Source organism: Ambystoma mexicanum, chromosome 3p (genome assembly GCF_040938575.1).
Source record: "Ambystoma mexicanum isolate Mex_15411 chromosome 3p, UKY_AmexF1_1, whole genome shotgun sequence".
In the NCBI taxonomy this organism is placed as follows: Eukaryota; Metazoa; Chordata; class Amphibia; order Caudata; family Ambystomatidae; genus Ambystoma; species Ambystoma mexicanum.
The window spans coordinates 1,102,749,404-1,103,326,119 of NC_090925.1; positions in this window are offsets into that span (position 1 = coordinate 1,102,749,404).

Consider the following 576,716-nt stretch of genomic DNA (forward strand, 5'->3'; position numbering starts at 1 on the left):
TCAAGCCTTGCCATGGGGGCAGTTCTATCACAAAAGGACCCGGTAACCAATCAGTTGCATCCCGTGGCATTTTGGTCCCGCAAATTCTCGCCTCCTGAAATCAATTACACGATTACTGACAAGGAACTTCTGGCTATCAAGTCTGCCTTTAAGGCTTGGCGGCATTATCTGCTGGGGGCCCGACACACCGTTACTGTGATTACGGATCACCGAAACCTGCAATATTTGAAAACCGCAAAAGCCCAATCCTCTAGACAACTCCGTTGGGCATTATTCTTTGCCGAGTTTGACTTCATAATTACCTATCGACCTGGTACAAAAAACGGTAAAGCTGATGCCCTTTCTCGGATGGGAGTGGAAGAACACTTGATCAACCCTAAACCTGTACCAATCATTCCCGAACAAAGAATTCTGGGTGTAATCGCCACAGAATCCATAGAGGAAGTTAAGGATAAAGCCAGGCAACTTGTAACTCCAGCAGACATACAGAATTGGCATCTGCAGGGAAAGGACTTTGCAGTAAAGGACAACTTATTGTATTTCCAAGAACGATTATACCTACACAGCACAGATTTACAGAAAAAAGTAATCTCTTGTTATCACGATTCTTTAATGGAAGGACATCCCGGTATGGCCAAGACCTCAGAAAAGATCAAGCGCTACTTCTGGTGGCCGTCTTGGAAAAAAGATATCAGAGACTTTATAATGTCCTGTGGAGTATGCGCCCAAAACAAGAGTCAAAAGGAAAGACCAGCAGGCCTCTTACGCCCTATTGACATCCCACCTCGCCCTTGGCATACGCTTTCTATGGACTTCATCACTGATCTACCTCCATGCTCCGGATACAATACGATTCTAGTAATCGTGGACTTATTCTCCAAGATGGCGCATTTCATTCCGCTCAAAGGCTTGCCAACAGCAGCAACTCTGGCCCGAGAATTTCTCGAAAACATCGTCCGACTGCACGGTTTTCCTTCGGTTCTAATTTCGGATCGAGGTAGTCAATTTATTTCTCATTTTTGGCGAAGTTGCTGTCGGTCGGCTCAAATTGATTTGAGACTTTCGACCAGCCACCACCCTCAAACCGACAGACAAACCGAGAGGACCAATCAAACTCTGTAACAGTATTTGCGCTGCATGCTACAACAAACTGAAAAAACTTGGAAAGATATCCTTTGGATAGCCGAATATGCCTACAATAACTCTGTCCACTCGGGAACTGGGAAGATCCCGTTTTTTCTTTTATACGGTAGTCACCCTCGAACCTCAGAGTTGGATCCACTCCAAGATCTTGGAACACCAGCAGTAGACCACCTGCATTCTACAATCACCCAAGCCTTTAAGGAAGCCGTTTCTCACCTTCAAAGGGCTAAAGAACAATACAAGAAAGGAGCAGATCAACATCGGAAGGAAGCCCCTCAATATCAAGTAGGGGATCAAGTCTGGTTATCCACCAAATATCTACCTCTAAAAGGGCCACGCACATTGAACCCAAGATACCTTGGTCCCTATTCCATCACTACCATAGTAAACCCAGAAGCGGTCAAGTTGGACTTGCCCCCGCACATGAAGATACATCCGGTCTTCCACGTCTCTCTATTAAAACCCGTGCAACCTCAAACCCGACTAACCAAATCTCCAAAACCTATCCTAGTTGATGGAGAACTCGAGTTTGAAGTCAAAAGCATTCTGGACTCCAAGATCTCCAAATCTAAACTATTCTACCTAATTGACTGGAAAGGCTACGGCCCCCAAGAGAGATCCTGGGAACCTGCTGAATATGTCCACGCTCCTCGCCGATTCAAAAGATTTCACCGAACATTTCCTGACAAGCCAAAACCCCCGGAGAAGCCCGGTTTGGGAGGGGCCTTGAGGGGGGGTACCGTCATGATCTCTGCTTCCAAAAGGTCAGGGTTTTCCCAACTCCCTTGGAAGCAGATCCATAACCCAGGTTCCGAGTGCCAATCAGTCCCAATTGGGACCTTTTGGACCCAGTCCTGGCGCCAGTGGCACCAGGCTCATAAATATGCCCAGTCCCAGCGCTGGAAGCGCCGGGCTCATAATGCTTGGGTGGACTTACCTGCAGCAGACCATGCTGCTTACTTGCCTGCCAGTTGAGTCTCTGATCCTCTTCTGTTTGGAACTACTTTTCCTGTTGGGTGGGGCAGGAGCCACTCCCTAGATTCAGAACACTGGAACTCTTCTGGAAAGCAGGAACTCTTTTCTTACCTAGGCGTGGCTGTGGAAGGAGACACCTAAGCACTACAGGAGGCTATTTAAACCACACCCGATGGATGAATCTTGCTTTGCGTTATTCTGCATTCTCAGCAGCAGAACGCTCATCGTGTCTTCTGCATCTGATCCTGGGCCTAAGGAAAAAGGCTTACCATTCTGAATCCAGTCTTCAGCAACACCTATAAAGACAAGAAAGAACAGGTTAGCATTACGGTCTTCAGTGACAGCTCTTCACTTACCTACCACTTACCTGGTCCATCGGCTGTCACCAACGCCTCGCGCTGCATTCCGGCATCTGAAAGACAAAGGCTTACCTACTCTTCGTGCGCTCCGGAGGTCTTCACACTGCATTCCGGCATCTGAAAGACAAAAGCTTACCAACTCTTCGCACGCTCCGGAGGCCTTCGACGCTGCATCCCGTATCTGAAAGACAAAACAAGGTGCGTTTAAAGACATTGGGGAACTTTAATACTCACGTGCCATTACTCCTTTCCATATCTAACCCAGTGGGTATTCCGGCACCCTGCAGCCGCCCCGAACTTGTACCTGCAAAATAAAAAGACAGTTAGAGCGCATCGTGAAGAAGGCAACAAGCGCTTACTTACGTGCTTCCAGGCGCTTCTATTCATCACACGGGCTCCATCTTCAACTCACTTCAGCCCGCCATCCGCCATTGCCGGAACCCTGCAAAACAAGAGACATCATTACTAAAGACTTTAAAGACATTAGAATTACTCAAAACTTACCGTTCGTGCATTAAACGACGGACAGCAGTCCTCTGAAGTCAAGAGGCCTGCTCCCCTTATCCAGTGAAGAAACTGGTTACAGCACCCTGCCTCGAGGCAGATGGAGAGCACGCCGTTCACTTACCTAAGACATCTTACCCTTCGAGCCAGACATACAGTGCACAGAGGTCCAGCCCAAAGAGCCAGCCGTGTGTTACACATCACCTTTGAAGATACTGTATATGCCCAGTCAAGACCGGCGCCTCTACGGGAATCAGGTGAGCGTTACACTCCCTTCCCCTTTGGGAACTACTTTTAAGAAGGCTTCTGACAGAATAGAGTCATTTCACTGAGTGAAAGGTAGGTCGTGAATTATCTTTCTGGTTTCTTCACCAGTAGTGCTCAGAGTTACTGGAGTCAATACTGATCGGGGTTCTTCATCAGCCTCTCCAAAACTCTTAGTACCTCTTTCCGTGAGCTCTTGTGCCTCAACTTTGACAGGTTTAGGAAAGAGTGCTCCTTCCACTATTCCTGTGATGATTTTCTGCCCAGTTTTCACATGGTATGTTTGCTTCCCATAGTTTTGAATTCATATTTTTACTTCACCTCTGTAGGGTCTGTTACTCCAGCCATTATGTCTAAGATTTATCACCAAGCTTGGCCGGACTTGGATATTAGGCGGATGTAGGTTCCTTTACTCCCTTCTCCTGCTATGTGGGTGATGTACTCAAAGTGTTTTTTGTGAAAGAATGCCAGGGGGATGACTCCCTTCCCCTGGCTGGTGGTTCCAATGAAACCGTTGTTCAACCCAACTCTGGGGACCAGGAGAATGACACCCTTGTCCTGAAGTTGGTACATACCTTCCAATATAATTCACAACAAAGCCTCCCTTCCCCTGGAGTTTCCTGAGTATATTCAAAGAATTACATTTCTTCTCCAGGAGAATAACTGCCTTCTCCTGGCATTTGAACCCTTTTTCCATTTCTGTTAACTTGATCTTTGCTTTGTCAATCTTTCATGAAATTAGCAAAGTCCCAAATCCTTCTCTGAGTTTTAGTGGGCCTTTCTACTCCACTCTGACGATGAAGACTTCCTCTGAGGTCTGCCTCACTGGTGTTGGGGTCCCAGATCCTTCTCTGGTTGTCAGTAAATGTATCCCTACCACTGCGACGAGGATACTTTTTGTGGATGCACAAATCTTCTCTCTGAGGATCAGCAGCCTTGGGGCTACCACTGAGATGAGGAAACTCTCCTTGAATGCACAAATCTTCACTTTGAGGTTTAGCAGCCTTGAGGCTACCAAGCAGATGATGAAAGTCTCCTCGGATGCACATCTCTTCAGTATGAGGTTTTGTGGCCTTGGGGCCACCACTGAGATGACAAAGTTCTCCTCGGATGCACAACTCTTCAATATGGGGTTCAGCGACCCTATTCACAATGTTTGTCTTTTCACGAGTTGACATGGGGACCCTCTTATTACACTACCCCTGTGCCAATACCAGTCCGCCCGTGCCTCCCGTTACCTTCTCTGGGGTCTTGGCACTTCTCTGGTTCTTCCTGGGACTGGGGTCAGCATCTCGTCTTCTTTGCATGACTTCCTTGTGCCCTGGACGTTCTGCAGCAGCTCCTTGTCTCCCACCGTCTCATGGTCTCAGTTTTGTTGTCAAGCCAAAAAGCCCACCTCCCAGAGGTCAGGCCACCCTGCTGTCAGCTCGGATGGGTCTTTGGTCAGCCCCCGTCAGGTCCAAAAAGGACTCCATTAGCAGTTCACCAGCCTCCTGCTTCCCTATTCTCTGGTCTGCCCACAGAGTTTTAAACTCCCTCTCTGGTGAGTCTCTGTGCCACTTGCCTTTCCTGGCAGAGCTTCTCCCATTCCTTTGTCCATCATCAAATCTTCTATCCCCTCCCCCTCTCCATCCCTCTGACCACTCCTCTCTCCTGGAGCGATCACTCCCTCGTCCTTTCTCATCTCTCCCTCTCTTCCCCCAAGCCAAGCCTACCCCAACACTGCCACCTACCTTCTTGGACATCTGGGCCCATGAAGTGTGCATCAGTTGAGGCATTTGCTGCCACCTCCTTCCCGCCGCCCACCACCTCTGGCTGTCTCACATCCTGTCACAGCCCTGTCTCTGCTCTACTCTTCAATTTCTGATACCCTTGATGCTCTTGCCCCTGTCATGAGGATCTGTTTGAAGTCCAAAGCCAAGTGCATTTCCTGGTATGACTCCGACCTAACTACACTTAAACGTAAGTGTAGGGCGGCTAAGAGGAACGGTGGGCTTCTTGTTCATCCTCTGACAAACTGGCCTGTCACCTGCTCCAAAGGCAATACCGACTCTCTGTCCTCATCAGGAAGAGAGTCATCAAGCTCGTGTCTCTGCCGCATCTAACAACAAGGCCAAACTCTTTAAAATCTGCAAGGAGCTGGCCAACCCTGCTGCTGTCTCTACCCCTCTTGTTGCCTCCCAGGCTCTTTGCAATGCCCTTGCCTCTCACTTTATCTCAAAAAACCAGGACATCCTGTCCACCCTCTCCGCCCCTCCCCCTTCTCTCCCCTCTCCATCTGTACTTGATGAACCTCCTTCAGCCACACCCCCACCCTCCTTATCGTCCTTTCCTCTTTTCTCCCCTGATGAGGTCGCTAGACAAGTCTGAACTATGAAAGCCTCTTCAAAACAGGTTCACCCCTGTTCCTCTAAAACCATCAAGGACCACATTGACACCCTCACTCCAGCACTTGTTGATTTTTGCAACCACTCCTTTGCCTCAGGATCCTTCCTCTCACCTCTGAAGCACTCCCTTGTGCATTCTCTTCTCAAGAAACCCACAGCTGATCCTTCTTGTCCGTCTAACTATCGCCCAATTTCCATTACTCCTTTTCTGGGCAAACACCTGGAAAAGTTGGCCATCTTTCAGCTTAACCTTCATTCCAATTCTGTTAGCTCTCTCCATGACCACCATTATGGCTTCAGAGCTGCCAGAAGCACACAAACTACTCTCCTGAATGTAGGTGAAGATCTGCTCTACAACCTTGACTCTAACTTTCCCTTTGTCCTCATCCTCCTCGATCTCTCTTCTGCCTTCGACATGGTCATCTATACCATCCTGCTCAATCCTCTCCGTGATAACCTCGGTATCACTGATCAGGCTCTGGCCTGACTGACCTCTTTCCTCTCTGGTCGACCCTCCCAGGTCCAACTTGGGTCCTTCCTATCATCTATCTTCCTCTCTACCTGTGGTGTTCCCCCCGGGGTCTAACCTCTCGCAGTGGGTTTTCAACCAATACCTGGCAACTCTCGCCCACTGCATTGCCATTTTCTGCTCAAATTTCCAGTACTTCGTTTATGGCACTCAAATCATTATCAGACTGCCCTCGGCCACCTTCTCCCCCTCTCTCATCTCTGGTTGCCTAACTGCCATTCAAGATTGGTGTGCCACCAATGATCTTTGTCTGAATGCCAGCAAGACTGAGATTCTCCTCATCGGCACACCTTTACCATCCTTTCCCCTCACTCTCTGGCCAGCCTCCCTTGGCTCTCCTCCTACCCCCACATGCGAGGCTAAAAACCTCAGGGTCATCTTTGACTCCACACTTTCCTTCTCCACCCACATCTCTGATGTCTCTAAAAGTCAAACTTCCTACTGCACCTCCTCAGAGGTACTCTGCCTTTCCTCTCCTTTCCCAGAAGCTCATGGTGTCCCAAGCTCTGCTTTCCTCTAGGTTTGACTGTTGTAACAGCCTCTTTCTAAATCTACCTGCCTCTATTCTGGGATTGTATCTCTCCAGCTCTGAAATCTCTCCATTAGCTCCCAGTGGATTCAAGGATTAAATTCAAAACCCTCTTCATTGTCCACAAGGCTTTCTGGGGCCTGGGTCCAAAATGCCTTCAGTTATCCCCCCACAAAAACCTCCCCTCTCGAGCTCCTCTCTCCTCTATTGCTCCTCTACCTCTAGCTCCCTGATGGTAAGTCATTTTTCAAAGAAATGAGCTGGGGTAGATCTCTGTCTTCGACTGGTGCCTCCCTCTGGAACAGCCTCCCTGCCACTCTAAAACTTGAGGAGAACCATCTCCGGTTCTGGAAGCACCTCAAGACCTTCGTCTTTGCTTCTGCCTTCGCTCCAACCTCCCCTGCTGATCTGTTCTCTCTTAGCACTGTGCACCTGGCCACCCTCTGTCCTCCGGGCCCAGGTACCTGCTCACCTTGTGGAATCAGAAAAAATACAATATTACGGCTGTTACACCAAACAAAGGAAAATACACCGACACGGGCTTGTAAAGATTCCCAGAATCTTTATTACAAAACTGAACAGTATTCAACAAGGTACACAAATAGCTATTTGCCCGTCAATACATCACAGAGACCACCAGCGGGGTTCAATGTGAGCAGTGAACAGAATTTCCTAGCTGGACATTGATGCATTTATACAATTTGTAAAATGATGTCCAGCCCTCTTACAGGTTAATCATACACTGGGCTAGGGTCGCGCCAGGTTCACTTTCCTAATTTACATATCTCGTGCATGCGGTTTACTTTTGAATACATTTACTAACACACTCCATTATTCTTTAATTTAACATTTACACTCTTTACATGCTGGTTTAATACAGACCAAACAAACGTTTCACCTATTATATTTGGATAGCATTACTGTTCTTGTATACTTGTAGTTTAACATTGCTAATTCAAGTAATCCCCTGCTACCGAGGTCAACAAAGGACAAGGTCTACATGACCCTAACATGTAGCCTGAAGGCAGGTTGGACATTAACTCTCCTACAGAAGTTGGAGAGGTTAAGGCAAGAACAAGGGCACACGAGACGGCCATTTTAGATTACAGGGTGATTTTGCACAAAAACCCCAAAATGGCGGTTCTAACCTAAAATGGAGGCTTGATTCAAGATGTCGGCTTACATCAATTTCTAATGTCAAGACCTTGCCGTACAGAGTTATTCGCGTACAATTTTAAGCAACTTGGAGTAGGCCAATATACATATATATCGTTATAATAGGAGGCATAATTTAATATCCGGTTTGACAACCCTCCTTTTGGCCTATGCCAAGTGCTAACACTACTTCTGATCTGCTTACAAGTAACTCCATACGTCATCGTCCATACACCCCGAATCATTGCCAGACATATCTATTGCCATTATATCTGACACCAGAGTTTCTTTCAACACATACTCTTTGGAAACCTCCTTTGGGGCGTATATTTTAAGCCCTAATACACTTGTCGCTTGCGCGCAACATCCCCCTAATACTGAGCATATACCAGGGAGACACTGCATACAACAGCAGAGAAACAGAAAACTTCCCAAGATAATCAGCAGGGCCGAGAACAATTTCCATCCCCATGACCGTAGGAGGTCCCAAAACCATGTGCCAAGTTGCCAGTTTCCCTCAGGAACATGTACTTCTAAACTAAGAACATGTAGATTTTGGATAGCCCTAGAGATCGTCGGAGAGGAGTCTGGTACGTAAACGCAGCAAGTGGACCCCACTAATTTACATACTCCTCCTCGCTCTGCCAGGATGACATCTAATGCCATTCGTTTCTGAAGAGCCACTAATCTTATCGCTCTCTGCTCTAACGTCATATTATAGAGTATGTCAGTGGTACGATTGATGGTTATCTCCAATACTCTCGCTAGTCCCCTGATATCTTCTGAATTCGTAATTTGCCCAAAAAATGGCACAAATGATTTCATAATATCTCCTAGAGTTTGCACTGGAGTATCCCCTTTTACACCTCGTCGTGGACGAGTCTTTGAAATTTCTATAGCACTGGCAATAAATACCCCAGGTAATAGAATCCCTAAATAACAGGTTCCTTGACAATCCCTGGGAAACCATGGAAATGCCACATTACCGCAAACAAAATAGACAGGTTCGCCTACGTACAGAGGTCTGTTTTCACTAGTCAAATTCGCAATGTTGGCGCACTTTCTAAAATTACCCATTGACCGTGTTCCATTCCTTTGCATGCAGAAGGATACTGAATCGGGGCTATGATTAACAGAATAAGATGGAGGCGTGGCATCCTTATTGCCTATGGGAGCCATTTTAAAAGAGATTAAAGACTGAAAGGGACGAGACAATCTATCAGAGGACCTAACAGAAGCAACGTTTGGCTTACTTCTATTTGCAAAGAGCGAGCATCCCAGGTGCATCAAAACATTCGTTTCAAAACTATTTAAATTTGTACCATCAAAATTCCCTGAGATGTTGTCATTCCATCGACCAAAAAATAGTGCTCTAAGAGAAGCGTAACAGGCAGTTCTCAAAGGTAAGGGATAAATATACCAACCTAGCCCCTTATCCCCATGCTGCGGTAGATGTGTACAGATCCAGCAATTGGTCTTATTAAAAATTGCATGAGTGGCATTCATTATTAACAAAAGGGTATTATTCTGATAGTTCCATCTATGCAAAGAATCCCTAGGCGACAAAGTATGCAATTGCACAGAAGGAGTGGGAATAACAGATACATTTTCAATAGGTAAAAAGTCCTCTAACGGATATGCTTCCTCCAGATATCATAACCCAAACCCAACAGTTGCTAAAAATCCAGTAATTATCACGAAAAGGCAACAATACACTTTGAGGGTCCCCTTACATGCTTGATCATTGTCTCTGCTAGTCACATATTTATCTAAAAGTTCGGTACGAGCGGTAGCGAGTGCAGGCATTGTAGTCTTCAACTGAAAAAACACCAATTGTTTGTTTGCTGGCGACTCCAGTCGCACGTCTTCTTCATGTCTTTCCCACAACCCTTAGCCGACAGAATCTTCTTGCACAGTCGGGCCAAAAAGGCAAGCCCTCAAATGATTTTCTCAATCGCACAGTCAGACCATGCTGTACGTTTACTTCCTTGGGCGCAAATTATATTTTGCAGTTTCTGGTGAGAACAAAGTGTTGTCACTTCCTCCTGGAAGTGGCGAACGGACGGAAATGGGATCAAGAAAGGATTGATCCGGAAGTTCCACTGTTGGGGAGTGCGGAGGCAAGATGGCCGTTTTGTCCGGCCTTGCGGATTCTGAAGCGGTCTCCGATTTGCCCTTGTTCGTTGTTACTGTTTCAGGCACGCTAGTTACAGCAGTGGGAAGGGATTCTGTGTCTTCTGTATCGTATGGCACGGGCTGTGGGATCCGTTTGGTGTGCGTCGCATGGATCCAGTGTTTACGACCCGCTACCCGCACGGCAGTCTGGGTGACTAGCAGGACTTGGTAGGGACCCCTCCACCGAGGTGCAAGGCAAGACTACCTCTCAAAAACCTTTGTGAGGATCCAGTCCCTCAGTCATAGACTGTGACCAATACCCTCGTAGTGCACAGGTAATGCCTCTCGCACCTGGTGATAAATTGAAAACAGATTTTTAGTCAACTGGTTACAGTAATCTGAAAGAAGCACATTTTCTATATCCCGAAGTAAGCGACTTTTTGGCATACCCCAAATATTAGCAGGTCTCCCCATTACCACCTCAAAGGGAGAGAGCCCAGTCTTAGTTAGAGGGGTTGTTCTCATCAACAGTAACATGATCGGTAAGGCGTCCAGACATTTTAGCTTGGTGCCAGCACACGTCTTAGCGAGTTTGTTCTTTATAATGCCGTTGTGCCTTTCCACTAATCCGGCACTTTGGGCATGTCTAGCTGAATGGAACCGCTTGTCAATCTGTAATCCTTAGGCAAATTTGTAGGATTACAGTGGCAATAAAGTGTGGCCCATTATCTGACCAGATGACTCTCGGCAGCCCGAACCTAGGAAAAAACTCTTTCAAGAGAGTTTTTGCCGTGGTTATGGCCGTTGCATCTCTAACTGAGAAGGCCTCAACCCACTTACTAAAGGCACAAATAACAACCAATACATATTTAAGATTGTTACACTGTTCCATTTCAATAAAATCAAAGTGAATAACCTCAAACGGGACAGAAGGTGGAGCGAAACTTCCTCTAGGAGTCGAGGTACCTTTTCCTACATTGTGCTGCAAGCAAACCATGCAGTTCTGGACAAAACGCTCTGCAGTTTTGAAAATCTTATCATTGGCCCATACACTGTGTAGCATTTTTGTCAATTTTCGCGCACAAACATGTGTCGGATCATGGGCCATAATAACCATCATTGTAATGTAGGTGTCAGGGAGTAACCATTTCCCTTCAATACTGTCTACCCAACAACCATCGTCATCCAATCTCCCTGCACCCTCGATCCATCTCTTAGTTTCCTCTATGGTAGCATATACTTGAATATCTTTTACAACATGGATACTTTTCACCCAGGTGCAAACATTTACAATTTCTTTTACAGCGTACATTTCTGAACTGAAATCAGTGGCAGTCTGTTTAGCTATCTGATCGGTGAAAGCATTCCCTTTTCCTACATCATCTGTAACCTTTTGATGTGCTGAATATTTTATGATAGCTAACTGAACAGGGAGTGCAAGTGCTGAAAGTAATTGCACTATTAAAGTGCTGTGCTGGATTTTCGTTCCGTGCGAGGTCAAGAAACCTTGTTCTTTCCAAAGTCTACCAAAATTGTGGGCCACCCCAAAGGCATACTGACTATCAGTATATATATTCACTGTAAGCCCTTCAGAAAGTTCACAAGCTCGAGTTAACGCTATAATTTCTGCGGCCTGCGCAGAGTTATGCATGATTCTTTTAGTTTCCACAACCGTGCTTAAAGTAGTAACAGCATAAGCAGCCATGGATGTACCGTCTGGAAACTTAAAACAAGAGCCATCACAAAATAGCTCTCCTTGTTGGCTATTCAAAGGCATGTCTTTCAAATCGATTTAGTCTCTTGTTCTGTCATATAAAGGCAATCGTGTGAAGTATCGTCACCATCAACAGTATCTTGCGAGACAGGTAAAAGTTCAGCCGGATTTAATACACAACACCTCAGAATTTGAATGTGGGGGGCAAACAAGATCAGTTCATATCTTGTCAATCGTGCAGAAGTGAGGTGTTCTGTTTGAGTTCTATTCAATAGAATATCTACAGAGTGAGGTAACATTAGGATTAACGCATGACCCAGGACCATTCCCTCACTCTGTTTTACAGACGCAGCAGCAGCAGCAACAGCGCGCAAACATCTTGGAAAAGCGCATGCTACAGGATCAAGGGCGGAGGAATAGTAGCCGCATGGCCTATTCTTCCCTCCATGCTCCTGCGTTAATACAGCCAAAGCACATCCATCACGTTCATGCACAAACAATACAAAGGCCTTATTATAATTCGGAGTTCCTAAAACCAGCGCTGAACACAGCGCGGATTTGAGCAAATCAAATGCTGTCTGGTGTTCCAAAGTCCATGGCAATGGCAAAGAAATGCCCTTCTTTGTCAAAGCCAGCATTGGTTTAATCGTTAACGAAAAGTTAGGGATCCACAATCTATAATAAGAAGTCATACTTATCAAGGCTCTAACTTCCTTTTGTGTATTTGGGACAGACATATCAGAAATGGTCTTTATTCGTTCCGGTGTCAACCGCCTTCCCTCCTTTGACAGGAGATGGCCTAAATAGGTGACCTCCTGGCAACAATATTGGAATTTCTTAAGTGAAGCTTTGTGGCCATGTTTTGCTAGATGACAAAGCAACAACACGGTGCCTTCTTTACAGGCGCTCTCAGAATCAGCAGCCAAGAGGTCGTCATCTACATACTGCAGTAATGTGCAAGTAGTAGGCAACTCGAGGGTATCAAGTTGCTCTTTCAGTGGCCTACTATAAATACTTGGACTCTCAGTGTACCCTTGTGGTGCACGAGTGAATGTAAACGAGCGTCCACCTAGGGTAAACGCAAACAAATACCTGCTATTCTTGTGTATGGAAATACTGAAAAACGTGTTTTTAAGATCAACAATGCTAAAATGAGTGGCAGAAGCCGGAATCATGGTTAGTATCGTTGTAACATCAGGTACAATAGGAAATTGAGGAGCCACAATTTTGTTAATAGTGCGTAAATCAATTATAAAACGAAAGGGAATCGCATTATCACCTTTTTTGTATACTGGCAAAATGGGGCTGTTACATATGCTACCAGTAATCTCCTCAATTACTCCACGATGTACAAAATCAGAAACTATACATTTCAAAGCCTGTTCGCCTTCAACTGAGATCTTATACTGCGGGATGCGAGGCAATTTTACTCCATGTTTCAAAATAATTTTAACAGGTTCAATTTGAAGAATGCCCACATCATTATCATCAATTTCCCATAAGCATTCTGGAACATTACTAAATTCTGGCGGTAAAGGTCGAGTCAAAAACTGAGAGGCGAGTGATTGCTGAGGTGAAATTGTTAGCCAAATTCCATCCGGAGAACAATGTATTACTGCATGCAATGCCTTCAACAAATTTAGCCCCAGCAAGTTCTCCCCACAGTTTGTGGTAAGTAGAAATGGACACTGTTCCGTGAAGGGACCCAGTGTTATCGGTACCGGCAAAGAGACCGGACAAACTACAGGTGTGCCTGAAAACCCTACGGAAACGTTGTATTACCCTGACAGGGGAATATTTGGAACCCGTGAATGATCAATGAAACATTTCTGTGCTCCCGTATCTACTAAAAATAGATGCTTCCTATTTCCCACCGCCATCTCAACGTAGGGGCCTTTCTGATGAACGGGAATAGGCGTAGGTTCTGAATCCTGCTTCGGGCAATCCTAGCAGAACAGAATATTATCAAAAGGAAGCTCTTCAGAGAGGTACGGGCAGAAGGGTGATCAAAAATGTTTCTATTATCCACATTCGAAACTTGCTTATCTTGTGAAGGAAGTTGCTGTGATTCTGGTGTAAACTGACCTCTGCCAGGGCCCCCTGCACCTGGGCGACCCTGGATTGTCTACCCATGTTCCCAAATGACCTTTGCTGTAAGGTCGGACATTGTGTGCGCCAGTGGCCTTCCTGCCGGCAATATGCACACTGGTTAATGGTTACCGGAGCCAAGGGCGCACTTCTCTATGGAATGTACTAACCTCTAAATTGATTACCCCCCCTAGGGTTTATAACAATCTGCTGTAAAAAAACTTTAGTTTTCAGGTCACCCTTTTTTTTCTCAAGTTTCTCCTTTTCAGTATTTACACGATTTTCATAGTACTGACTCCTATGCAGTACTGCTGATTGGGACTTCGCCTGCCAAGCGCTTTCAGAAGACATAATCTGTAACTGGATGTCAGGCAGCAATCCATGTACACATTTGTCGACAAACAACATTTTACCAACTCTGTGCCTAAGTCTTGTCCACTGAAATCTGAGAATACCTGCTTGAACTGATTGAAGAAATCGGTAGCACCCTGAGACTTTCCTTGGACACAGGCCGTAAGCTTGTCCCAAATGATTCTTTTTTCTGGAACCATAGTTTTCAATTTTACAATAATTCTATCAGGCAAGGTTAATATCACTTGAGGTGGTTGTTCGCCAGCTGGTCTTTCTCTGTCTAGTCTAACCATGTTATCCCACGTATCTCCCAACCCAGGTATGTCATCCATAGTCCTAATCTGTTTCCACAAATCAACTGGCAGGAGTACGAGAAATAATAGGTCAATATCACTTAAAGTGAATACCGACGACTGTAAGACCGACTCTATTTCTTTATAGAATCCAGTCGGATTCTTTCTTATATCGGGAATAGATTGCTTTATGGTGTTCACTTCCTGTCTTGAAAACGGGACGTGAACAAACTGAAACGTAATGTGCAGGAATTTCTCCGGCTAATATTCCTCATCCAGCATCGGCAGCAATCTCAACTTTCGGGACAAATGTCGGAGGGACCTCTCTCATAGGCAACTGAGAAGTAGGCAGCTCCGAACGCTTACTAAGCAACAGAGCCAAATCAAGCGCTAAGGCAGTCGAAGAAGTATCAATCGAAAAAGCTCTCTTATACACACTCAACAATTCTGCGGGACAACAAATCTTTCTTCTTACACACTCATTCTGTAGGTGCTCTACCATCACCTGTATCACTTTCTTTTGCATTTCTAACGTATACTGACTATATGTGTCATATACTTCATCTGGAGTTATCGACATATCCGAAATCCATCTTACCGCATCCTTTATACAAATTTGCGCTGCCTCTCCTTTTAATTCACGGCGAGGAGAAAACCGTTTCTGTAAGTACATAATACCTAAACTACCACCATCTGCTTCCTCATTCTGTAACTCTTCCAACTCCTTCCTATACTCAAAAATCCTCTCAACATGCTCATATACCTTCTCTGCAGTATCTCTGGACAACGCTAAGGCGTTCAAATCCCGTAACCCTTGTGGGAAATCTACATCATTTAGTCTATTCCACATTATACTCAAATGAGTCCCTAATCCTTCGATAAAAACATTTTTCTCAAGAATATCTTTTAAATTTTCGAGTGTGGAAAAAACATCAGCTTGTTCACCCTTCTCCATACAATGTTTTGCCCAAGCAGTCAATTCACTCCTTTTGTCTGGGGACACAGTATTACGAGTCACAACCCTTGGTCTTGCTCCCTGGTCTGCTACAAGCGATGCAGAATCACTTAGAAGAGGAAGAGTAGGCACATTCTGAATAACAGGTGAAGGCAAGCGGGCAGGCAAAGGGGCGACGGCTGGAAGAACAAAAGGAAGAACAGCAGGGAGGACCGGAGGAAGTATAGGAGGGGGAACTACAACAGGAAGGGGCAAAGCGCCAGGAGGAGGGACGTATGGAGGTGGCGCGGAGGCATCGGGCCTTCGTTCATGCAAAAGTTTATTAATCAATTCATCTGACGTATGAAAATCTTTTGAAGGGTAGATTTTCTGAATGACTAATTGAAATGCCCTGTCCGTGTTCCTAACTGACTCCAACTGTTTATTTTGATCATATAACCGTGCCTTTTCGACACTTGTCATATGTCTATGCATGTGTTTCTCTCTACTCTTTTGTTGCTGCAAAGCTTCTGTTTTCCAACTGTGCAACGCGTCAAATGCTGCAGGTCTAGCCTTTTTCTTTACTAACACAGACGCTAAATAATCTATACGAGGGATTTCAAAACTACCATTGGTTAGCCACCGAAGATTAGAATTATGTCTGGTTTGTCTGTGCCAAATGTCATTAAATTCTATACTACCAAAGCCTTTCTTACAGTACATAGTACATGCCGGCGACCCCTCCTGTGGTGCGGGATGGCTATCTTCCAAAGATTGTCTGTCGCTGTGGAATAATGCCCTAAAGCAAGCAGACAATTTCCCAGGCATATCAAAGTTCTGGTGTTACCTGGTTAAATAATTGTGCTCGAGAGTACAATGCTCCAAATTCAAATTGTCAGGGTTAGATTAAGAATCGGGGCACAATTCACCTGACCAAAGGACTGGGAGGCCCGATCAGGTTACTAAGGACAATGCTAAGGACCCATGTGTCTGGTGTTTTTGGGCAAATTTACCCACCTCAAATATATGGACCCTCGTCAAGACGTCATCTCGGGCTACAGCTCACCGTCCAGGGATCGGATCGTGCAGTTTTGTCGAGGAATTCACTTCTCGTCTAGAGTGGCCGGTTCTGTTGGCACCGTCCGATCCCGGTCCGATAGCAGAGCCAACCTTCAACGAGACAAAGTCAATCTTGAGGGTCCCTATTCGGGCGCCATCTGTGGAATCAGAAAAAATACAATATTACGGCTGTTACACCAAACAAAGGAAAATACACCAACACAGGCTTGTAAAGATTCCCAGAATCTTTAGTACAAAACTGAACAGTATTCAACAAGGTACACAAATAGCTATTTGGCCGTCAATACATCACAGAGACCACCAGCAGAGTTCAATGTGAGCAGTGAACAGAATTTCCTAGCTGGACATCGACGCATTTATACAATTTGTAAAATGATGTCCAGCCCTCTTACAGGTTAATCAAACACTGAGCTAGGGTCGCGCCAGGTTCACTTTCCTAATTTACATATCTCAACCATGCGGTTTACTTTTGAATACATTTACTAACACACCCCATTATTCTTTAATTTAACATTTACAGTCTTTACATGCTGGTTTAATACAGACCAAACAAATGTTTCACCTATTATATTTGGATAGCATTACTGTTCTTGTATACTTGTAGTTTAACATTGCTAATTCAAGTAATCACCTGCTCCCGAGGTCAACAAAGGACAAGGTCTACATGACCCTAACATGTAGCCTGAAGGCAGGTTGGACATTAACTCTCCTACAGAGGTTGGAGAGGTTAAGGCAAGAACAAGGACACACGAGACAGCCATTTTAGATTACAGGGTGACTTTGCACAAAAACCCCAAAATGGCGGTTCTAACCTAAAATGGAGGCTTGATTCAAGATGGCGGCTTACATCAATTTCTAAGGTCAAGACCTTGCCGTAGAGAGTTATTCGCGTACAATTTTAAGCAACTTGGCATAGGCCAATATACATACATATCGTTATAATAGGAGGCATAATTTAATATCCGGTTTGACAACCTTGCCACCCTCCCACACTGCCTCCGGGCCACCCCTTGCACTGGGGTCTGTATCTGTACCCATACAGCCCCCCCTTTTCCTCCTTCACTTATCAGACCTACTCTGTTTGCTGCCTTAAACCCAGCACTTGCCAATTGCTGGCTGCACTACCACTGTTTGCTGCAATTATTATTATTTATCTGTTTCTCCTTTGCTCCGTACTTTCCACTTCTCCCCCTCCATGCACTTTTCCCCTCCCCCTCTCCCATGCACTTGTGCGTTCTCAATGTCAATCGGCCTAGTAAGATCGTTGTTTTGTTCTTCCCTTTTCCCCTCCCCTCCCTTGCCTTGTCGTGCTCTGAAACATTTGTGTACGAGCGCAATAGAAATAAAATATCAATATCAATACAGTGTTGCCAGTCCTGCTCAGGCAGATTGTCATTGTCCTTTGTTGCTTTCGATGCTTTGATTTTCAGGCCTCCTCGTGGCCATCTTGTACCAGTACTAGCACTAAAATAATACATGGGTCTGTTTCCAATTACATGGATTGGAATGGAGGGGGAGGTTAAGGAAGGTTGCTGTGTGACGCTCTTCAATGTGCTGTACTCTAGGTGATTGTCCTTGTCCCCACAGGGGTAGTCTCTACCATGAGGTCCTCCCACATTAAACCACCCCTAGGAGGACTATTGGGTAGTGACTGCACCTCCCTAGCCTTATGGGAAAGGGCTTCCCCATAGGGTATATGGATGACACCTTGCGAATTGTTACAGTGTATTTGTTACAATCCAGGCAGCTGTGTTTTATAGAGCGTGGAGTAGTATGATTAGGTATTTGGGTTGCTCCAGCATATAGATCATTACTATAATCAATATGAGAACTCATTTTTGCTCTAGCAATAGTGGCATAGGGATTTTCCACAGCTGCCTCAGCAGCATCAGATGGAAGTTTTCTGAGCCAATAACAGCAACTGTTGAAGTACAAAGAAATTGCCAGTTTATCATGTTAATTCTTCTGAATTATGTGGCAGATTGGTCAAAAAACAATTGTAAAATAATCTAGTACAATGGTCTCTTAGTGGGAAAACATCCGCCAGTGTAGGCAAAATTCACCATGGAGGTTTAAACACAGTGGGCCTCATTCAGAGTATGGCGGTAGGGGGTTAACGGCACCGGTAAGGATGCCGGTGCCATTAACCCCCTAACGGCACATTCCAATGTCCCTTTGCGGGTCCCACCAGGAACGGTTGGTCTAACTAGCCGTTCTTAGCGGGAACCGTTAAGGGACCAGGGAGCAAATAGCCTGTTATTTGCTCCTTCCCCATTCCCATTGAGCCCTATGGGGGCTCGAATGGGAACGGGGAATGGTTTTCTGAATGGGGATTTACCGGATCCTCCAAGGTTGGAATGACCCGGTAAATCCCCATTCTGAGAACCCGGACCTGGGTTTGGAGGCAGCCGTGGTGCTAATAGCAACACGGCTGCCTCCAAACTCGGAATGACCCCCAGTGACTGATATGTTCAGTGCATAAAGTAAACTAGTCGTTTGAGTGTAGCGATACATTGATCACCCATGAACAGGTATTACTAGTATATTTGCAGAAGGCCTACTTAGTATTTTTAATGCCAAATTTCATAACTTCAAACAGTAACTGTCATTTTCCAGGTGAGGCAGAGCATCAAAGTTCTTGTTATGTAAAAAGGATGGTTGTAGGCTTTACTTCTATGTTTTGCTACATGTTCCTCAGAATGGACAGAATTCTACATCTAACCCCCAAAAGACAGGTGTGAAAAATTTCGTTTAAAGGTGGTCATTCTGCATAGGCTTACCATGCATAAATCCCTGCCTCAGAATACTGTTAAAAAATCTGTCCCAAAAAATATCTATAGGAATACAATACTACTGAATGAGGAAACCTATTTTTGGATTGACATTAGCAGCAAAAAAGACCACTAGCTCAGAGCAGCTGCAAACCATAAGAGTACAAGTAGAAACACAATGCAGTAGGGACAAACAGCCATTTAAGTCATGGCAGTTTTCACAGCAAGCTACACATTGAATAAATCAACAATTAAAGGTTGGGTAGAGCACATAAACTCACCACTAAACACAGTGCCACTTTCAAGAACTGAAGGAGATACCTATTCATCCCTGCGACAGAGCTATCCACAGAGAATTCCTGGCCAGGGCCAGCCGCAACAGCCCCCACCCCAGGCAGCCCATCAGCCTACACCCAGACCCCAACCTGAGCAGCCCATCTACCTCCACGCAGGCACCCAACACAAGCAGACCATCAACCTGCATCGAGGCCTCCACCCCCTGCAGCCGATCAGCCTACAATTCAGTCCGATCCTTCAGTCCGCCCCCCACCACCCTCCACCTGCGGCCCTTCAGCCTGCAACCCAGCCCCCTCAGCAGCAGCATCAGAACAGGAGGAGTCCGTAGAGATAATGATTGCCCTACCCAGAGGGAGTGTACAGGTCATGGCTGGATTACCACACTGACAGAACAGTAGGTACTTGACAAATACCACCTGGGCATTCCTACCATCTTCAGCTACCAGGCAGAAATTGAGCCCTACATACGCCGCCTGACAGGCTCATTGTCACCACCACACACCCCTGTCTAAGTTGCCCATGGTGCTCTACTTCTGGGCCATGGGTGGTTTCCAGCATACTGTGGTGTGTATATGATATCACTCAGACTTACTGCTCTCGTATCCTCTTTGAGGTGTTGATAGATGTGATGGAAATGATGCTCCACCAAATATCCTTCGCCACCAATTCTTGGATCCCTAACCACATGCATAGTTCTGTGCCAAAGGAGGTTTCGCAGACATATTGTGGGCCATAGAATGTATACATGTGGCCCTTGAACAACCCAGGGTGAGAGAGCAGATCTTAATAATCAGATGCATTCAACACTCTATCAATGACAGCCCGCGTGGATCAAGGGCATGCGAACTGCCATTCGATTTGTACCTGTTTTAGCCCTGGAGGGCTGCCGTATCCTGCTGCTGCCTGTGGCCAAGCTTCCCTGCTCTTAGTACCACACACTGATCCCTCAGGGCCGAAGCCCACGTAGATCAAAATTGCAGGAGTTGCGCTCTCGTTGGAAGTTGCGTTCTTGTTGGATGTTTCGCAAACGTGGGAAGAGCGGCTCCGGGAGTTGCACTGTGAAATTTGGGTTCTGGCGGACAAAATCAAACTGCTGTTTTGCAACTCTATTGCGGGAGATCAGCTTAACGGAAAGAAGCAATTCCAGGTTTTTGACCAAGGGAGCCTAATCCATTTGTTTTGTGGTAGCTGGTACAAACTCCTCTTACACCAAGGAACTTGAGAGGAGCAGGGAGGGGGGCACAGACAATGGCTGACCCCTGAGCGGTCACATGTCCCCTGCTCAATCTATAAACTGATTTGAAGTGATACAGAATTCCCCCTGGACAAACATGTTAGTTTTTTTGTGATATTACTTGCAATTGTTAACTGTTCTAGATTTTATTAACCAATATGGTGAAACTCAAAGCGAATCCCACGAGCTTGCCGGGATTTGGCACAAAAAGAGCTTTTAAACACTTTAAACCTATACATGAGGTTAATTAATTAATATCCGAAATTAAGGACTTGTTGTTCAATATAAATGAAGGCTCCGCAATCAACCATAAATCTAACTGTGTTATGAAAGAAAGGGGACAGGTTGACTTGGACACAGTTGAGCCAGTGGATGGGGGTGGCACTGTCTCTTATTGTGATCGAACTGTGGTGTGGAAATGTGCAAGAAATTTGGCCATCAAGGACCCCTTCGACAAATGCACAGTATCAAATAATATTGGCCAAGAGGGGGGTTAAAATTACCTTATCCTGGTGTGCAACTTGAAGGCAATTAGTCCTGCCATTGATACAAATGTTGAAATCCATCCATCGACAAGGGAACGACAAAAGGAGTCAATTCCTATCACCCTCTCCTATAACTCATTAGCGCATAGTGACAAAGAGAAGGATATGGGTGACCATCTAGACCTAATACATTTTGACCAGAGGGTGAGGATATTGGTGAACTAGATGAGGAAGCCACGACTGGTAATACAGTTAAATTGCAAACAGCCGCCACCACAAACAGGGGGGAGGTGACCCAAAAGTCAGTGGGAGGCCCCAGTACCGAGGGAAAACCATCTGGGAATGGGGCAGTTGGACCAGTAGCTAGCCCCAATGGTCCAATGGAAGAATTGTATTAAACAGGGACACGTGAATGTGACTATTCCCTAAATAGTAGGATAAGGACATTATTAGGTGAGATGGGTAAATTGAAGGTTGTCGGGGCTAACCGAGTTAATGTAGTCGTGGAGCAGCGGCTCCAGTTATCTATGGTTCAAAAGGAGCCCATCATTAATCGTGCTGGCAATGTGTATAGGTTGAGAAATGGCATTGGTGTAAGGTTTGTTCCCCCCACAGTGTAAGATCAATGCGTGTTCCAATGTAGAGTAGGCACAAAAGGTTGATCAAGAGTGGGACATTCCAGTGCTAGAATCAATTCCCCCAAAATGGGCCCACAAATATGCTTTGGAGACAGCCCAAAGGTCTACATTTGAGAGCGTGCAATGGTTGGAGTATAGGTGACTGCCCAGGAGTTTGTATGTTCTTTGGAAATGTTGCTTCTCGCAGGTTGATTACATTCTGGTCTCACTCTGTGATTGGGAACTTAAAGAGGGGTTTTTCATTATTGATCGATGTGATAGCGATCATAAACCACCCCGGTTAGTAGCAAGAGTAGGGGGTAAACTGGCTGCTAAGCAGGAATCAACTGTACCACTAGTAATCTCGGGTAATGGCCGATGGGTGGTTTGGTGAGGCTGTAGAACAATCTGACCTAGTGCCCAATACTATTTGCACAGTCTCAGCGTGTTCCTGTAGAGGATCCCTATAATAACATACCAGGGGTCCCATACCATAAGGAAACCTCATGAGAGGAACCTATTGAAGAACGCTGTCTTCTTTGTTTTTAGAAAAACCTGCACCTGCCAATACAGAGAAAACCTATTAAAGAATATAATGTCTTTCATCTGGAAGGCAGCAGACACATGTCTAGACCGAGGTGATCTTACATGTGCCTTTTAGCACATCACAGTGCATCCTATACGAGTTTGAAAGCCTAGCCAGAGACGCTGGCTCTTCTTAACCTGTTTTCACTCGACAAGCTGTGTGTTTTTACTGTGTGACTACGATATTGGGCAACTCACAGTTGGCAATCCCAAAACAGTCTCTTCAGTTTTGTATGGTTTAGTGGAACAACATTATGATGGAGGGTTTAAAGCATTCTATCTACAATGTAGTGCTTGATGATATTATACATATATGTGAAGCAAGAACTAGCGAAGAAGAGATCATGTCTTCTTATCACCATCTAGTAGGGCGTTGTTCTTTATGAAACCATCAAAAATAATAAATGGAAAGGAGAAGGAAAGCTGTATTTGGTTCGACAATGATAGCAGGACGTCCAAGAGAGCCCTGCACCGTTGTCTTGACAATGATGGTAAACTAAACAAAGAGGAACTACGTTCTTGCAGAACCTCATACAAGAAAATAATACTGGAAAAAAAGGAAGGCTACTACAAACTCAAGTGGGAAGAACTCCAGGAGGAAGCCATCAGGGGAAACTGAGACCTTCTGTTCTGGTCTTTGGTATTGGACAAAAAGGGATCCAACGATAATAGGCTTCACTTACACATTCCTCCGGAATTACGTTTCAGGGCTGTATGAATGCGACCAGGATTATGGGGATGTGAACGAAGTGGGGGATCTGGCGGAAGGTTTAGCGATTGCCAATTCCACTGTTGCCTTTTCTTTGGCAGATGTGAAAGGTGCAATCCTGAGTGCTATTCCTGTGGATATGTGGAAAGATGAACCAGATGTTTGGGCTCTGGTTGTGTTAAAACTGTTCATGGCAATTGCCAAATCGAACCAAGTCCTGGACTCCTGGCGAAAAGCACAGATTGTGCCTATCTATAAAAAAGGTGACAAGTAATTAGAGGCCTATTTCATTGTTAGATGGAACGGGCAATTGTATGCTAAGGTTATTTTAAAACAACTGCAGGATTGGGTGAATGCAAACGATTTGGTTTCTCATTTACAGGCAGGTTTACATAAGGGGATTGGCACCATAGACCAGTGCTTTTATCTCTCCCTAGTCCTCCAGAAATATGCAGTGTTAAAGAGGATGCAGGTCAATGCTGTGTTCGTGGACCTACAGACAGGTCTTCATTTGGTCCCAGGGGTCAGCTCTGGCAGGTGTTGACAAACCCAAACGGGATGTTCCAGCTGAATTGATCAATGCAATTAGACAATAAAATAATGAAAATACTACTGCGGTAAGGTGGGCGACAGCAGGCGAGTGCACAGAATAATTTAAGTTTGAAAGGGGCGTACGCCAGGACTGTGTCCTTGCACCGCTCCTGTTTTCCCTTTTTATTAATGAAGTAATGGCAGAATTATCAGCTGAGTGTTAAAGAGGTAACCTTGATGCTCCCAAATTGGGTACCAATATCATCCCAGCATTATTTTTGCCGACAATGCCCTATTGTTGGCCACTTCTCCAATGGGGATTAGGCATAGTTTGAAATGTTTTGCCACAAATTGCTCTTGCTTGGGCTTGATACTGAACAAGTCCAAGATGAAAGTAATGGTATTTAGACCAGCAAAAACCAAACAATCTGTATGTTGTGTGGAAGTAGAGTGGGCTGAGCTGGAACAAGTCCCCTACTATGACTGTCTGGGAGTAAGATTCGCCAAAGGTAGTTCTTGGACACTCCAGATGAATAAATCACAGGTTATCCTTCATAGGAATAGTGGAGGCATAAGGACATTTTTCATCAACCAAGGTGAGAGGGCGGTTTGTCTGGCCATAAATATTTATAAGATCAAAGCTGTGCCAGCTGACTTGAATGGAGGCAAACTGTGGGGTAATACTAATAGTTGCAAACTTGCGACCAGTGAGAATACATTTTTAAAAATGTTATTGCAAATAGCTTTCCGAATGCAGCTCTGCTGGTGGAATGTGGCCTAGAGCCAATCAATGCCATGTTAGCTTGGAAACCAATTTTTTTATTGGATAAAACTCTGGGCGTCCCCTGACCTAAGAAGGTTCCGAGAGGTAATTTCAGCTTTGCTAAATACACCATATGGGGGATGGTCATTGCCATGGGAAAAGCACGTAAGGAAACAGGTGAAATGTTTGGTTCTTGATGCCATGTGGGACAGCCCTGAGAGCATATCCAATTGAACAAAAGACGAAGCAAAGTCTGCTATCAGACATGCAAACTACAAAATTATCATAAGCGACTGTCTAAAATTAAAGCTAGGCCTGAATTACCTGTCCGTAAAAAGCGAACAGGGTTTTGAAAGCTATCTGGATCTCATAATACATGCTTACACGCGTACCTTGTTCTTGGAATTCAGAATGGGCACTCTTAAAACTGCCAAATTTACAAGTGGGTGGAAAGGTCACAATTTGCTACGCAGCCCATTTTGTAGCTTGACAACAGAGTCTATTATGCACTTCGTGCTATTTTCTAAGCAATATAGCGATCTGAGAAGACAGTACTTAATGCCGCGGCTTAAAAAAGCTCTTACAACATGCCTCGCAGAAGCAGTATTATTCTGCTAGTCTACCAAAAATGTGAATGATATCTTTTTGTGGCAATATTTGTACATCGGGCATGGACACGTCAGAGGTATTTGATTAACCAAATGTAGTTAAAGTTTAAGTTCATCCAAACCAGCATTATTATGAATTGCACCAGATTTTTGGGATTTTATGTAGCTGAATGTTTTATTAATTTGAATCCATCTTTGTTTATTCTGTACAAATATGATGACTCATTGTGTTTAATGTATTAGTATTAAGATGATTTGCCCTGTCAAAGCCAAAGCAATGTTGCAAATTTTAGATGTATATTCACTTATCTAGTGTAATGTTTTTGTATTGAATTGCTGCTAAAGATAATTTGTCGAATATAGCACATGATGATGACAGATGGTCTATGATGTTGGCCTGCTCTTTACACACATTTGTGCTAGAGTTCCTAACACTACACATAACTCTATGATCTTGACTTAGAGCAACCTGCCATGCATCATGGAAGGATTATCCCTGCACCTTCCCTGGCTTCTGGGTATGTACACGAGTGTTCACCTGCAAAACAATGAATGTCTTAACACATCCCAAGTCCTGCATGTGATGGCCAATCCTCCCAGGGTGCCTCAATCAAAGCTACAGAAAGCAGAGGTGAAGGGACTCACCAGGTTGTCTTGACAGGGGTGCACATGGGACAGATAATACTGGAAATATCATTGATGACATCGCTGATGAAATACATTTTGATGTAAAGTCCCTACTAGGGGTTGTGTTTATAATATTGGTAACAAGGTGTCAGGGTTGATCGGGAGACCTTCATAAACTTCTTAATGTATTAAAGAATTTACTCATCTAAACAAAACATTATATTGGAGTGTTGTTAAAACAGGAACCTAATCAAACATACAGATAGACAATGGCTGCAGCATGCACCATAAAAGCACAATATGTTTTACCTGGTAATTTTGAATAGTAAAATAATGACTGCTACCTTATCAAAGTTTGAGTAATGTTAAGCATGGCATAAATAGCTAACAATTCAAGACTTACTACACACTTGTGTTTGCACAAACAATACATATGAAGACCCAAAATGGATCCAAATCGGAGGCACATACAGGGCAACTAAAGTAAGGAAGAAAGAAATAACACCACCAGAAAATGTCAATAACATTTAATTTTCATGTATACAAATGAATTGTGTGTTTGAGGCCTGCTTATTGCCCTGTGTATGTACACCATGAGCTGAGAGCAAACCCTAAGGAAAGTACTTTAAGAACATACTACAAGGTTAACGTCCAGATACATTGCACCTTTTGAATTTTCATATTCTGACTATCAGTGAACAAAAACTCCTGGCCATGTTATGCCAGTAAACAAAAACAGGTGACCTAGATATGTGATGTCATCAGTGATGTCATCATTTAGATTTGTGATATCATCTTGGATGTCCTGGGTGTTAGTCTTAGCATTGGATGGTGGTGGCGCAAGTTATGGTTGCTTATCTTACCATAACTGGTGAATTTCTGTTGGTTTGCGGATTAACTTGTAACCAAACGTCCCTTTAACATCATCAATAAGCAGTAGCTTGGGTCTCTAGGCCCAGCAGTCACAGGACTCACGTCTGGGCATACCCGTCCCACTCAAAACAAACTGGCGATAGCTGGAAGGTTTAGAATGAATATTAAACCTCTGGCAATTGCTCTGGGCAAACCTCTAGACCACTGATCTTCACCTGCCAAGCCATTACAGAAAGGGGAAAGGCCATATGTAGATGGGGCAGTCCAGCCTGAACTGCTAGGTCACATCTCTTTGGCACCAGACAACAAGCATCCCCAGACATGTTTTAATTTCAGACGCGGGTCCCTTGCTCACTGTACCATAGAGAACCAAGCTGAACCTCACTGAGGATGCCCCACAAGGCTGAAACATGTCTTGGGTTGCATGTGTTTCCGTACAAAGGGGACCTGACCTAGCAGTTTGTGGTGGGCCTCTACCATTGGTGGCACTACCTGACTGATTTGCATATGGCCGCACCCCTTTTGCAATGGTGTCAACGGGTTAGAAAACAGTGGTATGGAAGGTTGCTCAGAGCTGTGCCAGTGATTCAGATGTATTCACAACATTCCACCCATTACGTTTTTGGTTAGAGTTTGAATGGCAACAGGGTGGGTGTGTCAAGGCTATTGTAGGAGGAAGTGTTTGTAGTAGAGGTGATACCCAAGGTAATGACAGGTCCAAAGAGTATATGGTAGCTACTTTGAGCGGGTCTTTTCATATCCCTGTTGACAAGTACTGGTGTCTTTGTGCATTCATTGCCATGATGTTCGTGTGGCCTTGTTGTCAATGTATCTGTGTTCAATCTATGATCCCTGCAGCATTGCTAGAACAGTGGAGTGGGTATAGTTATGTAGATTGAGGACATAGCAGACATGGGTGCATGTTCTGATCACGTGCAGTCAGCATGGGTGAATTTATGGTGCCATCAAGGTTCAGATTGTTAGGTTAAACATCTCTTGTGGGAACGTAATTTTGGCATGACCCATGTTTGCAGCAATTACGATAATGTGGGTTGTTGGCTTCAAGACTTCTGAATATCATGTGAAAGATGGGGCCACACACTAGGCACAACGCATGCTTATTGCCATACATGTGTTCAGTGTACTGACATTCAGCCTCAGTCTCCACACCTTCAATTCCCTGTAGGACTGTTGCATTGATGATTGTCATCGCCTCAACCTCCCATGGACGCAGCTCTGGTGAACCACATCTATGGCTAAGCACTCCAGGCAGTATCTGGAGACCAGTTTAGGCCCTGGCAGAGCTTCTGGATCCAGGTGACCTTGCATGGTGCTCAACATTTTATCCCTAAGAAGGCAGACTGTGAGGCAGGACAAAAAGCATTTTCAGATAAAGTACACAAAGCTCAAGCATCAATTGCTAATGCCAGGAAAATGGATAACAAATCTCAGAATCGCAACAGTCAAACAAAACTGCATGTTGATCCTCCTTTTTCGTTTGTTCCAATTAGTATAGACTTCTTGGTGAATATTTTAAAGAAAATGCACCCTACTACATGTCAAACTGACATTTTACCTTCGAAAATTATTTTACAACATCCAAAGGTCTTTGCACCATTTTTAACCCGTCTTATAAACACCTTGTTTTTAAAAAACGAAGTACCAGACTCATTGAAAAATGTTACAGTTACCCCACTGCTAAAGAAATCTAATCTTGATTACGAATGCCCCTTTTTTTATTAAAGATACTCAATAAGATTGCGGCTTTGCAATTTCAGCAACACATCGAGAAATGTAATATTCTCCACCAACATCAGTCCGGCTTTAGATCCGCACACGGGACTGAAACCGCAATGCTAAACCTCCAGACAGAAATGCTAAGTATAGTGGACGATGTAAAGCCGTATTGCTAATGCTTTTGGACCTTTCGGCAGTGTCCGACCTTGTTGATCACTCTAAACTATTAAAATGCATCCAGGAAAGTGGGAACTGCTCCCCTAACTCCGCCAAGTGATTTCGATCATTCCTAACTGATAGGAAATCGAAAATTATTTGGTAAAATGCATTTTCAGAATCAGACCTGATCACTTGCGTTGTTCTGCAAGGAGCATGTTTGTCGCCAGCACTTTTTAATTTATTCTGTAGATCCCCAAGCGTCCTTCTTGAGTCAATGGAACCATACTTTACAAATTATGCTGACGATACTCAGCTCCTATTCAGATTAAGTGGAGATCACGAGAAGGACTCAGATTTGATTATGTCCACTTATCAAAAAATATACACTTGGATGATGGAGAATGGCCTTTGTTCAAGGGGCCAAAAGATAGAACTCCTTATTTTCGATTCTGAAATAGCAAGAAGTAAACTTGGAGAGTCCTATAAAGGGTGGTGTTTTGACCAACATACAATCCAGACAGTTAATAGTGTCAAAACACTTGGGGTGACCATCGAGGCAACCCTTAAAGCAGATGCTCATGTTGCTAACGTAACAAGAAGTATTCACTATTATCATTGGCTTATTCGCCAAATAAAACCATTCATTTGCATAACCAATTGTATGACACTGGTCAGAGCCTTGGTTTTTATCAATGTTAGATTACTGCAATGTGCTATTGTGAGGGGCAAGTAAACACTGTATTAAGAGATTGCAGATCTTGCACACTGATGCCATAAGGATGGTAAGAGGTGTAGCCAAACACGAGCACATTGCACAACACAGGAGAGCTCTACACTGGCTTCCCATTGAAGCCCTAATTGAATACAAAATCAATGTTCTGACCCATAAATGTTTGTTTGGAGATCCACCCAGCTGCCTCAAAATGTACATCTCCGTACAATCCTCAGTCAGAAATAATAGGTCCACAAATACCATGTGCCTGATGCGACCAATAGCATTACGTGCAAAGAGGAAACAAAACTCTTGCCCAGTTAAGGCTGCTATAGCTTGGAATAACTTGTCTACTGACCTTAGATGTGATAGACATTTGTTGGCTTTCAAAACAGCTATGAAAAGAAATCTTTTTTGTTAACTTAGCACATCTTTTCTCCTTTGGACTTCATCATTGACTCTCAAGCTCTGTTCTCCGCGCCTTGATGCCGATGGGCTTTGGCGAATAAATACAAATACAAAAATACTGTTGCCAGCCATGGACAATTTGCAAGCGGGGTGGCAGATTTGAAGAGGGGAAGAATGGCGCCTGGGGGAGCAAAAACAGCCAGGGGCCTCAAAGGCACTTGGAGGCAAAAATAGTCAGATGGAAGAAAGGTACAAATAGAGCAAAAACAGTGAGGTGAGAATTGAAACGTGGCAGAAACCCACTGGGGCACTGTTGAAGACTTGAGGAGTACTGGGGGGCTACAGGTCAATGTGGGGGACTGCAGGGCACTAGGGACTTCTGGCCAAAAATGCGTTCTGGACCGTGCAAGGAGATGTGCTGCAATGAGGGAAACTTCAGGAGTCAGCAAGCAAAAATCTTTCTTTTTCCCTCACAGATACAGTGAAAGGTGAGAAGCCTATGGGAAGTGGGAACTGACTTGTCCTTGCCTTGTGCCCCACTTGGCGTGCAGCACTTAGGGGGCCTACTTTGGGGTGTGGGACAGCCTGGCGGCTATGTGCTGTAGTGCACATTCTTTCTAGTCCAGTAAACGTCTCACCTTTAGAGGCGACTGAATGTAGAAATGGCTTGGGATGTGGCATTTATGTGAGGCGTAAACTCCTCCAGAGAACTGGGTGGGCATCATGCAGTTTTCCTGAGTGATAATCACTCACGCAGGCACAGGACCTCAATGTTTTGTCTGAAAGAGCAAAAAAGAAATAGCTTCTTATATTTTTTTTTGGTTATCAAGGTACATTGCAGTTTGCCCCTTTTTTGTCTTTTGTTACTGTTCTACCAACATCTTCCATGGCTACTCCAACTACTTTCACAGTCTCTAGTGGGAGTCAAGGAACAGCTCTTATAAATTATTTTCTGGTTTCCAAATTTCTGTGTGAAGTTCAGGAGCCTCTTTATTTTGGTGCTGCACTGCTGGTCTGTTCTCTGGCTGATCCAACGTCATGCCCTTGCCCTTTAAACAGCCAGAGAACAGCTGAACCAAATGTTTCTTGATTGTCAAATTACAATTTGATGCCAGGTTCTCTCTTCTTTTACATTCCACCAGATAATTTACCATCCCACCTTTTTCGTTTCAGCCGGATCAGTAGGCATTTCAATGGAAAGAGTAGCTTGAAGATGGCTGGTTTTTATTAAGAGAAGGACTCCTCTATTATTTCATTCAAAAGTCCTCCTCCTTTTCAGCTGGGGTTGAGGTTTCTCATACACTTTTCTTTAAATTCCAGAGGAATTTGAGTTGTAGAAATGACTTGTATTCTGAATGAACTAAGCGAGAGGGTAGGAACCAGGTGCCTCGGCAGATCTTCACATCACACTGAATCAGAAGACTTCCAAGCAAGTCAAGATAAGGTGATGGGGACATTCAGGCAACATTTGAGGTCTGTGAAGAAAAATTCCCTTTTGTCCAACAAGATAAATACGCTTAGCGGACCATGCCAAAAAGTACAAGAAAGCTATATATTCTAATGATAGACTCATGGTTGTCTCATTATGAAATTTAGCTCTGGGGCAGATAAAAAATCTGATATAAATGTATGGTCTCAAAAGCAATGTAACAGGATGGTGAGTCTCATCCATCCCAAAAATGTCCCCAGCAAACAACTATCACCTTATGCTTTGGATAACCTGCAGCTGCCAGTGCAGCCAACTATGACATAATCAGTAACTAACTAAATGTGTGTACAGCTCTGAATATCCAGCTCAGCCAGCGCTACCACCAATTGTATAAGTTACTGCATGACAAAGTGCAACATAATGGGATAACCCCAGGAAGTCCTCAGCTTTTTGAAAAGTGTCGACCTGGGTGACATATGTGACTCTTTTCCTTTCATGCTAGGTCCGCTCAGCGGCATGAAAAAACTTAGCACTGTAAAAGCATATTTTGCATAATATCGCCTGATAATGAAGATTGGCCTAAGCGCATTTGCATCGTACTGTAAATCGCATTTAAATGAACTTACAATAAGCTGTCTACACCACCATCTTAAAGTTATCCGCCATTTTGATTAACTCCTGCTTTCTGTACCATGCTAGAAATTGTGTTTTTGGCTCCAGCAGAGCAAAATGAACTTTGTACTATGTCAACATAAATAAACATGCTGAAGCGGCTATGGTGGAAGTGTTTGTCCTGCACTAAGAAACCTTGGAGCTAAACAAGAGCCGTATTTAAACAGTACACTAGAGACCATCTGTATCAATAGTGTCTTCTCCGTTCAAACAGCAAAACAGAATGTTGAATAGCTGAAAATGTGCTTTTGCAGAAATCTTCGTTTTCAGTCCTTGAAACTAAGCTTACTTTAAACTTAAGAACAAACGGTAGATAAATATGAGTAAATGAAACAAGGACATTGTGTTTTATGTGCAGAAAAACATGTCTAGTTTTTGAGGAAAACATTGAACAATGTATAGTTGTTAGAATCTGTATTAGTTATGTGAACTGGCCACGAACCCTAGTGAATGGATAGCACGAAGATGGGCTGGACGATGAGTCCGGGATTGTGAGAGAAATGTATAAATATGCATGCTTCATAATGTCCAGCACTCTCTCATCTCACTGTGTCTGCTACCACACATTGCGAGGTGTTGAGAGACCAGACATCTGTTCTGCAAAATAAAAGAAGTATACTTGTACCATTGTACACGTGCCTGGCGTATTTCTATTAAGTGGTATTAAGCCTCGATATTTCTTTAATCTTTCAGATGGCACCCCAATAGGGACCTTCAGGATTGATGTCTTATCGCTAAGACAAGGACGAGGCTGCCGGACCGGGATCGGAGAGTGAAAGGGCCCTTGCAAAGTGAGACGCGATTCCTCCGCAGTACTGCACGACCCGATCACTGGACGGTGAGCAGCATTTAGTGAGACATCATGACGAGGGTCCCCGTATCGAGGCCTGTTTTGCAAAAATGCCAGCCATGACGATTTATAATCCAATCAGACCCCTTTGTTTGAAATCAAGTGAGTCGTACCTCGATTCCTAAGAATCCTGATATTGATTGCAGATTTGTGTTTGCAAATACAAACAACACCAGGTAACAACAGTGATCTGATCTGCCTGGGAAATTGTCATCATGTTTCAGGGTATTATTCCACAGAGATAGACAATCTTTGGAACAAGGCCAACCGGCACCACACAGTGGGTCGTCGGCTTTTTCATTGTACTGTAAATATGGCCTATGAACTATTGTATTTAATGAAATTTGGCACAGACAGACCAGGCATGTTTCCAAAATTCAGTGGCCAGTCTATAGTAGTTTTGAAATTGCCCACCTAGAGCATTTAGAATCTGTATTGTTGAGAAAAAAGGCTAGACCTGCAGCATTTGATGCAGTTACAGATTGGAGAAAGGAAGCTATGCAGCAACTTAAAAGTAAAGAAAAGCATGCACGCAGACACATGACAAATGCTGAGAAATCATTATTGCATGATGAGCAGAAACAATCAGAATCCATTAGAAGTATGGATAGGGCCTTTCAACTCGATGTGCAAAAGATATATCCCTCTCAGGATTTTCATACATCAGATGAGTTACTTAATAAATTGTTAAATGAACGTAGAACTGTTTCAACTGCAGCGCCTCCTTATGTGCCTCCTCCCGTTGTTGTGCCTCCTCCTGTTGTTGTTCCCACTCCTGCACCTCTACCCTTGCCGACAGTTGCCGTCCCCATAATTCCATCTGCACCACCCGCGGTATTACCTCTGCCACCTATTGATTCTTTACCAGGTGGTTCTGCTCCACCTGTAGTGGTTGAAAGGGTAGGAGCTGATTCAAGAATAGTTATTTGTTGTACAGTATCTAAAGACAGAAAAAGAGAGTTATATACATGGGCTAAAAAATACATAGAAAAGGGCGATGAATCGCTGTTTTAGTTGCGTTTTCTGTTCAATGTAGTATTCCTGAACAGATTATTTTGATAGAATGGATGGGAATGCATTTAGTTGATGTATGGAGTGATTTGATCGACATGAATGTCCCACAGGGGTTGAGGGATTTGAATGTCCTTGCCCGCTCAAGGAACACTGCAGAGAAAGTATATGAGCATGTAGAGAAGGTATTTGAATCTAAAAGGGAGCTAGATTGGTTACAGAAAGATGAGATGGATGGTAATGAACGTCAAGCTTCATATGTGCAGAAGCAAATTCTTCCTCCATTGAAACCAATTAGTGAAGAAATGCACATTTGCACAAGAGACACTCTTAGATGGATTTCAGATGTTTCAATTTCTCACATTGAAGGGCATGACATGTTTAGTCAGTATGCTCCGGCAATGCAAAGGAAAGTGTTACAGGTGATGGTAGAGTACCTACAAGGTGAATTTATGAAGAGAAAGGTTTGCTGTCCTGCAGATTTGATGGTCATTTATAAGAGAGCATTTTTGCCCGATACTGTCATGAGCACTGGCACAAGAGCACAGACACCATGCCATCAAGTGATGGGGGAATGGGTTATGGGACAGATGTACACAGGGGGCCCGGCTGGACTCAGTCCGGCGCCTTTGGCGCCAGGATCATGTGAAGAGATAGCAGGAACACTTTATTTTGGTACAGGAGTGCTTCAGTCTCAAGAACTTGTCCACATGCTTTTATTCAGAAACGCTTTCCATGAGCATGCCATTGGGTGTGGTTCTCCAGGCCCAGGCTGCACGTGCAGATTCCAGGAGCGGCGGGGTGTGACAAGCAGAACAGAACTCGTGGGTGTGGCCTCAGGAGCACAGCTATATAAGCTGTTCCATCTCCAACACCAGAGCTTCCTGTTACTTTGCATCCTCATGCAACGTGACGCTCACCGCCGCTTGGACCAGTTTACTCACCTTCTGGAAGCCAGCCTTCACCGTCTCTTCGCATCTGCATACTCACCTTCTGAGAACCAGCGGTCATCGTCTCATCACACCTGCATACTCACCTTCTGAGAACCAGCGCTCACCATCTCATCGCATCAGCATACTCACCTTCAGGAAAACCAGCAACCTGGATTCCGCTGCTGCGCTCATCATCCACCAGCGCGTCTATCATCCACAGAGTCGGGTCCTGTAAAGAAGCAGAAAGACAAGGTTAGACAGTTAAAACTCAGCAGTCTGATGGTCACGCCGCACTGGAACTATGCGCACCTCCTCAGAGACCACTCACCTGTTGCCAGGCCATCATGCGCTCGCTCTCTGCTCACTCCGTATGCCATCTTCAGCTCCGCAACTGCGCCCGGGCCGCAATATCATGGGGAGAGAGCAAAAGAAAGACCTTAAAGAAAGATTGGACAACAATACTGGAATGGACGAAACAAACACAGCAAAAGCAGGCTGAAAGCAAAGCGGACTATACAAATAAAAACATTCACCTGGGGAGAAGTGGATTAGTCGCAGCTGGACTGGACTACCACACGCAGGGACCAGTGAAGGAACTCGGTCCCAGTCAGATAAGCTCCCCTGCCAGAAGTAGCAGGTTGGAGAGCTCATCAATCAAGATAAGCAGGTGAGCCTTCTAGGGGCAGCGCAACCTACGGGAACCACACCCTGGGTGGAAGGGGGCTGGAAGGGGACTCGGATTACAGATTGGCATACTTATGCCTCCTCTATGTTTACATAGGAGCAGTCTTGAGCAGTACCACCACAGTAGCTGTACAAGCGCAGAGGGAAAAGCCAGATAAGGGCGAGCTAATCCCTGGGAAGGCTGCAACTGTGCCCCAACGCCTTCGCAGAGACCAGGTGAGCGTAACAGAACGCAAAGCCTCTTTGAATCTCTGCCTGGAAATAATGGGTGAATTACGGGCTGAGGTTCATGCCTCAAAACAGGAAACCAATGCCCTAAAAAGGGATCTTATTGTGAATCATGAACGAACGGATGAACTAGCAAAACACATGTTTCAAGCACAAGCTGGCTAAATCCCACTACCAGCGTTAACCCCTTATGGTACACCTGCACAGTCAAAGCCAGTACAGGTGGTTCTTCCAGGGGCGGTTCCCCTGGCCCCACCTGAACTTTTCACAGGTGACCCAAATAATGATGCCCTTTTTATGAACCAATGCCACCTACATTTCTTGTGCAGACCTGGGGCATTCCCCAATGAACAATTTAGAGTGGCAATTTAGAGTGGCATTTGTGCTTTCATAAAGCAGAAGGGTGGTCGGTCTGCATATGATCTCGTGTAAATCAACCCAAACCACACGATCAGTCAGAACCTATGCAAATCGGGGGCTTGCGGGGCTCACTTACCAAGACAGAAAGGGAGAAAAGGAGACAGCAACAGCTTTGTTTATACTGTGGTAAAGCAGGACATTTTCTCAGAGAATACCCGGTGAAACCACCCAGGAAAACAGTAGGAGCAACTGACAAAGGCGAAGAAAAAGAAGAACAACAGGACTCGGGAAACTCCAACACCCGCCAAGCGTAGGGGTCCACTTGTCGAGCGGTAAAAAGGAACCAACACAGACCTCACACTTAGTCATCCCGGTGCTCTTGGTAAACCACAAACAACCTTAAAAAATGCATGCCTTGGAGGCATACATTGACAGTGGAGCTGTGGGAAATTACATTGACCAAGATCTGGCGTCCTGTCCGACAGAAGCAAATCTCAAAAAACATTACAGTGGGCGATGGACCTCAGCTTTCATCCGGCCCAGTGACGCAATACACCGAGATGGTTACGCTTCTGTGTCAGGGCGGTCACCGAGAAGACATCACCTTCGATCTCATCGGTGCTCCTCAGTTCCAGATGATATTGGAAATGCCTTGGCTGGAGACCCACAACCCTAAGATTGACTGGCGTAAAAGAGTTCTGACCTTTCCAAAAGACTGTGTCGACACCTGTTACAACAAAAGATTCCCATTGAAAGGTTTCACTGACCCAGGAGCTGAGAGAACAACTGTACTGGGCCTCACAAGTTCATTACCACCCAAATATCTGGATTACCAAGATGTTTTTCAAAAGGAGCAAACAAATGTCCTACCTCTGCACAGGCCGTACGACTGTCAAATTGACCTCGTACCCGGGGCAAGTTCTGTGTAGCCGGATCTACGCCTTAACGGAACAGGATAACAAGCACTTAAGAACATACCTAGACCAGTATCTGGCAAACGACTTCATCCGCCCGGCCAAGTCCCATGCATCATCACCCCTCTTTTTTGTGCCCAAAAAGGAGGGAGTCTTAAGAACTTGCATTGACTATAGGGCACTTAACCAGATCACAATAAAAAAACGATATCCGTTCCCGCTTATCCCCGAAATACTGGATCAAGTCAAACATGCCCAGATTTATACAAAACTAGACTTGTGAGGGGCCTATCATTTGGTAAGAGTCAAAAAAGGGGACAAGTGGAAAACTGCCTTTCATACAAAATATAGTCTTTTTGAATACCAGATCATGCACTTTGGGCTATGTAATTCCCCAGCGGCGTTCCAATTCTTCATGAACGACGTACTCCACAAACTATTGGACGTCTCTGCGCTTGTCTACATTGATGACGTTCTCATCTACTCAACCAACAAGGAAGACCATGTCGGTGATGTTCGGCCATTCTTAAAGAGGCTTTGACAATGTCAGCTATATGCTAAACTGGAAAAGTGCTTCTTTCATGTGACAGAGGTAGAATTCCTCGACTTTGTCCTCACACCATGGGGCATACACATGGACATGCGCAAAGTAGACGCCATCCTTCACTGGCCTTCACCGACATCCACAAAGGGAATACAAAGTGTGCTCGGATTCGTCAACTTTTATCGTCGATTTATTCCCGGGTTCTCTCAGATTGTCCATCCAATGACCTCCTTCCTATGTAAGAATAAACAATCTCATTGGTCTGCAGAGGCCGAAGAAGCCTTCCTGAAACTAAAATAAGCTTTCACAACAGCACCAGTTTTACAACATCCTCGACCAGAACTATCATACATGGTTGAAACCGATGCATCCAACATTACAATGGAAGCAATCCTGTCACAACGAGACCCCGAAACAGGACAGCTGCATCCACTGGCATTCTGGTCTCGTAAGTTCTCCGCCCCCGAATTAAACTATGCAATTACTGATAAAGAATTGCTAGCAATCAAAGCAGCCTTCAAAGCATGGAGGCATTACCTTCTCTGAGCTAGACATACAGTTACCGTCATCACAGATCACCGCAATCTGCAATACTTAAAGAACGCTAAAGCCCAATCTTCACCCCAACTTCGCTGGGCCCTCTTTTTCGCGGAATACAATTTTGTAATTACCTACAGACCCGGAGTTCGCAATGGAAAAGCAGGCACCCTCTGATGTATGAGCGAGAAAGAGGAGGCATTCATTACCCCAGACCCTGTGGCCCATCATTCCAGAAGGACAGATCCTAAACACGATTGCTGCAACCACCTCTTTAGACGACTTAAAATCTAGTCTACAACATTCTATGAATCGAGCAGAACAACAAGACTGGTTATCGAAGAGAGACCGGCATACCATTGTGAACAATCTGCCATACTTTCAAGGACGGCTGTACATTCCAGATAAAAAAACTACAGAATCAGATCATAGCCAACTATCATGATTCTTTAGTAGAAGGACACCCAGGAATAACAAAAACCCTAGCCAAAATAAGAAAAAATTACTGGTGGCCAACTTGGTGAAAGGATATTGCCCAATTCATCACAACCTGTGGTGTCTGCGCACAACACAAAGCCCAAAAACAAAGTCCTGCAGGTCTATGACTAACCGGTACCCCCAGTGCCATGGCACATGCTGTCAATGGATTTTATTACTGATCGTCCCCCCCCTGCAACGGATACAACACCATTTTAGTCATCATAGATCTGTTCTCTAAAATGGCCCATTTCATTCCTCTGAAAGGCCTACCTACTGCGTCTACTCTGGCTACCGTATTCCTGGAACAGATTGCTTGGCTTCACGGGTTCCCATCAATATTAATATCTGACCGAGGGACTCAATTTGTCTCTGCCTTTTGGAGAAGATGTTGCAAAATTGGCAAGATCGATCTTCGACTATCCACCAGTCATCATCCCCAAACCGATGGCCAGACCGAACAGACCAACCAGACTCTAGAGCAATACATAAGATGTATGCTGCAACAAACCCAATTACCTGGAAAGACATACTTTGGCTAGCAGAATATGCATACAACAACTCCATCCACATCAGTACTGGGCAAAGTCCATTCTACATAGTGTACGGACGACATCCACGAACATCCATCTTTGATCCACCTGATTCATTGGTAATGCCAGCTATAATGACTTTACATAAGAATATCACCCGGGTTCTTAAGGAAGCAGCAGAACACCTGGCCAGAGCCAAAGAGAAACAAAAGCAGTTTGCAGATCACCACAGAAAGGAAGCTCCAAACTATCAAATCGGGGACAAGGTTTGGTTAGCATCTAAAAACATTCCTCTCAAAGGACCACGGGCCTTCCGGCCTCGATTCTTGGGACCCTACACTATCAGAGCTGCCATGAAGTTAGAATTACCACCTCACATGCGAATCCACCCTGTATTTCATGTCTCCCTTCTAAAACCAGTGAAACCGGGTACACAGATTGATACTCCACCGGACCCCGAAATAATAGAGGGAGAACCAGAATTTGAAGTCAAAAATATCCTAGACTCCAAGATAGTCCAGTCCAAATTGTATTATGTTAAAGACTGGAAAGGCTATGGATCTCCAGACCGGACATGGGAACCCAGGGAGCATGTCCACACTCCACGATTGATCAGGCGGTTCCATTGCAACAATCCTGACCAAACCAGGACCAGGAGAAGAACCACCCTTGAGAGGGGCCTTGAGGTAGAGTGCTGTTATGAGCACTGGCCAAGAGCACAGACACCATGCCATCAGGTGATGGGGGGAATGGGATATGGGACAGATGTACACAGGGGGCCCGGCTGGACTCAGTCCTGGTGCCTTTGGCGCCAGGCTCATGTGAAGAGGTAGCAGGAATACTTTATTTGGGTACAGGAGTGCTTCAATCTCCAGAACTTGTCCACATGTTTTATTCAGAAACACTTTCCATGAGCATGCCATTGGGTGTGGTTCTCCAGGTCCAGGCTGCATGCGCAGATTCCAGGAGGGGCAGGGTGTGGCAAGCAGAACAGAACTCGTGGGTGTGGCCTCAGGAGCACAGCTATATAAGCTGTTCCATCTCCAACGCCAGCGCTTCCTGTTACTTTGCATCCTCATGCAACGTGACGCTCATCGCCACTTGGACCAGTTGACTCACCTTCTGGAAGCCAGTGTTCGCCGTCTCATCGCATCTGCATACTCACCTTCTGGAAGCCAGCGTTCACCATCTCATCGCATCTGCATACTCACCTTCTGAGAACCAGCGCTCATTGTCTCATCGCACCTGCATACTCACCTTCTGAGAACCAGCGCTCACCATCTCATCGCATCAGGATATTCACCTTCAGGAAAACCAGCAACCTGGATTCTGGCGCCACGCTCATCATCCAACGCTGCGCCTATCATCCACAGAGTCGGGTCCTGTAAAGAAGCAGAAAGACAAGGTTAGACAGTTAAAACTCAGCAGCTTGAGGGTCTCGCCGCACTGTAACTACGAGCGCATTCTCAGAGACCAGTCACCTGTTGCAGGCCATCGTGCGCTCACTCTCTGCTCACTCCGGCTGCCATCTTCAGCTCCGCAACTGCTGCCGGGCCGCAACATCATCTACATGGGGAAAGAGCAAAAGAAAGACATTAAAGAAAGAGCGGACAACAATACCGGAACGGACTAAACAAACACAGCAAAAGCAGGATGAAAGCAAAGCGGACTATACAAACAAAAACACTCACCTGGGGATTAGTCACAGCTGGACCTGACTACCACATGCAGGGACCAGTCAAGGAACTCGGTCCCAGTCAGACAAGCGTCCCTACCAGAAGTAGCAGGACGGAGAGCTCATCAATCAAGATAAGCAGGTTCTAGGGGAAGCGCAACCTACGTGAGCCACACCCTGGGTGCAAGGGGTCTGGAAGGAGACTCAGATTACAGATTGGCATACTTATGCCTCCTTTATGTTTACATAGGAGCAGTCTTGAGCAGCACCACCACAGTAACTGTACAAGCGCAGAGGGAGAAGCTAGATAAGGGCGAGCTAATCCCTGGGAGGGCTGCAACCGTGCCCCAACGCTTCCACCGAGACCAGGTGAGCATAAGAGATACTGCTTTGACTACTTTGTCACTTGATTTGGCTTTGTTGCTTAATAGATGTTCAGATTTGCCTACCTTACAATTGCCGATGAGGGAGGTTCCTCCGACATTTGTTCAGAAGGTAGAGATTCCAGCTGATGCCGTAGCAGGAACACCTGCTACTACTATTGAAGCACATTGTGTCACACAGTTTGTTCATGTCCCATTTTCTAGACAGATAGTGAATACCATTAGGTAATCAATTCCAGATATTAGATTTTATAAAGAAATTGAATCCATCTTGCATTTGTCAATTTTCACGCTGAGTGATATAGATTTGTTGTTTCCCATTATCCTTCCTGCTGATTTGTGGAAGCATATTAGAACTGTAGATGATCAGGCAGGGATGGGTGATACATGAGATACCTTAGTACGAATAGATGGGGAAATAAATGCTGGTGAGAAACATCCACAGGTGATACTGGTGTTGCCAAACTGAATAGTGACTAAATTGAAAACTCTGGTTCCTGAATAAAGAATCATATGGGATAAGCTTACGGCTTGCATACAATTGAAGTCAGAGGGTGCAACAGAATATTTTAACAGATTTGAGCAGATATTTTCAGATTTTAGTAGTCAAGATTTAAGTGCAGAGCAAGGAAAAAGTTTGTTTGTAGATACGTTTGTGCGTAGATTATTGCCTGAAATCCAATCACAGATGATGACTTCTGAGATTGCTTGGCAAGCGAAATAACAATCTGAAGTGTTACATATGGCTTGGTACAATGAGAATAGGGTTAATACAGAGAAGGAGAAGGTGGAAAAGAAGAAGGGAGACCTGAAGACTAGAGTATTATTGCAGCAAATATCTGGAGGAGCCAGAGGTGGGAATACACAGTTTAGAGGCCAATTTACACCACAGGGTAGCGCACAAGTGGGTCCTGTACACATGAACCAATGTGCATATTGTAGACAGGAGTGTCATTGGCGAGCACAATGCCTGATCCTACAGCAGAGATCAAATAGCACATATGGTGCCATGGATAGATGATCCAGAGGCCTTCCTGGGATAGGGGTTGCTGGTAGAAGTCAGTTTGCATATAATCAACAGACACCTTCACAAGATAATCAGCAACAGAATGTTAATAGTGGGAACATTTTTGATAATCCTTCGACTATTTTTCTGATATTCTTGCTTTTGACGATATGCTGTTCCGTTAGGACAGCCCGAAGCAGGGTCTGGAACCAGTACCTATTCCCATTGATCAGAAAGGGCCCTACGTTGAAATGAAGGTGGGGAATAGGGAGCATCTATTTTTGATAGATACAGGAACACAGAAGTGGTCTATTGATCATTCACAGGTTCCAGATATTTCACAGTCAGGCCAGAGCAACATTTCTGTAGTAGGGTTCTCTGGTACGCCAGTGGTAAATCCGGTCTATCGGCCGGTACCAATTTCACAGGGACCATTTACTGATTCTTGTCCATTTCTTTTGATGACAAATTGTGGCAAAAATTTGTTAGGATTGAATTTATTAAAGAAATTGAATGCTGTGATTTACTCTTCTCCAGATGGAGTATACTTAATGATTTCTCCCCAACAAACTTCCATTCCGCAATTTTTGTCTAGGCCTTTACCAACTGAATTGAATAAGGTTCCGACATGTTTATGGGTGGTCAATGAAAATGACATTGGAATTTTACAAATTGAACTAGTTAAAATTATGTTGAAACCAGGTGTTAAATTGCTGTGTATTCCGCAGTATAAGATTTCGTTGAAGGTGAACAGGCTTTGAAAAGTATTGTCTCTGATTTTGTGCATCGAGGTGTAATTGAGGAAATTGCAGGAAGCGTGTGTAATAGTCCGATTTTGCTCGTCCATAAAAAAGGGTATAATGCGATTCCTTTTTGTTTTAATATTGGCTTATGAGCAAATTAATAAGGTTGTTGCTCCACAGTTCCGATTGTACCTGATGTTACCAGAATTCTGACTATGATTCCAGCTACGGCTACACATTTTAGTGTTTTGTGTCTGAAAAACTCTTTTTTCAGTATTCCTGTACATGTTGATAGTAGATATTTGTTCGTGTTCACCCTAGGTGGACACTCGTTTACATTCACTCGTGTGCAGCAAGGGTACTCTGAGAGTCCAAGCATTTATAGCAGAGTATTGAAAGAACAGCTTCATACGCTTGAGTTGCCTTCCACTTGCACGTTGTTGCAATATGTTGATGATCTATTTCTAGCTACTGATTCTGAAGAGGTGTAAGTGATTTCGATCTGGCACACACCCAAGTCTCGGCCAGCATGTAGTGCGCAAACAAAACCCTTATTTATTTTTATCTATAAGTTCAATATTCTGAACGATATACCACTCATATCACACCCTTCTCCTGAAACCCCCCGGTCACACTGAACCAGGAATCGGGCTAGTTTGCAAAGGTAAATATTTATTTATGTATTTAGAATTTAAATCACAATATATTTTAATAGGTAACAACAATCACCAATGGGATGACAGAACACTGAATAATATCTTTAATGCACTGGGAATCAAGTAATGAGCTCCAGAAATAATGCAGCAAAGAAAAGCATACTTTTGGATTGGTTTGGAACAGATAGCGCTATGGTTAGAGTTTCCCCCTGCAACACCCCTCAACCCACCAATACGCAATTTAAATAGATGTGAGGAGAGAACATGTACTCAGGAATAACACAAATCGAACAGAATATCACTCCCACCTTACCCCGTTAAACACAAGAGAAAAATGGAACTGACTTTTCCACTGTCAGTATGGCTTTAAAATTGGCTGAGCAAAAACACCAAATGTGGTCAAAATGCTTAAATTATTAAATTATTATACATTTCTACAGGAGCCGCTTTGGACAGTTGCAAGCAAACACCAGCAATGATTTAATTAAAAGGAAACAGTTGTAATCTCAAAGTCAAAGCGGGAAATAATTTAAAGCTAATTCACACGTGTAAAACTTTTCAAAATGTCAATTTGCGGAAAACTTTTCCTTATGCGATTTTTGCTATAACGGGTCAATCACAAATCGTTTTGTGCTGCGGTTCAGGGTTTTTGAGATAGGTAAGGATGTTAGGTACAGGTGGGAGTTGAAATTTCGTTTTTATATTTAAAACTGAAGGAGTGATAGAGGTTTTCATGAGAGGCGTTTTTGGAAAATAGGCATGAAAATGGAAAACAGAAATTTGGGTTTAAAAATGACAGATAGGTTTTCTTATACTATATTAAGGACTATATTAAGGAAAAAGAGAATGCCATACAGGAATCAGTTATTCATGGCCGATCATAATTCTATTCATGCGTGATACTCTAGTTTCCGTTTGGTTTGGGAATTACTTTTCTTAACCAAATCAATAAGGAATTATGGTTTAGTAACACAGATGAGAGAAACGTCAGCGAAAGGATAGTTATAACAATACTATGGTTCTGATTTCAAGATGGGATGGGTTTGAGATTGGGATAATACAATGCAGATATGTTATGGGTTACTGTTCTTCCTATCAATACTTACAGAATAAGTTATTTGGACCGTCAACTCTGGTCAATGAATTAGGTCTGGTCTACCGGCACAGGGCACTTCTGGAGGGATTTGGATCAGCAGCACGGTTCTGGTCAATTTTGGACTGCACCTCAGACTGGATTTGGAAGGGCCCCTTCTGGTTATTGAACACAGTAGATAGCTGGATGCAAGTTTTCAGCGGGCAAGCCTAATGGTAGCCAGCCAAGCTGAATTAAAATTAAGTCCCTTCAAGGTTGGGATTTTTGCAATTGGTGAGGCTAGCAATAATTTTGCAATGCTAGAATCTGGATTCTGCAAAGAAATCTGATCTCTCAAAGAATTCTGGAGTCAGCTACAAAATGAAGAGTTCTGGAATAAGGTGCTGCACGGACATCTGGATGGGTTCTGGAAGCAGTCTCTGTGGAAGCAATGTGTCTCTATGTGTAGTCAAACTCCTATATGTATCCATTACAAATTGTATGGCATGGGCAGAACTTCAAAACACACCGCCATGTCTGTGAGTGGCTACAGGCGTGCACTTTGGTTTGATTGGTAGCCCAAACAGATCTGTCATCTTATGACTGGATTTAGGGACTCCCACCTGGATTTTTACCCAAAACATACTTTTGCATGCACAAATATACATTTCTACTCTTATGTACCCTCATAAAATTGGACACATATATTTCATATTTGATTGTCTAAATTTACATTCAATTACCATCTTTGTGGGAGCTGTATTGGTGATTCTATGGATTTTTATCAATTTTACCCATAACACTTAGGATTAACGGACAATGTGGGAAAAGGAAACGCTTTTGCTGACAGAATAGCCAAACAGACTGCTACTGATTTGCACTCAAAAATGTACGTGTTGTTTCCAACAAAAGGGGTCACTGACATTTGTATGATGGACGAAGGGATTAGCTGTTAAAAGAAATTCATGCTGAAGCTACTCCAGAAGAAATCAAACAGTGGGCTGAGGGTCCAGCAGATCTAGATGATGAGGGTTGTTGGGTGGAAGACCAGCAAATATATGGAATGTTCCAAAACCCAAACAGTTGAAAGATGTTGAGTATCCGCTTTTGTCGGATTATTGTGACCAGTTGACTCAAAACTTGCGTTTGATTCATCAACAAGTACAAGCGGCCCGCCCTGTAAAATATGAGGGTCCAGGTCATCGACTTTGACCTGCCCGGTGTGTCCTTCTGAAGAACTTTGAGAGAGAGGCACCAGCCTTACACCTCGTTGGAGAGGACCACATCAGATCCTTTTGGCTACGCAAACCACCGTATGAGTGGCTGGAAAGAAGCACTGGATCTACGCAATATACGTGAAGAGGATTCTTTTTCCTCTGCCCTATGACAAAGGGGAGGAGAAGGGAATTGATGATCCCGACACTCACAACAAGCCTGCTTTGATCGACACTGAGGGTGTCACGAAAGTTCTTCCTGAGCCCGTCGGGCCTGGGGAGATTGTGGTTCCTTCTTCAAAAGTCCTTCCTGAGCCTGTGGGGCATGGGGAGATTGTTGCTTCTACTTCAATTTCTCCTTCACCCTCGATCGATCCTGTTTCTGCTTCTTCATCTTCTTCAGGACACAGCAACACTTTGTTCACTGATAATTTCATACCCGGAGTCACAAGGTATGATCTGCGACCACGGAACCGGATTTAGATTTAGATGTTGCTGACATTACATTAATGTAAAAAGTATAGGAAAGTACAGCTAGTCTGTGCCCACAAGAAACCCACAAGAAACCACTGTTGAGCCAGTCCTTCGTCATTCCTCTACTGCATATGCTAAGAGGCAGGGTCCGGCAAAGTTACCTTCAATCAACATAGGCCACACGGTCAAGTGCCACCCACGGATGAACTAAAAAAGCCTAACAGTGAGGCTTCTTAACGGACGCTGAGAAACTATGCCTATTTTAGAGGCCACTCATACTAAAAAGGATCTTGATCGTTTTGTTGATAATTAATCTGTTCATCGAGGGTCATGGTCCCGTAGGATCAAATGGATACTGGTCACAATAGCAGCTTGTATTAAAATTGCATTGACATTTGGGTTTTGGTTTCTGGAAAATGCACATCCGCTTGATGTATTATTGCCAACTGCAAGTATCTGCACTGTGCCTCCTTCTTATGTGCATTTGCACCCTCTTCATCCTAGAGACCTCCAACATTGAGGGGGTTATCATAACAACACACTCCTAATGATTATGAATGCACCCCATGCAAATTTAAATGAGAACAATTGCTGGGTATGTTCACATCTGCCACAACATGGGGAAAAGGGACTGGGCTGGTATAGACATCCTCTCCCTTTAACTACTGCTTGTTATGCTTCGCTTAGGGCATTATTCTTTGGCCAATGGAACAATAGTGTCACTGGGAATTTTGATGGAACTAATCTCAATGAATTTGAAAAACAAGTCTTAACACCTTTAGGATGTTCTCTGCGAATAGGAGCAAGCTAAATGTGGCTTCTATTGGGCCTTCTGACATACTCACTAGAACTTTCCAATCAATTATTATCTTAAAAATGGCTCCTGTAGGTAATTGGGATGCCATGCCTCCCTCCTACACCATCAACCATAGTCCAAACTCCGTTCCATTCTGCATACAAAGAGAAGGTTCCCAATGAATGGGAACATTTGAGGGTTGTACAAATGATTTTCAAACAATGAAATATGGTTTTCGGATGATGCTAATGTTTAATGCTCTTGGCTTAGGCATATTCCGCATATAACGAACATTGGCCTAAGCGCATTTGCATCGTACTGTAAATCGCATTTAAATGTACTTACAATTAGCTGTCTACGCTGCCATCTAAATGTTATCTGCCATTTTGATTAACTCCTACTTTCTGCCCCATGCTAGAAATTGTGTTTTTGGCTCCAGCAGAGCCAAATGAACTGTGTTCTATGTCAATGTAGATAAACATGCTGAAGCTGCTAAGGTGGAATTGTTTGTCCTGCACTAAGAAACCTTGGAGCTAAACAAGAGCCATATTTAAACAGTAATCTAGAGACCATCTGTATCAATAGTGTCTTCTCCATTCAAACAGCAAAACAGAATGTTGAATAGCTGAATATGTGCTTTTGCAGAAATCTGTGTTTTCGCTCCTTAAAACTAAGCTGACTTTCAACTTAAGAACAAACGGTAGACAAATATGAGTAAATGAAACAAGGACTGTTACCATTGTGTTTTATGTGCAGATAAACATGTCTAGTGTTTGAGGAAACATTGAACAATGTATAGTTGTTTGAATCTGTATTAGTTATGTGAACTGGCCATGAACCCTAGTGAATGGATAACACGAAGATGGGCTGGACGATGTGTCCGGGATTGTGAGAGAAATGTATAAATATGCATGCTTTGTAATGTCCAGCACTCTCTCATCTCGTGGTGTCCGCTACCAAACTTTGCGAGGTGTTGAGAGGTGTTGAGAGACCAGACAGCTGTTCTGCAAAATAAAGGTGTACTTGTACCATTGTACTCATGCCTGGCGTATTTCTATTAAGTGGTATTAAGCCTCGATATTTCTTTCATCTTTCAGCGCGGCTTATTTCAGTTGCAAGACGGCACGAGAACCTTTGTGCTGCTGTTTCGATATGCATGGGTAAAGGAACGGCGGATTTCGTCAAATCTTTCAGATTTCGCTTTCACTGCTGGGGAATGGAATTTCACAATTTTGCCCAGCTCTCCTGACATCACTATGTCCTCATTGCTTCTGAGCTATGAGGCAAAGAACATATTCTTAAAAAAGACTTTCCTGAATTCAGTTATACATGTAATATAATAATACTACCATAGGCCTTTCACTGTACAATGGTAATGGATAAATCATAACTCCAATATATATATAGATCGCCATCTAACATATTCAATATGCAATCTACTTCTAAGTTCTATGTTTAAGTCTTACATGTTTGCAGCGTGCTCTTACACAGGACCTGCCTAATTGACAGTCTTGTATTTGAAAACAGTGAAAATATATGAAGCTCTTTGACTCTAAATACTACAAAAGTGCTAATTATATCATATTCCGGTTCAAAATTGGCTTTATGAATCCATTAATGTGAATTGTTTCTAAGATGACACGTTATTCATTACTGAACCCTAACCACCCAGGTATTCTGTCTACCTCTTGCTGTTCAAATGTGGTATTTATGGGCTTGAATGGCTTGTTTTGACAGCAAAAATAGACTCCTATGTGTCAGAACTCTGAAATCTCTGAAGGAGCGAGGCTACCAGTCAAGAGCTCCTTCTGTACTTCGTGGTTGCGGGTCTTGAGGCTGTCTCTGGGAAAAGTGCCGACTTTCTGGCATGGAATGGGCGGCCATGCATCTGTCTTAGCACATGCGGTCTGTGTGTGCAAAGCTTTGTGATATGTTCTCTTGATGCAGATAGAGGTAATAAGGGACAGAACATAATGCTGTCGTGCAGGGAGTCAACACGTATTTCCATACCACAAGTAGCATTAACAGCATGTTGGGCTTGCTCCCGGTTTGTCTGAGGACTTGTGTGAATCTTCCACACTTCAGAGCCTGATCAAAAAGACTCATAAAGCCCACACTTCTGTTATTCATGCAACACTTGTATACTTTGCAAAAAGTACTCCAGTTCAATTAAGCCGGGCTTGTTTCATTGTACAATCCTCTATAGTGTAAATGTTCTCTGTTTGTTTTTTGGACAAAAAATGTGAGCAGTACAAAGAGTCACAAAAAAGGAGCCAAAAATGCAATTGTGTACCACAAATTTCTCTTTTTTGTGCCAGAAATGTCTGATCCGCAAACTGCAATATCATGGGGGGGGTCTGATTTTGGAGGCCCTACTCCCACATGCGCAAACTGGAACACATGAATGGACATTTGTATGGTGAGTCCCTGAGAGATTCTGTCTCAGGATGTCTCGTGGACAGCATCAAACGACGAACATCTGAATGGTGGAATATCACAGACGTTCTTATTGTGTAAAATCCACATTCCCCACAATGACCACAAGCTGAAAACATAATACAAAGAAAAAACATATGCGACTGACACAAAGGATATAACTGGATTGAGGTGAATAAGATTGCTTGTAAGTGGCCTCGACATCACCCTGCATTAGTGTGCCTGTAGCCCGTCACGTTTCTGCGGATCGGGGCAGACTGAGAGCTCATGAGGAACAGCATCATGGTTTTTCACTCCGTTCATGAGGAGAGCCAGCCGCACTGCACACTTCTGTGGCTGCTCCTGGGTCGCTGGCATCTAATGTTCTCCCCGTTTTAGGAGGAGAGGGGGCAGCCAGGGGCACTGGAGTTGTTATGAAGGAGTAGAAAGGAGTAGAGATGAGACAAAGGCCCAGGAGCAGCATCAGAGGAACCGATACGCGGCAAAGAATGGGTTGGCCTCATTGTGTGGGATCCGGCCGACTTTGAGTCATTATCTGGCTACACAGGCACAGGAGAAGGGTAAACAGGGTGATAGTCTGCCTCACTCCTGGCTCTCCGTTCTGCCCCCCCCCCCACCTCTTACTTACAGGAGAGGCAGACAGAGAGGAAAGACAGTCAATAAGGGAGATGGACTACAGCCTGGACACTAACTATGCTTAGCATCACTCTGATAGGGCAGTGGCGGCGGGCATGTTTCTTTTCTCACCATGGGTCAGCGACCTGGGCTGATGGTTTTTGCTGGATTGTCATTCTGATGACAATCATGGGTCATGTGTCTGTTCGTGTGCTAAGTCCTTAGATGCAGATTGTGTTTGCTGTGTTGAATTAAGGTTGGTATCAAAAAACGAGTAGCTTCTTCACTGGTATTATTCTATGGTAAATGTACATCACATGATTTAAAATGGTGGACAGAGCCCTGCAGGAAATGAAATGGAAATCATGTAAGTGATTTTTAAGTTTAATCCTATAGGTGATGACATTATTTATGATATGATATGGCATTTGTAACGGCCTATGCACAAGTGTTTCAAGGCGCGACATGTATTTATTAGTTTATGGCCAAAATGTCACATGACCATCCACAATGGGACAAGGGGGTGCATTAACTTCAACTGCAGACTACACCTCATTTAACTTTACTGGGCGAGAGTGTGATAACTTTGTATTCCACCAACTTCACCTATGGGTGAGGCATTTCCGCCATCACTTCATGATCGGCCATATCACATAAAGTTTTGTGTTGTTAAAAAAAAAAATGAAACAACTACATTTTGCACCATTTTTCAAATGCATTATAAAAAAATAGGGCGGAAAGCATGTGCGCAAAATCCGTAATTAAGGAAAATGTTTAATCCCTGCTGGAGTACTGAGCAGAAATGGATTGAGAATTCTGAAGGCTTAATGTAACTCCATCCCACAGAAGGGGGTTACGGCATAAAGTGCATTTGAATCTGTAAAATGGTTATAGTACAACTAAGCCTCAAGATAATTTTCTTTTTCATTGGTCCAGCCTATCTTCTTCTTCTTCTTCTTCTTCTTCTTCTTCTTCTTCTTCTTCTTCTTCTTCTTCTTCTTCTTCTTCTTCTTCTTCTTCTTCTTCTTCTTCTTCTTCTTCTTCTTCTTCTTCTTCTCCTTCTTCTTCTTCTTCTTCTTCTTCTTCTTCTCCTCCTTCGCCAAATATCCTATAGGATTATTCCTTTGGCACATGAGTTGGTCGCAAAACCTTTTTCTGAAATTAAACATTTGGTGGGGCATAAAGACTTTGGAGTGGAGAGATGCTGCTGGTGCTCCGCTCTGGGAAGAGAGGCCCCTCACCACTACTCTACTCTCTTAAATACCTAGTTGATCCTGTCATCAAAGAAGGGTCCACTGAGCTGGCGGGGGAGCACCATTTAAGTCACTGCTGGCGGACCCACCTATTTCAGTTCTCCACCCGGCCCACCAGTCATACACGACCTGGGACTTTCTCTTCATCAAGGCACCTCGCACGCATGGCTTGGGACTTCCACATGATGCCCGCCACCCAACGTCACACGCGGCTCATGACTGCTGTTGGGCTATAGCTCAGCCCAAAGCATTAAAATCCTTTGGCTGCTGCCTCCTGCTGCTCAAATTCACCCAGACTGCAGCTGGCACATGCATCTCAGGATTTTAAATGTTAGTGCTGACCCCGTACAGCCAATCAGGGGTGGGCACATCTACGGTCTTTGTGCAGGTCCTCTTCCTGGCTACCCCTCCCCCACCACCCACCATTAGTCATCTTAAAGGGACAAGAAGGGCTTTTTATTCTGCTGCTTTAATATTGTTCATTATATATACTTTATAGGTGTAGTTGTGTTACAAAGGATTCTATACAGATTACTGTTCAGTTTTGTTGTGTGTTTTTGTAATAATGTTGGATCCTCAACCACTTCAGATAAGTTTATTTTGTATTTATTTTATTGAGCATTTGTTAGGAGCTTATTCAACAGAATTGTGTTTCAAAGCGCCACAAGGCTAAATGGGAAGGGAGCAGGGGAGAGAAAACACATTGGGAAAGCAGTAAATATCCAGTTGTGGTCCTACTAGGCCTTCTGGTATTCAGATGTGCAAGTGCAGTGAACAAGTGCAGGAGATAGTGGTCGGTGGGGGGGCAGTGAATGGACAAGTGCGGATGGGGGGCCCTGGAGGCGGGAGGAGTGCCAATGGGAGCCAAGGAGGAGGCCTCAGACTAAATGCTAGTGTGGACGACTCCCAAGGGTGGGATGTAAAGCCGCCAAGCAGGGGCATGCAGGGGCGGTGCAGTGGGGGGAGGTGCTGGTATCGAGTGGGTAGAAGTGCCTGATATCCTGTGAGATTCATGAGGACCAGGCCACCAGTATCAGCAGCAGTGGAGTGATTAGCAGGAAAGGGAAAGAGGTAGAGAAAAGTAGAGTTTTGAGCAGTTTCCCGAACTTGAGGAAGTTCAGTTCAAGACTGAGAAGGGCAAGGAGACTGTTCCAAAGGGAAGCATCAGCCAAGGAGAGAGACCTGGCCCCCACACTTTGCTTGGAGAAGCGTCTGACAATCAAAGAGTTGGAGTTAGAGGAGCGGAGGGCTCTAGCAGGGGATTATTTAGGGAAGGAAAGTTGGTGATAGCGTGGTCCCAGGACCCTGAAAGCCTTGTGGATGATGCAGCGAGTCTTGAATTTGATCCTTGCAGCCCCCGGGAGCCAGTGGAGAGATTTTAGGGCTGGAGAGATATGATCCCTGGGCTTGAGGCCAAGGATAAGTCTTGCAGCCCTGTTCTGGATTAGCTGGAGGGGGCCTAGAGAGGAAAGAGGGAGATTTAGAAAGAGGCTGTTGCAGTAGTCCAGACTATAAAGGACCAGAGCTCTGGATATTGAGCTTCTGAAGGAAAGGGAGAATCCCTCTGAGGGGGTGGAGCTGGAAGTGGGCCTTCTTCGTAAGGTCCATGATATGAGGGGTGAAGGAGAGAACGGAGTCGAAGATGACTCTGTGGTTTCCGACCTCACAGGCTGGTGGGGGAAGAGGGCCCAGAGAGGGTGGCCAGAGGGTAGGAGGAAAGGAGAGCATAGGTATCCCAATGAGAAGGATCTCCATCTTTCTGGCATTAAGACAGAGATCGTTAGCTGCAAAGCATGCCTGAATGACGGACAAACAATTGGGGTTGAGAGAGGAGGAAGTAGAGGGAATTGTGAAGGAAACTGTGTGTCATCAGCATAGCACTGGAAATGAGAAGAGAAAGCAGAGGTCAGGTGAGCTAGAGGGGCGAGATAGATATTGAAGAGCGATGGTGATAGGGAAGATCCCTGGGGAACACCACAGGTAGAAAGTGTGGTGGTGTTGGAGAAGGGCCCAGTTGCAACTGGGAAGGGTGATTAGTGAGGAAAGAGGTCAGCCAATCTAGTGCCCGGTCAGTGATGCCGAGGGTGTCAGAGAGTTGATTTATGAGTATAGAATGGTTGACAATGTCAAAGGCAGAGGAGAGGTCAAGGAGAATGGGAACAGCGGGAGAGTTAGAGTAGAGATTTGTGAGCACGACTTCACAGGTGTTCAGGAGAGCAGTTCCTGTGCCTCTGGTTGCCCTGAATCCAGATTGATGGTCATGGAGGCAATCAACAAGTTCAGTTTGGAGGTTCATTTGGGGGAGGACTAGCTTCTCCAAGAGTTTACCCTAGAAGGGTGATTAGCAGTGCAGGAGGGGTCAGTAGACAGTGTTTTTTTTTTTTTAAGGGATTGCTTGAGGGACAGAGGGAAAGAGCCAGTGGCAAAGGAGTGGTTACAGAAGTCAGTGAGAGAGGTGATTTTGTCCTTGATGGCATATATGTTCTGTGTGCTGTATTCCTGGTACTCTTAAGACATTGAGTACATAGGAGGAACCTACTCGCTCCACCAACCAGACATGCATCTTCCAACTGCCTGGGTAGGAAGACCAGCACACTGGCATTCTCCCACTCACACATCCCCATTCTCACCTTCCAACAATCTTTCTGACCTCACGCATTCCAGACAAGCTTACATGCATCCATTCAGCAAAGTACATCACCACAGACCTCTTTTCCTTGTTAGTCGCACACACACAGTTGAGCATCCGGTAAAACATATAACCACACACCTCCCTACCTTATCAGACACTCACACAACGTTCAGACTCATACATCCAACTCTGACAAAACTATCAAATTCATGACGTAGAGAATAAGGCAGCACTAACACCACTGCAGTGATCGAAAACAACTGGAAGCCATATGTCCTAAACCACTTACACCAGACAGAAAACACTTCCCAAACAACTACCCATTCGTCCCGCTCATACCTTAAGTATAACACGACATGCCTCATAGCCTCACAATGACATAGTTTAAATCTGCAAAATAGAGATGAGGCAGCACAAACGGCACTGCAATGACCTAGAACAAGTGGAGGCCATGGGCCTCATTACTACTTTGGAGGCAGCCATGCCCTTAATAAGGGCATGGCTGCCTCCAAAACCGGGTCCTGGTCAGGGTTCCCTGAATGGGGAATTACCGGGCCATTCTGAATTTGGAGGGCCCGGTAATTCCTCCCTCAGGGAAGCCGGGCCCAGACCTTCCCCATTCCCATTGGAGCCCCCATAGGGCTCAATGGGAATGGGCGCGGGAGCTAACAACGGGCCGATTACGACCGGCCCGTTGTTAGCTCCCTGGTCCCCTCGCGGGACCCGGTAAGGAGGTCTGGTAAGACCAGACGTCCACATCGGGTCCCACGAGGGAACCTCGTAATGAGGCAGAATGGGTTTAACGGATCCGCCATCATTAGCGGCACCCGTTAACCCAATCCGCAATACTTATAATGAGGCCCCATATGTCCCAAACCACATAAACCAAAAAGATTGCACCTCCCAAACAGCTACTCGCTCGTCCCACATGCATGTCATGTAAAACCAGAGACTGCTCACACAACATACGCTCATACTTTCTAAAGAGCATTAGAGTGCGCTTTGAAAATCCCTCGCATATACATATGCCTGTGGACTCCCCTCCACGTGCAGTTCTATCTCTACTCCCCTGCTTCCACGTGTAGTCACTAACCACTTCGCAACTACTTCCAGACACTTTCATAGCTGGGGTAGTGACCCTCAGCAACATTGCCCACCAAAAGAACACCAAATCATTTTAACAGAGTCGAAAAAGCATTGCAAACCAATATAACACCAATCCAATTCAAACAAGGTCGTCAACGCGTTGCCGATCAATTCACGCCCAGTACCATTAATCTGGCTCATGCATATCCACCCATACACTCCACAACCCCAATCCACAATGCAATACACCATAGACCCGTTCATTATAACGATATTTCTTTTAATTAACATAAATGTCCTTAAACTCAATTACCGACTTTCATATAATTTCTTGCAAAACAAGGGAGGGGTCTGGGAATCAAATTTCTTGGATTTTTTTTCCATCTGGATTAATGTTTTTATTTGTAAAACTCCCCTGCCTGCAAAGAAAATTGATTTCATATACTGTTATAATCGGTAAATAGCTCAGCGGGTTGAGCGCTCGCTGCAGCGATCTGAGCGTGATCTGCAGGTAGCAGGTTCGATTTGCGGCAAGGCCAACTCAGCCTTTCATCCTTCCGAGGTCGATAAATGAGTGCCAATTTCGGATGGGTGATATTGTATGTAAATATGTGCTCTGTAAAGCGCATAGGATAAAGGCGCTATATAAATAACACTTCATTATCACTATATGTACTACATCTAAAATAACAACAAATCACAAATTGCCCAGATACCTGGCACATATCCCACTGAACCTCGACATACTCCAATCTATTTTTAGCTAACCATGCACACTCTATAAGTACATGAACAGTTGCCTGGAAGTCCATTCTCTGCTATTTATTTATTTATATATTTATTTATTTGTGACTCTCCTATGCTATGCAGCATTACACCTGTAAATCCACCCCATGTGTTATTAGCTAGCACGGAACTTGTACAAGGACACCGCTCTTTTCCTGCTATTTTTTTCAGAAGTGGTGTCCATGTTAAACGCACATACCTATTTATCCATAAAAATGCATGTTCCTAAATGTCCTAATCTAAGACTAAATCCTGCAGCCTCCTTTACTGCTCTTCTAAACGCGTTTAATCCAGTTTGTTTGTTTATCACATTTCTAGAGCGCTTTAGCCGTAGCACTGCACACAAATGAATTAAATGGTACTAAATAGGCAATGATGTATAACATAATACAGAGTAAGAACAAGGAAGAAAAAGACAAAGAATAAACCACAAAGCAAGACACGATGTGATAATCCAGCGAACTGTAGAGATGAACACCTAGCAACAAGATGGAGCCAGGCACGTGGCATTTAAAATAATAAAACACATGGGTTGGAGGAAGATGAGCATGGCATCAGATGATATAAACAGGAGCCAGTGGAGCAGAAAAAGCAATCCCAGCAGCCAAGAGCAAGGGAAGGAAGAAGGCACACCTCCCCAGAAGGACCAGTAACCCTCACTGTCCGTGGTCCCCGGCACCACCACTCCAGTTCACAACCAGTTTCAGAAGTCCGGAATGTCCAAGGCCGGCCGCAAGCACAACCCAGTTCGAGATCAATTGCTACCTAAGTGCCATTGCACGCGCCTCGCCACCAACTCCACATGGCAAGGCGGCATAGGCAGCTCCTACGAACTCGCAGGGCGAGAAGAGGAGAGTCACAACAGGCAATCCCACCTGCAATGGCACCGCTGAGATTTAACAGGGAGACAAGAACAGCCCCCACAGCAGACCAGTGAGCCGCAGCACTTACACCGGTGCGGACACCGCCCAGCCGCCTGGCACAATCCTCCAGGGACAGCAGGGGACCCTCTGCCCATGGCCACCAAGGGAAGACGAAGCGGGTTACACACCAGTCACTCCGCTCTGCCGAAGCCAAGGTGCCATCCATCGTGGCAGCCCGGTAAGAACACAGGAGCATCGGAGACGCCAACACAGCATCCACCACCCGCCGGCACAACTTCCGCTGCCACCACCGCTGTAAGGGCCATCAGATCGTGTGCGCCATCAGCAACGCCAACCATGAGGGGAAGCTCCTCCTATACAATGATTATAAGACTGGAGCTGGACTCTAAAATCACCTCTATTAAAAGTTCATGCGGCTCTTATGCAACGCTAAAATGGCACAACAACTAGACATTAAATCAATCACTGTCAACATGTCAACATGTCCATTCTATCGTCGCATTCTATCGTCGCAGCACTACAGACTAACGACCTGATTCACTGACCGTTTTCAATGGGATTGCACCATTATAAAATGCTTCTGTGAATTTGGCCCTAATTCTCTGCACGTTAGACAGTGCACTGCTGTAAGGGGTAATTACTCTTTTCAATCCTCAGTATAACACTCTGTTCACAGCTGTCTGTACATTTTGCACCGTTCGCATCCATGCACCTCAAACAAAATCAAAACATGTGACCATTGCTTTTTACTTCACTGAACTAAAAACCATACTCCTTTTTCTGTCGGCATCCACTGCTCTTGCAATCAAGAGATTATCAACCTCATTACAAGTCATTATAAGTCAGGCGGTAATTCAGTGATAAATCCTCCCAAAAAATTGAATTACCATTACCGCCACTTGGTTTGGTGGATTTACAGCCTGGTTACAAGTGGTAGTGTAATACCCCAATGGGGCTTTTTTTGGTGGAATTATCGCAGCAGAATTTCCGCCACAGTGATTCCGCTGATTCTGCCAATTTTTTGGTGGTGAGCCTTTACCTCCAGGCCCAAACTCGTAATTTGGCGTAGTGGTAAAGTTGACAGTAACATTACCACTTACTATATTTAGAGGTGTCACTAGAGGAGGGTTTGACCCGGGTCAATTGATTGTAGCCCCAGATAGAAGGTCAGGGGCTACAACCAAAGGCTAGCTAGCTCCAAGTCCTGACATTAGCGTAGGCCCAGATATTTTACAAACCTAGCAACACCCCATCCTATATTGGTAGGCAGCTGATTTGCATCACCGCATCCGCCGGCACACGTTCAGCACGTCTTGACATGGTCGATGTAGCAGCTCTGTCCATTAACGTGCTCACTCCCGTATCACACGCCTTTTTCCTTTCATCCACTCCAGTATCAGGACTGGCGCTATGGGCTACGGGACTTGCTAGGTAATCAGCTATGTCTTCGTCTTCACTCGATTGATAACCCTCCCCAATCACTTCCTCCTCACCTGAGTAGTCCAGTTTCTTCCGGCGGGTAAGTCCTATGTAAGGCTTCTTCTTTTTTGGAAGATATGGTCTACCTCGGAAGGAAGCCACCGTGACTCCCAGACAGAGAAAACCTGCGGTGACTCCCCTCCGCGACAGCCAGAGGGGAAAAAGCCACTGGAATGGCAAAAAACCCCTGGATCCAAGGTAGTCGTGAAGGCTGTGGAAGTCGTCTGCACTGTAGGAGGTTGAATGGGTCCTCCGCCGAGAACCCAGGAAATGGTAAGGTCGGCGTGTCTCTGCAGCTCGAGAAGAATAGATAGGGTGGTTAACAGGTAGGTAACCTCGGGGTGAAGGACAAGTGTGAACGGGAGAATCCGGGAATAAGAGTGTCCTAGAGCGAATGAATTGCAGCAGAATATCAGCACGGGAACAAAACACAGGAGAAGGCAAGCGGGAACCAGAGAAGGGGGGAAGAGCCCATACGAAACGGGAGGAGGAGAAAAGACAAGAAGAGTACGGAAGGCGTAATAGTAAGGCAGAACCGTCAGAAGGGATACTAGCGCAAGCAACAAGGCGAGGAAAGAACTCAGTTGCAACGCGCCGAGCCGCCGGCAGCCGAGTGAGATATACGAACGGCGGCGGCCATCTTGAAAACAACTAGACCGAGTCTGGTAGGCGAGAAGGAACGTAACGGAACATTTCAATGGCGTCCTTGTTTCCACCTTCGCCACAAACACCAGTCGCCGGCGGCAGTGACAGTATGCCCCCTCCGAAGGCTTCTCCCTCCCGGCCTTCCTGGATGTAGTCGGTGGAACTTGTGTAACAGTTGAGGAGAGTGGATGTGGAAATGCGGTTCCCAAGTGTCTTCTGAGGAAGGATACCCTTTCCAATGTACGAGATACTCAAGACGTCCCCGACGATAACGGGAGTCCCGTATCTGAGAAACTTCATATTCCTCAAAGGCTGGAACCGGCAAAGTCCATAGCTTGGGGGATGCTTGTTTCCGGGTATCTGGCACAAAGGGACGTAAGAGAGATGAGTGAAACACGGGGTGAATCCGCCTGAGTCCCTTTGGCAACTTGAGGCGGAAAGCCACAGGATTTATCTTTGAAGTTATCTCGAAGGGTCCATTGTAGCGGGGTGAAAGCTTCGAAGGTCGAACCCATCGAGGAAGGAACTTGGTGGACAGCATGACTTTGGAGCCCTTGTCCCAGGTAGGAACTTGACTCCGGTGTTTGTCGGTTTGCTCCTTATAATGTCTGCTAGCCTTAGAGAGGCTCTGACGGGCCGTGTTGTGGGCCTCCTTGATCTGCACAAGGGTGTTCTCTAAAGAAGGAATGTTAGTTTCCTCCCAGAAACTCGGAACTATGGACTGTGGGTTGTATCCGTAGGTACAAAAGAATGGGCTAATTCCTGTAGCCGTGTGGACCGCGTTGTTGTATGCAAATTCTGCTGTGGGAAGCAGGTCCACCCAATTGTCTTGCTGTTTATTGATGAAACACCTTAAGTATTGCTCTAAGGTACCATTTAACCTCTCGGTTTGTCCATTTGTCTGGGGGTGAAACCCCGACGAAAGGGCTCTCTCAACGCCCAATGAATTGCACAATGCTGACCAGAATCTGGAGGTATACTGACTGCCCCTGTCTGAAATTATCTTTTGAGGAAGCCCATGTAGCCTAAAAATGTCCTTGAGGAATACGTCGGCCATGACCGAGGCAGACGGGATCTTTGTCAATGGTGAAAAATGTGCAAGTTTCGAGAAGGCGTCTACGGTTACCATTATGCAGGTACAGCCTCGGGAAACCGGTAACTCCACAATAAAATCCGTAGAAATGCATTTCCAGGGACCATGTGGGACTGGTTCCTGTTGCAACAGCCCCATAGGTTTCGAGGTGGTATATTTGCTTTGTAAGCACACCATACAGGATTGAACATAGGCTTGAGTGTCGGCCTTCATGTTGGGCCAGATGAAAGCTCTTTGGAGAAGTTCCAGAGTGCCTCGTACTCCTCGATGACCTGCAGTCCTGGAATCGTGGCACCACTGAGTGACTCGTCTTCTGAGATTACTGGAAGGAATAAACAGTCTTCCGTGGATAAAGTGCAACCCGTCCTTAGTGGTGACTGGTTGATGTCCCATATTGAGAGTAGGTTCTTGGAGGTAGGCTCCTCGCACTTCTTCCAAGAAGTTAGACACTGTCGATATGATCCGGGTACGAGGGAACATAAGCTCCTTTCTGTAAGGGAAAATAACATCGTCTTTGCGGGAGAGAGCATCGGCAACTAGATTTTGAGAGCCAGGGATGAATGTGATGACAAAATCAAACTGGGCGTAAAAATGAGCCCATCTGGCCTGACGGGTGTTATAACACTCTTGCTGCTTGAGTATTTGCAGATTTTTATGGTCTGTTCGTATCTGGAACGGGTGTAGGCTCCCTTGGAGCAAATGCCTCCACTCCACACAAGCCAACTTCATAGCAAGTAATTCCTTTTCTATGACTGAGTAGTTGTGTTGGCTAGGATTCAAAGTCTTGGAGAAGTATGCCACCGGATGCTCGAGGTCCCTGACTCTCTGAAGAAGAACAGCCCCTACGGCTGCTGCAGAAGCGTCAGTCTCCAGAATAAAGGGTAGTAGTTGATCTGGTTGTTTCAAGATAGGAGCTGAACAGAACTTTTTCTTTAAGCTGAGGAAGCTTTCTTCAGCCTCATTTGACCAGACGAAAAGACCTGTGGATTTCTTGAGAAGGGATGTAATGGGAAGAGTGAGTAAGGAAAACCTCGGAATGAACTTCCGATAGAAATTTGCCAGCCCCAAAAAACGTTGAATATCCTTAACTGAAGAAGGCGACGGCCATGACAAGATGGCATCTACCTTCCTTGGGTCCATAGTAACCCCTTTGTCGGATAGGATGAATCCCAAGTATGACAACGAGGATCGAGCAAATGCACATTTCTCAGGTTTTACCAGAAGACTGTGATGTTGTAGTCTACGCAGAACTTCCTTGACATGTAGGGTATGTTCCTCCTGGCTCCGTGAGAAGACTAAAATGTCATCCAGGTAAACCACTGTGTTAAGGTTCAGAAGGTCGGAAAACAATCGGTCCATGAATCTCTGGAAAATGGAAGGTGCATTTACTAGGCCAAACGGCATGACTTGATATTCAAACAACCCATAGGGAGTGCGAAACGCCGTCTTCCACTCATCTCCTGTTCTTATGCGGAGTAGATGATACACATTCCGTAGATCAAGTTTAGTAAACACAACAGAGCCTTGGACAGCCTCTAGAATCTCTGATATAATGGGCATAGGGTACCGATCCTTTATGGTCACTCTGTTTAGCCCCCGATAGTCGATACAGGGCCGCAACTCCTTAGTATCCCGTTTGGGTATGAACAATAAAGAGGCCCCAGCGGGGGATTTGCAAGGTCTTATGAGTCCATTAGCTAAATTATCATCAAGGTACTTTTGGAGCACAGCCTTTTCCGATACAGAGAGGGAATACATCCTCCCAAAGGGGACCAATGCCTGTGGTACTAGGTCAATACCACAATCCTCTGGGCGATGTGGAGGAAGTTTGATGGGGGTCTGCTCCTGAAAGACTTCTGTGAATTTGGAAAAACGTTCCGGTATGCAATGGATGGAACTGCTTTCGACAGCAGACATGGTCTTTACAGTTGCGAATGTTGGTTCCGGAAGGCATTCTCGTAGGCAGAAAGCGGAATGAAAACTCAGTAGATTCTTAGACCAATCCACTGATGGGTTGTGTTTCCTGAGCCAGCCTATTCCTAAGATGACCGGGAAGTGGGCCGCCCGTATAATGTCAAACTTTATGAATTCAGAATGCTGGTGAATGGATACCTGAATCTCCTCGGTGGTGTGAGTAATGAGTCCCGAACATAGGGGTGTACCATCCACTCCTTCAACCTTTTGGTCCTCTTTTTTCTCAATCCTTAGCAGACCCACCTTATCAGCCCAAAAGGTGTCAAGGAAGTTACCAGCCGCCCCACAATCCAGTAGAGCCTGCGTCTCTACTTCTCTCTTCCGGAAGCAGAGTTTAATGGCGATAACCATGAGACGCAAATCTTCGCTCATCTGAGATGAGGCCACAGAAAGTGTAGTGTAGGAACAAGGTGTAGCCCCTCGATAGTCTGTTCCACTGACTACCGAGGGCGGTCGTTTCCCGATCTCCTTGGGGGCACATCGGGACAGTCTCTCAGCAGATGGTTGGCGGCTCCACAATATAAACAAAGGTTTCCTTCTCGTCTCCTCTTCTTTTCTTCGGCAGTCAACGAAGATCTGGTGGTTCCGACCTGCATGGGTTCATCTCTGGCGGGACGCGATACAGGTGAAGAGGCTGACGGGGGTGTATCCAAGAAAGGATGTGGACCTCGAGCCTTCTTCCTTTCGTTTCTCCGTTCCGTCAGGCGGAAATCGATTCTTAGAACTGCAGTCTGAAGATCTAAAAAGGTTCCTGGGCGCGGGATCCGGGCAAGCTCATCCTTGAGCTCCTCTCGCAAGCCTCTGCGGAATATGGTATACTGGGCCTGCTCTTGCCAACCAGCCTCTGCAGCGAGCTTCTTGAAAGTGGAGATATAGGATAGTAAGTCGGTACTCCCTTGTCGCACATCCAGCAGGTCTTCGCTAGCCACGTGTGAGCTTTCGGTTCGCAAAAAGGTGTGTAGTAGTAGTTCCTTAAAGGCCGCATAGTCCTGCAAAACTGGGTCTGATAGGGATACCAATGGAGTAGCCCATGACAAGACGTTTCCCGTCATGTGCGTAATCATGAAACCCACCTTGGAATGATCTGTGGAAAAGGCATTTCTGCGGAAGGTGAAATGAATATTACAGGCTTCCAGGAATTCCTTAACTTTTCTTTCCGAGCCGTCGAATTTACCCGACACCAGGGGTAGTGGGGGTAAATCAGTTGTCTGTTGTTCTCTTGCAGCTACTCTTAGTTGGAGCGCCACGTTGTCAGCCTTTAGTGTTTGGACTTCTGCGTTGAGGGTTTGGACAGCCGTCACCAGCTCTTGCAGTTGTTGTGGCGTAGCCATGTCTTCTTTCGGGCGTTGCAAGCTATCAGGACTGGCGCTATGGGCTACGGGACTTGCTAGGTAATCAGCTATGTCTTCGTCTTCACTCGATTGATAACCCTCCCCTATCACTTCCTCCTCACCTGAGTAGTCCAGTTTCTTCCGGCGGGTAAGTCCTATGTAAGGCTTCTTCTTTTTTGGAAGATATGGTCTACCTCGGAAGGAAGCCACCGTGACTCCCAGACAGAGAAAACCCGCAGTGACTCCCCTCCGCGACAGCCAGAGGGGAAAAAGCCACTGGAATGGCAAAAAACCCCTGGATCCAAGGTAGTCGTGAAGGCTGTGGAAGTCGTCTGCACTGTAGGAGGTTGAATGGGTCCTCCGCCGAGAACCCAGGAAATGGTAAGGTCGGCGTGTCTCTGCAGCTCGAGAAGAATAGATAGGGCGGTTAACAGGTAGGTAACCTCGGGGTGAAGGACAAGTGTGAACGGGAGAATCCGGGAATAAGAGTGTCCTAGAGCGAATGAATTGCAGCAGAATATCAGCACGGGAACAAAACACAGGAGAAGGCAAGCGGGAACCAGAGAAGGGGGGAAGAGCCCATACGAAACGGGAGGAGGAGAAAAGACAAGAAGAGTACGGAAGGCGTAATAGTAAGGCAGAACCGTCAGAAGGGATACTAGCGCAAGCAACAAGGCGAGGAAAGAACTCAGTTGCAACGCGCCGAGCCGCCGGCAGCCGAGTGAGATATACGAACGGCGGCGGCCATCTTGAAAACAACTAGACCGAGTCTGGTAGGCGAGAAGGAACGTAACGGAACATTTCAATGGCGTCCTTGTTTCCACCTTCGCCACAAACACCAGTCGCCGGCGGCAGTGACATCCAGCCACCGAAATTCTCTCATTCCATGGCCTCACCATCTCCTGCAGCGTCGAGCATGATGTCATCACACTATTTAAGAACATCGAGCACAATGCCTTCCAACGGGTCCAGACCTGACATTCTCGTCACTGACGCTGGGACAATGCGGTACAGTACGGGCAGCCCAGCTCGAAGACTACAAAGGCCAGTACCACACTGCAATATCTTGGCTAGGGATCAATTTCACAATCTCCCTTTTCAATCCGAACACCAATAGGCAGCATCCTATTTTGTTGGATTTTGGTTCCTCATATATCCTTTTTATGCTGCTTGTCTACTCCAATCCACCATCTTTACGCAGCTTACCCTGCTCAAGGTTATCCTGGGTGCAATCTTGTCCATACCATTAGGCTGCTGGCCTATCCTGCTCAGGGCAACTGGCATCCTCTCCGAACTCCCTGGGGGCAATTCAAGCAAACACCTGGCACCTTTTCCTTTCACCCTGGATGATGGGATTTAATATTTAGGGGCAGTGGGTCCTAGTTTCCTGCATTCCCTGCAGCAGCTTACTTGGTGTCTCTTCTTCTGGTTCCAGTTCTGCAGTTCTAGTTGCTCCAGCACACGCCAGACCCCAGGTCCGCTTGGAAGACCAAATCATTGTCAGCGTTATCATGAAGGATCCTTAACTACTTGGGTAAATTGGCACATAAGTCCTTTGTTCCTGTTACTCTTAAGACATTGGGCCTCATTACGACTCCAAAATCGTGTCTGGGTCCGGGTTCCCTGAATGGGGAAATACCGGGCCATTCCGAGTATGAAGGGCCCGGTAGTTCCTCCTTCAGGGAACCCGGGCCCGGTCCTTCCCCATTCCCATATGAGGGCTCGAATGGGAATGGGGAGGGAGCTAACAACGGGCCCATTACGAACGGGCCGTTGTTAGCTCCCTGGTCCCCAGACGTCCAGAGCGGGTCCCGTAATAGTGCGGAGTGGGTTTAACAGCACCTGCACCATTACCGGAACCGTTAAACCAATTCTGCACAAGTTATAATAAGGCCCATTGAGTACCCAGACTCCCACCTGGAAAGAACACTGGCACACTAGCATTTTCTCACTCACATCAACATTCTCACCTTCCAACATTTTCTCACACACATAATAATAATTTAGCATTTATATAGCGTTATGAACCCTCAGGCATCTGAGAGCTGCTTATTATTACCCACAGTGTGTGGTGCTCATTTATCGACCTCAGAAGGATGAAAGGCTGAGTTTGGCCCTGCCGGGATTCGTATCAGCAGGCTCTGCACAGATGTCAAATCGAGCACTCTACTCGCTGTGCTATCTGACCTGCTAGCACAGCGCACATGCCAGACAAGCTTACATGCATCCATGTAACAAAGTACCTCACAACACACCTCCTTTCCTTATTAGTCACAGGCACACAGTTGACCATGCTATAAAAAACATCACCACAGTTTTCGCTACTTTTTACACAAAATAACTTTTTTAGAAAATGGCGTGCTGAGAGAGGCTTTTCCAACCATATGCACGTTGGGTGTGCATTGCCTCCTCACTTCACTAGCGGTCCAGCCCCTTGACTGTGTGGCAGGCAGCAGAGTACCCCGTGTGCTTTATTTGCACAGGGGACTGTGCTGCCTGTCGCAGAACAGGAGCATGTCCCTGGCATGCTTTTTTTGTTGCGCGGTTTGCTACACAACAAATGTAGTACTGAGAGGCGGCAGCGGAACACTGTCACTGCTGCCTCTCATTATTGCCCTCACAGCGTAGACAAGCTGATTGACAGTCGAGGAGTCCTCGCTTGTCAGTCTCCGTGTGCATGTTACAGAGAGGAGTAAAGGGGATCGTAATGCCGTCCTACCAGTGGCGGTACAGACACTTATGGAGGCTGCAAATATGCGTTTTTTTTAATGTAATGTGTGTGTATGTATGTACATACGTTTGTATGTTGTATGCTTGTTTTATGCATTTATGCATGCAACGAGTTGCTTGAATGTTTTGTGAATGTGTGGGGGCAAGTGTTATATGTTAGTGTGTGTGTGCCAGTCCCATCCCTAAACTTGGCACACGCACCACTGTGTCGCTAAATGTAGGGGTAGACTAGTTTTGGAGAATGTCTTCCTACTGGAATGCAGTGATTATATCGAGTCACAAAATAACTAATCCAATTACAACAAATCCAAAATAACTAATTCTAAAATAATGAATTTAGAAAAAAACTAAAAAAGCGGTTGGGAGTGGGAATAGTGGTTATGGGGGTAGGGGAAAAGTATTAGGAACAAAAAAAGGGGGGCTTTGGGGGAAATCCCTTAAAAATAACAAAACAGGGATTTGTTATTTTAGAATTCGTTATTTTGTTATTAGTTGTAATTGGATTAGTTATTTTGGATTCGATAAAATCATATGTAACCCTTTCTACTCTGCCCACAGCCTTTGAAACTTTGCACCTTAAGGTCCTATACTATGTCCTTAGCTGGGCAGGACAGGACTGAGGACACCCTCGAATGAATGCCTTTATTCAGTCCAAATTTTAAACTAAACCTTATTTACTAGTATTTCAGAGTATGTTTTGCTATTCCGTTTCTTTGGCTTCTGGTAGGTATCTGAATGAACAACACAATACAGACCCACAAGATATTCTACGCAACGTGCAATGGCAACCCCCTTCACCTCCACCTCCCCACAAGCCACAAAAATAAGATGGCAGGGTCACACTTCCATTTGTTCTTGATATGATTGGTAGTGACAGCTCTCACTCTGTTTTGGCTGTAACTCAATTTTGAAAGGGAATTTAACATTTACGAACTTCCTTATGCGGTTGAAAGGCAAGTTGGTGGGATAGAGTGTGGTACGCCGCTTGGGTAGGTTCCTCGCGCATTCGCTTTGAAGCTGTGACGCACCGGACTCCAAAGACACTGATGTGAGGTGTCCTTTGTCAGTGCAGAGTTGCTTCCAGCTCTCAGCGGGTGTGTTTCGCAATAAAAATGGGAAAAAACATATTTGTGCTCGCTTCTCATTTTCCCCATTTAATAGATAAACACCGCCCAAGGCTCGGACATGTATTATCTGCTTGCAATTACAGTGCATGGCGTCTTCAACGGGCCAGATGTAGGGTTGGAGTCAGATGAATGAGTCACAAGTGCCTCCCCACTGGGCAGTGGAACCAACAAGTCTACAAGTAATTTCCCGTAGTATTTTAAATGTGGCGGCTAGCAGAAGGTTTCTATGTGTCACGTCTCCAACCATAAACCAAAGGAATGGAAGAGCGGCGTTTCCTGTTACGCCTTTATGTGTACTCGTCCAGGCATACCTGTACCGCCAGCCTTTCCTCTTGGCTCAGCTGCATGGACCGAGTTATCCCAGAAACGCTCCATAGAGGCCAGGCACAGGCAACGACAATGCATGCTTCTTGAAACACCTATGATCTTTTTGTGTTAACATATTTAACTGTACTTCAATTTTCTGAGTAAAGTAGGAGCAAGCCATTGTGCTACATTATAAAAAAAAACTAAAAAATCAAAAGGGCTGCTTAATACACACAAATTTAAAAAAGCAAATCCTGGGGAGTCGTATAGAAATGATTTTACCATAGTGTTGTAAATTATGAAAGCAGCACCGGTTAAACCTGCAGAGGTAAATCCAGTGGCTTTAGAATTACTTTACTCATAGTGTGATTCAGAATTACACTGTGGGGCAGATATCTTAGAACCCCCCTTGTTTTACTTAGTGGGCCAATGTCCACAAAGCTGGCACTGACCTGGAAATATAATAGATGACATGCTGGTCAAATGCCCTTTTAAGAGGTAAATGTATGGGAGTGGAGGCAGTGGAAGAAATGAAGGGAGTACATACACGGCCGAGCATCTCTTTTAATTACATTTTTCTACAAGGGTACAGTATTCTTGGTCTTCACACAAATTTCAGAAAGTGAAGTAGGGATAGTTTCTCACCTTCGTTTCTTAAGATAAGCAGCTCATGACCGACAACTAAGGAAAGTTGGTAACGCCAGGGACAGTGTAGGCCTTTTTTCAGGGTGCAATAGGTATCTAGTTTTATAGCACTGAGTTAATGAATCATATTTTTTCTCTTTTCCATGTGTTGTGAACTAAAATATTGAGTTTCTAGAGAGATTTGTCATAACCTATAGATGCAATGCACCAATAACTCCAAGAAACCCACCTGTTAACCAAGGATCCGGGTAGGCTTAGGAATAGAAACTATCCGCATCAAATGAACTCCTTGACAGACAGTAAGCGGGTGGGGGTATCAATTACCATACACAAAGATTTGGGAGTTACACTTACTATAATAAAAAAAGACACAGACATCAGATATATAATGGTTGTAGCGGTGATCCAGGTGAGACGGACGGCAATCCTCTCGTTTTATTCACCACACAGATTGCAGGAAACCTTTATGTGACAGATGCTGAAACAGTTGGGGAAGAGAGGACAAGGGGATTTTCTTATATTTGGGGCGATGAATCTCTTAATGGCTGGGGTGAAAGACAATCGGCACAAACCACCTACTCCACAACGGGGACGGCTTCACACAGACTAAGAAAAACGTCTAGCGGACCTTAACTTGGTAGATATATGGCGGTCTCAGCATCCCAACGTCATAGCCTGCATGCACACTTCCAATGTGCACATGTCAACCTCACATTTAGATTACATTTTTATGATGTCAGGCATGGTCACACTTGTTCTATCTTCAGATTTAGAGCCCATGACCCTAACTGACCACAGCATGGTTGTAGTTAAGCTAAAGGAATGGTTGCATCACCGTAAGACCCACCCAATGGATGCTCCACGGGTATATTGCTGGACCCGGTGTGTCTGGAAGACTTAAAAGGGACAATCTGGTATTAGTTCATTAACAATCACCCCAAAGATACTGCAGAAGGCATCTACTGGGATGCATTGAGAGCAGTCACCAAGAGCACCATGATAGCCAGGGCAGCCGCAAGGAAACGAATCAGGAGCCAGGCTGAAGGGTGGTTAATACGCAAAGTAAAACAGGCTAATAAGACCAATAGCGAGGCTTCGACGAGATGTCACCTCAAGTTACTCACTGCGTCCAAGAATCAGCAAACACTTCTGAGGATGCAAAGAGTGGAACACACCATGCTTTGAACAGGGCAATGTGCCGGCAAAACTGCTAGCCCACCTTCTTAGACCGCAGATTAACCAATTGTTCATACCCACTATAGTAGATAAGTGAAGACATAAAAGCGTACCTAAAATGGGTTGATTTGAACCACCTAGCAAACAGTGACAGAGAGTTATTAGACACCCCGATGGAACCCCAAGATGTTCTGCAAGCTATACAAATGCTGAAGCCAAACAAGGCTCGCTGTCCAGGCAGATTTATGGCCAGCTTCTATAAAGCAGTGAATCTGGTGTTGGCTAAACCCCTGGCTGCTGTCTTCAACTCTATTTGAAATGGCAGAAACCTCCCGAACTCAATGAAGGAGGCCCAAGTGACCTTAATACCGGAACCTCGTAAAGACCCCAAGCAGTGCTCTTTCTATAGGCTCATCGCTTTATTGAACTTTTACTCAAAGATATTTAGTAAAATCCTCACTACTAGACTGGAAAAGTTTATGCTTACAATCATAAACCCAGACCAGTCAGGGTTCAATTTGGGAAGAGGAACTGTAGATAATATAAGAAGAGTATTACATTTAGTCGCCAAATCTGAAAGGAACCTGGCTCATTCCCTCAAACTGATGCTTGACGCAGAAAAAGCATTAGACCTTGTGGAATGGATGTTTCTCCAGGAAGTATTAAATAAATTAAATTGTATTCCCAAAATGTCCCAGATGATTTTATCTAATTATATAAACACGTCTGCACAGTTCGAGTTAATGGGTCACTGACCACACCAATTCAACTGTTAGGCAGGGTTTTCCCCTCTCACCATTGTTATTTGTAATGGTGACGGAACACCTTGCTGCACGAATAGGAGATGATGAGAGCATTGCGGAGGATGTTATTTTAACTATAATGGCCCCACTTAATTATTTGCAAAGAGTAGAGGAAGACAGTATTCAGTATGGGAAGGTCTTCTGATGTTGATTTATTAATTTTAAATCTGAGATTCAGAAACTCAACAGCCCCCCTTTTTGAAGGAGAAACCTGAAAGGTGTTTCTCCTATGTGTGTGCAACGACATCAATTGGATACCACAAGGTCAATATACCTGGAAAGATTGGGAACCTCTTTGGAGTCAACTACCCTGCTCTGGTGAAAAGCATTAGGAATGCCTTAGACCATTGGAACACCCTACACCTGTCCGGGTTCAGCAAAATGTCAGTTATTAAGCTGAATATCCTTCCATGATTTTTACATTTTGTGCAATTGGTTCCCATTCCCAACTCTACAAGCTCTGTCAAAAATTAGGATGTTATGTTTTTGCAATTCTTAAGGAAGGGTTGCTTGACAAGAGATAATAAGCGTACACTGTATACTTCTAAGTTACAAGGGGGGTTGTAGTTTCCCAAATTCTGGAATTAGTACATGGCACCACAAATATGACCCTTGATTGACTTAGTACACAGGGGCTCCAAGACGTTACAGGGTCATTATTGAACAAGCCATAGTGGGAAGACACTTATGGATGCAGCCCTGTGTGCCCCTCCACATACGGGCTGAGAAGCTTTATCCTAGACCTATCACTTGGGCCTCCCTTGAGGGCTGAGATAGTGTTAGAAAAATGAAAGGATCTGTTACTTCTCCTCCGTGTATACCCCATTGATAAATAACAAGGACTTTACTCCCGGGAGGACAGATAAGGAGTTTATGAACTGGATAGACAAGAGTGTGAGTAAAATGGGGGATCTATTTCTGAATGGGAAGATCCATAAATGTGAGGAATGCAACAGGACTTGAGGTTTTGAGAAGACTGATAGATTCAGGAATATGCGGGCCAGATACTGGGTTATCCACCCTTGCAACGTTACATTTGCAACCAGGGAGTTAACATCATTTGAGTTGGTGTTTCAGGTGCTGGTGAAATATAATGGGTTAATTTCCAGTCTGTATAAATCAAAAAACTCGCTCAACACACCTGAGCACCGTTTGTACTGTGGGGGTTGCGAGCACAATCTGGGTTTGAATGTACCCTCAGAAGATTGGGAAAAGATCTATGAAGGAACCTGCAAATACACTCTGCCCACGTCTATTGGAGACCCAATCTAAAATACTAACCTAATACTAAGGTGGTATAAAACGCCAGCCTGGCTTCACTAAACTAACCCAATTAATTCTAGAATGTGTTGGAAGGGCTGTGGATTGGAAGGCACACTACTGCAGGTATAATGGGGTTGTCCTGAGATACAGGACTTTTAGTTGGAGGTGACGTCTAACTTGAAGAGATCCTCATGGTGGAAAATCCCAAATTACTCTATGCTGTGTATCCTGGGTCTCAACGACTCCATGAGGCAGTCCTGTACTGCGAGTGAAATGAAGTTGTTGACCCATCTTTCACTGGCAGCCAAACTTTCCATTTTTCATTGATGGAGGAGGACAGAACCTCCATAAATAACTTTTTGGCTCAACAAAGCTTGGAATGTTTTGGCAATGAGAAAACTAAGAGCCAATATAAGAGACCCTTGCTGCCCATCGTGGTTACATGGACTCCTTTCTTGAACTATATGCAAAAAAGATGTTAACGCCCTATCCTGTCCAATGCGATTATGACCATTGAATCTAGTAGATGTACCCTGATCAGATTGCTCTGCGTAGTATAATGCATACGTTAATCTTAATAATTGGAATACTGCTGGGGAGGTGGGAAGGTGGGAGCTGTGGGGCTGGGAGGATTATACAGTTCTGCTGAAAATATTGTATTTCAGTACCAGCAGTTAGCCTGCGTATGGTAAGATTATAAAAACCAAAGAAATTGCATTTAAAATGAATGGCCCTCATTCCGAGGTTGGTGCTAGTCATGGCGCTATTAGCGCCATGACTAGCACGAATACCGGTACCGCCACTGACTTGGTGGAATGGGGACTTACCGGTCTATTCCGAGCTATGTCGGACCGGTAAGTCCCCATTTGAAAAGCCATTCCCCATTTCCATTTGAGCCCCCATAGGGCTCAATGGGAAGGCGTCAATAACGGTACCGCAAATTGCGGTACCGTTATTGACCCCGGTATCCCTTTACGGGTCCCGTCCATAACGCCTGGAAAAACCAGGCGTTAAGGGAGGGACCCGCAAAGGGGCCTCGGAATAGGGCGCAAAGGGATTACCGGCACTGGTGTCGTTACCGGTGCCCGGTATCCCTTTGTGCCCCGGTCGTAATGACCCCCAATGTCTTGAACAGAAGTGTTGCTTCCGTAGGAATCCAATGAGGGCCCTGCTGGTGGATCTGATGTGACGACACTTCAATATATGCGTGGCCTACCAGGCCGCAGCATGAACGACTGCTTTAAGAGGGAATATGTAGGGCATGCCACAGGCAGTTGGATTGCAATTATCAGAGTTCTCCCTAAATAAGACTAGAGGCTGAAATACTGCAGGGACATTGGCTGCCAGGAAAAGGTGCTTCATTGTTTGAGGCAGGAAGATCTTTTGGCCAGACGTTTTAAGAATGTCTTTCACATCATTACTTGTATTTGTATATGCATGTATTGTTGTCAGCAGAAAGTGTTTTGACAAAAACACTGTCCATAGGAAAAAGCATGGCCGCAGCAATCCCATTGCTGGGTGCCTTTTAATTAGGTGAAGGTGCTTTGTGTAAGAGTCGCATGAATCCGAGAGAATTAGTAAAGAAAACAAGCGAGATGGGCAATAAGAGGAGATACAGAGGAAAGGGAGCCAGGTCAAGTTCAGGAGCCGGGGGGAATGGGGGGGGGCTGGCCTAGGGACGGGAGGGATGATGCTTAGCAGCATGACATCCATGTATAACATCACAACAATCGCAACAGAGTGCACCCCTGCCTGGCGCCCCTCAGTTCAGGCAGGACTGAGACAGGGTCATTCTTGGGCTTTACTGGCACCACTGAATTGTAATATAGCAATTACATCCAATTCAGAAATGTCTCCCCAATTTCACATTATCTAACGCAATCTTATAAATGTGTTCATGAAATTATTTATGCATGCTTTATATATTTTTTTCTTCTCTTCGGATTTTTGTTTGTGAGAATTTTTATGGTTTTCCTTTTTTTCTTTTTGTGATTCTTGTGATTTGGGATGTTGTAAATCTGATGAATTTGTCTGTAATTTTATCTTTGTGTAAGTTTACTTTTGTGTAAGGTTTGAATTAACCAGCACAATAAAATAAAAACATTAAAAATAAAAATAAATGTAATTCTCTAAGATCTCTGCTTTGGGGAGTGGGCATGCACACAGACATCCTTACCCGGAGACTTGGGTTCCCATTTAAGCCCCATCCTCTTCTTATAAAATGCAGTTAGGTTCCTGTCATGGAGAGAGGCATCATTAACTCCAGAAGAGAGAAGGACTGTGCTCAGAACCCAATAGAGTGACAGATTCCACAGCCATTTCAACCATGGAGCCACGTACTAAAGCAGTCTGCATGAGTATGTATGTTTCATGGCAATTGAATCTGCGTGCGATCCTCTGTAATTTCAAGGAGTTTGCGTGTTTGTTCCTTTTCTCATCCACAGATATAAAGTACATTAGGTTTCCGCACACATAATGTACAGATATAGTGGAAATAGGTCTGGAATCTAGTTTGTGGGCCAGTGTGACTCTGGCAGCAAACGAAGAGCTGCAAAATAGGGGTATGTTGTGTCCTTTGAATTGTTGTATGAGAATGGACTAATGGTCAAAGAAAAGACAGACATGGAGTTGGGATCTGTGTCGAGGATGGACATTAACAGTAGAAGGTCCAAGGATAGAGAAACAGATGAGAGGGAGAGCTGTCATTCCAATGCCAGGGCAAAAGCGTGGTCTCTGATGCCAGAAATCTTAACCAAGATCTTTCAGAAGGTGGGGCTTTCCAGAAGAGTCCCTCTAATAAAACTGGAATTGAAGTTGATTGGTTGGAATACGAGGGGTTCCAGTTCTTTTAAAAACAGGGTGACTAGGGAGGGAATTTTCAACCATCACAATGTAATCCTATTTCAGGAGACCTGGCTTACATCCAGCTTTAAGGTTGACTGGTTCTCAAAAATTGAAAAATATCCACCAGCAGGGGTGAGAGGCGGCCTACGGGGGTCTTTTGATTGCTTATCGAAATTCAATCATAAAAAATCCAGTATGCCTGAGTAATGAAAAACCACTATGGGTGGTCAAATAATAACTCCCCACAAACATGCTTTTGATTATAATACATGGGCAAAGAAAGAGTACTGAAGGTGGCTGTTTGTGTGCTGAAAACCAAATATTTGAGAGGGGCTTGCATAGGAGATTATTGAAAAAATAGAGAAATTAATATAAGAACTGGTCAATGGCTAACAAACATATACACATGCAAAAGGTCAGGGAGTTGATGTTGAAGGTGGTGGGTCCTTCAAATTCAAGGAACTTTGGTCTCTTATTAATTCATTGACCATTTCACAAAGTAGTGTTCAGAGTAATGTAATAAGAGAAGAACTTTGAAAGGAATAGCCGAGTAAGCTACACAGGAAACCTATGAGGTCAGTTGCAGAACACCCAACCGAAGTCCCTTGGGATCTGAATATCACAAGGGACTGAGTAGAAGATTTAATGGTCTCACTAACCAGATCTTAACATCAAATACTGCTTTGTGGTCAAGAGTGTTAGAAGTGTTGTTAAGGGAAGTGGTGAGTACTAGGCTTCTCCGTGCATCACGGGGGAAGAGCTTCAGTAATACCAATCTATAAGAAGGGAGATCAGGAAGGCCCAAGAAATTACAGCACAATCTCCCTATTAGACATAGACAGTAACATCTTTGCTGGGATTATATTGAAGGAACTGGAAAGTTGGGCTGAGACAAAGGGAATTTTGTCCAAGCATCAAACAGGATTTTGAAGGGGGCTTTTTATCTCACTAAATGGGTTGGTGATGAGCCTAGTGAGTTGTAGATCTTTCTAAAGGTTGGCCCTATGCTGTTTGGAGCATGTATCGACCTTTCTCAGGCTTTTGACACCATAAATAGAGGGTGTATGTGGAGGAAGTAAAAAAACTCGGGGTTACCCTCATCACTCATAGCGATCATTGTGGAAGTTCATGAACATACACAATTACAGATGAGGCTGCATAAAACGGGCAGATTAACTTGCCTGATAGGGACCGAAAGGGGGTTAAGGCAGAGATGCACAATAGCACCCTGCCGCTTAAATATGAACCTGGCAGATTTGGCTGAGAGTCTCGATTGGTCTGGGTTGGCGAGTCCTAAAATTGGAAAGGACAGGCTCAGTTGGATCACCTACGTGGACAACATCGTACTCTTGACTATACTCTCATAGGGCTCCAGCGTTTGCTGGGCGCTCCGGAAGTCTATGCAGGGTTGACTGATCTTCAGATTAACCTTGCAAAGACCAAACTCGTGAAGTTTAGACACCCTCTAAAGTGGCACTTAGATGACCAAGTAATACCTGTGGTGAAGGAAGAAACGCATCTGGGATTTAAACTAAGGCACTTTCCAACTTCAGGATCTTTGATGTCACACTTGGATGGTAAATTGATTCAATTGGGGACTCAAATGAAGAAAATCCTACATAAGTAATGTAAATCTTCGCTAATGCCGTTGGTGAAGTTCTATATTGGCAAGGTAATGCCATCTCTTATTTATGGTATGGACATAAACCCGGTGTTGAGAGCTATGAACTGGGATAGGTTTAAAGCCAAATTGTGTAAATATGTGCTTGATTTGCCCCTGTCTTGTCCATAGCACCACTTACATATGAACTGGGCTTATGATCCCTGTGGTCACAGATCAATTGGTGGGTACTGTTGCTATATAGGATGATATCGGTCCCACAGAAGAACACATTATATGAAGACATAGAGGGACTCTTAAGGGAGAATGCCAACCCATACCTAATTGGTCTGAAAACACATGTGCTTGAAATTCTTCTGGAGTGTGATCGGAGGGAAACGGACTTGATATACAATCCGAAGAATGTAAAAGCACCGAAGAGGGAAGATTGGATAAACGTGATCTCAGGGATGAGGGGGTCGTATTTGTTCCAATCATTACCATACCTTGACAAACCTCCAGCTTGGTGTTCCATCTATTTGAGGTGCTTTCCTGACTCGCTATGGAGAATGGAATTTTGTTAGGTTTTGACTCAATTTATTACCAACAAGGGATATTCTACACATAAGGTACGAAGAGGGGTATTTAGACAATCGTCGTGGATTAGAAATACAGTCTCTGAAGCATATCATGACAGTTTCTGTCGGCACATGGGAACTCAGAGTTAGGAGAATGTCTAGATTTGTAGACAATGGGCCTCACAACAACCCAGGCGTTAAGGGGTTAACAGCGCCGTAAAAGGTGTCGGTGCCGTTAAACCCTTAACGCCTGATTACGAGGTCCCTTTGCGGGTTGCACTTTAACGCCTGCTAATTGCATCAGGTCCTTGCCTGCCTGCTTTGAATCCCATTTCGTCTGAGTGCACTATGACGGGGTAACTTCCCTTCAAATCTCGTTGCCAGGATTCTCGTGAATATTTTCTAATCTACGTTTAGTAGTGAGATTGGGCGGTATGACGAACATTGGGCCAGATCTCTCTCCTCCTTCAGGATTACCGATATCAGAGCCTTACTGAATGTTGCAGGCGCCTCTCCCGTGTCTAAAATATGATTGTATAGCTTCCCCATGTGCTGCGTTAGGATTCCTGCATGTTTCTTATGAAACCCTACAGTATAGCCGTCCTCACCTGGTGCCTTTCCTTTAGGAAGATGTGCCATCTTGTCCTGGATCTCCTCGGCTGTGATTGGGCTGTCTAGGTGTTCTATCTCTGGCCGTGTAAATTTGGTCATGTTCACTCCCCTTAGGTGTTCTCCCACTGCATTCTCTTTACCAGAAGCTTAGGACTTATATAACGTCTCACAGTTTTGGGAGAACCACTCAGAAATGTCTTTCAGCAAGACACGATTGCCTTCTTCAGAGCCTGCCAGTTTGGTTGCCCATCTCTCTGCGTCCAGAGTCTTGCTGCCAGCAGAGCGTCTGCCTTGTCCCCCTTTTCATAATATTTCTATTTTAGATACCTCAGTTTCCATAAGGTTTCTCCCATACCCATTGAGTTTAGCTCCGCCCTCTTAGGCAACACCTCTTATCTAAACACATCTGTGTTTCCTTTTGCAGCATGCATCCTCACCTCCCCCTCCAGTATCTCTTTTCTGAGTATTTCTTCCCTCAGTCCCCTCTCTCTTTTCTTCCTTGCCTCTCCCTGATCAAGAGACCTCTCCAAGTAGCTTTCCCTGCATCCCAGACCACCCTCGTGCTCACCTCCCCGGTGTCATTTAGTTAAAAATGTTCTGTTATAGCTTTAGCCAACTGGCCCGCAAAGATGGGATTGCCCCAGAGTGATTCATTAAAATGCCACATACCCTTTGGTCTGTGCAGCCCTACCACGTCCAGGGTCATAATCACCATATCGTGATCGGGTTCCATGTAATAATGTAGCCACAAAAATCTCGCCATGCAAAAATATCGCCGAAAAATGGCAGTTTTTTGTGGCGACATTATTGCATGGAACATGCGGGGGACACCCCCGCAACTCCCCAATTTTTGGGGGGATTTATTTTTTGTTTTTGTGCATTTCTTTTTGCCCCTGTCCCTATATATATGGTCACCTAAATAATATCGCCACAACATTTTCCCGGCGATATTATTTACGGCGACCATATATATGGTGATATTATTACCTGATACCAGTGATCGGTCCATCCCACTGGCCTGATGTTGCTACCAATCACCCTTGTGCCCTGATCGTTGTTTATGAGCAGGTAGTCAATCCTGGTGTATGATTTGTGCGGTACTGAAAAGAAGGTGAAGCCCTCCTCTCATGGGTGCTGACTCCTCCATACATCTACAAGCCCTTGTCTCTCAATTGCCAGTCCCAGGTGTACCAATTTGTCTGCTCCTCTGTCAACTTTCTCCCCCCTCACCTTTCTGTCCCAGGTTTTGGATGCCCATGAGTTAAGATTCCCCTCCTATGATGTATAGGTCCACTTCGAGCCCTTGTATTTTATCAAATGCCTCTCATAGGAAATCCTCTTGACCCTGGTTAGGGGTATAAACAGCCGCCAGTAGTATTCTATCTCCCTCCAAATTACCCTGCAGTATAGGCAATTTGGTTTCTAACAGATTTGTGGCGACACAGTCCTGCAGCCTACATTGTTTGTGGAGAACTATGCCGACTCCTCCTCTTTTAGTGTTCCCAGATGCCCAGTGTGCCTGACCTATCCCCCCCCCCCAAAGCTTGCTCTTTCCCCTGTATTAGGTGTGTGTCCTCCAAGAAAAGCACATCAGTGAGGCTTTCCGGAATTCCCTCAGGACTAGGGACCTCTTTGTCGGAGAGTTGAGACCTTTTACATTCAGTGTGCCCACAATTAGAGCCTTCCTAGCATCACCTTTCCCCATTGTGGGTTTACCCCTCTACCCCCCCTTTTACATTTGCTACATTTGAGGGTTATTGACCGTCCTCTTTCGATATCCTCTTTTGTCTGGAGTCTGTGTTCATTATGACTGATGTGTGCTTGGCGCCAACCCCCTCATCTAACTTTCAACTTAACTTTTTAACTTTTCAGAACCCCAACTTGGTGTATTGAATAAAAGTCTCAGAAACGTTCCCTCTCTCACTTTAGAGCAAAGGATTCTGCCTCCCTCCAGCAAATCTTCTGAATCTTTTTTTAGGCATTTACCCTGTCTAGGTATTTTGACTTTGACTTTCACACTTTGTAGTCCCCGGAGTCTCGCTCCGGCCGTTGCTCCTGTGTTGTGGGCGCCTTGCAGGGTGAGGGCCCGTTGAGTCGCGTGTATTTCCTCCCCGATTGCCCTCTCCTTCTCCTTTTGCAGGCCTGGTGCGGGTGTCAATTGTTCCCCACTTGTGGCGGGGCCTTGCGGGCGTCTTGGCTGGGCTTTGATGTCCGCTGTAAGGTGTCTCAGGGCTCACCCCTTCCACCTCGAATTGCAGCGAGAATGGGTAGCCCCACCTGTATCTAATTCTTTTTTCTCATAGCCACATTGTGAGGGGCCTGCATTTTCTGCACCTGGTGAGCGTGAGGTTTGAAAGGTCCTGGTATATTGTAATTTATTTTGGAGCCTTCAAATTCTACTTCCCATTGTTGCTTTGCTCTGTTCAGAACCTCCATTCTGTCCTTGTAGCTGAGGAATTTAGCCACTATGGAGCGGGGGCCATTCCCATAGGGCCTGCCTCCTCTGTGCACCCTTTTGATTTGCACCGTCTTGTCCCCTTCTGCTTCAAAGAGTTGATGTATCAGTGCAAGGACCTTCTCCTTAACTTGCCTCAGGGTTTCCCTTTCCGGTTCTTTCAACCCTAGTATCCTTATGTTATTGTGCCTTTCTCTATTTTCCAAATCGTCCATTTTAAGAATCACTTCCTCTTCCTGGAGTTCCAGTTCTGTCATCCTTGCGTCCAGCTTCATTTCGACCATGTCCGCATTCAGTTGGTTATGCTCATGTCCTTCAACTTTACTTTCGACTGTGGTCATTCTGCCTGTTAAGTCTGCCAACGAGACCTGTATATGCCCTCCAAGGGCCTTGATCTCCGCCATGATGTACCCTGTGTCTTCTTTCATTGAGAACTTGGACATGTTTATTCCCGTCACCATTTTAAACTCTGGGGCTTTCTCTGTTGTTGCACCTTGTTTCCCTGAGCTTCCAACCTTGTTTTCCTCTGTTTCCGTATCTCGAACTGTAAGTGCCGCTCTTTTCTTATCAAGCCTTTTGTGGTCCAGCATTTTCGCTATCCTTTATCTGATGTCCTTTCCTGCTTTCTCTTCTTTACAGCCAGTCCCGGCAAGAGGTTTCTCGTCAGGCTTCTCTCCCTGCTTTTCTCTGAAATAGCATTCTGACACTTCTATTCAGCTTCTATCTCTCCCCTCTCTTCCACTTATGTCTGTGTTCTCACCCTCCTCTCCTCCTGGAGCGAGGCTATCTCCCCTGTCTTCTGCCTTGTTTGGCTGCTCTTTTCCTCTTCCCCTCTGTTTACCCTTTGGGTACGTCCTGTCCCTGGTTTCCAGTACGTTTGCTCTATCCCCCAAGCTCTTACACTTCTTTTGTACTGCACCCCTGGTGCCTGGTGGCTGCCTGTGTCGAGTGCTCAGCCCCTTTCTGCTCACTTTCCTTGCTCCTTGAGTGCTCCGTAGGATTGGTGCTGCCGGGGTAACTTTGATTCCCCCCTTAGTTCCCTACCACAGTGCTATTTATTATTCCACTTCTTTGCTTCGGATGCTGTGTCGCGTGGTTTGTTGGGCCTCCCTTCCTTTATGTCCGGTGGTTCAATTTTCACCTTGGCTCTCTCGGTCTTAAATCTAGGTCCTCTCAATCTCTCCTCCACCGTTCCGTTAGCTGACAGTCTGCCCGAAGTCAAGGGGGCCCAGGTGGGGGGGGGGGTTTCACTCTTCTGTCCCCTTATATCTGCCTTCCGCTACTTCAGCTCTGGGTGCTTTTGCCGCCTAAGTGGATTGTCTAACCTGTTGCATCGGCAGCAGCGTTGTCCTCCTGCCGTATCACCTACCTTCACCATGTTGTGGTATTATATCCCTGTGGGCCCTTTACCGTCTTGGTTGCCACGTCTTGCATGCACTTTTCACCCAGTTCTGGCCAGGCCTCTCTGTTGGGTTTGGTCTCTTGTTGTGTCCTGTTCCCTTGTCCAGTGATGTTGTACCTACTGTGTAGGTATATGGGGGTTTGCGTTGGTAAGCATGATTCGTGCGCTCACTTTGCCGTGCTGCGCGGGAAGGGTTGGCCCCCTGGGAGTGTATGCTCCTTTACCTGTCCCTCTTCTCTCTGGTCTGGCACTGTCGGAACTTTCGGACAGCCCACACCCGCAGCCACTGCACAGCTCTAGCCCCTGGACTCCCCTCCCCCCGATCTCCTCTAACTGTCAGCCTTCTCTGGTTCGCGTATCAGGACACCAAGAGGGGGCCCGGATATACCTTAAGCTATGAGCGAGGTGTTCCGTCTCAGCTCCGGGCTCCTCCCTCGGTGCTCCTGCCACTGACTCAGCAATGGGGTCTCTCCCCTACCAACAAGGCTGCCTGCTTCTACCACAACGGCCGATGGCGCCATCCGGGTGGCTGTTGCTCCGGTTCTGCCCCTCCTGGCCCTGGCTCTTCAGTTTGTCGCCCCCACTCTCGGCTCTTCAAAGGTCTCCCCACCAGTTCGCTGTGTGTGAGCCTTTGTCGTGTGGGGGCTCACAAGGAGGGGGGTTCCTGCCTGGCCCGTCCTGCTCTTCCGGGGGTCTTTCTGGCCTTCTTCGTTTCTTGTGCGTCCTCTGCTCTTCCAGTGCGGGGCACGTCCCCAGTGAGAAATTTAATCGGCCGGCGGCTGAGGGCCTCTCCACTATGTTCCCTGTCAGAGAGCTCCGCCGTTTCCTCCACCTGAGTTCTTCCCTTCACTGCATGTCTCTGGCTCTTTCTTCCACTTCAAAGGTTCTGGCTGGTGCCCTCTCTTATCAGACGTGTTTGGATTCACATTCTTCGGGTGTTGATGCTAAATATCCTCACCGTTTTTCTGGAGGGAGCGTGAGCAACGAGCCTAAGCGGACATCTTCTCCCACGACCACTAGTGGTCATAACATCATACTTTTGGGAAATAATGGTGTTGAGACGCGAAACAATGTGAACGATGAAAGTCCTAGTAGAGTTGAAAGAGTTACATTTGTTTTTTTTTTGTGTAACATATTTGATTGGAGGGATTTTATAGAAATGTATTCTATAATAATGATTTTTTTTCTTTTTTTTATACATTTATATATATTCGTCTTTTTTGTTTATTTCAAATTTTGTAATGTGAAAAACTGTAATATGGCAATAAAACAAGTTTAAAAAAAGTTTTAGTGCGACAATGACTTTAATGTTGGAATGAGTGTTGTGAAAAATGAGCTGTGTGCCAAGCTCTTTGTCAATTATTTACTTAGTGATTCAAGCATAGAAGTTTATCACAGACAAATTTGTCAAATATAAATATCAGTGGTCATTTTTATATCCATAAAACATTCCTTGATTTTATGCACAGTAACTTTGATCTATATCCAGTGCTATTTGGGCCATTAAGATTTGTTATAGGGGTATTTCAAAATAGGAAGCCCTTTATGTTGTTGTTCTATGTTTAAGTGCAGTGTTCTTCTTATTAGCACAATATATTCTGGAAATGATCATTAGAAAACAACATTAGAAAATGATAAAAAATGCCAGTTTTGAGTGTTAGTACAAATTTTAAAAAATCATTTTTTAGAATACTTTAATTTGATCAGAGTACATGCTATTTTGACTCAAAATGTCCACCCTTCTTGTATTGGGCCACGCTAGTATTGAAACCAATGATCTGTTTATTTTGTGAGCACCAAAGCTATGTTTAAATGTGCATGGTGGCCACTGATTGTGTGGTAGTTCTGCTGCGCCAGCACACGTATTAAATTGTGCACAAAAAGCAATAATTAACAACTAATAAAACTACCTGTTCCCGGCATAGCATATGCCGTTCTAGCATATCTCAAAGGTCAATATTGGGAGGTAATTCATAGGATCACTCCTGTCCCCCTTTTTAAATATCAGGATTATCACTGATCACTTCCAGGAAAGGGACGTAGGTCCCTGTGACTTATTAATGGTCATTGAAAAGGCTAAACATATCGGATGGAATGAGAGGTATGCGCGGCATAAGAACAGTATCTAAGTTCCATCGATCACACAGGCCTCTATGATGTGCCTTTGTAGATGCATAATTGACAACCTTGTTCCAATGCAGAGTCCCCATGATGGCATAAGATTACGTATTAGCATAATTACAGCATCCAACTTTCAGTTTTAGCTCGTGAGGAGTCTTTTGTCGTGAAGCGTTTCGCTCTTTAGAGACTGAAACGTTGAGCCAGTAAGTAACTGTTCATTAACACTGGAACCACCATGCCCTGTGTGAAGAGAAGTGGGGTGTAAGGACATAACTTGAAATTATTCTGTATGTTTGCGATAACAGAAGGTGAAGGTTACCACGTAGAACAGTGCTCATTCTGTTTGTTGAAATGATAGCTGTTGTTGAAGTGAGTGCACTTTTTAATTTGGACAGCAGAGGGCAACCTAACATTGAGAAATTACATAAACTGAGTACGGAAGCATAACTAAGCATTTTATATATATAGACAACAAACCCAGATATAAACCCACAGCCTGGCCCTTTGTTTCTTTACAAGATCTACCAAAACCCCATCACCCTGTGCAGAGCTCATCTACCTTCCCCTTTTGGACAATGCACACTCAGTATGATGGTGACATTCTTGAAGGACACACTCAATGACAAGGTATATCTAATCACGCACCGCTGAGGGATGCACCTGCTGCTGCTGCTCTTATTCTATTTTTAACCATAAAAATAGTAGCCCTCACCGCTTCAAGATATCTTTGTTTTAAGCTCTGGCTCGGCTGCTTGCAGCATTGACTGGAGTGGCTCAATCAAAAAGAGAGTGCACAATTTGTTAAGGGAGGGGGTAGTGAGGGCAGGTTCTGTGGCTCATCAGAAATACCCCTCCCCGACATTGAACGCTGATAAGAACTTCCCCTTTGGATTGCTGCACGAAGTGTTTCTCTGCCTTTGAATCTTCCAAACTAACAGGCCACTCAAATCATGCACTGGCACAGTTTAAATGCAATACAATGGCACAGTAATGGAATGACTTGCAGTTGAGCAAATTTCTTTTTTTAAGTCAGATTATCCCCTGATTAGCATTCCAAGTTATAAAATTGTTGCCAATGTCAGGTCATTGCAAACTAGAGAATACCCTACATCAGGCCCCAGCCTGCGCTGCTGAAGTCTAGGCCTAATTGTGTGTTGGCATCAACGGTATAATTGTAGTCCTACATTTATGTTGGCGACCTATTTGACACAAAAAGGTCCGGGAGCCCCTCTACCAAGAACGAACACTGTGAAATAACAAGTTCTATGGGAAAGTGTCCACTTGGGAGGATCTACAACCACGATTTAGCTCATTGTACCCTTCTCAGAGGAGACATATCCATTTGCATATCAGTGTGGTCCCACTCACTTAGGCAATCCAACACCGAAATGCTAGGCAATTCTCCACTGAACAAGAGTACCAACAGCATCCCCAGACAAGTGTTGGGACCAGACTGATATGCAAATGGATATATATCCTCTGTGAAAGGTACAGTGAGCACCTTCCCAGAGAACAGGTTATTTGGCCTTGTTCGTACTTGGTAGGGGGACTCCCAGACCTTTCTTTGATATTTGAAAATGTGGTTACCCTGAATATTTAGCACTGGCTCCCCTGTCGCTTCCAAAATTCAACTTGGCTCCTTGAATTGCATCCTATACGACAAATGAATACTAAGCCAGTGCAAGGCTCTCTGCTCTGGGGAGCTACAGGCCCACAGCCCTAGTCAGACCATCCATCACTCGCATCTTAGGATGCCCTCAGGAGAGGGGTTGCTGGGGAGCTCAGCAAGGCTCTCAGACTAAAGCAGAGGGACAGGAAGAGAGAAGTAGAGTGAGTGGAAGTGGGCAGGGGCAGGGGAGAGAGGAAGAGAGCTACATTGGCCTATGATAAGTCAGGTACAGTCAGTGGCACCTAAAAGGCTCATATATATAAAATCAATTGAAAGCGTTGAAACTAAATAACTACAAAAACAGGGTGCATAAATTCAACTGATCATCATTGACAATCAAAGCATCCACATTGGATAGACTACCAGAAATGGGCCTCATCACCAGTTGGGCCTTAATCCTTAAATGCGGCGGTAACGCTATTACCGTTGCATTTAAGGGTTGGCCCAATTAGGGCTTGGCTATTAACTGGGGGTTTTACCACCAGCTTTTTGCTATTAATCCAGAGCTAATAGCACCAGACCGAGTAGCAGTAAAGCTATTTGCGGTGGGCGGTATCCCAGCGAAATTACCGCTGGGATACCACCCAACTCCTGATGAGGCCCATTATTTTTGTTGATATTTGGTTGTCAAAGTATTTCCAGGTTGTTTTCCTTTGTATGCTTTTAATAGCTGACAATTCTGCATTCTATTTTATTGGAATTCCATGCAAGCCGGTATCTTGCCCAAGGTCATTGGTCAATGGCTCATCTCGCATTTAATTACTTATCTGTTAAATCTAGTGGCTCTGGGTCTACTGCCCTGTTCAAGCCAGTCTACTACTGGCACATTGCTTGTTCGTACATGTTACGTGAGGGTATATATTATATATAAGGTTGCATGGATATCTTGCTGTTCCTGAACTATTCTGCTCCCTGCCACCCCTCTGTCTCAATTGATACTGAGTCTTTTATTCTTTTCCATCTTGACTAACTAAGCTATCATCTTCACAGAATTATCACATGAGCTGAGCTGTCTCACTGTATATGGCGGATATTCAAATGTACTTCATCTGTCCCACAACTCTGCTAGTCTTGTCCCACCTTCCACTAACTTGTCCTCCAACACTCTACTGCCAATCCTCAACCATTGAAAGCTCTTCACTGTGTCTTCTAGCTCTGCAGCCACCCTGATCCTTTCTGACTCCCCGTCCACATACACTACATAAACACTAAATATGCAATTTAAATACCCCCACATGCTCCAGGCTGAGTCGCTGGCTCTTATAATCTACTGTCTCTGTTGTTAATTGGACGTCCTCCATCTTCCAGTTCAGAAATGCTGCCATGTAACTTGCCGGACTCAAAGACACATTACCAACTACATTTTCTGAGCCCAGCTTAATATGCAAGTAAGTACCTCTAATGAAAAAATAAAATATATCTATTCTTGTGAGGGTACTATAGTCTGGTGAGTAGAATGAATAACCCTTTCCAACGACGAGCTGCACCCTAATACACACCAGACACACAGACACACAATAAAATGGCTTAACATTAAACAAAGAATTGACCTTAAAACATTGACCCTCACCCATAAGTGCCTATCCAACCAGGCTCCCATTTACCTTTCCAACACTATCTCTCGACAATCCACAACACGGCCTACCAGATCAGCCCAGTCACATTGCGTCACCATTCCACGCTTTAAGCAACAATGCACAGGTGGGGTTAGCTTCCCAGTCCTTGCTGCTAAGAAATGGGATGCCCGACCTTTATCACTAAGAGAGGAACCATAATTCCTCCAATTCCTGAAAAAGGTTAAAGTTTGGCTTTATGAGCAAGACCTCATCGTGGCATTATAAACAGACAGGCCAATTGGATGTAATCACTACCTGATGTACATATGTAACTCTGCCCCATCCTACTGATGACCGATGTATATCTGTACATTTTTGTATGTAACTGTTTATGCTTCTTATTGCTGTATTCCTGTTCTGTATCTTCCTGTAACTCGTATGAATAGCGCCCAGATGTCTCTGGGCTTGGTTGTGCTCTATAAATAAACAAACTAAACTAAACTAAACTAATACACCTTTGTAAGGAACCCCTAATAGCAAGTCTGAAGTGGAAGCTCCCATCACCCTACTAGTGTAGGTTAACCTGTCTGCAAACAGGTGTAATATAGTCCTTCAATGTAAAGGGGTCAACATCCCCTCTCACTAATTGTTCCATTATCAGCTTAGTCAATTAATATGCTGGTCCGATTTCCTAATAGTGTAACTGATTCCCACGCCCCCCCCCCCCCAAGCCTACCTCTATCAACAGAGAAATGTTAATGCAATTGAAATGGGATTGAAGGATCTTGGTACATCAAGACTACATGTGCAGATGCCATCAACAAAAAGCAATAGATCCCTTCCTTTTCATTTGAAGGACAACTTGCAAGTCCCTAGGTGGGTTTATGGAAATAGAACTAATTTAACTTTTCCTGCACAAGGGTCTAAGTCTGTCCCTTAGCAACCCCATTAATCCCCTTCAAGTACCTGGTTATACAATTAATAGCCACCATCTCGCATTGTTAGCTATCATCAGGGCGAGTTGCACAGTCTGCAGTTTCCAGGCAACGCGAAGGGTGATGTCATACTCGAGAGGGCTCTGTGTAACCATTGAATCCCCCAACATGGCCACCCTCCTTTGCGCTCAAACCCACCCAGAGTTGCACTAATGCAGTGGTCTGACGCTCTACCAATAATAGAATAGCTCAGTGCCAGCCATGCCCTCCTTTCACCAAACCTCAACAATAACATCCCCTCTAGCCATGGCTCAGAGAAAAACGTGTACTTCTCACCCCCACTTACTAAGAGGAAGCGTGGCATCTGCATGCTACAGACGACTGTAGAGCACGGAGTGGGGATGCGTGGATAGCATGCATGAATACGTGCAGGGTCCAGCAGTAACGATTAGAGAAGTACCAGCTGGAAAGTACATACTGCTGTCCAATGTCCCCTTGCCCCATCACTTACCTTACCAATAAATTTGACCTAAAGAGGAATAAAGAATGCAAACTATTTTATATTTGCCTAGTATGTTGCAGATGTGTAAAGTGTAGAGAAAAGGACAATACAGGATAGGAAAGGTGAGGCTTTATGAAGTAATATCATGTAGACGGATAAAGCAGAATGGCCCTCATTACGATACCGGCGCTAAACCATGGCGCTATTAGCACCATGGTTGGTGCTGGTATTGTAACGTGTCCGCTATGGTGAAATGAGGAAATACCGCCCCGTTCCAAGGTTGGCAGGGCCGTATTTCCCCATTTCCCCATGGCCCTTCCCCATTCCCACTTTTGCCCCATAGGGCATAATGGGAATGGCGAAGGCGCTAAGTACGGTACCGCAAATTGCGGTACCATACTTATCGCGAAGGTCCCTTTGCGGTACCTTACTTTAACGGCTGGTCTATACCAGTCGTTAAGGTCGGGTCCCCCAAAGGGACCTCGTAATTAGGCACTAATGGGTTAACAGCGCTGCAGCCTTTTACGGCACCGTTAACCCCTTAGCGCCAGGGTCGTAATGACCCCCAATGTATTTAGAACATTGCACATAGGTGGGCACACATCGTCAAAATTGATGCAAAGCGAGCCACGCAAATACTAAAAAGATGAAGTATTGTATGCTTATTCCTAACCATTGACAACAATACACAGGAAACCAGGATGGAGGCTTTGTGGTCATGAGTGTCCCACTGAGGAAGGCCTGTGTCATTATAGGAAAGAATTGTGGGACGGTTTGGAGGTCTGGTTTGGAGCCACGAAGGAAAAGCCTGCATGCTCCTAGAATGGTGTCTAAAGACACTGAGTTGCAAGCCATTGATATGGAAATAAAAGATAGACTAGAGTCACTGGTTGGAGCACTGCTGTGCTGCTCTATGACACACATTTTGCATGGTTAATGCTGCAAAGATTACGGGTGGTGCATAACTAAAATTCATTGTAGTAGACAAGTTGTTGGAATGCAAGCTCTAGTTAGGATCAGTACAACCTAAGAGAGACTTACAGATAAAGGGAGTCCAAGGGAAAGGAGATGAACTTGGTATCTTGGTGTTCTTCTATGTGTAATTTTATTATGGATTGCCAAGTACTATGCATTAGTAATCTGAATAGTTTGGCCTGGTAAAATGCATTGCACTGGTCACGTGAAAGCGCAGTTAATGGAGTCCAGCCTCAATTGGACTATGCCTGTGCCCTGAGAAGCACTGTTCAACAACATGAGACACAAGAATGCATTGCCTTTCATAGAAACAAAGAGAATATTACCCTTTGCTGGTATATTATTTTCTTTTCTTATGCAGTTGTTATTGTTTAAGTGTTACGTTTCTGTGATGAGGAGAGTAGTTCTTTCTTTGGCAGATCCACCTTTAAAAAGGGTTGTGCCCTACCTGGTTCTATGACGGGGCGGGCACCACAAAAAACCACGCCAGAGACCGGAATATGCTTCAACTGTCTTTATTGTAACTGTTCCAACAATCAAAGTAGCTATTGGCGCCAGATATCTTAAGAACCCAGTAGGCCCTATGATCGTCCCTCTCTAACTTGACTACACAGCCCTTTCCCCCTCCCTAGCCCAGGCATCCATAACAGGGTGTAAGTAATATCTCAAGGTGACCCCTACTGTCTGTGTTTCTTCTTTAGGATGAAAAGGTTTTCCCTAAGAAGGTGGCTGGCTACCTCCCTAATGGTCTTCTAGTTGACCCTGACCTATCCCTGCTTAGTACTCTATGGGAGATATAGGTTGGTACTTCCTTCCACCAGTTCTACTTGTTCTTCTTACAGTCTCTCCTAACCCTTCTCTGCACTGGGCCCCAGGATGTTCAACTCCTGGCGTACTGCTGTCTCTCCACTCTCAGGCTCCGCCTACTCCACCTTTAGATGTTACCACTCCAAATACCACTCTAGTAGCATCAACTCTGCTACTATCTCCCTCCTTCTTCCTCACTACTACTCCACCTTCTACTCCTGTTCTACTGTTACTACTACTTCATTGGTATCACAACTACTTGTCTGCTGTTCCTACTACTCCTACTACTACTGCTACTCTCACTCACTATATCTCCCTCTACCCTCACTTCCAATACTGTTGCTACCACTCACTACCATCCACTACAACTAACTACTATTTCCTGCTTCTACAACCACTCCCAACTACTACTACATTCTACTCTATCACTATTTCATACACTCCTTACTCTCAAACACAACCACTCACCAATACCCTCCGCACTCCTTCCACTTTTGCCTTCTCTGGTCTCTCGGAGGTCCTCCTGCACCTCCTGTCCTCACCCAACTAACCCACACTGCACAACTCGTACACACCAACCTAAATACCCCCCACTGCCAGGATTGGCTACTCACCCTGTCCAATCACTTACCTGGCTCAAGGGGTTGTGGCAGGGGAAGCGCTTATGTATGCTTCAAAAAGGGCTTGTAAGACCCGCCCCCCCCTTAATGATAACATTTCTTGCAAAGAAACTGGAGTCCCCATGTGATAAGACCTTCTGGTGGGCATGTTAATGTTAATTTCCGCAACAGGCTGGTGGGAGTTTCATTAATCAGTCCTATATTTCTGGATGCCACATAGACTTGTTGAGTCTCTGTGGCGTCCTTTCTCTTGCAGCCGGTGTTATGCTGCTTACGGCATCCGGCAGCAAAGTGCAGACAGCTGCTGCATGGTGTCTTCCTTCTGCTGCTGCCTTTTACAGCTTCTCCCCTTCATTGTTCTCCTGCGGCGGGGACACTGCCATTGTCACAGGTAAAGTGTGGACGGGGCCTGTACAGACTTGTGCGTGCACTGTGGGTTTTTTGTGGTGGAATCCATGTCACCCCTGATAGGGCCTGTATGCAGGTCTTGTGACAGTACATATATGTGAAATTGCAGAACAGCAATGTATTTATTAAAGGTTACTTCATGGTGAGCATACTATAGCAATTGTTTGACTCTGATACATGCCCATCAGTTATAAGTGAGTGGGACAGCGAAGACCTCTTGTGTTTGGTATTTGCAGCATTGTTTGACTTCAAGGGAAGGGTTAGGCCTAGAAGCAAATGTGCTCTCTCCAATAAAAATCCTATAACGTGATCATTTAAGAAATGTAACGATTTTTGAGTAATTGTATTACTTATAAGTGATTCTCAATCCATTATTGCCTTCTCATGCTTCTGGGAAATTCATAGCTGCATTCATCAGTCTCATGCTGCAATTAGTAAGTTTGCTCAAACATATATTTATTGCATTAGTCAATTTTTGCGAGGTTAGCAGAGTCAGTGTCTGATTGGCCATAATATTTTTGACATATTTAGCTAACTCTATGGCCACGTGTTTCGCCCAATCTGGTTTTTTCAAGGCTAAAACCTAGAAAACATCAAAAAGGTTTGCTTAAGTATTGTACAAAATCCCTTACAATAAAGTTTGTAAAAAATCAAAAAGTATTGCTTAGGCATTGTACAACATTTCATGCAATGAAATAAAGAAATATATTCCAAGAACTAAGCCATAGGGAAGGGAACAAAAGAGAGAATAATTTTAGACTATGGAATTACAGGATTAACATTCATAATCTGTTGACTTTATAAAACAAATGAATTCTTATGTGGTAGTGCAAGTAAATGGTTTCCCTTTGATAATACATGGTCTATTGCTTCAAGTAATATTGCCTAATCCATTATTGAAGACATAATTCTGAAAGATAGGTTGAAATTACTCATATGTTCAAAAATTCCTGAGTGTTCACAAACATAAGAGAAACATTTAAATTGGTACAAATATACAAATGAGGACTCATGTCTTAAACTATATAATAATATGTGTATGACTGTTCATAAATAGATTTTATTTCTTAAGAACCCCTTCATCACTGAAAATGTATAAAACAGATATAAAACAGTAATTCACATCAGTGCCTGTGAATAGAATTGACCAATATTGATCAGTAAAAAAGGGTGGAAAAGAGAGTCTATGGCTCTCATTAGGACCCTGGCGTTAAGGGGTCAACGGCTCCGTAAAAGATGTTGGCGCCGTTAAACCCTTAACACATTACTATGAGGTCCCTTTGCGGGACCCGACCTTAACCGCTGGTCTAGACCAGCCGTTAAAGTAGGGGCCCGCAAAGGGACTCTCGAGGTAAGTACGGTACCGCAATTTGCGATACCGTACTTACCGCCTTCCCCATTCCCATTATGCCCTATGGGGCAAAAATGGGAATGGGGAAGGGCCATGGTGGCATTGGGAATTACTGCCCCTCCAACCTTGGAATGGGGTGGTAATTCCCCATTCTGCCATGGCAGCTCCGGCATCGACCATGGTGCTAATAGCACCATGGTTTTCCGCCAGAGTCCTAATGAGGGCCTATGTGTTGCTTACCTAAAATGTTTCCAAAGGGCATTGTAGACACTATGCCATGTTCGGCATCATATGAACAAACTTGAATATTTAAGAACATTTCTCCATCGCTATGAATGTGAATAAATAAAACAAATATTTTTGATATATGGTGAAAATGAACCATTGCAGTGTGATCTAGGTACAAAGGTTCACATGCAAACAAGTGTGAAAAAATGTGTTGAACATTATGTTAGTATGTTGCTGTTTGGATTAGTATAGTTAATCAGATAAAAGTCAAAAATTGTACTAACTACTAGTTTTGACCTACAGTCCACCAGGTCATGCGAAACCCATAAATGAAATGTATAGTTAGTGTACAGGGCATATCTATTGATTATTGTACCATGGTATTGAAATTATTTGATCCATTTCATTATCAGTGTTAAGTTCTTGTGTTGTTAACCTCAATTTACAGATATATTTCGCCTCCATTCGTCTTAAGTGGTGTACCTTGTTACCTCCTCTTAGAGACAATTGCACTTGATAGATTTTCAAAAATTGAATGTCCTTCTTCTTGTCCATTTGATGTTCAATATTCAATGGAGTGTGCCAAGGTTAGTCTCAGGTCTTGATTGCCGATAATGTTGAGATGTTCTCAAATTCATTTGCGAAGTTTGCGAAAAGGCGCTCCCGACATAAAATGTACCACATGTACACATTTTTATATAAACAACAAATTTGCTATGACAACTTAACATGTGTTTGATGGTATCACTTAATTTATCCAATCTCAAGTCTTATGTTTTGTCCAATGCAAATAGAAACATGCTGCAAAAGCAACACTTGTAGAAGCCTGTGATTTGTGATCCTGTCATTAGCCAACTTTTCTTTTGTCTCAATGATTCTATGTCACTGGAACACATTTTATTGCATATGGTTGGTGGCCTTCTCTATGATATGTTAGAATTACTTCCATGTTGTCTGCCAATATAAACACTCAATACCTTATCAGCGCTTTGGCTTAAGGCGCTTTATAAATAAACAAATACAAATACAAATACATATTGAATGAATTCCAGTACTTGTTAAGTAATGTCTATAACAATGCACTGTCCTTACTATAGTCCGAAATAAATCTCACATGTTCATTCATAACAGAAGATTGTTCATCCCGTCTTGCCTTGTTTGCAATTAATGCATGTCTAGTCTTTGTCTCTGCTCTGTAACGTGCTGTGTCCAAATTATGTTGCATGTATCACCTCATTCTAAATCTCCATTTGACCATTTCTATTTATTTCTTTATCTCATGTAAATCGCTGCAGTTGCGACAAGCCCTAAATATTTCACCTACTGGAATATTATTGCTTGTGCTCTTTTGATGACAGCTACTCGCTAAGAGTGTTGAACTGACTTTAGCAGGTTTGCGAAAAGTACAAGTCTCAATTCTGTTATTCTTAATATATATTGTCAGATACAAAACAGACAATTGTGTGTCATCTATATGTTCCAAAAGTTGAAGACCAAAATGATTAGAATTTAGGATTTGAGTGTATTCATCAAATTCTGTACAAGCACCATCCCAAATTAACCGGATGTCGCCTATGTATCACCACCAATGAAGTATGTGTTGTGTGATTGCAATTGGTATAAGGGCATGTGTCTGTTTGTAATGTGCCATAAACAACTGTGCTAATGTTGGTGCATAACAAGTTTGTGAATTATATCATCAAGAGTGTTACAGCTCCTTTAGTCTGACATAAAATGTCCCCATCGTAGACAAATATGTTATTCCTCATGGTGAAAATAGTTATTTAATCATATTTGTATGTAAATAGTATGTAGCTGACATACTCGATACATTGTATTCAAGCCTTGATAGCTAAAGCATGGTCTATTGACATATATAGTGCCTTAACATCAAACATTGCCAAGAAATATTTTTTTTCCACTCAATGTTTTCAGGTTTTTAGGTGAGCAGCGTCAAATACATAAGTGTCTAATCTAATGACAATAGGTTGAAGATATTGGTCAATATATTTTGATACGTGTTTTGTCACCTACCCTATTTTACTTAATATTGGTCTCACTTCAAGGAAGATATTGAAAGGTTTAATTATTTTGGGAAGTGTAGGCTCATCAATACAAAGATATGATCTGTCTTCCTCCTTAAGAATACCAATTGCATGCCATTTATGGATAATCTGGTTGTATTCTTTAGTTATCATTTTTGTTGGATTTTTGTGCAATTTTATGGGAGTGACCTGGTGTCTGTAGATGTTTCCGTGCCGTAAGAAAATTATCCTGATGATTAAGGACAACAATATTGCCCCCTTTATCTTCTTCCTTTATGATGATTGTCTGGTCATTAGCCAACTTTTCCGTGCCCCAAATCTCTCCTGTTGTCCTATTTTTAGGCACAGCAAATTTACTCCTGTGTTGCATATTCCTATGTATATCCGCAAGTACAGCTTGATAAAAGGTTTCAATGTTGCTGTCAGCTGAGACAGCAGGTCTCAATTTAGATTTGATCTTAAGGGTAGAAGCTGCAAGAGTATGTGATTCTATACCCAAGTCTTGTATGATCTGAGATCCCGATTTAATGGTTTCAGAGTCCAAAGATAGAAGCAGTCTAGTGTCTTCTATATCCCATATTATAAAGCTAGTGGGTTTAATTCTACTCACATTAGTGTGCCTGTCCTGTGTTTCTTTTAGGTTACATTTTCTGTTAAATCCCCAAAGATCTATTTGTCTGTTAATGTACTCTTATTGGCTTAGTAGGTGCAAATGCTAAACCTTTGTTAAGGACCTTGGTCTCATTTTCAGCAGAGGTCCTCATTGAGGGGTTAATGATTAGGGACTGGGATTCCTCCTCATTGGTGCCTGTTGTGGATTCCTGTAATCTGCCCTGGTTCTGGGACCCACTTTGGGTTTCCTCTTCTACTCTTTCTTTCTCTGTTCCCTCCCCTACATCCTCTGAATCTATGTGGTGTGTTGAAGTACTTTCTATCAGCAGTTCTGCAAACCTTACATGTTTTGAGGTATCCTGTCTATTGCCCTTCTTGTAGTGTTTTATGTGTTCTAAACAATTGTGTTTTTTTGGTAGTTGTGATTGTAATTGGGTCACTGCCACATTGGTTTCTCTATCTGTAGAAAATCCTTCATTGTCAGAGTCTAACTCGTGATGAATTTAGTGTGCTGTCTTGAAAACGTGTAAATCTGTATATGTAGTTGTATTTAGGTTGAAAGGTGTAAACCTTGTCTCTATAATCCCTATCATGTTACTGTTAATGTTAAAGGATATTTGTACCGCGCAATATCACCACCGGAGTGGTCCCCTGGCGCTCTGGTGGCTTTGAAAAAGGGAAAGGGGGTGAGTTAGTGGGAATAAGCTGGAAAAGTGCAAGAGAGCAGTGATGTGCAGTTGGCAGCCTCAGCCCGGTGGGTCCGTTGACTGAGCTTGGGGTGTTTTACAGTCAGTAATCATTGCGAGTCTCTGGGGATCATTACGAGTTTGAAGGCAGCCATGGTGCTGTTAGCACCATGGCTCCCTCCAAACCCGGGTTCGGGTAAGGTGTCTCTGAATGGGGACTTACTGGGTCATTCCTACCTTGGAGGACCTGTTAAGTCCCCATTCAGAAAACCATTCTCCATTCCCGTTTGAGCCCCTATAGGGCCCGTTATTAGCTCCAAGGTCCCTTAACGGGTCCCGCTAAGAATGGCTGGTCATACTCGGAATGAGGCCCACTGATTCTTTTTAGAGACTTTCAGAAAATGCACCTGTTAAGCAAATAGCTTCCGCAGAATGCAAAAGCCGGATCTAATGTGTTAATGTAAATCATCCTAAGGCATAGCATCAATGCATTTCCCATGATCTTTGTATTCACACATCAGTGTCCACATTACTAAACGCCTCATGTTCATGTTATACAGTTCTGTTATGTGTCTCACTCATATCACCGTATTCCTTTCATCGTTTGCCTTTTTTCCTGACAGTGCACTAGAGACAATTTATTTTTCCCACCCAGGATGTTAGCTGCTTAGGACCCGCGCAGATACAGCTCAAAGTTAGAGGTACCAATTGGGAGGAAAGGACCCAATAATCCTTAAATGACTGCCCCATGCGCTCTCATATCAGCTGGTAAGGTTCTTGCTTCTGGCCCCTCGCGTTGGCTCACAATCTCTCACATGACCCTTGTTTCTGTTCGGATGTTCCTTCTCCATCCTCATTGAAAGCAGCTCCCCTGGCACATGGGGTTTCCCCTTGCACAGGGGCTTCTTATCCCGCTGGCATATCTCCTGGCTGGGAGAATTTCTGTTCTATTCGGACTGGCTCTCTATTAGTTTTTTTTCCACTCATGCCGTATTAATCTCAGCAACTAGCAGGAGCAACACACCAGAAGTGCCCAGTTGTGCCCATCAATTTTTACCATACCAGCATGTATTCCTAGGAGGCTTGGTTCTGTGTATTATGACCCTTCACCTCTTTGTTTCAGGGAAAACAGTACAGGTGGAGATTTTTTGTTTTTCTTTCTCCCCAAATTGCTCATGTCCTATGGGTTCCCCCATATTTCTGACTGGTGTAAAGTGAGAACCTGAAGACGCCCAGGGATTGTCTTCTGATATCTTCAGCACATTCATCAAACCTGACACTTGTTTACTTTTCTGCAAAGCTCCACTGCATTACATGGAAACAATGTCTGGGAAAACCATTGGACTCTGGGTGATTGCAACTTCCATATGATTTGTGGGGCAGGGGTAATATATAAACCAATAACTGGTTCTGTTTGGTGGCTATTTAGTCTTGTTGGTGGGAAATAGGTGTATTGGTTTGCTGTAGTGATGTCAGTTGTCAGGACACAGGCAGCAGTTTGGTTCATACAAAATGGTGCCTCTTCTTTACTCTTTTTTTTAGGTAACAGTTGTAGGTATTTGTATTTTTTTCTTTGGCATATGGTATACAGTGCTTTGAAAAAATCAACACTGTACAGTATGTACAAGACAGAGCGGGTCAACTCTGGCACCCATTGCCCAACAAAAGTGCTGTTGTAAAGTTAATATACACTTTATTGTAAGGAGGAAGTGGGACCAGATGGAAAAACAATAACAATACAGCCACAAATAACTATGGCCAAAATGCATAGACATTATGGAGGAAAACAGCATCATATCATATGGTAATGTGCAGTAGGAGATATTTACATAACAGATAAATGCAGTAGGTTGCAGGGACTTGCTGAGGCTGTGACATAATTTCCTTCTCTGGTCTGGAATGTGGATGTACGCTTGAGTGTGAGGGTTCCAGAAAGAGTCAGTTGGAGAAGCAGAACAAGAGAGTGAGGTGCTGCCTGGAGTGGTGGTGCTGATAATCTATCCATGAGCTATGTTGGCCAGCCTACATTCCTTATAACAAGGGCAATGCATCACCTTCTGCTACAGTATTTGAGTAATAAACCTGACTTGCCTGAAAAGCACCTGGCTCCATGTATTGATCCAGGACATCACACAGTAGTTAGTAGTCGCAACATAGACCAACAAAATGCATAGATATATATAATGGTGAGCAGTCAGAGATAGTAGGGATAGGAAGTGCAATCACTGGGAGGTGTTATTCCACCGTGAATCTCAGGAGCTCCATCAAGGGATGAGATCTGGTTTTTAATGCTTTGATTCACTGGATGTTACTGCGTCTTGTTATATTGGTGTAGAGAAGTCTACTGATTTGGAGGCTGGATTGAGACTGTGAGGAACCGTGAGGCAGCACAGAGAGGGCGGGGAACAGATTAGTCAGCATTGGTTTGAGATGATAGGGTTCAAGTAGGGATATTGCAGCATACAGAGTTCAAAAGACAGGGGGCGCTGCCCTTGAATTGATTGGAAGAATGGTTAAGACAGCTAATGAGTGAACAATATTGCATAGTCAAGGGGTCTCATTACAAGGGTGGCGCGCCCGTAATGAAGGGTGCCGGTAGGGGACCGGCACCCTTCATTACGGGAGCACCGATTACGAGGTTCCCTTTGTGGGACCCAGACCAGACGTCTTTTCCAGGTCCCGCGAGGGGAAGAGGGAGGTAATAACGGGCCATTCGTAATGTGCCCGTTATTACCTCCCTCCCCATTCCCATTAAGCCCTATGGGGGCTCAAATGGGGAATGGTTCCTTCAAGGAGGAATTACCGGGTCCTCCAATGTTGGAATGACCCGGTCATTCCTCATTGAAGGAACCCGGTAATGGAGCCCGGTTTGGAGGCAGTTACACATCTCCAGAGTTGTAGTAGTTGTAGTAGTAGTAGTAGTGTGTCATTTGTATAGCGCCTTTCACCATTAGTATGATCACAACGCATTGTAGGTTGAATGCCTCGGGGAACCGGAGTCCAGGTATGGGAAGTTCGATGAGGTACTAGTATGTGTGTGTGTGCACATGGGCGTAATTATAGGGGGGAAGGGAGGACAAGTACCCCCAACTTTGGTGGCATGCCTTTTTGTCCCCCCCATCTTGTGGCCTCCACCTTTTTTGATCATGTAATTTTACAGCGCAAGCCTGGCTGAGGTGCCATGCCCGGCTTGCGCTGTCTCATTACATAATCCTGAGCTCAGCTGCGTGTATGTTTGCTGGAGGGCTGGGCTGCGGACTGACCCTAGTGAGGGGCCACATTTGGGGTCAGAGGAGTATCCAGCATTGCAAGAGTGGGGGGTGAGGTGAGCCATGAAATGCAGTGTGTGTAATAGTGTCATTCACACCCTGAAATAATACCCACCGCACCCAATCTACTTATTTGGTAACATTAGTGGCAGATGGCATTTTTACACATAAAAAAATAAAACTGCAGGATCATTGCAGATGCAGGAAACTCTTCTACTAGAGCTCTGTCCATGCCCTCTGAGGCAAAAAACATGGAAACTTTCTAATTTGCATATGGTTTTCACCAACAGATGTGGCTTCACAGAAACGGACATTGCAAGGAGCATCATCAGTCGTTGATACATGGAGGCAGCATGGAAGTGACTTTAGAATACGTTGCCATAAGCAAGCCAAGTGGCAAATAGGTTCATGGTGCAAAATACCTAAAATACACTATAGTTATATATGGAGCAACTCTATAGTCATTAGGCTTTTTTATTATAATAGCATGATATATTAACATAAGCTTTGAAGTGAATCAGAATCACACACAGAGCTTCAGATAAGCCACAATGGGCTTCATTACAAGTTTGCCAGTCTGTAATAAAACTACGGGTTTGCCTGCCGGAGCCGCTGCGCTTGACAGGTCTGACCCTGCCAGACATAGCGGTCACGGTAGGCAAAGCCATCACAGAAGCACTGGCACCATTAAGAATGTGGGGCAGAAATGGGAATGGGGAAGGGCAATGGCGGAAAGGGGATTTACCGCCCCTCCAACCTTGGAATGGGGCGGTAAATCCCCTTTCCGCCAAGGCAGTGCCGGTATTTTACCGGCATGAGCCATGGTGCTAATAGCGCCATGGCTCACCGCCTACCGTGTAATAAGGCCCTTTGTCTCTGCTCTGTAACGTGCTGTGTCCAAATTATGTTGCATGTATCACCTCATTCTAAATCTCCATTTGACCATTTCTATTTATTTCTTTATCTCATGTAAATCGCTGCAGTTGCGACAAGCCCTAAATATTTCACCTACTGGAATATTATTGCTTGTTCTCTTTTGATGACAGCTACTCGCTAAGAGTGTTGAACTGACTTTAGCAGGTTTGCGAAAAGTACAAGTCTCAATTCTGTTATTCTTAATATATATTGTCAGATACAAAACAGACAATTGTGTGTCATCTATATGTTCCAAAAGTTGAAGACCAAAATATTTAGGATTTGAGTGTATTCATCAAATTCTGTACAAGCACCATCCCAAATTAACCGGATGTCGCCTATGTATCACCACCAATGAAGTATGTGTTGTGTGATTTCAATTGGCATAAGGGCATGTGTCTGTTTGTAATGTGCCATAAACAACTGTGCTAATGTTGGTGCATAACAAGTTTGTGAATTATATCATTAAGAGTTTTACAGCTCCTTTAGTCTGACATAAAATGTCCCCATCGTAGACAAATATGTTATTCCTCATGGTGAAAATAGTTATTTAATCATATTTGTATGTAAATAGTATGTAGCTGACATACTCGATACATTGTATTCAAGCCTTGATAGCTAAAGCATGGTCTATTGACATATATAGTGCCTTAACATCAAACATTGCCAAGAAATATTTTTTGTTCCACTCAATTTTTTCAGGTTTTTAGGTGAGCAGCGTCAAATACATAAATGTCTAATCTAATGACAATAGGTTGAAGATATTGGTCAATATATTTTGATACGTGTTTTGTCACCTACCCTATTCCACTTAATATTGGTCTCACTTCAAGGAAGATATTGAAAGGTTTAATTATTTTGGGAAGTGTAGGCTCATCAATACAAAGATATGATCTGTCATCCTCCTTAAGAATACCAATTGCATGCCATTTATGGATAATCTGGTTGTATTCTTTAGTTATTATTTTTGTTGGATTTTTGTGCAATTTTATGGGAGTGACCTGGTGTCTGTAGATGTTTCCGTGCCGTAAGAAAATTATCCTGATGATTAAGGACAACAATATTGCCCCATTTATCTGCTCCCTTTATGATGTTTGTCTGGTCATTAGCCAACTTTTCCGTGCCCCAAATCTCTCCTGTTGTCCTATTTTTAGGCACAGCAAATGTACTCCTGTGTTGCATATTCCTATGTATATCCGCAAGTACAGCTTGATAAAAGGTTTCAATGTTGCTGTCAGCTGAGACAGCAGGTCTGAATTTAGATTTGATCTTAAGGGTAGAAGCTGCAAGAGTATGTGATTCTATTCCCAAGTCTTGTATGATCTGAGATCCCGATGTAATGGTTTCAGAGTCCAAAGATAGAAGCAGTCTAGTGCCTTTTATATCCCTTATTGTAAAGCCAGTGGGTTTAATTATACTCACATTAGTGTTCCTGTCCTGTGTTTCTTTTAGGTTCAGTTTTCTGTTAAATCCAAAAAGATCTATTTGTGTGTTAATGTACTCTTATTGACTTAGTAGGTGCAAATGATAAACCTTTGTTAAGGACCTTGGTCTCATTTTCAGCAGAGGTCCTCATTGAGGGGTTAATGATTATGTACTGGGATTCCTCCTCATTGGTGCCTGTTGTGGATTCCTGTAATCCGCCCTGGTTCTGGGACCCACTTTCAGCTTCCTCTTCTACTCTTTCTTTCTCTGTTCCCTCCCATACATCCTCTCAATCTATGTGGTGTGTTGAAGTACTTTCTATCAGCAGTTCTGCAAACCTTACATGTTTTGAGGTATCCTGTCTATTGCCCCTCTTGTAGTGTTTTATGTGTTCTAAACAATTGTGTTTCTTTGGTAGTTGTGATTGTAATTGGGTCACTGCCACATTGGTTGCTCTATCTGTAGAAAATCCTTCATTGTCAGAGTCTGACTCCTGATGAATTTAGTGTGCTGTCTAGAAAACGTGTAAATCTGTATATGTAGTTGTATTTAGGTTGAAAGGTGTAAACCTTGTTGTCTCTATAGTCCCTTTCATGTTAATGTTAATATTAAAGGATATTTTTACCCCACAATATCACCACCGGAGTGGTCCCCTGGCACTCTGGCGGCTTTGAAAATGGGAAGGGGGGGTGAGTTAGTGGGAATAAGCTGGAAAAGTGCAAGAGAGCAGTGATGTGCAGTTGGCAGCCTCAGCCCGGAGGGTCCGTTGCCTGAGCTTGGGGTGTTTTACGGTCGGGAATCATTGCGTGCTGTTGTGCGAGTCTCTGGGGTCATTACGAGTTTGGAGGCAGCCATGGTGCTACTAGCACCATGGCTGCCTCCAAACCCGGGTTCGGGTCCAGTGTCTCTGAATGGGGACTTACTGGGTCATTCCAACCTTGGAGGACCCGGTAAGTCCCCATTCAGAAAACCATTCCCCATTCCCATTTGAGCCCCGATAGTGCCTGTTATTAGCTCCAAGGTCCCTTAACGGGTCCCGCTAAGAATGGCTGGTCATACTCGGAATGAGGCCCACTGTTTCTTTTTAAAGACTTTCAGAAAATGCACCTGTTAAGCAAATAGCTTCCGCAGAATGCAAAAGCTGGAACTAATGTGTTAACGTAAATCATCCTAAGGCATAGCATCAATGCATTTCCCATGATCTTTGTATTCACACATCAGTGTCCACATTACTAAAGGCCTCATGTTCATGTTATAAAGCTCTATTATGTGTCTCACTCATATCACTGTACTGCTCTCATCTTTTGCCTTTTTTTCCTGACAGTGCACAAGAGACAATTTATTTTTCCTACCCAGGATGTTAGCTAATTAGGACCAGTGCAGATACAGCTCAAAGTTAGAGGTACCACTTGGGGGGAAAGGACCCAATGATCCTTAAATGACTGCCCCATGCGCTCTCATATCAGCAGGGAAGGTTCTTGCTTCTAGCCCCTCGCGTAGGCTCACAATCTCTCACATGACCCTTGTTTCTGTTCGGATGCTCCTTCTCCATCCTCATTGAAAGCAGCTCCCCTGGCACATGGGGTTTCCCCTTGAACAGGGGCTTCTTATCCTGCTGGCATATTTCCTGGCTGGGAGAATTTCTGTTCTATTCGGACTGGCTCTCTATTAGTTTTTTTCCACTCATGCCGGATTAATCTCAGTAACTAGCAGGAGCAACACACCAGAAGTGCCCAGCTGTGCCCATCCATTTTTACCATACCAGCATGTATTTCTATGAGGCTTGGTTCTGTGTATTATGACCCTTCACCTCTTTGTTTCAAGGAAAACAGCACAGGTGGAGATTTTTTGTTTTTCATCTCCCCAAATTGCTCATGTCCAATGGGTTCCCCCATATTTCTGACTAGTGTAAATTGAGAACCTGAAGACGCCCAGGGATTGTCTTCTGACATCTTCAGCACATTCATCAAACCTGACACTTGTTTACTTTTCTTCAAAGCGCCACTGCATTACATGGAAACAATGTCTGGAAAAACGATTGGGCTCTCGGTGATTGCAAATTCTATATGATTTGTTGGGGCAGGGGCAATATATAAACCAACAACTGATTCTGTTTGGTGGCTATTTAGTCTTGTTGGTGGGAAATAGGTGTATTGGTTTGCTGTAGTGATGTCAGTTGTCAGGACACATGCAGCAGTTTGGTTCATACAAAATGGTGCCTTTTCTTTACCCTTTTTTTAGGTAGCAGTTGTAGGTATTTGTATTTTTTTCTTTGGCATATGGTATACAGTGCTTTGAAAAAATAAACACTGCACAGTATGTACAAGAATTTGAGGTAACAAACTTACCGCCTTCCCCATTCCCATTATGCCCTATGGGGCAAAAATGGGAATGGGGAAGGGCCATGGTGGCATTGGGAATTACTGCCCCTCCAACCTTGGAATGGGGTGGTAATTCCCCATTCTGCCATGGCAGACTCCGGCATCGACCATGGTGCTAATAGCACCATGGTTTTCCGCCAGAGTCCTAATGAGGGCCTATGTGTTGCTTACCTAAAATGTTTCCAAAGGGCATTGTAGACACTATGCCATGTTCGGCATCATATGAACAAACTTGAATATTTAAGACCATTTCTCCATCGCTATGAATGTGAATAAATAAAACAAATATTTTTGATATATGGTGAAAATGAACCATTGCAGTGTGATCTAGGTACAAAGGTTCACATGCAAACAAGTGTGAAAGAATGTGTTGAACATTATGTTAGTATGTTGCTGTTTGGATTAGTATAGTTAATCAGATAAAAGTAAAAAATCGTACTAACTACTAGTTTTGACCTACAGTCCACCAGGTCCTGCGAAACCCATAAATGAAATGTATAGTTAGTGTACAGGGCATATCTATTGATTATTGTACCATGGTATTGAAATTATTTGATCCATTTTATTATCGGTGTTAAGTTCTTGTGTTGTTGACCTCAATTTACAGATATATTTCGCCTCCATTCGTCTTAAGTGGTGTACCTTGTTACCTCCTCTTAGAGACAATTGCACTTGATAGATTTTCAAAAATTGAATGTCCTTCTTCTTGTCCATTTGATGTTAAATATTCAATGGAGTGCCAAGGTTAGTCTCAGGTCTTGATTGCCGATAATGTTGAGATGTTCTCAAATTCATTTGAGAAGTTTGCGAAAAGGCACTCCCGACATAAAATGTACCACATGTACACATTTTTATATAAACAACAAATTTGCTATGACAACTTAACATGTGTTTGATGGTATCACTTAATTTATCCAATCTCAAGTCTTATGTTTTGTCCAATGCAATTAGAAACATGCTGCAAAAGCAACACTTGTAGAAGCCTGTGATTTGTGATCCTGTCATTAGCCAACTTTTCTTTTGTCTCAATGATTCTATGTCACTGGAACACATTTTATTGCATATGGTTGGTGGCCTTCTCTATGATATGTTAGAATTACTTCCATGTTTTCTGCCAATATAAACACTCAATACCTTATCAGCGCTTTGGCGTAAGGCGCTTTATAAATAAACAAATACGAATACAAATACATATTGAATGAATTCCAGTACTTGTTAAGTAATGTCTATAACAATGCACTGTCCTTACTATAGTCCGAAATAAATCTCACATGTTCATTCATAACAGAAGATTGTTCATCCCGTCTTGCCTTGTTTGCAATTAATGCATGTCTAGTCTTTGTCTCTGCTCTGTAACGTGCTGTGTCCAAATTATGTTGCATGCATCACCTCATTCTAAATCTCCATTTGACCATTTCTATTTCTTTCTTTATCTCATGTAAATCGCTGCAGTTGCGACAAGCCCTAAATATTTCACCTACTGGAATATTATTGCTTGTGCTCTTTTGATGACAGCTACTCGCTAAGAGTGTTGAACTGACTTTAGCAGGTTTGCGAAAAGTACAAGTCTCAATTCTGTTATTCTTAATATATATTGTCAGATACAAAACAGACAATTGTGTGTCATCTATATGTTCCAAAAGTTGAAGACCAAAATGATTAGAATTTAGGATTTGAGTGTATTCATCAAATTCTGTACAAGCACCATCCCAAATTAACCGGATGTCGCCTATGTATCACCACCAATGAAGTATGTGTTGTGTGATTGCAATTGGTATAAGGGCATGTGTCTGTTTGTAATGTGCCATAAACAACTGTGCTAATGTTGGTGCATAACAAGTTTGTGAATTATATCATCAAGAGTGTTACAGCTCCTTTAGTCTGACATAAAATGTCCCCATCGTAGACAAATATGTTATTCCTCATGGTGAAAATAGTTATTTAATCATATTTGTATGTAAATAGTATGTAGCTGACATACTCGATACATTGTATTCAAGCCTTGATAGCTAAAGCATGGTCTATTGACATATATAGTGTCTTAACATCAAACATTGTCAAGAAATATTTTTTTTCCACTCAATGTTTTCAGGTTTTTAGGTGAGCAGCGTCAAATACATAAGTGTCTAATCTAATGACAATGGCCCTCATTACGACCCTGGCGGAGATCGTGGTGCAAAATGCACCATGGAGCACGGCGGAAAGCTGCCGATACCGCCATGGGGGTTGGCGGATTTACCGCCCCATTCCGACCTTGGCGGGGCGGTAAATCCCCATTCCCCATTTTACCCTTCCCCATTCCCATTTTTGCCCCATAGGGTATAATGGGAGTGGGGAAGGCGTTACTTACGCCACCGTAAAATACGGTGGCGTAATTAACAACAAGGTCCCGTAGCGCCATGGATTTCTCCGCCCGGAAAAACCAGGCGGAAACCGCTCCATGGCGCTACGGGAACTCGTAGTAGGGCGGACGGGTCCGCCGCGAATACCGCTGGCGTAAACCCACTCCGCCAGGGTCGTAATGAGGGCCAATAGGTTGAAGATATTGGTCAATATATTTTGATACGTGTTTTGTCACCTACCCTATTTCACTTAATATTGGTCTCACTTCAAGGAAGATATTGAAAGGTTTAATTATTTTGGGAAGTGTAGGCTCATCAATACAAAGATATGATCTGTCTTCCTCCTTAAGAATACCAATTGCATGCCATTTATGGATAATCTGGTTGTATTCTTTAGTTATCATTTTTGTTGGATTTTTGTGCAATTTTATGGGAGTGACCTGGTGTCTGTAGATGTTTCCGTGCCGTAAGAAAATTATCCTGATGATTAAGGACAACAATATTGCCCCCTTTATCTTCTTCCTTTATGATGATTGTCTGGTCATTAGCCAACTTTTCTGTGCCCCAAATCTCTCCTGTTGTCCTATTTTTATGCACAGCAAATTTACTCCTGTGTTGCATATTCCTATGTATATCCGCAAGTACAGCTTGATAAAAGGTTTCAATGTTGCTGTCAGCTGAGACAGCAGGTCTCAATTTAGATTTGATCTTAATGGTAGAAGCTGCAAGAGTATGTGATTCTATACCCAAGTCTTGTATGATCTGAGATCCCGATTTAATGGTTTCAGAGTCCAAAGATAGAAGCAGTCTAGTGTCTTCTATATCCCATATTATAAAGCTAGTGGGTTTAATTCTACTCACATTAGTGTGCCTGTCCTGTGTTTCTTTTAGGTTAAATTTTCTGTTAAATCCCCAAAGATCTATTTGTCTGTTAATGTACTCTTATTGGCTTAGTAGGTGCAAATGATAAACCTTTGTTAAGGACCTTGGTCTCATTTTCAGCAGAGGTCCTCATTGAGGGGTTAATGATTAGGGACTGGGATTCCTCCTCATTGGTGCCTGTTGTGGATTCCTGTAATCTGCCCTGGTTCTGGGACCCACTTTGGGTTTCCTCTTCTACTCTTTCTTTCTCTGTTCCCTCCCCTACATCCTCTGAATCTATGTGGTGTGTTGAAGTACTTTCTATCAGCAGTTCTGCAAACCTTACATGTTTTAAGGTATCCTGTCTATTGCCCTTCTTGTAGTGTTTTATGTGTTCTAAACAATTGTGTTTTTTTGGTAGTTGTGATTGTAATTGGGTCACTGCCACATTGGTTTCTCTATCTGTAGAAAATCCTTCATTGTCAGAGTCTAACTCGTGATGAATTTAGTGTGCTGTCTTGAAAACGTGTAAATCTGTATATGTAGTTGTATTTAGGTTGAAAGGTGTAAACCTTGTCTCTATAATCCCTATCATGTTACTGTTAATGTTAAAGGATATTTGTACCGCGCAATATCACCACCGGAGTGGTCCCCTGGCGCTCTGGTGGCTTTGAAAAAGGGAAAGGGGGTGAGTTAGTGGGAATAAGCTGGAAAAGTGCAAGAGAGCAGTGATGTGCAGTTGGCAGCCTCAGCCCGGTGGGTCCGTTGACTGAGCTTGGGGTGTTTTACAGTCAGTAATCATTGCGAGTCTCTGGGGATCATTACGAGTTTGAAGGCAGCCATGGTGCTGTTAGCACCATGGCTCCCTCCAAACCCGGGTTCGGGTACGGTGTTTCTGAATGGGGACTTACTGGGTCATTCCTACCTTGGAGGACCCGTTAAGTCCCCATTCAGAAAACCATTCTCCATTCCCGTTTGAGCCCCTATAGGGCCCGTTATTAGCTCCAAGGTCCCTTAACGGGTCCCGCTAAGAATGGCTGGTCATACTCGGAATGAGGCCCACTGATTCTTTTTAGAGACTTTCAGAAAATGCACCTGTTAAGCAAATAGCTTCCGCAGAATGCAAAAGCCGGATCTAATGTGTTAATTTAAATCATCCTAAGGCATAGCATCAATGCATTTCCCATGATCTTTGTATTCACACATCAGTGTCCACATTACTAAACGCCTCATGTTCATGTTATACAGCTCTATTATGTGTCTCACTCATATCACCGTATTCCTTTCATCGTTTGCCTTTTTTCCTGACAGTGCACTAGAGACAATTTATTTTTCCCACCCAGGATGTTAGCTGCTTAGGACCCGCGCAGATACAGCTCAAAGTTAGAGGTACCAATTGGGAGGAAAGGACCCAATAATCCTTGAATGACTGCCCCATGCGCTCTCATATCAGCTGGTAAGGTTCTTGCTTCTGGCCCCTCGCGTTGGCTCACAATCTCTCACATGACCCTTGTTTCTGTTCGGATGTTCCTTCTCCATCCTCATTGAAAGCAGCTCCCCTGGCACATGGGGTTTCCCCTTGCACAGGGGCTTCTTATCCCGCTGGCATATCTCCTGGCTGGAAGAATTTCTGTTCTATTCGGACTGGCTCTCTATTAGTTTTTTTTCCACTCATGCCGGATTAATCTCAGCAACTAGCAGGAGCAACACACCAGAAGTGCCCAGTTGTGCCCATCAATTTTTACCATACCAGCATGTATTCCTATGAGGCTTGGTTCTGTGTATTATGACCCTTCACCTCTTTGTTTCAGGGAAAACAGTACAGGTGGAGATTTTTTGTTTTTCTTTCTCCCCAAATTGCTCATGTCCTATGGGTTCCCCCATATTTCTGACTGGTGTAAAGTGAGAACCTGAAGACGCCCAGGGATTGTCTTCTGATATCTTCAGCACATTCATCAAACCTGACACTTGTTTACTTTTCTGCAAAGCTCCACTGCATTACATAGAAACAATGTCTGGGAAAACCATTGGACTTTGGGTGATTGCAACTTCCATATGATTTGTGGGGCAGGGGTAATATATAAACCAATAACTGGTTCTGTTTGGTGGCTATTTAGTCTTGTTGGTGGGAAATAGGTGTATTAGTTCGCTGTAGTGATGTCAGTTGTCAGGACACAGGCAGCAGTTTGGTTCATACAAAATGGTGCCTCTTCTTTACTCTTTTTTTTAGGTAGCAGTTGTAGGTATTTGTATTTTTTTCTTTGGCATATGGTATACAGTGCTTTGAAAAAATAAACACTGTACAGTATGTACAAGACAGAGCGGGTCAACTCTGGCACCCATTGCCCAACAAAAGTGCTGTTGTAAAGTTAATATACACTTTATTGTAAGGAGGAAGTGGGACCAGATGGAAAAACAATAACAATACAGCCACAAATAACTATGGCCAAAATGCATAGACATTATGGAGGAAAACAGCATCATATCATATGGTAATGTGCAGTAGGAGATATTTACATAACAGATAAATGCAGTAGGTTGCAGGGACTTGCTGAGGCTGTGACATAATTTCCTTCTCTGGTCTGGAATGTGGATGTACGCTTGAGTGTGAGGGTTCCAGAAAGAGACAGTTGGAGAAGCAGAACAAGAGAGTGAGGTGCTGCCTGGAGTGGTGGTGCTGATAATCTATCCATGAGCCATGTTGGCCAGCCTACATTCCTTATAACAAGGGCAATGCATCACCTTCTGCTACAGTATTTGAGTAATAAACCTGACTTGCCTGAAAAGCACCTGGCTCCATGTATTGATCCAGGACATCACACAGTAGTTAGTAGTCGCAACATAGACCAACAAAATGCATAGATATATATAATGGTGAGCAGTCAGTTAAAGTAGGGATAGGAAGTGCAATCACTGGGAGGTGTTATTCCACCGTGAATCTCAGGAGCTCCATCAAGGGATGAGATCTGGTTTTTAATGCTTTGATTCACTGGATGTTACTGCGTCTTGTTATATTGGTGTAGAGAAGTCTACTGATTTGGAGGCTGGATTGAAACTGTGAGGAACCGTGAGGCAGCACAGAGAGGGCGGGGAACAGATTAGTCAGCATTGGTTTGAGATGATAGGGTTCAAGTAGGGATATTGCAGCATACAGAGTTTAAAAGACAGGGAGCGCTGCCCGTGAATTGATTGGAAGAATGGTTAAGACAGCTAATGAGTGAACAATATTGCATAGTCAAGGGGTCTCATTACAAGGGTGGCGCTCCCGTAATGAAGGGTGCCGGTAGGGGACCGGCACCCTTCATTACGGGAGCACCGATTACGAGGTTCCCTTTGTGGGACCCAGACCAGACGTCTTTTCCAGGTCCCGCGAGGGGAAGAGGGAGGTAATAACGGGCCATTCGTAATGTGCCCGTTATTACCTCCCTCCCCATTCCCATTAAGCCCTATGGGGGCTCAAATGGGGAATGGTTCCTTCAAGGAGGAATTACCGGGTCCTCCAATGTTGGAATGACCCGGTCATTCCTCATTGAAGGAACCCGGTAATGGAGCCCGGTTTGGAGGCAGTTACACATCTCCAGAGTTGTAGTAGTTGTAGTAGTAGTAGTAGTGTGTCATTTGTATAGCGCCTTTCACCATTAGTATGATCACAACGCATTGTAGGTTGAATGCCTCGGGGAACCGGAGTCCAGGTATGGGAAGTTCGATGAGGTACTAGTATGTGTGTGTGTGCACATGGGCGTAATTATAGGGGGGAAGGGAGGACAAGTCCCCCCCAACTTTGGTGGCATGCCTTTTTGTCCCCCCCATCTTGTGGCCTCCCCTTTTTTGATCATGTAATTTTACAGCGCAAGCCTGGCTGAGGTGCCATGCCCGGCTTGCGCTGTCTCATTACATAATCCTGAGCTCAGCTGCGTGTATGTTTGCTGGAGGGCTGGGCTGCGGACTGACCCTAGTGAGGGGCCACATTTGGGGTCAGAGGTGTATCCAGCATTGCAAGAGTGGGGGGTGAGGTGAGCCATGAAATGCAGTGTGTGTAATAGTGTCATTCACACCCTGAAATAATACCCACCGCACCCAATCTACTTATTTGGTAACATTAGTGGCAGATGGCATTTTTACACATAAAAAAATAAAACTGCAGGATCATTGCAGATGCAGGAAACTCTTCTATTAGAGCTCTGTCCATGCCCTCTGAGGCAAAAAACATGGAAACTTTCTAATTTGCATATGGTTTTCACCAACAGATGTGGCTTCACAGAAACGGACATTGCAAGGAGCATCATCAGTCGTTGATACATGGAGGCAGCATGGAAGTGACTTTAGAATACGTTGCCATAATCAAGCCAAGTGGCAAATAGGTTTGTGGTGCAAAATACCTAAAATACACTATTGTTATATATGGAGCAACTCTATAGTCATTAGGCTTTTTTATTATAATAGCATGATATATTAACATAAGCTTTGAAGTGAATCAGAATCACACACAGAGCTTCAGATAAACCACAATGGGCTTCATTACAAGTTTGCCAGTCCGTAATAAAACTACGGGTTTGCCTGCCGGAGCCGCTGCGCTTGACAGGTCTGACCCTGCCAGACATAGCGGTCACGGTAGGCAAAGCCATCACAGAAGCACTGGCACCATTAAGAATGGTGCTGGTGCTTCTGTGTCGCCACTCCATAGAGTCCGGCACCTGACTTCCCGGCCGCCAGACTTGCAATAGCCCGGTGGCACCAGGAAGTCAGGTACCATTTTTTATGGGTCCGTCGGCAACCACTTCCTGGTGCCACCGGGCTATTAAAAGTCTGGCGGCTTGGAAGTCATGCGCCGCTATTTTTGTTAATCCCCATTCCCATAGAGTCCCACAGGACTCTATGGGAGTGGGTACAGGGAAGCACTGGCATCGTTGTTAACGGTGCTGGTGCTTCCGTGACAGCTTTGCCTACTGTAACTGCTGTGGGGTCAGACCTGTTGGGCACAATGGCTCCGGCAGGCAAACCAGTAATTTGCCGGTCCGGAAACAAGGGTGACAGTGAGCTTACCAGCACCCTTATTTCTGGACCGGCAAACTTGTAATGAAGACCAATGTGATTAAATGAATTGCCCACGATCACACATTTTGGTTAAATGGTGAAACTGGGATGTGGACAATTTAATCAATTTTGCACATGTTCCTAGGTATAGTTGATATAGATATTTAATAAAGATTTGCTTTACATTTCATGTGCTTAAATAATTATTTATAGCAGTACTTTGGAATCAAACCACATTACATAATATGTGCCATAGTAAACTAACTGTACATTATATACATTGTCATAGAAATAAGTTGTGGAATTATGGTATAGCGTTAGTTTTATTCTTCCCATCCTGCATGCAGTCACACTAGTATAATGCAGATTAACGTGAGTCTAACAAATCCCCCTTGGATTTTAAAGCCATATATGGGCCTCATTACACGGTAGGCAGTGGACCAAGGTGCTATTAGTACCTTGGTCCATACCGGTAAAATACCGGCACCGCCTTGGAGGAAAGGGGAATTACCGCCCTATTCCAAGGTTGGCGGGGCGGTAATTCCCCCTTCCCCCATTGCCTTTCCCCATTCCCATTTTTGCCCCATAGGGCATAATGGGATGGGGAAGGTGCTAATTACAGTACCACAAATTGCGGTACTGTAATTAGCACCCTGGTGCCTTTGCGGGTTGGTTTTTAACGCCTGCTAAAAAGCAGGCGTTAAAGTACCAACCCGCAAAGGGACCTCGTAATCAGGCGGTAAGGGTTAATGGTCACCGGTACCATTATCGGTAACCGTTAACCCTTACCGCCTTCCGTGTAATGAGGCCCAATGTCATTATTTCATAAAGCCTGCAACATTATGCACCCTTCTCACTTCTGATCACTCCCTCCCATACACATTTAAAAAGGGACAAAAATCCCAACTAATAGTCGCCCCCTCCCTCCCATTAGTTCCTAATGGCTCAGTGTAATGCTTTGTTGACACAGAGAAACGTGAGGACCCTCTGCTGCCAGGACAATGCATCTGCTGAGCAGGAATTGCTAGGCACACATTGTCCTGCCAGTGTGACACCTTTTCCGTTGGGTGCCCTCTTTGGGGTGCCGAACGGGAGGGGCTTCCACTGACAAATGTCCCGGTCTGGCCTCCCGCTCGGTACGCTAGTGCTTTTGGGTCATTTGAACACAGGAAAACATACCTTAATTTTAATGAGTCAGTATGTTGCACGTAATTAATAAAATCAGAATAAGCAATGTAATGAGCTATTTTAAAAATCTTGTTTGAGTCAGTGCCCTGGTGGCAATAATCAAACACTAGCTCTCTTCAGCCTGCTTGCAGGCCCTCTTTAAGTAGAGGGGGCAGAGGCTTTTTTTGTGTTATTATTGTTGATGCAGTGAATTCCAAAGACCAACTGTGGTGTTATACGTTTCAGAAGACTGCCATGTCTTTAGAATTGAATTTTAAAGATACGCCACTAGTCTTATGAAAGTTATAACAGCGCGTTGGCAATGGACTCTTGTGGGGTACCAGTTTAGTGTATCCCTAAGAGCTACCGTTCGCCCTTCCTCCACCCTGCCCCTTTCTTTCAGTTGTCATGTCCCCCCCAACATTTTCAGCAAAGTTACTCCACTGTGTGTGCATATTGGCCAATATGAAATTATGAAGTGGAGGCCAAGTCCCTGCTAGCCACCCATGTTGAGCTGGCATGAGGAAGAGTGGTGAGAAGCAGTCTAGAGAGGGTATGCGAGAGTGATAGTCATTATGTGTGCAGCTACCTATCAAATATTTGTCATGAACAGGAGCTGCATTCTGATGGTAGAGATGTTGTGCTTTTTTAGTCTGGTGTATGGGGTGAATGCATGCAGGAGTTTGCCCGTGCCTGAAGCTAAAGTTCCATAAGCATGAAGTGCAACAGGTTTAAATATAACGGTTACGCTCAACAAATTACTTAGTTCCGCCCCTAAATCAGTGCGACACATTGCTCACCCGCACAATTCAGCTTCTAAATGCAACACAATGCCCAGCTCTAAATCCATCCAAGTGCGACACATTGCCACCAGCATAATTAATCTACATGCAAAACAATTTCCAGCTCTAAATCCATCTGAGTGCAGCACATAGTCCAGCTCTACAATTCTACTGATCAGAGTGCAACACACTGCCTACACAATGGCTATTTATAGAGTGCTTCAAGGTTAGACACGATTGTCTCTCCAGAGCATGGCGATGTTCAAACACCTGAAGAGTACACAGGGGAAATGACACACTGTTAGAAGCAGGTGGTAGTAATGTAAGAGTGTCAGGGTTATACCAGAGCACAGTAATGGAAGTGCACCCCACCCGTATCACCTGACCTGGTTGTAGCTGTTAACTGTTGGACCCATATGCATGCAAGTTCCATATCCGATACACCGTCCCTGGAGAGAAAGCTGGACCACACAGTTTACAAGTGTTGGCAATAAAAGGCCGTAGGATTTTATTGTTACAGATTTGGTTATGGAAACAATGACAATAATCACATATCCTTATGATATCATACTTTTGGGCACTGGGTCCTGAGGTAACTTCCCTCTGGCCTGTGCCGCCTTCTTGTCCCACGACTTGTTGTGGTCACCGTACAGTGTCCTGTTTTTCTCTTCCTTTGTTCTTCTCCCTTCTTTTCTAGGGTGGGAGGGTTTTGGGAAAAGAAGAAAGAGGTGGAAGACACTGAGTTAACAATGAACTTCCTGACTGTTTGGGTCCCCGTTCAGGGTCAACAAACAGTTTGTATTTTGTGAGAGCTGTGCAGCTCTTTTCATAAGACCCAGGGATAGCCCTGGGTCTTTGAAGTGTGCCAGTGGGGGCTGAAGCCCAACCCCCAGGCCGGCAGTAGCAGAGTGTCTGGCCCCCCGGGGGGCAGTGCATTGTGTTCTTCTTGCCTGAGTGCTGGTTTCCTCTGGGTGCTTAGCACCCTGTTGCTTTGTGGAAGTGTGAGGTGATTGTTCACAACTCACCCTTCCCTTGCTTTGGAGTGACAGAGACTGCCCCTCTCCAAGGCCTGCCGGATGGTACCAGCAGTTACCCTGCCTCATTTTGGAAAGTCCTGCAGCATTGCCCAAGGCTGTTCCCTCAGGCGTCCATAATACATCAATTCCTTGAGATGTCACACATTTCCCCACTTTTATATATGACTAGCAATTTATTTGCAAACTCCACATGCCAAGCCCAGTCATCAACTAATTATCTGGACCTCATCAAGAGTTTGAAAATGGAATTAAAATTGCAACCATTGGTAACAGTGTGACGGCCACCTAAATTTGACTTCAGGTTAGTCCCCACTCTAAAGTCCCATGTGACTTTACTGGGGAAAAGGAGAAATAACCTCTAGAGGTAATTGCACTTGAGGTAAGTATTTCATTTTTGGGAGATAATACCTCCAAGCATATGGTGGGGTTATTGCCTACTTATTGGTTTGCAACTGATAACCAGGAGTAGTGAAAAAACGTAAGGTAATTGTGTTACCACTGTGTTTCAGTTCCCTGCAAAGTCATAATGAGGGCACATGCAATTCCACCGGTAGTGAAAAATGAGAAAAGTCACTAACTCAATAAAGTCACAAACAACCAAAAGCAGCAGGAAGAAGAAAGACATGTAGGACACGAATACAGAATAACAGGACCCATACCCTACACTTGCATGAAAGCGAAGGAGGATGCTTGATCACCTACAGGGATGAGGCAAACTCAAATCCCTCACAAAACTAGGGGGCTCATGTTCTATGCTTCGGAGTGTAATAGCAAGGCGTTTTTCATTACACCTTACTTTAAACTCCAGGGAATTTTGCAACAATTTCGAGGTGGGGAAAAAAGTAAGAAACAGGAAAAACATTTTGGCTCTTCTTTGCTTTTCTGACTTCAGAGAGCACTTGGTTGAATGCCGTGATATATTTTCGTGTTGCTTTTAAACACGTGGATTCATGTGAAATCCACCCTCTTAGCACTTTCTAAATGAGCACATTCCAGAGGAATCAAATGAAAATGTTATCTCCTCAGTGCAATTTTCAGGAAGCATTTACATTTTATTGTGTACAAAACAGAGAGTAAAATGAAAGAGTGAAGACGATTTCACCTGCTTTGCAAAGTTTCATTTTCAGTCTGTTTTGTAAATTTGAAAATGTGCAGGCAGGGGACCCAGACACACATAAGTGCTAACTCTTCAGGGAACCTGAACGCAATTTCCACTTTTACAAAATGGCCACCCTCTGTGTTACTGCATGAGAAAACAATAACTGGTCACATATCTTACCAGTGCACCACATAAATATTTCCCAAAACGGACCAATTTAATTCATGGTTGAAACACCAAGAACAGGAAGCTATCACACTCCCACTCATATAAAAGTTGAAACTCCAAACACAGGAAAGCTTGACACTTGAGGCTAAAGCCACAAGACTCTTGATGAAATAATTCACAAACATCAAGATGAAGTTAAACTGAGAAAAGTGAGAACATTCTTCAGGAATGAGAGAACTGTGAAGATTGCCCTGCATCGCATCTAGATAGGATTGTGAATGTTAGCATGTGCCACGCTTAGATGGACTTAGATGTAATGCTTATCTTTAGCCTGGTCACATCTAGATAGGATTGTGAATGTTAGCATGTGCCACACTTAAATGAAACTGTGAATGTTACCAAGAGCCACACTTAGAGGGAATCATGATCGCTAGCATGCCTCACATCTAGACAGGATATTGAAGATTAGCAAGTGCCACACTCAGATGGAATAGTGAATGATAGCAAGCATCACACCAAGACATAACTGCAAAGACAGCAATGCCAATTAACCAATCCACTAACAATTTCACCCCTCTGCCTACACCTCTCAAACACAACCACAAGCCTACAATACAACAATCCGCACAAACTTCACTACACTGCAACAACAAAACAAACCACACATAGGGCCTCATTACGAGGTAGGATTTAGCCATGGTGCTATTAGCACCATTGCTACCCCCTTACTGCTTTCCGGGTCCGGGTTCTCAGAATAGGGACTTACCGGGTCATTCCAACCTTGGAGGACCCAGTAAGTCCCCATTCTGAGAACCATACCCCATTCCCATTGAGCCCCCATAGGGCTCAATGGGAATGGGGATGGAGCTAATAACGTTATTAGCTCCCTGGTCCCTTAGCAGCTCCCGCTAAGGGAGCCTGGTAAAACAAGGTGCCCATAGCGGGACACACTAAGGGACCTCAGAATACAGAGGTAAGGGGTTACCGGCACCGGCATCCTTACCGGTGCCGGTAACACCTTACCTCCAACCTCATAATGAGGCCCATTGTGTCGATTTAAACATATTCATCCCTTCTCCCCATTGGGGAGAATCCCCCTTTGATGCTAGGTGGGTAAGCTCACTCTGCAAGACCATCACAAGGACTCTAGGCAAGTGGTACCTCACTGGGAGATACTCCCCCTTAACTCCCTAGGCCACACATCATAGAAGCATACATAGGACTACCTGCAGTGAAGAATACTGCGCTCCCTGTATATTTGACTGAAATCATTGCTGAAACAAACCAATTTGTGGGGTTCCACCACACAATTAAACGTATTGCTTGGCAACACAGAACAGGCTGGCTTGGCTGACCTCCTTCCTTCTGGACTGACCCTCCCAGGTCCAGCTTGGTTCCTTTCTTTCCTCCACCCCTCTCTCTCTACATGTGTTGTTCCCAGGGCTCCATCCTCTCTGCCTGTCTCTTCAACACATCTATCTGGTCCCTTTGGCCCTGCTGATCTCTACCTTGACCTCTAACTTTCAATGTTATGCGGTTTACACACAGCTCTCTTTCATGCCTCTCCCTCCTCCTCCACGCTCATCCCTGACTGTCTATCTGCCTAGTCGTGGTGCACCTCTAACGATCTCTGCCTCAATGCCAGCAAGACTGAGATCCTTGTCATTGGGAATCCCACTCCTGATTTCCTTCTCTCACTCTTGCTGCCCTCCTTGGGCCCTCTGCACCTCAGCCGCTGGTGAGGCAAAAAATCTGGGAGTGATCTTGGACTCCCCTCTCTCCTTCTCTCCACACATCACAGACCCTTACAAGAAAAAGGTCCCAAGATACTTGAAGAATGTGCCATGAAACCCATTCTGGGCCACTTCCCTTGTGGTAAATGTGGTGTATCCAAGAACACTGAAGTGCTGTAGCCAGTTCAAATTTGGCTTCACTGTAAATAGCATTTTCTTGATTTCTGCTGTGAGGATCTTAACAGTATCTTGATATTGCACCAACTGGATTCTCATCATCATCCTAGGAGAGTATCCAGGCACTGGCCTCTCAGTTGCTACCTATCAGAATGTTACAAGGAAACGGCAGGTCAGCAAGCAGCACTGGGAGTTATTTTCCCAACTGGATTGCTTCTTGGTTGCTTCTTGTCTCTTTTCCATGTTTACCATCTGCTTGCCCATGCAACCTAATATTTTTGTCACTAGCCTGTCATCTAAATCATTGAACTAGTCAATGACCCATGTATGCTTTACCCGGCATATCAATCAGCACATCCCTCCCTTGATTAAACACCACATCCTCGTTTTTGGCCACCCGCTGTTCCAGTGTATCAGTTTGTTCTCTAATATTTGTATTTTGCATTGATAAACTATCAATTTTTTCACCAAGCTACTTGTCACCTTCCAGTGACAGTGCTTCAAGCTCATAGTTAGAGGATGTGACCATCTCAGTCCCAGTGCCCAACACTACAGTAATGCTTTTGCTATTAGTAATGCTTGGGTTGTTCTGGGAAAGCACTTTTAAGCACATGTTGTAGAATCGTTTGTCATTCTTCCCTCCTAAATCTTTTGACCATCAATATAGATACTTTGGTGAACTCCATTCCAATGATTCAACAATATCCGGAACATTTTTCCATACTCTTCAAATTATGAGCAGTTGTCAGATAACTGCACTGAATGCAAAAAAAGAAGAAAAAACCTTCTACCTCTTATCAGAATTGAGATAGAAGGAAACAATGTACTTTGATTCTGATGCTGTACACTGGCTCAACACTGGTCAGCGCATACATCAGTGTCACAGAATTCCAGTCTATTCAAGATGGATGCTGTTGTTTTGCTGAATCAGTCCTCCTTCTCTGTCTGATTCTGTTGAAGAGTTGTTACAGAGGAGGAACTCATGTAACACACTCACAGGTTCTAAATATCATCACAGCGAATGCTCAACTGTTCTCCCACTGGAGATGTACTGGGCCAGTCATTGTTCAACCTTCCATGCCCCAGTCTTACATTTCAGTGCTCAGGCATTGGTACATTCTCACTTTCAAGGCGGTGAGTTCTCTTCTCTATAGGGGTGGCATGGCAGTGCAGCACTGCAGGTGTGTGTGTGTTTGCTTTGGTGGAGGGAGCGAGTGAGGTCACGTTTCAGACTGTGCATTACAAGAGTTTAAATGGGATTTTACTTTGCAATATGTCTGCCATGTTTTTGCTCTCAATTCAGAACTATGCTGCAGTATATCGTGTTTGTTATTGCAGACGGCTGTTCTAGTACATCTGTAGAAGTGCACGACTTGCACTCTGTCCTATTCTAGCACGTAAGCAGCGAGCGACACGTCAGAGCTGCACTGCAACTCTTGCAACGTGTGTGCCATGACTTTGCTCTGCTAGATGCTTGCATTGCTCACGTGTAGATCGTTCATGTGGCAGCCCACCCATCTCAATTTATACCGAGTGTCTCGATCCTGCTCTGTGTGCCTCCTAGGCGTGACTGAATAACTTCAAAAAAGAGCATACACTTCTCAAGTTTACTCTTTTGACTATCCGTTGAGGTTACCAACTAGTGCAATCTTAACAGTCCATAAGCCAATGTAAGTATCATATTGGGCCTCATTATGATCCAGGTGCTAAGTGTTTAACTGCGCCGTAAAAGGCTGCGGCGCCGTTAAACACTTAGCGCCTAATTACGAGGTCCCTTTGCGGGACCCGACCTTAACGACTGGTTTTACCAGCCGTTAAAGTAGGGACCCGCAAAGGTACCTTGGTGCTAATTACGCTACTGCAATTTGCGGTACCGTAATTAGCGCCTTCCCCACTCCCATTGAGCCCTATGGGGCAAAAATGGGAATGGGGAAGGGCCATGGCGGCATGTGGAATTACCGCCCCACCAACCTTGGAATGGGGTGGTAATGCCCCCTTTCTCCATGGCGGACTCCGGCATGGACCATGGTGCTAATAGCACCATGGTTTAGCGCCAGAGTCCTAATGAGGCCCCTTGTTTCGAGGCATTAAACACATTGGCCCTCATTACGACCCTGGCGGAAATCGAAAAACGATGGCGGAAATGTAATACCGCCATCGAATACCGCTCGGTGCGATTATGACCCGTCACCGTAAAGTACGATGCCATCAGCGACACGGTAGTGAACGCCAACGCTAACTGCACCAAGTACGCGCACGCGCGCCATGCAAAACCGTAATTACCACCATGGCGCAACGGTACGCGAATTCTGACCCTAGCGGACATTTACTTAACGCCATCAAGCATGGCGGAAAGTACCATTCCGCCATGGTGAGAATTACGGCATCGTGAACCAACCGTAAATGGCCCTACTGAGTGCCTGTACACCACTCCCTGCCCACATTGCACAACTCCTCGTAGGTGCAATGAAGTTACACAATGCAACCAGTGAAATGTACAAGTCACCCATGCATGCCAACGAACAAATGAATGTAGGGGCTCCAAGTGCCTTGTGAGTGGCCATCCATATTTGGCATGGCACCATTGCCGTACTGATGCAGCACAGGCATGTGAAGGTTCAAGTACAGCAATATGAACTGATACATGAGACAAAACAACAACAGGCCCCCATCGCTTGACACCAGTGTAAGGCAACATTCAAAGCAGTATCCTGAGGGAGTCTGCACCAGCCCTGTACCCTTGCCAGTAAACAAACCAACCATCAGCATAAGCATGTACCACACAAGTTGGCAGAGTGACTGAGCAGCCAGGCTCATCTCAAGAGGGGCCAATGGGAGCTGCAGGGCACAGATGGCACGAATACAGAAGCTATTCCAATGGACATGACCTCAGTCTCCCTCCAAGAAACGCACGCAAACACAGGCACCTGTGACCAGCCATTTTCTGATAATCACATCATTCCACCAATCCACCTGGCTGACCGGCATCTGTTACACAAAAGCTAATCCCCCGCCCCTGAGCATGACATCATTAAAACAGTCATAATGGCAGCCCCCATCCCTGACCTTACTGGGCTTCGTAGGCAAACGCGGCCAGTACAGTACCACGCAACTATACTCAGAAGCCGGAACCCAATGCAGATCTTCTCACAATACATCGCTCCACAAATAGGAATATGCTACATTACTTGCAAAGAATAACGCTACACGGTTGATATCAGAATCAAATTTTAATGCACATCAAATTCACCAAGCCCATACAGCTATTAGGTCATAAACTCCAAAATATTTTTCATTACTGTGGGCTGCATCCGCAATAAATGACCAGCTTCTTCTTGTGTGACGCCCTGTTCCTTCATGGTACACAGGGGCTACATTCACGTTCAAAAAGGCAACATGGAAGCGCCTAGAACCGCAGGGCCGTCCCATTAGGTAGGCACTAGTCCAGCTGAAAGGTTGATATGTAGCTCCTAGCCACTAGTACTGCGTAAGGGCATGTGGCCCATTGGCGATCGTCCCATAAGATGGTAATGGTGCTCCACTGATTAACTCGAAGCAGCAGGTGTCGGGAGTAAAAGCCATCTGCAGGAGTGGCATACAGATGGCAGCGGCAAAAGGGGAGGAGATACCTGTCACCCAAATGAAATGAAAAAGAATAGTATGGGCATCAGAACTTCATTTGTATTACTCACTTCAATGATCACACTAAATCTACAGCCATATGCATGCTAGCCCACTCAAAAGGATTATTTCCACCCAAAAATCACTTGCGAATCATAACTATATAAATCGAGGTGAAAACACTATTACAAACGAGTGTTTGTGTGCATGCGTCTGTTAAGACAGAATCCATTAGATGGGATTAGTAACGTGCATAGACACAAGTGTTTGAAGGCGCGTCGAGACAGGGAGGGTTCAACAAGGGCAGATAGACGATGGTCCCACTATGGCAGCTCTGCATCACATAGCGCAGGGGAAGGGGATAGATTCCAAAAAGCCATGTACATGGCAAACTCTCAATTAAATCATCTGTCCATGCATCCATACATTATTCCCTCATCCCGGTATAAAAACGCCTGATTATTTACTCACATCACATTTGAAATTTCCATTGAGTCTGTGCGTAATGCAGTCTGCAAAATCCACTGTGCTCCAGCCCGGAATTCTAGTGTTGTGAAGTAACATGTATTTGGGAACGTCCTGCCTTATCGTCCACTACGCTATTGCGCATCCCATACTATTCATATCAATCATTGCATTCTCGCCATGGCCCTGTCCCAAGGACATTAAACAATAGAACGTTATATTTGCAGTCAGACCTGTGGGCGTCTCCTCGCTGCTAGCTGAAAACCGAAAGCGCTGTCCTTCGAATTCCTCATTTGCAACATCACGTCGAAAAGGCATCTGTGACCGCTTGAAATCACAAATTCATCCATGTAGTGCGGCAGTGTGTGAAAATGGCAACTGGCTTCACTCACAAATGGGACGCCCCGCCCGTCGGTGAACCTCGGTACAGTGCTGCATGAGGGTCCACCGTTAATCGAGTACTACATTCCACTGACCCTTCACAAGTTTGTTCGCGACTGCAAAGATAGTATGTGAAACAATGGGACCATAGCAGAATGAACATATAAACCAATATTTCACTGCCATCGGGATTAAATACATGATTGTAATAGCAAGATGCCATGCGTCACATTGCAGCGTTGTGTGCGGGACGTGCTCGCCCAAAGGGGATTGCAGCTGGCACAGGTGGAATGAATCACCACAGGTGGAGGCTATACAGCCTGAAAACACATAAATTGCACACCCAACCCCCTCCCACAACCACACCTACTCCAAAATGCTACCGGCAGGACTAGCGATGTTGGCCCTGGGGGACCTGATAGCACTGCAAGTACTCCAACTTCAAGAAGAAGACGAACACCAACTACTACAACAACCGGCCGCACAGAGGAGACGCAGGAGGAGGAGGAGAGCAAGGCAGGGCCAGCAAGGCCCACCAGCACAGCCACTACCACCACACAGGCAGCCCGCAATCCCACGCCTCCGAGCTCATCCGTTCAACCTCACTGCTGAGCAGATCCACACCCTCTACCGTTTGGACGGGGACACCATAACCGCCATTGTGAACATGACACACGCTGACCTTGTCAGCATGATAGATAGCCCAACCGCCATCCCACCCCTACTGAAGGTGGTGTCTGTACTCCACTTCCTGGCCACAGGCACCTACCAGCACACAGTCGGACAGTTGCATGGCATTTCACAGCCACTGTTGTCACGGACACTATCGCAAGTGCTCGATGCCCTCCTGAAGCACGCAGACGACTACATCTCTTTACCACGCTCGGAGCAGGAGATTACAAACACAAAAGTGGGATTCCATGCACTGGCCGGCATACCGGGTTGCATTGGTGCCATCGACTGCACCCATGTGGAATTGGTTGTCCCACATGCCATGGAGGCCCAGTATCGCAACCGGAAACAATATCATTCTCTTAATGTACAGATGGTGTGTGACTCCAACAGGATCTTTACACATTGTTGTGCCCGATTTCCTGGATCAACCCATGATTCTATGGTCTTGAGGAACTCTACAATACCACGCTAAATGGAGCGACACGCAGGGAACAGATCCTGGCTACTCGGTGAGTCTCATTTCATGCATGATAATGTGGGGTATGTGATGCGGCAATGACCTGGCAGGAAGGGGGGGGGGATGCGTACGTAGCAATGTCATTCCACAAACATCCTTTATTGTCCACATACAGGTGATGCCGGGTATCCACTGAAGAGATGGCTCCTTACACCACTCCGGAACCCACAGAACCAGCATGAGGAGGACTACAACCATGCCCACTCACGTACCCGTGTAGTCATAGAACAGGCATTCGGCCTACTGAAGGGTCGTTTCGGCTGCCTCAGCAGGTCTGGCGGGGCACTCCTGTACCGCCATGAGAAGGTTGCAAAGATGGTCATGGCATGTGTCATGCTACACAACATGTGCGTACGTAGAAATGTGCCCATGCCCCCTGACGCAGAACTGCAAGCACCTGAAGATGGTCATGATGAGGGTGGGGATGTGGCAGCACCTCAAGGAGTCCGCGAGGCACAGGAGGCCCGTGAAATTCGTCAGAATATCATAGATTCATGCTTCTAGCACTCACGCCTGGTGGCTGATACATGGACACGGGACTTGTGGCACTGTGTGTGTCTGGAACATGCACAATGTGGACTGTACGCCAATAAAGGCCTCGTACACAAAGATCAATGTCCACACATCTCATTGGATGATTATGTAATGTTTATAGCATATGTGAAATTATATTACACACCCCATCGACCCGCCACCCAAGAAAGCCCAACACCCCCCCTCCACCCTCCTACCTCCCCCCCGAACACCAGTGTCCAAAGATGCTCATTGTCAGTGGGCAGACGCTATTGCAAGCCCCCTCTCCGGGTATCAGGGGCACCCCTGCCTGTGGAGCGCAGGTTCCTCCCAGATCTACGTTGGGGGCTGCCCTGGACGGAACTTGCAACGGATGATGTCTCTGCCTGCTCACGTCCATGCATGTCCCTAAGGGTTTGTGAGAGCTCAGTGAGCACACGGCGCACAGCGGCAAGTTCACCACATACGTCTTTGGACGTCGCATGCAGTTCCCCCCTCAGGCTCTCGGTGCTTCTCTCCATTTGTACCCTTAGTGTCTCTGTACTTCTTTCCATTTGTGCCCTAAGTGTCTCAGTAGATGTTTCTATGACTGCCTTAGAACCCCCACATTCATCAGCATGCTCCTTGAGGAGCGTGGCCAGTTGCTGCTGTTGCACGATCACCTGGTCGAGGGACTGTTGCCTCTGCTGGGCCATGGCCATTTGCGGTGGTGTCACAGAGGGGCTGATCACCTCATGTTGCCTTGCCACAGGGCTTGTGGGGGATGGCCAGTCGTCGTCTTGTGGGTGCCCCTGCGTGGTATCCTCATGGTGTACGGGATGAAACAAACAGGGGGATTGAGACAGGTCATGGATGGGTCCTACATCGACAGCACCGTTTTCTGTGTCGGAGCATGCTGCCATTATTGCAGTGTCACCTATGGTGCTGCTGCCACCAGAAGCAGTGCCTTCTGTGGCATCCATTGGGGGGACCTGTGGTGCTGCTGTTGTGGGCATGCTGGCTGCTGGGGTGCCTGTTGAAGTCCCCTCCTGTGTGCTGCCACTTGATTTGTGCTGCTGCCGTGTCTTGATCCGTGCAGCTGAGGTGGAGGGTCTTTGGCCGTTGGTCTTGGCCCTCTTTGCAGGTGTGCTGGTAGGGGTGTCCTGGAGCTCGTCGTTTGAATCGGACCCTGTGGTGGAGTAAAGGAGGGCGAGCGTTATTTATGGGTCTGTGGAAATTGGAATGGCAATGTATCACATGCATTGGGGTGGTACCTGAGGGTGATTTGGGTCAGGGCCTTGGAGGTGGTTTCATTTTTGTGTGGATTGAGGATGCAGTTGTTTTGCAGCCTGCAGTTAGGGTGTGCATGCTGCACGTGTAGAGGGTGTTTTTAGGATTTTTGATTATTTATGTATTTAATGTGACTTTTAAAGTGCGCTATCAGGCCAATGTATGTGGACGTTCTCCTGGACATGTGTTTCTGTTGCACTATGTGGACACATGGTACTTCACATGATTGGACATTGTGGATTTAGCATTGTTTTATTTGGCCCACCTACCTGATTCTTCGGATGTCTGCACTCCTTTCTCCATCCCTCCGACTCCCTCTATACTCTCCATTCCAATGGTGGAGGCACAGATTTCTTCCCAGGGGGTCAACTTGATGGGTGATTCCGATCCTCCCCCGGTAGCTGTGGCAATGTTACGGTTGGCTGATAGTATGCTCCGTACGCGTATCCGCAAGTCGTCCCATCGCTTTCTGCATTGCTGTGGGTTGCGGGGTGCGGTCCCCACCGCACTTACCCGCTGTGCCACCAGGGCCCATATGGCCTTCTTGTTCGCAAGTGCCGTCCTGGTCATTTGCGTCGAGAAGACGACGGCAGCATTCTCCTGGAGGGTCTCTGTGAGCACGGTGAGTTCCTCATGGGAGAAGTGGACCTGCCGCTTGCGGTCGCACGCTTTTTTAGCAACTTTTCCCATTTTGATTGTTTTGACTAGGGTGGCTAACGGGTTGGGATGTGTCTCAGGGTCGGATTTGTAATGGTTGTGTTGGGATTCTGATTTTGTAGGTGTACGGCGTGCTGTTTCCCGTTCCGGCCCCATGTTTTTACTTCCGTTTCCGTATATTTACGGTCACCGTATTTTGCGATTACCGCTCATTACGGTGACCGCTATGATGGGTGGCGGAATTGCACCCAGGGCGCCGTACGACGGCGGTGAGGGGCGTTTTGGGGACATTTCCGCCATCGCGGACTTTGCACTTCCGCCATGGCGTAATGCTCGTGCCCGATGGGTCAGAATTAGCCGCACTTTACTCCATCGTGCAATGGCGGAAACGCTATATACGCTATGGCGGTCAGGTCAGTTACTTTCCGCCAGGGTCGTAATGAGGGCCATTCTCAACACAGGGGATCCAAATACAACATATTTATGTGTTGTACCATTGTTAAATTATAAAATATGTCTTACTGTATAAATTGATTTCACAACATGAAATTGAAAGGTTGATTTATCAGCCAACGAATAAAACAATAATAATAATACAACATATAAGAGCAACACATTCTTGTATGATAACACCAAAGCTTCTGATCAAGTAATTTATAGGCCATGTTATCCATCTACGATCGTAAAGGTTTTAGTGTGCGCTTGTTTGTACCTAGATAATACTAGGTGTTACTAGATAAGGGGGTACTTTTCCAAAGTGATCAAGGGAAGGAGTGAAACTGGTCTATCAGGACCATGACGCGCAGCGGTACAAGAGTAACAAATAGGTTCATGTTTCAGAAAGGCAGTCCACCCTCAGGATCAATGCTCGTCCTATTTGCATAGAATTTCATACAGTCCAGCATTTAAGGGTTCAAAGCAGCAGCACTGGGCTAGTAGACACATGACTGGACAGGAGCGAAGTTCCACAGAAGAAAGCTTCAGGTTAACTTAAACACACCAATACCTGAATCCTAAGCATGTTCCTATCACTCTCCAGACCAGGCAGTACTGAGCAGTGCTACTCATCAGACATGCTCTGTGTATTGCCAATCAGTGTTAGCGAGCCTCAGGGCTGCACATTCTCCAATATGCTGTCTTTACTCCTTGTTCCTGACAGAGGGTGTTCGTTCCACATGTTTCAGCTCGCTCTGGTGACGCACATCTCCCCCAATCAGCGCAAGCAGTTCTGTCATACTGTATGTATCTCTCCACCCAGGACAGACTGATCCATCACACTATGTCCAAGCGACGCGGTTGACAGCCCAGCAGATCTTAAGCAGCACAACCTGCCTCTTAGTTACAGACGTTTATCAGAAGCACCAAACAATGCAGTGTGTGCGTTATGGAATGACAACTGTTAGTGGTGCACCTTTGAGATTTATGCGGCTTCTTTGTTTTATTTTGAAAGATACAAAATGATACAGATTTAGCCGCATCTAACAGATCTCAAACACAGAAAACATTCAATACAAGGTACTCCATATGGGGATCAAGTGACCTTCTTCCACCTCCAATCCCTGCTCCGCTCCAACTGAAGTCAGGTTTCATATCAATAGGGTCCTTTAAAGAATGTTAAAAGTAATACCTGAATACAATGAGCCCTGCTGAGCGCATTGTCATGTAAGCATAGGCACTGCATCTCTGTGCCAAAAGAAAATGTACCACTCCAAGAAAATGTTTGAGAGCCCCACTCAACATCATCAAAGGGCTTTTCAGCAGCCGAGACTATAGTAAAATAACTATCAGTATGTTTATTAACCAAGATAAATATGCCCACAAATAGTCTGCTCTTAATCATCACTTTAACACATCCCAACTGGTCAGTTCTAATTGCAAAAGAAAGGAAGGGGTTTTCCCGTTAGCCAAAATGTTTGCATACATTTTGCAATCTAAATTAAAAAAAGGGAGTATGTGAGAGAGAGAGGGCCTCATTCCGAGTTGGGCGCAAAGGGATTAACGGCACCGCTAAGGACACCGGTGCCGGGAATCCCTTTGCACCCTATTCCGAGGTCCCTTAGCGGGTCCCTCCTTTCACGCCTGGTTTTACCAGTCATTGTGGACGGGACCCGTTAAGGGACTTCGGAGCTAATGACGGTACCGCAGTTTGCGGTACCGTTATTAGCGCCTTCCCCATTCCCATTGAGCCCTATGGGGGCTCAATGGGAATGGGGAATGGATTTTTCAATGGGGATTTACCGGTCCCGCAAAGGTCAGACTAGACCGGTAAGTCCCCATTCAACCAGGGCGGAGTCAGAACCGGTATGGAAGGTAGTCATGGCGCATAGCGCCATGACTACCTCCATACTCGGAATGAGGCCCAGAGTGTGTGTGTGTTACATTATTTATCTGCTAGGCTACTTCATGTGCCATGTTTTTGCTATGTAGTTATGCTGTGCTAACAATGTTATGCTGTGCCCGGCTTCGAAATGCAATGCTTTCGTAGGCTTCATATACTATGCCATGTCATGGTAAACTGCGTGAACACCTTTTGATATGCTGAGCTGTTAGGATCTGTGTGTTTTCTTTCCAAAAGCATCTTTACCAGAAATGTTAAACAGAAGTTGTGTTTGTCATTGTAAATGTTCCTGTTGTTTTATGGGGGCCTACACTCCTCCTATCTCCCCCACACCTCTGCTGCACTTTCCCTTCTTCCCTCACTGCCGCTATACCTACAGTAATCCTTTATCCAAATATCTGATAACCACTAAATAGAGACCGTTTTTGGAAGGGAAGTGGAATGCCCTACAGAACGCTCTTCAATCCGGGAACCATACCCTCTTTTGGAAATTGGTCTCTACCAGGGAGTTGAACGGAGGTCATTCACTACTCTGTCACATTCATGAAGACTGTTGCTGGTCACACTTTTCCAACCTGTACTAGGATAAGGAACCAGGCACACTGCCACCTTCTTCAGTTAGTGCCCCTTTTATTGATGCTTCTCTTGTTGTGTCTGTTGAGGAAGTGGTAGTAGTCGTCAATTCACTCAAAGGAGGTAACGCAGCTGTCCCGCTTTGATCCTGATCGATCTACTAAAAGATGAGGTGGGCATCTGGGCCCTGGTGCTATGCAAGGTATTCAATGCAACCATGTGTAGGGGTGAAATGCCTGCCTCGTGGAGGCAGCACGTGATTCTACCCATTTATAAGAAAGGCAGCAGGGACAACCCCAGAAACTACCGCCTGATTTCACTCCTAGATAGCAGCGGGAAACTGTTTGGGAAAGTCATTATAAAATATTTACAGGACTGGGTGGATACCATTGTATAATTCATGATTTACAAGCTGGTTTTAGGGAAGACAGAGGCACGATGGATCAGTGTTTTATGCTTTTTCTATGGGTACAGAAATATGTTGTTTTAAAGAAAATTTACCTATATGTGGCGTTTGTGGAAAAAAGGACCGCGTTTGACTCAGTATGCTGCGAAACATTATGGCAGCTACTTGCTCGTAGTGCTCTGATTCACAGAATTCACCAACTATACACTGCTAGCAGGGCCAGAGTTTGTTATGGGCTGGGGTGAATTGACACGACCCTTTGATGTCGAGATGAGGGTAAGACAGGGTTGGGTCTTGGCCCCCCTTCTCTTTAATATGTACATTCAAGAGATTATATATGCATTATCGGGGGAATGCCAGGATAGGCCTTAGATTGGACTTGATAAACACGCATCCCTGTTTTATGCAGACAACACAGTACTTTTCTCCACCACACCTCAAGGTTTAAGGAAGTGCCTTTCTATTTTTCAAAAAAAAATGTGATGAGTTACAGTTGAATCTGAACATCGATAAATCAAAGGTTATGGTTTTCAGGTCCCAACCCTCGAAACGCAGATCAATCAAGGTCGAAGTAGAGGAATTGGTGCTTGAACAGGTTGAATTCTTTGATTATTTGGGACTAAGATTCCATTAAACTGGCAGTTGGGCAGCTCAGATCCTCAAGTCCACAGCCATCGTAGAGCAAGATAGCAGAGCAATTCGGTCCTTTTATGTGAAACATGAAAAAAGGGGCAGTCTCACCAGCATTGGATTTATTCCAGAAACAAGCGCTGCCCGCTGCTCGCCATGGATCTCAATCATGGGGTCATGCCAATATCTCTAAAATTAGTTCTTGCAAGCACATATTTTTAAAGAAATTATGAATGCTACCTCTTACTGCTTTAATTTCTCTAGTCTTTTTAGAGGTGGGCTGTTCCCTGAAAGCCGAACAGATCCGTGTGAGACCACTCCTTTTTTGGACCAGATTATGGAAGCAACGCGCTCTCAAAAGGTACCCAGGATGCAGCGCTCCATCTTTTACATGTCAAATCCATACTTCAAGATCTGTATATGTCTGAACTGTGGGTAAACCCAAGTGCTAGGAACCAGGCTTTGATAAAGAAATTTAAGAGCATGGTCAAGCAAAGAAGTAACAAACTCGCTAGGGTTGACACTGCATCCTTGAAGCTGGGCCTGGATTACCTGGAATGAAGGATCCATCCCAGCTCCAAATTATATTTGGATGAGATTACCCCGTATATGAAAAAGCCTTGTATCTGCGCTTTACAATTGGTAGTCTCATGGTGGCCTCTTTCACCTGTAATTGGCGCCCTGCGAACTCCAATCTGCGTCCACTATGTAAGGTGGTTAGTGAGATTGTTATGCACTTTGTACTGTTCTGTGACAAGACCACCAACCCAAGAAAAATTGATCAAAAATCAATTTTGAAAGAGTCTAAGATCCGCCAATCTTGTATTGCTGTGAGGTTCTTGAGCCGCTGTGCAGACGTTCATGTTGTTCATGCAACTGCCCATTACATCCACAGAGCATGGCTGCTTAGAGCACAAATCCTGGCGAAATAATGTTGTGCTAATTGTAACCATTGGAAAGTAGGTGCAGCTGCGAGAAGTTTCTCTCCTCACGATACTTTAACCAGTTTTGGAACTTTGTCTTTTAATCTCTAATGTTGAGCCTAACCATCTGTATTTTATAACAATACATTTTATTCTTGTACTCATTTTATTGCAGCAAGTGATTTTATATTAATATCTGCTTTAAGCGTCCTTCTCCCTGCCTGACCATGTTTTGCCTCTGTTCTCAGTCCAAGCCCAAATTGTATAACCTCAGTCTTTTATGAATTTTATGATTGTAATGACCATTTCTTTTTTAACTGAATGTACTTTTATGGTGGAACAACCGAAATAAAGTTGTGTAAATAAGTATTCCTTTTCTATCCTTGTATTTTTGACTTTATTCATTCTCTTTTCCCATTTCCGATTTTGTAGCCAAATATCATTTGTTCAGAAGTGTAATTTTGCCCATGTTTGTTTTCATGTATTTGTTTGATTGCATTACTTTATCCCCCCAGCAACATGGCACTCGGTGTAGCCAATTGGATTGTAAGGAAAGTCATGTTCAAACTATCTGCCAGTTTAATGTGGTTTGGCTCGCCATCTTGGAAGGATTTGGTGGCAAAAGAGACATGCTTCATCTAGCTCAGGTTGAGTTAATTCTGACTCCTTCAAAAGGATCTGCATCTAGTTTAAAGGGTCGATAGTGGATAGAAAAAGTGTCAACGATATGGAGCTTCACAACAGTGCCCTGTGATATTTGTGAACACACTTTATCCAGTAAGAAATAAGCATTTTGTGAACTAACATCATTACTGCACGCAGTGAACGGAGGATAGCACAGGGGCAACACGTTGGTCTTGGCAGCAAGAACATACAGAGGTTTGAATTCCAGATCCGCGCTTAGAAACCGAACTCGTATCGGTATTAAACGCGTCATAAGAAACGAATAAATAAATAAACAGCCTCATTTAAAATAGCTTTATGTTTGCGTTGATTTGTAATCGTTTCCACCAATTATTATCTAACCAACATTATTACTTTCGAAATATGTTGATGTGTGTCAATTATCTGAGGACTTGTCTCCTGTTTTTTGAATAGCTATGTCTGAAAAACTAATTGTAACACACAAGACCTTTTAATTAGGAACAACCTCACTCCATCAACTGCAATCAAATAACTGAATTGCCGAACTATTTACTAATCTACTTCTGGTTTGCTCAGTACTGGATCCGTGTTTTGGGGCTCCAGATCTGCTTTTGACATTATATTTCAAGTACATTGTTTTGCAGGCAAAATAGTCAGTTTTCCGGGTCAAAGTTCAGGTTCTGTAATTTCTTATTTTACTTCCAGAGACGTTCGCACTTAAGAATTTAGAACTATGTAGTTTGAAGACATATTTGGAACAAAACACTGACACAAATTAGAGGATTTACTTTATTTTTCTGGTTAGAGGACATCATGAAGCTGGAGAATAAGACACCAACTACAGGTTCCCAGATGCCAGCTGTGATACTGAGCACGGTATGCGAGCAGTGTGTCTGGTGAGAGGTCGAGAGGACAGACTGCTGCAATAACGCTCTACCGAATCTCACTTGATTTCCAGTTGTGGACCCGTTGAAGCTGAATTCTGCTGACCTTTCCTGTTCCAGCCCTGCTCCAGTCTGCTTTCTATTGCAGTGAAAACTCTCTATCCACCCTTCATATACACCGCGCATGCGCGGAGCGCTGCGAGGAGTGCGAGCAGTGTGTCTGGTGTCCGGAGTCCGCGAGGAGCAGTAAGCAGCCACCCCACTTTTCTTTCAACTACGATCACTATCCAGCTAATTGTGCCAAACCAAATAAGGAAGGAGAAATACTCTCTCTGTCCCCCCCTCCGCATTAACCCACTCCTACCCCTGCGGGACTGACCCCAGTAAGGATGGCCCCACCGTTCCCCAGTGAGGCGGAGCCAGGCAAACGTCGCCTGAGAAGTTGCAAATTGGCTAATGAAACCGGAGTGGGGAGAGGCACAACGCCAGCATGTCTCACTGCTGCCCCTCCCACGTCACCCATACATCACGGGCAGACTTGGAAACACCATTGGCAACGGTACCAACATGCGTCCTACCAGTGCCACCATCCTGTAATCCTACTTCGACTCCGGCGGCTAGCGCCTTCTGCACTTCGGATGAGGGAGCAGTGTTCCCAGCACTGAAGCTGGGCAGGGCCCTGACACCAGCGACCCTGGATTCAACAACATTTCCAGTAGAACAAGACTCACACTTTCTGGCTCAATCCTCAACCCCCGGCCATCCCACCGCATCGGCGAGTGGCAGCCCACCTTAGCCTGTCGGAGGACGGTCTCTGCGGGAGCCTGAATCACCGGGGGCCACTGAGCCACAGGAGCAGTTGGTCACGACACCGACCGGCAAGAAAAATCTACAACTTACTTCCAACGCGGATCCAGTCGCACTTGACTCGGCCACTATCCCTGCAAGGCTTCTGACCACAGCCCAGATACTCAACGGCGCAAAGTCAGCCTCTAACCCTGCACTTTTGAAATCCATCCTAGTGCCCTCAATAAGGATTAGCTCCAATGATTCATCTGACTCAGGGCCAGAAGATGACCTCACTTCAAATGACACAATCATGACGACGCCGTCTTCATAACAAATGAAGGAAATCAAGATGACCACGCTGATACTACAGTTGACACGGAAAGTCAGGGAAACACCACAGAGTCACCCACAAAGACGGCGCCAAACTCCCCATCTGCAACTCCCCCTGCCAACCCTCAGTCAAATGGAACAAGGAAAACAGGGAATAACAAAGATAAGTTTACCCTGACAGCAAAGGGAAACGACACAAAAGGAAGCCTGAAAACAATAAAGACTTCAGCAACCAAAATATTCATGAAAAAACACGGTAAGAGTCGTATTAAAACACTGTAGGGACCAAGTGTTTCACAACTCCACTGATCTCATCATCCCTAAAAGAATATTTCTTTAAACAACATAAAAGGAAATTGGATCAAGATACAGAACTATCCGATGCTGAGATCTTGGTAGCAATACAGGAGACCCCACCTGTGAACAAAGCACGAAAAACTGACCAAATTGGAACTACGCCTGGCCCGAATCAAACACCTGGTCCACCTAAGTTACAAGATGAAACAAAGACACCTGAAATAGTGCCTCCAAACCAACTTCCAACCACTCCTAAGAAACCCATTTCCACCCAATCAGACCGAAAGCTCCTCCCTGACACCAATACTGAAACGGCAGAAAAAAGAGCCCTGACCCAAATGGGACCCAGAACAGCGGCTCAGTCAGGCACTACGATACCCTCAACCTCCCAGGCCGGGGCGCCAACAGACCCGGAACCAGCCGCAGAGCGACTTGCGTGGACCAGACCACACATCCAAGAGGGCGACCAAGGAAATCCTTCGACACATCCCTCGGTGCCCAGGAATTCATGGTTATTCGAGTCAGGCCAACCTCAAGAAACAACAACTCCACCAGAGAAATCACATTCAGATAGGCTCTTCCAACACCAGTGCGAAAGAGGCACGTATACACCGGCCAAAAACAGACGACTAAGCGAAATCGCGTTGTCTGTCCAAAAGGACTCCAGGTAAAAAAACAGACCTACTCTCATTAATGTCAGCAGTAACAATCGCACTGGCCCCTTTTGGAAAACTTTAGGAGGCAATCAACGACGCGTTAAAAGACAACACCTCAATGATAGCTACGATGACATCCAAATTGACATTTGTTGAAGAATACTTAACAGCCCACGAAACCAATTCCACCAAGAACCAATCTACCCTTGAAGCCAAAATTGCCAAATTCGAAGAACAACTCAAGGAAAAAAAGCAACTGGTACGAAGCCTGACCACCTCATCCTCTAAGGCCACGCAAACGTCTGCAGAACTCAAGCAGAGGGACCTGGCACCCATCTTCACAAAAACCACTACGCGGACAACCGCCAAAATACACGATACTCTAACAAAAAAAAGGCCTGTGGCAAACGAGCCCCAACACAAACATCGCCAAACAGAAACCAAAACCATAGGAAACACTCAGAGAGGACTGACGAGCTAAAACAAACACTAGAAAATTCTGCCCAGGTACTGTTGGTACTTAGCAACGTGTCCCCCCCAGTCAAAACAGCAGTGCTGAAAGAAGTCACAAAGGACACAAATGGTCCAACAAGAGTTTCTTCCAAACATGGGCAATCGCCTAAAACCATAGAAGACTTCCAGTCGAGCAATGAATGGATGAACATCTCACAGCATCTGGACACACCAGAGGCCATCCTAGAGTCACCGAAAAAACGAATGTATAATGACAAGGTACTTTACTCTCTACCCATCATGAAATCGACATTGTGTCAACACTCTGAATTAAACAAAACTGAGGAACCTGAAAAGCGTATACATCAGAGGCGGCTGTCGAGCACGGCAAACAAGGACAACCTGGAGAGAAAAAGGAACAATCAAAGAACCCCCAAAATACAAAGGGAAGACGGGACAAAAAGAACGGGTCCTGGTAAGCACTATCCAACCTCTACACATCGACCAATAATCACACGCACGGGCAGCAACGGCAAGTCGGGTGGTAAAAAGATTGACGAAAAATTGAAAGGAACTTCAACCTTCAAGCTTGAACAAATCTCAAGCAATGAAGGCTACATAGGGCCTCATCACGACTTTGGCGGTAACCCTTAAATCCGGCGGTAGCGCTATTACCGCCGGATTTAAGGGTCCGCCAAAGCAGGACTTCGGCGGATTTCTCCCCATCTCTGAGCTGGGGGGAAATCCACCAAAAAAACGCGCTATTACCGCCGGTGGGAAATCCGCCGGCGGTATTAGCGCGAAATTTCCCCATTGAGCCCAATGGGGAATGGGGCATTCCCGAATGGGCTCAATGGGGAATGGGGATTGACATTACTGCCGAACTCGTGATCCGGCGCTATTAGCGCCGGGAGTTCGGCGGTAGGGCTAATACCGCCCGCGCTAACAGCGTTACCGTTACCGCCCAAGTCGTGATTGTTGAACAGGAAAATGGTCCTAAAAACTTTGAGTAAAGTCAGCACCCTTTGACATCTGACCACTGACGAGTTCCAGTTGATCGAACCATATCACCGGGAACACAGAGCAAAGGCCTACTTGCATATAAGAAATGAAGCCATCCGCGAAATCCCAAAAGAAGTCACCAAAGACCTGTATCAACTGGGCTTCTACCTCCATCTAATACAAAAGCGTCAGACTAATCAAGCTGAAATTGAAAAACCCAAGAGGAGAACACCAACAAAACCACACTACACATCTAGAACCGAGGTGCTCTACAAACAAAATAGATGGCAGTACAGCTCAAGTCGCACTGACAGCTTGCAACATAAAACGAATACCCAGCTGGAGGATGGCGAAAGACGAAACTACACCAACACGACGTCGAAGCAGGATCCGAGAAGGGAAGAGCGCAAGAGATTTGAGCAAAGTCCAGTGCACAGAAGCACACGAATGGCCAGGACAAATTCTCTAGTCCACTCAAGATCATACAGGACAAAAAAGAAGACCCCAGACCGGCTAAATATCTCTCCACAGAGCAAAAAAGTGAAAGTACGAGACACTGAAAACTCAGCCAAAGGACCATGGAGGTGGCTGACAGACACTTAAGGCCAAAACCAGAAGAGATAGCAGCAAACATCGAGATCCCATCGTCATTTCGACCAGCCTAAACCATCGATGACAAAGACCGTCAAGAAACCTATGAGGATGGGATCCTGGAACACGAGAGGGTTCAGACATCTAACCCGCCCCAGTAACGTCAACCTGGGTGCTTTTGACATTATATGCCTGCAAGATACCTGGCTAAATGACAAACCCTCACTGGACGGCCTCCTGACAGCCATACGCACAGGCTCAGGAATAACTGCTAGGGGAAAAATATTGGAATCCTACGGCATGCTTGCCATCTTAACATCATGGCACCATCTCGAACCAGGTCACGAACATGGACCATATCGAACCTTGCGATAATGAATCTTTACTGGAACCCCGAGAGAACAACCACCAAAGCATTTTGCAAATCCGTCGCCAACGCCATTGATACCATCTACCTGGATCACGACGTCACCAACATCATCATCTGCGGAGACGTAAAGGCCAAATGTGAGATCGCAAATACAGCCTCAAGTTCCTCATTACTTCAATCATCAGCCGACGAAAGAGGCCTGGCATGGACAAAATTAATGAAATCAATCAATCAAACGAGCCGCAGATACCAACTTGGGAAAGGCAGGAGGCTTCAGCAACTTTGGATTACATATTCGTAACACAAGCTCTGATCCCCCATATAATTTCTTTCAAGGTCCAGAAAACTACTGAAAGCGACCACAACCTTTTAATGATGTCTTGGGGTGGTGCGGGCCCGGAAAAAGTCATCTACCCGTCGGCAGTGGAACCAAATAAACGGCCAACCCGCTTGCGCCTCACTTCGGTAAACATAAGAAGAATAAAAGAAACTATCACCATGGACCCAGGTTTTTCGCCACCCCTGTCACATAAGCAGAGACCGGACTACCTTCCCCTACTGATGGCCCACAGGGTGAATTTTGCAGGAAACAAACGGAAACAACAGCGATCCAACCACACTTTTGATCTCAAGGTTGTCCTCCAACGCTGTGAACTGAGAAACCTAAAAGAAACGGCGCTCTGCCAACAATCAGAAGTGGCATGGGCCACATACTGTAAGGGGGCAGCGATCTACAAATCTTGGATTAAACACCACAGAATGACCCTTTACTAGAACGACGCCGAAGCCATGTTGAAAACTTGGGCTTCCAAAAAAAACAGTGACTTCTGGAACCTACTTAAGAGCGCAAATGGCCGGAAAGTTTCTCCTATCTCGAACGTCGTTTCAGAACAAAAATGGGTCAGCTATTTCACAGACCTGTTTCGCCCTCCTTCACCTCTGGAAATAACTGAAACACAACTGAGCCAGGATCCTTGGATATCTTTGACCGACGAAGATGACAGCATAAGAGCAATCACAAAACTCAGGTCCTCGAGAGCCCCAGGCCCGGACGGCCTCACAAACATTGATCTGAAAACCCATCCTGAAGAGTGGGCGGCAGTGATTAATGAAATATTCAGACAATGTCACAAATCAAAGCTAATTCCGGAATCCTGGACAGAAGCCGTTCTTGTCCCAATATATAAAAAAGGCTGCAGAGAAAGTCCAGCCAACTACAGGCCCATTGCCCTTCTAGATATCATCGGCAAAATCTTTGCGACTCTGCTGCTCTCCCATTTTCAAAATGGGCACGAAGTGCCCCTTATGCGGATGTGTTCCAGGCAGGATTTCTAAAGGAAGCCAGCACGGCGGTCAACCTATTGTTACTGAACATAATAAAATCAAAAGTGAAGGCAGGCGCACCTAAGATACATCTGGCGCTAGTAGACCTTTCGCAGGCATTTGATAAGGTTGACCTCTGCAAACTCTGGTCAAAACTAAAAACCTGGAAATGGCCACCGCCAATACTCAAACCGATAATGGCTTTGCATAGGAAAACATCCATGCGTGGCCGCTTAAGCCAACAAGGGCAAATTTCGGACATCGTATATTCGGAACGAGGGGTCAAACAAGGCTGTCCGCTTTCCACGGCGCTTTTCATCTCCTTTATTGGAGACTTTCAAGTCTCCGAAAACAAAATTCAAACTTTCCCTCTGAAGGTAGGACAAGACATATTGTCAAGACTGTGGTACGTGGACGACTTGATCCTATTGGACCAGACCAAAATAGGGCTTCAACGCCAACTAGCAAATCTGGCGTGCTAAATGAAAAGTAACAACTTGGAAATTAACAAATCAAAGACAAAAGTTCTCCTACTCTCTTAATCGACCAAGGTAGGAAAAGTTCAACCAACATGGTTCCTAGAAAACACCAAGATCGAAGTGGTCAAAGAATACAAATACCTTGGTGTATGGATTCACAACTCCTTAAAAGAAAACACCATTCAAAAGTCCCTATGGGACAAAAAAAGAATCCCCACAGCCCAAATCAGAGCAGTAGAAAAAAAAATTGGAAAGTACGCGTGGATCCCGGCTTTGCAATTCTATACATCTAAAGTTGTGCCAGCGGTGACATATGGAATGAACGCAAACCTAAATGACACATGGAATGAACGCAAACCTAAATATGCCCTCAGCAATTTGGGTCCAACTAGAAGGTTTCCTGTGGAAGTCGGTTTTGGACCTACCGAAGTCAGCATCAATGGCGGCGATCCGGCGTGAATTAGGCCTTCTGTCCTTAGCATCAGTAGTGGAGCAGAGCGCCATGCAGCTGTACAGAAAGACTCTGCTGACCAACACCCTCCCAGTGTACCAGGTGGTAGCGGAGGAAATCAAGAGCGACGGATGCAAACCACTAAACAATTGGGTAAGAAAACTGCGAGACAAACTGGAAGAGCCAGCCTGCACTGAAGAGCTCCTCATCAGCAACCCGGAAAGAGTGAAAACTAAGATGGAGCTTCAAGACTGGATCGCCACAAACGACAAGATCTCGTCTAACAAGCTACTAAAATACCTCCCACCCGCCCACAATAAATTGAAAACCCCAGTAAAGTATTGTGAAAAATTTCCGGACAAGGCATTGAGAAAACTCTTCATGAGAGTCCGTCTGAATCTGCTACACACCAAGGAAATTATAGCCATTAGATCTTTGTCCTTCACAACCACATGTCGACTATGTGAACAGCAAGATCAACCTGAAACTATCAGCCACCTGCTCACGACCTGTCCCCAAATGATTAAAGGAGAGTTCCGGGACTTTTTTTTTATTGTCCCTACGGGTCGGCCATGTGTTTGTAAGCATAAATCGGTAGATCGTAGGAAACTTTCCTATGGACCTTACCCGACTTTTCGCCCCTTATCGCACTCGAAATCAGCCTCCATTTTGTGATAATCCTATCATTCCGCCGCATCGACCTGGCTCACCTGCCTTTGCGGCACTAAATCAAATCCCCCGCCCCTGAGCCTGACATCAGCAGACGCGTACTGCCCATTTCAAGCACGTCTCGTGTCAACAATCGCTGCGCCTCAGCTATTGACGTGTTGCCATGGAAATGGCAGGACGCCTCTTTCCCCAATAAGTATAAACAGACCGTTTCACAACATACAGCAGCAGATTTTCGATTCCATTCCTCTCTCTGTGTTACTTTGAGTATTCTGTGACTCGTTTCAGTGCTCTGGTCAGCTACCTTCGCCGCTTGTAGCCCGTGTGAACAGATACCAGTACCACCGCTATAAATTATTTTACTATCTTTACCGCACAATGGCCACAATAATGCCGTATATGTACGAGCCCGAGTACACCGAGGAAGAACTACTGGAAAGGCAAGCACGCGAAAACGATGGGGATTCGGACGGCAGTTGGGAGGACCAGTCAACGGATGAAGAGCCTGGACCATGTCGCATGGACGGCGTCTCCACCTGGTGCACGTGCAATCGGTGCGAGCTAATGCCAACTGAGGAGGAGAACTGCTGCTGCCGTGAAAATTCCGGGTGCTTGGCCTACATTTCGGAAAGCGAGCAAAGTCAGCAGGAAGGCGAGCAAAGTCCGCAATGCATCACCGAGCTGCCAGAGTTCAGGGAAGCCTGCCTCTCACGGACAGTGTTGAGGATGATGATGGTGCTTATGCACGAACTTCGTGGCACTGTTCGTCCGCGTAATCCGAGTAACGAGTAAGTATACTCTGTTTGTGATGTCAGTGATGCCACCACTATTTCATGGTCGTCTCCCACATATAAAATTACATTTACATATCATTGGAACGCATGTAAATTGGTTCCATATAGTGCATTTTCTAGATATAATTTTTTTCTAAGGAAAATGACATGTGTTACCTGAATCGACATTGATAAGAAAGTTTGGTCAGTTTAATACAGTTTGCATCTTTTTTTTTCACAGGTGGTACAGGCTGGTGGCCTATCGTTGCTTCACTTGGTGGCTTCACGGGAGGCTCGGACACCGCGTTCGGAGAGTAATACCTGCCTGTGCGGTACTTGCCATTAGACAACATTTCCCCAGTGACAGTGGACAATACCGCGGATTTTCCCTCGATGTGCTGCAACCTCAACTTTACAATGTGTAATGTTTATTATTTATGTTTAATTAAAATCTAAAATAAAGCCCAACATATATTTTAACAATGGTTGTTTTGATTTTTTAAATGAATCTAGTGTATATTCTCCTGGGAGGGTGAGGTATTTATAAACTCACCCCCCTGCCTTCCATGTAGTAGATCCTGCAGCCATCCTCTTACATTCAGTTAGATGGCCTCTCCTTGGTGAGGCCCTGCGGCAAACGGGTCTTGTCTGCACGACCACCGCCCCGATCCACCCCCCGCCTTATCAAAGGCAGTTCGCACCGGGGTACTTGAGCTGCTGGCAAGTGGAGCTGTCAGGGAGCGATAAAGGCCAAGAGGTGCCAAAGACCATGTACACTTCAAAGTGGTCTATAGAGCATGGGTTTGTTGTTCCCATGTCTACCTCCAGACCCCGTGTCTCCTGCCAAGCATCCCCCTCACGCTGGACGGCCCCCTGCAATCCACATAAGTGTGTCTCCATTCACGAGTCTTCCTGTGTCTTGTCTGCACGACCACCGCCCCGATCCACCCCCCGCCCTATCAAAGGCAGTTCGCACCGGGGTACTTGAGCTGCTGGCAAGTGGAGCTGTCAGGGAGCGATAAAGGCCAAGAGGTGCCAAAGACCATGTACACTTCAAAGTGGTCTATAGAGCATGGGTTTGTTGTTCCCATGTCTACCTCCAGACCCCGTGTCTCCTGCCAAGCATCCCCCTCACGCTGGACGGCCCCCTGCAATCCACATAATGCCACGACATATACACGTCATTCATTCACAAACACACCCCTGGTTCGAATTCTTTATAACCCACCTCATATTTCTAATGAGAACTTCTTTGCGCTTTGCTAGTCAACCCGTGAAGGTGCTGGTTATCTGCTCTTCGTCTCTGTGAACTTCCGTGACCACTTTGAGCAAACTCGTCAGTTTGCAACCTGTGAACTGCTCCCTGTTCTACGACAAGAAACTACTCTGATCCCTGCATCTAACTGTTTGTTCGTCAAGGTAAGTCCATGTACCATAATCATTTTGCGTCCAATTTTTTAATTTATATCTATTTGCTAGTAGTCATCAAATTGCATCCATGTTTTCTTTTCGTTCACGACAGTACATGCAAGGAACTAGTCACATGTTCTGAGTTTAGTCAAATTACTTTTTCTATTTTTTGAAAGTTATTGAAATACTTATCCGCATGTGAATAACGTGTATAGTTCCAAGAACCAAAACGGACCTTGCATTGAACCTTTTATGTGTCATTTACTGTTTTAACACATTGGTATTCATAGAGAATTGTTGATCTTTACTTTTCAGAACTTTCCATAATGCCTGCCTGTTCCATTGGCGGTTGCCCTTCGAAGACCCATAACAAATCTGAAGGTACTATAATGCATGTTTTCCCTAAGACAATAGATCAGATAAGAGAATGGGTCCGATATTGCGGATATCCAGCCTCTGAGCTAGAAAGTAGAGTCCTAGAAGTCTTTGCGGACAAGAGGGGTGATCGATACCGCATCTGCAGCAGGCACTTTAGCCCAGACATGTACTCCACATCATTGCTAATAAAGAAGAAAACACCGCGAGCGAGGCGAAAATTGCTCTCAACCGCTATTCCCACTCTATTCGTCCACATCCCTCCACTGGTGAGTCAAGTTTACGTATTTATCTCTCGGCCTTGCGGTAGTGTGTAGCATTAGCTAACAATAATTTCCCCATTTATGTATCCACTCAATATGAAGGCGGAATATTCTCCATCCGTGTCGTTATTGCAGTCATCAGCCACTTCAAGCGCCTATCGGGTAATCTTACTTAGCTATTCTGACACTGACTTGTTTTAGGCATGTAAATCAATAGTTTTAATTGATCGTGTAATTATTTTACCTAATGGTACACCCTTGTACTCGTCCTCTAGTCTTTGTTTTCAGTTATAATTATTGTTATCCAAAATAATGCAAGTACTGTCTTTCAGGGAGATGCTGAGGAGTCCAACGCATTGACGACAACCGTAGATGTCACTCAGATGCTCGAGGTACGTTTCCGGACAGTTCCATCGATGGAGATCATCAGATCTTGCATTCTTGTAGCGTGATTGTTACACACAATGTTTCTTTCGTTTTTAGCCATTGATATGTCCTTCTGTCGTCGCCCTCCTATTTGTCTTCTTTTTTCAATATTGTGTTCATTACTAATGAAAGTCCTATGTTTCAGGGAGTCGATGGAGCATTAGTCCAAGTAGAAGGGGGAGCATGCAGTTACGGGTCGGCGCAACAGCTTGCAGAAGTGTGCACCGCAGTTACATCGTCCCTTGATGTTCTTATGCATTTCGAGGTATGGATACTGACAGTTCGATCAAGCGAAATCATATGACGTGATTACATCCGCTATACTTCCTTCTTTATTAACGCAAGTACTATGTTTCAGGGAGATGACGGAGCTTCTTCTACAAGAACATCACCCCTAGTAGTTGATGCAGATCTCTGGGTGGTGACACTTCCAACGATCGAGCAAATCGAATCATATTTACATATCCATTATTTATTTTAGACAACTGATCATTTGTGCAGGTCTATTTAGATGAGCCGTTGACGCCTGCTCAAAGTTTATGTTCTTTTTAACAAAATAGAAAAGCATACTAATGCAATTACTGTGTTTCAGGGAGTTGCTGAAGCGTCATCTTCAATAATATCATCAATGGAAGTCTATGCGGAGCCCGAGGTATGGATCTTGACAGTTCAATCTAACTAGATCAACAATGCGTGAACTATTGTCGTTTGAATGTTCTACACAATGCGTTCATTCGTGTTTTGCTATTGAGATGTACGTATGGGTATTGGTCCCCAAGTACATTTTGTGTTTTCAATATTATTATACATACTAATGAAAGTTCTATGTTTCAGCGAGTCGATGGAGCCTCAGTGAGTGATGGATGTGCTTATCATGAAAGTATAGTCGTTGCAGCGCGAGAGGAAGTGGAGACATGCACACACGAGTCGGAGCAACAGCGTCCAGATGTTGAAGTTCGAGGAAAGAAAGTTTCAAAGAAAAGAAAGCAAAAGAAGGTTAGTGTCCTGTTCACTATATTATGTTGTCTTTCACTGTCAATAGTTCAATACTGTAAGTTGTGTTTAAACTGAACATCCCTTTTCTAATCTGTCCTCTAGTTGCGAGTGGGTGTAAGAACTAGATCTACACAGACAGTGAAGCGAACGAGAGATGTTGCTTGTCAAACCTTTTGGCAGGGACTTGAGACTGGAGATGCATCGTGCCAATGGGAAGAATATGAAGTGATTGACAACGGAGCTATACCACCACCAGCCATTGATAGTGAATGTCCTCCTGGTAGTTTGGATGCAGTCGTAGATCAATTCACAGAATCCACACCCGCAAAAAATAAGAGCACGCGAAAGTTGAAGACATTGTTTTTTTCTCCCATCTCCGGACAAGGAACAGATGTTGCAATGGAAGAGAATGAAGTGGACGACAATGAAACACCATCAATATCACTCAGCATAGCGGAAGACGATATCAGAGATTGTACCTTTCATGCGAGTGACATGTCCTCAACGTTACAGGCCGAACCAGCTGGGATGCAGAGTGACAGTATAAGGAAAGAGGCCAAATTCATTGTATTCGATAGCTGTTTGATGGATATTATTATGATGATGAAATGTGGGCATTGGGTTGGTGGGGAAGTATGTGGGGAGCCATTGATTAATGTGACTCGTGCAATTCGAGGCACTAACCTTAAAATACATGCCACCTGTACACAATATCATCCGTTCACATGGTCTGCACAACCCATGCTGGGGCAACTGCCAGCAGGCAATCTACTTTGTGCAGCGGCCGCACTTTTTAGTGGTTCAAGTTTTAAAAAGTTACAGTATTTCTTTCAGTTTGTGGGAATCCATTTCATTGCGAAAAGTCAGTTCTACAAATACCAAACCGATTATCTATTTCCAGCCATCAGCGAAGCTTGGAGAATGGAAAAAATGTCAATGGAAAGTACATTCGCGGGCAAACGCTTCAGGCTAGCCGGTGATGGACAATGCGACAGTCCAGGATTTTCAGCCAAGTACTGCACCTACCACTTTCAGGACATGGAAAGTAAGAAAATTGTGAGTTCGGTGGTCGTGCAGGTGTCACAAAGTACATCCTCAGTGGCCATGGAGAAAGTTGGCTTTGTAGCATCATTGCAAGAACTACAATCGCGGGGAATGGTGATCGACCTGATAGCCACGGACAGACACGTTTCAATTGCCAAGACAATGAGAGAACAGTACAAAAATATAAATCACCAATTTGACGTTTGGCATCTTGCAAAATCAATCAATAAAAAATTGTCGGCTGCAGGAAAAAAAAAAGATATGCAAGGTATTTCACAGTGGTCCAAGTCAATCAGCAACCATCTTTGGTGGAGCTCAAAAACATGTGAAGGGTCGTTGGAAATTCTACTGGAAAAATGGCGGTCAGTAATGTTGCACTGTAGCAACGTACATCGATGGTCGACAAATGAGCATTTCCACAAATGTGAACATGGCCATTTGTCCACAGAGGAGGCACGGAAGAAGAAGTGGTTGATTCCTTCATCACCCACTCACAAGGCCATTGAAAAGATTGTATTTGATAAAACTATAACAAGAGATTTGAGGGGACTCACGGAATTCTGCCACACAGGAGATTTGGAGGTGTTCCACAATATGTGCCTAAAGTACAGGCCCAAAAGATTGCATTTTGGCATGGAAGGCATGATAAATCGGACTCTTCTAGCGGTCTTGGCACATAACCATAATGTTGGCCGTCAACAAAGTAGGACGACCGGAACTTTAGGGACGCTTCGCTACAATAAGGCCTTCACTAAAAGAAGTAAACAATGGGTGATCAAACCAGTGTTTGAGGATATGCAATATGAGTTTATTGAGAGACTTATCGTAGATGTCCTCGATAGGCACATACATGGAGTGGTGAACGAACCTATGCAGGGGACAACTGCATTGCCACCCAACATTGCCTCTGTTCCATGTCCACCTAAAGCAGAGCTCATTGAGAAATACACATCACGGTTTAAATGATTGTAATTCGATTGTCTGTTCTCTCGAGTCTCCTCATGTTGCAGGCCCATTGCAATTAAACCAAACAGTAATATAAATCATTTTTACAAAAATTATAGAATGTTTCCATATTACAAACACATGGCCGACCCATAGGGACAATAAAAAAAAAGGCACGCAGACAAGATGCCCTTACACTAACTGGAGCTAACTAGAAATGTGTGCTCGCTCAAAGTGAAGGTCAGCTGCTTTGATGTTTTGCTCGGGTGGCGGAACGGCCCACGACCCAATATAAGGTTCTATTGTGATTTGACCTTGACAGGCCGGGACCATCCTGAAAGACTAAGAAAAGATAATGAATAAAATTTCAGAAACAAAACGATGAGCCACGTTCATTAGAAGAAGTAACGTCGGCAAAGAAGGAGTGGTGTTTCGGGTCTGCCCTACACAGAGACACAATGGAAAATGCAAATATAATGTAAGTAACTTTTGATGAGTTTATACCGCAATTTCATTACTATACAGTGGCTTTAAAGACGGGTTCAGTTGTACTTGTTCGTTCTATGTGGCATAGTGTTTTCTACCGCGCACTATCTGGAGGAGAAACATCTGCTTTTACTGAAGCACCTCAAAACCTTCCTCTTTGCTTCTGCTTTCTCTCTCCCTATCCACTGCTACAACTGGTCCACTGTCTGCGACCTCGGTCCTGGGCCCTTCCACTCTCCACCTGCACTGCCTCCCTGTCAACCCCTGCACTGGGGGACTGTCTCAGTATCCTACAGCCCCCCCTTCCCAGCACTTGTTCTGCACTTACCTTGCACTTGCCACCAGCTGGCCCTATTTATTTATTATTTTATGCTACTTACCTTGTACTCCACTCCCCCCCCCTCCATGCCTCGCCACGCCTTTAAACACTTGTGTACACCCAGTAGCGCTGTCCTCGCTATGAAATGAATAATTTTAATAAGGATCTGATGGTGAGACTAATTTCATTTTTTATGTTTTTAGGTACATCATTCACTACTGTCTGTGTCACGAGTACCAGACACCGGCGGACGGCTTCTACAGCCGCCAGTTGCTTCTCCGCGTGAACAACGTTACCACCCTGACCATTTTATGGGACGATCGCCAAGTACAAGTATGCCCTTACGCGGTACTAACGGTTAGATGCAACATACCTACCATTGTGGTGGCCTAGTGCCTCGTTGTTGGAACAGCCATGCGATTATCAGTGCGACAGAAGAGCTTATTTTTATCGTAAACCAACACCCTGTGTACTGCACACGAACATCGCTTCCCTCAAGACGAACTAATTTGGATCGAGAGCAAAGAAAAATGCAAATCGCTGAATATTCTCTAAACATTTGATGTCCAATAAACGTACTTTGCCAAATGTACAATCTTGCCGTTTGCTTTTAAACCACGGTTTCACATTCCGAATTGTGGTGCTGTATTGTGAGATGCTCTAAGACCCTGTGTACAGCAAAGGACCATCGCGTTCCTCAATACGAACTTTTTGGAACATGAGCAAATAAAAATGCAAATCGCTGAATATTCTCTAAACATTTGATGTCAAATAAATGTACTTTACCACATTTACAATCTTGCGGTTTGATTTCAAAGTACAGTTTCATATTCCGAATTGTGGTGCGCTGTATTGTGAGCTGATCTGTGTTGATTTCCGGGGTCTGTGTGGAGTCGCGTAGAAGACGCCTGGGCGCGTTTGCCTACGCAGCACAGTCACGTCACGGATAGAGGCGGGGAATATGAATGTTTTGATAAAGTCTGTTTCAGGGGCGGGGGATTTGATTTAGTGCCGCAAAGGCAGGTGAGCCAGGTCGATGCGGCGGAATGATAGGATTATCACAAAATGGAGGCTGATTTCGAGTGCGATAAGGAGCGAAAAGTCGGGTAAGGTCCATAGGAAAGTTTCCTACGATCTACCGATTTATGCTTACAAACACATGGCCGACCCGTAGGGACAATAAAAAAAAAGTCCCGGAACTCTCCTTTAAGGAAAGAGAGGCGTAACTATCACCACTCATATTCTACCCGTCTGTGCTAGACGAAGAAACCGATGGAGCCGACTAATAGCAGGTGATTCGGCCAGATGGTCTATGGCAGCCGCAAAACTCTTGGACCTAGCCCTGAAAAAAGCTAACCTCTCAATGGAAATTGCTGATCCAACACAAATTGACATTGCGTAAATAGACCACGACTAAACCCCGAGAGTTGGCCAACTATTTAACCGGCCCACGGATGCCAAACTCAGGGACTAACGCCTGCTCCCTATTACTAAACAAGTGGTGAGGAAAGTGTTGACCTAAGTACCTAAGTACAAAGACGCAACTACTATTGAAGAAGGAAAATTGTAAACATCTTAAATGGTTAAACACAATAAAAAAAATTAAAAAAAATAGGACACACTTGGTGTGGTTCACTTTCAGCCAGCACTTTTCAGGAAGAAGTGAAGCACACGACTAATCTTTGGGGTAATGGAAGAGGGTTGCGCGTTTCTCCATTTCTGTAGGATGGACTTGATGTCCAGTGCCTGCCCAATCAAATGCCTTTTAGGTTTGGAGTCCACCCCATGCTTAGTGCCTCCATGCAGGGTGCATTTTGCACACATGCAGTTGGGATGCCGCCTCATTGTTATGTCGGGGTGGGCTGGACTCCTCTTTTAATAGTCACATCATCCCAAGTGGTCCAATATCTTTGTACATGTTAGGCACTTCATAAATGCTTTAAGATTAACGTTGAATGCATGAGCATTCTAAAATACCTGCATTATGCCAAACACGGCTTCCTCTTGTGTTAGCTTGTGAAGGATCTGAACGGGTTTGCATATACGCTTTTCTTTAACTCGGGAGGATAGCTCAGGGGCAATGTGCTCGCATTGGAAGCAAGTTGACACAGAGCACCACAGGTTCGATCCCCGGGTCCGCGCTTATAATCCTCTGGGCATTATCATATAATTCGCACATTGCTTGTAATCTTTGGTGCTTTCTGCTAATAGTTGGTTTGCTGTGTTTAGACAGAGCATTATGTCAAAGATGCCCTCTTCGCAAGTGGTCAATCGCATGTCTTGACATGTTTGGGTGCATCCCGCATTTACAGACGGGACGTGAATTTACATGTGAGAGATACCCTTACCTTTCTCTGCATCTGCTTGTGCAGGGCCACGTGCAAGAGACAAACGGGTCATTTCTGACTTGCATATTTTAAACCTGGCAATAGCTTTAAAGCGCACAATTTGCACTTCAACGCTAAGTGTATCTAGCGCTGCCTACCTAGAAGACTCGCAGACGTGAGCTATGATAGTGAAGCAGCTAGTGAATAGGCTGGGATATTGATGTATTTGATTATTTTCATTAATTAGACGTGCTCTGAAATCGTACAGCTCGAGCTGAGGGGAGATATGGCAGGCGGGTACTGCTCAGGTTATGTGGAGGTGTCTTTAAGGTGCCAACTATTTCATTATTTATTTATGTATTCCTGTTTTGCTTTACACATCACTCACTACTACAAGTCATTACGCAGCCCCTCCAAAGCAAGGATAGAGGAGGATATAAGACACCAAATCTTTAAAAGGCCTTTGGAGGTATTCAGATCAGACGAACATACAACATATGCAATCACAAGGGGCATACATGTGCATGGAATCCACAACCAGGGGAGGACTAGGAACCAAAACAGGCCCTGGAAATCCTTTTCAAAGTGGTCTCATATTTTTGATCAAGCCCACCACACTTCCCCATAAGAACATCTGGAAATAAAATCAGAAAGATGCCCATGATACAGAGCACCCCCCCATGCCTCCCCCCCAGGAAATCTCCAGCAATCCCTGGAGGCCAGTCCACCCGCGTGTACACAACAGGAGAAAACAGAACCCACGTGAACAAATTAGGCAAGCGTCGAAGAGACTTTAACGAGTACAAAGGGCGGAGGAGGGAAGTGTGAGGCAATTCACGGGATAAAGGTCAGTTCTTGGGATCATGAGAAGGGGGGCTGAACAGGAAGGAGGGAACCCCTACCTTGCACAGTGGTTTCAGGAAATAAGTGCAAAAACTTGTTTTTTTTTTAAAGAGACGTCTTTAGTTTCCTTCTGTAGCAGAGATGATTCTGTTCCGATCTTTGGCCCAACAGAAGGTTGTATCTAGCTGAAGTCCCTGCAGGGTCTAGTGTTCTTAGTGTTTTGACAACATGTTTGTACCCGGATGTTTGACACAACAAGGGATCTAGAGGGAGACGATCTGAGGTGTCTGGAAGGAATTGACATTTTTTATTTATGTTTTCATTTTCTGGATCAGGTATGATAGGCCAGTGTTCCAAATGCCTCCTTGACAGAGGCACAGAGACTTGAAATCAATCTGAGAAGCAAGCGGGAGCCTAACACATGGTGATCAGTGTCTGGGTAGTGTAATCACAGGGTTTCAACACCAAAACCCAACTGTTTGACTTAGTTTGAAGCAGCAGTTTGTTTAGGCCGTCAGAAACACTTCACCTGCAGACACTAGTGATATAATCTATCTGTGAGATTATCATTGCCAGTGTAACACAAATTATCTCGGGCACGTTCACAAGAGGGAGAATCCCCTTGCAGGTGGGAATGGGATCTGTGATCTGCTGTGAGGTGGGCACAACCCATCACGTACCAAATCCAGGTTTTTGCTGATCCTGGGTGGTAGGAGGTCAGAGAAAGGAGCCAGAAGAGTGATGGAGAGAGCGATATAGCAGAGCAAAATTGGATGCTCTCAGTTTTCGAGGCATTCAGGCAGGCACTTGTAAGCGGTCATCCCATCTTGAATTTTAAAGAGGCAATTGGAGATGGGGCTGAAATCTAGGGATGAGCAGATATCTTAAAGGTGATAAGAGTATCACTGGCATATATTTGGAAGGTGGCAGGAAACAGTGAAATTATATTAGGTAAGGGATTGAAAACCCAGGGGGGAAAAAAGAACCTTGAGGCACCCCGCAGGTAAGAGTAGTGGGGTTTGAAAGGAAAGGAGAGACCAGACAAGAGACACTCTGTCCAACTTGAAGGACCACATGTGTTTAAGGGCCAAGCTCTGTATGCAGAAAGAGTGTTTCTATGTGGTGCAGCCAAGTGGTGTGGCTGCCCGTGCCAAAGGCTGCAGAGTGACCGAGGAGGATGAGGACAGATTGAGGGTGATTTTCAAGGGATTTCAGGATTTCATCTCTCAGGTCTCCGAGAGCGGATTCTGTGACTGATAACCGTGGATTTTGTATGGTTTCAGATTACTCAATTAACTAATGGGTGGCCTTCTTTTTAAAAATCCTGCCTACAAAATGAGTATTCATAATTAGGCGATTGTTGACCTGAAAGTGAAAATCAGCCTTGAAATATCTGATGCAGTGGCATCGTTTGGGTTGGCTCAGAAGCCCCAAAAGCGAAGGAGCTGTTCACTGGGGAGGACATGGCTAGAGAGGGGGAGCAAATGGACCCGGGAGAACTTGCTCCTAGGAGGCTTTCATTTGTATAACCAGCCCGATGGCATCCAAGGGAAATACAGGTTTCAAATATAAGCGGGCGTGTTCCATGCTGGCTTTTGGACCGAAAGGGTGAAAAAGGACTGGGCAAGTTTGAGATGGAGTTGCGAGTCTCTAACCTTGTCCACAGGAAGTCAGATATGTGGTTGGCCCATTCATGGTCATGTAGGAAAGCCTCCTTTCTCAATAGTGTTGCATTTGCAGTAAGCTGGACACTATGGCCCTGATTCATGGATTCTTTGCGCCGAAAAAAACGGGAATTGTGCGCCATTCTGCCCGCAAATCCCTGTTTAACAAATGGGGATTTGAGGGCAGAATGTCGCACAAAATCCGTTTTTTTCGGCGCAAATAATCCATGAATTACCCCCTTTATTGGCAGGGACCAGGTTTATTTCCAACATGCTAAAAAATAAATGTCAAGCCAAAGGTTCATTTTGGAAGGTGGTTTGCGTTTTTTGCAGAAGGACGGTGCAGGGAGTTGTAGATCAGTGTTTCTGGATAGTGCTTGATGACTACAGGATCTTTGAAGTTGTCACCTAACAGATCAGGAAAGGATAGAGCCCGCCTTATTTATTTATTTATTTACTTATATAGCACACAAAACCCAGAGGTATCTAGGCGCTTATACTTAAGAGATTGGTTGCAGTGCTTCAGGTTACAGAAAGGACGCGCTTGAGTTGATTACATGAAAGGGGAACGTACAGAAGTAATACATTACACGCAAAGTGCATAAGCGAGTTCAGATGCGCAGATACATGGTGCCGAACCCCATGTTGCAGGGCGGCAGCAGCATACCAATGCAAATGTCAATTAGGCGGCAGATACATGGAGCCTAACCCATGTTGAGGGGCAGAAGCAGCATACAAATGCAAAGTCAATTAGGCGGCAGATACATGGTGCCTAACCCCATGTTGCAGAGCGGCAGCAGCATACGAATGCAAAAGTCAATTAGGGGGCAGATACATGGTGCCTAAGCACATGTTGCAGGGCGGCAGCAGCACACAAATGCAAATGTCAATTAGGCGGCAGATACATGGAGCCTAACCCATGTTGAGGGGCAGAAGCAGCATACAAATGCAAAGTCAATTAGGTGGCAGATACATGGTGCCTAACCACATGTTGCAGAGCGGCAGCAGCATACGAATGCAAAAGTCAATTAGGCGGCAGATACATGGTGCCTAACCCCATGTTGCAGGGCGGCAGCAGCACACAAATGCAAATGTCAATTAGGCGGCAGATACATGAAGCCTAACCCATGTTGAGGGGCAGCAGCAGCAAATAAATGCAAAAGTCAATTAGGCGGCAGATACATGGCGCCTAAACACATGTTGCAGAGTGGCAGCAGCATACAAATGCAAAAGTCAATTAGGCGCCAGATACATGGTGCCTAACCACATGTTGCAGAGCGGCAGCAGCTTACAAATGCAAATGTCAATTAGGCGGCAGATACATGGTGCCTAACCCCATGCTGCAGGGCATCAGCAGCATACAAATGCAAAAGTCAAGTAGGCGGCAGATACATGGAGCCTAACCCCATGTTTCAGGTTGGCAACAGCAAATAAATGCAAATGTCAATTAGGCGGCACATACATGGAGCCTAACCCATGTTGAGGGGCAACAGCAGCTTACAAATGCAAATGTCAATTAGGCGGCAGATACATGGAGCCTAACCCATGTTGAGGGGCAGAAGCAGCATACAAATGCAAAGTCAATTAGGCGGCAGATACATGGTGCCTAACCCCATGTTGCAGAGCGGCAGCAGCATACGAATGCAAAAGTCAATTAGGGGGCAGATACATGGTGCCTAAGCACATGTTGCAGGGCGGCAGCAGCACACAAATGCAAATGTCAATTAGGCGGCAGATACATGGAGCCTAACCCATGTTGAGGGGCAGAAGCAGCATACAAATGCAAAGTCAATTAGGTGGCAGATACATGGTGCCTAACCACATGTTGCAGAGCGGCAGCAGCATACGAATGCAAAAGTCAATTAGGCGGCAGATACATGGTGCCTAACCCCATGTTGCAGGGCGGCAGCAGCACACAAATGCAAATGTCAATTAGGCGGCAGATACATGAAGCCTAACCCATGTTGAGGGGCAGCAGCAGCAAATAAATGCAAAAGTCAATTAGGCGGCAGATACATGGCGCCTAAACACATGTTGCAGAGTGGCAGCAGCATACAAATGCAAAAGTCAATTAGGCGCCAGATACATGGTGCCTAACCACATGTTGCAGAGCGGCAGCAGCTTACAAATGCAAATGTCAATTAGGCGGCAGATACATGGTGCCTAACCCCATGCTGCAGGGCATCAGCAGCATACAAATGCAAAAGTCAAGTAGGCGGCAGATACATGGAGCCTAACCCCATGTTTCAGGTTGGCAACAGCAAATAAATGCAAATGTCAATTAGGCGGCACATACATGGAGCCTAACCCATGTTGAGGGGCAACAGCAGCTTACAAATGCAAATGTCAATTAGGCGGCAGATACATGGAGCCTAATCCCATGTTGCAGGGGGGCATCAGCATACAAATGCAAAAGTCAATTATGCTGTAGATACATTGTGCCTAACCCCATGTTGCAGGATGGCAGCACCATACAAATGCAAATGTCAATTAGGCGGCCGATACATGGTGCCTAACCCCATGTTGCAGGGTGGCAGCAGCATACAAATGCAAAAGTGAATTAGGCGGCAGATACATGGTGCCTAACCCCATGTTGCAGGGCATCAGCAGCATACGAATGCAAAAGTCAATTAGGTGGCAGATACATGGTGATTAACCCCGTGCTGCAGGGCATCAGCAGCATACAAATGCAAAAGTCAATTAGACGGCGGAAAGATGGTGTCTAACCCCATGTTGTAGAGTGGCAGCAGCAAATAAATGCGAAAGTCAAATAGGCGGCAGATACATGGAGCCTAATGGCATAGAGGAATTCAGGGAAGGCGGGGGGGGCATAGAGGGGGCCAGAAAGGGTAGTGGGAGGCACAATTATCAATGCAGTGACTTGTTCGTCTCTTTACATGAATGGTACCAGCACACATGATTAATCGGTATAACAATGGCGAGTTCGTCGTTAGATGACACTTGGTGCGCTTCACAATTAAATATTCTTTGTAATTAACGATTATGTGATAATTGGTCTTCGAGAAGGAGCACCCGCTTCACACCTACTTAGAAAACTTATTTAAGTTTCACACTACTGTTTACTGAAGATTGCCTGTCACAAGATGGACCTCGGACTTGAACATCCAGTTTTGTTTAGTCCGCTTTTTATCTTCACAACTCCCTTAGCCTTACGTGCTCATTAGCGTTTCACGATCATCATCACGTGATTCGCTGACTTGAATTTCTATGGCAACCACTACGCTTCCCTGAGAGTAACCTGTTTTGGAAACGACGAACGCCGCTTGGAGACAGGTCATTTTTCTGTTCTCACGGAGCATCCAGAATCACTTTTTGAGCGAATTCGCCAATGACGTTATGTGTCCACTTGTCCACAGATAACCCACACGGGCCACTGTATGGAACAACGCTCCATTCTATATTTAGCTACTACTGCTTCCTGCGACCAATGTTGAAGCGACAAGCATGTTCTATGCTATTACCCTTGACTAGTCTCCTTCAGTCCACACCAGGTAATGAATGTAAACACTCATGTTTTGTGCTTTATCTAAACCTTTAGTTTCTACGAAAATGTAATGCACATTTATATCACATTTTCACTAGGGAGCGCATGCCGCTTTTCACTAAAATGAAAATATAGAAGCTCCACATATTGACAGCCCATAGATCTGCGGTCACTCATACTTTCCTGCATTTGAATGCCCCTTGGGACATTTGCATGAGTAAGTCTCTATTTTCACTACTTTGGTCAAACGAGTTCTAGAAAGGCTATTCCTCATCACCCTTAGTTCAACAGGATTTTCCACCTAATTAGTGTTCTATTGAGTTGGTGCTCACCGGGTCCTCCTTCTCCATAACAGTGGCTAGTAGAAATATGTGATTTAGGAACTATGCATTGAATGTACAGTTCGGTAGAGAATTATCACTTGACCAATTCTTTAAAGCATTGCTTTTTAATTAGCGGCACTGGTTTTATTTCTCTCCTAACATGTGTTATGTGATGCTCGTTATACAGAATTATGGAAAATATCCATTTCTCCTTTTTAAAAAAAAAACCCTTTTCTTTTCTCCACTTTCTGTTGAACAGTTCATTTGTGTCAGAGTGCTAATAGGCTCAAGAAGAAGAGGATTTCACCTCGAAACGCGTCAGCCAAGCACAGTCTAATCTATGGATACTTTTCTTTGCTATGTTTTGCATTTTTGATGCCTATTGACCGACAGTCAATAATGACTATTGTACATTGTTCTTGTCAAAATTAAATTTCTCTACCTTCTTCATATTGAGATTTCTTTTGGTTATTATTGATCATACTGCATATGCAAAATTGTACGTAATTTATTGAATGTCTTTGTTGACAATATTATACAGTGTGCAGGGGACGGGAGGGCTCCCAATCTGGATCCTCTTACTTCCTCTTCTTTCAGCAATTCTGGTTTTGTGCCAAGACCACTTTTTCTCCCCTGCACCTCAAGTTTCAAAAACACATTACCTATTAAGTGTCAAGCAGTTACGTACCATGAACCATTAGTGTGCACTGTCAATGACAAATACTCTTTGCTAGTGGGAGGCACACACCAGAATTACGGGGGACCAAGGGGACCAAGGGGGGTGGCGGGCACACACCATCATCAGGGTGGACAAGGGTGGGATAGGGACACACACCAGCAACACAGGGGACCCGGTGGGGTGAGGGGCACACACCAGCACCATGGGGGACCAGGGGCAGTGGGGGGCACACACCAGCATTGTGGGGGGCCAGTTGGGGGGCACACATCAGCATCACAGGGGGTAGGGGGATAGGGGGCACACATGAGCATCACGGGGGTCTGGAGGGGGCACACACCAGCATCACGGCAGTCGAGGATGGGTGGGGGGCACACACCAGCATCACAGGGGACCAGGGGTGGTGGGAGGCACAGACCAGCATCACAGGGGGCCAAGGGGGGTGAGGGGCACACACCAACATCACAGGGGACCGGGGGTGAGGGGCACACACCAGCATCACGGGGGACCAGGGGGCTGAAGGGCACACAGCAGCATCACGGATGACCGGGGGGCATCAATCTTCCCCTTAAGGGAACTGGGAGAATGATGAGGTCTGCTTGGGTGGGCATAGGGGTCGGGGGCAGATGGTGGTCTGAGAAGGCAGGGGCCTTATTTAGATTGCAGAGAAGGCAATGTGTGTAGGGGATATAATGGCACCTCTGCTGCGGCCTCCTGTGTGAGTTGGGTTTGAAGGCCAATATTTCAAGGCAAGTGAGTCTCAACACGTGAGAAAGGCTCTGGGGACCGAGACGGAGGCAGAGCCAAGCCATGCATTGAAATCAGCAAGGATAATGACTGTGTTGCTTTGTCTGTGGCTTGGCGAGGATGTCTGCCCATTCATCCATGAAAGATGTGGTATCACTTGAGGGTCTATAGATCACACTTATTGTCATGATGCTTTAAGGACTAGGATGCACTTGCATGCAATCCTTTCCAAGGAGCATGCTATGCCAAATAGGAAAACATCAACAAAGCTTAATGATTAAGAATGGGATTTCTTTTCTAGATGTTAATCTGACCCTTGGTTTACTTCTGTGCCCTACAATGCATGGCTTATACTATTCAATTATTTGCAGCATGTTTATCCCAGCAGAAAGAATACCTGAGCATTTTTGGCTAAATTACTAAAGGCACACATTTACAAAATTGTGCCCAAGATCACAAATCACCAAGCGTGAGCCAAGAATGCAAATCTGCAATCTCCTCAGTTCGTGTATGCACTTGTCGACCTGTAATCGCAGTGCTCTTTATGCACAGCAGCTCAAAAGCCTGAACTGTCCCTTGCTACATTTGAAAGCAGGAATGGAAGGCTGTAGCACTCCCAGTATTACTTATTTAGCGAATCTTGCACAAAGACCTGATCCCTTTTACTTGAAATTATCATCGTTTCTCATAGACAGCTGTTGTTACTTTGGGAGAGAAGTCATCAATATTTAAATGGCGCAAACAGTTGAAAGTGTCAGCTTTCCTGGTTTATTATTTCAGTAAGTAGCAGAAAAAAAATGAAGCTAGGAAGAAGAGAAAATAGTCCCCAGTTGGGAGTAGCGATCGAGAGAGGGGAAATGAGTCTCCATTACCTGCAATAGCCCGCTATAATTAGCTCGCTGCCAGCTTCATCACTTTAAGTGAACAAAAGTTGTATTCAGAAATGCCTTCTGAGGATATGCGAAAGAAAACAAGGTGGAGCTCAGTCTGTGAGGAGGGAACGAAACTCAGAGCTACTGGCCCACTTAGCCAGCCATATTCTTCTTTTGCTTTTACCTTCGCCAAACTAGCAGCAGCACAAAGCAACTTAAAAACAAGCATTTGCCGTGCCAACAGTTTTGACTTTGCTAGCGAGAAACCTTCTACCTGCGCAGTTCTCCTCCCAGTTCCCAGGCAGAGAGACCGGGCAGTGGCCTTCCTTGCTGAAGGAGCACCACCACTATAATAGAGGAATGTGGTGTCTCTGTAGCCCACCCTGCCACCCCACCCAGCCACCTCCACCTAAACTTCCCCGTTCCAGGGGCCTTTCAGTGAGCACAGTCTGTTGCTTACCACATGCTGCATGTCAATCAAAATATGCCCGGATCATTCTATTTGGTGGTAAAGTGTCACGCAAGTACAGGACTTAATGGTGCTGCGAAAGCACCACTTTTGATCCAAAACTGATGGTGACGTAATGAAGAACTTCTGTTTCCTGTAACTAAGTAAGGCTTGCTTGTAACAGCGCCACAATGCCCGAGGGCTGCTTTGTGTGCTTTATAAATATAAACAAAAAATAAAATAAAGAACAATGTAGCCTCTGTAGGTGGCGCCAGAACTCTTCCTGTGAGACAAAACTAAGGATAGGGCTAAAGCATGGCCTGTACGCCCGATCTATGTAGACTCAGACCATGCTAAAATGCACCCTATGAACCAACGCTAAAGGGGACATTAAAGAGCCACAAGCCAAAACGAATAGTTTTGCTAACACACCACCTGTGAGACAAAACAGATGGTGGTCCTAAAGCAGCACCCATGAGCCAAAGGGCCAAAGGTAATGCCACCCTAAAGTTCCCTCTATGAGTCAAAACTAATGATGGCACAAAAGTGCCACCTGAGCCAAAACTGAGAAGAATAAAGAGAATAGTATACCGGTTCTGATTCCACAATGCCACCCCGCTACATCAGTGGTAGCCAAACATGTTTATGCTAGCCCTCCATGCCCCTTTAACAAGCCTTGCACGCCTCCTGGACATCTTCTGGTGCCCTGTCCCCCAAGGTCTTCAGCCCCCACAGTTTGACTCTCAGTTCTCCATGCATTCTGTGCAAATAGTTTAGCCTCACAAAGAGGTGCGAAAGCGCAACCTATGAGAGAAAACAAACTCCTAAGCACCCCTGCTATAGAAACGGAGCCCTCAAGTCGAAAAATACCATAAAAGGCAAAGGGGGGTTCAGGTAATTTCATAACCCTCGAGACCATAAGGCAACAGCTCTATGCAATGTCATCCTTTGCTTTTAGTTCACCAACACCCAACATACATTTTTGTATATTACAGTATTTCGATTGATATGATATGATACTTTATTCAATCTAAATATACAAAAGTAAAAAGAATGTGTGGGTTTGTGGCTTTGCGAAGCATTGGTGTATGGGCGGCGAATGTGTATGAGAGGTAAAAGGCGAACGTTCTTGGGAGGCGAAGCCGAGGCATATGGGAGGCGAATGGACCTGGGAGGTGCCCTGAGAGACAAAGGGGAAGGAGGTAGCATTACAGAAGTTTCCAAATTGTTGCCATATAAAGAGGTGCAATGCATTTCTGTTACTCTTTTACAAATAGTGCTAGCTGTCCAACGTAATTGAAGCAACAGTGTTAACCATGTAGGGAAAAGGAGATGTATGCATCCCCCGCATTCCGAAGACATGACGTTCCGTTTCTAGCACCTACAGTTCTTAGTCAGGCTGGCATTCGGTATCACGATCAACAAGGCACATGGCCAGTCAACGAAGTGCAGTGGTATCAAGTTGGAATCTCCATGTTTCTCCCATGGGCAGTTATATGTCGCATGTACTAATGTGGGTTCCCCGAATCGGTTGTGTATATTTGCTCCAACAGGAAAGACAAACAAAGGTGTTTATAAAAAAGCCTTAACAATGTTTGATTGTTTATTTATTTGGTAATGCACACCAAACCCTTGGGTAGCTGGGCACAGCAGGACAAGTAATCTTAAAGCTTGGCTACAGAAATACATGCATACATACAGAAAATATACATGTACAGCCTCTTTACGTATTACAGTGGAGTAGTGCAATGGGTAGCACATACAGTGAAAGTGGTAGCGCATAACAAGAATCAGGTAGCAGGTGCAGTCTAGGTGGGGAGCGGGGCAAGTTAGGAGTCATTTGTTTGTAGCCAGTTTAGTAAGTTCCGTCTAAATTTGGGGATGGTTGTTCCATTCTGAGATCAAAGGGGAGTGTGTTCTAAGATTGCGCTGCTTTGACCGGGAAGCTGAAGCCACCGGCTGTGGTTTGTTTGAATCTAGGGATCTCTAGAGTGTAGGCATTGGCAGCTCTCATTGGGCGTGTAGTGGTTATCCTGTTTATTCTTTCTGAGAGATATGGTGGGGCTAAGTTATTCAGGCATTTAGATGTCAGTGAGACTGTTTTAAGGAGGATCCTGTCGTTTATATTTAGCCAGCGGACATCTCTTGTAAATTTAGAGATGTGGTCTCTACTGGGAATATTCAGGGCTGCTCTTAGGGCATTGTTTTGCAGTCTTTGAATTTTGTCAGTGATGTATTTATTGGCACCTGAGTACAAAGCATTACAATAATCCAGTCTGGACATTATAAGAGCATTGGCCAAGCTAATACAGCTAGTTTCGGAGAGAAATAGTTTGCAGGCTCGGATGAGTTTGCAAGTGTAGGCTGTTGTGGATGCTAGTGAGTTAACTTGTTTCTTGAGGGTTAATGTGGAATCACGGTAGACGCCTGAGTTTTAAATACTGGCATCACCTTAACGAAGTTATTGTCAGTATTGAAAGAGGCATAACTAGGGTTGAGTTTTTTAAGGTTCGCCTCTGAGCCTAGGATCAGTATCTCAGTTTTGTCGTCATTCAGGCAGAAGCCAAGGGATGCCATCCATGCCTGAATGAGGAGGTACATCTTGTTTGCTAAGGCCATGTCCTCGAGAAAGTTGCCCGAAAGGGGAATGAGGATCTGGGTGTCATCTGCATAGTTTGTGTAGGTGACACCCAATCTGTCCAACTTGTCAAACAAGTGCTTAGTAAAAATGTTATACATAGTAGGTGAGACGCAGGATCCCTGAGGTACGCCGCAGGACGTTTGTATGGAGTCAGCAGAGGCTAAGGAGGAAAAGACTCTCATTGTACGGTTTGCTAGAAAGGACTGTATCCAGGTTATGGCATCACTTGAAAAATGGGAAGCCGACCAGAGGTGGTTGCATAAGACTGCATGATCCACCAGGTCGAAGGCTGCAGATAGTTCAAGGAGGAGTAGCATAGCTGTTTTCCCATTATCCTTCAACTCATCATTTTGAGTCTTAAGGTCTATTAAGGCTGTTTCCGTGCCATGAAGAGGGCAGAAGCCAGATTGCCGTGATCCTAATAGGTGATTAGCTTTCAGGTAGTCCTGAATTTGAAGGTAAGCTACTCTATCAATTATTTTAAGTAAGAAAGGAACTGTGGTTATTGGTCTGTAGTTAGTCGGGATGGTGGAGTCTAATGTTTGTTTTTTTAAGCAGTGGGAGGACCCAGGATACTTTAAGGTTATTGGGTACTGTCTTAGTCTTGAAGGAGGCATTGATAAGCTTAGAAATGAAAGGGGCAAGGTCTCTAGCTGCATCCTTTATAATTTGGGCCAGGCAACTGTGGGGTTTTTTTGTGCAATTAGAGGGTTTTAAGGAGAGTATAATTTTCTCTGTTTCAAGGATAGACCTCCTCAGCCTACTACACCAAAGTCATCAACGCAACCAGGCCTTTCCTGGCCCGTCAAAGCAGCCTCACGATTGCCAGGGCCATCATCGGATCAAGACTTGACTACTGTATCGCCCTTCTCGCCGGGACTTCCAACAAAAACATCGCCAAACTTCAGCTAGCCCAAAACAATGCTCTAAGGGCAGCCACCGGCACCGCAAGGAGAGACCACATCTCCGAAATCAGAAGGCAAGTGCACTGGCTCCCTGTTAAAGAAAGAATTGTCTTTAAAACTCTTGCCATCACCCACAAATGCATTCACGAGCTTGCCCCCCCCCTACCTGACGAACAGAATCACCAGGCACTCCGCCACAAGACCGCTTAGATCTTTCTACGCCAACACCATTGTCAGGCCTACCTCGCGGAAAGTGCGTGCTGGTGGCTCCAGTTTCCCCACCCTAGCAGCCACGCACTGGAATGCCCTGCCACCTCACCTCAGACTCATCGAGTCACACCTAGCCTTTCGCAAGGCTATCAAAACCAGACTCTTTGTATGACCTCAACCTGTTTCTGCCTATATGCCTGCTAACCTGTAACTAAGAGCCTCCTGCACCCGAATGTAATCTTAAATCTGTGTATCCTCTGTAACAGCGCCTCGATGCCTCATGGGCTGCAAGTGCGCTTAACAAATGCAAATAAATAAAATAAAATTTTCTTGAAACTGAAAGGTGTAGTAGTTCTGTCCAGTGTGGACTGGGGGTGCGGGGTTGCTGCTCAGATGGGAGCAGTGAGGCCTTCTTATTAGCTATTTTAAGTTGGAGGGATGCAATTTTATTCAACAAAGCATTTTGTATGTCAGTACACCATTGCTTATCTTTGGGGACGTTGTCTGTCGGAGGGATCAGTGATTCCATTTGCCGAAGGATGGTGAATAGTTCCTTAGTGTTAGGCTTAGCCTTTGAGATTCTGTTGTTAAATGTGTTCTTTTTTGTGTTAATTATTTCTTTTTTGTAGCATTTGGAATGGTCAGTTAGCTTGGTTTTGTTCTCGTCAGTGGAAGAGTGACGCCAAGTGGATTGGAGCTTTCGTTTTTGGAGTCTTTGGGCCTCACTAAGAGTTTGGCGGCAGCCATGGAGCTGTTAGCTCCATGGCTGCCGCCAAACCGGGCTCCTTTTCCGGGTTCCCAGAATGGGGAATTACCGGGCCATTCCAAGTTCGGAGGGCCCGGTAATTCCTCCCTCTGGGAACCCGGGCCCGGACCTTCCCCATTCCCATCTGAGCCCCCATAGGGCTCAATGGGAATGGTAGAGGGAGCTAACAACGGCCCGATTACGACCGGCCCGTTGTTAGCTCCCTCTTCCCCTCGTGGGACCCAGTAACTACGCCTGGTTTTACCAGGCGTCCTTACCGGGTCCCGCGAGGGGACCTCGTAATTTCACGGGACAGGTTTAACGGGTCCGCCTCCATTAGCAGAGCCCGTTAACCCGTTCCGCGAAAGTTATAATGAGGCCCTTTGTTCTTTAAGGTGGGCTGTTCTGTGGTAATATTGAACTTTAGGCTCACAGTTGTTGGCACCGTCAGCATCATGTCACCCATCATGCTGCTCAGGAATCTCCATGTTGTTCTTACGCACGGTTTTAGATTTCAGAATATGCTTTACAGAAGAACAACACATTGGGCCTCATTCCGAGATTGGAGGTAGTCATGGCGCGATTTGCGCCATGACTGCCTCCAATAACGGTACCGGCACCGGTCTCATTCAATGGGGACTTACCAGTGTAGTCCGACCTTTGCGGGACCAGTAAGTCCCCATTGAAAAAACCATTCACCATTCCCATTTGAGCCCCCATAGGGCTCAATGGGAAGGGGGAAGTAGCTAATAACGGTACCACAATTTGCGGTACCGTTTTTGGCTCTGATTTCCCTTAACGGGTTCCGTCCATAACGCCTGGTCAGACCAGGCGTTAGAGGAGGGACCCGCTAAGGGAACTCGTAGTAGGGCGGTAAGGGATTACCGGCACTGGTCTCCTTACCGGTGCCCATTATCCCTTAACGCCCCACTCGGAATGAGGCCCATCGTGTTGTATAGTCGTTAAAAGAAAACATTTTCAAAATATGGAATAATCGGAGAATGTAATTAATTTTTCTTTTCACCTTTCTTATGGAGCATTTCCGAAAAGCATAAAGCTACTATAAGGTATTTCTAACAAATATTACCTATGAAAAAATGACAGCAGCGACAGGCATATATGCTAGTTTACTATGAAATAGCTACATTGTACTTTCAAATATAAATTTGTAACTAGAAAGCAGTTGAAAACAATTCCTACCATGGAACCTGGTGGAATTGTCAGTAAGACTCTCCAGCAGAAAAGGCTGAGGGAAGGGGGCACTGGAAATAAAAGGACATCAAACATGGCGGGAGGAGCGTATGGGCGTTGGGGGGAATTGTGCGTGGAGTCATTACAAGAGAGATCAGGCGTATGTTAATGCAGGTTTGGCTACAAGCTGAAGGTTCTCTCGCTTTACAGGGCAGAATATTCCCAAACTACTGTTTGATCATTTTTGGTCTCTAATGCACAGAATGGAAACAACATACACATTTTCTGTTTAATTTGATATTGAGGAGTTTTAGTAAGTTGGAGTGAGTTAATGGAGTACCGTTCCTTGCAGCAGTGTAGGGTTTAACAGTTGTTATCTATAATTCAGGGCAATGGAATGCTAAGCTAACAAAGCCGGGTAGTAGTGTAGAACACTACTTTACTTACTTCATATTTCAGAGGAAAACATGTTGCAGTAACAAAGGAAGCTAGTTTCCTGGTGAGGAGATTAGCGAAACTAAGGGATCTATATGCCGGGAATCATTTACTCTGATTCACAAATACATGGTGTTAAGAAAGATTTCTCTTTACTACACCTTTGCTTCCATACTTATGGAACCCACAAACTTGTTGTTTTTATTTTTTATTCCGACCTGCTCTTTTTGCAGTGCAGTGAAGCCTTCAGCTTCACTACACTGGCTTTTGCTCATATGTTTCCCTTAGTCGTGTTACTTTGTTACTGTGTTACTGCTTTTGGTTACTTTTGTATCACTTGTGGTAACTTTTTATCATTGTACAATGCAGCTTACACTGCAGTACAATGGGTTATATTGTTGTTTTGGCCTAGCCTAACACTCAAAGGATAGCAGTGACTTTCTTCCACTTTTGCGACCTTTTTGTTTTATCCTTACCGCGTTTACCGCATTTGGCTACTAACTGTGGCTGCTGGTCAAACATGGCCATGCCACAAGATGTTTCACTTGTCCTTTTGCCATCTTGTTCTTTAGCCTTCATCCTGGCCTGTGAGGCCAGGAAAATCTGTATAAGGACTTCCAGTGCCCAGGAAAGCAGAAGCTTTTAGTGGGCTACTGGAAGGCTGTGTGTGTTTGCTGGCAGGTTGTGGGCTGCGATTGTCTGGTCCCAATCCACAAACTGGTTTCAGTGTGTCTGAGTAATATGCATGAATGTTCCCGCCAGTGGTCCTGATTGGACCACTGCTGGTGTGTGTGTGTGTGGGCTACTCCTGTTATTGGCTAGTGAGGGTAGCAGCTCTTACCTGGCTCTTAGCATAAGAAGAGGGGCCCTGCACCCATTCCTCAGAGATCCTGGGGAAACCTGAAGGAGCCAAGAATCCTATCCAGCTGTGATACCTGTGAAGAAACCTGAGACCTAACTGAAGGAGGCCTGGCAGCCAACTTCTGCTGCTGTCCTGGAGAAGCCCCATCTTGCTAAAGATATTTAGCAGTACTGTAAAGGAGCTGCGACCCTTGGAGTGGAGGGACCCACCATTCCTGATGTCTGCTCGATACCCTGGAAAGTAGAGCCCTCGCAAGTGTCCTGTGACCGTCCTGTGGCTGAACAGCTCCGAATTTGGGCTACTGTGCTGCCGGCACTAACTTTAAGAGTGTCAACGGGGAACTTGGGGACTCCTCAGCTGGCCCTATGAGACTAACATCTGTGAAGTTTCGGCATCCTAGCACCAAGCGGACCCAAGATAGGAGGGAAAGCCTGGCCATGGAAGTTGAGTCCCTTTGCCTCGCTGTGCTGTGGTGACCACCATCTGAAATCACTTACCTAACCTGAGCCCAGTCCTGAAAGGGTCCTGCATCGAGTTTTGCTTCATTATTCAATTGAGAGTCCTTGCAACAGTGAAAGACACCAACTGGAGATCAGCTAGATCCTGCAACCCCTGCAAATCAAGGACTGCGACTTTCAGCGGGAAAGCAACCTCAGGACCCTCTTACTTTGTCCTGCCAAATCTGGAGAAGAATCGGAGTACGGGGGGTAAGGTACAGAGCTTCTTACCTATCCCTATACTCCCATTATAAGTCAATGGACTTATAATAAACCTTTATTCTACCACTTTTGGCTTTGCCACTGCTTGCTTGTGCAAGACTTCAGAAAGTTGGGGCTGCTACTGTTAGCTAGTTTATCTTGTACTGTAACCCTAAGAACCCTTCACTGGACCCCAGAGACCCTACCTGTATGTTTTCCTGCTTCAAAGATTATGTGGAACTTTACCCTGAACTATTGGACAAAAGGCCCCAGGCAACTTAGGGCTGGACAATTTAAGGGAACATTCTCTGTGGACCTAGAGTACATAATGCTAATCTTACCTTTCATTTGCAAGAGTCTGTGAAATGTATTATGCCCTCTAATAACTGAATGTATACATGTATCTATTTTTATTCAGTGTTGTATGATAACTCTACTTGCTAGTAGTCATTTTTCTATAGTGTGTTTTAGCCAATAAATAATAACTGTATTTGTATACATCCTGTCTAAGTGTAATTTGTGATCCCCATTGTGTGACCTAATTGTGGACCTTTTACAAGCTCACCACATCTAAAGAACTTAGCCTAGACCGCCTGTCACTGCTACCTGTACTGGTTTGGCTAGAGCTCCCCAGAGTTGTCCTTGTCACAATATAGGTTGGCCTTCTATGCATCTGTCCACCAGGCCAGAGTATAGAAAATCAGTCCTAACACATGGTATTAGTCAATTGTTAATTCTGTGGTGTTCCTGACATCAGTTTAATAGGTAAAGAGGCAAAGAGTGAATGGTGCTTATTGTGAATTCGTAGAAACCCACATACTATGATGCAAAGCCACAGGGGGGAGGCCGGGGGGAATGACAACAGGTGTATGATCTAAAATGGCAGGTATATTGTCATACAATGTTACAAATGAGTCCTATGAAGGCTATGTTTCTGGCAGAACTGCCATATACATGGTGCCAGATTGTGGTTCTTAAGTAGTTATATTTGCCTAGACCTCAATTTTAATGAATATGATAAAAAGCAATAATGTTTCCATCTCTCACATGTTCTTCTATATAAAGCCGTTGATCACTCTCATTTGTTATTGTTGTATATTAAGAATTAAACTCATATGTACCAAAAATATGTTGGATTTCAATGTACTTCTATTTGTGTATTGTGTTCATAACTTGTTGGGTTTTATGTTCAATGTCTATTCAGTCTATAAAATGAATGTTGTAATTACTTATAAGCAGAGCTAACTTTGTCACTTATGTATTATAATCCTATAGCAGAGAAATAACAAGTACCTCATTACAAAAACATGACTACCAAAGGGAACACAGTCACTCCGCGTGTCTGTTTCTGCCCACATCAGCAGAGAAATGAGCAGAAACGACATTAGGATGAAATCACAGTGGAGACAACAGGACATCCAGTGGTTTGCAAACATGCCAATTACTGGCAGGAATCACTGCAAGCCTCTTTGCAGTTCATGGGCTCGACAGGTCACGGTGCTCTCTGGAAGCACTTGGTCTAAGTTGCTTTGCTGAGGCCAAGCAATCAATGAATAGACACTGGCCACCTCTGTATGCAGAAGCCTATGCAAATGTTTCTCCACCCACATTCTCCACCTTCATCATCTGTATCTTGTTGGCCTGCCATGATTCAAGTGAAAGATGTTCTCTGTGCTTGTCTCTGTTTCTCATCCATGCAGCTCCCTTCATCCATGTTCCTCTGGTCCAATCCCAGCTCCTGCCTGCCAACCCTAGTGTTTGTTTGATCCATCCACCTTGCCTCGCTCGTGTTCCACTGCACAGCTGCTGTCCTCGCCCTTTTTGCCGCCAAACCACACAGTCGAGAGAAGACGCCCTCTCCTGTTCTACTCCTCCGAGATGGTACCTACCTGCTTATCTTTCCAGTGAACTGTGCTAGCTCTTGGAGGAGTGTTTGGAGGCTGGCAGAGTGGATGCTGGCTCACATCAGTTCCTGTTTGGTATTGGTGAGTCAAAGACTAAGGAATACGAGAGGTAATGTGGACCACTTACCTCAAGCGTAAAGTACACACTGCCCTGCATGACTCCTTAGCAAGACTCTGCTAGAATAAAGCAGTCATGTTCAAACTCAGGGCAACCGTACACCCGTAGTGTAGTAGTCCTTTATTTAGCGCATTTTCTGATTTGTATGGCCTCAAAGTACTTTGTGGTCGGAACGCACTCAGGGACCAAAGTCCAGGTATGGGAAAGTTCAAAGCGGAGGCTTAAGATGCGTCTTTGCATTTGGCCAAGATTAGGATGTAGCTCCGGTAAATAACCCAAGAGGTCAGGCATTTGGGTGGGTGCTGAGGGAGGTCACAACAGAGCGCTAGTGCTGAGACTCAATATGCACCGAGCTAGACAGAAATTTGTCATAGGTTGTCGTTGTATTCTAATGGCAGAGGTGTTGATGCAAGTCTGGTGTTTCAGTGCGAAGCAGTTATATGACAAGCTAGAACGAATTTGTCATAGTTGTAGCTGCATTCTAGAGTGGATGGATGGATAGCCGTGCCTGCGAAAGATGTCCACCAAAGTGGTGCGTTTAAACATGCCTTAAGCTTAGATGGAGCTTATCTTTGATGTTGCTGTGTCATCTGATCTTCTGTGAGGAACAAAAAGCCAGCCACCTTCGTAGACCGTTCTAGGCACTCTGAACAGGCTACCCTAAAGTCTACCAAGCACAATATAATGGCTGTCCTAGAACATCTTCTAAGTGGGACAGAAAGGATACCATAAAAACTAGGCTAATGGGATTCTCTGAGTGCAATAGGCAGATTAACTTTATAGTGTTACTACATATCTTCCACGTTCTACAACCTCTAACCAAAGCAGACTAATAAACGCCATATCAAGGATACCTGCATGCAACCACTGTGTGTTACAATGGCTAACTTAAGCAGTTATAAATTCAATGGAGGGCTACCAACATATACCTTTGAGCGTCATGGGTGGGCAAAACATAGTAGGCATAAATGTTCTAGGTTTACCATATGTGTTACCCTGCATGTGCTTTCATCTAGTTGCAATGCCAGGCTACCGGCATATCTAGGTACCACCCCATGGCTGTCCTTCCAGATATTGTAAGCGGGCTAATATCAAACGGTCAGGTCCAGTACCAAGGCCCCAGAGCAGTGGAAAGCTATCCCGATGGATCATTAAGCATGGAAGGGACAATTCTAATACATCTTCTTGGTGCAATGAACCGTCTGTCCTCAAAGGGCTTTATGCACCTTGGGCCGGTTCTCCCTTTGAACCTCAGAGTGATGGGGACAGGACATCATCCTAGACATTTCCATGAACGGACAGGCTAACAAAGGAGTGCAACACCATCCTTAACTCACCTGAAAATCCATCTAAGTGCAACACCCTTCCCACCCCCATAATCCATCTAAGTGCAGTACACAGATAACTCCCAACACATCTAACTGACCTTGTTATAGACTGCAATGAAATAACCACCCAGATGCAAATTTGGCAGAGTAGTGAAAACCAGTTACACAAATAGACTAGATGCCAGTAGGTATGAGACTTTAGGTAATAGGAGTGGTGGGTTTTTGCACTCCCCACCCACACCTACTGAACAAACGGTCTACACAATGGAATTGATCAAAATGCTTGGACAGGATGCAATATCCAGGAACCCCTCTATACTATGTCCCAGACATACCTGTGCAAAGGAGATCGGACTGATGCAGAGCCACCGAGAGTGTGCATATGCACAGGGCTTTGGAGAGAGGCCACCAAGGTAGTGAAACAGTCGGCCTGGCTACTCTCCTGTGTATGCAGCAGCCTATGGAAATGTTTCTCCACCTCCGCTCTTCAACTTCATCAAGAGTCTCTTGTTGGCCTGCCATAATTCAAGTGAAAGGTGTTTACTTATTATGTGTGATGCTTATGTGCTATGGGTCATGATTTGTGTTAGTTAGGCGAGATGACTATGTATGTTGGGGAGAGTAGATGAGGTGAGTGGGAGGGCAGAGATGACTGGCAATGTTGGGAAGAATAGGTGGGGGGATGACTGGTTATGCTGAGCAGAGTCGGTGGAGGTAGGATGACTGGAAAAGTTGGTAAGGGTATTTGCTCAAAGATGGTTTTGCTGTTACACAGTTCACTGAAGTTACACAGATGTTGCAAATAATGTTACTTGTATTTCCGAAGAATGCATGAGTTTTGCATTAGATGCTGTGAATGTTACACAGATACACCAATGCTAGAGCTGTTGCTGGTCTGCATCCCAGCAGCAGTATGTAGACCAGCAGGCCCCTGAGGAGGTTATTGCAGGTCATCATCATCTCACTCAGGGGTCAGCAACATTTGGCTCTCCAGATGATTTGGCATTCCTCTGCATAGTCAATGGTTAGGGATTATGGGAATTGCAGTCCACAACATCTAGAAAGCTGCAGGTTGCAGACCCCTGAATCTAGCTCCTCTTCAAGTGGAATACCACAATTGCTTTCTATGTTATGCAATTGCCTGCATGCTAATGGAATATGCTGCACAAACACAAGCGTGCAGAGTAACACACCACCTGAGGAATGCAGGCATCTGAAACTTGACTTGATAACAGCAACAGTCTGCTCAATGATTGTAGGTGTGCCTCTGTGCAAATGGTTGTATCTTCTTTGTGCAGCACTTTGTAGACTGAGGGACAGTGTCAAGAGGTACAGTTTCAGAGCCACACACTGTCACCTGCATGGGAAAATCAACTGCTGATTTTCAAGTACACATTGTATGTAATTACATTGCAATTCATTGGTACCCAGACTCGTGAAGGGTTATGATTGTGGTTGATGAATGTCAAACGTGTTATGGGTCTGCGTGGAGCACCCACTCACAGTAGGTTACTATTTTTGCTGAGTATCCTTACAGAGATAGTTTTCTAGCATGATATAGGTACTCACCTGGGAACTAGATATGATATGATTAGTTATTTATAATGCGCTTAATACCCGGAGGTTTCTAAGTGCGGACCTGGGGATCGAACCTGTGTTGCTCTGCGTCGTCTACGACTGATCAGAGTGTCTAACCTCCAATTGAACACACTTTCTGCTTTTGCCAAAGGTGTAGGTGCCATTGGTAGATCCTGACATCTGGATGTTGCCATTAGTGAAGACGAAGCAGAGATTGCATATTGCTTGGGCATTGATGCTGTAGGTGCCCGGAAGACTCATATAGACATGCAGATTTGTTGAATGTGGGTGGTAAGAGAGTCACACCAATGTCACCAAGGTGTTGGGTAGCCCGTGCGTGCTCAAGAAGACCTCCTTTGTGATGCACTCCTCCTCTCACGTGTCTGGCATGCACACATGTGTCCGCTGACTCTGCATGATGGCTCTCCAACTTGGTGTAAGATGTTGCTGCAGGATGGCTGCAATATGCCTGCACATTCTGCTTTAGTGGCCTTGAAACTGCTGTATGCCATTATGTGGTGAATAAATGTTTGTTTCAGTAGTGGAGTTATGACCCCACCACTCAAACCGGTTGTGGCGATGTTAGCCCCTGATGGGAATCCATACAGAGTGTGTAGACCTGATCGCTGGGCAATCCACAGATGTTCTGCCTCACACTTGAGATCTAATGCCTTCATTCTCTCCTTCCCCTCCTTATTCCAAGCCATAGTTGTGCCATCAGATGCTCCTGCTCCATTTGGCCACTTCCTCCCAGGATTCATAAACGTTTTCCTGCTGTGTGCGTGTTTCTTTTGATTTGTGTTACAGGTTATGCTCATGTCTGACCTCTTTATTAGAGAAGATGGAAGTGCATGAATCGCACTGGTCTGCTGTATTATGGGTCTCCTCGGTCTTGGATCGGCTATGTCACAGAAAGTATGCATGGCTTCTACATGTGGATCAGCTGCTTTTCCTATATTGGCCACCCCTGCTGCTGAGGTTTTTAGACCAGTACCTAGCATTTCTTACTTTGGGTGGTAATTACCATCGGTGTCCAGCAGTTGTTCTTCTGTGGCCCTGATTTTTGGGGGTCTAAGTGTTCTGTGGCATTGTGCTTTTCTTTTTCCTGCTGGTTGTTAGAACTTTGTCAGCTGCGGATTGGTTGTTCCTAGCGGATTCTGGGTGGGCACTCCTTTCCATTCCAGCCAATGAGGGAGAGGGGCTGTTTCAGGATTGTAATGCCTGGTTTGTATGGCCGCCAGTGCTTTTTGGGACTACCACTGGTAGATTAGAATCCCCTCTTTCTGTAATGAAGACCCAGAGGTTTTAAAAAACACTGTTTTCCTGAAAAGATTATGTTTACATGCATCAAACAGTAATTGAACCTATACTTTCATTTCATAAGAGGATAATATTAGGAAAAGGTTAAATGGAATGAACAAAAAAGGCCTGTGAAACCTATGTTCCCTATATGTAATCGAAATTAAATCTCCATGGCTTTCAGAGGGACTCTGCTAATTTGCATGTACAGGAACGGGGTCTTTGATCTCCCCCTTGAAGGACGCCTTTTCTAATCTCCAAGGAAAATAACACACAGCTTGGAGCATTGGAATGGTTATCACATGGCCTCATTAGCTGTTGATCATTAGCACATGCTAGCTTTACATGTTGGACATGAATTAATATCGGTTTGCTTGATAGCCAGGGGTTTAACAAGAAATGACAACGTGTATAGAGAGCATTCCAATTAGGACGTCCAAACACACAATTATACATGCTCTTGAAAAATGACATATGTTGTGCTGCGGTTTGATCAGCGTGATGAGTGGTCTGGATGTTTGCATCCCGGAGGGTTAGGAGTCTAGGTTGGAGCTCTTTTTATGGGTTTTGTCCCGAAACTGATTGATTAGTGTGGCATGCACCGGCTGTGAGAAGATCAAGCTCTAGCTATAGACCTTGTAATGGGTTCATCAATGTACCAGCTCTGTGATACTAACGGGGTTGGGCGCTGTCAACAAATGCAATAAATAAATAAAACCTAGTCTGATCTGTACCGGATCCCAGCATCACAGTCTTAAAGAAGAAGAGAATCACACTGGCCCACTTTAGTTAAAGTGCATATTAAGAGAGGCATGGTTCCACATCATATACACAATGGGCTTCATTACACGGATGGTGGTAAGGGATTACCGGCACCGGTAAGGGCACCGGTGCCGGTAATCCCTTACCACCCTATTACGAGTTCCCTTTGCTGGTCCCTACCTTAACAGCTGGTTTTACCAGCCGTTAAGGACGGGACCCGCAAAGGGACCTTGGATGCAATTACGGTACCGCAATTTGCGGTACTGTAATTGCCGCCTTCCCCATTCCCATTGAGCCCTATGGGGACTCAAATGGGAATGGGGAAGGGCCAATGGGGAATTACCGCCCCGCCAACCTTGGAATGGGGTGGTAATTCCGCCATTCACCATGGCGGGATCAGTAAATTACCAGCAGCAACCATGGCGCTATTAGCGCCATGGTTACCACCTTCCGTGTAATGAGACCCATAATCAGTAAAAAATAAATAAACAGCAGGCACAACATGTGATGTACGTTTCTCCATATTAAAGTTTTAGTGAGAACCAAATGTATTCCAACAGTGTTAAACTTTGTTAGGTAGAAGCATCGAACACCTTTCACCTGAGATGCACATGGGTGTGACTTAAGGAAACGCAAACGGGAGAAATTGACACATTTTGAACACCGAAATAAACAGCAATTGAGATGTGTCAGGTTGAAACCCACAGCTGATGTCACCATAATGGACTGCATTACACGAGGACGTGCGCTGCTGGATCTTGGAGGGCAGACAAGTGGCTGACTGGATGTCAAACCCACATTCAAAAGTTATAACAAGGCCAGTTAACCAATAGGCAGCGGAGGTTTAGACGGGACATCTTTCTGATGAATGGCAATCTGGACTTCCTTGTGATTGGGTCCCAGCCATGCAATTTTGGACAATAAACCTGTTGAAGAAAAGTAAACACTTTTTTTCCACTATATTGTGTGAAAAGTTTAAATGCGCAATTAATTCTACAGCAACAAACTATGGCAATTTAACAAGCAATCTTAAATCAATTCCAAACTTATTACGAACTAGCCATTTAAAAAACTTACGTAAGACTTTTCACATGAGAAAATAAGACAAGCTGTTTCCAAATTGATTATGATTATTTCTAGAATGTAAATATTATATCATCAACATCCGCCAGCATGACATCTTCATGAGGGTGTTAAACTAATGCATTCCCATGGATTCCGTCTGCTAATTGCAGGAGGATGCCCCAGGAATCCATTATACATCCTCAGTGGGCAAGTCCTAAAAAAAAAAAGGTGTGGTGACTAACTAATAAACGCAAAGGGATGTGACATCACCAGAAATGATCATACCAAGAAGAAAAATGCACATTTCATTCAATTGGCTTTGAATAACCACACAAATTGCATAGGAGGAATGGCATTTGCCTTTCATAAAATCAACACACAGAACCAAACAAGGATATTTTCTTCTAACAGAGCTTTGAAATCGAGAAAAAGTCTGCGTGTTTTAAACTCCAAGAACCAATACCAATGTTTCCCTGGAACATGCATTATCGAAATGTGACATTTCACCTTTACTTGTTTGTTATTTTTCATCAGGTTATATGGTGTAGTGGTGAAGTGCCCGGCCTGCGAACGAGGTCGGCGTTAATTCATAAATTCAAAGAAGACAGTCAATGTTTCTCGTTTTATTCACGGCCTGTAAAATACCCGGGGGGACGGCGTCCACCTCTCAAAAAAGTGGTACTCTCCCCACCCACGTGTACCCTCGACTTGTCTTGAGCCATGTACATGCCTCCTGCAATCATTGATTAGTATGTTTAGAATTTGATTGCAACAGAATGCATACATTCTTTTCAATGTCATGTTAACTTTCAGTAAATGTTGCATGTGTCTCTGGCCTGAATATAATCATTGTTGCCGACATTGCATTCACATGCTGAAGAATGCCTTTTGGACTTAAGGCAAGTGAATGCAGGATTTAATTAAGCTTTATAGACCTAGCCCGAGAGGGCGTACCAGGAGTTATGGGCCCTGAAGAGCAAGTTAACTGCCTGAGTGCAGGAAGGGTGTTTAAGGAGGTCTTCAGGGCCCATAACTCCCAGTACGGCCTGAGGGCATGGTCTATAAAACTATTGGCCCTCACATGTTTGCAGGTATCCTGGCAGTATTACCGCCAGGAAAACCGGGAACCTGTAATACCGTTACCGCCTGATCTGCCTGAATTACTGGCAGATTACAGGTGCCGGAAATGGTATATTAATTCCCCATACTCCATGCAGGGGATTGTCAGTACTCTGCCAGTACTACCGGCACTGGTAATAGCAGGAACGGTAATACCAGCTTTTTTTGCCGGTAGGGTGCCTGACTTACCTCCAGCTCCGATCCGGAAAAGTGCTTGTATATGTTATTACCCGCACTTATTTTCCAAACTGGCAAACTTATAATGAGGCCAATTATGGCCCTTAAAAAAGGCAATCTGCTTGGAGTGGTTGCTGGAAACTGGCTAGTTCCAGCAAACGCGTAAAAACCTGAAGAAGGGGCAAGGCTTAGAAAAAGACAGGCAGCATCTGCTAGGTGTGGCCAACTGAAACCTGAAGAGATTAATGGGCAGATGGCCGCCCCCCACACTTAGAAGGTAAGGAGTGGGGGGAGTGAGCAGGTGAATTCCTGCACCCGGTTGCGTCTCTCAGGTGCCCCCCGGGCGAGGAGGGGAGCAGTGGTGACAGGGGGCCCTCCACCATCGCCCTAGCTAAGTAGGGAGCGGGGGGCTTGAATAAGGTGGCCTGGGCCGCATCTGTAAGTTGCCGAACAAGCAAGGAGGAGAGCGGCGCTGACAGCAGGGCTGTCAGCTCAAGCCTCCCATGATGAGAGGGAGTACCGCGCTGAGAGCCGCTAGCACTGTGAGCACGGGGGAATGGCAAGGCTTCCCTCATTGGCCAATTTTAGAGTTTTACAGATTTTCTGAGCAATAACAGCTTGTACAGCCCGGAAATGTGTCAATGGGGGAGTACCCAATCACTGCCCTGGGACACTCTCTGGGTCTCGGGAGGATAGCTCAGGGGCAACGTGCTCGCCTTGGAAGCAAAACGACACAGAGCACGATAGGTTCGATTCCCCCATCCGTGCTTAGAACCCTCTTGGTATTAAGTGAGTTATAAATAACCTATCATATCATAATAGTAGGTAATGCTTCCATATATGAAAATGTATTTTTTTTATATGATTTTCTTTTAATAGTACATTGGTTGTATTTTTAAAATGGATAGAGAGATGTCTTTTTTATCATTTAGTTCTGTTAATTGGCAACTGACTCGCACGATTCTGTTTTCATCTATATAATGTTCACTGCGCCAGGTAGGAGAACCGACTTCTTACTCGCTGAATGCGTTTACATCTGAACAATAAAAGCATATTCACAAAATCCTGAAGGCAGCCCAAGGCTAATGCGAACAGAATGCTAAATAAAGCCAGAGAAAGGCTGTTTCTTTACCATCCTTAGCCTGATTTCATAGCCCATTCTACCACACGCCTGCTGGTCGCTTCGAAGCTGCGTATGCATAAGCTGCCTAGAACGCGGCACATAAACCAGAGAACAAGATGCCAGAATGGCACCTAGCCTTTTATGGCATTAACTGGCAGGGAAATCGCCCTGTCGCATTACATCATTGCCCTTTTTCTCCTTAACTCGTTTGCATTTGTCATTGCACGGCAATGTCTACAAGAACAGCTGTTTTTTTGTACTTATTGTCGCTTATAGGTTAAGTTCCTTGCCACCTTCAGGGCTATAACTACCGGGAAAGACCTCCACAGATTCGGGGCACCACAGCCCATGTGCGGCTGCAGCCATCAAACCCTGAGGAGAATGATTAAGAGCCGCAATGGGCAGAGTTCTTCCTTCAGGGCGGATAGTGCCATTAATGGGTGATGGTTGCCATGTGCGCTTCTGTTGCAGGCCTTTGATGTGCCCGCTTTAATAACATCTGCATCCACTGCACCCTTACGAGGGGGCCTCTGAGCCAACATTCAGCATCATTACAGAACCCAGTCAATCCTCCTCCCCACAACGAGCGTTTAGTGGAAAATGCTTTAGCTGCACCCCTATAGGCTGAACCTCGATTTCAATAGGAAGAACCGCCGGCAGGCGGAATCGCCGGCCAGTCCGAAGGCCATACAAAGGCCTGTTGTGTGCCCCAGGTCCCCCACTTCTACCATCCACCTAGAGGGGTGAGGGCAGGAGCCCCCCCAACCCCCCAGCCCAGCAGAGGATCCAGCTGAGGACCCAGGCATGGAGCTTGCTATCGGAGCAGGGCCTGCCTGACCCTGTCCACACAAAGTGCCTGACTTGCCCATGCCGGGCGCTTCGCGGCACGAAATCGAGGCTGAACCTCGATTTCAATAGGAAGAATCGCCAGCAGGCGGAATCGCCGGCCAGTCCGAAGGCCATACAAAGGCCTGTTGTGTGCCCCAGGTCCCCCACTTCTACCATCCACCTAGAGGGGTGAGGGCAGGAGCCCCCCAACCCCCCAGCCCAGCAGAGGATCCAGCTGAGGACCCAGGCACAGAGCGTGCTATCGGAGCAGGGCCTGCCTGACCCTGTCCACACAAAGTGCCTGACTTGCCCATGCCGGGCGCTTCGCGGCACGAAATCGAGGCTGAACCTCGATTTCAATAGGAAGAACCGCCGGCAGGCGGAATCGCTGGCCAGTCCGAAGGCCATACAAAGGCCTGTTGTGTGCCCCAGGTCCCCCACTTCTACCATCCACCTAGAGGGGTGAGGGCAGGAGCCCCCCAAGCCCCCCAGCCCAGCAGAGGATCCAGCTGAGGACCCAGGCACGGAGCGTGCTATCGGAGCAGGGCCTGCCTGACCCTGTCCACACAAAGTGCCTGACTTGCCCATGCCGGGCGCTTCGCGGCACGAAATCGAGGCTGAACCTCGATTTCAATAGGAAGAACCGCCGGCAGGCGGAATCGCCGGCCAGTCGGGAGCCACAGGAGCCAGGGGCCAGGAACTCTGCCCGTTCCGCTCCAGGTAAGCCAGCGCTGCCACATGCATAACGCCATTTGCTGACTACAAGCGCTTAATTCACAGCGCATTTCTTTGTTCCTGTCCAAGTAACGCTGCCACCCCGCACGGCTGCACACGTGTGTGCTGTCCATGCCTATAACGTGCCACTCGGATACCTCGCATTTCACCTCCCGACTCACCTTCGCTGGACGCCCTTGCCACTTACCCGCAGCTACATCTAGTATGGACCACATCCTTTACACCTACGGCTGAACGCTGTGCATCCCTTACCTGCACCTCTCCTTTAGACCTTTCTTTACATCCCCCTTATTTACAAATATATTCTGTAATGCCTGTCTAATGCCATTTTGTATCTAGATGCCTTTATACTGTGCCTAGTAAACTGTGTTGCACTGCTGTTGGCTGCTTAATCGCGCCATTTCGCATCTAGATGTCCCTGCACTGTGCCTACTGACCTGATTTGCACTGCTGCTGGCTGCTTAATCGCGTCATTTTGAATCTAGATGTCCCTGTACTGTGCCTACTTACTTGATTTGCACTGCTGTTAGCTGCCTAATTGTGCCATTTCGCATCTAGATGTCCCTGTACTGTGCCTATTGACCTGAGTTACACTGTTGCTGGCTGCTTAATTGCGCCATTTTGAATCTAGATGTCCCTGTACTGTGCTTACTTACCTGATTTGCACTGCTGTTAGCTGCCTAATTGTGCCATTTCGCATCTAGATGTCCCTGTACTGTGCCTATTGACCTGAGTTACACTGTTGCTGGCTGCCTAGTCGCGCCACCTCTACTCCTTTATACCCTTTGTCCTGAACCCATATAAGTATATCCTCAGTCCCCTGAGAAATACAAGCAGCGACAGGCAGCTAAGAACCTGTGCCAGCATTGACCTTGTATTCATAGTCTTCCTAGGACTATCAGCCTGCACTGCTGCTAGCCACCGTGCAAGTAAAACTAAGACCTTACTTATTCGCCCATCAACCATGCTCTACCATCCCGAGCCTCTATCGAACCCTTACCTCAATGACCCAGCCCTCTGGCTCAAGCACTTTGCTACCAAACCCACTCCAAACATCCCATGTACTCTACAACAAAGGAATAGCAGACTTGGAACTAGACTGCCTAGACCACCTTGTATTTTGCACAATCGCTCTGCCCTTCCACTGCCCAACTCTAACGCAACGCCTAGTTCTCCACCATCCACCTTACCCATCGCAGCACTCAAGGGAGCACTTATCAATGCTAGATCCCTCACCGCGCACGCCCTTGACATCGCTGACCTCATCACGGTCAAGAACCTTGACTTCCTAGCTATTACCGAAACCTGGTTACATGACGCCTCTGGCCCACTCCTCGCTCTATCCCTACCCAAGGGTTATACCATTATCAGAAACGACCGCCATTCCAACTTGTCGAAAGGAGGTGGAGTCGCTTTTATTCACAGCAACAAAATCGTTATGAGAGCTGCTCCCCACATACAACTTAGTTCTGCAGAATCTCTCTCAGTGAAACTATCGCTCTCTCCTACCAATACAGCAACACTCCACCTTATATACAGACCTCCAGGCCCATTGGGTTCATTCACAGATGAGGTTGCATCCACCTTGTCGACTAACACCAAGCCCAACTCTCAGATACCGCTACTAGGAGACCTCAACCTAGGTCTCTCAGATCCCAAGGACCACATGACCACTGAAGTAGGCACCACCCTCTCCAACCTAGGCTTCCAGCAGCGTATTCGTGATCCTACACACATCAAAGGAAGAACGCTCGACTGGCTAGCCGACCTTAACTGTAACACCAATGTCACCTCTAATGATGCATGCGCCTGGTCTGACCATCATGTTATTACCTTCCTCCTGCCAGCCACCAACCCCCAGCCCATACCTACCATAGCCCCCGCTATACCTACCAGAAATAAAAAAGATATCACCAGGGAGAAACTGCTTCCTCTTATCCTCCCTTGCTTGAACACTATTGCTGCACAGCAGAAGGATAAGGACCCCACTGTCCTAGTAGACACTTATAACAGCCTAATGACCAATGCCATTGAGACCCTAGCTCTGCTAAAAATCCGTAAAGCCAAACAACAGTCCCACCTGAACACCTGGTTCACCCCGCAGCTCAACGTGCTGCGCAAAGAAAAGCGCAAGGCTGAAGCCCTTTGGAAAAGCCACCCCAGTGCTGCCAATAAAGCCTCCCTTCTAATCACCTCTCTTAATTACAAGGAGGCCATATTACAAGCCAAAAAGGAGACATACAACACACGAATATCCCAGGCAGAATCGAACACTAGAGAATTATTCAAAATCCTCAAAGAGCTAGAATCTCCCTCACTTGCCCCAGACACGTGCACCAAGGACAGCACCTGGTGCAACAATATACAAAATGCCCTTCTCAACAAAATATCCACCTTGCAATCCAAAATCAACGCCAAACAAAATATCCTCCACACCCCTACATTTAGCAATACCAGGCCACCTAAAATAACAACCCCTGACTCCCCGGTGCCGTTCAGCTTCACACCACACACCGTTCTGGAGGTTGAAAAAATCATCTGCAATTTAAAACCCTCAAACTGCCAAGGAGACACCTGTCCAGCCCCGATCATTAAGGAGTCGGCTCATGACCTCGCTCCTTTTATCATCTCTTTCATCAACGCCTCCTTTCAATCGGGAGTGGTCCCCAATAACCTAAAGGGTGCTTTGGTTATCCCTCTCCTAAAAAAACCAACCTTAGACCCGGAGGTTCCAACCAATTATAGACCTATCACAACGGTCCCATTTCTGCTAAAGATCTTAGATAGAGCAGCCTATCTTCAGATACAGAACTATCTGGAATCAAACAACCTACTAGGCACGAGACAATCCGGCTTCAGACCGAAGCACGGTACGGAGACAGCCCTCCTCGATCTCAAGACCCAAATTGAGGATCACAAAGACAAAGGTAAACTAGCCCTGTTACTACTATTAGACTTATTCTCTGCCTTTGATCTGGTTAATGACCAAATCCTCTGTCACCACCTGAAAACTGCAGCTCACTTCTCCGACATGGCCACAAACTGGATTCAATCCTTCCTGGATAACAGACAGATGAGGGTATTCTCGCCCACCTCCGCGGCTGACCCTGCACCAGTCCCTTGCGGATTCCCCCAAGGATCGTGTGTATCCCCTACCCTTTATAATGTATTTACTAAACCCTTATTTCATGTGCTTGACTATCTGGGTGTCACCTACACAAATTATGCTGATGACACCCAGATACTCATCCCCATCACGGGTGATTACACATTAGACTCAAAAGCCTTGAATGACGTCTACCATGTCATTCAAACATGGATGGCCCAACATGAGCTCTGTCTCAATGACGACAAGACAGAGCTCCTTATCCTAGGTACTCAGCAAAGACTAAACAAGCTGAACCCTATGTTCAGTTCCTTTAACATCGATGGAAATATAATAAAAGTCTCCAAAGACACAAAAACGCTTGGAATCTACCTCGACTCCACCCTCTCCCTTCACAGACAAACTAATGCAGTTGCAGCCGCCGCCGCCTATACCTGCAAGCTGATCACAGCATGTCGCCCTTTCCTCTCCTCGCACAACTGTACTACCCTTTCTAGGACCCTGGTCATGTCTAAACTTGACTATTGCAATGCATTGTACCAGGGCACTAATCAGGGTAACCTAGACAAGCTCCAAATCATACAAAATAACGCCATCAGGGCAGCCCTCAATATCCCCAGATCTGCACACATTTCGGATACCAGGAAGAACCTTCATTGGTTGTCAGTCACCCAAAGGATCTCACTAAAATCGCTTGCCCTTACCTACAAATGCATGAACAACCTGGCCCCCACTTATCTCTCCTCACGATTCACGCTGTACACTCCAGTTCGCTCACTTAGATCTACCCTGAACCAGAGCCTACTGATACCTAGATACAAGCTCCAAACAGCTGGTGGTTCCAGCTTCCCAGTCCTGGCAGCCAAACTGTGGAATGCTGTCCCCTTGACTATCAGAAACCTCCCCTCCCTCGACCTTTTCAAACATAGAGCCAAATGTTGGCTCGCCTCCTCCAATGCCTAAGCTACATTCTGAAAACGTGTTGCAATAACCTATGTAAGGATGTACTACTTGACAAACCATGTATCGTTGCACTACCTACCTATGTCTATTTCTATGCCATATTTATTGTTTGATATATTATCACTGTATGCAACTTATGTAACCATTGCCTTAAGGAATGCGCCCGGTAGCCTCCGGGCCTGGTCTGCGCTATACAAATAAAATAAATACAAATACAAATACAAATACAAATATAACTCGAGCTGTCACACCCGTGCAAGCACAGGCAGGCAAGTTATCCAAATACCATTTACTTTTAAAGCACAGTTACATTACTGCTCTTGCTAAACTTTAGAGATCAGCACCACATACTTGATTGTGTGATCAAACGAAAATAGCTTCTTTTTTTCTTTTTTCACTGGAACTTCATTGCGTTCTTCAGGTAAGGAAAACATTGTAGGCATGTGGCGGCTGTATCTGATATGTATGTTGGCAGCAGAAGTTGAGACGGAGAGGCTGCTTGTGAAAACTTTGCTGCGTTTCACTGATCTGGTGACTGTGCTGTCTGAAAGCTGCTCCTTTAAGAAGGTCCATCAAGATATATAAGGAGGAGCCAGGCTTGAAGCCTCGGCGCGTGACTTGGCAGCAGGAGTTGAGACGGAGAGGCTGCTTGTGAAAACTCTGCTATGTTTCACTGATCTGGTGACTGTGCTGTCTGAAAGCTGCTCCTTTAAGAAGGTCCATCAAGATATATAAGGAGGAGTCAGGCGCGACTCACCGCCGCCTGAGCTGGCAGCAGAAGTTGAGATAGAGTTCAGACGAGCTTCCTACGAGGTGCCATCCCGCTGCACATCTTGAACCCTGAACATTATGGGGACTAGAGGCCCAAACACGTATCGGCAGCTGAAGCTCCTGGATGCTACAGGATCGGCCCTGATGCATGCAACTGAGTTGAGCATTCTGACCCCCGCAGAAGCAAGTATGGATATGGAAATGGCAATCAATACATCGTTTTTTCATTTAAATTTGATTGCACCGTATACATCTGATCCTTTTGAGCTGGAGGAGGTTGGGGGGAGAGGAAACTCCTTAATTGACATTGTGAGAACTCGGGGTGGGGCTGTCCCCAGGCGACACTGTGTGCGTCGGAACTGATGCCGATACTGATTACTGATATTACCAGCAGAGAGACGGCCCCAAGGCGGCTGACTCGTTGATGTCCTCAGAGAGAGTAAATACTGAACAGTCTTTAATTTGCGATAAGGGCTCCCTTAAAAATTGTGCTGACTTAATCCCATACACGCAAGTCTTAATGGAAGGAGGACGGGACCAATGTGAAGAAGTAGATCTGGCAGAGGAGTGCGCCCCATTGGAGCGTATTTATATCGCGCTGAGCTCCTCAGTTTTCATGTCAGAACTTAATTGCACATTGATTGCAAATCGAATGCTGATCATTAGATGCAGGGAAGTTGGAGGGGCAACACTCAATAATGGCGGCATGCCTTTCTCGTGACATTGCCGAAATAAAAACAAAAATGGCATGGCAAAAGCAAATAAATTATTCTAGAATAAATGACTCTTTGAAGGTTAACAGACAAAGGGCCTCATTACACGGTAGGCGGTAAGGATTTACCGGTATTTTACCGGTACCGGTAAATCCTTACCGCCTTACTACGAGGTCCCTTTGCGGGTTGGGGAATTTAACGCCTGCTTTTTGCAGGTGTTAAAATTACCCGCAAAGGGACCAGTGGAGCTAATTTCGGTACCGCAATTTGCGGTACCGTAATTAGTGCCTTCCCCATTCCCATTATGCCCTATGGGGCAAAAATGGGAATGGGGAAGGGCATTGGTGGAAGGGGGAATTACCGCCCCACCAACCTTGGAATAGGGCGGTAATTCCCCTTTCCATCAAGGCGGTGCTGGTATTTTACCGGCATGACCATGGCGCTAATAGCGCCATGGTTTACCGCCTACCGTGTAATGAGGCCCAAAGTCTAAACCTCTCGGAAGATGATCAATCTGTAAAAAAAGATGAAGAGAGGGCTGCCCGACTACACACCAGCCCAAAAAGTGCTGAGGAGATAATCCAGCAGGGAGGCAATGATTGAGAAAAGCAACCCCAAAGCTCTGCGTTAGCAGCAAAGTTGCCTACCATTGAGCGGAGACTCACAAATGTCCTCCTCCTCGTCTTCAGAAGCTTCGTAAAATGATTATGTCTTTAGGTCCAATAGGAATGTATATGAATCCTGCCTTTCATCTGCTGCAAACAAGGAGAAAATAGAATGAACTGAGGAAATGGAGGAAGGGTCTGAAGAGTTGAAAAAAAAAATGTGTATAGCTCCTGTTTTAGGAATTCCAAATTATGCTGAGGAGTTTTTCTTGTTTTCACACACAAATGGGACAGTCATGACTGCAGTGCTTATGCAGAGGACTACATTAGGGTACAAACCTCTGGTATATTGCAGTGGGATTCTAGACCCAGTTATGAAAGGAGACTTTCCTTGCAAACAGTCATTGGCAGCCCAGCTGCTGCGTTCACAATTGAGAAATCTACAAGTATTGAAAAGGGCTGCTCTATGACACTTTTTGTAGAACATGTTTGTTTGCCATTTTAGAGAAACCCAAAGGCACATTGACATCTCAGAGCTTCTGTTTATGAAGTAATAATATTCAATCCAGCGATTAAAATTGTCATATGTAAAATAGTGAACCCTGCCACATTTGTAGCTGAGCCAGTGACAGAGGGTGAGCATGTGTATGACTGCGCAAATTATATAGATTTTTATGATGATATACTGCGTGTAAAGGAGAATGCACTGTCAGGAGGAGAGTTTCTCTTTATTATTGGTTCTTCGAAAATGTATCAAACAAGCGGAGAAAGGCATTCTGGCATAGCTGTAGTGAGCCACAGAGCAATGGCAAGTTCGAAGTTGTAGCAAGTGCACGACTACTGTCTCACTTTTCAGTGCAAGTGGCAGAATTGGTAGTGCTTATTGTCACGCTTGAAAATCATGCAGGGTAGGAAGTGACGGTGTACAGTGACTCCATGTCATGATCTCTGCTTCCAAAAGGTCAGGGTTTTCCCAACTCCCTTGGAAGCAGATCCATAACCCAGGTTCCGAGTGCCAACCAGTCCCAATTGGGACCTTTTGGACCCAGTCCTGGCGCCAGTGGCACCAGGCTCATAAATATGCCCAGTCCCAGCGCTGGAAGCGCCGGGCTCATAATGCTTGGGTGGACTTACCTGCAGCAGACCATGCTGCTTACTTGCCTGCCAGTTGAGTCTCTGATCCTCTTCTGTTTGGAACTACTTTTCCTGTTGGGTGGGGCAGGAGCCACTCTCTAGATTCGGAACACTGGAACACTTCTGGAAAGCAGGAACTCTTTTCTTACCTAGGCGTGGCTGTGGAAGGAGACACCTAAGCACTACAGGAGTCTATTTAAACCACACCCGATGGATGAATCTTGCTTTGCGTTATTCTGCATTCTCAGCAGCAGAACGCTCATCGTGTCTTCTGCATCTGATCCTGGGCCTAAGGAGAAAGGCTTACCATTCTGAATCCAGTCTTCAGCAACACCTATAAAGACAAGAAAGAACAGGTTAGCATTACGGTCTTCAGTGACAGCTCTTCACTTACCTGGTCCATCGGCTGTCACCAACGCCTCGCGCTGCATTCCGGCATCTGAAAGACAAAGGCTTACCTACTCTTCGTGCGCTCCGGAGGTCTTCACACTGCATTCCGGCATCTGAAAGACAAAAGCTTACCAACCCTTTGCACGCTCCGGAGGCCTTCGGCGCTGCATCCCGCATCTGAAAGACAAAACAAGGTGCGTTTAAAGACATTGGGGAACTTTAATACTCACGTGCCATTACTCCTTTCCACATCTAACCTAATGGGTATTCCGGCACCCAGCAGCCGCACCGAACTTGTACCTGCAAAATAAAAAGACAGTTAGAGCGCATCGTGAAGCAGGCAACAAGCGCTTACTTACGTGCTTCCAGGTGCTTCTATTCATCACACGGGCTCCATCTTCAACTCACTTCAGCCCGCCATCCGCCATCGCCGGAAGCCTGCAAAACAAGAGACATCATTACTAAAGACTTTAAAGACATTAGAATTACTCGAAACTTACCGTTCGTGCAGTAAACGACGGACAGCAGTCCTCTGAAGTCAAGAGGCCTGCTCCCCTTATCCAGTGAAGAAACTGGTTACAGCACCCTGCCTCGAGGCAGATGGAGAGCACGGCGTTCACTTACCTAAGACATCTTACCCTTCGAGCCAGACATACAGTGCACAGAGGTCCAGCCCAAAGAGCCAGCCGTGTGTTACACATCACCTTTGAAGATACGGTATACGCCCAGTCAAGACCGGCGCCTCTACGGGAATCAGGTGAGCGTTACACTCCACCTATGTGACATCAACTGAACACACAGGGCTAGCAAGTTGGAAAAGGAGGGTCTACCGCCGAGCGGATGGCACTTCAGTACAGCCGCATCTTTATTGGACAGGCTTATTAAGGCACTACAACTCCCAGTAGCCATAACGATAGATAAATGTGCAGTGCATACAGCAAACTGACTTTATCTCTTGCGGGAATGAAGCCGCAGACACAGAAGCCAAAAGGGTTGCATATTCCACCGATTATTTAATCATTCACCAAGAATGCAATTAATAGAGATTCAAGGCAGTGCACCACAGGAAGAGCAGGAATTATGGAAGCAAAGGGGGTGTTCTTTGTCCCCCACAGAAGCATTAAGGTGACGGGACAGCAGTGGAAAGCCTGTGATTCCAGTAGCTTTGTTAAGTGTAGCGCTTGAACAGCTGCACTACTCTGTGCATGTAACTAGGGAGAGTCTTGCTGCAACAATTGCAGAAGACTGGTTTGTACCAAACCTGTTAGAACACATTGCTTTTTACGTAGTAAATTGCATTGTATGTAAAAGGTTTACCGCTACATACAAGGAGTAATTCCTGGACCGAATGGTCCTTTTCAGCATTTGCATATCGATTATGTTGATATGCTGCAGGTGTGTAATGGATAGAGGTATCTGATAGTGATGGTGTGTCCCTTCTCCAGATGGATCAAAGCAGGTCCTTGTACATACCCTGATGCCACTTGTGCAGCAAAGTTTTTAGTTTGTGAAGTCTTCACAAAATGGGGAGTGTGTGAGGTGCTGAGATCCGGTAATGGCCACATTCTGTCAATTAAGTATTTGAACAGATAAGTCTGTTATTGAACATTAAACATACATTTTCTTCTGCTTATCAGCCGCAAGCAAAGGAAATATGTGAGAGACTCAACGGCATCCTTACAGAAAGGATTGCCAAGCTCAAGCTGACATTGAGAAAGGCATGGCTATATTGCCTGACCTTAACTTTATATACCCTAAGGAATCAGCCTGGTTCAGACCACCACCTCACACCCCATGAGCTAGTGATGGCGAGGTGAATGAGAATGCCTCTTACTCCTCCGTAAGGCAGTATAAGTGATGCCTAGAGTACAGCAAACATGTTAGGAAATGAATTTAATGAATATTTGACATGTATGACCGCTAGAATCTCTGTAATTTCAGATCAATTCAAGCGCCAGGGGGGTCGGTCTTAGAACACAGATTAAAACAATTCAGCAACCTGATTTTCTGAACGTTTATCAGCTCCAAAGCTCTTTGCTGGCAATGCCGTGCTGATCAGAAACTTCACTAGGAAGTGGCATGAGCCAATGTTCGATGGACCATATGTAGTAGAGAACATTACTCCCTCAGCAGTGAAAGTTCAAGGCAGACGAGCTTTGATCCACTTGAATGGCCTCAAGCTCTACACCGACAGAGCCGCAGCACCCCCAACCATCAATACAGAAGCAAGACAAGAAGAAGGATGTCAACGTGTGCAGACTTGATTGATGACAAAGAAAAAGTATGATAAACCAGTAGATTAATAAATGCAGATTTGTATTTGGACTTTGGATTGGACACTCTGTATAGATATTATAGCAGGCGTGCAACTCTTTGCTTGAGCCACAGGAATCTTTTGAAAAATGAACTTTAGAGAACTATTGATGAAACACAAATATGCCTGAACTAGATTTTGAGTTTCGAATTTGATAATTGGAAAAGGGGACAGTACCCCTATTCATTGTTCACTGAATATCTGTTTAATTGAGTCTATGGTCCTGTCAGACGGAGATGCCCATGGACTTCTACTTTCTGTCTTTGTCTTTATTCATCAAGCTTATTCTGCTCTTGTCAGAAGAGATGTGGACATCCACACTTTTTTGCAGGATCCTAAAAATGGCCCAGTAATCAGAAGGCTGCTTACAACGATAGTGGAAGACTTCCTGCAGTTGCAAAACCTATCGTAATTGTCTGATTAAAAAGTATTTTTCCTTCCTTGAATTACAGTCAAGATGAGAAATGTTGAAGGTGGCATGGCTTTAGAGAATGAGCAAGCCCAACAAATTCCAAAATGTCATAAATGGTGTGGGTTAATATTCTGGTGTGTAATATTTGCATGCTCGGTTTCTATCTTTGTCTTTCTGTTTCTCCTGGTTCACACTCTTTATTTTATTGGTCCAAATAAAGCAGATGTCCCTTTGATCCTCGCCACTCTGGGGAGGAGTGTTGATTTACCCCTTACCAAGGAGTCAAGAATCTTGGTGTTATCCCCCCAGAGCAGAGCTGCTTTAGATTTATTCCCATGGGTTGCTGACAAATTGCGAGGGAGATACAGATGAAGTGCAGAGGAAGACAATGATGGGATAAATAAGTATCTAGTTAGCACAGCACATTTGGGTCATAACATGTGGTATCATCACATGAAACAGGTGGGAGAAAGAACATACATCCAAAGAGAGTAGTTACGTTTGTGCTCTCATACCCTATACCATGAATGTCGCCCAAACTTTTATTGCCAGAGAAATTCAAGAACATGATGCTAGTTGTCTTGTTCACCTTCCTGCATGTATGACTGGAGGACAGTTCCAAGGATGTTGGGCCACTCTATGATGGAGATCGAAATGGTAATGTCCATTCCAGGATGATAATATCAAGACTATGCAGATGGAAAAGGAGCTTGCATGGAAAAGCAAGATGCTTACATATCGTAGTGCTGGCCAGGATGAAGTGGTCATAAAAGAGATGAAGAGGATGGACTGTCTTGATAAAATAGAAACCACTTGGGAGCCTGGTTGCTGGTAACAGTCTCAGACACTAGTGTATGGAGGAGTGACAACCAAGAAGGGATGGGAAGAAGGACTGATGTCATGGAACTCAACTATTGAAGTCAGAATATGTACGAACGTCACAAAAAGTGAGTGTTGAGTGGTTGAAGTCTTGGGCTGAACATGCTAAACTGTTGACATGGGTAGAATATGAAACAGGTCCGATGAGGGTGAGTCCATTGGCAAATGCCACACTGTGCTTTCAAAGAGAAGGAAAGAAGCATGTAGGAGCTAACGTAGGTTGTGACACTATAGTTGATGTCTCCAAAATGGGAGCAGGAGCAGTCATCCTAATGGATCGATATTGGGCCTGTGAATCCAGAGCCTACATGAAACTGCCTAAAGATTGGGGAGGAACGTGTTCCATAGTGAGCATTCATGTTCTGGCGTTATTGATTCCTCAAAATGACTTGAACATTGCAGAGTTTCCAAAAGCAGATGCCCATTTGAGAAGGTGAAGATCTGAGTTTCTGAATCGAACAAAGAGGGAGAACTATTTCTCAGCTAAATCAATAGAGCCCTTTGATTCTATTCCATTTGAGCATAGGCTGTTCAGCAAAACTGCTTCAATCTTTATGATTATCTTTATGCCTGGGATACAGACGATGACTAATGTGAAGTGGTTGCAAATCACTCGCTGGGAGCTCCTGCAGATGATCAACACTACCATAAAGGGATTTAATGTTATCAGAGAAGAATTGGGAGCCATGAGGCTGAATACTCTCCAGAATAGATATGTCCTTGATACAAACACATCAATGGAAGGAGGAGTTTGTGCCAAAATCGCCATCATGTTGCACGTTCATAGCCTCTCATGATGATGAGAATGGGACCTTGACAGAGGCCATAACATTGTTGACAAACCTGCACAACTGGATGGAAGATGAGACAGAAGACATTGCAGATGACAGTTGGTTCGCATGTATCTTCTCATGGGTTCCACACTGGATGGCGAGTACCTTCAAGTTTCTTGGAGCAGTACTGGTGATGGTGATGTTTGGGTTTTGTGTGATCAGGTTAATAATCACACAGTGCAAGAAGACAGCAAAGAAGTCAGTAGGAATGAAGATCTCTTAGCCTTATCACCAGTATATCATAGCAGGTACTCACAGAACTGAGCGTCTTTCTCCTCTGGATCCTCTGTTCTTCCTCCTGTGTTGAAGTTGTGGTGTGCCTCCTAGAAAGCGCTGAAGAGACCAGTGTCTGGGCTCCGAGCGCCTCATGGGCGACACCCTTGGGAAACCCTCCGGGGAATAAAACCCGATGAGATGTTCAGGGATCCTCTGAATTAGATGAAGTGGTATGGTGAAGGATTCAGAGTGGAAGTCCTTAGCTACTAGATTGATAATAGGTGCCGTAAACCGAAGAGTCCAGCAGCGACAGGTGTGGAACTATAATGGGAGCCGTGTTGCCATGAACAAGGGCACTGAAGAGATGCTGTAGCACGGCACTGGAGAAGCTGCTGCACGGCACTGGAAAAGCTGCTGCACGGCACTGGAAACGGGCCGTGAACGGGGGATCCATTGAGGAATTGCAGGTCGGCAATGGAAGCCAGGAAACCGTGCACAATAACATGGCAAGGAAGCAGGAAGAGCAGATGCAGGACGCTCAACGGGGCTGCGAGGAACCCAAAACGGAGCGCCGGCCGGAATCGAAAGAAGCGGCGAAGGGAGACAGAAGCCGTGGGGAAGGAGGGAGAAAGGATAGAAAACGGTGGATATAACGGAGGAAGAGAAAAAGTGAGACCGAAGTCTGGAAATAGGAAAAAGGTAAAAGGCTTTCTATAAGCAGACAAGCGAAATGCTAAAGAGCTGCACAAGGTGTGGAGCGAGTATCGACACACCTACCTGCTTCCTTACTGAAAAGATATGGTGTCTGGCGAGAGGAGGTTGCCATCTTGGGGAAGACTAGACCTGCACTTGGAAATAGCAGCAAGGGAACCAAATCGGTGCCATCTTGGTTTCTGTTTCATGTAGTAAGGATGGTGCACTTTCCATGTTCTCCAGTACGACCGTTGTGTTTTCCTAACAGTATGCCCTCCCTGCGGGGCTGTTGGTCCGGGTTTCCAGGGGTGTGTGCGATGAAATCTGTGTACCAAGGCAGGTGCATGTACTGTAGAGGCGGGTTCCCAAGAGCGATCAGCAGGTCCATAGCCCTTCCAATCAGTGCAATCTTAACCACTTTTGGGGCACCCCTCCACCACCAAACCAAAGGAATTAAGTGATCAAGAATATATGGTTGCACCCCGACCCCCTCGTCCTGATCACAGGTTGATATGCTGCCTTGCAGCATTCAAAATAAGCATGTTTCCTCCCTTCAAGTCCCCTTACCCTCTTAATTCTTGCTCTAATCAGAATAATAAACAAGTAGCATTTGAAGGCCAACATTAGCAGTCTACAGAGAGGTTACTTCTGTTCTAGTATAGATACAGGATACTTTTTTATCAAAAGCATCCAGGAAGGTATGCAGCCTGTAGTATTAATTCAGGACCGTATGTAAAAGGTACATGTCACCCAGAATAGACAGAGCGCTATATAGAGTGCTATATAAATGCTAAATAAAATAACTTAATATTCATGCCTTGAAACACTTGTGTATAGACACGTTATAAATGCCATATCATAACAGAGAACTCACATTAGCTGCCTCACAGAATGCAAAAGTGCTCAAGCATGGATAGAGGAGACCAATTGGAAGGAAGGAGAAATCCACAAATACCATAACATGGTTAGTGGATGCAGATTAGAAGCTACCAGGAAGGTGTCTGTATCCAGACAGACTGAGATAAGAAGTGGGATATGGTTTTCAAATAGTATTGCCATTAGAGATCAAAGGAACAAGCGCTGTGGTGGGCAATATATCAATGCTCACTATTATAGTGGAAGAAACACTATAGCCTGTGAACCTGTGAGGGAGGCTTTTATGAAGCTCATACCCTGCGAAGGAAATCACTCTGAAGGTCTGAATATTTTGAAAGGTTTAGGGATTGGCAATTTTGAGAGGTTAGGCAATACAAGATTAAATGAGATGCCCAGGATCCCACATTGGTTAAGGAGTGGATGTGTGCCAACTCTGCAATTTCTGCATTTGAACACTCTATTTTCCAGTTCTTATCATGAACTCAAACAACCTTTTTTCATAAAAATGACTTGGAAAGTAAACACATCACATTACCAAACATTACCATTTATACAAACAAAATATTATAGAAGGGTGTTACACAAAATGGGAATTATTCTAGCTTCATTCTCTCCATCATAAAGGGAAGTATATAAGTAGCAGCATAACAAATCGATGTGGTGAAACACATTTAATCTGAGCTTTTCTTTCATATTTTAAAGATTTAAATACTTCCAAAACAATGGCTTGTGACATTGTCATTTATAAACGTGCATAAAAAACGTTGACTTTTACTAAAAAGGAAACCGTTTGTGTGTCAAACGGGCAGACCTTAAAATATGCTTGCCCAAGGCCTGCAACAACTGGTCTGCTCTCTTCTGTCTACCACCCCTTCCAGTCAAATGGCCTACACAAGAAGAAAGATCAAGTAATGGGCTAAACAATGCCACTGCATGCAAGAAGGGAAACCTCACATAAGAGAGCACAGTAATGTAAAAGATATTAGATGATTTGACCAGGCTGTATCGTGTGGTGACGAAGCCAGGATACAAGCATAAACACTTTTGTTCCACAGTCTTGAATTTGGATACTTATTCACCTCTTTGACTAACAGTTTATGCTCATCGTTGGAGGTGATTTCCTAGGTTTTACAACACCCCATCTGAACAAACCAATTTTTAGACCTTCACCATACAGATGATATGTTAGTTTTTATAGAAAACCCTATCCGGTGCGGGTACATTGCTGATAATAGCACCTGTTGTGCTATAAAACCAAGTACATATGCAGGTAGGCTTATAAACTTCAAACACATGAAAGGCTCAGCCAGCTTTGCTGGAATGTGCTATTCTAATCTTGCATATGAACACACATCTCTACAATGAGTGCTTGATACACTGAGCTAACTTCTAATTGATTGTGGCATTCAATTTATCAATATGCATTTCAACTTTAGCAATTGCACATGATAAACATTATTCCCACAGGAAGGAAAGAATGCCACAGAGTTGTGCCGTTAGGAACACACAAACTATGTATACCACAGTGAGCAAGTCCTGACAGGTGCTATTTAAGCCTGGTGAACAATGGAATCTTACTTCTTTGGATCAGGCAGCCCCTTTTGCCCTCCCATAAAAACGCCTCTGCTTCCAATCAATAAGGTACTGTAAGGTGCCTCGATGATATCTGGAATCACAGATGGCTGCAATTTCATATTCCGGTCCTTCAGGAGTGAGTATAGGTGGGGGAAGGGCAGTTTGTTTTCTGTGGAACTCGTCAGGGATATGTCTTTTCAGTTGAGAAACATGAAATCGTTGTGCATTCGGTTCCAAGTTTTGGGCAACTGAATACGATATGCCACCTTTCCTATAGCCGTGATAACTAAAAAAGTACCGAATTAGCAGGTGGAAAGTTTTGAAGGTATCAGATGCTTGAGAAGATATTTTGATGCTAGCGATACCAGATCCCCTGTTTTATAAATGGATTCCTGAGACTGTTTATCGGCTTGTTGTTTGGCTTTAGCTCTGGCTTCAGTAAGAGCCGAAAAGGCTGTTGAGTGTGCTGCTTATATTCCATCAACCAGAGCATCCACTGAAGGGATCTTGGTAAGAGGAGGCGAGGTTGTTGGAAACACAGAAGGGTGGAATCCATAGGAGCAGTAGAAAGGGAACATTTGTATGGCAGAATGATGGGCGTTATTATATGCAAATTCAGCATAAGGTAGCAAAGAACTCCAGTTATCTTGTGAGGCTTGTACAAAACACCAGAAATATTGTTCTAATGACTGGTTAAGTCTTTCAGTCTGGCCGTTTGATTGAGGATGTTAACCGGAAGTGAGGCTGCGTTGTATTCCCAATGATTGGCACAAGTTCTTCCAGAAGGCAGAGATATATTGAGGTCCTCTGTCGGACAGAATACTTTTTGGACGTCCGTGTAGACGGAAAATGGTATGTAAGAAGCATTGAGCCATTTGAGCAGCAGAAGGTATTTTAGCCATAGGTATGAAATGGGCTAACTTGGTCAGAGAATCAACGGTTACCATTCTGGTGGTGTGATGGGATGATGGAGGGAGTTCAACTATAAAGTCCGTTGAAATCCTTTCCCAAGGTTGTGAGGTTAACATCGGTTGGACAAGTTTACCCATGGGTAGCCTTCTGGGAGTCTTAGATTGGAGACAGGTGGTACAAGAGGCAACATAGTCTTTTACATCCTTCCGTAAACTGGGCCACCAAAAATAACGACCAATTAATTCTTGTGTGGTAGAAATGTCCTGCCATTTTGTGATCATGACAAAGGTGTAGGACTTTCTTCCTAGGGTCACGATTAGGGACAAACAAATGCTTGTGGTAGTAGTATAACCCATCTTCTTGTGTCAGATCATATTGTTTCACGTCTTGTGGAGAAATGTCTTTACTTTGTTTTCGAACTTCATGTAGTAAAGAGGACACAAAGTAAATAAAAGGTGTTTGGGGAAACATTTTTTCTGTTTTAGCTGGAATGTCCACTTCAGAGGAACTGCGTGAAAGGGCATCTGCTATTTGGTTGCTTGTTCCTGGAATGTACGTAAGAACCATATCGTAAGAGGAAAAAAATAAGCCCAACGGGCTTGTCGACTGTTCTGGCACTCGAAATTCTGCAAAGCTCTCAGATTCCGATGGTCTGTCCTGATCAGAATAGGATGTTTTGCTCCTAGAAGAAGGTGTCTCCATTCTTGACAGAATCTCTTTACAGCCAATAGTTCTTTTTCCAACACCCTGTAATTGCACTCAGAGGGTGTAAGTGTTTTGGACATGTAGGCAATAGGATGTTCAATGCCCTTAGGAGATTTCTGTTTGAGTACCCCTCCAATGGCTGTAGAAGAGGCATCTGTTTCCAATATAAAAGGTTGTGACTGATCTGGAAGTCTTAGAATGGGAGCAGAGGAAAAGGCATTGTTTAGGAAGTCAAATGCTTGTTGAGCTTCTTTACTCCAATGGAATCATATTCCCTTTTTGAGAAGGGTGGTCAAAGGTTTTATAACCAGGGAAAATCTAGGGATAAACTTCCTATAAAAATTGGAAAACTCTAGAAATCTTGGATTTCCTTACTGTTCTGAGGGGTTTTCCAGTGTAGTATAGACTCGACTTTTCTGGGGTCCATTGCTGCTCCATCAGCAGAAAGAATATATCCTAGATAAGGTATGGTGGATTGGTGGAATGAGCATTTCTCGAGCTTTGCATACAAGTGATCAGTTTGTAATCTCCTTAGGACTTCCAACACGTGTTGAACGTGTTCTGGCTGGGTTTTTGAAAAGATAAGAATGCCATCTAAGTAGACTATAAGGGAATGCAAAGCAAATCAGAGAAGAGAAGGTCTACGAATCTTTGGAAGACTGAAGGTGCATTGGCTAAGCCGAAAGGCATCACCCGATACTCATAATGACCAAAGGGCGTGCAAAATGCAGTCTTCCACTCATCCCCTTGTTTTATTCTGATGAGGTAATATGCTCCTCATAAGTCCAGTTTAGTGAATATGGATGCGCCTCTGACTGCTTCCAAATGTCTTGTATAAGTGGTAAGGGGTGTTTATCCTTGCGGGTCACTTGGTTTAAACCCCTATAATCAATACAAGGTCTTAATTCCTTACAGTCTTTCTTAGGAATAAAAATAATGACGCACCAGCAGGGCTTTTGGATTCAGTAATCAATCCATGATGAAGATTGGTTTGTAGGTACTCCTTCAAGGCCTCTTTTTCAGGTCCTGAGAGCGTATACATTCTGCCAAAAGTTATTTGTTTGCCGGGTAAAAGCTCAATGGAACAGTCGTCACTGCGATGAGGTGGGAGTTCCTTAAATTCCTCGTTGGAGAATACTTTATGGTACTCTCGATAACATTCGGGTATTACGTTAAGATTGGAGACAGATTGATGTTGAGGTGCTGATTCTTCTTGGTGAGGAGTTGTGAATAAGCCGACGGCACCTTTGGGTAAACAATTTGACAGGCAACCTTCGGAACCCAGGAACAGTGTGTCTGATGCCCAGTTAATGTAAGGGTTGTGTTTTACCAACCAGGGTAGTCCTAGAATCACAGGATAAAGGGCCGCCTTTATCAAGTCAAAAACAATCTTTTCTTGGTGTGAAGCTATTTTCATGAAGAAATGAGCATAGCGCACTGAGAAGAGTGGCTGAAGAAGAGAATGTATAGACCTTATAGAATCTGATGACGAAGTAAAGAAACGCGAAGACATTTATATGCAGATTGAAGATTACACGTGTGAAGAAGCAGTGCAGAAAATGCAAGCCATTTTATAACTGTAGAGATGCAGAAACGCAAGTAGACTAACTAATCATAAGGCTGGCTATACGTAGTGAATCGACTGCAGGTGGTGCTACCATTATATAGAATCTGGATATTCGATGTCACCATTTTAGTAAGCTCAAACCCAGGGAGAAAGAAGGATTGATAGCTGTACATGTGTTGCAGCAGAGAAATAAGCTGAAGCTCGAAAATAGACCAAGAAAGACTGTTTGGCCTGGTGTCAAAGGATGAAGCAGCCAAAACTGGTCATCAGACATTGAAATACAGTGAATGTGTAACGCTGAGGATTCACTTGTTAACTTGCAAAGAGAGAACACCATGGTGCCAAGTTTCTTTATTCAAGACAATTAAATGCTACTACAGTGCTAATTCACTGTCTCCTGTCACGCGAGCTGAGGATGAAAATAGGAGTAGATGTGCAGACCTGAGCTACGATAAGGATGTGCCTATACTCCCTTCTATTCCCAGAGAACAGAAGCCACTGCAAGGCTGAGTTCAAAGGCAAATTGCATGGCAGAAGGCACTACTGTTGAAAGATATGGGGCTAATTTGGTGGGGAGTCACAGTCAAGTCCACCCACCAGCACCTGGGGTACCAGCTTACGTGCTGCTAGTGAACTGAATGTTCCAGAACGGTACAAGCGTGCCAGCCAATTATAGAGGGCCACATAGCGAAGGGGCTTATAGTTTAAGAACCAATCATATTCTGTGTACTTAATAATTGTTGAAGATGACTTGCACTAGGGGTGGACATAAGTTGTCCACCTGACTGTAGAGATCCAATCACAACCCAATCCCCTAAAGAAAGTATACTTAGATGTTCCCCTTGAGCCAACCACAATCCCACGTGGGCTTTCTTAGATTGCGTCACGTATGACGAGTTTTTGCTATTTAAGAATGCTTTTTTATGAAATGTGTTGAGACTATGCTGTGCGACGTCCGTTGATGTCCGTTGTGACTCCCTGTTTTAGACAATTGAAAATAAAACAGTTGAGAGAGACATCCTGAGTCAGTCTTGTTATTTAGTGTAAGAGTTATTCTGCATCTTCTCCATCGTACAATGTGCTACCTCAATTAAAGGACCATAAGGGTTCACCTTATGTTATGGAACTTTGGCGACCCTTTACTGTGAACCAACATGGCCATGTAGCCCGTTTTAACTGAGGGTTCCCACCCAGGAGGTTCTAGACTGTATTATCTCTCTCTGCCATACTAAGCACATTTAATGGCAGCACCAAATGAAGCCTGCAGTATCCCAAAAGCGGAATGGTTTAAACAGCAGTTTAATTGAGGTGCTTAGTACAAAAGTCAAAAGATACTCTGTGTGATTTCTGCTAGCTAGATTTATTTGCTTATAAAGTGTCTCACTGTGACTTTAGTATGTTCTGTCAACAACTCTTTAAGCTTAAATACTATTTTCCTCATCAGAAGTTGCCAGAGAAGACCCTCCACAGCCCAAAGTATCAGGCCGCAGAAGTGACACAACAGAGCAAAGGGGAACAATTTGCATTTCATTGAATTTGAGCGCAGTTTAATACGTTTAGTTTTGTAGTGCAATTTATGAATAATTGAAAAAATGAACACCGTTGACCACTTGCTATTAGCGGCATTCCTGGGACTAACGTATGAAGAAAAACTTCAGGTGAAAAGTTTAGGAACTGATCAGCCTGCATTCAAAATTTAACAATCTGCAAAAGAGAGGTGTAGGAATTATAACTGCAAGTTTACAGCAAAATGATCTATTAAAATGGCTGACAGGAAGCACTTTTAAAAATTCAGTGTTTTGCTTTCCCTGTTTGATTTTTGGTGGAGATGCGGCATGGACAAAAGCAGGAGTAAATGACTTAAAACACCCGTTTGAAAAAAGCAGGAAAATGGCATGTGTCAGTCCCATATAGACAACTCATTAAAACTGGCTATGCTGGGACGTGTGAATATTGTAACACAATTAGATGAAGGGTATAGCATAGGAGTAAGGAAGCACAATGAGGAAGTTAATAAAAAACGGTATATTTTATCAAAATCGACTGTGTGCTTTTATGTGGTACCTTTGAATGTGCCTTACGTGGCCATGACGAAACAGGAAATGTGTTGAATCCAGGAACATTAAGAGGCCTTGTTGATTTTGTTTCGAGCATTGACACAGCAATGGAAGTGCATTTGCAAACTGCAAACGTATTTATTGGCACCTCAAAAACTATCCAGAATGGGCTGCTGGACTGTATGCTGGATATTACAAAGCAGGTGATTAAACTGCAACTAAAAAGCACTGACTATGTAGCTACCCAGGCTGATAAAACAACAGATGTGGCCACTAGGTCTCAGTCGGTGTTCATCTATTGTTTTATAGATGGGAAAAGCAAAGTTGTTGAAAGATTGTATGGTTTCAATTATTTGACAGACTCAACTGCCGAAACAATTTCCACATCTTTAATAGAAGAAATTAACATGTATTCCCTGAGCGCTGCGACAAAAATGAAATGATTGCTGAAAGCGATGATGTTGCCATTGTAATGCGGGGAGCATCTGGTGGGATCCAAAATAAGCCACGGTTGTGTACCCCAATGCACATTAAATCCATTTCTATCCCCACCAACTCAATTAAAAAATGCAGCAATCTGTATCAGAAATAACTGACATGCAAGTGTTCTTTTCTGAGTTGTCTGGACTCCCAACATTTTGTTACCGTTCTCCCAAAAGGACTGAAGTTCTGCAAGAAATAGTGGCTGGGAGGCGACCACGTGGGGCACCAACTCACTGGAACTTCAACATTAGAACAGTCAATGTCATCTATGAGTTTAGAGAAGATATCACCAAATGCTTGAACTGCATTGCAACTGGTAACAGGTTTGACCCTACTTCAATACGTGAGGCTACAGAACATGGCCGTGCACTGGAAGATAAGAAGTTTGTTTTCTTTCTTTATCTATTTCATGACATAATGCCCCATGTGGACATACTATATAGGCAACTACAGAAGCAAGACATCGATACAGTCTACACACAAAAGGCTACTGTCGACTTTGTTAGGAGCATCAACAGGGTGAGGGACACAAGCAACACTTTGAATTCAAGGTTGTCACCAGAATCGGTGTTGGCAAACCACTGATCTAAAATCGAGAACTTGACAAGAGCTTCAAAGGAGGCATGTGACATCATCATTGCAAATTCAAAACAACGCTTTGCATTCACAGGACATTTGGTGAGCACCATTTTATTAAAAAGTGAGCTTTTAAAAAAACATGAGCAATTGTTTCCTTCTGAAGCACTAACAAAAACAGAACAGTTACCCCATGCCAAATAAAGAAAGTTGCGCACTGAGCTCACAGCAATTTATAAAAGGCCTGAATTGTAGCATGCTTCAGGTGCCATTGCTTTGTTTAAGTTGTTTCTTGATATAAATATGCAGGGTACATTTTCAAAGACTGTGGGCCTCATTACGAATCAGGCGTTAAGGGGTTAACGGCGCCGTAAACGGCGCCGACCCTTAACGCCTGATTACAAGGTCTGTTAGCGCCATGGTGATATTAACGCCTGCTTTTTGCAGGCGTTAAAATCCATGGGACCTCATTACGACCCTGGCGGAAATCGAAAAACGATAGCGGAAATGTAATACCGCCATCGAATACCGCTCGGTGCGATTATGACCCGTCACCGTAAAGTACGATGCCATTAGCGACACCGTAGTGAACGCCAACGCTAACTGCACCAAGTACGCGCACGCGCGCCATGCAAAACCGTAATTACCACCATGGCGCAACGGTACGCGAATTCTGACCCCAGCGGACATTTACTTAACGCCATCAAGCATGGCGGAAAGTACCATTCCGCCATGGTGAGAATTACGGCATCGTGAACCAACCGTAAATGGCCCTACTGAGTGCCTGTACACCACTCCCTGCCCACATTGCACAACTCCTCGTAGGTGCAATGAAGTTACACAATGCAACCAGTGAAATGTACAAGTCACCCATGCATGCCAACGAACAAATGAATGTAGGGGCTCCAAGTGCCTTGTGAGTGGCCATCCATATTTGGCATGTCACCATTGCCGTACTGATGCAGCACAGGCATGTGAAGGTTCAAGTACAGCAAAATGAACTGAAATATGAGACAAAACAACAACAGGCCCCCATCGCTTGACACCAGTGTAAGGCAACATTCAAAGCAGTATCCTGAGGGAGACTGCACCAGCCCTGTACTCATGCCAGTAAACAAACCAACCATCAGCATAAGCATGTACCACACAAGTTGGCAGAGTGACTGAGCAGCCAGGCTCATCTCAAGAGGGGCCAATGGGAGCTGCAGGGCACAGATGGCACGAATAAGGAAGCTATTCCAATGGACATGACCTCAGTCTCCCTCCAAGAAACGCACGCAAACACAGGCACCTGTGACCAGCCATTTTCTGATAATCACATCATTCCACCAATCCACCTGGCTGACCGGCATCTGTTACACAAAAGCTAATCCCCCGCCCCTAAGCATGACATCATTAAAACAGTCATAATGGCAGCCCCTATCCCTGACCTTACTGGGCTTCGTAGGCAAACGCGGCCAGTACAGTACCACGCAACTATACTCAGAAGCCGGAGCCCAATGCAGATCTACTCACAATACATCGCTCCACAAATAGGAATATGCTACATTACTTGCAAAGAATAACGCTACACGGTTAACATCAGAATAAAATTTTAATGCACATCAAATTCACCAAGCCCATACAGCTATTAGGTCATAAACCCCAAAATATTTTCATTACTGTGGGCTGCATCCGCAATAAATGACCAGCTACTCCTTGTGTGACGCCCTGTTCCTTCATGGTACACAGGGGCTACATTCACGTTCAAAAAGGCAACATGGAAGCGCCTAGAACCGCAGGGCCGTCCCATTAGGTAGGCACTAGTCCAGCTGAAAGGTTGATATGTTGCTCCTAGCCACTAGTACTGCGTAAGGGCATGTGGCCCATTGGCGATCGTCCCATAAGATCGTAATGGTGCTCCACTGATTAACTCGAAGCAGCAGGTGTCGGGAGTAAAAGCCATCTGCAGGAGTGGCATACAGATGGCAGCGGCAAAAGGGGAGGAGATACCTGTCACCCAAATGAAATGAAAAAGAATAGTATGGGCATCAGAACTTCATTAGTATTACTCACTTCAATGATCACACTAAATCTACAGCCATATGCATGCTAGCCCACTCAAAAGGATTATTTCCACCCAAAAATCACTTGCCAATCATAACAATATAAATCGAGGTGAAAACACTATTACAAACGAGTGTTTGTGTGCATGCGTCTGTTAAAACAGAATCCATGAGATGGGATTAGTAACGTGCATAGACACAAGTGTTGGAAGGCGCGTCGAGACAGGGAGGGTTGAACAAGGGCAGATAGACGATGGTCCCACTATGGCAGCCCTGCATCACATAGCGCAGGGGAAGGGGATAGATTCCAAAAAGCCATGTACATGGCAAACTCTCAATTAAATCATCTGTCCATGCATCCATACATCATTCCCTCATCCCGGTATAAAAACGCCTGATTATTTACTCACATAACATTTGAAATCTCCATTGAGTCTGTGCGTAATGCAGTCTGCAAAATCCACTGTGCTCCAGGCCGGAATAATAGTGTTGTGAAGTAACATGTATTTGGGAACGTCCTGCCTAATCGTCCACTACGCTATTGCGCATCCCATACTATTCATATCAATCATTGCATTCTCGCCATGGCCCCTGTCCCAAGGACATTAAACAATAGAACGTTATATTTGCAGTCAGACCTGTGGGCGTCTCCTCGCCGCTAGCTGAAAACCGAAAGCGCTGTCCTTCGAATTCCTCATTTGCAACATCACGTCGAAAAGGCATCTGTGACCGCTTGAAATCACAAATTCATCCATGTAGTGCGGCAGTGTGTGAAAATGGCAACTGGCTTCACTCACAAATGGGACGCCCCGCCCGTCGGTGAACCTCGGTACAGTGCTCGCCCAAAGGGGATTGCAGCTGGCACAGGTGGAATGAATCACCACAGGTGAAGGCTACACAGCCTGAAAACACATAAATTGCACACCCAACCCCCTCCCACAACCACACCCACTCCAAAATGCTACCGGCAGGACTAGCGATGTTGGCCCTGGGGGACCTGATAGCACTGCAAGTACTCCAACTTCAAGAAGAAGACGAACACCAACTACTACAACAACCGGCCGCACAGAGGAGACGCAGGAGGAGGAGGAGGGCAAGGCAGGGCCAGCAAGGCCCACCAGCACAGCCACTACCACCACGCAGGCAGCCCGCAATCCCACGCCTCCGAGCTCATCCGTTCAACCTCACTGCTGAGCAGATCCACACCCTCTACCGTTTGGACCGGGACACCATAATCGCCATTGTGGACATGACACACGCTGACCTTGTCAGCATGATAGATAGCCCAACCGCCATCCCACCCCTACTGAAGGTGGTGTCTGTACTCCACTTCCTGGCCACAGGCACCTACCAGCACACAGTCGGACAGTTGCATGGCATTTCACAGCCACTGTTCTCACGGACACTATTGCAAGTGCTCGATGCCCTCCTGAAGCACGCAGACGACTACATCTCATTACCATGCTCGGAGCTGGAGATTACAAACACAAAAGTGGGATTCCATGCACTTGCCGGCATACCGGGTTGCATTGGTGCCATCGACTGCACCCATGTGGAATTGGTTGTCCCACATGCCATGGAGGTCCAGTACCGCAACCGGAAACAATATCATTCTCTTAATGTACAAATGGTGTGTGACTCCAACAGGATCTTTACACATTGTTGTGCCCGATTTCCTGGATCAACCCATGATTCTATGGTCTTGAGGAACTCTACAATACCACGCTACATGGAGCGACACGCAGGGAACAGATCCTGGCTACTCGGTGAGTCTCATTCCATGCATGATAATGTGGGCTATGTGATGCGGCAATGACCTGGCAGGAAGGGGGGGGGGATGCGTACGTAGCAATGTCATTCCACAAACATCCTTTATTGTCCACATACAGGTGATGCCGGGTATCCACTGAAGAGATGGCTCCTTACACCACTCCGGAACCCACAGAACCAGCATGAGGAGGACTACAACCATTCCCACTCACGTACCCGTGTAGTCATAGAACAGGCATTCGGCCTACTGAAGGCTCGTTTCCGCTGCCTCAGCAGGTCTGGCGGGGCACTCCTGTACCGCCATGAGAAGGTTGCAAAGATAGTCATGGCATGTGTCATGCTACACAACATGTGCGTACGTAGAAATATGCCCATGCCCCCTGACGCAGAACTGCAAGCACCTGAAGATGGTCATGATGAGGCTGGGGATGTGGCAGCACCTCAAGGAGTCCGCGAGGCACAGGAGGCCCGTGAAATTCATCAGAATATCATAGATTCATGCTTCTAGCACTCACGCCTGGTGGCTGATGCATGGACACGGGACTTGTGGCACTGTGTGTGTCTGGAACATGCACAATGTGGACTGTACGCCTATAAAGGCCTCGTACACAAAGATCAATGTCCACACATCTCATTGGATGATTATGTAATGTTTATAGCATATGTGAAATTATATTACACACCCCATCGACCCGCCACCCAAGTAAGCCCAACACCCTCCCTCCACCCTCCTACCTCCCCCCAAAACACCAGTGTCCAAAGATGCTCATTGTCAGTGGGCAGATGCTATTGCAAGCCCCCTCTCCGGGTATCAGGGGCACCCCTGCCTGTGGAGCGCAGGTTCCTCCCAGATCTACGTTGGGGGCTGCCCTGGACGGAACTTGCAACGGATGATGTCTCTGCCTGCTCACGTCCATGCATGTCCCTAAGGGTTTGTGAGAGCTCAGTGAGCACACGGCGCACAGCGGCAAGTTCACCACATACGTCTTTGGACGTCGCATGCAGTTCCCCCCTCAGGCTCTCGGTGCTTCTCTCCATTTGTACCCTTAGTGTCTCTGTACTTCGCTCCATTTGTGCCCTAAGTGTCTCAGTAGATGTTTCTATGGCTGCCTTAGAAGCCCCACATTCATCAGCATGCTCCTTGAGGAGCGTGGCCAGTTGCTGCTGTTGCACGATCACCTGGTCGAGGGACTGTTGCCTCTGCTGGGCCATGCCCATTTGCGGTGGTGTCACAGAGGGGCTGATCACCTCATGTTGCCTTGCCACAGGGCTTGTGGGGGATGGCCAGTCGTCGTCTTGTGGGTGCCCCTGCGTGGTATCCTCATGGTGTACGGGATGAAACGAACAGGGGGATTGAGACAGGTCATGGATGGGTCCTACATCGACAGCACCGTTGTCTGTGTCGGAGCATGCTGGCATTAATGCAGTGTCACCTATGGTGCTGCTGCCATCAGAAGCAGTGCCTTCTGTGGCATCCATTGTGGGGACCTGGGTGCTGCTGGTGTGGGCATGCTGGCTGCTGGGGTGCCTGTTGAAGTCCCCTCCTGTGTGCTGCCACTTGATTTGTGCTGCTGCCGTGTCTTGATCCGTGCAGCTGAGGTGGAGGGTCTTTGGCCGTTGGTCTTGGCCCTCTTTGCAGGTGTGCTGGTAGGGGTGTCCTGCAGCTCGTCGTTTGACTCGGACCCTGTGGTGGAGTAAAGGAGGGCGAGCGTTATTTATGGGTCTGTGGAAATTGGAATGGCAATGTATCACATGCATTGGGGTGGTACCTGAGGGTGATTTGGGTCAGGGCCTTGGAGGTGGTTTCATTTTTGTGTGGATTGAGGATGCAGTTGTTTTGCAGCCTGCAGTTAGGGTGTGCATGCTGCACGTGTAGAGGGTGTTTTTAGGATTTTTGATTGTTAATGTATTTGATGTGAGTTTTAAAGTGCGCTATCAGGCCAATGTATGTGGCCGTTCTCCTGGACATGTGTTTCTGTTGTACTGTGTGGACACATGTTACTTCACATGATTGGACATTGTGGATTTAGCATTGTTTTATTTGGCCCACCTACCTGATTCTTCGGATGTCTGCACTCCTTTCTCCATCCCTCCGACTCCCTCTATACTCTCCATTCCAATGGTGGAGGCACAGATTTCTTCCCAGGGGGTCAACTTGATGGGTGATTCCGATCCTCCCCCGGTAGCTGTGGCAATGTTACGGTTGGCTGATAGTATGCTCCGTACGCGTATCCGCAAGTCGTCCCATCGCTTTCTGCATTGCTGTGGGGTGCGGGGTGCGGTCCCCACCGCACTTACCCGCTGTGCCACCAGGGCCCATATGGCCTTCTTGTTCGCAAGTGCCGTCCTGGTCATTTGCGTCGAGAAGACGACGGCAGCATTCTCCTGGAGGGTCTCTGTGAGCACGGTGAGTTCCTCATGGGAGAAGTGGACCTGCCGCTTGCGGTCGCACGCTTTTTTAGCAACTTTTCCCATTTTGATTGTTTTAACTAGGGTGGCTAACGGGTTGGGATGTGTCTCAGGGTCGGATTTTTGATGGTTGTGTTGGGATTCTGATTTTATAGGTGTACGGCGTGCTGTTTCCCGTTCCGGCCCCATGTTTTTACTTCCGTTTCCCTATATTTACGGTCACCGTATTTTGCGATTACCGCTCATTACGGTGACCGCTATGATGGGTGGCGGAATTGCACCTAGGGTGCCGTACGACGGCGGTGAGGGGCGTTTTGGGGACATTTCCGCCATCGCGGACTTTGCACTTCCGCCATGGCGTAATGCTCGTGCCCGATGGGTCAGAATTAGCCGCACTTTACTCCATCGTGCAATGGCGGAAACGCTATTTACGCTATAGCGGTCAGGTCAGTTACTTTCCGCCAGGGTCGTAATGAGGGCCATGGTTCTAAGGGACCATGGTGCTAATTACGCCACCGTAATTTACGGTGGCGTAATTAGCGCCTTCCCCACTCCCATTATGCCCTATGGGGCAAAAATGGGAATGGGGAAGGGTAAAATGGGAAATGGGGATTTACCGCCCCACTCACCTTGGAATGGGGCGGTAAATCCGCCATCCACCATGGTGTAAACATAGTTTACACCATGGTGGTAAGGGTACGACCCAGGCGGTAACTTACCGCCTGGGTCGTAATGAGGCCCTATGTAGTTATTGAGGATTCTTATCACTACCCCTATGTCAACTGCAGAGTCATAGTGATGCTTCTCTATTCTGAAAAGGATACAGAGATCCTTAAGAAATGCAATTGGAGAAGAACACTAATCCATTGGCCAGGTTGTCAATAGAAAAATAAATAATCAAAAACATTCCCGACCTTAGCAAGCAAACTATTAATTTGCACATCGTAAGGATCAGCGTGCAAAATATCTGTACAAACGTTAGGCCTGGCAGTTGCCATATTTGGATGCTTGAAAACTTTTTTTCTGACACTTTCATCCTGATCCCACAATGAGCAACGGCCATATCACCAAACAGATGATCTGCAAGCCTGAAGAGAACCAAACCGTCAACCAAGGAGAGGTACCGACACCAATAAATATCCAAACACGCCACGGGAAGAGGAAATGATTCATGCAAAAGCCACAGGGTCTGAAGAAACTCCTGACCGACTGGGGCACGGGAGGCTGACTGGAGGAAACTCCAGAGAATAGATGTTGTGCAAAACCTTTCCTGGGTCTGAGGGAACACCTGGGCTGTGAAAAGGGGTTTACGTTAGAAAGACCATCACCAAACCTGATACCCAGTACAGGAAAACGGGGGAAAGCTTTCATTAAACAGGTGAGTTGCAAGAAGAGACAGCTCTTCCAAGGATGTACGCCTGTCACAGGGCCCCATTAAAAAAAAACACCGGGGAATCAAAGGATAAGGAGGGGAGAGGGAAAAACCATTAGACAGAGTGTAGGCAGAGATTTGGAGAGAGACACAATGAGAAGGGTGGTGAAGGGGGGCAGAGGTACAGGTGAAGAGAGCAAGGAAAAAGGTTGAGAGACTGTCACCATCTGGAGGAAAAGGGCTCCAGGAAAAAAGACTGCTCCACTAGGGCTCCTAGAAGGTCCCTCGGGGAGTCACAGAGATAAGGCCACAGCCTTTGACCTTCCCTAAAACAGGGATCGACCAGGCAGTAGCCATATCCAGGGCCTAGTCAATTGACACTGAAGTTTGACCTACAGGGGTAGGCCGACTGGCTAGGGAGGTGGGCGCACTCTCAAAGTTTGAGGGAAAGATGATCACGTATTCCACCTAGACTACAAGCCCTGATTGCCTCTTTTTGTAATATCATTTTTAAAATAAAAACTGAAAACGTGTTGGATTTGTCTTGTGACTCATGGAGTACCTTGTTGCAGCAGAGAACAATAATCTATAAGGTTATGAAATAATATGCCACTAATTATACATATGATGTGAGACAAGAAATAAAATAATCTTAAATAAAACATGATGTTTGTCGTATGATGTTTATGTATGATGTGAGACAAGAAATAAAATAATCTTATAGAAAACATGATGGATGTCTTGGAGTTGGCATAAAAGGAACCTTCTCTGCATTGGTGGGATTGAGTACCGAGTTTCTTGATGGGATTCCAATCATTTGGGCTGTACTAACAGGATGCCATTGCCACTACCCTTCATATTGTTCTCATAGTCTTTTCAACGAGGGCTACTGACTTTGTGCTGTTCCACCAATGCCATCTCGTAGAGCGGCCATTGTGTCTTCAGCTGGAGAGTGTCAGTGAATTGGATGATGGTTGGCTGATATGCATCGATGCAAATAACAAGGGGGGTCCTGGGAGACTCTCTGCAAGACATGAGTCCTGGTTACAAGAGCCTTACCTAGAGTCTTTGCCTAGCATTTCAGTGCTGGACTGCCCCAGAGCAGGACAAAGACTGATATGTTTGGGATATTTCTCCTCTGTGAAAGATAGTCAGCTAAAGACTCTGGGTAAGGCTCTTGTAACCAGGACTAATGTCTGGCAGAGAGTCTCCAGTAGGAAAAGCTGTGCAGTTGTGATTTTTCTATCTTCCCTACATACTGTAGGTGAATTAGCAGTAAACGTCAAGTAACTATGCAACTGAGATTAGGGACAACTTTACACTTCGCCTAACACTGGCACTTTGTCTCAGGAGGATAGCTCAGGAGCAACGTGCTCTCCTTGGAAGCAAGACGACACGGAGCAACACAGATTCGATCCCCGGGTCCGCGCTTTGAAACCTCTGGGTATTAAGCGTGTTATAAATAACCAATCATATCATTTCATATCAATATGCCACAGGCGTCTTCTATCCCAGAAGAAGCTCGCAACAATCTCAACTATGTGGTTGTGCTGAAAGCCCAACCTAATCTCATAGAGGTGACTGTCGTACATGGTGCTGCAGCTTGTTGCTCACTTCAAACCACCGTAGCACTTCTGATATTGAAGATAGCAGATGACCCCAAACTCTGACACGGCCATGCTTGCAGTTTCGTCGAAAGCTCTAGCTCTAGAGTTGGAAGAATGTTAAATCCTACTCCTTAAGAGGCCAGGTTCTCCTGACCTTGTAGTTACTCAATGTCTTAGATTGGCAGATAGCTTTGGGCCAATTATTGAAAAGGCAGTGCAGACCTGATGATCATGACATTTGAAAAATCAGGTGGACGCGAAATTTAAGTTACATAGCTCCACTAACCTCAAAGATGTTCATTGCCCCTGTCTGAGAGATCAATTTGCCTACATTGTGATGTGATCCTGCCATATTTGAAGAGATACAGTGATCCTGACTGGGGATCAGCCCATTCATTCTAAAATGACAATACACCTGGGGAGAGTTTTATTGTGATTCATGCATGAAATGTTAGAGTACTTTGTGATGTCATTCTTATATAATAATGTATGTAAATATATGCTATGTAAAGCGTTTTGGCTCAAAGCGCTATATAAATATCAAATTGTCATTAAACCAACGTATTTTAAATTATTGTATACAAATTAATGAACAAAACAACTACTGTGTACAACTGTGGCCTAGTAGCAAAAACATTTTAAAAAGTATTGTGGAAATGTGCATTGTTCCAAAGCAGGTGTCTACCCTGCATATCCTTCTCATCTCAATGACAAACAAAGCCATCCCACAGCCATAACTCCACCCCTCTCTCCCCCTAGACCCTCCTCCACCCGGAGAGGGTGGAAACCTTTCAAATGTATGACATGGAAGGTAAATCTCAAAGATTGGCAAGCAAATATTGCACTGCAATGGGGAAGTAAAAAAATAAATAAACAATGCTCCAGCAAAAACCCTGGCGCAAACATAGATTTAATAAAAACAAAAGTCTAACAGGGAAACCGATGAAAATGAAAAGCTGCTGCTTTTTGTGGCACAAAGAAAGAAACCTTTGTGAGCCGTTTGTTTAAGGAAAAATCTGTATGAGTGTTTCTTCAAACTGAAGATCCCGGCATTTGGTGCAGGGCAGGAAATTGACTAGGAGCGGGAACAAAGGAGGTATTTATGAAGGTGTTGAATGGGGTTTCCACATACTTTAGCGGGATTTTGAAGGTCGCTCCACATCACCTGGCGAACTGAAGTCAAAATAAGGAGGTTTTCAGGTAGGTCGAGTTTTCTTTTGGAAGGTGACTCCGATCTGCACCAATTGCAATCCCAGCAATACTTTCATCCAAAATCACCTCAGCTTCTATAGTGTCCTCTTCTCACGCTGCCACCTCAAATAGCTCGATGGGCGCTCCCACACCACCTCCAGATTCCTTTGCTGGCAAGCTGCATGGTGATATCTGCGAAGTCTGCCTGAACGCCACCCTCATTCGGGTGTTGCGGACGCCCACAAGGATGGTTGTGCAACTACACCACAATATCCTACTTCTCACCTACCTGCTGTGCCTATTCTGTTAATAATACCTGTAGTGTTTTTGCTTAATATAAATCGGGCCTCATTCCGAGTTTGGAGGTAATCATGACGCTATTAGCGCAATGACTACCTCCAATACAGGTACCATGTCCGCCCTCGTTCATTGGGGACTTACCGGTCTAGTCTGACCTTTACGGGACCGGTAAATCCCCATTGAAATAGCCATTCCCAATTCCCATTTCAACCCCTATAGGGCTCAATGGGAAGGGGGAAGGCACTAATAATGGTACCGCAAATTGTGGTACCGTTATTAGATCTGAAGTCCCTTAACGGGCCCCGTCCATAACGCCTGGTACAACCAGGCGTTAAGGACGGGACCCGCTAAGGGACCTCGGAATAGGGCGCAAAGGGATTACCGGCACTGGTGTCCTTAACGGTGCCCGGTATCCCTTTGCGCCCACCTCGGAATGAGGCCCATTGTGTTCTGTTTAACTTCCACTAAGGGCACGTTTTCATGAGTTCATTTAGCATATGATATGTTTCTAGGCAGAGGTGTTCTTCCTACAAACGTTTAAAGGCTTTGAGACAATGGTCCTCATTCCGAGTCCTCGGTAACTGGCGGGTTGTCGCCGGACTTGGAATAATTTACTGGTGCCTGACCTGCTGGTGCCACCAGCTCATTCCAATTCCTGCGGCCGGGAAGTTAGGCGCTGGAATGTTTGTAAATCCCCATTCCCATAGAGTCCTATGTGGGGACACGGGAACACCAGCACTGTTGCTAACGGTGCCGGTGCTCCCATGATAAGTCTGCCTACCATGGCTGCTGCACCCGGCAGGGTCTGATCTGTCGGGCACAGCGGCTCCAGCAGGAAGACTTATTGTTTGCCGGTCCAAAAACAAGGGTGCTGGTGAGCTTACTGGCACCCTTGTTTCCGGACCGGCAAATGTAAAATGAGGCCCAATGACCCTCTGTTATAGTCTGTCGAAAACAGGACAGACTGCAGAGGTGCAGTCACTCTGAGGTGGGCTCCCTGAGCAAGGATGCATGATTCAATCCCAAATGAACCTTAGATAGCAGAAATCAGTGAATTTGTTAGCTTAGCCCATCAATACCTCACTTACCATCGCAGATTATGGATGTGTCTGAATTAATCAACACAATCCCAGGGAGAAGTTCTCCTACTGTTATTTTGAGGGAGAAGGATAGCTCAGGGGCAACCCGTTTGTCTTGGAAGCAAGACAACGTGGCGCAACACAGGTGTGAATCCCGATCCCACACTTAGAAACCACACACTTAGAAACCACGTGCTGGGGTGGGTGAGGTAGGCGGGGCTCGGGCAGCCCAGGCCATGGGACTCACTCCAGCTTGACTCGAGGATGGAACCAATGGCCTGCTGAGTCCCGCCTGATTGACCCAAACCTCCAGGACAGGATGTATCTTGTTTGGCCTGGGGGTGTGTGGTGTCTGACTGCCCCCCTATTAGCAATTCCCTCCTCGCTGGCCTGAGAAGAAGAATGCTGAGATGATGAGCGCCCGTTTGTTCTGCTGAGCCCTTGGTGCTGTTAAAAGAAGTCACGGGGACTGCTCCTTTCTTTGCAATGCAGTTATTTCTGTCATCTGTCTTTATGAAGAGGGGGCTAGCATGGCCTTGCAATTGTCCTCTAGGTCACCATCATTTGTATCTGAAAATCCCCTACCTCCTCGAGCTCTAATCTGCATTTGTACTTGAAAGTCTCCGCCCCCCCACCCTCTGTGCATTATTCAGAGACCAGGGAATGTGCAAAATAAACACCACTATTCAAAAAGAAAAAACTTTTGAAAAAGAGTTTACTTTTGTGAAACTTAACACACTCTTCAGGTCATGATCATTCCATTTTTTGTTGCTGTGAGTCAGTTTTGAAGGTACAGTTGTTAGGCTGCCGTTACTCTGCATTGTGATGCCAGTAGTGTTCATTCAGGATGCGGAAAGTAAAAACTGCATTCATAATCTTTTTTTAACACATAGATTTGCATATTTGTCATGACGTTTTATAAGATGATTTTTGTACTATAAAGTAATACATACGTGCATGCTTAGCAACATTCCCAATACGTTCTGAAGATACTGCTAGTCCAGGCCTGTATTTTACTTTGCATTTTGGGACTTGTTGTTCTAGATTTACCCAATATAAATCCAGGACTACAAGTGCCAGACTGAAAAGAAAACATAAACAGATTGGACTAGCATCTTTTTTCAAAATAGAATGTTGTATTTTTGCATGTTTCGTACGTTTATCAGCAAGAGTTTAGGAGATAAGTGGTCAAGTGTCTAAAGTGAAAACTGCACTCAAATCACAGCTTCACTTGAGTAAAGTCTGTGATCGTGGGCACAGTATTTCATTTCACTGTCCCACCTTTGCTGGAATTGGAAAGCCAGGTACAGGTTATGTGCTGTAAGGAATAGTGGAGCACGGCACCAGGTATGAGTTTTGTGCTTTGTGGAGTTGCCAGCATGGGTGGACAGGAATCAAAAGAGGCCCGGAAATAATTTTCAAAGTGGCCCCCTATTACACATTTTCAGCAAGACCAAATCTTTTTTTAACCAGGTGCAGATGTCCCAGGTATGCCAGAGGTACTAGAATTACTTCAAATCAAACTCAATGATGAAGTAGACAAAGTGCAAGGCAAAGTTCAGCTTTATTATCATCCAAATAAAGCAGGGACAGCATTCAAGCATATAAATCGTGCGGCTCTCCTCTTATACATGCAAAACAACACTTTAAGTGACTTGGACGCATCTTAAATGATGTCATGCATCATCACAATAGTACAGAAACCTCTGAGGGACAGGGATTGGTTAAGGGACATGGCTACATATGGATCATATAGGGGTTATACAGTTAATTGGGTAAAGTACACCTGATTGCTCCACCTGGAGACCACCCCATTATTGATCAAAACAAGAGTGCATCATTTCTAAGAAAAACAATTGACTGGCATAGTACATTGTGGGCAGCATGACACTAAGGGATGTGATTGGTTGGCTTCTTGATAACCAACCTTGGTCAACTGACAGGTCAAGATATGAGCCAGACAGGTAGTAGGCGGAGAGAGGTCAATGGACTGTCTTCTATTCACATTAAATAAATTACCATCCCTCATCCCTAAACCCTGAGAACAGGTAATCTCTTTGTATTTGACCTTGTGTGGCAGCTCACGTTCCATGTGTGCTTTTATTGTGTACCACAGGGGTCCTTATCTGTTGGCACCTAACGAACAGACAGTGTTCTCTAATTATAAATCACGTGTTAGGAGACCTTGTATGAATGGGAATTAACTCCTATTTACTGGGATTTTAGCAATTTTTTAAAAGATTTATTTAGTTTCAATTGCGAATTCCAAACAGGCATTATTGATTTACAGGCGTTGTGAAAATGTGTGCCATGTATTTTGTTGCCTCTAGGGACACTCTTCGGTTATTCTTCATGGGGTGTTTTGGTTTGTCTCGTTCCCTTCTGCTAACAAAGACAGGTTGTATTTTGTTAAACATTTAATTAATTGGGGAGTATCCTGCTTGCGTCCTGGGAATTGCTATCTTGTGATTTCTCTCTGTCATTCCCATCCTCCTTATCTCGCTCTGACCTTAGTTCTGCACAGCTTTGTTTTTCTGTGGATTCAGCGTTTAGAGTTCTTTCAAAGTCTTGAGGCCTTGGTCTATTTAAAAGCATGCTGCAGCGTCCATTTTAAAGAAGATGGCTGCCTGGGTACACTCTGGTTTCTATGTTAGTCAGCTATTCTTGTGTGCTGTTCGTGTTGCATTCAGCTTATGCATTGGTTTTGTTATTTTCTTCAGGTCTTGTGATTACTATGTTTATATATTTCTTGTATACGTGCATCTAGTGTTATTTGTGTGGAGTGCATATCTACTTTGTGTCCGGCGTCTGCACCTACTAATGTTGGAATGTTAGCTTTATTACTTTTACCATCTTCTGCTTAAATTGTCTCTATTCCTTCTTGCACCTGCCTGGGATAAGGGCACTACGGTTGTCTTCGTGAGTACCGCTTCTCACCTGTGCGATATTGGTCTGGGGGTGGGGCAGAAGCTATGGATGACTTATTCATCAGCCGCCTCATCACTTTTCCTATGGGAACAGGTGGAAATAACATGCAAAAGACTCACAGGGTGCATAGGTCTACCGTGAAATCTCCAGAGTTCCCTATAGGCCAGTCCACCCCTGGTTGCTAGGCAGGAGACCAGATATAGCATTTATGTTGTTGCTGGGCAGGGCGGCATGGTGCCAGGTTCAGGTTCTTGAGTTCTAAGATTTTCACTGCCCCTATTTTGCCATATCGAAGAAATGCACTCAATGACCTACAGACTTCAAATACTTGTTCAATAGCAAAATGACATGCAGCAAAAAAGAAATAAAACATTCACACTTGTTATGTAAGACCAATGCGACCCTGAATGCTTTGACGATCTTGTTATCGTTGTTCCCTAATAAAACAGGTCAAGCTGCAGCCTTCATAAAATAAATGTAGGACATATATGCCACCCACTCCATCACATGTGCTGCCCTGCAGCATTCTTTTGATGCTATAGTCGTGATTTAAATGTTCACGTGATGCGCTAGTCTTCTATGTGTGTTTGGAAATGTTCCTCGACTGATCCCTGTTAAATAATGCATTACCATTTCTGATTTTCATCAATCCGTCCAGGTCCTTGCCATCTCTGGCTCTAATGGTGATAGCACACTTCTTCGTGGCTTGCTTTCTTCTTCCTTAGAACCACTGAATGAGGCCCGGCATGAGGCCGCATGTCCAGGGTTTACTCTCAGAAATACAACTAGATCACCAACCCCATATCAGAGCTTGCAAGCTGCGGCTTATCGACGTTTTAGGACTACGAACCCCATGATCCTTCTTGGTTAACTTGCCAGCTAGAGGTGATGGGACATGTAGTTCAAAACATATCTGGAGACAAATGTGGCCGATTCCTGGCTTCGCTTCTTCAACAAACTGTCCAAGTTTACATGTATTTCAAATGGTGGTGCTTCACCAATGAGGTCCTTGTTGGGGGTCATCAAAGGTATTTATGTGAAAAACGAAAAGTGGCTGGTGGCACACTGGGCGCTCGCTGCACTGCTTTTTTGTGGCTAGAGTGTCTGCTTGCTTGCAAAACCAAATAGTTATAGAGAGCTTTTAATCCATGTGCTCCCCACCTTTCGATTTTAAAAAGCATCCCATTTGTTTGGCTCATCCTAGCCCCGATACTGACGGTAATTCCTCTTATGCTGGCTGATATCTTTTATTCTTTATTTTTTTTTATATTTGATTGAAGCATTGTTTTATGCCGTGTCAAAATTACTTTTCTTGGTACTATGTCACATGAAAGATGCGTGTAAAGTGGCCCTGTGACCTTCTGGGTTTCGTCATGTTGCATTGATATAATACATAAATAAAAAATCTATGACAAAGGGGCTCATTACGGGGTCGCTAGTAAAACCCGGCGGTAGGCAGCAGTTTACCCGCAACCCTGTAACACCCTTACCGCCGCCTGATATCCAGTGCCACCAGGAAATCACAAGTGGTGGCGGTAATGGTTACTCCCCATTTCCATCAAGTCCGCTAAGTCTCGATGGAAACTGGGTCACTGAAGCACCGGCACCATTGCGAACGGTGCTGGTGCTTCAGTGAGAGGGGTCCTGAGAATCCGGCAGGTCCGGAAAGGGTGCTGGTACGTTGCTACTGGCACTCTTATTTCCGTAACCGCCATACTCGGAATGAGGCTCAAAGGCTCAGCATGATATGGAAAATAGCAGGGCTAAGAAGAAAAAGGAACAGGGTGGAACACTATAGTTTACACCCATGACTTGCTTGCATTATCCCTCCATTTACAGGATACAACATACTGCAGTAGGAATTACGAAGCAGCAAAGGGAATCCTTATGACTCAAATGTTCCAGGGGTGATGGCTTTAAAAGCAAACAATGTTAGTTCGAGTGAGGAGGCCTTAGAAATAAGCATCAGTCAGACAGAACGCAACTGAGCAGTGGCAGCTGGTGTGTTAGGTCCCACCTTATTTTAGAAAAAAAGTTTAAAGATTAGATTGCAATTAAAAGGCTGTTATAGGGAAACAGGGCTTGGGCATTAAGCTGGTGTTTGGGGACTGTGCTGCCTACCTCTGAGGTGGGGTGCATCTCTCACTATATACATTTGGATGTTTGACATATTGAGCTTGAAGGGCTCCAGGCAGAAGCTGTAGACCTCAAACTGGGAGGCCTGCAGGTTGTAGGAAATCTGGCCCTGCTGTCTGTCATCTGTGCACAAACAGAGTGTGTGAGGAACACTGATTAGTTGCTGACTAAGACAAAGAGGTGAGAGGTAGGATATCTGGATCAGCGTGAGGCAGTGGATAGCTGAGTTGGCACGAGCAGGGAAGTCCGGAAACACAGTGTATGTATGCATTTATTTATATGTGCATTCATGCATGTATGGATGTTGGTTGCCAGACATTTGGTCGAAAAAAATTGGTCGACCAGACAAATGGTCGAACCAATTTGGTCGAAAACCAAATGGTCGAATTTTTTTATTTTTTATTTTCACCCCTTTTTTTTATTTTTTTGGGGGGGTCCCCCCCCAACCCCCTTTTTTCTCTAAAAACCCCTTTTTTTAAAAAACGAAAACCCGAAAAATAAATATATAAATAAAAGAAAAAATTCGACCATTTGGTTTTCGACCAAATTGCGTCGACCAAATGTCATTCGACCAGTTTTCAGTCGACCAAATGACTGGACACCTGGATGTTTGCATGCGAGGGGTTTCTTTGTCTGTGAGTGTGCATGTGTGAATGTTTTTGCGTGTGTAATGTGTGTGCAAAGTGTGCATGCAACATATGTATGTTGTGTGTGTGGGTAGGTGGGCAGGTGAGGGAAAAAGACTGCCAATGGATACAGTTGGGAGATGAGCTGGCGTTGAAACTGGCCAGCTAGCATGGTCATGTCTTCTTACAGTAATGTGGCTTTAATTCATTATGATCAAAATCAACATGACGGTGTGCTCTTAGTTGGGTATCTAAGAATTTATTGGTGCAGTCAACCTAAAAATGTTAATTGCACAGAGTGATGATTAAGTCCCATGCCCTTGGGCTAGGGACAATCACAGAATGCTGGTCAGACCGCCCAGTGGACCCTCTGGGGACCTCAGGAGCTAAGGGCAGAGACCCCCATGTGATGGCGAGGGCCACAAGGTTTCTCGAGCCAGGCTCAAAATCCCTGCATAGGGAAAAAAGTCATCCCCTTTAAGGAAACAATGTTACAACACTTCATAATCTCAAGGAAATAAACTTTTTTTTGTCATGCATGCTGGAGGGATCAGTTTCCATTGTGGCTCATACTTAACAGTCTGCCTAAGACCTGTAGTTACAAAGTCACATCTGAACAAGGAGAGAGTGATTCAAGCGGAATGCACAAACAAATACATGAACACACATCATTGTCTCTGTGCTGTGGGGATTATAACACTGCAAATTGCCTGGCAGGAAGAAAGGGTAAATGTATTCAACAGCCTCTCCTGTTTTCCAAGACAGATTCTGACCTCAGATTTAAAACAAATTCCCACAGGTGGTACCAGTGCTTCTGGGAGTTGGCAGTCTGATGCCACACCTTTCCGTAGGCCTACTGGAACCCAAGATGTTGGCAGGCCTTCTTTGTAACCTCAAGACAGCCCCTTATAAGCCACCTGACCCGAAGCTCAGAGCCCAATCAGAGAGCAGTACAGCTCCTATGTCATTATTTATTTATGTATTGTGTGTAACAATTAAAAAAAAAACTTTGCACACAGCACAAAGACAGTGCAACATTTCGATATACATAGTTAATAATCAGCATATATTACTCAATTTGAAATCAGTTTTAAAATGTTACAGCAGAAAAGCATAACGAAATTTCTTGTGCACCCAAAATTGGATACCAGAAAGGGACTGAGGTTAATGTTTCTTCACAATGCACACATCTACTCAACAATTGGCTTTGCAATCCACTTAATAGTGCACAATCTAGAAAAAGATGCCATAGAGTCTCCACCTCAGATAAGCAGTAACAACAGAGTCTTTCTATCCGTGGAATATTATCTCTTGAACCTAAAATCTCTTTAGTTTAAAATAAATTGAGTTTCATTCTCAAAACATAATTCCTAAAATTCTGCGATGTGTGTTTTAACAGGTACAAAGGGATAATTCACATCCTGCAGTGATAAATTAGGTGATAGTCATTCTCAAATAGTTTCGTTTTGTACGTTTATGGGATGAGTCCTCAATGCCTCAATCGATGAGTCAATAGACAATAATTTAACATCGGTCCTCTAGGTCTGTAACACTTTACAAGAGTTATTTGCCAGCTCCAAATCCAAAATTTTGCAGCCTTTAATGACAATCTATGGCGAGTATTTGTAGTTCTGTTTTAATTTTCAAAAGTAATTTATTTGTTGGTGCTGCATATAGTTGTGTTTTTTGCTCTCAAAGCTGCACAGAGCTAATATATAACACTAAAGAATACAAACGCTGTTGAAATGCGCTCCAAAACACTATTTTATTCTTGCTTGTGTTTTCAAAATTTGTTTTGCTTTATTTTTCTTGGGTTCAAACATTAGTGATAGCCCCTGACACATGTTTTCCCATTTTTATCAATGGTTCCTCCGGAGGGTTGTGAAATTAATGTGAACAGTTCATATTCTGCAAAATAAAGTAAACAAGAAACACGCCATTAATATGCTTAATCCTCTATTTCAAAGACTAGAAACTAAAACGAAAGACCATTCAAAAATCTATATTAGAAATCTGCTTTTCTTTTGTGGTGTTTTTAATTGATTACCCTTTGTTTTACTTACTTAGGTTGTTTTCTGAGCGTAGTAAATTGAAATTTTCTTTTTTCGAATTCGATAACAAACGATATTCTTAATGTTGAGAATGAATTTCCAATTCCATTCTCATTTCACAGAATTTAGAGCAGCTAGAGGTATGGAACAACTCTGGCAAACAGACAAGTTAAAAGGACACTATAGATGTGCAAACTGCAGCATGTGCCCTCATTCAGAAAATGGTCTCAAACAAATCACTAAACCCAATGGCACAAAATATATCATCGAAGATTTCCTAAACTGCAACACCAAATATGTTATTTATGTGAATCGGTGTGTATGTTCCAAAATGTACATAGGAAGTACTATAAGATCTTTGAAAATCAGGATAGCAGAACACATCAGAACAATAAAACAGAAAGAAGAACACTATCCTTTGAGCAAACATTTCTTTATACAACATACAGAGGAACAAATTAAAAACATCATATTTTTCGGATTAGAACATGTGACAAATCCGAAAAGAGGAAGAAATAGAGAAAAACTTTTGAGGCAAAAAGAGGCTAATTGGATTTATTTAATGGACAGTTGTATAACAGGTTTAAATTCAGATCATGAACTTGGTCATTTTATTTAAAGAATTCCAAATCTGATGTAGTTTTGGATTATTGAATTAGATGCTAGGATACATTGACAAATTAAAAACTTGATGTAATTTTTGAAATCGAAGTCAAAATCTAATTACTGTATGCAATAACAATGTGTGCATGAAACTATTTTATTTTGTTTTTTGTATGGTTCAAATTTGGTAATCAATCTTGTACATATATTTTATTGGGAACACACACTGTTTTTTCAATAATGTTTTGTAATTATGAACTTTATTTCATAGATACAAACATAATGTTGAAGAATATCTATTAGTTAGAAATTTGCTTTTCGGAATTGCAGCAATATATAACTTTGAGTTTCAACCCGATTCAAAATGGAGGTTGCAACGTGATGACGCGTACGTGCCGATCACGTGTCATCACATTGCAACGTCATATTCAAAGCAGGCCATCTTGGAACAGCGCAGTGCAGTTCCGGGACAGCGGGTGAAGAAAATACATGAACCCAGAATAAAAGAGAGGAGAAATCCAGGTAAGGGGATACAAAAAGAGTAAATTTGGATTCCCATGGATGTTTACTGATCAACATTGAATTATATCAGTTAACTTTAGATTAAATTGTTCTAGGAACTGAGGACCTTAAAGACACCTAAAGATGGAAATGGAAATTAATTCTTAACAATAAGAATATTGTTTGTAATCAAATTCAAAAATTTTAAATTTCAATTTACTACGCTCAGAAAACAACTTAAGTAAGTAAAACAAAGGGTAATCAATTAAAGAAACTGCAAACGAAAAGCAGATTTCTAACATAGATTTTTGAATGGTCTTTTGTTTCAGTTTCAAGCCTTTGAAATAGAGGATTAAGCATATTAATGGAGAGTTTCTTGTTTACTTTATTTAGCAGAATATTAAATGTTCACATTAATTTCCCAACCCTCCTGAGGAACCATTGATAAAAATGCGGAAACACGTGTCGGGGGCTATCACTAATGTTTGAACCCAAGAAAAATAAAGCAAACATTTTTTTGAAAGCACAAGCAAGAATAAAATTGAGTTTTGGAGCGCATTTCAACACTGTTTGTATACCTTAGTGTTATTTGCCAGCTCTTCCTGTAAATTTAAAAACAAACTATCCAATGAGGGAGACAAAACTTAACCGTAGAGTTGTACGAGTTTCCAATCGTTACGTGCTGAGGGAAGGATAATATTGTCCTCCAAATGAGTGCTTCAACCATGCCCCAATCTGGGGGAGAACAGTAGGTGAGTGATCCAAAACCCAAATGATAAAAAACAATTCCAAGTAGGCCAAATAATCGATGCACCGTTTGCGAGAAAACCAAGTTTTATCACATGCAAAAAGTATCAGACGCTCCAATAAAACCAAACTCACATGGATCATGCCCCACCCAGAGAAGTTCCAGCTTTTATAGTGGAAAACCACAAATTAACAGAACGATACATAATAAAGATTACAACATGGTCCCCACTCCCCATTGGCTAACACCTATATACAATTGTAATTATGCCCTAAGGTCCATTACCCGATTGGTCACACATTCTCTAAAACACATTCCCCTTAACACGTAACCTGCTACATCATCGCTGTAAAACCTAGGAGTTGATTGACTACCAGGTACATTGTTACCATAATACACTTCTGTAATGAGTAAACATTTCTGACCATCATGTGATTTGCACTCCTCCTCTGGAGCCTGATCAAAGTGTGAATAGTGAGGTCAATTCTGCTTGGATAGTACAATGGGCCTCAATATACCAGACAGTGTGGCATGCACATACAACTCCCTGCCATTGTAGATATATTTATTGGCATCACCCCTGCTCCTCCCGTTCCAAATCACGGTATAGCCCGAACACTTCTCCCCTCCTTATCTCTCCGGGAACCCAGGTGCCCATGAATGACGTACTCGGGGCACAAGTCTTATGTTTTAATTTTGACCATTTTTAGATCCGTAGAGCACATCACCTGCAGTTCAAATAAGATGACCGCTCTTCAGCTGAGGGAATTAGTGCACTAAATCTTCACCAGACCTCTTGGAATCACAGAATTCCCTGCAATGGTCACATGAATTCAACCTTCAAAAGAAACATCCACACCGTGCCTACCTGGAACAAACATTCCTTTCACAGCTCGTCTGAGCTTTGCATCTGCATTCAATTAACAGTTTTCAGCACAGCGCATCAGCCTGTACCTTTGTCAGCATAACTTCTCTGTGGAGGAATGGAGGGGGCTCGTCCTTGGATCAATTGGACAGAGCTGCAGCTCCACGTTAGGCCTATTTATCGTACTTTCACAAACGCATCCTGTAACGTGCCCTAAAATCCATCATGACGGAACTCCTGCTAACTTAGACGCTGGACCTCGCCTTTCCTGCAACCCTTCTCTGACTCCATCTCACATGCCTACCTATGTCTGCTACCTACTAGCACATAGCTGAAAACATAACATTGTATACTATCGCTAAATGCAAAATACATCACCATACCACTAACCTCTGCATCCACAGCGTGAATACATTTGTTGCACATTCTGGGTGGCTATGTGGTGTATCTAATATGTGTCAAAGCTAACTACAAATGGATACATGTGCATTCTGCCATGCCCAATGACAACTGCTAGCACTAGGCTGCCTGCGAATATGTTTTATGCAGTCTAAATCTCTTTGCCTGCCGGGGACGTTGCCCTTCCATCCCAACACTCCCCCCTTTAGTTAATCCTCTCTTATCTAACTCAGAAGCTTCCCTCCTTCTATAGTCATCTTTGGGCACCCACACTTTACACACGTGCCATAAACCTTCCCCAATCAGGGATATTTTTCAGGGGTGCACATCATAAAGCTGCATTCACCATCTCCTAACATATCTACCCAATGCTCAATATAAATTTCTAATCAGTTGGGGGGGGGTATGGCAGCATCCCTGGGGGACCAATAGGTTGTTCTACTCTTACCACCATATGTATCCGTCTGGTGTGCACATGTTTTGTGAGAGAAGGACCTTTACCTATTTATAGACACCGACATCACCAATGCATTTACTGTTATAAAAATATAGTTTTATCTTTATTTCCTTTACAGATGGCTATCATAGCTCAGAAAGAGAGAGACCAGAACCTTTGTTTTTCTCAATTGGCATTGCTTGTCCCCGGGTGCATCTTCATCCATTACACCATGCTTTCTAAAGGCAGACCCAGTGGCTCATAGGTTAAAGCATGGGCAAGTTGGTAGAGTCAGCCTATGATTCTAGGATGGGACAGTTTCTTTTAAAGAATGGACCATTTTCTTTTGCCAGAGTGGTCCAATATCATACATTACTAGACTAGTTTTAAACAATGTCACTAAGCAAATATGTTTTCAAATGTATTATTTGCAACACATTTTACCAAAAGCACCCCCTTGTATAGTAATGAATTGTGATGTATGATTCCGGGCCACTTTTTCATTGGTGCTTGGGCAGATTTTACTCCCCAGTCCAACACTGCCCTAGGCAACCCATCTGCCGGCCTATCAGATACATCTAGGCCTGCCCTACTGTCCACCTCCACATAGGCAGCCTGCCAGCCTGCCAGTCTGCTCCAGAGCCCCCAAACACCCCCAGGCATCATTTCAGCCTGACTCCATGCAGCCCATTTGGCTTGAACCCAACTTCCCCAGCAGCACCACTAGGCCAGGTGGAGGGATAGGAAAGCTATAAGATCCTACACACTCACAGAGAGTGCACAGGGCCAGCCTAGCCCACCTAGAGACGACTGAGCAGCAGGTCCATGCAACCTACTGCCTGAACCTTCCCATCATTGTCAGCCTTCTTACTGAAATTGAGGTTGACTTTGAGACCAACAGGCAGATCATAACAACAATCTTCTCACAGCTCCCCATTTCTTTGCCACTGGCATAGTAAAGCACACTGTGGCTCTGGAGCATGGCCTCACCCATCCTCTCAGATTCTCTCAGAAGTGTTGACACCCATGATGCAATGGAAGTGCCACCACATGACCTTTCCCACTGGCCCTTTGGCCCTAAACGGTATAAAAGCACAACATTATGCCATAAGAAGGCTTCCCCAACATGGTTGCAGTCCCGGACATCACACACGTGGTCCATGTACGTCTCAGGGCAAGGGAGAAGATCTTCATGAATAGATGAATGCACAATTGCATCAATGTTTGTGATGCAGAGCCACTCTTCACACACATACATTCCATCTGCGATGTCATGGTCCCTTCTCACAGCAACTCACTGAGCATCACGAAGGGATTACATTAACACTGGACATGGGTATGTACATGAAATCCCACCACCTTACAAATGCATGCATTTGCACACTTACTTGGCATGTTACCCTTCCTCATCCCACTGTTCGCACATGTGGGTAACAGCCCACAGATATGACAGGGAACATCGTACATAATTCAGGTCATCCAAACCCATACGTCTACATGTGGTAGAGCTTCCATGTGTCCCCTTGGCTACGCATGACTAGACCAGGCAGTCCTGGTTCATTCTGTGCCGTCTGGAACATTTTCTACCACCCATTCCAAAGGCAACATCACAGATCACTGCATGTAAGGAAAACACAGGACTTGGTGTCCTGTGCAGTCATGCCGTAGGGAGACCCGAGAGCCATGCATTGGTCTATGGTGACAGGCTACCAAGCACATAGAGCTGAAATAATGTTGTGGCAAATTAAACCAGCATATCCCAAACTACCACCGTGTGTGCTCCAGTGGCCTTCAGGTAAGTGCGTTGCCCCACTTCCTAACACAAGCAAGAGTCTCACCTTCCAGCTATGCACTGATGAGAAGCATGGGCACATTCACGATGCATGGCAACAACCGCTAAATGCTTGTTGAATGAAAATTGCCGTTACACTTTGAAGAACATGAATGATTATCACAATCCTCCTCTTCCTTCCCCAGTTGTCTTGACTCGTGACACCACTAAAGAATGCATTCAACCCTGGGCAGCACTGCCGCAACCCTTCCCACACCAGGAAGCACAACGTAATAAAGCAGGCATTTGATATTCATAAGAATCACTTTTGGTGTCTTGAAAAGATTGGGAATACATGTATGTCCAGACTGAAGAAGACCTGTCTCTTTTTGGCTTTGTGCTGCATGTTGCACAACGTTGTCATATGATACAATGTGCCAAACCCTGATTTAGCCAATATGAATCAAGACTCGGACGATGAAGGCTATGGACATTACAAACACACCAGAGCCTGGGCAGCTACAGGATAACATTGATGGGCATGTTCTCTGAAAAATTCTTCCGAATGTTCTTCTGCTAGTGGTCAGCAGCTCATCACTACAGAAAAGAACAAGGCCACCTCCCAACTCCACCGTCCTCAGTGAAAATGCATCCAACTATAAGGCCATACCAATTATGAAACTAGCCCACATGTATTGAAACAGAAATAGTGGGAATATTGCTGTTGCCCAATCAGGGGTAGGATCAAAGGTTTTAATAAAACAAAGTCCAGGCAGGTCCCAACAAGAGAAATGGCCATCACATAGATGTCCAGGCTGGGCAAAAACAATTCCAGGAGCAAACAGGGTCCAAACAAAATCCAGTGTGAAGAACATCCAGTGCAAATAAGAATCCAAGGTGGAAGAGGGCAGAAAGAAAGTACATTAGAATGAAAGGGACCAGGAAGGCGGTGGGTGTACTTCTCCCCTGTGGCTGCTATATATCCAGGAGATTTGTGGGTGTACTCAGACCTCAAGCAGTGAATTAGCAAGAGAGGTGGCAGTGGGGATGTTTCGACCAGGACCTGTTGCGTAGATGAGGAAGAAGTGGGAGTGCTGGAAGGGACTATGGTGGCAGAATTGATGGTACACTCACTACCCACACATTCCTGCATCTGTGAAAGGGTGTGGCTTTGGCTCTGCTCTATCTGGCAGCAGAGGGCAACATTGAAGTGGCCCATTGGATGTAACACTGCAGAGAAGGCAAAAAGGGAGCATATTAAGCACCTGGTTGTGCCCAGAACATACCTCTACATCTATAGCTGCTATACAGGCCTGGTCTCATCCACATTAAGCATTCTCCCTGTCCCCAGTGTGGGCAGCTGCAGCTTCTGTTGAAGAGGATTTCTCTCAAGCAGTCATGCATCTTCCCTAGCCTGACCATAAGCCTCTGCAGATGCAGCCGACTGCTCTGTACCAAGTCTGGAATCGTCTGTAGCCCAATTATAGGTCTCCACTGATGGAGCTGCAGGAGGCCTACCCTCGGGTAAGTCGAACGTCAACCCTAGCCTCTTGCCATGCTGCCAGTTTATCCTACCACCACTTCCCTCTGCCAGTTGGCTGCCTCCAGCTCCTGCTGCATGGCCTCCAGGGCTGGTTGGACCAATCTCAGAATCAGCCCTAACGAGGAACTGGCCTCCACCAGTGCCCTCCCATTCTCTTCTACCGCAGCAGCCTCAATGGCAGATTGCCTAACAATGTCTGAGTGTCTATCGAAAAGGTCTGAAAAGACAGTTTCAAACATGGGGGCATGAGTAAGGGGTAGAGGAAATGGGAGGGATCACTTGTGACCTTTTACTAGGTTATGACATATCGCAGTGACTCTGGAGCAGCAACCTCTCTACATGGTGGGAAAGAGTTGTCTCCACAGGAGTGATGGTGTCACCCATCAAATCTATCCCCAGCAGGAGGATATCCCCATCCTCCAATTGCTGTATGACGGGTTGGGCTGCATCGATAATGCTCATAGTAGAGTCACCGCTGGTGTCCTGTAGATTGTGGCCATGCAGCCAGCTTGTTGTGCCATAGGAGGGCTAGGTCTGGAGCATGGTAGCAGGTGAAAGGATGATCGGTGCTGGATTGTCTGATTCTTTCCCGATGCCAAGGCCACAATGACTTGCCCACACCATCGGGTCTCCTTCAATGTCTTCATCCTCTCCATCCTCTGTCATGATGACTTTTGTAATGTTTCCCAGTGGGTAAGACCACAAAGATAGTAGGCATGGTATATGGCACACATGGAACAGGCCATATATGTGCACTACTTGTAACAGTAGCACATCCATCTGTACTGTCTGTTGTCCACTTGGTGGTAAGCTGCAGGAGTACTACTTGTGATCCATTGGAATGGTGACATCATTGTGCGGTCTTTGACTAACTTCATTGAATATGGACAGTGAAGTGATGCAACAACTTGGCATGTGGCATACACCTGCCCACTTACCAATGATGGCCGACACATTGACAGCCTCCACTGGTTTTCTGTGGTCCTGGCCCCATCCCTCAGCAGATGCCACCTTTGTGGTGTTGCTGATGTAGCCATAGTGTTCTATTCCCCGGTTGCATTTGCACACCTTTCCCCAGGCCTTCCCAGAGTCCTGCTGCAAAGGAAGAGAGCATTAGGCAACATGGAAACATAAAGAGAACACTTAGAATATGTCTTAGCAGGCAATGGGCTACTGTCCTGAGTTTCTATTCAGGGACTAATGGTAATGAGCACATGACAGCCATGTAATATTTTACCCCAACAGGATCACTGTTGACTCAACGTTGTGGCACCTTAACCATTGCTGAGCCAGAAACCAGTACCCATCCTAACCAATAGTGCCATCACCCATCACTTTTCTGGGGTTACCATCTATAGCCTATCCTCTACCATTAAAAGTGCTCTAAGCAAGCACTGGAGCTGTGTAATGGGTAAAAGGCACCCTTAACATTAAAAAATTGTCAACAACGCATCGCCTGTTACTGACCCAAGTGCATGGCCACCGCAATGCTGTGTTCTATGTACCTGATTACTGCTCTCCAGCCTGCCCCATTTCTGGGGTTCAGTGAGAGCCTGAGGGGCATGGCTATGGTGGGTGTGAAGCCCGCAGAGTTTCTTTCCAGGGACACAATAGTAAATAATTAACAGGAAGCAGCGGTCTGCCCACTACCCTTTCATTCGTTAGACTAAACCGCAATAAAACAATGTGTGACACCGTACCTCAATGCAACAAAACCTTAATAGACTGCCATTGTCTTACTTGGTGGACCATTAGCATGATGGCCATTTGTGTCCAAGGCTCGTTAGATTCCCTAATCCTGCTCTGGCGTGGGTGGCAGGCTCCCTCTCTCCAAGCTCAACAGGAAGTCGTTTCCCCGTTACTGGGCTCTGGTTGAGCAGCCGATGATGACCACGAGGCAATGTCTTCTGCGTTCTCTCAGAGACGCAACTGGATGACACGTTCCACACTGGTCGTCATTAGTGGGCCATTTCCTTCCACGTCCTAATACAGAACACCAATTACCTGGGCTAGGAATTCCTTAATGTGTAATTTGGAGCAGTGCAGAACAAGCATGTTGCCTTTTCTGGGTTGAAAGGAAGCAGTGGACATTGTGCAGTCAGTGCCATCCCATACCGCCCTCCTCCTCCTGGCCCCTGCTCAACTGGGCAGGGCTGTGGCACTTGGGCTCCTCCTCAGCCGCTCGGCACCTGACTGACACCACACCTGGCCTACTCTTCCTGTGTTCTCCATTGGTGAGAGAGGCAGAGACCACTGCTCTAGTTCCTGCTGCATCCATCCATCCATCCTCGTGTCCTTATGGCAGGCCCTTCTGGCTCAATGACTCACTTCATGGCTGGCCCTCCACTATGCCTCCTGCTTTCTGCCTCGACCCGCTCCAACAGCCTCCGCACTTTTGAGAGTGCCTACTCCTCCATCCGAGAGGGGATGGATTGAGCCCAGGATGAAATGACACCTCGAACTGCGCCCCCCCAAAAATCATCCAAGCGGGCCTCCACTTCTCTGCGCCAACTCCTCTTTCCTGGGTGACTGCCTGAGCAGCAGCACACCAGGGGGACATGCAACATTCTTCTACTTACTGAACCTTTCCCTCTCTTCCAACCATCTTAATAGTTATTCTTCCCTCTGCCTACTCTCCTAAAAGGCCAAACCACTGTTCCTGATCAGGGGTGACCAGTCCATGCTCCCCTTGTATTACAATGGACAGAGCACAGTACATTCCTTCACATTGCACGTTAAATAAAATGCATTTGACCAATTCATATTGTGTGTATGTGTGCTCACTTCCTTTCCTACAGGTGCTAAGCACATATGTTGCCCCATTTCAGGCTGGTCCCATTTGGGAAGGGCTTACCCTGATATCATGCCCTCCGTGAAGTTGTGTGTTGTGATGTCATGCGACTGGTAGTCTGGCATGTCAACCAGCAGATCCTCCCTCATGACTGCATTTCCATCTGTGTTGTCTTTCCCTTCTCCGCGTTTGGGCCTATCTTGATACACACTTGTTGCACTGCTTGTTGCCAAGCACAGGTGGTATGCAGAGACACTGCATATGATACATGCCAGCTACTGATCCCTGCTTGCTCTGTGTTGGAGTTTTTCTACAAATCACAACATGACGTCCCACAACAAGTCTGTAGTGGTTGGACATGACAGCACTGCTTTCATTTTCTATCTGAAATGTCGTCAGGCCGGGTATGATAGTTATTTTCACATCCTTACTGTTCATGGCCTGTAAGAATGTAATTGTATTTTCCCTTGTTCCCTCTCTTGCCTTGAAGCGCTTTGAAACACATTGTGTATAGGCGCTATATAAATAAACTATCGTATCATATTTTCTTCCATTCCAGTTTTCCCCAAAGCCATGGCAGCTGACAGCTAACCGTTTCCTTTCTTGACCTGCCTAAGCTTTATGGTGTCATGTAGACTCTCCAGATGGGTCTGCAAGTCTCTCTATATTTATGTTGAGGTGATGAAACTTAAGAGGCGCTACATATTGCAGACATAACAGAATGCAAGAAGGGAATATTGAGCAGGTAAGTGGTGGCATGATTTCAGTACTCTGTTCTCATCTAATTGTACATGCATCCACAATTCTCAATTGGTGTGGCATCTGGTGTAGCATCTGGTGCGAGGAGACATCACTCGGGAAGACACATCACTTCCTGTATGCGGCTGGCCATCCGCCTGCTACATGGGTAATCGCAGACTAAACACCACATTAGTGGAGAAATACACACAGTAATATTCCCTGGTGAAGCAGATTGGTTGGTGACTCTGGGACCCTGGGTGACTGAACAGTGTTCTGGGCCTTCGCTCTTAGTTGCCTAGAGGAATGCGTCCCTTGTTGCTATTTGAACAGAAAACAGTACAAATATCCTGATGCACCAGACAAGCTTCAGCCTCATTACGAGTTTGGCAGTAAGAGGTAAAGATGGTGGTAACTACATTACCTCCAACTGTACCACTACACCAAATTATGAGTTTGGGCATGGAGTGGAGGATTTGCCTCCAGGAAATCCTGGAGGTAAATTCTCCAACCCACCCCCGAAAAATCAGAGGAATCAGCGGATTTACTGCGGGGGAAATTCTGCTGCGGTAATTCCACCAAAAAAGCCCTATTCAGTCCAATGGAATCAAATTAAACGGGGAATTACACCACCATCACCACTTGAGATCTGGTGGAAATACCCCCAGACCAAATGGCAGTAACGGTAATTCGTTTGGGCGGTGTTCTGGTGATTTACTGCCGGAACACCGCCCAACTCGTAATGAGGCCCATTCTTCAGTCATTGAGGTGGGATAGGCTGATTGACCTGTTTACGGACAAGGAATAGTCATCTGGCCATTTGCAAAGGGAGCGTTGCAGTACCCGTTCCAGCACACAGACAAGAAGGGGCAGACACTGATGTTATTACATGTCCAGAACTGTTTGCACTTGTGTGGGTAGATGATGACTTCAGCGCTTGTACACATTTATGGCGCAGGCAATAGCTTGTGCCCACTCACAACTGCACCAGATCACATTGTTGTTTTTTGTACTGCGTGCATGCGCGGTACTGACCTTCAAATCAAGTACTGACTCCTTCAGTTCCCTCAACACTGCTGACATTTATGGGACAACTCCCAATGATCAGACCCAGAAAATGAAACCCGCTAGAGAAAAAGACCAAGTCCACCCGCTTTTGCGAAAGACAAGAGTTTTATTGTGTATACAAAAGAAAAAGGAGACATGGTATTATGAATCCACTGCCACAGAGCTCTCTCTGACGTTGTGCGTACAAGATTCAGATTATAAACACACAAATCGTCACTCATGATGTAACTGATATACAGTGTTAAGCCCCCACCCTCATTGGCTGCCACCTATATACATGCTAATGATTACATATATCCATTCTTCAATTGATTTGTCTCTTTGCTCATTTTCATCACACGTAGGTAGCATCCTCGTCCATCATGAAATGCTGCAAAGCAGTTGGTTAACATCAATTGGCACCACCCTACCTTTTATCCTAACCACGTGACATGCACCTTGTTATCAATGTGAACTCAGAGTGACTCTTCGAGGTCAGCCTGGTCCTTGCGGACAAAGCACCCTTTTGTCATCCCAGACACGTTGACACCCCCCTCATGCCCTCCCCACTTTGTGAGTGTCAATGTCCAGCTCTCCCTGGCACAAAATATAGATCATGTTGTTTTCTGTTTTCCCATTTATCAGTTCGCCTGCCCCAAGAACGGACTTAGTGTCCCACTAATCAATATAGTTCACAAAGGGTTTAGGGCTCATTTCCCTGCACATCTGGTAGTTCAAATAGAATGACCACTATTCTGGGGGGCGCTAGTGTCCTAAATCTTGGTTCATGTTTTGGCATCCCAAGGCCTTTGACTTCACTCTGAGGAATTCGACCTTGGTACTACACAGCAGCCCTTCACTTCTTCGGCTGCAGACATTTCTACCTAATTAGTTCAAAGACCTTAACTGATGTGGGGGCATCTGTGTATTCCTTGCCGTGCCTGGGATTTGGGATGCAATGGTAGGACGAGAAGGGAAGCCTCATTGTTCTGTGTTGTCTATGAAAACACGGCCTGCAAGGATTCAGGCCTACTTGTGAATGTGATGGTTGTTTGTGTTATGACTGTCGTGTGTATAAGCATACTACAGCCTACATGATTCAGTTGTGATATTGCTAATTAGCTTTCCCCTTTATGGTTTCTTACTGCCACCAATTACCCCTACCCATAACACCCCTCCCTGCCTACATCGTCATGTATTCATTTCCATAAAATGATATTTTTTTCGCAATCTAAATCATCTGGGAGGGCGGTGGTCTGGACATGCATCTCGCACATTGATGACAGTAAGTATGTGCTCTGTGATGGGCCATCTCCTGTGTTGGTTGTAGGCCATATTTTGGACACTTCTCTAGGTTCTAGCAGCCCTGCTGTGTCCGCCTGATCCTGCACGAGGTGGTCCCCAAAGCATTACTGTATTGCCGGCTGGCCTTCCTTGACCTGTTGAGCTGGAGAAGTGGGATCTTCTGATACTCCTGACCTATGAGGCTCGTTGCTTCTTTCACAAGGCCCAGGAGGGCCATCAGCGGATCATCAGAGCGCATAAGACATCTTCCCCGGCACATGGTCTTGTTGGGTGTCTGGTGGTGTAGAGAAAGGAAGCAAGCTGACCGAGGAGAGAGAACGCTACAGAACCTGGCCGAAAGAGCAGACTGCAGAGGCAGACTGGGGTGGCAGACTGGGGTTTCAATGGAGAAACTTAGGATGACGTAGCAGACCGTGGGCAAGCCAGGGATGTTGGAGGCAGCAGAGGTCATGTGGTAGTGCACGGAGCAGGGAGGAGCAAGATTGAGGGTGCATGGCAGTCAGGAAAGGTTTAGCGTGGTCAAAGATGGCTGCACACCAATGCTTCAGGGGGCAGAGTGATGAAAGAGGTCTGTTCAGTAGTAGTCAAACAGGGCTGTCCAACAGTCAGGCAGAGGTGGCAGCAGTCGGGGACACAGGGAAGGGAGGCAGCACTCAGGGTGGCACAGGGGACAGGAAGCGTTCAACAGCATTTTGGGACACGGGACAGGGAAGGGACAGCAGCAGTCAGAGTACACAGGGACAGGCACTGAGGTTTAATGATGATAAACATATTTTTAAAAAGTGGGTTAATGAAGGGGCTGCTGCATGGGGTTGAAGGAATTAAAATGTAGTGGGCTGTGAGTTAAGATTCCAACTTCAAAGACTTTGAGGACCCGGCAAGGCGCATCCTATTGCTCTGGGACGTGTTTTCACTTTGTACAGGCCCAGAAGTGGAGATGGTGCTACACAATGGTTCAATGCACTATTTACACCTGGAAAGACTGCATTACGTTGGTGCACTATGCGATTATTCAATTAATTAGATGTCCCCAGTGATGCACACTGGCAAGCATTTATGCAAGGAAATAATGCGTAAAAGTTTGCCACTGTCGGATATAAGGTCTTTTCCTAAACATTTTTTGCATGCTCAGAAATGACCTCCATCAGAACTTTATAGTGTAAACAATTGAAGGTGAAACCACCAACGGTTGGTAGCTACACAAGTAAAGCGTACGTCTCCAGCATGAGGGCAGCCTGCATTTGCAAGTTTGAATCTCACAGCATGACCGATTTAGCCTTACAAGATTGATAAATCGAGCATAATTGAAAATGGAATAGTTATCATAACACCTGATTTTACAGTGCTTTGAAGCTGGCGGAGTCTGTCATGAAGCGCTGTATAAGAGCGCAGTATTATTATAACAACTGGTGCTCAGAGAAGCTACTGATCCTTTCACAGTGCTGTAATCAGAATGCAGTGTTAAAGCTGCAGTGCACTGCTGTTACATGTAAGCAGTGTTTAACCAAAGTCATTGGTCACTGCAGAAAACCGATTTTAATGTTGCTCGGCTTATTTGCAGGAACATCGCTCTATGGGGGCTTGAAAGAACTAGCGCTTTTGCTGTTGAATATAATTGGAGGACATTATTTAGGCTCCCTGCATCCCTGAGCACAGATTTAAATTCACCTTCCAATCCCTGCTGAGAGCAAGCACCACACTACCTGTGGCTGCAGGCGGGGGGAGGAGGGGGAAGTTCACGGTGGTCAGAGGAAGATGATATACCCCTCACCTGTGTCATGAGCTCATCCCCTTGAGTGACTCCTGAACTAGAACATGCCCCCATGACCTCTACACCTCATAAGCAAGTTCTTCGCGAAAAGATGGAATTGTCTGTCACTCATCTCAGTGCTTGCAGGATTCCCACCAACCACAGAAAAAGTCTGATTTTGAGCACAGATCCTTGCTCACACTGCAAGAGCAAGAGGAACAGAGAAGGGACAAACAGTTCGGAGAGAACCGTCACCAAAATGTCTGCCTTAACGGATCTCAAGAGCCTATTTCTCACTGACCCTCGCCAAAAATGTCTAGGAATCTTGACCAGATTTCTTCATATCTACGCAGAGTGTCGTCCAGTTGAAGGAACCAACCAAACCATGAGGCTCCAACCACATAACCTAAAGTATTATTGCAAGCATGAAGGGACAGTTTTTAGGAATACAACTCTCACATTAAACAGAACAAAGACAATGAGGAGCCCATAAACAAGTGTGCTTCACATGTATTCACAATTTTCCAACAGTTAAGCACATCATTGCATTCATGTAATTACATTCATACATTTGCACACATACGGCAAAAGGTATGGATTACCGACAATAAATCGCAGAAATAACATAAAATATTATATGCACAAAAAATAGAAGGCAAGAACATCATTTACAAATGATGAAAATAGCAGCATTCGACATAAAACATAGAAAAGTAAATGACACAATTAAGAAACAGTTTTTCATGAGAAATCAGTGAAGGAAACAATACTGAGTTCCTCGATAGATGTGTTAGTGAACCTAAACAAAGCAGAGAAAGGCATGACCTTACCAGAGCCGCGTTCCAATGCCCGCGTGCATTCAGTCAAGCACATCATTCCTCCGTGGACCTATTCTGAATACCTCGTCGAATTCTCTGTCTGTCTCGACATCTTGGAGGGACCTCCAGAGACAACTGCTGTGTTTCCCTTCATTTTTTCCACAACTATCATTTCCAAAGTCACACCTAGGGACGAAAAACAAAAATCAAATAATCCATATGCAATTAGACCTAATATGACCCACAATGACACTTATATCAGGATCACACATTTACATCGTCATCATGTGTCGACTCCACAACTTCTAACTGTGATTAATTATTTAACTCTCACATCATTCACAGTAACCTATAAGGTGGGACAGATTCAACCTCATTAAATCAACACAGAAAAATAGTGGTAACACATAATTTGGCCTGGAGACATTGTTCCTTAGACCATCACCCTACACTCTGACCCAGGGTCCCCCAATATTGGGCTTGCTCACGCCCCCTTGCCCACCCTTATAGCTCTTCACTTTAATGTTGCATGCACCTGGTGATTCCTACATGTGGATGTGTTCCAAAAGAGACCAGTAACGCAAATTAATTATAATCCCTGCCTTTAATTAAGAATAGAAGAGTGTGTTGCGAAATGTGATGTTAGTTGATGGGTACTAGATGTACAAGTCAAAATCCAGCAAAGATATGAACATGTACTATTGTCCCAAAGCATAAGCATTGACGATATTTGGGTAAAAATTCAGAATGGTGAACGATGTGTTTGGAGTGCGGTGACACCCCTGCCACAATCACCTAATGCTTGCTCTAAGATATAAAACACAAGAGAAGATTGGGTGATTACTCAAGTGTTTCTCAGAATAACTTGTAAAGGCCTGCCCTGGTCAGGTGAACCTGTCAATCCTCTTATCTTAAATCACACGGAAACCTTTGACATCTCTTTAAGGGCTGTGCTGTCTAAGTGAGACAGCATCTGTGTGTTATTATAATACAGTGAACGGATGGGAAAGGGACCTTTTAGCTCTGAATGCTCTGCACCTGTGTCTGTAGGTGCACTATTACATCTCATTACAGACTCAAATACTGTACATGCTGGGAAACATAAGTGAGAGGCAAAGGTTTAAAAACCCAACCTATGTTATCATTCAAATTCCTTAGTGTTGTCTACGCCCCTACACTCTGAACGGCTAGCCCTGATGAGAATCATAGACCAATTATATGCAAAGCTCAAAAATGTATTCATGATTATTAAACAAGTTTTGGTGATTGTAATGTTCTGTCTATATGTTTGTCCATATTCAGGGGGGACACGTAACCCCGAATAATGACAGCTAGAAAATGTTTTAACCTCTGTCACACGAGACCGAGAACAATCAGAAAAGGTGATTATACTGGATCAATTACTATATAATCTCACTTAACTGGCTTCAACCTGTGTCATAATAATATATTTTTAGTAATTTAATATGGAAATCTAGAAGCTCACACGACCCCTCCTCAATATATCTTAATATATCTTACGGTCACTAATATTTGTCTTTTCTACTTAGATTTATTTCATGATAAAAGCTCCTAAGGAATTCAGTGACCTGATTAATGACCAATGATTTAAGGTCATAGTTCTTGTGCAGTATCAACGAAAAGTGTTCCACCAGCAATGTTCTCGGGCGCCCTGGTGAATCATGCTTTACTGTTTATTTATTCTAGCGGGCACATTCCTTGTTGCAAGGGTTACGATTATTAGGCCACATGGGAATTGGACCACATTGCGGGAGTTAAAGTTGGAGTGGAAAAGGCAGGCATAATTCAACCCTCTGACAGCAATACACATTCTATACTTGAAAGAACCCAACAGCGGGGCTAAAACACCCTAGAAAGTAATCAATGTTTCTTCTGATTCTTGACATTTGAATCCAGTACTTTCATGTATCCATTTTTTTAAAGGACAACAGTAGATTGTCTTCTGTAATGCCTGTATCTTTGATCAAGTGCAAATTCTGAAAAATAAGTCTCTGAAAAACATGACTCGCTTTATTAAATGTAGTAGCAAAGACCATCCTGTTAGACTCATCTGTGTTCTCTGTCTTGGTAATCAATGTAACATTTCTGGCCATGAAAAGAGCTCGTTCAATGCTTGTTTAATCATTTTGGGGCATATCCCCTAACAATGCGTTCTGCAAAATTTCAGAATTATTTTGAAAATCAGTTACATGGGTACATCTGTGCCTAATCTGCAAGAATTGCAAAGAGGACACATTTTCCCAGAAACTCCCAGGATGAAAACTGTCAAAATGAAAAAGTTAGTTTTTTTCTAAAGGTTTTGTATACAAACCAATTATTAATACTTTGATGTGTATATCCAAACATGCAACCTTATAACTGCTTTATGACACAGTAAACTCAAAAGGAGGAATCAATTAATTGAAACAATCAAATAATACATGTGTCAGTTCTTTAGTCCAATATCCACCTGAATACATATCATGAACATATGAATGTCAGCATCTTATATTGGACTAAAAAGGGTTAGTGACGGTATCAATAACTTTAGATTCAAATGAGGCCATACAAATGTCTTTTAATTTCCTGTACATTTGGTAATGAATGATTAAATAAATGCATGTCATTGTCAGCTCTGGTACATGGTACAAATAATTGCTGAGGATTAGGTGAGATGAATCCTGTTTTTCTAGAGTTTCAGGAAAACGTTCTAAAGCATCAATTTTGGGAATATTGTTGTACACTTTTCTCACTAGTAACTCATCTTCCTTGGAGAAAGGAGAATGTTCAAGAAAGTTAATGATGGGTGAGGAGTCTCGAATGTAGAAGGGCAATTGAACCGCAAAGGAGATGAGGACATAATCTACAAAAATTCCGTAACTGTTTTGATACCCAAAAAATGTTGGGTGTCCAGGTGGATTATTAACATTTATGATTTAAAGGAGTACATGTAAAGCCGATATAATAGGGTCTTCGTAGATTAGAAAATCATGTTTACTTTTACTGATCTATCACATCACTGATCAACTCATTCCCCACTTACACATTTAATTCCTTTAAAAAGTTCACCTTTCGGATCTCATAGAACCAGTACAAGAGATTTGCAGTTTGCCAGCTGTCTCATGACCTCTTCACCATTCTTTTTTGTGTCCTTCACTATCAGCTAGTTTGATTATTAGTGAATAATCACTGCTCATAGGGTATAAAGCCAGAAGGCTAGTGCAAGCACATCATGCTTGCCTTAGGATCAGGTCACCATGGCTTGACCATAGATGCACCATAGGTACGATGCCCCGGTCAGGTCACCTCAGTCTTTCACCACCCCACCTCTGCCATTTCGATAAATTGAGTGCCACACATGGGTAATAATAGTGACATTGTTTTTAGAGCTTTGAAGTGAGTGAGTAGAGCCAACTACTAGTGTGCTCTAGTACTGGCAGATAGGTGGGCGAGCTGCGCAGCTGGAACCTTGAGGTTCTACTCCCAACCCCAAAGAAGTGTCTGAGAGACTGGCAGGTTGGTCCTAGTTGTTCGCGCTAGCCTTAAAGTTGTAAATGAATTAATCATATGCTTAGTCAACACTAGAAAGGGTTTAATCTTGAACGCTCTATGAAACACTTCAACTGACACGTGTTTTGAAACTTGGGGCCTCATTACACGGTAGGCGGTAAGGGTTTACCGGTACCGGTATTTTACCGGTACCGGTAAATCCTTACCGCCTTACTACGAGGTCCCTTTGCGGGTTGGGGAATTTAACGCCTGCTTTTTGCAGGCGTTAAAAACCAACCTGCAAAGGGACCCAGAGAGCTAATTACGGTACCGCAATTTGCGGTGCCATAATTAGCGCCTTCCCCATTCCCATTATGCCCTATGGGGCAAAAATGGGAATGGGAAAGGGCAATGGTGGAAGGGGGAATTACTGCCCCTCCAACCTTGGAATGGGGCGGTAATTCCCCTTTCCACCAAGGCGGTGCCGGTATTTTACCGGCATGAACCATGGCGCTAATTGCGCCATGGTTCACCGCCTACCGTGTAATGAGGCCCTTGGTCTTTGTCAAGGCAAAGCTGGCGTTTTGGGTGGACCCTAATGGTCTCTGTAATGTTCCAGCTATTACAATGCTTGAATTGGTCCTGAATGTGGAACAGTCATTCCTGTAAACGTTGGCAGATTGGTAGTATCGTCTCGAGAATGTGTGGGATGAATTCCTACAGGTATCCCACATCCATTAGGACGTTATATTAGAGCCAGCCATTGTTGCCAAGTCATAGGGTCTGCAGATACAAACTCCACAGTGTATTTTCCAGGGGTTAGCTCCAAAGTTAGATCCCCTAGATAATCACTTGTGGGCAGGTTGACATCAACAGGCCGCTGCCCAAAATAACACTATCAAATTGCTCCATCAAATCGTACAGCTTCAAGTGCGCGTGAGCGGTTGTGAACGTGACTATAAATATATTGGTATTGTCAGAAGTTGTTGAATATTCCTCACGTATCACCAGCATAAACAAGCCATTTCATCCTCTATGAACACGCAGCTGCTCACGTCATAAGAATGATCAAATAAATAAGCGTGAAGCACATCAGGTTCTGTGATGATGGTTGTGTTTGAAAAATTAACTCTTTATGTAAACTTGCCTCACAGCGGAATAAAGGCATAGTTTTGCCAACAGCCACTGAGTGGGGTTGTCCTTGATATGCTCCAGATGTAAGTGCATGCCCTGATGTTTGTAATAATCATACACGTAGACCTGCTTAGCGGCATTGTCCACATATTTTTCCAAGAAGCTGGTTGACCCCTGTTTTTGTTGGTGGAACATCTAAATATAGATACAGAACAGATCTAGGGTGACAGTTTTAAAATTCTATATCTCGTGTATGTGCCCCAGTCGCTTGCAGTGTTTCAAAGTGGTCTGTAATTCAATTGTACACCAAGTGCCTGTCAGCCTCCTCTCTTCATCCGTGTGCCTGCACCCTGCCTGTTTTTGCTCGACACATGTACGGCAAAGCAGAAACTTTACTTACTGTCACATCCATAGCCATTCAGGGGGTATGAGCGCAATTCTACTGACAGCAAGCAATTTACCAAAATTAATTCCTTAGGGTTAGATGGATGAAATCAGTACTGTCTGACGGCATCCCCACCCTGGTGCATGACACGACATCCTCTCTAATAAGGAACGTAAAACTCCTTTGTACTTCTGATCCAATGTGTCACTTTATTGACTAACAAGTCATAATTCTCAAGCTGCCCTAGGGACATTATGCAAGTAAACATTGTGGCCATTGCTCTGAGAAGCGCTCTGTTCCCAGGATGTATGGATTTGTGTCCTGACTCTGGTCTCCCTTGCCCTTTGTACCCATTATGCACAGTGGGTAAGTACCTTCCGAAAATAGCAAGGTATTCCAAGGTACAGACCGCTGAAGGCAATCAAGTGCAGTCTTTTGGTCAATCAAGACCAGCTATATGGATTCTTTCTTCAATTAAACACATTTCTGAAATGGGATGGATATGCAGAAAACCTACTCCAGTGTAACATTCTACCTGAACTCAGCCTGAATGAAATAGCATATTGTGCTCTTTTGCCCAGCATTGTAAGCTCTACAAAAATGTACTGACAAAAACCTTTCCAAGCCCTTCAATCAGAGAAATTGGACTATAGTTCCTGAGGGTTCTTTCTGTTCCTCTTCTTGAATATGGTCACTACTTCTGCACTTCCCAGTGTTTCTGGCGGCACCCTCTGCATATTGATTAGGTTCAACAGATTCTGCAGCAAGGGAACCCAGACTCTGGATTCACATTTAACAAGTTCAATAGAAAGCCTGTCTTGTCACACATCTCTATAAAAAGAATGCTGTCACAATCTCCTCCAATGAGAATATAAGGCTTGCTTCCCCGTTTATATAAACTTCATGGGAAAATACACACCGAGAGGAGAGAGTACCCACTTGAGACTCCCTCTTCCACCAGTCATGGTGCTCTGGAAGAAAGAAAGACCACAATATCTGTCCCATGAATGTCCTTGGTCCCACGCCTTCACCTTCCTCTCAGGTGCTTAGTTGGGTATCATCAGAGTGTGTCAAACACCCCAAAAAGAGAAAGCTTTACTGGATAGTAAAGATTGACTGGATAGTGTAGCAGGAAATGCAGGTCTCTAGTACAGGAAACCCCAAATGTATTCCCTGTAGTGTGAAAGCTGAGTAAAGGCAGTGGGCCTCATTACACGTTAGGCGGTAGAGGGATAACGGTGCCGGTAGAGCTGCCGGCCCCGTTATCCCTCTACCGCCTCATTACGAGGTCTGCTTTCGGCTCCCGCAAAGGACGTCTGGTAAAACCAGGCGTCCTTAGCGGGACCCGCTAGCAGACCAGGATGCTAACAACGGGCCCGTCATTAACGGACTGGTTGTTAGCATCCTCCCCATTCCCATTGAGACCTGTGGGGGCTCAAATGGGAATGTGGATGTACCGGGTCTGGGTTCCAGGAAAGGGAATTACCGGGCCCTCCAAGGTTGGAATTGCCTGGTAATTCCCTATTTCTGGAACCCGGTACCCGATAAGGGGGTGGCTACCTCCATACTCGTAAATAGGCCCAGTATCCCTTCAGGGAGATGTCATAGAATCCTATTAGAATGACAGACGGAGAGAGAGAGAGGGAGAGAGAGAGAGGAATAAGTCTCATCTCCAATATATATATGACAGCTTAAATTCAACTCAAATGTACAGACACCGACTTGGTTCCAGCATCACAATGAACGCATTGACAGGACAAGCTTTACAACACATTCTCCATATAAGGCCCGAGCTTTCTTCACGTATTGCACAATTCCCCATACAATAAAAACACGCTGACAATGACGGCAAAACAACAGGGCCTATGTCTGCAATCACATGCCATTATTCTTTAGCAGGGTAGCAACCAACCCCTCCAGGTACACAAGAAAAGAAAGTGACATAGATCTTCCCTGATTAACAAACAGTCGCTACATTGATCACTAAGACCGTTTAACCATTTGCATGTAAATAGGCCTAGCAGTGAGATTCCTAGTCTGAGTCTCATGTACAGAGCTTTGCCTTAAAAATCCGCAATTTGCTGTAGGCAACTTTTACAGACCAATGTGTGCTTTCTTTCCAAATATCTTGTAATCAAGCTGTCAGATTAAATCATCCCCGACTTGCTTGAGTAATACCATTCTTCAAAGTCTGTTATTATTTCAGATATCATTGATAATTGACCCCGACATGGAAAACAAGCATGAAGTCAGAGGCCTGGCAGATTAAGATGAGTGGGCATTTTCCGAATGTATTTACACTAGGGTAACTCTGAAGGATCAGCTTGATCGAGAACATATCCTAAAGCACTGCTCTATGTGACTAGATGTTCATTTGTCAGCACCCTATAACAGTAGAGTCAAAGTTTAAGTCTTGCTCTAAAGGCAACACCGTAAACGCCCAAGTTCAACCGCAGCGGCAAGCTAGGGGTACTCTGTGGGAGACAAGAAATAGATTTCAGGAGTTTCATTTTTCTTGATTTGAGCAGTTTAAGATATTTGTTGCTCCACTATTTCAGTACCACATTGTGCCGCTGAGTAGGCTTGTGTCCAATAAGCTTTTGGAGTGTGCCCGGTTGCGCTACTCCCGCAGCGCTGCGAACATATTTTTAAACCCCTACCATATCTAGCGAGGGTAAGAACTCTTTTCTCAAACTGTTCAGACAGGAGAGCTTTTTCGTGAATGCAGACCTCAAATTAATCACAATGAACAAGCAGCTTTCTCAAGGGGAGTGCCTCTGATGGATCGCCCAATGTCACAGGACTTTTTTCCAAACTAGATACAATATTTTGTGTGTACTTCGTAAGCGTGGAACCCCAGGAACAGCTGTGAACAGAATGTAAGAAATTAGTAAGGGATTGGAGGTATTAATCGTCAAGCCCATGTCAAAAAAAAGTGCAGACTGCTATAATATTCTCTCCTCCTAGACTCTCTGCATATATTTTGAACCCACCAATGACAGTAGCTAATCTGGTAATATATAAACAAAACAATAACGGGCAGTACGCATCCTTGCCTCACATTTCTTGTTACAGAAAAGGATTTAGTGCATTCACCATCAGTGCCATAGCGAATGAGAGTAAAATTGTCTTGATACCCATAGCAATAGATGATAATAGATTCATAGGTACACCAGTTGTAATCAAGTGCTGTCACAATTTTGTGTGTGGGACTGTATCAAAAGCGGAGAGCACATCTACAAATACCAAATATAAAGACTGCTTATGTAATAATGTGAATATTGGACTTGTGCTTGTCCAGCTGGCCTGGGTTTATGTATACCTGTATGTATTGGTGTAATATGAAAATCTCATAAAAACATGAATATTTAAAAAAAAGATCGCTTACGCATAAATGTATACTTCTAACGGGATAAAAAAACACATGAAAAAACTGATCTCCAGTGCTCACTCCAGCCTGGAAATCCAATACATACACGTGCACCCCCATCACAAGGAAGGGAGGATAGAACAGGGGCAACGCACTGGCCTTGGAAGCAAGATCATGCAGAGTAACAGATGTTGAGGTCTCGGATCTGCACTTAGATACCAAACTCAAGTATGGTATTAGGTGCGTTAGAAGAAAACAATTAAATAAGTAAACTTTTAAGACATTACAGAAGAATTGGCACATATATGTTTTCACTTGCGTCTATCAGGGAAATCGGCTGATAGTTGGCTACATCATCCGATCACCCCTTTTTGAAGATAGGTATAATCTGTGCACCTCTAGAACTGGCAAGAATCACTACATTAGAAATAATTTCGATAAAAGGTTTATTTTTATAGGGGTTCTAAACAGTGGGATCTGATTTAGAAAAATCTATCAGAATGTTGTTGATTCCTGGGGTCTTGTTACTGCGCTGAGATGACAGAGATAACCCGACTTCTTCTATCCTAAAATTCAACGTATCTATTAAGGTTGTGATCCAAGGGTTTGATGCGCAAGTTAGAGAAATGTGTCATAATTACGACGACCGAAAATGACGACTTTTTAAATCCCCCGACCACCGTAGCCTCCCCATATTAATATTATATCATATACCACCCTGCCACATATATAGGTGGGGTCTCAATAAAAAAAGTCATCATTTTCGGCCGTCGTAATTCTGAGGGCGACATTTTTGGCCATTACCTAATGAAGGTCACCTTTTTGCGCTATTTGACAGAAGGAACAGTTATCTTTATTTATAAGCATGATCTAAGAGTTCTATGGGTCCCATTGTGGCAATAAGACCCGAGGCGGCAGGCCAATACCCCCAGGTAATGCCCCCGGGCTATAGTTAACGAAGCCCCGGGGGCATTACCATGGGCGGTATTGGCCCGCTGTGGATGGTCTTATAGCCATTTGTACCCTGACCCATTTTGAAACAGAAAGAAATGTCAAGTAAAATGGACGCCGGGAAAGGGAAAATGTAGTCCGTTTTCCCTATTCCATGGCGGCCATCGGGAGCGGACACGCTGGGAACAGAATTGTTCCCAGCGCATTTGCTCCTGGGAAAAAGGAAAGAGGTAAGTGGGGTTGGGAGGGCAGGGAGGGGATAGTTTGCACGGAATGGGGGTGGAGGAGAAAGAAAACGTACCCGAGTCCCCGGCGGGGGACGAAGGCAGCCTCCAGCCTTGGGTAGGCTCAGAGCAGGGATTGTCCCATTTCGGGCCTCTTCATTGATAAGGGGCTGCCACGCCCCCTGCCGGGAAAAAATGCCAGCACGCTCGTACGTCCACGGGAATACCGTGTGGTATGGCTCGGAAAAGAGCCAATCCACGTGTAGTATTTCCCATGGACAGAGCGTGCCGGGTACTAATGATTGATACTTCTATGCAGAAGTCTTTCCCGGTTTCAGAATTCATGGTGATTAATAATCAGGTTATGCAATCCCTGCACTAGCAGTTATACAACAGAGCAGTGTACACAGTTGCTTTGTGGCATGTTCTGGAGTGTTTTGACTAAATAGGGATTTAATAATTAGACAAGTGATCCCAGTGAAAAGGTATTTCTGAATTGAGATTGTTTACACATATCAGTAAAAGCATTACGTACATTTGAGGAATTACATTTTTAAAAACTAGATCAGTCCATTTAACTCTGCAGCTCGAGATGAAATACAGGTATTACTCTTTGTCCTATTTGAAACAGCTTTTTTAAAATTGTATTTAAAGTGTGTAACAGTTTAATCAATAAACTTTGCATGCCATCTTTATAAAAAATGTAAATACAAAATGTATATACAGATTATAAATTGAATTCATCATACTAAATATAATAGAAAAGTATGTACAAATACTAAAATGCTAAAAAGTTATTACAGGCTTAAAAGGGTTTTAGAGCTGCCGTGCATCAGAGAAACACTCAGAAGTTTGTGATCACTCTCTAATCCAAGGATCACCATAAAACATTTTGTGATGTACCAACTAGCCATATTTATCATAATCTAATCTCTGTGAGAACTGCATCTGGAGGTCCTCTGGGAGGTTTTGGATGATCTATCGCCACAAAATTGGCCTTTGCATGCTCTATAGCCATTTTTTATCATGTTCTGCACTAGATACCCTGCTAATTTAGTTTGACCAAGCATATGTTTAATATCAGCGTACAGAATGTCCCAAACGGATGATTTCTATGTCAGATGCTGGAATGTGCTCTCAGTGACAATATTGTTGTAAGCTGATTTGATTTATGTTACGTGACTTCATTTCTCTCTTTTCGCTTTTAAACACCCAATGTTACATAAAAAGTCTGCTCTTATCCATTGAAGTAGCAAAAATACAGCCTTGCATATTAGAAAAATGGGAATGTCGAGATATTTATAAGGGTATCCTTTTCGTTTGAGGTCTGAGTGATATCCTTCAATTCCTGCTTAACTCTGATGGTATATGATGTTTCTTGGTACCCATTGGTGCAATCCACTGCATCAGTCTGGCTGGTAACTTTTTTGATTGAAGGGTCGTAAATATTTGAAATGCATTAGTGAGAGTGACCGAGGCTGGCATTGGGCCTGCAAATAAGTGTGGACAGGTTAAGTGGCGGGGAGGGTTTTGCTGGGTTAAAATAATAGGTATGGACAGGGTTGACTTTATAGACTTTCATCAAACTGACGGTGCTGCCATGTTTATGAATTCTAACATTGTTGTTGAGTTCTTGATCTCATTATGAATGAAGTTTTTGCCTTGAGGCAATTGGGTTTTCACTTGTTCCTGTATTCTGATAGGGATTCTCAACCACACAGTAGTAGCACGAAGAATTTCCCTTGCTGAGCGAAATTCTAGTGTCCACTGATCCAAGAGGGAATGCAGTGAGGGGAGTTTCCTTGGTCAAGGATAACCCTTCTAGTTCAGTCAACAATCAGGATTGTTCTTGGCTGAATGGGGGTTTCCTATATGCTGGAAAGGGTAACCATTCGTAGCTATAGTAATCACCCATTGGCAGTAAATGCTCTTTCTCTGCTATCTTGCAACTCTAAAGGCCATATCAACTTGTTCACCAATCCTGTCTTGGGAGAATTATTAAAATTAAGCTACTTAATTTTTCTGCAAGAAACATGGCTGCAATAAACCCCTTGTTCGATGGCTACATTTCCCACTTCCAGGCTGCATGGAAAGGCGCAATTGTTCGCCCGCAAGGGGGCTTATTAACCCTAATTAGATCAGATGTGGGAATTACAGAAATGAGTTCTTCAGAGATTTGTAGTGGCATTTTGGCCTGTCACGTTTGGCTAGTCCATCATGCTTAGAAAATTGACTTTTATTTATGTTTACTGGCATAAATGGATTCTAAATCTTCAGAATGCAGCAGACAATATTAACGTATTTGTAAATAGTTGTTGTAACAACACAAATGGAGGTCATTCAGTGGTACTGGGAGACTTTAATGCCCACTGTGCCCAAATTGATATTGAATCTATCACCCCGCGTAGGCTGGGTCATCTAACACTGGTCTGGTGAATGGGTTTAAATGGCTGCGCACCCTAAATGGATTAGAACTTAAAATATTTAATGGTGCAATTCCCGGTGACATCACCCCTAAGCCGACTTGGAGTAATACTATCTACACAGTGAATTGGGTTTTAAATAGGGTATACCGTCATTTCATCGACGGGCTTTTCATCGCAGGTTTTTTGCCGTGATTTTTTTTTTTTTTAAAAAACATCGATTTTTTTTGGGGTTAAAAATTAAATACATTTGGTGTGTGTCTAGGGGAATAATAAAATAATTAAACGGATGGGGGGTTTGTTCGATGTTTTTTTTTTAAAAAAATCCGCGGCAAAAAACCCTGCGATGAAAAGTCCGTCGATGAAATCACATAGAACCTTCAATAGATGTATCTTACTGAAGATTCAGCTGAGTTGATTTATCATAGCATGCTCCACGCAGAGTTCGACCTGGGGGTTGTGTGTGCCTGTCAGAATGGACCACATGATCTTTTGGTGAACTCTTCAGGTCACAGAATCTGTTGTAATTCCTATAACATCGAATTGGTAAATAATGCAGTCGACAGTGTCTGTCTGAGAACCATCTCTCTGCTGTGTAAATAGATTCCTTTGAACCATTTTTGAAGAGTTATTTTCAATTCCACATTGGTTTTTCCTCATGTCGTGAAAAGATCTCCCATAAACATACTCATACCTATGACAGTGAAATGGATAATAGGAAACAGTTGTCGAGAGCATGCATTAGAGTTTTAAGAGACAGAAATTATCTGAGCCTGATTGCAAGATTAACAGAAATTAAGAGGATCAAATCCCAGTCGAAGGATTGGCTGAGGAATCACAGAGCAATGTTGCTCCAAAGAAACTCTGAAAATGTGCTTGAAAATTGAAAAATAAAAATTCCACTGAATTCTGGAAAATCTTTAATTATGATGGAACCAGGCAAGCAAATGTCCAGTTGAATTTGGTGGCTGAATCAGACTGGACTTTTCATGTCCTGCATGTCTTCCAAGAGATTAATCCCAGTGACCCTATTAGCTTCATTCGACACCCTAATGGTGAAACCCTGTGGAATTTGCCTGTTAATCAGGAGACAGTTAAAAGCATCATTATCAAAATGAGTAGATCGAGAGACTCCAGTCCCAACAAACTATCCAATATCCTGTTCAAAGGGATTGGTCTACAATTTTTATAATCTTGTTTCAGCAGATTACTGTCAATTATATATTTCCCGGACCTTGGCGAGTGGAACATATATTTCCTATTTACAAAAGAGGAGCAAGGAGTGACCTGGGAAATTATTAACCAGCATCCATAAAGGATGCTGACAGCTAATTTTTCACCCTGCTACTGCATGAACATTCGGAAATGTAGGTGGCAGAATCTGGCTGTCTTCAAAAGAGGCAGAAAGTGTTTTAAAGACAGATGAGCACATCATTAAATTGTCATTAAATTGTCTATTTTGTGTCCAATCATTGACTTGGACTAAGAAGTATCATTCTGGCTTTGTGGCTACCATCTTTGATGGTGTACACAGAAATGTGTTGTGGAGAAAGTTGCAGAACTGGGGGCTGTCAAAGGGCTCATTGAACCTAACAATCTAACTGACAAACTAACAGGCTTTCCACTATTGACAGAATCAAACTTAAAACTGCTCCCCCAAACTTCAAATGCCTCAAAAATTCAGCACCTAACTACCTGACAGAGAGGTTAAAAAGAAGAGTCACGTCTAGACCCACCAGAGCAGCCTATACACACTGCTTATCAGTTCCCCCCTTCAAAATGACTACACTCGGAGGGAATAGTTTCCCTGTCAAAGCGGCCCAACTGTGGAATTCCCTCCCACCCACCTTATGGACTGACCAACCCTACACCCACTTTAGATTAAACATCAACAAGTGGCTTAAAGAAAATGATCTGTAGCTCTATCATTACCTGCTATTCCCATTATTTGACTCTGTAACACAGACTGGATCCCGCTTTTCAGTTATGGAACCAAACTTAAATGAATAAATGAATATGTATTACATGCTTTATTGTTGTACTGACCTGTAACTACGTGACTATGTAACTTTGTAACCATGTAAGCCTAAAGTATTCTTGTTTTTCGCGCCCTGATACCTTTGGGTCTGGTGCGTGCTATAAATAAATAAACAAACAAACAAACCTCATAGTTGGCTTACATGAAAATTCTGTAATGCAGGTTAGGCTAAATGCAGAGGGGGGACTGTCATCCAAAATTCCAACACTTGGGGGTCAGAGACAGGGGTGTGTGATAGCCCCCTGTCTTTTTAATTTGCACATGTCTGATACTGGAATCCTTTTATTACCTGCAGCATTCGCCTTGCCAAAATTAGGACATTTGAAAGTTCCTTGGCTGAGCTATGCTAATGATTTTTTTTTGATTGCACTGAAGTTGGTCTGAAACTTATTAGAAACGCTTTCAATGCATTTGCAAATGATCACTTTTTAAATAATAACATAGAAAAATCAAAGTCATCCAATGCACTTTAACTCCTTAGCTGCCAGGCTATTATGCATGTCTTTGCAAAAAGGACGAGTATACTCGTCCTTGGCACTTTAGAAACAGATGAGCTCCTTCAAATGATCGGTACAAAAGAAGTTTTGGAAAGAGTGGAAAGTTTCATATACTTAGGTTTCCCTTAACCTCTAGACCACATAAAGCTCAAATTAGAGAATGATTGCACACTCAAGCATCCACATTAGCCAATCAGACAATGTGGATGGAGGCTCCTTTTGGCAAATTTTCCCTAATTCCGATCATAATGTTTTACGAAGGAAAGGTTCTCCGGAAGAGGCGATATGGGATTGAGATTCATTATTTCTGGGTATATGGCATAGCGTTTAACTTTATTGATTGAAGGGTTGTAAATATCTGACATGCATGAGTGAGAATGACCGAGAGTGGCGTTGGACCCGCAAATATGCATGGATGGTTTGGGTGGCAGGGGGGATTTAAAATAATGGGTTAAAGGGTGCCATTCACAAGTGGTTTTGTTGAGTAACACATGGAAAAATTCAATAGATGCGAGGTCAACAGCAGTATACAGAAGTATTTTCCAACCCATTTTCATGTTGCCTTTGCCCACAATATATGAATTGATTAGAGTGATTAGAGGAGGGACTCTGCATGCTGGATTTTCTTGGGCATGGTTTCTACATGGCTTGGCTCACCATAACACTGTGGAAGGCTCAGGTGTCTGACCATGGCTAATCATACATAGGCTTGGTGTTCTTAAGCACTTTGTGTACAAGCCGAGGGCTTTGGTCACCATGACATAAATACATGAGGAAACCAAAAAATATACTTTTTTTGGCTTGCTTTTCATGGAGCTGTTCCAAAATCTGACAAATGTTGTTGAAGGTTGTAGCGAAGTTAGTAGAAGTCCTTTGTCTCCTGTGTTTGCTTGGTCCTGTCTTCAAAATGCCCCAGCACACCACGCAATGAGTTCATTGTAGACATACCCCCTGGCTCAGCAAACTCCTCTTCTCCAGCTATCTCTGCTTTCGGCGCTGCACCCCATAGAATACAGTTGAGTGCCACGCAAAGGAGTAACTTTGCTCAAAATGTTGGGGGGGCATGACATCTAAATGAAAGGGGCCCATCCAAAATGAGTGGGACAAAATGGTGTGCCACAAAAGGGAACAAACACCCTTGACCACCCCTAAAATTATGCCCATGGTCTCACGATAAATTTCCCAGAAAAACTAAACTCAGTACCAAAAGCTCCCCAAACCACACATTCTTACGTACATGTAGTGGATGTTATTGACGTTACTTTCCTTTTCGGCAATATGTCTTACAGTTGTGTTTGTAGCTTCTTAGCGACCCAGGGAACCTCCCCCAGGTACCAAATGTGGTCACATTTTTCACCAAGTTGATATATTTTGGTGAAAGGGGAAAGCTGGGATTTGGGCCTAGGTATCCTCATGTACGAGTATGCAATTTGACAGGAGGCTGCATCGCCTCCCATCTCATCCCATTTGTAGTTTTAGAGCAATGTGGTGTCACATGCTTGGCCAACATGGCCAACACACACACACCAGACTCACCACATGCAACTCTCAGATCACAAGCACCAGTCACAACACACACACCAGACACACTACTTGCAATATTTGCAGATCAGCAAACATGCACCCACACACGAGTGTGTGGTGAGTACCTGTGATGGCCGTCCTGGTAGCTGTACCTGCAATGGCACCTGAACAAGGCACAGCTGGGTGGTCGCAGGAACTAGGTGGTATGTGGATTTTGGTTCTTCTTGGGCACCGCTATGTTCCCTTTATTGCACGACGGCCCAGCTCCCAGTTTCCATGCATACATGGCTTAGTTGGTGTTCTGTGCTGCCGCAGGAACCACAGCGAAGAATACACAACCTCACTTTCAGCCAGTGTATTTAATCCCTCTCCCTCATGACTGAGTGAGTCTTAATGCCCTCAGGATTCGTTCAGCATTCCATCTACTCCTTCCAAGCCAGATAGGTTTCTCTGCCCTGCGCCTACTTCTTAGCACTCATCTTTTTGTGGCTCCTACCAGTTATTATTCCTGCTAATCCTGTCTGTTGGGTCTTGCTCGCTACTCCCTGTTCTGCCAGTCCTATGCCTTATCTTTTGCCTCATTGCCCTTCTTGCCAGCTCTTTCTGTTCAGCTCTCCCTTTCCTGTCTTGCCAGCCTACCTTCTTACCTATCTTGACCTGTTCTTCTGCCTATTGCTGTGACCTGTTTGGCTCCAGCCAACCTGCTTTTTAGTCAACTCCTGTTTCACCAGCCGGCCATGTTCCATCGAGAGAGTTAATTTCATATACGACGAGCTAGCTTCCCCTGCCAGTGTTTGTATTGTCCTTGCGTCACATAAATCAGGGTAAGCAGCCACGTGGTGCAAGGACTTGGTTTAGTATAACAAGGTACTCACCTTCCCGGGGCTGCTGACCTAATTTTCAGTTTTGCATAATGAAATCTCAGCGTACCACCAAGACACACCACAATGAACCAGTGAAGACATACAGGTACTCAGGCGGGAGTGACACTGTTGTTGACAAGAGGTGGAGAAGCTAGAGAATTAATTGGTAGAGCTGAGTCAGAGGAGCTTGGCTTCGCTCTTAGACCCAAACACGAGCTTGCACAGCAAAAGACGCATACATGGCCTCCTGGCTCCCCACCCTACAACAAAGAATCCATAGCTGGCACCCTACCTATCCACCCCTCCACAAGTACCTCAGATGGCATCTGGTTTCCCCACCAGTACGCTTTATATAAATGGCTAATATTTATTTTTGCAATACCAGTTCAGATTATGAACCCATATGAATGAGGCTTTCTACACAGGCAGTTAGGGAAAATAAGACACAGTGATGAACATTGATTTGCTCAGGAACACATAATGTGTCAGGGAGCGGCAGGGATGTGAGCCCTTGCTTCACAGACTGCATCTTCTCCTATACCATCTTCAATATTAGAACCAACAAAACACTTCCTGCAAACATGTTACTTAATGTCTAATTAAATGAGCACACTGTTCAATAAATCTGGCTTTCCAAGCCGCAAGTCACGTGATAAAGCAACCTGACAAAATATAAGAGAAGTCTTAATTGAAACATATGTTCATAAAGCAAGTTTGCCAGAAAAAAGAAAGCCGTTGCAGCAGTCCCTCAATCAGATACAGTGACATGCATATCAGGAACACATCTCAGCAAGAGTCACTGAATCTGTTAACCTATCATTTCAGATTTGCACCTATGTCTCATTTACCCTACTTTCCATACTCATCACCTTCAATGTCCTTCGTTAGCACCACATACTTGATGCTCTTTTCTCCTTCCCACTTTCTTGCAATTAACTTTCAGTCATCCGTTTCCCTTTTTTACATCCCCTTACCCTTAACAAATTCCTTCACTTACCTCTTACACACTCCCTTCCCTTGCCCACATTGCCCAATCAGCAATTGCTTGTTCTTCACCCCTTCTATTACCCTGTCTCACATGTAAATGGTAGACCACCTTGATTTGCTAGTTAGCCCCTGTCATAAATGACAAGGAGCTGTGGTCAAGGTCTTGCTGATACTTATGGCTATGGGTTCTACACTTGGACAATGCAGACCGGAAGAAGTCAAGTGGACTTGGTTTTTATTGTGCCGCAAAGATACCCTTTCTTGGGAAGGCAGCTACATATTTCAGTTCATAGGAGCAGGGGTAACTGCGAGGGGAGTCCACCTGGAATCTGCTAATGGGGGTAAGAATGACCTATCATCTTTATTTGTGTTTTCACTGAAAGTGTAGAGTGAGAGCGTGTGTGTGTGTGTTTCAAGTTTGTGACTTTGGTGATGTGTTTGAGTGTATTTGTGACTGGGTAGAGTATATATCAAAGGATGTATCTGTGTATCTATGTTAATATGTTGTTGATTTGTGTGTGTGTCTTTGTTGGTCACATACAAGGGTTCAGGCAAGACAAAAACCCAGGAGAAATTAGGGAGCATTCAGAGTTGGGTGGTAATGGTAAAATTGTCAGTATTCGGCAAATACCACCAATTGTACTGTCTGCCCAATTTGGCCTTCACCTAAGAGGTGGAGATAAAAATAAAAAAATAGCCCAATTTGTAAAAACTTGTTTTACTCTACAGAAAGGAAGTACAGGTGCTTCCCTTCAATACAGTGAACAAAGCTTTTACAAAGGGCCATGGTAATGGGGTCAAAAGCTGGGTATCCCTGATGTACTTCACACAAGAGTCAGAATTGACCATTTTGTGCATAAACTAAAAACAAATGTACAACAGTAATGTGAACCATTCCTGAACATAATCCATTTCTACCATCACAGTGAAGGTGGAAATATCTGGAAAAAAGTTTAAAAAACACTTGTGCACATTAATACAGGCAGAGGTGGTATTTCCAAAATACCTCCTAAGGTATTCCAGAAATACCACCTGCACCACTGGTAAACTCTCGATTGGATGCATTTTTTGGAAATATTACCTGCATAGGTGCTATCTCTTGAGGTATTTCATGAAATAAATCTGTCCAACTCAGAACGTTCCACTAAGTTTGTAGTGTACTAATAATTAATAACTGAAAGTTATATCTTTCTGTGCATGTTTTTCAACTGTGCCCAAAAGTGAGTGCCACAACCAATCAAACAGCCACTTCTATAACACTGTATAGTAACATCCATGGGTGTTATTCAGGGAGTTGTGCAACTCTTTTTGTAATGAACACATCACTAAGGAAGAAATGCTCCAGATTATAGAGGAAGCATTCTTATAGCAAAACACAAAGACACACTAATAATATATGGACCATTACTTCCTTGGCAAGTAGGGGTCATGCTAAGATGCTGGGGGTTGCAACAAAACAATGATGTATCGACTACAGTGCTGCCAACATTTCCTGGCAGGGTTTCAGAATCTGCGATTTAAGTGCAAACATTGCCCCTAGGTGGTATGAACATGTGCCTGCAGGTAGATGCTCTTTCCCCTCCGAAACTGTCTGGAGGCCTACGTGTGGGGGCTGCCCAGAGACCTCTATATAACATTGCTAAAATAATGAGTGTGACGTTAAGATTCTGGAACAAGTTGTTATGTATGACTACCTGGGCATTCGGTTCTCAGAGTGTGTCCAATGTCTGAACCAGCACAGCAAGGCTACTGTGACATTGGATAAATACTGTGGGGGTTTGCCCATGGCAGAGGGTCGATATGGCCTGTCCTCGAACTTTAAAGAGTGGAAGCTTTGCCGGTAGCTGTATATGGAGCAGAGCTGTGTGGTCCCTTAAGGGCTCCACCCCTCGATATCTCAGAGAATGACTTTCTTAGGGCGATCCTGATGCAACCAAGGGGGGGCCCTCTAGCTAGTCTTCCGATGGTGTGCAATGGGCCCACTATTGCAGGGGTCCTAGCCATAAAAATAGTGTTGTACTGGGCCAGGATCTGGTCCAAGGAACATTTAGCACCCTACCGCCTGGCTGTAAATAACTTTCTAACCCTGGGTGTGGGGGGCACTCTCTTCCGTGGTTCAGGTTTGTGAATTTGGAGCTCCTTAAACGTGGTTTGATTGTGCTATGGAAAAGTCCCCAGAGTATAAGATGGTACTGAAGCGAGCTTATCATGAAATTGTGTTGAACCAGATGAAGCAGGATTGCATGGTTCTGAGTACAGGGCAAATGCATTTGTCTCATAAAATGTTCACATGGTTTTGAAGAGTCTTTCGACAATGTCAGTCCAGAGTATGCCCACTCACTTTACATACAGCTGTGCATTAACATCTTGAAGGTAGCATCCTTCACTGCTAAATGGAACGAGGGGAACAGCACAGAATGCACAGCTTGTGGGGCAGTTGATGAATCGATTATGCACTTTGTGTTTTTTTACAGTAGATTGAGTGATTTGAGACAGCGCTAGCTGAAACCATTGTTCAAACTCAGGAATGTGCAGTGACCTCAAGAAGCCATGGAACTTTGCTTACATGCCAAGGGCTCGGTTGCAGTGTTTGCTGTATCTAAATGTATACACCGAGCATGGCTACTAAGATGAAAGAACTTGGGATCCTATGGCTCGAATGAGCTAAGAGATATGACTACCGCTTTGAACCTGGGTTTTGGGCTGACCTATAATACTTTGTGAATAGCTCCCTCTATCTTTTTCTTTTTTTAAAATTGTAAATGGGATATCAATGTTGTGGTATGCATTACATTTGTAATTGTGGGATTTCAAAACTGACTATTTTTATGGATTTGTGTTGAATTTTTGAGAAGTAGAATTGAGATTGGCAAAGTTTGGTTTTATGAAATGTATTGTTTGATGCTGTTATGGCTCCAACTGCCGAATAAAGTTATGTTTGATCTATTTGATCAAAATAATGAAGAGTGTCTCGCTCCATCCACACAGAGGCCGGGAAGGCCTTGCAGCAATAGGTGACTTCAAGGCAATCTGGATTTTTAAGGATGTTATGTTTTTCAATTTTGTTATATATTGCAGCTCTGTCTGGGGGACAATGTCTCCATGTCCCCTTCCCTCCCAACACTCCCCAGTGCAGGCCCTCACTGCCACCAACAGGCCTTAAGTGCAGTAATATACATTGGGCCTGAGTACCCTAGCCAGTATCCAGTGGTTTTACAGGGAAATAAAATGTTGAGGAATTTTTTACTGAAACAATTTTACCATTTACCAAAAAAATACTGATTTTTAAAATATATACATATATATGGGATGGGGGATATGGGTGAAAACAGGACTGGAGGAGTTTGGGGGGGTGAAAAGTATGGGCAAACAAATAGTTTGGTGGTGACCCGCCCTCCCAAAATAAAAAAGAAAATCAATATTTTTGTCTGTAAAATTGTTTTGGTAAAAAATGCCACAGATTTCGTTTTTCTCTGTAAAATAACATGGAATCCCCTAGTTGGCATGCCCATTGCGAGGCTGGGGAAGCAAAACATCCATGGTCTTCATGGCCACTTTGACAGGCCCAGCTAGTGCACTCCAAAACATGGGAAACATGGTTTTCTCCCTAACTTGGCCAGCCTTTGAGGCTTCTTCAACGTTATCCTGCAGTCGAGGGAGTGCTATTTTTTTTTACTTGGATGACTCTAGTCATGGGCAAATATGGTCCCCTTAAGCCTCATTTGGAGGGCAGGGCAGACCTTTATTGCAACTTGGTTTATCACAAGAAAATGTCTACTTTCCTATAGTGACCATGGATAAGCATTTAAAAGGGCCGTGACAGGAAATCAGACATTGTTTAAAACACAAATATAGTTGAAATAACTGAGATCCTCGTTTTCAATTCTACCCTCACTGCAAATGGGGTTCAGCATGGAGAGCTTGTGATTGTGTTTGTGGGCTACGCTGGCTGTGAGGAAAAGGAAAGTCAGAAGAATTTGGGGGACCGAATAAAGGAAGGGAGCTTGGGTCAGAAAGCGTGTTTTTGTGTGTTTGGCGGAAATCTAACTAGTACTTTTGTTGCAAATTACTGAAATGTACATCCCAAAAAACTAGTGATATCTCAGTTCTCTCGGCTGACCCATTTCCCTCTTGGCTCTGCAGACCGAAGTTTTATTGACCTGTGGTACGCGTGATGTCGCTGAACATTGGACACGGCCAGTGGTTGGCTGCAGGGAAGCGTGCTGTGCGTCAACGTTTTTGGGAAACGCTGCCATGGTGTATCGGAGGACAGTGCGGCGGGGGAAGGGTCTGGAAAATGTACCGTATGGCATGTGTTGACAGCAAGAAGGGAGGGAACGGGTGGGGAAGTGAGAAGTGGTGCATGTGACGTATGTAGGTAGGTCGAAGAAGATGGAGGAGTGCCTTCAGTTTTCACGCGTACTGCGTGAAGTTGCGGGTAGCTAGAGAGGCGCATACTTTGTCTGGTGATTGGAGGTAGGTGTCGTAACGGTTTTATAGGTTCTACCGCAACCTCTTTGTGGCGACTTCTTTCCGTGGTGGTACAGCAATTGTAGAAGGGAAATGAAGTGCACATGACATAGGTTGGATGGGAGCGTGGGTGGCTGAGCTATGCGGATGGAATGCAGTAGTTGAGCACATGGTGGCATGCATTGGTGCAGGAAGTTGCATTGGATCTGTGGAAGGATTACACTATTGGGTGCATGGGCGAAGGCCGTAGACCATTTGGCATGCACTGAAGAGCCTAGGGCTTTAGCATACCCACCGGAGTAACGCAAGTGTGGGTGTGCATTCGGTGCAGGGTGGTGTTTGGATAGTGCGTGTGTGTGCACATTGTTTGCAGTAGGGCAGTGTTGCGACCCAATTGTGGGTAGTTTGGCAGTGGCACAATAGTTTGGAAATGGAAGTGGGGACAGCCATAGTATGTGAATGAATGTGCAGAGAGGTGCAGGAGAGAGTATTTTCTTTGTACATCATGGTAACTGGTGTAATTTGTTGATGCATAGTTAAATGGTGGTGCACAGGTTGCGTAGGAGTGCTGGTAGTAGTGCTGTGTATGGGGATAGTCGAACTTGGTGACATGGTCAAATGGATGGTGCCATTATGTAGCAGTGAGAGTGTTGAAGGCTTAGACTGGTGGGTGCATGGCTGAAGGCTGTAGGCCGTAGGCCATGCACTCAAGAGGCTAGAACTTTAGGATATACACGCAGTAATGCATTTTGGATTCTGAAGCACTTAGAGGGTGGGGACCTGTAAATAATGGGTGTGTAGCACATTTCAGATGCAATAGAGCTGAAAAGGTGAGCTGCCATGTGTGCATGTTTAGTTTTGCAGGTGAGGACACAGTTACAACATGGTAAAGTTTTTGATGTGTACTTGGCGATGGTGCTGTGAAAAGTAATGCAGTGTGGGCACTGGGTGCTGGGTTTGCATACTGTTAGTATGGAAGAGGCTACGGTAGAAGTGCAGCTTGATTGTGCTTGGTTACCATGGTATGTGCTGATTTGTTGCAGTAGGGCCAATGTTGTGAAACAGTTGCGGTTAGGTTGGTATTGAGACAATACTTTGTGAATGGGTGCGGGTCGGGGTTGTGGAGGTTGTGGTATGTTTGTGGATTCTGTTGCTAGGGACCTGTTTTCTTGAATGGGTGAAATTGAGAGGTTCAGTATGTGATTGGTGGATGTGTGTGTACATTGGGTAGTAGTGCTGGTGCTAGTGGAGTGTATGTGGATTGGCATAGTTGGTCATATGGTGAAATGCATGGTGCCTTTACATTGCAATGCATGTCTGTTATGCCGTGGAAAGAGGCTTCGATACTGACTTTCAGTTGGAAGGAGTGCATGCTTTTTGGGAGACAGTCTATGAGTGGGGTTTTGGATGCATGGATCGCCTTTGCAAATGTGTGGCCCCTTTCGGTACTGTAGATGTGGTGGTCGTGCATTTTGGAGGACTACATTTGGGGCACATGTCGTGCTCACGTTTGCTCGCTTACTTAAAGAAGTTGATGACAGCTGTGATGCAGATATTTCCTACTGCAAAGGTGAATTTCTCATCGATGACACCAAGAGGACAATGGGAGAATGCTGGTGTTATGTGTCCAGAGCCAGAGGTCGGGAGATGTTGGATAAATAGAAGCATGTGCCACTTTATGTGCAGTGCTGGGATGTTCTGCACGGACTTTGAAGGTATTAATAACCAGCCAGATTTCCAGTTGTTTCAAGGAAATGGCATTTGTTTTACCTCCATTGCAAGTGGCAATACTGTTGTGTTTGCCACTCTGCACAAAGCGTTGGAGAGAATTCTGTAGAAAGGTATAATAAGCGTTCACCTTCAGTCAAGAAAAATGTCAGTAGGAGAAGCAAACAGACAGTGAGCAAAAGAGAGAAAAACAAGAAAAAAATGTTATGAGTGCACATACATAATAAAAACATGACAAAAAGAAAAAATATAAGTGTTTTTAGAGACGATCCTAAAGACACACTCCCCACCCCTGTTTCACATTCCTTGTCCCCCACCGACCCCCCTGAACCCCTCCAGCTTCTAGCATGGTAATGCAGCAGATTCTGCAGGACCTTGAAGATTAGAAGTGGCAATTCCGGCTATTTTTAGGATGGCAGCTATGGCAGTGGCCATGTGGCGGCTAAGCAATTGGGCAATGTGGTTGCTGGTTGTGGTGTGTACATAAACACTGTGACAGAAGGTTGGCTCATACCGATAAATGTAGGAGGCAATGGTGAAAGTGTGCAAGGCAAGGGGCATGCATACTCTTTGTATGCCTGCACGGCACGCACTTGCTTCACGTTGCTAATATACATTCCCTGCTGGTTTTGTGGGATCACTTTTCTGACATTTGTAATACATACATTACAGTGGGAGACAATATTGTGAAGCGTACAAGGTACGTGGCAGGCATTGTGTTGTTATAAATGCAGTATGTGCATAATATGATATGATGTGCTATGGTATTTTGTGCCATTTGTATCGCGGATACATACAAGTGTGTGAAGGCGCACCTAGGAAAGGGAGGCGGAACGGAGGCCACACAGAAACATAGATTCCTCTATGCAAGCAGACATTGAGAGTGTGCAAGTGACTGGGAATGGGGAAGGCAAAGTGCAGTACACGGGAACGATAAAACCTAGAAATAGATGCAACTACGGCCAGTGCTGGCAAGTGCAAGGAGAAGTGTAGATATGAAGTGGTGAATGGACCATTACGGTTATCGAAAACAGTCCCCAAGTACGAGGGTAGGTAGAAAGCCAGTGCAGGGTTGGAACTGTAGGGAGAAAGGTGGCCTGGGGTCCAGATTATAGGGTAGGTAGGAAAGAAGTGTACAATACTTTTTAGCCAGGAAGTGAGTAGGGGAGAGGAGGGGATAAAGAAGAAGCACATGGAAAGGTTTTCAGGTGCTTTCAGACCCTACGATGCTTCTCCTTAAGGTCCAGCAAGAAAGAGAGCGTTTTTCACAGCGAGTCCCCAGCAGAAGAAACACATCTACCACCATCTGGTTGCATGTACAAGCAACTGACCCTGAGGAAATATGAGGCGGATGAGGGAAGAGCTGGAGAAAGCAGATATTTTGGAAGTGAGAGTGCAAGGTATTGAGGTCCTATGGACCAGAAGGCCTTCTGCATAATGCACAGGGCTTTTATTGTATTGTTTGCAGCCACTGGGAGCTATTGCAGGCATTTCAGTCCACCACAGATACGATCCCTGCCGTTCAGGCAAAGGACAAGTTGCACACTCCTATTATGGATGAGCTGTTGAGGGCGCAGAGTGGAAGGTGACAAATTTAAAAAGAGCCTGTGACAAAAGTGCAGTGTACAAAGCACAGCAGCCGTGCAGACACTGACCTTTTCGAAAGTGACTGTAGGTTGGTAAGATGCATTTATTGGTGGCTGTAGTGCCTTCTTTTTATGATATGATATGATGTGATCGTTTATTTATATAGCGCCTATACACATTTGTCATGTCATCTTTGATATCATGGGTGTTAGTCTTGGCAGTGCACAGTGGTGGTGCGAGTTATGGTTACTTAGCTGACATAAAAGAAAGGGGTTAAAGATGTCATGCGTCAGTGATAGCCACAATGACATGTGTTGTGGCATCTTTTATGTTTGGGGTGGTAGGGGTAGCTGTGGAGAGTACTGATGGGAAAAATGGGTGATTAGCCTACCATAACTTCCGAATTTCAGGGGTTTTTAGATGTTACTTGTAATCATAAGGTGTTTTTGTACAAAGTTTTGTGCAGAATGGCATAGGTTTTTAATAGGGCAACTTAACCATAACGTCCCTTTAACAAAGTTTCTTTTGTAGTGAATATATATATATATATATATATATATATATATATATATATATATATATATATATATATGTATATATTCACTGCTAAAACATTATTAAAGGGACGTTATGGTTAGAAGTAAAACCAACAAAAAAAACAGCAATTTGCCAGTTATCGCAAGTTAAGCAACCATAACTCGCGCCAACGCCATGCACTGCCAAGACTAGCACCCAGGACATCAAAGATGACATCACAAATGTCATTGATGACATCACTGATGACATCACATATCTGTGCCACTTGTTTTTGTTTACTAACATGATTGGGCTAGTTTTAATTATTTTCTGACAATGATAATTTCCTAAGTTTAGAAGGTGCTGTATACCTACACATTAACCTTTTAATATGTTCTTAAAGTACTTTCCTTAGGGTTTGGTCTCAGCTCATGGTGCACATACATGGGGCAATAAGCAGGCCTCAAACACACCATTTGTTTGTATCCATGAAGATACACTTTAATATTACTAACATTTTCTGGTGATGCTGTTTCTTTCTTCCTTACTTTAGTTTCCCTGTATGTGCCTCTCATTTGTATGCATTGTGGATCTTCGATGTATTGGTTTTACTAGCACAGTGTGTAGTAACTCTTGAATTGTTAGCTAGTTACTACATGTTTAACATTACTCCAAACTCTGATAAGGTAGCATTCATTATTTACCTATCCAAAATTACAAGATTATAAATATTGTACTTCTATGGTGCATGCTGCAGCCATTGCCTATGTTTATGTACGATTAGGTTTTTGTATTAACAACAACACTCCATTATACGTTTTATTTTAGATGAATACATGCCTTTAATAGATTAAGTAGTTCATGATAGGTCTCCCGATCACCCCTGCCATCTTGTTACCAACATTATAAACACAGCCCCTTGTAGGGACATTTCATAAAAATGTATTTCATATGTGATATCATCAGTGATGTCATCAATTACATTTGTGATGTCATCTTTGATGTCCTGGGTGTTAGTCTTAGCAGTATGCAGTGGTGGCATGAGTTATGGTTGCTTAGCTTACCATAACTGGCAAATTTCTTAGATTGTTTGGTTTTACTTGTAACCATAAAGTCCCTTTAACAAAGTTTTTTATTGAATTTTATAAAGGTTTATATTATTGCAACTTAAACATAACATCGCTTTTAACAAAGTTTTTTCAGTGATTTTCATGGGTTTTTACCGGAGCATACTATTTTACTACAACTTACTAATATCATACTTATCCAAATTCTCTCCTAGCCATTCCCTTACCGTGGCTACTATCTATCAGCCACGTGGTCAAATTTCCTCCTTCCTCTATGAGTGGGCTGACCTCTCCTCCTCACTCCTGTCCTTAACCACTCAACTCCTCTTTCTTGGAGACTTCAATATCCACCTTGATGCCTCCTGTCCTCCCTCTAGACTCTTTTGTGACCTCTGCGACTCTCTCTGACTCTCTGTTCTCCCGTCTGGGCCGACCCATTCTGCAGGGCACACTCTTGATGCTCTGATCTCTTCTGACCTTCCCCTCTCTGCCCCTCTCTCCGCTCCTCTCTCCTGGAGTGATCACTTTCTCCTATCCTCCCACCTCACCCTCCCAACCCACAGGCAAAGCCACCCTCATCACTGCCACCCACCTTCGCGGTCATCCGACCCATGAAGAGCGTGACAGTTAAGGCTTTCGCTACCATCTTCTCGCCCCCCCACCCCCTTTGGCTGACTCCCGCCCTGACATAGCCCTCTCCACTCTCCACTCTGTGTAACGCTCACCTGGTTCCCCCGGAGGCGCCGGTCTTGATCTGGCGTGGATACTGTCTTCAGTGTTAGGCGCAGGGTTCGTTTTGCTCCCGGACTGGGCCCCCTTCCCACCGACAGTTTAAGCTGAAGAGTGAGATGTCTGCAAGAGTAAACCAAGGTATTAGTGTTTGGAAGATTCTGAAAGTTCCTAGCCCCTCTCGCCCTTTCTTTCCCCGTGGAACTGGGTTGATATTGCGCTTACCTTATATAGGTAAATGCCGGGCTCTCCATCCTGCGTCTTGTGCAGGGGCGCTGGATCCAGTTGCTTCACTGGATGCGAGCTCTGCCTCTTGATAGCAGAGGATTTGCTGAGAGCGAAGACGCCGTTAATGCACGAGCGTGCCTTGTAAGTATTAAAGTTCCTTTTGCATTGTTCTCTTCTCCTTCAAAAGTCTTAAGTCTGTAAAGTCTATGTCTTTCCTTTTTCAGATGCTGTGACGATGAAGATTATCCTTCTAATAGCACGTAAGTAGAAAGACTGCACTAGCGCTGGAGAATGCTCCGTAATGTCTCTTTTGTCTTTGCAGGTGCTGATGTGCAGCGCGAACAGATTGTCGAGCGACGGGTAAGAAGTCTTGTAACTAAGCGTTACTAACCGATGTATCTTGCCTTGCAGGTGCCGGAATGCAGCGCGAGCTGAGTTGGAAAAGGCGTAACACAGGTAAGCAGAACTTGTAGTTGAATATTACTGACCGATGTTCTTTCTCTTTGCAGATGTCGGATGCCGGAAGAGAAAGTCAGAAAAAGGCGCCTTGGATGCTGCCGTTGGATTAGGTAAGTAGATTTGCTGCCTTTACTTTAGCCTAACCTGTGCCTTTGTTTTGCAGGAGCTGCAGAAGACTGAAGACGACTGAAGATTGGATTCCAGCAGGTTATTTCGTGTTCACAGGATCTGGAGCTGGAGGTTTCCTGGAGCTGACACGGTGAGCGTCCTGCTGCAGATGCAGAATAACGCGAAGCACGTGAAACCAATCGGGTGTGGTTTAAATAGCCTTCTGTAGTGCTTAGGCGTCTCCTTCCACGGCCCCACCCAGGTAAGAAAAGAGTTCCAGATTTCTAGAAGAGTTCCTGTGTTCTGCTTCCAGGGAGTGGCGCTTGCTCCACCCAGACAGAAAAAGTAGTTCCAGGCAGAGAAGGATCAGGAGACCAGTTAGCTGGTAAGTAAGCAGCATGGTCTGCTACAGGTAGGTCCACCAAGCACTCTTATCTAATATGAGCCCGGCGCTTCCTGTGCCGGGACCAGTCACCCTCATGAGCCTGGCGCCACTGGCGCCAGGACAAGGTCCAGAGGGTCCCTATAGGGACTGGCTGGTTCCTGGGATCAGAGTCATGGGCCTGCTTCCAAGGTCGTGGGGCAAGTCCTGACCCCTTGGAAGCAGGGATCATGACAGCACCCCCCCTCAAGGCCCCTCCCAAGGTTGATTTCTCCGGAGGTCTTGGTCTGTTAGGAAATGTCCGATGAAATTTCTTGATTAGTCGGGGTGCGTGTACATGTTCTGCAGGTTCCCAAGATCTTTCTTGGGGGCCGTAGCCTTTCCAGTCAATCAGGTAGTGTAGTTTTGATTTGGAGATCTTGGAATCCAGGATATTTTTGATTTCAAACTCAAGTTCTCCGTCAACTAGGATAGGTTCAGGAGATTTAGTCAATCGGGTTTCCGGTTGAACTGGTTTTAGTAGTGAGACATGGAAGACTGGGTGCATTTTCATGCGAGGGGGTAAATCCAACTTGACCGCTACTGGATTTATTATGGCAGTAACAGAGTAGGGTCCCAGGTATCTTGGGTTAAAGGTGCGTGGTCCCTTTAGGGGTAAATATTTGGTAGATAACCAGACTTGATCTCCAATTTGGTATTGAGGGGCTTCCTTTCGATGTTGATCTGCCCCTTTCTTGTATTGTTCCTTGGCCCTTTGAAGGTGGCTAGTAGCTTCCTTGAAGGCTTGGGTGATGGTTGAATGTAGGTGGTCAACTGCTGGTGTTCCAAGATCCTGAGGTGGATCCAGGTTAGAGGTTCGAGGATGATTACCATACAAAAGAAAAAACGGGGTCTTTCCGGTTCCAGAGTGGACTGAGTTATTGTAAGCGTACTCGGCTATCCAAAGGATGTCCTTCCAAGTTCCTCCTGTCTGTTGCAGCATGCAGCGTAGGTACTGTTCCAAAGTCTGATTGGTCCTTTCGGTCTGACCATCGGTTTGTGGGTGGTGACTGGTGGAAAGCCTCACATCAATTTGAGCTAACCGACAGCAACTCCGCCAGAAGTGGGAGATGAATTGACTTCCTCTGTCTGAGATTAAAACTGAAGGAAAGCCGTGCAACCGAACAATGTTTTCAAGAAATTCTCGAGCCAGGATTGCTGCTGACGGTAACCCCTTTAGTGGGATGAAATGTGCCATTTTTGAAAATAAGTCTACGATTACCAGGATTGTATTGTATCCGGAACAGGGAGGTAAATCGGTGATAAAGTCCATGGAAAGGGTATGCCAGGGATGAGGTGGGATTTCAAGTGGTTGTAAGAGGCCTGCTGGTTTTTCCTTAGGACTCTTGTTCTGGGCGCACACTCCACAAGACATGACAAAGTTTCTGATGTCTTTTCTCCAAGATGGCCACCAAAAGTGACGCTTGACCTTTTCCGAGGTCTTGGCCATACCCGGGTGTCCTTCCATTAAGGAGTCGTGATAACAAGAGATGACTTGATTTTGTAAGCTGGTACAGGGTAGATAAAGTCGTTCCTTGAAGTATAATAAGTCGTTCTTTACTGTGAAGTCTTCCCCCCGAAGCTGCCATTTTTGTATGTCCGTTGGAGTTACAAGTTGTTTAACCTGGTTTTCAATTTCTTCAATGGATTGCATGCTGATCAAACCCAGGATTCTTTGTTCAGGAATAATAGGTCCGAGCTCAGGGTTAACCATGTGTTCCTCTACACCGATTCGAGAGAGGGCATCCGCTTTACCATTCTTATTGCCTGGTCGGTAGGTGATTATAAAATCAAATTCGGCAAAAAATAATGCCCAGCGAAGTTGTCTGGAGGATTGAGCTTTGGCTGATTTAAGATACTGTAGATTACGATGGTCAGTAATGACAGTGACTGTGTGTCGGGCTCCTAAGAGATAATGCTGCCAGGCCTTAAAGGCGGACTTAATAGCCAACAGTTCCTTGTCGGTAATGGTGTAATTGATTTCTGGGGCTGATAATTTACGAGACCAAAACGCCACGGGGTGCAACTGGTTGGTTTCTGGATCTCTTTGTGAAAGCACTGCTCCCATAGCAAGGCTGGAGGCATCGGTCTCGACGATGTAAGGTAGTTCCGGGCGGGGATGTTTTAAAATCGGGGCTGAGGTAAATTTAGTCTTTAGCTCCTGAAAGGCTTGTTCTGCCTCGGTAGACCATTCAAAATGTTTGTTTTTTCTGAGGAGAGCTGTAATGGGTTGGACTACCCGAGAAAAGTCTGGAATAAACCTGCGATAGAAGTTGGCGAAGCCCAACATACTTTGAACCCCTTTTACAGATGATGGTGAGGGCCACTTGATTATTGCATCTACTTTCCTCGAGTCCATGTGAACTCCGTTAGGTGACAAAATAAATCCCAGAAATTCGACCTCCGTAACATGAAAGACGCACTTCTCTAATTTTGCAAAAAGTTTGTGTTTGCGGAGCCTCTCCAGTACTGCAGTTACATGTTTTGAGTGTTCTGCCTCAGAGGACGAATAAACCAGAATGTCGTCAATGTATACAACTACACACACATCAATGAGTTCACGGAGCACGTCATTCATAAAGAACTGGAATGCGGCCGGTGCGTTACACAACCCGAAGGGCATCACTTGATACTCGAACAGTCCATACTTGGTACGAAAGGCTGTCTTCCATTCACATCCCTCCTTTATTCGCACCAAATGGTAGGCTCCTCTGAGGTCTAACTTAGTATATATGCAGGCGTTTTTGACTTGGTCAAGTAGTTCTGGGATCAATGGCAATGGATACCTGTTCTTAATTGTAATCTGGTTCAGGGCACGGTAGTCTATACACGTTCTTAAGTCTCCCTCCTTTTTTGGCACGAAGAACAGAGCTGAGGAGGCCGGGGACTTCGAAGGACGGATGAATCCGTTAGCCAGGTACTGGTCCAAATATTGCCTTAGGTGGAGATTTTCAGGTTCAGTAAGGGCATAAATCCGACTGCACGGAGGAGTGGATCCGGGAATCAGGTCTATCTGACAGTCATATGATCGGTGAGGAGGCAAAGAATTAGCTTGGTCTTTCCGAAAGACATCTTGGAATTCCTGGTATTCAGGAGGCAGTTGCGGACTCTCAGAAACAGTTGCAGCTAGTTTGGTGGAGAGCTGAGGGTAGCAGGTAGAAGCGCATTCCGGAAACCGTATTGTCTTTGCTCGCCAATCAATTTGAGGATTGTGTTTCTCCAACCAAGGAACTCCCAAGATGACTTGAAACTGAGGGGCCTTGATCACATCAAACACGATCTTCTCTTGATGCCCATCTTGGCTTACTAACGTTACTTCCATGGTGGTGTGAGTTACGGGTCCGGAAGCTATTTCCGTCCCATCCACGGTGGTAATGACGTCTTTCACCGTCTTTGGACAAAGAGACAGATTCATCCTGGCGGCCAGCTCACAGTCCAAGTAATTCCCGATTGCGCCACTGTCAATGTATGCTTTAATGGCATGCATACGATTAGGTTGTTCAGGACTCACGAGGACCATGGGCATGATGAAATGCGAGGTCAAAGAACTGGTTTTAACGCTCGGCAAGCGGACCTCTACACTTGCCGGGCGAGGTCGTTTCCCGGCTCAGAATTCTCGGTACCTTTATCAGACGCCCCTACTATCTTCTTCTTGGGCTTCACTGGACAATCTCGAAGAAAGTGCCCTGAGTTTCCGCAATAGAGGCATAATTGCAGTTGTCTCCTCCTTTCCCTCTCCTTTTGGGTTAAAGGTCCTTTTACACCCCCTATTTGCATGGGTTCCACGGAATCAGTTCCTTTCGTAGAACTTTGTGGCCTTGAAAAAAGTCGGGTTTCAAATCTGGATCGATCGGCTTTCCGATTCTGAAGTCGATGATCCAATTGCACTACCAGATCGATATATTCGGAACAGTCTTGTGGAGGATTTACCACTTGAGCCAGAACGTCTTTTAATTCCCCACGCAGACCTCTGTAAAACAGTGTGATCCTCTTATCCTCCGGCCATCTGGTTTCCACCACTAGTCTGTTAAATGATGCAATATAAGTCAGAAGATCTTGATTGCCCTGTCGTAGCGAAAGAAGTTCATTGTCCAAGGCCTGTCCCTGATAGTGCCTTGCGAACAGTTTCTCCATACTGGCTTGAAAGTCCTGGAAGTTATGGAGAATGGGGTCATCTTGAGACACTAAAGGAACAGACCAATCTGCGGCACTGCCAGTGAGATAAGAGAGCACGAAGGCCACTTTAGCCTGGTCCGTTGGAAAAGCGGCGGGTCTGCACAAAAAGTGCAAGCGACATTGATTGAAGAACACAGCAAACCTTTTTGAATCACCTGAAAAGCGTTCGGGCGGAGCCAAAGGTATATTTCCTGGTAGATTGATTTGTACTGGATTCGAGGAAGCTGGAGGAGCGTGGCCCCCACTTGGGGTTGGTAGAGGAATTTGTCCTGCTTGGGCTTGCAGCAATTGTCTAGCCAAATCGTCTGTTCGCTCTTTGGAGACCACTAACTCCCTCCTTAGGGCATTTGTTTCCTGACGTGCAGCGTGTACTTCCGCCCTCAACTCCCCGAGTAATTGGGCCAACTGGTCTGTGTCTGAGGTTTCCATTGCGCCTGGGCGGGAATTTTGTGGTAAGGCTTCGCGTTCTGTAACGCTCACCTGGTTCCCCCGGAGGCGCCGGTCTTGATCCGGCGTGGATACTGTCTTCAGTGTTAGGCGCAGGGTTCGTTTTGCTCCCGGACTGGGCCCCCTTCCCACCGACAGTTTAAGCTGAAGAGTGAGATGTCTGCAAGGGTAAACCAAGGTATTAGTGTTTGGAAGATTCGGAAAGTTCCTAGCCCCTCTCGCCCTTTCTTTCCCCGTGGAACTGGGTCGATATTGCGCTTACCTTATATAGGTAAATGCCGGGCTCTCCATCCTGCGTCTTGTGCAGGGGCGCTGGATCCAGTTGCTTCACTGGATGCGAGCTCTGCCTCTTGATAGCAGAGGATTTGCTGAGAGCGAAGACGCCGTTAATGCACGAGCGTGCCTTGTAAGTATTAAAGTTCCTTTTGCATTGTTCTCTTCTCCTTCAAAAGTCTTAAGTCTGTAAAGTCTATGTCTTTCCTTTTTCAGATGCTGTGACGATGAAGATTATCCTTCTAATAGCACGTAAGTAGAAAGACTGCACTAGCGCTGGAGAATGCTCCGTAATGTCTCTTTTGTCTTTGCAGGTGCTGATGTGCAGCGCAAACAGATTGTCGAGCGACGGGTAAGAAGTCTTGTAACTAAGCGTTACTAACCGATGTATCTTGCCTTGCAGGTGCCGGAATGCAGCGCGAGCTGAGTTGGAAAAGGCGTAACACAGGTAAGCAGAACTTGTAGTTGAATATTACTGACCGATGTTCTTTCTCTTTGCAGATGTCGGATGCCGGAAGAGAAAGGCAGAAAAAGGCGCCTTGGATGCTGCCGTTGGATTAGGTAAGTAGATTTGCTGCCTTTACTTTAGCCTAACCTGTGCCTTTGTTTTGCAGGAGCTGCAGAAGACTGAAGAAGACTGAAGATTGGATTCCAGCAGGTTATTTCGTGTTCACAGGATCTGGAGCTGGAGGTTTCCTGGAGCTGACACGGTGAGCGTCCTGCTGCAGATGCAGAATAACGCAAAGCACGTGAAACCAATCGGGTGTGGTTTAAATAGCCTTCTGTAGTGCTTAGGCGTCTCCTTCCACGGCCCCACCCAGGTAAGAAAAGAGTTCCAGATTTCTAGAAGAGTTCCTGTGTTCTGCTTCCAGGGAGTGGCTCTTGCTCCACCCAGACAGAAAAAGTAGTTCCAGGCAGAGAAGGATCAGGAGACCAGTTAGCTGGTAAGTAAGCAGCATGGTCTGCTACAGGTAGGTCCACCAAGCACTCTTATCTAATATGAGCCCGGCGCTTCCTGTGCCGAGACCAGTCACCCTCATGAGCCTGGCGCCACTGGCGCCAGGACAAGGTCCAGAGGGTCCCTATAGGGACTGGCTGGTTCCTGGGATCAGAGTCATGGGCCTGCTTCCAAGGTCGTGGGGCAAGTCCTGACCCCTTGGAAGCAGGGATCATGACACTCTGCTATATCTGATACCCTTGATATCCTTGCCCCTGTCATGAGAATCCGCCTGAAGCCCAAAGCCAAATGTAACTCCTGGTATGACTCAGATCTCGTCACCCTTAAACGAAAGTGTAGGGTGGCAGAGAGGAAATGGCATGCTTCATGTTCATCCTCTGACAAACTGGCCTGCTCCAAAGGCAATACCGGCTCTCCGTTCTCACTAAGAAGAGAGCCCTTATCCAAGCCCGCATCTCTGCGGCATCTAACAATTCGTCCGAACTCTTTAAAATCTGCAAGGAGCTGGCCAACCCTGCTGCAGTCTCCACCTCTCCTGTCCCCTCCCAGGCCCTCTGCACGGCACTGGCCTCTCACTTCATTTCAAAAACTCAAGACATCCTGTCCTCACTGTCCTCCTATCACCTCCCCTCCCCTATTCCCTGCTCTCCCTCTGGCCTTTCGGCAGCCACCCCTCCTCCCTCCTTCTCTGCCTTTCCCCTTTTTTCTGCTGACAAGGTTTCCAGACAAGTCCGATCTATGAAAGTCTCGTCAAAACAGGTCCACCCCGGTTCCTCCAAAACTATCAAGGACCACATCGACTCCCTGGTGCCTGCCTTGGCTGACTTCTGCAATCACTCCTTTGCCTCTGGAGTCTTCCCATCCCCCCTCAAGCACTCCCTTGTGCACCCCCTTCTTAAGAAACCCTCCTCCGACCCCTCCTGCCCAGCTAACTATCGCCCAATCTCTATCACTCCCTTCCTGGGCAATCTCCTGGAGAAACTGGCCATCTCACAGCTTAATCTCCATGCTGAATCTGTTGGTAGTCTTCATGACCATCAGTCTGGCTTCAGAGCTGCCAGAAGCACGGAAACTGCTCTCCTGAACATCCCTGAGGACCTGCTCTCTAACCGTGACTCTAACACCCCTTGTGTTCTCATCTTGCTCGACCTCTCTTCTGCCTTTGACACTGTTAACCACACCATCCTGCTCAACCGTCTCCGTGATAACCTGCGTATCACTGGTCAAGCTCTGGCGTGGCTGTCCTCCTCCCTCTCCAATCGACCCTCCCGGGTCCAACTGGGTTCCTTCATCTCTGACATCTTTTTCTCTACCTGTGGTGTCCCCCAGGGATCTAACCTCTCCCCCTGGCTGTTCAACCAGTATCTGGCACTTCTTGCTCACCGCATCGCCACTCTCTGTCCCAACTTTCAGTGCTACGCAGATGATACCCAGCTCATTTTCAGGCTACCCTCGGCCTTCTCTTCCACTTCCCTCATCTCTGACTGTCTTTCTGCTATCCAGGAATGGTGTGCCGCCAACGACCTCTGCCTTAATGCCAGTAAGATTCTACTTATCGACACACCCACTCCCTCCTTCCCTGCAGCTCTCTGGCCGGCCTCCCTTGGCCCTCTTCCTGCTCCTACCTGCATGGCAAAAAACCTCGGGATCATCTTCGATCCACACTCTCCTTCTCTCCTCACATCTCTGACATCTCTAAGAAGTCACACTACCAGCTACACGTCCTCAGAGGTATCCTTCCTTTTCTCTCCTTCCCCCAGAAGCTCACTGTCTCCAGAGCTCTGGTTCTCTCTAGGCTGGACCACTGTAACAGCCTCTATCTAAATCTTCCTGCCTCTACTCTCCGCCCTTTGCAACTCATCCAGAACAGGACTACGAGACTTGTCCTTGGCCTCAAGTCCAGGCACCGTATCTCTCCAGTACTGAAATCACTACACTAGCTCCCAGTGGCTGCAAGGATTAAGTTCAAAACCCTCTGCATTGTCCACAAGGCCTTATGGGGCCTTGGGCCAAAATACCTGCAACTCTCTCTTCCTAAATATCTTCCTTCTCGAGCCCTTTGCTCATCCACTTCCAACTACCTCAGGGTCAGCCGTTTCTTCAAGCAACGAGCTGGGGGTAGATCTCTCACCGCAGCAGGGGCCTCCCTCTGGAACAGCCTTCCTGCCTCCCTGAAACTTGAAGAGAAACATTTCCGGTTCCGGAAGCACCTCAAAACCTTCCTCTTTGCCTCTGCTTTCTCTCCCTCTCTCCCCTGCTAAAATCACTGAACCTGCACTGAATCTGCAACTGGGCCACTCACCGATCTCATGTCCTGGCCCAGCCACTCTTCCTTGCACTGCCTACATGCACTACGGGACTGTCTTTGTATCCTACAGCCCCTTCTCCCGGCACTTACCTTTGCACTTGCCACCAGCTAGCCCTATTATTTATCTCGTATTCTATTAACCATGTACCGCACTTTCCTTGCACTTGCCACCAGCTGGCCCTATTATTTATCTTGTATTCTACTAACCATGGACTGCACTTCCCCTCTCCCCTTCCCCTGCACTTTTCCCAGTCCCCCTACCCTTGCACTTGCGCGATCTGAATGCCACCTGGCCTAGTAGGATCGTTGTCTGTCTCCCTTTGTTCCCCCCCCTGCCTCGTCGTGCCTTGAAACACTTGTGTATAGGCTGGTTACAAATGCCATATCATATCATATCAATACAGCAACATTTGTGTCCAATTTACAAAGTTTCACCTCATAATTCTGCCATTTCCCATATCTAGAATAGTTTTTAACACTTCTATACACTTTTTGCAACTTGTTCCACTGCTTTTGTATCTGTAAACATTTGCAAATGTCTAACATCATTGCAGACCTTTTGGACAGGGTCACGTGACCACGCGTTCGCACACGGCATGATGATGTGTCCTCAAATGTGTATGCACTTCATGATCAAGTCTGTGCTTCGCGGACAGTTCGGAACTGCACTTTCTACTGATTTAGCAACTTTGAACCTCAAAATGTACCCTCACACAGCTCCTACACCTATTCTTACTCATTATCCACCAACAATCTAGCACACAACACATCATTGGAAGTATATTAGCAAAACTGCTGCAAGACGAGTGCAACAAAAAAAACACTGAACTTCCAAAGATAAAGAAAATGAGGTTGAGGAAGTGCCTATCTCTACCACCAAGAGACAATTATGGGTGTGGAAGTTCTTTATGACGGTTAGGAATGTAGCAAAGGCTAAAGCTACCAAACTAATATGCACTGAGTGCAACGTTGTTCTCATTTGCAGTCTACTTGGGCAATACTCCGATAGGACCACATCCATGCGCCGCCACACCTAATCCAACCATCACAATGCTTTCAGGAAGGATGTTCCTATTTTAGCAAGTGGTAGCCTATCTTACTCCACCTCATCTTCACCAACCAGTACTATAACCACACGGCCTAGTTCTGTCGTACACAAATTTCCACCAGCTACCCTGCAAGCAATTAAAGAGGATGTTGACCCATATCTTTTGAAGACAACAGTCCTATGTATATACTGCAACACATCACTCTGCAAGGGGGAGCAATTTCGAAGTGCTTTTGAAGCTGTAATCAAAGAGCATGAAAAAACACTTCCCTCTACTTTAGATGTAACACACGTGTAACATCTTGCCCTGTCCTCCTGTCCCTCTATATTAGTGCTTGGTGCCTCTTACCGCATTTCCCGCCCCATCTTACATTATGACCTTTTGTGAGAAAAAAAAGAAAAGAAAAAAAGAACAGAAACCTTCGGGTTGGAACCTACTCTCACAGTGAAAAAATAGAACAAAAAAAGTAATCTTATAGAATGAATCTACTTTGCATGTTCAGTAAAGTATATAAACTCAATAAGATTCTGTCAGCCAAACTTCAAAGAGCCATGCAGCACCGATTAAATTCACCCGTCCGTAACGCTAACATCACTATCCGCTCAAAATGAGCTTCACCTACTTCAATGAGGTTAGTGGGCAGCGTAGCCAAACGTACATGGTCATCACCAATGTCTCAAAGTTATGTTACGCAGAACAAGGAAGTTTAACACAAACATCAACATCAAATCAACAACAAAGCCAAATCCTTGGTCTTTTTCCATAGAAATTATAGAAACATTATATTTTGAAGAAAACAGCAGTAGTGCGGACTGTAAAAAATACTTTTCATTTTGACACAACTATGAAAACATTCACATAAGTCCACGAAAATTTTGTTCACTTTTTCGAACACAGTTCATAGTTACCGAATGTCATGTCATTTACACATTCACTGAAACTAATAACAGTAATCTTCTTCTGCCAAATACAATCATTGATCCATCAATGCAAGTCTTTGCGTTCTCCACCAAAAATTATTTTCCATAAGCGACAAATAATCTGTGCACATGCTACTCCATTACGCAGGACAAATTACTGCTTTCAAATAGAAATAAATGCAACACTTTCACATATGCACTTTTCTAGAACATTTATGCACCCATGTTGCTTCTTGTTACTGCAACGGCAAAAAGACAAATTGTTGTCTGGCGATCATCCCACACACTTTTTATGACAGATACATTGTTGATAATTGTTGTCGAAACACTGTTGAAAGAAAACGTCGGTCGGTAGACAGAACCCATAACACGCACACAGCAGGAGTAAATAACTATGTAAAACAGAGGACAGAAAACACACATTTCAGTAACCACTTTACAATTCAATATACAAATACATTCATATTTTGGATATAAATTAAAGTCTCTCGTAACATGTACTGGGTCTACTCTTTGCGGCAAATTCAACTTTCATGCGTCACAGCATTTTTCATATGTCAGACAGTACCCTTTCCACGCTTCAGTAGCTTTCATGTAAAATGTTGCTTACATTGCGTTTTGCAAATCCATTTTCCAATGTTGTACAACGATGAACCGCTTCACAACACAGTTTTCTAAAATACAAACTTTACTTTCCAATGTCTGCTTTTAATACAGTGAATCTTATCATTTCTTTGCGGATGGTCGACACGTTTACTCCCACAAATTCTAGTCCACTGTGTTCAGGGACACATAACAATGCCACCCTTCATGTACTGTTCACAGTGTGCCAGAGTCAGTTTCGTTTCTGGAAACACATGTCACACAGCTTTGTCAATAATAGAATGATCTTCAATTTCATCCTTAAAGCAGCCAGCGAGGCCGCCTGCAGAGTACCATTGCTCTGCACAGGTTCAGCTTCTAGATAAAAGTTAGAGGAGGATTATTGCAAGGGCCAGCTCCATGAAATAAGGGCACCATAGAAGATGCAGGAACAAAAGTAGGGGCTGTGGGGACCCATAGGGCAGGTACAGCGGCGCTAAAAGCTGTACAATATAAGTACAGCCCATTAAGTACAGAACACAGACAGTGGTTGTTATCCCCCCTTTTCCCACCTAAGTTCCCATTTTCTTGTCTTCCCCGCCCCTTTCCTTTAGCCACAATCAAAAAGGGGACCACCGGGGGAGCCAAGAGGCAAGTTAGGATCTCACACCATGGTGCCAAAAGAGCCCAGGTGTCACTCTGCAGAACAAGAAAGGAAGGGAAGCAAGTGCGGCATAGGAGGACGCAGGGGTAACACATGCATTTGCAAAATTTTCGGCGACAAAGCACAGTAGGCAAGGGCAGCAAGGCCACCACCAAACGAATGGCCTAAAGCCACAAAAAGCGAATTAAATGATCCCTGCCAGCATGCAAAGGAGCCATTCTACTAAGTTCACCCAACATACCCACCTGGAAAAATAAGAATAATATGGACACAAAAAAGAATGACAGTACAAAGAACGTTGTCACACAGTCTTTGGAAAAGAAAGCGGCACGGGTCATGGGTATACCCACTGCCCTCGTGCCCAAAAGGATTTTTTCACATTTTTAATGCAAAATGTTATCAATTACATTTTATTATGATATATGTAATTGTTCAGTGAAATCCACAGCCTTTTATTGCCAACACAACCTACAATGTGTCAGTAGTCATTGGACAAACAACCCAACCATGTTGGGAGTGGGGGTAATAACACAAGAGGCCCAGGGGTCCATCGTTGTACCTTAGCATCTAGGGTAAGCGCAAAAGGCCTGATAAAAAATTCAATGGACTCATACCTAGGTTCATTGCAGGAACGAGGTCTTCAAAGGAGAGTCTGCACACACCAGCACTGCAGTGTCCATTTCCACGATAGTCGAAGTGCATAAAATGCCTTTCTGGTGCACATGGTCTCCATCTAGCCTGTCCCCTTTCGAGCACACCATCACAAGTGCCAATTGCCATTGATACTAGACAGTGGGTATGTAAGGGTAAGGTAAGTGTCATAGAGAAATGCATGTGTTATTGCATACCAGTATGTAACAATTTGCCTATATGTTTGAACGTGTAGTGCATTTACAGAAGTGTCTCACAACTGTTTACCTGAAACTATTTGTAATTTCTTTATTTTTTTTAAATGTATCCATATGTTTTTTTTCCCAATCACTCAATTTCCTAATACCTCATATTACAAACACTTTATACTCCCACTACATTACGGACAATTACTTTACTATTGCTATTATCATAAATCTGGCCTTGCCCCTACTACATTACCTATAATTACAATGCACATACTACTACTATAGTCATTGTGCCCAGTACACATATTCTAGGGGGCATAACCTGTGGCCATGCACCTCAGTATCTAGATTCTGACCACAACACAATTAACTACATACCAAGCACGTTTCATACACGGTGAACTAAGAAACTCCCCCCTACCTCCTACAATCGAAATGATATCTTGGACATGTTCGCGGACACTGGAGAAAAAACACGCCTCTTTAATGACTTTTTAAGGCCATATCCCATCCCATCCTCATCACCCCTCACTTCCCCAGACATTAGTTTCACAAGTGCAATGTTGTGTCCCTTAATATGTTTGTGCCGCGATGTCGGTGGACACCAGTAATTGTCGGCAAATCCAACACAGCGGGTGTCTACAAAAATCTGACGTGCCTCACGCTCTTCACCATCCAATCAGTGACTGCATCCAATGTCCACGGACATCATACCTGCCCCTCTGTCAATAGGGCGCTCGTCCTGGACCGAAGAGGGAAGTCAGTTTGTACTCCGAACCCACATATCACAAATTTTGTTTTTCCTACTTTTTGGTTGGTTTCAAAAACACTACTGGACAGATTTACACCAAATTTACAAAAGCAGGCTTTTGGGACCAAGCCGCCACTCCTGCCACAAATTTGGTGAAATCCATCCAGCGGTTTGGGCTGTAGACGTGACCACATTTCATTTTCCATTGCAGCTATGGGAAAAACCACTAATTTTGGGACCCCACTATAACTTTGCCCCCCCTTGACAAAACCTCACAGAACTTCTCAGGATCTGATGGGGCCTTATATTTTTTCTGCAAAGTTGCATGAGGATTCGTCCGAGGGGGCAAAGTTATAAACCACCCAAAAAGTGCTCTTCCTGTGGGTTTGAGCAACTAAACCATAACTAAAGGGCTGCTACTGCATGCCTTGTTATATATTACACGGCCTGTGGTAGCAGCCGTGTAATTATGGTTAAATTGATAAACCATTAGGAAGAGCACTTTTTGGGTGGCTTATAACTTCGCTCCCCCTGAACGAATCCTAACCAAACTTTGCACAAAAAATATATGGCTTGCTCTAAATTGTTTTGGCAAGTTTGATAATGTTTCTTCAAGGGCGAAAAGATATAGGGGGGTCCAAAAATCTATTTTTTTCCATAGTCTGATTGGAAACATATTTTGCTCAGCCTACAGCCGAAACAGCTAGACAGATTTTCACCAAATTTGCGGCAGGAGCAGCAACTTAGTCCCGAAAGCCGGTGGAAATCCATCCAGTAGTTTTTTTTAAAAAAAACATGCAAAATGTAGGTGCCAAAAAATGTGTGATATCTGGCTCCGCTTCGCAGACCCACCTCCCTATTCGCGGCTCGAACAGAACTCTGATTGGCTGAGGGCTGCGTGATGTTCGTGGACATACGACATGTCCACCGATTGGCTGGGGAAAAGCGGGATGTGCATCACATTTTCACCAAAAGCTGCCATGTTGTATTTGCGAATATCCGCGGAAAGTGCAGTGGGGGACAGAGCTGGGAAACATGTTTTGGGGCATTTGGTGTTTGGAGGAGGAGCTTGGAAGGGTGAAAGATGGTTGATATGATGTATTTGTTTAGGTGGAAGAAGACCGTGTGAGGCGCAGCAGTCCTCGGAACACAGCAGTAGTCCATGGACAGGACTGCTGGGCGGCTTGTCTGGTGAATGCAGGGATACTTCATTAGGTTAGTGGAATGTAGGTGATATGAGGATGTTCACATAGGTTACAGATAGGCTCTTTACACTAGAATCTAGGCACTAGCACACCTAATGCAGTGTGATATGGCCATACCAGCAATAATGTATCCAAGCGCATGGCTTATGTGTGTGGGTTGTGGCCACTGGTCAGATTCTTGGGTGCATGGCTGGCCATGCACCCAAGAATCTAGCGACTGCCCACAACCACCACAGCATAATACGGCCAGGCAACCAAGAATCTGCCCACTGGTTATAAGCATTGTAATAATATGTTTACAGAAATGGAATTTGGCTATTGGAAAGAAGTACTACAATATTATGGGGCCGATTCATGGAACAAACGTGCGCCGAAAATCTAGGCGCAAGCATGCGCAAGCATGCGCAAGCGGAAAAAAACAGGCGCACACGCACGCGTGCGATTCATGGAAGTCCCTGCGCGTGTTCACCGCGGGATGTGCGCCAAACCCGTGCATGGCGCACAAGTCACTGCAACATCGCGAAAGGCGTGCGCGACGGTGCGCGACGCGCACAGTGAAAGCGCACAACCTCAGCGCACACACCAGAAAGTGGGCGGGACATGGGGCGTAACGCGCGGAATGGGGAACAACACGTGAATATAAGGGCGTAACTGGGGATGTACTGCACGGAAGCAGAGGGAACGCCCACACGCACTCGAACCACACGTATTCATGGAATGGAATAGGGCAAATCCACGCACAGCCAAAGCCACGCACAAGCTGAAACACGGCCGCCACAAGAAAGCAGGCGGTAGAGTCCCAGCGCATCAAAAAAGTTGCGCCGCGGGAAGTAAAATACGCGATTGAGCGGGGTACGTGTATTCCGGGGGTGCGCGGGAAGTTCCACACGCGATTCGGCCGGGTACGTGGATTTCAGGGGTGCGCGGGAAGTTCCACACGCGATTTGGCCGGGTACGTGGATTTCAGTGGTGCGCGGGAAGTTCCACACGCGATTGAGCGAGGTACGTGTATTCCGGGGGTGCGCGGGAAGTTACACACGGGATTGAGCGGGGTACGTGTATTTCGGGGGTGCGCGGGAAGTCAAATATGCGATTGAGCGAGGTACGTGTATTCCGGGGGTGCGCGGGAAGTTACACACGCGATTCGGCTGGGTATGTGGATTTCAGGGGTGCGCGGGAAGTTCCACACGCGATTTGGCCGGGTACGTGGATTTCAGGGGTGCGCGGGAAGTTCCACACGCGATTGAGCGAGGTACGTGTATTCCGGGGGTGCGCGGGAAGTTACACACGGGATTGAGCGGGGTACGTGTATTTCGGGGGTGCGCGGGAAGTCAAATATGCGATTGAGCGAGGTACGTGTATTCCGGGGGTGCGCGGGAAGTTACACACGTGATTCGGCCGGGTACGTGGATTTCAGGGGTGCGCGGGAAGTTCCACACGCGATTTGGCCGGGTACGTGGATTTCAGGGGTGCGCGGGAAGTTCCACACGCGATTGAGCGAGGTACGTGTATTCCGGGGGTGCGCGGGAAGTTACACACAGGATTGAGCGGGGTACGTGTATTTTGGGGGTGCGTGGGAAGTCAAATATGCGATTGAGCGAGGTACGTGTATTCCGGGGGTGCGCGGGAAGTTACACACGCGATTCGGCCGTGTACGTGGATTTCAGGGGTGCGCGGGAAGTTCCACACGCGATTTGGCCGGGTACGTGGATTTCAGGGGTGCGCGGGAAGTTCCACACGCGATTGAGCGAGGTACGTGTATTCCGGGGGTGCGCGGGAAGTTACACACGGGATTGAGCGGGGTACGTGTATTTCGGGGGTGCGCGGGAAGTCAAATATGCGATTGAGCGAGGTACGTGTATTCCGGGGGTGCGCGGGAAGTTACACACGCGAATGAGCGGGTACGTGTATTACGGGGGTGCGCGGGAATTTCCACACGCGATTCGGCCGGGTACGTGGATTTCAGGGGTGCGCGGGAAGTTCCACACGCGATTTGGCCGGGTACGTGGATTTCAGGGGTGCGCGGGAAGTTCCACACGCGATTGAGTGGGGTACGTGTATTCCGGGGGTGCGCGGGAAGTTCCACACGCGATTGAGCGGGGTATGTGTATTACAGGGGTGCGCGGGGAGCAGCACACGTGAATTGCACGTGTGGGTCCTCCCAGGTGTACCCTCTACACCCTCCACGGCCCCTGCAGGTGGCTCACACCACAGGGGCCTACCCAGCACATGTCCTGCAGGCACCCCATCCACCATGCCCATGCCCACCAGCCAACCCACATATCAACTAGCACTACTGCCCACCAACGCATGTCCCCCTGCACCCCCAGCCACCAGGGGCACCCTCCACCAGGCCCCCACCCATGTCTCCCACCACCCCCACCCCCCAGCCACCAGGGGCACCCTCCACCAGGCCCCCACCCATGACTCCCAGCACCCCCACCCCCCAGCCACCAGGGGCAGCCTCCACCAGGCCCCCACCCATGTCTCCCAGCACACCCACCCCCCAGGGGCACCCTCCAGCAGGCCCCCACCCATGTCTCCCAGCACCCCCACCCCCCAGCCACCAGGGGCAGCCTCCAGCAGGCCCCCACCCATGTCTCCCAGCACCCCCACCCCCCAGCCACCAGGGGCAGCCTCCAGCAGGCCCCCACCCATGTCTCCCAGCACCCCCACCCCCCAGCCACCAGGGGCAGCCTCCAGCAGGCCCCCACCCATGTCCAACTCATGTCTCCCACCCCCCAGCACTGTGGGGCACCTGCCAGCAGGCCCCCACCCATGTCCAACTCATGTCTCCCACCACCCCCACCCCCCAGCACTGTGGGGCACCTGCCAGCAGGCCCCCACCCATGTCCAACTCATGTCTCCCACCCCCCAGCACTGTGGGGCACCTGCCAGCAGGCCCCCACCCATGTCCAACTCATGTCTCCCACCCCCCAGCACTGTGGGGCACCTGCCAGCAGGCCCCCACCCATGTCCAACTCATTTTCCCCACCCAACATGTCATCACAGTCCAGATCCCTGGTCTCTATGGTCAGCCCCCAAATGCAAAACACCCACCCGAGTTTTGCATCCACCCACTCATATTTTGCAATTACATCACAGAACACCAATTGCAAGTTCCAAAACAAACACATGTCCCTCACATACAACCAATGGGTGTCAGTGATTCTCAAAACACATAACATGAAATGCATGAAAACAATGAGATACCACACATTGAAGTTCAACAAAAAAATAATGTATTAAAGGAAAGATGAATAGAAACAAAAATGAAGAAACAGAAATGTGAATGGAAAAAAATGAAAAGAAGCATGTCCGTTCAAAACTTAAAAAAATAAAGAATATAGAAATCCAAAGCAATGTAGTATAAAGTCAATGTCCACCAAACAAAATCCAATGTGAAATAAAAATAATAAGCCGTTGATCCATGGAGAATGTTAAAAAAGAAAGTATGTACAAGTCCACAACTATGTACAATGCAAGAAGCCAGGGTCCATTATCCCAACAAAATAAAGGAAACCTAACTAACTACACTAACTAAAAAAAAAAACTATATACAAAAATGTGGCCAATGTCCAAAAGGTCCAAATGAAATAAAAACAAAAATGAAACTTAACACTATCTACATAACTATGTACAAGGGCAGCTGGCTAGTTCCACGGCTCACTTCTGGATGTGCCGGGCCAGGGCATCATCGAACTCCTCCTCAATGTCCCGGAGGCGGTCCTCCTCCATGGCCCCGAGGGTCCGCAGGGCCGTCGACGTGTCCACCTCCAAAGCCCTGCGGATTGCCTCGAGGCACTCGACCCGCCTCAGGGCCCTCTGCATGGAGTTCTCCGCCCTGACCATAGAGAGCCGTGCCTCTTCCGCCCGCTGCCGCTCCGCATCTATGGCGTGGCCCAACCGCTGCCACACGGAAGACACTTTTAGTCCTGGGTCCTCCTGCCCTCCGGCCGATGCCTGCCCCTCCGATGTCGAAGGCCCCGAGCCTTCATGGCTCCCACCATGGTGCTGCTGCTGCTGTGCCTCTGCCCCTGCACTGCCTCCTGCTGCCTGCACATCCTCCGCCGGCTGGGGTGCAGTCGTTGACGTGGCCACCCCTGCTGGACGTCCGACTCCCGACTGTGGCAGGGATGCCTCCTCCACCAGCCTGGCCGCACCGTCAGAGGCAGCTCCACAGGGCACCCAGGTGACTGATGGGTGGGAAGATGGCACAGAGTACGACTGGCGCGTAGGGGGTCCAGCTGAGGAGGGGGTCGTGGCAAGCCCCATCAGACGGAGGAATCCGGCCTGGGTGACCTGTCCCAGCAGGCTGACGTGGTCAACGAGCCATTCGAGATGACGTGCAGTCTCTTCATGAAAAGACTGCAGGTCACCTCGCATGGCCCGTTGACGCAACGCCACACCAGCCAGGACAGGCTCAACCCGGGCCTGGATAGCCACGTCCGCAGGCAGAGGAAGGCCAGTTGACGTCAGCTCATCCCCTGCCTGAAAACTGGTCTGGACATAGGCATCCCTGCTGGTGCAAGATGATGCAGGGACAGGATCAGGGACAGGATTGCACACAGGCACCTCCGCGGCGGCCTGTGCTGCCTCCTGTCCCTGGTCCTGCACTGCACCACTAGCACCAGTGGGATCCCCACCCCCAGACCCCGTCTCCGGTGCTTGCACGGCCTCCTCCTCCACCAAACCCCCCACCAACCTGGATGACTCTGTGCCATCTTCCCCCGTTGGGCCCTGTGGGGTCCCAGCTGCCCCTTCTGCTGCCGAGGAGTCCAACTGCAACCTCCGCCTCTTGGACCTCCCCCCGGCAGCTGCGGCCTGGGACGCGGCACCGGACTCCTCACTCCCCGACGAGATGACAACATGGGAGGGGAGCCGGGCCTTGCGTCTCCGGCTGGCGGTGGGATCCCCGCTGCTGTGCTCCACAGCACCTTCTCCGCCCTCTTCATCAGTTGACGCTGCAGACAGGGAGAAACAAAACACACGCATCAGGGCACTGTACAATGGACACATACACAAATGACAGTTGCACATGAGTGGCATTGGCAAACCTCAGACATGTCATCACGATCACCAACACACATGTCATTACAACTCGCACACACGAGCCATACCACAGCCATTTCGCAACTGCCAACACCATCCATACACATACAACAGCATGAGCAGACAAAGGTGAGCCAGACATCACATGCAACACATGAAGTGCACCACACATGTACACACACCACCACACTTGCATGCATGTGTACACATCTGCCAAGTGTCGCAGTGTTCAGACGGGCATCCATGTCACATCTGCCCATCAGGCTTCCACTTAAAGCTGTCACATGCATCCATGTTGCATCACTGTTGCACCCTTGTCAAATACACACACATGCACATGTACACAGCGCTGATACATGCAGCTGAAAACAACATACATGCGTGACATCACGGACATGTCTACTCACATACACATTCATACAAACTTGTGTGCCCACACAACTGCATATGGCATGCAAGCCCACACACACAGGCACCATCCATGTCTCACACATTACAGCCCTCGCATGTGTCAGCCCCACGGCCCTGTACACCTGCACCCATACTCGACCCCATACAAACAGATGTGCAACCTGCACACTACTGAACAATCACCACACGCACTGCTCACAATCAGGATGCATGTACACTCACCGCTCGACTCCAGACGGGTCTGCCTCTCAAGGACCTGGACGTGGAGCGCTGGGGATATGCGTTCCAGGACCCTCATCTGTTCTTCCGACAAGTGGCCCCGGCGCCCCTTGGCATCCGCTGCCTTCAAGAGGCGCCGGGCCTTGTTCAGGGTCCTGGACCTGAAGTCCTCCCAGCGCTTCTTGACATGTTGGAAGTCGCGGACTGCCACCCCCTCCGCGTTGATGGCAGTCACGATGTCAGTCCAGATCCGAGTCCGTCCTTCCTTGTCGGCGCGGGAACTTCCGAAGAGGGCATCATACTGCCCCAGGACTTGCTCCACCAGGACACCAACTTCGGTGGCACTGAAGCTGGTGCCCCTCTGCCTCTCTGGCCGGGGGTTGTCAGTGGTCACAGATGGAGTTTGCCCCGACATGACAACCCCAGAGGCAGGAGTGGGTGGGCAACTGGGTCCTGGGGCTGGGCTGTGGAGCGATGGAATCCCAGTCGGGAGTCTTTGGTTCCAGCAGGGGTGGTCACACCAACAGCACCCCTGGCTGATGTGCAGGCAGCAAATGGCAGGGCACGTGGGCAGCAGGCAGTCAGGCAGCAGCAGATGGCAGGTGGGAGCGTGCTCGGGGCTCTGGGGGGCAGTAGTTCGGCCTTCTGGGCAGGAGCGTGGTCTTCCGTGTGCTTACGCGTGGCCAGCTTGATACGGAGTGATTTGGCACGTGAAAATTCTGCACGTCTGCGTGTAATTCGAGGAAAGGCCCTTAGCGCGTAAGCGCGTCTGCACGCATACGCATTTTCATTGGACCAAAGGCCCTCAGCGCGTGAGCGCGTCTGTGACGTGACGTGCGAGGGAGTATCCCTCATTGCACGTGATGACAGTACACACGTGGATTCCAACCAATCGCGTGTGAAAGTTCACGGGACCCCGGAACACACGTACCCAGGCCAATGGCGTGTGGAAGTACCCGCGCACCCCGAAACACACGTACCCAGGCCAATGGCGTGTGGAAGTACCCGCGCACCCCGAAACACACGTACCCAGGCCAATGGCGTGTGGAACTACCCGCGCACCCCGAAACACACGTACCCAGGCCAATCGCGTGTGGAACTACCCGCGCACCCCGAAACACACGTACCCAGGCCAATGGCGTGTGGAACTACCGGCGCACCCCGAAACACACGTACCCAGGCCAATCGCGTGTGGAACTACCCGCGCACCCCGAAACACACGTACCCAGGCCAATGGCGTGTGGAACTACCCGCGCACCCCGAAACACACGTACCTAGGCCAGGCCCCTCCGATCACACGCGATGACACCCGAATACGGGAAACCAACGAGTCCGCCCACACGGAGGCGTCCCGCGCCCGCGCACAGCATAAAAGTGCGCGCAAACAACAAACGCGTATATACAGCGACGATGAATGCCCCATTTGTTGCTGCACTGATTGTGGGACACCGCAGGAGGAGGAGAATAGCCAGGGCACGCATTTTTACACCACGGACAAGCCTTTTTGGGATGCCTGACGACCAGGTCTACGGCAGGTATAGGTTTCCACCCCATATCATCCTAGACCTGGTCAGGGAGTGGGAAGATGACCTCACATCCCCCACCCTTTGCTCCCAAGCATTGAGCCCCTCGGAGAAGCTGCTCAATGTCTTGCATTTTTTGGCCACTGGGTCGTTTCAGCGGACCACTGCCATAGTGGGAGGGGTCTCACAGGCCACGCAGTCACGCTGCCTACACCAGGTACTGGCAATCATGACAGCGCGCCCCTCAGTCCGCAGGCACATATACATGCCCAGAACACCCGCAGAAAGGCAGGCCGTTGTCCTGGATTTTTTCAGGGTGGCACACTTCCCCAAAGTGCTCGGTGCCATAGATTGCACCCATGTGGCCCTACGTCCACCTAGGGCCACTGAGCACATCTACCGAAACCGCAAGGACTGGCATTCCATCAATGTACAGGTGGTATGCGATGCAAAGGGAATCATCACCTCTGTCTATGCAAACTACCCTGGCTCCACCCATGACAGTTTCATATACAGAATGTCCGCCCTGAGCCGGGCCCTGGAAGCTGGGCAGCATGGCGACACATGGCTCCTAGGTGAGTACAAATGCCCTTGCACATGCATGCAAGTCACACACAGACAAATATACCAACCCTAATAATCTCAACAATTATCACCTCCCCAGGGGACAGTGCCTACCCTCTGAGCAACCACATGATGACGCCAATCCGGAACCCCACCACACCACCCCAGGTAAGATACAACGCTGCCCATATTGCAACCAGGGCCATAGTGGAGCGCACGTTCGGAGTGCTCAAGTCACGTTTCCGCTCCCTTGACCGCTCTGGTGGGCAACTACTCTATGCACCACCAGTTGTGTGCAGGATTATTGTGGCAGCATGTGTCCTGCACAATGTTGCAACACGGCAGGGTGTCCCGGTGGACATGGTGGTGCCCCCACATCCCCAACCACAGGCACAGGCGCTGCCCATGGGAGGGGACAGGGCACGTGGCGAGGTAGCCCGGACCCAGCTTGTGGCCACATTTTTCACCTAAACTCCCACCCCTGCGGAGTGCACACAGGCCTGGCACATACCAGGTGACAATCGATGATGACAAAGTGACAGTCAACTGTCACAACCCTACCACCCTGAGATAGTTGCCATGGAAGTGCCACATCGTCTGCATCCCTAGCTACTTAAACACAAGCTATCCTGTGCAACCAAAATGCACACATATGACATGTGACATGACATGAGCCATACACAAGTATTCAAAGGCACAATGAGGCAGTGGGGGGGGAACAAGGGAACACAGAGAAAGGTACTACTAGGCCAGGTGTCATTGAGATTGTGCAAGTGCAGGGGTAGGGGGAAGGGAAAAGTGCAAGGGGAAGGGTGGGGGGGAGTCCAGTACAGGGGAAGTAGGCCAAAAAAATAATACATAGGTCGCCTGGTGGCAACTGCAAAGGTAAGTGCAGACAAGTGCTGTGAAGGGAGGGCTGTAGGGATAGAGAGACAGTCCCGCAGTGCAGGGGTTGCCAGGGTGGCAGTGCAAGTGGACAGTGGCTGGCCCAGGGACCGAGGTTGGTGAGAGTGTCCCAGTTGCAGCTCCTGTGCAGTTCCAGTGAAGAATTCTGCAAGGGAGAGGCAGAGAGTAAGCAGAAGCAAAGAGGAAGGTCTTGAGGTGCTTCCAGAACTGGAGATGGTTCCCCTCAAGTTCAAGTCAGGCAGGAAGTCTGTTCGAGGGGGAGGGCCCTGCTGCGGAGAGAAACCTACCCCCAGCTAGTTGCTCTGAGAAGCGGATGACCTGGACATGCAAGGTGTGCATCACACACACCTGCAAAACAGGCCAGGGCCATCACTGTCATGTCAGTCAAACCCTCCCAAACATCAACATGACATGGCAAGCAATACCCATACACCGACCCAGTAACGATAAGGTACACATTGCCATGTCCTAAATGTACAGTGGCATCGGACAATGATGCCTGACCCGGAATCCGATGAAATGACAGACCAACAAAAAGTCCCACCCAAAATACGTCGATTCCAAATGCATTACAACAGTCGTAGAAGTAACATCACAATGAATGCCTGTCAATATGCACATTATGCATTGCAAAATCAACACTGCAGCTCATGTGTGCAGTGTCCTACTCCTGCATCACACTGCTCAGCGCACAGCACAGTGAACAGCCATTGCGTGTGATGCACACCCTGAGCATCACATCTAAGTGACAGACTACATCAAACATCAAATTAGGCATGTACTGGAACCATAACCGGTCACAGAACATGTGCTGCCGGGACACAGTGGGCACCAGAAGGCAAACAGTGTACACGTGGATATGCAAGAGGGGGGAGTACATGGAGTGCATCCGAGTGCAAGTGTGTGGTTCTGCAAGGACATGCACTCCACATATGCATGTGCACTCAAGTAACCATCAGTGTTCCCTACACATCACATGTGAACATCCACCATGTGCACACCCCAGCATGTCAAACCACTACTATCCCCTCGCACCTGAAAGGAAAACACAACAAATGAACAGGCATTGATCAGCAGAACACAACATGTACATAGGACAACAACATTACAATGTCAGAGTTCCCATCACACTGCAGGGCAACGCAACTATCAACAACAACCCCCCCCCCCCCTCGCAAATGACCATGCCCACTGAACAACTGCACCTGGGTCGTGGAGCCTCCAACCCTCATTCCCACCTGGCCACAGGATCACCTTTACCCTTCGTGTCCATCTCCCACCATGTGTGTAAAGAGATGCCTGAACCCTCAGAATCCACACTCATTTCCTAAATCACATAATCCAAGGCATGAAAAGGAACCCAAACACCCTCCAGTAGATGACTTGACGTAGCAGTACGTCTCAAAGGCCAAGTACTACCACAATGATGCAACAACCAAGGTAGCACAGCAAAACAATGTCACGACAGGATGTGAGACATGTGTGGTACATGACATAGGATGATGCACCATGAATGGATGTGTACTGTCACGGGTCCCCTGTACAGGCGCCGGAGTCTAATGAAACAACCACCCACACCATGTCCCGGGGGCCTGCAAGGTCAAACTCACACAGGCCCCTGAGATCCTGGTGGGGAATGAGGTTCAGGGATATGCAGTCGGGACAGGTGTAGACACACTGGATGACTGGAATGCGTGGCAGGTGAGGGGAGTAGGAATGAAACATGAAACCAGGGAATGCACGAAAATGTACAACCTGCATGAACACATGCACAATCCAAACAAACTTGGACATCATTGTCATGGCCTTCTGAAGTCCAGGCTCAGGAGTGGTACGAACCAACCACCCCCTCTAGGGTTTTGGCGCCTGCAAGTTCGGGGCTTACACAGGCATCCGCAACCCCAGTGGGGAAAGAGGGTCAGGGAACATTGCTTGGATAGGCATGGGAAGCAGGAACACCGGGTAGAGGGTACAGGTTTCAAAATTGCATAGGATCACGGGTGATTAGGGTAAAAAACATACCAAATAGGACCACACATACATCCATGCATCAGTACACTCCCCAGCAAGCCTATGCAGGGCAGTTTGTAAGAAAATACAACAAGACACTTAGCTCTGGTTTTGAGTGCTGGCCTCCTGCCTGCGCACTCTCAGGTCCGGTTACAGGAGCACTGCAATGCTGCAAAGAGAGACACAGTCAGCAACCTGTACGTGCCAATTACACAAAAACACAACACAAAACATGCCCCATAACAACATACAACTCTACAAACAGACAATCTGTGCTCCATGCTTCGTACCCATATATAACATCACCCCTGTGACGGGTCATTCACAGTCAATGCAGTAAGTCAGCCGCTGGTGGGTGCGTGGCAAATGGAACACCAATGTGTCACAATTCACACAACATGCAATGTTCCCTGGGTAAGCAGACAGACCCATATGGCAAGCCATGACTACAGAGCAAGTTGCGTACCACCATGACCAAAACAAAGTTGCCAGTGCATTTATCATGAAGTACGTGGAATAGACATGCACTGCACCCGAGTATGTCCCTTGCTGTATGTCCCTGTGAGCTGCCCCTTTCCATGTCTTGGAAGGCTACATGGTTGATACAAGTGCCTCAATGAACCTTGGTGTACCGCAGGGTATGTGCCACTGCCCCCGCATGTGTCCCAGACAACCCTACTATCAACAGCCATCAGTCCACAAACACATCTGAGCTGCATTGTGTGCTTCAACACCAATATTTGTCTAAGCTCACCCTCAGTGCTGTGACTAAGCCTGCACGTGCAACTCGCCTGGTGCAAGCTTTGCTGTCTCGTGGCCCCCCTGTGATGCTCACCTTGCCTGGAGTTCCTTGGAACATGTCAGCAGTTCTAGGATGTGGGTCTGCAATCACTGTGGCTCTGCTTGTGCACACATGTGCATGTGGGCACCAACAAACGGGTCAGGAATTACGTCGTCCAGTGGGCCATGTCTGCTGGCAAAGGTGCTCTGGTGCCTCATCCCCCTGCAGAAAGTGCATGAAACACATGATTAATGCATCAAAGTGATCTGTGTGTGTCTCATCAGGCATCTCATTACTTGACCATGTCAGAGAGTCACATCACAAATCACACCATCAGTCCGTCTTTCACCTCCAAAGTGTGGAACACTATCTACAGCATGATTTGCAACAAGCACGTGTACAGGAAAGATATGAAACATAATACACAATGCATAGCAATCAATGTCCACATTAATCATGACACGCCCCATCTAGCAAAAGCTGAACAGTGGACAATTACACCTAAATCATCCCCACTAGGGGTGTCAACACAAGTCAAAAAGCACCAGACATGCCACAGATATGACAGTCCAAAGCCCTTGTGTAAAATTCTGTTACACCGAACCATCCTTGCGAGCCCATGGATAAGGGAGGCAGGAGTGGCATATGTGAGTCAAGGAACCCAAGCAGCAAACACATACACAAGACAACCATGAAGGGCCCAGCTGGAACAGACAGTGGATGCCTTCAAAAACCACAAGGCACCGCACTGTCACATGTAAGCACAATAGACTACAAATTTTAAACTAACTCAACTATTAACTAATTACACTAACTATGGAAAACCTACATTACCTATTTAAACTAACTATCAAACAGAAACTTAACTAACTAAACTAAAAGAAAAATCAAAAATGGCCACATACGACCCGGGGGGGAGGGGAGGCACCCAGGAGGGGGGAGGTACAGGGTGCTGCTCAACATCCACATGCGATGATGCTGAGCCAAAAAAAAATACCTCCATGGGCTCAACGCCTTCACAGCACGACCTATGTGGGAGATAGATGGTCGTCCGAGTCTGGCTCATCCTGGTAAGGAGGACGTGGCACAGTAGCCTGGCCACGCCTAGCCGCAGCTTGCCCCTCGTCAGCAGCAAGTCTGCCGGACAGGTGAGCCTGGTTCTGTGTGGCGATGTTACATAGGTCTGCATGCAGGACCTCACGTGATACACGTGCTTCCTCTTGCAAGGTAGCACGTGTAACACGGAGTTCCTCCTGCAAGGCCTGGCTGGACAACCGCTGCACCTCCCGGCAAGCCTGTAGCTCAGCCGAGATGGTGCGCTCAAGCTGTGCAAACCTCTCCTCTGCCCGCTGCCTCTGGGACATCATAAGGACACCCAGAGTGGATCTGAGGGAGGCATACTCCTCCCTCAGGGCATCCATGTGCGCCTCTGCGTGAGCAGCAATTGCTTGACGCAGAGACGACATTTCAGCCTGGCGTGCCCTGTCTGAGGCCGCCATGCCCAGCCTGAGTGAGCGGGCCGTGGACCGTGCCGCCTGCTGCTGGAGAAGCACCTGCCTAGCAGGGGGGAGCACAGATCGGGCCACACGCTCCATGCTGTCAGCGATGTTCTCCATTGCTGCCCCCTGCCGTTCTGAATTGGCAGTCATGTCTTGCTCCCACTCAGTATACAGCGGTTGCGCGCGGCGACCGCGTTGCCGGGCTTGACCCCTGCGGGACCCAAGGACCGGGGGTCCTCGCTGTGTTGGCACCGCCTGCGGCTGCACGACTACATGCCCCCGTCGACGTGATGTCCCAGGCACATCAGTGACTGGTGTGGAGGGTGACCCTGCGTCCCGATCCACCACGGGCGGAGGAACCAAGACTGTCTGATCCCTCAGTGCAGGGGTCGCAGACAGAGGAGTGTCCACATCAGAATCACTCACCCCTGACACATGGACTTGATGCTCATCCAACTCAACATGGACGTCAGAGTCGTCATCAAGGCTGGACTCATAGGCAGCCAGAGACAGGATGGACTGCAGCACTTGGGGGTTTTCGTGGCCTACCACCCCACGACCCCCACTAGTGCCGGGTTGATGTGGTCTTACCAACCCTGTGTCTGGCATGACAACACCATCCTCTGCATCCATTGCGTCATCACCTGAAAAATAGAGAGGAAAAGGTCAGTACACATGTCAGAAGCACACAACACACACACCGACAGCAAAGGCATCCGGCAGACATGTGACACACAACATATGACCTTGCATGCATGCTGGGTCTACTTAGAATAGCTTCTGTGATCAGACCTGTCGAAAGGTGGCAGTTTGCATGGAAGTGGGTCTATGCAGTGCAGAAAATGTGTACGCCACTCACTACCTACATGTACAAGCACTCCATGGTGTGTGCCAGGAAATGTGAAGGCAGTGCAATGTCAAAATCAGACATCATGTGCATTGTGTATTCAATGTGTACCATGTCTAGAAGGCAAGCACCCCTCCACCCCAGTACCAAAGCAGGGATGCCTAGCATGGTATCAAAAGGCTGACCATACACCTGTGTATTGACAAGCAGTGTTGACTGGCATCAACAGCTTAATGTGATTGAAATTACAACACTGCAAATGATGCTGGGACAGTGGGCAGGACACATGATGGAAGATCCGGAGGCCGGCCACGTGTGAAGAAGACACAACAAGAGTTGGACAGAGTCATTGGCCATTGAACAGGCTGAGGCCTGTGAGCCACACAGATTGTCAGAGCCTAAACATGTGTGCAACGCAGGACTGAGCCACAGTTGACATGGGGAGGCCGATAATATGGCAGGCAATGTATGCAACCAAGGACTCATATTACAGTGATCATCCAGTCAAGGACATATAGGGGCATGCGTGCAATGCACATGGAGCATGAATGGGCACTCATGTCCCTGCGGGACATCTGACCCATGCACAGTACAAGTGGGATGCCCTGCATCGAGTACTAAGGCTGTATCACACGGCATATGTCTGGCACTTTCTAAGCTGGAAGTTAGCATCTACACAGGACACATGAACATGAAACTACACATTGGCAAGAATGTAGCAGACCAGTGCAAAGGTGGAACTGGGGTGCAGAGTGGCGGAGGAGGGGCAAGGGAGCATGGCCACATGGAGTCCCGCATGCAGGCAGAGGAGACATGCATGACGGTGGGATTGCATTACTTACACATCAGAACCATGTACACGTCACATGTAGCAGCAATCATGCACAACACATCCCACAAGTGAAACACACACGTCCTCAACAACTACGCATCAACACTCACTGGACTGGGCATCAAAGTCCAGCATCTCTCCCACACCTTCGACCAATTCTGGTGGTATGAACTCCGCAACGAGAGCCTCATGCGGAGTGAGTTCTTCCTCCTCTGGTGCAGGCCCACCGCCAGTCACCAGAGTCAAGTTGTAATTTGAGGCACGCTTGGCCTTAGTGCTGCGCTTGATGTCATTCCAGCGCTTTTTGCACTCCTGCGCCGTGCGCACCTCATGGCCGAATGAACTGACATGTTCCGCCACATGCTTCCAGTGGGTGTCACGTTGGGCAGCCGTAGTCTGACTATTGGCACCCACTAGCATGTCACGGCTGTGTCCCCGCACGTAGTCCACGAGGAAGTCCAGTTCCTGCTTACAGAAAGGCTTCTTCCTCGACGTGCAGGAGGTCGTGGCTGTGTGTGGGGTCCCAGCCTGTGCTGCAGATGCAACCTTCCTCCTCTTGGACTGTGGCACAGACCCTGGCTGGCTAATGCCGCCCTGACCAGTATGGCCAGTGGGTTGGGTGGATTGAGCCGAGGGAGTGGCAGGTGGAGGGATGACCAAAGGCCTGACTTGTGTCAGTGGCAGCTGGGTGCCCACTAATGGACCCTGCGCAGCAACATCAGCTGTGGCAGGGTCATTGACCGCAACGGTCCTGGTTGGCAGACTCACAACCGGGGTGCTGTTGGGTGCATCTGCCCCTGCACTTGCCAACACCCGGCTGTTCGGGGCAGCAGATGACATGACTGCCCCAGGGACACGTGTCTTGGTCTGAGCAGCCCGGCCTGCCCCAATGGTTTCCCCCCTGGCCTGTTGGAGATCTACCAAGGGCTCTTCAAGTGCCAACGCAGCCTGCGCTGGCAGACCCTGAGCCTGGATGGCGGTGTCCACAGCTGCACCTGCAGCTACCGCTACCCTTGGGCCCGTGGCAGTCGATGAAACGGACTGCCGGGTCATAAGGGTGCCAGTGCCAGATGCAGGAGCTGCATCCCCCTGAACCACAGGGGGTGGTGGCATGGCTGCACCAACACATGGCACAACATTGTGCTCAAGTGGCGCACCCCTGCCTCTTCCCCCTCTGTGGCTGCCCTGGACACCCTGGAGTCCCCCTACTCCCTGGTCACCACGGCCACGTCCCCGACCACGCCCGCCACGAGGAGGACGCCCAGCTGAGGCGCCCCTCACCTTTGGTAGCCTCCCTACCATGGCACAGATGTAATAGTGCTGGCACAGATGGAGTGGTGCCAATGGGAGGTGTACAGCACAATTGACCTGGGCAATTGGGGTGAAGGGGGTGGGAAGCAAGATGTTAACAGCCCCCCTGCACCTGCAAGGCTGTATGTGACCCCGGTGATGTGTTGACGGGTCACGCAACGCTCAGGCACCCCAAAACTGCAGTAAAACCGTGCACGCAACCCTGCAGCCTACGTGCGTGGATTAAACCTCCCGCAGTACGCGGTGGCACCCAGTAACACGTATAACGCGTACGCGTGGGACACGCAGGCTACGATGACATCGAAAATGGGTGCGATACACAGGGGCACCCGCAGTGGGAAAAGGAGCGTTTGCGACTCACCGTCTGACTAGCGCGATGCAGAAAAACACGCGTAGCCAATACCCCCGCCAAAAGAAGAGATACGTCCTTGAGAGCTGTGAAGTAGATGGCGCGCGAAACAACTGGAAGCAGCAACACACGTCGGTCTCCACGAAAGGCACGTACAGCGAACTGCTGGGCCCGCTCACCTTTAACCCATGCTGAGGGAAACGCACGCGCGCGTCACGTCACATGCGGACGTGCACTTTTTCACGTTTGATTACGCGCATTACACGCGGACGTGCAGTTTTTCACGCGCGCACGCTTATGCATGGGCCCTTTCCTCCTATTACACGCGGACGTGCAGTTTTTCACGCGCGCTTACGCGCATTACACGCAGCGTGCAGATTTTTCACGTGCCTAATCACTCCGTATGAAGCTGGCCACGCGAAAACACACGGAAGACCACGCTCCTGCCCAGAAGGCCAATTCACTGGCCCCCAGTGCCCCAAGCAGCCTCCCACATGCCATCTGCTGCTGCCTGCCTGCCTGCCTGCCTGCTGCCACCATGCCCTGCCATTTGGTGCCTGCACATCAGCCATCTGCAGGGGTCCAGTTGCTGTGTCCACCCCTGCTGGTACAGAAGAGTCCCGACTCAAATGACATTGCTCCACAGCCCAGCCCCAGGACCCAGTTGGTCACCCACTCCTGCCCCTGGGGTTGCCATGTCGAGCACATCCACCTCTGACACCAGTGGCAACCCCCGGCCAGAGGGGCAGAGGGGCACCAGCTTCACTGCCACCGAATTTGGTGTCCTGGTGGAGCATGTCCTGGGGCAGTATGATGCCCTCTTCGGATCGTCCCGCGCCAACAGGGAAGGACGGGAGAGGACGCGGAGGGGGTGGCAACCCGCACCATCCAGAAGGTCAAGAAGCACTGGGAGGACTTGAGGTCCAGGACCCTCATGAAGGCCCGGCGCCTTGTGGAGGGGGGCCGGGGCCGCATGAGTTCCATCCAGTTGAGGGTCCTGGAACGCGCACACCCAGCGCTCCACAGCCAGGTCCTTGAGAGGGAGACCCGTCTGGAGTTGAGCGGTAAGTGGCTAAGCATTGCTGTGTGAGACAGGGCATGTTGCAGTGTGCTGGTTGTCTGATACTTGCCTGCATGTGTGACATAGGCCATGTACGCATGTATGTGTGCAGGGACATCATGGTAATGCATGTGCGACCTGTAATGTGTGAACCGCATGGTTGTTGCATGTGTTTGAATGTGACATGGGGAGCCCTGTGCAGATTGCACACATGACAGCATGGAAGTCTCTGTTCCTGGACATGGGTGGGGGCCTGGTGGAGGGTGCCCCTGGTGGCTGGGGGGTGGGGGTGCTGGGAGACATGGGTGGGGGCCTGGTGGAGGGTGCCCCTGGTGGCTGGGGGGTGGGGGTGGTGGGAGACATGGGTGGGGGCCTGGTGGAGGGTGCCCCTGGTGGCTGGGGGGTGGGGGTGGTGGGAGACATGGGTGGGGGCCTGGTGGAGGGTGCCCCTGGTGGCTGGGGGGTGGGGGTGCTGGGAGACATGAGTCGGACATGGGTGGGGGCCTGGTGGAGGCTGCCCCTGGTGGCTGGGGGGTGGGGGTGGTGGGAGACATGGGTGGGGGCCTGGTGGAGGGTTCCCCTGGTGGCTGGGGTGTGGGGGTGGTGGGAGACATGGGTGGGGGCCTGGTGGAGGCTGCCCCTGGTGGCTGGGGGGTGGGGGTGCTGGGAGACATGGGTGGGGGCCTGGTGGAGACTGCCCCTGCACTGCTGGGGGGTGGGGTGGTGGGAGACATGGGTGGGGGCCTGGTGGAGGCTGCCCCTGGTGGTTGGGGGGTGGGGGTGCTGGGAGACATGGGTGGGGGCCTGGTGGAGACTGCCCCTGCACTGCTGGGGGGTGGGGTGGTGGGAGACATGGGTGGGGGCCTGGTGGAGGCTGCCCCTGGTGGCTGGGGGGTGGGGGTGGTGGGAGACATGGGTGGGGGCCTGGCGGAGGCTGCCCCTGGTGGCTGGGGGGGTGGGGGTGCTGGGAGACATGAGTCGGACATGGGTGGGGGCCTGGTGGAGGGTGCCCCTGGTGGCTGGGGGGTGGGGGTGGTGGGAGACATGGGTGGGGGCCTGGTGGAGGCTGCCCCTGGTGGCTGGGGTGTGGGGGTGGTGGGAGACATGGGTGGTGGCCTGGTGGAGGCTGCCCCTGGTGGCTGGGGGGTGGGGGTGCTGGGAGACATGGGTGGGGGCCTGGTGGAGACTGCCCCTGCACTGCTGGGGGGTGGGGGTGCTGGGAGACATGGGTGGGGGCCTGGTGGAGACTGCCCCTGCACTGCTGGGGGGTGGGGTGGTGGGAGACATGGGTGGGGGCCTGGTGGAGGCTTCCCCTGGTGGCTGGGGGGTGGGGGTGCTGGGAGACATGGGTGGGGGCCTGGTGGAGGGTGCCCCTGGTGGCTGGGGGGTGGGGGTGCTGGGAGACATGGGTGGGGGCCTGGTGGAGGCTGCCCCTGGTGGCTGGGGGGTGGGGGTGCTGGGAGACATGGGTGGGGGCCTGCTGGAGGCTGCCCCTGGTGGCTGGGGGGTGGGGGTGCTGGGAGACATGGGTGGGGGCCTGCTGGAGGCTGCCCCTGGTGGCTGGGGGGTGGGGGTGGTGGGAGACATGGGTGGGGGCCTGGTGGAGGCTGCCCCTGGTGGCTGGGGGGTGGGGGTGCTGGGAGACATGAGTCGGACATGGGTGGGGGCCTGGTGGAGGCTGCCCCTGGTGGCTGGGGGGTGGGGGTGCTGGGAGACATGGGTGGGGGCCTGGTGGAGGGTGCCCCTGGTGGCTGGGGGGTGGGGGTGCTGGGAGACATGAGTCGGACATGGGTGGGGGCCTGGTGGAGGCTGCCCCTGGTGGCTGGGGGGTGGGGGTGCTGGGAGACATGGGTGGGGGCCTGGTGGAGACTGCCCCTGCACTGCTGGGGGGTGGGGTGGTGGGAGACATGGGTGGGGGCCTGGTGGAGGCTGCCCCTGGTGGCTGGGGGGTGGTGGGAGACATGGGTGGGGGCCTGGTGGAGGCTGCCCCTGGTGGCTGGGGGGGTGGGGGTGCTGGGAGACATGAGTCGGACATGGGTGGGGGCCTGGTGGAGGGTGCCCCTGGTGGCTGGGGGGGTGGGGGTGCTGGGAGACATGGGTGGGGGCCTGGTGGAGGCTGCCCCTGGTGGCTGGGGGGGTGGGGGTGCTGGGAGACATGAGTCGGACATGGGTGGGGGCCTGGTGGAGGCTGCCCCTGGTGGCTGGGGGGGTGGGGGTGGTGGGAGACATGGGTGGGGGCCTGGTGGAGGCTGCCCCTGGTGGCTGGGGTGTGGGGGTGGTGGGAGACATGGGTGGGGGCCTGGTGGAGGCTGCCCCTGGTGGCTGGGGGGTGGGGGTGCTGGGAGACATGGGTGGGGGCCTGGTGGAGACTGCCCCTGCACTGCTGGGGGGTGGGGGTGCTGGGAGACATGGGTGGGGGCCTGGTGGAGACTGCCCCTGCACTGCTGGGGGGTGGGGTGGTGGGAGACATGGGTGGGGGCCTGGTGGAGGCTGCCCCTGGTGGCTGGGGGGTGGGGGTGGTGGGAGACATGGGTGGGGGCCTGGTGGAGGCTGCCCCTGGTGGCTGGGGGGGTGGGGGTGCTGGGAGACATGAGTCGGACATGGGTGGGGGGCCTGGTGGAGGGTGCCCCTGGTGGCTGGGGGGGTGGGGGTGCTGGGAGACATGGGTGGGGGCCTGGTGGAGGCTGCCCCTGGTGGCTGGGGGGTGGGGGTGCTGGGAGACATGAGTCGGACATGGGTGGGGGCCTGGTGGAGGCTGCCCCTGGTGGCTGGGGGGGTGGGGGTGGTGGGAGACATGGGTGGGGGCCTGGTGGAGGGTGCCCCTGGTGGCTGGGGTGTGGGGGTGGTGGGAGACATGGGTGGGGGCCTGGTGGAGGCTGCCCCTGGTGGCTGGGGGGTGGGGGTGCTAGGAGACATGGGTGGGGGCCTGGTGGAGACTGCCCCTGCACTGCTGGGGGGTGGGGGTGCTGGGAGACATGGGTGGGGGCCTGGTGGAGACTGCCCCTGCACTGCTGGGGGGTGGGGTGGTGGGAGACATGGGTGGGGGCCTGGTGGAGGCTGCCCCTGGTGGCTGGGGGTGGGGGTGGTGGGAGACATGGGTGGGGGCCTGGTGGAGGCTGCCCCTGGTGGCTGGGGGGGTGGGGGTGCTGGGAGACATGAGTCGGACATGGGTGGGGGCCTGGTGGAGGGTGCCCCTTGTCGCTGGGGGGGTGGGGGTGCTGGGAGACATGGGTGGGGGCCTGGTGGAGGCTGCCCCTGGTGGCTGGGGGGGTGGGGGTGCTGGGAGACATGAGTCGGACATGGGTGGGGGCCTGGTGGAGGCTGCCCCTGTTGGCTGGGGGGTGGGGGTGGTGGGAGACATGGGTGGGGGCCTGGTGGAGGGTGCCCCTGGTGGCTGGGGTGTGGGGGTGGTGGGAGACATGGGTGGGGGCCTGGTGGAGGCTGCCCCTGGTTGCTGGGGGGTGGGGGTGCTGGGAGACATGGGTGGGGGCCTGGTGGAGACTGTCCCTGCACTGCTGGGGGGTGGGGTGGTGGGAGACATGGGTGGGGGCCTGGTGGAGGCTGCCCCTGGTGGCTGGGGGGTGGGGGTGGTGGGAGACATGGGTGGGGGCCTGGTGGAGGCTGCCCCTGGTGGCTGGGGCGGTGGGGGTGCTGGGAGACATGAGTCGGACATGGGTGGGGGCCTGGTGGAGGGTGCCCCTGGTGGCTGGTGGGTGGGGGTGCTGGGAGACATGGGTGGGGGCCTGGTGGAGGGTGCCCCTGGTGGCTGGGGGGTGGGGGTGCTGGGAGACATGGGTGGGGGCCTGCTGGCAGGTGCCCCACAGTGCTGGGGGGTGGGGGTGCAAGGGGACATGTGGCTTGGCTGGGGGGCATGGCCATGGTGGATGGGCTGCCTGTGGGACATGACATGGGGTGCAGGGTAGTCCCCTGTGGTGTGGGATGCCTTCAGAGGTCGTGGAGGGGGTAGAGGGGAGACCTGGGAGGACCCACACTGCCAATTCACGTCTTGAACTTCCCGCACACCCACCACCCGCGCACCCCTGAAATCCACGTACCCAGGCCAATCGCGTGTAGACTTTCTCGCGCACCCCTGAAATCCACGTACCCAGGCCAATCGCGTGTAGTCTTTCTCGCGCACCCCTGAAATCCACGTACCCAGGCCAATCGTGTGTAGACTTTCTCGCGCACCCCTGAAATCCACGTACCCAGGCCAATCGCGTGTAGTCTTTCTCGCGCACCCCTGAAATCCACGTACCCAGGCCAATCGTGTGTAGACTTTCTCGCGCACCCCTGAAATCCACGTACACAGGCCAATCGCGTGTAGTTTTTCTCGCGCACCCCTGAAATCCACGTACCCAGGCCAATCGCATGTAGTCTTTCTCGCGCACCCCTGAAATCCACGTACCCAGGCCAATCGCGTGTAGACTTTCTCGCGCACCCCTGAAATCCACGTACCCAGGCCAATCGCGTGTAGTCTTTCTCGCGCACCCCTGAAATCCACGTACCCAGGCCAATCGTGTGTAGACTTTCTCGCGCACCCCTGAAATCCACGTACCCAGGCCAATCGCGTGTAGTTTTTCTCGCGCACCCCTGAAATCCACGTACCCAGGCCAATCGCGTGTAGACTTTCTCGCGCACCCCTGAAATCCACGTACCCAGGCCAATCGCGTGTAGACTTTCTCGCGCACCCCTGAAATCCACGTACCCAGGCCAATCGCGTGTAGTCTTTCTCGCGCACCCCTGAAATCCACGTACCCAGGCCAATCGTGTGTAGACTTTCTCGCGCACCCCTGAAATCCACGTACCCAGGCCAATCGCGTGTAGTCTTTCTCGCGCACCCCTGAAATCCACGTACCCAGGCCAATCGCGTGTAGACTTTCTCGCGCACCCCTGAAATACACGTTCCCAGCCCAGCCGCGTATGGAAACACCCGCACACCCCTGGAATACACGCTCCCAGCTCTGAGTTTGCTGCTGCCCTTTGCGCTGGGTTGGGGATTTTGATGGCTTTTCCCTGCGCGAGAGGCGTTCTTGGAGGCGTAACTGGCGCTGCTGCAGGGTCGCTGCGCAACTGTGCGCCACGGCTGGTTTTGGTGGCTGGAATCCATGAATACGCTGTGCGCGGAAATGGATTTTAGCGCACGCGGCTGGCGCAGGGATTCGCACGCGCACACTGTGCGCCAGCCGCGTGCGCCACTTGTGCGCTGAATTCTATGAATCGGCCCCTATGTGTATAGTGATTATACATACTGTATAGGCAGTGTACACTTTTTTGGAACACAGTGAGACAATACCATTGAAGTGGAAATGGTACTCTTTATTGATGTATCATTACGGGTACATATTGAGTTTGTTGTACATTGTAATGCAGGAGAAATCTTTGTTTCTTTCTCTGTGTTTGGTGGGGAGTTGAGGAAACATGTCTGGGGTTTTATGTGGAATGAAGAGAGCATTTTGAGTCGGGAGTGGAACGTAGATGATATGGTGATATTGCCATTGGTGAAAAATAGGTTTGGCAGTATACTTTCATATCTGTAGATTGTGTTTACATTGTGAAGTTAAGGGCACATTGTCGTATGTTGGTTGTGGCAGTGGCCAGATTCTTGGGTTCATGGCCGTGTTATGCTGTGGTGGTTGTGGCAAGTTCGTAGACTCTTGGGTGCATGGCTGGATGCTGTAGGCAGAAGATGTGCTTTTAAACTTTGCTATTTCTTTTTTGTATGTGTTCATTAGAAGATTTGCATGTTTTAGGTTTTCGGTATTCTTTTCTACAGTTACTGGATTTTCTAAGTTATCTTCACTTCCAAAATATTTGGTTTGGATGTGGTCAATTTGTGAAGGAGTTCATTGCTGTGCCCTGTAGGAGAATGTTATTAAAGTGTTGTAGCTGTAAAGGAGAACTTTTTGCATAGTACAGTTTGTGGACAAGATTCCGTAGAGTGGAATGGTGTGATGCTAATATTTTCATGTGGTGGAAGGTGCTTTTGCAAGTAGGTCTTCTGATGCAGGCTAATGAATGTCCTTGCAGTTCAGTGGGTTGTGTACTGGAGAGGAGTCAATGGTTTGCAAAGTTTTTATTCTAGTTTTCTCGTTTGCTTTCACATAGAGATTGAGGAATTGGCATAACGGTTTGAGGGATTGCTTTTGTACATTACACATTGAGGTGCAGGGGCATTTGTAGCCTGGACAGATTGGTTTGGTGGATTGGAGTGTTGATTGTAAGTTTATTTCTTTTTTGTATGTGTTCATTAGAAAATTTGCATTTGTTAGGTTTTCAGTACTCTTTCCTACAGTTAATGGATTTTATAAGTTATCTTCACTTACGAAATATTTGGTGTGGATGTGGTCAATTTATGGAGGAGTTCTTTGGCTGTGCCCTGTAGAAGAAAGTTATTAAAGTGTTGTAGGTGTAAAGGAGGACATTTTGCATAGTACAGTTTGTGGACAAGATTCCGTAGAGTGGAATGGTGGGTTGCTAATATTTTTATGTGGTGGAAGGTGCTTTTGCAAGTAGGTCTTGTAATGCAGGCTAATGAATGTCCTCGCAGTCCAGTGGGATTGTGGACTGGAGAGGAGTCAATGGTTTGCAAAGTTTTTATTCTAGTTTTCTCATTTACTTTCACATAGTGATTGAGGAATTGGCATAAAGGTTTGAGGAATTGCTTTCATACATTACACATTGAGGTGTAGGGGCATTTGTAAACTGGACGGATTGGTTTGGTGGATTGGAGAGTTGATTGTAAGTTTGTTGGGGACATTTTTTCAATGAGGGTTTCTTCTGCCATAATGATTTTGTCTATAAATGTAATACCCTCAACCACTGATATGTATGGTAATTGGGTTTTCATGCTCTTGTGTGTATGCGTTTTCATTGAAATATGGTTGTGTGTTAGTGCTGTGAATGCACTCATCTGCAGAGAAGTTTGTAAGGTATCTTTGTTGACATTGGCATGTTTCAAAGTCGTTTTTGTAGTTTACTGATTGATATTGATATTGATATTTTATTTCTATCACGCTGGTACACAAGTGTTTCAGAGCGCGACAAGGCAAGGGAGGGGAACAGGAGAGAACAAACCAACTATCTTCTATTGGTTTGTAAAGTTGTGTAAATGATGCAAGTTTCCTAACCAATGGAAAGAAGTGTAAGTCTTCAAACCAATAGAAAGAAATAGCTACATTTCTCGCCAGCTGCTTTTTCAGCACAAAGTCGGTAGGGGACCGTGATTTTCGCTAAATATAGCAAAAAAGTCACAAGTTGGCAACACTGCACAGAGCAGATTTGGTTAGAGAGGGGAGCCCCCAGGCTCGCTGAGGTTCTAACTTGGCTCCTTTTGCCTGTTACATAAGTAGGGGGCGGAGCTCATGGGGCCAATGTTCTGTGTGCGGCTGTGCCCCCCACTCCTTACCGTAGCGTGGAAAGGGCTTTGTTTGTTTTTTGTTTTTATTTTCAATGGCTATTTTTTGTGAAGGGCTATTTGTTGCTGATGCTGGTCAGATTCCGAGATCCGACTACATATCTGGTGCCGGATCCAGCAAAAAGTGACGCATTAAGCTGCGCTGGGTATAGCTCGCAATGGGATGGAGACATATATGCAGAAAACAAGGAGAAAGATATGACCATTTCAGATTGTAGTACAGACAGATGTTATTATAAGTAAACTGAGAAGAATACTTATGGAAGAGGAAACCCAGTGCCCACGAATATTGTTTACCAACTGTGCAGTGCCCCAAACTCGGACTTTATGAGTCTGTCGGATACAACGGAATGTTCCATGGGACAAATCGGTTTACATATTAGTAGTCTGTATACCAGTGGTGTTTGCAGGATGTTGTTGATGAATAGTAACAATATGCTATAGCTAACAACACAGAACATGTTGTTTAATTATTATGTATGTAGCATTTTGGTTGTTTTTAATTTTAATAATAATATTATGTGAACTTCATCTTGCATAATTTCGGGAAATTTCATTGTGCTGGTCTGTCAATGAAGAAGTGCTCTGAAGAACAGATTGCAGAAGTGTAAGCTAACTTTTCGAATGTCCACTCTCAATATAGTAAATGTTATCATTTTTTGTGCCTATTGGACAGTGTGTGTGTGTCCTTCGAACTGTTGCTGACTTGCGCTGAAGGCCAAATAATAAAAGGAGCGTCTTCTCATTCATTGAAGATATAGACGGTAGGTTTCGATTTGTGATGTCATCTTTGATGTCATGGGTGTTAGTCTTAGCAGTGCACGCAGGTGGCGTGAGTTATGATTGCTTTGCTTACCATAACTGGCGAATTTCTGGGGCTTTTCGGTTTTACTTGTAACCATAACATCCCTTTAACAAAGTTTTCTCACTGAATTTCATAGGTTTTTATTCGTGCAACTTAACCATAACGTCCCTTTACCAAAGTTTTTTCAATGAATATATATATATATATATATTACATGGCCTGCGGTAGCGGCCATGTAGTTATGGTTCATTTTCTAATCCCATAGGAAGAGCACTTTTTGGGCGGCTTATAACTTTGCTCCCCCTGGACGAATCCTCACCAAACTTTGCAAAAAAAGTATATGGGATACTCTAATTTTTGCTAAGTTTGGTGATGTTTGGTCCAGTGGGAGAAAGGTTATAGGGGGGGTCCCAAAACGTCTTTTTTTCCCATAGAGTGAATGGGGGAAAACATTTGCGCACGTCTACAGCCCAAACCGGTGGACCGATTGTTACCAAATTTGCAGCTGGGGCTTGGTTCCGAAAGCGTGCTAGAGGCGAAATGGTGGTTTGGAAACTGTTTTGCTCTCCTACAGTGCGTGGGGAGGATCACAGAGTAAGAGATGGGTTAAATACTGTACTTGTTTGGGCGGCAGGTGATAATGATGTATTCGATATGAGAAATGGTGTTTGGGAATTTCTTCTGATCATCTGCAGTGTTTGGAGAGGTTCAGACAGTGGCTGAAATACTGGACTTGTTTGGGTGGCAACTGTTAATGCTGTATTCTCCTTTGCCACCTTGTTCAGGATATATGTACATGGAGAAAATCAGTGGTGTACTAAGGGTACTATTTCAGTCCGTGCTGTGAAGAGGCACCTTGAAAATGTTGAAAGGAAACGCGTGGTGTTAGTGCCCATTCAATGTGAGTATATGTCGGTATTATATCACATTTTCCTATGGGTGTGTTATCGATTAGTACGGCACCATGGTTATGACATGCTGTGGTGGTTGTGGCCAGGGCCTAGAGTCTTGGATGCATGGCCACAGGCCGAAGGCCATATTTCCAAGACTGTAGGCCCTGGCCACAACCACCGCAGCATGTCACAACCATGGATACATATACAAAACTTTGAGAGACTAGAGGGAATATTTATCTGGACCTCTTTAAGACAACCCTCAAAGAGTCAAAAGACTAAACATACCACAATAATGCTTAAAGGGTCCCTTCCTTCTCCAGTATCTTATTCTGACTCACTCATGTATGCTGTTATACTCATTAGATTACAACATACTCTTTCCAATGTGTGAATTGTTGAATGTCATTTTTCAACCTTCTGATTCGTTCTTTTGTAAGGTCGTCTTTGAATGTTTTCATTTCATTCATCAGTTTGTCTAATCTCTTTTTATATTGTTCAATAGGAACTATCTTTTTAATTTCTTCTTCCAATTTCTGCAGATCTATCGCTATTTTCTCTGTTGTCTGGTGGGTGGTATCTATTATGAGGATTACCCAATCCCTAGCACATTTATTTCCGATATAGCTCCATTGAATCAGAAATTCTTTGTTAATTAAAAAGATCCTTGGCTCTTTTCTCACCACGAGCCCTTGTGGTAAAATTCCATTTCTCAGGTATTCTAACATTATGCTACCATGTAATTCAGACCTGATTAGTCTTTTCTTTATCTGGGTTAACTCATCCCAACTAGTCAAATTTGAAGTGTCCCCCAATTCTCCTTCAAACAGGGTAGAGTTGCTAAGTAGTTCAATGATGTACCCATCATCATAACTCTTGCACCTTTCAGCTGCCATATTGTCTAATGTGTCGTGCGTGACCTGTTCCTCCCAAGTCAGATGCAATGTCATCTAACAAATTCTTAAATTAAGTCTCACGGCCCACCAACCGTACAACCATATACAAAACTTTGAGAGACTAAAGGGCATATTTATCTGGACCTCTTTAAGACAACCCTCAAAGAGTCAAAAGAATAAACATACCACACTAATGCTTAAAGGGTCCCTTGCTTCTCCAGTACCTTATTCTGACTCAGTCATGTATGCTGTTTTACTCATTAGATTACAACGTACTCTTCCCAACAAATTTCTTTTATCAAAAATATCAATTTATTTACTTTCAATAAAAACATCAATAAAAATACATTCATCATTTTCTCTAAGACAAAATATTGTACTTTGTTCTAAGACCAGTTATTGCACATTTACCACTAATTTTGGCACTATTAACCCAATAACAACATACATAACACTCTGTTACCTAATACCTGAATTCACTGTTAATTAGTTCCTCAAAAAGGACAAGCTTTTCAATTAGCAGTTTGTTTTTATATCCTTACCTATCCTAACTGGGTACTCTATATTCCCCAATACAACGTTCTATTCATTTACACTTCTGTCATCCATACATCCTATCGTTCTACAATCCACACTACCCAACATGTTTCTTTCCTTTATAGATTTTCACAATTCCAAGAAATTCTTCAGGGGTTTATTTCGGTATTACAACAGTTTGTTATACATTGACCATTTGGTCTTCTTGTATTCTTTAGACTTCTTGGTCAAGGCTCTTATGTTCGACTCACATTATTTTCATATCTGGGCAAGAATTCCAAAAGGATATCTACGAGAAGCAAGTATATGAAAAATTGGTTTAGTTACTCAGCCAACTTAAATGTCGTTTTTTTACTCCATCTAGGGTATAAAATTTACCACGAAAGAGAATATCTTCTTTCAGTCATTTAACAGTAACATGCACGACTTGGTGGAGGACATTATCACAGCACAACATCTTTCTAAAGGTGGTATACCATTTGTCTGGTTACCTACCCTATTTGTATATGGCAGTAGTTCCCCTATTCTTGAAAGTGCATTACTAACACATTTAGTTTCTCTGTACCCATACTACTATGGAGGTATGCTATTTACCTCCTAGCTCTGGTATGCAAGTTGTTTATTGTCATCCATCCAGGTGTATGTTTCTGCACGCTCCTTTATTCATTGTACTTGTGTGTTATTTCTGTGTTCTCCTATTTCAAAAAATAAATACAAGGGTATATCTTACAACCACTAGCAACCGGATTGATCATTCTTATCCTTTGTATGGTATGCGCAGTACAACTGTTTCCATAACCTAAGGAATTATACCTTAGTTGTATGCTCCTATTTTTCGTTCAACCGCATTGGCAGTGTCCAGCTAGTCCTGGCTCCCCAAGGATGTTTGTATGAGGTAGGTTCCTCCTTTTATTCTAGCAAAGTCAGGGTGAAAGTAAACAAAATGACGTGTATTAAATTCCGCGTCCTTGACCATACATTTTGAAAAAGACTCATTCCTTTTGTTAATTGATGCTTGTCACTTACTTTAAGGTCACAAAATCGATTGCCCCGGGTTCCCACAATATCTTTAGTCAGCTTCTGGGTTTGGATACACCTGTAGTATTGATTAACGATTACATGGTTGTAGGGATTGTGTACCGCACCCTAGAAGAAAGTTATGAGCGCTGAAGGAATAAGCCAATGCACACCCACACATTGTAATATCTATGAACAAAGAGCTAGGAGTGCAGTCTCTGGCCAGAACAAGTGAAGCAAACCACACTTATCTATATAGCCGTACTAGTGCGCATTACTGAGGTGGTTGTGGGCAGGATGTACAGTTTTGGTTGCATGGCTGCAGGCTGAAGCCCATACACCATACTTCTAACACCCTAGGTTCTGGCCAGACCCACAAGATCATATTACAGCACATGTCAGATGGTTCTGGGGAGGGTATATTGTCTTCGGCCATGCACCCAGAAACGACCTTATAATCAGTGCAGTTATAAGCCAATGTACAGGTATACATTCAAACATCTGTGGACTTATATGGAAATGTCTAGGTCCAGCCTACAACCACTGCAACGTATTAGACAGGCACGTTAGTGGCTGTGCTGTTATGGTGGACTTGCAGTTTCCATAGGAAGAACACTTTTTGACTGCATTATTCCTGTGCTACCCTTGGACGAATCGTCATCAAAGTTTTCAAAACAAATATATCACACACTGTCACTTTCGTTGGAAAATCTGGTGATGTTTGGTGCAGGGTGGCGCAAGTTATAAGGGGCAGGGATTCTCAAAATGTGTCTTTTCCCTTTACATTGATTGGGGGGAAAAGTTTGTGCCTGCAAACATGTGGCTCTTTTTCTGATTGGTTGTGAAAGAGCGGGAAGTAAGTCAGCTTTCTTCGGTGTCCCTCCTATGTTTTATTCATGTTTTAGTGTAAGTGGATATCGCCAGTAACACATCGAAAAGAAGACAGGTTTGGACTTGTCACACTCATGTAATAGTATTTCAGAAGGTGACCTTTGACGAGGGTAGAATGGGATGTGGAAGCATAAAAAGAAAAAGTGGAGCTTTTTTCTAACATAAATGATATGTTTAAATGGAAGTTCCTGCTTAGTGTAGCACGACTAATCACCGCGTGTGGGTTAAAATGTTTTTGGAATATAATTCCCATTAGACTGGCGTCCTAAGTTTTCAAAACTGAGGACACCATCTGCCACCATCAGTGATGTTATCAATGATATCTGTGATGTCATCTTTGATGTCCTGGGTGTTAGTCTTAGCAGTGCACAGTGGTGGTGCGAGTTATGGTTGCTTAGCTTACCATAACTGGCGAATTTCAGGGGGTTTTCTATTTTACTTGTAACCATAACGTCCATTTAACAACGTTTTTTTACTGAATTTCAGAGGTTTTTAGTTGCACAACTTAACCATAACTTCCATTTAACAAAGTGTTTCATATATATATATATATATATATATATTTCTTTTTTATTGAAGCTCCTGGGGTGTGGGCAACTTCATGTGGCACTTTGTTTCTGGAGTGGCTGGCTTTTCTTGCTCAGGCCTCTTAAAAACAGATGGTTCCACAATTAATTGAGCCCTAAATAGGAAAGAATAAGAATAACAAATAATTTGTCTTTCTGGAATTCTATACAATCATTGCTAGGCTCATTAAAGATTTATTTCAGGCACACTTCAGGGGGTGAGTCACTGATTTAGTCTGTTCTTAAACACCTCAATTTCACAATGCAGACAAACCCTTCCAAAAAGCATTTAGAGTAGAATGAGCATCCATTTTGGATTAAGTATTTTGCTTTTCGCAAGTTGCAGTTATAGCATGTTTTTTTTTATGCCGTTGCCTCTGTTACGATCATCAAAAGACATTCCATCTCGGTGTCCTCAGTCACTTGTCAAAATCCTTGAGCCTAAAAGCTTGTGTACAGTGTAGAAATGTTTGACCATAGCACATAAAGTGGTTCTTGATTTCATTCTGCAACAATTAATGTGTTGTTATAATGTATCTATCTTTCCTACCTCCATGGCATGCTGTTCAGGATGTTTGTTTGCATGTATGAGGTAACGAGTGCCCAGAGTACAGGAAGCAGTGTGAGTGTGCTGCTTTCCCTGTGCTACTCTAAATTCTTTAATACACAGTTATGAACCCTCCCAATGGTATGTATTTTGCCCACCTCTAAATCCTGTAAAGTAGATCAACGGCGGAATGACATGTGGCCAACTTTGCACCAGACCTGCAGATGAACTGGTCTGCTGTTAAATCTCAGTTACCTGTTTAATGGTATCCACTACAGAGTATAATTTGCTTTCTGATTTTGAGAACTTTCAGACATTTTATCGCTCATTTTACTATAGCTGGTAAGATAGCTATAGCTGGTAAGATAGCTCAGTGGGTTAAGCGCTCGCTGTTGCGATTTGTGTGGGTGATCTGCAGGTTGCAGGTTCGAATCCCGGCATGGCCAACTCAGCCTTTCGTCCCTCTGAGGTTGATAACTGAGTATCAACACAGGTTGGGTGATAGTGTATGTATATTTGTTCTAAATAAAGACTGTAACCGTAAGTGCTCTATAATCTCAAATCATTATCATTTGGCCTTGGATGTCTGCTTGCATTCACAGTAATTTGATAATATGGGCCAATGCGCACTGATATTAATGATACATACGGTGATCCATTCTTGTATGAAATGTATATCACATTACAGTGATATCGTAACCATATTTTTGGTAGTGTACTTAGGAACAATGCTATGTGATGCCATTTCCTGTTTGGTCAAGGGGTGAAAGGTCATGTTCCATTGCTTCCCCTGATGTCACTTCGGGGTGGGGTCAAATGACATGACTTCCTGTGATGTCATCAGAGGTCAAGGGTCCTGTGAAGTCACTACCGCTACCCCTGGCATTTTGGTGAAATGACGTCCCTGAAACATTGGCGAGAAAACGTGAGGAAGAATGACAATGGTGTGACAGAAGAGGGAATTTTTGAGGTTGAAAAGAAAAGAGTGACATAATATTTGGAAAGGGAGAATAGCCACAGAGAGAAATAAAGGAGTATGTTCCGAAAAAAACCCTATCCAAATGAAGTGTGGATGCAATGACTGAAGCTGAAAGAACAAGCAAGCAAGGTTAAAAGAGCATGATATGGCCAATTAAAGAGGCCTCCTTTACAATACTAGCTACCTGCCCATTGAAGCAAAGCTTTCAATGTAGATGCAGATTGAGATTTCCACCCCAAGGGATGTCCAGGGATGGTTACATTTTATGAGTTTCTCTTTTCCGGAGGAATCCAGCAAAGAAGTAAGCCTGAGACACAGTGATCGGTGGTCAAGTGTACTGCCCTCTGTGGTGTATGGTGTCTCACACTCTTGGTCCAAAGCTCACGTTAGAGACAATCGGCCTGATCATGACTTTGGCGGTAACGCGGGCGGTATTACCGCCGGATCACGAGTTCGACAGTAATGTTAATCCCCATTTCCCATTGAGCCCATTCGGGAATGCCCCATTCCCCATTGGGCTCAATGGGGAATTTTTGCACTCTTACCGTCGGCGGATTTCCCGCCGGCGGTAATAGTGCTACCGCCAGATTTAAGGGCTACCGCCAAAGTCGTGATCAGGCCCAATGAATGAAAGTTTCAATTCTGAAGACTTTAAGCATTGCACTTTCCCATGTGTCAAGTCCAAACGGACACAGGAGAAGGTCTTTCATTTTTGTGCATTTCAAAGTGCATTCTGTCTGTAGATTTGGGATATGCATTCAAATGAGCAGAAATACCCCCTTATTTGAGCAAATGCACCAAGGGAGTTGAAAAGGGCATTTGAACGTGCGCATCATAAATGATGTGTACTCATTTTTGGATTAGGGTGCCCCTTTTTTGGCGAAAGGGTGGATACATCCTAGCATATTTCCTCCTTTGCCCCAAAAACGCTTTGAGAATCTGCGTCAAAGGCCCTCATTCCGAGTTAGGACTACACCATGGAGTAAATAGCTCCATGGTTGGCAACCATGGAGCTATTTACTCCATGGAATACCGGCATGGTGAATGGAGTAATTTCCGGTCCATTCCAAGGTTGGATGGACCGGTAATTCCCCATTCACCATAGCCCTTCCCCATCCCCATTTCTGCCCCCATAGGGCTCAATGGGAATGGGGAAGGAGGTAATTACGGCACCGTAAATTACGGTGCCGTAATTTACTCCAAGGTCACTTTGCGGGTCCCGTAATTTACTCCTGCTAAAAGCAGGAGGTAAAGAGGGACCCGCAAAGGGAACTCGGAATACTGAGGTAAGGGATTACCGCCATTGGTGCCCTTACAGGCGCCGGTAATCCCTTACCTCCAACCTCGGAATGACCCCCAAAGTCTTTAAACTGCATTGGAGAAACACTACATTGATATGGTTAGTGATGGAATGTATTGGTGCAACCTCAAAAAATGATCTGTTTTCAATTTACATCAATTCATTGGCACAACAACATGGAGCTATCCTAATCATAATCAACATGTCACATTGCTATTCATTAACATGTGTGTATATGAGGGCCAAACGTATTTCACTCTACAAAAGCTTCCTCAGGGCCAAAAAAGGTGATTTAGGTCACACGTTACAAAAAATAATTACTCTTTATTTGTACATTAATATGGCCTTCACCCCACTGTGTGGGGGCGGACATGGCCGGTAATGGCCCACCAGCCTGAGCCTAGGTCGGCCTGAGCGAAGCATTTTGATTGACTGAAAGAGAGTCTGGTCAGCATGTTAATGACAACTATTATATTGACAGTAGAATTGTTCTTATTGCAAGGAACTTGCGAAGCGTGTCTCTAGGGGAACAGAAGATTAGTGAAACAAATGTACTCATTGTTTAAAAGTACCACATTGGTGAGAATATTAGGGTAACACAATGTTATCCTTATAGGAATATGGAAGAAAATTGTAGGTAATTTACCAAAAAGAAAGGACAGCTACCTAAACTCCTGAAGAAGGATATTGAGACATATCTGAAACATGTCGGCAGAATGGAGAGTCAATTGTTTTATGTTTGTTTTGACTCAAATAAGCTGTTCTATGGCCCTCATTACAACCTTGACGGAGGACCATGGTGCTATTAGCACCATGGTCCATGCCGCTAAGGTTACGATTCCGCCATGGTGGATGGGGGAATTACCGCCCCATTCCAAGGTGAGTGGGGCGGTAATTCCCCATTCACCATTTGCCCTTCCCCATTCCCATTTTTGCCCCCATAGGGCATAATGGGAATGGGGAAGGTGCTAATTACGGCACCGTAAATTACGGTGCCGTAATTAGCTCCAAAGTCCCTTTGCGGGTTGGATTTTTAACGCCTGCTAAAAAAGCAGGCGTTAAACACCAACCCTCAAAGGGACACTTGTAATTCAGGCGTTAAGGGTTAACGGCGCTGACGGCGCCGTTAAACCCTTAACGCCTGAGTTGTAATGAGGGCCATATGTGTTGAATTTTATGTGTTGGTGCTTTGATGTGTAATTCCGAATCCAGGGAAGTCTTGTGTTCTGGTATTTAGAGATACCTATCAAATAAGTTGTTAGTTACGTATGCACACAACTATCATTAAAACGTTTTTCTTTTTAAAAATTATTTGATTGAAGCCAGTATTTCTTTCCTGAGCACAATGACTGAAAGTGATGGACAGAGTCCTAAAGGAGTGCATCTGGGTCATCTGTTGGCAAAAATAGGCTGTTTTCTTGCTAGTGTTTAAATTTAGTACCCCTAAGCTGGGGAATTATATCCAGTAGCGCCCGAATCATAGATAAATGCTGTATGCTATACCTTGTCTCATTAACTACATGAGATTTATGGAAATCTGTTAGTGCACCCCACCTCTCGGCTTATGACACGTCCCTGTGTGCAAATATGATTTATGATACAATGCATTTATTTTATCTTTCTCTTGCTTTTCTTTTTGTTGTCTCTTTTACTCATTTATTTCTTTCTAATTCATCATTGCTAAATACGTCCATATGGCTTACAATGTTATTCTAATTTTAAATATGCATTTTTTGTTTTTTTGTGTTTTATGGTTTACAAACCTTCATCACATACACATAATTAAGTTCTATAACACATCAATATAATTCATTGTTAACTCTCCGTATGTGAAATGATTCAACAACTAGACAAACCATGTATCACATTTATCATATTCTTAAGATATATATTAGAGTAAAAATCACATGTATTCACAAGCAGAAACCATGTATTATTTATTTCTGTAAATGAAACACAATACTATCATAGATCTACCAGGGGTTAAATAAGAGGGGTTAAATAATGGCAAAAGGCATCTTGCCCAATAGAGAGTAAATCATGTACATGCTTACTACATAGTTGCTCAAATCGTTTTTGGACATGAGGTGAATAAGTGACGAGCGCTTTCCAGAGTTCCGCAGCACAAACTACAGATCAATTTAATATTAGGTTGGCCAACCCAAGTGCAAGTTACCAATAATGATAGGTAAACAATGTAATCTTAATTTCATTATAAAGCGGCAGAATTCCTTATTTTGGGTAACTTACACCTAGCGTGCATGGACTTTTGTGTTATTCACACAACACAGTCATTTAACTCTCGGTCCTAACCTCATTTCTGGTCTACTAGCTAGAATCAAATTTTGCGGATATTGAGGATATTGAGATTGCTAACAATCACCTCCTATATTGATATGCTAGCCCCGAGGACGTTCTGATGTGCTCTATTGCAGCTCGAGCTGTGGCGTGGCTTGTGGGGCACATCTTTGAACTGCACATGCTCTTGTGGTCCTTAGTCATTTGCACACTTCTTAATCGCTCAAACCTAAATGTTGAATTCATTTTAATTTTCATCTGAAGGTCCATCAAAGATAATGAATACTCAAATGTGTTCTATACCGATGTTTGTGATGTATTGAATGCACTGGGTTACATTGAAAGGTGGATTAATTTAACTAAAACAATAAAGATTAAAAAAAAGAAAATGGCTCCTTCTGACTGTGGCAGATGCGGGGAAAACTGCCGAAAGGGCTATCTGCGCTTTCATCGTGCACCCACTGAGTTTTCAGAGTGTGATATTTTAGCAGAGGTGTGTCCTGAAACTATAGATTTTCCCAAAGCATTGGGGATACACACCTGCCTGAATACCACATTTCACACAATGACGTCACTTCTTCTGAAAACCGAACTGTGTTATTGTGCTTTATTTCCAGGTTGCTCCTGTGGCACTCCAGACTTGTTGGAGAAACTCAGGAACCATGTGCAAATCTGTGATTGACCGCCCAATGGTTTTTTCAGCAGGGGTGAGGTGCGTGGGGTGCAAGGGAGGAGCCAAAGTTACTCGCTGGGGGTGGGAGAAATGAAGAAAGGCTTTGCCTTTGATTTCACAATTCAGATTCCCTGCACAGCGGATAGAAAACAAGGATTCTCTGCAAAGAGTGTCTACTCAAAGACTCCTTCTCAATCACCTCCACACTCATGAGGAGACTCACTGATTCATCTCAACCTGTGAGGAAAAGGATCAAAATTGGCGAGCAATTACGCAGCCTTCAGTAATACTATCACACTGACACTTCCCCGCTCGCACTCTATAGAAAGTGGCAGCGGAAGCTCGGGCACAACAGCTCATGTAAAAATGAACGGTGCTGTGCCCTGCACTACCGGCACCGCTCTCTGCAAATTGTGAGCTGGAGCAGAGAAACCGGCAGCAGGTAAGTGGAGGAGGGGCTGCAGCGGGTGGAGGGAGATGAGGGTTCAGTATAGCGTCTAGGTCCAGGAAGGGTGACAAGGAAAGGGAAGAGGGCCGCGCACACAAGGTTGCACCGTGAGATTGCAACCTGCTGTGCTGCAATCCGCAGTGCGACCCTTTGTGCACGGCCTTCGGACATAGAACCCACATCCCTGGGGCCTTTACTTCTCATCAGAACACCCTCATCCCATTATCTTCAATTAGGCCAGACACCCACAAGTATAGAAACATGTGACAGCTCTGTGATGCTTGTGATTCCTCGCTGTGCAGTTAGGGGCGCATACTCATTTAAATAAAGGGTGTGTTGTAAGTATACCAGGTTCAAAGCCTTGACGTGCTCCATCACAGATTGAGATCTGGGAACAGTAGGATTAAAAGAAAAGGTTTTTTTTGATTGGGAAACCTGATGTTGGTCAACAGTTTCCATAACTCAGAGGTTGAAGTGGACGGGAGCGGTCTGGACCGTTGTTCCCATACTTTTTATTTTTAAGTTTCACCGTTCCTATACTTTTGTTTAAAAAAGAAACCGTTATGGAATGGTTTAGTTTTAAAATGAAAGTGTAGGAAGAAGCTGAACCTTGCACTTCAGTGCACTGCACTGCACATTCCCATAAATAGCAGGTGTGTTTGTTTGGGGGGTTTGGATTGTGTGTGGGAGGGGCCGCAGGTGTGGGGTTTGTGGGGAGCGTACACTTCTACCACTGCCATAACTACATATATTTCAACAGCAGGCTGTTCATTTAATTTGATGTTTTTATATAGGGCCTCATTACACGGTAGGCGGTAAGGGTTAACGGTCACCGGTAATGGTACCGGTGACCGTTAACCCTTACCGCCTTACTACGAGGTCCCTTAGCGGGTTGGTACTTTAACGCCTGCTTTTAGCAGGCGTTAAAAACCAACCTGCTAAGGGACCTTGGTGCTAATTACGGCACCGCAAATTTACGGTGCCGTAATTAGCACCTTCCCCATTCCCATTATGCCCTATGGGGCAAAAATGGGAATGGGGAAGGGCAATGGTGGAAGGGGGAATTACCGCCCCGCCAACCTTGGAATAGGGCGGTAATTCCCCTTTCCACCCAGGCGGTGCCAGTATTTTACCGGTATGGACCAAGGTGCTGTTAGCACCTTGGTCCACCGCCTACCGTGTAATGAGGCCCATAGTGTTCTTTCTCCTTGCCTTCCAATTCCGCAAGCTTTCAGATAAGGGTGGAGCTCATCTGCAAGCTGACAATCATTCAGTGGGTTATAGGCAGTCTCAGGGGGGATGGAACAGCTGATTCTTGGCCAGCTCATTGTGTAATTGTTTCAGCAAGTCCAATTTAGGGCATCTACCTGGCTTAACAGACACTGGCTCGGCTCGGTTGTACTCTATGTAGACGATGTACTGTAGAGTAGAATTAAACAAGGGCAGAACACTGCGGATTCAATATCTCAGGTGTCAGAATATTTGCCACTCTATTAAGACTCAAATAGAACAAACAGCTGCCGTATGCCAGAGAATGCAAATAAACACTTTGCGATAAATAATTTCCATTAGGCACCAGGCAGAGAATGTGCTGATCGAGCGCTTTGATTCTCTTCTAATTATGAATAAATTGGTATACATTGAGATAATGCAGGCTGTCACCATTTTAATTGTCTTAAATTATTGTTTTAAAGTCTCTGGGCAGAGCATTAACCTTGAAGAATTATCTTTTTTTTCTATTTTGGCATGCATTAATGCAGTTTAACAAATTAATTTGCTGGATATTTTAATTGCTATTAATGGTTGATTAATGACTATTGGTTCCTCTTGTAAATAATACAATTTGGAAACTGGTGCATAGGGAAGATGTTAAGGGCTGCTTGAAAGTAAAAATAATTGCTTCGATTTGCATCCAGAGCGGTGGGGAAGACATTTGTTCTGCAGACTTCTTCATCCTGGCAGGATCCTGAGCTCTGGTCAAATCCTACAGCACGTGCACGTGGGTGCAGTAGAAGATATGGGTCAAATCATGTGTGTGGCAGATACAGGGTGATTGTGGTATGTAAGCAGGTGGCGCTACAGAAATTGTATCTGTCTCCTTTCACAGTGAGGAAGGTCTGTTCATGGACAGCAAAGTTGATGAAATACTAATTTAACAGACAACACAGTGCACACGTGCGCCATGCTGACTATGGAATGGATACAGCATGCCAGGCTTGAATGGAGAAGATTAGGCAGGTGGGAAAGCACAAAGGAAAGCTCTAGGACAGGGGTCTGCAACCTGCAGTTCGCGAGATGTTTTTGACAACAATTCCCATGATTCCTCATCATTGACTATGCTGGCTATGTCTGATGGGAGCTGCATCGCAAATCATCTGGAGAGCCATGGGGGAACACTGATCGTCTAGGATGCAAGGAGTGGCCAATGGGTGGGTGGAGGGTTTTCAGGGTAGGGAATCCCTTGAATGAAAAATAGTCTTGTGGCACATAGAATGGAAAGGGCGGAAGATTGTTAGCAACTCAGCTACACGTCAAAGATGGGTTTGTTTGTGGGGTGGACTGGTGAATTGCCAAGGGGCTCCGGGCAAGACATTTGCAATTGTAGGAGCGGGGAAGTTATCCAGTGCCCAAGAAGAAGACACATGTCAAGAATGAGAAAGATTCTTTTGTTCATTTGTTAGGTTCTTCAATTTCCAGTGATCCACTGGAGCTGCTGTGCCTCACAGATCGTCCTGACTCACAATTCACCTGAACATATTCACCTAATATCTGAAAGGTACTTCACAGCTAACTTAATTTCTTTATCCTTGAAACCATGCAAATGGATACTGACCACTAAATCATGATGATCCTTCACTACACTTCATTTGATTCCCTGCTTACTTCACGTCTTCGTCACTTGAATTTCGGCTTTGGCTATTGGAAGCCAAAATGCAGGTTATCTTAGTGATGCTGGTGGGAGAGGGAGCAGAGGCCTCCTGTTCCCTCAGAATATGATATTGAAAGGCTGTTGGAAGAACTCATCGATATCCAACTGGGTGATCTGGGGACAACTTGAAGCCAGCTCAATTTTTATTATAGGGGGGATTATTGGATTTGTACAGAACTATGTGTTCTTTCTAGTCTTGTGGTACTCAGTTCTTCCCTCTCTCCTTAGTTAAAGTCCATCTACAGAAGAGAACAATCACTTACAGCCTCTGGGATTAAGGTGTCCAACACCTTTGATGCAGGTGGGGTGTTTGGTCTTTCTTGGTAGCTTTGGCAGCTTTTGGACTTGTAAGGGTACCACATTGGCCCTCTCAGAAGATTACCTGTAACCATTAACCTGAGTCCTTAGCTAGTCTTATTCAGGCATCAACCTCTTTCAGTTCCCTTGTAAGCACTGGGATTATCAGGGCTTCCCTCTGGGTTATGGTCTTTAGCGTCCTCTGATAAAATGTGAGGTCTCTCCAGCACTGTGACTAACTTTCTAGGATTGAGGCTTAGTGAAACGTCTTGTGCTCTATTCCCCATCACCTTGTATATTTCTGATCACCCCTTCACTCTCTTACTCACTCCTTTATTGGTTCATACTTGCTTCTACTACATCTACTCTCTGACTTCTCATCCTCAAATCTGTTGCTTTCTATTCTCTGCCTCCCATGTGATTTCCCTCGTTGTAACTCAACAATGCTCTCTCATTCTGACCTTTCTTCTGGCTTTACCCATTCTCTGTTCTCTCCCCCCTTCTGCTTCTCGCTCTGTCTTTTCCACCATTCTTATCTCTTTATTTACTGCCCCTCCAATCTCCAATCTTCTTCACTTCTCGTTCTTTCCTTGTCTCCTATTTTTCTCATCACAGCATCCTCTGACTTTCTATCTCTTCTCTTCACTTCACAGCTCTGTCTCATCTGTCCATTTTCTCCAGTTCTCCCTCTCTATTTTCTGCATCCTCCCCATCTCAGTGTCTCCTCTTCACCAAAAAAGGACCTTTATTTCTCCTTTCGAACTCCTCCGTCTGTCTTTACTCACTCCTGTGGGCTTCAGCTCCTCCAATCTGTCTCCTCTTTACTTGGCCCTCTCATTTATACCTCTTTCTTCTGCCTCTATCGCTCTCTTCACCCACCTTTCTTCTGCTCCTATCTCTCTTCTTGCCTCCTCCAATCCTCTCGTCCTCCTCACCACACCACTATACACTAATCGGCTCCTCACACTCCATACTCCTAACTCCCACATCCTCCCTCATGCAAGGCCCTTTTAATAACCCCACCCATTCATGTGTGATTATCTGAATGGTAACCACTATGTGTCCACTGTGATTGTGAAGCATGATTTGGTTGCGTATCTTCAAACTACAACTCACTTAGGCCAGTGGAATTGACAATTGGACTGCACCACCTCTCCACTAAAGAAGGTTTCAAGAGCTGTCTGTGTTATATTGATTTTAGTGAGCTTGATCTTCCTGTGTCTGTACGCTACTCTGCCAGTGGTCCTCTCAACAATCGGAGTCCCAATAAGTTATAAGTTGCTATTTTTAGTTTTATATGTACCTTTGTGGAATCCCATTAGTGGGTTTCTGTGAGGTACTGTCCTGTGGGACCAATGATTTTTGACTCATTTATTTTTGTTCTTAATATTGTTATGGTGGTCACGGCTACCCATAGGGTAAGCCCGCAAGGTAAGGGTCTGCACTTCTCAATGCCAGTATTTTTGGCATTTTGACACGTAGGTTTCCGGATAACCCTCAGCAAGCCTGGTGATTGGTATAAGATCACAGCACAAGACTGAGGATGGTGCAGGTAACATTGAGAATCCTTTGTATACCACCTACAGGGACTAATTGAAACAGGTGGTGGCCTCTTGATCCCACACTCACCAACTCTCAGTTTCTGGCCTCCAGCATGTGACTTCTTAAAGCACAGAGTGATGGAAAGTAATCTCTTGAAACTACAAGCAGCAACCTCCAGTCTAAATACTTCCCCCTACCATTAGAATATCCTATGGGTGAAGGCAACCTAAATTTATTTACATACAAACCAATTAAACAAAACCTCACAAGGCTATTTGGAACATGTAGAAACCCCTCTGGATCAATCTAGCCCAACTCCAACTTCTCAGATGCACTATGCTTCCCATTAGGGGTGAACTCCTACAGCTTCTGAGAGTATCCCCCAACTCATGTGCCTATCCCATGGCCAGGAGTGTTTGTATTTCATAGATGGAATTCCCTTATTAGCTTTTGAGAGAAAACCTTTTTAGTGGGTTCCAAAGTGTTTTCCTTTAGACAAACCACTTCCATTCTGTTGCCTCCCTCCTCTGACTCTTTCATGAACCTGATACTTGCTCCAACCTTCCTCTTCTACCAGAGCTGGAGGAACATCTGTAGTCCTTGTGCCTGGCATCACTAGTTTCAGCATGCTCACCAGAAAAACAAGATGCCTTTTCAGAATCACTGGTAAATGATAACCTCATAGTCTCTTAGGTTTCTGGTCCTCCTAATTATTTAACACAGCTACATACTGTGGACTGAAGCAAGATTTCCCTAATTTGTAAATGGTTAGTTGCAAGGCAAACCTTACCCTCCACCTTGTATGTGGCAGATTGAATTTGGCTTTCAGTTTTTGTCATCAGTTAGGATCGCCACCAATGACATGGTTGATATCATATCACTATATCAACAGACAAAGGCCAGTTTAGCTTATACCCAACCAGGGGTTACAAAAATCAATGTATTGATTGAACAATTAAAAACACATTATTTAAGACAATACATCAAGACACATATGTTCAATAATACATGACACAAAATATTAGATTTAACAAGAAGCGTCCAACCATATCATACTCTTTAACAGTTGGATAACCGACAATCTAAACCTTTAATGGCAATACACATATGCTATGTGTGCATCTGAACTATGGAGGAAATGCAAAGTTGTAACATCAACCCAAATGCTTGTGTATAGATTAATTATACAAATGACCCAACATGTTTCTCTCCTACATTGCTTCACTGCTCAGAATTCTTCAGGGGTAATCAAGTGTAAAATGTCCTCCTCAAAATTGAATCACTCCTCTGAAATCCTCATACCATCTGAACAATTATCTTCATATTGTTCATGGACACTCCAAGAAAAGTCTCTTCATTCATCAAACTGCAAAGACAGAACCAAATACAACCATTGCACCCCTAAGTACCATGAACAAATTCACAAAACCACTATAATGTGTATCTCAATAGACACCTTCATTCTAAATAACCTACCTGCATTTACTGTCAGTCAGAAAAGCCCGACGCCTAATAATAATGAAAAAAGATTTAATGTGATTAATTTAACGGATCACTTTCTTTCTCAACTCCCAAAGCACAATATATCTAAAATGGTAAAGGAGCATGCAACACCACTAGTATAGACTACTCCAAGGAACAACAAAGCTAACTTTATCAAGGCTGACTACACTGTCATAAACTATTAATCGCCCTATAATAGTGTCTTGCAGCATGCCATTCAAGGCTACCATGTGCATAACGAGGGTGCAATACCACGATCGTGTTTAGTACTATAATCTTGCATATAACAAGCATAAATCACCTCCTTTCTTCAGTGATATGAAGAAAGAAGCAGCATATTTTGTGCACAAGAGGCAGAGGGAGAATGTGTTTCACTTTCAGATCAATGATGCTACATCCAGGTGCTGTATAGTCCCTTTTTGTGAAATCAGATGCAGCCTGATATCAACCTGTCCTTGCGACCCCTGCCCACTCGACCAAGAGGCAGTACCAAGAGCAGACATCTGTATTGCACCTGAAAAAGGTGATTGTAAATGCATCTTAATGTGTCACAGCTTTTTTCACCTTGAATCTAGATCTCGTTAGCTGGAGAAATAACAGAGATGCAGGAAAAACCATGAAGTCACCATCACTAACAGGTTGGCAGTCCATTAGTGAAGACTGCATTAATGTTTGAGTTCAGAGGCGGGACTGTCTGTGCAGCTCATATTCAGTACTGTAGCAACAGGAAGGCTGTGGGAGCTAGGTCTGGCTAGTTGGGAGTGGGTAAAACCATCCTGCAGTACTCTGCAGCAACACAACATGAATGCAAATATCATCAGTGTTTCTCATTGTCTGCTTTGCACATCCAGTGAGCCACTGAACCTGTGACAAGAGGGGTGTGCCCCAGTGGCTTCTGCCACCAATCGGGCCTGGGCACTGTGTGACCTGATGCAGATCTGACAAACTTGCTTCACAGGCACGCTGTATATAGATGCAAGGTGAGCTAATGAATTTACATGAAGTTGCCCTCTGCATTTGAAGTAAACCATCTGTTGCTTCCTTAAGCAAAATTAATATATATTTCCAAGAGTAGCTCAGGAGCAACACAATTGCTTTTGGAACAAAAGGATGAAGTGCAACATGGGTTTGGTTCCTGTTCCAGTGATTAGAAATGGGAGGAGACTGGTATTAAGAAATATATAAAGGACCAAAGACAATACTAAAATGGGACGTTTCTATGGGTGATGTCATGGAGCTTCTGCTGCTGTTTACATTTTAAAATAAATAAAACAACTGCATTTACTGTGACTTTCAACACATCCTTCACCTCTGTCTCCCATCAAACCAAAAAACTGTGGGCTACTTTCCAAATAAGCAAAACAGAAAGGTGATGGCTGGAGGTTTTGAATCATTCATAACCACTGGCACAGCTCTGGGTTTGAGGTGTGTGCCTGAGGCTCATTGTTATGGAGGCTTGTACTGGAGACTTACGATTTTGAACTAGTGACTTGAGAGTGTTTGAGACACAATGGCCCTCATTAGGACCCTGGCGGATTTTTTCCGCCATCGGCGGACTTTTCCGCCATGGCGCAAAGTCCCTTTACGCCATGGCGGATGGCGGACTTACCGCCCCATTCCGAGGTCGGCGGGGCGGTAAGTCCCCATTGACCCATTTACCCTTCCCCATTCCCATTTCGGCCCCATAGGGCTCAATGGGAGTGGGGAAGGTGTTAATTACGCCACCGTACACTACGGTGGCGTAATTAACACCGAGGTCCCATAGCGCCATGGATTTTTACGCCCGCAAAAAGCGGGCGGAAAAATGACCATGGCGCTCTGGGAACTCGTAGTTGGCGGTAAGGGGTCGGCGCAGCTAACGCTGGCGCAAACCCCTTAGCGCCAGGGTCCTAATGAGGGCCAATGTGTTGAAATGCATTGAATGCAGATATAAGATGTTTTAGGGAGGTAATTGAGACTCACACTGTTGGGGTGTTGAAGGAGGCTACTGGGGACTTAAGTTGTTAGTTTGCCTGAGGTTGATGGTGTTGAAGAATTCTGGAGACTTAAGTTGCTGGAGGGTGGGTCTGTGTAAACCTGGGGGGTGTTGGAGCAAGGCATTGGAGATGTATGGTGTTCGAGGGCGGGAGTGGTGCCAGGCATTTAAAGCTGTTGACAGAGGGCCCTTAGCAATTTGCAGTGGATGGTGAGGTACCTGTAGTGAAAATGGTTGGGGGATAATCAGGCTCTGGGTGACTGGGAGGAGTAGGTTGCTGTGCAATTGTTCAAAGTGCACCATAGACAAGAAAATCCCAGCGTGTATTGTCAAAGTTTAAAAGCAGAAAGTGGTACAGCCTCTGATTGTCTTCAGGTTGGACTTGTGTTGGTTAGTTGCTGTTTCCAGTTTGTGGCCAGAGACCTGGCAGGCACTGGATGTCTGCGCTTTGTTTAGGCCTCTTCGAGAGGCTCAGTCTGTTTACAGTTTAGTCCGAATGATGCACAATAGTCCAGGTTGTTGTGTTGGACATCTGCTTATATACACAGTAATTTGGTAATATGTGCCTTTACACACAGATGTTAATGCTACATATGGTGATCCATTCTTGTATGAAATGCATATCATACTGCAATGATATTGTAACCATATGTGTCTTAGTATACTGAGGAACAATGCTATGTGATGCCATAGTTTGTGTGCCATCACTTCCTGTGATGTCACCTAGGGGTGGGGTCAAAATGGCACCACTTCCTGTGATGTCATCAGAGGTCAAGCATCATGTGATGTCACTTCTGCAACCCCTGGCATTTTTGTGAAATGACGTCCCTGCCTGATCTATATAGGAGTCAGGGCATCCCAGAGTAGGTCTAATATATCTAATACCTATACACATGCCAAAACTGTTGGCTTTGCCAGTGTGTGTATAAAACAATTATTCAGTACAAGGCACCAATGTGAGGCCACATACTGCTTGGAAATTCAAGTGGCTCAAAGGCACATTGATTAAGACTTTTTTATTACAACAGCAACACATTTTCCAGCTTCAGTTAAATAATGAACTCTCAGGAGACTGCATTGAAATAACACTAGCAGGCCCTTTGCAACATAAAGATGCAGAAGCCCTACACATATTGTGCTCCTTCTTGTATATGACGCGATAAACAACTTGTATTATTTTTTGTCTGGTAAGAAGCAGGTTAGAATCAGTCTTTAATGACACTGGAAGAATTCTTTTGGTTGAAACAAGCAGCTGAAATGTCCATCAGAACTAAAAGGAGGTTTAAGTAAGTTCAGCAAAACATTCCCATTTTACATTCACACTGTCTGGGAATATCATGGCATCATAGTTAGCCAATGTATAATGCTTATGCACCCCTGGGTGAGTGTCAAACACCATACAATAACACAATCACTTCGCAATCTTACTTAACCAATTCTCAATGTCTGTAGTGAAAGTTACATATTATGTGTAAAGAGTTAATCTCAGGCATCCCCTTTTCATGATTGTGCACAATGCTGTGAACTGTCACAACCTTAAACCCTGGCCAGGAAACTCGAGACCTCTGGCCCTCGCCACAGTATTTCTACCAGGCCCCAAGGTCCCAATCGTGCCCCTCTCGGGTACCCTGGAGCCAGTCCTGGCACCGTTGGTGCCAGGCTCATATAGCAGGTGAAGTTTCCATTGGGCAATGTACCAACATGACTGCCCCCACAAGGATTAACATGGAACTGTAGCATGCAGTCTAGCATCTAGGGAGTGGCACGCCCCTAAGGCACCTGGGATACCTGCTTGCTATTTAAACCACGCCTGAGTTGAGGCACACGCTTCGCGTTATTCTGCTCTTGCAGCATGACGTTCACCGGGTCCAGCACAGCATCTTTGGCCTGCATGGGTGAGAGAAGAAGAACCACATTATTCATCCTTACCTGCTCAGCATCCTGCTCCTCTGTTAGTACGGAATCTTCCCTGGAATGCGTTATCTTCCTCCAGCAACATCCTAGAGAGGAGAGACGAGAAGAGGACAATTAGTAGCTATCAGCCTTCTGCTCCATCACCTCCAGGCTCTGCTTACTTACCAAGCTCTCCTGGAAGTCTACCGCCTCTTCCATCCAACGCCCTGTTTCTATCTGGCCTCATTCTTCCAGGAATCTTTCGGCGACCTGCAAGGAAAGACAGCTTAGGTTAGCTTTATTCAAAGGACGCTCATAGCACCGCGCCCTGCGCTTTCTCTTGCCTACTCGAGCGCAGCCCTCTGTTTCAGCTAAACGTCTCAATCACCCCTTCTGCATCAACAAGAAAGAAGGTGAAGATCAACCGGTGCAACTACAATTACGGACATTTATTCTTAACCAAACAAGAGACTTACCTGAAGAGTGGAGTCGCAGCCGGTCTGGACTCCGAGGCCACGTCAGTGAAGTAACTCGCAGCTACGATGCGCCCCTGCTCAACATGGCAGGATGGAGAGCGCACCTTATCGAAACAAAAGAACAATCCCTCGGCAGCGTGAGTCCCCGGGGAAGGTGCAGCGGTCCCAGAAGCATCCCAGAACAGTCGGGTGGCGTCCCTGTGGATACAAGGTGAACGTTACAGAACGCAAAGCCCAAAAAACATAATAACCCACCCGGGCACCTAGTATGGAAACCTCGGAGACCGACCAGTTGGCCCAGTTATTGGGGCAGTTACGTGCAGAGGTACATTCAGTTCGACAAGAAACCAATGCTTTGCGGAGAGAATTAATAGTGGCCAAAGAGCGAACTGATGATCTTGGTAGGCAACTCCTTCAACAAGCCCCGTTGCCCGGATTTAACTCATCGATGCCTACGCCCACAAGTAATCCGGTTAAGATTAATCTTCCGAGGACAGTGCCACTAGCCCCACCAGAACGTTTCTCAGGGAACCCCTGAAAATATTCGACTTTCATGAATCAGTGTCGCCTCCACTTTTTGTGTCGACCTGGGGCGTTTCCCAATGAACAATCGCGAGTGGCCTTTGTTTTGTCCTACTTGAGTGGCAGTGCAGCGGACTGGTTGGTGCCGTTTATCAGCTGGGATGATCCACTGTTACGCGATTTCAGGGGCTTCCAGCAGGAGGTGGAGAAACTTTTTGCCCGTCGCTCTCATGGCCAGGCTTTGGACAATGAATTTATCCCTCCGACAAGGGAATCAGGATCTGCTGGCATACATAGCTACCTTGAACAGGCTGGTGGTTGAAGCTGAATGGCCAGAGGACAAACAAATCACTTTGTTCCACAGGGGCTTACCAGGGGAGTTAAAAGACATACTAGCCCAAGTAGTGGATCCACCCAGGGATTGTGCCGAGTTCATCAACCTGGTGGTGCAACTGGACCGGCGGTTGCAGGATGGGAGAATACTCTGAAGCAAACTGGATTCCTGTCCCATGTTTGCATGTCCCAAAGACCAAGCCCAGTGGGGATCAGAGGGGATAGGCCTCCTTTGACCAAAGCCGAACGAGATAAGAGGAGAGAACATAGCTATGCCTGTACTGTGGAAAGGCCGGCCATTTCCTTAAGGAATGTCCTGTCTAGCTGCCAAGAAGAACCGTTGGAGCTACAGACAAGGAGACACCTAGTGAGGAGTCAGAAAACTACCAAGCCTGGCAATTGTAGGGGTCCAATTGTTGAGCGAAGAGATCCAACTATAGACCTCCCATGTTGTTCTACCTGTGATCCTAATTACCCATCAACAGCCATCAAATATGCATTTGTTGGAAGCTTACATTGATAGCGGAGCAGTGGGGAATTATATCGACCAGGAGCTAGCAGCAAATATGGGGCTGCCACTCTACTCTAAGCCTACCACAGAAACTGTAACTACAGTAGATGGTACCGAGATCGCCTCTGGTCCCGTGTCCGAATGCATCACAGAACTCACTGAAGTGAAGATGGTCACTGAGAAATCATCATTTTTGACCTAATCAAAGCACTGCAGTTCCGACTAATCCTAGGGATGCCGTGGCTGGTCCCGCACAACCCACAGATCAACTGGCGCACCCGCGAGTTTGTCTTCGCCCATGACTGCACGCACACCTGCTATCCAAAAGGAAAGAAGGGGAAGCATGCCAGTTCACCCGTTCTAGAAGGTACAATAAGTGCCTTAGGGGTGGTCACTACCCTACCCACGCAATACCAGGACTTTCAAGACGTATTCCAAAAGGAGCAGGCAAACACCTTGCCACCCCACAGGCCCTACGATTGCCAGATCGACCTGACACCTGGAGCCCGAATTCCATGTGGGCGAATTTACGCGCTCACTGAACCTGAAAATCAACATCTGAAGGCGTACCTGAAGCAATACCTGGCCACCGGTTTCATCCGTCCTTCAAAGTCATCGGCAGTGGCTCCCTTATTCTTCGTACCGAAGAAGGAAGGAGAATTGAGGACTTGCATCGACTACCGTGCATTGAACCAGGTCACCGTCAAGAACCGCTACCCCCTGCCCCTGATCTCGGAGTTATTAGATCAGGTCAAGGAAGCCCAAATCTACACTAAACTGGACCTTAGAGGTGCCTACTATCTGGTGCACATTAAGGAAGGGGACGAGTGGAAAATGGAATTCCGTACCAAATACGGCTTATACGAGTATCAAGTGATGCCGTTTGGCCTGTGCAATGCCCCAGCTGCATTCCAATACTTCATAAATGACGTTCTAAGAGAACTGATTGATGTCTGCGCCGTAGTTTACATCAATGACATCCTGGTGTATTCGGCGTCAGAACAAGATCATGCTAGGCATGTATGGGCTGTTCTTACCAAACTCTGTCAACATCATCTTTACGCCAAACGTGACAAATGTTTGTTCCACATTACGGAAGTAGAGTTCCTGGGTTTTATCCTAACCCCTAAAGGAATACGGATGGATGTACACAAGGTCGATGCCGTCCTTAATTGGCCAGCTCCAAATTCAATCAAGGGTGTCCAGAGCATGCTTGGCTTTGCAAACTTTTACAGCCGTTTCATCCCCGGGTTCTCGCAAATAGTACACCCGATCACTTCGCTGTTAAGGAAGTGCAACACGATGTTTCAATGGACAGAGGAGGCCGAAAAAGCCTTTCAGGAACTCAAGGCGAAATTCACCACCACACCAATCTTGCGACATCCGCACCCAGACCTCCCCTATGTGGTGGAAACTGATGCTTCCAGTATGGCAATGGGTGCTGTATTATCGCAAAGGGACCCGCACACTGGCCAGCTACATCCGGTTGCTTTCTGGTCACGAAAATTCTCGCCACCGGAGCTCAACTATGCCATCATGGATAAGGAGCTACTGGCCATTAAGGCCACTTTCAAGGCTTGGCGACACTATCTGTTGGGAGCCAGACACACTATCACCGTGATAACGGACCACCGAAATCTCCAATATTTGAAAAATGCAAAGGCTCAATCTTCTCGGCAACTACGCTGGGCCCTTTTTTTTACGGAGTACGATTATGTAATCACGTACCAGCCTGGTGTTAGAAATGGCAAGGCCGATGCTCTCTCACGCATGGGCACCGATGAGGTGGTGCATACACCTCCTGACCCCGTGGCCATCATTCTGGGGGAAAGACTCTTGGGCATTACAACTACGATGACTCAGGACGAGTTGCTGTATGAGGTTCGGCAAGTATTAACTCAGGAGCAACTACTAGAGTAGGGGTCAAGAGGAGAACATTATAGTGTTAGGGACCAACTGCCTTACTACAGACATTGGCTGTTCGTGCCTGTAAAAGAACTTCGGGAACAGGTCATTTCGGAGTATCATGACTCCCTCATGGAAGGCCACCCGGGAATTGCCAAAACCTTGGCTAAGGTGAAACGAAGTTACTGGTGGCCAACGTGGCGTAAAGATGTAATTGAATTCATCAATTCCTCTGATGTCTGTGCTCAGAACAAATCCTCAAAGCAAAAACCTGCTGGACTCCTACAACCTTTGGACATTCCACCAGCTCAGTGGCACATGTTGTCACTTGATTTCATTACCGATCTACCCTCCTGTCAGGGTTACAACACCATCCTGGTGATCGTGGACTTGTTTTCCAAGATGGCCCACTTCTTCCCATTCAAAGGTCTACCTAATGCATCTGTCTCACCAGGACCTTCCTTGAACATGTGGTAAGATTGCACGGGTTCCCATCAGTCTTAATTTCGGATCGAGGTACCCAATTCGTGTCTAAGCTCTGGAGAAAATGTTGCTTGTTGGCCCAAATAGACATTCGGTTATCCACTAGCCATCACCCCCAAACAGACGGTCAAACTGAGAGGACGAACCAAACACTCAAGCAATATTTGGGCTGCATGCTTCACCAAGTGGAAGGGGATTGGAAGGATCTCTTATGGATCGCTGAATATGCTTATAACAACTCACTACACAGCAGCACTGGGCAAACTCCATTATTTTCGGTATATGGGAGACACCCACGCACCTCCGAATTGGCCGTCCCTACGACCCTGGAAATGCCGGCGGTCATGAACCTCCACACGACCATTTTGCAGGCCTTCATGAGAGCCAAAGAACACTTGCATCAAGCCAAGGCTTGCCAGAAGAAGTATGTGGACGAGCATCGCACCAAAGCCCCTGACTACCAAATAGGAGATATGGTGTGGCTAGCCTCAAAACATGTACCCCTAAAGGGAACTCAGACATTCCGCCCATGGTTTTTAGGGCCGTACCCCATCGAGTCCATCATCAATCAAGCCGCGGGTAAGCTGACACTGCCAACTCACATGCAGATACATCCAGTGTTTCACGTATCCCTTCTGAAGCCAGTTCAGCCTGGAACGCGAGTAACTACCCCACCAGCACCCGTAATAATTCATGGGGAGCCAGAATTCGAATTAAAAGCCATCCTGGACTCCAAGTATGTGAGAACAAAACTCTACTATCTAGTGGACTGGAAGGGATATGGTTTGCAGGATAGTACATGGGAGCCCAGTGATTACATTCATGCTCCGCGTCTGATTCGGCGTTTCCATCAAGAATACTCCACCAAACCAGGACCGGACAGAAGAACCACCTCGAGAGGGGCCTTAGGGGGGAGTGCTGTCACAACCTTAAACCCTGGCCAGGGAACTCGGGGCCTCTGGCCCTCGCCAAAGTATTTCTACCAGGCCGCAAGGGCCCAATCATGCCCCTCTCGGGTACCCTGGAGCCAGTCCTGGCGCCGTTGGCGTCAGGCTAATATGACAGGTGAAGTTTCCATTGGGCAATGGACTAACATGAATGCCCCCACAAGGATCAACATGGAACTGCAGCATGCAGTCTAGCATACAGGGCGTGGCCGACCCCCAAGGCACCTGGGATACCTGCTGGCTATTTAAAACACACACGAGTTGAGGCACGCGCTTCACGTTATTCTGCTCTTGCAGTGTGACGTTCACCTGGTCCAGCTCAGCATCTTTGGCCTGTATGGATGAGAGAAGAAGAAGAACCATGTTATTCATCCTTACCTGCTCATCATCCTGCTCCTCTGTTAGTCCGGAATCTTCCCTGGAATGCGTTATCTTCCTCCAACAACATCCTAGAGAGGAGAGACGAGAAGAGGACAATTAGTAAGCTATCAGCCTTCTGCTCCATCACCTCCAGGCTCCGCTTACTTACCAAGCTCTCCTGGAAGTCTACCGCCGTACGGGCCTCTTCCATCAGATGCCCTGTTTCCATCTGGCCTCATTCTTCCAGGACTCTTTTGGCGACCTGCAAGGAAAGACAGCACAGATTAGCTTTATTCAAAGGACACTCATAGTGCCGCGCCCCAAGCTTTCCCTTGCCTACTCGAGCGCAGCCCTCTATTTCAGCTCAACGTCTCCATCACCCCTTCTACATCAACAAGAAAGAAGGTGAAGGTCAACCGGGGCAACTACAATTACGGACATTTATTCTTAACCAAATAAGAGACTTACCTCAAGAGTGGAGTCTCAGCCGGTCTGTACTCCGAGGCCACGCCAGTGAAGTAACTCGGCGGAGCAGCAAGCAGCTACGACATGCCCCTGCTCAACATGGCAGGACAGAGAGCGCACCTTATCAAAACAAAAGAACAAGCCCTCGGCAGCGCAAGTCCCCAGGGAAGGTGCAGCGGTAATCCACTAGCCATCACCCCCAAACAGACGGTCAAACTAAGAGGACGAACCAAACACTCAAGCAATATTTGGGCTGCATGCTTCACCAAGTGGAAGGGGATTGGAAGGATCTCTTATGGATCGCTGAATATGCTTATAACAACTCACTACACAGCAGTACTGGGCAAACTCCATTATTTTCGGTATATGGGAGACACCCACGCACCTCTGAATTGGACGTCCCTACGACCCTGGAAATGCCGGCGGTCATGAACCTCCACACAACCATTTTGCAGGCCTTCATGAGAGCCAAAGAACACTTGCATCAAGCCAAGGCTTGCCAGAAGAAGTATGTGGACGAGCATCGCACCAAAGCCCCTGACTACCAAATAGGAGATATGGTGTGGCTAGCCTCAAAACATGTACCCCTAAAGGGAACTCAGACATTCCGCCCATGGTTTTTAGGGCCGTACCCCATCGAGTCCATCATCAATCCAGCCGCGGGAAAGCTGGCACTGCCAACTCACATGCGGATTCATCCAGTGTTTCGCGTATCCCTTCTGAAGCCAGTTCAGCCTGGAACGCGAGTAACTACCCCACCAGCACCCGTAATAATTCATGGGGAGCCAGAATTCGAATTAAAAGCCATCCTGGACTCCAAGTATGTGAGAACAAAACTCTACTATCTAGTGGACTGGAAGGGATATGGTCTGCAGGATAGTACATTGGAGCCCAGTGATTACATTCATACTACGCGTCTGATTCGGCGTTTCCATCAAGAATACTCCACCAAAGACAGCGGTCCCAGAAGCATCCCAGACCAGTCGAGTGACGTCCCTGTGGATACAAGGTGAGCGTTACAGAACTTTGGTGTTGTAATGCTAGAAAATACATGGCCCCAATGCACCCTAATTGGCCCTATCAGACAACATCAGCATTTCCCATGCAGAGAATATGCATATGCCGTAATCCCATAGAACATTACACAAAATGTACAGTGTGGACGTTATGTGGGCATGGGCCAGTGTGTGGTGAATCAGAAGGGTATTCCCAGGATAGAGAGGAGGCACCATACTGTAGGCTGTATGAGAAGTAGGTATTACTTTGTGGACAGATCAACTGAGTCTGACAGCACAGTACCACAGAGCAGTAGCTGGCATAGACTTGCAGATCACGATACCGCAGAAAAAATCCCACAATATTGGAAAGCATGTAATGTCATTGAGTAACCCTACACTCCTGTATTCTGTTATTGTGATAAGCCATGAGAGATCTGTGATGCCACAAGCCCCTAATTTCCAAATGCTTAAACATGTATTTTTGTGTTTTAATATTGCATGTTCACCATTAGCCATCCTTTGAAGCATCATAGGTGTATCTGTAGGAAGATACATTGTGCACTTTAGTCCCAGAGTTAGTGAGTGTGTGCATGTATACCATGCCTAAGTGAAATGACTGACCTTCGCCACATGCCTTCTGCTCAGAAAGAATCGCTGACACTGTCGACCTTTAGCTTCAGATTTAAGCTGGTCATTTTGCTGCATGATTTGTGATTAGCTGGAAACTCCTTCAACAGAATAGGGGTAAGGACTGAGAATTGTCAATTCTACCATAGGAACAACATTTTTCCTCAAGGCTAAAAGAGGAGATCCCGAAGTAGACGCAAGACACTTTCCCTACTTACAGTATACTGTATTACACTTTGGACAGACAGCTGAGTGGACCTTGTTTTAAGCACCTGTAGTGAGTCATGCCTAAGCTCAACAATTGTGAAAGAATATATGCTAGTCTCATGGAGCGTTCAAAGCTCTGCATTACGTCTGATCTTCAACTTCAATCGCAGTGACCACTTCACACTGGCTGCTAATGTAGTTTAGTAGAAACCTCAAGATCCTCTGCCTCACACACATACTCAATTCTACTGCTCTACTTCTGGATCCATCACTAAACTCTTCCCTTACTACCAGCTGACCAGGCGCCTAAGGTCGGCAGTCCAAAACCTGCTGGTGCAAAGCTGTTAAAGATTGAGGCTTTTTGGCTGCAGATGGCTGCCGTACCAAGGCTTGTCCATTCCTAACCTACCGCCAGATCACGTACTGATCACAGGGGAAATGATTAAACTCTTGTTCCAATATGTAACATTGGGACAGCGCATTCTTCAACATGGGATACTTCATTTGCTCGCTGTAACACTACCCTAAAACTGTATGTTACCCTCCAAAGCTACCAGATGGTGGATTGTAACACACCACAAAAATATTACATAAATTAATAAATCTTGAACTGTACAGAGCCACAACCAGGAACTGTTGTGGACTTCCCCTCAGTTCAATAATATTGTGAACCTATTGGCCAGCATGGCAGCTGTACTTTGAGATATTCGGAGAATTGGAATGTTGTTCATGTCTCTCCCACGCTATCAGCCATTATGATATTCCAAACTACTTACAGCCAACTCTTCCACCACTGTGGGCCATTGCTCATTGTGAATATAAGGCCCCAACCCCACAGACTGATCTGCTTTGACGAGGACTAGATTTGAATGCACTACAGGCATGATCCGATAAGGGAAAACCACCATTTACATGACTGAAGACATTCAAGTATCACCCTTCTGTCATGATTTTAAGGAGGGAGGCCACAGAGAGGGAGTTTGGGAATGGGTGGCCATCACGGCCCAATGGGTGCAGCACCTTAGCTGATGAGAGTGAGCTATGCGACAGCTCTCAGCCTGCCAACAAACGTACTAACAAAGGTGAAGTGATCGCTTGGGATTTCCACATCTAAGTCTGTCCTTTCTGAGGTCCCATTTTATGGACTGTAAGAGAGACAGGGGGTGAAAGATGTTCACAGTGGCAAAGTGAAAACCTGAAATGGAAGCTGTCTGCAGAAGATGGTGGGAGGAGGGCAGAGGAGAGAACAGGCTATTTTGCCTTGTTGGGGCTTTTCATGTTTTGCTACGACATCTAAAATGTGGTTATGCCTTGCCAAGCCCTTATCATGCTTTGCTAGTCCATGTTGTGCCTTGCTATACATGGGTTGAATGTCTACACCCTCACTAACCTCCTCAACATTCTACTTACTACCTTATACTTTACTATTTCCCGCTGCCCCACTGTCATTATGCCTACTTGGATTAGCTCCCACGTGTTCCACTTTACTTTACTCCTGCGTGTCCTGCTGTATTTTTGCCCCTCTGCAGTGTTGCTCTATGGTGTCCCACTGTGGTTGTGTCCATTGGTACTGAATGCAATTTGTGCCCTACCATGTATTTGCTCTCTGATGTCCCATTTAATCTGCATAACTGGCTCCAAGATATCACACCTTGACATCAAAGCAGGTAGCGTTTTACCTTGGGACTCTAACATAGCTTAGCCCTGTCTTGAATCCCTACCCTGAACTCTCCTCAGGGGCTATTTTCAACAACTGTCTACTCGGCACCCACTGATGCAGGCTCCTTAAATCTTGCACTCCTCACCATCCGCCCACTCTTACCCAAAACCAGTCCCTGCACACTATCGAGACTTCCCTCAAAGGGCAATCCTACCGAGATGTCAACGTGGCCACACGGGATGGATGCGCCAAGCTGCACAGTAGGTCCACTACTAACCTCATTTCAGTAACATTCTCAATCTCTACACCCACACACACATATGCACAAACACACACACACTATATGCATACCAACAAAGCCACTCACACAAGGCAGCTGAATAACACTCCCTACAGATATCAAACAACAGAACGCCACAACTCTAAAATCAGCGTACTTGTCACCGTCCCGACCAATGTATCCCAGCAACATGGGCATGCAAAGACTACCTCTGGACACAACTGCCACCACACACACTGGTCAGGGCACTCCTGGTCAACAGACATCAACATAATAGCAAGACCATCTGACATGCCCCCTCCTTACTCACGAACCCTAGCCCCCCTCCTCTCTTTCAGATCTGTCAGAGCACCTGGAGACCATGAGAATGGCAGTGGGGTCTGGTGTAAATCCCAGTAACATCACAAATGCAGATAATTATCAGAGGCTGAGGGCCAGCATCCTGAGCAAATGGTTGTTTTTCCACTGGTGCTTTCTCTTTTCATTGCGGTTGTCTAAATCTCTTCATCTTTTGCATGTGCAGGGGGCTGCGTTTTCACGAAGGACTCAAATGTTGCAAAAAGGCACCATATTTCCTGTAAATAAATAATATAATAGCACTACAGGCATCTATGTTTGTGCAAAGCATTATGGGCCTCATTCCAAGTAACCCTTTAAAATCTGCTAATACCAGCAAGCGTTTCCAGTGGGGCGTGCAGCAGAATCCCCGCTGTACTACAAGTACAAGGGCGAGCGCACAAACCCATGCCGGAAGTGGAAATACAGAATACCGCTATTAACGGATGAAGGGGAAAAACAGGCGGCTGACCCAGACTGAAAATGCAGGAATAATCGATCCACCATAAAAAATTATGGTAACACCAGGAAGGTGGTAATACAATCGCTGGAAACAGAAATGCGGAAACTGGAAGATGTGTGGCCGCTATCATAAAAACCCAACTTCCAACTTAATTCACTGTTTCCCACAGCCATACACAGGCCCAGAACACCTTGAAAAAATGTCCCAGTAGCAGAGCCCCCCAGGCAAGGGCTCCCGCCAACGCAAACCCAAGCTCGCTGATGCTGAACTTACAGCACTGGTGGACACTGTGCTGCAGTATGCAGACGAGTTGTTTGGAGCCCGGCAGCGCAAGCCAAGCTGCCAGAGGAAAAGCGCCATATGGGTTGAGGTGGTGGCCAATGTGAGGGCTGTTGGGACCGTCCCCTGCATAAGAATGGACTGTCAGAAAAGGTGGGATGACCTCAAGGACAAGATCTGTGCAGCCATAGCCAAGCACAGGAAGGAGTGCACAGCCACTGGTGACGGCACTGTGGAACCCCTACGACGCATGCTATGGGAGGAGAATCTAAGCAGCATCCCCACATGGAGGGGATCGAGGGCATTGGAGGTGATGGAGCAAGACCCAAGGAGATGCCAGTAAGTACAAGTGCATGTACATGTGCATGCCCCCCCTTTGCATGCATCCACTAGCAGAGTGCAGAGTAACGGGCATGGCAAGTTGCTTGACTAATGGCTTGTCACGCACTGCACACCCATCGATGGCGGAGGCACCCCGATAAATCACACATGTATGCACATAACACACACCCAGCATGAACCCCCACTCCATGAACCCACCTCCCCTGCATATACCTCCCTGCATGAACCCCACCCCCTACATGGTCACCCATCTGAGCAATACGACCCATGTGAGACACATGATAGCAACAACATTGGGACACACACATCATGGGATGGGTAGATTGCATGGCTGATGACATGTGTGGCAAAGTGCTGCCAACCCATCTTGTCTCCCCAACAGGTACCCGCTTCACGGACAGCGACATGGCAGGACTCTCTTGCAGGCCAGCAGGAAAGCCTCCACTCCTGCACAGGCCAGACCCAATGCAGGCTAAAACAGGCAGCATGGCAGTGCTTTGGGCTCAGCCCAGCCACCAGCGGGAACACCTGCAGCTGCCCAGCCAGCACCATCTCCGGCAGTAGCTGCCAAGCCAGCACCACCTCTGGCAGTAGCTGCCCAGCCACCACCACATCTGGCAGCAGCTGCCCAGTCAGCACCAGTGCCACCTGCAGACAATGTTATGGCCTCCATCTACGGCACTTGCGGTGACAGAGCAAATGTGCCACAGGACAGCACCACGACATGCACCAGCACTGCCCTGCACTAGGCCCAGGTGTTGTTTGGGTGGGTGATTGAGGAGGGTGTTGATGTGGTGGGTGATTGGGGAGGCTATCGTTGGGGTGGATGATGGGATGGGATGTCTAATATATGTATATTTTGATGAACACTTTACAATACAAATACTTTTCACTTACAACCTTAATCAGACATTAATAATTGTGTGAATGTCTTTATTGTGTGCAATTAACAGTGAAGGATGCATTGCCAGGGACAGTGGTAGGCTGCATCAGAGAAAGTTCTCAATTAGATCTTGGTGAGCAATCCGACCCAGCCTGGCCTCTGCACGTGCAGTCGCCTCATGTGTTCCACCCGCAGGCACTGCATCATTATCATCATCAGTGGGTTGCATGTCCACATCTGTGGACAGGGGTATGTTATGCCGGACACATATGTTGTGCAACATGGCGCATGCTAGCATGATCTTGCCCACCTTGTCTGGATTGTACATCAGAGCTCCCCCTGTACAATGTAGACACCGGAAGCGTGTCTTCCGCCGGCCAAATGTGCGCTCAATTGCCACCCTGGTGCGAATGTGTGCACGATTGTTTGCTGCCTCCTGTGGTGTCTTTGCATTGCTCAGGGGCGTCATCAACCATTGGAGCTGTGGATATACGGAGTCACCTACAAGGGGGACAGACATGGGAGCATGTAATTGGGTACAGTGGATGTGTGCATCATTACAGCAGTAACACAATGGTCAGGGGAACACGACAGCTCACATGTGGTTGCACATTAAACCTATTTGCATATGGACCATTGGATGTGGAGTGTACTATTTCACTCATTCATGTTCATTTCAGTTAGTGGTGCTTTAATTAGGCGCGGATACTACAAAAGGCAATATGGGGAAGGGACAAGAGAAGTAAAAAGCCAAATGACAATGCATATGCAATCGTGGAACTACTAGGGCTTGTGGCATTTGGACATGCAAGTGATGCAAAGAGACGTGCAGGTGATAGGGGAGGAGGTAAAAGTGCTGTTGTGGACCCGGGAAGGAAGTGCTGAGTGGTGCCAGGGTAGGAGACCTCTGGCTAGTTGCTAGGCTGGTGTGGACCCAAGGGTGGCATGCACAGCCACCGGGTAGGGTGCCGCTACGATGGTGGTGGGAAGAGGTTGGAGGGTGCTGGTGTTGACTAAGCAGGTGCCTGCTACAATGTGTGTCTGTGGGTCAGCATCCCATGCTGACGCACAGTGTGCCATGCAGTTCATTGATTTACTTGTGTGATGATGTGATGGGTGCTCCTGCCTGCTGGCTGTGCCATTTGACATTGTTTCAGGGGTGTGCTGTGGCTTTTTGAATGTATTCATCCTCGAGGGACATTCTACTCACCCATTGCTCAGGTACGTTGCCCTCTATGCCCCTCCATGTATGCTGGCAGTGTGTCGTCGAGCAGGACCATGGTAGCATGGGTTGAGACTGGGAACCGGGCACAGCAGAGGTGACTGGACGTTCAGTAAATGCTACTCCTTGTGGTTCCTGTCGACTTCATCCTGGGCATGGGGTGCAGCCAGCTCGACATGCTTGTAATCCAGGGCAGCTACCACATTGGGCATGCCTGCCATGGCGTAGAACCTTGTCTTAGTGGCATTCACCTCCTCCTCCTCTCAATCCTCCTCATCATCCTCCTGTCCAATGCCTCTTGAGCCCTCTGTTGGTCCTCCAGCCACTGCAGGACTATGTTGGCTTGGAGCAGCTGCATGTAAATGCTGACTGAAGCCATGGGCAGCATTCTGGTGTTTGGAAGTGTGTCAGCTGAAGGTTTGGCCTTTTTCAACTCCTCCGTGCTGCATTGGGTGCACCTGGATGCATTGGGTGCACCTGTGGCCTCAGTCCCCACACCTGCATGTATTTCTGCTCTTTACCGTCTGCTTTCAGGTGTTTGTTTCGCTGCCTAGCGCATATGTCTATCTTACTGCCATTTTTTTGTGGCAATCTTACCGGAGGGGTAAGCCTCATGGTGTTGCGGTGTTGCCATTGTGCTAGTATAACCACCATCGTTTAGGGGGCCAGCCGGAGGTCATCTGCGCTGGAATCACTGGTGCCTTTGCAGATGCCTGTTTACCGGCGCCAGTGTTTCTGGCGATGGTGGTCCGCCTCATGCGTAGTTTGCTTGTCCGGTAAAAGTGCTGGTATCCGTTGGTAACACCACTTCATTAACGGACCGGCAAGCTTGGAATGAAGCCCCATGTCCCTTCACACTCTGTGTGCACATCCTCATTACACTGCTCTTTGGTTACTCTGTCTGATTTCCAGCTGTGTAAGCCTTTGTGCTTCCTTTCCCGCCTTAAACCAAGTTGCTTGACTGGCCCTTTTGGGTGCGTGCAGCCACATGCGCCGACAGGAAGGATTTCGTTTTTCAGTTCTCGGTCTGCCATTTGAAAACACAGGGGTCCTTGTAGCACCTGTGAGCTTGCTTTTTTCCACACCCCTCAGACAAGATACCATGACTATCTTGTGTAATATGGACCCATATCATGAGGCCATTTTGAGCATCCACAGCACCATATTCCCCAGCCTCGCGCATGGAGTCACACACAGGTGTGTGCACACAAATGAAGTATTTTGTTCAGTGTTGTTCACTGTTTTGAGGAAGTCCTATTCTGGTCGGACACAGTGTAAGCAGGGCTGGGGGGGGGGGTCAAAGACTTCTATTAGCTATGCCCAAACGTGTATCACAACCTGCTACGGGATGGTTCAGACATAAATATTGAACAAGTAAAAGTGGGCAGTGAGCCCCTTCACCTCTATTGTGGTGGCATGGGCTGGCTGAAATGAATGCAAAGGACTAAAACCTACGCTGCAGGTACTCTGCCTTTGATCTTCGAAGATATTCTGGCAGGTTTGACATGCTGTGGAATGCTATGTCCAAATCTCTTGGTTGGGGTAGAAGATGCTCGATTGCATCATGGACAACTCTGAACCAGGTACCTCAACTGGATCTCTCTGTAGCTTGTCCAGCATAGAAGTAGCCCAAAGCTCAAAAGGTGGTCACGTGCATTAAGTGGTCCTGCAGCTTCAGCATGCTTCCCTGTGGCTTTATTGCTTGAACAGGGTTGAAGTCATGTCTTGGTTTGCTGATCAACAGCAACTACCAGTGGTGATGCCTCTGGACGTTTAGAGTGCTGAGGGGTCTGCTCTAGAAGAACTTGAGCACACTTCTGCACTTCCCCCACAGGTAAAGGTATACTGGTTCAACACCAGGCACACTGTCTCCCTCTTGTCCTCAACGGCAGGCAAGCTCCAAAGTGCTTCCAGCCTACCCCTTATGCACCCCAGGGAGTTTACGGGAAGAGTCTCTGCTCTCTCTTTGGGTCATATGTCTTCCACACTGTGTAAGAGGACAAAGAAAAACAGAATAGGTGCTCTGATACCACTAGTAGCTGAATGCTAGCAGGGGTTTGGTGGCTCCCAAGCCTACTGCTGAGATCAAGTGGTAACCTCTCCATACAGGAGGGTCTATTCAATTGTTCAGAAGATCCCAGAGTGCATTGTTACCAGTACTGTTGCTGTGGGGCAGGATCTAATCTGATGTAAAGTGTCTCTCCTGAGACTGAGCTCTCTTGCTGCCTTAGCTCTGCTCATGGCCTGCCTCCAATAAAACAAAGGTTTCTGATTGCAAATAGCCACCCTTGCCCAGGTCACCTAAACAAATGACTTCCTTGGAGTAGCTGAGACCATTGGGTATCAATTCAGAAGGGGAAAGTTTACCATGGACTGCTTCTTTCATCTGGAGAACAAATGAATTTAGGGCAAGTTTAGACATGTTAGTTCTGTTAAAGCTGTGTTAGTCATTCCACAGCATTCCAGTGTAGTAGAATGTTGCATTCGCTTTATCCAGAATACCATTGCTAGCTTCCTAGGACACTGCCGCCATGTAAGGAGGGTGGGGTAGCGGGGAAGGGGCATTTGGAATACGAATGAGTTTTAACGTGGGACTTTATGACGAGAAACTTTCCTGTGGAATTATATACTTTCCCCGGAGTCTATCAATGTGCAGCTAGATACACCAGAGGTGCCAGAAGACACACACCAAATATTAGGTTCATAAACCTTGAATGGTGTCTTGCACCAGAAAAGTTGAGTCTTTCTCCAGTATTGATGCGTGATTCATCATAGAATGATTGTATTGAGTAAGGGCCATTGAGCAATACTTTGCACTCAATATATTCACCATTACAACCAAAACAGGTAGATTGAACTCACTGTGCTATGCCAAGATGCGTTTTGAGGGCCAAGATGATTTTTAAAGGCTTAATTACTTTGTAGGCAAATACTTCGCTTTTTCAGTTTTCGTGAGAACAGTTTTGGAACTTTCTTGTTAACCGGGTTAGTAAGCATTAGAATATTATTTGCAAAACTGGGTGTAATCGCTGTTCAGGAAACAAGAAGGCCAGAGAGTTAGTCTGCCACTAACTGCCAACCAATACTCAGGGCTCAAGTCGAGGGTACAGCGGGTGAAGGGAGCCCCCCCACTTTTTTCAGAGCGCACATTGATATGCTCATTTCTGATGACAACACATTCATTTGTTATGTTAATGAGTCCCTCCATTTATTTTAGGACTTCACCCCTGCTAATTCTACTGCCAATCCCTGTCACCAAGCCTATGGAGTGGGACACCAATCATCGCTCACATATGTAAAAGAAACAGCTAGAGTGCGGGCAGGATCAGCACATGCTTGACTCACTTGTATGAGAGGTATGGCATGGGCAGGATCAGTGCCATCCTCCTTCATGAAGAGAACAGTAACTTCCTGGAAAGGGACAGCCCGGGCTTTCCCTAAAAAGAGGCACAGCACAGTATTGACAAGGTCAGAAACTGTGTTCTACAAACAGGCACTGCATTCTCAAGGTCTGTGCAGGCTTTCCTTGCAAACCGCCACAGCATTGACGGGATCCGTGTAAACCTCATTCACAATGAGGTAGTCATGAGGATAGTGCAAGCTCCCTTCCTAAAGAGGTACTCCATGTGCCGGATCGCGGCAAGCTTCCCTCACAAACAGGTACAACATGAACAGGGCCAGTGCAATTCTTCCTTACAAGGAAGGTAATGATAGGCCCAGGATGACGCACCTGAAACAGGTACAGGTTGGACGCGGCCAGGGCAATATTTCTATCCAAGCGGGTATAGTAAGGTCATGGACAGTGCCGCTGTTGCGCAAAAATAGAACAGAGTCGGTAAGATAGCTCAGTGGGTTGAGTGCTTGCTGCTGCGATCTCAGCGTTATTTGCAGGTTGCAAGTTCGAGTCCCAGCAAGGCTAACTCAGCCTTTCATCCTTCAGAGGTGGATAAATGAGTACCAATTTCGGTTGGGTGATATTGTATGTAAATATGTGCTCTGTGAAGCGCTTTGGATTTACGGTGCTATATAAATAAACACATCATTATCAGAGTCCATCCCAAACATGTACAGTTTCAACATGGCTCCACAAGTACAAAGTTCTCTCGCAGATACAGGATGTCCAGGACCATTGCAAGATCCCCATGCACCGAGTACATGTACGGTATGACAAGCGCCTTTGCAGGCTTCCATCACAAACGCCTACAGCGTAGGCATCGCCAGTCCAGGATTCTCTCACAGACGTGTGCAGGTGAAGCTTGAACATGGTCATTGCAAGCTTGAGACAGCACACGTTTTCCTCACAAATATGTACAGGCGCAAGAAAAGCTTCGCTAGTGTCATTTTATATTAAAGAAAGGGGTACAGGTGCAGCACGGTCAGAGCCAGCACAAGCTTCCCTCACAAACATTTACCAAGGTGTAACAGGGAAAGGGCCAGTGAAAGCTTCCCTGACAAGCAAGTGCAACGTTGCCAGGTTACGGACTATGAGACCATCCTCCATCAGCACATATCTTCGCCCACTCTATGGTTAGGCAACCAGCACTGGTAAACCGCACCTTGAGCCGTGTTATTCAAAATTGATGGGAAAATAAGCACAGAAAAGCAGCCGCATCGTTATACATGTAGGCAGAATACATAATGAAAAAAATGGCCAGCTTTTCTTTTGTATCTTTTCAGGTACTATGATCATTCATCCCCAGTTTTTTCACAGGTTTTTTTTGCCGAAAATATTTGCCAAAACAATGCATTTTTTTATTTGGGGCGGTACCCCTAAACCCCTCCCCCCTATTATGTATTGCATATACCCCACCCCAACCTACCCCGTATATGCCCTTACTCCACCTTCCATATTTTTCGATGTTTTTTTTCAGCAAAACATTTTCGTCAAAAAGTGATGTGAAAAAAAAAACGGGCGATGGATGAACGTCGTACATATTTTCAAGAGATAGCGGAAAATGGTATCCCCTTAGAATTCACCGAGCTATTTATTTTTTAAATGAATGCAACATTGAAGTATCCTGTTCCCCCAACATGAAATCTATTTGTTTATGCAGTCATTTTAAAATTGCAATGTATTTGCTGCACAGCATGTGCGAGAAATGAACAGTGTGGGCAGTAATCAAGTGAGAGCCCTGTACAGCATTACTTGGAAGCTATACAAATATGTGTCAGCTTTACCACCCTGGCAAGAAGCTTAAGATAAAATATGTTACAACGCAGATGGCCCAAGTCTTTCTCTGCTCACTGTTAGTGAACTTGCATGACCCCGTCCTGCCCCGGCTCCAGTATCATACCTGCGATAGCCAGAGGTCCATCCATGCAAGCTTCTGTGCCGCGGACTTGTGTGTTTTTTTGGTTTTGTTGTATTTGCCTTAGCCATTGTTGCAGAAGAGTGAGAGGGAAGGAGGGTCCTGAACTGAGAATATCTGTTTGGCATAGCAACCGGCAATGCAAGCAAACTTATTTTTTTTTTCATCCAAACTCCTCAGCCGTACTACCCAATGAGGAGCTCCCTGGCAATATTTGTCCCAATCAGCAGCTTTATAAGTAGCAAGTCAGGTGCCAGACTTTCAATTTTTCAGCCACGCAGTGATTTGTAAGGTTGCAATCGTGGGCTATGTGGGGCTATTTTGCATACAATGGGGGTATTTTTGGACTACTTTCGATGGCAGATCTGTTTTTTAGTTTCCCTGAGGCTGCCTCTCTACCCCCACCCCACCCACACTAATTCTAACCTCAGAAACACTCCCTCTATCTCCACTTACCCCACTCTCATTCTTTCTACTCCCACCCCACCCTACCCCCATTACATGTGCTGATTTGTGTTTGCTTGGATAACTTTGGGCTACTTTTAATGAGTTGTCCTTCATGATTTCTGCCCCCAACCAACTACCGCCACCCACCCTATCCCCACTCTATCTACCCCTACCCACTCATTCCACCTCATACCACACCTCATACCCCACTCTCTCTACCCCAAAATCGTTCGCCTATTCCCACCCACCCCCGCCACTCTCTCTACACCAACCCACCCCCACTCCACTGTCCCTACCCCCACTCAACCTATCCCACGCTTTCTTACCCAACCTACCCCGCTCTCTCTACCGCGTCTACCGATCCTACCACCACTCTCTCTACTCCCAATCACCCAGCCTCTCTCTCTACATACCCACCCTCTCTATATCCCAAGCCACCCACCAACACCCCACTTTCTCTACCCTCACCACCAAACACCCAATCTCTCAACCCCCACTCACTCTACCCTCAATATCTATACCGTCACTGACTTACCTCACTCCCACCCTTTCTAACGCTACCCACTCTACCCCCTCTCTGTAACCCCAGTCACCAACTCTACCCCCACTCTCTCTACCCCTGCACACCCTACACCCACTCTTTCTAACATCACCCACCTCACCCCACTATACCCCCACTCTCTCTACCATCACTCCCTGACCCCACTGCACTCTTTTTAACCCCACCCACTCTAACCCCTCTCTGTAACCCCAACCACCTCTACCCCCTCTCTCTCTAATTCCAGCCACCCACCCCACCCCCACACTCTCTACCCCACCCACCTACCCTACTGCCACTCTCACTACCTGCAGCCACCCACATGACTCCACTCTCTCTATCATATCCACCACACTGTCTCTACTCCACCCACCCCAACTTTCTCTACTACCACCCACCTAGAGCCTACCCCACTCTCTCTACCCCACCCACCCAGAACACCCCACTCTCTCTACCTCTCTCTAGGCAGTTGGGGAGCAGGTGTAAGTGGATCTAGGTCACCTGGTCTAAGCCCCGCCCACCTGGTGCCTTCCTGGTTGCTGCTCTTTTTCACCACTTAGCAAGCCCCGCCCACCTGTTGCTTTCCTGCTTGCCGCTCTTTTCCCTACTTAAGGAGCCCTCCAGCCTCTTTTCCTTTGCATCTGGGGAGCAGGTGTATGTGGATCTAGGTCACCTGGCCTAAGCCCCGCCCACCTGGTGCCTTCCTGGTTGCCGCTCTTTTTCACCACTTAGCAAGCCTCGCCCACCTGGTGCCTTCCTGGTTGCCGCTCTTTTTCACCACTTAGCAAGCTCCGCCCACCTGTTGCCTTCCTGTTTGCTGCTCTTTTCCCTACTTAAGGAGCCCTCCAGCCTCTTTTCCTTTGCAGCTGGGGAACAGGTGTAAGTGGATCTAGGTCACCTGGTCTAAGCCCCGCCCACCTGGTGCCTTCCTGGTTGCCGCTCTTTTTCACCACTTAGCAAGCCCCACCCACCTGTTGCCTTCCTGCTTGCCGCTCTTTTCCCTACTTAAGGAGCCCTCCAGCCTCTTTTCCTTTGTATCTGGGGAGCAGGTGTAAGTCGATCTAGGTCACCTGGCCTAAGCCCCGCCCACCTGGTGCCTTCCTGGTTGCCGCTCTTTTTCACCACTTAGCAAGCCCCGCCCACCTGTTGCCTTCCTGCTTGCCACTCTTTTCCCTACTTAAGGAGCCCTCCAGCGTCTTTTCCTTTGCAGCTGGGGAGCAGGTGTAAGTGGATCTAGGTCACCTGGTCTAAGCCCCGCCCACCTGGTGCCCTCCTGGTTGTCGCTCTTTTTCACCACTTAGCAAGCCCCGCCCACCTGTTGCCTTCCTGCTTGCTGCTCTTTTCCCTACTTAAAGAGCCCTCCAGCCTCTTTTCCTTTGCAGCTGGGGAGCAGGTGTAAGTGGATCTAGATCACCTGGCCTAAGCACCACCCACCATTTTAGCCCTGCCTCTTCCTTCCTGCTCTTAACTCTTAGATCAAGGGCGTCTCTCGCCCGGGCGTCCAAAGTGGAGGGCAGTCAAAGAAAAGGGCAATTCCTGTTTGTACCTGTTCGGAACAGGAGGATCCAGAGTCAAACCCCTTGCTAAAACAGCAGGTAAGCATGCACCAACCTGTGTTTACACCCTCTGTCCCCACAGGCCATCCCCACGCTCTCTGGTCCTCCCGTGTTGTTCCCTTATGCACCCCTTCCTGCACACAGGAGTCTGTCCTGATACATTCTGGTTTCACCATCACCGTCTTGTGGCCAATACTGGATTTTATTTTTATGGACTTCATTGATTCACGGTGCACCACCCTTACTCATCTCTCATGCTGGACTTCCTTTGCATCTTGTACTCATGGTGGCCCTGAATCATGCTGTTCCCATCTTCATCTTGTATCCTGGCTTGCAACATTATTTGTTACTACTGACTTCTGAAATTGTATTCACACTCTTCTCTTGCTTCTCCACTCTTTTTGACTGCTTACTCTCTGTTCTCTCATCCCCTCCCCTCTCCCTTTTCCTATCTCCTCCCCTTACTTTCTTATATGCACTTACTCTATCAGAATTGTCCCTGGACCTAGTATGATAGCAACCTCGCCTGTCGATCCCTCATCCCCTTACTGTCCCCCCCCCCCTCCAGCACTATCTGAAATGTTGTCAGGCCTAGTACGATAGTCGCTTGTTTTGTTCCTCCCCTCCCTTTCTGCACCCCACTCCCTCACCTTTTGTTTTTCTCTGGCTCTACCAGAAATGTCATCAGGCCTAAGACGGTAGTCGTCCGTCTATTTCCATTTCCTTCCTACTCTCCCCCGCCCTTTCTTATCTATGTCTTAGCTCTTGCACTATCTGAAATGTCGTCAGGCCGAGTACGATAGTTAATTTCACATCCTTACTGTTCATGGCCTATAAGAATGTCATTGTATTTTCCCTTGTTCCCTAACTTGCCTTGAAGCGCTTTGAAACACATTGTGTATAGGCGCTACATAAATAAACTATCATATCATATCATACCTCCACCCACCCTACAGTTCGAAAAGCTTTTCTTTGTTTAACTTTCCCTCCATAGTTTTCAATTGAGCCCCATTCTTTTTGTTCTGTTTTTGATCCTGTCCTGACTTTCTGAAAGGAAGCAAAGCCTTTAGGTACATTTCTCTTCCCTTCTGCATACATGTTATGGGGAAACCAATCAGACCTTCAGATTATCAGTACTGAGAAACGTTGTTTCAATTTTAAATGCTTGCATTTTTGCATGTCACTCCGCATTTTACAATGTTTTTATAAAGAGGAGTTTTGGTAACTTGTATATATGCCTAAGGCCAAGCTGGTGGCAGCAGTTACATTTCTGCATTAATTTGGGTCTGCACTTTCATGTTTACCATGTATGGCTATAAACGTGGCTAGGGACCTAAAATGGCTGGGCCACAACATTTTCACTTGTTCTTTGACCATATTGTAGTTTGGCCTTCTTCCTGCCCTGTGGGGTCAAGAAAGTCCTTGTAAGGTCACGCACTTGCCCGGGAAAACTGCTGCTTCCGTGGGATAGTGAGCCTTTTGTGTGTGTGTGGAACGGGGAGGTGGCTGGGAGTGCCTAGTCTCAGTCTACATACCTGGTGCCAGTAAACTCTGCTACTGGGGCAGATGTGCAACCAATACGTGTCCTTTATTGGACAACTACTGTCTGTTTGAATGGTGTTTGAATGGTGCAGATCCTTACCATTGGTGGGCTTGGGCTTTCTTCCAGCTACGATCTCTAAAAAGAGGAGGGCTTCTGCAGCTATTCTTTAGATCTACATTGGAGCCAAGAAGCCCCCAAAGAATGGTCCCCCCAAAGAAGTGCAGACCATTGATCACCCAAACAGGACTCCTGAAGTGGCCCTGCTCCTCTGCCTGAATTATCGACATAATCGGTTACTGTTACTGCCACTTGGTTCCTTGGGTTTACCATGGGATTAAGTGGTGGAAGGGTGGAGGACTCTATGGGGTTTTTGATATAATTTTGCGAGCCGTAATTCTGCCGATTTTATTCAGGAAAAATTGAGGATTTGTCACCAGCATTTTGCCGCATGTAAATTCTACACTTTTCCTCCAAACAGAATTTGTGCTGTGGCAAAAATGGCGATAATTCCATTGCTGCCAAAACAGTGGTGGTCACGGAATTACCATCACTTTTTTACTGCACCGTCAAACTCGTAATAAGGCCCATTGTGGTGGACCCTGTGACTTTTCGGCACAAGGCCCCATACATCTTAAGGTTTAGACTGCAAAAGTTAGGCTTTTGTACTTGTGAATGGTTCCCATCATTCTATTGCCTCTACAGTACTTACCTGCACTGATTCAAAAGTTATTTAATGATGTCTATTAAATGAACCAACTACTGATTGTATATATTTGAATTATAGAGAATCATGTGAGGTAACTACCTGCTAGGGTCATTTTTCAGTTTGTTCCCAAGGCCTAAAATAAATAATTCACTGTCTAAATTTAATAATTCTGTATGGATTCATTGAGGGCCCCTGACCCTACTCACATTCTCCTGAGACTAAGACTTGACTGCTCATCCACCTACCTTGATTAGGTTTTGGCTGACCTCTCAGAGCTCCCTGTTCATTATAACTAGGGTGGCCTCCTAAAATCTGTCCACAAGGCCAGATTCTAGAAATCTATCTTAACACCTGCCCCTACTCTCTCTACCCCAACAACCCACACTAACCCTATGCTCTCTACAAACACCTCACTTTCTCTACCCAATCCCACCCATCCCACCCCCACTTTCCCTGCCTCCACCCACTTTCTCTCGAACCCCATCCAGTCCCATCCCCCTCTACCCCATCCACCATGAACCGCTCTCTCTACTCAACCCTACTCCCCTCTATTTGCCCCCACCCATGCACCCTACCTCCCTCTCACTAGCCCCATCACCCTACAACCTCTATTGTCCCAACCACGCACCCTACCGCCTCTACTCCACTACCCATACACCCACTCTCGCACCCTACCTACACTCTCTACCCCGTCCGATGCCTCCTCTCACACCCTTGTTTTATTTCTTACCCTCTCAACCTTTCTCACTCTTATTTCCTCCTGCTCATCATTGATGGCACCCTCAATCAATTGCTTCCTCCCTTTCTTTATTCCCCTTCTCATTCTCTTGCACACCTGCATCCCTTATCTTATCCTCATTTGAAACCGTGCGCTCTACTCCTTCCACCCTGGTGCCTATACTTGCAAAGTGCAAAGAACTGCAGTAAGTGCCAAAACTATTGGCTTTGTCAATGATTGTTTATCAAGGCTTAGTCTCCAAGACCGCTGTGTTTTCATCTTCATTCTGGTTCCCTTCGGAGCCAGATGGAAGCAGAGCCTAGCTGGACACTGTGTTACTGCAGACAGTGAATGGTGCCAGTAACGTGCATTCTTTTGTTCAATGCTCTGTGGAAAAGGGCAGAATAGAGTATTCTACACTTGCAAGCTCAGTAGTTTACAGAAGGGTGCACCCTATTTTTGTGAGACCTTCCTACAGATTCCCTACCATCTTCCATATTGTCATTAATTGCAACTTGCAGCTGAGGCAAAAAAACATGTGCTTGGAGCCCCTTACTGGCAGAGGCCCTAGGCAAAAGCCTGGCATACGCTTTACTTCCACTGGCACTGAGGATTGCTTTAGTTTGTCCCTGTCCTGCTGGCCATATGAAGTGGTCCTGTCATCCCAGCCCTCCTCTGCCCATTCATAGACACAATGACTTGCAAATGATATGTTCCAACTGCTACATATAGGGTCTATGTTTCTTCTTCCCATGCTTATTGTTTCAACTTATTTTGTCCAAATTGAACCTTCACTTGCCCACTTTTGGGGCATTCCCTTTGTGGGGTTTCCTTATTTTGCCACTCCCTCCTCTTTCTCCTTCTCTTCCCATCTGCTTGTGTTCTCCTTTTTAGTTTTCGCATTTAGGTGGCCCTAAAGCACCACCTACAAGCCACAATGATTGCATTAGAGTACAGCTATGGAGGAATTTCAAATGAGGGATGCACATCTTGTAGGTGCTGTTTGGTTATTTACCCACTCATTGGCTGCCCAGGTCCATGTTAATCCCTATGACCATTTGCACCCACTTCCAGATCCTACCTACCCAAAACACATCCTCCTAGGATCTTTTTGAGCTAGGTTTATCTAGTCATATGATCAAACTTTAAGTTTGAAGTGCCTGCCAGGGTTTTTTTCAAGGCTTTGATCTGAAAGTTAATTACTTAATTTGAGCTGTAAAGGGGCCACTTGTGTGATAAAAATATCTTTACCAAGTCTGCCTTCAGCTACTCGATTTAAAAGCACTATGAGTGACCTTCACTACAGTTCTGTTAAAAACAAGCATTGGCAAAACCAACAGTGTTGGCTTGTGTATAAGTATTAGGCATGTGCCAGGCACAGCTCTCACATGCCAACATACTTGCACCATTTTGCAGCTGCCAGCATCAATGGTTAGTTTTTTTGCAATTTACCCTGACAAATGTATCAGGCGTGAGTTCCGAAGATTTAAACAGAATTTAATTCCAGCGAGAGATGTTCTCAGGAAATATGTCTCACTCAATCTGGTCACATTAAATTGCAGATGTTGTAAAGAAGAAGGGCAGATTGAGTGTTTAAAGCATATGCTGACCTCATGTGCAGGACTGCAGGGTTTGCGTTCACAATATTTTAAAAGATTTACTGGAACCTTAGATCAGGACATGAAAGAAATGGTATGGGAACATGTTTGGCTGGTCGTAAAACTTCCTTGGTCCTATTTGTGACCCGGTCTATAAAATCACCCACCTTGAATTAGCAAAACACACTTAAGCGCTGCTAAGAATCTTGTAGCTTTCAAGATACCACGAGGTTAACTTAAGTAATTAATATATTTTATCTTGGGTATGTTATGCATTTAGAAAGGTTTAGTATACATATGATAACGTTATTCCTTTTTTAACTGAATTTTAGCCAATTTCCTTTTATTAATGTTGTTCTTTTTGTCTCTTTTCTTCTTTTATTTTGTATTTCGGTACTTTTTTAAACGTAATGTATTGTGATAAATTTGTCAATAATGTTTAAAGTTATTTTTAATAACTGAATGACACTAAATAAAACAAAAACCAAAAATAGGCATTTATCATCATATGCCAAGATACCTGCATCATTTTGCAGCTGCTACCATCAATGCTCAGTTATTACCACTACAGAAGTGCCTGGCAAATGCCGTTCAATGCCTACACAAGAGCAAAAACTGTTTGCAATGCCAATGCTTGTTTCCTTACTCACTGAACTGCAATTTCGCTGTAAGGTGTAAGGGAGTTTGGGTTTTATTTTGGACCATATTCTGGAGGTAAACTGGGTAAATCCAAAAGGATCCAAAGACCCTGCTATAATTTTGGCACACAGGTGAGCTGCTGGGCAGCCCCTGATGGGCAGGACAATGTGATCAGATGATGGTGGGGTGAGTATTTAAGTGTAGCAGGTGCTGTGAACTCGAAAGAACAAAGGGAATCTATCGAGGCAGCCTGGACTGCCTCCGGTGACAGGGTTAGGCAATCAGACCTGACAGGCCGTGCTTTGTTGAGTCTATTGGCATGCGCTGGGTGTGTTTAGAAGAACACAGCCAGGAGCCGTGCACCTTCCATCATGAGAATGTCAGCGCACACATCCAAGCACTGCCTGGGGCTGACAGCTAACCAAAATAGTTTTCAATGAAGTAAAGAGAGGAAAGGTAGAAATTGAGCTTTCTTCTCATTTTAATGCTGCAAACACTCCAAGAAGCATTGGAAAAACCTGTTCATTTAAGTGCTTGCAAAAGTGATCATTAAAGTATATCATTTGGGTGTATGGTGTATTGTTTTTGTTGTTGGTTTGTGAAGGAAATGGCATATGCATGAACACGCTTTGCACCATGTAGTTGCTAGCAGTTATAAGAGAGAGGGTACTGCGACAAGATGCCAGCTCACGGGGGATGTATTCAAATAAGCGAGAAAAAATAAGAGATGAGATCATACCTTTTGCTTCATTAAAAGTAAGAAATGGCCTAGCCTTTCGAATATCAAAGAGGTGATAGAGACATGAGTATGAGAGAAAAGAGATATGGCATTTAAAGGAAAGATCAGAATCAAAATATAGGGCCTCATTACGAGGTCAGCGGTAACCCACCGGTACTACCGATGGGTTGTCGCTGAACCCGGAACATCAAATCCGCTAACTGACTTCCCGGTGCCACCGGGACATTACATGTCCCAGAGGAGCGGGAAGTCAGGCAGCAGATTTGGTAACTCCTCATTCCCGTGGACTCCCATAGGACTCCATGGGATTTGGGAGAAGGAAGCACTGGCACCGTTGCTAATGGTGCCGGTGCTTCTGTGATGACTCTGCCTAACGGGGCTGATGCACACGGCAGAGTCACACCTGCCGGGCGCAACGGCCCTGCAGGCAAACTCATAGTCTGGTGGGCCAGAAAGAAGGGTGCAGGTAAGCCTTGTTTCTACACTCCCAAACTCGTAAAGAGACCGAGATTACCTGCAGAGATAGAAATAGGAAGCAAAGAAGGAAGAAAATAAATGGAAGAGGGAGGTGAAGTAGAAGGAATTGTAGCAGCAGAAAAAAAGAGAACTTCCATTTAAGCGGAATTTAGATAGTGATCAGCCATCCACGATTTAATAGCCAAAAGGGAAGATGACAAGGTCTTGTGGATTACTAGAGTGATGGAGGAAAAAGAAAGGATAAGTTGGGTGTCATCGCATGTAAATGGTGAGCCATCCCAAACAATGAAGTAATAGAAGCCAAGGGAGAAAATAGGAAAGGACATAGGACTGAACCCTCAGGAACTCTGTGAAGAAGAGAGTCTGAAGCAGAAGACTTACCTGCCGAGGAGACAGAGTAAGTACGGTTAGATAGTTATGAGCAGAACCAAGAAAGAACCAATCCAGAAAATCCAAAAGATGAGAGAGTAGAAAGGAGCAGAGTAAGGTCAATGGTATCGAAGAAGAGAGAACATTAAACAAAAGAAGTCAGATGAATATACCGGGACCACAGAAACTGAAGAGAAAGATAATGAAAAGGCAAATATGAGATCAAGGTGGGAGTCAGAGACAGTGGAGTAGGAGAAGGTAAAATAGCGAATAGCAAAGCATCAAGATCATCAAAAAAGGAAGTAAGGGGACTAGGAGAACAATAGACTGCCAAGAAGGCTAAAGAAAAAGGCTAATAAACTGTAGTATAAGAGTATTAAAAAGATGAGAAACACAGGAGAGAGGGAGAAACTGGAGCTACAGCAAATGTGGAATAATAAAGGATACACGTTCCTACCCCCATAACCAGCAGGACAGGGGATATTCAAGGAAGAAGTAGTAGAAGTAGTGTGTGATGCAGGAATAGCAGTGTTAGTAGTAGAAATCCAAGTCTCTGTAATACACAGAAAGTAGAGATTGAAGCACAAGAAAGTATCAAGCACAGAGTGGGATTTATTACAAAGAGAATGTGCATTCCAAGGGACGAGATTGATTGGAGGTCGTAGCAAGTAACAAGGAGGATAAACAAGATTAGAATAATTATGAGAAGATAATGAGAAGTTGGTAAGTAATCAGAGAAATGAGAGGGAATAGAAGAAACCATACTACTTGAAGGTGTAGCTAGGGGACTACAAACTGAAAGGAGGCGCAAAATAGTAAGTGCAGATATGTTGTAGAACAACTACCCAGTAAGTGATCAAACTGGGAGCGCTAAATATGGGGAAGCCAGAAAAGATGGTAAGACAAAGATAAGATGGTGGAAACACAAATTGCTGATTTAGTAGCACTAGAAAAAGAAACAGGTCAAAGCAACCATCCGTAGACAGCTGCAGAAAGCAACGTCCTGACTTTGCCACCAACGTCACCCTGAGCTTTGTCCAGGATGTTATGTAAAAGGTCCTGAGACTGGTGGGTGGGCCAGGGGGCATGACCAATGACTGTGGGACAGGATTTTATATGGTGGCACTCAAAGCCAAAAATCAAAAACATATTTATTATTATCATTATATATATATATGTATATCAGAAATAGTATTCTAAAACTGCAAGGGGTGAAGGTCTGTAATAAAGCCTAATAGCACCAGCAAAGGTTCCTGTATTGCTTTTTGTATGATCCCTTACTCAACTATTTTTTTTTTTTTTTTTTTTTTAATAGCCTTTGATGAGTTAACCATCTGATAATTAATTGTATCTGTATGTTGTCCGTGGAAATGTATATTGACTTTAGTTTTATGAATTGTAATTTTAAGAATTTGTATTTTGGATTTGTGCAATAATGTGTTGATTTGTCGTTTAATGGTTGTTTTTATACATCCGAATAAATTTGTTTTGATTGATTGATATATTTATTCAAGGAAACATTTTTAGTTGCAGGGACGTTAAGGTGAGAACTTAATGCAACATTACCTCTGAAATTCAGCTAAAGCCACCTTAACTTTGCACGCCCTGTTGCTGATGACATCATTGGTGAAATCACAAATGGCATCATCTTTGAAATACACAAATGTCAATGTATTAAAACATTGTATACTATTCAAAAATTACTTATATTTTGTACAGCATGTGGTTTATTTCAATGTTAACATGTTAATCACGTACAAAAGACACACAGAAATAAATATACATATATAAGCATGTTTTCAAGCAAATATTGAATTTTAACACTTCATTTCTTTTCTATACATATATAAATTAAGAGTACTAATAACTTTTTTTCACTACTGATGTATGGAAATCTTAAAATATATCCCAATACATAGTTGTTTCTTGTTTTTATCCACTTCTCTTGTCATTTAAAAAATCATACGCGTACACATTTTTCTTACAATAAAACAATTGAGGATTTACATATGTTTATTTTAAAAGTTAATAAATAATGAGGGTTTAACATGTGTATTTTTGTATTTATTTTTACAATTTTTTGTTGTAAATGTATGTACAGATTATATTATAGTGAACACATCGTAGATATATTTGACAAAAGCTGGCACATTCTAAGCAGTGCAGTGCACTATTTTATATTCAGATATCATCCTTTTACCAAAGTTCTACAAAGGAAAGCTTCCAAGTAGTGATACGATGTATGTCTAGCTGTTTATTGTTTTAAACAATGTACTCATTGTTATGACCTATTCTAAAATGCTAATATGACACTTGTAATAATGTAAGGGTGGTCTAAATATGGCCAAATACCTAGAGTGATATTATGTCTGATGCCATTAGTTAAATAATCATTGCTGTCGTATATGATATTATTTGAGATGTCACCAGTGATGTCATCAGTGATGCTATCAGTGAAGCCATCACTGATGTCATCAATGATGTCATAGATTGTCATTAATGATCTCACCAGTGATGTCGTCAGTGATGCCATCAGTGTTGCCATCTGTGATGGCCTTGTTGTGGTCATAGGCCGCGCAACAGGGCAAAGTTAAGGTGGCTTTAGATGAATTTCAATGGGTTTGCTGTGATAAGTTCTTGCCTTAATGTCCCTCAATTAACGTTTTTTCCTTGAGTTTCAATGGTTTTGTCATTCCATAGATTTTTTTGCAACAATAGTCATGGTTCATACCATAGGCAATAGCCACAGTTTTTGGCCATGCCCACTATATATTTTAGAGTCAAGCGGGGTTGAATGGGCACTGCTTGTATATATAACAAACTGTTGTAGTCAGCATTTGTAGTTTTAAATCCGTTATTTGGTCTTGTCACCAGATCTTTCTCCATTCGCACTGTGGGTGATGCAAAATGTTAGACGAAAATAAACGAAAATTATCGTCCTACACCAAAATGCAACTATCAACCATTTCCACAGAACAAGAATGGGTAATGCACTAATTTATTTCAGAGTGATGGAAGGTACCAGATTCAGCAACAGAAATATTTGGGCTTGCCCCATATGAATTAAAATAAAGATTGACAATAATATGAGGTAGATTACACCAAGTATGCCATACAAGTAGACAACAATGTACTTTTTGTAAAGTTTAAATGTTAAGTGCACTTGTTTTGTTCCTTTTATATTTTCTGGATAGTCCCTTAAAATGGTAATCATTGACAATAATGGTTTGGACATTATTCGCCACAGGCCTATCTTTGAATTTTTATAGAAATAAAGACCACTTGTTGTGAAAGCGTATGAACTACTAGATTAATCTTCATTTACATTTGAACCAAGACTGATATAACAATATCTAACAACTCAATTAGATCCCCACACAGGTCCTTCCAGTTGTCTGGGATACCTCACCAAGACCTATTTTTGTTTTCCACTATATATTTTAGAACACTACCAGAACACTGGCCATAGTAATTATTAATTATATAGAAAGATATGTTCACCCCAATGGCTTACCTTATTTCTTTCATGGAATAATCATTTCTCTATTCAGTCAGTTTTGCATTCCCCATCAAATAAATATTTTTACAAGAAATGTGTTTGCATACTTATTTAACTTTTAGAAATGTTTACAGTTATAATTATAATTCATGAATAGAAACTCATCATTTAAGTGTTAAAGGCACTTGCATAAAGGATACACTCAATATATCTAAAAATAGAACTTTACATAACTATCTACCACACCTAACCAATTTTGTATAGCCATCAGCTACAAAAAGGCAGCGAATGGGCATAATGTAGTGACAGGTACACATGCCAGTTGTTACCGCTATTCAACGCATGTGTGGTTAGACCTTTTGCATCACTGTATGTGTAGCCACGGCTATGGAAAACACAAGTACAAATGTGTATATGTGTGAATTTAGTACTCCTTATATGTTGTATTTTGAGATATGTACACTATAAGAGAAAATTACAGAAAAATACAAAAGCACGAATACCTTATTTATTTATTAATGTCTCATATTCTCTATTGAATCAGTTTTACATCTGCAAAAGAAAATGCTATACATTTCATTGCAGAAAATAAATAAACGACTAGTATAGTTTGTTTTCAATAACAGTACAATTTAATATTGAATGTATTCCTAGTAGTCAACCAATTAATTTTGTACATAATGTAGCAGAAAAATCTTCGCATTGGAATGAAAATTAAAAATAACTCTAATCACTTATCTCAAATATCTAAAAATAGATAAATATTTGCACACACATTAAATAGCATTTTACTTTGTTCATGGGTACAAGACCAAAACATACACTAAGCATTTAAGTGACTACAAACCTAGTTTTGCATTAGCAAATTCTAAATATTTAATGACTCTATGAACTGAAGCTTGCTATATGTCAAGTTTGCAACTTAGTATTAATCTGCAGTTTAGACAAAGAGTCAATACCTTTTCCAATTTAGCTGTGTTTCATACATAGCATAACATATTAAGACTCGCAGTTGCTTATTAACAGGGACTGTCATACCACACACTTCTAGTTTTTCTGTGCAACTGATGTGGATTATAACTTGCATTTCCTTTGTGAGGATTGTGTCATTAAATTGACACAGTTTTCATGGGATGCAATTAAACCCAAGCATTGTGATTTTCTTGTATCAAGGTGTGCATTACATCATGGCCTGATTTCTTTTATCCACACAGATAACTTAACAGTGTACTTTTTAAAGATAATTTTACATGTTCAGAAAATAAACCAATTGTTATGCTCTTTAAAATGTAAGCATATGTTGGATTTCCATACTAAGACATGTATTGAACTACTTTTTTTCTAGCAAAACTGATGCCATACATTAGCATTGCCTATGCTGCTGAAGGTGGTATAGCATTCTTTGAAAACTAATGTTTTGAATATGAGCTGGCCTTTCTTCTCCAAACACCAAGGGCCTCATTACGAGGTAGGAGGTAAGGGATTACCGGCACCGGTAAGGGTGCCGGTGCCGGTAATCCCTTACCTCCATGTTCCGAGGTCCCTTAGCGGGTCCCTTCCTTAACGCCTGGTCTGACCAGGTGTTAAGGACGGGACCAGCTAAGGGACTTCAGAGCTAATAACGGTACCGCAAATTGCGGTACCGTTATTAGCTACTTCCCGATTACCATTGAGCCCTATGGGGGCTCAAATGGGAATGGGGAATGGTTCTCAGAATGGGGACTTACCGGGTCCTCCAAGGTTGGAATGATATGGTAAGTACCCATTCCGAGAACCCGGACCCGGTATGCGGTAAGGGGGCAGCCATGGTGCTAATTGCACCATGGCTACCTCCTACTTCGTATTGAGGCCCAATGACATGTATTCCTGCAAACAGTTCTTCATATCCAGTCTCAATGTCATCTTGTATTCTTAGGTGATCTAAAACAAGCATTAGGTTAAAAACTGTGCTTAATTCTCGTATTAAAATGGCCATCATGTAATATTTAAATATTCTAATTAACTCTAAATTATTTAGTCAAGATAATTAGTCAAAATAATCTCCAGTATAATTGGGGCATATTAACATCACTCAAAAATGACTCTGTCGTAGAGATTGAGTACCTAAACAGGACCTCCTGTATTAGACATCCTCTTGGCAACTACCCACAATAGAAACAATAAAGACTCAGTCAGAAAGTAAATGCAGAAACTCTCACCTTCTCTCCTCATGTGATCTTCATCCATTGTTCATTCTAACAGTGAGGTGACAGGCAGTCATTAATCAATGGACAAATACATGGACTGCCTAAAGAAAAATTATCCCACAGAGGAAGAAATATGGAGGATGATGCTGAGGATAAGCAGCCACAAGAATATACAAGAATACAAATGTTACTTGGATGGACTTGCAAGAATCTCCACCAGGCAGCATCAATTATCCCATCTCAGAAAAAAATACAGACAGCTGCATGGTGGAGGTACATGAATATGTATGACACATATAAGAAAATTAACCTTTATCCTCAGGTACCGGCATACAATAATAATAATAATTTGGCTTTTATATAGCGCTACGAACCCTCAGGTATCTGAGCGCTGCTTATTATTACCCACGGTGTGTGGTGCTCATTTATCGACCTCGGAAGGATGAAACGCTGAGTTTGGCGCTGCCGGGATTCGAACCTGCGTTTGCAGGCTCTGCACTGATGTCAAAGCGAGCGCTCTACTCGCTGTGCCACTTGACCGGCTACAAAAAGGGAAATTGTTGCATATAAATACAGTTGATTTAAAAATTTATTTTTAAGCAGCATATAACTTAAAGTTAAATAAATACATCAAGAGTGAACTGTCACTTAACCTGAACAGGTGAAAATAGTGACAATATATGCCATCTGATAGCAATGGTACATATAGTTGACACACACAGAGCACTGTAAATAAACCTTTAAATATGTAAATATTTACTGACACCTACATTCACATTAGCCACACACTCAACATCTGCACAGTGTGAGTTCTGCAACCAAAATGAGAAAAGAGGACAAAGTGGTGGCTTTTATACTTTCCAAAATCAATAGCACAAAAAGAGGACTACATAGTAAAAAAAAAAACTAAAATTGCTGACACATTTTCACTGCAACCTCACAGCTACTTACTCACTTCCACTATTAACACCAACCAGTTGCAAACACCAAAACATGCACATCATACATACCATACTCTTATTAGCATATGAAATTAAAACTGGAAGTCATTTTCCTAGAAACAGAGAAGGACTGCAGATAGCATTTCTGGTTTTAGATCTGTGTGGCTGATTGGAGACAGTTGGCTGTTTTGGTTACTGACTTTTTGTGAGAAACTAAATGTTAACATGGACCTCAGTTTGAGGGATTTTACAATTAAATGGTGTGGATTGAGGGGAATGCATTGGTTCCAGATATGTACTATATTGTTCAGTCTGAGAAGTACAGGGCAGCCAGATGTCATACTCATTCATTGTGGTGGCAATCATTTGGGTAATGTACAAGGTCTGTCCCTTGCTTTAATGATGAAACAAGGCTTGTTAAAACTAATGGAACGTTTTCCTCACATTATCTTTATCTTTTCAATAGGACTCAGATGTAAAAATTGAAGTCTAGCACCAGATTTAATGGTAACATTGAAAAATCAGGGAGAAATGTTAATAAGGTAGTTTCAGCTTTCATGAGAGACCAAAAACAATTATGGATATCAAACAACAGCATACAGTTCTACATTACTCATTTGTTAAGATATGACAGAGTATATCTAACTGATGAAAGAAATGCAGTGTTCCTTCATAACATCAAAGCAGTGATCCAAATGTCTTAAACTACTACACTCAGTGTACCCCAAAATGATCCTTTTAAGGACTACCTATTACATATATATGCAGAAATACAATGAATGTTCTTTTTTATACCGGATCATTCATATCCTTGGCTATACTACCCCCAGATATAAACAAACCCACTGAAGCTGCGGTTAAGCGTACATTTATTCCATACATATGGCTGAAGGTGAGGTCATCGAATCAGAAAGACATGTAAAATTCTGTCATGTAACATTCATAAAATAATATGATTTCTGCACAAAAATACATATACGTATAGCCGCGGCAACGAGGAAACCCGCCAAAATGAACAATGTCCCATTGGCAAGACAGTAGCTGCAGATATGTACACCCGCTTACAGCCACAAGTACACGTAAATTCTTTCACATACTCAAAAAGACATACTAACAAAATGTTAAAGTTCAAATGACACAAAGGTATAGTTGAGGGCATGTAATGAGAAAGAAATGTTAAAATGTGTACTGTACAATTAATTAAATGATATGATTACTGTGCAGACATTTGTGGCAGCTATTATAACCGTGGCTACACAAGCCTACAAAAACGGTGTGCCATTGGCTAGTCTATACCCACAGCTATAGAAGGTCCTGACAAGGCACAATGTTTCATTGGCTGGTTCATAACCCCTTCTTTACAAAAAAAGAAGGCATCAAAAGACATGTTCATTTTCCATAATATTCAAAAACGTGCATGTGCGGCTCTTGTCTTTGTTTTTTACATGAAAATTGTTCCCAAAAATATCCTTTTTTTATTCTCACAATGTGTCAAACTCTGAAATGCCCTTATGAGGTTCATTTGAAGGGTTCAAAAACAAATTCAATGTGTCTCTATGAACTTTCTTTAGATGCTGTATTAGCACAATGTCCTAAAAACATACCTTCCTCCCACACAATACCAATTTACTATACAGAACATTTCTTAACATTATGAAGCTATATAATCTACAGATTAATTGAAACATATAAACATCACTCAAAAAATGACATTGTCTTAAAGGTTCAATAGCTGAAGAGCACCTGAGGTACTTGGCATCCTATTGGCAGCTGCTCACCTTAGAAACAATAAACACCCAATCAAAAAGTAAATACTGTGAATCCCACCTTCTCTCCTCATGTAATCTTCTTCCATTGTTCAGTCTAAGAAGTGAGGTGACAGACAGTGTTTTTTACTATCCCTGTAAAATGGACAATTACGTGGACTGGCTAGAGAAAAATATCCCACAGAGGAGGAAATATTAAAGCAGGATATGAAGCCACAAGAAAGTACACAACATTCAGGATTGTGTGAGTTTATTCTTTATAATCTTTATATGTATGTAAACACTTACTAACAATACAAGATATAGGTAACACATATCATTCAGCATATACAAAGACTTTAGCTTACTGTTTTTAAAGGTCTGATTAAGAAAATGGAAGTATCAAGAAGAATTAAGCAGCAGCCACCTCAGGAATTCCCTAAACTACAATCATGGATACTATAAAAGAAATGAAACTAAGGTTAATCAATGTTCATAATGATATGGAATCATTGACAAATTACATAAAAGACAAATAATAGACAGTAAACATCCAGAAAATGGGGCTACTGAAAATGTATAATGTGTAAATACTAAAAGAAAAAGAAATCCCCAACCACTTTTCTCCCAGATAAATATGTTTACAAAAGACTTTCTTTGCATACTTATTTAACTTTTGAAAATATTTACAGTTTTATTTTTGCTCAATATTTTTTTTAACATTTATTTTATAGCCACCGTTACCAGAAACGCTATGTAATAGGCTTGCAGTCCATAGACAATCATTGTTGCCATGGCTACTTTCAGCGGGCCCGCGTTTAGCCGCAAATAGGTGTGCAGTTCGATAATCGGTTATCTTGTAGCCGTGGATATGTCTTCCAGCCATTTCTGGGATTAACCGCACCTCAAATATCTCCAAATAATTGCTGCCACAGGACTGCAGCTATTCAGACAAATGACGGAAAGAAATTAGATTTTACACTCCCAAGCCCTCAGCAGGTCACCCCAACATCTCTACCACCTCCCACACTACTTTAATGTCCTCCTCACATCCCCTGCCCTCTCCCATTCCCACTATAACACTTGTTTCTAAGATGCAGTTTCGCTCCCAAGAAAGAGTCAGGTAGCCACGGCTATAAAACTCGAGCAAATACATGATGTGCCATTGGGCTGTGTATATCCACGGTAGCACAGGGTGCCGATATAGCCAACGGTACATGCACCACACAGCATTAGGTGCTGATGTAGCTGCGGATATGCACTCCAGTCATTGCTGAGATCAGCCGCGCCTTAAATTCCACCATATCATTGGCTGGTATGGTAGCCACGGTTATGGATTAATGTTTAAAAAATATAAATATAGCTTTACGCATATGTGTATGTATTCAGTGCTCCATGTAAGTTACATTTTAAAATATATAGCCTGTGACAGATGATGGGAGTACGGTGCAGTACTATGAATACATTCTATGGCAAAAAGGATAAGAATGTTTAAACAAGGTAACCATTCTGCAGATATACATAAAATGTATATAATATGCATAGACTGTAAAGAGACTGAGTTGGTGGGGGTAGTGAGACTTAACTGAAGTGAGTGGATTTCGTGTTAGTTATGGACTCTTAATAAATATGATAAGAAGGGTATAATTTCTGCTCTTCTGTCTGTAAGAAAAAGAAAACAAAACGAGTTAGAGAACATACGTTTTGAAATACAATTAGATACAGTTTATTATTTTAGCCTCATATTTAGTACCTCATCTGCACTATATAAGATACAACATTTGTGCATGCTACACTGTTGTTCTCTTCACGCATAGTAATCATTGTGTCATTGAAAAAAAAAAATCCAAGGTCGATTAAAAAAAACATACAATAATAAATAAATAAGGTAAATAGGTGAGAGTATAGATGGTGGGGATACATTTAATGGGTACAAGTACACATGAGGCAATAGGGTGGTGAGAGTACACAAGCTGGAAATACAATGGGTGTGGCATCTAAAACTAGGGTAGGGCAGCTGAGGTTCAAAAACAGGTAATATAAACTACACCACCGGCCATTCAACATCCCATCTCAGAGTTTTGGAACATTCCCATCTGCCAGTATCCAAGAATTTATTTGGATTTGTTACATTGCATTTGGATTTGACTGGCCCGCACTGGGATAGCATTTCAAGCATGTCAAGGACCTACTGAAATAGTCCAGACGGTCTGCCTCCAATCGATCTGGTACTAATACATCACAAGCCCGCAGGAAGCTCCCACCATTACGTATCCCGTCCTGATGAAGGCCCACATAAGAACAGCTGCAATTCATCTCCCCGAGGCCGAAACACAGTCGTGTTGACCATATGACTTTGAGTCTGAGTGTTCTTCCCACACTGGTTAGATGTTTGTTGCATTTTAGCACTATGTAGTGTTTGTTTTCAAATGTGTTAGCCATGCGATCCTTCTAGGTTCCCACGGTTTGTACTTGTCTTTCAATCAAAGGATCCAATACAATGAATTTGGATCAGCACTAATTGTATCTTTTGTTGATTTGTTTGTGTTTTACAAATAACTTGAGCATCCTGCCGTGATATACTGTAAAACCTTTACATAACCAGCAAATACTGTTGAAATTGTTTCATTCTAGATAGGAGTGCGTGAATTTGGTTTCTATGACCCTGTTCACTTTGTCTTACGAAACGTTTACCTACCTGGTGAGAACATGCCCGTAACGAGGAGCCCTACACATTCCAACACCTGCCTGTAAAGGCCCTTGTCCCAAAGACACTTTTGGCTAATCTCTCCTGCAATTCTTCCATCTTGGCTCCCTCTGCTTTAAGAAAAAGTATTTTTCCAACCACCTCCACTGGAGATTTCAGTTGTAATACTGCTAGCCGAAGTATTTCTTTAGTCTTCATTATGCTTCAGTAATGTTGAGTGGAAAGCAGCGCTGAAGTGATACATTTGTAAAGCAGGTACGTTTTAATATTATTCGAATCTATACTATGACACTTTGAAAGAGCACGACGCAAATGCCAATACTCACAAATGGGGCACGTTATGCCAGATTGTGATGTGTGTCAGAGTGTGGCATTAAGTTCTGAGATAGGGTGCAGACTTGGATGATAGCCTGCCATCCGGTTCCCTGGTAGGACAAATGAAAGGGAAGTCCTTGGCAGGGGCTTTGAGACCATATCAGGCAAGTTCGCCGCCCCCCATCGAAGTGTTCACTTCTGTTAGCACCTTGTGGCTCTCTCCAGGGTGCTAAAACTGTTTGCTTTAAAGGAAATTCTTACCGCGGCTGCGCACAAGCACAATTTGCTTGAACAAATTAGATAACAAGATGTTCACCGCATAAAATAGCAAGTCCCTTCTCTATGTTAGTTGCAGGCATCTCTGGAGGATGGAGCGGGCACCGAAGGACTGCTGGTAAATGGGATGAGTGGAGAGGAGAAGGGGTGAGGTCCTAGAATAAGGTATCTGAGAGGTGGGGGGCGTGGATGGCTACTGTAAGGGGGAGTCAGACTGTGATATAAAATGGCGGGCTGGGAAGCAGTAACAGCAGCACACAGTGCAACGTGGGTTTATACAAGCTAACCCCGCTGTGTTCCTGCCAACACGATTGAAAGGTGCTTCTCCCCAGGCTGCTAACTGCACACTGAAAGCATAACTATTCATGAATGGGGCACCATACAAAAAAGGGGGAGCCTGCAGAGAGAACAATTGTTATAGCTAGGTGAGGCCGGGTTTCATCGGATGGGGCCAGGTAGACCTCCAAAAATCTGCATGTATATATTTGCATTCATTAGAAATAGGTTATGTCCTTCATCCTGACCATAAACAGTCCATAAATATTATCAACATTTAGTTGAGTAATACTAACATCTGTTTTTTGTAGTGTAATGAATGTGGCATATAGAAGCTCAAACGTCCAACTGGTCTGCGGAAGCATGCAAAGAAAAGGCTTTGATAAAATGAACATATCTACCCTATTTTATGGACAGGTCTGCCATAGGCACATGTGTAAAAGGTGCAGGTCCACCCTGCAGTGACATTGGGCCTAATTCATGGAACGTCTAGCACGGTGCAAAGGTGCCAACAAACGGTGGTCAGTCATAATTTCGAAAAAAAAAATTTCGAAGGACAATAATGTCGAAACAATAATATCGTTAAAAAAATATAGCATTTTTTTTTTAAATTATATATTTATTTTGGGGTCCGGAAATAAAAAAAAATGGGTAAAACAAAAAAAAAATTAAAAGGGGAGTTGGGGGGAGTTGGCCCCCCTATAAACCCCAACAAACACGTTGACCCCGGCCTAATTCACAGAGCGGTGCAAAGTGTCCTTTTGCTGAGGATAGCCCAAAGAGTATTTTCGGCAGTGCAAAGTTACTTTGCTCCCCAAAAATACACTTTGTACCGCTCTGTGAATTAGGCCCGGTTCCACGTGTTTGCGGGCGGTGCAATGTCCCTTTGCACCGCTCTAAACGTTGCATTAATTAGGCCCATTCTGCCTCCTCCCCCTGCTGACACTGAAGTTGGATTAGTGATTATGCCTGACGGTGTATCTAATGCGTAAATTGAATAAAGCCGGTGTTTGAGAATCTCGTGTAAAGGCTTATACAAATAACGGGATTGATTTTCAATCACCTGCTCATCAGTCTACAAAGGATCTGCGCGGGGATCCTGCTGGAACTAGAATAGACTGCAATGTTGAAGGGGGCGGTGGCAGGGGGCCTCCCGAAAGGCCTTAGGGAACATGAAACATTCAACTTTCCCTCAAAAAACACCTGTTCGCTTCTCCAGGCAATTCACAGTTATTTGGACGGATTTTGTACATTTGCAATAATTATGGAGGAGGCCCAGACAAAAAGGATATAATCCCAGTGCTCTGCAGTGGGTAGAAAAGATAGTTCATTCATTCAATAAACGATGTACGATAGGTAGATTCATCTCTTATTTGAAAGAAATTAAACACGTCATGCTATTTATTCAGCTGTCAACAGTGATTATATCTATATTTGGCTGTAAAATGTAATAATAAAAAAAACACGGCAGCTTCAAGGATCACACTCATTTCCTTCAATGGATGTTCCCATCGGAAGGACTAGAAACGGTATCATAATCCCTTTTTTTGTGTGCAATTTATATTTAATTGGAGACTTTATTTCTTGACACATATACTAAGAAAGATACAGCAACCTGTGCAGTGACCTTCGGATGCAGCAACCACAAAGTATACAACATCAGGGGGGCTTCTGACACGTGCTAGAGTTTAACCATTCTGGGTAGACTTATTTCACACATCTGTCTTGTGTCGCAACCGCAATTTTTGCGAGCGCAATCACACTAGACTCAGTGCAAGTGCACCACAAGTATATTTGCATGGGCTCTGATATGGTTTGAGGGCGTTTGCACATGTGCTGTGCAAACATGTGACAGAGAATAATTGTTGGCCATTGTCATTAGTGATGACTGAAAAGACGGAGAGGTAGGGTGCCATATTGTCAAAAATACGCAAAGGACAAGGCACAGAGGATGCGGTTTTTTACATTTAGCCTTCATTTCAGAAATAAGCAGGTCCTCTTATTTTCAAAGTTGACCTACGCACTTTGGGGGCGGGGTATTGGGGCTCTGGATGGCAGCACAAAAAATGTGCTGGCCAGTCAACTTGCATACATTAGCGTCAGGAACCCGAAGCGGGGTATTCAGCAGCCGACGTTTCGGCGCTGGCTGTCTTAGCCCAGCACCTTCGGTGCAGGTCCCAAATAGGCACGCCCTGTTGGGCAGGGCAAGCACGGCGCAGGGCCCTATCCGCACCTGACGTTTACCTTAGATAAATTGTTACCATAAGCACTATCAAATGCAGTGCTGGGTAACAGTTTATTTGAGGAAAACGCTGCATGGTCAGTACATGGAATTGCCCTGAAAGGAAACCCTCCATGTACAAATGGGTTGTTTTATCTCGCATTCCTGGCATGAGGGGCAAAGTAAGCCATGTCTACATGGAGCGTTGACTTCCAGCACAGCTCCATGTACTAATCGTGAAGTGTTTTCCTTGAATAAAATGTTACCCGAAGCATTGCATGTATTCGTGCTTCGACGGACAACATATTTAAGGAAAACATATAGGTCCTGCGCCCTGCTGGACACGGCCAACAGGGTGCACCTATTAGGGACCTGCGCCTAAGGTGCTGCGCCAAAATGGCCGTGCGAAAACGGCAGCGCCTTAAAAGGGCGTATCATCAGGAACCTGCTCCCAAACCGATTGCATTGCAGGCGTGGGTGCTGGGTACGCATTCACAGTGACAGCCTCATGAAGCACGTGTTACTCTGAAAATGAGGTAAAAAAGAACATAGCAGTTTTATCCATGCTTAAAGACTAGAAATGCAGATGGGAGAGTAGCAAGTAAGACCACTGCTCTCCCAATTCAAAGCAAATGCATGAAAGGTTACAAAATGGACAACTCATGCAATGCGTCTTCCCCTGGACCCGTCCCAAGCAGGTACTGGAGGAGGTCTTTGAATTGTGCTCATTTCAAAGCGTATCCCATTTATGAATTCAGGCTATGCAATAAAATGCACAGAAATGCCCTCTTTTTTGATCAAACAAGCAAAAGGAGTAAAAAAGGGTGAACATTTAGATGCCGTTTGCGGGGATGTCGATTCAACAAACTGGCAGGTGTAGCGGAAGTGACATCACACACCCAATATCACAGGAAGTGATGTCATGTGACCTTTAACCTGGATGGCATCAGTTCCTCTTTAACCCTGGTGACATCACTGGAAGGGGCTTGCAGGTGTAAAAAAAGTACAGAAATGTACAACTTTTAATATACCAAATAGGTACAACAGCAGACAAGAATATTTTAAAAACCAACCACATTTTAACAAGGGTGGTGCCTTCATTTGCCCTGGACTGGGGTCATAATATTATAGGGTTATACCCAAAAGACTCAACAAAGGCAAAGGCACTGCCATAGATATGCCACTTCAGCATTGTATGGCCAAGTACTTCCATATTATACATATTTATAGCTGCACGTCAGGTATTGTCAGTGTATGATAAGTGGAGCCCCTACATTGCCAGTTGCTGCATAATTACAGTATCCAAAAATTCAATAGATGCAAGTAACCAACAATGCACAGGAGCATTCATGCATTGATTCATGAAAATGATTTTTTATTTATATAGCGCCTTGCCAAAGGACTATTCAGAGCACATATTTTTAATACAATTATCATTCCAACCAAAGTTGGTACTCATTTATCATCCTCGGAAGAATGAAAGGCTGAGTTTGCCTTGCTGGGATTCTAACCTGTAGCTCAAACATAGATCGCAGCAGCAAGTGCTTAAACTGCTGAGCTATTTTACAACTTTGCCATTAAAAATACAATAAGAAAACATGTAAAAACTGGTTGCACAGTGTAGGCTAGACATGTAATAACACGTATCATGCTTGCTGTAGCCTTGATGATGAAGTAAAACATGCCATACTTTAATGGGTTGCACCAAAATGATAATCTAACCACATAATAACACTTATCATGCTTTCCTTATCATAGATGCCCAGAAAAATATACCAGGCTACAGTAAGGAAAGGCAGGAATGCCAGTCTAACTAGGCAATTACACTTATCATGATTGCTTTAACAAAGATGCCCAGTATAAAATGTCAAGCCATAGTAAGAAATTGCTAGATTTCCTGCACCAAAATGCTACTCTAGCTACATGATAACACTATTGATGCTTACTTCATCATGTATGCCCAGATAATTTGCTGTGACACAGTAAGATAAGGGAATACTGGCTGCATCCACAACCTAGATAGACGACCGTCTTGACAACCTGGGTGTCACATACACGAACTACGCAGATGACACCCAGGTTCTCATCATGCTCTCAGGTTGCTATGAAGAGGATGCTAGACGGATTAACAAAATATACCTAGAAATCCAGGCTTGGATGGCAGAGCATTACCTCTGTCTAAACGATGAAAAAAACAAGCTTTTGATCATCGGCTCCCAAACACGCATCAACAAATTTGATCCCGCTATGCCGCGATCAACATCGATGGTAGCCAGATCAAGGTTGCCAAAGAAATGAAAACATTAGGAGTATACCTAGACTCTATGTTATCCCTCAAAAAGCCAGTGAATGCGACGGCCTCCGCCACTGCCTACACTAACAAGCTGATCAATGCTTTAAAGCATTTCTGTTGCCTAGCAGTTGCATAACTCTAGCCAGGGCCCTAGTGCTCTCAAAAATGGACTATTGCAACACCATATACTTAGGCACATCGGAAAGGAACCTCAACAAACACCAGGTCCTTCAAAATAACGCCCTGAGATCAGCACTAAGCATACCAAGAACTACACATATCACCAGCTTCAGACAGGATGACCACTGGCTACCTATACAGGACAGAATTGCCCTGCTCATGCTCATCATCACCCACAAGAGCCTCTCAAACTCTGCCCCCAAATACCTGGCAGACAAAGTCAACAAACGCGCTCCATCTAGACCAACTAGAGCCATGTACACACACGGCCTGGCCGTTCCTAGATTCCTCCTTAAAAAAGCGTGGGAGCAAGCTTCCCAGTTCTAGCTGCCAAACAGTGGAACGCCTTACCCCTCAGCATTAGAATGGAACTGGCTTTTTGGACCTTTAGAGCTAAAGTAAAGGGCTGGCTCTTTGATAAGAAGTCAGCGTGATATCCCCCTTTCATACGGATACTGCATCTTTACTCCATCATTCCTCCCTCGACCTGCTGTAACCATGGTCAACTTGCACTTACTGTCTCCACCTTTCTCATGTCTGAACTGTATGTAACTCTCTCTTTTCCACAAACCTGTTAAGTCTCCATTATCTTTTTAATGCCAAAACTGTATTTAACAGTATGTAAGCAACTTTGTATAAGCCATGGGTGCCCAGTTACCTCAGGGTTAGGTGCGCAGTACAAATAAAGTAACTTAACTAAACTAATGATAACATTGCTGCTTTTCAGCCAGTGCATATATTTACTGATATAAAATAAATTCTAAAGCACATGATTTTATCCACTATCAAAACAATTATGACAATGTAGACAATGGGCAGCTTAAATATGACTCTCCCAGGTTTGAATTCAGAAAATATTGCTCCCAGAATAGTATGCTGTTCTTTAAACAGATGTGTGTGCGTTCATCTCAGAATGTGTTTGTGCATCTTTCAAAGAACATGTGTGTATAATCTTTGCGTATGTGTATTGCTTTATATACACATGTGTGTGCAGCTTTACACCTATTGCTATTTAGTTTTCCTTCAGCTCAAAAAGTTTGTGCTGGAGATATAATCTTTCCCAGTAAAATCTCTACAATGTTAAAACATTATGCATGGGCCTGCTTGTGCATTCAAAGATAAGGGACTGCAGGGGTTTAACACTCTGTACTATTTTCTAAGAGTTGGATACATTCTCTGTAATCATTTGGTTTTCAGAAACATATCAATTAAGACTAGACTCACCCCGCCATGCCCAATTTTAAATGATATCACACTAGTTCTTGAAACCTTTTAGGACTGAGCCCCCCTGAGCAAAATGTGGGCAGGGCACCCCAAAAATGCCAAATGGATACTAAGTCCAAATGGTTAAGAACTATTGCACATGGTCATCACACCCTACTCCCTGGGCTCCCCATATGCTCCCATCACAGTCTCTGGACTCCCTCATCCCACTCCTAGGCCAGTCCCTGTGCTCTCCCCACCCCACCACAGACCCTGGGCTCTCCATACCCTGCTCCCACCACTATCCCATGGCTCTTGCTCATCCTGCTCTCACCACAGTAGCTGGGTTCCCCCGCCCTGCTCCCAGCACAGTGCCAGGGCAAGTGGTGGCTGGTGAATTTGTTAAGTGGAGGGGCATAAATATTCCCACTAGATATGCCATAGCAACTGAGCATAGTGAGGGAGCCCGAACCAACCAAGGAGGGTTTGGGTTTGGGGGGTTTCCCCCATGACTTTTTTAAAATAATGGGTTAAATTGTTGCATTTTAGAGCATACTTTAAAAAAAATGAGTAAAATGCCAAACAGTTTGCAATTGGCGTTGGGGGGCTAGGGGGAAGGAATGATATTTTTTACCAGACATCTATGATAGAGTGGGTAACTGAACTGAACAGTAAAAGGGAATAAAGTGCTTCCCAGTGAGGAGCACTCCTTCAGCTAGAAAAAGCAGCTGAGGGAGTGCTCAGTGTTTCACTGGGCTGGCTCCTCGGCTCCTCCATAATGGGTGAGGTGGCCACTGGGTGGATGCCCCTTGCCCATTATGGATGAGCCGCCAGGCTTGGACTGGCCTATAGGGCAATAGGGCAATGCCCGTACCAAAAATGCAAAATGCTAGTGTGGGCCAGTCAAAATGGGCCACTTTTTTGGTCAATGTGGGGCAGTTTGATTAGTTCATTCACTATGCAGCTAGTAGTTTTGACGATTGTTGCTCAACACATATTCTTTAAATATCATAATTTTCTTACATTATAATAAAAAACACCCCCTTGGGTACTATTCAAACAGTCTGTGACTAAAGGAATTAATATCCATTTGCAACTGCGGGCCAATTTTTCATTGCTGCCTGAGACAGTTTTATGCTCCAGTCAGACCATGTGAGCTGCCCCATCCCATTTCCTCCAATCTTACAAAAAAGTGTTTATTTTTATTTTTTACATTTCATGCTGGGCTCTCACGCCCGCCCCTGTGCTGTGGCCGTGGCCACCTGGAGGGGCACGCCCCACAGTTTGATGACCTCAGCACTGTAGCAAATACACTACGACCTAAGTGATTCTTTGTCAGCAATCTAACAAAAGTGCTTTACTTTGAGTTGCATCAACATAGTGTCAGTTTTAAATTGCACTCATCAACACAAAATGTATTGTGTTTTGTCGAAAGTATTTCTCACTTGTTGCTCAATTTAAATGAGAGACACAGGGCATCATATTTAGAACTACACATATACCCTGTCACTTTAGGATTATTTCCCTTTATTTCCGTGTTGAAACAGGATTGAAGTAGAGGAATCTTCCATGAACACAAGGACAAGCAAAAGCTCATGATCAGAAGTCTCATGACTGCATTCCGAAACTTGAGTTTCTAGTGTGAGATGAATTGTTGGACAGTTTCGGGTTACCCCAAACAACAACAGGAATATGTCCTGGTCTGTTTGGTACTAATTTGAAATATGGCACGACATTATTCAAAGGGAAGAACATGCAATGGGGAATAAAATGGGACTACAAATTATACTTTTTGGTAGGGTGTGTTATATTATTAGCCAAAATGAAACATATGCAAAATACAATCATTGTAAACACATGATAGGACTACTAAATCCTCTGGGATGTGGGAAAACAAAATATAGCTCTGGGCCTTGTCTTTTTACATGTGTAAAGTTCCAACTTATCAGTGCTTTTTTCTGCCTGTTCTTAAAGACTAATGAGGCCCGAGTTGAAGAAATGTGTGAATTCCAGTTGTGTCTTTAAATAGGGTGACCAGATTTCCAAAACGAAAAACCAGGAAGACCAACAATATAAAAGAGGGACTACCCCATCGCAGCCCACCAATTATTGCCCCTCCCCCAACACACCCCACAACCACCGCCCAATCATATTTCGTGCACTTCTCCTTTCTATAAAGTGTATATGATCGAATTTGTGCAGTTTTGTCTGTGAATTTTGGCCTGTTTAATTCAAAACAGGCATTTGCTCTAATTGATATAATATGGTTTGCTGTACACTCCTTTCTAACACAGTCTCTGTGGCACAGTCAGTAAGTGTTGTGACTTGTGCCTGAAAGGTTGGACGTTCGAGCCAATCCTCCAACATCAAAATTCTGAAAGTGTTGTGAAAAACATTACAATTTTAACGACTTAGCCACCCATCCCTGCAAACCCCGGATGGGGTTTCTAAAATGAAAAAACTCCCGGGGCCCCGGGACAGAGGCTGATTTCCCCGGACTGTCCCAGGAAAACCGGGACTTCTGGTCACCCTACTCTAAAGTATGAAATCAGGCCCCTTGTTTTTTCACATCGAATGGTTTCTGTTTACACAATCACAGTTTCTGGCCTGTCTTCAACCTTATAAATGGTTGCAGTCTAATAGAGCTATCCTTTTTATCTTGACAGCAAGCAAGATCCGCAAACCAATAGAAGGCATAAATTGCAATTGGTGCCTCTCTCTCTGCCAGAAAGTCTTTTTTCAGTTTACTTTATTTTAGGCCATTATCTGAGCGTTCTGTTCCACAGCAAGGTGGAAATCAAAGATGGGAAGGTGAGACGGCAGACCCTTTTGCTTTAACAAGCAAAAGGCCAGAGGTAGAGTAACATTTTACAGGCCTCTAACACCAAGGGTGAGTCACAATATCTGTTGAATGTTTTTGGTAAAAGTAAAGTATTTGATATAATGCCAAAATAAGAACTGTTGTTCTTCTTCTCAAGTTGTTAACACTTGTCTACTAGTCAGGAGATGGTGGCAGAGCTGGAAATGATGTCCTTTAGTTTATGCAACCAGGGCCTCTTCCTTATAGTAGAGGCAGAGGCAGAGTCGGGAGGGGAACAGGGGTGATGGTCACCCCTCTTGCGCCTCTTTTCCATGGCTTGTTCTCCCTATGCCTTCCACAGGGGTGGCACTAGACGAAGTGCAAAAATCAACTCGTGTGCGATGCATGAACTTCCTTTTAATAACATTTAAAAATGTTAAGAAAACCCCTTGCACATGGGGCACAGGTATCATGTGCTGGCCCAGATGGTTGCTAGGCAACCACACTGTACAAGCACAACCTCAAATTGCTCCGCATGGAACAGGCTGAGAATCTGTTGTGTCGTGCTTTCCCACCTGTAGACACTCAGCACACAAGAATGTAAAGGTAAGTTTGTTTTTCAAATAGAAAGTATTGTTTGTATGCATGCTTGAATGTGGTAGTGTTTACGGGTGTTTGAATGTAATGATGTGAATGGGTTTTTGAATGTAATGGCGTGTATGGGTTTTGAAAGTAGTGTCTTTTATGCATGTAAAGGCATGTATGCGTGTTTAAATGTAATGGCGCATGTGTGTGTTGTTTGATTGTAACAGTGTGTTTATGCGTTCAACTGAATACAGTGGCGTTTGAGTGTTGAGTGTACCCTGCACAGATTGCAGAGCAGACACTGGAGCAATGGAGGCGCTGAAGTGCATTTTAGCGGAGTTAGGGATGGCCTGATGCTTGAGCTGCTGTTGCTATGTGCAGGGCTGGCAGAAAACTCGTGGGGCCCATTTCAAATGATGTTGTTTGGGGCCCCACTGGGTTGCAGCTGGGAAAACTTGACTTTGTATGCTAACGTAGCAAAATGGCAGTTGAAGGTTATCAAACGCAAAACAATAGTGGAACATGGGAAATGTTTTGGTGCAGTTTTGCATCTTCGAGGCAGATATCTGCTCACTCAATCAATATTTTATAAGGAATGGTAAGAATGAATTCAGTGCAGCAAAGGTGAAGGCCTTTGGTTGGGTGACAAGTATGTGGTGCATACATTATGCAACACAATACGTTTCCTGATCCTATGGAAATGGGGGATTTCCCTGGTTTGATCATTAACACTGCATTACCAGTGATCATATACAAAAGCAACAAACACCACTTGCTACCCAGCTTCTTCTACACTGTCAATGGGGTGGTAGTTCCTATAAGTGATACTTATTTCACTTAGCTGCAAAGATCATATGAACATTAGCAAAAATATAACAACTTTTAATTCATAATCCAATTGTTAAAACAACCATCTGAAAAGCCGATATAACGATGGTGTGACTAAAAACAAATCACAAATGTACAGACAAGTCGATATTTTTTCAGAGAACTTCACAGTTTGGATCAAAGCATCATCTTTGTGCATTTTACAAGTATGTTTTGAAAACGTCTCATTTCAAAAGAGATCTTTACTATCTATTCCAGCAACTGTGATGTTAGTATCAAAGTGATTTGAGAAGAACATGACATCCTATCTTTTGTCATGACACGTCTACACCAACTTGTGTTTCGGGGGAGAGGCATACACCACAACTGATGTATCATGATGTAAAGTGTGTAGTCTGTCCCCTTCTTCAGGATGCTGTCAATTTTTCAGTGTATAATCCAATATACATACAAAGGAGCAGTCGTGTGATCAGCATATACTGCCTGCAAATGCAAACAAATAAAAGTGGCTTACTATTAAAAACCTCATATTCATGTGACCATAGTGGTTTCATCTAGCAGCACAGGGGCTAAACACCCCACTGACCTGCTACTCGCGTAGCTTGTTCGTTCGTGTGGGAGTCAATTTTCATTATTCGGCATCACTATTTTGCCCAGTGAGTTATTCCTTACTGAAAAACAGCAAAAAACAGCAAAAAGGAGAAGTTATGTAAATTATCTCCTTGCTGCTACATAGACAAATCTATGAGGTGTTATATTTTGAACCATTACCTGTTCGTGGTAAGGTATAAATACGACATTCTGGTACATCACCACCTTATCTGGAGTGGGCGAAGAAAAGACTCCACATCCAGATGTCAGCAGCGTCTATTGTTGTAGTGCTGCTGGCACAAGAGAAAAAAGGGAGGGGGAGGAGGAGGGAAGGGAAGGAGACACAGACCAAAGAACTTTTAGCCTACATATTTCCAGTCATGTGTACTGTTACTAAATGTTACAAGTGTGGACGTTTACACTTACTTTTGCGGCGTTCGCGATGTAATCCGAAAGCTGTGTTTACATTTTGTGAAGCAATGGCGGTCCGCGTGTCACTGATCCGCTGGAGCCTGCCGATCGCAGTATATTTAAAAAATGAAAGGTTTCCTAAGATTCAAAGATAGCCGTTTTTAATAGACCTGCATTTACGTGTCTCCTCTACAAGTCCTGCTGGGTTAATTATGTTGCCGCTTCACTTACTGTTAAGGGATGAAAATCTTTGTGTGTTCGTCTCGCGGCAACGCTTCCGTAGTGGCTTGTGTGCATCCAGCCACCATGTTGGAAATAGGCGTACTTAAACTAGACCGCTCAACTGTCATCTGTGTACGCACAACGTGGTGGCCATCTTGGATTGGTGCCGCGGATGGACATACAAGGGATAGATGTTGTTGATCTATTCTCTACTCGTACCCAGATGTTAAATCTGTTTGTCCTGTACGAGAGACCATGTTTAATAAGGATGCAGTGACATCTTAATACTAAAAAAGTGTACATATAAGTTATTGCGTTTATCATCGCATTGTAACGATATCGATTCTGTGCGCGCACTTGAAAATGTGTGCATGGTAATACACAAGTCTGACCTTGTTCTGGGTCAACCCAGATGTTTGTGAATGAAACAAATGAATTGAATATCTGAACAGGGAGGCCCTTAATGTATGTGGGAATACCATTATGGCTCAATAGAGACGGGGGAGATGGATTGCATGTCCTGAGTCAATGATAAAAAAGATTCCACTCCACAGCTAGATTTAAACCAGTTTTTGCTGTGTCCAAGTTATAAATCCATCTTTGTTCGGTTTTCCTCAGGGTTAAATCCCCATCGCCTCCTCGTGGGTGTGCTCGAATTACTTGAATAACAAACCAATACATTTCGTCTTGGGTGTGTTTTATTGCATCATAATGTGCCACCAGTGGTTTATCTGCAGTGTGGTTTCTTATAGCTGATCTATGCTCACATATGCGTGTCTTCACTGTTCTTTTGGTCTTCCCAATGTATAGGAGACCGCAAGGGCATCTGATGCCATACACTTCCCATTTTGTAAGACAGTTTGAAAAGGTGTTCAGTTTCCAATTACGTCCTTTTAAATCGACCTGTTTGATATCACTCGTCAGGTGACATACCGAACATTGTCCACATTTGAAGTGGCCTACTACTGGAGGTAGGTGCCATAGTTGGGTCTGATCTGTAGTTGGGTTTCTGTCTATGGGGTGAGTGTGCACAAGTTTGTCGCGCAAGTTGGGCATGCGTTTGAATGCAAATCTGGGATTATTGGGTTTAAAGTCATCTGTTTGTACAATTTTCCAATGTTTGAGGATAATCTTCCTCAGGTCATTACTCAATGGAGAAAAAGTGGAGACGCATGTCATTCTGTCTTCTGCATATTTTGTTTGTTTAGTTAAACATACCTCTCTATTTTTATTGCGTGCTCGCTTCATTGACTGTCTAATCGTTTTGGAAGGATATCCACGATTTTTGAGTTTTTTACTGAGTTCACCACTGTTGGATTTGAAATCCTCTATGTTACTGCAGTTACGTCTTATCCGGAGGAATTGACCGTATGGGAGATTGTCACGCATACTGAGAGGATGAAAGCTGCTGTACAGTAATAATGTGTTCTTATCTGTGGGTTTTTTGCAAAGCGTGGTGCCCAGAGTGTTATCGGGTCTTTTAAAAATAATCAAATCTAGGAATGGTATCTTTTCTTTGTTGGAGGCCATAGTGAATTTAATGGTCGGGGCTTGTTGATTCAACCAAACTAAAAAGGTAGCCAGCTCTTCCTCCTGACCCCTCCATATCATATTACCGGAGAGCCAGCTCAACATCCTTAATCTCCAAGCATATTCACGACCCTAAACCAAAGAGCTGAAGGCAAGATAAAACATGTCCATGATAACTGAGCGTCTTAGGGCGAGATCTGTCTGTGGTCAGCAAATGCACATTTAAAGTGGCACAGATTTTAGCTTGTGGGGATTGATGCTTCCTTAGGGACTAAGTGCATACATAATATCAGCCCACCTTAAGTCATCTATGGCAAAATCCTAAATAAAGCAATAGAGGGAGGGGCCAAGGGGCAGTGGATTATCAAGAGGAAGTTGTATTTCTCTCTGCACAGCAGAACAAAGAAAGAAGAAAGGCGGCCAGCTGGGAGCTGGAATCCTAAATGACCAGTTAAAAAAAGCTAGCAAGTTTTCCATGTGAGAGTCACAGAGGGCCACCAGGGTTTGAGGGCCCATTTCCTCTGAAACGTTTGACAGCCCAAAACAGCAGGAATGGCTGTTTGCCCTTTGGTAGGAAGGAACTGAGGGTGGTATGGTGGTGATATCCTTTACAACCCCATTAAGCCACTGGTTGAAAATCCACACAAATCTGGTAAAGAGCAGGGCATACATTGCCCGTGATGACAAAAACCTCAATTTTCCTATCATTTAATATCTGCAATAAGCTGGAAGTCATGGGCGACACCACAGAGTTGACATCCTGCCATTGGTGTAATTGTAGGGGGGACAGGGGTGTTTGTCCCCCCCAACTTTCATGGCACACCATTTTGACCCTATTCATTTGGCTGGGGCACCTTTCCTTCAGATGTGGTGTCCCCCACAACATTTTCAGCAAAGTTAATTTCTGCTCAGGTTAAAATATTGTATTCATTCCTCTTTGTCATAGCTTTACAGTGAATTAAAATGTGCAGTGTTGTGCTGTTCACCAATGAGAGCAGTGAAAGCTTTTATCTGCCTGGATGTCACCTTTGCTATATCCACCTGCAAACTGTTAAGGGAAAATCTAGGCCAGTAGGAAGTGAGGAATAGAACAGGAGGGGAGGTGGCCTTGCTCACTGCAGAGCCCACAGTTTAATTTATTCCACTAGCAGGGAAAGAGGCTGTTTGTCAGATGTCCAAATGTAAGAGGTTTTTCTTTCAACTGTGGGGCAATGCTAAATGTTGTTTCTGCAAGCACATGTATAAGTTCAGCCTTCTTTCTGTACATTAGTGAGTTATTTAGATCTTGCTGCTGTTCTATGATGACTCAGCTAGCTATCTGACAATGTCTCAGAATTTGGAGACAAAACAAAGAATGTAAGCTCATTTGAGCTTGGTATCGTTTCATCATCAAAATGCACAGTCATGTGTGAAAACATCAATCATAAAATATTCCACCTTATAGAATGATTTTATTTTATTATTTATTCATTGTTTAAAGCGCAGACCTACCTCAAGAGCAGCAGAGCACTGCACAGGGTGTAGGTAGCCAGCGCATGGGCTGGCATCTGTGAACAGTAGCACAGTGCTGTGTGTTGCAGTCTATTGTGACAGGGCCTGCTCACATGCTCTGTCAGGGGAGGGAGAGAGCCCAAACCCAACACCCTTCCAAGGTGCCGGGTGTGCAGGCATGCCCTCACCCAGCCACACCTTACCTGGATCAATGGCGCTGCTGGTGCAGAAGAGGGTCACTGAGGAAAGAAGCCAATTCGATGTGGGCCGCTGTCCCAGGATGAGCCATGCTGCAATCATTGGAGACGACGCCAGGATGTTGCTGAATGCTGCCTGCAGAGCAGCGGGTTGTGCTTCACTGCAAGGTGCAGCAAGCACAACAATGCCGGATGCCGTCAGCTGGAGCCGGCGCAGATCAAAGAGACCTCCACAATGCCACCAATGATTTTTCTTTATTGAATAAAGGCTTTAAACCACAAAACCACCAGGGAGATTGATTTACAAGCAAGGGCCTACATGAGGGCCCTGCTCAACCACTAGCCTAACAGGGAATATGTTTAATAGATGCCGGCTTCCAGAGAAGCCATAACAACAGACCCACTACACCATCAGGAATGTTTCTGGGAACCACTTGGCCTCCAAGAAGGTTAAAAAAACAGAGCACATGGACCCCATCAGGGTCCATGTTAGACAATGGCAAGACTGCTTGGAGAAAGGTTGGGGCTTACAAGCCCTTTTCAGCCCTCAACAAGCCCTCCCCTGACACAGCTCTGTTAGCCAGGTGAGTGGAGTGGACAGGGTAAATAACTAATCCTGGGAGGGGGTGGGATATTCACTTAGGTGTGTGAGAGTGATTGAATGTGGGTTAGTTAGGTGAGAACAACAGGTGGTGGAGGATGTCCAAGAGACCAGAGGAGGCGAGAGCTAAAGGAGTGCAGAGGCTATTATAAGGAGGGGGTCTGTAGAGTGTTTGTTTGGAATAGTGGGAGAAGTAGAGGTGAAGTAGGAATAGTAGTGTTATAGTGGAAGTAGTGGTGGTGGTAATAGTAGTAATTAAGAGCAGAGACAGTAAGTGGAGAAGCAGCGAGTACGCGGAATAGGCAGTAGAGCAGTAGTTGGCAGTATAGGGTGATAGCGAGAATTAGTGCATTTACTGGTGTTTATCAGTAAAGTGACGACAATAGAAGTGAGAGGAAGGAAAGATAGTAAAGAGATAGTGTTCATAATGGAGTAGGAAAAACAGTAGAGGGAGAGCAATCAGTAGTGGTAGGAGAGCGACAGACGGTAATAGAAAAATAGCAAGAGGCAAGGAAGACTGGAAGTGAGAATAACAAAGGTAGAGGGGTAGTTGGAGGATATTAAGACCAGGACTAAGAAAAGAAGTAAGATCAAGGGGTGTAGGGGGAAAGGGAGAATGAGAGATTGGAGGGATAGTAACATGGTGAGAGGAGAACATCTTGGGAACCTAGTGTGTAAAGGCTCAGGTAAAGAACGTGTGTGGAAGGAGAGAAAGTGACCCAGAGTGAAAGAAGGCACCATCCCTAATTTTCTGGATACTAAGTGGGGTAGGTCAGAGACAGTCTATAAAATCCCAAAGGTAGTTAGGCAGCCACCAAATTATGAAAATCACCATCAGCCTTAGAAAGAGAACAGACAGTAGGGGTTACCATTGGCGAGCACTAACATCCCTGATAAGGACACGTGCTGTAGCACTTTGAATCATCTTTTGTGCTAGATGGAATTACAATAATGGTCACAACCCAAATAACCCGACAGATTCAAGGAATATAGCAAAGTACTACTTTATTATCAATTCAATAAAGTAGGGAGACCTGAAAAACATTGGACTGATGCATGTATGCTCACACAGCAACTTGATTACATAGAGGTCTTATTCCCCAATATGCATCATCTATGATGTCATTCTACATGTCAAAATACAAAACCTATCAAGGGAAGGGATTGGTGAAGGGAACATATCTACTTCTAGAACATATAAGGATTAGTGCATCATTGTCTCCCCCTTATCTGTAGGGCACGCCTTGAACTACCTCTAAACAAATATAGTACTGATTATAATGCATATAACAATAGTGGATTGGTTCCTGCAACATTGTATGTAAGGTTGCCCTCCAACCCCACTGATTAGTTGGCATTCTATCCCAACCTTTAACTTTTGGCTCCCTAGCAGCATGTAAATATAAAAAAATCATTGGTAGGCCACCAGCCAAAGTTTTAGTTTGTAGTTTATCTTGTTGCTGCTCACTGCCCTGGAACATTCAAGGAAGTGTGAGCACACCACTATCTTAGCTTAAGGCTCTAATAAATAGCCTTTGTTTTCGACTTCTGAGTCACATGTGAAAAGACCACAAATGTGTCCATTTTGGCCTTCCATTTACTGCTATTTGATGTAATTATGCAGGATGCTGTTACTCATCTTAACCTCTAGAGACTTGCTCACTATATCTCATATGAACTTTATACACTTTTAATTGACCAGCAGTTTGGCTCTCACAGATGTTTTCGTCTTCTTCCATCTAAAAATGATGTCCCACATTCAGAGCTTATCCATGCACTCCTTTTGTGCTCTGTGCTTATCCTATAAAGACAGCATCTTCACTTTGGGCCAAACTTGACTCATCATCAGCTCTGTGAACAAAACAGTTTTCCTGCATCTCCTGATTCTTAAAGCCTCAGCCTGTCTCTGAGGTAGCTTTGTTAAATTCACCGTGAGCCAGCGTCCATTCTCCTGATATGGCCGTCCTTGCCACGTTACATAGTCCTCTATAGCAAGCTTCTAAATGTTTTCTTTCTACCTTGTGTTGCTGCGTATTTACAGTTAATGGTCAGTAAGTTACTTCATCTTCTTTAGCTTCATGATTACTTTAGCTTTAGGCTCATGTTACTCTTAGTGCTTCAGTTATATTGTTACTTAATATTTATATATTGTTTCAACATCGGTTCATATATCTTCTTCATGACACTTCGAAAAGGGTAGGTGTGAGCACCAGGAAGTTTTGGCTACAACGCTGAGGCTTCCTTCACTGTAGTTGGTGCGTACTTGCAGCCTGTTGTAAAAATCCAAGGAGGCTGTGCTCGGAGCCCCTGGTGATACATTGGAGAGGGGTTGGGGATTTTTACGAAGTAGGCGCTGTACATACAATGCATTTAATGTAGAAAACTTGAATTGTGATTTTCATGTTGTGGTTACAAAAGGTCACGACCACTTGTATTTTGCATGTGTTTCTGCCGGGCCATAGAATCAGAAGCTACTGGAGCTTCCACCACACTTCAGAAGCACTACTCAGTGCCCATCAAGTTGCCAAGTGAAAGACTACCTTAGACTCATGTTCTCCCACACTATCCACTCGCCTTGATAAGGACCCCTAAGTGGTCAAAACACGTGTCGGCACCCTAGTAACATTACAATACTATGCAGAATACAAGTGGTTGTGACCTTTTGTAACCACAACATGACAATCATAATTCAAGTTTTCCACATTATATGAATTGTATGTACAGCGCTTACTTCTTCATGACACTACTTTGTCCTTGTCAGATTTCACTGTAACAACTTTCCATGATATTCATTGATGCATTCTGACAAGTTGGCAAGCGACATCCTTCCATGTAGCTTTCTTCCATGCAAACTCCTTCCACACTTTCAGTGTGAGGGTACATTCTGTATGGCTGTCTGAGTGCATAACATCTCTCATATACTTGATGTAATAGGAACGATGCAGCGGGTCCCATCTATGGCTTTTCTTTGACTGTCGCAATATGACAGTGGTAAGAGGGCAGTAACTGGCAAGAAAATGTTTACCTGCTCCTCTACAGATGCCTGGGCTAGGGAGGAGGAAAAGACGGTGGAATTCGAGCCAGAGAGGGGCGGCCCTTCCACCAATTCTCCTTAGGACCCTGTAGAACCTAAAGACCAGAGGCCTTTCTATCTACCGCTATTTCAATAAAAACTCTTGGACTTGCAATCTGAGTTGGCATGGTTATTTGTGTCAAGACACCCATTCATGCTATGCAATTATTGGGATTATTCCCTGGTCAGGTGTTGCTGAAATATCCACATTTTGAGAGATTTGCGAAATTGGAGACTTGTGGGAGCATTCCATGCTGATAATGGGATCGAGTTCCAGAGGTTAGATGTGTGGCCACTGGGTTTATGGCCTTGGCAAAGGAGCATACCATTCTAAACTTATCATGGGGCGGAAATAGGTCACACTGGAACCACCCCACAATTCCAGACCAGCTGACCAGCTGAGGTGCTGACAGCCTTCAATTTAAAATGTTGGTACAGGAAATGGGCCACAATACTGGGTCATTTTATTAATTAAGGCAAAGTACACCGTACAGGGAGTTTTTACCATTGTGGGTAATTATATTGTAAAACATAAACCATGCTTTAACACCTTCTTCCCATCTCTGTTTGCCCCTTTCAAATTCTCCATTCACTGTTTCTTTTTCTGTCTACAGAGTCAAAGATACCCTTTTGAACAAACCCCTCTTCATGTGAACCTTAAACAGGTTTCCATTCTCCACACCATGGACTTTGCCTTCTTTAGGTCCCAACCTCCCATTTCCTCAATGCACATTTCCTTTGCATTTCTTTAAATAACATTGGCAGCTGCAGACTGCCATCTGTTTTTCCAGTCCCAATACCCACTCGTCAGTCCAGTAAAAAACATCAAAGTACAGTGCCTTCATGTTGCACCCTTCCTGCTGGGATTCCCCAATTGGCCAATCCCCCGCTGTGGGTGACTGCTATGGGTATGAGAAGTGGTCCTTTTGGACCTTACTGCCCGCTGTCTTGAGCTCTTTTCTTTCATGGTGGTGTTCTAATTAAAGGGCTTTGATAACCCATCTATTTCCTCCATGGTGGTCTTGGCTCGATGGGGCTTTGGAAGCCCTTCTTTGTTACTCTGTAGTTGTGCAGAAAGTCTTTGGGCTTGTAAAGCCCTTCATTTTCCACTGTGGCGGTGCTTGGATGGGAAATTTCCCTGTTGGACTCTGCCCAGGTCCCACCGACCTGGGCACAGCCATTGATGAGCCGTCACACTTCGCGTAGAGCCCCAGTCGCATAGAACATCACAGCTGAGACTCCACGCACAATGCCCTCTCATGTCTGGACACATGGAGGGAGGATACCTCGCAGGCCCCTCAGTGGCTCGGGCGTCCCATGCCTGATCCATGACTACTGTGCTAATCGATCTCAGCCACCCACCCCCTGTGGCACTAGGGCGCATAGGCTTACTCCTCATGGCCATGCCCTCTTCACCCAGGCTGCCGAGCACCGCGCACCCCAGTGATTCTACTGTAGCTCTCAGGCCGTGCCCCGGTTTGGCTCGCCCCGACATGTGGCGCCCCATACTGGGACATTTTCTTCACCCGGGCAGCCGCACACCAGGCCCGGGACTTTGTTGTCTTCCGGCACACCCAGATTAGCCCCTGGGTGGGCCTTTGTCTCAGGTCACACACTATATGCGGCCTGGGGCTTCAGATAACATTGGGCCATAGCTAGCATATGCAGCCCATCCAGCCTCCTCCTTGATGCCCTGGGGAGTTGTTTGAGGCCGTGACCCCGGAGGGAGCGCCAATCTCCTTTCTTCTTTTCTCTCTTCCTCTTGATTATCTCTTTCTCTCTTTGTCTGTCGCCATCTGTCTTTTCCATCTTCCAACTGTCACTTTTTCAGCAGTCCTAATCTCCTCATTCCCTGATAGAACCTTGCACAGGTAAATCCATTACTATTGGCAGGGACGACCTGCCTATTGTCCACAATATCAGTGCTTCACATGTGCCCCATGCTGGGGAACTTGGTACATTTTCAGGAGGATAGCTCAGGGGCAATGTCCTTGTCTTGGAAGCAAGACCGCCCAGTGCACCACAGGTCCAATCCTCGGGTCCACGCTTAGAAACCTCTGGGTATTAAGCATGTTATAAATAACCTATCATCATCATTCAGGTAAGTCAGTACAGTCATGCACATACACATTTACATTTAATAAAGACACTTTTAATCCCCTTGTGTCTTGGTCTTTTCTTGTATCTATTTATCCATAACCCCCTATCTGAAAGGGCCCCCATTTGGGCCCGGGCTTACAGATGCGTGACAAGAAAAGGATTGTTTGTTGGTTCTCTCTTTGCAGACTAGTTGTGATTCGCGCCAGTTGATCGATTTGCTGCACGATGGGTATGTGCCACAAGATATGAGGAGCTGAGCCAGAAGGTAGACTGGTGTGCCACACGTGACTGCTTTGTAGATGATGTTTGCACTCTTGAACAGTATCATGTCCTGGAGAGGAAGCCAATATAGTTACAGAGGATGGGATGATTCAGCCAAATTGCCATGCACCCATTATAAGATGTGCTGCAGCATAGTGGACTGCTTTTGGTAGAGCCAAGTGTGCATCTGGGAGCCATGTTAGGAAGGCATATCCCCCATCGATGTGCCAGACCAGAAAAGCCTGCAATACGGTCCTGAAATCCTTCTAGGTGCATATAATTGAGTCATTGTTTGATAAGTTGTTTGGTAGGGGGATGGATGAGGACAAACTCAGTCTTAGATGGGTAAAGTTTGAGGTAGGCAGTTGACATCCAGGAGTGGATGATGGCTAGGTAATCACGGAACAACTGGTGTCCTATGGATGTTTACTCTCATGAACAACTGATTATCATCTGTGTATTGGTGGATGGCTATATGGTGATCTTTGAGGAATGTCCCCAGAGGCGCCATGTAAAGGTTACAATGGATCAGTGAGAGGATGAAGACTTGGGGGACTCCACAGTAGAGCTGGAATTTGTTATAACACAACATGTTTATCTAGACAGCCGATCAGGTAGGAGGCAAACCAATTCAGGACAGTGTAAGAGAATTCCATCTTGACGGTGAGGAGGGAGAGGAGGGTGGAGATGTCACAGTGTCAATGACAGCTGAGAGATCAAGGAGGATGAGGGGGAATGAGTCCCCTTTATCCATGATTTGGAATGCATCATCTACCACCTGGATGGTGGCATTTGCACGGCAATGCTTGGGACAAAACCCTGACTGCCCTGACTGATAGTTGTTTAGAAGGTGTTGTTTTTCAATTCTGTCGAGTAGTTCAGTAGCAAATACATTTTCCAAGATTCACCAATAAATGGGAGGTTCATAATGGACCAGTAGTTGGCCAGGTCATCTAGTTCTATGGTCAGCTTTTCAAAAGAGATCCTATGAGACCAGACTTGAGAGTATCCTGGAATTACCACTCTGTGAGGGAGGCACTAATGATGCTGAGGAGAGCATTGAGCACCGGGCCTATCAATTGTTTAATGATGAAGACCGTGATGATATTGTCAGAGTAGGAAGTAAGGTTGAGGTAGACAATTGTTTTTAGAAGGTCTGGGGATGAGCAAGAAAGAATGAAGTCCAGAGGGGCAGTTTACATGCTGGAGAGTTGGGGGGGAATAATGCTGTGGGAGCTTTATTTGATGGTTGTTGGAATTTGTCTATTTTTTCAATAAAATAGTTGTTGATTCTGTTCCATTTTTCTTGAGTTGCTGGCACCTTGGGTTTGGGTGAATGTTTGGTAGAATGGTTTACTACTTGAAAGAGGGGTTGGCTCCTGTTAGAGGCTGCCAGTGATGGTGGTGGAGTAGTTAGCAGTTTTGGCCTCGGTAATCAAAATCCTATGTTTGGCATGATGTGATTTGAGGTAGGTGAGATCTCCGGTGTTACGGTTTTTGTGAAACCATTTCTCTAGGGCTGTTTGAGTGTTTGTTATAGGCGAGCTTGGGGGTGTACCAAGATGCAGATTGTTTCGTTTGAGCCCAGCTGGTTATTAGGGAGGCATGAGTGTCCACCAGATTCATAGCAGAGATGTTGAATAATTCTAGGAGGACAAAGGCGTTCCCTGTGGTGGGAATGTCTGCCAAGATTGATTCTAGCCCATTGACCGGGAAGGTTTTGTATGAGCAGCGCACACAGAATCAGGTTGCACCCATAATCATTGCCCCTGCTGTGAGGAATTCCTCACTCAGTAATGAAACAACAATGTTATTGTCATGTGGATATGTTTGGAAGCCAACAACCATACCAATTGCTACATTAACTAAACCTTGTTCTACATCAAGGTTACATTTTAGAATGACTCTGCTCTTTAGGCACAAAGGTAATATTTTCTCCAATCCAGCTGTGTTTGAGATAGATTTTTGTTAAGGTATTTAGTTGTGTGGTTGCTTGTTGACTCGTAGGGAGTGTCATGCCCTGCACTCCTAGTTTGTCTGTGGAGCTGATATGTAGTATGGGTTGCATTTCATTTTTTAACATTGTCTCATTGAATTTCCTACAGCTTGCAAGGGTTGGCATTAAGGACATGCATTTTAGATTGTGTTGAGTTAATTTTTCCATGACATCAGGAGATGTGTTTTGCCCATATAGCTCATGGATTAGTCTAGTATTTAAGATGGTTTTTGCATCTTTTGTAAGCAGACCAGTTTTAATGCTTTTTAAAATGTTAGCATAGGTAGGTCTGCAGACTGATTCATGTTTTGAGTTAGTTCTCTGTACTGAAAATGTTGCCAGAGATTGACATTTCCAATGCTGTCAAGTGTGTGGCATTGTTTGCGTCCCTATGTTTTGAAAATAGGTTGACCCTTTCCTGGTATTAAATGTATGAGGTCTCTGAAAACAATAACATGTTTTCCTCCAAACAGTTCTTTGTAGTCAGTTTTTAGGACTTCTTGCATTCTGAGGTGAATTAAAGCCAATATGACGTTGGAAACCATGGTTACATCATCTCTTAGGGTCAGTTTCATTTGTTTCAGAATTCTGTGTACTTCAGTAGTAGCCTCTGCTGATATTTTGTAGTATTCTAATTTATTTTGGTGTTCTACTGGAAGGAGGAGTAGTTGGTGTAAAGTTTCACCTCCTATGTTGTAGGCAGCTAAATCTGTGGGGGATGTTACAACACCCCGAAAAGTTGTTGTTTGTTAAGGTTTGTAGAAATTTGCTGATTATTTCAAGCAAGAATGTTTTACCAGAACCAGCTTCAACCACTTACATACAGGAGTGGAGGTTTATAATTTTTACAGCTGCACGTTTTAGTTTCATGTTTAAAACCCTGTTCATTTTCTTCAGTGACTTCTAGATAAATGGTGAGTTGTTTATCATTTAGCTGTGATTTGAGCACTGACAAGTCTTCTTTTTTTTCTGGCACCTGGCAATGGGGACTTACTGGGGCATTAAAGCCCCGGTGGTCCTGCGAATTCCCCATTGTCGGGTGCAGTAAAATATTACTCCCCATTCCCATTTGAGTCCCATTGGATTCAATGGGAATGGAGAGTCCGAATGCACCGGCACTATTCATGAATAGTGCCGGTGCATCCGTCGAGGTCTGCGAGCGGGTGCCGTTCCACCTGCCAGGTCAGACCTGGTGGGCTGAAAGGCACCAGCTCACAGAACTCGTAGTTATCCGGTGCAGAAACAACAGTACAGACACGCTTACCAGTACTGTTGTTTCCAGACCGGCAAACTTGTAATGAGACCCATGGTATTTTCTACCACAGTCATGGCTATTTCTGCTTCATTTAAAAAGAGTGGTTCTCCAAGTGGTTCTTGGCTTCCTGTAAGGGAAGGTTGACTGCCCTCAGGTATGTCTTTATGCTATGATATGATATGATATGGCATTTATAATGCGCCTACACACAAGTGTTTCAAAGCGCGATGAGGCAAGGGAGGGTGAGCAAAGGGAGGACAGACAACGATCCTGCTAGGCCATGTGTCATTCAGATCGTGCAAGTTCATAGGATGGGGAGGGGGAAAGTGCGGGAGAAAGGAGGAGGGACAGTGCAGTACATGTGCAGAGAATAATAACATAGGTAAGTAACGGCCAGCAGGTGGGAAGTGCAAGGTGTGTGCAGACAAAATGTGTCAAGTGCTGGTAGTGGGACTGTAGGGATACGGAAACAGTCCCCAATTGCAGGGGGTTGACAGGCAGTCAGTGCAGTTGGGAGTGACTGGAGGGGGAGGGGCCTGGGCCCGAGAACAGAGGATGGCCAGGTAATCAGCACAGATTCAGTTTCAGCCAGGAGGTCAGCAGGGGAGAGGAGGAGAAAAGGCAGAAGCAAAGAGAAAGGTTTTGAGGTGCTTCCGGAACTGGAGATGGTTCTCCTCAAGTTTCAGGGAGGCAGGTAGACTGTTCCAGAGAGAGGCCCAGGCCAAGGACAGAGATATACCATCAACTTGTTGCTTGGAGAAGAGACTGACCCTAAGGGAGTTAGAGGCGGATGAGCGAAGAGCTTGAGAAGGAAGATATTTAGGAAGAGAGAGTTGAAGGTATTGGGGCCCCAGAAGGCCTTGTGGACAATGCAGAGGGTTTTGAACTTGATCCTCGCAGCCACTGGGAGGCAGTGAGTAGATTTCAGTCCTGGAGAGATATGATCCCTGGGCTTGAGGCCAAGGACAAGTCTCGCAGTCCTGTTCTCGATGAGTTGCAGAGGGCGGAGAGTAGAGGCAGGCAGATTTAGAAATAGTCTGTTGCTGTAGTCTAGCCTAGAGAGAACCAGAGCTCTGGAGACTGTGAGCTTCTGGGGGAAGGAGAGGAAAGGTAGAATACCTCTGAGGAGGTGTAGCTGGTAGTCTGACTTCTTAGAGATGTCTGCGATGTGAGGAAAGAAGGTGAGTATGGAGTCGAAGATGACCCCACGATGCCAAGAGAGGCCGGACAGAAAGCGACAGGAAAGGAGGCAGCGGGCGTAATGATGAGGAGAATCTCAGTCTTACTGGCCTTAAGGCAGAGGTCATTGGCGGCACACCACTCCTGGATAGCAGACAGACAATCAGTGATGAGAGATGGAGAAGAGGTGGCCGAAGGTAGCCTGAAAATGAGCTGAGTATCATCAGCATAGCACTGAAAGTTGGGGCAGAGAGCCGCAATGCGGTGGGAAAGAAGTGCCAGGTATAGATTGAAAAGCCAGGGAGAGAGGTTAGACCCCTTGGGGACACCATAGGTAGAGAAAAAGATAGCTGATAGCAAGGACCCAAGTTGGACCTGGGAGGGTCGGTCAGAGAGGAATGAGGTCAGCCACGCCAGGGCCTGACCGTTGATACCCAGGTTATCACAGAGACATTTGAGCAGGATGGCATGGTTAACTGTGTCAAAGGCAGAAGAGAGATCAAGCAGGATGAGGACACAGGGGGTGTTGGAATCAAGGTTGGAGAGCAGGTCTTCCCGGATGTTCAGGAGAGCAGTTTCCGTGCTTCTGGCTGCTCTGAAGCCAGACTGATGGTCATGAAGACAACCAACAGATTCAGTGTGGAGATTAAGCTGGCAGATGGCCAGTTTTTTTAGGAGTTTGCCCAGGAAGGGAGTGATGGAGATTGGGTGATAGTTAGCCGGGCAGGAAGGGTCCAGAGAGTTTTTCTTAAGAAGAGCGTACACAGGGGAGTGCTTCAGGGCTTCAGGGCTTCAATTTCTTCCTCTTGTTGGCATTCATTGTCCAACATTTCTTTGTATTATTTGAAATTGGCATTTGTTATACCGCTTTCATTCGCTTTGTCATAGTCAACTAATGATTCTTCTTCTTTTCTCCAAGGTTTATAAAGTTGCAGTAGGGCCATGTAATACAGTTCTCTGTGTTGCAGCGATTTAAATGATAACTTTATATGGTTAATTAGGCTGGGTTTGATACGTTTTACCAGGCTTCCCTCACAAGTTGAGACTGAATATTTGCCAGTTGTCTCATCTGGTGTGACATTGTTCATGTAGGAGTAGTTTTGGGCAATGTCATACAAGCACATTTCCCAAAGAAGTACTTCTTTTTAGGTAGTATGCGTCAATAAAATTGTTTTTTAAAATGTCCTGGCTGTTGGGATCATTTGTGGCTATTGTTTCTAGATCTTGGTAGGACTTTTAATGCTCTTTTTCTGGATGAAGCTAGAACAAGGTTTAGCCAGACAATGTGTTCAGATTTGACATATAAGGTTGTACCTGTTAAACACTCTGCAGCCTCAAAGCATCCGCATTCTCTATGGGAGAGCATTTTTATACCAAAGCTGTACAACTTTTGTGATAGTGTTATATCAGATGATGATATGTCATCCCAGAGGTTGTTTAGCTCTGTTTTCTCAGCTTTGGTGAGATACGCTTTGACATATCTTGCAACTGCAGTGGAATTGTCTGAAATGTATTGTATGTCTATGTATGCAGTTCACAAGAGGGCAATGATTACATTGTAATCATTGATGTACTTGGATGCTTCGTCCCTTTTAATGTTGTATGTGTTTTTAGGGAATTTATTTTTTATGCTATGCCTAACAGAAGACATGAAGCTATTTACTTGTGCTTATTTGAAAGCGGATCTAGGGAAGCCAAAGCGACATTTGATATAGTATTTACCTTTGTTTTTATATCTACATCGGCAGTATTTGCCACACTTATGATTTTGGAAGCGTATGATTTGTGTACGTAGGTCTCTATCTGTGGTTTCTGAAGGGATGTTGCAGGTTATGTATTTTTTTATTTAAATGTAACACAGTGGCATGACTGTCATGGCCAAATTTGGGAGCACCTTTTATCCACAAAAGCATTTGGATATGTGATGCTCCTCTGGATTGATATTCTTTTCTCCAAAAGAATTGTTGTACTTCTCTGAGCGCAGGGGTAGAGCCTGATGGGACTTTCTCCAGCTTTTTTAGCGGACAAGCTTAGTCGATATCATCCATCTGGGCAGTTACGCTCTAGAGATCGGCTGCTGTTAAATATCCCCTGATCTATGTGTGTTACAAGGGGTCAAAGAAGGTTTGCTGTCTATGGTTCGAAGTTCTGGAACATCATCCCCCAAGAAATTAGGTCCTTAGAATCTTTCCAACTGTTTTGCAGAGACCTGACAACCTTTCTCTTTTAATAATGGGTACATCAGACGCCTTGTCTAATATTTATCTTAGACTTTTCGTAATTAATTGCTCCTTTTGACTAATGCTTGGTAGTCATTGCCTTCCTTGTTACCACCTGCACCTCTATATGATTTGGTTTGTCCCTGTGCACGATATAAATAGCTCAAATCAAATCAAAATGAAATCATCTCAGGAGGATAGCTCTGGGGCAACGCGCTCGCCTCCGAAGCAAGACGACGTGGAGCAACACAGGTTTTATCCCCAAGTCCAAGCTTAGAAACCTCTGGGTATTAACCGTGTTATAAATAACCAATTATCATTATAATTATAAAAAATATCAGAAGCACAATACCCTTAGGTCTCATCCTCACATAATACACCAGTGCCCACGCTCACCCTTTCAAACACCCGCAATGCCACATCCTCACATAATCATCATGTGCTTCACTGGCATTTCTCACAAGCACACTTCCCCCCCGTCTCCCATTTCTCAATCTCACATGCTCCCCTAGTTCTACAGATCCAGCCCTCACAGCCACATTACCCTGAGGCCACATTCTCACATACTCATCTTGTGCCCCGCAGCCGGCCCTCACAAGCACACTACCCTCATATATCATCCTCACATACTCCCCTGGTGACCCATAGCCAGCCCTCACTGGCACAAACACCACAGGTTGGATCTACACATACTCACCCAGTGCCTTTAAGCTTTGTGTAGCTTTTACAAGAACACTCTCTGTGGTAATGTAATTGACAATGTTGTTGGCCCACTTTGTGCCCCCTAAAACTCACACTAAACCCTCTATGCTCATCTATTCCCTTGTGACATGACTCCCCACATTAACACTCCTATTGCCATATACTCCTAGTGTCAAGTCTCACATGATCATAGTCATGTGTGTCTACAACACTTACTGTTCCCCCTTGTTATACACTCACATATTGCCTTTTACCTCAGTGTATCCCTCATATTATTGCTCCAGTAGGTCTTGTATTCATCTGCCATACTTCCCTGGCTGCTCTAAGAATAAAATATCCTAGATCATGTACTCAGTATCAAGCAGACGTGAGCCCCTCCAATATGATCCTAACGTCCTAAAGCATTGTTTGCCAGCCTTGTCTCCCTCCTGCCCTTACAATATATTTCCCCTAGTACATATGCACATACTAGTGTCTCCCTGTGGCCCCCTTTCCAAATCCCACGTTCAATGTTTTCATCCTCAAATACAGCCCTTGCCCAAATTGTGTATTTACCCAGCACTTCCTTGCACGGATGGTGTCCACTACCTGGTGTTCCTCAAAGGTGTGACAAGGAAGAGTGCACTGCCATGTTACCAAATAGAATGGCCAATGAGATGCACTCATAGAATTCCCTGATTGTGTGACCAGGTGTTTAGGAAATGGGTGCACAATGTAAATATCTATTAAATTTCTTTTTAACTCTAGTATTTAAACAAAGTTAAGAACGCCTTGAGGCAGATGCCTCAGCTGTTTTCATGTATCTGTGAAAACCCAACTTTAAAATCCCAAATCAATTTCATATCTCCCCAATTCCCTATCTTCCCCACCTCCCATGTATAAAATGGAGGTGAGGGAGATAGGGAATTGGGGAGATATGAAATTGCTTTGGGCTAAGCCAGAGCTAAATTGGGGGATAAGGCTTAGCTCTTAGAGCCAGATACAAGCCCACTTGCCAAAAGAATGTAAATCTAAATGTTGCACATACACTGATATCAATGCGATGCCCCAGAAAATTACATTGCAGGGAGTCACACCAGTCTTTGTTCCCCAGCGCATCAAGGGATGTTACATTAAACTAATTTGTAATTAGTAAAGCAAGAAACCAATAGCTGGTGTACGATATATGATTGGTTACTATGTTTACATTGATCAATCAATCAATAATTGGGACAACAGTATATTTAGTAACGTATGAGTGAGGTTGTTCAATAGCTTACACTGTGAACTGTATTACTTCAAGGGATTTCCAATTTGGCAGATGAGCATAGTTCTATAAAATGATTTGCCCAGGAGCACACACTTCTGTTAACGTTGCAGGCCCAGTTTGTATAAATATTGGTTGTTTGGCTTTCAAGGTTGTGCTGTCTAATAGAGATGACCTGAAAGTACTCAACTCATCCTGACAACTGCATAACTCATTATAGAAACATGTTAAACAAAAAGTGATTGTAGCTTTATTTAACATATCTTGAATGGAAGGCTAGGAGTATATAATGCATTCATTTAAATGCATCTTTGAATGCAGCTGTAAAAGGGTCATAGTAAAAAAAGTCTTTGTGAGGCCCCTATGGGAGAAATCCCCGGCTTAATTTCCTGGTGGTGGTGTTCGGCAACCTGTCTATCACAGGCCTCCAAAGCTTTTATCTTTGACCTGGGGCACAGGCTGCAATGCCCTGTGCTGCTTCACAGTTCAAGTTGCCTATACTTTTCACTGGCCCTCCCCCTACATAGGCATACATCTTCTCCTCCTCTCCACCCCTAAAACAAACTATTATTTAGCAAAGCGAGTGTTCCAAATCTCTGTGATTTACAACTGTATTCCTAAATCCGAAAGAAGCAAAGTAAAAGTTTCTTTAGGATGCATACATTCTCTCGAGTCAGTATCTTGGGACGTCGTTCATGCTTTTTATGATGTCAATAGCTTCTTTTCTTTGTTCTTTCTCACATTCCTTCAGGGATCTCCGTCCTAAGGTTGTGACCACTTTGGGGATACATTCGGTAGGGTTGTCTCAACGGGTATCTTCTTTCGAACACACGCTGTGGTATTGGCACAACAGCTGGTGTCAAACAAGGCACAGTCTCATGTCTCCAACATATGGGAGGAATGGGGGCAGGATCTCCTGCAGAGGTATACAGCTGCTCCTCTACATTCCCCCCTCTGGTCAAGTCCTCAACCACCTTCTTGAGTGTTTCTATATCCTGGTGTTTTCTCTTGTAGAAGTGTTTCTTAGGCTTACATATTTTCATCACCCCGCCCCAGGGTCCCTGCTGATTTGAAATGTTCATCTACACTCCAGGTCATGTAGTTACATTTTCCATTCGGGGTACAATAGACCCATCCTCCAACAAGCTTCTTATGATTATTTCGATACAGAAACTTCATTCCCTCAGGTGCTACGATGCTAGCCTTTACATTAGCTGACAGCATTATCAGTCAGCTCCTTGGCGTTTGGTTAATCTTTGGCATCAATCATGAGCTTCACATTCCTACTACCTTTTTTGCTGTTTTCTTGCATTGGGCAATCACCATCCTGACTATACAGAATCCAAACATTACTAGCACCAGTATTACTCCAAGAACCTTGAATAGATTCACCAACCAATGAGGAATCCATGAAAACAAGGAGGTAAACCAACTGTCATCTTCAATGTCATCTGTCTCTTCTTCCATCTTGGTATGTAGGTCTGTCAACATCAATATGGCCTCTGTCAAGGTCCCATTCTGGCCATCATAAGAAGGTATGAATGGGCATCATGATGGCCAGATTTTGGCGCAAACTCCTCCTTTCATTGCTGTGATCATATCAAGGACATAGCTATTCTGGAAGGTCATCAATAGTAAGGCCCTCAGCTCTTCTTTAATGGCACTGAATCCCTATAGGGTAGCGTTGATTGTCTGCAGAAGCTACCATCTGGTGATTTGCAACCATTTGGCAATTTGCCACTGTTTGAATTCCCAGCAAAAATATAGCTGTCATTAACATAGCAGTCTTGCTGAACAACTTGTGCTCATCAGGAATGGTTTCATACGCTGTTATTGATTTGGCTGAGAAATCATTTTCTCTTTTCGTCCATCGGAGTTCAAGTGCTCTTCTTTTTCTCAAATGGTCATCCACTTTTGGAAACTCATCAATGTTTAGATCGCTCTGAGGAATCACTAATGCTGGAACATGGATTAACACCAGGGAACACACTCCACCCCAATTCCTGGGTAGCTTCATATAAGCTCTAGATCGAAAAGCCCAATATCGATCCATAAGGACAGCTGTCCCTTTTCTCATTCCCGGGACGTCAATTGTGGTTTTGCATCCTTTGTTATGTCCTACATGGTTCTTTCCATTGCTTCGGAAATATATTGTCGCATTAACCAATGGGATTACAACTACTGGGCGTGATTCGTCTTCTAGCCATGTCACTAATTTGGAGTGCTTGGCAAATGACTTTAAGCATCCACATTCACTCTCTGTACTTCTTATACGTATTCTGTTTTCAGCAGATGAGCTGCACAGGACATCATTCCATTATCCCATCCCTTCTTGGTATGCACTCGTCCATAGATCAATAGTTGTGATCGTTCCCATCATCCAGGTGACCCTGCTATTTCTGTCACATCAGAACAGTTCACCATTTTCATTTCTTCTCCGATCACCTCATCCAGTAGTACAGTAGGATACACAAGCATGTTGTCTGCCCATCCAGGCTCCTTCTCCATTCGTAGGTTCTTGATATAGTCATCTTGCTATGGAAATGACCATCTGGCTCTCCATTCAAGGTCGCCCAGCTTCGTTGGAACTATCCTGAAGTGGTATATGCTGCAAGATGGCTGAGGTATTTTGCATTGTATGCTGATACCTCCTTCGAAAATTAAAGTCCTTACTATATTCATGGCATAGGGGATTGGAAAGCAGACATAGCAATTCTCACAACCTTTTTCATGTGTTGATACCACATGTTAGTCCCCATGTGAGCTGAATTATCTGGATAGGTTTTTATCCCTTCTTTATCTTTCTCTGCGTTTCTTTAATGTCTCCTAACATACCCATAGAGATCTAGGAAGTTGTCATCATTTGTACTCACAGTGGGGAAAATCATGGGAGCTCTTTCTTCAGTAGAACCATTAAGATAATAGAGACTGTGAAAAATAAGGAACAAAAAGATACAGAGAACAATCATGCAAATATATATTATGCATAGAACTTTGGACAACCATTTTTCTTGCCATCCCACTGCTCGCTGAACTCGTGCCCTCCCTCTGATCATGTAGTCTTCTTCATTTGTAATTTTTAATACAATCGTTGAGTTTCTTTTACATTTTCAACTGTACAATTTGTTCAATTATAGCAATGAGGAGTCTTATCACTGGACCGTTTTTAATATCCTGTGAAAAAGTGTGAATATTAACGTCTCTTCTGACAAGAGCAGGGTAAGATTGAAGTATAAACACAAAGACAGTAACTACAAGCCGATGAACGTCACTATTTGCAGGAATCATGTAATTTGATCACTTAAAACAGATATTCTCCATGAATTTATTTTGGATATTGATCTATCTTCCAATTTCTGATCAAGAACTGACATTTAGGCATAATTCTGATGCATTAATTCACTGCTTCAATATATTTCTAAAAGTTCATTTCAACCTCTCTGCAAGTCCTTGCACTTCCTGCTACAATATATAAAAGGAGTGTCTATTGAATTCCAGTCCAAATAAAGTAGGTGTTAACCACTCGTTGCTTTATCGTCCTTCTTCTTAGTCATCGATTGAGTCTGTACACGTGGAAATTCTTCTTGTCTTGCTTCTAGATCAGCAACGGTGGGAGGGAGGGTCTCGCTTTTATAAATCTTCACTTCGTTCAGATGCAACCAAGCTTGTCTTCCCGAAACTTCAACAGCAGAAGGGGAAACTTCCTCAACAAGGAATGGGCCATTGAATTGAGGCTCATGCCACTTCCGGGTCAAGTTATTAATCAAGATCAGGTTCCCAACATATAAGTTAGGTGGTGGTAATAGTTCACTTGGATTGGTCACCAAATTATCTTCTTCCGTGTTCCTAGAACTTCCCCGATCCTTGACTTGATCTAAGAACAAAGAAATACTGGTATTCATACATGTCAAACAATCAAGCATTTGATCGCCTAGAGTTTTAGCTAAACTCTGGGCATCACACCTGATCCTATATGGAGGTGTAAGGGGCATTCTCATTTGACGCCCTGTTACTAGCTCATGCAAGGTGAGGTGGTGGTCCGACCCTGGCTGATTCCGAAGGGCATATAAGGGCAGAGGTAGGCAATACAGCCATCCCTTTTTCAAAGGCAATTCATTCTTGGCAATACTATCTTTGAGGAGCTCATTGAGTCTCTCGCATACTCTGTTCGTTTGTGGGTGATACGCAGAAAAGAACTTGTGCTTTATACTTAATAAAAGCCCTATTTGTTCAAACAGCTCATTGACAAAATGCGGCCCATTATCGGATCTTAGTACTTTGCACACACCCCACCTCGGGAAAACTTTGCATAATAAGAACATCGCTGCGCAAGTGACATGAGGGTCTGCACACTGACCCGCTTCAATCAACCTAGAGAAAGGACACACCACCACTAATAGATACCTGTATCCATTACATGTCTGTAGCATATCGACATCGTTGATAACTAAATGCTGAAACGGACCATTCGGTCAAGGTATTACTCCTCTAATTGTTCTCGTAGTGTATGCCGAGCAGTAACATTTTGACACACGATGCAATTTACCATAAATAGTGCAAGGTGTTCCAACAAATTAGAAACGAACCAGTCTTCTGCAATATTGGCAGCAAGACTTTCTCTAGTTATATGCGCAAGGTAATGCAGCTGTTCAAGAGTGACTTTTCATAAAGTTTCCTGTCATCATAAAGCTTCCGAGGGGGATAAAGAACACCCAATTTACTTCCATAGTTCTTGCGCTTCCTGTGTTGCCCTTCCCTGAATCTCTATTAATTGGGTTATCAACAACATATTAAACCCCCCCTGTACTATCATGATTGTAATCGGATTTTCTTTAATATCCTCAGTATCAAAACTCATAATTTCTAGAGAATATGCAACCCTTTTGGCTTCTATGTCTGCGGCTTCGTTCCCATAAGAGATAAAGGGCCTCATCACCAGTTTGGCAGTAACCCTTAAATGCGGCAGTAACGCTATAACCGCCACATTTAAGGGTCCGCCAAATCACAGGCTTGGGGGATTTCCCCCCAGCTCTAAGCTAGGGGCAAATCCGTGATGTTTTTGCCAATTTTCAGTGCTATTACCACCAGCGGTAATACCACCAGCTGTAATAGCGCCGAACATTCCCCATTGGGTCCAATGAGGAATGAGAAATTCCTGAATGGTCCCCATGAGGAATGGGGACTTACCATTCCGCCAAACCTGTGATCTGGCACTAATAGTGCCGGGGGGTTTGCTGGTAGGGCTAATAGCCCTGGCGGTAATACCGCCGGGGTTAGCGCCCAACTCGTGATGAGGCCCAAAGTCTGTTTGTTTAGTATGCAATGCACATTTTATGACCGCTATGGCACATGCTGCAAGGGAGGGCCCTCTGTGCTGAGATAGCCCCTCCTTTTCCAACGTGACAACCCTGCGTGTACACGTGACGCCACATAGGCAGAGACACTGTACACTGTCAATTCCTGTCCTTCATGTTTGTCAAGTGTGACAATGAGCGCTACTAATTCTGCTGCTTGCGCTGAGAAATTAGACGGTAGCCTTGCACTCGTCACCACCTCGAATTCTCTATTTAATCTGTGTCTTACAACTGCGGCGCCTGAATGCCTTTCTCCACTAGAACCATCAATAAAAAGAATCTCCCCTACAACCAAAGCATTCACTTTCACATGGGGTATATCCTTATAAAATTCAACATAATTGGCACAGCCGTGCACATGATAACCTTTTCTATGGGTTCAGCTATGAACGTGACAGGGTTCACTATTTTACATCTTACAATTTTAATCATTGGATTAGAAATCATTACCTCATAAATTGAAGCTATTTGGGATGTTAATATGCCCTTGGATTTCTCTAGAATGGCAAATGGACTTTGTTCCACGTAAAGGGTCCTAGAGCAGCCCATGACAATGCGTGTGGATTTATAAATTGCAAATTCGGCAGCTGCCAAAGATTGATTGCAAGGGAAGTGTCCTCTCATAACTGGGTCCAAAATCCCACTGTAATATGCCAAAGGTTTATACCCTAATGTGTTTCTTTATGTAAGTACTGCTGTAATGACTGTCCCATTTGTGTGTGCAAACAAATAACATTCCTTGCCATAATTCGGAATCCTTAAAACAGGGGCTGTACAAATTGCTTTTTTCAACTCCTCCAATCCTTCCTCCATTTCTTCGGTCCATTCTATTTTGCCTTACCAACTTGTGCTTTCTTTAATGCTTGCAGAAGTGGCTTCGTGTATGTGCTATAATCAAACACCCAAGCTCTAATATAATTGCATAAACCCAGAAACCCAGTCATGAATTTTCCGGTGTCTGGGAATGGGCAATTACTGGGGCATTACAGCGCCGGTGGACCCGGTAATTGCCCATTCCCAGGCGCTGGAATATATTACTCCCCATTCCCATTTGAGTCACATTAGACTCAATGGGAATGGGGAGGAAGGATGCATGGCACCATTCACGAATGGTGCCGGTGCATCCGTCAGGGTCTGCGAGCAGGTGCTGTTCCGCCTGCTAGGTTAGACCTGGTGGGCTGAAAGGCACCCGCTTGCAGAACCCATAGTTTGTGGTCCAGAAACAAAGGTATGGGCAACCTTACCGGTACCATTGTTTCCAGACCGGCAAACTTATAATGAGGCCTTCTGTGTTCGGTTTTGGTGTTTTCATAAGTGCCTCAGCTCTCTCGGTGTCACTTTCTTTCCTTCATGTGAAATTAACTGACCTATGTAACACTTCCTCCCGACAATACTGTAGTTATTCCTTGTCCAGCTTATATACTCTATATGCTAAAATTGTCACAAATTGGACAGAATCTTGCCTACACTCATCCTCTGTTTTACTGCAAATCAATTGGTCATTTACCTACTGTATCACGGTACTCTTAAGATCGATATTGCCTAGATTCATCTGTAGGACTCTGTTAAAGATCAATGGGGACTCACAGTACCCTTAAAGCAGCCGAGTATGTTTTAGTCTTTTTTGGCAAAACGTAAAGGAAGTCAAGTCTTGTAAGTACTTGTGCAGGGGGTTCGAGAAAAATGCATTTTTCAAATCAATCACTGTGAAGTATAGAGCTTCTACTGGGATACTGCACAATATTGTCACAAGATTAGGAACTAAAGAAAACTCCGCATTGACAATCTGGTTAAGAGGTCTCAAATTCTGGATAAATCTCCACGACCCCAGCGGTATTGCACAATGACTCTGATGGCACTAGAATCCCCTGATTTATCAGTGCTGAAATAGTCTGAAATATACCTTCATCAGCTTCTCAAGACATGTGGTAGTGTTTTGCTTGCGGTAAAATTGCTCCTGGCTTAAGCTTTATTTTAACCTCCCTTATCCCTTTCAATAAACTTACATCATAGGGGCATGCGGTCTATAGGGCACTTGGCACCTTTTCAAGATCCTCCTGAAAAAATGCTTGTTGTTGCTGCTTTATTGCCATTCTCTGTGGGACTTCCCTTTTTTCTATCCTTATCCAGTTTGTAATGCTCATGAAGAACACCACTTCATCATCGCTTCGGTGTTCCCTGAACATATCGTTATTGGTTATATCAGTCGGTCTGTACCCCTCCTCAAGAGCTATCACTGTTCTCCATGGTCTACCCTCATCGTCTATCCTTTCAAGCAATGTCATCTCTCTTCGTACTATAGCTGCTTCCAACTCTATAGGAATAGTCTGTCCACCTTCCTAATCCATAGGTATTTGTGGTCCGAATACAAACTCATTAGGTATCCTTACAATCTTTCCTACCAGGCCAGATAGCCATGTCAGCAAAATGCTTACTCCATATGGAAAAATCTCTGGATCTACTGCAATGCCCCACAGAGCCACTTGCCATGTGAACACCAGTTTGAATTCTCCCACGTTTAAATAGTGTATTCCTGGAGTGGAGCACACTATTCCTTGATCAGTAAATGAAATCGTCATGGTAAGTTTATTCATTCAATATCTTCCTAAAATGTTAACTGGTGTCTGTCATGAATATAACAAAGGGACGGACATGTCATATTCTTTTATGGAGACCAGTAATTTATCAGTAAAAATAACTAGATTTGTAGCTCCAGAGAACCCTTGAGCATTCATGGCAATACCTGGCATTGGATACTTTCCATCCCATGTACATGAACAATTTGCCCCACTGTCTACAAGAAAAGAAAAAGATTTGCCTCCTATCGTCACATCGAACCTTGGTTCCTCTTGGGGGTCTGGTGTCACAGATAGTACTAAACACATCAAATCACCCTGTGAGCTGATCTTTTGCAGGCAGAAGCTCATCCCCGTCCCTGTGAAAGGATTTCCTCCTACCACAGTGACCCCTCCTATTCTAGGTGTTAGTACTTGTCCTGTATTCGCATACTGCTGTGTCTGCATAGGTGCATGTTGCAACTGCCCGAATGGGGTGGATTCATTTGTGCTTGTCCATGCTGTGGCACCTGCTGTACTTGCAGTGCTTGTGCCTTGTAAAATGTGTGATCTTGGACAAATCTCTCTCTGGTCTGTGTGCTGTATGGTGGTGGATAAGCTGTCCCCACTCTGGAAAACTGTCTGTTTTGTATTCTCCCTCGGCTCTTGCATACGCACACAATATGCCCTGTCATTCCACAATTCCAACATTCCCTTCTTGGCCCATCACTCGTGGATTATTTGCCTGTGATGCACCTATTGATTCATGCATTCCCAATCCTTCTCCACTTGTAAATACCACCTCTTCTATGGCAAATTTTGACAACTTTTTCTGAACTAATTTGGCTTCCTCAATTTTTCTACTTTCATCTTTCTTTTTGTTCTTCTCTTGTAATAACCGACAATGGTGTACTATCGTCAACTGTATCTCAGACATGGCTTCGCTTCCATCCCCACTTGTTTTATCATCTGATTCTGTTCTGTACTGGCTCAGGCAACCTCTGACATAAAATATGATAAAATAATGCCACTGTCTTTTCCCATGGCTCACAAGTTTCAAGCTGCCATTTCTCCTGAATATCTAGAACATAGGCAATGGGGTCTTCATCTTCCTTCATTTTATGTGTCATAATTGCACCCATATCCAATTTGCTAGGATATTGTACCCTGAGAGCCCTCCAAACATCTGCCCTATAATTATTAAATGGCGCTCCATCATTTACTGTGTTTTGTGCAGTCACACTTGAATATCCTGCTCTCCTCCATATGTCATCATCCCTCTCTTCAAGAATGGCCGCCAGGAGACCTTTTATGTCCCATATGGCCTGCATATTTCCTCCTGTCATTTTTTCTCATTCGTATATCCATTTCCCAGCCCCCGAAGTAAACTAGGGTGCTTGCATTTTTAATTATCCTTGTCCTTCTGTGGCCATGGAATATATTGCATCTTGCTCCCCCCTTCTCTAACAAGGGGAACTGCATGAACCCCATCCCATAGTCAGATCCCACTATTAGTCTATCCATGGCAGGGATAATCATTCCTGTCTTTCTCCTTGCCGGAAATGACCTTATCCTGCTTATATATGGTGGAGACTCTCCCTTCTCACCATATAATCATCTTCAGGAAAGCTCAGGACATGCTAAGGGATCTGGCATTCTATCTTTAGAATGTTCCAGATCTGACCATTTCACAGGACATGCTAAGGGATCTGGCATTCTATCTTTAGAATGTTCCAGATCTGACCATCTCACTTCCTTACCCACTTGCTGGCTTCTTTCAGGGGTGAACGCGTTCCTTCCTTTTGCGCCAAGACCTAACCAGCTAGTATGACTAACATCCCCCTCACCTTTGTCTAGGTTCAATCTGCTGAAAGACAATGTTTGACATTCATCACTAAACAGGTTTCCCTCCTCATTTCATGATTGAGGTACTGGGGATCGATCATCGTTCCCTCAAGTGCATACACGATATTGCATCTTAATTGCTGATAGGCCTTATTGATCCTTTCTCCAATGCCTTCCATATCATACCTTTCTTCATCTAGTGTTCCACTAGGTATTTCTAGCATCTTCTCCTTTATTAGGAGAATATCTCTCTCTCCCATAGTATTTCTAGATTCAGCCTAATTTGTTCTTTATGAATTAGACTGGTATCCAAACCTCGCTGCATTCTGTTTTGTTCTATTTCTTCATCTACTTCCCTTTGCTTTCTCGCATCTCTTCTAACTCTTTCTTCCTCCTGCTTTTATTCTTCCCTCCTTACTCCCTCCCTTCTTTCCTCTCGTTCCCTTCGTCTCTCTAATCTTTTATCCCTCATCCTTTGTGCTTCTTCCTCTTCTCTCCTTCTGCCTTTCTGTCCCTGTCTTCGATCGCTCTTAGTCTATTGTCATACTTTCTTTGTTCTTCCGCCTGTTTCTCATCTTTCTCTTGTTCCTCCCTATATATCTGTTCTCGTTGATCCCTACTTTTCCTTCTTTGCTCATCCTCCTTTAATCTCCTCTCTTGTTCCTTATCCATCCTCTCTCGTTTTTCCTTATCTTCTCTTTGCCTAACTTCCTCAATACTTTTTAATCTATCTTGAGTAATATCTGTCCCCCCAACCATTTGTTTTGTTCCAGTGTTACCTCATCAGCCTTATTTTTTTCTCCTTTCCATCTCTTGATTTCTCTGTCTATATCTGTCGATAAATTTGACCGTTCGTTTCGTTCTTCCTTGTCTTGTATACATTTACAAATATCGTCCTTTCTTTTATTCTCTTCCGGGCTACATCTGCGCTATTGTAAGCAGGGGTTCATATATCGGATTACTATACCCCGTCGCTGCTATCAGTTCCCTTAAAGGATATACTCCTATCACTTCTGTAATAACACTCTTCATTTTGTACAAGGTAAGGGCAGCTAAGGGCTCAATGCCTTCCCCCTTACGCTGGTTAAGCATCCACTCATTAAGTGGTGGATCTTCTTTTTCCTCTTGGTAGATAATCTTTTCTCAAATGTTTTCCCTGTGTACGTGGGGTCCAAGAATGTGATCATCTGTTGCAAAACAGCTTTTGAGAGTGATCCCCTTTGTGGCCATGGCATAAACATTGTATCTGCTGTGCCCTTTACCCATTCTACACTGTACTGTTTGAGCTTGGGCGCATGGTTTGGTATTGTGTTGCATAGGTGCGTGAGAGGAGTGTTCTTCAGAATGACAAGTCTCATTTGACTGTGAAATACTTACCAGATCATTAAATAAAACCTTTTATTTTAACTTAAATCGCTAGTTCTAACAGTTTAAAACAACAAGTATAAACAAGGACCATCAATCGCTGCTCAATCCTCTTAATTCAATGACCTATCTATTCTTTTGATTGGCGACAATCTTTTTGCTACACTTTATCTTCAATCTCTGTTACTTTTCAACTCTTCACAATTCTATCACTCCTCAATAATTTATTCAACAACAACATTTAGACAAAAGTCACACATTAAATATTATAGAACACTGTGATCACCCTCCCTCCACTATTTCTCATTTATGATGTGGGGTACTTTTCTCTCGCCTTTATTTTTGGCCTGTACAGGGTTTGAGACATCACCTTATACGGTATTGACCTGCTCGTCTTTCTATTTCTACTCCTGTTAGAGTTTGAAATCTCTCCTTCTAATTCCGTTGAATTAGGAAACCTAGGCAGTCTCTCTTATCTTCAAACTATTTCCTGTTACTCAAAATAATCACAATCCCGCCCCTTTATATTGCCATTCCCCTTAGTCTACTTACCATTCATTAATCGACTCGAGGCCTTTGGTATAAACTCCTCCTTCAATCTGACCCCTTTGCCTTCCATCCGCAGAACGCCTGTGGAAACCGAGCAGGGATTTCTTCAAAAGGAGACGTGACCACCGTCTCGGTTCTTCTTACATTCTTCTATTCGGCCGCTCTCCACAGGAAACTCTGCCATCTTCCAAAACTCTGGAGCAGAACTAGTTTGGATCTTTAAACCATCTGCACCGCTACCACGTGAGTTTAGGGCATGCTAGGAACATGCATATGTAATGGATGGTATCATACAGAATAATTAATAGTCAAAATAACTGAACCAACTCAAGAAGATGTCAAAGTACTGTTTTATTAATAATTATCTAAAACCGGGAGTTTACAACGAACATCAATGGACGCCTGCATAGTTACTAAATTATGACATGCATGAATAGGGAAGCTGGGCTTGGAAACTGTGGTCTGAGCTCCTGTGTGTTGTTCCAGGATATCCGCATGAAAATGTGCCTGACACGGGCTGCAAAATTGCATTTGTTTGTACCTTTGATCATGAGCAATATGTAAACCTGCCGCTCTGCACAATTTATTTCAGTGAAGCCACATGTGTCCTCAATGCCATGCCCAAAAAGCCAAAAACATGTTTAAAGCCCCTGTCATTAATATGTATCTGTGTTAAATTCTGACAAATTGCACACCTAGTGGAGAACCACAATTTGAAATCACAATGCTAAGCACCATAGAGCTATCAATACAGGTATTTCCTCAGAGTGTGAAAACAAAATCAAAATATCGAGGCTGAGTACCCCAAAAGGAAATACACCGAAAACGGGTTACAAAGGAACATACAAAATACTTTATTTTATACTGAATCCAGTTGCAAAAAACAGAGCAAAATCAGATAGCTATCGGCCCTCAGCACAACACAACGAACTCCAGCGTGGTTCAGTGTGTTCAGTGAGAGATGCTGTACATTAGAATGCATTGGCTTTTTATAGACTTTGTGAGCACGATGTCCAGCCCCACTTTGGGTTAATATTCCACTTAATACATCACCGATCTAGGGTTCATGCCAAGTCTCGAACAACCGCATATAACTGGTTTGCTTTTAATAAATGTATCAACAAGCCTATATAGCAACTGTGTATTCTGGGATTTTCCATGTTAGTCTTCTTAAACATTAATACAGTGTGGTTAAACAAGTGTTCTATGTTCAGTATTTGAATACATTGTTTTTATAGTATACTCGTGGATTAGTTTCTTTACATGAGTAATCCCTTACGCACAAGTCAACGAAGGACAACGTCTCAGTTCACGACCTTAACAAGTGGCCTGCAGGCAAGTTACATATTAGCTATGTACAGAGGTCAAGACGGCCATGTTGTATTTTGGAATGACATCGTCCACCATTTTAACTCACAGGGTGACTTTTACAAAGCGAATCCTAAAATGGCGGATTGGCCTAAAATGGCGGCTTACATTGATTTTAAAGTCAGGACCTTGCAACACGGATTCTTTTGCAAGCGACTTTCGAGCAGCTTGGCGTAGGCCAATATACATATATTTATTGCAGTAGGAGGCACGATATAATTTCTCTTTTGACAAACCCTCCTTTTAGCCTAAGCCAAGTGCTAAAACTATTTTGGATCTCCTTGCAAATAACTCCATGCATCATCGTCCATGCACCCTGAATCGCTGTTGGAAATATCTATTGCCATTAGGTCATTCACTAAAATTTCTTTCAACACATATTCCTTAGAAGTTTTATCTGGGGCATACACTTTATGTCCTATCGAACCTATCCCTTGTGCGCAACATCCCCCTAGCATCGAACACATACCAGGTAGACACTGAATACAGCAACAAAGAAACAACAGGATTCCCAAAATAATCAGCAAGACCGAATGTACCTTCCAACCCCAAGATCGCAAGAAGTCACAGAACCAAGCGCTAAGATCCCAGTTTCCTTCGGGAACATGCACTTCGGAACTAAGGACGTGCAGATTCTGTATTGCCTTGAAGATGGTTGGGGAGGAATCTGGAACGAAATCACAGCAAGCGGACCCCACTAATTTACACACTCCACCACGTTCAGCCAGAATGACATCTAATGCCATTCGGTTTTGAAGTGCTACTAGTCTTATCGCCTTCTGTTCTAACGTCATATTATAGAGTATGTCCATGGTCCGGTTGATTGTTCTCTCCAGTACTCTCGCTAGTTTTCTGATATCTTCTGAATTCGCTATCTGGCCCCAAAATGGCACAACTGATTTAGCTATATCTCCCAAGATTTGTGCTGGGGTGTCACCATTCTCGTCCCGCCGTGGACGAGCCTTTGAAACTTCTCTTGTACTAGCTATAAACACCCCAGGTAACAGGATCCCTAAATAACAGGTTTCCTGCCAATCCCTGGGCAACCATGGGAATGCTACATTACCGCAGACAAAGTAGACAGGTTCGCCTACATACAAAGGTCTGTTTGCCCCAGTCAAATTTGCAACGTTGGCACAACCTAGAAAATCTGCCATTGACTGGGCTCCATTCCCCTGTATGCAAAAAGAAACTGAATCGGGGCTATGATTAACAGTGTAAGAAGGAGGCATGGCATCCTTATTGCCTATTGGAGACATCTTAAAGGAAACCAAAGATTGGAAGGGACGAGACAGTCTGTCAGAAGGACTAATAGAAGCAATGTTAGGTTTACTCCTGTTTGCAAAAAGCAAGCATCCCAGGGGAGTCAAAACACATTTCTCAAAACTATTCAAATTGGTGCCATCAAAGTTCCCCGAGATGCTATCATTCCATCGGCCAAAGAGCAGCGCTCTAAGAGAAGCATAGCAAGCAGTTGTCAAAGGTAAAGGATGAATATACCAACCTAGCCCCTTATCCCCGTGTTGCGATAAATGTGAACAGACCCAATAGTTAGACTTATTAAAAATGGCATGCGTAGCATTCATGATAAGTAGTAGAGTGTTATTGTGGTGCCTTTGTCTGTGCTGAGAGTCCCTAGGGGATAGAGTATGCAAATGTACAACGGGAGTAGGAACAATAGGTGTACTTTCAGTAGGTAACAAAAGTTCTAAAGAATGAGTTTCCTCAAGGTACCACAATCCTAAGGCAGTGACTATTAAAAACCCAAATATCATTATAAAAATACAGCAATACATTTTTGGGGCGCAGGCATTTTGTCCATTGTCCCGGTTGGTCACCCCCTTATTTACAAGTGCCATACGAGCGGTAGCAGGCATTGTAGTCTTCAATGTTCGTTGCTGGCGACCTCCAGGTCGAGCGACTTCTTAGTCCTTCCACAACCCTAGCCAACAGAATCCCCTTTCTCAAATTTGGGCAAAAACAAGCCCTCCATGATCCTTTTCTTCTTCAAATGCACAGCCGAACAGTGCCGTAAGTCTTTCAGATACACAGCAAAACTGTGCCGTAAGTCTATTTTCTTGGACGCAGATTGTACCTTACTTTTCCCGGTACTGATTGATCCAGAAACAATATGTCGTCACTTCCTGCTGGAAGCAACGTGTCGGAAACAAGTGAAGATGCCGAATTTGAAATAGCAGTTTCCCAAAGCCTCACGGGCTCAGAGAGATTCTCCGACACACTCTCAGTGCTATTCATTGCTTTGGGATCATTGGTTGCAGCATTAGCGAGGGGTTCTGTTTCTTCTGTAACGTGTGGCACATGGTGAGGAAGTTTCTTGACGTGAGACGCGTGTATCCAGTTCTTTCTCCCAGAGACCCGCACCGCTGTATGGGTGACCAACAGGACTTGGAATGGCCCACGCCAGCGAGGCACAAGGCAGGAAAAGCGCTCAAATGCTTTGACGAGTACCCAGCTTCCAGGCCGTATGCTGTGGCCCGGGCCCTCGTATCGCACAGGTAAAGCTTCTCGTACCTGGTGATAAATCAAATACAGGTTTTTAGTCAATTGGCTGCAATAATCTGAAAGTAATACATTTTCAACATTTCTCAATGAATTGCATTTAGGAAGGTTCCAAATATTGGCAGGTCTCCCCATTACCACCTCAAATGGAGGGAGCCCAGTCTTAGTTTGAGGGGTTGTACGCATGGATAACAACACGATCGGTAAGGTGTCCGGCCATTTTACTTTGGTGCCGGCACACGTCTTAGCGAGCTTGTTCTTAATGATACGGTTGTGCCTTTCTACTAGTCCGGCGCTCTGAGCATGTCTGGCCGAATGGAACCGTTTGTCAATTTGTAACGCCGCACATATCTGCAGAATTACAGCAGCGTCAAAATGTGGACCATTGTCCGACCAGATAACTCTTGGTAGCCCGAACCGCAGGAAGTATTCCCTTAACACGGTTTTTGCAGTAGTCATGACTGTAGCATCTTTAACAGGGAAAGCCTCAACCCATTTACTAAAAGCGCAGTTAACCACCAGCACATATTTTTTATTATCACATTGTTCCATTTCAATATTGATCACTTCGAAGGGGACAGAGGGTGACCCAAAACTTCCCCTTGGAGTTACTGTCCCCTTTCCCACATTGTGTTGTAGGCAAATCATGCAATCCTGGACGTAGCGCTGGGCAATTTTTGAAATGTTGTCATTCACCCAAACTTTCTCTAAAATGTTTGTCATCTTCTGGGCACATACATGCGTAGGGCCATGGGCCATGATGACCATCATCATTACATACGCGTCGTGGAGTAGCCATTTCCCTTCCGCCATATCCACCCAACACCCGTTATCATCAAGTTTCCCCAAGCCTTCAGCCCACCTTTTGGATTCTTCTAACGTGGCATCAGCTTGGATATCCCATACAGACCCAACACCCTCATCCATTGCATAAGCATTTACAGTCTCCCTTGAAACATACATCTCCGTAAGGAGATCAGTAGCAGTTTGTCTAGCTATCTGATCAGCGAAAGTATTCCCTTTCCCTATATCATCTGTAACCTTTCGATGTGCTGCACATTTCATAACTGCTAACTGAGTAGGGAGCGCAAGCGGTGAGAGTAGTTGTACTATTAGGGAGCCATGTTGGATTTTGGTGCCATGTGAAGTTAGGAACCCTCTTTCTGACCAAAGTCTCCCAAAGTTGTAAACCACCCCAAAGGCATACTGACTATCAGTATATATATTTACTGCAAGCCCTTCGGAAAGTTCACAAGCTCGGGTCAATGCTATAATCTCTGCGGCCTACGCAGAATTATGCATGATTCTCTTGGTTTCTACAACCGTGCTTAGTGTGGTGATTGCATAAGCAGCTGTGGATGTACCATCCGGAAGTTTGAAGCAGGAGCCATCACAGAACAGTTCTCCTTGTGGATTATCTGAAGGGGTGTCTTTCAAATCAATTCTACCCTTTGTCTCTTGTTCGGTAGTATACAGACAATCATGTGACTCTTCATCGTCGCAAGTAGTATCTTGCGGGGAAAAGTAGGAGTTCAACCGGATTAAGAACACAACACCTCTTAATTTGAATGTGAGGAGCAAACAAGATCAATTCATATCTTGTCAACCGTGCAGAAATGAGATGTTGCGTTTGAGTTCGCTTCAGTAGAACATCTACAGAGTGAGGCACCATCAGGGTTAGATCATGGCCTAGGACCATTCCCTCACTCTGTTTTACAGACGCAGCAGCAGCAGCGACAGCTCGCAAACATCTTGGCAAAGCACATGCTACCGGATCAAGGGCGGAAGAAAAGTAACCGCATGGCCTATTCTTACCTCCATGTTCCTGCGTTAATACAGCCAAAGCACATCCATCACATTCATGCACAAACAACACAAAGGCCTTTTCATAGTTTGGTGTGCCCAAAACTGGTGCAGAGCATAATGCAGTCTTAAGCAAGTCAAACGCTTGCTGGTGTTCCGAGTTCCATGGCAATGGCGAAGAACTGCCCTTCTTCGTCAAATCCAACATCGGTTTGATCACTAGTGAAAAATTTGGGATCCACAACCTACAGCAAGAAGCCATACCTATAAATGCGCTAACTTCCTTCTGTGTATTTGAGACAGACATGCCAGAAATGTGTTTTATTCTTTCAGGTGTCAATCTTCTTCCCTCCTTTGACAGGAGATACCCTAAATAGGCGACCTCCTGGCGACAATATTGATTTTTATTAAGAAAGCTTTGTGACCATGCTTAGCTAGATGGATAAACAATAACACAGTGCCCTCCTTACAGGCACTCTCAGAGTCAGCAGCTAAAAGCAAGTCATCAACGTACTGAAGCAATGTACAGGTAGAGGGCAATTCAAGGGTATCAAGTTGTTCTTTCAAAGCCCGACTATAAATGCCAGGACTCTCTGTGTACCCTTGAGGTGCACGAGTAAATGTGAACGAGCGTCCCTCTAAGGTGAACGCGAACAAGTATCTACTATCCTTGTGTATAGCAATACTAAAGAAAGCATTCTTTAGATCCACCACACTAAAGTAAGTACCTGTAACTGGAATCATGGTTAGGATTGTCGTTACATCAGGCAAAATTAGAAATTGTGGAGCCACGACTTTATTAATGGCAGGTAAATCAATTATGAAACGGAATGGAATTGCATTATCGCCTTTCTTGTACACGGGTAAAATCGCACTATTACACAAACTTCCTGAAATTTCTTCAATCACCCCGCGATGCACAAAATCGGAAACAATGCATTTCAAAGCTTGCTCGCCCTCAACTGAAATTGTATACTGTGGAATGCGTGGCAGCTCAATTCCATGTTTCAAAACTATCTTAACAGGTTCAATGTGTAAAACACTGACATCATTGTCATCAACAGCCCACAAGCTCTCTGGTACATTAATGAATTCTGGCGGCAAAGGTCTAGTCAAGAATTGCGAGACAGAAAATTGCTGTGGTGTATCGTCAAGCGCACATCAGAAGAACAATAAATCACTGCATTTAATTCTTTTAACAGATTCAACCCCAGCAAGTTCTCTCCACAATTCGAAGTCAACAGAAATGGACAGTGGTCTGTAAAGGGACCCAAAGAAATAGGTACCAGCAAAGAAACCGGACAAACAACTGGTGTTCAGAAAACCCTACAGAAACATTGGTTTGTCCTGACAGTGGAATGTTTGGAACCCGTGAATGATCAATGGAACACTTCTGTGCTCTAGTGTCTATCAAAAACTGATGTTTCCTATTTCCCACCATCATTTCAACGTAGAGAGCTTTCTGATTGACGGGAATAGGTGTAGGTTCCAAACCCTGCTTCGGGCAATCCTAACGAAACAGAATGTCATCAAAAGGAAGCTCTTCAGATAAATATGCAGCGGAAGGTTGATCAAATATGTTCCTGGTGTCCACACTCAAAATCTGATTATCCTCCGAGAAAGGTTGCTGAGGATCCTGTGTAAACTGACCTCTACCAGGGCCCCCTACCCCCGGGCGACCTCTGGATCGTCTACCCATATTTCCGAATGTGTTATTTGACCTTTGTTGAAGGACGAGGCATTGTGCTCGCCAATGACGCTCTTGACGACAATAGGCGCACTGGTTAATGTTCAAAAGACCCAAGGGCACATTCCCTTGCGGGACATACTGACCTCTAATCTGAGAACTACCCCTTCTGGGGCCTCTAACAATTTGCTGTAATAGCACTTTAATTTTCAGATCACCTTTTCGTTTTTCAACTCTATCTTTTTCATTATTGACACGGTTCTCATAGTACTGAGCCATGTTCAGTACTTCTGATTGCGATTTCGCCTGCCAAGCACTCTCAGAAGACATAATTTGTGACTGGATGTCAGGCAGCAATCCACGCACAAATTTGTCCACAAATAACCTTTTCCCAGACTCTGTGCCTAGGTCTTGTCCACTGAAATCCGAGAATACGTGTTCGAACCGATTAAAGAACTCGGTAACACCCTCAGACTTTCCTTGGACACAGGCCGTAAGTTTGTCCCATATAATTCTTTTCTCTGGAATTATGGTTTTCAATTTAGCAATGATTCTATCAGGCAAAGTCAATATCACCTGAGGAAGTCTTTCACCAGCTGGCCTTTCTCCATCGAGTCTAGTTATATTTACCAATGTATCTCCCAACCCTGGCACGTCATGTATAGTTCTAACTTGTTGCCACAAATCTACGGGCAGGAGTACAGGGAATATCACATCAATATCACCTAAGGTGAAAACTGAGGATTGCAAGACGGACTCTATTTCTTTATAGAATCCTGTCGGATTTTTCCTAATATCACGAATAGATTGCCTAATAGTATTCACTTCCTGTCTTGAAAACGGGACGTGAGCGAACTGTGATACATAATGTGCAGGAATGTTCACAGCGACTATATTTCGTGCAGCATCGGCCGCAATCTCAACCTTCGGGACAAATGTCGGAGGAACCTCTCTCATAGGCAACTGAGAAGTAGGTGACTCCGAACGCTTACTAAGAAACAGAGCTAAATCGAGCGCTAAAGCAGTCAAAGAAGTGTCAAGTGAAAAAGCTCTCTTGTAAAAACTCAATAACTCTGTGGGACAACTAATCTTTCTTTTTACACAATCATCCTGTAGGTACTCTATCATTACCTGTATCATTTTCCTCTGCATTTCTAGCGTATACTGACTATATGTGTCAAATACTTCAACTGGAGTTATCGACATATCCGAAATCCATCTAAGCGCGTCCTTCGTACAAATTTGTGCTTCCTCAGATATCGATTTACAACAAGGAAGGAACCATTTCTGTAGATACATACTTTCCTCCTCGTCATTCTCATTCTGCAACTTTTCTAACTCCTTTCTATACCCAAATAACATCTCGACATGCTCATTTACTTTCTCCACAGTGTCTCTAGAAAAGGCTAAAGTATTTAAATCCCTTAACCCTTGCGGGAGATCTGTATTATTTAATTTTCCCCACATTACACATAACTGAATCTCTAAACCTTCAATAAAAACATTTTTCTCAGGACAATTATCCATATTACAAAGTGTGGCAAAACATTAGCTTGATCATCCTTCTCCATACAATACTTAGCCCATGCAATTAATTCACGTTTCTTCTCCGGTGGTACAGTATTGTGAGTGACAACCTTTGACCCTGCACCTCGATCGATTACAAGCGGCTCAGGACCACTTGGAAGAGAGGGAGCAGGCAAATTCAATGGAGGTACTGTAACTGGTGCGATAAGAAGAGGTGGAGGAGCTGGAGGAAGGGGAACATTAGGAGGAGCAGGAACAACGGGAACAACAGCAGGTAGAGCAGGAATAAAAGGAGGAAGAGACAAAGCAGCAGGAAGAGGAACATACGGAGGTGGCGCAGAGGCACCAGGCCTTCGTTCATTTAGCAATTTATCTATAAATTCATCGGAAGCATGGAGGTCTTTGGAAGGATATTTTTTTGAATTCCAAGTGAGAAAGCCCGATCCATATTACTAGTCGATTCAGAATGTTTATCTTGGTCATACAATAATGCTTTTTCGGCATTCGTCTAATGACGGCGCGCATGCTTTTCTCTACTTTTAAGTTGTTGTAACGCTTCTTTTTTCCAATTCTGCAAAACATCAAATGCTGCAGGTCTAGCCTTTTTCTTTAATAGAATTGACTCTAAATACTCAATAGGAGGGATTTCAAAACTACCATTGATTGGCCACTGAAGTTCGGAGGCATGTCTGGTTTGTGTGTGTCAAATGTCATTAAATACTATACTTCTAATGCCATGCTTACAGTACATAGTACATGCCGGCGACCCCTCCTGTGGTGCCGGACGGCTAAATTCCAAAGATTGTCTATTGCTGCGGAACAACGCCCTGAAGCAGGTAGACAATTTCCCAGGCATATCAAATTATTGGTGTTACCTGGTAAATAATTGTATCTGCAGATACAATGCGCCAAATTCAAATTTTCAGGGTTGAATTAAGAGTCGGGTCACGACTCACCTGAACAAACCTAAGGAGGTCCGATCGGATTTCAAAGAATCTTACCTAACTAATCGTACCTCGTGTATGGTGATTTCGGCAAATCTGCCCGCCTCGATAAGTGGACCCTCGTCAAGATGCCGTCTCAGACCACAAGCTAATCGTCCAGGGATCGGTGTTGCTTCTTGTTCAGTGGGGCCCCTTTTTGTCACACCGTCCGATCCCGTTCCTATAGCGTGTGTCAACCTTCAACAATCCAGCATCAATCTTGAGGGTCCCTATTCAGGCACCAACTGTGAAAACAAAATCAAAATATTGAGGCTGAGTACCCCAAAAGGAAATAAACCAAACCAGAGTTACAAAGGAACATAAAAAGTACTTTATTTTATACTGAATCCAGTTACAAAAAACAGAGCAAAATCAGATAGCTATTGGCCCTCAGTACAACACAACGAACTCCAGCGTGGTTCAGTGTGTTCAGTGAGAGACGCTGTACATTAGAATGCATTGGCTTTTTATAGACTTTGTGAGCACGATGTCCAGCCCCACTTTGTGTTAATATTCCACTTAATACATCACCGATCTAGGGTTCATGCCAAGACTCGAACAACCGCACATAACTGGTTTGCTTTTAATACATGCATCAACAAGCCTATACAGCAACTGTGTATCCTGGGATTTTCCATGTTAGTCTTCTTAAACATTAATACAATGTGGTTAAACAAGTGTTCTATGTTCAGTATTTGAATACATTGTTTTTATAGTATACTCGTGGATTACTTTCTTTACACGAGTAATCCCTTACACACAAGTCAACGAAGGACAAGTTCTCAGTTCACGACCTCAACAAGTGGCCTGCAGGCAAGTTACATATTAGCTATGTACAGAGGTCAAGACGGCCATGTTGTATTTTGGAATGACATCATCCACCATTTTAACTCACAGGGTGACTTTTACAAAGCAAATCCTAAAATGGCGGATTGGCCCAAAACGGCAGCTTACATTGATTCTAAGGTCAGGACCTTGCAACACGGATTCTTTTGCAAGTGACTTTCGAGCAGCTTGGCGTAGGCCAATATACATATATATATTGCAATAGGAGGCACGATATAATTTCTCTTTTGACAAGAGAAGTTGCATTATTCATATTGTACCATTGAGTTTAGGGCCCTTTAGGAGCGTGCATATGTAATGGATGGAATTATACAGAATAATTTTGAGTCCAATAACCAAACCACCTCAGGAAGATGGCAAAGTAATGTTTTATTAACAATTATCTAAAACAGGGAGTTTGCAATAAACATCAACGGTCATACGCTCAGTCTCTCTCCGATCTTTACAAAAAACAGTTTTTATAGCAGAAAAACATCAGAGGTGATGTCATTCTACGTGGCAAGACTGAAAAACCTTTCAAGGTTCGGCATTGGCTAAGGGGAACTTCTAAGAATACTTTTCTATAGGAGCTAGTATTCTGATTGGCTGCCCATTATCAGGTGGACAACATCTGCCTATCTCTTACACATGTCATCTTCAGAAACATTAGATACACAGTTTGCCATTGGTCTTCACACTATACAGAGCCCCTCTTTCCTTGCCATGGCAACCATTGTGAGCAGATAGGAAGGCGAGGCTGCAGCGGTGAGTGCTGCAGCAGCCGGAATAAGGTAGTTTTGGGGGCAGGGGAGGGATTACAAATAAAATAATGAGACAGGTGTGTGGAGAAGATGACAGCGGGGGAGGCTGGCAGTCAGGCGGCTTGAAATGCAGGATTACACCTGCGGTTCAGGCCACCTGATTGGCTAATAGAAACTGAGAACAGCAATTCCCACAATGCAAAATAAGAATCGATTAGGAATAATCAGGAGAACCTGTCTTTAATCTTCAGTTTTACACTCCACTTTGTAAAAGAAAAGTGAACAATGCCTGCTTTGAAGGCAGAATTTCCCAGGAGATTCCTGTAGAATCCAACTGCTCTTTAGCAGGGACCAGTGCAAAGTGGATTCCCTAGGAATCCATTGGTTTTCCGCTGCCATGAAAATCTCAAGCAGGCTTAAAACCTGGTGTTCCTCTAACACAGAATCGGAAAGCAGAGCAGAGATACAAACTCTTCTTTACACCGTCGGGAGGGGACTAAAATAAGCTGGAGTGCAAAATGGAAGTGTACATTTTGCTCGTATGCTTTCAAATTGCATTCCAACTGGGGCAAAATAACCGACAAAGTTTTTAAAACCCCCTCAATTGAACACTTGCATCTGTTCCATACCAGATAATGTTAAAGTCACAATTAATGTCAAAATTGAAGTTTTGAACCAGGGATATCATGCTCAATTTCATGACGAACTTCATATGAATCGTATTTACTTCCTGGTGGCAATATCAAGAAACACAAATAATCGTTTCCCGGTGTAAATTGCAAGTCCTGCTCATGTGAAGATGTCTGAAGTGGTACTTGACCGTATCAAAAGCCAGCTCAGTGTTCCGGTTGCAGATGTGTGCCTCATTGCAGTGATGGAGCCTGGGTGTCACAGGGTGTCACAGGGTGTTATAAGCCGCCATGTTCAATGGGTGCATCCAGAATACTCTGCAGGTAGGACATGAGGGGGTTAAGAAGGATTGTTGCTCTGGGTACGCAGTCAGTGCTCTGCCCTGGATTTTGAGAATGCACAGTATTCTCAACTTTTTAAGGAGACTGAAGATGGTTTTTGAGGGCTAACATCTACTTTTGGAGTACATAACCAACACTTTTAATCTATCTGGGGCCATTTTACAGAAAACTTCCTTGCACTGGTGCAAGCATTGCCGAGTTAACTGGGTCCCCAGGACATTACCCCCACTGGTGTTGCCCCGAAATGGGGGCACAATGCCGTTAGCACCCTGGGTTATCAAAGCGGTAACCCGGGGTGCGAAAAAAATAAGGATTTTTATTCATTAAAAAGGAAGTTGGGCATGTACCGTTCAATGAATGAAAATCCTTTGCTAAGATGTCTGCCATAGTTATATGAGCCGGGACTCCATATGGAGCCCCTCTTCCATTAGCATGGCGGCCGCAAAAGCAAGTGGCAGAGAAGCTGCTGTGGCGGCAGTGAGTGCCACCGCCGTAACAATTAGATAAGTGGGGCAGGGAACTGGGGTTGGGGAATAGTAAAAACAAAAAAAAAAAGAAACAGGAGGGTGGGTGGAAGATGGCGCTGCGGGCAGTGGAGGTAGCGAGTGGTGGATGAGATCAGAGGATTTAGCACGCAATCCACGGTCTCTGATTGGCTGGGCCCCCTGTCCCGGGTGCTAATGGTTTATTAAAAGGAACATGTGCGTTCATTAGTAGGGGACTGAATGTTGCCCTGAGTGATTGCCCTGAGCGACTTTACGGTGCAGGCTACATCCCATTAACTCTGTTTCTGCTCACCAAGGAGTGCGCCACAAGTGCTTTCAGGTAAGCAATCAATAATGCTAACTTTGTAATCAAATGGATTTCTGTACAGATGCTGTACTGGACACATACCCATCTGTCAGTTCCAATGCTGCTGCAGTCCCTCCTCCATGATGTGGGGCAGCCAGCTGTTGAGCAGGAACATGGAGTTGTATGTTAACTCTGGGACGCGTGCACATGTCTGTGTCAACGAAAAGGTCTGTGTCACTGGCCATTTGCGCGTTGACCCATCTACATTTCGTTGTATTTCCACACAGGTATTCCGCGGCGCGTGATAAAGCAAGTCTCATTTCAGGTTTTTGAAAATTATGACAATGCAAGTGTTCAGAAACAGATGTCCGCTTCCTGGTAATCCATGCTGGTTCTGGCACATTAAAAGTGAATCCGCGATGAGGGTATTGTTATGCTAAATGTAAAGCAGAAATGCTTGTTTCTGTTACATTAAGAGCATAGTATCATGTCTGAGAAGCACAGAGCTATTCATTTCCCCGGGTTCTATGTTCTTTTGCCGAACAGGTGTTTTCTCGATTACATTTTAGCAGAAAAAGTTCCTTAAAAAGACGGATCACATTTTATAAATTTTTATTGGGCGGGTGTCCTCCTCCAATCCCCCTTTTCCCTATGTTATTGCCCATATCCCAAGCCCCTCTCCACCTCTTTTAACCCCTTCCCCCACACCTATACCATTTTTTCGCTGGAATTCGAAAGAAATTCCTGCGGGCAAAACAAGGCAATACCTGTTCCCATGCTCATTCGCGAGTAGGCAGCCAACTCGCTGTTTCATGGAATTCTGGGACTTGTAGTTTTCCAAGCTTTTGGATGGTAACCAAGTAAAAACTGGGTGGCCTTCTCCCACATGACCACGTGAAACTTGATAGCTCTGGTAATACATGGTATAGTACTGCTGGTTGGTGAAAACGCTTCTGTGAATCAGGCACTTTATCTGATAATACATCTTATAGTACTGCGGGTAGGTGAAACAAGTGGGCCTCTAATGATAGAACCATACATTTTGGCTTACTTTTAGCCCATACCCTAATGAAAATGTTTGACTATGAGGCCATGTCAGATTTTTCCTGTAATAAAGTTGCCATTTAGTTATCTTCAGTTTTTTTTAAATTCATTGTTCAATCATGTACTTGTGGTCATGTGATGCCTATTGTACACTTTAGAAGTATACATGAAGCCTAAGAGTAAATAATGTGTTTTTTTTTTCTCAAAATGTATAGCAGAATATAGCAGAATATATAAATTCATTGATATAGACAAGGGAAGAAAAACAAAAGAATTAACAATTATTCATTGATGTTTATGTGATGCAGATACAGTGTGTTATATGACTGATTTTTATGTTATTGTTTATTAATGAATGAATATTTCAGTCAGTACAAAGAGTGCCACAAGTACAAAGAGCAGTACACTGTAGAGCAGCCTTCCTACACTTGAACAGTAGTGTGTAGTCTTTCTTGCAGCCACATCGTAAGAGTTCCTTGCAAGCTTGCATAGCCTCTGGTATGGTTGTCCAGGATATTTCCAGTCCATCTTCATCCTTCTTCTTCCACCCCCAATCACTCGGCAATGGAAGAGGTGGTGCTGTCATTATCATTTTGACCCAGCAGTACCCGGCCTGACAGACAACTCTTTTTGTATGCTGAATGAGGGAATTTTGGGTGGGAGGTAGATTGTCAACTGCTCAACCTTTGAGTACCGAGGTGTTTTCTTGCCTCATTAACATATTTGTCGCTGTTAGTATGGTCATATAGCAAAATTACAAATCTCTCCAATGGATTCAGTATTTCTTCTACTACCTGCTGACTAGGCCTGTCAGACAATCCACAAAAAGCTTAGGTGACATCTCCATATGCATTCCAGGTGTTCCATGCAGTCCTCTTCTGCCTCGTCTGAAAAAGGGCTCAGTGACACACCCAGTTATTGCGTCAAACATCAGTAAGGCAGTACAACGATCAGGACCCAAAGCTCTTGCTAACTCATAAGCAGCAAAGAACCAGAGGTTCTTCCCAACTCCAAATGCAACCCCTAGTTCCTCAACGCTCAGATATTGTGCAGATGTGATGGCAAAAACTGCAACATTGGTGTCCATGGTGTGTTTTTCAGGTATGTTATGTCCTTGCTGCACAGCATCACATTAAATTAATTGGAGTAGGATGCAAGTGTCTGCTTCTTTGTGTGAGCATGGAGTCAGTCCCAAGATATCTTGATGATTTATAGAAAGAACATTGGAAATATTTGTGGTGATTTCCTGCTTCTTAGTGTCAATAACTGTTAAGGTTTTTGCCAAGAAAGAGAACAATTCAGTCTTACTTTCATCAACCCGGAGAAAATTCTGCCAATTTCTAGGAAGTGCATTTCTTGGTTCAACTCGTTTTCCAAACACCATTTCCCCTTTTACTGCATGTGTCACACATCAAGCTGGCAGGCCTGTGCACATCCCAGATGATATCCAGCCTTGTAATATATTGAAGCTGAGATTTGATGTAGGGTATGAACACAGTACTGGCATCATCTTCAAATCCTACCTGCAGCATGTTGACAATTGCAGCACCGTCAAGGAATGTCATTTGGATTTTGGTTTGGAAGTAGTTTGTATTCCAGGTGTGTGTTTGTCCAAGCAAATCAATAAATCAGACTTTGTTCTGGTTCTTAGGCTCCCTAACTTCAGCAGTGCTGGAGGATAGGCTTGGATTTCATGTCTAAAGAAATCATCCAGATCTCCATTACGTATCTATGATGCAATGTAGAGTCTAGAAAATAGTGTCCAGTCATTCCTTAGCAATGTCAGCTGTTAGTGTTTACTTGACTTTTCATTAACTGGAGGTCATGCCACTTAATAGGATCTGCTACACGTTTAGTTTGATTAATAACCCTGTCACTGACATATAGCGCACACTGGTCAACTCTGATTTATTTTAATATTTAGCAATGGGTCTGCAACTGCTGGATGTACTATATCTCTGCTGTCAAGTACCATTAGATCAGAGCTGGTTTCACTAAATGGGTCTCCGTTATCTTGTATTGAATGAGTAAGAGTCTTGATATATTTTACAAAAACCATCTGTGAATGCTTGTTGGCCTTGTGTTGACCCTCATATTTTTCCCATCTCTTGGTCTTTGTAGAATTCTTCAACTACGCTAGCCATCTCATGACCAGAGCCCATCCAACGATGCAGAGCTGTCGGGTTTTCTCTTAGGCATACAGCCCCTCCATCACCTTTGACTGATGTATTATGCTGTTCATGGGGCAGATCAATGGTAATTGCAGAGAGCGCATGCTTTGACTTTTTTGTGACAAACTTTCCTTTCATGAATTCTGCATTGGTGTTAAGGTGATGTTTTTTAAGTGAAGCCATACCACGTAAGTGCACAGGAATCCAGTGTTTATGGTCCAATGGAAAGAACCAGGGAACAATCCTGGATAGTTTCTCTATATAGAGATGGAAAGCTACTTCAGGTATCATTCTTTAAAAAAAGTCATCATAACGAGTTCTAGTTTTAGAATGATATACCAGAATCTGAATTGGGTACATACATCACTTCTTTCTTTACACCAGTCTTCAAGTGACGACTTGAGTGTTATCCTCTATGCCTTGCCTCTAGTCATTGTAGGCCTGTTGCGGAAGTAAATAGAGACTACTGGCTGTGATTTGATGAGCCCTACGGGCACGAGTCACATGGGAACCTTTGTATTGTATTGTGTTGTATTGTATTGTTTTGTACTTGTCATTTATATAGCGCCTTTTACCATTATTATGTCTAAATTTGCTGGTAGTGGGAATGCCCTCTGCAAACAGAATCCAGAGTGTTGGTGGTCCTGGAGTAAGATCAGGATGTGTGTGTGCATTTGGCCAAATAAGGCTTAGCAGGACTGTCCAGGCTATGGAAGATAGCAACCTATGTGGTCAAGCTTGTGGATGGGTGCTGAGGAGTTATGAGATGGCGTGAGTGATAGAGACTCGCTATGTGTTCAGCGTGTTGAATTTGTCATAGGTCTTCGCTTCATTCTGATGTCAGCGGTGTTGAGGCATAGTCTGGGTTAGGTAGGTGGAGAATTATGACCAAATGTTATCATAGTCCTTGCTGTACTCTGATGTGTGCGGGTAGCCATGCTGTGGCCAGTTTCCACCAGAGTGGTGCGTTATACGTACCTAGCAGAATTCAGTAGTGATTTGGTGTTTTTGAGGCCACTCAGGTAATTGGTTTCTACTGTTGATTCTTGCAACTGTGATAACACTATTTGCAAACTATTTGCAACAACAGGAACATGGGTTGTACTTCCAGGTTCTTCTAAGCAAATAGCATGGTGAGTCTACCCAAATATTGAGTGCTTGTTACCTTTACCATGGCCCTCAGTACAGAGAAGCACAGAGCTATTAATTTCCCCGGGTTCTATGTTCTTTTGCCGAACAGGTGTTTTCTCGATTACATTTTAGCAGAAAAAGTTCCTTAAAAAGACGGATCACATTTTATAAATTTTTATTGGGCGGGTGTCCTCCTCCAATCCCCCTTTTCCCTATGTTATTGCCCATACCGCAAGCCCCTCCCCACCTCTTTTAAACCCTTCCCCCACACCTATACCATTTTTTCGCTGGAATTCGAAAGAAATTCCTGCTGGCAAAACAAGGCAATACCTGTTCCCATGCTCATTCGCGAGTAGGCAGCCAACTCGCTGTTTCATGGAATTCTGGGACTTGTAGTTTTCCAAGCTTTTGGATGGTAAGCAAGTAAAAACAGGACTGGGTGGCCTTCTCCCACATGACCACGTGAAACTTGATAGCTCTGGTAATACATGGTATAGTACTGCTGGTTGGTGAAAACGCTTCTGTGAATCAGGCAATTTATCTGATAATACATTTTATAGTACTGCAGGTAGGTGAAACAAGTGGGCCTCTAATGATAGAACCATACATTTTGGCTTACTTTTAGCCCATACCCTAATGAAAATGTTTGACTATGAGGCCATGTCAGATTTTTCCTGTAATAAAGTTGCCATTTAGTTATCTTCAGTTTTTTTTAAATTCATTGTTCAATCATGTACTTGTGGTCATGTGATGCCTATTGTACACTTTAGAAGTATACATGAAGCCTCAGAGTAAATAATGTGTTTTTTTTCTCAAAATGTATAGCAGAATATAGCAGAATATATAAATTCATTGATATAGTCAAGGGAAGAAAAACAAAAGCATTAACAATTATTCATTGATGTTTATGTGATGCAGATACAGTGTGTTATATGACTGATTTTTATGTTATTGTTTATTAATGAATGAATATTTCAGTCAGTACAAAGAGTGCCACAAGTACAAAGAGCAGTACACTGTAGAACAGCCTTCCTACACTTGAACAGTAGTGTGTAGTCTTTCTTGCTGCCACATCGTAAGAGTTCCTTGCAAGCTTGCATAGCCTCTGGTATGGTTGTCCAGGATATTTCTAGTCCATCTTCATCCTTCTTCTTCCACCCCCAATCACTCGGCAATGGAAGAGGTGGTGCTGTCATTATCATTTTGACCCAGCAGTACCCAGCCTGACAGACAGCTCTTTTTGTATGCTGAATGAGGGAATTTTGGGTGGGAGGTAGATTGTCAACTGCTCAACCTTTGAGTACCGAGGTGTTTTCTTGCCTCATTAACATACTTGTCTCTGCTAGTATGGTCATATAGCAAAATTACAAATCTCTCCAATGGATTCAGTATTTCTTCTACTACCTGCTGACTAGGCCTGTCAGAAAATCCACAAAAAGCTTAGGTGAGATCTCCATATGCATTCCAGGTGTTCCATGCAGTCCTCTTCTGCCTCGTCTGAAAAAGGGCTCAGTGACACACCCAGTTCTTGCGTGAAACATTAGTAAGGCAGTACAACGATCAGGACCCAATCTCTTGCTAACTCATGAGCAGCAAAGAAACAGAGGTTCTTCCCAACTCCAAATGCAACCCCTAGTTCCTCAACGCTCAGATACTGTGCAGATGTGATGGCAAAAACTGCAACATTGGTGTCCATGGTGCGTTTTTCAGGTATGTTATGTCCTTGCTGCACAGCATCACATTAAATTAATTGGAGTAGGATGCAAGTGTCTGCTTCTTTGTGTGAGCATGGAGTCAGTCCCAAGATATCTTGATGATTTATAGAAAGAACATTGGAAATATTTGTGGTAATTTCCTGCTTCTTAGTGTCAATAACTGTTAAGGTTTTTGCCAAGAAAGAGAACAATTCAGTCTTACTTTCATCAACCCGGAGAAAATTCTGCCAATTTCTAGGAAGTGCATTTCTTGGTTCAACTCGTTTTCCAAACACCATTTCCCCTTTTACTGCATGTGTCACACTTCAAGCTGGCAGGCCTGTGCACATCCCAGATGATATCCAGCCTTGTAATATATTGAAGCTGAGATTTGATGTAGGGTATAAACACATTACTGGCATCATCTTCAAATCCTACCTGCAGCATGTTGACAATTGCAGCACTGTCAAGGATTGTCATTTGGATTTTGGTTTGGAAGTAGTTTCTATTCCAGGTGTGTGTTTGTCCAAGCAAATCAATAAATCAGACTTTGTTCTTAGGCTCCCTAACTTCAGCAGTAATGGAGGATAGGCTTGGATTTCATGTCTAAAGAAATCATCCAGATCTCCATCACGTATCTATGATGCAATGTATAATCTAGAAAATAGTGTCCAGTCATTCCTTAGCAATGTCAGCTGTTAGTGTTTACTTGACTTTTCATTAACTGGAGGTCATGCCACTTAATAGGATCTGCTACACGTTTAGTTTGATTAATAACCCTGTCACTGACATATAGCGCACACTGGTCAACTCTGATTTATTTTAATATTTAGCAATGGGTCTGCAACTGCTGGATGTACTATATCTCTGCTGTCAAGTACCATTAGATCAGAGCTGGTTTCACTAAATGGGTCTCCGTTATCTTGTATTGAATGAGTAAGAGTCTTGATATATTTTACAAAAACCATCTGTGAATGCTTGTTGGCCTTGTGTTGACCCTCATATTTTTCCCATCTCTTGGTCTTTGTAGAATTCTTCAACTACGCTAGCCATCTCATGACCAGAGCCCATCCAACGATGCAGAGCTGTCGGGTTTTCTCTTAGGCATACAGCCCCTCCATCACCTTTGACTTATGTATTATGCTGTTCATGGGGCAGATCAATGGTAATTGCAGAGAGCGCATGCTTTGACTTTTTTGTGACAAACTTTCCTTTCATGAATTCTGCATTGGTGTTAAGGTGATGTTTTTTAAGTGAAGCCATACCACGTAAGTGCACAGGAATCCAGTGTTTATGGTCCAATGGAAAGAACCAGGGAACAATCCTGGATAGTTTCTCTATATAGAGATGGAAAGCTACTTCAGGTATCATTCTTAAAAAAAGTCATCATAACGAGTTCTAGTTTTAGAATGATATACCAGAATCTGAATTGGGTACATACATTACTTCTTTCTTTACACCAGTCTTCAAGTGACGACTTGAGTGTTATCCTCTATGCCTTGCCTCTAGTCATTGTAGGCCTGTTGCGGAAGTAAATTGAGACTACTGGCTGTGATTTGATGAGCCCTACGGGCACGAGTCACATGGGAACCTTTGTATTGTATTGTGTTGTATTGTATTGTTTTGTACTTGTCATTTATATAGCGCCTTTTACCAGTATTATGTCTAAATTTGCTGGTAGTGGGAATGCCCTCTGCAAACAGAATCCAGAGTGTTGGTGGTCCTGGAGTAAGATCAGGATGTGTGTGTGCATTTGGCCAAATAAGGCTTAGCAGGACTGACCAGGCTATGGAAGAGAGCAACCTATGTGGTCAAGCTTGTGGATGGGTGCTGAGGAGTTATGAGATGGCGTGAGTGATAGAGACTCGCTATGTGTTCAGCGTGTTGAATTTGTCATAGGTCTTCGCTTCATTCTGATGTCAGCGGTGTTGAGGCATAGTCTGGGTTAGGTAGGTGGAGAATTATGACCAAATGTTATCATAGTCCTTGCTGTACTCTGATGTGTGCAGGTAGCCATGCTGTGGCCAGTTTCCAGCAGAGTGGTGCGTTATACGTACCTAGCAGAATTCAGTAGTGATTTGGTGTTTGTGGGGCCACTCAGGTAATTGGATTCTACTGTTGATTCTTGCAACTGTGATAACACTATTTGCAAACTATTTGCAACAACAGGAACATGGGTTGTACTTCCAGGTTCTTCTAAACCAATAGCATGGTGAGTCTACCCAAATATTGAGTGCTTGTTACCTTTACCATGGCCAGCCCATGCTATAGTTCATACATGTGCAATATCTGCCCATACATCAAGTCTTTCCAGAGTGATTCTGGGGCTGGTTCTTGATTGCCCTTCTGGAGTATTGCAGAAGGGTCCCTTAACTGGCCTACTGATGTGAGACATGGTCATGACACACGTCCACCCATGCCAGTTTCCTGAAGTGCATACCAATCTGTCCAATTACAATGGTGGTGATTCTATCACAACCATTGTGACTGCGATTTGCCTGTTTTGCTATACATGCCAGGTGCAGTGACTCATCAATTCTGTGACATTTCAAATATGAAGGGCTTTGATTCAGCTAGTGGTGCTTGTGGGAATTCAGGCTTATGATTGGAGTATGATCATGTGTGTCGGCCTGGCCAGACCAAATGTGGGCGGCACCACCAGATGCTTGGAAGTCAGAGTCGCTTCAAATGTAATCGGTGTTGCCTGGCACCGAGTGTTTCTTAGTTCGGATCGGAAATTGGAAGTTTCTTTAGTGGAGGGGTTTCAACTTAATGCAGCAAATAGCCAGGTTTTGAGGACTTTTTTGAAGGAAAGGTAGTTTTCAGTGCAGCAGATGTGCAGAGAAAGAATGTTCCAGATGGTTGGAGCTGAACTCTGGTGGAATGGTACAGGAAAATAGCAAGGAGTAGAGTTGAGTCTGATCTCAAGTTTCTAGGGGGTTGGAAGTGGATGATTTTGTTCTGAAGGAACTCAGATTCACTATTATGGCGGGCTCGGTGTGTGATGCACAAGGCTAACCAAGAGCCAGGGCAATATTCTGAGTGCGGGGGTGATGTGATCTCTGGGCGAGAGAGCAAGGTGAGGTTTAGCTGCTGTGCTTTGGTTTTTGTTGGAGTTTCTTGAGCTGGCCTGTCAGGCTTTTTATAAACGAATCCTCTTTTCCAGCTGTGGTAATATCAGCCCAAACAAGTGTTCCTGTCCACTCACCTGCATCTAAGAGATTTCCAAGAACCTTGAGAACTGCCATCTCAATATGCAGCCCACCAAGTAATAACTTAAAATCCTAGGTGGAAACCCATTTAGCTACAGTGGATGTGACACTCCCCTTTGCTGATTCTTCAGTTTCTTTTTTCCAAAATGTGAAGTTTAAAAATGTTGATCTGAGATTGTGCACAAAACATTGATGTCTTATCCCATAAAAAGAGATATGTTGAAGGTTCTTCCCAAGGGTTCTGCCTTGGCACTCCTTGAACGTATCTGTTGAAACCCTGTGGCACAGAATTAAGGTGAATTCTAAAAGTTGCGCTTTAATATCCTTCTGACACTTTTATATTGGCGCTTGGAGGGGAATCCTGTGGGAGGATAGAAGATGTCGACTCTGTGGGTGCTCGATTGAGACTTCCAGACATCTGCTTACTCCCTGCCCGACACTATCGGATAGATATAACAGTGGTTATATAATAATTATGTTACTAATATTGACAGAATTCAATCTGACCAATTTTGGAAATACTATAAATGCTGCAGAGTCTTTGGTCATACATGCTGCTGCTGATTATATTTGAAGAGATGTTATTGATTTATTTGATGCTTTGGAAAGATTGTGTAGTTTTGGAGCGTATATGTTTGATGTCATGTTTTAATTATTACAGAGGATGGACATAAAGCACTAACAAAAATAATTTTAAAAAACGCAGACCACTAAATATTACAATGAATTGATCTTCACCATGAGTTGTTAGTCAGTTGCACTGAATTTGCTTTGCCAATATGTAAAGTGGCTGGTCAATCATAATGATTGGAATCTGCCTAGGATTAAGGCCTTTAACTGTAGAACAATTCTGCAAATACAATACCATGGTTAATTTGGTCCATCTCAGTTTCTTGTGTGTTTTTATTTTTATCTTGCTCTGTTATATAATTATATAAGGCAATGAATATGGTACGTGTCTTTTTGTGCAATAAAATCGCCTGTACTCAGTTTAGCAAGCAGGGGTTTGTCTAGTATTTTAAGGGCACAGTGATGAACACGAGTATCAAGGAGAATGTAGATGCTGTACACAATGATCTTCTAGCTGGGGCGGGTATGTCAACAAAAAGCATATTGGTTTTGTATTCACAAAACCTTTTTCTTGAATACTCTGATGGGTGAATTTTGTAGAACTATCAGCATTATACGCTGGTGACATCTTCCTTTTCCCTGTTCTTTGCAGTTTTATTTTATTGAAATGCAATCTACATGATTCATGGAACCGAGCTTAATGTTGTACCAATGTTTCCTCGATACCTTCACTTTCATAGAGACACGACAGATTAATTGTCCTTGGTAAACATCCCCACAAGCAAACCAGATATTGCTTAATAACCACCTCTCTTTGAATCACATTTAATCTCTGCTGGGCAGAGAAGGATGTCTGAATGGTTCTACGTTATTTAATCACGGGACTTTTCATCGTGGGGTTTTTTACCACAATTTTTTTTTAGAAAAAAAACCCATTGAATTTTGTTTTGGGGGGGTTTACCCCCAAAGCCTCCGTTCGCTTTCTTTTTTTTATTCACTTAGACACATTTTTAAAAATTTTTAACCCCCCCCACAAAAAAAACGGAGTTTTTTTTAAAAATACATTTGCGGTAAAAAACCCTGCGATGAAAAGTCCTGCGATCAAAGGACGGTATACCGTCTGAATTGTCTTCTTGGTGAAACTGTGCTCTAGCACCTTGAAGCGTCTTTTGTGATAGATGGAATAACAATAATGATCTCAGACCAAATAATCTGACAGACTTTGGAAAAGTACTACTTTATTATCAATTGAATAAAGCTGGGTCAACTGGCAGACATCGGACTGTTGCATGCACACTCACAAACAAACTTGATTGCATGGAGGTCTTTTACTCTGATATGTGTCATATATGCCATATTTTAGGTGGCAAAATACAAAACCTGTCAAGGGATTGGTGAAGGGAACGTAGCTACTTATAGAACATATAAGGATTAGTGTATCAATCATTGGCTACCCATTATCTGTAGGGCATGCCTTGAACTATGTCTAAATATATATAGTACGGATTATAGCGGACATAAGAATAGTGGACTGACTTATGCAACAGTGTGTGTTAGGGTGTCCCCCAACCTCACTGATTGGTTAGCATACTATCCGAACCTTGGCAACAGGTACATGAAAAGAAACCTAGGTGTTTGAATCCCGTCAGACTGCTCTCCATTCACCCAATTAGTCCATCATCTCTCATCTGTAGGCCATTAGCCAAAGTCTTCCATTTTTATTTGAGCTCATGTCTGCTCACTGTCCTGGAACATTCAATGGAGTGTGAGGACACCACCATCTTAGTTTAAGACTCAAATGAAAAGCCTTTGTTTTCGACTGATTTTCATGTGAAGAGACCACAAATGTGTCAATTTCAGCCTTTGATTTACTGCTATTCAATTTAATTATGCACAGTGCTGTTGCTCCTCTTGGCCTCTAGAGACTTGCTCACTGTATCTCTTATGAAGTTTGTACACTTTTAATTGACAAACCGTTTGGCTCTCACAAAAGTTTTTGTCTTCTTTCATCTATGAAGAATGTCACACATTCAGAGTTTATCCATATACTCTGTTTGTGCTTTGTGCTCTTTGCTTATCCTTTGAAAATAGCATTGTTAACTCAGTGGCAACCGTGACTCATCGTCAGCTCTGTGCATGGAGCTGTTTTCATGCATCTCCTGATTCTTAAAACCTCAGCCTCTCTCTGATGTAGCTTAGTTAAATTCAACGTGAGCCAGCGTCCATTTTCCTAATATGGCCGTAGTTGCCACGTTATATATTCCTCTATATCAAGCTTCTATGTGTTTTCTTTCTACCTTGCTTTACTGCGTATTTACAGTTATTGGTCCGTAAGTTACACCATCTTCTTTAGATCCATGATTACTTTAGCTTTGGGTACATGTTACTCTTAGTGATTCAGTTACATTGTTATTTCTAAGTATTTTCACATTGTTTCAGCATAGGTTCATATATCTTTTTCATGACTTCACTTTGTCCATGTCAGTTTTCACTTAATATGCATCCTTGATGTCCACAGGTGCGTTTTGAAAGCTTGGCATGCAACATGCTTGAATGTAGCATTCTTCCATGTGACATCGTTCCACACTTTCAGTGCGGGGGTGCATTCTGTATGGCTGTCTGAGTGCATAACACCTCTCATACACTTGATGAAGTATGGAAACAATGCATGGGGTCCCATGTATGGCTTTTCTCTGACTGTTCCAAAATGACAGTGGTGAGGGGGTGGGAACTGGCAGGATACCATCTAACTGTTCCTTTACATTTCCTCCCTCTGGTCGAATGTTTGACCAAATTCTCTTCTTCCATGGTCTTTATCTCCTCTTCATCATTTGTCAGCATCTTCCCTTCATCCTGCTTCTTTTCTGGGGTCCAAATCTTTTTTACCCTGTGGCCTGCATTTTTTATGTGTTCATCCACACTCCAGGTCACGTGGTAGCTGTCATGATGCATACCCCCGGGCATCCAGACCACGTCCATCAGCCCCGGGAGCAGGCATCATGTCGTCTTGAGAAAACCCAGCAATCCCTGCTAGGGGCTGTCTGGGTTCAGTCCTGGCGCCTATGGCGCCAGGCTCAAATGGGACATCAGTCCTGGTGCCATAGGCGCCAGGCTCATAGGTGCACACTTACCTGATGCAGACCATGCTGCAAGAAGATCCAAGCCCATGTGAGGCCTGGAAGGGACTACTTTACCTTAGGGACTATTTTGTTACTCGGGTGTGGTCGGGGAGGAATACCTACCTAGGACTACTTTGGAGGCTATTTAAACCACCCCCGAAGAGCAGCACACGCTTCGCGTTATTCTGCATCCAGCAGCGTAACATTCACCGTGCCAGCAGCAGCATCCAGCCTTCTGCCACGCCCGCCTCGAACCTGGAGCACCTAGAAAGAAGGAAAGAAGCAAAGGTTAGAACAAGAGTATTACCTGATTTCTTACCTGATTCTGGATTCATCGCATCTTCAAACCAGAGGAAAGACTTTGTTTTAAACATGTCGCATTGCCAGCAGCAGTGCCGCGCCATACTCACCATTCCACGCAGCATCTCTTCGATCCGACGCTGTCTCCATCTTTACATCGCCGAATCCCGGCACCTAAGGGGGACAAGAAACAACAAGGTGAGCAGAGAGAACAGACAGAGACAATTTCTTTAGCCGCCATATGCTTACCTGATTTTACCGCCAGAGGTATAATCCATCAGCACGCCACATCTTCTTTTGCCGCACATGGTAAGATAAGGAGAAAGCAGCAAGTTTAACCCTTGGCATTATTTACCGGACAGTGTTGGGTAACACAGACTTTTACTGGAGCGCTTTCAGCTGTCAATCTTCTTATTGGGTCAAAGCTGCAAGATAAAAGAGGAATTGGACAGGAGTGAATTCCAGACATTTTGAACTCTTACGAACTATATACTTACAGCTCTTCGCCAGGACCTTTTGGAGTCAGGATTCATCTACAACTCTTCCAATATCTTCAGGCCAGTGAAGTAACTGGTCATCAACGTGCCCCTGTGTGCTTCGCAGGATGGAGGGCTCATCCTTCAAGAATATAAGGTGAGATTGCTGAGAGGGCGCTTCAGAGGTGATTAGTGGGGAGGTCAGTGGGGGTGCTATCACTTGAATCCACAAGTGGCTAAATCCATCTCTCCACTTGTAGGAGAATATTTCTACGGGTCAAGCTGACAAGATTAGGAGGGCAGATCCAGTCAGTCATCGCTGCACTACGCATCACGTGGGTGGAGGCCACAGCAGTCCGGGTCCGACCGACGCCCCTGTGGGAGCCAGGTGAGCGTAACAGTAGCACTCTCCAGCTGCTGAACAGAATACCCAACGCCCTGCATATCTTTTCCAGTCCTTCGGTTAATGGAACGTGGTTCCTGGGAGTACAAGGGTACTTTTCTTTATGTTCTCATAGTTACTGGGTTCATTTAGCATCTGCTCACCCCTTCCAGTGTCAATGTCAATCATTATCTTAATCCCAATAGATTTCTTGGCTGTCTTCTAGCACTGTCCCAAGATGATCCTTATATGACAGAATCCTAGCAATATCAACATAGGTATTGCTCCAAGTATTTTGAAAACATTGGCCATTCAAGTTGGAATCCATGACAATAGGAATAAAAAACAGTTGTCTCCTGCTGTCTCTTCAACTTCATCTTCCATCTTTGTATGCAAAATTGTCAGCAAAGTTATTGCTTCTGTCAGGGTTCCCTTCTCTTCATCATGGGATGGTGTGAATGTAAAGCAAGAAGGCCCGATCTTGGTGCACACACCTCCTTCCATTGCTGTAATTAAGTCAGCCTGATGGCTCTCAATTCTTCTCTGATTGTATTGAATCCTTTTATTGTTTCATTAATTGTCTGTAGCAGCTCCCATCTGGTAATCTGCAGCCACCTGGCATTCATTGCAGTCTGGAGTCCTGGCAGGAATATAGATGTCATAATCATTGGCGTCTTACTGAAAAGTTTATGCTCATCCGAAATATTGTCATAGGTCTCTATTGATTTTGCTGAGAAATAATTACTTCTCTTCTTACGATAGAAGTTGAGCAACCTCTACTTCCTCATGTGCTCATCCATTTTTGGAAATTCATTGATATGAAGGACACTTTGGGGGATCACCAATGCTGGAACATGTACCATTACAATAGAGCATATTCCTCCCCAATTCATAGATAACTGCATATAAGGTCTGGATTCACAGGTCCAATATCAGTCCATCAGTGCAGCAGTCCCTCCATTCATTCCTGGCACTTCGAGCACCTGCTAACATCCTTTATTTTCTCCAATTGGAACCGAGCCTCCATTCATAAAGCATGTTGTTGCATTCTTCAATGTTACTACAGTTACTGGTCCTGCTTCGATGTCGACCCCTGTTAGTAACTTAGAATACCTGGCCCATGATCCTAGGCATTTGTCATTCACTATTTGCACTATTGCTACTGATTACTTCTTCAATTAGTGTGCAGGGCAAGATAATAGCCCTTCTTCCCATCCGGTACTGGTGGCAGCATGGCCATAGACGAATAGCGGAGGTCTCTCCCAGCACCCTGGCTCTCCTGCTCATTCAGTCATGTCTGAGAAGTCCATCCTCTTCATCTCAACAACTTTGATTTGTTCTCCAATTTGGGATGCATACAATGTGTCCCATAATGCTTCGTGTTATTCTGCATCCAGCAGCGTGACGTTCACCGTGCCAGCAGCAGCATCCAGCCTTCTGCCACGTCCGCCTCGAACCTGGAGCACCTAGAAAGAAGGAAAGAAGCAAAGGTTAGAACAAGAGTATTACCTGATTTCTTACCTGATTCCAGATTCATCGCATCTTCAAACCAGAGGAAAGACTTTGTTTTAAACGCGTCGCATTGCCAGCAGCAGTGCCGCGCCATACTCCCATTCCAAGCAGCATCTCTTCGATCCGGCGCTGTCTCCATCTTTACATCGCCGAATCCCAGCACCTAAGGGGAACAAGAAACAACAAGGTGAGCAGAGAGAACACACAGAGACAATTTCTTTAGCCCCCATATGCTTACCTGATTTTACCGCCGGAGGTATAATCCATCAGCACGCCACGTCTTCTTTTGACGCACATGTAAGATAAGGAGAAAGCAGCAAGTTTAACCCTTGGCATTATTTACTGGACAGTGTTGGGTAACACAGATTTTTACCGGAGCACTTACAGCTGTCAATCTTCTTATTGGGTCAAAGAGGCAAGATAAAAGAGGAATTGGACAGGAGTGAATTCCAGACATTTTGAACTCTTACGAACTATATACTTAAGGCTCTTCGCCAGGACCTTTTGGAGTCAGGAATCATCTACAACTCTTCCAATATCTTCAGGCCAGTGAAGTAACTGGTCATCAACGCGCCCCTGTGTGCTTCGCAGGATGGAGGGCTCATCCTTCAAGTATATAAGGTGAGATTGCTGAGAGGGCGCTTCAGAGGTGATTAGTGGGGAGGTCAGTGGGGGAGCTATCACTTGAATCCACAAGTGGCTAAATCCATCTCTCCACTTGCAGGAGAATATTTCTACGGGTCAAGCTGACAAGATTAGGAGGGCAGATCCAGTCAGTCATCGCTGCACTACTCATCACGTGGGTGGAGGCCGCAGCAGTCCGGGTCCGACCGACGCCCCTATGGGAGCCAGGTGAGCGTAACAGTAGCACTCTCCAGCTGCTGAACAGAATACCCAATGCCCTGCATATCTTTTCCAGTCCTTCGGGTAATGGAACGTGGTTCCTGGGAGTACAAGGGTACTTTTCTTTATGTTCTCATAGTTACTGGGTTCATTTAGCATCTGCTCACCCCTTCCAGTGTCAATGTCAATCATTATCTTAATCCCAATAGATTTCTTGGCTGTCTTCTAGCACTGTCCCAAGATGATCCTTATATGACAGAATCCTAGCAATATCAACATAGGTATTGCTCCAAGTATTTTGAAAACATTGGCCATTCAAGTTGGAATCCATGACAATAGGAATAAAAAACAGTTGTCTCCTGCTGTCTCTTCAGCTTCATCTTCCATCTTTGTATGCAAAATTGTCAGCAAAGTTATTGCTTCTGTCAGGGTTCCCTTCTCTTCATCATGGGATGGTGTGAATGTAAAGCAAGAATGTCCATATCTTGGTGCACACACCTCCTTCCATTGCTGTAATTAAGTCAGCCTGATGGCTCTCAATTCTTCTCTGATTGTATTGAATCCTTTTATTGTTTCATTAATTGTCTGTAGCAGCTCCCATCTGGTAATCTGCAGCCACCTGGCATTCATTGCAGTCTGGAGTCCTGGCAGGAATATAGATGTCATAATCATTGGCGTCTTACTGAAAAGTTTATGCTCATCCGAAATATTGTCATAGGTCTCTATTGATTTTGCTGAGAAATAATTACTTCTCTTCTTACGATAGAAGTTGAGCAACCTTTACTTCCTCATGTGCTCATCCATTTTTGGAAATTCATTGATATGAAGGACACTTTGGGGGATCACCAATGCTGGAACATGTACCATTACAATAGAGCATATTCCTCCCCAATTCATAGACAACTGCATATAAGATCTGGATTCACAGGTCCAATATCAGTCCATCAGTGCAGCAGTCCCTCCATTCATTCCTGGCACTTCGAGCACCTGCTAACATCCTTTATTTTCTCCAATTGGAACCGAGCCTCCATTCATAAAGCATGTTGTTGCATTCTTCAATGTTACTACAGTTACTGGTCCTGCTTCGATGTCGACCCCTGTTAGTAACTTAGAATACCTGGCCCATGATCCTAGGCATTTGTCATTCACTATTTGCACTATTGCTACTGATTACTTCTTCAATTAGTGTGCAGGGCAAGATAATAGCCCTTCTTCCCATCCGGTACTGGTGGCAGCATGGCCATAGACGAATAGCGGAGGTCTCTCCCAGCACCCTGGCTCTCCTGCTCATTCAGTCATGTCTGAGAAGTCCATCCTCTTTATCTCAACAACTTTGATTTGTTCTCCAATTTGGGATGCATACAATGTGTCCACCCCTTCCCACTTTCCATCCTTTTTGTCTTTATATAATGATCTTCATTTGTAAATGTTCCTCTTGTTGCCATCGTAAAGTTTCCCATTTTCCTTCGAAATGCCCTCTGGTTGTACATGCTGATCAATAACTGAGACATATTGCATCATGTACAGCCATATCTTTGGCAAAAAAAAATGTCTTGCTGCATTCATGTTGTACGGTATTAAGGAAGACATAGCAGCTTTCATCTGACATCCTCTTTCCCCCTTTCTTCATATGCTAATACCATAGGTTATTTTTTTTAAATGAGCCGTATTATCAAGATCTGTATTTATGTCTTCATGGTCCTCGTCAACATCCCTTTTACCTCAAAATAACTTCCCAGTTATATTAAAAAACAGGATATCTATACCTTTAACAGGGACAATAATAGATGTTTCATTAATACCCTTCACATCTGTACTACCCTTTGCCACATTTCGAACTGCCATAATAATAATAAGAAAAGCACATATCATAATACAAACTGATATCATCATCAATATTCCATGAAAACCTATTGAGTTTCTCAATAGCAATGAACCTCTGAAATATTGAAGCCTCTCTATGTGGTATTTACTATAATATGCACATTTGTTATCTCCTTTTTAATCACTTCTATATCAGAAACTGGAGTATTACTGCAATTATCACTCTCCAGACAATAAAATTATTCTTGGGGTCTTCCAGAAATGTGATAATATGTATTCCTCTTCGTATTAGGGGTGGATAAGTCTGCAATATGTAGGAGAGAAGAACAGATAAGAATGTGAATACTAGTGTGATGATAAGTATCATAAACAATGGTTGATACTCTTCTTTCTTCAAAGTCTGTACTCTTCTCTCAATGTTCGTTTAAGCCTGTGTAAAAGACTTCCAGGGTAGCTACAAGTCTATTTTCTCATTGTCAAATTTAGGAAAGTATGATATTTTGTTCATTCTGAAAAACATTGAACCCTAATCTATAGTGTTTGGGTGCACTTTATTTTGCTTGTTCTTGTTTCTAACCATCTGGCGAGTCTGAATGTGTGAAACTACTTCTCTTGCTTCATTTGGATGGATCAGCACATGCAGAACTACTTCTCTTGCTTCTCTTGGGATGTCATCGGGTGGTTTCGATGTTTCGCTTTTATAAGCTTAGACATTGTGTAGATTTAGCCACACTCTTTGCCCCTTCAATTTGACTGCAGTGGGGCTAGCTTCCTCTACCTTGTGTGACCGTACAAAGTGGGACATATTCCAGGTACATATAAATCCTCTGTTTTACAAGATTGACTGTCTTTGTCACTTCTTTTTGACTCCTCCCTTCTGTTCTTGATATGTTGAGACATGAAAGAAACACTTGCAATCATTGTTGTTAAATAATCATGCATCTCGTCACCTAATGCCTTAACTACACTGTGGTCATCAGTTCTTACTCTATATGGAGGAGTCAATGGGGTTCTCATACAGCATCCAGTCACCAACTCATGAGGAGTTTGATGGTGATCTGGACCAGGCTGATTTATTAAGGCACATAAAGCAAGTGGCAGGCAATGCGCCATCCCTTTTTCTGAGTGATTTTCATCTTTGCTAAGTGCTCTTTTAACAATCCGTTTAATTTCTCACAGACATCATTCGCCTTTGGTTGATAAGTAGAGGAGAACTTGTGTTTTATACCTAACAGAAGTACTATCTGCTCAAATAGTTAATTGACAAAATGCGGTCCATTGTCAGGCCGCAAAACTGTGCACCTCCCCTCCCACCTGGGGAATACTTTGCACGCAAGAAACTTGACAGCGCAGGCAGAATCAGGATGTGTGCATGGACCTACCTCTATCCATCTAGAAAAAGGTCATACTACAACCACCATATATGTGTAGCCATTGCATATCTGTAACATATCCACATAATCTATATGTAGATGCTGAAAAGCGCCATTGGGTCTAGGGATTGCTCCTCTTACTGTTCGCAAAGTGTGCCCTGCAGTACATTTCTGGCACATTACACAATTCACAATGAACTGTGCCACATGCTCCAGGAAATTCGGTGTGAAACACTCTTCTGCAATTATTGCAGCTAGACTCTCTTGAGTTGTACATGCTGGGTAGTGAAGCTGCTTCAGCGCTACTCTCAATAATTCTGGGTGCATAAATGGCTTTCGAGTGCTATCCTTCCTCCAAATTGCCTGAGTGGGGGATAAAGAGCATCTCAGCTTTCTCCATAAATCCTGTTCTTCTTGTGGAGCTTGACCTTGTGTTTCAATTAACTGGACAATAGACAGCATTTTAAAGCCTTTATTTTGCTAACATGCATCGTCCTGTTATTTGTTTAACATCGTCTCTTTCCAAACTAGATACGGGTGGATTTTAGGCCACTTTTCTGGCCTCTACATCTACAGCTTCATTTGTGCAGGAAATTAAGTGTGCTTGTTTAGAATGCACTGGGCATTTTACAACTGCTGGTGTCAATGAGAGACTTATTGCTTCTACAAGCCTAGCCAATAGGGCTGCATGCTGTACTGGTGTGCTGCCTGTGCGTAGGTAGGCCCTCCTTTTCCAGCGTGACAAACCTGTGTGTACAGTAGATGTCACATAGGCAGAGTACACTATCACTTCCTCATCCTCAAAGCTACACAGCGCTTTGGTGAGCGCCACTAATTCTGCAGCCTGTGCTGAATAATTTAAGATAGTTCCATGCTTGTTACTACCTTGAATTCACCTTCTCTATTCAGTATCACTACTGCTGCTCCTGTATGCCTTTCGCCAATTGTCTAATCATTTTCAGAAGAACTAAAAAAAAAAAACTCCCCCCCCCGAGGGCATTTTCTCTATCCTGGGGAATACCATTATAACAATCAGTGTATGTTGTGCAAGCATGTGCATAGTCATCCTCTCCTACTGGTTCTGCTATAAACATTGCTGGATTTACTGTCTTACATCTGACAATGTTTGTGTGGTCAACGTACCTTTGAGCTTATCTACAATTGGAAATAATGCATGTTCTACAAATAACGTTATTGGGCACCCCATCATTATACTTGAAGCTTTTTCAATTGCAAATGCAGCAACAGCTAAAGATTGCTCACAGGGATTTTGTCCCTTCATTACTGGATCTAAACTCCCACTGCAGTATGCCAGTGGTTTATGTCCATGTCCTAATGTTGTTTTCTGTTTAAAAACTGCTGTCATGACTTCTCCATTTGAATGGAATTCTTCATTGAAATCTGGGATGCCCAACACATGGCCAGTACTGATTGCCTATTTCAAATCTTTGAACATTTCAGTCATCTCGTCTGTCCATGTTCTTGTTCTCTTATCTACCTGTGCTTCTTTGATTAATTTTAAAAGTGGTTGAATGTACATACTGTAACCAAAAACCCAGGCCCTGCTATACTTGCTATGGCCTAGAAACAGTTGCATTTCCCTCACTGTTTTAGGTGCTACAGTTTTCATAATTGCTTCTGCTCTTTCAGGTGTCACTCTTCTCCATTCATGAGTGATCAACTGTCCTATGAACAAGGCTACTTCCTGACAATATTTTAATTTCTCCTTGTCTACCTTATATCCTTTCTCTGAAAGTATGATCATGAGTTTAACTGAGTCTTCTGGACACCTTTCCTCAGTCTCATTACACAACAAAATGTAATCTACATACTGAATTATTGCACTTTCAAGTTGGACATTACCCAAGTCCATTTGGAGAACTCTGTTAAAAATGGAAGAGGACTCACTGTACCCCTGAGGCAAACAAGTATGTTTCAGGTGCGTATTTCTATACAAAAATTAGGTCTAATCTTGTGAGTCTTCATGAAGAAAAATCAAAAAGAATGCATTCTTTAAATCAACAACTGTAAAATATTTTGCCCTGGATGGGATGTTACAAAGGATCGTCACAAGATTTGCAATTAAAGGAAACTCAGATTTGACTATATTGTTTACAGGGTTAAGATCCTGAATAAATCTCCACAACACCCCATTTCATTTTTTTCACAGGGCACGCAGTGGTGTTACATGATGAATCTGATGGCACCAATATGCATTGCTTCATTAAAACAGAAATGGTCTCTAATATACCTTCATCCACCTCTCTAGACATGGGGTATTGCGTTGCTCATGGTAAAAGAGCCCTGGTTTTAATTACATTTTAACTGCACCTATCCCTTTTAATAAACCCGTGTCATATGGTCTTGTGGTCCATAAAATCTCTGGCACTTTCTCTAAATCTTCCTGAAAGAATGGCAGTCTTCTTTTTACCAATGATAATCTCTGCAGTATTTCTGTATTCTTCACTTTAATCCAATAAGTGATACTTATAAGAAACACTAGTTCATTGCCAGAGTAGTCATCTCTAAACAGTTCTGCGTCTGTCAAATCTGTCAACCTGTATCCTTCACTGAGGGCTATCACTGTTCTCCATCCCCTTCCTCCATCATCTGTCCCATGCAGCATCACCATTTCTTCTTTGACTGCTGCTGCTTTTAATTCTATGGGAGTGATCAACTGTCCTATATACAAGACTTCTTCCTGACAATATTGTAAATTCTCCTTTTCTACCTCATAACCTTTCTCTGAAAGTATGATCATGAGTCTTCTCTACAACTTTCCTCTGTCTCACTACACACCAAAATGTCATCTACATACTGAATTATTACACTTTCAAGTTGGAAATTACCCAGGTCCATCTGGAGAACTCTGCTAAAAATGGAAGGGGACTCACAGTACCCCGAGGCAAATGAGTATGTTTCAGGTGCTTATTTCTATATGAAAATGAGGTCAAATATTGTGAGTCTTCATGAAGAGGAATCGAAAAGAATGCATTCTTTAAATTGACAACTGTGAAATATTTGGCCATGCATGGGATGTTATACAGTATCGTCGCAAGATTTGGAACTAAAGGAAACTCAGATTTGACTATATTGTTTACAGGGTGAAGATCCTGAATAAATCTCCACAACACCACCTTTGATTTTTTTCACAGGGCACCCAGCCTTGTTACATGATGAATCTGATGGCACCAATATGCCTTGCTTCATTAAAACAGAAATGGTCTCTAATATACCTTCATTCACCTCTCTGGACATGGGGTATTACTTTGCTCATGGTAAAAGAGCTCCTGATTTTAATTACATTTTAATTGCACCTATCCCTTTTAATAAACCCATATCATATGGGCTCATGGTTCATAAAATCTCTGGTACTTTCTCTAAATCTTCCTGAAAGAATGGTGGTCTTCTTTTTTGCCAATGCCATTCGCTGCAGTATTTCTGTATCCTTCACTTTAACCCAATAAGTGATACTTATAAAAAAGTCATGTTCATCTCCAGAGTAGTCATCTCTAAACAGTTCTTTTTCTGTCAAATCTGTCAACCTGTATCCTTCACTGAGAGCTATCACTGTCCTCCATCCCCTTCCTTCATCATCTGTCCCATGCAGCATCACCCTTTCTTCTTTGACTACTGCTGCTTCTAATTCTATGGGAATGATCTGCCCTTCCTCATCGTCCATGGGGATTTCTGGTGTGAACATGAATTCATCAGGTATTCTCAATATTTTACCTTCCAACCTGGGTAACCATAATAATAGAATAGTCACTCTATACAAAAATACTTCTGGAACTAAATGTACTCCTCATAATGCCTTCTGGCCTGTAAAGGCTAATATAAACTCCCCCACATTCATATAGTGTATCCCTGGAGTGGAGCACAATATTCCTTCATCACTGAAAGATTTAGTCATGTTTAGCTTTGTCATTAAGTCACGTCCTAATATGTTCACTAGCGTCTGCCTGGAGTTTAATAATGGCATTGGCATATCATGTTCTCCTATAGAAATTGGTAACTCATCTGTAAAAGGAACTAACCCCATAGCCAGAGAACCCTTGAGCATTCATAGCAGTACCTGACATTGGGTATTTTCCCTCGCGGACACAAATATGAGTGGCTCCAGTGTCTACTAGAAATTAAAATGTCTTGCCCCCTATCGTCACCTTGACCCTTGGTTCCTCTTGGGTGTCTGGTGTCACTGATAGCACTGAACACATAAAGTCACACTAAGGGCTGTTCTATTGGGGAAATAAATTCCCCCCCATACCTGTGAAAGTTTGTCCTCCTATCACAGTCACACTCCTCATTTTAGGGTTGCATGCCTGTGATGTTCCTGGGGTCATGTTCCATTGTGGTAAGATACATAGCATGCTGTATCTGTGCTTGCTGCGGTTGTGCCTGTTGTGTTCTAATAGGTGCCTGGTGTGGTTGCCCTTGCAGCGATTGCATTTGCAGCAGTGTTGGCTGCATTTGTTGGGATTGCAGTGCAAATGTCTGAGCATAAGTGTAATCTTGGGGATAATATTCCTGCGGTTCTGCATTATATTTTGGCACATAACCCATCCCCCCTCTTGGAGCTTGCCGATTCTGTTGCATGCCTCCTCTGCTTCTGCATGTCTTAGCTATATGTCCCACTCTCCAACAATTCCAACATTGTTGTGGCTGTCCACCATTAAATCCTTCTCTTCTGTGAGAGTATTGAAATCCACCTCATCCTTCTCCTCTAGGGCAATTCCCTGGTCCTCTGGGCCAAAAATGTTACCCACTCTGTGGGATATCCTGCATTATTTTGCTGCCTGACTTTGTCTCCTGTGTCACCCCTCCTTCATTACTTGTCAATACTGCTCCCTCAATGGCCATTTTGGATAACAACTTCTGAACTAACTTTGCTTCCTCCTACTTTCTGTTCTCAGCTTTCTTCTTATTTTTCTCCTGCATTAATTGGCAATTATGCATGGTTGTCAATTGTGTTTCTGGCCATGACTTCACTTCCATTCCCACCTGTTTTTTCAATTGCTGTTGCACTGGCACAGGCAGCCCCTGACACAAAATATGGCAAAATAATGATACTGTTTTATTCCAGGTTCACGAATCTCCTGCCGCCATTTGTCCCAAATATCTTGAATAAAGGCAATAGAATCTTCATCCTCTCCAATTTTCCGATTCATAATCGCACCCACATCCAAAATATCAGGAAATTGCACTGTGAGCACCCACCATACATCTGCTCTGCAATTATTAAATGGTGCTCCATTGTGTGTCATGTTTTGCGCAGTCAAACCTGCGTATCCTGCTTGCTTCCAAATGTCATCGGCTCTCTCCCCTTGGATAGGTGCTAGCAGCCCTTTTGGGTCACCTATAGCTAACATCATTCCTGATGCCATTCTCTAATTCATAAATCCATTTTCCCGCACTGGAAGTTGAACTCAGCAATTTACACCTTAAATTATCTTTATCCATCTTCCTCCGTGGTATATATATTGTGGTTGTACTTCACTTTCTCCAATAATGGGAATTGTGAAAATCCCAATTCATAATCATATTTACCTACACTTCTTGTCTTCAAAGCAGAGTCAGCCTTGCCCATTTTTTTCCTTCCTGGTATTGGTCTTAGCCTGCTTACATATGGTGGTGATGTATCCGCTGTACTATGCAATCAAATTTGTGGTCGCTCAGTATATGGTGTTCGTTCTGGTGTCCTCGCTTTAGAATCCTCTAAATCTGACAAGTTTACCCCTTTTTCTGTGCTCCATTCTTTTGAAAACCCACATGCGCCCCCTCTTGGGGTCCTCTCTTTCTCCTCCTTCTCTTCGTCCGACATCATTATGCCCCAGCTAGTGTGACTATTGTCTCCTTCTGCATCATCGAGATCTAATCTGTTTGAAGACAAGGGGCCTCATTATAAGTTTGCCGGTCCAGGAGTGATGGCGTTGGTAAGCTACCGGTGCCGCTAATACTGGACCGGTAAACTACGAGTTCTGCTCGCGGGTGCCTTTCTGCCCGCCAGGTCTGACCTGGCGGCTGTACCGGCACCTACGTGAAGAGCATGTCGGATGCACCGGCACCATTCACAAATGGTGCCGGTGCATCCAACCTCCCCAACCCCTACTGAACCCTGTGGGGCTCAAATGGAAATGCATAATAATTATTACCGCCGCCCCCCCGGCAATGGGGATGTACCGGGTTTTGCCGGGGCTGGAATGCCCCATTACATCCCCATTGCTGGGTGCCGGTAAAAAAATGACTCCAGCTAATTACCAGCATGGCTACTGCCAATATTGTAATGGGGCCCAATGTTCTGTACTCGTCTCTTATGACGTCACCTGATCGACCTTCAGTTCCCTTTAATAGAGATCCTTATATTCTCTTGGTTTCGTACATTCCTCTATACCTCATTTGCCGGTATAGCTTCCCAAGTCTTTGCTCTATGTCTTCTGTATCCTACCCACCGGGCCATGCTGACCTCCGCATTCCTTGCAGCTCCCTATGGGGCTATTGTGACCCTCGCTCTTCCCCACTCATTCTTGTACATCAATTGGCACTTACTGGCATAAATATTCTATTTCATTGTCTTTTAATCCCCTACTCTTGTTAATTTCTTCTTCTCTTCTCCACATCTCCCTCAATTCATCTTCCTCTCGCCTTCGTGCAACCTATGTACTTTCATTCTTTAGGCTTCTATCTCTTGTTGTTTCTTCTAATCTCTCTTTTTCTTTCCGTGTCTCATATCGTCTGCGTTCTTCACTTTGTTTGCATTCTTTATCCCTCTCTTTCTTGTATGCTCTTTTTTCTCTTGTTTTTCCTGCTCTTCCAAAGCCCTTATCATCTAGCTTATGCAATATTTGTCCTCCCATCCATTCATTCTGTACTACTGTTATTCCCTTAGCTTTATCTTTTATTTATTTCTGTTTCCCTGCTTCTTCCTCTATCTCCATTTGTCTGTCTTGTCTGTCCTTTCTCTCATCACGCTGTTTACTTTCATTGCATGCTAATATATCCTTGCATTCTCTGCTCTTGCTCTCCTCTATTTATCCTTGCTGCTATAAGCGGGGGCGCATATGTTGGATTAACATCCCCCGCTGCTACATTTAATTCCTTAAAAGGGTAAAATCTCTTCTCTTCTGTGCCTACACTCTTCTCTTCAGGCAGGGAAAGGGGAGCCGAAGGCGCTTTATCCTCCCCTTTATGCTGATTGAGCATCCACTCCCATAAGCTGGATATTCTTTCTCACTCTGGTACATTTGCCAAAGCTCTAAAATGGCTAACCTTTTCTGCAGATTTGTTCCCTTATATAGTGCATGCAAATATGTGATCATATGCCGTAATATGTCTTTGGACAACAAACCCTCCTCAGACCACGGCATAAGTGTCTTATTAGTCGTGCCTCAAACCCATTCCGAATCAGATTTCCTTATTTTCGCTATGTATCTCAGCAATGTCCTACATAAATGTAAAAGACCCCCCTCCATGATGATGGATTGATTTTTATCGTCAATACTTACCCATTGTTTTGTTCTATTCTTACCATGACGATCAATTGGAGCACGCACTATCAATCACTGTTTTTAATCCCAATTGCGATATATTTTAACTTTTCACTTTATTATTTTAAAAATCTATGCAATGATTTTTTGTTTTCCAGCTTCATTTACACTTGTTATACATTTTTATTATATTGTTCTTGTATTATTAGTATTTTAGGACTCTCTTCTTTATTTATGTATCACTTTTTCCCTTCCTGATTGACGTCAATCTTATGGTCCAAATTTTTCACCAATCTCTTTAATCTCTTACTGTCGTTTTATATCCATCAGTCTAGTAACAAAAAAAAGTTTATATTAACAGCTTTATAACCCCATTCATGTGCACTTTGAATTATGTTTTACTGTGTACTCCTTCATTTACTATTTTAGTAAATGCACCCCTTCTCTGTTTCACTATATTCTGGAGTTTGATATGCACTCTTTTGCGGGCCTTACCTCAAGAATCCTTAATACCCTTTACTTTAGTGTGTACCGTTCTGTCCCATTGGAACCAGGAATCGAGGTATCTATTTCTCTTTATAATCTTCCCAACAAATCCTGTTACTTTTTTACACATATTATTTACAACACAATCCCTCCACCTATTTGTGCCACTTTCATTGTTCTACTTACAACCGAGACTCAGTTCGAGTCCTCCGGCATCGACTCTCCTTCAACCGACCAGTTCGCTTTCCATGCCCGGTGCACCTGTGGGGACCAGCAGGAATTTCATCAAAGGGGGACCTGCCGACCAAATCTTCTTCACATGTGACTCTGTGCACCGATCTCCACAGGAAACTGTGCAGTGTTCTGGCTAATGGCGGGAGTAGCCGAGGGCCTGGAGGTTGAGATCTTGCCTAGGTCGACTAGACCATAACCATCTGCACCACTACCAAAATGTGCTCTGGCACCTCGAAGCGTCTTTTGTGATAGATAGAATTACAATAATGATCTCAGACCAAATAATTGGACAGACTCAAAGAATATGACAAAGTACTACTTAATCATCAATTGAATAAAGCAGGGTCAACTGGCAGACATCGTACTGATGCATGCAAACTCACAAACAAACGTGACTGAATGGAGGTCTTAAACCCCAATATGCGTTATGTATCACGCCATTCTACGTGGCAAAATACAAAAAATATTAAGGCAAGGGATTGGTGAAGGGAACATATTTTCTTATAGAACATATAAGGATTAGTGCATCATTGGCTACCGCTTAGCTGTAGGGCATGCGTTGAACTACTTCTAAATATGTATAGTACGGATTATGGCAGACATAACAACAGTGGATTGGCTTCTCCAACATTGTGCATTAGGCTGTCTCCCAACCCCACTGATTGGTGGCTTCTTAAGAGCATGTATGTGAAACAAAACCTAGGTGTTTAAATCCCACCAGACTACTCATCATTTTTCCAATTAGTCCATCATCTTTCATCGATAGGCCATCAGCCAAAGTCTTCCATGTGTAGTGGACCTTGTATCTGCTCACTGTCTTGGAACATTCAAGCAAGTGTGAGCATACCACTATCTTAGTTTAAGGCTCTAATGAATAGCCTTTGTTTTCCACTTCTGAGTCACATGTGGAGAGACCACTAATTTGTTCATTTCATCCTTCCATTTTCTGCTAATTCATTTAACTATGCAGGGTGCTGTTGCTCATCTTGGCCTCTAACGACTTGCTCACACTATCTCATATGAACTTTGCACACTTTTAATTGACCAACAGTTTGGCTCTCACATATGTTTTCTTCTTCCATCTAAGAAGAATGTGCCACATTCAAATCTTATCCATATACTCCCTTCTGCTCGGTGCTTATCCTTTGAAAAAAACATAATTAACTCAGGGTCAACCATGACTCATCGTCAGCTCTGCACACTCTTCATGCTTCTCCTGATTCTTACAACCTCTGCCTGTTTCTGAGGTAGCTTAGTTAAATTTAACCTGAGCCAGCGTCCATTTTCCCAATATTGCCGTCCTTGCCGTGTTATATATTTCTAGATAGCAAGCTTCTATACATTTTTTTTCTACCTTGCGTTACTGCGTATTTACAGTTATTGGTCGGTAATTTACTTCATCTTCTTTTTACTTTATATTTGGGTACATATTACTCTTAGTGCTTCAGTTACATTGTTACTTCTAAGTATTTTCATATAATTTTCAACATAGGTTAGTATATCTTCTTCCTAACATCACTTTGTCCTCATCAGATTTCATTTAATGTACATCCAGGATTTACACAGGTGCATGCTAACATCTTGGCATGTGACATCCTTCCATTTAGCAATTCTTCCATGCAACATCCTTCCACACTTTCAGTGTGAGGGTACATTCTGTATGGCTGTCTGAGTGCATAACGTCTCTCATACACTCAATGCGGTATGGAAACAATGCAGGGGTCCGATTTAAGGTTTTTCTCTGACTGTTCCAATATGACGGTGGCGAGGATGTGGGAACTGACAGGATATCATCTACCTTCTCCTGTACAAACCAATTGCTCAACTCTGTTTCTGTGATTTGTCTAGAAGTATCAGGCTTCAACAGATTCATCAGCTTATGCACTTTCCGCAAAATGGTATCTTCTTTTTCTTCTTAATTGCCATACAAACTCCTTCATCTGTGAACAAAAAATGATAATACTATTACACTACTCTTTTTTCACACCCTTGTTTTTTGTATGCATTTTTATGAACTATTGGATGTTTTGCACACATATACATAACATCACATTTAATTAACAGCATCAAATAACATACGCAGATTAACACATTTCTGAGACACCATTTTGAATGTCTGCCTTTACCATTAGTAGGAAAATCTGTAATGGTCTCATAACCAAAAAAAATCTTTCAGTATATAGTATGTGCCCCAGGTTTAATGCTTCTATCATCAATAGTACAAATATTCCAAATATTTCACATATCTGCTTTGCTATTAGCACTGATGTGGTTAAGCCAAGATTGGTTTCTGAATGACACTTCACTCGGGCATGTCTGACATGTCTGTCAGCATGGCCTGTTTTTTTTCCGCCCCTCAATTTTCTTATCGAAACGTTGAGAATCTACTGTAAATGTCTCAATTTCCTACTCTGATTTTAACGTGTTTGGTTCTGTTGACTTGTATTTTCTTTAGGGAAAGTGTAAATGACTCCAGATCCCATGAAGAGCTTGGGGTTTCTAAGAAATTGTTCATAACATAGAAAGAAAAAAAGAACAGGCAGCAACTCTTCAGCACAGGTGTGTGATGATTAATGTCCTGTAACCATGTCAGTGTATACGTCCTGGGCCGTAGCCCTCATAAAGTTGTGTGGACTAAAACAAGTCCATCACTGCTTTTCATGCAGGCTTTTTTCAGCTCTCACACATTTCCTTCCATCTCTGCCCTAATCATCAAAAAGATTGTGCACATGCCTGCCCTTGGCCGCTGGGCCCCGCCCTCTCTCTCATCAGCTGCTTCAAACAAGCTGTGTCTCTTGCAGCCTTCAAGGGCCCTTTGCCGTCTGCTCTGTGTCTGAACTTCTGATATCTGATTATGATTGATTTTCTCTGCTCTAACTCTCACTGTCTGCCTCATTGCATGTTATTCGGTGCCAGGGTTTGAAGTTCAGATGGATGAGTCAGGCCGGGAAATTGAAAGTTACAGCAAACATGAAATCACAAAGGACAGCATTTTAAATGTGCGTCTACTGTGTTTCTGCTTTCTTCTAGTCAAAAAGACACAAAAGTAAATACCATTTAAAAAAAAGAAAGCAGAGCTCCAATGTTGTCCCATTCTAAGAATAAGTAGTTCATCAAAGCCTGCCTTTTTCTTAGCATTTATTATTACCGTTAAAAGTGTGAAACAGTTATAAGAATAAAGGTTACACACAAATATAATTATCAACGAAGAGAACAGATTATCAAGGTTTAAATAAATATGTTAAAATGAAAAGAAAGAGAGATTATGAATTCATTTATCTAATCTTTTCCTCAATAAAAATCCCTGATTACATTAAGACGAACAGTAACGATATGTGTCTGCCTTCAAGACAACATATCTCAAATTGATTAGAGACTATCATATCATAATGATGTACACATTTCCAAAGGAACAATAGTCACGTTGTAACTTATTGCATTGTGTTAATATATATTCACTAACAAAAAACATTGTTAAAGGAACGTTATGGTTAAGTTGCGCTACTTCAAACCTATCCCCTTTACTGAAAGAAAATATGCTAAAGGATGGGTCTGGTTACTGTGCCCTACTAAAAACCTATCAAAGACAGTGAAAAAACATTGGTAAAGGGACATTATGCTTCAGTTGCCATAAGAACAATCTAGCAACTTCAGTGCAAAAACTTTCGTTTCAGGGACGTTACAATTACTTTGCAGTAACAGCAACCTATCCATACTAAGGTTACAAGTAAAAACAAAAAAAACAGAAATTTGCAGTTATGGTAAGCTAAGCAACCATAACTCGCACTACCACTGTGCACTACAAGGACTAACACCCATGACATCAAAGATGACATCACAAGTGTCATTGATGACATCACTGATGACATCACCTGTGCATTTAGTTTTCATGCACAGCCTCCACAAGGGATTGTCATTGTAATGTTGGCAGAAAAGTATCAGAGATCATTGGAAGAACTATCATGCAACAAATAGTTCATTAAGCGATGCATTGCTATAAAAACCATTGCATTACTGAGTTGTTTCCAGTACAAGAACAAACTCATGTATACACATAGGCATTGTCTGCAGCATGCGCCACAGAGGTGCAATATTCAAAATCTTCCCTTGTTGGATAGTAAATGGATGAATGCTTTCGTTTCAGAGTTTTGCGTAAGGTGAAACATGTAATAAGTACCTAACAATGCCTCACTTACTGCATAATTGTACTAGTGCACATAAAACATAAAGAGACCACAACTCATACAAATAAGAGCATATACAGGGAAAGTAAAGTAAGCAAAAAAGCAGCGGTATTGCCACAAAGTGTTCATAACCTAACTAATTAACTTCATGCACAGAAATGATTGCTGTGTTTTACGCTTTCCTCTTCCCCTATATGTATATGTATCATATGATGTGACTGAACCCTAAGGAAAGTAGTGTAAGAACATATGAGAAGGGTGCTGTACACAAAGATAGCACCTTTTGCATTTTTAGTTCCTGGCTGTTAGTGAAGAAAACCACTTGGCCTAGATATGTCAGTGAACAAAAAAAGAGGGAGCCAGACATGTGATCTCATCAGTAATGTCATCAATGACATTTGTGATGTCATCTTTGATGTCATGGGTGTTCGTCCTTGCAGTGCACAGTGGTAGCATGAGGTATGGTTGCTTAGCTCACCATAACTGGCGAATTTCTGTGTTTTTCGGTTTTACTTGTAACCATAGTATGGATAAGTTGTAGCTAGTGCGAAGTAACTGTAACATCCTTGTAACAAAAGTTTTTGCACTGAAGTTGCTAGGATGTTCTTACCCTTTACCAAGGTTTTTTCGCAGAGTTTGATAAGTTTTTAGTAGGTCACTGTAACCAGACCCTTCCTTTAGCATAGTTTTTTCAGTAAAGGGGATAGGGTTGTAGTAGCGCAACTTAATCATAATGTCCCTTTAACAATGTTTTTTGTTAGTGAATTTCATAGGTTTTTAGTAGGGCACTGTAACCGGAACATTGCTTTAGCATAGTGTTTTCTGTAAAGGGGATAGGTATTTGGTACTGCAACTGAACCATAATGTCCCGTTAACAACTTTTTGTCACTGATTCCTTGGCTGCCCTCATGACAAACTTGTGGAAAGCCCAAATTCTCCTGTGTATGTATCCATTTGTGCCACCCCTTCCCTTTCCTAATATTGTCGGTGTATCTTAGAAATTAAAGGTGTACAAGTTATGTGTTGGTGAGTGTGTGAGTGTTTTTTGTGTGTTAACATTGCATGGTGAATCTGTGCCGCACATTACCGTTGGAGATGACTGCAGGTAAGCAATATGGAGGTTTCCTTGGGAGACTGCACCTGGCCGGCGTATGTGCAATCACACTGCAGGCATCCGTAGGACTCCAGTACTGGCCGCATGGCCACATCTTCTAATGCACTTTTAATTTGTTGTGGGAGCGCACGTGTATCCGTTGTACACTATGCGCATGCGTAGGGCATCCTCTGTGTGCTGGTAACACGCCCCTGTCGCCAGCCCTACGGATTCATACGGTAGGCTACTGCATTTCAAGTAGTCCTGGCGACTACTTGGGTTGCTGTGCAAACCTACCAATTTATGGCTGCAGCACGCCTGGCTGTATGAGGCCCACTGGAAAACAAGGAACAGCAACCTCCAGTGTACGGTCGGCCTGTTAAATGTTGCATTAATTTGATCTACGTGCTGCTTGCCTTTCCATGACCCGTTAAATGGACACCCCGTTCTGCACTGAGCACTGTGATGGAAAGTGTCAAGGGTTTGCCTATGGGTCGTAGAGTTGAAGAAAACATTTAACTGCAGGTGTGACAGTTTGTAGTGAGTTTGTAGTGAGTCTGCAAAATGGCAAAGCTGGTGCGGCATGTACTAGTGCATGTAAAGAGAAGTAAGCAAACAGCAGATTCTTCGGAGTGAAAGAATGTCAGTGGTGGTTAGAAAAGTACTGTAGCCGCATGGGTCTCACTGAATAACTATCTTCCTGTTCCACGTAATGAAGCTGCGTTTCTCATTGTTGTAATCATTCTTGTATTTCAGAATGTATTCATCTCCGTAAATGCTAGTCCTGTAGCTTATGCCATACCACGAAGTGTCGTACTGCATGTGATGAGAACTGAAATGGAAGCACAAGGGACCAGTGGGCAGGGTACTGCCCTTCCAACAATGCAGTAGGGTAATTTAATGTACAGAATTTTCCATATCTGCTGCGGCCAACAACAGGGGCACTCCTGTAGGGCAGCAGAGCTTTAATACATCCTTGCAGACCATATGCTGTGCAACAGACCCTTGCCCGGCAAAGGGCATTGTATTGTGCATGTATTGCGATGCGCTACTCCACAGAGGGAAGCTACTTGGAGGTGCTTGGGAAGGGTCCAACCGGGAGCATGACACTGACTGGTGCCTATTTAGGTGAGGGCCACCCAACATTTCCCTCTCTCTGAACGTCCCCTATTTTATCCCTGCAGATGCTGCCCCTTCCGTACCGGCCGTTGCCTTCCGTTCTTTCTGTGGCATTTGTTACAAGACCAAAATAAATAGAAATGAACTGGAAAAGGAAAAAGTTAAATAAAGAAAGCTCCTTTGAGAGTTGAACAATGGAATTGCCAATTAACTATGCAGGGCGCTGCGCACTGTATACGCTCCACAGAATGTGTGCTAGATAAAGGGAGGCGTGGCACCATGGAAAACACTGTAGTGGAATCGGGTAGAAATGACTTGCTTTAGAAAGAGGTTTCTTTACGTGTTGCAGTGCGTTTTGAAGAGTTTAAGGGCGCAACACTTACTACAAAAATGATTCCTGTACTTTCAAGAAGGGCAACAAGGCAATTTGGATAGGGCATGCAGAAATCGTGATGGCAGGAATAGTAAGATGAACGTCATTGGAGAGAAAAAGTCTACGTGCTGTGAAACGTCATAGTCTCATTTTTGAAGTATGCCATTGGCACATGTCATAAAAAGACACAAATAGACGTCTTCACAATGTACCACGCTTTCTCCATTTGTGGACCAAATGAAAAATAACACAGCCACATCAGTGTCTGCGTAATGCGATGAAAAATTATGCAGGAGATCGGAAACAGAAGCATGACCTGGACAAGTGCCTCCTTCATCGCAAATGGCACTGAAATTCGTGTAACAGGTTGTGCAATTTTCCCTCCACAATGAAGAACAATAATGTTGGCATGATCGCGCGTCACCAAAGTCTCACACAGACAAACCAAAATGTGTCACTTCATTGTAGGTACTCCATAGCAGTACCCATCAACATGCTAGAATCCAAAATGAGCAGCCACTGCACATTGTTTTCCATTCACTTTTAATCAATGTATTTAGAACTCCCCTAAAAACCATACGCTGTGGCTCGTGAAACACACAGCCATAACCGCACCCTCTGAATTTCTGTCCACAAATACACTGTGTACCACAGTCTGTGTGTACAAACCACACTCAGAAACCTTATTGACCAATCCCGTAGCCTCCACAGGCGACAACAATCATTGGAATAGTCCCATACTATTCTCCGTGGTATAAATGAGAAAAGCACCTTGGCAGTGGGAAAAATGTGCCTCAATCCTTTCATCAACTTCTTCAGTTGACGGTACACACGGGAACAAGCCATGGAACCCAAATGCAATGCTCCATAGTACACGACGACGCCATGTACAGTTGCGAAAGTGGCCACTCGTCGACATTCTGGAAGCAGACTGCCGAAATTACAAACATCGCCACTGCACCACAAAGTCTCCACTCCATCCAAATCGAAATTGCCAAAAAAGCCCTTTTCAACGGCATACTGGAACAGATCTTCCATAAAGGTGCGTCTCTCCATCTCTGCCTGCCACCCTCACTACACAGAGTAATGGAAGATAATGTTGCCGCCCTTTCCTGTGACGCACACCCTGAGCACCTGATTGTAAAATTCCCACAGTCCCATTTATATTGGCCAGCATGGTGAGAAGCGCTGAATGATGCACGTGCGCTTCCCCAAGTACTGCGAGGGTCACACCTCAGTAAAGCAGGAGCAGTTCTTCTTCACTTTCCACTATTTTTTGTCCATCACTACCTCATTGGGTACTGTTAAATAGTCACACACGCATCCACCAATGGCATCCAAGAAATTAGCATCTAACACTGCCACTTCTGTACAACACTGCATATGTACCGTTGCACATTTTGCCTCCAAGTGTCGTATCATTGGAAAGCACGTCCAGTAGAACGTTCAGTAAAAGAATGCAAGGTTTGTCCATCAACATTCATCCACATGAGCACACATAACCACAAAGTGGAGGTATGAAAACTGTTTCTGCACTATGTTTACAACTCCGTCTTAAGTGCCCGTGCACGCGGTATCTGCCAGTGAGCGTCCATTAAATTCTTAAAAACGTTACTGTTTTTTTCTCCCACCCAATATCGTTAAGTGGCATGTCAATTGTATATGCTTGCAACTGTTCCATTTACCCGTATCACCCATTGTAATATTGAAATAGGAACTCTCTTCTTTCCTTCTGACAATAAAACAAATTTGTTTCCCCACTAACGCATCTCCTACATAAATCATAAATATATGCCACCAAAACCAGCACTGAATGTATGTTACCAACCTAAAGCAACGTCGGAAAAGCTCACTGTCTCCACAGCTGTGGATCGCTCTAGTCTAGACTATTGCAACAGCCTTGTTCTAAATCTGCCTGCTTGTACTCTCTGGCCTCTGCAACTCATCCAGAAGAAGACTGTGCGCATTGTGCTTGGCCTCAAGCCCAGGATCCTATCTCTCTGGGACAGAAATGTCTGCATTAGCGTACAGTAGCAGCGAAGAATAAGGTCAAAACGTCTGCATTATGCATAATGCATAAGGCCTTCTGGGCCCTGGGGCCTCAATACCTGCAACTCTCACTTCCAAAATGTCTCTGTGCTCGAACTCTTCCCTCATCCGCCTCCAACTCCCTCAGGGTCACTCGCTTCAGCAAGCAATCAGTTGGCGGTAGATCTCTTTCTTCGGCTGGGGCCTCCCTCTGCAACAGCCTCTCTGCGTCCCTAAAACAGGACGAGAGCCATTGCTGGTTCCGGAAGCAACTGTTTCTGTATCCCTAACATACAGGGTTCCACCACCAGCTGATGTCTGCACTTATCCTTGCACTTGCCACCATTGGACCGTTTTTTTTTTCTCATTGTCATTGTTTCTTCTTCCCATTTACTGCAATTTCTCCTCCCCCTACCCATGCACTTGGGCGATCTGAGTGACACCTGGCCTAGTAGGTTAGCTGTCTCTGTCTCCCCTCTGTTCCCCCGCCCTTGCCTCAGTGCACCTTCAAAAATATATATGCGCAGTACAAATGTTATATCATACAATATCACATTGTATGATATTGTACACACATTGCATGCATGCCAACAGGATTCCTGCCACTTTACTTTGTACACTTCACAAAAATTGTTTCTGCAGCACCCCACTTACTGCTAAATTATGAACAATTATCGCAGAAAAGCAACACTAAGTGCATGTTAGCAACTGCAAACAAGTACACACAGTGTATGCATACAAACAGAATGCCTGCCCCTTAGCTTGAACACTTCCACCATAGTCATCTGCATTTCTCTGTACAAAGAGACCCTTTGCCACAGTTTTTCCGTACACACCAGTGAGAGACCTTCTGCTACAGTTTTTCCATACACATCACAACCAGAAACCTTATTGAGAAATATCTTTGCCTCCACAGTCCCGTTTCCATGGCTACCATCCTGAAAAGGGCCGGATGTGGCACGTTTAATCCTGAAACTACTGCTGAGTTATCGTGCTGGAAGGGGGGGAGAGGAGAAGTGTGAAACAGGTTAGGGGATTGGGTCTTTATTGTTCCCTTGGAAAATATGTTTATTTTTGTTGTTACGTGCTTACAAATAACTTTTTTTGTTTTTTCTCTTTATCTGAGTTTCTCTTTTGGTTGCCTTCTTACATTGTTACAGGATTGTATTTAACACTTTTTGCACAGTGTAAAACAAAACACTGTTGCCAATTTTGGTCAAAATAATGCCATTTGCATGGAACCAGTGCAACTTTCGCTCATTAATGATGTCATAGTCAGTTTAGAACATCCCTGCAGTGGACATAAATTGATGCATGCTTCTGTTAATGAAACACCTTCCGACCTCTGGCTGGGGACAAATTACACTGGTATGGACCCATGCTCCTCTTGGTGGTATGCTTGAAGAAAGCACCTTGGCAGTGGGAAAAATTCACATCACTTCTTCATCAACTTCTTTAGGCGACGGAGCAAACGTCCATATGACATGTACCCCAAATATACAGCTCCATAATGCAGTACGACAACATCAACAGTACCGACAAAGGCCACACATGTGCAAAGGTCAACCATACCGCCGAGCTGCCCTCATAGACAGTGCCCCAGAAAGCCTCATATCCTTCCAGCACAAAATTAGCAGCCATGCCTCTTTGCGCAGCATACATGTACAGATCTTGCACAAAGGTATTACCCACTATTATACTCCACGTCTCTCCATCGCTGCCTGCCACCCTCACTACACAGACTGATGGGGAAAAATAGTACCGCCCTTCCTGTGAGGCACACCTTCGACACTTGATTGGCTAATTCCCACAGTTCCATTTCCATGGCAACCCTGCTTAAAAGGGCAGGATGTGGCACGTGCGCTTTCTCAGCTACAGTGAGGGCCGCGCCCCAGTAAAGCAGGGACAGTCCTTCTTCCCTTTCCACTACAGACATGCATCCAAGGCGCTAGGCCCTCACCACAGAGAACACACCATAGTACACCTTATCTTTAAATGCTCATGTCATGTGCAATTCACTCCCCATCTGCAATGTTGCTGAGCACTTCCTTTCATGCCGCAATATATTACAACACTTCCTAAAGCATCGGCCTTAAAAGGGCCTAAACAGAGCAAACACAAATGGTCACATGTGGCTCCCTATTGTGCAACAGGTGCAATGATCTACACCATATGCTAATTTACCCATAGCAGCTTACTTCTGATGTTCTACCAAGTCTACAAGGTCCCCCACAACCATTCTGAAAAAGTCAACAACTTCAAATACATGCAGAGTTACAACTGCATGCCTGCATTGTGTTTCAGTGGCTGTGGTGAATGGCTAGGCTGTTGGGTGCATGGCCTACGCCCTACTATATTTGAATATTCTGTGTCCTTTCCACAGGGCTGGGTTTTCACAGTGTTTCTAGTTAGTTATTATTGTACATGGTGTGTTTGATTAAAGGATATACTTTTATAGAACTTTGATGGGAAGTTCCTTTATTTTGGAATGTTATGCTGTTCAACTGATTCTTCCTCCTCCCCATCTTTTCTATTTTTTCTCCCTCTCCTCGCCTATGCTTATCACCCTCTCTGCACCGGCCTGTTCTGTAACCAGCACCTTGATGCCTGTGGGCTTTGCGTGCTTTACAAATGGAAAAATAAATAAACAAATGTTTGGGTTGCTACTGAACCACATTCACATTTCACATCCCTCTTAAGAGTATAGCCTTCCCCCTGCCCCTGTTACCACAAAAGGTGAAGGAGGTATACCTCTTAACTGGGCTTGTTTTACCTTTATGATTGTGTTGGCTCTTTGTTTGTGGAAGTGTGAGGGCTGAGTGGCCGCTTTAGCCTCTACTTATTATTGTACTCCTGCTGGGAAGTCAATTCATCACATCACCCAAATGGGTTTCATAGCTGGTCCCACAGACCCCCATTGGCTCCCTCCACCTGTGCCTAGACTTCCCTGACACCCAAGCTTAAATGAACTACTTGAGACTGGTGAATCCTACTATCTCGATTAACTTCTCTGCCATAGGAGGGCCTAAAGGCTGAGGCCATCTCTACCTGACTCCATTTGGGACGTCCTAAGGGGTACCCAGCTGTAACACCATTGCAATTATGGTGTTAACATTAAGAAATGGTTCTTTTTTCTTTCTCAGTGACTCTCCCATATACTCTCTCCCTCTCACTCTCATTCACTCATCTCCCTGATCTCACATCTCCCTATTCTACTTCCCTTCTCCTCCTTCTGCTCCCTCTCCCATCTTCCCATTCTCTTCTCCCACATTCTCCTCTCAGTATTTCTCTCCTGTTCTCCCTCTTTACTCCTCTCAGCTATGATTCCCTGTCTACCCCTCTTCTCCCTCTCCTTTTTCTCTCCCCGACCACCTCTTGTCTCTTCTGTAGCTCCGTTCATCTCACTCTCCTCTTCACCTACCTCCATCGCCTACTCTCTCCTATTACCTACTCTCACTCCTTGACTTCTTCACTCCATAGGTTTCACTGCTCCACCTACTCCTTAGTCTGTCTCTTCAAAGCCACTCACACTAACCCACTTTCCCTTACCCCTCTACTACACATGTACACTCCCTTTCCCTCACTACCATTCACTCATCCATACGCTCTCCCACTTACAACTACTCTTTACCCACTATGTAGCACTCTCTCTCACACAAAATACCTAACCCCAACTTCACAGATAGCTCAATGCTCCGCTCCACCTTCTGTCCTCTTTCTGCTCTCTCCATCCTCCAGAACGCCGCCAGACTTCACCCAAATATCTCACATATTCTGCAATCTTCACATGCTTTTTACACCCAGGTCTTCCTGCCTTTCCTTCTTCCATCCCCCCGTCCCCCCACCTGTCATGCGCTCCACCTGCCACTGTGGTCCAGTCATTACCTTTTTTCTTCTCTGGGGTGGGATGTTCCAATGCAACTACAAAAAAGCCCCTTTTAACCCTATCCCTCTGCTGCAAATTCAACAGTTTATGTTATGGCTTCAAATTGCATCGTCGTCTCACGCTTTCCATGCTGCAGTGAGTGCTCCTTTTTCATGACAGGCACAGCCTTCTTGGGGTCAACCAGTTCGGTGTAAGCTTTCTTCTGCAGCTGCTGAACTTGTTTGATCTGGCCATTAATCCAAATATGGGTAGTTCTGAAAGGAAATACAAATAATTCGGCCTAGAATGGAGGGTATCAGGTAATATTGTCCCCGTATATAATGTCACCATACATGTAGTCGCCGGGAAACGGCATAGGTGACATTATATATGGGGACAGCATATTGGGTTAATGGGAGCAGGGCTTGCGGGGGTGCCCCCTGCTCCCTTTAAAACAAAAACAAAAAAATGTGGCTGTTGCGGGGGTGTCCCGCAAGGGTTCCCTATAATAACGTCTCCGCAAAAAAACAGCGACATGTTTGCATGGCAACATTTTTGTGGGGACATTATCCCATGGAACCGAATGGAGGCAGTATGGAATTGGGAATATGTAAGTGGTAACCCCCATCACATTCACAACATATTTAGGGGAGATAATGACTCGACCCCCTCACCCTCTCACCTCTCCTCTAGGTTAGAACTGGCTCTGGCATTCGCCCTGATAGGCCTCCTACCCCTGGATGGGGGGGCTTCCTGCCCCTCCCCCAACTCGTCCCCCGTTGGTGTAGGCATCTATACACTTCCATATTGGAGATCATCCTGTTTACAAATTCTTTCGAAAACCCTCTGAATTTCTCATACTGTACAGTAGCTCTGACAACGTGAAGCCATCGTATTTATGAGAGAAAGTGCAAGGGACATAGCATAATGGCATTGTTAAAGTGCTTTACCGACATCGCTCGACTTCCTGTGTGTACATCAGTGCGTGATATCTTAATTGCAATGAGCATGCGCATGATTGAAATACATGCAGCGTTTGACTGGGAGTGAGTAGCCCAATATAGCTCGTCTTTTTCTTAAGATTTTGTTGGGGTGACTTACACCCAAAGGATTAATGATGTCTGCCCCCTACTTGCTAGCTCACTCTGCAATGGCCACTTTCCATACTTTTCCATAAGTGAAATGTATTTCAAAATAATCTGATGTGTCCTATGTTGCTTAATTCCTCCTGTTTCAATATATTGTTGCAAACTCAATTCTTCCATCAGCATTAGTCTTTTCATTTCATATTTGCTCCTTTCCTATTGTTCTTTCCAATCTCTCATTACTCCATTTATTTATATTCTTTATTTCCCCTTCTCTAATAGGCAATATCCACCTCTTCTTGTCACTTCCTATATTTATTACAAGAAGTGCACCTCCGGAATCTGAAAAAAAAGAACATTTGCTTGTCCCACGATTTCTGTAATGATTTTAATTCTTAATCAATAAACCCTATGGGGATTAATGCCATGGTTGAACTTTCACCAGAAAAGATTTGCAGGAACAACTGAAGAGTCTCGCGATAGACAAAAAATAGGGGTGAAACAACAGATCAAAACAGCTTCCCCTTCTGGATGCACTGGCGAAGAATGGCGAAAAAAGGCCAACTCTCAGCCACTCCCAGGCTCATTGTGGGGCAATGTTTTGCACAGTTTATTTGATGTATAAGCGTTTTACAAATGTACAATACATAAATAAATGCATTGTGGGGAGAGTGGATGTTTCATGGATATACCTTGTTTAAAAAAAATTGTCCAGGGTCTGACCTCTGATCGTTTACTTGCAAGAACGACTGCATGCAAATGAACAGGCAGCCAAGTAGGATGCGAATGCTGATTATATTATATGAACCTTTGGCCTGAAGTACACAATCACAGGACAGTCTTGGTGATCCCATTTCTCTATCATTAACAAGAGGTGCCATTTTATATATCACTCTCAGAAGGTATCACGGCTTTACCACTACCTGGAGGGTCAGGTGAAATATCCCTGCCATGTGAAGAGAATTAATATGTTTTTGTATCTCCTTGGAGGGTGTTTTCACCAGCACACTGTATGCAAAATGTTAGAATCAGCGCCTATTCCTGTCATCGGCCAGGATTCGAACTTGGGACTACTGACTGAAGGGGCACGTGTGCCACCACATGGACTATGCATGCGTAATATCGGGTTGAATAATAAGCAAGTCATTGGCTTGTATAGTACAGGGCATCTGAGGTCAACCTAAGCAGAACACCTTCCTGATGACCTAAAGTACTTTTAAATCAAAGGAATCCCCAGTATAACGTGTCTTGTATCATCATCACCATTGCGAATCTCATGGATCATCAGGTGGGATGATGGAGCTGCCCCAATATAGGTCAAATTAACTTTTCACATATACTGCCTAGACCTTTTAACATAGTCAATTAGTCACCCACAGAGCACAGCGTGGATAGTGATAAGGTTTCAAAAGTGTGAGCATCAGAAGAAGTATGGAAACAAGAGTTCATGCTACAGCTGGAGAGCAATTCCCTTGTTCATGCCCTTGAGCAAAATGACCTCGGAGATACCTCAACTGCCAGAAAGTAAAATGGAGTAGGAGGCTACTGCTTTCAGTGGATGCAAAGGAGACATTTAACGATATATATAGAGCATCTTAGATAACTATATTGGGCATTTAGTGGCGATGTTGGTGCTGTGGCTGTCTGATAGGCCCGTTAGCCAATGACACCCTCCTGCCCTCTGCAAGTTATTTTTGGTTTATTAGCGAGGTAGCAAGATTATTGGCAGATGTATCTGAGTGGGTTTTCAGACTATGCTTAAGAGAGCTGAGAGACCGAATATGGGTGCAGAATTTGAGGTCAGCAAAAAACACTCAGAGGCAGGGAAAGGTTGACTAAGGAGTTGGCAGAATAATGGCGATGATTGGCCATTGAAATATTTGATTGTATGGTCCTTGTAGGTGGTACCAAGAAGGCAGGTGTGTCCAAAAGAGTGTTCAGCAAGTGATTAGTAAAGAGTTAACGTGTCCCTCCCAGTAGTTAACATAGTAAGGTGTAAAAAGGTTTAGGCTCGATTGGAAAACAAAGAGTTGTGTAAACAATCTAGCATTGCCATTGCTCCTGAGGCTTCTGATGATTGGACATGGAATTTGAACATACTTGGGCAAAACAGTCTCAATCAGCTGTTACATCTGATACAGTATTTGAGCGGTTTTTAACTGGTTTGGAAAGACTCATCTATCTCAGTACTGGGACGGATACATGTTCTGCTGCCAACTTTGAATGATTTGCTGATAGGTATGGGAGTGGGACCATAGGAATGTGTGAACATTTTACTGGAATGTAAACATAATTAGCCATGAGATTGATGTTGACCTGCTCTCAGTCAATCAGAATGTTTAGAATACAGTCCTGTTCTGCCTGACTATTGAATTGCTCTCCTCCTTTACTTTAGCTTCACCTCAGATCTTTTCCCCCCCTCTTCTCTATGTTTCACCTCATTCTCCTCACGTCTTACTCCATCCTCCTCTCCTTTGTTAATCCTTTCACCACTTCTGCCACAGATCTTACTCCGTCCTCCTTCCTTACTGTTTTGAGGGGTATAGCAGGTTTCAAGAGAATTAACAAGTAGAAAGTGGTACATTCTGGATGGAGTCAACAGGCTTTACATCCACTTAGCTCCCCTGCCCATTTGATCAATGCTGCTGATGGTACGATTTTAGGGAACATATCTGCGGGCCAATTCATAGAATCAGGTGCAGATGTAACGCACGCGGCTGGCGCAGAGAGGGAGTGTGCAACAGAGCACACCAAACAGCATTTTAGAGCATCGTGCATTCATGGATTCCCCGAGCCATTTGCAGCCGTGGCGCAGCGAACATCCAGCGGCGCCAGCCACGCTCCTAAGAACACCCCTTATGTCAGAAAAAGCCATAGAAATCCCCAATTCGGCGCAAAGGGCCGCACTAACCCTGGACCAGCATACAGCCCCCTACACCGTAATTGCATGAAAAACTGTGTGTACTCCGCTCGCGGCAGACAGAACGCATGAAAATCTACTTGCGCACCCCCTTGAATACGCGTACGCCGCTCGCGGCTGCCGAAACGCATCAAAACCTACTTGCACTCCCCCTAGAATACACGTACCCTGCTCGTGCCAGCCAAATCGTGTGGAAAGGGCTGTGCGTGTGGTGACAGGTGTTGAGGGGTCCCCCCTGTGGTGTGGGCTGCCTGCAGGGTATGTACACAGGTGATGGGCTGCCTGCGCGGCATGGCCATGGGTGTAGGGGCATCACCTGTGGTGTGGCTGCCTGCAGGGCATGGTCACGGATGAGGGCTGCCTGTGGGTCATGGTCACTGGTGATGGGCTGCCTGCGGGCATGGGCACGGGTGATGAGCTGCCTGCGGGGCATGGCCATGGGTGTAGGGGGCCCCCTGTGGTGTTGGCTGCCGGCGGGGTATGGTCATGGGTGATGGGGTGCCTGCAGGGCATGCACACGGGTGATAGGCTGCCTGCGGGGCATGTCCATGGGTGTAGGGGTGTCCCCTGCGGTGTGGGCTGCCAGCGGGGCATGGTCACGGGTGATGGGCTGCCTGCGGGGCATGGCCATGGGTGTAGGGGGGTCCCCTGTGGTGTGGGCTGCCTGCAGGGCATGATCAGGGGTGATGGGCTAGCACGGGCTCAACCCTGTCATGGATTGCCTCGTCTGCAAGTAGAGGAATGTCAGTTGACATGGGCACACCCTCTACCTGCGGGCAGGCCTGGAATGAGGCATCCCTGCTGGTGCTGGTGCAGAGTGATGCAGTCACAGAATCAGGGACAGGATTACGTACAGGCACCTCCGCGGCGACCTGTGCTGCCTCCTGCCCCTGGACTGCACCACCTGCACCAGTGGAATCACCCCCACCAGGCCCCATGTGTGGCCTCCTCCTCCTCCTCACCCACCACCAACCTGGATGCGCCCGCACCGTCTTCCGCATTGTCCTGCTCCTGTGGGGGCTCACCTGCCCCTTCCGCTACCGAGGAGCCCACTTCCAACCTTGGCCTCTTGGGCCTCCCCTCGGCAGCTGCGGCCTTAGTGGCGGACACGGCACCAGTCACCTCGCTCCCAGAGGATGGCATAACCTGGGAGGGTGACTGGGCCTAGCGTCTCCAGGCGGTGGAGGCATCCCTGCCGCTTTGCTCCACAGCGCTGTCTCCGCCCCCTTCTTCAATCGCTGCTGTGGAAAGGGAGACATTGGGCCTCATTATGACCCAGGCGGTAAGTTACCGCCTGGGTCGTACCTTTACCACCATGGCGTAAACTACGTTTACATTCCAAGGTGATTGGGGCGGTAAATCCCCATTTCCCATTTACCCTTCCCCATTCCCATTTTTGCCCCATAGGGCATAATGGGAGTGGGGAAGGAGATAATTACGCCACCGTAAATTACGGTGCCGTAATTATCTCCAAGGTCCCTTAGCGCCATGGATTTTAATGCCTGCAAAAAGCAGGCGTTAAACTCACCATGACGCTAAGGGACCTTGTAATCAGGCGTTAAGGGTCGGCGCCGTTTACGGCGCCATAAACCCCTTAACGCCTGGGTTGGAATGAGGCCCATTGAACACAAGCATCAGGGTACTGAACCAAAGTCTGCTAGACACAAAGCAAATGCACATGAGTGGCACTGTCATACGTCATAGCCATAATCACCTTCCACAACACATGGTTCCTTGCAAGCAACACACATGCACATACACCACCACACAGTCATGCATCCGTCTGTGTCCATCTCCCATCACAGTGCAATCATGGACAGCTAGGCCACAACAGTCAATGCACGCATCGAGATGTGCATGTGTCATGCATCCATGGCATTTCCCAGTCACACACTCACCACTCAGTAACACACACATGTACACCATGCATGTCTATGAGGGTGACATCAGCATCCATGATTCACACAACAGACATGGCCAGGTACAGACACGGGCATGCAATCATGTGTGCGTCATCACATGCAGGTGCACATCATGCATAGCAACACACACACCATTGTCATTGCACACGCTTGACCGGACTCACATGCTTCACTGTCATGTCCCTGCACACAGACATCCATACATGGGGCATGCCAGACATACGTCCAAGGTGCACACACCTGACACACCTCAACATGCCCTACGCTGGAGATGAACACATGGACACTTACCACTCGACGATGCATCTTGAGGACCTGGCAGTGAAGCACTGGGTTTATGCACTCCAGGACCCTCATCTGGAAGTTGGCCAACTGGTCCCGGCGCCCCACCTCTCCACGAGCTTCAACGTGGCCCCAGGCCTTCCTGAGGGCCCTGGACCTGAAGTCCTCCCAGCGCTTCAGGACACGGTCGTAGTCGCGGGATGCCAACCCCTCTGCATTGATGGCATCCACAATGTCCTTCCAGATCCTCCTCCGTCCATTCCTGTCAAGGCGCGAAGATGGCATGATAATTCCGCAGGACTCGCTCCACCAGGATGCCAACTTCATTTTCAGTGAAGCTGGCAGCCCTCTGCCCCTCTGACTGAGGTTTGCCACTGGCCACAGATGGTGTTGAGTTGGACATGGCAACCCCCAAAGCAGGTGTGGGTGGGCAACTTGGTGCTGGGGCTGGGCTGTGGAGTGATGGTACACCAGTCGGGAGTCTTTTGGGTCAGCAGAGGTGGTGTCAGGAACAGGATCCCTGGCAATGGCTTCTGTGCAGGCACCAAATAGCAGGGCACATTGGCAGCAGGCAGGCTGGCAGCAGCCGATCGCTCGTAGGAGGCTGCTCGGGGCTCTGGGGGGCAGGTAAATGGCCTTCTGGGCAGGAGCATGGTCTTCCGTGTGTTGTCGGGTGGCCAGCTTGATGCAGAGTGAGTCCGCACATGAAAAAACAGCATGTGGGCGTGTAATTCAAGGAAAGGCCCTTAGCGCGTAAGCGCGTAAGTGATGTGACGCACGTGGGCGTTGCCTTCGGCAGGGGTTAAAGGTCAGCGCGGGTAAGCAGTTTGCTGTATGTGCTTTTCAGGGAGACTGACTGCATTCTTCTTGTGGGTTCACACGCAATTACTTCACAGCACTTAAAGTTCGCACTTCTTGTTTTGGCGGGGGAGTTGCCTACGTGCGTGTGTTTTTCTTTTCCACGCAAGGCAGACGGTGAGTAGCGCACGCTTATTTTTCCCACTGTGGTTGCCCGTGTTTCTACGACTTGTGGGTTCACACACGACATCTTCACAGTGCTTAAAGTTCGTACTTCTTGTTTTGGTGGGGGAGTTGCCTACGCGCATGTGTTTTTCTTTTCCACGCAAGGCAGACGGAGAGTCGCGCACGCTTTTATTCCCACTGTGGTTCCCCTTGTGTGTCGCGTACCCTGTTTTCAAGGTCAGAGTAGCCTGCGTATTCCACGCGTATGCTTTTTTGTGTCACTGGGTGCCTCAGCGTACTGTGGGAGGTTTATTCCGCGCACGTGGGCTACCGGGGGTTGCATGCATGTTTGTTTTGTTTACTTAGGGTGCCTGAGCATTACATGAACTGTCTTTATTCACCAGCGGTCACATACAGCCTCGCAGGAGCACAGGGGTGCATCTAACATCACATACCCTGCCCCCTTTAACCCAATTGACCAGGACAATTGTTGTATACCCCTGCTATTGGGACTAGTTCATCTGTGCCATGGTTGGGAGGCCACCAAAAGGGAAGGATGGCAAAGCTGGGCGACCTCCCAGGGTTGGCCGTGGTGGGGCACGTGGCCGGGGTGGCCAGGGAGTCCAGGGAGCCCAGGGGGGCCAAAAGGGGGAAGCAGAGGGGGACGTTGCCAGGCTATTATGCAGGGGCAGGATGTCCAGCCACATGCTGGGACAGCCATGCCACCCCCCCAGTGGTCCAGTGAGATGCTGCTGCTGCAGTCATCCCTGGCACACATCTAACCCCACAGCCAGTGTCATCTGCTGGCACGGTCCACCAGGTATCTGAAGCTGCAGGTGCAGCTGCGGCAACCACCACCCATTCTCGTGGTCCACCAGCGCAGGCTGCCTTGGCACAGGAGGACTCCCGGGCATATTTTCAGGTGGGGAAGGCCAAGCCACGTGTAAATATGGTAGCTGTGACTGGGAAGAAGCCTTTCAATAAACAGGAACTGGACTTTCTTGTGGACTACGTGTCGGCACACGACCACGATATGCTGGTGGTCTCAGGTTGCCATACTACGCCTGCCCAGCGACAGGTCCACTGGCAGTGCATTGCGGATAGTGTGAGTGCCATGGGATATGAGAGGTGCACAGATCAGGATTGCTACAAGCGTTGGACTGACCTCCGACGCTGTGCAAAACAAATGTGGGCCTCTAATTACTCCCTGACTCTGGTGACTGGCAGTGAGCCACCACCAGAGGAAGATGAACTCACTCCGCATGAGGAAATCGCTGCAGAGTTCATCGATCAGGGACTTATCCAGGGAGTGGGAGGGATGCCGGATTATGACGCAATGTCCAGTGAGTCTTGATTCGTGTGTGTCCAGCCCATGTGTGTTTTGTTTGTGTGATGTGTTGTGATTGACTGCCAGTTCAGGCTATGTATTAATGAGTGCCATGTGTGACACATGCAATGCTTTACTGATGCGTGCTTGTCGTCATGCAGTATGCATGCAGGCCAGGTGCTGCACATGGGGACAGTCCACATCACTACACATGCACCCTACTTACATGCAAGTCACTCGGCAGCCTCTCCTGTCCATGTACAAGCTCACTGACATGTTTGCATATAGCCTGAGGTGTAGTTCCACCCAACACTCAGCCTATGTCATCACATGACTGACAGCAATGTGAGGTCACCCTGCAAGCTGCTCATCCTCACGGGCCTGCTTCCTTGCCTCTCCACCACCCTGCAGCTCACTGTCTCCATGGTACTGGTGGTTTCTGTGTTGGACTACCCCAATGGCCTGTTCCCCTTTCCTGTACATGCACACTTCCCTGTGCAACCCTGCCATACCTGTACTGTGGGGTTCATCCTTTGTCCTTGATACATGGTGTCTCACTTGGACCGTGCAGATGGCACAGGCTCAGAGTACACATGAGTATTCATTCATGGACCATTGCATTCCCTGCAAGCCCCTATGGGTCCGTGGCTGGCTACTCATTATACAACATTGCCAGTATTTTATCCATCTCATGGTATTTGGTCATCCATGTCATGCTCACTCAGGGTCACTTCATCATCACGCACATGTTTAGGGTGTCCTTGTATGTGTGGAGCACAGGCCTCCCTCTGTTACAGCCACCCTGCCTCCAGGCAACTGGTGTTGTGGCTTCTCCCCGTATAGATGTACGTGTGATGGTTCCTCATGTGTCCTGCTTTCTGTCCCCCTCTCATCTGCTGTTGACTTTGATGATGCAATTGACACCTGCCAACACTGTCTGCAACTTCACAGTACTTCAGTCAGCCATTCCGAGCCATTCACAGGCTCCCTGCCATTCCGTGGGGGGGGAGCTGTGTAGGTAGGGGGTTCAGTGCATCCCTACAACCCAGTGCCAACCCTTTGCACAAGATGACCGCACTTGCCCTTACAGTGCCATCATGTCACAAGTTTGACATCATACATTTTCGGTTCTGTTGATAGTGAGGACGTACACATGTGCTGCACTGCGCCCATGCACTTCTGTGACATGTTTCACCATTCAACATGCCTATTCACTTGAGTGATGTCAAAGTAAACTGGCATGTATGTATCCATGTGCCTCCCTTGACTGTATTTCAAAGCACTTGCGTTGTTGCATCCTGTTACATGTGTACTTTTTTGGGTATTCATTTTCTTGTATTGCATGTTGACATGCATTTTACATGTGTCATGGACAGTTCTATTTGACTTACTGCTGTGGCTATTTGGGAATTGTGCCATGGCTATGCTACGTGCCATCTCTTTATTGACATCTGTAATTTATGGCTAAGATCTATGCCTGCCAGAAGGTTGTGGTGATGCAGTTGATATGCAACATGCAGTACATGTGTGGGTTTTGCATTTGACACACATCCATGTCTGCTTTCAGGGTCCCCTTCCATTTCATTGCCACTGCATGCATGCCAGAGTTGTGTCATGTGTGACATGGCTGCCTCATGTGTTGGCCCTCAATATTGTGTTGTCTATGTGTGTGGTATGTGCTGCTGACATGTGTGGTCATGTGATTTTTTATTTTGTTACAGGTGATGATGCACCAGGAGGAGGTCCATCTGTCACGTGAGGCCTCCCTGGCAGAACTCCATATAACATGCGCGTCCTTGCAGGAGGAACTCTGTGTTACACATGAAGTGGTGCATGGGGACCTTGGTGCCATATTCCAGCAGAACCAGGCTCACCGTTGAGGGGCTTGCTGGGGCTCTGCATGGTGAGGCACTTGTGCCACGCACACCTCCTGATGTACAACCAGGGGGTGACGACGACCTACCTCTCACTCAGGTCCAGCCGCGAAGACCATGAGCCCATGGAGGATATTTTTTTAGTGTCAGCACATGTGGTGTTGAGGTGCACCCTGCACCTCCCCCCTCCTAGGTGCCCCACCTCCCCCAGGTCCGCTATGGCCATTTTTATTTTTTGTCTACTGTGCATTTATGTTACAGTGTGGTGCTATGTGGCATCCGATGGCATCCACTGTGTGTACCGGCTGGGTCCATACAGGCTTGTCTCGTGTTTGTGTTTGTGGCTTTGGGGATTCGAACACAAATGCCACTCCTGCTTCCCCTTTCCATGGGCTCGCAAGGATGGCACTGTGTGACAGTAACTTATACAGAGGCATTGGACTTTCGTCATATCTGTGGCCAGTCTGAAGTCCAACTTGTGTATACACCCCTAGTGGGGATTCATGATGGTTTCTCCAGTGCATGGTTGGACTGTATTTTGGTGAGTATATTGTTGACTGTGCATGATTTAATTTTGCTTATTCATGTATTGCCTTGACTGTATGCGTTGTTGATGCACTTCATGCTGTATGCAGTCCCATGCCCCCTTTAGCTGTCGGAGCCACTCTCATGATGGTAGGGGGACATGTGGTAGTGAGCGGGGTGTTGCGGGGGACAACCCCACAACAAATGCATTTTCTTTTCTTCTTTGTGAGTCCCTGAAATGCATGCCACCAAAGGTTCGAGGTTTCGGTGTTGACACCTTTGTTGGCATGCATTTATGTACTTTTAGTATAGGATGAATATTTTTGCTCACTCTTTTCTTCAGAGTCTGTGTCTGAGAGGATTGTCTGTGGCCTGTTTCCATTTGTGACGGTGCACTTTGTGACAGTTGTGTCATATGTGTTAATATTATTTTTGTACTTTTCACATTGCATGTGTGGGGTGGGTGACATGGGGTTTGGGGGTGGTTTTCATGACATACCAGCATTTGGATGTGCTATTTTGAATGGGGGGGTGGAATCTGTAGCTTGCATGTGTGCCTTTTGGTCACACAGGATTGTGTTTGTTTAAGTGGCTAGGGATGCACTTCCAAGGACATATTCTCAGGGTGTTAAGGTTGTGACAGTTGACTGTCCCTTTGTCATCATCGATTGTCACCTGGAATGTGCCAGGCCTGTGTGCATTCCGCAGGGGGGGTGTTAAGGTGAAAAATGTAGCCACAAGTTGGGTACAGGCTACCTCGCCACGTGCCCTTTGCCATCCCATGCACAGCGGGCGTTCATGCAGTTGGGGATCTTGGGGCACCACCGTGTCCACTGGTACGCCCCGCCGGGTTGCAACCTTGTGCAGGACACATGCTGCCACAATGATCCTGCACACTACTGGAGGCGCATATAGTAGCTGCCCACGAGAGCGGTCAAGGGAGCGGAAACGTGACTTGGGAACTCTGAATGTGTGCTCGACTATGCCCCAGGTTGCAATATGGGCTGCGTTGTATCTTACCTGGGGTGGTGTGGTGGGGTTCCGTATTGACGTCATCATGTAGGTGTTCAGAGGGTAGGCAATGTCTGCTCGGGGGTGATAATGGTCGTCATTAGTTGGGTTTGTGTATTTGTCTGTGTGTGAGAAGCATGCATGTGCACAGGCATTTGTACTCACCAATGAGCCATGCATTGCCATGCCTCCCAGCTTCCAGGTCCCGGTGTAGGGCTGTCATTCTGAATATGAAACTGTCATGGGTGGACCCGGGATAGTTTCCATAGACAGAGGTGATGATTCCCTTGGCATCGCATATAACCTGCACGTTGATGGAATGCCAGTGCTTGCGGTTGCGATAGATGTGCTCATTGGCCCTAAGTGGACGTAGGGCCACATGGATGCAATCAATGGCGCCGAGCGCTCTGGCGAAGTATGCCACCCTTTAAAAGTCCTGCACCATGGCCTTGCTTTCTGCGGGTGTTCTGGGCATGTATATGTGCCTGTGGACTGAGGGGCGTGCAGTCATGATTGCCAACACCTGGTGTAGGCAGCATGACTGCGTTGCCTGTGAGATTCCCCCAACTATGGCAGTTGTCTGCTGAAATGACCCAGTGGCCAAAAAATGCAAATGCAGGACTTTGAGCACCTTTTCCAAGGGGCTCAGTGCTTGGAAGCACAAGGTGAGTGATGTGAGGTCATCCTCCCACTCAGTGACCAGGTCTAGGATGATATGAGGTGGAAACCTATACCTGCCATAGATCTGGTCATCAGGCATCCCAAAAAGGCTGGTCCTGGGTAAGAATATGCGGGGCCTGGCTATCCTCCTCCTGCGGTGTCCCAGGATCACTGCTGCGAGAAATGGGACATTCATCATAGCTGTATATGCTTGTTGGTTGTTTGCATGCACTTTTATGCTGCAAGGGGGCGCTTCCACCTGCTTTCCCGTGGTGGATGTGTTTCCGTCTTTGCGTGTCTTTTGGCGTGCGCGGGTTTGCCCTGTTCAATTCCATGAATACGTGTTGTTAGTGCATGTGTAGGCATTGCGGGGATTTCGCTTCCAGACTTCACCTGTTAGCCCACATTTTCGCGTGTTGTTCCCCATTCCGTGTGTTCCGCCCCCTTTTTAGGTGTGTGCGCTGGACGTTGTGCACATTCACTGGGCGACTCGCGCACAGCTTTCGGGATGTCGCAGTGACGTGTGCACCACGCACGGATTCGGCGCAGCTCCCAGGTAAGCCAGGCGCAGGGCCTTCCATGAATCGGGAAACTGGGGCATGTGTGCCTTTCGCACGCATGCGCTCTGTTTTTTAACACTTGCGCCACACATTTCGGCACACAATCATTCCATGAATTACCCTGTTGTGTATTTGTGAATCTAGCAGTTCCCCTTACAATGCCACCTCAGCATACTATCCCACCCACCTTTTATCCGCCAGCTTGCAACGTGTCTACAGTTTCAGGTGTTAGCCACTCCTCTCCATCTGTTGTACCTACACCATCCACTAAGCACTTCCCCTCTACAACCGAGGTTCACACTCTGACACCTTGCGTGCATTCCCAATCATGCAGGTCTTCACTGTCCCGGCATGTGCATCACCAACACAGACAGTCCGCTTGTGGTAAATGGCTGTCTGGTGCAGCTGATTCCAGAACCATGCTCACTGCCGCTCCTACTGACATGCCGCACATTTCCCTGCGCTTGAGCAGCGTTCTACAGCAGTACACCAATTCTTTCAGCCCATCATACAACTGTACTAGACCCTGCTTAGGACTATCTACATAGGACGCGGTACACAGATGTGACTTTCTGCACGCATTCTCTCCTATACCACACAAGGCACATGCGCCAAACATAACAGTCTGTCCCGCCACTTGACCACTCCTTGTGTGGGGGGACGTGCAAGACTGATGCATCTATCAGTGTGCACACACTCTACCCAGGCACATTTCACAAACCCATTGACTGCTGTCATCATGAGACCCTTGAACGTAAGGCCTTGCTCCATCCATCTGCACAACCTGCTCCTCCAGCTGATGCTCTTTAGCCACCATGATCCATGACAATTTGTACCAGAGATCCCTTACAGATGATGCTCCCCTACTGCCAGCTGACTGTGCCTCTAAGGTGACGGATGCTGTGACGCTCCCAGTGACCCACTTGTGCTCAGTCGCAGAGGTCCCTCCTTCAACCCATACCACACTATGTACGCCACCACCTCTACCTATAGCTTGCCCTTCTTCTAATCTAGCTTCTGGACCACACTACTCCTGCGCAAAGGCCTGATCCAACCTACAGATTCACGATACAGAGAGCACACTGCAAACCAAACCTTGCACCACTAGCCCTATGCTCCCAGCCCTTAAAGCTGACCTCATCCTAACTAAAAACTTTGAACTATTAGCGATATCAGAAACATGGCTCCAAGCTACTTCTGGCCCTTCAGTCACTATAGCTATACTACCTAACTACACAATCTATCGTGGAGATAGAATGAATACTAGAGGCGGTGAGGTCGGCATCATAGCAAAAGAATCCTTACGACTCAGAGGAATTTGCAATCCTACTTTTTCTTCTGGTGAACTCCTGACTACCAGATTGAGCCTATGGCACACATCCACAGTAACCCATCATGTGGTATATCGTTCCCCTGGCCATCCTCTCACGTTCAAAGAGGATATTCTACTCCTTCTCTCTAACTCAAAATCATCCTCCTAAACGTTACTCTTCAGAAACTTATAATGATAATTATTATAATTATAATTATTCTTTTATAACGCGCTATATACCAGCGAGTGGTTTCTATGCGTCGGATCAGGATTCAAATCTGTGTCTCTCTGCGTTGTCTTGTTTCCAAGAAAAATGTGTTGCCCCTGAGCTATCCTTCCTCCATCAATGGTGAAAGTGACGCCAAAGCCCTATCTCTAGATTACTCTCTCAAGGCGATAGGCTTCCTACAATGCATCCTCAGCCCCACACACTCCAAAGGCTGAATAATCAACAGGCTTGCAACACCACTGTTACCTCCAAAAACCCTGACCCAGACAGTCCATAACATTTCCTCATCACTATTCCTGTATATAACCCACCACCAACCATTGCCCCCCCCTCCTCGTACGCTCCATGCCACCAGGATCTACAGAAACATCACCATCCTGCCACTACTGGATGAGCTAGTTGGCTCCCAGTCCTCACCCGATGACCCTAGCTCCCTTCTGGACCAGTTTGACTGTGTGCTGACTCTGGTCATAAACATTGTAGCCAGGGACGTCTCTATGGGGGGCAAACGGGGCACGTGCCCCGGGCCCCCCATCCTGGTGGTCCTGAGGGGGCCCCCGGCCCCCAGTGCTGAAAACGTTGTGTTTTTTTTTTATTTATGTGCGTGTGCGTGCAGGCTGCACTGCAGCGCAGCCCCTGCCCCTGAATCAATATTGGGAATCGAAACCACGGCTTCACAGATCACAGAAGTGTCAAGATTCAGGAACAGGGCCCCTGTTCCTGAATCTTGACACTTCTGTGACCTGTGAAGCCGTGGTTTCGATTCCCAATGGCAATGTTGATTTTGACTGAACAACAAGTGGGGGAGGGGGAGGAGAACGACGCAGGACCACGAGCCGTGCGTTCCCCTCCCAGCCTCCCCCACCCCGCAGGGAATACGGCACGTGCCAGCCCAGTGGGAGGGTGCACTGGCACTGCTCGCAGCTTGCAGCCTCCTATGTGTCTAGTATAACTGAGACGACGCACAAGACTGGTAGCATTAGCAAGCAGAACCGAGGAAAGTTCTGTTGGTATCTTGTCCAGATACTGCTGATGTGAGTACAAATGTATTTCACTGCATAAGGGGTGGCAGTTAGGGTTGATTTCAATGACGGTTCAACTCTCCTCGTACTTGGTGGTCCTCCTCCTGGCCCTCCGATTACACGTGCAGCAGTGGGAATGCCGGGCTATTGCTGTCATGCAGTTTGTTGCCTTTGCACCACAGTACGTTCCACTGCTTTGACTTGATCCACTTGATTTTTGATTCAGAGTTGGCAGCACTGTTGCAATGTTTTACTTATTTATGCAGGTGCCGTAACTCAATTCCTTGTTTGCTTTGCTTTATTGTGTGTTGGTCCAGGCATGACTCGCTATGCTGAAGCTTCTCAAGCAGCCAAGCAGAGTTCCATTCCAAATGGTTAGACTCAGTCTTACACACAAGGCCAGGGGTAGGTAGGCTGTAGCACCTGCAGGACCGCCGGGCACAGATTGCTAAAGTCGGGTGACATCTGCCAGGACAGTCTTGACATGACCCCCTCTTCAGCCGTTTTAAACCAACAATCGGGGTTCAACATTTTAAAATGCAGCGCCTAGATGACTCCGGGTTAGGTGCGGTTGACAAATGCCCAAATAAATAAATAAAAATAAATAAATAAATAAAAGTTTTGGTGAAAAATGAAAGGTACAAAAATTATTTCTAAATCGAACATGCCTTTGCCAAAGAAAGATGGACAGTGCATTGTCAGCGTGGGCCTGAAAGTGAGCTGCTGTAGTCTACAAATAATAGCGCCTTGAGAGTGGTCCAGAGCACAAGACAGGTAGCCACCAAAGATTTTCTGAAACCAATCATACATGTTGTCTCACTTGACACATACGCGTGGCATGATCGTGACGTGGTTTGAGAGTAGAATGAATGTTCATGTTTCAAATATTTATTATAATAATCTTAGTCACCTAGGCACGTCCTGTTGTCAGTATTTAATTTGCTGGTGTTGGATTTGTAGAGCGCGTTCCCCAAAGCACTAAACAATGATGAGATTACAGTGCAAAGAAAAACTGGGGAAAATAGCATTAAATACAGTAAACATAACTCATGCGACCAGCACACAAATGAAAGATGAGGTGGATGGGGCGCTTTCAACGGAGGGTGGAAAACAGCAAGGGCGGGAGCAGGACAAGTGGGGAGTGGTAGCGCGTGCCAAAGGTGAGGAGTCAGAAGGCAAGAGGACAGAATATTTGAGGGGTCTGAGAGAGACAAGCAGACCGTGGGAAGCTGAGAAGAGTCGGGGAAAGTGGTCACCTGCAGTGTTAATTTGATTCTTTGCTTTGCCCTGTTTTGTCTTATTTAGTTGTTCACACATTCAGAATTGCAAATTTTGGTCCAGTATGCATTTTAGTGCACTTATTTTTTTTTTTTCAGGAATAGACTGATAATAGTACGTGTTTATCCCATATTCAATCCGTTATGGAATGCTATTATATTATCTTGCCTTTGTGCGTAACTTCACGAATACTGCATTGCACCTGTATTCAACTTTGTTTTGTTATATTTAAACTCGTTGTGTTGCCACTAATATGTTTGCACGTCTGCACATTTATATTCTGTACTTTTCGTCTTTATTTCTACGTTTATTTTATCGTATTTGCTTTCATTCTGTTCCCTTATAACATTTTGTTTAAACTGACACGTTGCGTCGTCATGACAACCTATGTTATTCGCCCAGGTTGTATCCAAAAATGGCAGCACGTTATCTACTGCCCACCACACATTCTCTAAGGCGGCAGGTGCTGCATAGCGCTTGAAAGCGTAGCCGGCACGCAACTGGGCCTGTGATGAATGGCGTGGCGTACTCTAGTGTTTGCTGAGCAGTCCAGAGCTCGCATGTCTGTGTGAGGAATGACTGCTATGGCGGGTCAGATGGCGGTGCTGCCGCGGATTGTCGGCACAGAGCCGCATTGACGTCTTCACGTGTGTACAGCCCGCCGTATAGAATGTAACTGGGTGTGCCAGTCAACGGCGTGAAGCACTCCAATGTGCGTGCCAGCAGCACACTTGTATTTGTGTCACTTCCCTGCTATGAATGGCCGCTGTTAGAGAAAGGTGAAAAGTCAGTCAGTTCATAGAAATCATTCCATAAACAAAATAATAATAATTAGGCATTTATATAGCACTACGAACCCTCAGGTATCTGAGCGCTGCTTATTATTACCCGGTGTGTGGTGCTCATTTATCGACCTCGGAAGGATGAAAGGCTGAGTTTGGCCCCACCGGGATTCATACCTGCGTTAGCAGGGTCTGCACGGATGGCAAAGTGAGCGCTCTACTCGCTGTACCACTTGACCGGCTATCTGAACAGGACTTATTTTTCATTTATAATTTATCCTCTCGCATACTACTGTGACCCAGAGTGAGGACTTTTGTAGCACAACAATAAGCAACCATTACATTCCCAAGGCCACAAATTCATATGACGGAATCATCAATAAATGCATTTTAATATTTAAAAAAAAAAGGCACAGTGAATCAGAAAATCCAGACCTGCACAAGAAAAAATACTTCTGTGAAGCAGGATCATGTCATGTGTCCAATATTGTTACAACCTAAAAACACAAATAACGTTTGCATTAATTAATTAATCATTACAGAACCAGAAACACTACGTTACTCAACAATCATTATTCAACCTCAACAGTTCATACACAATAAATACAACACATCAAAATAGAAACCATAACCTGTTGGCGCATACTTTAGGACATCCAGGATAAAACCTACACGTTTAACTGGGGGGGGGGTGAGTTTACACTAATAACAAACCCTTTTAACGTCACTGGACAAATGGAGCATAATAATAATTTGATAAAGATGTAAACTCTAATAGACAGGGAACAGATGATATGGGTTCTCTGCTTTGGTCATAATCACACTTTTAAAACCCTTTTCTGCCTAGGGGTTGCTTGGGGACTGTTCACATGGAAAATACGCCCTACTTTATGTATAAAAATGCCGGGGAAACAGCAAGTTGTCACAGATGTAGATGATTTTACCAAAAACAAGTGACAAAAGTGCAAAGTGTTCTAAAGGGACTATGGATAAGTGATCGAAAAGGTGATGTTTTTGAAATGATCCATAATGTGAAAAAAATAATTGTGTACTTATTTTTTAAATAATGAATTAATATTTTCGGGGGAAATCCTATATAACGTCCATGAATAGGCTGCGTTTAAGCCGTGTTGTATCGTACGTACTATCCGCTCGTCTATTACGCCGATACTAATGCATCTCGTGGATCGTTTGTCTTTTGCTCCTGCCCCATGTCTGTGATCCCGATCGATGAACAGTGTTGAAGACAACAACTGCTGTAACTCTGCAATTGTATACTGGGTGGGAATTATCATCCTCGCCGACCGTGTGAGTGTATGCACACGTGGACAACACGTTAAAAGTAAGAATATCGTTAGTGTATTCTCGTGTTCACCATGCAGTACATCTTACACTCTGTTAGAGAGTTGCTACGTTTACAGTATGAATCGTGAGACAAAATAATGTGATGTTAATCTAATCTTGGTACACATTATCCTATGAGCACTGCAATTTTAAATTATGTTGGAGATCGCGTGTTACTTACACGAGTCAAATTGACTGCGTACAACGTCAAGCTGCTTGCCCTTGAGCACCCACTGTCCCTATTGATAGCCCTGCTCTGGATTCTGCTAACAAGTAAGTAAGGGGCGGCGCAAGGGCTAGCAACCTTATAGGATGGTTATTGATTGATGACTTTGAGTCACTAACGCCTGGTCCATATATGTCTTCGCAGGGAGGAAGCCTTAAGGTTTATTTAGACCCTCAGATCCATACCTATTGCAAATACAATGGGTGAGTGAGTTCAAATCACTGACAGTCTCACACAGTATAAACAAAACCTACTGTAAATGTAACTCTTTGAATCCCGAGTCACACACTACGGCTTCTCTACCTTCTTCCCACTTAATTACTCAGGCGCCACTCCATTTTCTTAACACTCCCTACAATTTGTATGCTTGCTTCCTTAAGAAAATCTCTGCCTCTCTGAAAGTTGCCTAGGACTGAAGACAAACGCCAATCACGCGTTCCCCTGCATATCTAATGTGGTGAAACTTCTTCAAAAGTGCAACAGTAGATCCACCTGGTCGATTCTCCCAGAATTCAAGCGATTCAAGTTTCTACCGAAAATATTTCCTTAGGCTTAGTGGCAACCCCTGCACACATCCCCCTCCAACCCTCCCCTGGACTGGAGTTTATTGGAGATAAACTCCAAGCGTTTGGCCTCGAAAGCAAATGAGGTTTGGCTCTGGTTGCAATTCCGGCTGGGGCTCGCTGGCAGTAGTTCCTGGCAGCCTGTGTCAGCCAGCAGCATGTCAGCCAAAGCACAGGGCTGGTACCTACTTTGATAACAGATGTCCGCAGGTTCTGCCCTCACACCTTTGACCACCTAGCAGTGCACAGAGGCAGGGCTCCCCTCCCTGTGCTCTGATGCACTGTCTACACTGCCTGTGGATTGGAGCCTCAGTAAAATGCATATACCACCACTTCAAGGTGTTGTAATGCTGGCTGTGCCAATGTACGCCAGTATTGCCATATTCTAATTCATGTCATGTTTTAAACTTCAAAGGTACAGTACTAAAATTATTTCCTTGTACTCTGCCTTTTCAGGTTCACAATCCATGAAAAGAGGATGCCACAAGCCAGCGGTTTTCAAGTCTATCTGAATGAAATGCTCTGAATGAAAGGCTCTGCTCCTGCTAAGTTAAGTTTTAGAAAAGAAAAAAAAACAATCAATACATGATCTCACAATGAGGCGTTCATATGAAAGTGGAGCTGCCAAAAGGAAAAAAGTAGAAAGAAAAGAGAAGCATGGTAATCAACAAAAACTGTCTTCCTTTTTCTCTGTACAGCCAAAACCATCTAGTAGTGATACTTCTATTAAGGAGCAACCACAAAGCGAAAGTGCGCACACTGAGGCTCATGCTGAGTCCATAGAAGAGTCCACTGAGGGGTTATTTGCTGCTCCCACTTCACCTAGCAGTGGACATCTACAAATAGTGGCTAAGCAACATTCCCCTGCACCAGGAGGAGAAGATGACGACAACCAGCCTGCAGAAATATTGGAAACTGCATCAGTGAGCAGTAGTGGTCATCTACAAATAGTGGCTGAGCAGCATTCCCCTGCACCAGGAGGAGAAGAAGATGACAACCAGCCTGCAGAAATATTGGAAACTGCATCAGTGAGCTTTACATGTTCTTCCACAGATCCCGCACTATGGGATCCTATCACAAACGAATTGCGGTACTATTGGATTAAAAAAGGTTCGGCAGCCTGTCAATACCTCAACAGCAATTTTTCCAAGTCAACCCGTGTTTATGTACTTGGTGACAAAAGAATAAAAAGATGTTTAACACAAGCATTATTTAAGCGAAAAATGCGGAATGGCGAACTTGTAAACCGCAAATGGTTGCTATACTCCCCATCACAAGGTTCACTTTACTGCTTTGTCTGCCGTTTGTTTTCTAGTACTGATTCCGCATTCAGTACAACTGGTTTTAATGACTGGAAGCAAGCATCTTCCCGCATTCATGAACATGAACATGCTCCTGAACATGAAAGGTGCAATGTAATACTTTGGAAACGTCAAAAGGAAACTGGCCGCATTGACTCAGCATTAGCTGAACAGTTAAAACATGGACAAACCTACTGGCAGGATGTGCTTAAAAGAGTTGTAGCAGTTGTAAAGTTCATGACATCCTGCGGTCTAGCATTCCGAGGAGAAAATCAGATTATAGGATCACAGCACAATGGAAATTATTTAGGGATTTTGGAGCTGATCAGCCAATTTGATCCCTTCCTGGACGAACACATCAAAAAATATGGAAATGCTGGTAAGGGAAATCCATCCTATCTGTCTGCAAATATTTGTGAAGAATTCATCACACTGATGAGCAAAAAGGTTTTATCTGCTATTATTTCAGAACTGAGAGAAGCAAAGTATTATTCACTTAGCGTCGACTCCACTCCAGATGTGTGTCAGATCGACCAGTTGACTTTTACGGTGCAATATGTAAAGGATGATGCTCCAAAGGAGAGATTTCTGGAGTTTCTCCCAATTCATGGCCATGGAGCAGAGTACCTTGCAGAGGTTGTCGTCCAGTTCTTGAAAGGGGCAGGGATCCCCATATCAGATTGCCGTGGCCAATCATACGATAATGCATCCAATATGGCAGGACAGTACTCAGGCTTACAGGCAAGGATAAAAGAGATCAACAAATTTGCTGTTTATGTTCCCTGTGCAGGACATTCCTTGAATATAGTTGGTGTCAAGGCTGCTGAGTGCAACATGCAGGTAGTATCTTATTTTAACCTTGTTCAACATTTGTACACATTATTTTCTGCTTCTACTCATCGCTGGAATGTGTTGGTGTCTTCTGTAGGTCCAGCTCACAAGATTGTGAAGCGCTTGTCTGACACTAGATGGTCAGCTCATGCAGATAAAGTTAATGCTCTGTGTGATGGCTATGAAAGAATTCAAGCTGCTCTTGATTCACTGAGTAGTGATAACACACAAACAAAAGACACCACACACGATGCACTAAGTCTTCTTAAAAAAATGGAGAAGCTGGAAACCATTTTTCTAACCATTGTTTGGAATGACATTCTGTTACGTTTCAATGAAACAAGCAAAACTGTTCAGAAAGAAGATATCAATCTCTCTGTTGCAGTTAATATCATCCAGTCATTGAAGTTGTATGTACAAGAAATAAGAGACAAATTTAATGAATATGAAGTCAAGGCAAAGGCAAAAGCGCCAGAGGCAGATTACAGTGACCAAGGTAAACGTGTGAAACAGCGACGCTCTCGTCTAACTGGCTTTGAAGGAGCTGCTAGTGACACGGTCCTTCAAGGACGGCAGAAGTTTCACATAGAAACATACTTGCCAATGATGGACTCAATAATTAATGGGTTAACATGACGAGGTGACGCATACAAAGATATCAGCAATAGATTTGGAATCCTCGTGAACCTGAGAGACATGTATGGAAAAGAAATGAGTGAACATTGTATAAAGCTGGCCTCTTACTACCACCAAGATCTTGAGAAATCCAACCTAATTTCTGAATGCCAACAATTTAAGCATTATACGTTTGAAAGAAACCATGTCACTTTCGTGTATTTACGCCTTGGAAAACCCCTTGATATAGGACATGCAGTCAAAACATATGTTGGCCAAAGAATCCACAAAGATAATTTATACTTCAATTCTTGGATGATTTTGTGAAGAAACGCCAAAAAACACTTCACCTTCAAATTCATTCCTAAAGAAAACCACGGTCAGTTTCAAATAATTCCCCTGAGGCACACTTCAGAATTGGCACGCCTTGTATTTACAAGATAATAAACAATGATAAGCTTGGCACTGCATTTCCAAATCTAGAAATTGCATTAAGAATATTCCTCTCTATGATGGTGACAAATTACAGTGGGGAGCGTTCATTTTCAAAATTGAAGTTGATAAAAAGTGAGCTACGAAATCTTATGCTTCAAGCCAGGCTGAATTCTTTGGCTCTGTTAAGCATTGAATCTGAAATGGTTCAAGAGATAGAATTTTCAGACATAATTAAGGATTTTGCAATACGCAAATCTAGAAGGAAACACATAGTTTAATGTGGGTGGTGTAGAAAGCATATCCTCACTGTCATCTCATTCTTTCTAGGATTACTTGAATTTGTTTGCTGTGCGGGCATGAACTGAAATGCCAAGTGAATTTTGATGTTTTGTTACATGCTTTTGTCATTTCTGTACTGCCTTATTTATTTCATGTTTTTCCAAGTGCTTTGGACACATTCATACAGGCAAAAAAGTTAATGTTGAACTGTTAGGTTTTCATTTTGTTTAATAAATGCTTGCTTAAAATCCTTTTCCTTTATTTTCTTACAAAATATATTATTCGAAACAAAAACAAAGTGAAATGTCCTTAATATAGGATCCTATTGGGGAAACAGATCACAGAAGTATAATGTTTATATTTTATTAACAACTAGATGATCCATTTAAAGCTTAGAGGAGTATCTGTTGAATTAGACTCGAGATATGGAGGGGGCACGGGAGTCGTGTCGCGGGGGCGACATGGGTTTGGAGGGGGGTGGGAGTAGGACATTTGTTTTGGGGGGCAACATCGGTTTCGGGGGGGTGGGGAGGGGCCCCAAGGCTGTCTGTGCCCCGGGCCCCAAAAACTGTTAAGATGGCCCTGATTGTGGCTCCTCTTAAACTACAGAAACCCAAAGCGGCTGCCCAAAGCAGCTGCACACTGTAACGCTTGGTTCTCCCCTGATCTCAAAGCACTTCAACTTCTCAAACGTGAAGCAGAGACTAAGTTGAACAACAGCCTGACTATTCCAAACAAATCCAGCTTCACCTTGGCATCAAGTAAATATAAAAAGGCCATCCTTTTAGAAAAAATCGCCACCTACAACTCCAGAAAGAAGAATGCTAGCTCGAGTGCCAGGGAGCTCTTTTCTATATTGTGTGTGAACTTGAGTCTCCCCGTACTATCTGCACTCAGGACCTCTCATGGTGCACCAACATCAGAAACGCTGTGTTAAACAAAAATGAAACAGTCCAGGAAAAGATCATCATCAAAAAAGATTCCTTGAGCCTTGCTGCTACAACCTCCCAAGCCCGATCTCCAAACTATCCCACATAATCTGCCTCCCTTCACATTTAAATCAGTTTCTGAAAGGGATGTCCTTCAAATCATCAAGCGTCTCAAACCCTCCTGCTGTCAGGGAGACATCTGCCCTGTGGTAGTCATTAAGGACTGTGCCGCTCCTCTGGCACCTTTCATTGCTTCCCTCATTAATACCTCCTTTTCTCCTTGCACTGTACCTACCAGCCTTAAGGATGCTTGGGTCCTCCCGTTACAAAAAAAAAACCCTACCCTTGGCCCAGCCATCCCCACAAACTACCAACTTATCACCACTTTCCCCTTCCTACTTAAAATCCTGGACTGTGCGGCATACTTACAGATCCAGCTTCACTTGGAAGCCAAAAAACCTCTTGGGCCTATGGCAATCTAACTTCTTACCTGGCCACGGTACTGAGTCTGCCTTGCTAGATCTTAAGAACCAATTGGAGGAAATCAAGACTCTGCCTGCTCAGCCCTCCTCCTTCTATTGGACCTATCAGCAGCCTTCAACTTGGTTGACCGCTAAATCCTATGTGTCACCTTGCGCCTGCAGCACATTTCTCACCAGAAGCCATCACTTGGATTCATTCCTTCCTTTTGGATAAAACTATGAGAGTGTTCTCATCAATTGCTGCAGCCCCTGTGGCCCCGTCACATGCAGCATCGGTTGCGCAAGAGTCATGTGTTTCCGCGACCTTGTGCAACATATTCACAAAACCACGCTTTGATCTGCTGAACTCCAAAGGAATATCCTACACCAACTATGAGGACGACGCTCAGATTCTCCGACACCTGACAGGAAACTATGAAACTGATACCAAGAACCTACTTTCAGTCTTCCATACCATTCAGAGCTGGATGGCATCCCACCTCCTCTGCCTTAATGACGATAGGACATAGATACTTCTGGTTGGCTCTCAATCTTTACTAAACAAATTTGACTTATCCTACAAATCTTTTAACATAGATGGCAACACCATCCAGGTATGCAACAACTTCAATACCTTGGACGTTTACCTTGACTCCACCTTGACTCTTACGCGGCAGGTCGATGCGATTGCCTCCTCCGTGGCTCACACATCCAAGTTGGTTAACTCACATGAACCATTTCTTAACACTGATAGTTGCATCACTATCGCCAGGGTGCTCATTGGCTTGAGACTGGACTAGTGCAACACCCCATTTGCAGGTACCTCCACTCGTAACCTTAACAAACTGCAGCTTATTCAAAACAATGCCCTATAGTCATACCTTAAGATCCTGAAGCATTAACATATCTCAGCAGCAAGAGAAAGAGTACATTGGTTACCCATCCAAGAGCACATCATCTTTAAAACACTAGCTATAACTCACAAACGCACTGCCCCGAAATACCTGTAGCAAGCATTCTCCAAAGCTCAATCATCAAGACCTACCCGCACTACCTACTCTCACCAACTTTGGGAGGCCAGCTTCCTAGTTAAAGCTGCAAAATGCCAGAACGATTTACCTCTCCCTGAACAATCATACTGGGATTTCCAGAAACACCTCAAGGCTCTACTGTTCTCCCTGTCTAACTAAATACAGTACTCTGACTATTCTCTTGGGAACAGTATCCCAGCGCCTTGAAGCCTTTGGGCTTAGTGCACTTAACAAATGCTAAAATAAAATAAATAAATGAATATCTAACCAATGGGAAAAACATTACGTAAAGTATTATCTGCACCTCTGTGATGGATGAGCCTGGCTAGATCCTCTAGGGAGATGTTTAGAATTGTGTTTTTAGATATTAGTGGTGATAGTTATTTGAAGAAAGGAAATATGAGGATGGCTAGCATGACCTAGAGTGGACAGGCTAGCACATTCGTCTTGGGATGGTAGGTTATGGGATAGAAGGTCCAGAGGTGATAAAACCTGGGCTACTACATTCATTAGGAAAATGACATCTGCTACACTGAAATAATAATGGAGGACCAGTGGGTATAGGAGAGTAAACTAGGATTAGTATGTGCAGGAGGCTAAATGGGGCACTGAATGCCCAGGAAGAAAAAAGGACTGCTAGTGTTGAACATGTAGTTGTGTTCACTTGGGTAATTGGGAGTACTGTTAAGACTACAACTGAAAGTGAAGGCGGGTTAGGGCCATGTGGTTAGCAATGACAGTGACTGAGTTGAAAGGTGTGTCAGCACCAGCAGGTGGAAATAAAGGGAGATCGCCAGGCAGGAATGGTCAAGTATGGTAGTTTGGATAGTCAGGCAGGAACGGTCAAGTATGGTAGTTTGGAGTCAGGCAGGAATGGTCAAGTATGGTAGTTTGGATAGTCAGGCAGGAATGGTCAAGTATGGTAGTTTGGAGTCAGGCAGGAATGGTCAAGTATGGTAGTTTGGATAGTCAGGCAGGAATGGTCAAGTATGGTATTTTGGGTAGTCAGGGCAGGAATGGTCAAGTATGGTAGTCTGGAAGTCAGGCAGGAATGGTCAAGTGTGGTATTTTGGGTAGTCAGGGCAGGAATGGTTAAGTATGGTAGTTTGGATAGTCAGGCAGGAATGGTCAATTATGGTAGTTTGGATAGTCTTGAAAGCTCTGGGTCAGATTAGAGAAGTGTATAAACTTTAAAGCACCCTTTTATACACTATTGTTTTCTTTGTGGTTGACTGAGCACTGTTCCAACGAAGAATCAAGCAGCAGGCGATGGGTCCCTCTTTCTCTCCACCAGCATCAGAAAAGCAGTGTCTTTCACCTTCTTCAAGGGCTTTTTGCCCTATTTGATGTGTCTGAACTTGTGATGTCTGATTATGATTGATTTTCTGTACTCTGACTCTCCCGGTCTGCCTGATTGCATGTTATCCTCTGCCAGGATTTGAATTTCTGATGGATGAGCCAGGAAGGAAAATTGAAAGTTACAGTGAACATAAAGTCATAAAGTAATCCTTTGTGTACATGCATCGGCTGGATCTTGTGTTTCTGCTATTCAACTCAGTTAAATATGCATTTAAATAAGAATGCTACAATGAAAATTGCCAATGATCCAATGCCAAGGCCGTACAATGGTATGCCTTTTGCAAAAGTGCCCAGAAAGGTTTTGTGACAAGAAGGATGTAGCTCCACTACTTAGTGGGACTGTGGGTATGCGTTGGGTGTAATGAAGTGAGAGACACTTAGGAAATGTGCTAAGACGGTGCATAATTATGCCTTTAAAAAAAACGTTCAGTAATGTGGCGAAGTTGTATGCGGTGCACAGAACATGTTTGCAGTGTGATGGTTTCACCCATGTGGCTTCAATGACGCTAACAAATGCTCCAAAGAATCATGCATAACACTCAGGGTTAACATCAGTGCCATAAATCTCCTCATTCCTTTTGCCATTCCCATAGTTCTGAATGAACCTCATTTCATTTCTCCATTGGAAAATGAATAACCTTCTATCAAGATGCAATCAGATGCCCAGCTAGCTTGCATGGCTTCGGCACAGGAGAGGAGCAGAGTGTGGAAAAATGCTGACTGTCTTCTTGGAAAGTTCACAACGCAATGGTGTGAATAATGAGAATGTGGCAACCTGATCCAGGAAGGATTAACTCTCATAATCTCAATGCTTGTCATCAATTTCCTCCCTAAAGGATTCCTTCCTGAAAAACTCAAACTTGCATTGGGCGAGAACCAGCTCAGAACCAGACATTTTAGCCAAATACCTTGCATGCTTCCCAGTCAAGGCAGCACAGCTGTGGAACTCACTACCCCTTGGCATCAGAGAACCCCAGCCCTTTGCGAAATTCAGGCAGAACTTGATCAATTGGCTGAGAGTAAATGACGCCTAACTAACTTCCCTGCCTGATTGTTTCCACTGGTAAACTAACTGAAGCTCCACTGGCACCCCTAATCCAGACTTTCGAAATCAACTTCCTTTTGCACTGGAATGTCACTGGAATGATACCTGTATATTACTACTGTATATACTATTGTATACTCCCGATAGTATATCCACACCTGTAAAACTGTGTTGGCTCTGGACCTAGTTCCGGCCGTGTATATATATGCCTACTATATACTGTACATTGTATGATACCCTTGTACTGTTACTACTTATTATGTACTTGTAACTAAGCTGAGCATATTCTTGTCCTGTGCGCCCTGATGCCCCAGGGTTTGGCGCGCCCTATAAATAATAACTAAACTAAACTTAAATGAAAAAGGAAAAACAGAAGAAAATAAACAGGAATTTAAAAAAAATGGTAAGATAAGAATCAAGTGAAGGATAGATTTTAGATATTGGTGCTGATGGTATGGGGTCCAGTGCAGAGGAAGTAGGGTGAGCACGGGCAAGGATACAGAGAGTGTCTTCATTAGTAATAGGAGTGACCCCAGAAAATATTTCTTTAGGAGATTCCAGAGGAGAAGCAGGAGACAGAGAGCTGACCTGAGTGCGAGAGGATTCAATAACTGATCGAAAAGAGACTTTAGAAGTGAAATAAAGTGCAAGATCTGTAGCAGTGAGAGTAGAGTTAGTTGAAAGATCCGGAATAGGAGATGAAAGCAGACGGGAGAGAATTTGAAAGAGGCTTTTCGGCTGAGAGGACTGTGAATGAAGTAGATCAGAAAAATAAGATTATTTGGCCGAGAGAAGACAATTATCATAAAGAGAATGATAAGGCACATAAGAAGTGTCATTTCCTGGTGTCTTCAGTTTTAACCAGGATCTTTCTAAGCACCGAAGGACGCGTCGTATTGCGCGACGATGGGAAGACAACCATGGTTGTGGTGGTGTACGTGAAGGGTGAAATGAAGAAGAAGGGTAAAGTGAATCAAGAGATGTTGAGAGTGAAGAGGAAAGAGCAGTGGCAGCTTCATCTGCTGTCAGATTGGAAAATGAAGCTTGAGATCCCAGTGTAATAGTACTAGTAGAGATAAAAAAGTGTTGTGTTGAACTTGCGTAGGTCATGACGTAAGTAAGTAGGAGAAGTTGCAGGAGGAACAATGTTCCTTATGTTATATTTCCCCTCTTCCTTCACGCCTTCAGATAGCCAAATACCTACTGAAACCCTTACCTTTGAAAGATGCATCCTGAATGACTTTGCTAAATTACAAACCAAAACAACTAAGACCAAACACAACTTAAGTTTACTGGAAAAACAAGCTTTGATGTCACTACAGAAAAATAAAAACATTATCATTAAACCTTCAGATAAAGGTGGTGGCGTGGTCATTATGACCACTGACCAATACAAAGATATGGTATTGGCACTACTTAACGACACAGATAGTTACACTATCCTTCGTAAAGACCCAACACAAGAAATCTGTCAAGAGATCCTAGAAACCGTAAATTTCGCTTTACAACGCGAATGGATCACCAAAAAAGAATCTGAATTTCTAATCAAAACACGAGGAAGAACTCCTTGTTTCTATGCACTTCCAAAAATTCATAAAGATCCCATTAATCCACCAGGCCGCCCGATAGTTTCTGGCTGTGGCTCCATTCTTGAACCACTCTGCAAATTCATTGACTTCTTCCTACAACCTATTAGTATAAATACATCTACCTATCTTAGGGACACTACACATACTATTACCATATTTGAGGGCATAGATTTTGACCCCACCAAACAACTTTTGGTAACTATGGACATCAAGTCCCTGTATACAAGTATACCACAGGAGGAAGCGATCGAATGTATACGGACATGGCTCACTGCCGAGCTCCCAACTGACCGAACTCCCACCAACTTTATCCTTGAACTTATGTCAATAGCACTACGGAAAAACTTTTTTAGCTTTGACAATTTACTGTACCTACAGACAAAAGGTACTGCCATGGGCGCAGCTTTTGCTCCCAGCCTAGCAATCCTATTCATGGCCAAATTCGAACAAGACTTTGTACTTTCCAACATTAACACATGGCAGCCCCAAATTAGCCATTGGTACCGATACATAGATGACGTGATTTTCATATGGACTGGCACCACCCTCCAACTGATGTCCTTCTGGGCCTGGCTCAATACATGTAATATTGACATTCAGTTCACTATCGAGTATAGTGCTTCTGAGATTAAGTTCCTGGATTTGTCGATTCAACAAAAAAATGGCAAACTTATATGTAATTTGTATCGCAAACCTACATCCAGGAACACCTTGTTGCACTACTCTAGCAACCACCCTACTCATGTCAAGGACAACCTCCCATACAGACAGTATCTGCGAATACGCAGAAACTGTACAACACCTGAAGACTTTAACTACCATGCAGACAATCTAACCACCCGCCTAAAAGCACGAGGTTATCCTAAAAAACAGCTTGAGCAAGCCAGGAAAAGGGCACGAAACAGGAATAGAGAAACCCTTCTCGAGTTACAACGTGATACCCAAGACACCAAGGAAGATCGTCTTACGTGCGTTGTCACTTTTGGAACCCACACATCACAAATAAAGAAGATTATCAGTAAACACTGGCACATAGCACGCCTTAACCTTCCAGAAGAACCAATTCCCCGATTTGCATATAAAAGAACAAAAAACATTAAGGAACATCTAGTACATTCCCAATTTCAACCAATTAAGAATTCCACACGAACATTAAGACCACTGCAGGGCCATCACCCATGTGGCAACTGCGTGGCCTGCCAATTTACGAAGAAAATGAGCAGTTTCCAAATTGGACAACGCAAATGGCTTCTGAGGGACCTCACAAACTGCAAAAGCCAGAATGTGATTTACTGTATCGAATGCCCCTGTGGACTACGATACATAGGTCAAACAACAAGAGCAGTTAGCATTCGGATCTCGGAACACAGATCTAGAATAAGGTGTAAGAATCTCACATCACCTTTAGTTACACACTACATGGAGGCTAACCACACACCAAACAATCTTTTTTGGTGGGTACTCGAGAAAATCAAGGGGAGCCCCGACATTCAACACAGTCTTCTTAGGAAGGAGTCTAGATGGATACATCGATTAAACACTTACCATCATGGGCTCAATGAAATTTTTCAGCCAGTAATATGATCATTTTGACATATGTCCGCTTCCACGTCCCTGCCCACCACTAATTAGCCTCTCCTCACGCGCATTAGCCCTCACCGACAAGCTGCGACAAACTAAGTTTCTGTTGCTCCTTGTTGTTGCTATATATTAAATATACGCACGGAGCTATGCATTCCTCCCCCTTTTCCTCCAGGCTCAGTGTAATACTTTATATGAGGCTGACAGCCACACTTTCCTCACACCGAGGCACACTGCAAATCGATACTCTCTCCCAGCATACCTGAGTGACTCGTTCTCTAGTCACCATGACAACGATCGACTACGCGGCCTCTGCGCACGCGTGATCGTCCCGGCCCCGGCTTCCCTGAGCAGGCAGCCACAGTCTACACACACCCTCGAATTGACGAGACGGCTGAGACAAGCCTCCAGCCTCTCCCCTTCCCAGCGGATGCCTGCTAAGCCTTACAGCAGCTGAAAAAAGCATTGCAGCGGGTAAGCGTTAAAAGGGTTTCTCTCTCTTTCTCTCCCTCTTTCTGACCTTTTCAACAGGCACGTCTTTTTCTCGCATGCAGCCCTCAACCCTTCATGCCACCGGCTTGCTCCCTACTTAATACTCCTTTTGAAGCCCATACATTTGGCATCTCAACTCATGTAATTGAGCTCTAAACACCCAGACCGGCAGCCGTACTGTGTGTTTTTTGTAAGTTTCGCGTGCACTTGGTATCATTAATACACTTTCGCCTCCGAACACACAGCGCGTACCTTTGGAGTTATCATGGTCCTAGATACTAGCACTATCAGCCACCACGTCAAGTCTCATATATTTTTGTGCATAGGATTTAAACCACTATCCTAATATCCTACGAACAAACGAGTCCTGGTGCTTAGTTGTGTTTTTCTTCTCACACAGGCAACAGCCACCAGCCCAAAGTGAACAACCACATTCCACAATAACGGTGACAGAGGAGAAAATTTACCCATACGGCGCAATCTCTTTACTACTCGGCAAATTAATCCAGGTAGAGCATTTTTCTCTCGCTTTTGCCATATGTAGCTATTTAGCAATTATGTATTAGCACCACACAACCCGGGCGCCAGACCCCTGATTTATAGTTTTTGCTCCTCTCTTTTCCATCATCTTTATACCTTATGTAGGATATCACCAAGACGAGACTGTGACTTTACCTGAGAGTTCTCACTCTTCACATAGACGCCTGGTCCTGTCGCCTGATTTCCCTCCCTGTGTGGCCCACACCCGAACCTCTGGGATCTCAAACACCGGCAGGTAAGCCGACCACCGGTGCCGAGAGTTTCTAAATATTTTTATTTGTACAGCGCCCTAAGTACCAGGGGCCACTACCTCTCCATATCCACCCTTCTGACTCGATATCCATATACTTCCCACAGGGTCCCCAACTAGGAGCCCTGATGAAGGCGGACCTATCGTAATAGAATAACCGCCGAAACGTGACGAAGACAGGGATTCAAACCATACATACATATCCCTGATCGTTTGGAGCTTACATTCCGGTTCCAACCATCAAATCTCACGTTGGCAAGGATAAAAAAGATATCTTGTATCAAAGACCCTGCAGCATTAATTGCTTGAAACTAACAATTGCAAAAAGGGACTATCATTGAACAATACCTAGAAATTGGGCCATGATACTCGTTTATTTACTGAACCAGTATCACATGTATGTCCTATTTGCACTCTTCTTTATGATTTAATCATTATAATGTAAAGAAATGAATATTAATCCAATGTTCTTTGTGTTTTTTGTTTTTTATTGTGTCAAAACACTTATGCACATTGTAATCTCTTTCTACAAAAAAAACGTTGCTTCCTAAATGTATTATGTGGATGTATTTGTATTTTGTTCTATCTTTTGGTTGAGATTATAACTTTGTTGACTTCCGATTATGTGTTCTGGTTTTCTTTAAATATATGTTTTTGATGTCCTCGGAGGTAGAAAGTGAATGTCTTGCACTTTTTCCTTAATTATATGAGTTACCTTTTATTTTATTTCTCAAACACTGGAAGCACCACTGTAATGTTTGTCCTTTGAAACACACAGCTACTTTATTATTTGGGTGGTTATATAAGAACAGCGGTAGATTCATACTTTAGGATTTCCATAATTTGGAAACCTCTCAGAGATATTAATTCATTATTTGAAACAAAAAGAAAAAAAGAAATAATATGAAAATAATTATTAGCAAGGGTACATTTTTCTGTTTATATGTTCTATTTTTGGCCTAGTACCCTTTCTAACAAGGCCTCCCCCTACTATCTGTTTATCATTTAACGGCAACCGTGTTGCTTAGGGTTCTTTCCCTGATAGGACTTTAGTTAATCACTTTAACTTGAATTTGTCCATCTCTCTCTCTAATCTTTACACTCTCTCCCAGAGTTAACCATATTTCTGGTGTTGGTCCACACGGGACTACTGGATGACAGACCTATATATTCCACGCTCTCAAGAATAACCTGTGAGATATCCCCCTGCAGGGTATGGCTGAAAATGCTACATTAAGCTTTACTGACCAACAGATCCAGGACACCATAAGTGGTCCCTCATTTTTTGACCCTATAGGTGACAATCCCCCATTAGGTGCCACAAATACAGGAGACAACATTCTACGTCTTAAAAAGAAGTGTTTCCGTACTGAACTTCACGCACACTTCTTAAGGGAATATTTAAGGAATAGCATTATCCCTAGTGGACTAATAGTGAGAAACACTCCGTGCCTCTTCCTAGATGACAAAGAATACGTAACAAACTTCAGTTATGTGGCAACTAAATGTAGCCGAGATCTAATGGTATTAACCATTACTCTGGCCCAACGCATTGCTACTCAAATTCAAAAAGATTTAGATCTAGAGGAAACAACCTTCATCACCAACATAGCCATTACTAATGCCAAGAACCAGTTAACTGACCTTAACAAGCAGTTCTCGGATTTTAAAACTGCTACTCTCACCAGAAAAACTAAGAAACTTCAGAAAGACATTAAGGAATTTCAACTTGAAATTGTTTACCCGTACATTTCGGATAATTACATCAACAATTTGAACACAGGTCCGGCCCAAGGCATAGGCTCACGGACACAGAAAGGTCGCCGGAATAGAGCAACCTTCTCCGGCTCCAGCAGTGGCTCATCCTCTGACGACCAACCTAGACAACCCCTACCACAGGGCCACCCGCTGCCCAACCCAGCCTTCGCCCCACCATCTTTTTATCCTTTTTTAGGGGGTGATGGTTTTGGCAACCCCCAGTGGGGTTTTCAACAATGGGGTTTCCCACCACGAGGGGGAGGAAGAAACCAACGTCAACGACGCCGACGACCGAGATACTAAACTCCAATACCGATTCTGAAACAATCCCCATATTCAACCTAGCTGATATTCCACTTTCAACGGCAGAAACATCTGTTCTCAACAAGGGTCTATCATTCGTACCGACGGGTCCCACAGACTGGTACGATTCCGAAATGGAGATTCGAACCTTCTTACGCAAAGTAAGGCTACGAACTTTCTTTCATGAACATAACTTAGGCACGGAGGAAGACGGGCAAGACTCTGGGCTACATAACCCCTCTTCCTTCACGCCTTCAGATAGCCAAATACCTACTGAAACCCTTACCTTTGAAAGATGCATCCTGAATGACTTTGCTAAATTACAAACCAAAACAACTAAGACCAAACACAACTTAAGTTTACTGGAAAAACAAGCTTTGATGTCACTACAGAAAAATAAAAACATTATCATTAAACCTTCAGATAAAGGTGGTGGCGTGGTCATTATGACCACTGACCAATACAAAGATATGGTATTGGCACTACTTAACGACACAGATAGTTACACTATCCTTCGTAAAGACCCAACACAAGAAATCTGTCAAGAGATCCTAGAAACCGTAAATTTCGCTTTACAACGCGAATGGATCACCAAAAAAGAATCTGAATTTCTAATCAAAACACGAGGAAGAACTCCTTGTTTCTATGCACTTCCAAAAATTCATAAAGATCCCATTAATCCACCAGGCCGCCCGATAGTTTCTGGCTGTGGCTCCATTCTTGAACCACTCTGCAAATTCATTGACTTCTTCCTACAACCTATTAGTATAAATACATCTACCTATCTTAGGGACACTACACATACTATTACCATATTTGAGGGCATAGATTTTGACCCCACCAAACAACTTTTGGTAACTATGGACATCAAGTCCCTGTATACAAGTATACCACAGGAGGAAGCGATCGAATGTATACGGACATGGCTCACTGCCGAGCTCCCAACTGACCGAACTCCCACCAACTTTATCCTTGAACTTATGTCAATAGCACTACGGAAAAACTTTTTTAGCTTTGACAATTTACTGTACCTACAGACAAAAGGTACTGCCATGGGCGCAGCTTTTGCTCCCAGCCTAGCAATCCTATTCATGGCCAAATTCGAACAAGACTTTGTACTTTCCAACATTAACACATGGCAGCCCCAAATTAGCCATTGGTACCGATACATAGATGACGTGATTTTCATATGGACTGGCACCACCCTCCAACTGATGTCCTTCTGGGCCTGGCTCAATACATGTAATATTGACATTCAGTTCACTATCGAGTATAGTGCTTCTGAGATTAAGTTCCTGGATTTGTCGATTCAACAAAAAAATGGCAAACTTATATGTAATTTGTATCGCAAACCTACATCCAGGAACACCTTGTTGCACTACTCTAGCAACCACCCTACTCATGTCAAGGACAACCTCCCATACGGACAGTATCTGCGAATACGCAGAAACTGTACAACACCTGAAGACTTTAACTACCATGCAGACAATCTAACCACCCGCCTAAAAGCACGAGGTTATCCTAAAAAACAGCTTGAGCAAGCCAGGAAAAGGGCACGAAACAGGAATAGAGAAACCCTTCTCGAGTTACAACGTGATACCCAAGACACCAAGGAAGATCGTCTTACGTGCGTTGTCACTTTTGGAACCCACACATCACAAATAAAGAAGATTATCAGTAAACACTGGCACATAGCACGCCTTAACCTTCCGGAAGAACCAATTCCCCGATTTGCCTATAAAAGAACAAAAAACATTAAGGAACATCTAGTACATTCCCAATTTCAACCAATTAAGAATTCCACATGAACATTAAGACCACTGCAGGGCCATCACCCATGTGGCAACTGCGTGGCCTGCCAATTTACGAAGAAAATGAGCAGTTTCCAAATTGGACAACGCAAATGGCTTCTGAGGGACCTCACAAACTGCAAAAGCCAGAATGTGATTTACTGTATCGAATGCCCCTGTGGACTACGATACGTAGGTCAAACAACAAGAGCAGTTAGCATTCGGATCTCGGAACACAGATCTAGAATAAGGTGTAAGAATCTCACATCACCTTTAGTTACACACTACATGGAGGCTAACCACACACCAAACAATCTTTTTTGGTGGGTACTCGAGAAAATCAAGGGGAGCCCCGACATTCAACACAGTCTTCTTAGGAAGGAGTCTAGATGGATACATCGATTAAACACTTACCATCATGGGCTCAATGAAATTTTTCAGCCAGTAATATGATCATTGTGACATATGTCCGCTTCCACGTCCCTGCCCACCACTAATTAGCCTCTCCTCACGCGCATTAGCCCTCACCGACAAGCTGCGACAAACTAAGTTTCTGTTGCTCCTTGTTGTTGCTATATATTAAATATACGCACGGAGCTATGCATTCCTCCCCCTTTTCCTCCAGGCTCAGTGTAATACTTTATATGAGGCTGACAGCCACACTTTCCTCACACCGAGGCACACTGCAAATCGATACTCTCTCCCAGCATACCTGAGTGACTCGTTCTCTAGTCACCATGACAACGATCGACTACGCGGCCTCTGCGCACGCGTGATCGTCCCGGCCCCGGCTTCCCTGAGCAGGCAGCCACAGTCTACACACACCCTCGAATCAGACGAGACGGCTGAGACAAGCCTCCAGCCTCTCCCCTTCCCAGCGGATGCCTGCTAAGCCTTACAGCAGCTGAAAAAAGCATTGCAGCGGGTAAGCGTTAAAAGGGTTTCTCTCTCTTTCTCTCCCTCTTTCTGACCTTTTCAACAGGCACGTCTTTTTCTCGCATGCAGCCCTCAACCCTTCATGCCACCGGCTTGCTCCCTACTTAATACTCCTTTTGAAGCCCATACATTTGGCATCTCAACTCATGTAATTGAGCTCTAAACACCCAGACCGGCAGCCGTACTGTGTGTTTTTTGTAAGTTTCGCGTGCACTTGGTATCATTAATACACTTTCGCCTCCGAACACACAGCGCGTACCTTTGGAGTTATCATGGTCCTAGATACTAGCACTATCAGCCACCACGTCAAGTCTCATATATTTTTGTGCATAGGATTTAAACCACTATCCTAATATCCTACGAACAAACGAGTCCTGGTGCTTAGTTGTGTTTTTCTTCTCACACAGGCAACAGCCACCAGCCCAAAGTGAACAACCACATTCCACAATAACGGTGACAGAGGAGAAAATTTACCCATACGGCGCAATCTCTTTACTACTCGGCAAATTAATCCAGGTAGAGCATTTTTCTCTCGCTTTTGCCATATGTAGCTATTTAGCAATTATGTATTAGCACCACACAACCCGGGCGCCAGACCCCTGATTTATAGTTTTTGCTCCTCTCTTTTCCATCATCTTTATACCTTATGTAGGATATCACCAAGACGAGACTGTGACTTTACCTGAGAGTTCTCACTCTTCACATAGACGCCTGGTCCTGTCACCTGATTTCCCTCCCTGTGTGGCCCACACCCGAACCTCTGGGATCTCAAACACCGGCAGGTAAGCCGACCACCGGTGCCGAGAGTTTCTAAATATTTTTATTTGTACAGCGCCCTAAGTACCAGGGGCCACTACCTCTCCATATCCACCCTTCTGACTCGATATCCATATACTTCCCACAGGGTCCCCAACTAGGAGCCCTGATGAAGGCGGACCTATCGTAATAGAATAACCGCCGAAACGTGACGAAGACAGGGATTCAAACCATACATACATATCCCTGATCGTTTGGAGCTTACATTCCGGTTCCAACCATCAAATCTCACGTTGGCAAGGATAAAAAAGATATCTTGTATCAAAGACCCTGCAGCATTAATTGCTTGAAACTAACAATTGCAAAAAGGGACTATCATTGAACAATACCTAGAAATTGGGCCATGATACTCGTTTATTTACTGAACCAGTATCACATGTATGTCCTATTTGCACTCTTCTTTATGATTTAATCATTATAATGTAAAGAAATGAATATTAATCCAATGTTCTTTGTGTTTTTTGTTTTTTATTGTGTCAAAACACTTATGCACATTGTAATCTCTTTCTACAAAAAAAACGTTGCTTCCTAAATGTATTATGTGGATGTATTTGTATTTTGTTCTATCTTTTGGTTGAGATTATAACTTTGTTGACTTCCGATTATGTGTTCTGGTTTTCTTTAAATATATGTTTTTGATGTCCTCGGAGGTAGAAAGTGAATGTCTTGCACTTTTTCCTTAATTATATGAGTTACCTTTTATTTTATTTCTCAAACACTGGAAGCACCACCGTAATGTTTGTCCTTTGAAACACACAGCTACTTTATTATTTGGGTGGTTATATAAGAACAGCGGTAGATTCATACTTTAGGATTTCCATAATTTGGAAACCTCTCAGAGATATTAATTCATTATTTGAAACAAAAAGAAAAAAAGAAATAATATGAAAATAATTATTAGCAAGGGTACATTTTTCTGTTTAGATGTTATATTTCTGTTAAAAACACGCATTTACAGAGCCAGTGGTTTTGCCTTTTGTATAGGTATTAGATAGGCACTTACCAGGTACTGCTTCCATATGCCCAGGTAATTAGACCATTTTCCAGTTGTTGCCATTTTATGGTCAGTTAGTGCCATTGCTGCATTCCCTGCCAAAAGTCTGTCCAATGCCCATACAAAAGCCAAAAATTTGGCCTTTTCCCTGGCCTGTTTATCTTTCTCATCATCTAATATCCAAGAAGTCCTTCGCCACCTGTTGCTATTCCTGTAGCCTTTTCACTAACACATTTGCAGTCTTTCTGAAAACATATTCCTAGTCTTATGTCAAATAATGTCAGGGCATATATTTCATGTTCTTATTGCATTGTATTTCTCTCATGAACTTGAAGTTGACTTTTTCAATAATGTGTATGCAAGACATTCAAACGGTGGATTCTATGGAATCCCATACTTTCATTAAGTTGTGCTACAATGGGTCCCCGCCCCTTTTTCCAACCATCCTGGCAACCGTATGCTGGCACCTCAACATGATGTCATACCTCTGTAAAGCCTCATACAGACGATTCGAACGACTGCTCGTCTGGAATCCTGTGATTGTCCCAAGACTTCGCCTTCCGCCATCTTCTGACGTAGCTGCTTTAAGTTTGGCAAAACCAAACACTGTAACTTGTGCTCCGTAAGTCCCCTGGCCGTATAATGCTGAGACAGATGACTGTTGGAAGAGTAATGTTGAAGCATAAGCACGTCTACGACTTTCGCGCTGCAGTGAGAGTATCCGCCTTCATTATATTTTTAGCAATATAACACTTTCCCGTAGGGGCACTTGATTGCATACATCCCCATTGCAATGTGCAAATTGCTTTGTTTGCCATATCCTCCACGCGCCAAGGTAAACCTCTGCACTACGTATGCTATATTTACTCACGCTGCAGCAACTATTGCCAGGTAAACCCCACCTCTCTGCAAGTGCTGGAGTCCCATAACAGCAAACACGAGATTGCTCAGAATCTCCATATACCCTTTGTCTTCCTGAATGTTAACATTGGTTTACAGAAGCACCTCGTTCCTCAGTTGCAAGTCTGCTAGCGGTTATTAACAATGTGGCAGATTTTTAAAAATCTTTCTAATAATTGGGACACAGTTCCACTCTGCATTAATTATAATTACAATCATTAGTGGATATAATGGAACTGAAGTTCTGGATATCACACTAGTATAAAGTAAATTGCAAGACACTAGAGATACTACAGTGACTGATCTTAGTGGAATATCAAGATAAGAACCGTTTTTTCTTTTAAAGTGAATGTTTTAATGTAAAACATATAGTAATCAACTACAACGTATTCCACAGTTATTATTCTGCATCACGTTTGTTTTGTAGGAGTACACAAAAACATTGTTTGTGTGTTATATAGTTGTCATGTTTTCTGTACCAGCATGACGCCTTAGCGTGGTTTTATAGCTTGCAACTCCTGCACAGATAAGCCCGGGGCTCCTCCCTTTTCTTTTTCACAATAGTATGTAGGATAGTTGGTGGCAGTGAAGTGCAGGCGTTCTTTTATAGGTAGGTAATGGTAGGTGGTTCATGTGGAAATATAAACATTCATCATAAATGAAATGCACACATTCTGACAGTGGGCACAGGTTTCAAAATGGTATAGTTCAGGGTAACAGATCATCTGTCCAGTTTGCACTATGTACATAAATACTAACATGAGCTAATCAGCTAACGACCCCTTCCCAATAACTTGTAACCTGCCATTAACAAATGAGGGCAAAATGGGTTCAGATAAGATGAACTGAAAATGAGTGTTCTTATGCAATGGAATTAAAACCTGCAAGCAGAATGGCTGTGTGATTTCTTTCAGAATGGCACAAATTGCAAAGATGAAATGTGCCATGCTGAAAAACACTATTGTTAAGTCAGGAAGCCAAAGGAAGGAAAATGTCTCGTTATGCTGTCCAACAGTAATACGACGTGGGTTTCAGTGGCATGATTGTCAAAGGGGAAGGATTCTGTTGACTGACAGGTTGAAATTATAAAAGACACTGTGAGTGGGTTTGAGGTCAGAGACGTGCAGTGCAGAGGTTCAGAAACTTCCTGGCAGACAGCAGGGTGAGTTCGAGGAGACAGACGGCAGACTGGGAAAGTAGAGATCCTGGCATCCAAGTCGTGTCCTTCTTGTGGGCTGCCTGGGTGTGCTGAGGTCGCGATATCTCTTATCGGGAGCAAAGCCCAGAAAGGAGGGTTATTCCAGAGATAGCAGCGCCGGAATCTAACCAACTTCAAGGTGAATATAAGCCAGTCAGATGTGAGGTGGATGCCTGAATTTATACATTTATAGTTAGTCAGGGCCGGCAGGGTTCTTTCATGTGTAATGTTCCTTTATGTGAAATGAACTCGGCTTTGAAAATTCTGAAAAAGGGTTTGTTTTGCAGTCAATTTGTTTTTCTTCCCTTTTCTTTCTCAAACTGCTTCTGCTGCCAAATGTATCGGAGTACAAGGTTGGTGGTAAGATAAAAACCAGGGGTGTCTATTAATGAATGCAAATTCTATCATGTACTATAATTTAGATGTTCTCTTTTGTACCCAAGTTTATATTGCATGACATTTTTTCTGAATAGATTCAAATAACAGTGTATATAAAAATTGTTTAAAACTAAGAGGGTCATTACAAGTTGGGCGGTAAGGGATACCGGGCACCGGTAAGGAGACAGCTGCCGGTAATCCCTTACCACCCAATTCCGAGGTCACTTAGCGGGAACCATAAAGGACGCGTGGTCTGACCACACGTCCTTTACGGGTCCCGCTAAGGGACCAGGGCGCTAATAACGGGCCTGCTATTCGCGAGCCTGTTATTAGCGCCCTCCCCATTCCCAATGAGCCCTACAGGGCCTCAAATGGGAATTGGGAATGGTTGGTTCAGTGGGGACTTACCGGTCCCTCCAGGGCCGGAATGCACCAGTAAGTCCCCATTGAACTAGGCCGGACCCTTCATTGGAGTCAGCAATGGCACAAATAGCGCCATGGCTACCTCCAATCTCAGAATGAGGCCCTAAATCAGTCTGGGTTGAGTTTTCTGTGCATAAATGTGCTCATTGACACAGAGATTGTGAGGTTACAGGGAAGAGCCCCCGTTTACTGCAGGTGGTAATTCGTTTTACATGTGGTAAAAAAAACTGAAGTCAATTTTGGTGTGCATAGTAAGTAAGTTTAAAAGTGTGTGATGCATGTGTGTCTGATGACTCATTCATGACTCATTCATAATGAAAAATGTTTTGTGATTTGACTGCTAGAGCATAGCTCAGCATCATAGATAAATTGCGGAGGGAAAACAGTGACACTGTCAAATATAAGTGTAATAAGTCAGGTAACCTTTACTTTGGGAGGTCCCAGAGATGAAATACAGGTAGTAGGGTATATTTCCCAATTTCGGTTGGGTGATATTGTATGTAAATATGTGCTCTGTAAAGCGCTTCGGATTAATGCGCCATATAAATAACACATCATTATCATTATATTCTAAGGGGAGCATTACCACTCTAAATAGGGAAGACACCAATGCATTACCACAATATAATATACCACCATTTTACCACAATAACAAAATGCCACAATATTAGGTGCATCTCCTCCACACAATATCTCTAACAAGATGATTTACTGAAGTGTTGGAGCCTGCACCAGGGGGTCTAATGTGTGCTGCCCAAATCATAGGTCCCAGATCAAAGGAAATGGCCTCTAATGAGGACAAAGATCGCCTGGAACACAGTAGAGCCAGATGGTAAGGGCTCTAATGCTATTACAGCTTGTACAGAAAAGATAAGCCCCACCTTGGCCTTCGTGTGACAGTTAGTGTATGTCTCCTTGTCCAGTGTGTGCATGTAACAAAGGGTAGCTTGGAATGCATCATTTACAGCAGTTAGAGACTCCATTCTAAGGTTGCTGATTGGCTAGAAGGCTGGAAACAGTGAGAAGAAAAAATAAGCAGACTAGAATGCAGGCTCTTACTTAGGCGATATTAACCGAGGCTGCGAGCCTGTGAAAAGAGAAAAATAATATGAGGCTGGGAAACCCAAAGGAAACACACCAAACACTGGTTACAAAGGAACATACAAAGTACTTTATTTTAAGGTCAAGCAATGACAAAGTCAATGACAGGTCAGATAGCTATCGGCCCTCAGTACAACACAACGAACTTCCTAGGGGTTCGATGTATTCAGTGAGAGACGGTACATTGGGACATTCAGGCTTTTATACATTTCCCCAGCCTCTTGTCCAACCCCTTCGCGGGTTAACCATTCCATGAATGTATTACTGGTCTAGGGTCTCTGCCAGGTCAATCTTCTAATACATACATAAGTATGCGCATAGATCAGTTCCGTTGATACAGGTAATCCATTTACATGCAGGTCAACAGAAGGACAAGGTCTGGGTTCACGACCCTAACAAGTGGCTTGCAGGCAAGTTATACATTAGCTGTACGGAGGTCATGTCGACCAGGTTCTGTTCGGAATGGCATCGTCCACCATTTTCATGTACAGGGTGACTTACACAACAAGAGAACCTAAAATGGCGGTTTGATTCAAGATGGCGGCTTACATCAATTTCTAAGGTCAAGACCTTGCCGTAGAGAGTTATTCACTGACAGTTTTATGCGACTTGGCGTAGGCCAATATACATACAATCGTTTACAATAGGAGGCATAATTTAATATCCAGTTTGACAAGCCGACCCTGTCAGTAATAGTGGGCCAACCAAGTTAAGGGCCCGAGCGAAGCAAGCCTGTAATTCATACTTTCTGAAATCTAATGAGATGAAAACATGCTCCAGTAGACAATTTAAACCACAAATCATGCATTACCACCTTTCATCATGATTTCCCTAGTGATGGGTCAAACAAGGTGAGAGAGGGGGAGTATCATAAGTCCTGATCATCCCATGTTGTCAAGCTCAAGCCTGATTTTCAAACTTGATTGAGTGTTGTATGGATTCTCTAATCCTTCTCCTGTGTCGTTTCCTTCATAGGAGCCTGCTCGAACTACCCATCTGTTGATACTAGAAATAATTAATGTAATAGTTTGGTGGAGGATTACAGGGGATACTTTGACTTTGAAACTTATCTCTAAAAACAGAAGAATTGGATTCTAGCACAATGACCATTTGCTGATTATCTTTGTGTACATGTGCTAGGAACTGTTTGGAAAATACCAAACACCCTACTTTGGTGGATGTAGTGCCCACTTTCTCTCCAACTACCACCAGCTCTTGTGTGGAGTCTCCCAAATATCCCACCTGTTACCCCATCTTTTTATTATCTACTTCCATCCTTTTGGGAAGACCATCAGAAACCACAACCACTCATATGCTGATGATGTATAACTTTACCAGTGTATCACCAGCAAACAAAATCAATGATAGATGCTAAAAATTGCCTGACACTTATGAAACCATTTATGGCAAGCAATCTTTCAACTCATTAGAAGCAAAACTGGACTATCACTCCTCAGTATCACATGATCCTACATCAAGCAATTTTACAATTTTATTTTTTGCAATAGGCCATTAAGCTTTTGCGTAGAAAAGTAAATAAAATGAATTAGATGTACCAGCGTAAGATGGATCCAGAAATAGTCCCCTTCACTTCCTAGCACCTTTTTCAACCCTAGGACCGGTTTCCCTCCTTCCACAAACTGCGCAGTCTCCCCCTCTCAGTTGCTCTGACAGTTCCTTCTCTGCCCTACTAACCTAGGTCACATTTCTCCTCCAAATGGAACATTCCTGTTCTGTCGGACCATGGCATTGTTCTCCTTCACTTTAGCTTCTCTTCAGATGTTAACCCCCATTTTTTCTTTTTTATCACATTCTCCTCAAATCTTATTCCATCCTCCACACCTCTGTTAATCCTTTCTCCACTTCCTCCACAGATCTTACTCCCTCCTCCTGCCTATCTGATCCTCCTTTCACTGACTCCTTTTCAGATATGACTCCCTTCTCCTGTGCCTTCTTTCCCCACCTCCTCCTCTTCAGATCTTACCACCTCTGTCTTCTCTGCACCACCTTTCCTTCCTATGTTATCACCTTCTGCTGTCCTTTCTCACCCTCTTGACTACAGCTCCTTAATGCTCCTTGCATCACCCTTCAACGCCCTCCAACCACTTGCCACAACCTCCTGCAAAAATCCACACTTGTAGACTGGGGTCTCTGCCTTTTCTACTGCTCTTGCTCATCTCCCTGGGTCCGATGTCTAATGAGGCTTTGTACTTGTACCCTGCATTTGGGGCAGGTTTGGGATTTGATACACCTTCTGGGTGCAATGGGCCTCACTTTGGGCTTAGGGAGCAGTACCAAGCCTTCACCTGGCCTGTCCACCATCATGAATTGTACTCTCACCCTCTCAGATTGTGACTTATATACGGAGAAAAATGTTGGCATGGGTTTTAAACTCTCAATGAGTATCTACAGAAGGTTGTCCGTGGATAATTTGCAACATTGTCTCTCTGGAAAAGGAATGTTCTTTTGGGAGACACTCAGTTTTCACTTTTGTATGGCACTGTTAAACCCACAGACAGAACACCATGAGCTGACAACTTTGCATCAAGAGTAGGTCTCCGGAGCTCAAACAAGGAGAACCCGACAGTCAGAAATCCACAAACTTGCACCATTGTATCAACAAACAAAGTCCCTGTGACACTGCACCAATTGGTGCGAGAATTAAATTCCAATTTGGTGTTTATTTGAGAAATACGACAGACTGACACGTGTTTCGAGCTTTCCTAGCTCTTCATCTGAGGCTGTTATAACACACCAATTAACATAGATAAAGAAATTGCACAAAATTATATTACAGGTCAAACAAGGTAGATAAGCATGTGTGTATCAATCATAGGCAACAAATGGGGTCACAACATTGGCCAGTTCGCCAAACAATTGGCAAATAAGGTCAGAAGTAATTAAATACCACATTTGATATGTCATTGAATTTCAGATCACACAGGTGTGGTAGACCATTTTCACAAAAAAAAAAAACAAAAGAGAGAGACAAGGTTTGGGGGAAAAAATAGAAATAGAACAAAAGCATTAGTATTAATGCAATTATGCTAGCAAAACCAAAAGAAACACATTTTGCCAGAGTTTTAGGGGTAGCAAATTTTGCTTGGTATATATAACTTTTGTATGACATTCAAAAGCCCAATTCTGTTTATGGCAAAGGTTGATTGTTGTGCGTTCAACTGGAAAAAGCAGTGAACCAATTAGTAGGTTAGACTGAGACATGAATTCTATAATTCATTATATGTGGGGAGGAGAAAGATGGACATACCTCTGATGCTTCGCAATTGCGGCGAAATCTGAGGTAAGAAAAACATAGAGAATACAGAGTAAACTAATGGTGCCCAGGATATATGATCATTTGCAATACATAGAGATGACTAGATAAGCAACCCTAGTTAAAAAGGTATCAATAGTGATGATAAGCCCATTAAGTAATAGTAAGTACCCAGGAGCTGCTCCCGATAAATGTCTGGGCATCTATAACATCAACAAAGTACGGGATTCAATTGAGCGAGCGTCACCCTAATTAGCAGAGCGTGCGGATCTCAATTGGCCATGGACAAAGGGGGATGTAACAACAATACACACGCAAGTGCAAAAGAGCGCAAACCCATGGAGGAATAAAAGTTGTATCCTCCAGGTGACACAGCCACTAGACCTGGTTAGGTCCAGGTAGCAGGGTGGCTCCAAGGGGGCCGCCATCTTGGATGAGTATGCTCTTGGAAAGTCAAGAGAAAGTGGGAGCCGCGCCTGTTAAGCACGAAGTAACTAACAGCACAAATGTTATGTGGTCCATATAATTAAGGCAATGAAGGTTGGATGGAAACGATTAATAGAGTTGCATGCCAAAATTAGCACGGAGAAATAAAAATAGCCGCAGTCTTAGTTCAGAAATTATTTTAATGCAAGGCGAGCATAATGACAAGTTGTCACAGAAAATTAATTATAAATTATGTTGAAGGCGAATATGATGGAAGGTCTGCAATAAGAACCTGATATAGCCGTCACTTCAGAGATTGCAGAAGAAGAACATTAGAGGAAGGACGAAGGTCCGCAATTAGTAAAGTATGTAAGCATGACTTTATAACACGAGTTTACATATAAAAGAAATAAAAAATGTTTAAGTTAAAGTTAAAGTTATTTGCTGGGTCACCCGAAGAAAGAGGAAAGATAAGTGCATGCATATTGGCTCACTCCTAGATGGCAAATGTGTCCATAAGGTTGCGTTGCCCAATTGCAAGTATAAATACAATTGCAGATATGAAAACATGACGTGATGCAATATTAGTACATATTCATATAGTGAGGTAACAAAGGCATAATTCACAAGAAAATCCTTATATTGCGGCTGATATTTAGTCATATCTAATTACAGGAATACAGCAAATTCATGGTCCGAATTAAGGCCATTATACACAGTCCGGTATTTACAAATAAGTCTGGCCTCTAATTGACGAAGCTTAAGTGTCAGATTCCCACCTCTTTGTGGCAATGTGAGTTTGGCCAGAACTACAAATTGAATAGTATCCTTACAGTCAAGTTGATGTTTTGCTTGCCAATGGCTGGCCAATGGATATTTTGCTTCCTGACTACCAATAGTCGACATGTGTTCTCTGATACAAATTTTCAAAGGTCTGATTGTACTACCAATATATTTTAGCCCACAAGTACAAATAATGCAATATACCACACATTTTGAGTTGCATTTAATGAAGGATTCCACATGATGGTCGCCCTGAGGGCCAAAAGGCACCATCAATGTTTCTAGTGCGTATTTGCACATTGTGCAGCTTCCACATTTGTGAAATCCTTTTATTTGGGCGGAGTGTAGCCATGTAGTTGTATGACTGGGCGTACTCATGAAAGACGGACATAGTTTGTTTTTTACTGTCTTGCCTTTACTATATGTGATGATGGGTTTAGGGTCAAGCCAATTTGAAATATCTGTGTCTAAATGGAGCAGGTGCCAGTGTTGTCTTACTATGTTGTAAACTTCATGGCTATCAGAATTAAATCTGGTGATCAGCCTAATTTTCTGAGAGGCTGATGTCGCTGTACGTGATTTGGGCACTAGCAATTCAGCTCTCTTCAGCTGACAAACTTCATGTGCAGTTTTATCAAGATGGGTGGTGTCATACCCTCTTGATGTGAATCGAGATTTAATCAAATCACCTTCCACAGCAAAATCATGCATTTCTGAGCAGTTTCTTCTAGCACAAATAAATTCCCCTTTTGGGATGTTATCAATGACATGTTTTTGGTGGCATCTTTGGGCATTTAAAGTTGCATTGACAGAAGTACTTTTGCGAAATGTTTTGGTTGAAAGACCTTTTTCAGTAAGTTGAATGGTTAGATTAAGAAAGTCTGTCTTAGTTTGGCTGCATGTGGAGGTGAATCATTACTATTGAGGAAACAAATTGGTGGAGTAAATCCTCTGATCCTGTCCTAATAAAAATGACAATGTCAATATATCGATTCCGCAAGTGTATATACGGTTGGAAGTCTTGATTTGTAGAGATATATGTTTGCTCAAAGTGATGCATAAAGGCATTTGTGAGTGCCGGCACAAAGCTGGCTTCCATCGCAATGCTGATAAGTTGTTTGAAGTAAATATCGTTGAATAAAAATACATTATTTTGTAGAGTGAATAACAAAAGTTCCTTCAACATTTCAACATGTTCAAAATAAGAGGCAGATGATTGGTGAAATAAAAAGTTGACACAATCAATAGCTTTCAAATGGTCAATCGAGGTGTATAATACTTTTACATCGAGAGTCACTAACCTGCAATTGTCCTGAAAAACAAGTTGGTCCAATATTTCTAACACACGCATTGTGTGCCTAATAAATATTGGTGTCAAAAGTACAACTGGTAACAAACATTTGTTGATATAGACTGAAATTGGTTCTAGGACGCCACCTCCTCCACTTAGAATAGCCCTTGGGCACTGTATTAACCACGGATAAGCGCTGAGGATATTATTGACTTACTCTGCTCACCATTGCATCCAGCATAGATCTTAAGGATTATTTCTGTGTCACTTCATGTTGTAGTGTAAAAGTAAAAGTTACTAGTACTGCATGAATGTAAGTGACCTAACTGATGGGGACATTTTTGTTTTCCTTCATTGGGACTTGAATCTGCCTAAAAAGAGCTTCATTATCTGGTAACACGAAAGAAGGGTGTGTGACCATGGGATCTTTCAAAAAACCTTAATTGGGCCCATCCCCTAATGGCTCTGGGAAGCACCGTGCCCTTTCCTTGAACTCTTTCCAATCCAAAGAGCCAGACAGGAGACCTCATCACATCTCCCTCTCTTACTCGTGTGGTTGTCAATGGGATATCAAATAATATAGTGCACACTAGTTTGGAGGCGACCCTCTCAGTGGACAACAATAAACATGAAGTGCATGGGGGGCAAGGAGCCATCTCATCACCCTCTGATTGGTCTCTTTTATCAAGGATAACAAGGTATGAGGGCATATCAGTGACCACAGTAAATTTTCTCCTATGGAGATGGTATTTGGACACCTCTTCAGCCCAATGAGACGCTGAAGACTCAAACTTAATGGTGGCACATATGTTTTCTATCAGTTGGAATTTCTTTATTCCACATTTGGGGAACTCGTGAGGCATCATTTTGGAGGACAAAGGATTGTGCAAAGTTTGGCATAATGAGGCTGGATGGATGACAAAAGGAATACTTTAACAGATTAAAGGGATTGTTAGTACTTTCGCACTAATGCATCCTGTTCAATATAAATCCGTTGAGTTGATCTGTCAATGGTCCAGTGATAAGTTGAAAAGATTGGTACAAATTGTTTTTAATAGCTGACTGCCCCAAAAAAGCCTGCAGCACTGTTTTGCTCTTACGAAAGGGGGATGCATTTTTTATTCATGGTTGCTTAAGGCGGGACAGTTCCTTTCCCAACTTGAAAGTCAAAGTACTAGACTGAGGGCAGGGCAATATTTCAATTAGTGGGATTGGTTGTCATTTTGGTCTTTTGGAGAGTTCAGCCCACGAGATATGATACATAATCTGCCCAACAGTTTTGTAGATCTAGATAGGCCTGCAGGATGACCTGAAGGGGCTGGGGCACCACACCCATCGCAATCTGGAAGATATCCTGCATGCCACAAAATCAAAAAGGAAACCCTCTGAAGTGGAATAGACCCATGAATATAACAGATGCTGTTTTTCCTTGATCCTCAGGGGCCAATGAGATCTGCCAACAAACCTTTGTGAGAACTAGGGAAGAGATATATTTAGTGGGCCTAGTTTGCTCAATCATTTCAACGATTCTTGGCATTAGGTAAGCATTGAATTTCAAGATCTTATTCAGATCTTATTTCCGAACTCCCACATCTTCTTAACCTCACCCTCTATTGCACTTCTGGAAGGCGATAGAGTCAGAACAAAACTGACTCCCCATGCAGTTTTCAACCTGACCGGACCAGCATGTAGGTAAAAATGGAGGGTAATCAGTGCTGATTGACTCATTATACTGCCATAAGGAAAGTTATAGCAGAACGCAGGATCGGCTCAGTGAGGAGAATAGGTTGCAGCACGCAACTCGAGCTTATCCGGGTGGTTTACTTTATAGACCACTCAGATTGGGTGAAGGGAGAATACTTAGAGAACATGGGGGAACTCAGAAATCTCTATGCATACAGATTAGCTCTGGTGTGACCTAGGAATGCTCTTGTCACACAGACAATGCACAATTATCCCCTCACTATGTCACCATAGAGTCTTATACCCTATGGCTCACTGACATGGTTTTGTCCATGCGTGTTCCTTTGTAGGTGCACACAGGGTGAATCAGGAACTTACAGCGGATTCCAATGTGAGACTCGCAGGTAGAACACACGCTGTGTGAGTAGATGGTTTGTGATACCTATGGTTCATTGAGTGTCTATGTATGAATATTGGTGCAAAGGATGGATAAATTGAGTATCTATTGAATTTCCAGCTACAGGTTTGAATGCCATTGTGGCCAATTGCTAACAGAATAGGTCAGCGTTAATTTACACACTTGTCCCTAAGTGATGAATAGAATGGTTTATTAGTTAACGAAGTGGGAGTTTACATCGAGTCTATTCTGTGTTATAGGCATACAGATGAAAAAGTATGTTACCTTGTGGAATATAAATTGAACCTCAGCATAATTTTTGAGTGTAAAAATTAAGTTCAAGGAGGGTTTTCAGTGATGAGAGAATTGTCAATCCGTATTTGAACTATCATCCTATTGTATTTGTTTTTGATTTTACTTTGGAAGGAGTACCTGAGAGTGAACCTTGTATCAATTTATCAAACATTGGTGTATGGGTGAAAACTGTGAGTTAAAGATTTACTTATCACACAATAAAATATGATTATTTTAAACATGCACAATGTAAAGTCTGTCACAGTCGCAGGAGTTCTCTTTGGCTTCTGAACATGTATATTTAAGAATGACAACAGAGTGAAACTGTTTACTGATGGTTATAAGTGATTAACAAAAGTATATGAGGAGCATTCTCCTCCAAGAGTGCAAAGGGGTTACCTGTTGGCAACAACAGGGTGTTGGTAAATCCCTGGGCCTACCCAGACCCCTCACAGAAAACATCTGAAATCGTTAGTCAATAGGTCCATAAGTCTTGGTTCTGGCCCCTCTGGAGGACATTTATTGTATTTATTTATATATCGTGCCAAGCCGTTAGACATCTGGGCACATTTGTTACAGGTTTAGTAGGTACAAGAGGGACATAATTTACTATTACATGAATAATACAGCTGCATAGTCATTATTTACAAATATGATATGGTGAAGTTACAGATACATTGTTAAATATGAAGAAGCTAGATACCGCAGTAGGATATTGTACAGATGTGGACATATTAGCAAGCAAGGTAGGAAAACATAGTACCCTCACTATAGATTAGGTAGGGAGTGATCTGTTAGGCTCTATATAGTAGCGTAGAAATTATTTACAAATATGAAAAGGTGCAGTTACATAGACATTTTGCCTCATTACGAGTTTGGAGGCAGCCATGCCCTTAATGAGGGCATGGCTGCCTACAAACTCGGGTCCGGGTTCTCTGAATGGGGAAATACCGGGCCACTCGACCTTGGAGGGCACGGTATTTCCCCATTCATGGAACCCGGACCATCAAAATTCCCATTTGAGCCCCCGTATGGCTCAATGGGAATGGGGAGCATGCTAACAACCGCCCACCTCGTAATGAGGCCCATTGTTTACACAAATGAAGACTTTAGATACAGCAGGAGGATAATGTACAGATGTGGGCCTAAGTGGTATCAGGCGGGGTAAATAAACAAGGGTCATTCATTACAGATTAAATGTTGAGTGATCTGTTAGGCTTCATTCATAATAATCCAGTGTTTGCGGCTCACTCCGAATTTATTGTAGGAAGGTTCCAGTCTAATACTAGAGGGTAAGGCGTTCCAATTTTTGGCTGCCAGAACTGGGAAGCTTCTTCTGCTTGCCTTTCGGAGTTTAAATCGAGGTACAACTAGGGCATTGGAATGTGAGGATCTGGTCAGTCTGTCCGAAGTTTGAATATGTCACACAGGTATAACGGTGCTTGATTGTTTAGACAGCTGCAGGTGAGTGAGAGGCTCTTGTATTTGATTCTTTGGTTTATTGAAAACCAGTGGATACTTTGTCTGAGCTCAGAGATGTGTAGAGTTCTTCGGAAGTTGGTTGCTGCTCTAAGCGCATTGTTTTGAAATGTTTGTAATCTTTTTAGGTAGTGCAGGTTAGTGACCAGATATAGGGGATTGCAATAGTCTAGTTTTGTTAGTACTAGAGCCCTGGTGAGACAGTTGTCAGTATTCAGGAAAGGTCTGCAAGCATTGATGAGCTTGCAGGTGTAGGCTGTGGTGGCGGCAGTTGCATTGATTTGTCTTGCCAGAGAGAGACTGGAGTCAATGTACATGCCCAAGGTCTTGACATCTTTAGCGCCCTCGATGTCCTTACCGTCTATGTTGAAGGTACTGAATTGGATGTCAAGTTTGTTCAGTCTGTGTTGAGTGCATATCAGGAGTAACTCTGTTTTGTCATCATTTAAACATAGTCTGTGTGTTGCCATCCGTGCTTGGATGACGAGATATATGTCATTAAGTCGTTTGCTGTCGTTTGCAAAAGGAGCTTAGTGAATATGTTATAGAGTGTTGAGGAAACACATGATCCTTGCGGGACTCCACAGGCGACGTCAGTGGGTGGGACAGAGGCTGTCGGGGCAAATACTCTGGTGGGTCTATTGCTGAGGAAAGATTGGATCCAGGTGATTGCATCATTAGAAAAGTGTGCTGCGGCTGACAGATAGCGGCAAAGGGTTTCATGATCTACTACGTCAAAGGCAGCTGATAGATCAAGTAGTAGAAGGAGGGCAAGGTTGCCTTTATCTTTTATAGCTTCTATTTGGGTTACTAGGTCTATCAGTGCTGTTTTGGTGCCGTGCCTAGGTCGGAATCCTGATTGTCTTAGGCCCAGTAAGTTCTTGCTCTCAAGATGATGCTGAATCTGGAAGTAGGCTGGTCTGTTGATGATCTTGAGGAGGAATGGTACTGTTGTGATCTGCCTGTAGTTAGTCGGAGTGTTAGGGTCAAGAGAGGGTTTCTTAAGAAGGGGCATCACCCAGGCGTCCTTAAGGTTGGTTGGTACTGTGTTAGTTGTGCATGAGGCGTTTATCAACGAGGTGATAAAGGGTGCAAGCTCTTTGGCTGTTTCTTTAATAATAGGAGCTGGACAGGTGTCGCTCATGCATCTGGAGGGTTTAAGGGATAATATGATTTCCTTGACTTCCTTAGTACTTAGAAGAGAGAATTTGAACAGGTCAGGCTGCTCAGATAGGGCTGAAAGTGTCAGTTGGGGAGGGTTGTTGACTAAGCTGTCTTTTCTAGTTTCAATTTTCTTTCGAAGGAGCTCAATTGTGTTAGACAATGCTTTTTGAATATTAAGGCACCAAGTGGTGTCTTTGTCACAGGAGGTGGGAGGTACTGAAGGAGTTTCAATCTCTCTCAGTACGGTAAATAGTTCTTTCGTATTAGATTTTGCATTCTGAATCCTATGATTGTAGGAGTCGCATTTAGCTAGGAAGATCGCTGTGTTGTATGTGAAGGAAGCTAAAGTAAAATTATCTTTATTAGCTGTGGTAGGTAGGTGTTTCCATGTGGTTTCAGCTGATCTTTCATTTTTTCTCAGTGTTTTTAGCTGTGGGGTGAACCAAGTGTTCATGTGGGCGAGGGGTTTGGCTTTGCTTAGTTTTTGTGGTGCAATCTTGTCGATGGTCTCCAGTATGGTCTTATTATAGAGGTCCAGTAGATGAGTGGGGTCTGAATTAGGGTTGTTAGTAGTTGTGGCATCAGTGATCGATTGGAGTAGTGGGAGAAGCTTGTGCGCTGTTACATTGTGCATGTTTCTAGCTAATCTTTGAGGCGCCATGGGTTTGTCGGGGTTGGGGTTAGTGCTCTTTTGGATGGTAAAGAGAATGGTGTGGTGATCTGTCCCTGGGCAAGGCTAGTTGGAAAACTATACTGATATTGACGTTGGTGTCTGAAATCTAGTTTTCTGCCTTTGCTGTGTGTAGGTTGTGAGAGCCATTGTGTGCATCCCGGATCAGCGATGTTATTACTGATCATTAGAGCATTAAGGTCTTTAGAGTCGTGCAAACCTAGGACATGCCTGATAAACTCAACCAGGACCAGAGCGCTTGTAAGAGTTACAAAGGAAAGCATCAGTGAGTATTACTCAGGTTGTTGCAATGCCTCCAGCTAATTGGTGTGATCCCTTGGCTGTCCTCTCAGCAGTCACCTTATTGAATCTGGTGGTTGTGGACATTAAGCACCTTCATACATGTATAGGGTTCATGCCACTGGGCTAGCAGTTTATTCCCTGAGGTCATTAAAAAGATAAGCACCTGGTCCCCCACCTTGAATTTTCTTATGAAGGTTCCCCAGTTCGTACAAGCTCTTCTGTTTCTTTTGGCTACCTTTGAGCTGTTTTTGAGCCAAGTGTCAGAAGATTTTTAACCTTTCTTGGGTCGCTTAGATGAGCTCTCTGGACCACATCTCTTGTTTTCACCCCATTTGCATCCTTCCTTCAGAATGTCCAGAAAACTGGGCTACTTTCTGTAAACCAGCTGCATGGAAACAAAAGATTGGGAATCATGCATGCTTTCCTGGCAGCAAACAAAGCCCAAGGAAGCAGCTAGTCTAGGTTTCGGACATTCTCAAATACCAATTTCCAGAGAAGGTTTTACAAAGTCTGGTTAAAGTGTAAGCTATCACACTAGGGTCGGTAAAGGAAGGTGCACAGGGTTTCTATATAATCATTTTAGTTGGTGGCATTTCTCTTAATTGGGAATGCCTCCCGCTGATGGCTGGCATAATCGAACATGACTAAGATGTACCAGTTCCCTGTTTTGGAGGGAACATCCATTACATCCATGCATATCCATGAAAAATGAGTCCACAATTATTTGCAAGGGCTGGAGAAGACCCCTCCCCACATTGTTACTCTTTGAGGTTTTCTGGCACATGGGTCAGTCCAGTCAAAATGTCTTTATTTTCTGATGCACCCCAGGCCAGAAACCCCTGCTAAGCACATATTCCTGCGTTTTGGTGACCCACTGGTGTCTTGCGGTGTTGTGGTACTAAGGAACGATCAGGGCATGCCTTCAAAATTGGGGAGGGACTAAAAGTTGATAACTTGCTTAACCATCCACCTTCATATTGTAGGTTACTCAAAACAACAATCCCCTCCTTCCTACAAGGTGAAACCCCTACTACCATTCAACCCTCCCCTGTGGTGACCACAGTATCAAAGGCTAACTTCAAGTAGGGGTTGCTATGTTGGATTGTGGATCATTATTCCCAGACATGGAGAGACCATCCCTTTCGGGGTAAGGGGAAAGGGAGAGGCAAGGAGTGGGGATCTACTCCTCCACTGTTTACTCTAACTCTTCCTATGAAAAATAGGAGGAGCCAAAACCTATGCCTCCCCTTTCAGTCATATCCAGGCTGGGTGTCACCTCCACTTTGGTGGTGGTGTATTGTTCACAAATCAACTGAGCTATAGGATCCTTTTCCCATACCAGGAATCTCTCTGTGCCCTGATTAAACAGTTTGACCTTAATCACCCATCTGAAGCCTGGGCTGATGATGCCAGTCCCAACATCTGTACTGTATCTAACCACCAACCTAGACCTTAGTGCAAAGTGCCCATAGGTCCTCATTGGTAGTGTAATCTTCAAAGCAGCAGAGATGATAGAATGTACCCTATGGGGTTTGTCCACTTTGTGCTATATAAGTCCAACCAAGAAGACTCTGTGGTGTCTCATGTGGGTAGTCAAGCCAGGGTTGCAGTGCAGACCTGTCTTAGTTTAACTGGTTGGCATGCTACCATAGCACTTTTCGACCACCCCAGTTCTAACACCACCTGTAAGGAGGCCCATACTGAATGCTAAAAAGAGTGGACTCAAGAAGGATGGTTCATTGACCTATTATTCGGGAAGATGTGCAAGCAGAGAGTCACTGGGAGCAGTAGCAGTTATCAGGGTTTTATGTGGTTGGAGGGGTGTTTTCTTCAGACCCCCTACACCTTCTCCACTACTCCATTGCTTGCTCCCCATTTGCCAGAGCTACCCCAGCTGTTACTAACAGTAATGCACAAATAAGGTTCCAGGTTGCCCCTAGATCAATCAGGTGCTCTCTTTATCACCTTGAAACACTTGTGTATAGGCGCGTTACAAATACCATATCATATCATATCATACCTGGTCACAGGTTGAATTAAAGATTATAAACACATTCCAATCTTATTAATAGAGTAATACATATGATTAAATCATAGTTTCCATATATATTATTGTATGACTCAGTTCTTTTATTGCTTCATGAAAGGCAGTGAAAAGTCAAAAAAGTGGCAGCAAAAAAATGATCTATTGATTTATTTATTTATTCAAACATAGTCAAAGCCACTGCAGAGGGGTGGAACGCATGGTTTATCTTCTGTTCTAGGATTCACAGTCGACTATGTTTGAATAAATAGATTTTTATTTTGCTACGAGTTCATGTGCTGGGGATTTGTCATAGTCCTTTCTGTCACCTCACCATTTACTATTGTCTTTTGGTATTGTGTGACGATTGGGTCTATGCTGTGTGTTCATATATATATAAATATATATATAGAGAGGGGGAGATACAGAGAGGGAGATAGAACAAAGAGGGACGGACTGCCGGGCAGTCCGAAATGCAGCGATACTGAGGCTTTAGTATGAAAGACAACAAAGGGCCTCATTACACGGTAGGCGGTAGGGGGTTAACGGTGCCGGTAGAGCTGCCGGCCCCGTTAACCCCCTACCGCCTCATTACGAGGTCTCCTTGCGGTCCCGCGAGAAGACCAGGATGCAAACAACGGGCCCGCCATTAACGGGCCCGTTGTTTGTATCCTCCCCATTCCCATTGAGCCCTATGGGGAGTCAAATGGGAATGGGGATGTACCGGGTCAGGGTTCCCTGAATGGCGAAATACCGGGCCCTCCAAGGTCGGAATGGCCTGGTATTTCCCCATTCAGGGAACCTGGACCCGGTACCCGGAATGGGGGTAGCCATGTCGCAATGAGCGACATGGCTACCTCCATTGTCGTATTGAGGCCCAAAGTCTCATTCAGCTGCAGAAAATGGTCCTTTATTCATTAGTCTTCATGGACATTAGGGCAGCAGGAAACAAAACAATGTGATTCACCCTGGGCAGGCATCGTCGGGTTTTATATATATATTTTTTTTCCAAGGGGATGCCTGTGCATTGGGAGTGTGCATGTGCACAGCCCCATACACTCATTCATTCTTACCCTGTAACTGGCTTTCGTGATCATCCCTTCCTTTTTTTAAATTCAGGAAGTCTAGGAATTAATTATCCCTGGAAACACAGACAACACCCTCTGGCACCAATGGTGTGACAGACATCACAGACATGTTAACCTCACATCAAATTGTGATGCTGTCCAAATGAATATTCATGGTCCATGGTAACAAATACTTAAATACTAGAGTGAGAGGATCAGCAAACCCAGAGTGCATCTTGTACATAGTGATTCAGGCCACCACCCTTTTATCACAGACAGTGTTAATATAATTAAATAATTGCATTGTTAACTGGATTCTTTTGCTGAGAATGAAACATCATTTTGTCTCTGAAAAGGTTTCTCCTTCTCGGAAAGAAGCAATCCCAGATTAAAACCAGTGGTCTGTTTCTTCTGCGAGCACCAAGGCAATGTTTCATTTTGGTTCCTGTCCACTGAACCAGAGATATTTGTTACTGTATATACAAACAATAATAATTTAAAAAATTAAATTAAAAAAAGGTTCAGTAGTAAACCCTGCAGTCTGGTCCTCTCTGTCCTTACAAGGTTTATTGGAACAAAGTAGCCACCTAAGAGCAACCCAATCAATGCACCCTCAATGTGATAGTGACATCCCTACAGGACAAATAGAATGACAATGTATGTCTGCAGATACCAGGCTGATCGATATTCCAAGCAATGCGTATCCTTCTGCTGCTCTCACTGTGGACCTGTAGTCCTACTTTTATGTTTTGGGCTGTCCCCGTTTTGATATTGACATTTTGACCCCCTACATGTACAGCCCCAGATACCCCTATCAGCCCCTCTATTTCAGACATAGCAGAGAGAGCGAGAGAGGCGCACAGAGACAGTGACAGAGATAAGCATCAGCACACCAGACAGGCCTATGATATTCTAGGTACAGCTAATACAGCATACTTCCTCTTTGAAAGTTTTAGTGCAACTGACTTAAGTTGAATGCACATTTTTCGAACCAACAAGACACTGATCTAACTTGGTCTCTAATACAACTTCTTCTTTACATCCTAAAACATTTACTCCCTTTATTGCTACATACACTTGTATTCCTGCTATTCTATCCTTGAATTCAACAGTGGATCTGAACCATGCTTCTATCTTTATGGTAGACCCTTCAAACTCCCCCGGGTTTCTTATATCTGACTTGTTGAGTTTCGTTTCCATGCTCTTGATTTGCAATTCTTCCCATTTTCTGAGTTATGATGAAATATGGTGAGCAGCTATCTACCATATGTGACTAGTCTGTAGATGCCGTCCCTTCTCCCCTAGGTGGAAGACCTTTCCCATGTGGCCAGGGCAGTGCATCCACAGTACAAAAGTCCCCCTGGGGGTGGTGCACAGGAGGCGGACTACATGGGGGAAAAGACCCTTGTGTGATTAGGGACAATGATTTGGAGAGTATGCGCTATATTCAGCTACTACCACGCTCTTGCACACACCCCCTCCACCTAAAACACGTTACAGACTGCCTGGGTATTGTTGAAGAATCTCTCCCTTTAAATCAGACTGGGACAAGGAAGAAGCCGACCTACCTAGGGAAATCCCTATTCCCAAATACGGAGACAAAGATTTATGGTGATCCCTATGAGCATAGCCAAGTCAATACTGTGATGAGGAAGAGGCGTGTATGGGTGAAGAATACCACTGAAGACCATGTTAAACGGTCTAGTTGTTTGGAACTCCCTGGTCATGGCGAATATAAATTAGAAGAAGGCGAACAGACCGGCAACTCCTCAATGGCAAGCCACAAGCGTCAAGGTGGAACAGGAGAGACAACGGTGGATCGGGACGCTGAGGTGGGAGTAGGTCCAACCTGGAAGGACCGCTCGAGGAGCAGGCAGGAAGAGGCTGCTGGTGTCTCTGGAAGAAGGCAAGAGTGGGAAGCCTGTCGATGGGAGCCTGCTGCCACAAATCCACCGTGGAGTCAGAAGGAAGCAAGTGAAGCCAGACAGCATACCAGCATACCCCAAGCATCCACGATGATCGAAGACCACTGCAAAACAGCAGGTCCGGTACGCAGATGGATGGGAAAGGGCAGTGGAGTTGTAGAGAGCCTGGCAAAGCCACAAAGAAACCGCACATGAAGATTACAGGGTCTGGGACACTATGTTAAGTAATAGTACTTTTATTACGGGGCCATATAAATTAAGCTACTTAGCGAAAGAGTAAACCAAGTAGTCTGGGACCTGCACCTATATGAGATCCAGAGAATAAAAAGATCTGAGACCTTAAGAAAAAATATACTTGACATGAGAGTAAACCAAGCAGACAAGAAACATTATCGTGAGTCTAGGACCCGCACCCATATGAGATCCCGAGAATAAGAGGGTCTGGGACTTTGAGAGAAACAGAGGCAGTCCAGGAGGACATATGTGCTTGTCAGAAGAGTAATCCAGGCTATTATGAAACTGCACACTGAGTCTGGGACCCGCACCCGTATGAGAGTATGTGAATAAGAGGGTCTGGGACCCTCAAAGCCAAAGAGGCAGAAAAGAGGAAACCATATCCTTGACACGTGAGTATGGCAAGCTAGTATAATTTGTCATTGCGAGTCTGGGACTCACAACCATATGAAGGTCTAAGAGTAAAGTGAAGAGCATTCAAGAAAGACAGGGCCTGGGACCCAAGAAGAGGAAAAGAGAAGGATCACAGTGACTATGCATTACAATTGTCTTGAACATGTTTGGCAGGAGAGTGAACCAGACATAAACCCTCCATGAAGAAAGAAGGGCTGTTCACAGGAAAACTGGAAACATTAGTTGTGCATCTATAGTAAAGGAAACTACATAGGGTTGAGACAAGCTCCAAACTTGGCAAGTAGAACCAGAAGAAATCCGGGGAAAGGATCTAATCCGTAATCATTGGAATATTACATTGTGGAAAAGGAACATTTGTTTTGTCTGACAACCCGAGAAACATTGGGAACTTTCTGTTGACAAGGACTGTCTTCATCACTTTAGATCTGAATCTAGCATCCTTGCACATTAGATTTGAGTTACTAGTGTTATGGTCAGAAGTGGGGGTTTTTGACAAGACAGTGACTGACTATTTATTTGGCATCCTGACATTTTCATTAGATTTCTTTGAGGCAGGGAAAACCTTTTTAGCTTTGCGGACAGAGAGGCTGTTTTTCCAACTCTTTTTATTGGTGAATATAAGTTTATTTCCAAAACGATGTCACCTTTGTGTCTGAGCCTTTTTTATTTTTTGTTTGTTTGTAGATCAGCCCACAGGGATCGGGAGGCAACAAAAATATGTAAGGACAGCAGAAGGACGAGACACTAGACTATAGTAACAACTCAGGAATCACAAGAGGGCATGACTAATAAGGCCATGGAATTACCTCAAAAGATGAGTTTTCAGTTTTTCTTAAGAGCATCAAGTTGGGAATGGATCTAATAGTAGAGGGTAGAGTATTACAGAAAGAAGATGCAATAGCCAGGAAGGATCTACCTATCCCCCTAGATCTTGTGAATCTAACTCCCTGCAGCTGAGCAAGAGAGGAGGATTGCAGATTTCTGATCGCTTGGTACAGTAGAACCGAGGCTTTCAGATGTTACGAGGCCTTGCCATAAAGAGAGTGATGCACCTGCATGCCAACTTTGAACTGAATTCACTCCAGCACTGGGAGCCAGTGAAGATATTTCCTGAAAATGGATATATATGCGATCTTCTAGGAATGTTCAGGGCCACAGACAATGTGTCATTCTGGATGGTTTGGCAAGCCTGGATGTTAGATTTCGAGGCACCACATAACAAGGTGTTACAATAGTTAAGCCTTTACAGAATAGTAGCTTGGGCTATGATTGCAGAATTCTTTTCATTTAGGTAGGGTCGAATGGTCTGGAGAAGCCTAAGAGGATAATTACAGGTCCGGTGAAGATGTTTCACCTGGGCATCTGAATTCAGGGAAGCCTCCAGATAGAAGACCATTAGGCTTTTGAATTTCTTATGGGTCATGATTTTGTTACCTTGTAACAGAACGTTATCATATGAGGTGTCCAGTTTGGAACAAGCCTGAGGGGATCCGAAAATAAGGAGCTTGGTTTTATTACCATTAAGGCATAAACCGTTCTTGGACATCCATCCTGCGATAGAGTTAATGATGTTGTTCATTACTAAGGAGTCCAGGGAGTGGTCCCCACCCAGCTCGATGACCAGCTATGAGTCATCGGTGTAGTGGTAAAAAATACTCCCAGGTCTTCCAATAGAGACGAAGGAGCACACATAAAGGTTGAAAAGCAGTTGTGAAAAGGAAGCTCCCTGTGGAACCCCGCACTCAATAGGGGAGGCGGAGGAGGAAGCTGAGCCCCATTAAATATTGGACTCACGATTTTTCAGGAAGGACTGAATCCAAGTCACAGCATCTGAAGAACAGGCAGTACTGAAGTAGCCTCTCATGGTCCACAAGGTCGAAAGCCGTGGACAAGTCTAAAAGAATTAGCCTCCCGGCTTTCCCTTTCCCCATTCCCCATGATTTTCAATAAATGGGATTGTAGATCCACAAGGGCAGTTTCCATGCTAAAGGAAGGGCAGAAACCTGATTGTTGGCTGTGAAGGTAGTTATTGCGTTCCGTAAAGACTTGTAATTGGGAAGTTGCGACCTTATCCAAGATTTTCAAAAGGAATTAACTGTTGGTGATTGGCCTTAAGGTACTGGGGTCAGAGAGATCAAGATTCAATTTTTTTGGGATCGGGGTGATTGTTACTTTCTTAAGTTACGTGGGGACTTACCAGTCTCTAAACGAAGCATTGACAAATTGGCTAAGGAATGGTGGGAACAGGTCTTTATGCTCCGAAATGAGTTTAGGGGGCAGAAGATTGAATGGACAGGAGGTTGCGTGCATGGACGAGAACATTTTAGTCATGTCTACAGGTGAAATGGGAGAGAAGGAGAAACTGAGAGAAGATGCGCCTTTCTCTGTCGTGTGGGCTGATGCTCCTGTGGTGGTGGCTAGGCACTGGGCTAGTAAAATATTATCCCTGGCTGTGGTCATTTTCTCTTTAAAGGCTGCTGCCATTCAAGAACAGTCTAAGTCAGTTGCTACAAAAGGGGATTCAGAGACTTTAGGTTTTTCCAGGCATTACAATATATCAAAAGGTTTTCCAATCGAATTTGAAGATTGTTGTATCTGAGAGTTGAAGACATTTTTCTTTGTATCTACGATTAAGGATTTATAGGATTTGTCCCATTTCTTCCATTCCAACCGGGTGGCATCAGAGGGATGTTTTAACCAATGTAGTTCCAATGCACTTTTTTTTCTTCTTCAAGTCCTCGAACTCTGGTGTAAGTCAGTGATTGTCTCTAACTGATTTCGTTTTACCGGGGCGATAATGCCAATCTTTTTGGTGAAGGTGTTGGTGCAATCGAACACTAAGTGATCCACATGATTGGAGGGAGACGGGTTAGACATAATAGACTCTAAACAGAGCTAGAGATCAGGGCGATGCACCTTTTTAAAATTTCACCCAGTGACGAGTTTCAAAGTATTAGTAGGCTTATGCATGGGTACAGGGAGATGCAAAGTGAAGCTGATGGTGGAATGGTCCGACCAAATCCAAGGGTGGTAACAACATTTTCGGATTTAAGTTTCCTGGTCACTATCCAATCAAGGATATGTTTTTTTTTTTTTAATTAAAAATGCATTTGGTTTACATTTTAAACCTTACATTTATGATTCACATCAGTTTACAATTGCTTTTTTAAAAATTCTTTGACTTTACTGTTCTTCTTTGCTGCTACTGCTTTCCAACATAATGGTTTCCTAGAAGTGAATTATGGTAGCGACCACCTTTCTGTTATTTCCCATCAGGATTTGGCTCCATCTTTCTTCTTTTTCCATTTCTACCGGGGCACTTAGATATTTCTCGCTGAAAAGCAGTCTTTTTTGATTGAGTGCCTCACATTCCATAATTACATGGCATAAGGTTTCTTTTTTTCCCACTGTTAGAAGGAGTCTGCAATCTTTATTTGCATTTTTGTTTTGGCTCCATTTCCCTTGGACTTCTTTTGTTGGAATGTAGGTTCAATCTTAATCTTAAAAACATATCTCTAATTCTTCAGTCTGGATATAGATTTAGATAGTGTGGTAGTTGGTTAAGGGTTCGATCCTCTCCATTGCACTTTAGCGTCAGTTTATATCGGTCTTTCTGCTCTTGTGTCTCAATCCATTAGTTTCAGCTCAACTTCTTTTTTACAATTTGCGGCATCTTCGTCAATGTCTCTACCGCAATTCCTTTTTTGTTACATATGCTCATTGTCGCTTCTTTCTATTTGTTTAATATTGTATCATTAACGTTAAGTGTGAGGTTCTTAATATTTCCAAAGCCGGTATCTTTCCTTCGCTGTTCAATTTTCTGAAAAGGTCTAATATTTTCCATTATATTATGGATTCTAACGATTGGAGGCCCAGCTCGTAACGGATACGGACCATCGGCATGTTTTGAGGTAGGCTTAATACTTTCTGCCAGTAAATCGCCTCCAGTTTTATCCATATGGATCGGTCGAGATTGATCATAGTTTCAGCACAGTGTTTTTGCTGTCACCTTTTGCTTGTAAAATGTTACAGCTGGTTTAAGTGAAAACTTCCCAAATTTCTTGTGGATTGACAGGCCGTGTCGAACTAGTGCCCGGGTTGTAGACTTTAACTGTTCTACCCATTGGCGCTTCTGTAATAGATTGATTGATCCATATTCCTAGATATTTGTATGTTATAACCTGGTGCAATTTTTCTTCCTGTAGGTAATATGAGAAAGCTTTGTTCCCTTTTGGTTTCTTATTTGTCAGATAGATGATTTTTGTTTTCTTGATATTTATTGTAAGTTCGTTTTTTACCATGTATTCTTGTGGGTTGTTGAGTGCTGTTTGTAATCCGCACAGTGTTTTTGCCAATAAAATTATATCATCTGCATAAATCAGACATGGTACAGCAGTCGCGTTTAATTTTGGCGGATTTATGCTCGGTGTACTTATCGACGTTTCAAAATCTGACATGAAAAGGCTAAACAGTGCTGCCGGCAATGGACACCCTTATTTTAGGCCATGCCAGGTATTGATTTGATTGTTATTATGCCATCAGATGTCATTCTCACTTGTATTTTTGTATTGGTATACAAAAGTTTTATTGGTTTGAGTATGTTGCTGGAGCATCTCCATTGTTCAAGTTTGGTCCAAAGCAAGTCTCTGTTGATTTTATCATAAGCAAGGCTCAGATCGACATACGCTACTATTATTTCCGTTTTTGTTCTATCAGCTTCGTGTTTCATCAAATTTAGGATTATCAGGTTTACGTTTGTGCCAACGTCACGTACAAATTATGTCTGGCGAACAGCCAAATGGTTTGTTTGTTTTGCCCAACTATTTAGTCTTGTCAATAGGAGGTTGGCAAAGATTTTCCCCAAAGGGTCAAGTAGTGCCAATGGTCGATAATTCTTTGGCTCTTTAGATGATCCTTGTTTGTATATTGGTATTAATGTTGCTATCTTCCAGGAATTAGGGATATTTTTAGTATGATTAATAAAGTCTATGATTTTACCACAGAATTGGGCCCTAAATTTCTTGTGGATTGACAGGCGCTGTCGTGCTAGTGCCCGGGTTGTAGACTAAACTGTTCTACCGATGGCGCTTCTGTAATAGATTGATTGATCCATATTCCTAGATATTTGTATGTTATAACCTGGTGCAATTTTTCTTCGTGTAGGTAATATGAGAAAGCTTTGTTCCCTTTTGGTTTCTTATTTGTCAGATACATGATTTTTGTTTTCTTGATATTTATTGTAAGTTCGTTTTTTATCATGTATTCTTGTGTTTTGTTGAGTGCTGTTTGTAATCCGCACTGTGTTTTTGCCAATAAAATTATGTCATCTGCATAAATCAGACATGGTACAGCAGTCGTGTTTAATTTTGGTGGATTAATGCTCGGTGTACTTATCGACGCTTCAAAATCTGACGTGAAAAGGCTAAACAGTGCTGCCGCCAACGGACACCCTTGTTTTAGGCCATGCCAGGTATTGATTTGATTGTTATTATGCCATTAGATGTCATTCTCACTTGTACTTTTGTATTTGTATCCAAAAGTTTTATTGGTTTGAGTATGTTGCTGGGGCATCTCCATTGTTCAAGTTTGGTCCAAAGCAAGTCTCTGATGATTTTATCATAAGCAAGGCTCAGATGAACATACGCTACTATTATTTCCGTTTTTGTTCTTTCAGCTTTGCGTTTCATCAAATTTAGGATTATCAGGTTTACGTTTGTGCCAACGTCATGTACAAATTATGTCTGGCGAACAGCCAAATGGTTTGTTTGTTTTGCCCAACTATTTAGTCTTGTCAATATGAGGTTGGCAAAGATTTTCCCCAAAGGGTCAAGTAGTGCCAATGGTTGATAATTCTTTGGCTCTTTAGATGATCCTTGTTTGTATATTGGTATTAATGTTGCTATCTTCCAGGAATCAGGGATACTTTTAGTATGATTAATCAAGTCTATGATTTTACCACAGAATTGGGCCCAAACTTCAGCGTTTTGCTTTAATGTAGCATTTGACATGCCGTCAGGGCCAGGTGCTCTTGATGTATTTAGTTTTTTTATTGTGTTGATAATTTCGGTAATATCATAGTTCACATTCCATGTCATTTCCGTGTGTTGTTGAGATTTGTTCTCTGCTCTGGGTCTTTCTTCATAAAGTTCCGTAAAATACCCACGCTTCTTCTGGTGCATCCACTATCATTGCATCCTCTGAGTTTTTATTAGGTTTCAATAATTCCCATAATCGTCTGGTATTACAGTTCTTTAAGTCATCCATCATGGTTTCGGCATTTTCTTGATCTTGGATCATTTTTGCGTTTTTAAGCCAATTTTTTAATGTTTGCTTTGCTCGGCCAATTATCCTTTTTTTGGTCTGAGGAGATTCCTTTTGAGCTCCTTTTATAGTAGATTTTTTTTCATGTTTCTTTTCTGAAATAGCTTTGTTATATATATACTTTTGTTCCGGTTTTAAATGGTTCTTCTGTCTCTGCTTCAGTTGGAATTGGTTAGTTAACCATCCATAATTCATTTTACTTAAATCTTCTTTCTTTGAATTCTTTAGTGTTTCTGTGATTTCACTTAGTCTGTTTTGCGGGATCCTCAATCAATTCATTCTATTTGTTAGAGTTAGACTGGGTATATTTATTTTGCAGCGTTCGCCTGTATTCATTTCCCATGAGCGCTTTAGTATGTAATGGTCGCTGTGGTCACTAAACAGGTTCTTGGCTTCGATTTTAGTTTGAGTAATTCCTTTACTCGTGTAGATGTAGTCGATGATTGACTTTATTTCTCCTCTTGACCATGTCGGTGCAGGTGTATTTGTTGATAAATTAAGTGCATCCCATCTTTCGAAGTTTCTATTGCGTGTCTCTGTTATTCATCTTCGTGCTCTGGGTTCGAGCAACTGATCACCTATTATTTCACCCTTGTCGTCAAATAGGTGTAGTTTTAAATCGCCACATATAATAAATTCAACATCTTGATGTTTCTGTGATATATTATCGATCTTAGTAAATATCGAATCTATTACAATTTCTTCCTGCACTTTTCTTGAGTTCCAATAGACATTGGTGATGTTTAGATATTTGACCTTTGCTGTTGTGTTGTTGCTCCGTGATTGTATCATCACTTGCATATTAACTAAGGTGTTTTGTGCCCAATTGCCTATATTCTGGTATTCGATAATTTCTATTGCCAGATCTTGTCTAATTAAGGTAATGAGTCCTGCTGATGGTCTTCCTGTTTTGGAGTTGATAGCAGGATTCGTGTATATAAGGAATCCTTCGCATACTGGTGGGTCTATTAACCATGTCTCTTGTAGACATATCACCTTTGCTGAATTCAGCTCTGGTCATTCCATTTGAAAGAGATGCGAATGTCCCCTTGTATTCCATGAGCAAAGTATTACTGTTTGATCGATGTTTTCCTTTCGTTATCGCCTCAGTTTTTCTGTCTTCTCTTGCCTGTTCGTTTCAATACTGATTTCTCACCAAAAAGGAGATTTTTCATAATTCCATCGATTTGATATTTTATCTGTATGTTGTCGGGGGTTCATTCTTTTTTGATCTACCTTGTGCCATCTTTCCTACTCTTTTCCTTTCATTCCTTCATTAACATTGTACTCAATGCTTGTACCACTACTGATGTCAGAGTATGTTCTGCTATTCTCTTGCTGAGTCATATTGGAGATTTCTTCAGTCTCATTACCCAGTCTGTCTTCATTTGACACTCTGAATCCACGGGCTTCCAGTTCTTTGGCACATGATGATATTAAGCTCTGCAGTATATCCAGATTTTATCCAATCTTTGTTCATCTATAAACTCAATTAATTTCAGATCTTTTGACTTTAACATTTTCAATTTTGGGATTGCCTTAAAAAGTCCTAATGCATTTGTTCTATTCATCACGATGTTGGCCTCTTTTTCTGATTTTCCTTACAACTTCAATCTGATTACTTTTTCTTTGTAGTAAGGGTCTACAAATTGTGGTTGCTCTGGATGTAGGCTTTCCTCATTAATATTTTGTTTCCTGTTCTGGTCAGAGCGTTTATGACTGGATTTACTTGTTTCTTCAAACTGTTGGTCCTGTTCTGATCTCTCTAGCATTGTCGAGCTAAGGGTACTATTTCCAGAATAAAAATCTTCATCTGAAATTTCTTCACAGGATAATTCAATCGATATATATGATCCTGTGATGGTTTCCTCATAATAATCAATTACAATCATTGAGGACGTATTTGTCTGTGCTTCTTGTTGTTCAGTTCCAATTTCTTCATTTTGAGCGCTCTCTGATTCATGTGTTGAATATGTTGACAGGTTCATCAGGGATTCAATGTTTCCTTCTTCTATCGTTGTGTGACTTATGGACTGAGTGTTCGAGTCCACTTTGTTTCTTGGGTTTGGGTGGACTCTTCTATTCCTCCAGTTCCAGTGTCTCTTTCTTTTATTGCTGGGTCAGCTGTACTCATTTCTTTATACTTTTGGGGTTGTGTTTTTTTGGCGGTTTCTTTAGCGGTATGGGCTAGATTCCAGATGAATTCTCTAGAGCCTCTTTGTTGTTTTTTGGTCAGTTTTTTTGCCGCTGTCATTTTCGCTTTGTTTGTATTATTCTGGAATTGTTGTTCAAATATGCTATAGTTCTGATTCCCTTGCGCTGTCTTAATGTGATGTTCTGTTTTATGTGTAGTTAGTTCCAGAGTCCGATTGTAGGCTTTTCACTCATTTTATTCCATAGCTCTTCAGGTGTCAAATTGATCAAGAGAAATCGTCATCTCTTTTCGCGCCATCTATGTGGTGCTTCTCAGACATGGTCTGTGCATTATCTACTCTTGTCTTAGTAAGGTGGGCCTTTGGTACTCCATTTATATGACCATTCTCCTTTCGATTGTTTTCTTCAGTGTTATTCCTTGTTAGCGATGTCTTTGTAAACGAGATTAGGGCTTCCATTAGCGATGCTTTGTCCATTCTGTCTTGTCTCGCTATCTCTGCAAGACGTTGTTGCCATATATAACTATTTTCTGCTTCTATGCTAAGACGTTCTTGTATTTTGTGTATGAGTTGTTCTAAACTCTTTTGTTTGGTAAATATAGAGCTAAGTATCGAGGTGTGTTCTTTAATTGTTTCATTGCTTGCTTCTTGTAGTTTTATGTAAGGCATCATTATTTTGGTTGTAACGGCAATCAGCAGATTCTCTAAATCCAGCATTGATGTAGCAACTGACTCCTGTTGGTTTGCTGTCTTCGGTGCACAATAGCCAACTGATTCTTCTGTTTTATAGGCTGTTTTCTTATCATTTGTTTCAATGTTTGGTATTTGTATCTTATTTACTGTTGTGTTACTTAAGTCAGAATAGCATGACAGGTTATTGATTTCGTTACTTGTTTCCATCATTCTTCCTGATAAATGAGCTTGTTGTTTATTTTTCCTATTTATTTGTTGTAATTCCATAAGTGCTTCAATTTCCGTTAAATCTAGCGATAGACGTTCCATTCTACATTGGCTGATTGGTACAGTCTCTTTTACAAATCGCTCTGATTTAGTCGCTCTTTGATAGTATAATTTCCATTGTTCTTTTGCCTTGATGGTTTTTTCTTTCTGCGATAGTGAAATGGTGTCACATTTACTAATATTGTTTCCTTGTGTTTTTGCTTTTGGAATATCATTGTGCTCATTAGATGTTTCAGGTTCTCTAATTTGCATATGTTCAGACTTTGTTTCTTGATCTTTTCCCCTTTGCAATTGCGGGTTGTTCTCTTCTCCAATATGTGTTGCTTTAAGGTTTGGCCCTTTATTGCAATGCTGGTCTAACTTTTTTTGAGTATCTTCGCATTTCTGTGTTGAGCGTGGTTTATCTTTTATGGGCAGCACAGCGTCATCTTTTTTTCCTTTCTTGTTGTTATTTCCTTCCTTATCGGTTCCTATCTCTTTAAATGGTGGGCATTCTGGGGCTTCTAAATGACATGGACTGTGCCCCTCCTCCGTTACTCTAATGCTACTATCATCTTGTTTCATCTGGTTTCCCGACATGATTTTTGTTTTTAGCCTAGTATTTCTCCTTGACAATTGTTTAGTTGGTATTAATTTGGTGTCTTCTGCTGAGTTCATCGTTGTTTGTAGTTTTGACTTTGCTGGGAGGAGTTTTTACTTGGTCCGTTCCTCTCCGCTCTCTCTCCCCGCTCTCCTTCCGTCAGCCGATGGTCCTGCGATCCACTGCCTGCCGTCAGCACGCCGCAGGCACTGCTCTCTTCCCACGCTCTCTTCCCATGCCTCCTCTCCAGCATGGGCGCCCACTCTCCACGTCGGTCCACTTGAGTAAGCCTACTCTGCGAACAGCCTCAGCACCAGATAATGGCGGGGAGGTTTGTTGTGGTTTCCTGGGTGTGTGTGAGGGTCAAAGGACTTTGTCCCACAGTCCCCCCACACAATTCTCCTCTGTTTAAGTAATCTACGCAGTGTTTTTGTTGCAAACTAACCACCGTCAGCGCGCCGCAGGCACCGCTCTCGTCCCACGCCTCCTCTCCAGCACGGGTGCCTGCTCTCCCCACCGGCCAGCGTGAGTAAGTCCACGCTGCGAACCGCCTCAGCACTAGATAATGGCGGGGCGGTTTGTTGAGGTTTCCTGGATGTGTGTGAGGGTCAAAGGATCTTGTCCCGCAGTCCCCCCACACAGTTCTCCTCTGATTAAAGTGAACCACGCAATGTCTTTGATGCTAAGTACAACGGCGACCGCTTTTCATTAGCAGAATCTTTTAATGTTGTAATGTTGGACAGGTAACTTTAGATGATGTATGGTAAATCTAAATCTATAACATTCTGTATCTGTATCTTCAAAGGTACTTTATTAGAGGCTTCTCAGTTTAGCCGTGAGGGGGGTCAAAGGACTTGTACTCGCAGTCCCACCACGCTGTTCCCTCTCTATGACTTTCCGAGTCTTAGCTGTCGAAATGTTTCAGATTAACGTCTGTTTAATATCGACTGTGAGAAGTTAATGGTCCTTGGTACGTGGTACTTGGGAGGGCTCCAACTACAGCTGCTTTTAAATAAAGTTTCTTTTTTGTTATAACTGTGTTCAAGTATGTTGTGCACAGAAGGAGGTTCCTACCTGGGTGGGTTGCTTCCTCAACTCCGCTAATCCCGCGGACTCCAGCAGACTCAACACTCTGCCTCCACACTCCACGGTATGCTCCGCGGCCAGGAGTGGTAGTTATACTGCCGTCTGGCAACACCTCCAACAATAGACACGGTGAACAGACTTGACTCCTTGATACTTTAAATTGCATAGACCAGGCCCTGCAATGCTTCAGAGTATATTGAAACGTCAATGGAGCCCGAGGCAGCCTGGGTAATGTAGTTCAGGAGCGTATAACGAACACTCTCACATTCACCAAATAACCCGTGTGGAAATGTTTACTTCTGCACCTTACACATAACTTTAATCTTCCACTTTTCTATGCTTATCTCACAGCTGGGGCATTTCTACTGGTTGTGGCTATCTTTTGTTTCTTGGGTCTTCAACATTACTACTCGCATACTCTGTTCTTATTTCGACATTGTACTGCAAAGTGCCCACGTCTGTTGTAACATGTACAATTTTGGTTTAGCACAGAACTTGTCATAATGGCCCACTTTTCCACATCTGTAACATCTGTTTTGTCCACTTTCTTCTGTTCGCTTTCTTGAGAAGTATTGTTTCCTCCTCTCTTTTTCAGATTCTTTCGGTTGCTCCCCTTTCTTGGTTTCTTTTTCTTTACCTGCATCCCATTTTTCATGTTCCCTCCTCACTACGTTCATTTTTGCCTTCTTTTTTCTTTTTTGTTATTTTTTCGAACACTATTGAATGTGTTAAATGTTTTCGCTATTGCAGTGGTCTATTGTAGGGAGCGGTCTCTGCACATCCACAGTCTTTCCTCTATTACTGTGCTGTTTGTACGTTTTATTATTTGGTCTCTTACCAATTCTTCTGTGGTAATACCAGTGACAAATCTGCATTTTAATGATAGGGTTTTTAAAGGCAGATACGCATTCTTCAATCTACACTACTAAGTGTGCACGAAAATACAAAATGAATCTATTTCTTGCTACATTTTGGTCTGCAATGTAGTATTTGTCTGACTATCTGATCATTATTTCATGCTCATCCGTAACTCCTGCTTCAATCTCGCTTAATTTTAGTAACTCCCTAAACTTGGGTTGTCCTTCTGGGCACAAAGCGTATAACAATAACACATTTTTATTTTGTGCCATCAATCCTTCATGATCTATTGCTCTCATATAGTTTTACCAGTATTCCTTGCATTCATTCTATGAAGAGCGTGGTTCAGCTGGGCTTGATAGGAAGTTGGTTGGTGAATGCACTGTGACTGACTGCATTTCATAATTACTCTGCTATATTTGTATTGCCCTTGTTTATAACAAGTTTCTTTTTGTGCTTTCTGTTGGACAAAAATGACCCATTAGTACTTTTATCCGCATTATTGCCCTGTCTTTCTGATATGGTGAATTGTTTATATGTTGCAAGGCAACCTAAAATGGCCACCCTCACTATGTCCCGCATTGATGGGTTCATTATTCTAACCCAATCCATTGTGCACGTGTGCGCACCTCTGTCTGTACTGTTTCTCGTACTCGGCTCCTGCGCAAGTTGGCTTTGCTTGCATACCTTAAAAAATGTCCTCAGTCTCCTGGTGTTTCCTGGCTCTTGACCGTTGTGTCATCTGTAGTTGACACCTTCTTCTCTAACATGATCTGGCCTTTGAATATTTTCCACGCTCAGGTCCTTTGCCGCAGGTGGTCATCGTCAATTTTGTTGTATTCACATAAGTAAGATCTGACCGCTCCACTTTGGTTTACTCCATTTAATGTAAAGCTTTGTGCATCAAGTCCTTTATCCCAGAACCAGGGGAGGACTGGCAACTTTTAGCCTGCGTGGAAAGTGTAATTTTCATGTCCGAAGCGCACAATGCAGCGCCCCAACTTCCAGAACAAATAAACTCAATACCAACCTCTCCCCAGCTCACACATTCTCAGTTATGTTTGTGGTTTCTTAGAAACTGGGACCCAGAGAGCCACAGCCACTTACCAAACGTAGTAAAATTATTTCACCAGGATAATTACATTTGGTGAAATGGCAAAGCTGGGATTTTAGCCCAGGTTTCCTCGTGTCCAATTCTTCAATTTGACAGCTATCTCCTCCCATTCCATCCCAGCCCATCATTAGTTTTAGACCAAATGTAATGAGGTGGGGAACGTAGGGAGTTCATTGGTAGAGCTGTCTTGTTGCTGTTCTAGAGGGTCTGGCTGCGATCTAATAGCCAGTCAGGATCTGACACATCAAAAGACCCATTCATGGGTTACAGCTTATCTACAACACAAAAGCCATACCTGGCCCACTGTCTATCCCATCACTACAAACAAAAAATCTAGGGTATTTAACTGAAGAGTCATCCCTGGGTTTTGCTAATAACAGGACACATTTTGACTCTCCCTTATTTAAAAAAATAATGTTTACAGCATATATTTATTAAACAGATCCAATCATGGATTCTCAGATACCCTCACAAATATACAGGTTATGTTTCCTTTGTTGGATATACTTATATGCAAATCTGAATTACCTATAATAACACAATTTCATTTTACTGCAAAAAATATATTTATATCCATTAAATACCATAAATCAAATATAAAACACTCTGATATTATGTGCCCCCCATAGTGTGACTGTGTGAAACAAACAATATAATAAAAATAATGTTTGTTATTACATATACACTGAATGTCCTATTTCAACTTCGAATTGGTTTTGAATGTGAACGTTTCACTGTTCAGCTATTTCATAATAGCTTTCTTCTTCAAAATATGTCATTAATCATGACTACTTTCTTGTAGCTGTACTGCAGCCCAACATGTTTCGTTCCATGGACCTGTATTTAATATTGCAGGAACTTCTTCAGGGGACTTAAAAAGGTAATGACCACAAAAGATACTGTATATTTCAACCCTATTGTGGTAAGAAAATGGGTAATGGCGCAGGTTCAGAGGATAAAATAAGGCATCGCTAAATCTATCACACTTTTCCTAAGTTAACACATTGCCTATATAAAAAAAAACACAAGGTCTCGACTGGCAAATACGTTCGATAATATTTAGTCCATTTGACTTCAAAGAACAGATTCTTTGCAATGGATGTATCGTTTCATTAGTTCTATGTCTAGATGCCAGCTGTGAGGTGACTCCTCTGCTTGCACTTACACACTCTGAATGCATCTCTTCCTGAAGGTCTTCTGCCTGTTCTCCCTTGTCTTCACCTCCTTGAGTGCTTTGAAACACTGCCTGTGTATAAGCGCTTTATAAATAAACAATACCAATACAAACACCAATCATCTGTTTTCTGAGTTTCGGACATGGCTTAGAGATCCTTTTATCAGAATAACAGTCCCTTATGACAGATAGTCCCATCAACTCAGATTTAATAATTTGGCATTGTCGATTTTCACACCGGGTTTCTCTCACCTATTCAAATATGCGACCGTTTGTATCTCCTTTCTTGTGTCATCTAGTTCTTTGGCTTGGTCTCAGGAGGATAGCTCAGAGGCAACCCACTCGCCTTGGAAAGAAGACGTCATGGCACAACACAGGTTCGATCCCCTGGTCCGTACTTAGAAACCTCTGGATATTAAGTGTGTTATAAATAACCTCGCATATCATATCTTGATGTGAATCTGAGTTAGCTAGGTGCATTTGTGGACTCGCTGAGTCCGATGGTGTCAGAAATTGCTTCTTTGGTGTAGACCGTTCGTCAGGTCAGTTGAGGCTGTTAAAGGCACTTGAGATCTTGGGCTCTGTTGAGTTTCCATGTTAGATGAGAGTCCAGGTCAACGGGAAGCTGCCTGCTTTTGTGACTGCCGTGGTTGCTTGACCTGTTTCCTTTTCTATGCTGACTCCAAATCTGTATTGAGCAGGTTGCAATATTGGACTGAGTGTACACCAACAAATGGGTCAAGAATGTATTGCCTACGGCAGCAGTGTGAATGCGTAGCATGGCAAAGAAAGCCTGGGATCTGGAGTTCTGCCCTTATGATCTCATCTGCATCCCTGGTGTGGGCAGTAAAATGCGTATTAATTTCCAGGATTGGACTTCACTCACTTTAACACATGAGATGGCTATTTTTTTTTTATCTCAATACCTTCCAGCTTTCTCCTTCTGTCTGTGCCTCTCCCCGTCTCCTCTAAACTCCATTCTGCTTCATTTAATACGGTCCCTCGTGGTAAGTGTCCACTACCTGTGCTCCTGCACCTCAGCACCTTGACTTGTAATGGTTTAGTTCTATTCCGGCGGAACTGGGCAGAGCCGGGAACAGGGCAGGGCCTGAGCGGGAAGGCCCACCCAAAATCAGTAAATGCCCACACAGCAAAGCTGTGTGTGCATTTACAGATGTTAATGTCACTGAGGAGATCCCAACAAAATTACCTTCAGGCTCCACCTGTTAGACAATCCTGGCTACGCCTCTACATCCCGGCCTACCTGCTGGAAATGGCAAGACCCAACTTAGTTGCCTCACTCGCCGATGCATACCAGCCAGCTGTCTTCTACCCAATAATGCCCCTCCCTGCTGACAGCAGTGCCTCTTTAGCTGTGGCCAAGTCCAAAACAATGACCTCATCACTAAGGCCAGTGGCATAGTTTCTTATTTGCTGTATGCTGAAGCAGCATGGCGGCACATGCAGGTGCCAGGCACAACTGCTACGGTTGCTGTCTCTGTGCCCGTATGCACAAGCAAAGTTGTTCTAGTTTCATTTAGACTGGAACACAGCTCAGCACACATCCCACTGCCAGCAGAACAGAAACCAGGCCATGCTAAAAATGCTGCATGTTCAGGTTTTGGACAGGTCACCCTGACGGGGACTGGTTTAGGGAAATTAGAAAGAATTGTAATTTACACTGACAAATTACACATTATACAAAGTACAGTACATAACCACTTGCATGAGAATTGTGTGCTAGAACGGGATTGAGGCTGAGCAGAGTCAGTGGCACCTTGCTTGAGTTGCGGGTGGCTGGGAGTGCATCGGTAGGAAATAGAAAATGGGTTTGCAACCATTAACTCTGCAGATCTTGGGTTCTCCAGATGTTTTGGGCTACACTTCCTTTCAGCCCTAGCCAGCAGGGTCTATGATCTGATATGTCATTTATAACGTGCCTATACACAAGTGTTTCAAGGCGCGCTGAGGCAAGGGAGGGGAACAAAGGTAGGATGGACAACGATCCTACTAGGCCCGGTGTCATTCAGATCGCGCAAGTGCGTGGGAAGGGGGCAAGGACAGTGCAGTACATGGGAAAAGATGATAACAATAAATAAGTAGATGGCCAGCATGTGGCAAGTGCACGGGTAAGTGCAGGCATCAGGAGTCAAGGGCTGTTATGAGGACTGTAGCGATACAGAAACAGTCCCCAAGTGCAGGGGTTCCAGGTGGGCAGTGCAGGTGTGTGACGCTGGTGGGGGAAGGACCTGGGCCCGAGATCAGAGGGTGTCCAGGTAGCCAGTGCAGTTCCGGTTACAACCAGGAGGTCAGCAGAGAAGAGGAGGAGAAGGCGCCAGCTGAAGAAAGAGATCTACCACCAACTCGTTGCTTGGAGAAGCGACTGACCCTGAGGGAGTTGGAGGCAGATGAGCGAAGAGCTCGAGAAGGAAGATATTTAGGAAGAGAGAGTTGAAGTTATTGAGGTCCAGGCCCCAGAAGGCCTTGTGAAGTATGCAGAGGGTTTTGAACTTAATCCTCACAGCCACTGGGAGCCAGTGCAGGGATTTCAGTCCTGGAGAGAAACGATCCCTGGGCTTGAGGCCACAGACAAGTCTCGTGGTCCAGTTCTGGATAAGTTGCAGAGGGCGGAGAGTAGAAGCAGGCACATTTGGATAGAGGCTGTTACAATAGCCTAGAGAGAACCAGGGCTCTGGAGACAGTGAACTTCTGGGGGAAGGAGAGGAAAGGAAGAATACCTCTGAGGAGGTGCAGCTGGTAGTGTGACTTCTTAGAGAAGTCAGAGATGTGAGGAGAGAAGGAGAGTGTGGAATCGAAGATGACCCTGAGGTTTTTAGCCTTGCAGGTGGGAGCAGGAAGAGGTCCAAGAGAGGCCAGCCAGAGAGCTACAGGGAAGGAGGGAGTGGGTGTGCCGATGAGGAGAATCTCAGTCTTACTGGCATTAAGGCAGAGGTCATTGGCGGCACACCACTCCTGGATAGCAGACAGACAGTCCGAGATGAGGCAAGGAGGGGGGGAGGCAGAGGGTAGCCTGAAAATGAGCTGTGTGTCATCCGCATAGCACTAAAATTTGGGGCAGAGAGTGGCGATGCGGTTGGCAAGGAGTGCCAGGTATTTGTTGAACAGCCAGGTAGAGAGGTTAGATCCGTGAGGGACACCACAGGTAGAGAAAAAGATAGCGGAGAGGAAGGACCCAAGTTGTACCTAGAAGGGTCGGTCCGAGAGGAAAGAAGTCAGCCAAGCCAGAGCGATGCCCAGGTTATCACGGAGACGGTTGAGCAGGAAGGGGATGGTTGACAGTGTCAAAGGCAGAAGAGAGATCAAGCAAGATGAGGACGCAAGGGGTGTTAGAGTCAAGGTTGGAGAGCAGGTCTTCACGGATGTTCAGGAGAGCAGTTTCCATGCTTCTGGCAGCTCTGAAGCCAGACTGATGGTGAGCAATCATGGGAGTCATAGTCCAAAACATCTAGAGGGTCACAGGTTGCTGACCCCTGATATAGGTGGTTACCAAGTTTGATATGTTGTTGAAAAGCAGCGTTAAAACTTTCGTTTCTATCCAGATTGGCATATACAAAAGGAAAATGGCACCTGTGAATGATATAGGTTCCAGCTCTTAAGTAATCACACTGAACAGAATGGAGCTTCCTTGGACAAGGGAAGAAGGACAAGCATTGGCAAAGTCAACAGTTTGGACTTTTGTGCAGGAATGGGATAGGCATTTTCTAGCCATGGACATAATGGTACTATGTGACCTTGAGATTGCAACAGCTGGAAAATAGAGTGATTACCTGGTCATATGATGCCAATGCCTTGAAAATGCCTATGTAATACTTCAAGCAAAATCTGCTGGCGTTGTCACTGCTTATTTTTGGCAAGACTATAGTGCATGGAAGACCAAGCGGCTGAAAGCACATTTGTGTAAGAGATTTGTATTACACAAGTATTGATTTACAGCTGTAATTAAGCCAATAACTCCCAGCAGACTGCTTAGAAATAACATGCCAAAGTTTCATGTTCTCTCTTGATAGTGGGAACTCAAAGAGATCCCAGGAGTATGTGATTTTGGCAGGATGGGGCAGGTAGTGGGTGGTAATAGACAGAGGGAGTGGCATTGCTGGGGCAGTCAATGGGTAGGTAAATAACCAAACAACACCCACAAGCTGTGTGCGCCTCCTCACATGTCCTATCACTCCTACCCGTACTCAAGTGCAATCATTTTGGCTTTTATGTGGTGCTTCAGGACCACCTAATAGCCCAAATTAAAAATAGGATTTACCCAAAAGAAGCCGTCGACAAGACATTGGCTTCATCTAACCCCCTTCTACCCAGCCTTGAGATCTGGCAAAAATGTTCTTTGTAAATAAAGGCTTACCCCAGTATGCAACAAAAAGGCATTCCTTTTAGAATTATGGAAATGTGTGAGTCAAGTGCTGAGAGCAGCGGGGTACATCGCTTGATCGACCTGGCTTCTATCACTGAACATGGACTGTTTATGGGCCATTACCGGACTATGATAAATTCAGCCGGCAACCTAATGGTAACCCTAAGAAAAGTCGGGTTATGGGGGAACTGGCTGTCTGAGTGAAGTTAAACAGAGAAACACACATTTGACTTGCAATACTTTAGTAATAAAAATAGTTTATTGTTTAAAATAAATGTCAGCTGTCACCAAGTCCTCAGCAGCAAGTGGCCCTGGCATTGGAAATGCCACCCACGGCTAAATGAGACTTAAGCTGCTACACCGGTTTATGAAAAAGGCAGCGAGGCTGTGAGTTCTAGTAGAAAAACTCATTACCAACCAAGGTATGGTTATCAAAAAACAGAATCGATTGGGTAACTTGAGCACTTGCTGGTGCATGTTTGTTGGGAGAAGACCAATTTAGGATCAACTCAAGTTAGATAAGGAATACACTTAGCTAGTTGTGTGAAGGGAGGATAGCACAGGTGGAACGCACTGCTGTCAAGAGCAAAACCACCAGAGCAACAGAGATTCGAATTCAGGAATGGTCTTAGGCGTATAAAAAAACAATTAAATAAATAAAATAAAAACTCATGAAGAGGTCTTAGACCGAAATAGACAAAAACACACTATTGAATATCAGTTTCTAAACTAATGGAAGGCTGAGCTTCCTGTACCTCTACAGAAGGAAGTTTGCAACCCTATATTGTTCCAGATTTTAAGAAAAAAATAAAATAATGAGTGAACAATCATAAAATAACAATACTTGTTTAGCTATTTATTTATTTACATCAGTACATGCAGATATACAAGATTTAATCAAAATAAATAAATTATTCATACAATAGCACCATATAGAAATGAATACTAGCCAGCCCACAATTAAGTTAGACACATTTCCTTAATAGACTGGGGTGCTAGCAAATACAGACAAACATGACAAAGACCAAAATAATGATACTTCCAAAAGATGCAAAAATGGCATACCAAAATTAACAAAAGCCATCTATTCAAAGAAAATGTAAAGAGGTAGAGCGACAGACTGCTGCTGTATATCGACTGCTAAATAACAAAGGCCTATTATATAAACTAAAACAGAGCCTTACAGAAATAGGGTCTGCGCGAGCGGATGCCACTTGCAATAAACACCCACCAATGGGATTGGTTAGGCTATGGCCTACATCGCATGTTTCGGGGGAAGCTGCAAAATTTACTACCTTCGTCCGGACCGGAAGACGACCCTATACCAATCAAAGGAACTCCATGAATCATGCTATGTTACGTGGAGTAAATGCAGAACTGGTTGCAAATGGAAACAGGCGAGGCAGAGGTGTAGCCAAAGGTTCAAATGTGCACTCGCCATGAGGCGCCCAAACCAGCTATGCAGGAAGCAGAGCAAGATCTCGCCAGAATATGGCTTGCCCACGCGCAACAGGCAGCCCTGCTCCTCCAAAGGGTCGAGCACAGACATGGCACGGCTGCTGCCTGAAATCGAGACAAATGCTAAGATTGATCACATCTTGCAGCTCCTCAGGGTGAAAAGGAAAGCTGTGTTCGCACAGAATTGTATATGTATTTATTTTGGATTTCTAAAGCACCTTCTCCAAGGTCTGGGCAATGACGCAGGGCCGCCCAAGTCGAGGCAGTGTAAATGATGTTACCGTTCGGCAGGCTAGGAGAGGAGCAGCTCCCGCCCCCACGCCTGCTCCTCTCCCACACAAGCCAGAGGTGGTAACCTCGCGACCCGGTGCCCAAAAGTATGATATTATTATGATATGTGATTATTTGCGTATCTGCAGAACCATATCTGTACAATAAAATCCTACGGCCTTTTATTGCCAACACTTGACAAAAAGGTGTGAGACAAATCATTTCGGGTGAGGGTCGGGGTTCGGCCTACTGTATGCATGCATATGGGTTCATCAGTTATGGTACAATCATTAATGAGATGGTACGAAATTACACAATGGCAAAGCAAAGCAAGAGGAAAGACCGGACCAGAACCAGGGTAAGAGTAAGAAAAGAAGGACAAACATTTATGAAGAATAAACATTTAGATGATAACTTTACTACTTTAAAGAGCACCAAAAGTGCAATGGAGAGAATTACACATCTCCCTGAAACTAGATATTGTAATTGGTTATTTATAACGCGCTTAATACCCAGAGGTTTCTAAGCACGGACCCGGGGATCGAACCCAGCATCGTCTTGCTTCCAAGGAGAGCACATTTTTCCCTGAGTTGTCTTGGGAGGATCATCACCTCCAGTAAGACCAGCTATGTGCTCACAGCACACCTATAACAAACAAAAGCCACTAGTTGTAACAATGTTTTACGCAGTGCTGCTGGAACTAAACTTTAGTTCCAACAGCAGAGTCTAAAAACAGTGTTGCAACAGAACGCAGAACGCAAAACAATATGAAACGTGAGGCATAAACAGTGCGTTTATACTGGTGATACCTCAGCCTATTCTGAACATGTCATTTGTCTATAAACAGAAGAAGGCAGCCCAGTGCGGGGCTGTTGGAAACCCCTTGAGCTGCTCGAAGCTAAGGTTCTCCAGGAAGACTGAAGAAAACAGGACTAGTGACTTTTGGTTGTGATAGGTGTGCTGTGAACAAATAGCATGTCTTACTGCATGTGATGGAATGGTGGCTGTGCTGCAAAAATATATGAATCAGTAGTGACCAAATCGCCTACTTAGCACTACACTACCACTAAACCAACAGGGATCGCAATCAAAAAAGTAACCAAGCACAACAAAATAGTATACCTCCTTCACCTCTAAAGGTAGCATAGGCCGAGGTCAGGCTATACACTAAGACGGGGATGCAAGCTTGCAACTATAGCAACCCAAGCAGCATTCACACAATGAATCCCAAAATAAGAAAATGTCCAATCAAAGTTCTAGAGAAATAGGAACATTTAATTACACAAAAGCATACAACTAATCAAAAACAATGAACAGCCAGAGCAGCAATGTCATCAAAAATGATATGACTGCTCTAGAAGGTAGAACGTGTGGGCTTAGCAGTTACTAGGGCCCTCAAGGATGGGTGAAGGGGACAGAACTGCTTACGGTACCTTTAGAATTTGTCCTCGGGGCTCGACAGCATTTATCCCAGCTTTTTGGAACTTTTCTTGGGTTAAGTTGGTGTCTAGGCATTGCAAATTAGTGGTTTACAGAAGATCTTGGTCATGGAGACAGGTCGAGTCGGCTAGAAGTGCAGCGGTGTAGTCTCTGCAGCAGTCATCGTCTCGATCAGGTGGAGTTCCCACCATCGATGGGTCAAGGCAGTGTCTCAAATCAGTCGAGTCCGCTGCAAGGAAGTCTATTGTTGAATTGTGGTGCTTCAGTGGAAACCAGCTTGAAGTTGCTGGAGTGCAGGCAGGCAATGGGTCGAGTCAGTGGCTTGATGCACGACAGCCGATCAGAAAGCGGCAAATGACAAAAACAGCCCCCGTTGCTCACTGCAGCTTGAACGGCATCTCAGAGTGGTCGAGTTGTTCAAAAACAGATTGAAACAAGCAAAAAGGATCTAGAGCTGCTCCTTGACTTCTTGGTGCCAGGGAGACCCACTCCACGATCTCCAAAGGCCAGGTGAATCCTTTCTTTTTGCAGATCCACGCCAGAAGGGTTCTAGAGCACACTTGCAGGGCTCAACCTCTGCCAGTGAGCAGCGACCTCCTGGGTGCCACTGTCTCAGTTGCAGTGGGCTTGATCCAGCCAGAGACATCACCCCCACTGTTCCCTGGAATGGTAAGGGAGCAGCGCTTGATTCTGCACTGCATGCCTTATATTTACACCTCTCTTGCAGATGACTTTAGAACAGGTCATATTCCCAACACAGGTCCAGTAAATCCTTTCTCGGTTTGCGAGAGTTCAATGATGAATCAACAAAGGACCTGATCCCCTGTCCTTGTAAAGGTAAAATGCTACAGCGGGTTGGTCCATAACAATTCTGTTTTCAGGTGTCCAATTCAGGCAGCTGTCACGAGGGACACTTGTCTTCTGACATTGCAGCGAGCATGCTTTGTCTGCAGGTAGTAGGAAAGAGGTAGGAAGTTTGAGCAGCCCAGCAAGAACCAACATGATGGGACCACTGAGCGGCCTGAACCTTTCCTTAGGCTACTCTAACTCTGCCCTATCCCTGTCTGCTTAACTTGAAGCACCCTGGTGTGTCTCTTTTTATTTAATCCAGGCAAGCATGTCTTTAAATCAGGGGACCAGCTCATCCCCTTGGGGGATATTCTGTCCTGGGGAATGACACCTATCGAAAGAAACACCAAAAGGATGCCTGGGTGGATCCAGGACCAACAAGCTTAATCCACATTCCCCTGCCACGGATATGGCTCTGGTCCAGATTTCCAACTATATGAAACCAAATTGCTTTGTGGCTGTATTACTGTGCAATTAAGAGCCACGGGGCCCCTTTGAGAGTCAGTTACCCTTTTGTGGAAAGTGGAGACTTAAGCCCTCATTACAAGTTTGCCGGTATTTCGGTTGTAAATCTGCCAAAATACCACCAAACGGATTTACCATTACCACCACTTGGTCTGGTGGAACTTACCGCCGGATTAAAAGTGGTGGTAGGCAGTGTTAGTCCCCATTTTTCTGAGTCCATAGGAATCCATGGGGATTTCATGAAATAACCACTGTTGGTAATTCTGCCAATTTGGCATTTTCTGGTGGTAAGGTAGAGGAATTACCTCCAGCACCTGCTGGAAGTTTTTCCTGCACCTTACCTCCACACCCATAGTTCGATTTTGCAGTAATACAGTGCTAATGAGGTGGTAAGCCTGTTACCACTGCCTTACCACCATTTTTGGCCACACCAGCAAACTTGTAATGAGGCTTGACTGCAAAGGCCAACCCCTGCCTGTTTAGAGTTTGACTCCAGCAGGCTGTGCCTAGGAATGCATATGTGACCTTTGCACCTCCTCTACCGGAGCTGCAGTTGGAACTCAAGCGGCAATACCAGCTGAGCCACATTTGTGCACTTTAAGAAAAGGGCTTTAATCAATCAGCAAAGGGCCTCATCAGGGGTTGGGGGAGCAGTAAAAATGTTGCGGTAATGCTATTACTGATGCATTACCGCTCTGCCCAAACCCGAGTTTGGGCAGAAAGCGGGAGGTTTACCTCCAGCGTTTTGCTGGAGGTAAAAATCTCCCCTTTTCGCCCATTGTCGACGCTATTAGTGCAGTGCTAAATGTGCTGGCGCTAATAGCGCCATTACTGCCCCATAGCGTCCTATGGACCGAGCCGAGCTGCGGTAACGCTATTTGCGTTGGCAGAATCCCAGCGCAATTACTGCCGGGATACCGCCAAAGCCGTCATGAGGCCCAAAGTCCCCTTTCAGATGCAGAATTACCAGCATAATTTTTTGTCGTAAAAATAAAAAATGTCACGCTACACCACCCTCACAGATGGCCATTCTGACACACCACAATATATTTTTATCTAACAGCAAAGGATCAGATAACATTTACACAGTTGTACCTCGGGTGTATTTCATTCAAATGGGGTAGGACAAGCTTTTTCAATCTGGTAAGCTTTTTCAAAATTGGTAAGATATGAAGGGATCCACACTCTGTCTTTCTGCCTGCCAGAGGTTGCCTTCCCTTACAGGGATCGCGAATGGAGCTCGCGGGAGAGGTAGAGACATCCCAATCAGTTTCCATGTTATGGGCAAGATTATAACTATGGTGACAGGCACTATGGGCCCGTTTCATGGAATATTTGCCTGGTTCAAAGGGAATTTGCACTGCTGAAAAGTGACTTTGCACTGCCGACACAAACCCTGACTCATGTAAAAGTGTATTTTTTGCCGGAAAAAGTCTGCAGTTCAAAATAACTTTGCCCGGACTTTGCACGGCAAAAAATACACGTTGCACAGTTCCATGAATCAGGGTTTGTGTCAACAGTACAAAGTCACTTTTCAGCAGTGCAAATGTACTTTGAGCCGCATATATTCCATCAATCGGGCCCCAAGTGGTAAAGAAGCCATCGTTCTCCAAGGAGGTGATCGCAAAGGTTGTGCACTGGATGGTCCTCGCATGCGCCTTATCACAGAATAAGAACCGTTTGCGAAACCCCAGAGCCCTGAATATGTAAACCATATCCCTTCGACTGTAACTATTTTCATTATCTAAGGGTGCACCTGGAACAGGACCTTCTAGAAACTACTGTTGTGACAGAGGAAAGGCACAGGAAAAGCACACATCTGTCTGTTCGAGGGAGGCATCATTATGTATTGTGTGGCACCTGCACATACAGCCAATGGTGCCAATTGCACTTCCGGGGGGCCTACTCCTATTCAAACTTAACATTCATAAAGGGGCATTTCCTCATGTGTGTGTGGGGTCGTGCCTCGTGCAAAGGTGTGAATGCCAATTAGCTGCGCATTTGCTTTGTATTAGAAAAGCAAGCACAAGTGCATGTTGGGCTCTGAGGGCGCTCTCCATCTGCGCCACACCCGAGGTGGCGCGCATGCATAAATCACAATGAGGGTGCCGAGTAAAAAGACAGCAGGGGCCCACCACCAGCAAACCCACTCCCCACTAGGGACCTTCCCCCAGCTAGACTCCAGGAATGCCCAGGGACCCTCAACTAGCTAACAACATCGCCCCACCTGCGACCATCCACCAGCTAACCAAGTGGCACCACCGGGGACCCTCCAGCTAACCCCATGCTCACTAGGGCCCCTCCACCAGCTAAGCCCATAGCTCACAGGGGGCCCTCCACCAGCTAACCTCATCCCCACCCAGGACCCTCCACCGGCCAAGCCCATAGCCACCAGTGGCCCCCCACCAGCTAACCTCATCCCCACCTTGGACCCTCCACCAGTTAAGCCTATAGCCACCAGTGGTCCCCCACCAGCTAACCTCATCCTCACCTGGGCCCCTCCACCAGCTAAGCCCATAGCTCACCGGGGGGCCCTCCACCAGCTAACCTCATCCCCACCCAGGACCTGCCACCAGCCAAGCCCATAGCCCACCAGAGGCCCTCCATCAGCTAACCTCATACCCACCATTCATTTCACTGCTTTCAGGCCCTTCCAAGATGGCCTCTATGTTTTCATGGATCAAATTGTTGGCCTTCCCGCCTTACTCCCACCCCATTGATTGCCTGGGCCTTCATTGTCCAATCGGAACAACTGGGAGGCGGCAGCCAGCTCCATCTCAAAGGCCCACCTCTAAGGGCCCTGTCAGCTTCCCGTCCACTGACAGGCCGCTAAATGAGACTCCTGTTTCTGCCACAACCCAACCCTCCCTGAGGCTGCTACCCCTGGACCATTGGACTACCATGACTCTCTTACAACATCCTGCATGGTTTAGTCCCCGCCCTCTTTTGTACTTATTTGAAGCTGTTTCCAGACTCACCTTTACAATCTCACTCCCATCTTAATTTCCTTAACCAATGGGCCCTCATTTAAATGGAAAGTCAAATCTGGGTGTGTTTTGCATTTAAATTGGAAAGTCAAATCTGGGTGTGTTTTGCATTTAAATTGGAAAGTCAAACCTGGGTGTGTTTTGCATTTAACTTTGGCCATTGATTGTAACATGCTAGCCCAGTGACTGCTCTAAACCGCTGTACTTGCTTACTCCTCTCTCTGCCTCCTCCCCTCCCACTCATGGTGCTTTCTGTTTCTCTCATCTATTCTAACTGCTTCTCTATCAACTATCCGTCCCTTCTCACTAAGTCTGGAAAGAAGAAGTTTTGGTCTCCCTATTGCTGATACCTGTACCAGTGCCTCTTCCAGACAGAACCTCACTGACATTCTCTTTGTTGTTCCTTCGCCGGATTTATGGACCCCCCCCCATATGATCTCTATGCTCTGTCCTTTCTCCTCCTCTCCCATTAATGGATGCACTCGCTACGAAGTCCTCATGGATTCATGTGACTCCTCCAGAGTCATCCTCAATGTCTACCTAAACAGCACTGTCATGGTCCAAGATCCTCAGGCCAATCTCCTCCTCTTCGATAGGCAGTTCCCTTGCCAAATGAACTTCCTTTCATCTCTGGCTGTCCCCTACTCTCATTCCTTGACTACCTTCACCACTCTTCCCTCCTCCTCTGCCCCTCTTCAGGCTACCTTCACAACTCCGGAGGGCATACCTCTGATTTGAACCCCTCCCTGGAAGGTCTTTAAGGCCGGCAACCTTCTTCATCTTGCCACTCTCAACTCTCACTCTGCAGTCAAACACTCCTCTGACATCTGCCACCTCCTTGAAGAATTGGACCTTGATGTCCTCAGTCTTACGGAGACATGCTTCACGGCCAGCTCTGTCATGAGCTTTGACACTTTTCTCACTGATGGTTACAAGATCCTCTCGGCACCTAGATCCACCCGGCCTGGAGGGGGTGTAGCCCTGATCTTTCGTGGGTGGATTCCTGCCACTATCATTCCCACTCATACTTACTCCTCTTTTTTTTGAATGCCTTGTCTGCAGGCTCTCAATCTCTCCTAGCCACTCTCTTACTGTTGCTACTCTCTACCGGCCCCCTGGGCAAATCACCTCTTTTCTTTCTGAGTGGGCTAACATCTCCTCCTCCCTCCTGACCTCCACCACTCAACTCCTCCTCCTTGGTGACCTCAACATCCACCTCGGTTCCCCCTTCCCTCATCTCTGCTCTTTCGTGACCTTTGCGATTCCCTCACCCTCTCTAACCTCCCCTCTGGCCCGACGCACTCTGCAGGACAAACACCTGATGTCCTTATCTCCTCTGGCCTCCCCCTCTCTATCCCTCTGAGCCGTCCTCTGTCCTGGACTGCCTTCTCTCCTCTCATCTCTCACTCTCTTCCCCCCAAGCCAAGCGCACCCCAACACTGCCACCTACCTTCTTGGATATCCAACCTATGAAGCGTGTCTCAGTTGAGGCTTTTGCTGCTACCTTCTCTCCCTCCTCTCCTCCTCTGGCTGACTCACACCCGGACACAACCCTGTCCCTTCTCTATTCTTCAATTTCTGATACTCTTGATGCTCTTGCCCCTGTCATGAGGATCCGCTTGAAGTCCAAAGCCAAGTGCAATTCCTGGTATGACTCTGACCTAGCTACACTTAAAATTAAGTGTAGGGCGGCTGAGAGGAAATGGAGGGCTTCTTGTTGATCCTCTGACAAACTGGCCTGTTGCCTGTTCCAAAGGCAATATCGACTCTCTGTCCACACCAAGAAGAAAGTCCACATTCAAGCCGTGTTTCTGCGGCATCTAACAACTTTGCTGAACTCTTCAAAATCTGCAAGGAGCTTGCCAACCCTGCTGCAGTCTCTACCCCTCCTCTTACCTCCCAAGTTCTCTCCAATGACCTTGCCTCTCACTTTATCTCAAAAACCCAGGACATCTTGTCCACCCACTCCTCCCCTCCTCCTACTATTCCCCATCAGTCTGCGCTTGCTAACCCCTCTTTAACCACACCTCCACCTTCTATTCCTTTCCTCGCTTCTCCCCTTCTGAGGTCGCTAGACAAGTCTGATCTATAAAAGCCTTGTAAAAACAGGTTCATCCCTGTTCCTCTAAAACCATCAAGGACCACATTGACACCCTTGTTCCGGCCCTTGCCAATTTTTGCAACCATTCTTTTTCTTCAGGATCCTTCCCCTCGCCTCTGAAACACTCCCTTATGCATCCTCTTCTCAAGAAACCCACAGCTGATCCTTCCTGTCCGGCTAACTATCGCCCAATCTCAATTACTCCCTTTCTGGGTAAACTCCTGGAAAAGCTGGCCATCTCTCAGCTTAACTTTCATTCTGATTCTGTTGGCTGTCTCCATGACCACCAGCCTGGTTTCAGAGCAGCCAGAAGCACAGAAACTGCTCTCCGTAACATCCGTGAAGATCTGCTCTCCAACCTTGACTCTAACATTTCCCCTGTCCTCATCCTACTCGATCTTTCTTCTGCCTTCGACACAGACAACCATGCCATCCTGCTCAACCGTCTCCATGAGAAAATGGGTATCACTGATCATGCTCTGGCCTGGCTGACCTCTTTCCTCTCTGATCGACCCTTCCAGGTTCAACTGGGGTCCTTCCTATCCTCTATCTTTGTCTCTACCTGTGGTATTGCCCAGGGGTCTAACCTCTCACCCTGGCTTTTCAAGCAATACCTCACAACTCTGGCCCACTGCATTGCCACTCTCTGCTCATATTTCCAGTGCTACGCTGATGACACTCAACTCATTTTCAGGCTGCCCTCAGTCACCTCCTCTCCCTCCCGCATCGCTGATTGCCTAACTCAATTCAAGATTGGTGTGCCGCCAATGATCTTTGTCTGAATGCCAGCAAGACAGAGATCCTCCTCATCGGCAACACTTCTCCATCCTTGCCCCTCTCTCTCTGGCCGGCCTCACTTGGCCCTCCTCCTATCCCTACCTGTGAGGCCAAGAACCTCAGGGTCATCTTTGACTCCACACTTTCCTTCTCCGCCCATATCTCGGAGGTCTCTAAAAAGTCACACTTCCTATTGCACCTCCTCAGAGGTGCTCTTCATTTCCTCTCATTCCCCCAGAAGCTCACTATCTCCTAAACTCTGGTTCTCTCTTGGTTGGACTATTGTAAAAGCCTCTTTCTAAATCTACCTGCCTCTACTCTTCACCCTCTGCAACTAATCCAGAACTGGACTGTGAGACTTGTCCTTGGCCTCAAGACCTGGGATCATATCTCTCCAGCTCTGAAATCTCTCCATTGGCTCCCAGTGGATGCAAGGATTAAATTTAAAACCCTCTCCATTGTCCATAAGGCTTTCTGGGGCCTGGTTCCCTTTCAGCTATCCCTCGCAAATACCTCCCTCTCAAGCTCTTTGCTCCTCTTTGCTAGCTCCCTCAGGGTCAGTCGTTTCTCAAAGAAACAAGCCGGGGGTAGATCTCTGTCTTCGGCCGGGGCCTTCCTCTAGAACAGCCTCCCTGCCACTCTAAAACTTGAGGAGAACCATCTCCGGTTCCAGAAGCACCTCAAGATCTTCCTCTTTGCATCTGCCTTTGCTCCCCCTCTCCCTTGCTGATCTGCTCTCTCTTGCCACTGTGCATCTGGCCACACTGCATCCCGTTGGCGCAGTTACCTGCTCACCTTGCCACCCTTCTGCACTGCCTCCTGGCCACCCCTTGCACTGGGGACTGTATCTGTACCCATGCAGCCCCCGTCCCCTATTTTCTTCTTTTTATGCACTTATCAGACTTACCCAGTTTTGCTGCCGTAAACACAGCTCTTGACACTTGCTGGCTGCACTACCCCTGTTTATTGCTCCATTATCTATTCTATTTGTATTTATTATTATTTATCTGTTCTCCTCTGCTCTGCACTTTCCAGTCTCCCCCTTCCATGCACTTTTCCCCTTTCCCTTTTCCCATGCACTTGCACGATCTCAATGTCACTGGGCCTAGTAAGATCGCTGTTTTGTTCTACCCTGTTCCCCTCCCTTGCCTTGACACGCTCTGAAACACTTGTGTACGAGCGCGATACAAATAAAATATCATATATCATATTACCAGGGACCCTCCACCAGCCAAGCCCATAACCACCAGTGGCCCCCCACTAGCTGACCTCATCCTCACCTTGGACCCTCAACCAGCAAAGCCCATAGTCCACCAGGGGCCCTCCACCAGCTAACCTCATCCCCACCAGGGACCCTCCACCAGCCAAGCCCATAACCACCAGTGGCCCCCCACCAGCTAACCTCATCCTCACATGGGACCCTCCACCAGCTAAGCCCATAACCCACTGGGGGCCCACCACCAGCTAACCCCATCCCCACCAGGCACCTTCCCCTAGCTAGCCTCCAGGCCTCCACGGGGTCCCTCCACCAGAAAGCCAAGTGGCACCACTAAGGACCCTGCAGGTATGCCCATGCCCACTAGGGACGCTCCACCAGCTAAGCCCAAAAGTCCACCGGGAGGCCTACACCAGCTAAAAACATCACGCCACCTGGGTCCCTCCACCAGCTAACTGTTTGGCACCACCGGGGACCCGCCAACTAACCGAGTGGAACTACTGAGGACCCTCCACCAGCTAAGCCCAAAGTCCACCGTGGGCCATCCAACAGCTAAACCCATGGCCTACCAAAGGTAGCAGAGAGAGCGTGGCAGTTCCAGCACGCCCGGTATTAGAGAGCATGAGCAGTCGACAGATAATGCCTGGGCTCGTGAACCTGTCATGCTGTGATATGATGTGTGAGGCTCCCAAGCCCTGCAGGTGCATCCGAAAGTGGCATTCCTGTTCCTTTATTGGGTGCAAAGTAACGGTATGCTCCTGGCACGGCATGTGCGCAACCTAACACATGCATCCAGGCACTTGGATTAACTAGCCCCAGTTCAGCCGTCGTGTTTATGAGTGATGCTGCGCATGTATTGGGTGGTACTGGTAGCTACACATTGCAGGTGCTGGTGATTATAGAGCCCTGCCGTGTTGCTTGGTGGATGAGTTAGGAGTGTCTTTTAGCAGCCTTGTTTTTGCTCCCCTCCCCCCCGTTAATACCACTGTCATTACCTTAAGGGTTTGCTGAAGGCCCCAGCAGTTGGAAGGCGTAGCTCTCCTCTTGGCTTATGGCGCAGTTTTGCTGTCCCGAAGCGTCAGGACTATGCTACTCATTTGGGAGCGTTAGAGCTAATTTGTCAAAACGGGATTCACGTCTGGTGAGAGGGTTTAATGCCAAAAGTCATTGGTTTCCGGCAGGCCAACCCCCCAAAGAGTCACTTACTATTGTGGTTGGTTAGTCATAACTAGAGGTTTCAAGGCCGCGGTCCGGGAATTGAACCTGTGTTGCTCTGTGTCGTCTTGCTTCCCAGGCGAGCTCGTTGACACTGAGCTATCCCCGCGAGTCAATGAATTTGATAACCATACATGTTTTTTTTATTGGATCATCAGTCAATGATGTGATCAATATTAACAAAATATAGAATCATCCTGAAATCAATTCAGCCTCTCTGCATGCAATCAATAGAGAGTATAAGAGGGCTTTCTATTACTGTAACTTATGTAAACTCACCCTCAACGGATGAAAACGTAGCCAATACCAGACATTTCGCACAAATAAGTCTCCCTCTAATAAAAAAAAAACATCTCCACATTTTAGGAAACAGATAAGTTGGCAGTAGCCACACCCATGCCAGTATGAGTCATGTACTCCGACAGCCGAACACGTGACTGTGTTATTGCCCTCTTTGTCCTGCTCATCATCTCCACATTTTATCAGTTCTAATTGCATTGATCAGCCTAAAGATTTTAAGTGACTAGGAGTGACTGGCAGGGCAGGGAGAGAATATGCAAGATAGATTGGCATGGCTGGCCTTGGCATTGAAAACAATGTGTTCCCAGATTTACTGCTGGTAAGATAGCTCAGCAAGTTGAGCACCTGCTGCAATCTGTGTGTGACCTGCAGTCTCAAATCCCGGCAAGGCCAACTCTGCCTTTCATCCTTCTGAGGTCGATAAATGAGTGGCAACTTTGGTTGGGTGATAGTGTATGTATACATGTTCTATGTAAAGCGCTTACGAGTAAGTGCCACATGAATAACACATCACTTAAACGAATCTGGAAAAATATTCTGGGGATACTGTAAACAGAGTATTGCTAAAGTTTGATATTGTCCAGAATAAGCCGTTGCTTCATCATTCTAACAGCTGTGCAACATCAGTAACGATGATCCCCTTATTTAACTCTTGTATCCATTTATCAGTTATCGCAATTATTGGACGGTTACAAATTATTGGAAGTAATATTGCGAGTTTGAGGATTGATTCAAGAAGCCATCAAATATGTCCCCAAAAACGACACCATCTTGTTGATGCTGCAACAAAACATTTCTAACCTGAAACTACTTAAAAAAGAATTGTCTAGGCAGGTCAACTCGGTCTTTTAATTCCTGGAATTGCTTAATAATGTCCTTTGATAATTCCTGGAATTGCTTAATAATGTCCTTTGATAGTTTGTGGCTGCGCACATAAAGGTCATTAACAAGTTATGTGGCGCCTTAAAAAAGCTTTGCAGTGCATACAAAGGCACCACTTGAAACAGATGCAGAAATTGTGGCCACACTACTGTCCTTAAATAGTTGACATGTCCAAGAATGGACGGGAGAGAGGACTTCACTTCTTACACTTCTTCTCTCGGTGAGGGACCAGAGTCCCATCATTAAGATCCTCATTACAGTATTATTGCAGTGAGAAAATCTGGTGGTATGTTGTTCCACATGTATTTACCACTAACGGCATACTTAAAACCAGGCCCTTGTTATCACATGCAAGATGTGTATCATGGATTTTCTAAGAATATGGTGTCTGAGGGTAATTGTGGCAAGTGGAAGATGGGTGGCTACAATGTAAAAATCTGCGATTTCGATGACTCGAGATCAAGATATGGCCAGAATTCGTTCAATGATTGTCAATAGCAGCCACATGTGGGTGGGGTTTTGTAAAGAACAAGGACAACTCATCTGCAAATGTGCCAATTTCAAAGCCTTTGCGACTGGGATTAAGAAGTAAGATTGTTTAAGCGAGTATAAGTCAAGTATATGCAATGCCACAAAAAGGGCAAATCGGGATGGTAGCGGTGTGCATTCCTGTTGATTCCCAGGTTTCCTTGGGATAATTTTCAACATGCCCCATTGATAACAAATATTGCACAGGGCACCCGATATTGACCCTTCATCAGCAACAGCAGATTTAGTAGGGAATTCAGATTTTTACATCTGAAACCCATTCACACTTGCCTCTATAAAAGAAATGTTGACATCAAGGGAAACCACAGCTAAGCGTTTCTTGACTTGCTCTGCAGATGTTTAGCTGGATTGATATGGTCGGTAGGATCATAGCCTCACCTGAATCCATGCGGACCAGATGATGCAATGGTCAGCAGGGTTATAGCCTCGCATAAATCCATGCAGATCAGATGATGCAATGAGGGGTGTAACTGCTCATCACTAATATTTGACCATATCATTATACATCAGCACTTGATATTCAGATGATCCAGAAAGAACTGCACCTTAGTGGGCCTTTATCTTTTTTGAGTAGCATAACTATATTGGCAAGATTCCTAGAGTTAGGAATCCTATAGTCTTTTAAGGTCTCCCTTAAAGTACGGAATAAATCTATGTGCACCTCGTTAGGTGTATCACCTGGGACGCCAGAAAACATATTGAGAACTGAAAAGGGAGTCATGTGATCGAACAATAACACTGGCTTTATCCTTCGCAAGGTTTCATCTTAGTTCCCATGAGAACCTGCATAGGGAGATATTGGCAGATGTACCGGCATTCGATAAGGCAATGAGGGTTCTTTGCCTTGTGCATGTAAAAACTAGCTTTCTGGGCCTGTCACATGTTGAGATTAGTCTTTTAATTAAAAATGTGTTACTGCAACTCAGCAGATGTTAAAATGCACCTATGATGTAATGTCATTCCATATAGAATCTGATCTGTGTGTTAGTTCCATTTAGAATGTGGAATTGTTTACTTTTGCCTTGTAGAGGTAGTTGGGAGAGTCTTCCCAGGAGGACGCCTGCTGTCATTTGTGTTCGCTTTAACCTGATAATAAATACTTTGTTAATCATCTGTGGCTACATCCCTGACTCAACATTGGCGACGAGGAGTTCAGCATTCGACGGTTATGGCCCCAGCGTGACCCGTGCAAAGTGTCTTCTCCGGCGGCGTGACAGCAGGCGTGACATCAAAGTTGCCGCCGAGGGAGAGGAGGCCGGAGAAGAGATCCGAGACGTGGCGTTCCCAACAGGTCAGGTGTTGTGTGAGCCTGTTGTATGAGAAGCGCCGTGTGGGAGAGTCGCTCTCATTTAATGTGTTTTAAAACGAGCAGCGCCGCCTGCATCACACAGTGAGCGAGCGCGAGCCCAGCTCGAGCGTGCAAGAGACCGCGTACAGTGAGCGAGCGCCAGCCCAGCTCGAGCGTGCAAGATACCGCGAGCAGATCAGAGCTTGCGATCGGGGGCAGCCTTGCCTGCATCAGAGCGCCGGCTACGCTCAAGTGGAAAGGAGGCTCGCGAGCAGACGTGTGCTCGCGAGCAAGGAGCGACGGTGTGGCGTTACTCGCGGCGCCAAGAGCTGCAAACAAAGGAAATAAGCTCGCGAACTGTTGGCTGGTGCTGGATTATTGAAAAGCACACGCGGATTGTTAAAAGCACACGCACACCAAAGAAGTAGTGTGCAGTTTTCATACTGATCAGTCTCATTATTCAATTTCTGCATGTGCACACTCCGGTCTCCCAAGTGACATTTTACATAGTTTTCCAATATTGTTGAGCTCCAAGTTGGGTGCTATTCACCAAGAGAAAAGTGCTTATATTTTTCCAAAATAAACAGTAAGTTTTTAAACAATTCGAGAAAAATAGCTGTCCTATCCACTGCACAACATGACCTCTATACCACCTCCTCTGCCGTTTGTCAGCGAGCCAGGTCGTCCTATCATCCCATGGGATAGGTGGAAGGACATTTTTGAGAATTATTTAGTGGCCATGGGTGGAGACAGGTATCCTGCAGCACGGAAGAAAGCTTTACTCCTTCACAACTTAGGCACTGAAGGGCGCAGGATCTATGATGGTCTTCCAAGAAATCGAGATCAAGGATCTGGTGATATGGACGAGTACTCATTTGCTCTAAAGCAACTGCGAGACCATTTTGAGCCGAAGAAGAACATCAGTTTTGAAAGGCATAAGTTCTTTCAGAGGGTCCAAGAGAAATCAGAATCGGTGGAATCTTATGTTGCATGTCTCAGATCATTAAGCTATGCGTGTGAGTTTGAGCAATTAACAGACTCGCTCATCAGGGACCAGCTTGTCAGATGCACAAACAACCCTAGGATTCAAGAGAAACTATTGACAAAAGACATGGTTCTCCAAGAGGCAATCGAAATGGCGAGGAGCATTGAACAAACGTCTGAGTATGTAAAGGAACTCAAAATTGACAAATCCAGCCTTGACCAATCATCGGTATGTGTCGTGGAGCAAAAGAAGAGGGGTAATTACCCCATGGCAAAGAAAGGTGCGTGGAATACAAAGAACATGTGTCCTCGTTGTGGCAGCCTCAGGCATGGAATGAACTATCCGTCATGTCCGGCCAAGAACGCGGAATGCTTCAAGTGCAAGGGAAGAGGCCATTTTGCAAATGTTTGCAGGAGTAGGTCGATCAACTATGTGGAATCTAAAATGGACAATACTGGGGAGTTTGACAGTAAGACAGAGTATTATACACATCAAAATTCAGCAGTTCAGGAGGTGACCCCTAAGCATGTTTTTCAAGTATCAGAAGTATCCGCTAACGATAATGGCCCTGTCGACCTATTTAGCATTGATGGAGTTGAACTGTCAATGAAGGTAGACTCTTGCTCACCGTGGTCCATCATATCCAGAGACACCTTGAGAAATGTTCTCAAAAAGGATGATACAAGTGTTTTTCCCACCGGCATAAGAGTATGCGGATATGCCAACTCTGACATAAAAATTGTTGGGCAAATTTCTTCAGAAGTGTGTTACAAAGGGAGAACCTGTCAAGCCATGTTACTTGTGGCAGAGAAAGGAGCATCTTTGCTAGGTTGGGAAGAACAGAAGAAATTAGGAATAATAGTGCAAGCTAGTGCACCAGTTCCTGTATCGATTGCTGAGGTGGAGGATTCCTGGACTAAAGAGTTTCCTGAAGTGTTTACGGAGGGTCTTGGCAAGCTTAAGGATTTTGAACATCACATCAAGTTAAAAAAAATTGCTCAACCTGTAGTACACAAGGTTCGTCAAGTTCCTTTAAAGATGAGGGCACAGCTCAAGGAAGAACTTGACAGTTTGATGAAGAAGGGAGTTATTGAACCAGTAGCAGCCACAGAATGGTTGTCTCCTGTCGTGTTAGTTACTAAGGCCAATGGTAACTTGAGGTTGTGTGTGGATTTACGCAGTCTGAACAGGAACATTGTAGTGGAGAGACATCTATTGCCAAATATTTCGGAGATCCTGTCCACACTGGGAGAGCCCAAAGTGTTCTCTATTATTGACCTGTCGTCTGCGTACCACCAAGTGCCACTGTCTGAGAATTGCCAACATCTAACTGCTTTTATCACTCCAGAAGGGGTTTTTATGTTTAAGCGCATGCCTTTTGGTTTAGCTTCGGCAGCATCTGTTTTCTAGAGAGTAATGGAAACGGTCCTCAAGGGTCTTAACAATGTGACCGTGTTTCAGGATGATATTCTCATTTTTGCTAAGGATATGAGTGAACATGACATTGTGTTAAGATCTGTTTTGGTGAGACTTAGAAATGCTGGGTTAACAGTACAAAGAAAGAAATGTAGAATTGCCATGACAGAGGTTGATTATTTGGGACACAATATTTCTAACAAGGGTATTGCTCCCAGGAAGTCCTTGGTGGACAGCATTGTGAATGCTCCACAACCCCGTGATAAGGATCAGCTACGTTCGTTCATGGGGTTGGCGGAGTATTATCACAAATTTGTTGATGGGTTTGCAAACATTTCGTCTCCTTTGAGAGATTTATTAAAAAAGGGATCCAGATATGTGTGGTCGGATCAATGCCAAGAAGCCTTTGTTAAAATAAAAGAGGGCATAGTTGAGGCTCCTTCCCTAGGTGGATTTGTGTCTGGAAGGAAGACTGTTTTAGCTGTAGACGCAAGCATGTTGGGGCTCGGAGCTGCCTTGTTCCAATATGAAGGGAGCGTTGAAAATGTCATAGCTTTTGCCTCTCGCCCATTGAGGGGGGCAGAGAACAATTACTCTGTAGTAGAGAGGGAGGCATTAGCCGTTTCATGGGCAGTAAGTCACTTTAAATTTTTTCTTTGGGGCCAATCTTTTCTGGTTAAGACTGATCACAAGCCTCTGGTTCAGTTGTTAGGCAGTGCAGACTGGACAAAAGGGTCTCCCAGGATATGCCGGTGGATGGTGGATCTGTTGGGGTATGATTTTAGGATGGTATATGTTCCTGGTGGGGATAATGTTATTGCTGACTGTCTGTCCAGACTGCCTATTCAAAATGAAGAATGCAATATTACAAATGCAGAGTTTCCGGTCGGGATTTGTGAAATGGTGCACAATGCTATATGTGAAGAGGAGTGGGTGTCGGCGGATAATCTTGATGAGATGTTAGGCCAGGTCAAGATCAGGGTTAAAATGGGTTGGCCCAGGAAGGATCTGGTAGAAAAGAAATTTGATGCATTCTATAATATCAAAGAGGAGTTGAACTTGTCGGGGAATGGGGTTCAACTTAGGAAAGGGTTGAGGATTATACCTCCCTCTGCTGTGAGAGCCAAACTGGTGGAGATAGCTCACCAGGGTCACCTGGGTATGGGAGGCACCAAGAGACACATAAGGCAATCGTTTTGGTGGCCTGGTATTGATGGAGAAGTAGAAAGAGTAGTAAGGAAATGTAAAGAGTGTGAAAGAAGTGATAAGACCAAATGTGTCAGGGAAACACCCTTAAGACCTGTTAGTATTCCTACAAAGCCTTGGAGGAAGTTAGCAGTAGATTTGATGGGACCCATTCAGGAGTTGGGAGAAGAGTTCAAGTATATCATTGTACTGGTGGATTATCACACTAAATGGGTCGAATGGAAAGCCATAAGGGAGGCGACCACGTCCCAAATGATCACTTTCTTTGAGGAAGTGTTCTACAGGGAGGGGTTCCCTTCCAAACTTGTCTCAGACAATGGTGTCCAGTTTTGTTCGGACAGGATGCTAGAATTTTTGAATAGGTACGGAATCAGTCATTACAGGACAGCGTTGTATCAACCCAGGGCGAATGGTTTGGTTGAAAGGATGAATAGGTTTCTCAAAGGTGGTCTGCAGTTGGCTATGGCATCGGGACTTAAATGGCAGACAGTTTTAAGAGAAATGGTCTGGAATTACTGTGTAACTCCACATTCCATCACTGGAGTATCCCCTTTTTCATCTCTCAAGGGTAGACACCCGGGGACAAAGTTATGTCCGGGTTGGATGGATCTTGCTAGGAGTGTGAATGTTGACAGAAAGAAGATTATGGACTTAGTTAAGGAAACTCAGAGTGAGTACAAGATTCGTTTTGATGACAAGAAAGCTACACGAGAAATGGTTTGGTCGGTTGGAGACTGGGTTTATGTTAAAAATCCTAGAGCATCTCCAAAATGCATTACTAGTAAGTTTATTGGTCCCAAGAGAATTGCAAGTATAAGGGGAAATGTTGTTATTATGGAGGGTGGTGAATGCTGGGCAATGTCTAGATTAGCCAAAAGCAACAAAGATAATACTGAAGGTAATGAGAGGGATCAAGAAATAGAAGAAGATTCAGATTTGGGACCATGTGCAGACAAAGTGGTGAATGATGAGAGTGACAGAAATAGTTGTGTCAACACTGGTCTGAAAGTGAGTAGAGTCAGGAACAGACCTACCAGATTCAATGACTATTATGTGGGTTAGGACTTTTGCGTTAAAGGAAGGAGATGTGTTGAGATTAGTCTTTTAATTAAAAATGTGTTACTGCAACTCAGCAGATGTTAAAATGCACCTATGATGTAATGTCATTCCATATAGAATCTGATCTGTGTGTTAGTTCCATTTAGAATGTGGAATTGTTTACTTTTGCCTTGTAGAGGTAGTTGGGAGAGTCTTCCCAGGAGGACGCCTGCTGTCATTTGTGTTCGCTTTAACCTGATAATAAATACTTTGTTAATCATCTGTGGCTACATCCCTGACTCAACATCACACATCTGGAAATCTCCTGCTACCAAGCTAGGGCTGACCTAAGAGGCAATAAGAGGTGACTCACTGACACGCAGGTCACCAGTGCAGTGAGATGCTTTCAGCCAAATACCCACTTTTATGACAAGAGCCTTCTGGTTTGCTAGGATTTCCTATCGGAGCATGCGCCCACTGAAGCCAGGAAATAATATAGAAGACTGTGAATGAGCCTTTAACTTCATGTGAGGAAATAGATTGACGGACTGCCCACCTTCCATGCCAAAGGGACCAGTAGGGCAGGGCGGAGTGGGAGGGGAACGCAGGCCCGGTGAAAGGGGGTTCCTGGGGTAGCAGAGGCTGTCCCTTGGGTGCCAGGCCTGCTTTCATGGAACATTGCGGTGGCCAGGGGCAAATTCTCTAAGGCAGACATTGTGGAGTTCCTAAAGTCCTACGATGCCATTGTATTGCAAGAGACCTGGGCATTGGAGAACCCCCTCTTGGATGGATAAGTATCTTATGGGATTCCAGTGAAGAAAAATGCTAGAGGCAGATGTTTTGAGGGCTTGGCCTTTTTGATCAAGACCTCTTTAACGTGTAGGGTAAGAATAGTTGAGACAAATACAGACTACCTGCAGGTGTTGCCCATTTCGCCATTTCAGGGGGACCCAGTAGTAGTTCTGAATATGCATAAGGGAGATGCGGAAAGGCTGGAAAAGCTCAAGGTTTTTATTGATCAACTTTTCATGAATAGGAGGATTGCAAGATCTAATTGTATATGGGGAGGAGATGTAAACCTGAAAATGGGTAGGGCACTCAAGAGGATCTTCTCAATCCAATGGAAGATATGGCTCAGAATATCCCCACCCCAAAAATGAAGGATGGGCGGGTATGTCCAAAGTGCCTGTAGATGGCTACTTGGCTTACAGAATGGGGGATACATTCAGTAATTGGACGCATAGCCCCCGACATACCAGGTAAATCCACCTTTATTTATCATCAGGGTTCATCCAGCATAGATTATTTTCTGTCTCTAGTTAGAGCTATGGGATAGAATATTGTTTTTTAAAGTGCTGCTGGATCCCATCAGGAACCAGTTCCCTATTAGCCCGGAATTGAGTGGTGTTCTGTGGGGGATTGGCATCCAGGAAAGTATTGCATGTATGGTAAAATCAAAGGAGGTCTCAATTAGGAGAATTAAGTGGGAAAGAATCTGGGATGATAACCTACATATAATCACTTGGCTGAGAATATATCCCTCATCCATGGTGTCCCAGACCCTGAGGCGAACTCGGAGCAGGTTGTGGAACAATACTCAAAGAAATTTGGGCTTTATGGTTCAGTGCAGCAGGAATCAGAACACCTGCAAAAGTGGGTTGTTTTGATGAGTCATGTACCTCTGCAAAGAAAGTGTTCCTGAGGGTTGTGAAAGCCCCAACTAGTTCAAGGGGGGAGACTGTCCTTGCTGGAACAAATTATAGTCTGGCACAGAAGAAAAGGAAAAGTGAGCTTGAAGAGGAAGCATGGGGAGGCTTCCTAGAAGCATCACAGCGTAATGATCAAAAGGCTTTTTAGGAATATGTGAAAGACGGCCCCATTCAGAATGTACTGGAGACACCTAGAGGTACCCATGTAGAAGAGGCAGCATGGGCGGGGTATTTTGGTAATCTGTTTGGAGGAGGTGTACCAGTGAAAAGGCTTGAAATATGCTGTACTCCATTGCATTTTAAGTTGGAGGAAATGTTGCGAGCTATTGCTCAACAGACCAGGAACCATGCCCCGGGTCCAGATGCAATCCCATCGGATCTGCTTCAGGATCAGTTAGACCTTCGGGCCCCCGTGTTGACCATGGCATTTAATGCGTGTATGGAATTGGGCTCATTTCCGTCCTCATGGAAATCGGCCGTTAAGTTTCATATTTTTTAAAAGCGGGACCCTGCAAGCCATATCTCCTATAGACCCATTTCCCTACTTGATAGCTCATTAAAACATGTTGGCAAGTTACTGCTGGGGCATATTGAGTCTTGGTTAATGGAGAAGGCGGTTCTCACTGATATCCAGTCTGGCTTTCGCCCTGGGGTGGGAACTATGTAGCAGAGTCTACATTTTTACTTAGTTGTCTCTAACTGTTTTTTGTAAGGGGTGGAGTAATTTGCTTTTATGGATTTGAGCACAGCATTCGACAAAGTAGGCAGATGTAAGCTGTGGGCCGTGCTCGGGTCCATGGGTTGCCCGACCAGAATCTTGGCTGTATTACAAGAACTCCATAGTGAAAACCAGACCTGTGTGCATAGTGGCACAGGGGGCCAGTGCACTAGGTGCTTCAAGGTGGGGTGTAGGGTGCGTCAAGGCTGTGTTTTGGCCCTAATCCTTTTCAACCTGTATATAAATGGGCTCTTGAAGGCATTGATAGAGACAGGGGCTGATTATCTTCATCTGGGGGGCAAGCCCCCTCCGGTCCTGGTTTATGCGATGATACTTTGTTAAAGACCAGGACTCCCAGGGCCCTCCAGATTTATTATTTCTGCCTATGCTGATTTAATGCAAAATTTGGGGCTCAAAATAAATACCACGAAATCAGCTGAAATTGTATGTGCAGGAAGAAAGAGAGAGGCGAGGATGCGCCCTACTATCTGTAACGGGGAGATAATCCTGAGAGTTAAGGAGTTTGATCACTTGGGGTCAGATTCTCTGAGTCAGTTACAGGCAAGAGCCATAGCAAAAAACAATCTGTGAAGCTAAGCCAACAAGTAGGAGGGATTTCGCACTTTTTGTCCCACTGTCAGGGTCAACCACTTGATGCAGTGTTAAAAGTCTATAAAGCAAAGACAAAGGCTGAGACTCTGTACAGATCTCCACTATGCAGTTTTTCAAAAGCTCCTGGGATCCAGGTCAAGGAGAACTCGTTTTTTAGAAGGTAATTGGCACTCCCAGGATACGCCCCCTGTATATCAATCCATAGGGAACTTGGAATGGATCTCTGTGAAGACCAATGGGCCTTAGCCCAGATCTTTTTTTGGCTCTGTCTTTGGGCTTTGCTACCCTTTGTCATTTTATTATCAGAACATTAATGTCATTGGACAATTGGAAGCAAATCCCTTGGCTGTTTTTTGTTGATTCAGCTCTGTCACGTTGCAACATTCGGGTTCCTCCCATCCCTGATAATCTGCTGACTAACCGTCAATTGAAATCTTATAAACTAATTTTGGATCAGGTTATAAAGGATAGAAGAGATTATTTGGCGCTACAAACTCGGATATAGTACACACAGTGATCAGCAGGGTGATGGAGCTCCAGCCCTACTTAGTTTGGGGCACAAAAATGAGAGACCACTGCCTGATCACGCATGCTAGATTCAATTGCCTACAGCTGAGGGGAACCACATCTAAATGGACTGGGTATTCCGATATTTCAGGATCCCTGGAAAGGGGGAGAGAGAGAATATCTGAATCATCTGTTGTTGTTCTGTCCAGCTTACAATTCTGTGAGATGGTCCACACTACTGTCGGTCCTTAGGTCAGCAAACATTGATTCTTATAGGCCGGCTGTTTTGTTGCTCCTGGCTGCAGACTCCGTGTTGACAACGTGGGCTCTTTTATCCTTCTGAAAGAGAGCAATGTACCAAAGAAAGGGGTACTTGGCCTACCCAACCTAAAGGAAATGTTCATATATGAGGATAATGTATTGTGTATGCTAATTTCCAGATTGTGTACAGGTTAAAATGTATTGGTCGTATTTGGGGGCTTTCTTTCTCTTCTGATATTCCCATGAATGATTTTACCATAGGCTTATTCACTATGATCTTTAAACCAGTGATCTTGAATTGGATTTTATGTATTGGTTGCTACTGTTGCTGTCTGCCTCTTTTTAATTGAAGCAAAGTTCTTATTATACTGATTTTATTGAACTGGGCACTGTATGTGATGTGCAAGATGTAATGGTCAATTTTGATATGTAATGTGTTTTGTATTTTTATGTGTTTGATGGATTTTGTGATCCGAATAAACGTTTTTACTGACTGACTTAGTCACCAATGCCATCTTTCTAGGCAAATGGACAAAGACAATCCTATTTCACTGGTTTTTACTATATACTTTCCCCTATCTTGTGTGCTAAGTTCCCGTTTCGGAAGATCTGTGTAATACCACATTTTAGAGCAAGGTGTGTAAAAAATGTGAAAGAGGTCATGAGGATCCAAAGAGTCAAAGCTGAAACATCAGGATTTATTTATGATCCCTGGCACTTGCTGTCTCAGAAGCAGCACAATGTTGATGTGGTGTCTTGGAATCTTCATTTTTTATATGTCAATCAGTATTAGTCACACAACAGGCACTAACTGTGTAAGTCAGATCAGCAATGCCGTACTAGTTTTGTGCATAACAGCAAGCCAGATGGTCACGGTGCTAGGCACTCGTGCTAGTCATGCCAGCTCATTGCTCTAATAGGCCTACATGACATTGTTGCCACCCCGCTCTGGTAATAACTGACAACACTGCTGCAGCAAGGTTGGCGACTCGGGCATATGGTATGTAAATCAGGCCCTTGGTGTTTTATTTCAGGGCACAACTGCTATGCCATGTTTGGAATTTTGAGTGGTATTAGTAAATCGCGCATTTGCCATGTTTCGTGCACACATCACCAATGACCTCGTAGTAGCAGTAGTCAGGTGTATAGCGCCTTTATCCCATTAATATAGCCTGAATGCACTTGTGGTGGGAGCGCCTTCGTGTGGGAAATTGTGTGCAGGCTGGAATGTGTGTGTGCATTTGGCCAAGATAAGGAGTTATGAGGGCAAGCCGGGCTCCAAAAAAGCTACTCATGAAGTCAGGCATATGGATGGGTGCTGAGTGGGGAGAGTGTGTGAGATAGCAGGGGCACTCGTTAAGTGACCAGCTAGACCGACTTTGTCGTAGGTCGTCACGCAGGGACGTCATTTCACCAAAATGCCAGGGGTAGCAGAAGTGACAGCACATGACCCTTGACCCCCTGATGACATCACAGGAAGTGATGTCATTTGACTGCACCCCGAAGTTATATCACAGGAAGCGATGGAACACAGCCTTTCACCCGTTGACAAAACAGAAAGTGGCATCACATAGCATTGTACACTACGAAAAATATGGTTACAATATCACTATAATGTGATGTACATTTCATACAAGAATGGATCACTATATGTATTGTTAAGATCAGTGAGTATAGGCTCATATTACCAAATTACTGTGAATGCAAGCCGACGTCCATGACCAAATGATAATGATGTGTTATTATATAGCGCTTACGCTTAAGCGCTTTATATAGAAAAAATATACACCCAATATCACCCAACCTGTGTTGGTACTCATTTATCGACCTCAGAAGGATGAAAGGCTGAGTTGAGGCGTTTAAAACAGACTAAATCAGTGACTCACCCCCTGAAGTGTGCCTGAAATAAACCTTTAATGAGTTTAGCAATTATTGTATAGAATTCCAGAAAGACACATTTGGTATTCCTATTCTTTCTTATTTAGGGTCAGTGCGGAAAGTGTTAGACTTGTGGCACTCCTGTTCTTATATATATATTTTTTTAAGGGGTCTAAAAAAGAAAGTCATCCAATCCAGAGGTAAAGAGCCACATGATGCTAGCCACAGCCCAGGAGCTTGCATTAAAAAAAAAAAAACATTTTTTTTTGCTATTTATTTTAAAGGTCGCAAGGGAGACCCCAGAGGTCGCATGGGAGACCTCAGAGGTCCCTAAATGACGTCCCTGTCGTCACGGCAGTCTGATGGAAAGATGTGTTGTGAGCTTGTGCAAATTGCAGATGTAATCTCAAATATGTTGACACAGTGGGGGCAAAAGTGGGTGCAAGCAGAATTGAGCAGCAAGCTGCCACCCAGAGGTGGCACAGGCGTGCTGGAAATAATTTGAACTTGACAATTATGTATTTAAAAATTAAACACTGCGAGTAGGAACAAAATACACCCAGGCCTGAATCTGTGTAAAAAACAAAACTAGAACCCTGAAAGATTCGGTGCTCTTGGGAGATCCCTGGACAACAACAAACAGAGGTTTACACCGTGAAATCGTGAAACACATTCTGAAAGGTGTTCCTTGCCTGCGCGGAAAGTGCGCCGACCCGTTCTATCCGCGGGGGACATATGTGTGACTTCTCATATACACAGAAGTGAGGGTAAACCCAATGCACAATCCTAGAATCTCTAAGTGTTCATTGGCCGAGGCCCTCAACTTATCTCCAAAGCAAGGGATGTGCAGTAATCGCCTTTGGACCAAATACAGCAACAACTAATGGTTCCCCTCAGTTCTGCCAAAGTGTAGGGATAAAAGAGGGTGACATGTATCATAAGGTAATACAGAGCCAGGAAGTCTTCTTGGAATCCCGGGTTTCCCTCTTATACTGCACCTAAAGACACTTGTCCCCACTTGTCCCAAGGAAAGCACACATTATGCGCTTAGGCTAAGCCTTAATAAAAGTACTTCTAAATCTTTATTGAGAGCAAAGCAAGCAAGACTTACGTTCTCAAACATTGCACATATTTAGCCAATTAGACTGGATATGGAGACATGAAAGCGTGACTTGGACGAGAGCCAAGTCTCGAATAAACTGAGCAGAAGAAGTAGCCGTCATGATTTTTGACATTACCTGACTTGCTCCTTTCACCGTATACCAGTTAGGGCGCGTCCGGGCGTACGCCTTGCTTAACCGGTTGCCCACTCGGAGCAGGTCGATTAGGACAATCTGTTGGAGCTTTCGCACGGAGTCCAACCAGTACTACATTTGGTACTAACAATGAGGTAAGCAATTTGCTGGCCAAGTTGTCATTCATCCAACCTACAGCATTAAGCACAAGACACATGCCAACTTAAAAATTGCCCTTTTATTAACGGTTAACCTTTGCAGCTCTGTCAGCTTTAGAGTAACCTGAGAACTTCAAGTAACTACCCATTACAGGCGACAGGGTGCTCTTGGCAGCCCACCCGGGCAGCCCGGCGTTAAGGTTTTCCCAACTTAAAAAAAGCACAGCAAATACACAGTGCCAGTTCCCTAGTTATTCTTTGGTTAAAAGATCCAACCACCATTTAAATATTTTTTAGAAATTGATATGTGGGAGGATAGTTCAGGGGAAACGTGGTTGTCTTGGAAGCAAGGCAATGCAGAGCGTCATGGGTTTGAATCCAGTCCTGGGTTAGAGAAGAGTTTCAGACATGAAGCGTAACATAAAAAATGAAGCTCATTAACTGATTTCTGTAGTGAAAAGTTTCCCAGTGTAGGTGGAATAGGACACAAAACATTACGGTGCAAGTTGACTGAAGGCTTCAAGTGGCCGGGCTGCTGCATGACTCCTGGCGTGTGGGATAGGCCTGGCACAATTTATATCAAGCAGCAGAGACTTAAAGCTCCATTTTGATTACATATTGCGAACCATTATTGGCAGCTTAGGTGGGGAAACTCACAGTCCTTACAAGATGAAGGCAGACCGCTTTCCCACAGAGCTACCGCACCATTTCATGGAATTTTGCCATGATCCCTTAATGGATTACACACCAAGCAGGTATGGTTGGGCGCGCTCTGCTAGACTGTGACGAGTCCTGGGCACTAGCATGATGATGGCTACCAAGCTTCAACATTGCATATATATCTCTGATTGAGACTACTCAGGCCTCTGCCCGCGCAGCAGCCATGCCTCTGGTGGATGGCCCTTGAATGCATCATCCGAAGGAGCCTTCTCATATCCGGTAATGGCAGCAGGTGAAATCCAGCAACTCAGAGTGGCCGCAGGGTTCTTGTTTATTATAACCACACACCAAATAAAATGAAAACACATTCCGATTGCCGGAAATGCCAGTGTCATCATCTTGCAGAATATGATAGCTTTGGCCACAACCAGGGTATGCCAGGGTCCATCCTCGGGTGAAATGCTATCAGATATAATGCCAGGCAGTCCTACTTCCCAATTCAGTTGGATCTCAGAACAGACTTTTGAAACAGAGTGCACACCACTCCGAAGGATTACCATCTCCGTAGTAAACCTTGGGGAAGTTCTGATATCATGACGGTTCCCAGCTCTCCTATCTGTCTTGCTCAGGCAGTGACCAACAGGAATAGTACTCTACAGGATCTACAACTTCCCCCTTTGGCTATAGAGAGATAGTGGCAATTGTTTCAGCACCACCAGCAAATCATATTGTGGGAGGACTAGTCTTCTTGGTTCAATCTCTGTCTATGATGCTCTGGGGTAATTGAACGCTCGTATGGCTGGAAGTTGGGATTGAAAGGTAAATAATGCAAGGACCATTAAATAACCTTCAGTGTTAAAGGCCAGGCATGTCTACTTTAAGGGCCAAAATATCCTTAGCATTACACCATGTAGATCTCAAATTATCTTTGTATGCCGAAATTGGTGAGGCTCTTCAGAATTACTGCCTCTCAGTTTTGCTTTCTTCTGAAATTCCCATGCTAGATAGACCATTCAATTCAGTTTCTGAACCATCACCTGGGGTCACAGGATTGTTGACAGTGGAAGAGACCTGTTTATAGATCATAAAGGTCACATCAGCAGATCGAAGGGTTCTGCTGTGTACATCGAGAGGATGCGAGGGAACTATGACATCCTTATGCTGTGTGGCGCAGTCACAATAACTGTCATTGTGCATCACCCTGGCATATAGGAGTCTCTTTGGTCATGAAGCAGAGGCGGCTTCCACCATTCCAACCCTTGGGCCGTGATGTAAGGACACATAACACTGGAGTAAGGTGTTTTCCCATAATGCTAAAAAGTCAATAGATGGTGAGCCCTATATGTCAACAATCACCTGGAAGACTTTGGGGCACAGACAGAAGTCCAGTGATGAAGGAAAGACTCTGCTTAGACCGTCCACTTCTTGGTTCTTTGGTTCCCCACCATGCCATCTTGATATGAGTGCCTGATGATACTGTAATGAAAATATCTTATTTCCTTGAGGACTGAGTCTGCTGTGTCAGTAGGAATCAGGGAGGGAGTTTCAAAGAGTAAGGTGCATGTGGTACTCTTTCTGTGCATGCCATGTACTGTGCTCTCAGGGTTGACCTCTTCTTATCTGGGAGCATTTCCTGGTGTCACTGGAGAGTTTTACCATTAGTTGAGGAAGTAAGACCTGCCCTCAAGCCAATACATTGTATGTCTTACATTGGGTTGAGGGAACATTTCTTCCAGTTGATTCTGAATCCATGTGTCAGTAAAGAGAAGATGTAAATGTATGGGATAGGGAGATTGCATTGTGGCTGAATTAGTCAAATTCGATTTTGTATAATTATTTAGACGAATTTGGCCGCAGATATATGTGGGGGGGTAATCATGATAATAAAGTAAGGGGGTCAGCGGGGCTGTGGGCGGTCTCCCCCTGCATATATTTGCAGCCGAATGTAAGAAAAGAAATAAGAAAATTAGACAACATTGAATTCGACAAAACACCCTCTACCAAATCACATAGAATCAAATGCATTCTGTATATAGAATAACCACAACTGCGTCCAGGACTTTGGTAATAACCTAGGAAATTGATGCCAAACTAAAACGAAGAACTTGAAGTTGGGACTTGTCTCTGCCAACGTAAATCTGAGATACATCTGGTGTGATTTCCGCGTTGCAGCGTGCAGATATGCCACTTCCAGGTTGAGAGACAACCATCAGTCACCTAATAAAATGGCCAATATGATGCATTGGGGAGTCTCCATTCGGCATGAGCAGTAATCTATTAATTTGTTCAGTCTCTGTTATGAAGTTGTCTCATTGTCTGTAAATGGTTATGGCCATGCTTGCTAGTCATAGAGAGCAGGGTGTTCATTGTGTATGATGTAGTATAGTTCTATGTGGAATGTCACAGTGTAATATAGTTCTGAGAAGGGTGTCATAGCCTGCCTGTGGGCAGAGAATGTTTACTCTTAATGTTGTTTTGATTACTGTTTGCACTAGCCAGCCAGGTGTAAGGTTGAGCTGGGGGTCTGTACTTCATGACCTGTAATAAAGATAATTTTATCTCACTGGAAACTGCGTGGGACTATTCTTCAGTCTCTTTGGAACCAGAACATCCCTTTAGTCTCCCAATGGTTTCTTGACCAGAAACAGGAGTGAAAAAAGTCCATCCATAAAGCCAGAGACCAGAACCTGTATCGTGGCCTACTTTGCAGAAGCTGTTTAACTCTTGACCACAGTGCATTTTTCTTTAGGCAGCATTTTGTGACTGGCAGAAAACTCTACACAAACCCCAGGGGTACAATCTGGAATTCTATTGAATATCCTTTGTGCACACCTCCTCTTAAACTCAGGAATAGGACACATCACACCAAACTCCTGCAAACTGAAGCACTTGGAGATCTATCCTGGAGTCTGAGTAGTCATGCTTTGCACTAGCAGGATTTGGGGGAGGAGGTCCTGTGGTGTGGCTCTTGTGATGAAGACCCTTCTCTTCTGCCCCAAAAGTAGCTTTTTGTAGCCAGTGATGGAGGTGGGACTGAATCCCTTTGCCCGTTGATTTCAAGTTGAATGGCTTCCCCTCCCTCATAGTTTAACAAGGGATACTTTATGTGAAGCTCTGCCTACTAATTTCCGAATCATAAGTGTCTAGCATATCCATAACAAGTATGAGCTCTAATTGTTAGATTAATGATTAATGGCTGGGTGTGTTCTTTATTTGGTCCTTAAAATGTCTGAAGAAATTCTTACCTGGCAGACGTGGTGCTGCCGCAAAAGCTATAGGACCAATTTCAGGTCGTCCTTTTTTGACAGATTTGCCAGAAAGCGCAGCTTCTTCTTCGTCTTCATGACAGACACTGTAACCACCAGTTCTTCGACTGCTTTGGGGTTCTCTGCTCCTGTTTCCTGATTCTTCTTTCTGATGCCGTCTTGTGCTCCATAGTTAAACATTAAGACATCAGGCAAAAGTCGTAGCCACCTTTATGCGCAAGGTCCCCCTTCATGGGGGCTATTTTAGAGAGGATGGGAGCAAATCACTCGTATATAGGCCATTTGTCTATAAGCAATTCATTTTTAACTATTACACTAGCTCTTGAGCTCTTTTTAGGGCAAGACCACAAGGTTTGCATTTTATCTTCTGAAAGCCCTCCTGTTTATTCAGGGAGCAACTCGCATTTGACCTCTAATAGTGCTTATACCCCCTTCCCTATTTTTCCCCCCTGCTACCATGAGAGGGTAGCACTGCTGTGGGGGGAGCCTGTTTTCCTGTTGACGTACTGCAGCACTCTCTGCAACAGCGTCACAGCCTGTGATGCGTCTCACTGTCTCTTTATGCCTCATGACTTTGGTGCTATCCCCCCTAAGAGTCCATGTCTGAAAATGCACAGTCGAAAAAAATGATCAGTGGAAGGTTTTGAATAAATCTGAACCACTGGTACTGCTCTGGGCAACCTTCAACCCCACCATTTTTAGCCGATCTGCTCCATTTCAAAAGGGGTTGAGCCATATGCAAATCAGTCAGGTAAGGCCACCATCACCTTTTGTTTTTCTTTTGTCACCCTGAGTGGGACGGGTAAGGCCAGACTTGGATCTCGAGCCCCAACCTACTCCTCACTGATGAAGCCCAATGAGGCAGAAACATTTCTGGGGATGCTTGTGGTCGTGTGCAAAAGGGATGTGACCTAGCAATTCGGGCTGGACTGCCCCTTTTGGGGTGGGACCAGCCTAATTTGCATATGTTCTTTCCCCTTTCTGTAATGGCATGGCTGGCTGAAGAACAATGGTTTGTAGGGTTGCCCAGAGCTGTGCCAGAAGTTATGATTCATTCAAAACCTTCCAGCCATCACCTTTTGTTTTGCTTTAGTCACTCCAAATGTGGATGGGTATGCCCAGACGTGGGTCCTGGGTCTGCCGGGCCTAGAGACCCAAGCTATTCCTCACCCAACAAGGCCAAAACATTTCTGGGGATGTTTGTTGTCTGGTGCAGAGGGATGTGACATATCAGTTTGGGCTGGACTGCCCCTTTTGGGGTAGGACCAAGCCTGATTTGCATATGGTCTTTCCCTTTCTGTAATGGCTTGGCAGGCTAAAGAACGATGGGTTGGAGGGTTGCCCAGAGCTTTGCCAGAGGTTATGATTAATTTGAAACCTTCCTGCCATCCCCTTTTGTTTTGCAAAAATGCACAGTCTCCATCAGTTCAGATCACTCCACAAAAGGGGCTACATATCCAACATATCTAAGAACTAACTCTGGACCAATGTCTATAGAGGATATGTTGCAGGAGGGGCTCCTTCATAATGAATCAGGGGGCAGGCTGTTGCATATAGGGGGGGGGGGCTGAACGAGGTGATCTATCACATGCCTAGTATGATTCCCACAATGGTGCATATTTCTACCCTGGTATTTAAGGTGCCTGCAGCAGTGCATGGTGTGTGTGTTATATCTATGAGTACCTTAGTCCTTAGCAGTGCAACTGAAGTACTCAACCACTATCTGCATTAAGTATTTATTTTGGTTGACTTAGTGACAACAATATTTTGAAAGTCATAGCTGGGAGGCAGAACGCATACACTCTCTGCATGGGAAAGTGAGGTGTATTTCTCATTAAAAGATCCTATCAACATTCTAAAATCTGTTATACCTGTCTGGGAAGGACGACTGCCATATTATGATAACATGAAGACATCCTTTATCTTATTCATTATATTTAGTTTTATATTTATGCGATATCATGTTTTATGGGATTGTTTTCTCTTAAAGTCTGGACCTATTAGTGACAGGGACTATTAACATAATATGTTTAGAAAACCGATCTAGGTGAAATATTAGTACAACATATGAGGTCTTGATTTTAGAACGGGCACCCTAGTATACGTGTCAGCACGACATTGACTGATTGGCATTAGATCTAGTGACATTGAGATTACCTTTGGAACCTTTGCTGCTCGAGGACTTAGGTGATTGGGACAATCCAACGATGAAGGATCATGGGTATGCGTCAGCCCGTAAAAAAGGAATCAGGAAGTGTAGAACAGGGCGTTCAACCACTAGTGGACGCCCCTAGACCGGACGTTCTGGAAGGTTCCATGCCTGGTGATGGTTGTGACGAGTTCATCTTCATCGGCAAGGAATCGTCATGGATATCCAGGAGGGAATGATCTGGGTGACCAAGGCCCACATTGTTATGTCTTTCAATGTTTCAACTTGTCACGGCCTTGTTACTGATAATAAATGAGGACCTGGATGGTGGGCTGAGGTTAGGATGAGGGCTCGAAGCATAAGGGGATAATCAATCACCCGTCAATCAGATTTCATTGCCCTGCAACAATATCATTTGGATATAATTAGGATAACGAGCATAGACATATGTCTATGCTTCTTATCCAAATTATATCTTGTGAGTCTGGTTTCTCAGACAATCAGGACTGTGTTAAAGAAGCAGGAACCGGAAGTAGTGATGGTGCGGTGTGTTTATGCACACAGAGGATTTCGTGGGGAAACATGTGTATATGTTTTTCTTGAATTAGCACAGGATAAGTAAATCATAGGTTTGGTATGCTTTACAATCCGTGCTGGTGAAACTAATGCTAATTTTCAATTCATGCCAAATGACAAAGACAACAAGTAAAAAAAGGCAGAGACAGGTACTGCACCTGTTAAGTATGTTCTGGAATATTTTGATCATATGTCCTGCACAGAGTTGACGGATAGAACATTAAGACAGCTTTGGCTAAAACACCTCATCAAGAGGCTCAGTGGAAGAAATACACCAGTGTCTCCGTCCACAGTTTCAGTGAAATACACCAGTGTCTCTGGAGGATAGCTCAAGGGCAATGCCCGCACGGCAATGAGGAGCAACACAGGTTCGATCCCCGGGTCTACACTTAGAAACCTCTGGCTATTAAGCACGTTATAAATAACCTATCACATCTAATTTTGATGCCAGGAGAGAGGCTTGAATCCTCTTGGATTCCAACTGTTTTTATACCTGTAGATTCCATGCCAAATCCATAAGGATTCATTGTAATGCTGGCCTCATGAACAGACATTACCAACAAGTATTACTACGTGGCTAGACTGGCATTTTGGTGCAGCTGGTCTAGCTATTTCTTACTGTGGCATGGTCTTTGTTTTGGGGCATCTATGATGAAGTAAGCATGATACGTTTTATGACCTGGCAAGAATGACATGTTGGTACAGTCTAGCTATCTCTTACTGTGGCATGGCATTTTATTCTGGGCATCTATGAAAAAGTAAGTATGATAAGTGTTATTTATTATGTGACTAGGCTGCCATTTTGACTAGCTATTAATTACTGGGGCATGCCATTTTTGCTGGGTGTCTATGGTCAAGCAAACATAGTGTATTATTACATGTCTAGACTGTCTAGACTGATCTACGGGGTGCAGCCAGTTGGGACACATTTTCTTATTGGGATGTTTAATGGCAAAGCCTACAGGAGTATATTATGTGGGGATACTACCATATATTGGCATAGGTTGTGTGAACATGTTTTCTTACAGTATCATTACTGGAATTATGCGCAAAGCCAAGAGGAGTAGGTTTTTACATGGGGACACTGCCAAGTGTTGGTAGAGCCAGCAAGGACACGTTTTCTTATAGTACCATTACTGGCATTATGTGCAAAGCAAACATGAGTATATTCTTATATTGGAATGCTGGCATATACTGCTGTTGCCAGCATAGAAATGAATGGGTGCAGCTAGTGTGAACATGTTTTTTATACTGGCATATATTGTGGGGAAAGGTATCATGAAAATGTGTTGAGAAATGCTCCTGTGAGCTATTGGTGAATTCAATCTATTGGATCTTTGGATTACCCTGCACATCCAATTGCAACCTGTCTGGCTTTTTCCCCAATTTTTCCACTAAGTGTACTGTATAATTTACCATTTTAACCCATTATTCAAAACATTTTCTGGGGGGGAGAACCACCCAGAACCCCGTTAAATGGTTTGGGCTTTGGTATATTTTTGGGACATATGAATGACCCTTTAATTAAAAAATTCACCAGCTGCCACTGTTTGCCTTTGTTATTTTTCCTTCTTACCCTCCTCCATACGTAGGGAGAGTAGGCCAACCCCACACATAAATTCACACTTTCATTGGGGCTATGAGGATGAGGGATCTCTGGCATGACTTACACCCGATGTATCAAGGTTTCTCATTTTACTCTAACGTACATAACTCCTTCTTGAGGATCGATGACTTCCTCCTTCCAGGATTAAATGCAGGTAGAGTAATCCACTGACTTTCTACCAAAAGACATCTAGGACCATGTCCCTCTGATCATAAAAATGGCATGGAAAGGCAGCAGACAAACGGGCAGATAGAGACTGGGCATGCTCTGCCTCAATAACCCTACAATCCTAGACCAGCTCACAGAAGAGTCAGAGGAGTATTTTCAAGTTAATGAGGGAACGGTTGATAGCCAGATCACGTTATGGGAGGTGTGTAAGACAGTGTTAAGAGGGAAAGCTGTGTCAGCAATTGGACACCATAAGAAGGAAATAAGCTCCCAAAAGACACAGTTGGAAGCAGAGGCAACAGAAGCAAAATACATTGAACACAATTCTGAGAACAACATTAGGGATTTTGTCAAAGTTACAAGTCATTACAGAACAATGGTGAGAGATGAGGCTACAGCGGCATTCTGGGATAGAAAGGTTAGGCAAAACGAGATGGAAGACAAATGTGGGAGGTTGCTCGCCTGGCTAGAAATGAGAGAGGGGAGGACCCTATGGGTGCAGGAAACACGAAAGGACAACAACAAAACCACAACTGAAGGTGGGAAAACAGCCAAAGCTTTTATCCAATAATATCAGGACCTCTATAATGAAAAGGGGCTACCAAGGCATCTGATATCAAAGGAAATTGACCAGAGATAGACTTACCCAGCAGGTGAGTGGCGATTCAGCAACTACTAAAGGATGACCACGTCGGAAGAAATACAGGGAGCGATAAACCAACTACAGTATGAGAAACTCCGAGACCCAATAGATTCCCACTTAAATTTTGGAAAAAGGCCAGACTAAAGGTGTTGGCAGCAATGGGCTCAAAGTATGACCCCCACTTAACTAGCTTTCACATACTTATAGCCTTCGACTCAGTGGAATACCTCTGGACAGTAATGGAAAAATTGGGATCCAGCTCTCGAAATATGAAATTGGTGAAATTGCTATACGCTAAACCGTCAGCTAGGGTTATTGGTCATATATCTAGATGGATTCTTCTACAAAGAGGAACTAGAGAGGGGTGCCCCCTCTTGCCACTCCTGTTCCTGCTGGCCATAGAACCACTAGCCGCAGCAATAAGGATGGATCCACACGTTAAGGCTTTGAGATGCCCTAGGGGGCGTGAGGGTTGTAAGTCACTATATGCCGATGACATCTTGATATATCTGGGGAACTCTAGAAATTCTGGGCCAGTGACAAGGAGATTTGGGGAGTACAGCGGCCTCTGCGTCAATTGGGTTAAATCTGAACCCATACCAGTGAAAGTGGAGGCAGAAGCAGTTCCCAAGTATTGCCCTATCTCTGTTGCTAGGGATATGTGAGATACCTGAAGGTATTCTCCTTAGCCAGCCCTGAGAATCCCTTATTCAAGTGGCTTGGGAAGGGCCAATGCTCTCAGATCCCAACTCCAGGGGTGGACAGGGGAGGGAATATAACCTGGAAAGGGGAACCCAAGGTTGTGCTCAGGCAGAGACCCCAGGCGAGGCGCAGTACTAAACAGAAGAAGAGGGAGAGGAAAACAAGACCTTTGAAGCCTTTATAGGATATATGACATCTACCTCTCTTCCTCTTAGTGAATCTCTCTGGAAGGGATCCAACAATCCCCCCATATATAGCCAAGGCATTAGGGTTCCAAACCTCAAACACTGCAATGCTGAGAATCCTCCTTTCTACAATATTTCCCACTCTAATGATCGCTCCATGTCTAGAAAAGTCCCCAGGAATCCAACCCCCATTGCACCTAGAAACCATCTTTCCCAGAATCCCAGTTACTCTGTTCCCTGCTCAAATGTTCCCAATCATTCTTCTTTACATCCTTCTGGTTACTCTGTCCCAGACACCCCATCTGTGCAGATGAAATACTACTGTTTCCCCAATTCCCCTTTTGTATTTTCTGATACAGTTTCCGGTCATTCACGCTTGCTTTCCAAACCCCATCAATCTCACCCTTTTGACTTTATCAACACCCCTAGGACAAAGAACATAATTCCCATGACAAACCCTTTCTTTTGGACATAAACACTTTCTCACCCCATGGAAGATGGCAGACTAACACCAGAGCCATTCAACTGACATGTCCCAATACAAGTGTCAGGCAAAGTCAGGCAATTGACTTAAATCACTCACACCTAACCCACGGGGATAAAAGGTGGAGCAAGACAACACAGTATGAGCAAGGCAGACCGCACAATGAGACAGCTATCTAGGTCCTGCAGTTCAAGAGGAGGAGCAAAATGGAGAATATCGAGAGGCTGACATGGAGAGACACGACCTTGCCCTTTCTGATGCAGACGCACGAAACCTCTGCAGAGGGAATCGTAAGACTGAGGACAATAGCCCCAGTGTGCTGCAACAGATGTCAACGGCACACACATTGTGTCGGATTTGATAAGCGGGAGCGAGGGAAACTCCTGCTACCATGGTATCGGCCTTGACTCCAGTTACAAGGAAAGCCAAGCGGCTCATCACAGCTGGTGAGTCGAGGGGGGAGCCGATAAGAGCCGGGCTGTGGTGAATGAAAGATGCAAAATGGTGAAATGAACTAAGTTCAAAGAACTGTATAAGTGTTAAAGGGAGATCAGCTGCAGAGTGAACAGGCACCACGTGAGTGTTTACTCGAGAGACTCTGGTCGATCCCTGTCTGAGTGAAACTACGGTTACCAGAAGGCCGTAGAAGAGTCACCAAGTTAGGTCAAAGTGGTCACACAGGAGATCAAGCAAAATCCCTGTACAGTGCCTTTGACCTAAGAACTGTAAAGAAAGTAAGGGAAGTGAATCCTGTAAATATTGAACATTTTTGAATATGAAGTTGGGAAGA